This window comes from Polistes fuscatus, unplaced genomic scaffold (assembly GCF_010416935.1).
Source record: "Polistes fuscatus isolate 324 unplaced genomic scaffold, CU_Pfus_HIC Scaffold24, whole genome shotgun sequence".
Classification (NCBI taxonomy): Eukaryota; Metazoa; Arthropoda; class Insecta; order Hymenoptera; family Vespidae; genus Polistes; species Polistes fuscatus.
Genome location: NW_025113101.1, coordinates 609,429 through 1,180,471, shown reverse-complemented (window position 1 = coordinate 1,180,471; position 571,043 = coordinate 609,429). Strand labels below are relative to the sequence as shown.

General features: G+C 35.5%; 51 protein-coding genes, 7 long non-coding RNA genes and 6 other non-coding genes across 119 annotated transcripts; 32 read left to right on the top strand and 32 right to left on the bottom strand.

The window, feature by feature from the left end:
* Positions 1 to 88,085: 88,085 nt before the first annotated feature.
* Trnal-uaa lies at positions 88,086 to 88,169 on the top strand. Its single transcript has one exon. It is a non-coding gene; the product is annotated as a tRNA-Leu (tRNA).
* A 6,708-nt stretch (positions 88,170 to 94,877) lies between these two features.
* On the bottom strand, positions 94,878 to 94,949 carry Trnaa-ugc. The gene has a single exon. It is a non-coding gene; the product is annotated as a tRNA-Ala (tRNA).
* A 115-nt stretch (positions 94,950 to 95,064) lies between these two features.
* On the bottom strand, positions 95,065 to 95,136 carry Trnaa-ugc. Its single transcript has one exon. It is a non-coding gene; the product is annotated as a tRNA-Ala (tRNA).
* Positions 95,137 to 95,607: 471 nt separating this feature from the next.
* Trnaq-cug lies at positions 95,608 to 95,679 on the top strand. The gene has a single exon. It is a non-coding gene; the product is annotated as a tRNA-Gln (tRNA).
* Positions 95,680 to 96,203: 524 nt separating this feature from the next.
* Trnal-uag lies at positions 96,204 to 96,283 on the bottom strand. The gene has a single exon. It is a non-coding gene; the product is annotated as a tRNA-Leu (tRNA).
* A 7,587-nt stretch (positions 96,284 to 103,870) lies between these two features.
* On the bottom strand, positions 103,871 to 103,942 carry Trnaa-ugc. Its single transcript has one exon. It is a non-coding gene; the product is annotated as a tRNA-Ala (tRNA).
* Positions 103,943 to 148,638: 44,696 nt separating this feature from the next.
* LOC122518369 (chromosome partition protein Smc-like) lies at positions 148,639 to 152,749 on the top strand. 5 transcript variants are annotated; one of them, XM_043637260.1, is made up of 9 exons: positions 148,639 to 148,855; positions 149,157 to 149,313; positions 149,412 to 149,702; positions 149,800 to 151,083; positions 151,569 to 151,734; positions 151,817 to 152,020; positions 152,107 to 152,196; positions 152,268 to 152,302; positions 152,660 to 152,749. In XM_043637260.1, the coding sequence occupies exons 4-8, from the start codon at positions 150,938 to 150,940 to the stop codon at positions 152,274 to 152,276; spliced, it is 615 nt and encodes a 204-aa protein (XP_043493195.1). In that variant the 5' UTR covers positions 148,639 to 148,855; positions 149,157 to 149,313; positions 149,412 to 149,702; positions 149,800 to 150,937; the 3' UTR covers positions 152,277 to 152,302; positions 152,660 to 152,749. The 5 variants fall into 5 exon arrangements, 4 of the variants coding, with proteins under 4 accessions (XP_043493195.1, XP_043493194.1, XP_043493193.1 ...); XM_043637259.1 differs by having other exon boundaries at positions 149,545 to 149,702; positions 152,107 to 152,302; XM_043637258.1 differs by having other exon boundaries at positions 149,510 to 149,702; positions 152,107 to 152,302.
* Positions 152,663 to 156,570, top strand: LOC122518367. Its single transcript, XM_043637254.1, has 10 exons — positions 152,663 to 152,767; positions 152,947 to 153,053; positions 153,156 to 153,285; positions 153,353 to 153,480; positions 153,574 to 153,756; positions 153,844 to 154,100; positions 154,424 to 155,218; positions 155,378 to 155,756; positions 155,834 to 156,010; positions 156,096 to 156,570. Exons 2-10 carry the CDS (start codon positions 152,959 to 152,961, stop codon positions 156,307 to 156,309), a joined length of 2,358 nt encoding a protein of 785 aa, XP_043493189.1. The 5' UTR covers positions 152,663 to 152,767; positions 152,947 to 152,958; the 3' UTR covers positions 156,310 to 156,570.
* Positions 156,571 to 156,683: 113 nt separating this feature from the next.
* Positions 156,684 to 158,264, top strand: LOC122518368 (tRNA-splicing endonuclease subunit Sen34). The gene is made up of 5 exons (XM_043637256.1): positions 156,684 to 156,819; positions 156,986 to 157,257; positions 157,317 to 157,527; positions 157,620 to 157,781; positions 157,992 to 158,264. Exons 1-5 carry the CDS (start codon positions 156,759 to 156,761, stop codon positions 158,195 to 158,197), a joined length of 912 nt encoding a protein of 303 aa, XP_043493191.1. The 5' UTR covers positions 156,684 to 156,758; the 3' UTR covers positions 158,198 to 158,264.
* LOC122518370 (50S ribosomal protein L27) lies at positions 156,972 to 159,134 on the bottom strand. 2 transcript variants are annotated; one of them, XM_043637262.1, is made up of 4 exons: positions 158,933 to 159,134; positions 158,673 to 158,836; positions 158,497 to 158,592; positions 156,972 to 157,107 (listed from the first exon to the last, which is right to left on the bottom strand). In XM_043637262.1, the coding sequence occupies exons 1-4, from the start codon at positions 159,012 to 159,014 to the stop codon at positions 157,069 to 157,071; spliced, it is 381 nt and encodes a 126-aa protein (XP_043493197.1). In that variant the 5' UTR covers positions 159,015 to 159,134; the 3' UTR covers positions 156,972 to 157,068. The 2 variants fall into 2 exon arrangements, with proteins under 2 accessions (XP_043493197.1, XP_043493196.1); XM_043637261.1 differs by lacking the exon at positions 156,972 to 157,107 and having other exon boundaries at positions 158,307 to 158,592; positions 158,933 to 159,129.
* Positions 159,135 to 159,460: 326 nt separating this feature from the next.
* On the bottom strand, positions 159,461 to 161,876 carry LOC122518352 (chromatin assembly factor 1 subunit B). The gene is made up of 7 exons (XM_043637238.1): positions 161,823 to 161,876; positions 161,517 to 161,748; positions 161,302 to 161,434; positions 160,875 to 161,178; positions 160,473 to 160,736; positions 160,155 to 160,382; positions 159,461 to 160,057 (listed from the first exon to the last, which is right to left on the bottom strand). The coding sequence occupies exons 2-7, from the start codon at positions 161,655 to 161,657 to the stop codon at positions 159,496 to 159,498; spliced, it is 1,632 nt and encodes a 543-aa protein (XP_043493173.1). The 5' UTR covers positions 161,658 to 161,748; positions 161,823 to 161,876; the 3' UTR covers positions 159,461 to 159,495.
* Positions 161,877 to 161,920: 44 nt separating this feature from the next.
* Positions 161,921 to 164,380, top strand: LOC122518353 (trifunctional enzyme subunit beta, mitochondrial). The gene is made up of 8 exons (XM_043637239.1): positions 161,921 to 162,054; positions 162,132 to 162,229; positions 162,586 to 162,757; positions 162,829 to 163,204; positions 163,287 to 163,461; positions 163,512 to 163,792; positions 163,879 to 164,184; positions 164,274 to 164,380. Exons 2-8 carry the CDS (start codon positions 162,175 to 162,177, stop codon positions 164,316 to 164,318), a joined length of 1,410 nt encoding a protein of 469 aa, XP_043493174.1. The 5' UTR covers positions 161,921 to 162,054; positions 162,132 to 162,174; the 3' UTR covers positions 164,319 to 164,380.
* LOC122518354 (exosome complex component RRP41) lies at positions 164,212 to 166,037 on the bottom strand. The gene is made up of 3 exons (XM_043637240.1): positions 165,411 to 166,037; positions 165,000 to 165,299; positions 164,212 to 164,904 (listed from the first exon to the last, which is right to left on the bottom strand). Exons 1-3 carry the CDS (start codon positions 165,582 to 165,584, stop codon positions 164,548 to 164,550), a joined length of 831 nt encoding a protein of 276 aa, XP_043493175.1. The 5' UTR covers positions 165,585 to 166,037; the 3' UTR covers positions 164,212 to 164,547.
* LOC122518356 (NAD(P)H-hydrate epimerase) lies at positions 165,950 to 166,752 on the top strand. The gene has a single exon (XM_043637242.1). The coding sequence runs from the start codon at positions 166,022 to 166,024 to the stop codon at positions 166,727 to 166,729; it is 708 nt and encodes a 235-aa protein (XP_043493177.1). The 5' UTR covers positions 165,950 to 166,021; the 3' UTR covers positions 166,730 to 166,752.
* Positions 166,753 to 167,252: 500 nt separating this feature from the next.
* Positions 167,253 to 167,920, top strand: LOC122518355 (dynein light chain roadblock-type 2). The gene is made up of 3 exons (XM_043637241.1): positions 167,253 to 167,436; positions 167,522 to 167,600; positions 167,662 to 167,920. Exons 1-3 carry the CDS (start codon positions 167,434 to 167,436, stop codon positions 167,871 to 167,873), a joined length of 294 nt encoding a protein of 97 aa, XP_043493176.1. The 5' UTR covers positions 167,253 to 167,433; the 3' UTR covers positions 167,874 to 167,920.
* A 170-nt stretch (positions 167,921 to 168,090) lies between these two features.
* On the bottom strand, positions 168,091 to 170,123 carry LOC122518382 (XK-related protein 6-like). 2 transcript variants are annotated; one of them, XM_043637280.1, is made up of 5 exons: positions 169,863 to 169,952; positions 169,746 to 169,773; positions 169,343 to 169,667; positions 169,092 to 169,247; positions 168,091 to 169,012 (listed from the first exon to the last, which is right to left on the bottom strand). In XM_043637280.1, the coding sequence occupies exons 2-5, from the start codon at positions 169,764 to 169,766 to the stop codon at positions 168,522 to 168,524; spliced, it is 993 nt and encodes a 330-aa protein (XP_043493215.1). In that variant the 5' UTR covers positions 169,767 to 169,773; positions 169,863 to 169,952; the 3' UTR covers positions 168,091 to 168,521. The 2 variants fall into 2 exon arrangements, with proteins under 2 accessions (XP_043493215.1, XP_043493214.1); XM_043637279.1 differs by having other exon boundaries at positions 169,746 to 170,123.
* LOC122518384 (protein fuzzy homolog) lies at positions 169,605 to 172,670 on the top strand. Of its 4 annotated transcripts, none has more exons than XM_043637284.1 (8): positions 169,605 to 169,849; positions 169,959 to 170,093; positions 170,324 to 170,418; positions 170,488 to 170,699; positions 170,796 to 171,188; positions 171,272 to 171,469; positions 171,624 to 171,823; positions 171,920 to 172,670. In XM_043637284.1, the coding sequence occupies exons 4-8, from the start codon at positions 170,622 to 170,624 to the stop codon at positions 172,287 to 172,289; spliced, it is 1,239 nt and encodes a 412-aa protein (XP_043493219.1). In that variant the 5' UTR covers positions 169,605 to 169,849; positions 169,959 to 170,093; positions 170,324 to 170,418; positions 170,488 to 170,621; the 3' UTR covers positions 172,290 to 172,670. The 4 variants fall into 4 exon arrangements, with proteins under 4 accessions (XP_043493219.1, XP_043493218.1, XP_043493217.1 ...); XM_043637283.1 differs by having other exon boundaries at positions 170,320 to 170,418; XM_043637282.1 differs by lacking the exons at positions 169,605 to 169,849; positions 169,959 to 170,093 and adding an exon at positions 170,098 to 170,179.
* On the bottom strand, positions 171,183 to 172,293 carry LOC122518391. Its single transcript, XR_006304067.1, has 2 exons — positions 172,189 to 172,293; positions 171,183 to 171,374 (listed from the first exon to the last, which is right to left on the bottom strand). It is a non-coding gene; the product is annotated as an uncharacterized LOC122518391 (long non-coding RNA).
* LOC122518388 (electron transfer flavoprotein subunit alpha, mitochondrial) lies at positions 172,583 to 174,892 on the top strand. 2 transcript variants are annotated; one of them, XR_006304066.1, is made up of 5 exons: positions 172,583 to 172,785; positions 172,939 to 173,268; positions 173,382 to 173,834; positions 173,923 to 174,369; positions 174,763 to 174,892. XR_006304066.1 is itself a non-coding variant. In XM_043637293.1 (4 exons), exons 1-4 carry the CDS (start codon positions 172,744 to 172,746, stop codon positions 174,100 to 174,102), a joined length of 1,005 nt encoding a protein of 334 aa, XP_043493228.1. In that variant the 5' UTR covers positions 172,583 to 172,743; the 3' UTR covers positions 174,103 to 174,526. The 2 variants fall into 2 exon arrangements, 1 of the variants encoding a protein (XP_043493228.1); XM_043637293.1 differs by lacking the exon at positions 174,763 to 174,892 and having other exon boundaries at positions 173,923 to 174,526.
* Positions 174,568 to 175,859, top strand: LOC122518390 (zinc finger matrin-type protein 2). The gene is made up of 5 exons (XM_043637294.1): positions 174,568 to 174,608; positions 174,763 to 174,983; positions 175,062 to 175,135; positions 175,210 to 175,355; positions 175,499 to 175,859. Exons 1-5 carry the CDS (start codon positions 174,600 to 174,602, stop codon positions 175,640 to 175,642), a joined length of 594 nt encoding a protein of 197 aa, XP_043493229.1. The 5' UTR covers positions 174,568 to 174,599; the 3' UTR covers positions 175,643 to 175,859.
* A 96-nt stretch (positions 175,860 to 175,955) lies between these two features.
* Positions 175,956 to 184,068, top strand: LOC122518380 (proton channel OtopLc-like). Its single transcript, XM_043637277.1, has 9 exons — positions 175,956 to 177,323; positions 178,118 to 179,026; positions 181,534 to 181,762; positions 181,841 to 181,955; positions 182,041 to 182,257; positions 182,337 to 182,494; positions 182,584 to 182,803; positions 182,871 to 183,036; positions 183,112 to 184,068. The coding sequence occupies exons 1-9, from the start codon at positions 177,272 to 177,274 to the stop codon at positions 183,989 to 183,991; spliced, it is 2,946 nt and encodes a 981-aa protein (XP_043493212.1). The 5' UTR covers positions 175,956 to 177,271; the 3' UTR covers positions 183,992 to 184,068.
* LOC122518431 lies at positions 184,027 to 184,944 on the top strand. Its single transcript, XM_043637371.1, has 2 exons — positions 184,027 to 184,337; positions 184,395 to 184,944. Exons 1-2 carry the CDS (start codon positions 184,091 to 184,093, stop codon positions 184,622 to 184,624), a joined length of 477 nt encoding a protein of 158 aa, XP_043493306.1. The 5' UTR covers positions 184,027 to 184,090; the 3' UTR covers positions 184,625 to 184,944.
* A 737-nt stretch (positions 184,945 to 185,681) lies between these two features.
* On the bottom strand, positions 185,682 to 197,072 carry LOC122518387 (putative protein FAM10A4). 2 transcript variants are annotated; one of them, XM_043637291.1, is made up of 5 exons: positions 196,247 to 197,072; positions 195,560 to 195,820; positions 195,004 to 195,416; positions 186,133 to 186,309; positions 185,682 to 186,024 (listed from the first exon to the last, which is right to left on the bottom strand). In XM_043637291.1, exons 2-5 carry the CDS (start codon positions 195,810 to 195,812, stop codon positions 185,785 to 185,787), a joined length of 1,083 nt encoding a protein of 360 aa, XP_043493226.1. In that variant the 5' UTR covers positions 195,813 to 195,820; positions 196,247 to 197,072; the 3' UTR covers positions 185,682 to 185,784. The 2 variants fall into 2 exon arrangements, with proteins under 2 accessions (XP_043493226.1, XP_043493227.1); XM_043637292.1 differs by lacking the exon at positions 196,247 to 197,072 and adding an exon at positions 195,900 to 196,007.
* LOC122518381 (centrosome-associated protein CEP250) lies at positions 187,001 to 195,054 on the top strand. Its single transcript, XM_043637278.1, has 12 exons — positions 187,001 to 187,747; positions 189,661 to 189,750; positions 189,816 to 189,901; positions 189,987 to 190,305; positions 190,370 to 191,245; positions 191,328 to 191,582; positions 191,667 to 191,783; positions 191,957 to 192,129; positions 192,213 to 192,404; positions 192,481 to 192,744; positions 192,825 to 193,203; positions 193,297 to 195,054. Exons 1-12 carry the CDS (start codon positions 187,675 to 187,677, stop codon positions 193,311 to 193,313), a joined length of 2,841 nt encoding a protein of 946 aa, XP_043493213.1. The 5' UTR covers positions 187,001 to 187,674; the 3' UTR covers positions 193,314 to 195,054.
* Positions 196,695 to 197,593, top strand: LOC122518430 (protein Abitram). The gene has a single exon (XM_043637370.1). The coding sequence runs from the start codon at positions 196,695 to 196,697 to the stop codon at positions 197,457 to 197,459; it is 765 nt and encodes a 254-aa protein (XP_043493305.1). The 3' UTR covers positions 197,460 to 197,593.
* LOC122518385 (4-hydroxybenzoate polyprenyltransferase, mitochondrial) lies at positions 197,528 to 199,716 on the bottom strand. 4 transcript variants are annotated; one of them, XM_043637287.1, is made up of 8 exons: positions 199,580 to 199,716; positions 199,455 to 199,506; positions 198,958 to 199,312; positions 198,642 to 198,808; positions 198,418 to 198,565; positions 198,146 to 198,339; positions 197,879 to 198,067; positions 197,528 to 197,779 (listed from the first exon to the last, which is right to left on the bottom strand). In XM_043637287.1, the coding sequence occupies exons 3-8, from the start codon at positions 199,295 to 199,297 to the stop codon at positions 197,606 to 197,608; spliced, it is 1,212 nt and encodes a 403-aa protein (XP_043493222.1). In that variant the 5' UTR covers positions 199,298 to 199,312; positions 199,455 to 199,506; positions 199,580 to 199,716; the 3' UTR covers positions 197,528 to 197,605. The 4 variants fall into 4 exon arrangements, with proteins under 4 accessions (XP_043493222.1, XP_043493221.1, XP_043493224.1 ...); XM_043637286.1 differs by lacking the exon at positions 199,455 to 199,506; XM_043637289.1 differs by lacking the exons at positions 199,455 to 199,506; positions 199,580 to 199,716 and having other exon boundaries at positions 198,958 to 199,051; positions 199,195 to 199,286.
* A 77-nt stretch (positions 199,717 to 199,793) lies between these two features.
* On the bottom strand, positions 199,794 to 201,760 carry LOC122518386 (26S proteasome non-ATPase regulatory subunit 6). The gene is made up of 5 exons (XM_043637290.1): positions 201,521 to 201,760; positions 200,912 to 201,263; positions 200,508 to 200,836; positions 200,250 to 200,418; positions 199,794 to 200,163 (listed from the first exon to the last, which is right to left on the bottom strand). Exons 1-5 carry the CDS (start codon positions 201,663 to 201,665, stop codon positions 199,989 to 199,991), a joined length of 1,170 nt encoding a protein of 389 aa, XP_043493225.1. The 5' UTR covers positions 201,666 to 201,760; the 3' UTR covers positions 199,794 to 199,988.
* A 123-nt stretch (positions 201,761 to 201,883) lies between these two features.
* On the top strand, positions 201,884 to 203,129 carry LOC122518379 (dnaJ homolog subfamily C member 30, mitochondrial-like). Its single transcript, XM_043637276.1, has one exon. The coding sequence runs from the start codon at positions 202,356 to 202,358 to the stop codon at positions 202,980 to 202,982; it is 627 nt and encodes a 208-aa protein (XP_043493211.1). The 5' UTR covers positions 201,884 to 202,355; the 3' UTR covers positions 202,983 to 203,129.
* Positions 203,130 to 203,242: 113 nt separating this feature from the next.
* LOC122518378 (vacuolar protein sorting-associated protein 37B) lies at positions 203,243 to 204,455 on the bottom strand. Its single transcript, XM_043637275.1, has 4 exons — positions 204,245 to 204,455; positions 203,979 to 204,150; positions 203,810 to 203,892; positions 203,243 to 203,722 (listed from the first exon to the last, which is right to left on the bottom strand). Exons 1-4 carry the CDS (start codon positions 204,374 to 204,376, stop codon positions 203,465 to 203,467), a joined length of 645 nt encoding a protein of 214 aa, XP_043493210.1. The 5' UTR covers positions 204,377 to 204,455; the 3' UTR covers positions 203,243 to 203,464.
* An 811-nt stretch (positions 204,456 to 205,266) lies between these two features.
* Positions 205,267 to 208,709, top strand: LOC122518376 (ribosomal protein S6 kinase delta-1). 2 transcript variants are annotated; one of them, XM_043637271.1, is made up of 5 exons: positions 205,267 to 205,531; positions 205,615 to 207,915; positions 208,013 to 208,108; positions 208,175 to 208,330; positions 208,560 to 208,709. In XM_043637271.1, the coding sequence occupies exons 1-4, from the start codon at positions 205,436 to 205,438 to the stop codon at positions 208,277 to 208,279; spliced, it is 2,598 nt and encodes an 865-aa protein (XP_043493206.1). In that variant the 5' UTR covers positions 205,267 to 205,435; the 3' UTR covers positions 208,280 to 208,330; positions 208,560 to 208,709. The 2 variants fall into 2 exon arrangements, with proteins under 2 accessions (XP_043493206.1, XP_043493207.1); XM_043637272.1 differs by having other exon boundaries at positions 208,550 to 208,709.
* On the bottom strand, positions 208,618 to 212,352 carry LOC122518377 (pancreatic triacylglycerol lipase-like). Its single transcript, XM_043637274.1, has 8 exons — positions 210,867 to 212,352; positions 210,701 to 210,781; positions 210,343 to 210,611; positions 209,795 to 210,269; positions 209,435 to 209,686; positions 209,195 to 209,309; positions 208,909 to 209,115; positions 208,618 to 208,806 (listed from the first exon to the last, which is right to left on the bottom strand). Exons 1-8 carry the CDS (start codon positions 210,988 to 210,990, stop codon positions 208,722 to 208,724), a joined length of 1,608 nt encoding a protein of 535 aa, XP_043493209.1. The 5' UTR covers positions 210,991 to 212,352; the 3' UTR covers positions 208,618 to 208,721.
* Positions 212,353 to 224,328: 11,976 nt separating this feature from the next.
* Positions 224,329 to 246,115, bottom strand: LOC122518443 (rho GTPase-activating protein 100F). 9 transcript variants are annotated; one of them, XM_043637392.1, is made up of 23 exons: positions 243,706 to 246,115; positions 242,291 to 242,392; positions 240,723 to 240,966; positions 233,738 to 233,851; positions 233,331 to 233,513; positions 233,089 to 233,247; positions 232,752 to 232,981; positions 232,407 to 232,665; positions 231,663 to 231,674; positions 230,198 to 230,450; positions 229,828 to 230,091; positions 229,596 to 229,754; positions 229,355 to 229,518; positions 228,914 to 229,265; positions 228,626 to 228,844; positions 228,143 to 228,531; positions 227,921 to 228,053; positions 227,719 to 227,838; positions 227,490 to 227,650; positions 227,184 to 227,376; positions 226,778 to 227,065; positions 225,667 to 225,730; positions 224,661 to 224,741 (listed from the first exon to the last, which is right to left on the bottom strand). In XM_043637392.1, exons 3-23 carry the CDS (start codon positions 240,939 to 240,941, stop codon positions 224,738 to 224,740), a joined length of 3,939 nt encoding a protein of 1,312 aa, XP_043493327.1. In that variant the 5' UTR covers positions 240,942 to 240,966; positions 242,291 to 242,392; positions 243,706 to 246,115; the 3' UTR covers positions 224,661 to 224,737. The 9 variants fall into 9 exon arrangements, with proteins under 9 accessions (XP_043493322.1, XP_043493324.1, XP_043493325.1 ...); XM_043637394.1 differs by having other exon boundaries at positions 226,778 to 227,061; positions 243,706 to 246,114; XM_043637387.1 differs by lacking the exon at positions 225,667 to 225,730 and having other exon boundaries at positions 224,329 to 224,741; positions 226,778 to 227,061; positions 243,706 to 246,113.
* Positions 246,116 to 247,127: 1,012 nt separating this feature from the next.
* LOC122518444 (protein SMG8) lies at positions 247,128 to 251,531 on the top strand. 4 transcript variants are annotated; one of them, XM_043637399.1, is made up of 15 exons: positions 247,128 to 247,441; positions 247,509 to 247,653; positions 247,727 to 248,001; positions 248,084 to 248,314; positions 248,395 to 248,588; positions 248,672 to 248,775; positions 248,893 to 249,086; positions 249,170 to 249,409; positions 249,488 to 249,691; positions 249,774 to 249,889; positions 249,991 to 250,146; positions 250,252 to 250,462; positions 250,569 to 250,880; positions 250,960 to 251,139; positions 251,239 to 251,531. In XM_043637399.1, the coding sequence occupies exons 1-15, from the start codon at positions 247,389 to 247,391 to the stop codon at positions 251,357 to 251,359; spliced, it is 2,736 nt and encodes a 911-aa protein (XP_043493334.1). In that variant the 5' UTR covers positions 247,128 to 247,388; the 3' UTR covers positions 251,360 to 251,531. The 4 variants fall into 4 exon arrangements, with proteins under 4 accessions (XP_043493334.1, XP_043493332.1, XP_043493335.1 ...); XM_043637397.1 differs by having other exon boundaries at positions 250,960 to 251,531; XM_043637400.1 differs by having other exon boundaries at positions 247,130 to 247,441; positions 247,740 to 248,001; positions 250,960 to 251,531.
* Positions 251,532 to 251,561: 30 nt separating this feature from the next.
* Positions 251,562 to 253,973, bottom strand: LOC122518445 (quinone oxidoreductase-like protein 2). 3 transcript variants are annotated; one of them, XM_043637402.1, is made up of 9 exons: positions 253,573 to 253,972; positions 253,183 to 253,442; positions 252,875 to 253,108; positions 252,597 to 252,788; positions 252,336 to 252,517; positions 252,141 to 252,232; positions 251,940 to 252,066; positions 251,699 to 251,828; positions 251,562 to 251,635 (listed from the first exon to the last, which is right to left on the bottom strand). In XM_043637402.1, exons 2-9 carry the CDS (start codon positions 253,429 to 253,431, stop codon positions 251,579 to 251,581), a joined length of 1,263 nt encoding a protein of 420 aa, XP_043493337.1. In that variant the 5' UTR covers positions 253,432 to 253,442; positions 253,573 to 253,972; the 3' UTR covers positions 251,562 to 251,578. The 3 variants fall into 3 exon arrangements, with proteins under 3 accessions (XP_043493337.1, XP_043493338.1, XP_043493339.1); XM_043637403.1 differs by having other exon boundaries at positions 253,183 to 253,439; XM_043637404.1 differs by lacking the exon at positions 252,141 to 252,232 and having other exon boundaries at positions 251,940 to 252,080; positions 253,573 to 253,973.
* On the top strand, positions 251,751 to 252,175 carry LOC122518446. The gene is made up of 2 exons (XR_006304077.1): positions 251,751 to 251,838; positions 251,946 to 252,175. It is a non-coding gene; the product is annotated as an uncharacterized LOC122518446 (long non-coding RNA).
* A 158-nt stretch (positions 253,974 to 254,131) lies between the features above and the next one.
* Positions 254,132 to 257,255, bottom strand: LOC122518263 (protein brambleberry-like). Its single transcript, XM_043637083.1, has 8 exons — positions 256,799 to 257,255; positions 256,138 to 256,323; positions 255,844 to 256,066; positions 255,455 to 255,760; positions 255,158 to 255,370; positions 254,844 to 255,062; positions 254,446 to 254,710; positions 254,132 to 254,362 (listed from the first exon to the last, which is right to left on the bottom strand). The coding sequence occupies exons 1-8, from the start codon at positions 257,171 to 257,173 to the stop codon at positions 254,197 to 254,199; spliced, it is 1,953 nt and encodes a 650-aa protein (XP_043493018.1). The 5' UTR covers positions 257,174 to 257,255; the 3' UTR covers positions 254,132 to 254,196.
* Positions 257,256 to 257,964: 709 nt separating this feature from the next.
* On the top strand, positions 257,965 to 261,091 carry LOC122518442. The gene is made up of 3 exons (XM_043637386.1): positions 257,965 to 258,288; positions 258,576 to 259,371; positions 259,470 to 261,091. Exons 1-3 carry the CDS (start codon positions 258,265 to 258,267, stop codon positions 261,083 to 261,085), a joined length of 2,436 nt encoding a protein of 811 aa, XP_043493321.1. The 5' UTR covers positions 257,965 to 258,264; the 3' UTR covers positions 261,086 to 261,091.
* Positions 261,092 to 261,498: 407 nt separating this feature from the next.
* On the top strand, positions 261,499 to 274,013 carry LOC122518429. The gene is made up of 6 exons (XM_043637369.1): positions 261,499 to 261,510; positions 261,819 to 261,918; positions 266,286 to 266,384; positions 266,468 to 266,584; positions 267,789 to 267,985; positions 271,881 to 274,013. Exons 1-6 carry the CDS (start codon positions 261,499 to 261,501, stop codon positions 272,745 to 272,747), a joined length of 1,392 nt encoding a protein of 463 aa, XP_043493304.1. The 3' UTR covers positions 272,748 to 274,013.
* An 11,442-nt stretch (positions 274,014 to 285,455) lies between these two features.
* On the top strand, positions 285,456 to 289,436 carry LOC122518440 (facilitated trehalose transporter Tret1-2 homolog). The gene is made up of 9 exons (XM_043637382.1): positions 285,456 to 286,454; positions 286,535 to 286,712; positions 286,776 to 286,911; positions 287,622 to 287,830; positions 287,904 to 288,173; positions 288,254 to 288,476; positions 288,675 to 288,871; positions 288,959 to 289,138; positions 289,224 to 289,436. Exons 1-9 carry the CDS (start codon positions 286,438 to 286,440, stop codon positions 289,377 to 289,379), a joined length of 1,566 nt encoding a protein of 521 aa, XP_043493317.1. The 5' UTR covers positions 285,456 to 286,437; the 3' UTR covers positions 289,380 to 289,436.
* Positions 289,407 to 292,601, bottom strand: LOC122518441 (enolase). Of its 3 annotated transcripts, none has more exons than XM_043637383.1 (7): positions 292,495 to 292,601; positions 291,824 to 291,920; positions 291,563 to 291,736; positions 291,328 to 291,485; positions 290,944 to 291,244; positions 290,562 to 290,848; positions 289,407 to 290,494 (listed from the first exon to the last, which is right to left on the bottom strand). In XM_043637383.1, the coding sequence occupies exons 2-7, from the start codon at positions 291,884 to 291,886 to the stop codon at positions 290,173 to 290,175; spliced, it is 1,305 nt and encodes a 434-aa protein (XP_043493318.1). In that variant the 5' UTR covers positions 291,887 to 291,920; positions 292,495 to 292,601; the 3' UTR covers positions 289,407 to 290,172. The 3 variants fall into 3 exon arrangements, with proteins under 3 accessions (XP_043493318.1, XP_043493320.1, XP_043493319.1); XM_043637385.1 differs by lacking the exon at positions 292,495 to 292,601 and adding an exon at positions 292,305 to 292,421; XM_043637384.1 differs by lacking the exon at positions 292,495 to 292,601 and adding an exon at positions 292,047 to 292,070.
* Positions 292,602 to 292,889: 288 nt separating this feature from the next.
* On the top strand, positions 292,890 to 295,184 carry LOC122518374 (tRNA pseudouridine synthase Pus10). Its single transcript, XM_043637269.1, has 7 exons — positions 292,890 to 293,161; positions 293,231 to 293,338; positions 293,472 to 293,779; positions 293,854 to 294,080; positions 294,165 to 294,290; positions 294,400 to 294,592; positions 294,667 to 295,184. Exons 1-7 carry the CDS (start codon positions 293,021 to 293,023, stop codon positions 295,097 to 295,099), a joined length of 1,536 nt encoding a protein of 511 aa, XP_043493204.1. The 5' UTR covers positions 292,890 to 293,020; the 3' UTR covers positions 295,100 to 295,184.
* A 129-nt stretch (positions 295,185 to 295,313) lies between these two features.
* On the bottom strand, positions 295,314 to 296,948 carry LOC122518375 (aurora kinase B-like). Its single transcript, XM_043637270.1, has 7 exons — positions 296,926 to 296,948; positions 296,679 to 296,832; positions 296,404 to 296,595; positions 296,189 to 296,323; positions 295,958 to 296,116; positions 295,651 to 295,882; positions 295,314 to 295,591 (listed from the first exon to the last, which is right to left on the bottom strand). Exons 2-7 carry the CDS (start codon positions 296,792 to 296,794, stop codon positions 295,502 to 295,504), a joined length of 924 nt encoding a protein of 307 aa, XP_043493205.1. The 5' UTR covers positions 296,795 to 296,832; positions 296,926 to 296,948; the 3' UTR covers positions 295,314 to 295,501.
* Positions 296,949 to 297,221: 273 nt separating this feature from the next.
* On the top strand, positions 297,222 to 299,410 carry LOC122518333. Its single transcript, XM_043637209.1, has 5 exons — positions 297,222 to 297,385; positions 297,487 to 297,698; positions 297,774 to 297,903; positions 297,976 to 298,307; positions 298,402 to 299,410. The coding sequence occupies exons 2-5, from the start codon at positions 297,501 to 297,503 to the stop codon at positions 298,501 to 298,503; spliced, it is 762 nt and encodes a 253-aa protein (XP_043493144.1). The 5' UTR covers positions 297,222 to 297,385; positions 297,487 to 297,500; the 3' UTR covers positions 298,504 to 299,410.
* Positions 298,643 to 316,251, bottom strand: LOC122518428. The gene is made up of 20 exons (XM_043637368.1): positions 316,056 to 316,251; positions 309,604 to 309,947; positions 309,275 to 309,523; positions 309,055 to 309,200; positions 308,847 to 308,956; positions 308,572 to 308,767; positions 308,258 to 308,497; positions 307,890 to 308,147; positions 307,696 to 307,798; positions 304,029 to 304,118; positions 302,163 to 302,328; positions 301,927 to 302,066; positions 301,708 to 301,830; positions 301,490 to 301,615; positions 300,985 to 301,130; positions 300,799 to 300,908; positions 299,967 to 300,165; positions 299,655 to 299,897; positions 299,284 to 299,541; positions 298,643 to 299,214 (listed from the first exon to the last, which is right to left on the bottom strand). Exons 1-20 carry the CDS (start codon positions 316,099 to 316,101, stop codon positions 299,124 to 299,126), a joined length of 3,384 nt encoding a protein of 1,127 aa, XP_043493303.1. The 5' UTR covers positions 316,102 to 316,251; the 3' UTR covers positions 298,643 to 299,123.
* Positions 316,252 to 317,254: 1,003 nt separating this feature from the next.
* LOC122518427 (zinc finger protein 708-like) lies at positions 317,255 to 324,788 on the bottom strand. Its single transcript, XM_043637367.1, has 6 exons — positions 324,748 to 324,788; positions 324,121 to 324,545; positions 323,885 to 324,054; positions 319,894 to 319,915; positions 319,616 to 319,774; positions 317,255 to 319,508 (listed from the first exon to the last, which is right to left on the bottom strand). The coding sequence occupies exons 1-6, from the start codon at positions 324,755 to 324,757 to the stop codon at positions 317,985 to 317,987; spliced, it is 2,310 nt and encodes a 769-aa protein (XP_043493302.1). The 5' UTR covers positions 324,758 to 324,788; the 3' UTR covers positions 317,255 to 317,984.
* On the bottom strand, positions 322,398 to 323,647 carry LOC122518335. The gene is made up of 2 exons (XR_006304056.1): positions 323,540 to 323,647; positions 322,398 to 323,441 (listed from the first exon to the last, which is right to left on the bottom strand). It is a non-coding gene; the product is annotated as an uncharacterized LOC122518335 (long non-coding RNA).
* On the top strand, positions 322,757 to 323,823 carry LOC122518334 (alpha-ketoglutarate-dependent dioxygenase alkB homolog 6). Its single transcript, XM_043637210.1, has 5 exons — positions 322,757 to 322,848; positions 322,916 to 323,092; positions 323,146 to 323,253; positions 323,368 to 323,466; positions 323,559 to 323,823. The coding sequence occupies exons 1-5, from the start codon at positions 322,804 to 322,806 to the stop codon at positions 323,814 to 323,816; spliced, it is 687 nt and encodes a 228-aa protein (XP_043493145.1). The 5' UTR covers positions 322,757 to 322,803; the 3' UTR covers positions 323,817 to 323,823.
* Positions 324,789 to 325,653: 865 nt separating the features above from the next.
* On the bottom strand, positions 325,654 to 363,129 carry LOC122518332 (spectrin beta chain, non-erythrocytic 5). 5 transcript variants are annotated; one of them, XM_043637207.1, is made up of 33 exons: positions 362,741 to 363,129; positions 362,476 to 362,608; positions 349,551 to 349,801; positions 349,238 to 349,405; positions 341,727 to 341,952; positions 341,327 to 341,604; positions 338,634 to 341,237; positions 338,237 to 338,553; positions 337,752 to 338,129; positions 337,002 to 337,667; positions 336,623 to 336,908; positions 335,879 to 336,097; positions 335,317 to 335,759; positions 334,948 to 335,001; positions 334,349 to 334,754; positions 334,073 to 334,273; positions 333,387 to 333,987; positions 332,944 to 333,287; positions 332,077 to 332,838; positions 331,508 to 331,985; positions 330,653 to 331,431; positions 330,186 to 330,554; positions 329,672 to 330,091; positions 328,917 to 329,579; positions 328,591 to 328,817; positions 328,413 to 328,516; positions 328,086 to 328,316; positions 327,737 to 328,014; positions 327,191 to 327,656; positions 326,945 to 327,088; positions 326,769 to 326,843; positions 326,445 to 326,476; positions 325,654 to 326,353 (listed from the first exon to the last, which is right to left on the bottom strand). In XM_043637207.1, the coding sequence occupies exons 3-33, from the start codon at positions 349,668 to 349,670 to the stop codon at positions 326,123 to 326,125; spliced, it is 12,570 nt and encodes a 4,189-aa protein (XP_043493142.1). In that variant the 5' UTR covers positions 349,671 to 349,801; positions 362,476 to 362,608; positions 362,741 to 363,129; the 3' UTR covers positions 325,654 to 326,122. The 5 variants fall into 5 exon arrangements, with proteins under 5 accessions (XP_043493142.1, XP_043493143.1, XP_043493138.1 ...); XM_043637208.1 differs by lacking the exon at positions 362,476 to 362,608; XM_043637203.1 differs by lacking the exons at positions 362,476 to 362,608; positions 362,741 to 363,129 and adding an exon at positions 352,707 to 353,025.
* A 653-nt stretch (positions 363,130 to 363,782) lies between these two features.
* Positions 363,783 to 366,434, top strand: LOC122518329 (U3 small nucleolar ribonucleoprotein protein MPP10). The gene is made up of 4 exons (XM_043637202.1): positions 363,783 to 363,974; positions 364,278 to 365,649; positions 365,756 to 365,864; positions 365,951 to 366,434. The coding sequence occupies exons 1-4, from the start codon at positions 363,892 to 363,894 to the stop codon at positions 366,319 to 366,321; spliced, it is 1,935 nt and encodes a 644-aa protein (XP_043493137.1). The 5' UTR covers positions 363,783 to 363,891; the 3' UTR covers positions 366,322 to 366,434.
* Positions 366,435 to 367,720: 1,286 nt separating this feature from the next.
* On the bottom strand, positions 367,721 to 392,051 carry LOC122518328 (aryl hydrocarbon receptor nuclear translocator homolog). Of its 4 annotated transcripts, XM_043637201.1 has the most exons (13): positions 391,795 to 392,051; positions 390,686 to 390,734; positions 377,581 to 377,661; positions 373,754 to 373,914; positions 370,622 to 370,939; positions 370,326 to 370,529; positions 369,549 to 369,740; positions 369,305 to 369,463; positions 369,076 to 369,226; positions 368,836 to 368,993; positions 368,563 to 368,747; positions 368,326 to 368,467; positions 367,721 to 368,248 (listed from the first exon to the last, which is right to left on the bottom strand). In XM_043637201.1, exons 1-13 carry the CDS (start codon positions 391,832 to 391,834, stop codon positions 368,028 to 368,030), a joined length of 2,061 nt encoding a protein of 686 aa, XP_043493136.1. In that variant the 5' UTR covers positions 391,835 to 392,051; the 3' UTR covers positions 367,721 to 368,027. The 4 variants fall into 4 exon arrangements, with proteins under 4 accessions (XP_043493136.1, XP_043493134.1, XP_043493133.1 ...); XM_043637199.1 differs by lacking the exons at positions 390,686 to 390,734; positions 391,795 to 392,051 and adding an exon at positions 387,423 to 389,001 and having other exon boundaries at positions 368,836 to 368,975; XM_043637198.1 differs by lacking the exons at positions 390,686 to 390,734; positions 391,795 to 392,051 and adding an exon at positions 387,423 to 389,000.
* On the bottom strand, positions 372,303 to 373,216 carry LOC122518331. Its single transcript, XR_006304055.1, has 2 exons — positions 372,640 to 373,216; positions 372,303 to 372,576 (listed from the first exon to the last, which is right to left on the bottom strand). It is a non-coding gene; the product is annotated as an uncharacterized LOC122518331 (long non-coding RNA).
* Positions 392,052 to 392,462: 411 nt separating the features above from the next.
* On the top strand, positions 392,463 to 396,219 carry LOC122518326. 4 transcript variants are annotated; one of them, XM_043637195.1, is made up of 8 exons: positions 392,463 to 393,256; positions 393,783 to 394,199; positions 394,282 to 394,492; positions 394,582 to 394,690; positions 394,779 to 394,819; positions 394,973 to 395,185; positions 395,265 to 395,570; positions 395,765 to 396,219. In XM_043637195.1, exons 1-7 carry the CDS (start codon positions 393,086 to 393,088, stop codon positions 395,567 to 395,569), a joined length of 1,467 nt encoding a protein of 488 aa, XP_043493130.1. In that variant the 5' UTR covers positions 392,463 to 393,085; the 3' UTR covers position 395,570; positions 395,765 to 396,219. The 4 variants fall into 4 exon arrangements, with proteins under 4 accessions (XP_043493130.1, XP_043493128.1, XP_043493132.1 ...); XM_043637193.1 differs by having other exon boundaries at positions 394,779 to 394,900; XM_043637197.1 differs by lacking the exons at positions 395,265 to 395,570; positions 395,765 to 396,219 and having other exon boundaries at positions 394,963 to 395,185.
* A 193-nt stretch (positions 396,220 to 396,412) lies between these two features.
* LOC122518325 (twitchin) lies at positions 396,413 to 446,893 on the bottom strand. 5 transcript variants are annotated; one of them, XM_043637188.1, is made up of 99 exons: positions 444,610 to 444,655; positions 444,466 to 444,516; positions 444,305 to 444,361; positions 444,174 to 444,230; positions 443,992 to 444,048; positions 443,815 to 443,898; positions 443,680 to 443,736; positions 443,498 to 443,554; positions 443,316 to 443,399; positions 443,181 to 443,237; positions 443,001 to 443,057; positions 442,846 to 442,902; positions 442,713 to 442,769; positions 442,575 to 442,631; positions 442,442 to 442,498; positions 442,258 to 442,311; positions 442,112 to 442,165; positions 441,935 to 441,988; positions 441,768 to 441,818; positions 441,612 to 441,659; positions 441,316 to 441,354; positions 441,123 to 441,179; positions 440,858 to 440,902; positions 440,727 to 440,768; positions 440,367 to 440,528; positions 439,302 to 439,487; positions 439,180 to 439,194; positions 437,768 to 437,947; positions 434,297 to 434,335; positions 430,361 to 430,508; positions 429,707 to 429,943; positions 429,480 to 429,616; positions 425,642 to 425,767; positions 425,320 to 425,464; positions 424,974 to 425,113; positions 424,743 to 424,887; positions 424,513 to 424,654; positions 424,304 to 424,428; positions 423,825 to 424,178; positions 423,527 to 423,733; positions 423,115 to 423,423; positions 422,426 to 423,016; positions 422,046 to 422,351; positions 421,660 to 421,962; positions 421,287 to 421,571; positions 420,892 to 421,203; positions 420,505 to 420,807; positions 420,148 to 420,429; positions 419,736 to 420,035; positions 419,329 to 419,631; positions 418,951 to 419,232; positions 418,560 to 418,865; positions 418,179 to 418,481; positions 417,790 to 418,091; positions 417,439 to 417,718; positions 417,046 to 417,351; positions 416,664 to 416,938; positions 416,264 to 416,570; positions 415,296 to 416,177; positions 414,908 to 415,210; positions 414,538 to 414,819; positions 414,166 to 414,465; positions 413,788 to 414,090; positions 413,100 to 413,558; positions 412,890 to 413,012; positions 411,923 to 412,810; positions 411,514 to 411,816; positions 410,546 to 411,427; positions 410,219 to 410,474; positions 409,798 to 410,123; positions 409,379 to 409,681; positions 408,873 to 409,257; positions 408,594 to 408,799; positions 408,046 to 408,506; positions 407,434 to 407,968; positions 407,148 to 407,342; positions 406,578 to 407,061; positions 406,255 to 406,510; positions 405,829 to 406,163; positions 405,630 to 405,745; positions 405,259 to 405,543; positions 405,008 to 405,147; positions 404,664 to 404,927; positions 403,955 to 404,571; positions 401,540 to 403,864; positions 401,315 to 401,448; positions 400,993 to 401,200; positions 400,726 to 400,878; positions 400,411 to 400,637; positions 400,032 to 400,322; positions 399,555 to 399,926; positions 399,340 to 399,396; positions 398,208 to 398,383; positions 398,017 to 398,125; positions 397,809 to 397,951; positions 397,575 to 397,731; positions 397,159 to 397,476; positions 396,942 to 397,055; positions 396,413 to 396,737 (listed from the first exon to the last, which is right to left on the bottom strand). In XM_043637188.1, exons 6-99 carry the CDS (start codon positions 443,881 to 443,883, stop codon positions 396,535 to 396,537), a joined length of 24,072 nt encoding a protein of 8,023 aa, XP_043493123.1. In that variant the 5' UTR covers positions 443,884 to 443,898; positions 443,992 to 444,048; positions 444,174 to 444,230; positions 444,305 to 444,361; positions 444,466 to 444,516; positions 444,610 to 444,655; the 3' UTR covers positions 396,413 to 396,534. The 5 variants fall into 5 exon arrangements, with proteins under 5 accessions (XP_043493123.1, XP_043493124.1, XP_043493125.1 ...); XM_043637189.1 differs by lacking the exons at positions 441,935 to 441,988; positions 442,112 to 442,165; positions 442,258 to 442,311; ... (13 more) ...; positions 444,466 to 444,516; positions 444,610 to 444,655 and adding exons at positions 445,977 to 446,048; positions 446,250 to 446,300; positions 446,440 to 446,496; positions 446,593 to 446,652; positions 446,870 to 446,893; XM_043637190.1 differs by lacking the exons at positions 441,935 to 441,988; positions 442,112 to 442,165; positions 442,258 to 442,311; ... (13 more) ...; positions 444,466 to 444,516; positions 444,610 to 444,655 and adding exons at positions 445,977 to 446,048; positions 446,440 to 446,496; positions 446,593 to 446,652; positions 446,870 to 446,893.
* Positions 408,987 to 409,352, top strand: LOC122518327. Its single transcript, XR_006304054.1, has 2 exons — positions 408,987 to 409,073; positions 409,155 to 409,352. It is a non-coding gene; the product is annotated as an uncharacterized LOC122518327 (long non-coding RNA).
* On the bottom strand, positions 446,557 to 463,300 carry LOC122518426 (obscurin-like). The gene is made up of 19 exons (XM_043637366.1): positions 462,810 to 463,300; positions 458,619 to 459,174; positions 458,245 to 458,266; positions 456,007 to 456,169; positions 455,780 to 455,921; positions 453,838 to 453,973; positions 453,421 to 453,624; positions 452,594 to 452,895; positions 451,809 to 452,032; positions 451,028 to 451,433; positions 450,758 to 450,930; positions 450,492 to 450,662; positions 450,267 to 450,346; positions 450,007 to 450,172; positions 449,443 to 449,610; positions 447,823 to 447,840; positions 446,996 to 447,055; positions 446,870 to 446,911; positions 446,557 to 446,652 (listed from the first exon to the last, which is right to left on the bottom strand). Exons 2-19 carry the CDS (start codon positions 458,929 to 458,931, stop codon positions 446,557 to 446,559), a joined length of 2,886 nt encoding a protein of 961 aa, XP_043493301.1. The 5' UTR covers positions 458,932 to 459,174; positions 462,810 to 463,300.
* An 8,591-nt stretch (positions 463,301 to 471,891) lies between these two features.
* Positions 471,892 to 480,358, bottom strand: LOC122518346 (Na(+)/H(+) exchange regulatory cofactor-like protein nrfl-1). The gene is made up of 2 exons (XM_043637231.1): positions 479,601 to 480,358; positions 471,892 to 475,151 (listed from the first exon to the last, which is right to left on the bottom strand). The coding sequence occupies exons 1-2, from the start codon at positions 480,027 to 480,029 to the stop codon at positions 474,675 to 474,677; spliced, it is 906 nt and encodes a 301-aa protein (XP_043493166.1). The 5' UTR covers positions 480,030 to 480,358; the 3' UTR covers positions 471,892 to 474,674.
* Positions 480,359 to 482,791: 2,433 nt separating this feature from the next.
* Positions 482,792 to 488,255, top strand: LOC122518345 (rab11 family-interacting protein 1). Its single transcript, XM_043637230.1, has 7 exons — positions 482,792 to 483,099; positions 484,878 to 484,916; positions 485,485 to 485,731; positions 486,177 to 486,555; positions 486,629 to 486,924; positions 487,006 to 487,459; positions 487,553 to 488,255. The coding sequence occupies exons 1-7, from the start codon at positions 483,069 to 483,071 to the stop codon at positions 487,727 to 487,729; spliced, it is 1,623 nt and encodes a 540-aa protein (XP_043493165.1). The 5' UTR covers positions 482,792 to 483,068; the 3' UTR covers positions 487,730 to 488,255.
* A 544-nt stretch (positions 488,256 to 488,799) lies between these two features.
* Positions 488,800 to 491,776, top strand: LOC122518344 (dnaJ homolog subfamily C member 2). Its single transcript, XM_043637229.1, has 5 exons — positions 488,800 to 488,909; positions 489,216 to 489,491; positions 489,616 to 490,000; positions 490,081 to 491,185; positions 491,288 to 491,776. The coding sequence occupies exons 1-5, from the start codon at positions 488,855 to 488,857 to the stop codon at positions 491,336 to 491,338; spliced, it is 1,872 nt and encodes a 623-aa protein (XP_043493164.1). The 5' UTR covers positions 488,800 to 488,854; the 3' UTR covers positions 491,339 to 491,776.
* Positions 491,777 to 499,765: 7,989 nt separating this feature from the next.
* On the bottom strand, positions 499,766 to 550,836 carry LOC122518340 (muscle calcium channel subunit alpha-1). 6 transcript variants are annotated; one of them, XM_043637217.1, is made up of 43 exons: positions 549,179 to 550,836; positions 535,603 to 536,202; positions 535,015 to 535,120; positions 533,650 to 533,789; positions 532,626 to 532,732; positions 532,360 to 532,512; positions 531,114 to 531,310; positions 530,887 to 530,990; positions 529,283 to 529,446; positions 529,059 to 529,167; positions 528,813 to 528,958; positions 528,562 to 528,635; positions 528,321 to 528,472; positions 528,075 to 528,192; positions 527,909 to 528,001; positions 527,158 to 527,278; positions 526,779 to 526,870; positions 525,083 to 525,249; positions 524,756 to 524,859; positions 524,354 to 524,468; positions 524,122 to 524,251; positions 523,712 to 523,878; positions 523,520 to 523,607; positions 522,549 to 522,656; positions 511,978 to 512,030; positions 511,514 to 511,660; positions 511,079 to 511,280; positions 510,670 to 510,939; positions 510,462 to 510,545; positions 510,149 to 510,337; positions 509,952 to 510,054; positions 509,728 to 509,882; positions 509,427 to 509,651; positions 509,116 to 509,320; positions 508,877 to 509,010; positions 508,699 to 508,800; positions 508,539 to 508,631; positions 505,148 to 505,266; positions 504,921 to 505,064; positions 503,317 to 503,618; positions 502,503 to 503,252; positions 502,003 to 502,136; positions 499,766 to 501,916 (listed from the first exon to the last, which is right to left on the bottom strand). In XM_043637217.1, the coding sequence occupies exons 2-43, from the start codon at positions 535,938 to 535,940 to the stop codon at positions 501,470 to 501,472; spliced, it is 6,951 nt and encodes a 2,316-aa protein (XP_043493152.1). In that variant the 5' UTR covers positions 535,941 to 536,202; positions 549,179 to 550,836; the 3' UTR covers positions 499,766 to 501,469. The 6 variants fall into 6 exon arrangements, 5 of the variants coding, with proteins under 5 accessions (XP_043493152.1, XP_043493153.1, XP_043493156.1 ...); XM_043637218.1 differs by lacking the exon at positions 522,549 to 522,656 and adding an exon at positions 516,592 to 516,699; XR_006304057.1 differs by lacking the exons at positions 502,503 to 503,252; positions 503,317 to 503,618 and having other exon boundaries at positions 501,735 to 501,916; positions 549,179 to 550,835.
* Positions 550,837 to 553,376: 2,540 nt separating this feature from the next.
* LOC122518341 (RNA-binding protein squid-like) lies at positions 553,377 to 559,534 on the top strand. Of its 5 annotated transcripts, none has more exons than XM_043637224.1 (4): positions 553,377 to 553,508; positions 556,093 to 556,196; positions 556,316 to 557,485; positions 557,880 to 559,534. In XM_043637224.1, the coding sequence occupies exons 3-4, from the start codon at positions 557,132 to 557,134 to the stop codon at positions 558,384 to 558,386; spliced, it is 861 nt and encodes a 286-aa protein (XP_043493159.1). In that variant the 5' UTR covers positions 553,377 to 553,508; positions 556,093 to 556,196; positions 556,316 to 557,131; the 3' UTR covers positions 558,387 to 559,534. The 5 variants fall into 5 exon arrangements, with proteins under 5 accessions (XP_043493159.1, XP_043493161.1, XP_043493160.1 ...); XM_043637222.1 differs by lacking the exon at positions 553,377 to 553,508 and having other exon boundaries at positions 555,799 to 556,196; positions 556,316 to 556,494; positions 556,594 to 557,485; XM_043637227.1 differs by lacking the exon at positions 553,377 to 553,508 and having other exon boundaries at positions 555,799 to 556,196; positions 557,880 to 558,265; positions 558,328 to 559,534.
* On the bottom strand, positions 554,060 to 555,272 carry LOC122518343. The gene is made up of 2 exons (XR_006304059.1): positions 555,109 to 555,272; positions 554,060 to 554,309 (listed from the first exon to the last, which is right to left on the bottom strand). It is a non-coding gene; the product is annotated as an uncharacterized LOC122518343 (long non-coding RNA).
* On the bottom strand, positions 555,484 to 555,800 carry LOC122518342. The gene is made up of 2 exons (XR_006304058.1): positions 555,653 to 555,800; positions 555,484 to 555,567 (listed from the first exon to the last, which is right to left on the bottom strand). It is a non-coding gene; the product is annotated as an uncharacterized LOC122518342 (long non-coding RNA).
* A 1,744-nt stretch (positions 559,535 to 561,278) lies between the features above and the next one.
* On the top strand, positions 561,279 to 565,174 carry LOC122518257 (E3 ubiquitin-protein ligase SIAH1-like). Of its 3 annotated transcripts, none has more exons than XM_043637061.1 (5): positions 561,279 to 561,754; positions 562,799 to 562,977; positions 563,362 to 563,601; positions 563,677 to 563,869; positions 563,962 to 565,174. In XM_043637061.1, the coding sequence occupies exons 1-5, from the start codon at positions 561,519 to 561,521 to the stop codon at positions 564,137 to 564,139; spliced, it is 1,026 nt and encodes a 341-aa protein (XP_043492996.1). In that variant the 5' UTR covers positions 561,279 to 561,518; the 3' UTR covers positions 564,140 to 565,174. The 3 variants fall into 3 exon arrangements, with proteins under 3 accessions (XP_043492996.1, XP_043492995.1, XP_043492993.1); XM_043637060.1 differs by lacking the exon at positions 561,279 to 561,754 and adding an exon at positions 561,985 to 562,238 and having other exon boundaries at positions 562,626 to 562,977; XM_043637058.1 differs by lacking the exon at positions 561,279 to 561,754 and adding an exon at positions 561,985 to 562,238 and having other exon boundaries at positions 562,620 to 562,977.
* Positions 565,175 to 568,273: 3,099 nt separating this feature from the next.
* Positions 568,274 to 569,158, bottom strand: LOC122518425. The gene is made up of 2 exons (XM_043637365.1): positions 569,152 to 569,158; positions 568,274 to 568,974 (listed from the first exon to the last, which is right to left on the bottom strand). The coding sequence occupies exons 1-2, from the start codon at positions 569,156 to 569,158 to the stop codon at positions 568,274 to 568,276; spliced, it is 708 nt and encodes a 235-aa protein (XP_043493300.1).
* Between the last annotated feature and the right edge of the window lie 1,885 nt (positions 569,159 to 571,043).

Below are 571,043 nucleotides of genomic sequence, written 5' to 3'. Positions count from 1 at the left end.
TTTCTTTGAGTACCTTTTTCGAAGAACAACTTTTCTATCACACTTTTCTTTTTTTTTTAAATATTTTCTTTTATACCTGTAACGCTAAACGTGTCACGATGATCACGGTTAAATCTAAACGCGTAATGTAATTTGTTATGATGTGATGATCATTTGTTTAAATATATTCTCGATGAAAATGTATCAAATGTTTTTTTACACATTATTTATTTCTAAATAAAAGAAGGTATTATATTGTTAACTATCCAAATTTGGCTAAAATCTTATTTGTATAATATGATAATATGGGTATTGATTTTGTATTTTATTTTATCAAAATATATTTGATTTATTATTTTGTAAATAATATTTATTACTACTCGAATTTGATTTTATTAATGACGATAACGTACGAGATATCAGAATCATGTCGATTAATAAATAATATACGAATGAATTAATTAGCATAAGTTTTCGAGATTGTACAAAATACAATACCAGAGTCAAGAATAATCTCCATGGACGAAGTTTAATGTCGCGCAATTCCTGCGAACTTGCGGTGAAATACCGCAAGGATTATACCAACGGTCACGGTATAATATTCCATGATATATTTCTCTAGGTTTGTCGTGAAAACTCCTTAGCTGTTTAACCTACGTGCTAGCAACAACCGAGACGACTGTTTCGCGAGACTTTCGAAGACATTTGATCCTAACGTTTAAACGAAACTCGATATTATCTAATTTTGAGATATTTTTTGTTGTTCAAAAGATTAACAAAAAAAATTAACACCCTTTGCGTCGTAACTTTCCCCCCACGAGATTTTCAAAGTGGTGTGCAATAACTACTACTATGTAATTTCTTAAACGTTTATTTTTTTTTCTATTTTTTTTTGTTTGTTTAAAGTGTTAGAATTATTTCGTTTGAAAAAGAAAAAGAAGAAAAAAAAACCACGCGCATAACAATTTCCGCGTTGCTTATCGTATCGAGTAAAAAGTTGCGAACAAGAGTACGATGTAAATGTAATAAGAAAGAAAAAGAGAGAAAGAGAGAGAGAGAGAGAGAGAGAGAGAGAGAGTAGTGGAACGCAGCAACGTTTTACCACAATTACATCGGGATCATAATAATCGTGCGACGTGTAATGACACGTTATCGTAGTGCTAAAGTCGTGTCCAACACTTTCGTGACCAACCGATCGAACCTCGTGTGTTGTATCAACCTCTCGGCATCGAACCTTATTGTGTTGCCAATACCTACCACACATTGTGAAGCTGGATTACGGAATATTATTATGACCGTATTTGCAGCTGCATTCGGTACCTCGGTGTGGTTTTGCTTTTGAAATTCGATTCGACGCGAGGGGGGAACAAAAAATATCGACGAGAGAAAGTCCGATTTTTTGCAAGTTTTCTAGTTAAATCATTTTTTCAACTTATGTGTATGTATATATATTTATATTTTGAAAAGTAATTATTTGGTTTTAATGTGTTATTAGTAAATTTATTCGAAAAGATAATTGATTTATCTGTCTACGAAGAGAAACAAGAAAATCCGATTTGTTTCGTAAAAGAAAAAAAAAACAACTAATACGGTTTGTCTTCGAAAAGGATCTCGAAGTATGGTCAATGTGACGAAAGGATAGAAAACAGAAAAGAAAAAGAAAAAGAAAGGAATAGGAAAACAGACCGATGTTGTCCCGAGATACTCTCGAGGGAACATCATCAGGGAAATTGGATCGGTTGTGTTTTTTTTCAAATCCCATCTTGAAAACGGTCGGTCACGGAAATTCGAAACCAATCCTATTTATTAGAATATATTTTTGCGAAAGCTAACAATTCGAAAATATTTCAACACGTAACACGAATTATTATCTTTCGTGGAATTACGAACCAATCAAATCCCACCATACGTGATCGCTAAATTATTTAGAAACGTGACAACAATTTTACGTTCGAGTGATCTATTTAAAAATTAATTTTATTTATTAGAATATATTTTTGCGAAAGCTTACTATTCTAAAATATTTCATCGCGTAACACGAATTATTATCTTTCGTGGAATTACGAACCAATCAAATCCCGCCATACGTGATCGCTAAATTATTTAGAAACGTGACAACAATTTTACGTTCGAGTGATCTATTTAAAAATTAATTTTATTTATTAGAATATATTTTTGCGAAAGCTAACAATTCGAAAATATTTCAACACGTAACACGAATTATTATCTTTCGTGAAATTACGAACCAATCAAATCCCACCATACGTGGGACGTATCACAAAATTACTTAGAAACGTGACAACAATTTTGCGTTGAAGTTTTCGTCGTACCCGAGTAAAAATCGGATGGAATGATTTTCCAGGAAATTTGACTTTGTCACTCCGAGATCATCCCTTCTCGTTTCACAGTTCTAGTTTCCAAGATTAAGATCTACCCCTTGAAAACTCTCTTCTGGTTCTATGCCTCGGTTCATACAACTTTTGCCAGTTGGCCGTAACTCATCAGACGACAGATAGCGTCGCTTGATGTATTATTTATCCCCACTGTCACCGCAATTATTCACTATGCTATCGAGCTCTCAACGTTGATTCCGTTGGGAACCACCACCAATACGAACGAATTCGTACTTATTATCGCGCTGGATAGCAGTTTCACTCAATGGCTACCATTTTTCTTTTCACCATAACGATTCAACTTAATCTATGTGTTCATCTAAACGTTCGATCTTTCTTCGACTGGATAAAAATGTCATTTAAAATAGTATTTTTCAAACAAACATTTAATTAAAACACCCTACTATACACGCGTGTTTAAATATTTTATTTAAATCTAATAACGTAATAATAATCGTTCAAATTATAACGAAACATTCTTATTAAATATTTCTTTCATATTTATTTTTGAAGAATAATTAAATAATATTGATAATAAAATCCTCGGAACCCTAATTTCGAGATAAAGAAATTGAAACAAAGGGATGGTTGATATATCTAGTTAGAAACAACAAAATAATAATAGCAATAACAATAATAATAATAATAATAATAATAATAATAATAATAATAATAATAATAATAAGCATCGTCGCATAAAGCGTAACACAACTCGCGAGAATATATTTTCATTCCAAGTGTGAAATATTTCAGTCTAATCCAGCAATATCATAAAAAACAACCGAAAGACTTTTGCGAAGACGCGTTCTAGTCGTAACCGGGCATTAGGGTTGTTTACAATCCGGCCCTTTTGAATAGCGAATGGTGCCGAAATCGCATACTTCTCTCATTCGAATTTGTACGACGATAGGGCATAGCCCTGCGAAACTTGCCACCTGGGTCCTCAACCGCGTTCTCCCTTATTATCAACAATCGTAAAATTCTAAATTGAAAGTCTTTTGGGTGAAACGATAAGCACTTCTATATTCATGTATATATATATATGTATACGTGTGTGTATATGTGTGTGTGTGTGTGCATATAACTACGCATGCGTGAGCTGTCCTATTAAATAAGAGAAAAGAAGGAACACAAAAAAGAAAGAACACAGCAGTAAAGAAAGAAATAATACCCGTCAAAAGTAATTTTCGTAACCGAGATATATAAACGGGGTCCGATACTTTAACGAAAGATATTGATCGATTTAGTATAACTATGAACAAAAATTGTCTTCCTTTAAAACTAGCTCGTTAACGAACTCCTATTCACCGTGATTATCTCCGATCGATTTCGAAAGTCTCACGTAAAACACGGGGAATAATACTCTCGGTTTAGATAGTTAAGATCGAATTACATAGTTTTCTATACATACACCTTAATAAACTATAGTGTATTATATATATAACTATTATAATATTATTGCATTGTGAAAAGATTTATATATGATAACACACCATAAACGACGAATTCATTTGAATATGTTACGAAAAGGAAAACAAAATCAAATGATTTCAATCGAGAATCGACTATAAAGTCAATTCGGTTGATTCATTCACCGAATTCAATCTGTCCAAGGTGACAAGATAAATGTTTGGGTGCACTTTTCCCTTCGTGACCTAACGGCCACGGGTCAATTAGCCAAAAAATTGTTACGTCGTGCGAGTGAATAGGTAGAAAAAGTAATTCGATTGAAGAAGAAGAAGAAGAAGTAGAAGAAAAAGAAGAGTAGCAGAGTATTAGTAAGAGGGTGGGTGTAGGGAGAAAGGGTGGAAGGGAGGGGAAGGGGATAGGCTATAGAGATAAGTGAGAGAAGATGCCAGTCATCCCTCGGTAATTAGTCAAGGGTCGCTTGAGTGCCGTGTTCTACGAAATTTCTCGAGTTCTATCCAAGCGTAAGTGAGAAAGAGAGATGATGGAACGAATAAAGATGGAATATATATATATATAGTACAAGACTTAATACTATCGGTAAGAAGAGAGTATAGGTTTCCTTTTCTTAAAAGGGATCAAAATAAAAAGAGATAAAGATACAAAGGAAAACTAAGCTTTCTAGCTTTCGGATAAGCCCACGGGAAAGAGATCTGGTACAATGATATCGTAGAAAAGTTTCCTATCCTATCCTATCCCAAGGATTTGTGATTGATCACTACCAGCAACTGTGTAAATGAATTGTCGCGATTGTTTCTTACGAATAATTAATCGATTTCGTTTTACTATCGAACAATTTCGGACGATACTTAAAAACGTATATCTTCTTCTTTATAGAAAAATTAGAAGGTACCTTTTATCATCTTTACGATCGATTAGACGATGGTAGAATGAAAGGTACGTCGTAGTAATATAAAAAAAAAAGAGAAAAAGAGTGTTAACATTTGGAAAGGGTCAGTAGGAAATGTCAGAGAAGGGACGACCTATGTACTAGCTTGTATCAGAAGATAGCTACGTGACATTTCGCGGTGTATCCCGTGGCCGGTGCAACCTCGAATTAGCGCCACTGTAGAGTGGTGTATCGTAGAGTGAGAGAGGGTGAGGGAAATAGAGAGAGGGGGTGGAGAGAGAGAGAGAGAGAGAGAGAGAGAGAGAGAGAAACACGATAGCCGGAATGTTACGTAGGTGCTTCGAGGACGCACTATGGACTGTCCGCCAACCTGGTGGGTATACGTATTGGACTTTGGACAGCAGTCATCTGTCACTGTCATTCCCTTCTACACCCCGCTACACTCACCGTCACCGAGGACGACGAAGGGAGGATCGAATTGGAACCCTCTCTTGTAGCCCTCTAGCTAGAGAACAGCACGTGCCGACGTTCATCCTATACCAAACATAGTTCTCTCTTCAACTATACATATATATGTATGTATTTTAGTTATAGAATAATTTAAAAGAGATATATAAATATGCACGTGTATGTGTGTTCATTTGAACTTCTAGTTAAATTATCCTCCTTACGTAATCAATATAATTTGAACGTGTGTTTATATCGGATGCAGGAAAAATAAGTAATACTTTTGAAATGTTTGGTTAAGGTGTTACGTACCATTCGCGGTTAGAATGACAGCAAATTAATCTAACCACTTGATTAACGTTATTACCTGCATAGTAATCAAGGATGCACGCTAGGGTTAATGGATTGACGTGTCTCTCCTCTCAGTTTACACGTACCGATACGTACATCTGATATACGTCAACAAACATCAATAGTACGGTTTGCTCTGGCACACAGTTCTGACGTTTCCAATCGCCTTTAATGCCAAGATACCATCATCTTCCCGATTATATACGAACATCGTGAATTCATCATTTCGTTTAATTATAAATCTAATCTTTGATTATCTTCTTGCTTCTTTTTTTTTTTTTTTTTAATCGAAGGAAATAGATACATAGTATAGGAAATTGTTAAAAAAGAATAAAAAACACATTTCACGTTAAATTGATCGAGAAAAAGGGACGGATTTGCTAGTAACTTCTACTACTACTACTACTATTAAACACAGCACGACGTTGATATTCTAAAGGCATCTTCCTTCTACGTAGAGACGTACATATCCGTTAGGTATAATGATTAATAACTGGCCATTCACGTCGCATTACTCATCGACGTTACGCGTAGACTTCCGCCAGACGAGCGTTACTTACGAGTCTGCGGTTTCCAACTAGTCTCGACCGGCGACACCCTCTCCTACTCTCCCCCTTTCCCCCCTTAAGACGAGTCTCTCTTTCTCTCTCTCTCTCATGTGCATGAATATTATTATACATATATATATAGAGTTGAAGAAAGAAATAAAAGATAGAACCGCGAAGTGAAATTTTTCGTAAGCGATGATCGACCTTCCAGATCGTATGTCACGTATTGTTACCGCATACGGACAGTGATAAATATTTACAAGCTGTCATATCAAAGAACAACATCAATCCACCACCATTGGCTTACCGCAAAATGTAAAACCCCGAAGAAATCGTAAATATAATCTTCTGTCTTTTAATGGATCTTTAACGTTCAACTTCCTTTATTCGATCGTTTTTTTTTTCTAACGAGATTTCTTTAACGGACAAATCAAATTTATTTTCACGAGTTCTACTATTAACGTTCTTCAAATCATACTCGTCTCTCCATTTTTCTCTTTCTTTCTCTCTCTCTCTCTGATTATTCCAATTTCTCGACGATCGAAACGTAATTACGGTCTTAACGATGTTCTACAATAATATCATCTTAATTCGAAACTATCGCATACATACGCATACCCACACGCATATTACATTACCCCTAATTTTCTTCATTTCCAACGTCGGATGTGTGTCCGAGGATTTTACCTCGTGTGGTAAATCATTACGTTATTACGACATATAGTAATTCGATGTACGCAGGACGTAGAAAGGACTCGAAGGAAGAGACTAATCCTATCTTCCCGTGATCACACCACCGTAACGATCATGATTCATGACTGTTAGAAATACTATGTAATACATTGAATTCATTTGATTGTCTCTTTGAATCTATATTCTTTTTCTTTTTCTTTTCTTATCTAAAATCAACAAAATAAATTTCTATTCAAATGAATTGAAAAGTAAAATATAAATATATTACCTTATGCAAGAACCAGGACTTATGACAAATCATTTTTGGTTACTGTTGTTCGTATGTGGAGTCAACTACCGGAAGATATCGTAGCTCTAAGTGACTATAAAGAATTCAGATTAAGATGTTATACCTACTTTATTGATAGAGATATTCAGCGTGTTTTGTGAATTACGATTTAATTTAATTTAATTTTTTTTTTTTTTTCTTTAAAACCATATGTTTATTGCTTTGAACCAATACTACTATACCACTATTATAGAACTGTTATACTTTTATTTATGTATTATTTACTATTTTCTTTTTACATTTATCTACTTAGTGTGCGTTACTACTAATATAATGATAAGTTTAATAATAATTACATAATTTTAATTTTTGTTTTGTTTTATCTATACATTATATTGTACTTTACTGTAATTAATGGGTCAATAAAATATTATTAAATAAATAAATAAATAAAAATAAATAACTTAAAATAAAAAACAGTGTATCGTAATAGAAAGAACAGAACTTATTCGTCAGAAAAATCTCGTTGTAATATAATAATATAACAATTACAAATCATACGAAATACAATCGTATTATCTGTCATCTATCATAATTGAAAATGCAACCGTGGATGTGAAGAAAAATTCAAATACGATATTATTGTAACATCGACGAAAATAAAACGTAAAGTGACGTATTAAAATTTGTCGTTAAAACGTTCAAGAAATTGATATTTGAAATGCTACTGGATAGAAGAAAAAAAGAAAAAGGCAAATGGAAGAAACGTTTCGATCAGTTTACTTTAAAAATAGAATTGTAACTCTAACAATAGAAAGATTAACTTAAGAAACCCGTATAGTATAAGGATTTGAACTTTTTCACGTTTGAAAGCGGAAGACACACGGGGCGGTTCGAAACCTTTCGGTTCGTCGCAACAATATTTTACAATCTAACGGATTTTACGAGCAACTCCCAGAGGTACCGTGCCATGCCATAGCTCTTCAATCTTCCTCAACGCGCCTATGAATATAAATACGAAGGCAGCAGTGATTTATGCTGGCCGAACAAGAGAAGAGAAGAAAAGAGAAGTGAAGAGAAGTGAAGTGAAGAGAAGAAAAGAGAAGAAAAGAGAAGAAAAGAGGAGGAAACAGGGCAAGGAGAGAAGAAGACTTTCTAAGGGATGTAAAGAAAGAGAAAGAGAAAGAGAAAGAAAGAGAGAACAAGATATAACACGATTCGATACTCGGAGTCCTCATTTTACGTTGCGGTCAGTGTTTATGCTCCAGATTTTAGCACCTTCCCAAGAGTATTTCCTAACCGTCTTCTTCCTTTCCGTCTAACCAATTTTTTTACGACGGTATTTTGGAACCACTATAATCTTTACTCTCACCCCCCTTTACATTCCCCATGCCCACCCTCGTTCGCATTCTATCGCTCAAATCCACGAAATAAAACGATTTTGACTTCGACGAGAATCCTCGAATTAATTCGAGGTTTACGTTTGAATTTAAAAAGATTCGTCTCAACGTCGCAATTTATTATCTGCTCTAACGCAAAAATACAAATCAAATTTCAAAGCTCGTTTGTATTTAAGAGGATGATATTACACCTACGTACCTACCTATCTTCGTGCAAAAAAATGAAAAGGAAACCACCTACCGCACACGTATCGTAGAAAATTTCGGTAGCAGAAGTTACAATCTTTGAGACGAGTTTGTCGTTTATTAAGTCTTGATCCGACGCGTGTTGATAACAAAATGGGCGGTCTGCCCATTGTTCCAAACAAATCTGACATACGAGTGGTGCACGATCATCGATCGGCTTCCTTTCTTTGATCGACAGGTAATGACAGTTTAAACCGTTTCATCGATGCCCGAGAAATTATTGTCGATGCTCGTTTAAAACATCTACGCTAATACGAGTCAATAATTTCTCGGCTGACGGTGTAATCCTTTCCGCATGCAGCACATAAGCTTCGTGTATATGCCTGCGGTCTTCTACTGCGACAAGCTTTCTCTCTCTCTTTCTCTCTCTTTCTTTCTTTCTTTTTCTCTCCGTCTAACTTTAAACACGTAATGCATTTGATCCATGCTAAAACACATTCGGATGCATCCGTTCCTATATCGTTTCACGAGCTTATCGTTTCGTCCTCCCACTCGTCAAAATTCTACTTGTACTTGTTTGAAAGAATAGAAAGAGGATCATCGGAGAAAGGGTTGTTTGTTACATATAAAAGATGAATAACCTTCTTTGGTAAAATGAATAACTCCCTTAAACGGATTAGATCAAAGTATGTAAGTACTTGTATACTGAATGGGGATATATGTGGTATATGCTAACGTTACAATCTGAAATTTGAAACCATGCTAAATCATGAAATAAATATACCGGACATGTAAAAGTATGTGAAATCAAACAGAATTACTTATTTCAACTAGATAATATATAAATTTATAAGATACAAATAAAATGATACAAGCATACTTTAAAAAACAAACAAATCAAATATCAATCACATATATATAATACTTTAATTACAAAATCTAATCTAAAAACATTATTTGTAAGAAAAGATTTTGATAAGAATAAAAATAAAACCAATATATCGAATGAATTTATCTCAGATAACTCCAACCCTCTTTAAGATAGAAAATCATTTGTACGATAAATCGAAAGGGAAAGATCGTAGGTTTAACGAATTCTAAACACGAGAAGAATGTTACCCGAATGGAATAATAATATCGAGATATAAATATATGAAAGGAACAACTGAAGAAATAAATAAATAAATCAAAATTGTGCATTTAATTTTCTCGAATTGTTTTGTCACCGAGTGGCAATGCATCGTGAGATTTATTTTTCGAAAATGGGGAGGGCCACCAGATAATACAAATTATTTCGCGAAAACCACGTTCCATTTTGCTACGAAAGAAAAAGATAGAAAAAGAAGGAGGAAGAAAACGAAACAAAGAAGAGGAGAGGGGAGGGGAGGGGAGGAGAGGAGAAAGGGTGGGTGATGGCATCGAGTTTGATAAATGACACAGACTTTATTTCTACCGTCGAGGAGTGCGAGTGACTACGACCGATGTAATCAAGCGTTGTATTATATAACAGGGTGACTTCCCAGATTAGGAGGGTTGAATTGTCCCTCCTCCTCATCCTCCTCCTCCTCCTCCTCCTCCTCTCTTCTTTCTGTTCCACTACATAGTCGTTAACAATACACACATCATCCTATCTATAGATAAAGAGAAAACAAAAACAACTACTAACACGCTTTCGGTTTCGATATAATTCAATTTGTAAGAGAGAGAGAGAGAGAGAGAGAGAGAAAGCAGATGCACGCATACTAATTACATCTACAGTTTCAGGAAAATTTAAAAGCTTTTAACAGAAAATTCCCGTGACCGATACCCCCCATACGTTTTCAACGTTATTACAACATCGTACGATGGTATTATAAAAGCAAGCCGATGGGATCGTAATGTAGTTACCGATAATCCAATTATATTGATTCAATAAAAGAAGAAAAAAGAGAAAAGAGAGAGCTAAAAGAAATTTCAATGAAAAATAATTGTTCATTGTATGGGGAAGGGGAGGAGGTGGGGGTGGGTTGGAAAAGAAAAAAGTGGTACATCGACGAATGATGATGAACCATTCGATCGAAATAAAATCATACTTGAAATATTCAACGAGTGTCGCGATACGAAACGAATAAACGGATTCAAAAAATGATCTATCCGTGTATAAATTTGTATTTTTTTTTAATAGACGCAACGCGTGTCCTACGAGAAATATATTCATTACTCATTCACGTAATGGCCAGACAAATGGAAATAATTATTTCTATGAAAAAGCGTGAATCCATTGAAAACGGTCAATAGAAACCAACTACGACGACAACAACGAGAAATAATAGTTCACGGATAATACTGTTCGCGCTACCTGTAAATATACACGTAACAGGTATCATATGCGTGCACGCCTACCGAGAAGAGAAATAATAATGTCAGAACTTAATCGTTACTTTCAAGTCATGCGGGATCTACGGTTACTCGACTTCAATTTTCTTATTACCCGTTAATGATGCAAGAACTCTTACGAGTTAAAAAGAAATAGAAATAGAAAGAAAACTATGAGTAGAAAGAAAGAAAGAAAGAAAGAAAGAAAGAGATAGATAGATAAGTAGAAGTACTCTCGGCGTGTCTGCGTGTATGCGTGTAGGTGCAAAAGTATGCATAAAACTAGTTATTACAACGGTTGCATTTACAACGTTTAATGTCAGTCGCAACAAGTTACCTTAGGTACGAAGAAAATAACGAAATAGGTATACACATTGGTGATTTTTGTAAGTATTATACTTTACCTTGGTTAGTTCCAAGAGAAATCTATCTATTTATCTATCTATCTATCTTCTTTTGATGCAACATATTTTCTGGTTTTAATCGAAGATGGGAAATACGTGACGACGAAGAGAGAAAAACAGAATGAGAAAAGTGATCATTGAGATATCACAATGAAAGTTTCGGTGATATTAAAGGACCGGTGGTGGTGGTGATGGTGGAGGTGGTGGTGGTTCAGGGAGGTACCCAGATTACAGCGAGAAAAGTTAATCTTAATAAACGAGGGCAATCAGGATAGAGGAGGAGCTATAGTAGTCTGCCACAAATGCGTGGCCCATGCAAATTCGTTTCAAACCCAAATACTCTCGCGACCGTCTGCCCGGGCTAAGAATTTACATACCGTTCATTCACCATCTCTCTTTCTCTTTTACCCATTCACTCTCGCTAATTCTCTTCCTCTTTCTCTATCTATCTTCTCAACTCTATACAACATCACGAAGAGAAAACCTTTTGTCCAGTACGGAATGTCCATCAACTTTTTGTCCAGCCAGGAGGAGTAAATAGGAGAGTCAAATGACCACCACCAGCAGCAGCAGCAGCAACCAACCAAGGAAGGGCTTTAAGGGTTCGCTGCTACGAAATGGGGGCTTCGTTGGTAGCCCTTTTATTTGCTGATTTCGTGCGGATTGTTTCGTGATTTAGCATAAATGTTTGATTAGATTCTCTATACTGGTGAAGTAGAAGAATCAAAAGAAGGGGTTCCCTCCTGTTTCCAGACATCCCGTGTTTGTCCTCGCCCATTTCCAATTCGATCGAAGATCCTCACCCTCGTACGTGATTATTTAACGATCGAAATTGCTATGCTTTCATTAAACACAACTATAATTACTTTTGTCTTTAATTAATCAAATGAAATTAATGTATATCTAATGTGAAATCATATGTTATACGTTTAAATGTTGTTTGTTTCCAAACGAATAGATACAATTTGATATTTTAATCATGTAGATTAAAGTAAATGAATGAATTCGATTGTTAGAGAGAGAGACAGACGGAGAGAATAGTTGGCAAACTAGAAACCACCATCGCATTATACTCGACAAACTCTCAAGGAAGATAGACCGTTTCAACAAACGTGGAAATCCAATCGGTCAAGATAGCTCTCGGAGAAACTATCCAACCTGGTGAATTCAGTTAGCTTTCCGTAGCTCTAGCTACGGCTGGAGGTTAGATTGGGCCATCAGTTTAGACAATAGGACCTGCTTGTGCGTTTAAGGTAATCCCTAGTGAATGGTGTCCCTTTGGTACTTAATACATTGTCCGCCTGATGGTCGTCCTTTACAACCTCGTCGCAGGGTACATTGTCGACCCTTGGAACCACCCTGCGTTTTAGAAGCTGGATCGCATTAACACCTATTTACTATGGCGTTACATGCCGTACCCCTTGGTTTGTTCCTCCTATACTCAATGTTCCCCAGACAATTTATCTAAAAGTTTGTTAAAACAATCGTTACGAGGATCGATTTGAACGAGAAACGAATGAACTAACATTTTTGAGAAATTTGTTTAATAAATTATATCGTTATATTTGCACTAAACAAATGAAAGTAATACTCATATGTAATAGAAATATACTGTGTGTCTATTACGTATTGATGAACTGAAAACTTCACAAAGTTTCGTAATTCTAATTACAATGTCATACAATATCTACGAAAAATCTTTCAAACAATCAAATATATATGATCTATCTATACTTTTAAACGTTCAATAAAATAACTTAAAAACGACAACCCATTCCCCAAGACGATTTAAACGATACACTTATAGACTCACCTGAAATACTACATAGAAAAAAGAAAGAGATAGATCGAAAGGGAAACAACGTATCCCTTAGGACAGCCACTTGGAAATGCATCTAACATCCAAAGTACAAGGGCCAACCTAGCTAAAGATAACTTCTTCTACAGTGGTTGTTGTGTGGCCAGTCCCTTGGGTACGATAACGTTCGGACAAATGACCGGTCAAGTCAGGACAGAAAACTACTGGCGGGAAAATCAGCCCTCTAAGTAAATTCGTATCAACCCCCGGAGACGTTCTGGAAGAAAGAAGACGGAATAAAGGATAAACGTGAGAGAGTAAACGGAGGAACTGTCAGAAATGGAACACAACGGTAGGGGGGGTGAAGGAAAGAAGCTGGGCTAGAGGAAGGAGTGGGAAAGGAAAAAGGGGGAAGGGGGGAAGAAGAAGAAGAAGAAGAAGGAAGGAAGGGCGATCAGTCATAGGAGATTACCGAACTAAATAACGTGATATTCTCTCGAAACGAGAGCAAAACGAGAGACTAGGAGGGTGAATGGGCCAGAAAGAGAAAGGGAAGGAGAATTAGGGAGGACGGCAGGGGGGTGGGTTTGGGTGAGAGGGGGAGGAAATCGCGTAACCAAATTTCGGTATAATCGAGGACACGTAACGGACGAGCAAACCAAACCTAGGCTAGCCTAACTGCAACGAGTATCGTCCGGTCCTCGATCATTCACGGTTCCGTGAACCTTCGTTCATCGTTCGCGGGCCATCGCCCATCGCGAAACCACGTCGCCTAATGTCCGTAGCGTTTTTTTTTTCCCTTTTTTTTTTTTTTACGTCCGATGACAGACACGTGAGAAGACAATGACGAAACGACCACCACCACCACCACCACCACCAACTCGACGATCGAAACGGGAAAATATGCGTGCTTTTTTTCCCCTTTCTTCCGTGGAAACAATTTTTTTTCTTTTTTTATCATTTTTTTTTTTTACACCCTTACCACCATGGAATATATGTGGAAATTGATACGCGGATAGAACGAAAATTGTATACGCGTGTGTTGTTTTTTCTTTTTTTTTTAAAAATAATCAAATTCGAATGAAACGTTGAGCTTTTGTTTTTCCGTTTTTTCTTTTCCCCTTTCTTTTATGTAATTATAATGGTTTGAATCGAATTGAATATTTATTTTTTAAAAGGAGGTTTTTAGAAAATTGTTAAATTAATTGTGAACATTTTCGACTAATCGTACGGCAGGAATATAATTATCCAAAGAACGAAACTAAAGGGTTCGATGATGTTTACCGTTGGTCACGTTTCCGCAATCTGCTCGTCTGCGGATAGTAATAAGCACTAATATCGGAAAATATTTCACGTCAATCCTTGTTCGCTAGATATTGATTTCCCTTTCGTGAAAGCCTCTCTCTCTCTCTCTCTCTCTCTCTATCTATCTATTTCTATCTTCCTCAAAGCTTTTATACAGAGCCACCTATTCGCAGTTTCCCAATATGCATTCAAACTGAAATTCTGTGAACTCGCGCTCGGTGTGTGCGCGGCATGCTCGACGTTCGTCCGCGAGATAGATTAATTAATCAAAAGCTCCCACACCGCCCACCACCACCCCCACGTGTGTCTCTCTCGGTTGGACATACCTTTGAAAAACTGTCCGCGTGTTGGTGGTCGATAGTCTGACCGATGAACGATTGCTAGCTGTGAAAACGATCGATTTCCAATAAGAGTGAAAGAGAAAGATATATATATATATATGTATATCTATATACAGACAATACAATGAGAGAAAAAGGTACATACAGAGAGTGATTGGAAGGTTAACGAAATCATTATAAGCGATAAATCTTTCTAAAGATCTGTCACATTTAAACTGTCCAACAACAACAACATCGTAAATCCAATTTAAACGTAACTAATGTGAGATATATTTAACATTCGATCTATCGATCTATCGATCTATCTATCTATCTATCTATCTATCTATACGATTCATTATTTAGTCTTCTTTTCTCATTTGTTTAGGAACCGAATGCAAACGATCGCTATTGTATAGTCGTACGATTCGAGATGGTTGCTGATGTTACATTAGAGAATCCTGTGCTCAAAGTTTCTTTCTTCAACGATAATTTATTTATCTTGGCGCGTACGACAAACGAAAGATAGATCGGAGAAACGATTCTCTCTCTTTCTCTTTCTCTTTCTCTCTGTTATTTTTTCTTTCTACCTCGTGGCATAGGTCGCCGAGGGCAATCAGCTACCAACGAACTTCTGACTCCGTTCCGACAACGTTCATAAGCATTTGAATGGACCAATCGATCACACTTTCTCTCTCTCTCTTTCTCTTTCTCCCTCTCTTTGGTTTGAACTTCCTCACTGTATCGATCCTCTCACTCTTTTCTTTAGCAATGACGTCACGACTACAGTCATCCCCTATTAGTGGGGTGTGATACCAACCAGTAACAGCAACAGCATCAATATAGAAGCAGTAACAGTAACAACGGTTCGTGATATTCGAGAGAGAAAGAGAAAATAGACTTTAACAGGGAATAGGGAGGAGGAGGGGGAGGAGGAGGAGGAGGAGGTTGGTTGACGATCACGAAGCCTAAAAGGGGCTAGGTAATTATATATTCTAAGGGTGTCTCGCCGATCAGTCAATGTTTCCGCTGCAGCTCTTCGACAATGGAAAGAGCAAAGCTAGAAAAAGCTTATCTGTCACCGGGTGAGGGCACTTCCTTAGGGGAACGAGAGAGAAAGAGAGTCCAAGAGAGTATGAGAAAGAGAAAGATAAACCAAGAAGATCAGACTTTTAATTCGGTGTCGCGATACTCGCTTTTTCTGCGATGAAGAATTAATAATGAAACTACAAGCAACTCCGGAATCTAAGGTAATTAGTCACGCGTTTTGCGTTACAACGAGTGATAAAGAATAAAATAAAGAACGAGAAAGAAAGATCGAGATAAGCGACGGAATTGGGGATGCGGGGAATGGGGTGGGGTGGACTGGGAAAATTTTTCATCATTTCGAAGTAGAAATCTGACTGGGAAGATATCAATGTTGAATCATCGTCGATGTTGGATCGGGCTAACGCGAAAAGGGAATGAGAGAAGGAAGGAAGGAAGGAAGGACACCTTTGATAGTAGAAATTCGCGCGAGTTACGGCGCGCATCTCTAAACGCATGAACGGGTTGATTAAATTCAAACACCTCCTAGCCTCGCATGCCAGGAGGCAAGGCAACAGCTTTCGATGGACCGCGAGCGTGTGCGTGGGCTCAAATATGCTCATATCGGTACTACTCAAAGGATCGAGCCGACTCAACCCTTCCTCCCTTCCTCCCTCCCTTCCTCTCTCACTCACTCATCTCACACGCTCTCTCTTGCGCGTACGTTAAAGGACAATAGTCACGCATGATAATAGCATGCCATCCGTGCTCTCTCATTCCACATCTCTCTCTCTCTCTCTCTCTCTCTCTCGTTTCTACTCTCAAGCGTCCGGTTGGGCAACCACGGCTCGTTTGAAAGGAGTAAATACCAAATATCGTCGGGTCAAACCACGTCCTTCCTCTGTCAGTTCCCCTACGAATAATCAAGTATCTCACCACGAATAGAATCTATGAATAATACACATACACACGTATATATATTTTTATATATATGTAATACGTGTACCTATGTACCTTTTTTTGTAACCCTGGATTGAACGGAATTTTTATTCATTTTTCTTTGTTAAATAGAAAAAAAAAAGGAACGTATCGATCTTCCGTCATAGTCATTAATCGGTGTCGCGAAAAAAATGATTGTTTTTTTTTTTATATTTTTTTCATCGTTCACGGATGAAATTTTGGAAAAAGGTCCTTTTGTGGTATATACGAATTCATACAACTACGTACATACATACATACATACATATATACATACATACTACTTGTTCTTTTTATGCATTCGTTCTGACACAGTAGAAAGTGTCGATAACGTATCGTGACACTTTCATCTAGCCGATTCGATCGCTCTCCAATTTAAATAGTCGCGCGTCGATCAGTCATACGAATAACTCGAAGAGGAGGAGGAAGAAGAGGAGGAGGAGGAGGAGGATGAGGATATTCCTCGTTCGTACAATGAAATTTTGCCAAAGAGAAGAGAGAGAGAGAGAAAGAGAATAATAATACTCGAAGGGTGTAAAACAAATCCTAGTCGCGAAAATGTTCGTTCAATTCGACCCACAGTAGTCCCAAATGTTGAAAATCAGTTTTTTTTTTTTTTTTACCAAAGGGGAAGAATTTTAAAACTACAATCTTACGTTTCTCGGGATTTTGGGACTATGGAAACCTTTGCCAAAAGGGACAAGAGAAGTAGAAAGAGAGAAAGAGAGAAGGAGAGCAATCTAAAATCTGTCAGCCCTTTGATCGATGCTCCGTTCGCCATTTTAATGCCTATCACCCGACAACAAGCCTCACGTGAAATACGAGTTAACCCCCGGGGCGTTCTCACCCTCATCAAAGTACGATCATCCCTCGAGGAATTCAAAACGCCACCACCGTCCTCGTGTGAAAATGTTTAAAATCATCGAATCCTTGTCTCTTTCTCTCTCTCTTTTCTTCTTCCCCCTTTGCATCCCACTCTCTCTCTTTCTCTCATCTACTCACCCCATTTTCTTTCCTCGTACACGTTCGATTCGCATTTTAGCCTATTATCGTCTATTCATTATCGTATTGGCCGATATTCTCTCTCTCTCTCTCTCTCTGTTTAATTCCATCCCTTCAAGCTTTTCCCTTAGAGAAAGATAAAAAGATTAGGATAGCGACCGGATGGTATAAATCGGATATTTTTCGATCATTCGTGAGACTTCCTCTTACGACTAATACGTATCACACACTAGTCCAGAAAAAATATCCCAAAGAAATTCAATAAAGAAGGGACAACACTTCTCCTTCTCTCTCTCTCTTTCTCTCTTTCTTGCTTTCTTTCTTTCTTACCGGCTGTGAAAACGATACCCCACCCACCCCCTCTTACGTACGGGTCCCGTTAGAAAAGATACGAGAATATACAGATAGAAGAAAATCCACCGTTTCTCTCGTGATCGCAAAAATATTATGATAACCCGATTGACCAATCTACAGCAGAGGACCAGACGAACCGGTGTATTGAATCATCGTTAGCTCGGGACGTAGGATTTACTGGACTAGCGAGAAAAAAAAAAAAAAACAGGGGAAAAAAAAATAAAATACCTCGGAAAATCTAATGGACGCAGCCTAATCCTAACTGAATAGAGACGGAAACGCGTCGGAGAGTGAAAGAGAGAGAGAGAGAGAAAGAGAGAGTGTGGAAGGGTGGGAGGGGGAGAAATTGGAAGCAAAAACTGGATAGAAATCTCGGCAAATCTAATGACGATTTCATTCGTCGAGAAAGCTTCGGCTATGGGATTTCCTCAGAAAATCCTCCCACATATGGATGTCAGTATATATATATATATATACATGTGTATGTATATATGTACATATGTATGAGAAAAACGAAACTAGCGCATGGTATTAACCCTTTCGTTACGAACACCGCGTGAACACCTACGCTTACGCTTAAATTTGTTAATATGTTCATTTCTGAATACTCTAAATATATTAATTTTTATGTTTTTCATATAAAAAAAACTACTATACTACTATTATAGAACCATTATACTTTTATTTATTATTTACTATTTTCTTTTTACATTTATCTACTTACTATGCGTTACTACTAATATAATGATAAGTTTAATAATAATTATATAATTTTAATTTACGTTTTGTTTTATCTATACATTACATTGTACTATACTGTAATTAATGACCTTTAGGGAGCCTAAGCTCTAGGGTCAATAAAATATTATTAAATAAATAAATAAATAAAATGACTAAACAGTTGTTACATAAATCTTAAAAAAGTATACAAGCAAGAGAATTCCAAAATGCCATTGAAAGAAGTAAGTGGGAACAACGAAGCCTACAGATTCGCAATAAAAGATAGGCAAAAATACTGCAGTAGCGAAAGGGTTAAAATATTATATATGCATCTATCTAATATATCTAATCTATAATCTATCTATGATATAAAAAATAGATAGAAGAAAATCCACCGTTTCTCTCGTGATCGCAAAAATATTATGACAACCCGATTGACCAATCTACAGCAGAGGACCAGACGAACCGGTGTATTGAATCATCGTTAGCTCGGGACATAGGATTTACTGGACTAGTGACGAAAAAAAAAAAAAAAAATAAAATAAATACCTCGGAAAATCTAATGGACGCAGCCTAATCCTAATTGAAAAGAGACGGAAACGCATTCAGAGAGTGAGAGAGAGTGAGAGAAAGAGAGAGTGAGGGAGGGAGGGGGAGAAATTGGAAACAAAAACTAAATGAAAAGCTCGGCAAATCTAATGACGATTTCATTCGTCGAGAAAACTTCGGCTATGGGATTTCCTCAGAAAATTCTCCCACATATGGATGTCAATATATATATGTACATATGTATGCGAAAAAGGAAGCTAGAACGTGGTATTAAAATATTATATATGCATTTAGTATACAGAGTATAATACATGTGTTCGTTTAACGAGTTTCTCTCAGAATTTAACTATTTCCTTCTAGCATAGAAATATTTGAACACGGTGTGTATCATGTTAAATATTCAAATAATTGAATCTTTATTACATTTGTCATATCTATTATTACATTTGTTTTTCTCTTTATATACACACAGGTACGTTGTATATAGAGTGAAATTACATAGGATATATATTATCATGATAAGGTATTAAAATTGCAATGTGTTTCATAAGAGAGAAAGTGAGAATGGGGAAAATGTATGGTGCACAGTTATTTGGGAAGTTTAACTATAATTCGTTCAATTATAGGAAAATACGTCTATTTAAATGAAAACGTTGTGTGTGTGTGAGAGAGAGAGAGAGAAAGTGTGTATATGTGTATATTGCTAACGAATACCCTCCAATGCACTTTGTTCGCGTTAAATTTCCATCCTGTCAAATTAATAGTAACGCGAGAGTATTAATACGAAATACGATTCGAAAGTGGAATACACCTACTCTATATAGGGATACTTTCTATATACACGGATGATATGATTATATCACCGTATACCATTTGAAAAAGAACACAGAGAAGGAAAAGTGTACAATCCTAAGTGTAAAAAATTAATCGAAACAAATCTTTAACATTTGTAACACAAAATTGTATTTTAATACAAATTATTTGTATATCAATTGAATATCAATCTATCAATGTAATTGAAATCAATGTATTTGTATATCAATTGAATTATCCTTTCGTTTATTCTATTAGAAAATCATTTTTTATAATACTCATCTCTCTCTGCTTCTTCCGTTACTTTATTACAATCTAAAAGTAATGAACAATGAATAATCAAACCGTAAATAAAAAAAACTAAAACATTTTTTAACCGACAAATAAAAATGAACGAATAAAAGGATCGAAAAGACAACGGACCAGCTTTCAGCCGGGTGGGGGGGAAACACGGGGGAGAAGATCTAACGGTGAGAAGAAGTGTTCAAAATATACCCCTGGCATATTTCCTTTTCGTAATTCACTTATGCGTGCCAGACATAAATTCGCATCCAGCGACATTTTTCTTCAACGGCTACTACTACACCGTACACCGAAAGACGTGCCGACGAAAAAGACGAACACGTAGATTTGATGGGAGGAAACGGGGGCAGGGGGGAGGAGGGGGGGCCCGAATGCCTCGAGACACACTCGTAAAAGGAAGCATCCAAGAAGACTAGCGAGCATAAAATTAGAAGAATGGACTTAAAAGGATTTGAAAGGATTGCCACGGATTGCTCCTCCCCCCCACCCCACCCCCGAGAAAGGAAAAAAAGGTTAGAAAGAATGCGACTACATCGCAGAATTTTCTCCATGCACGAACTTTTCAAGTGGATTGAGAATATAAGCGAGGAGTTTCTCTTATTCTTTTTACTTTTTTTCGAACTAAAAGAGAGTAAAAAAAGAGATAGATAGATTTTGGTGGTCCGGTTTTTTCGATAGTTTGGCAAACCTTGCAAAAGTAAACAGAGAAAAATACTGGTTTCATTTTTTCTTTTTTTTTCGAAATAAAAGATAGAACACCCAAAACGAACCAACGCGCGAAATAGTTAGGAGGAGGAGGAGGGGGGAGGGGGGGGAGAATATTTTGACGTTTCGAAAGGTTACGCGTTTTATAGAAATACTTCGCGAGTAAACAGACAAATATTGTTGGACAAGATAAAACGCAAAGTGCACGGACAAAACGGAAAAAGTAAAAAATATTCGGATATGTTTGTGTTGGTTTCGACTATGTTCCTTCTCTCTCTCTCTCTCTCTCTCTCTCTTTCCTTCTTATCAAAATAACGTATGAATGAATTATACGTGTTTGAATGTATTCGAACCCTTGGGAAAGCTTTTTCCCGTACTTTCGGACGATTTGCGAGCGAACCGAGTGCAATAACGCGAGTAGAAAAAGATAGAAAGATGGATAGATAAATGGATAGATGGATAGATTGATAGGAGGACGAGCGAAAGAAGAAAAAAAATGTAGAAAAAGTGTTTTGGACATAGTAGTCGGGCGTCGAAACTAATGATGGTACTTAAACGAATGCCTAATGGATCGATCACTATGCGTCATTTGTAATCTTATGCTACACGTTACAACACACAAGAGAAAATCATTCTTCCGAATTAATTGCGGTATAATTAGCGACGCCTCGTTCGCAGGAAATCACGATCTATATAGGAACACAACTTCTAGTTACTTTTATTTGGGAAAGAACTAAAGAAAAAAATTATTCATTAATCATCATACAAGACCTAGAGAAGTTCATTCATTTCCATTAATATAGATAAGTGTCGATAATTATGACATGGAATAATAATACTTAGGAAATGAACAAATTGACAGGGAATAATATGTTTTGTTTTATGTTTAAATGAATCGTTAAGTAAAATGTAAAATGTCGATTACGTTAATTTAACCCATTATCATGATTACCTGTATATACGTGCAAACATGTTAATATGATATAATAAACTTTGCTATGCAATTTAAATTCTAAAATACCCACTATTAGATTACTAAAAATAAATGTTATCAAATAAAATAAATAATACATCAATATAAATCCAGTTCGAATGAATGGATATTTATTGATATTCATTATATTTCATTAATTCGTTCAACTAAACGCGAACTTTCCGGCAAAGGTATACCCGGCGCGTGTGTTACTGTCACTCGTCGTCGTCGTCGTCCACGTGATTAAACGAATTTGTCAAAAAAAAAGAAAAAAAAAAAAAAAGAAAGGAAGAAATAAAAACAAGCAAATAAACAAAAAATAAAGAGAGAGAGAGAGAGAGAGATAGAAAAAGAAGAGAATCGATTTTTCCCAATCGCGCTCGAACGATCGAACGAGGAGAGTTGTCGGCGGCAGGCAACTCTACAGTTTATTAATTTATTCGAGCATGGAAATGGTAATTAGCCTGAACACCGGTGACAGGAACAGGTTCGCCCTTCGGGCAGACGCGCCTCGGTTTGCACGCACTCGCGCATGCACTCACGCATTCACTCACGCACGCACGCACGCACGCAGAGAGATGATACGACGTAGGAGAATACGTCGAAGGCCTGCGGCAACTTTGAAAAAGATAGAAATGAGAAACAAAGACGAGATGATCCCGGAGTAAACCGTTTGACGCTTCATTCGTTCGTTCGTTCGTCGAGATTTATTCGCATGTTAAATAAATCCTACAATTTGTCCCCCTTAAACCTGAGCACTATTTATGTCCCCCCCACTCCCCGCTCAACCCCTTTTAAAAGTTCACTTCCAAGTACGGTACAAAAACGTCTAAAGTTTATTTTCTTTATTCCCATTGTCGTTAATATGAAACACCATTGGACACGATCATCGAATAAGCAACAGAGTACTACTACTATACCACCTCACCTCACCTCACCTCCTCTCCTCTCCTCTCGTCCAGATTCTAATCAAGCTACAAACTGTATAATCAGAATCGTGCGTTAAGAGCTACGATCACGAGAGAGAGAGAGAGAGAGAGAGCCAAATTAACAATGTTGTTAACAAGCTCGACACCTCGACAATCCCCAAGCAGTGAACGTGAATATCCGAGAGACTAAGAGCGTACACTGTCGTCACAGAGAGTAAGAGAGTAAGAGAGAGAAATAGATAGATAGATAGAGAAGAGAATCATTCCCCTTCTACGAGAGAGATAAGTGTGACGACCTGTCCAACGACTACGAACGGGGGTTGGTGGGGGTGGTTGGAGAGAAGGGTTGACGCAATCAACGTAAAACGTAACGCCGACGGTAACAGGGATTAGTTATCTTCGAGCTCGTGCTTACGGCCTCCCATGAGCACCGCAGGAAGAAAAGGGGCCCAATGTCCTCGTTCTCATCCTATCTCTCTATCTCTCTCTCTCTCTCTCTCTTTATTCTTGCACCAATACTACACCGTTGTTACTGATACTTCACTACTACTACTACTACTACTACTGTTGCTGTTTCTGTCGCTGGTTTTGCTGGTGCTGGTGGATCTAACGAAATCACCAAGAACCGCGCGCACTGGGCTTTCCAGTAATTGCGTCAAGAAAATGGCGGGGAACGATCTGTAATATAGCCTAGACGAAAATCGGTAAACGACGATGGTCTCTAACGGTTATTACCACGATTCCCGATACCTTTCTCCTACCTTTTTCCTACTATAGTAAATTATTCTCCCTTCTCCACCCTCGTTTATAACGCCCAGGGTTTATCGAACTTTCTAGACGAACTATACCGAGTTTAACAAATATTTTGTTAATTTAATTATTCTTAAAGAATGATAATCAACGTTAATGTAATTAATTGGATGTTGATTATATTAAAATAGTATTTATTCGTTAGTTATATTATAATTAATCCAATCGTTTAGAAATATTATATTATAATGTGTTATATTTTGATTGAAATTCGCCTGAACGATTTTTGTGTAGATAAAATATACGCTCGATTTCGATTTACCTTTGTACACTGATTAAATTGAACAGCTCGCGACCAACTTCGTTATACTATATTTCTTTTTTCTTTTCTTTTCTGTTTCGTTTTTCTACGCTTAATTCTCTCGAAAATCGCGGTCGAATGGTGCAAGTAATTTCAATATTATCGATATTTCTATGAAAGTTTTCTCCCATGGTGTTTTATACACTAGCTTTGATGTAACAACGAATACGCGATAAAGCGTGGATAAAATTTGCAAAGGCGTAAAGAAAAAGAAAAACAAATAGACAAACAAAATAAAAACAAGTTAAAACGAAGAACGATGAGGGGGTTGGGGGTGGTACGAATTGGAGAAGGAGTAGCATGGTGAAGAGGAGGAGGAGGAGGAGAAGATCGAACAACTCGAGCGTTTATTTTCCATTCGTTGCACCGTAAAAATTCGATAGGATAAAACGTAAAATAAAGGACAGATAACATACACGTAGATAGATGTAAACGAATTTTTTTTTTTTTAATACACAACGTTCAATCCTTTTTCTTAATTTTTACTAACTTTGGATAAGAACCAACATCAAAAATATATATTATTATTAAAGTATTCTCATATACAATCGTTTCAATTTGTCTTCATTTTATTGTTGCAAATGCAATCATGAATTATACGAACTTTCTCTTCTTTCAGCAACACCCACCCCCACTCCCACCCCCACCGATATTCGAATTGTAGAAAAGAAAAAAAGAAACGGCAGACTAGGCGTAACAATAAATAATAGAACGTTGAAATTATATCGCTTTTGTATTCATATTAAGGTCCTTCATAGTGGTCGTTCAACGTCGAACCGAATATTTTCCTTCTATTCGGAATTAATGGCTCGGACGTATTTTATAGGGCCCCGGCCCTTGTCCGTAGCGATATCCATGCAGAAACTGACCGCTGACCGTTTCTGTTAGTGATATATCGTCGGAAGTTTAAAAGTAGTTGTATTGCGAGAGGAGGTAGATGATGAGGAAGACAAAAAATGGAAGAGGAAGAGGAAGGAAGAAAGAAAGAAAGAATGAAACGAGAAGAAAAAGAACAAAAAAAATGAAATAGAAAGAGAAATAGATCTCTCGTTCGTATCTCAACGTTGTTGACCTCTCCTTTTCTCAAGGGAGATTTAAATTTTTAAATTTGACGTCTGCCATAGAAGAAGAACAACAAGAAACTTCGTATACTTTAGTATCACAGTTCTATCTTTCTTTCTTTCTTTATTTCTTTCTTTATTTCTTTGCATCTTTCTCATATATTTCAACGTAGACAAACGAAAAATAAATCGACTCACTCAGAGACGAGCAACGTCTTATCGAACCTAGCGATAAGAAGAAGACGTTCCTGTTGTCTGGTCGTGAACGATGAACACGGTAAAACGTTTTGAGAAAATGTATTACTTACGAGCATAAAAATGTGAATTTTTATGCAATAGAACGTGAAAATAATTTTTCTTTTCTCGCGGAAGCCGAAGGAAGAAAAATAGAAATACGCATATATGCATTTACCGATATATAAATTAAAGTCAGAAAAAATTATAATATATGATCAAATGAATGAATTCATTCCGAAGATATTCTACGAAAAATTATTCTACGATAGAAATAAAATAATAAAACGTTTGGATACGAATTACGATAGGAACGTGAAGATAAATTTTTCTTTACTCGAATAAACAAAAAAAAAAAACAAAAATACAATTACACTATACACAAACACATATATATTATACGTTATATTAATTAAAATCGAAAAAATATATATACGACAAAAAACGTATCTCCATAAATTGCAAAAATATTTGACGTGTCTCTGGGAGAAGGGAATATTATTGAATAAAACTAAATACATATTAGATACATATTGCTTAAGATACTATTATTAAAGTCTTCCTGTTGTTGATCGGGGACGAACTACTGAAACGCGTGACACTGCAGTTAGTTAATCGAAATTTACTTTCGCACCCTTCGGACACGGGGCAGACACGTGACACGCGTTGCACAAACGTTCACTCCGTGAAAGATAAAGGAGATAGAGAAAGAAAGAAACAAAGAATAAAAAAAAAAAAGAAGAGAAAGGGAGATCATCTTCTCCATCCGTCAAAAATCGACGGCACTACCACTACTACCACTACTACTACTACTACGTGTTCTTTTCTTACAAGTACACGAGGCAAATAAAACATGTTTCGCGATTACACACAGCAAACCACGATTATCTATCTATTGTATCTATCCATCTATCCGTCACTCCTCCCGCACGATGATGGTGGTCGACTCAATCGCGTTAGACGATCTAACGCACGTGCTGTTGCTAACGTATGCGTCCGTGAATCGAAAGAAAGAAAAAAGAAAGAAGAGAAAGAAAAAAAAGAAAAAACAGTTATAGAAAAAGAATGTATACTCTCTCAAGTTAGGTACGTGTCTCGTTTAAAGCCAAAAGATTTTTTTACTTCCCCTTATACTTCCACCTTCTTCTCCTGTCGCAAACAAGATAGGTTCCTTTTAAAATAAGGAAAGAAGGAATCCCTCCCTTTCCATTTTATTTTTCTTTTTTTATATTTCCAACAGGAAAAAAGACATGGAAACAGAAAATTTCAAGTTTCATTCGTGCACTAAATCCTTTGAAGATATCCTGAATGTTAAATTCTATTGGCAGATACGACACTTTGCGTGTATATATTTACTACTTACACGTATACAATGTACATACACAGACTGTCCTTTTCTACCAATAGAATTATACATATATATAAAATGAAAACCCATAGATTTACCGTAGAAATATATATATATACAGTATGTATAGGTTATACAGAAAGAGAGATAGATAGATTCAAGGGCGGCTTCTTTTCACTCGTCGGCCCGTGACCATTATAGCATAGCCCTAGGGTGTCTATAGGGTTGTTCACGAGCGAGAATCGAGAAGAGACGTGGCGGTGGTTGCTACCGACCTTCCGGAAGGGTCGATTGTTGACCAAAAAAGTCGCCAATTTAAAAGGACCCCCCGGCGCTTCTTTCTACTACGGGAAAGTAAGTTAGAAAAGGACGGTGATAACGTAGACGATATAAAGATAAAAAAAAAAATAAGGAAAGAGAGTAAGAGTGAGAGAGAGAGAGAGGAAGAGAGAGTGGTCACGATCGGCAAGCGTACGCTTGACTTGGAACAAGCAATTATGTTGTTACGAAATGTTTACAACGAGATTATTGTCAGCGGCATCTTGCGCCCCGGGTGTGCTTCAACTTACCCCCCATACCTTTTCTCTCTCTCTCTTTTTATTATCAGTTTGATTCGAAAGCAAGTAACCTGGGATTTGCCCAGGGGGCGGCGTCTTTTGTAAACGAAAATAATGTCGTTCGATTGTACTAATCACGTAAATATAACATATACACCTTTTTGTATTTTTCTATCGGAAAAAAGTATAGGAAAGTCAAATAAAATATTCGAATATTCGTTAAATCGTTGAACGAACGATAATAAAAAAAAGTATAATTTTAGTTTATTAAAAAAGTAGGATTCTCTTGTTGGGGGGAGAAGTAATACCAAAATGAGGTTTAAGAAAAGGTCGTAACACGTAACACGAAGGGTTAATATTTCAGAAAGATGTGCTCCACGACGACGATGTCCACGAAAATAAGCGTCCGAGGTCCGAGGACGACAATAAAGAGCGACAGGGGTTGAGAAGAGTAAGAAGGTCGAAGGTTAGTACGCGAGAAGAAGAGAAAAGGGAGGGTGGGGAAGGGAAGGGAAAGGAAGATGAGAAAAGCCCATGTACGAGGAGAACGAGCTCGCACTTTTACACACATATATATATATATCTATACATATACACGTATATAGATAAGTATATACGTATGGGGAACTCGACTCGGTATACGCAAACGATTCGCAACGGTTCGGATTCTTCCGCATGCGGAGGATAAGCGCCTTGGAAAAGAATTTGCATGCAAATAGCGTCGCGAATCCCCCGTCCGAGTGCCGTTGCAGTTTGCCGTTGCAGTTTGCCGTTGCAATCAGTTTTGCGGTCTCGCGCCCGTAATTGAATGTGGCGTAAATAAATAAATAATGTCGCAGGAGGCGCTGGACCACGATGTTCTTCTGTTCTGTTCCGTTCTGTTCTGTTCGCCACCTTTAAAGGTCGGGACTTCGATTAAGCTTCCTTTCTCGCGCCTTCGGTCGGCTTCTCTCTGTGAGAATCTCTCTCTCTCTCTCTCTCGCTATCTTCTTTTTCTTCATTTATTTCTTTCTTTCTTACACCACTCCATTATTTTTCTTCCTCCTCCGATTCCATCATTCTCACTCTCTCTCTCTTAATACTCTCTAACTCTTTCCTCTCTGTTCTTCTCGCACACGCCGAAAGGGAATATTACTGCAGCCGGAATTTTTCTCGAGGATTAATTTGCGGTCGGCCTACCCTCCTCATCCAGACTGTCAGGAGGACTACCGGCATTACTGGCTACCGTACGTACCGTCCGTCCGTCCGTCCTGTTGTGCTTGGACCACTGTTCGCACGACCTTCTCTCTCTCTCTCTTTCTTCATTTTATTTTCATCTTTCACACTTTCTCTATTTCTTTTTATCTTTCGCATACGCAAAAGGATTAATTATTCGACAAAGTTCTTTTCTTCTTTAGCCGCGAGCGTCATATTTCAATACCCGTGGACGTCCGATTGGTACTTGGAATTACAACGCCCTTCGAAATGAAGATTTCTCTTTTCTCTTCCCTTCCCTTCCCTTCCCTTGCCTTCTCTTCTCTTTTCTTACCTTTACTCTCGACACTTCTCTCAAGCGTTACTCGTCATGGTCTCTTTGGTATTCGTGGCTAAAGTTACGCACAGTGGAAGAGAACGACAATGCGTTATAAGTAACGTCTTAAAGCGTAGGAAGAAAGAAACCTTCGAGCGGGAGCAGCAGCAGCAATCGCGTAAAAACCTTCTTACGTTTTCATACGCGTTGCTGAGAAATTGACGCGACGAAAAATTCACTTCTTCCTTCCCTTTCATCCCTTTTCTCGCAAAAGCTTTTCCCCGTTTTCCCTTACACCGAATCTAGGAAGAGGAGTTCTTTAACCTCGAGACTCCAACAGGCCAAAAAGTGTCGACTACATTTCTGCGATATTGCGAGAATCCTTTTACTACCCACCCACCCCTACTCTTCCCTTACCACCCTCACCCTGGAGGTGGTGGTAGTTTGCGAGAGCGATGCTAGTAGTAAAGCGAGAAAAATATTTGCTTTTGCGAGAATAAAAAAGAAAGAAAGAGAAAGATATAGACAGATATATATATAGAAGAATTCCAACGTCGTGCAGGGTTAAATTACGAGCCGAGAAATCTTGTCTAATAAAAATCGACGTGGCAAACGTTCGAACGTTCGACGTTTAACGTTCAATTCGTTGCAAGATGAAAGACGAATTGTGAAGAAGAAAAAAAAAAGAAAAAAAGAACGAGAAATATAATACGAAATATAAAAAAGAAAAAAAAAAATGTTCGTCGTTGCATTTCGTTTTCAACGGGCTGAGTTCACCAAGAGTACGTATCTAAACGTACATTGATACACACTACTACTACTACTACTACTACTACTACATATTACACGGTAGTGTATAGGAAAAAAGGAAAGAGTAGGTTCATCGATTTACGAGCAACATTGCTGCGAAAAGAAGAGTTGCAAGTTGTTGTCGTTGTTGTTGTTGATCCTCTTCAAAAACGAACGCCCGTAAAAATGTCGACCGAAGAAGAGCTTATAGTACACACCGAAGCGTAAACCTAAGTGTACTACTACTACTACTACTACGATTTGCGAGCCGTATCCGAAACTTTCTTCCTTTATTATTATTTTTTTTTCTTTTGAGCGGCTTCTTCTTTGAAAACTTTCCTTCCTTACCCCCACCCCCTTCCACTATTCACCTAACCCCTCGAACATTCTCCACCTCATTTTACGCGAATAGCACGCGTAACGCATATATCTAATGATATACGCAGTCGGTACAGAATACGTCGCATCCTCTTCGAATGCACTTCGAATGCACTTTAAATGCACTTCGAATCTTCCCTCCTTCCTTCCTTCCTTTCTTCCTTCCCCCATACCTTTCCCTTCTGACCATCCTTCTCTCCAACACGTTCATTCCTTTACAATATCCCGTATATTGTACTACTACTACTCTCACATCAGCATAGTTAAAGCAAAATAGCGGTCGCAGGTCGAACGGCCACCGCAAAGACGACGACGACGACGACGACGATGACGACGATTCCGACGTTCGAACTTTCATGGAAGCGTCGACGATAAAGCAACGAAACTTATTGCCACCCTTCGCGGTCGGTGGTACGATTTTTGTTCACGCGGCATCTCGCCAACTAACCCCACCTGTCCCCCACCCACCTTCGTTTGCTTATTGACACCCACCGCCGACCTTATTTACAACACCCAGCAGACTTACCTCATTCTAAAGATTCTTATTTTCAAGTTACCTTTCTACCCCTCTCTGTCTGTCTGTCTGTCTGTCGAATGGAATGTTTTCGTATCCATCACGGAGCTTAGATAGAAGGAGCACGCACGGCATAGGGCATTTGGTATAAAATGTGTCCCCAAAAACAGCATCAAATAACATGTACATATTTTCATCACCAGAGTAGCGCAACGGGCAAGTATCTCTTTGTGAAGTCACAAAAAACCGTTGAGATGTTGCGGTGTATGTAAGCATAAACAAGTGTAAAAATTGAAATTAAAAAATTAAATGTGCCATTAACTATTTATTTCAACATTATTTTTTAATTGTCAATTATTTATTTGAAAATCTGTAAACATTGGAATTGTAGGTTAAGTATAGCTTACTCTGTGTTATAATATTTTTAACCGCTAAATTTAAAAACTGGTTCGAGGCAGTTGCAGCGCACTCTGTAATGAAACTTTATTTGCTCTACTTTTCGGGGACACTTCTGATACTATACGTTCGTGCTCCTTCTATCTAAGCTCCGTGGTATCCATAAAAAAATATATATTATATATAACGACGATGGAATATAAAGAATAATCGAAGTGAGAGAAATTTCCTATTTTCCTTTGTCCCTTTTTCTTTCTACCTTTTTTTTCTTTCCTTATCCCTTTATTTTTATTTTCATTCTCTTTCTTTCGGACGCTATCGCTCGGAACGTACTCGCGTATTTCACTCGTTCTTATTATTAGTTTTTGGCCCCGCGTGACTCCGTGCCAGAAAAATTGCCCGAAGGGTGAAAGAGAAAGAGCAAAGAAGAAATAAGAGAAAACGTTGAAAGAAACTAAGAGGAGGAGAAGAAGGAGGAGGAGGAGGAGGAGGAGGAGGAAGACCCTCTTCTTCTAGGACGTTCTGCATAATACTTATTTTATGCGCGACACGAAACGCGAGAAAAGCGGAATAACGGACTCCCACGTATTATATATATATATATATATATATATATATATATATATATATATGTGTGTGTTTCCTTCTTACGTATATTTTTCTCAAAATAAAGCACGCTACTCTTACCATGCTTCCTCTCTCCATGGAAATCGAATATTTTCGCATGAGAATGCACCACCGCGAGATACCACGAGATACCACCGCCGCTCCCGTTACTCTAGCTTTATAAGATTTTTTTTTGTTTACTTTTCTTTCCCCCCCCCACCACGATAACACTTTTGACAAATATTTTCGCGCATTATTATTACCAAAAAGAATAGATCGTGAAAAATTGTCTCGACGTATTTTGTTTTCTTTTTTACTTCCCCAGATTTACAATCGAATTACATTTTGCTACTAATTAAAAAATAATAATTAAAATAATTATTAATAATATAAAAATTAAATAATAATTAAAAAAATTAAATAATAATAATTAAAAATTAATAATAATTAAAAATAATAAAATTAATAATTAAAAAGAAAAAAGAAACAAAATTATAAACATTACAAATCAATTATCTAACGGATAATTGAAAAATCACGAATTTCACGAATTGGGAAATCACGCGTTGATGGAATTTACTCGTTTAGAAGAATAATGATTAGTCACGTTCGAAAGAAACTATAGGAAAATTTAGGTACCAAACGAGCAATGATTTTTCAACGTCGCGATACCGGAAAAGAGTTCGGGAACTATGGGGGGGGGGAAACTAGAAACCATCGCTTTCACTTTCTCTCTCAGTTTCTTTTCTATCCGAAGAGTACTACTTGCTCTCATTTTTTTTTGTTCCTTTCCTTTTTCCTACACGAACGTTAACGCCTTTCCTTCAGGTTGAAGGTTAACGTCTTTCCGAGCTTCTGTTCGAAGACGGAAGACTTCGGTGCCATGGGCTGGCTTGCTTGCTTGCTGCTGGGTTTTGACAAAAAGCGAGAAAGCGAGAGAAGATTGATGCCTCGGTCATCTTAGCACTTTGCCGAGTCACCGGACATTAGAGGGTCGAATGCTACTTCTTCCAATCCCCTTATCCCCAACCCCCTCCCCATAACCCCCCTCGCCCAACCCATCCTCCTATTTTCTCGTGTGAGCACGACCGAAGAAACAGAGTGTAAAATGCATTTAATTCGCGTATCGTAGAAACGAGGGACGATGATGCGGACAATTCGATCATTTCAAAATCACCCCACGTGGGCCTGAACACAAACGATTTCTCAAATGGTTGTCAAAAGTTTTCTTCAAAGATTTCTAAATCCGATATTATCCATTTTCACGTTTAAATTGTTTCGAAATGTCAGATGACACGTGAATAGATAAGTTCAATGCTTTTTTTTTTTGATGTAACATACCGAAACTTTTTTCAATTATACGATGTTCCTGTAATTTCATGTTATGAAGTATCTGAAGGTTTTACGATCCACCATGAATTATGTTTAATTATTTAATTTAATTTCATTAATTTTCTTCGATAAAAATGCTTGACAATAATACGAGTTCCAGAATCTTTCTGTTTTATATATAAAAAAAAAAAGAAAAAACATTGAATAAATGTATCTACATATTTGAACAGCTAGATAATAGAAAAAGGAACGATAAATTTTGAATAAGAATCTTGTGTATATTGTAAGACCCAGAGATTGGATAATCTTGTAAGGTATCCACCTGTCGATAAATAAACGTCGACGAGAAAGAAAATCAGCCCTAAGTATTCGAACTTCTACAGACGAGTTTATTTCTGACCAAGACAGACAGACAGACAGACAGGCGTGAAAGAAAGAAAAAAAGTAATTAATTATTAAATCATCTTTTACTTTTTGACTTTTCTTTATAAGTAAAGAAAAAAAAAAGAAAAACAAAGAAAAAGAAAAAGAAAAGTAAGAGACATGTTAATCGAACTCAAACGTTGTTTTGATAATAAAAATAAAAAGCAAAATTAATAGAAAAGATTCGTCTCGATTCGTATTTAACGCGTAGGACGATTTAATTGAAGCAAAGTTAACGCTAGTAAAATTTTCCAAATGGTCGAGGAACAAGGCATTAAGAAAATGAAACGAAGATTTCACGGAACGCGAAACTATTCGCGTGTAATCGTTTGCCGAGGAAGGATTGAAGGAAAAAGAAAGAATATATATATATATATATATATATATATATATATATATGTATGTGTGTGTGTGTCATTAAGAGCTCGTGCAAAGAGAGAAATACGATTGGTTACTTCTTCGAAAGGTAATTTCGTTTCTATCGTCTCGATTCACAGTTTCACAAAGAGAAGAAAAGAAATAAGAAAAAAGTAGTACTAGTAATAGTAGTAGTAGTAGTAGTAGTAGTAGTAGAAACTTTAAAGAAAGAGAGAAGATATATAAAGGATATAGAAATAGTGAAGTAAGTTTCTCGGTAAAACGCTCATAAATTCGAACTGCATCGTGATTGGTAATACGACTACTACCGGTAGAATGGATCCGATTCATCTCAATTCCAAGGACTTTTGACTTTATCGTAAGGATTGAATCAAAGTATAAGTGTCGAGCATACGAGACAGATAAAACGAGAAGGATGGAAAAAGTCAACCGCGATGGATCCGTGTGGAAAAGAAAAGAAAAAAAAATGAGAGAATGAGATTAAAAAAATTAGATACACCTGACTGAGATCATCAACGTTGAATAGAGAAAAATCATTTCAAATGATTATACCTGATTTTTAAAATCCTTTTTAATTCTTCTTTCTTTCCATTATTAACTCGTAAATGTTGTTGTCGGGAGAGATGAAAAAAGAGTACAGAAAAAAAAGGTTCTTTGGTATGAAAGGGAAGGTTCGCAAGGTTGCTACGATGAACGAAATACTACTACCACCTTTGACAATTCGTGTATATCAGAGATATACATATGTACTATGTATTACGTATATAACGATATGTGTTTTACATATATATACACACACACACACATGTAGATAGATGCGTACAATGTACGCGTATATAGATTTTCCTAGGGACACACGATGCATGGGTGTTAATAAACGGCATCTGTCACCCGAGCATTGCGTTGCATTTCGCGTTTTATGCTTTACGCTTGCTTGCTCGGTTTATGTTTCGGTTTATGCTTCACACCGAGCGTGTACACCGACTACGAGCGCGTATATGCGCCAAACGGCTCGGCATATTGTATAATACGATCTCGAGAGAGCATCATTTTTCCTTTGGCTAATCACATTCCTACTTTTATACATACACGTGAAGGTATTATTCACACTCTCGACACTTTGTCCACGATTTTCTATACTAAATGATATCTAAAGAAATGAAAAAGTCAAACAAACGTATAAAAAAAGTATCCCCCCTCTACTTTCTTTTTTCCTTTTTCTCCCCAGTAATTTTGCAAAAAAACAATTTCGATTCTATTAGACGAACATGTTTCTGATATTACTTTATTTTTATCCTTTGATTTTTCTTTCTTTTTCCCTATGTACAGGGTGTCCCATAAACAGTTCGCTTTATACAGGTGTCTCTCTGGATACTTTGCAGCATAAAGATTTGCCGCATCACGTGCATTCCTTTCACATTCGTTAAATATTAGCAACATATCAACCTTTTTATTGTTAGTATACATTTTCTACAAGTTAACATTAACACCGTGTGAATATACTTTAAATATTTTTTTCTACTTATATCAAGCGGATTTTAATGATTTTTATATTAAATTAAAGTACACTCTTTTATCTACGAGTAGAATACTTCGTCGAGTTATAAATCGATCCGCAAAGGTTCATAAAATGTCAGAGAAAGTAATCCTGTAAATCGTACAACTTTGTCGTTTCTACGTTGCTAATATTTGGCGAATTGAAAACAAATGTGGGACACCCTGTATATAATATGATCGACACGAAAATTCTGTCTCTTACTTTATCTTCCATCCGTCATTTGCCATAACGATCGAATGCCGACTGCATTTTATATTTTCCATCGAACGAACACGATTCATTTTTCAACTTCCTCCTTCTCCACCTCCTCCTCCTCCTCCTCCTGTTCAACCATTTCTTTGACCACATCACCAAGATCGTCTCTCACGCGTTTACTTCACTTCGACTATCTTTTTCTTCCCTCGGGTCAGCAAAAAACACACGACTTTTGTCACTAAATGATGTACGATCGATCTATCGAGATGAGCATCGATCTAAACTTATTCATTGATATCCTCGACCGCACATTGCGATCGAGAAAACAATTTAGCTTGCTTGCGTAAAGTCGCTTAACGCCTCACTTGCCTCGACTACCACCATCATAATCGAATTTTCTTGCGATGAGAAGAAAGAAAAAAAAAAGAAAAAAAAAAGAGGAGAAGAAGTTCCAACGAAAGGTTTTGCAAGAATCTTTCTTTTCCCCCGTGTTGTGTTGGTGGATAGATTGATACATTGATGGATAAAGTACATGGGACTTTCGTAATTTCACTTGTTAAACCATCTATAATACAATTTTTTTTTCTCCCTACTATACTTAGACCAACGTATTATTTCTTATAAAAAACAAAATTAATCATATTATTTATACTAAGAAAAAAATGTAATAATGAAATTAGAAATACTTTGAGTAACGGTATAGTTTGTCGTTGATCTAATGAAATATTGAATTGATTGGAATATTTCTATCGATTTATAAATAAATATTCAATATATATTTTTAATTATTTCACTTCTTTTACATATATATTCCTATTTATAAATCTACACGAACTTTTAGAAAACAACTTAAAAAAAGTTTCCAAAAATACAAATACCTATTCTAAGTTACATGAAAAATGTATAAAGGGTTTAAATTACTTCGAAATCACGTGGCCTAAGGAAGAACAGAAATGACGTCGTTGTCCTCCTCGAAGAAAAATTCGATTCGACGAGGTCCGGTTCTTCAATGAGTGGAAATACAAGGTACGAAGTGCATCTTCGTTAAAAGTCAAGAACACTTTGTAACGTGAATTTTAATCAAGACCGTGCTCTGAAATAAAACCGAGCCGTATAATATAATCGAGTCGATGGAAAGAGCAAAAAGAAAACAAAGAAAAAGTATAAGAGAATATGAAGATGAATTAAATATTCGATTATTATTAAAAATCGATACAAAGTATTAAACAACATCGCAATACTATTTCGTATCTTTTCTTTATCTCGTGCAAAGTGCACAGACTTTTCGCCAGCTGGCATCCAGTCATTCTCAATCTATACGGTGCATTCGTTCGTAAAATCTGATTGTAGGTTGCACCACTTGAGCGAGCCCATAATCCGCTTGGACCACCCTTAAATGCAGGCTTGCTTAAGCGTCCCGGGTTGCTGGATTAAAAAATCAGAAGATCGTTTCGAGTCCTACTATTACCCTTGCTAGGTCTTTCGTTCTAAACGAATATACCTATTAGAAACTTTAATAATGGGAATAAAAGATTATGATGAATAGATAAATTTCGTTATATCCATCGAGATGTACTTAGATAATTAAACTATATATATATTTATGTTAGTATCGTTCAATTTGGCATATCGATTGTTCGAGAAATTGCACATAGAATTGAATTCAGTTTGATATACATAGAAACCTAAATACGGGAACACGTATACACATACATGATCATTCGTTGGAGCTTCTTTTTTTTCGATAAAAAAAAAAAAAAAAAAAAAAACAAGTGGAGAAAAAAAATCGGTTGTAATTCTGTAACTCGTCGGGCCTTGTTCGGAAACGATCGCACGTTTTAGTTCGTGCCGGTCAATCGAGCGTATGGAATGCGAACGATTACACGTCCGAGGCCGAAAATTCGTGCCGTTAAAAAACAATAGGTAGTGCGGCGGGTGGGGGTGGGTTTTTGGATAGGTTGCTGAAAGGGGAACGAGAAACAAGGTAGCAAACGGTTTGGCAGGTGGAAAACGTGCGAACTCGGTAATTAATAATTCCAACGAGGAGAAACCGTGCGAATTCTCTCTCTCTGTCTCTTTCTCTCTACCTTGCTCGTTCGTGAATTCGCAAAAAAAAAAAAAAACAAGCTCACCGGTGAAAAATGGTCGACGATAGTGAGATAAAATTGACGTAGAAAATCGAACGAAGTCGATAAATGAACTTTTACAAATTTACCGATAAAATGTAATTTGGTGAATTTCAAATAGGCTATTCGTGGATACGTCAAACGTGCATAAACGAAATAAATCTGATGATTCTATCGATAAACTGATTGAATAAGACAAAGATAAATAGATAGATGGATAGATAGACAAAATAAATAGAGCAAAAGAGAAATAGAGGGTGAGAGAGAGAGAGAGAGAGGGAGGGAGAACACTCAACGTTCTGTTCAGCCGCAAGATATACGAACGGACGCGTTTTAAATCGGAATTGAGGGGGATGCGGATTTGCAGGTGGAGTCATGCGACAGGCATGTCGCACACGCGCGTGCGTGACCGAGCATCGAATCGTGTGATAATCCTTCGATCTTTAAAACGAGACTCAACGGAACAGAACAGAACAGAACAGAACAGAACAGAAGAAAAAAAAGAAAAAAGAAAAAAAAGTAGGTAGGTGGAAGACGAGGCACGGCTTAAAACGAAACACCATGCTTATGGGTACCTTCCTCTAAAAAGCCTTATACATGATTTTAGTAATAATAATAGTAATAATAATAATATAATAGGTAGGTGTTCGCGTTCACTAAGGTGCACTTATAACACACGTACGAAAGAGAGAGAGAGAGAGAAATATCCGAACGTCTTTCCATTCTTCTTTTCCTATGTGTGTATTCACCATGAAGCTTCTATCTCCTTACACGAGAAGCATCTAAGGAGCTGTCCAAGACATCAGAGACCGCCTCAAACGTAAGTGCACTAAATCAATCCATTGTCAGGGACGACCCGAATCCATGCAGGTTGATTCATCTCGGCATTTCAACAAAGAGACCTCGAAGGAGTACTTATGTGTGTATCACGTGAGTATGCATGTAATATATATATGGGTATATACGTCAAGCACGAGTGAGAGGTCGTATGAAAACCTATAGAACATTGAAACGAAACTGAGAGAGAGAGAGAGAGAGAGAGAGAGAGAGAGAGAGGAGAGAGAGGAGAGAGAGAGAGAGAGAGAGAGAGAGAGAGAGAGAGAGAGAGAGAGTAGGAATATACATACGTAAGAATCTTTTGACGAATAGTACGCTATTAGTCAACCTTATTCGTCTCGATCTAACTGAACCTCTTCTCCTATCTTCTTCTTCTTCCTCTTCTTATTTTTTTTTTTTTTTGATTCTTCTTCTTCTTCTTCTTCTTCCTCATCTTCCGTATAGTCTTCGAGAAAGATAGAAGATTCTTTAACACCTGGTCTAACCGAGAAAAATATTTCACGAAGAGGAAATAACACGGCACGAACATAATCGTGGCGCCCTTAATGGATTCAGAAGTGGCTACGATTTCTATGAGACGTAATAACGTTACGCTGATTTATCTTCGCTTTAACCCGACGGGTTCGCATAACTTGGCCTCGTTGAATGCACGTACGTAATATCGTTTAACCCGAGCATTGTCGAGTTCAAGCATATGTAAAGCTGCCGTGACGATCGTTGACGAACCGAGTACGCTGCTTTGCGAACACTTTCAACTTTAAAAACACGCCTTAAAAAGATCATCTCGAAAGGTCAACGGCTAAGTTTTTACCTTCTTCTTCTTCTTCTTCTTCTTTTTCTTCTTCTTAGCGTCCATTTTCTGTAGTATTTATTTTACGAAGTGAGAAATCATACGAGAAATCTAATCCGAAAAAAATGCGATTTGATTGTTCTATCAATTTCTAATTACATCGACGAATTGATTTTTATTATTGTGTTATTTCCTGAATTAATTATTATTATTATATTAAATTTATTATATTAAATTAATGCATGTCGTTAAATGTTACATTTTTATTGTCACTTTGTATAACAGAATCCCTTTTCATTCATTTTACATTTATTTTATACGCGGTATAATAATGATACTAATAATAATAATAATAATAATAATAATAAAAAAGTTAGTTGGAAATGCAAGGAAAAAAAATCTCTGCATTTTTTTTCCACCATGACCCATGGCAAAGATAATGACTCGAATATAAGAATCTTTGTGCGTTGTGCGTCGGGACGTAATAAAGCAGAGTTTTTAAATAGCCACTAAAGCAGGGAAACAGCCTCAATCATAAACGGACGTCCCTTAAGTAAGGGAAGAAGAAAAAGAAGAGTGGTCCAAGCCCTTTTATCCCTATTATCTGTTCCTATTATTTCGAGCCCTGTTCGCATTTTTTTCTTCAACTTTCTAGCCCCTCTCTCCTCCTTTACCCTCTTCCGCCACTTCCTTCTCTTTTTTAACGATAACAATTAAAAAAAAGGGAGGCCACCTTCCCCTACCCCCAACGTCTGAACTTCTCTCTCTGTTTCTCTTTCTCTGTTTCACTAATTCACTAGTATAATATTACCAGGGTGAAGCTAATTATCACAAAGGTACTTTTTATCGGCAAGCTTTATCCGTTCAACACTCTCCACTAGAAACATCTTTTATTATTCCCTCCCTTTTTCAGGAAATTTATCTTTTATTCTAACGCCTCGAGAATAAGAAGAAGAAATTTTGCTCGCTGTAGGAGGTAAAATAGAGATTGGTTATAAATTAACGATAAGGTCCGATTAATTTTGCTCAAACTATAGGAAAACGAACGACCTATGGTAATATACGTTTCTCCCTATGTTGTTTTTTATTTTCGTTGTATATTTTTCTTCTTCTTTTTTTCTTTTTCTTAATTTCTTTTTTGCGCGATCATATCGAAACTAAGATCGAGGATGTTCCCGGAGTAGTTGTAATCGATCGGCCTTAGGGCACGAGAGTCCTCCTCTCTTTCTACCTGTCCATTTGTCACGCGTCGACGAGAACTCGTTTGCAGTAGGATTCACACATATCATTAAAACCGCCTCGAGCTCGTTTGCATATTATCTCGACCCGATGGTGCAATTACGCGTGGCACACGACTCGATCCGATAAGAACTAAGAGAACATCGTGGTGCACTCTTTGAATAGACGGAGAAACAAATAGAAACAAATAAAAAAAGAGAGAATGAGAGAGAGTGAGTGAGAGAGGTCTGTTAACGTTAGCATAGTGTGGGAAACCACTACGAGACAACCGCAAATGCTAATCAAATTAGCTCATTACGTAATTACATAGCACGAGCATAGAATTTCTATTTTCTTTCTTTCTTTCTTTCTTTATATTTTCTTCATCTATTTTCGTCATTTTAAAACGTCATAAAGATTTCTTATAAAACGTTCCTAACTCGCGTGTCAGTAATTACGAATAGTTGTCATTTCGAGTCAATGACAACGATTTAAACGAATCGATCATCGATCATCGTAATAGTCATTTACGATGATGAAGATGATGATGATGATAATGATGATGAAAGAAAAATATTAATTAAATCGATAAAAGGAGGAAGAAAAATAAGAACTCGTTGTCGCTGAGATAATAATTACTTAATCATAGTAAAAGACAACTCTCGATCGAGATTCATGATAAATTCATGAGAATTTTACTTCTTTTTCTCTCTCTCTTTCTATCTTCCTCATTAAAGAATTGTACAAAATTCATTGGTGTTGTCATAAATAAATATTAAATTTATTATTTAACAAAAAAGGTTGCCTCGAACTAATATCTACGTCTAATATTTGAAATATAATTAAATAAATAGCATGTACCCCGGAATATTGAATATGTAAATATGAAGTATCATATACAATAATTGATAAAACTAATAAATAACAATCAATGCGATCAATCTCTCTCTCTCTCTCTCTCACTCTCACCGTCCTTCCCATTCTTTCTTTTTCTCTTTCTCTCTTATAAGAGAACGAACGTTCGAACGAAGATTAAATTCCACTCGATAAGTTAGTAGTATCGTTGTCTCGAAGAAATCCTCGAGGGAATCGATGGAAATATATAAGGAAAGAAAAAGAAAGAGAGAATCAAGTCGTTAGGAGTCTGGAGAACTCGAAATGAAAGTACGGGAATGCAACGTTTTCGCGAAATGTCTATCGTAAGAGTAGAAATTCTTTTCTTTTCCTTCCATGTGTAGCTTCGCAAATGTTAGGGTTGGTACTATCACAGTTTGTTCTTTATACCAATGCTGCTACTGCTGCTGCTACTGCTGGTAACACCCTAATATCCCTCGACGCGTAACGATTTCATTTCCATCCATCCCATTCTCTTCCTCTTTTTTTTCTCTCTCTCTCTTTCTCTCTCATAGACTTTGTACAAACCTCTTCTTCGACATCTCATCCCACCACCACCCCCGGACGGAATAAACGATCAGTCACACCCTGCGACTTTTATTTCTCGCAATCATCCTACTACTACTCTTTGCAGGCCTAACTCTCTCTCTCTCTCTACTCGCGCGACTCACGTTTCTTTTTTCCTTTTTCATTCCTTCCTTTTCTATTCCGGTATACATCTATCTGTCTATCTATCTATCTGTCTGTCTATCTCTGTTTCTCTGTCTCTTTCTTTTTCCGTTTCCTGCTCGAAAGTGATACGAGAAAAGGAGGCTTTATTGCTAAACGTAAACCTCGCGTCTGAGTAAGAAAGAAAGAAAGAAAGAAATGAAGGAAGGATTCGGCTGCTGATCGGAGTAAAGAAAATCGCATTGCTGAAGTATTCGAAAAGGAAATAAGAAGATCGTTCAACGATAGTCTCCAAAGCTTAAAGTGTTTTTAATGGAGAAAAATAAAGAAGAGATTGTAAGGGCGAGACCGACCAAGTCGAGGATAAATAAACTAAACTGAAAATTCAAATTCCCATTAAAACATATTATATTTATCGTATTAACGTTCGTAGAAAATAATAGGTAACGTGAATTTGTCGCGAAGGAGATCGATCGGGAGAATAAACGAGCATCCTCCTCCTCTCGTTTCGTATGGATATGGACAGTGTCCCTTTTTCCCGTAGGATTGATGGATCACCCGGTACCTACGAGTCCGCCTATCTATCACCGACTTCGTTAGAATTTCATTCGAGATACGGCAGATCGATTCGTACCGGACCGGAAGGAAGAAAGAACGTATGAAAAAAAAGACACCAAAAAAAAATGTGACTAAACCACCCAAACGAAAACGAACAAACAAACAAACAAACAACTAACAGTCCGACTGCCCAACCAAGGACTAGGGATGCTATTTTCTGTTGCGGATATAAAAAATCGTCGAGATATCCTCAGCATCCCGGTCCTCTAACTCGAGCCCTCCTCAACCCCCTCGCGTAAAATGGGAATCTATTTTTTAAGGCTTTGTGTGTCTCCATCGACGTAGGAAAATGAAACCCGGTAATGCGACGGCATTGATAGATTCAATGCTATTCGACAAAATGGTTGGATTATGCGCGGCATAAATACGCAATTTCGTTCTCCGAATACCGACGCTTTTCCCCCCCATTGGGAAATCGCTCGGCGGCCCTCGAATTAACAAATTACGTTTTCCGCCGACGAATACGAGCAGACAGAAAAATGCCTCGTTGATAGAGACCATCCTCCTCCTCCTCTACACTATCTCTCCCTCTCCCTCCCTCTCTCTCTTTCTCTATTCGCTTCGATGAATCAATTAATGGATGAACGTACCAACGATAACAAAAAACCACCTCATTTTTTGTTTGACCTTCTTGTTCATAGATTTTCAATAAAAAACAAAAAAAAAATACATTTAAGGTACATACATACATGCATACATACATACAACCAAAGAAAGGTAAAGAAAAAAAACAAAAAATATAGGCAAGTTCAATTTGTCCTACATTCCCTGGATAATTCGAGAAAGCCGACAAATAAAAGGCATCCCTTCTCTCCCCTAACTAACAAAACCCTGGTTGGCTCGTTTTATAATTATCCTCGAACGAGTCGTCGCGAAAAAGCAACCCCGCTGATCTCTAAACCCCCATCATCCCCCACCTTGCTCGAAGAAATCGTGACTGCAGCTATTGTACCATGTTATGTTGTTAGCGTTCTCATTCTTTCTCTCTCTCTTTCTCTCTCTCTCTTTATTTCATTCATGCATTCATCCAATATACGAACGCACCCCCTTACGTATCATTTGTATACGTAGTAGTAATTCCCTATTATCTTCTTCCCGCGTTTTTTTCTTTCACTCTTACCCCCTCTCTTTCTATCGTAGTTTTTTTATATACGCGTACGCGTGTCGACCTTGTTTCGAGTTCGAGATATCAGGAATTCGACTTCCGGTTAATTCACCACCCGGTGCTGAACGAAGATCATCGAACCGTAATAAGTATATAGCGTAGGGATGAATTACTATAATTAATCATTTCGTTTCTTTCTATTTATCCCGGTAATTACAACACAATCGATAACATTTATTTTATACGAAAATTACTTGTACGTTTCAAAATGAAATCATAAAATATATTCGTATTTTATTTCGTTGACTTTTAATTTGGCTTCACGATTAACCGGCACGTGTTCCGTTACACCCTCCACAAACGAGAAAAGAAAAAAGATCCATAGAAACACTTGGAAAACTTTTTCCGCCATAACTTTTGCTTCGCGATCCCCGTTCATCTTCTTTTTCATAGTCTTTATATCACGTGATAAATCATTAATTGTCATCCCGTGGACATTGTATTATTAATTATATTACCGACGATAAACGTTACTAATATCTCTAATTGAAACCAACAAAATCAAATTATTTATCTCTTTCTTCTACTTCTCTTTCTTAATTTATTTATTTATTTTCTTTAAATATTATCACTTATTTTTTATTCCTTATAATATTTTTCACCGTCAACTGGACTTTACTTTGCAAATGATGCAAATCTCTAACGACAACTATTACTCCGATTCCCCCCACCCCACTTACCCATATTCCTCAATTTAGTACAATAATTTTCTTCGTATTTTTTCTCAATTTGATTCCCCTCTTCGGCCTCCCCCTTTTAAATTATTTATCGCTGGCATAAAAGCACGGATTACGGACGATCCCGAGTTCATAAATTAATAAGCTAAAACAGGTAGTAGCCTGAGGTCTCCAAGATGGTATACGCTTCGACAAATTGGTCTCGGTAAGGATCGAAGAGTCCTGGTTATTCTTCCTAACGCTGTTTATGGATGGAGAATATCATCCATAGAGAAACAGAGAGAGAGAGAGAGAAGAGAAGAGAAGAGAAGGAGGTGGGAGTGGGGGAGGGGGAGAGGGAGAGGAAGGTTCCAAGTAAACGCGATATCTCTCGCTCGGATTTATGCGAGCCGGTTATGGTCGTTGAATCTAAACCACTAGAGCTAGTCCCCGGCCGTAAAGTCAAGATAATTAAATTATGGGAATAAAAAGTGAGAAAGAAGAAGCAAAGGGTAGGGTAAGGTAGGGTGGGGGGGGCGGCTAGCTCTAGAAAGGAAGAAAAGAATGAAGGAAGAAGGATAAGATATGAGGAAGGAAGAAAGAAAGAAAGAAAGAAAATAAGACGAGACGATTCAAATCGAGAGACGTCGAGAAGAAAAATCGTAAAAGCAGTCCGACCGACAAATCTGTATAATGTTTCGCGAGTTTTATCGCCTCGCGCCCCCTGCGATACTAAAAACACACGTTCTCCCTCTTTTTCCCCCTCCTCCTATATCCTCCTTCCCCCCACCCCCACGTTTACTTCCTTCTTTCTCATATTATCTTTCTCTAACACATACGAGAGTACACAGCTCAGACGAATTTCGAAATGGAAATGAAAGATTTTATATCCGAGTCCGAAGATTCGAGCTTTCGAGAAAAGGGATGACTGGTTGAAGGGCTGAGGAGAGAGAGAGGGTGGTGGTGGTGGTGGTAGTGGGTGGTAGTGTTGGTTTACTCTCAAAGGTAAAGCTGCCAGCGGAACCCGTCGATACGGTCCGCATATCGCTCGATCGTACTATAAGTCACGCTTTATGTTCCGAATCTAGGTATCCACACTACGTATATTATGGGTACGTTATGGTGCTTTCCTCGTCTACCTATATATCCTACGTTTGCCTAACATTCCGGGTTTCATCGTTTAACGTCTATCCACTGCTGACAGGAGCATTTTATTTAAATGCAAAGTTACGTTAATAAGATCCTTGGTTTAAGATCTATCTAAATGTCCAGCGAATTCATATTTACGATCCTGTTTTATGATAGATATGATAAAGGATCTTTAAAATACAATACTTATGGTATATATGTATGTATATATATATATAAACTGTAATATCATTTATTATATTAATACTAGTGTCTATAATTATTATGAAAATTTAGAGCAGACGGTTTGGAAGGTGCTTCCGAAAAGGAGGATGGAACACGATGATGGTGGCTGTAACGGGTGATATCAGACGAGGAACATACTTTGAGATGACTGGACTAACTAATCTCGTCACGTAGTGCCATAATCGTCTAGGTCGCTGGCGTTAATCAAGTTCCGAAAATACAGGAATGGCCGGAGGTGTAATTTCACCCTTATATACGGGTGTTAAAGCGCGCCGGAATGGCACCCCATGCATAACGCTTCTCTTTATCTAACCATCTAACTCTCCTTCTCTCTCATTCACTTCAAGTATACAGAAGCACTATCCTATTCTCATACTCGTTCTCATCGTCTGTCGTCGTAGACTCCACCTACTCGTAACCAGTGCAGGTAATGTATTATATTATATATATATATAAGTGTATGTATGTGTGACTATATCGTAAAGTACGAAACGAAGGTGTTAAATCTTCCAAACTAAATGGGACAAGAGAGAAACTTACGCTAAATCGTTGGCCCATTCGGTAGCTAAAATATGCTCGAAAAAAGCACTACTATGCTACTCTTACCAGGTCGAAAACAAAAAGAAAAAAAAAACAAAAAATAAAACAAATAAAAAGAATAAAATACAAAACCAAAACGAGGAGAGAGAAAGAGAGAGAGAGAATAAGTATCGACTATCCGAGAAGAAGACTATAACTCTAACGATACACTCCACCTATCGCGAAGATATACATTTCGTGGTGATGGGAAATAGCCTGGAGACGCGTTAACCTATAATCTCGAGAGAATACGTCACTATATAGGCTTACCTACAAATCGCTACAAGTGTATACCCCTATACGTATGCTATATCTGTAAAAATGTATATTTGAGAGAGAGAAAAAAAAACATTGTTGCGTGTGAGTCTGCTGGCAACGGGTTCGTTAAAAAAAAATAAAAGAAAAAATAAAATAAAAAAAATAATGATATACGGTAGCTGTGGATATCGAAAGGGTACGATTCTATGTAATTGATTCTTTCGAGTCATAGGAGCGAAGCTAAAGGAAACTAGCAACCATTAAACATCCAATAGTTTCTTCTCTTTTCCTCCCCCTCCCTCCCTCCCTGCTTGCCTGCCTGCCTGGCTGGCTGGTTGCCTGCTTGGTTTACAAGAACGACATTACGTCGAACCCTCCTTCCTTTTTTACGAAAGACTAACATCTCTTACGGACGATCGGGTTGTAATAACTGCCACTACTTTGAACTACCTCATACTAACAACGTAAGATGATAAAAGAAAAAAAAATTGAGGAAGGGGTGAAATGTTTTGTGTGTGTCGCGTAGCCTTTAAATCCCAACTTTAAATTCATTTCACACCGACGATCAACTCGCCATTGTCCCCGCATCTGTTCCTCTAACTCTGTCCGCAGGGTTTAGCTTAGGAATTAGGGGTCGGTACTCGATTTCATTATCGGTGTAATTTTAAAGTGGCTGTCAAGGGGTTGGTTGGTCGCACTCTGGTTTTTGACGCTTCCTTGACTGACGGAAGGGTCCTAATAATTCTTCTATCTCTCTCTCTCTTTATCCCCGATCCTCTGTCTCTTTTTACAGATTCTCAAGCTGAATCATCGTTTTAAAACATTTCGTTTCGGTCGAATGAAAGGAGACACGCGAGTAATGTGACGTCGATAGGAACTAAACGTTAGATCGAATCGAACAAGGGTTTTTACTAAATTAATATCCCGTCCCTAACACCGTTCGCGAATATCTAAACCAATGTCCCGACGCAACGACAACGTCAAAACGAGATAAGAAAAGGATCAGAAATTGATTGCTTATCGTTGACCGTTCGTTCTCATCGACTTAAAGTTTGCACGTTTTCTTCGTGCTCTCCTAGGGAGAATCAAATAATAATACGTTAGATTAAATACAAGTGTTCACGAGCAAACAAACCGGCGACCCTAAATCCTCTTGTGAATAGCTCGCCTGTTCGACGGTAGAAACACGAATACTAAACGAATAAATTGATATATATGTATATATACATAAGGTAAAATAAGGTATCTATATACACTATATATACGAAAACCGTCTTAAGAATAGTAGATGGTGATGCTTTGGATACACACAATGCATACACCACCATCGTCGTCGTCGTCTTCGTCAACGTAGCCGTTCTACGTTCAGACCATAGACCATAAATAAATTTGTGGAAGATATTCCTGACTGGTACGGGGGCTTGTTATTTTCACACTCATACCAAGAAAGAACTCGGTTCAACCAGGCAAAGAGAGAAAGATAGAGAGAGATGAAAAAAAAAAGGAGGAAAGAGATAGGGCAGGTAGGGGGGAAGGAAAGATCAGAAAAAAAAATCCATTGAAGAAGGCCGTAGGGATGAAAAAAGGCGAAGCCACCCTCCTGCACTGACATAACAAGCAGCACAGGGAACCAGAGGAAAAAGAGGAGGGATCGAGCAATCTCTCCCTTTGAAGCTTTACCAAAGAAGGATCGGAGGAGATCCTTGTTGCCTGGTTGCTTGGTCCTGTCTGCTTGCTTGCTTGCTTGCTTGCTTGCTTGCTGAACTACGACACACCAAATCGACACAAAATGAAATCGACACAAAAGTGACCATCCCGTGTCTGGGTAAACGATAGCAAGCAAAAATTATCCTCCTTTTCCGATTCGGCTTAACTCTCCATTTATGTTCGTGCCTTATGGTTGATCGAGAGCGTCCGGATTGGGCACAAGTATCTCGCTTGAAATAACATCGAGGGTTTTGTCGAGAAGAGAAGAAAAGAAAAGAAAAGAAAAGAGAGAGAGAGAGAGAAAGAGAGAAAGAAAAAAAATCTTTTTTTCTCTTGGAGTTTCGAGAACACTAATGTCTAGACAATATTTGTCTTGACCCAGGCAAGAAAATAATCAGCGATGAAAGAAGGGTGTATGCCTATATATATTTATAGTCTGTATTTATATATGTTACTGTTAATACGTGAAATTCGTTAATTCATAAAAAGAACCTTAACATAAAATAATTATATTGACCTGTTAATAAAGCATGAAAGAAAAAAAAATTATATACTTTAATAAAGTAATATATAAATTTACAAAGGGGAGGGGAAAATAATAAAAATATAAAATTAAAATTTGATCCACACACACACGCGCATAAATTAAAACCTAAAAAATAATTAAAATAAATTTTTGTTATAAATTAATTGAATTATACACTTCAACGGTATACGTACAATATATCCACACATATGTTTATGTACATATATATGTATATACATATAGGTAGATACAGATATTGGAGCACGGAGGTCATAACGGAGTTATGAGCTGTGAGGTAGTTAAAGTTTTCAACTGCCAAGCACCCTACACGCTCTTTTCCTCCACCCTTTCCCTAAAACATCCCTTCCTATCATTTTCGGCACTGTCGGCAGTCCAAAGCTCGTTCGTTACGTGTTTCGCGCTAAATTTGTTCGATATCCTCGAGGAGTACCGTAAATCCGGATATATCCCAGGAAATTGCCGTTCTTCGCCATCGGTTTTCTCTCTCCTAACTTCCGACGAGAATAAAAGTAAGACAATAAGAGAAGAGAAGGATAGAACAAGACAAAGTTTCGTAGATAACTATGATTATTGCGGTAGGTCTACTATGTATATATATATATAAATCAAATGATGAAACTTTTTATCGGAGTGAACGACGAATTTTCAATACTTCGTATTTTAAAATGAACTAACGTCGTTAAAACTTTAATTGTAAATTAAATTATTAAAAAAAATAATTGCTTCATTGATAACATTAATTAATCCCGTTCGATAACTTGGCTACGATTAATATTATACTTGAATGATTTTAAACTGTTTCGAAAAAGACCGTATACTGTTGAACTAAAGAGAAGATCGTATTTGTATTCTATTGAAAAAGGTGTAAAAAAGAACTCGTAAAAGAGAAGGGGGGGGATAATAATAAAGACAATTAATTTACAATCAAATATTTTCAAAGAGACATTCGAGATAAGAGATTTTAGTTGTTACCCACATGAACCGAAAACTATTGACCGAATCATGCCACAAGTTTGAAAACGTGCTCGGTTAGGCTTCATGCCGTTTCCCTTCTCTCGTCACCACCTCTCCCCTCTACTAGCAACCACCACTAATGACAACACCGGGGTGCTTCGGCCCCTATCATAATTCGCAGCTTCTGCTTTTCTCTCGAGGGTTGTTGACACAATGCGGGCGCCTTACCGCAGTCCCATTCGTGCCTAAGACCGTCGAATATCAATAACGATGGACAGATAGAGAGTAAAAGAGAAATAGAAAAGGACGGAAAGAGAAAGAAAGAAAAGAGAAACGTAAGCAAAAGGAAGAAGAAAAGAATCATCTCATCGTTCGAAGGATAAAACGTACGCGTCCACTAAAATTCGAAGGCACATCGTTTGGAAAGTTATCCTACGGGAACCCAACGCTCGTGACAGGATCAAAGGGAACGTTTTGTCCTAATGATGGTCGAACTCTCTTTCTGTCTATCTTTCTTTATCTAACCTTTTCCTCTTTCTTTCACCCGGTAGAAGTAGCCGCGGGGTTTCCTTCACAATATCGTGCGTTAAATCAAATCGTGAGTCTTCTCGCTAGTGGGCTAAAAATGGCAATATCGTTTTCTCGTCACGACTTACATACATACACATATATATATACTACACCTACCACCTACTGCGTCATTTATTTCTCACAAATCAAGTGATATTAACGAAGAAAAGAAGCAATTCTTCTCTCTCTCTCTCTCTACTTGATACTTTTGTTCATTTAACTTCATTCCTCCTTTCCACGCTTCGTTATTTCAATGATTTCGTATGAAACTCACTCTTCTCCTTCTCGATGGGATTCATTGCCATTTGAATTTATACGGGTCCAATGTCGTCGAACAGAGAAATAGAGACGGAGTTTAAAGAAACGAAGAACAGAAACGCGGAGCAGCTGCGATAATGATTACGATTCTCCTTACCCTAAAAACGAAGCCTCGTACAACACTCGTGGACTCTCGAACAATTAATCTAAATGTCACCGAGAGTTAATTTATACCGTCGTACGATCGTATATCAAGTGCTATCTTCTTTGGATATTCTCCGGGGATATATGTACATATATAAATGTATGTATGTATATATATATAAAAGCATTTCCCGTTAACCAGGCAACTCTCTGCTTTTATCGACCCTTCGACCAGGAGCTTCCTCCTATCGTTACCTTCGTAGCTTTCGCGTCAAGGTTGTTTCACGGTTTAATTACTTTCAGGAAAATACACTGAGACCCGATAACGTTCGCACTTCTGCACAACGATGCTTACGGCTCAACTCGAGAGTGTTTATTAGACTTAGATTCACGATGTTATAACGAGAGAAGTCGAGAAAATAAAAAGAAAATAAAAAAACAAAAAAAAACGAATATTATTACGCTAGTCGAGAAAATAAAATAGACTGTAGGTATCCATGGTACTATCGTTCAACTCGTTCACGTTTCTCTTTATCATAAACGAAGTATTACAACGGTATCATTAAAAAACATGGAGCAACTATAGGACAACTTCACATTTCTCAACGTTAGTGAAATATCGTTGAGGTCGCAAGTACTCTCTCTTAGGAATAAATAAATAAATGTTGGAAAAATTGTCATAATTTCTAATTCAAACGCCATCGTATAATACGTAATATCACTGCATCGTATATTCTAATTAACGCGAGTGGCTATGTCGGAAAAACGATCGTTTGAAATTCACTAGAATGCTAACGGGACGGAACATCATCTTCATAAAATTCTCTAACGATCCTGAACCAAGCAAGCTTTTACTTCATACGACCAACTCGTTGCAACTTTAAATGCTTCCGAATCGTTGTGTTAATATTTATCCGTGAAATCATATCTCCCTCTCTCTCTCTCTCTCTCTCTCTCTCTCACGATCTCCCACGAGTTTTATTACCTGAATTATTATTACGTCGCCGAACAGTAAAAGAGCAAAAGCCGCGCGTGTTGAGCGAGAAAACGAGGCACCTACGGACCAATCGAAACGCGCGATTTCATTGGATCACGATTTCGCATACGAGAGAAGGGACATTTAACTATAAACCTTGGGCCTCGTGTAATTGTAAACAGAGGGTACTTTACGCGACGATAAATCCTTCTACGTTGAACGTTACGTTCTCGTAGTTCTCGTTACTTTATTCCGTTTGATTAATTCCGAACAATAAAAGTACCATAAAAAAGAAAGAGACAGAAAGAGAAAGAGAGAGAGAGAGATTCAAACGATGCAATTTCAACGATCTTATGGAAAAAAGGAAAGAGCGTTTTCCGTTTTGTACGTGGCTCGTTTTCAACATAGGTTTATATAACTACATTGTAACGAAAACGGTATCTGGAATATCCATGGGACTTCCTTTATCCTTACCATGGAGCCAGGAGCCAAGGATAAAGTCGTAATTTTAACGGTGTAGCAAGGCTCGCATTCCGATAGCGACTAAACCCTATCTATCTATCTATGTATCTATCTATCTCTCTCTTTCTAACGTGTGTTTCTTTCTTTCAGTTTTCCCTATTCAATCGTCGTTCTCGTCGTTACGTATACTTCTACTTCTTCTTCTTCCTCCTCCTTCTCCTACTATTCTTCTTCTACTTCTTCTTTTTCTTCTCTAATATACCATACCCATTCCTTCCCCTCCGAGCCCCGCCCCACCCCCCTTTTCCATTCCGTTGCGATAAAAATTTGGTGTTTTTCGTTCGTCTTACAAGATACACTCAAGCACAACCTCGATGAAGATATTAAAACGTCCCCATAGCAAATATTTCTAATTGCTTGGCAGTTTCTCTACGCGTACGGCCGTACAGGAGTTCCTTTCATAAAATTTTTATTATCCCTGATATTTAGAGTTCCAGCGCCAATAGGACGACAGACAGAACGGATCGTAAGACGGATTTCGTGGCTTTCTTCTATCCTAAAGTAAGCTTCTCCTCTAACCGAGTAATCGATTCCATCCTTATCCTTTTTACGAACACGTTCAGCAACGGTAAGTATACTGTTATTCGCCGTTATTAATCACGTCGGAGATACGTGTCATCGTTAACCGCACCCCTAACCAACCATCTACTTTCCCTTATTGTCTCGTCTACAAACTTTTATGAAGTCGAGTTACTTAGCGTTATTAACCGTTCTCACGTGCGAGTGCATTGATACGTCACATTAATTACGATTATGATGAAAAATCTTGGTGCAAATTTTTCTTACTTATCAAATTAATAATATAATTAAGTGTATTTCCATTTTTCTTCATTCTTTTTTTTTTTAAGACAAAAATCTATTATACGAATTAATTAAATTTAATCAACGAAAAGCATATTACTGTACACCTTCAATCTAAATAAAAGATACCGTGTATGTGAATATTTAAAAGGGGGAAAAAAAAAGAGACCGAATCACATTTCTCACTGTTAATAAATTGATTCGTAAAACAAAAATCGATGAAAAAAAAGTAATAGCTATTTTAAATATATCAATATAAAAATGGTATCAATTTTGTTTTCATATTTTTATTTTACAACATATTAAAAGATATCGATGCACACGTAACGTGTTACTACCTCTACATAAATTTCTAAAATAAATATACTAAAGAGTTTTTAAAAGTATAGTCTATCCTTTTTAAACGACACAAAGAGTAATCGCGATAATGACCAGTGGTATTTTGTAAATACAGAAACTAAACGATCTCCCACGGTAACACCTATATTCTAAGCGAGTACACTAAGTCGTAAAACGTTTAAATGTTCGAAGGTTTATTCTTAGATCGGAGATAAGCAACGTGCTTCGTCGCACGTGCTTCGAGTGTATGGTACTTTATTAAATGAACAGAAAAAAAAATAATCTTTGGTAGAAAAGAAATACCGAGAGTCGAGTCTAACATAGAATGATCAATAATAAAACCAAAAAGAATCCAAAGAAACACCAAGCAAAAAAAAAATACTAGAAAGTAAGAAAAAAAAAAATACCGAAGAGGAGTATACAATGCTTATGGTTGTTTCGATCATGGTCCCGTTTAGGATCGTTACCGTCCTGTCCCTCATAAATCGTCTCGTTTCTTCTCTAACACCTTCACCAAACTATCACGCATATATGTACATAAATGTATGCACACATGTTAACGAAAAGAGACGAACGTGTCGACGCATTAAGTCGCGTATCGCTCTCTAACTGTTACGAAAAGAAGAAGAAGAAAAAATAAAAAAAGAGAGAAATGTCAGCTTTAACTTTTATTGCTTATAATAAAAGCTCGCAATATTATATCGCGTGCCAGAGTAAATACGTTTATCCAACCTCCCCCATTTGACTTGATTCTTTAGCAAATTCGAGCTACACCTCGTTCTTTCTATCTTTCTTTCTTTCCTTCCTTCCTTCTTTCTCTTTTTATTTTTAAGAGCGTAGAAACTTCTTTCTTATCAGTCTAATACATTTCATATTTTACGACTCCCTTCTGAGAAAAAAGAAGAGTCTTTTTTCTTTAGAGGGTCTCTTCTATATCCTTATGCACCTTGCATTCTTGCATTAATTTTCAAACGAGAAAGTTCAAATTGTAAAGTAGAGAAATGGAAAGAAAGAAAAAGATAGTTGGATGTTTCCTCGGAATAAAAAAAGAAAAAAGAAAAGAAAAAAAAAAGGAACGGAATGAATCAGCTCGGTCACACGAAAAACGAGGTCGTCCTGAAACGCATCTTCTTCTCCGTGCTATGTTGAGGTCGATGTACTTGAACGTGAGATAACTACTTTGTTGTTTTTACGGGCGTGAAGTTTGAGTGGACCGAGTAAAACGAAAATATCGTGGAACATTTCGCGTACAACTTTCGAGACGATCGCCGGTACGCCATCGTTTTCCTTATTTCAAGGATTTAACTCAAACGAGAAAGAGAAAGATAGATAGATGGTTAGATAAATAGATGGATGGATAGATAGATAGAGTGCACCGTCGTAGTTTCAAGCAAAAATGTTTGGCATCGTAAAGCGAATGACGTAAGAAATTTTTACGAACGAATCCGAAGGAGAAACTTTATTCGATAAGATTTTCAAATTCCTTTAAAATAATAGTCTCTTGTTATAGATATTAAACAAAACTACGAATTTATTATTGTATATATATATCTCAAACGATTCTAATCTTTCGAAATTTAATTAACCTATTACGTTGACCAATTATTTTCCTATCCGACTAGATATTTTACTACGCGGAATTTATTATATTCCTTTTACTAGATTATAATACTAATAAGTATAATTTATATTTAACCAACATTATATGACCTAATAATTAATTGTTTGTCTTTTTACAATATTGGATTACTCGGAAAATTCCTAATGATTTATAAATATATCTATGTTATTTAATTTATATTTTTAATACATATTACAATTTCGGATAACCTAATAGTACGAGTACAGTAATTCCTCCACTTATGTAATTTCCATTTACGTGGTCTCCACTTACACGGATTCATTTTAACGTATTTGAACCACCAAAGTCCAGATACCACCACGATGCGTTATGGGAAAATGCAAATTCGGGAATTCATTCCTCGGTGTAATTTATTTCCTAATTGCGTAAACTTACTTTTCTACCTCATATAAGAGCTAAATACATATTTGAAAATGTGAAACGGGATACTTATTTTAAACAGCTTTTCATGGTTTCATTTATGCACTGTTTTTATGAAACCAATTACCCTCGTAAATGTAGGAATTACTGTATTAAGTTACCCGGAAAGTTTGTACCCATTTGAAAAGAAACATTTACAAACACTAGAAATATAAATCAGCCGAGCATTGAAAGACAAACGGCCGAAATAAAACCATGTTTCTAAAGTGGTCAAAACATACTTGGATACGTTGATATGGGAAGACCTACCCACCCCGCTGTATTCTCCAAACGTTGCTCCCTCCGACTATAACTTATTTCGATCAATACCACAAAACCTGGCTGACCAGCACTACCGGTATTATAAAGAAGTACAAAATTGCATCGATTCGTGGATCGCTTCAAAAGATGAACAGTTTTTTCAACGTGGAATTCATACGTTGTTCAAAAGATAGAAGAAATAGTGACCAGCAATGGACAATACTTTGAATCATAAATGTATAACCAGTTCTTTACAATAAAGCCTCGAATTTAGGAGAAAAAAAAACGACGAAAATAAAGTTGTACGCCTAATAATATCTGTAAAAAAAAAAAAAAAAAAAACAAAAATCAGAGTAGAACTATTACATAGAACGGGTTACGAAATAAAGCTAAAACGAATTTTGGCTGGTTGTTTCCGAGTGATAGTCCGGCAAGATTAGGAGGATTTTGGGCGATAGCAATCACCGAATCGGAATGGAATTCAGGATTAATCTCGTCTGCTAGGAGATTGTTCGCTCGCAGACGGCCAATAAATAGGACGACAGGTTTCATCGCTTCGGTGCAAGCTATTGCCTCCAGGTGGTCGTACTGTTATGACGTAATAACCCAAAGCAAGCCAAACCCTAATTCACAGGCGAACTCGTGGCCGGGAACTCTCAACGAGTAGGTGGGTGGTGGTGGTGGAGGAGGAGGAGGGGAGAGGAAAAGGGACGGGGAGAGGGTAGAAGGGAAGAGGGGTAACAGAGGGTGTTGGAAACCCATAGTAGTATAGTACTGGCGATATAGCGAGTCGCATAACACACGATGTGATGCTGCGGTCGATGCAAGCCGAATATGCACGTGTGCAGTGTACGCGTGCGTTCTCCGCCGCTTGATGGTTCATCCTGACGCACCTGATGCCCGTTAACGTGTACTAGACGCGTCTGGATATCCGATCGTACCTGAATTCTGCTTCGTGTACGGATTCAAACGTGCGTTGCGCGTCCTAATTACGATACGCGAAGACAATGGTCCGTGCGAATGTGCTATAGGAGAGGGAGAGAGAGAGAGAGAAAGATAATGAGAGAAATAGAGAAGGAGATAGAGAGTTAGAGGGAGAGAGAGAGAGAGATTATCTCGTCGAGCAGAATAAGCTTGCGATTCCTCGGTTCACCGAATACAAGCTAGTTCGATATACAAATCGAATAGGCTTAGAATCGAATCATGATACCCCTACGGCTTTTCTAATCCCACTAATTCCGATTAGGATCTATCAGTTAAATATAATCGATCTAATCTATGTATCGATCGAAGATAAAATGATATTTTTTCATGAAAAATTCGAAATTTAAATTTATTAAATATCTTTTTACTTTCTTAGAGAGTCTTAATCTTCCTTATATACATATATATTTAAACTTGTGAACCGTGACAACACGAGTGGATAGATAACATTTTGTTAATTAGTCACTTTAAATAGATTATAATAATGAAAATATAAAAATCGAAATTCTCTTTGGCGGCAGCCACTGACCCCGAGACGTGTCAAGAGAAGAGTATATTAGAAAGAAAATATATATATATATATCTAACTAAATAGAGTATGTGTGTCTACGTATATACGTATACGTGAAATTACGTTATCTAAGGGAAAAAAGTGGATACAGGTGTGTGCGTCCATTACACGATTTTATCGACGGAGGCAATTTTAACGCCGCGAGATCTCGCAAGCGAGAATGTAATAAGATAAAAAAAAAAAAAAAGAAAAAAAGAAACTATAAGAGTAAGAAAGAGAAAGAGAGAAATACTCTAGAAGAACACGATGGAAGTAGGTAAGGGCGGAAATTCGCGGACACGGCGCAATAAATCGTAAATGGCCGACCTATAGCCCGCGGGGGGCGTTCTCCGTTAGAAGAGAGGGCAATCATAGTGTTCATAGTATAAAAAAAAAAAAAGCGAAAGAGAGAGAGAGATAAATAGAGAGATGGATAGAGATAGAAAAAGAGACTGCAAAAGCAAAGAGTATCTTTTTCTCGCACCGTATATATGTATACGTTTTAAAACGCAATCAGCGTCACTCGTGCGCAACCATGGCGTGCGCAACCGTAGCGCGCGCAATCTCGATCGGATCGATCGATCTCCTAGGTTCGCGATCCTATCGACCAACCAAGAGAGAACTATCTTTCTCTTTCTAGCAATATATAGTATACTTTAGGAAAAACTCTATCACGCTGCCGGCTATCAATATTATCGTTTAACGTTTAACGCGTTTATTATACTTTCCATTTCCCTAACTAGTTAAGAATACGAATGCACCTGCGTGCAAGAGACAGATTATCGACCTTCGAACGTTTATGTAAATTTCTATGTTGATTCATGCATATATATATATATCAGGGTCGCGTCAAATTATCCATCGAAATTTGTTGCATCTTTTCTACGAATATTTTTTATAAGTATGACAAATAATTTGAATATTATTTTATACGTACAAATTAGAAGAAAAATGTATTCGCAAATTTTTGATATGTAAAATAGTAATCGTTTGATCGAGATAGAAAACTATAATATTACAGAATAAATGGTAAAAAGATGATTGAAGAATAAATATACTCTTGAATGCAGTCATGCGATATGGTAGATCCACTTTAAAAAGAACCATGTGACATAAGTGTCAAAACAAGAATACCTTTCACGCGACGAAATCTCAAAAGAAAGCTTTGTTGCGTCCTCTTAACCATAAAGAAAGAAATAAATAAATAAAGAAAGAAAAATAAAATAAAGGTACCCGCGTCATTTACACGGTTGAACACGTTAAGAAAAGCAACGTACACGAGAGATGTTGCGCTAGAGCTATCACACAAGGCCACTGAACTTGCTACTTGAACCTAGAACACCGTAACGTTGTGGTTTTTGCGGTCCCTTAGATTTTCTAACGTTTCTCTTGGCCAAGCCTTCTCCCCCCACCCCCTTCTACTACTAGTACAAACGCCAACCCCTTTTATAGTGTTCTTATTAGTACACTCAAGGTATACGCACTATCCAAAGGTAATCTTTCCAGATGATAATGATAACTCGTCCCGATTTCCTGGTGCGGTTTGTTAGGCACGAGCCTACTTCTTTTCCCTCTTTCTCTTTGTTTTTTAACTTGCTTCGTGGTTAATGGACGATACGTAAGGAAGAAAAAGAGAGAAGTAACAAACGACGACGACAACGACGATGATGATGATGATGATGATGACGATGATAATGATGATTATGATGATTATGATTATGATTATGATGACGACTGAGAATAAGACGAATGAAAAGAAAAGGAATAAAACGAGTCTTAAGGTGGCACGCCCTGGCCACAAGGCAAAATCTTCCAAGAAACTCTATCTTCATTATTATTACCCAACGCGAAACTCGGAAGCTAAAAGGAGAACTTCTAAGTTCTACGACATTCCACCGTTTTCATAATAATCCCTTTGGATCGGTCTGTGGTAATTATCCAGGGCAATGAGTAATAACGGTAAAAGAAAAGTCAGAAAAAGATAGAGAAAGAGAGAGGAAAATAGTAAGAACATTTGCTCGTATGCATTTACAAGGAAAGCAAAACTTGTTCGGAGTATCTCTATCGACTTCTTGTCGGAGACTTCAATTTTACGCATGATTTAACTTCGAGCCATAGTCATTTATTCCGTTTGACGAGGAAGAATCGTCGTATAAGAGGGGATGATGGAAACGATTGTACGACGAAATCGAGAAAGTACATGATTTCAAGCGTGTGAATATTTAACGCATTCTCTTTCTCTTTCTATGTTTTTTTTTCTTTTTTTTTTTTTTTTGTTTTTTTTTCCTTCCAATGATTTTCTCTTTGTCGCGCCTCATTTAATTCGGTCTAGTATATCCCTTCGAACAAGAAGGAAACAAGTAAGAAGAAAGAAGTTTTATATAAAAGCGAGGGTGGTCTCTAAATTCTCGCCAAATTTCTCAACGCCTCGTTGGTTTGATTTACCAAACGATCCAACGATCCGACAGTTCCAACCATTTGAATATACCGATGAAATTGTTTTTTCCTTTTTCTTTTTTCTTTTTTTTTTACGAAGATCAACGAAATTATATTCCCTTTTCGGAGATCATTGTTTTCGTACGATCATTTGATATTATGATGCGTAAATAATTGCTTTTCCGAATGCGATCATCTTTCTTTCAACAAGAACAACCGTGTTGTATTATTATTAGACCAGAACTATTTAATAGAAATTATTAATTAGACTAATTATTCAATAGAAATAAATAATTCGCGATTACATTGACGTAAAACGATGGATGAGAAGATGCATGATATTAGATGTAGAATTGAATAAAAGGTGCATTTTTAAAATAAATATTAATATTTATTTATGTCAAACCGAATAAATTTCTTCCGGAGAAAAATTTCAAGTCTATCTGTCTCTAATTTTCATTCACTCACTTGTAATATCCTTTTGTGTCTACAACCGAGCATACATACAAATACATTTATATTTAGGAGTCGTAGTAACTAATACTCTTTAAAATGGACTAACGCAAAAAGGAGACGAAAGAGTACCCTTCTACCCTCTCTAACCAACGACTCTCTTTTTACCGCCCTCTCGGCCCGATTTCGTAGCTCAAAGCAACCGAACCCAAGCCGTAATTAACGATTACAAAGTATTTCGTACAGATGATTATCAGTCTGCGCCGGATGCACCAGCATTCCCGCTCCATAACTTCCGGTACTTTGATGTACCTCGTATTCTCTTGTTTTCTGCCCCATTGTGTAGTCTCTTGCAACCACCTCGTCGAACCCACCCTTTTCCAACCCACCTCTCCTCACCTCACCTCACCTCCTCTCCTCTCCTCTCCTCTCATCACATCAAATCTTCCCTACCACTCTTCCATCTCCCCCCGTTTTTGCTATCGACCAATGACCAACTCTACAACATCTATACCAATATGATCGTCACAATCACCGTCACGATCTTTCGATAGAATAAATGTAACTACGTTTTATATCTCTAAACACTCGGAAAAAACACATCGGTTCCTATCAATTTATTCATTTATATTTTAAAATATATATAGAAATATACAAATTATATCTTTTTTGAACGGATAATCCAATAGATAAACAACAAATTAAATAATTATAATTTTGTCGCTACGAAAAGAGAAATGTACAAAATTCCGAATTTTTATTAATTACGTATTTCTTGTAATAAAGATTATTCCAACGAAATCATAGACAACTAATTCCTCGCGATGACTATAAATGACTGTTCACTTTTCCCTTTCCTTCCCTTCCATTTCTCGTATTCGTGTACACCTACATCACAACCATCATCTCATTCTTTGCGGTTCATCCTAACACGTTCCCATTTCATTTCAACGTCGGTGGGCCTTGATTCCACTCGCTTGGATTATCTCATATCTTTCGTGGAATTACGTGCACTCTAGCATTTAGCGAGAAGAGCATTCTCAAATGGCACTCGGAGACTTCGGATTGAAGTTTGCTTTTAAGCAGCGACGATAAGAAGGAGTCATTCGATCTACGTTCACGTACATACCTAAATACGGTACATATGTACGTACTTACTTACTAAATATGTACATATGTAAGTAAGAAGATATACATATACATATATACATACATAATATTATACATTCGTCCCATATACAAGGATCTAACGACATTCGGGCATGAAAGAGAAGCCGAGTGGCACTTTAAGATTTTACAAGAGCAACGGAGAAATCTCATCGCGTGATTTTTCAGATCCACGTAAGGTATAATACTATATAAAAAGAAAAAAAAAACAAAAAAAAAAAAGATACCCCGTACATATGTATAATTTCTTCGCGTTTCGTCTAGAAAAAAAGAAAAAAAAAAGAAATGAACTTAATACCATCGTGTTAAGGGATTTAAAAGACGAGGAAACGACGAGGACGACGATCGTTAAGTCGCGAAAGCTTTTCGAAAAGATTATTACCGCTTTATCTTTAAAGGAAAAAGAGAGAGAGAGAGAAAGAAAGAAAGAAAGAAAGAAAGAACCGTTTCGATTTAGGAGATTCGTAAATACGTAGCTGCTGCATTGCTCGGCTACTGACGAAGTTAATGACGTGTTAGGATCATAATGGCGCATCATCGTTTCAAGCCGGGAGGTGTATAAAGCATATGTTTTAAAGCCTCGAGTAATCGTCCATTAAAGTAGATGCCGGACGGACGACACAATGGGTAGCGGCGTGAGCCCGTTAAAGGGGGGCACGATTAAATTTAATTATCAAATTTTACGATTATTTGAGGCTCTACCTCTGGACCGACCGACCAACCGACCGAACCAACCAACCAACGAACGAACGAACGAATGAACGAACCAATTCTCCATCTCTTTCTATCGTTATACCTAAATACGTTGAGAGAATGAGACACGGAAATAGAATAGGGTGCTACTGTTGTCGCGGAGGAGCAAAAAATGAATTAGAATTTTCAAGCAGCGAACAGAAGGGCTCAATAAAGCTATAAAACTGCGAGATACCATGGCTCCTGTTACGTTACTTCCTTCTCTCTCTCTCTCTCTCTCTTTTTTTTTCTCTTTTTCTCTCTATTTCGTTACAGTATTCTCACGTTTACGATGGCAAACGCAAAGCGTATACGCCACGACCATTTTACCCAAACGTTTCTCGCGAATTCTCATAAACTTCTTTCTGACTATATATGTATGTATATATATATATGTAGTATTATACGTTTTAAACGAAATCGTTTAGTTTCTACAGAGGTAGGAAGGTAAGGGGGGATGGGCAGAGAGCAGTGTCGATTTTAAAGTGGAAATTCTTTTTACTCGTTTAACCTCTTTATTTAATGGGAATCAAAAAAAGTAACCGATCGAATGGATTAAATCGTATAAAGTTAAAGATCGATCGCAGAGAATCTATATAGGATGTATATATCGAAATAGAAAAAAGAAAAGTTAAGGAAAAGAAATGGAACATTACAGGAAATTGCTTTCCCATTAAATTCCTGTTAACTAAAACGTGACGATCTAAGGAAAAAAGTCATAGCCTTTTGTTTTTAAGAAACGTAAGACTCTTCTTTTACAATCTTAATTAAACTACCCTCCCATAAGCTTTTATTCAGTATTCTCATGAAAAAAATAAAAAACACGGAATCGTTCTCATAGTGTTTCTCTTAAGGGTTGTCTTTGTTTCCGATAGATAGAAGTATTATCCCTCTCGTGAGATTCGAAATGCCAGGCGTAAAACCGAAGGCTTAATAAAGTCAGGAATCCCGACTATTTCATTCGTTTCCGACATTCCGAATCGGATGGAAAGACCGTTTACAACCTTGCACGTCGAGCCGCCCCCCGGAAAAGCGATTCATGAGAAAGAGGGGAATAGAGTACTTACATTAGCAAATACACAAATACGAGAGAGAGAGAGAGAGAATGAAAGATAAAGAAAAGAAGAATACAAAAAAAAATAATAAAATAATAGTAGGACTCAACGTTAAGTTTTAATGACAGGTTTGAAACAAACGAAACCTGCTGCTGCTGCTTACTTACCTTCCACCGGATGTCTTTTTGGCAATAAAGGAACCGTCGACTTTATTGTCCGGAAGGAAGGTTTCTTGTCTCTCTCTACAGAACCTGAACGATTTGGACAGTTGGACGTTCGACCGTAGTCGTCGTCGTCGTCGTCGTCGAATTTCCGGTTTATAAGCGCATCGTAAGATCCGTAACGCGAGGCCGTTAACGATTAACGATTCATTTAGGAACGTTTAATACTACGAGGGGTTCGGTTTTAGCCGTCGTCGTCTATCCTTTATACTATGGTATGGTATGGTTCTTTACCATGATCCGATAAGAGCTTCGTGCGAGACTATCTTCTCATGATTTTACCTATACTTGTTCTCTCATTCTATCTTTCTTTCTTTCTTTCTTTCTTTCCTGCTCTCTGTCTTTCTCTCTGTCTCTCTCTCCTCGTTCATCTTAGTCTTTACAAGCTAACACGAATTGTGTAATACCTTGAGAGATTAAACGATTCGTTTCGTCGTATAATATCATGACTACTCTAACCTACGTCAGATGGTATTTACGATCGAAATTTAACCCTTATGTAATAACGTCATGTAACTTTGAAATATCCTACTCCTGTGTTTTATTTTATTAACGGGAAATACTAATTCTTATTTCGCGAAATTTATTTCTATAATTATAAACGATTTCGACTATAAATAGAAATATACTAACTTACATATATTGGTTAACTAATCGTGCAGGTATAATATAGAAATCATAAGTACCTGTAATAAAGAAAAAAAAAAATTCTTTCAAAGAAATGACAATAGCTTTTAGCTTTTATTACTTAGGTATAAACGATTCAAGTTTTAATATCGATTTAACTTCTCTTGATCCTCCCTACTTCCTAACTCCTATTCTCATAATGCATATGCAATGTAATATCTTCTCGTTATTCATAGTACGATAAACTTACCAAAATACGTGTACAGAAATAGTAAATAATTACGACGACTCGTTAACGTGGAAATTCTACATATTGCATCCATTTTCATATAGACGTTACAAGTAAAGTTACTTAAGGAAAGAGGACGATATCGTTAGGGTGTCCTTGGTAAACTTATTGCAAGCTTATTATATACATATATATATATTTATAGATACATATGGTTATACATACTCATTCTAAATAATCTCAAAACTTGACATCTTTCAGCCTTCGTCATCTTCGTTACTTTCAATCTTATCGAATATCCTCTCTTTCTCTCTTTTAACCGAACAGAATAATCCAAAGTAAAAACCGTAAGTACCCGAGAAGAAGCAAGACCACGAAAAAAAAAAAAAAAAAGATAATGCTCTTAGCGAGTGGTTAAAACGTTTCACTAGTAGCATAAATCGCGTGCATTTAACATTCTAAATTTTTCTACAATTCACAGATATAAATAAGTACTTGTAAAATACTTAATGCTTCTAATGTAAGATCATATCCCATTCCTCCTCCTCCTGCTCCTCCTCCTCTTACCTCTTCCCACCTCTGTTAATCCCATCCACCTATTTCTCTGATTGCGTTCAAAGTTACTTAACGAAAAAAGTTCAAAGGTAAAAGAAATAAAACGATGAAGAACGATCATCTGTCGTCACAAAGGGCACCAGTTGCTCCAACTAAATATGCATATACATTTTTCTCTTTTTTTTTTTTTTTTCGGAATTACTTTTTTTTTTATATACTACAAACGAGACTCTCTGAACATTGTATATTCATATATACATACGAGAAGTTTATCGCAAGAGGCTAGGGAACTCAAAGCTGCCTCTTAACACCTTTCATAGCTGCCTGGCTCTTAAAACGATTGCGAACAGGTATGTAAGTGTGTGTACACTTTGTCTACTCTAAGTACACTTTTCGTTCTACTTTGTAAGTGTCAAGATATCGGTATGTTAACGATCTGTTGCATTTTACTATACCATTGCTCCTCTTCTTTACATTTACTCCTAACTTCTCAAAGATATAGTTCTAAAGAATATTCTAATTTATTTATTTTAATCGCAAATATTAGTTCTCTACCTCTCTATCTTTCTTTCTCTCTTATTGATTTAACTAACTAATTACATATTCGTACTCGTATTATTAGACAATACACAAATTTTCTAAATTCTTATACACGGAAAAATATTTCGCGATATATGCAAAAAGAAAATAGATTTTTTTTCCCGAATTCTTGACCAAAATAATCCCTAAACGAAAAGATCGTTGAATAAAAAAGATCCCGTAGTATATATATATTTTTGTTTGTAGTTACCTATCGAACGTGTAAGAGAGAAAAGGTGAATACACCGAGAGAAAGTACAAATAGGAAGCCTTTTACGAGCAGTGGCAGTTTGTCCTTTCGTCGTTTGTCCGCATGCATTTCTTTATTCGCATTCGTCTGTTGCTCCCTGGTGTATGTGCATTAGAAAAAGAAAAATAAAGATAGAAATAAAGATAAAAAGAGAGAAAGAGAGAAAGAGAAGTCAAGGGAAGAATAACTCAGCCATAAACATCCCGTAGGATAATTAACCCTTTGAAAACTTTGAACCTTTGACGATTTTAATAATCTTAAAAGACAGCGGGCCCTTGATTAGTACTTCTACCGTTGGATGCAATCGACAATGCCACTCTATCTCTGTCGTCGTATATTACCGACGTTCAGTTCGGTACACGCACATTATCAGTCCATCGTACATACCACGACATTATATACGTCATGTACATTAGAAGAAGAAAATTCTAATTTACCTGTCGATAATCCAACGAAAAAAACCAACCTCGTCATCTCGGTACTCATACAATTTCATTATTCCATAATCGTGTTGCACCAATCTTCTTGTATTCTTCAATACCACAACGAAAAACTAACTTTCACTAACAATAAGATTACCAGATCGAACATTTTCAACCGAAAATAACACTTAATTGAAATCAAAGATTATTTGTTTGTTTCGTTATAAATTTTTCATAAATTTCAATTTTTTTCTTTTTTATAAAAACAATTATTATTATAATTCTTGCATATGATTTTATCTATTTTTTAATCGTTTATTATATTCAATTATAAAATTCATTTATATTTATATATTAATATACGTTCAATCAACATATACATATGTAATGAGAATATATATATCCAGTATGACCGAAAAAAAAGAGATAGAAAATGAACGTTGAATGCAACTTTTGCCATGTACGGTACAATATATATATATGGTACTTTGAAGTATTGGCATAGAGGCAGGGTTGCGCGGAATGGTGAAAACAATGAGCGGTGAACATGAAACGACCCTTAGTAGCCAATAACACACGTGGATTATTTCAAAAAGCTAATTTTTCCTCATACCAGTCACGGTAGAAAACGAAAGGGCTACGACCTTATTACGTCATGGCGGCTCCATATTTTTAGAAGCTTTGTCACTCTTCTGTACTTTGTCGCGAAAAAAATATTAATTTTCATGACATAAGTATATGTTTATTGAGATAGTAAATGCATCAAGACAACGATTGAATTTATATATATATATGTTACGTTTACTTGAACGATAAAGATCTATATTCTTAATTTATTTATTAGACAAACGTATTTTATCACATATTTTAATTATTATTTTGATTGATATTTAATAATTGATAATTGAATATAATTTCATTTAAATAAGATTAAATAAATGACGTTATACAGTGCAATGCATTTACGTATTTTATCGTATATTTACTCTACACGTATATAATATTTATTTTATTTTCTAGATAAAATATTTTTTCATACTACACTAAGATAATTTCGATAAGATTGCAGGTAATATTGTGTATGAATATTATTTTATTAAATATACTAAATAATGTATGTCTATATATATGCAATATATCAAATAATCTTTGTTTAAATATATCATATAAATACAATACTTTAATGGTACCGGTAATTATAGTAATGTACTTAATCAAAAAATAGAAAACATTTATTTTATAATATAAATTATATTAAAGTTAAATTCTTCTATAAAAACAACTTCTTATAATTAATAAATATCAAATCAACCGAGACCATACTATGATTTATTTTATATCACAATAATTTATATTGTTAGTTAAATCATAAAATCAATGTTTCCAATTTTTTGATCTTGTCCACTCTTAAGTTTACCGGTACCAATTAATTTATTCAAATATAAAATAATTTCGATCTGGCTAACCTTTCTCGCACTGCACTTTTTGATCGTGGAAGAACATTTGTCTTCACAATTTTTGCTAAGTAACATTTTATTTTTCTCATTAATTGTAACTAGTTACGATATATCTCACGACTAATTGCGACACTTTACCGACCCAAATCATTTTTCCCATAACTTCATTTCTCTTTTCGTAAGCAACGATCTACGTAGCTTATTTTCAACGGATCACGCGAGTATCGTAGAGTGTTTATATGAACGGTGGTGATAAAGAAGAGTATACGAGCAAATATGAAAAAAAAAATCGTACAACGGAGGACTGTTCTTAGTTGGACGATAATCTTCTAGGTCGAAGAGTACTTATTCATTAGTCGTCTTTTTCCGTGCTAGTATTCGATGTTTACAAATCAATTTCTTCATTGATCTCAATAATACAATGCTCTCCGTTCATTTTAACGCGAATCATAATACTTTTTCCGTTCAATTACTTCGTGATAAGTAACATCTATCGATTATAATTTAACACAGAAAGTGTTTTCGAGAAAATATTATGGGAAATTCGTACGTATGTATGTCTCTATGTGTGTGTGTTTGTACTTATCATCAAATACTCTAATTGTAAAATAAAAAACATAAGATCGAAGATTGAAAATGTTATAGGAGTAAAATAGATAATTATCAACGATATCTTCTACAATATGTAATCAAATAGTGCTATATTCTTATACGTACAAACTCGAGATACTAGCAATAATTTTGAATGGACATTTTCTACGCGTCTATGAATTATACCACGTGAAAGTTATACTCTATTGTTAATATTTATTCAACTAATTATACTAATTATAATAATTATATATTGCAAATTTGAAATAACAATTATATGTTGCTAATAAAATATATAAAAACTGTGAAATTATCTCGAATAGGCATGTGAATTATAAAAATGTAATTTAAATAATTTTAGAATATCGAATTTGATGCACTTTCGAAGTACTTGACAGTCGAATTTTTACTGAAAATCGAAATAAATATAAAAAAAAAAAAAAAAGTCCGACTACTCGAAAAGAAACTTTTTTAGACGGAATTACAATTCGACACGTGTTTTATCCGAAAAAGAAGATAAAATAAAAATCTTTGGCACACGTGCTAAAGCAAAGAAACATTTGCTTTCACTAATTATCTTTTTCTCCCTTTTAGTTGACTTCGACGTAAATATATCTCTGCGGGATACTCCTAAACACATGTTTTCCTTCTTTTTAAACAGGAACGTTCCTTGAACACTTTGAAATATCGGCGTAATTTAACGACGACGTTCAACCCTCTTTTCGAAAAGAAAAAGAAAAGAAAAAGAAAAAGAAAGGAAAAAGATAGATTCCTAAAAAAAAAAACACGTACAAACACTAATCGTAAGATTTATTTCTATCGTTTTAGGTATATCAATTTGCACGTAACGCACGATGACAAAATACTCGTTAAAATAAATCGAACGATTTAGATGATTAAGTTAACTTTCAACGATTTCGAGAGTCGTTCGAGTGTTTCAAGGTGAGTTACAAACTGACGGAGAATGATTACGTTAATGACATCGTCGAGGGTGTTTCAAGAGGTAAAGAATAGGTGCAGACTGGTACGAATTTTCGTAACACGCGATTTTAACATCAGCAACGACATCGAACGCGTATTTCTCTTTCTTTAGCTTTCTTTAATTATTTTTTTCCTCATTTATCGTCACCGAGACGTCCAGTATACGTGCCGATCATTTATAACGGTACACTAAATCCAAGCATTGTCAAAAATTCATTTTACGATTTATATATTCTATTGCTAATATTACAAAAAATATCGTAAATTAATATTTTCCAATTACTTTTTTATATTTTGTCTACTGTTATAATTAATTTCACGCAAGAACCATCCCTTTAATCGACTTTTTCCTTTCCTTTATTTTTTCTTTTCTTTTTCTTTTTTCTCTATTAGGAAAACCATTCTTAAAAAACATACAAGTACGATTTATTTTCATTTCTCTCTACTCTTTCTTTATCCGTTCATATAAACTAATTATCAAATTAACGACGCATATTTCGAATAATTAACGAATAATACACGTCTCGTAACGATATTTTCACGTGAAGACAACGTTAGAAAATCGTTAAGAAATTCGCGGTAACTTAAGAACTTTATTAGCTCTTGATTGAACTGTAAGTTGATCGCGTGAATTACTTCTATTGCGAGAAAATATAATATTATATCGATATAAAAATGAATAGATTAGATAGCCTCACCCTTTAACTTCTTACACTATCGAATTTTTCTACCTACATATCCCTCCTTTAAATTCCCGTGTATACTACTTAAAAAATGTAAAAACGCATATTATTTGTATCATAGTTCAAGAATAAACAGATCCCAGATCCCAGATAATATTCGATTAGATTTAACTTTATCTCTATATAATCTATTGATACTTAAAACCCACTAATTGTGAGTATAGAAGTCTTTAGTAATCTAAGTGTATAATACATATATATATAACATATATTTATATATATGAAAATATATATATAATAAATAGAAAATTAAAAAAAAAAAAGAATCTTCTAAATCTGCTATACATTAAAGAAATATTTCCACTTGCAATAAATATATATAAGTCAATATATCTTTCTTTAAAATTTTTAAAATAATCATATTTTTAATATTTTTTATTTATGTGTGTTGTGTACCTTCAGAAAAGCGTATATAAATTAATTGAAAAAAGCAACAATAAGGTCAATCAAGATGAGTTGATGTTAAATCCAACGATGATTACCTGTAACAAAAAGAAAACTATATTAATCATACAGTCAATAGATCCGATCCTAAAATACAAGTCGCCAAATTAACAGATGCACTATTAAATATAATTTCCTATTTATTTTTATCAAATCTCTATTTCAGGTTGCATAAAATTAAATTTAAACGCGTGATTTTATATTATAATATATAATAATTAAAAAATAGAAAAGCTATACGAAAATATTACAAAACTAAAAAAAAAAAAAAATAAAATCTATTTTAATTATTGTGAATTACTTTTATATACCGCGTTCCTTTACACACAGAAAATTCCAAATATAATAATATTCGATCAAAATTAAAAATTGTAAAGACAAAAAGGTAAGAGAAATTATTGTGAAGTTTAACGAACGTTAATTGAGTTTAATATCTAAGAAAAAAGGAAATCTAAATAGTTTTGACTCTATTAACAAACAAAAATCTTGTGCATCTTTTAAACTATTCAAGTATGAGTTTGGCGTAACAAGGAGATGGAATGGTCCATCATCTCCAAATACAATTACAAATTAATGACGAGCAAAAGAGTAATATAATAAAATATAAAAAATGACTAAAGAGCTATTCTCGAAAAGTTCGAACTTGCTGTTGAACTTTTGAAAATAACTCAATAGTCTATGTAGTTGCCCTCTTCAGCCACAATTAAGTGGGGGCCTCTTCGGCAATTAGCCTCTTCGGCATTTAGCCTCTTCTTTCTTCATCCCTGAAAACTGCATTGGACATTTTCTACGAAAATGCGAGCAAGATAAAATCTCTCATACATTTTTTGCAAATTAACTCGTATTTTGTTTGATGATTCTAATTCTCAATTATGAAAAAATTAATTTACATTCTCCGTTAGTTATTCAAGCTCGTGGACCAACAATGAACTTAGAGTTCATTGAAATATACACGAGCACAATTAAACGAATGTCCAAGCAGATAATTATACTCGATGACCTAATAACACGTCGCATTTTTACTATCCAGTAATAAAATCGAATTGAAATAAAAATAATACTATAAATGCAATGCATTTTCTTGCAATATTTTTATTCAATTTATTCTTTATACTGAATTATATCAAATATTCGAAGAAGAATAAATCGCGATAGTGCGAAGTGTTAGTTATAATACTTAAAACTAAGTATCAATTCATCAAAGGTTTTGCGGATTTGATTTCGACTCTATCTCGTTCGAGATAGAATCGAAATAGAAATGAATTTCTTAAATGGTTGCAAATCCCTTTGAATCATGATACATAATAAAAATTACAGAAGAGTCACAAAATAAATTTACAAAGCAAACATAAGAGAATGAAATGATATAATTTTGCAACAGTTCTGTATAAACCAGGAGGCGAAATTTCCACTCCGGAGTGGAAGCAAACCTCGTGCCTTTCCTGGATCCTACCTACTTAAAATTAAAGTTTTCACATTCGCTCAAAGAAGTATGCTACCTGCCTGCCAATTACCCATATTTAAAAAGAGCAAATACACATACGTACCCACCCACCCACTCCACGATTCTCTCACATACCACCAGGGTGCAAAAGCCTAAACTAGAGAGCATGCCCCGGGGCACCTCCGACACCCTAGTTCAAACGCGTGTTTTCTAAACTTATGGGAGTACGTACCAATGCTGTAATCGACTGCCAAGGCTAATGATTATTGCAATAATGACTAAAGCAAAAATACTGGTAAATACTAGCATATATCAGCATACTAGTAATATACGAGTATATCAAAGTTTCTGCAAATAAATGCAGCAACTCTACTATGCAAAACGATTTGAAAAAAAAAATGAGAAAAATTTAATATAAATAGAAAAATACCACCATGTGTATTTCTCATATTACACCTAACTTTAGGTGTGCTATAATAAGTAGTATTCTAAGTGATAAATAATGCATTAATTAAAAACTATCACGAAACGATGTACAGTACACACTACCTAATACGCACATACAGGTGTAAAGTACATCGTGCAACCACTAGCACAATAACAGCCGCCAATAGGGGAAGAACTTAAAACTAAACCTATACTAACCGTTTCTCACCCATACGAGTAGCACCTGGGCACACGCATAGATGAGAACGCAGAAAGTATAGGGGGGAGAAACGGGAGATTAGTATATTAGAAGCTGAAAATCCTAATCTAAAAAATATGATTAAAAACACATCAATATAATACATAAATACATTTTTATAAAAATTTATCTAAGCGGCTAAGGACTCTACAATTTATTGGATAAATAATAACTTTTAATATCTTTTAATATCTTTTAATATCTTTTAATATCTTTTAATATATTTCAAAACCTCGGACGACTCCTTTCATTAAGTTGGCTGTTCTAATAAAAGAACTGGGCTTTGAGCCACCACTTAACTGCTAGAATCTATCCGTCGCGAATGTGTTTGTTTTCTTGCTCATTTATTTATAATATCGAAGTATCGATATATCAAAATTAATAGCGATTAGATAAACTAAGTACGAAGCAATGCATGTAAGACATTTATTACATGCTATTCTGGACGAAAACGAGTAAATTAATGCTCGGTTTCACCACTACTAACCACGAACAAAACAAGTAATAAAAAAGAAAGTGCATTAATTAATTGCACTATTAATTAATGAATTTAACCTGTGAGACAAGAAAACCTATCCTGAACTAATAAAACATACAATACAATACAATACAATACAATATACAATTTTCATGAGTAACTCCTAGAAAGGAATTACTCATGTGCTCGTCAATAATTTATTGGAATAATTACAACCGGTAACTCGTGCCGATTAGGACCTTTCATCCTCGACATGATTGAGCACCGGAGGGACTTTAAATTTTTTGACTCACTGCGTAAGAAGTTCTGCGATGGCTCCAAAACACTCCTACTTCGCAGCAAGTATTGTAGTCTGCTGATCGAAGATCCATCGAAGACCCATTGAAGATCCATCGAAGACCCATCGAAGATCCAACGAAGATCCATCGAAGATCCAACGAAGAATTCATTCCACATCTTTGAAAAGTAAGGAAATCCATCGTCTTATCTGTAATATAAAATAGAACATAACGATAAGTTATCTGCAATATAATCCAAAATCATATAAAATAAAATCGAATAAAATATAAATAAAATAGATACTTACAATGCATTCCAATGGGATGAAATTCAATTGCACCATGGTGATGCACCTCGCGTGAATCTAAAAACGCGGTATAAACGAAAATAAGAAACTATAGATGAGTTTCTTATCGCGAAACCGAAATTTTATTATACGGCGAACAACACTGATTCTAATTCGCGTATGATTTTAATTTATTATGCGCCCGATCACTGATTCTACAACTGCTTCCAAAGACTGCTTTGCACACAGTCAATGCAAGTAAAAAAATCTTCATTGATGCACTGACTCTAATACGCGAACAGTCTGTGCGACTGTTTTAAAATAAAAATACAACTTCTCTCGAACAAAGTCTAATGCAATTACTGCTTTGGTCGCAGTTAATTTAATATGAAAAATTTCTAATACAATCGCGTAACACGAACGAATTGAAATGAGCGAACGAACGTGCTTCTAATCCGTGATTTTAATTATATTTAATCGATACAACACTCCCGTATATTGCTTCGCGCACGATTGCAATCTGAAACAGAAATAAAAAACAATACTATTAATATCATTACTATTACTGAAAACAATTAAAATGTTTGTTGAATTATTAAATACAAAAATATACTCACTTTGTATCTCCATCGATGAATGCACGATGGGTCTCCTACCCTTAGGATGACGATGACGATGCACTAACACTGATTCTACAACTGCATTACATGCAGTTAATTCAATTAACACTAGATTAATGGACTAACAATAAACCAATTTGACTCATATCAAATTTCTTTGCTAAATATGCTACATATATATAAAATTTTAATATTACTTTTTTAAAATATACGTTGATTTTTAATACCATAATGAAATATATGTAAATATTAATTCCTCCCCTCTACCCATTTCTTCATGCAAACAATTTTTGTAAGTTTTTAAAAAATAGTAAATGAAACAATAACGAAAAAATCTAGTGTTAAACGAATTTCCAAATGAATTTAATTAATAAATTGTAACACTATTCCAACGATGATCTGAAACAAAAATAAAAACAAGATTATATAGACCATTGATATAAAAACATTATTATAATTATTGAGAAAATGTTTTATATAAAAATTGACTTACATTTATTCTTCAGTGATGAATGCACGATGGGTATCCTACCCTTAGGATGACGATGGGCACACGTTTAAATCAAATAAAAGAAACTTGCGAGTTTCTTAACCGAGCAAACGAAACTTTAAAATGCGGCGATCAACACTGACTTTACTTTCCGATTCTTTTATATTTTTTTTTAACGATGCAACACACGAGTACCTCATTGCTTACACGCTCGATTGCAATGATGTTCTGAAACAGAAAAAGATAAAGAGCAATTAATATCATCTTCGCAATAAAAAACCATTGAAATTATCATAGAAAGGTTTGATAGGAAAATATACTTACTTTTAGTCTTCATTGATGACTGCAGGATGGGTATCCTACCCTTAGGATGACGATGAATAAAATAAAATTAAATAAAACTCTGAAAAGCTGAAACATACTAAAACGATTATATTACATACAATTAAATATTACAATATTTCCTGAAATCATTCCTGAAGGCATTGCACACTTTCAAAGATATTTTATCATAAAGAATCAATATAAATTCAAGCAATATTAATTGCCTTAATCTCACTACTTGTATAATATTAATTAATAATTTTTTAAGGTATAATATATAACTCAATAAAGAGTAATCTAAAAAATAAAACGTTTTTATACTATTCTATCTTGTGAAAAACTTATTAAAGTATTTAATGTTAGAATGTAGAAGTATTATACGTTAGATAACCTTAAAAATAAAATCAATAAATAGTTTAATACGTCACGTTCGTTAGATCATTACTCGTAGAAGGACGGAAGGGGAATGGAGATCGCTCTGTGTATATCTCGTAGAAGTATCGAATGCTCGGTGCTCGACTGTTTACGTTTCGATTTCGGTTGTCTTTCTTCTGTTATCACCTCGAGAAACTCCTACAAACATACATACACATTCATAATTATCTGTAGGTGAATGTTTTGTTTTCTATTCTCTCTCCCTCTCTCCCTCTCTCACTCTCGTTCTCACTCTTTCTATACATTTCTATATGGTTTAAAAAAAAGAATAACGCTTACCTCGATGAATACGAAGATAAAAAAGAGTAAACACAATTGTTAGACTGAGTATATGTATTCCTGCTGGACTGTCCTAATGCTCGGTACCTAAAAAAGGAAAAAAAAGATTACATATTAGTATAACATAAAGAAAATCAAATATATGAGTGTATGTGTACGAACGGTTAACCTATACTTATGTATATATGCCTGTATGTGTGTGTGTATTAATTTAATACGAAATACGATCTTTGAAGACATAATTATGAAAAATAATTAATTAGAGCATCATTATAGATGGTAATAAGTATCGATATCGTGAAAATAAGTTGGAAATTAGAAAATAATATTGTTAAATAACATTGGTGAAATTGGCAGGAAGCCGAGATACATCGATGTTATATTCTCACAGATACCTTTCGAACTTTTTAATATTTCCTTTTGAAAACACTCACGTATGAAAATCTTATATGTAGCTATCGTTTGGTATATAATAGAAAGGTGTAAAATACTTTTCAATTACCTGAATTAAACAAGATAACGCAGTATGCTGGAACATATACACTTGACAGGATTCCAATATGGTGGCAGTGACGTATTACGAAAGGGGTCCACCCGCAAAAAGACAAAGCGTCATCTGATGACGTCACAGCTGCTTGATATTTTTTAATTTTTTCCATCTATTATAGAAAAATATCGAATAGTCAAAAATATAGTATATAGGAACATAACAATTAATGAAATATATACTTTATTAAGCCAAACAATAAATTCGATCATTATAAGTCGATATCTATAGAAATGATGCCGTAAAACAAGATATATATGTAATTGCCTAGAAAAATGCATACCAATGTACATGGAATTTTTTTCTACGCAAATACTTTTTTATCCTCGACATTATCGTAATCTTTCGATTACATTTTTTGGAAGTCATTTGCTAGAAGAATCTATTAGTACATAGAAAAATTATTTACGTTAGAAAATATTTTTTAATTACCTGAGATTAACGGAACGACGTAGCATCCGTCCGATCTCCAGCACCGACGCCGCGAAAAGAAAGAGGAATGATCAGCAAAGAGCCCTGATTGGCTGATAATTATTGCAAAAGAAAAAGATGACCAATCAGAAATTCCCAATTACCATATAGAAATGTATTTCACGCACACAGCTTGCCCCGTCACACGTACGTAACTTGCCTTTCTTCATGACCACTCTAGTCAAGCTTGATATGATAATTTATTTATTAAATAAATAAAAAATTTATTCTATTTTACTATTTAAGGTACACGTATCTTGTTAATATTTAAAAAATAACGAAAAGAATAAAGACAATATGCACTATAAACACCGAACAGAAAAAAATACATAATTTATTTATTACGTAAATTAAATATCAATTTTATGAATTATTATAATTATCTAATTATTAATCCAATTAATAATTATTGTTATCTAATTTATTTTTCTATTAGGTGTATACGTTCCTTGTTAATATTTAAAAAATAACGAGTAAAATAAAGACAATATACACTAAAAACTAAATCACATTGCAACGTTCTGATTTAAACATTCCTTCAATTTTTATGTAATTGTTTAAACTAATATGCATTTGTTTTAACGTCCCTGTACAATGATGACTTTGCATAATAAGATTTACTTCCAGAAAAATATCACATTAAAATTATTTTATATTCAAAGTATGTTAATAAGTATGTAATGTTTAAACCAGTACATATGTGTTTAAACAATCTGAAATATAAAGAGATTGCATTTGAATATTAAAATAATTGTTAAATAATCGATAGGAATGTCTATTGTTGTTAAAAAGATCGGAATATATGATCTATGTACCGTCCCCTTCGAAATCCACCGTTGAAATAAGACGTTGTCCTCTATGAAAGTACTTTTATTGAAAGTTGTTTATATGACTTTGTTAACGTTGCGCATGTGTATAAAGTGAATAATCCATCTAATCGATAAATTTAAGATTATAACGTTATGATTTTCGTATTTTTATCATTTTTATGTATTTTTTTTAATGCTCCTGCGCACTGAGGACTTCGAGGGTAAAATTTAGCTGCAATATAAGAAAAGTGCATTAATGCATTATAATAATTGAATTTTAATACGTAATGTACACGTATATGTAAATGAAAAAAGAAAGTACATTTCTCTAAACAATTATACAACCAATCTATTCAAACAATTAATAAACAATATACTAATGAAAAAAGTGAATTATTAATGTTTACCATTATAATAGAAGATAGCTGAGGTGTTTGCTTGTTTAAATACTAAAACATATTGCCTGGATTCATTTTAAAATCTTGTAAACTCTTCTTTTATGTATGTTCTTGATACATAAAACGATAAGAAAGCCTTATACAAGCTGTGCTTTTCCAAATCTTCAAATACTTGCAAATCTGAAAATCATAAGATTGTATTAGTAAAGTATCAAGTTACCCTTGTTAATATTTAAAAACTAATGTGTAGAACAAAGACAATATACACTAAAAACTTTGTCACATTGCACAGAAAAACACAATTGTATGGAAAAGAAACCACGTTGTTGATATTTTTAAGACAATTAACATCACATTGCACAGAGAAACATAATCTATAGATAAGAAACCACGTTATAGAAATCTTTAAAACAAATGACATAAAGCAATATAGCCATCCTTAAAGAATTAAAATAAATTGAAACAAAACAATTGAAATCTCTTATGCCAACTATGAAAGTATAAATTCCCATATTCTGTATTGATATGGAAAAATTCTTGTTATTTTCATTCTTTAAGGATGGTTACAGTGCTTTATGTCAATTGTTTTAAAAATATCTGCAACGAGGTTTCTTTTCTATACGATTGTGTTTTTCGTGTTGTTTTCAGTGTATAACCTCTTTATTTTATTCCTTATTTTTAAATATTATAAAGGAATGTGTACACCTAATAGGAAAATAAAATTTATTTTTGATTTATTAGATAAATATATTTTGTGTTTTTCTGTGCAGTGTGATAAAGTTTTAGTATATATTGTCTTTATTCTACACATTATTTTTAAATATTACAAGGAATGTGTTAAACGTATACACAACACCATTTATTTAATTATCTTATATTATACCAAACTATGTTATTTTATACTTTTTTTTACATGTATAGACTCGTTCAATTTTTACTAATCAATCTTATGATTTTCAGATTTGCAAGTATTTGAAGATTTGGAAAAGCACAGCTTGTATAAGGCTTTCTTATCGTTTTATGTATCAAGAACATACATAAAAGAAGAGTTTACAAGATTTTAAATGAATCCAGGCAATATGTTTTAGTATTTAAACAAGCAAACACCTCAGCTATCTTCTATTATAATGGTAAACATTAATAATTCACTTTTTTCATTAGTATATTGTTTATTAATTGTTTGAATAGATTGGTTGTATAATTGTTTAGAGAAATGTACTTTCTTTTTTCATTTACATATACGTGTACATTACGTATTAAAATTCAATTATTATAATGCATTAATGCACTTTTCTTATATTGCAGCTAAATTTTACCCTCGAAGTCCTCAGTGCGCAGGAGCATTAAAAAAATACATAAAAATGATAAAAAACGAAAATCATAACGTTATAATCTTAAATTTATCGATTAGATGGATTATTCACTTTATACACATGCGCAACGTTAACAAAGTCATATAAACAACTTTCAATAAAAGTACTTTCATAGAGGACAACGTCTTATTTCAACGGTGGATTTCGAAGGGGACGGTACATAGATCATATATTCCGATCTTTTTAACAACAATAGACATTCCTATCGATTATTTAACAATTATTTTAATATTCAAATGCAATCTCTTTATATTTCAGATTGTTTAAACACATATGTACTGGTTTAAACATTACATACTTATTAACATACTTTGAATATAAAATAATTTTAATGTGATATTTTTCTGAAAGAAAATTTGATTATCCAAAGTCATCATTGCACAGGGACGTTAAAACAAATGCATATTAGTTTAAACAATTACATAAAAATTGAAGGAATGTTTAAATCAGAACGTTGCAATGTGATTTAGTTTTTAGTGTATATTGTCTTTATTTTACTCGTTATTTTTTAAATATTAACAAGGAACGTATACACCTAATAGAAAAATAAATTAGATAACAATAATTATTAATTGGATTAATAATTAGATAATTATAAAATTCATAAAATTGATATTTAATTTACGTAATAAATAAATTATGTATTTTTTTCTGTTCGGTGTTTATAGTGCATATTGTCTTTATTCTTTTCGTTATTTTTTAAATATTAACAAGATACGTGTACCTTAAATAGTAAAATAGAATAAATTTTTTATTTATTTAATAAATAAATTATCATATCAAGCTTGACTAGAGTGGTCATGAAGAAAGGCAAGTTACGTACGTGTGACGGGGCAAGCTGTGTGCGTGAAATACATTTCTATATGGTAATTGGGAATTTCTGATTGGTCATCTTTTTCTTTTGCAATAATTATCAGCCAATCAGGGCTCTTTGCTGATCATTCCTCTTTCTTTTCGCGGCGTCGGTGCTGGAGATCGGACGGATGCTACGTCGTTCCGTTAATCTCAGGTAATTAAAAAATATTTTCTAACGTAAATAATTTTTCTATGTACTAATAGATTCTTCTAGCAAATGACTTCCAAAAAATGTAATCGAAAGATTACGATAATGTCGAGGATAAAAAAGTATTTGCGTAGAAAAAAATTCCATGTACATTGGTATGCATTTTTCTAGGCAATTACATATATATCTTGTTTTACGGCATCATTTCTATAGATATCGACTTATAATGATCGAATTTATTGTTTGGCTTAATAAAGTATATATTTCATTAATTGTTATGTTCCAATATACTATTTTTGACTATTCGATATTTTTCTATAATAGATGGAAAAAATTAAAAAATATCAAGCAGCTGTGACGTCATCAGATGACGCTTTGTCTTTTTGCGGGTGGACCCCTTTCGTAATACGTCACTGCCACCATATTGGAATCCTGTCAAGTGTATATGTTCCAGCATACTGCGTTATCTTGTTTAATTCAGGTAATTGAAAAGTATTTTACACCTTTCTATTATATACCAAACGATAGCTACATATAAGATTTTCATACGTGAGTGTTTTCAAAAGGAAATATTAAAAAGTTCGAAAGGTATCTGTGAGAATATAACATCGATGTATCTCGGCTTCCTGCCAATTTCACCAATGTTATTTAACAATATTATTTTCTAATTTCCAACTTATTTTCACGATATCGATACTTATTACCATCTATAATGATGCTCTAATTAATTATTTTTCATAATTATGTCTTCAAAGATCGTATTTCGTATTAAATTAATACACACACACATACAGGCATATATACATAAGTATAGGTTAACCGTTCGTACACATACACTCATATATTTGATTTTCTTTGTTATACTAATATGTAATCTTTTTTTTCCTTTTTTAGGTACCGAGCATTAGGACAGTCCAGCAGGAATACATATACTCAGTCTAACAATTGTGTTTACTCTTTTTTATCTTCGTATTCATCGAGGTAAGCGTTATTCTTTTTTTAAACCATATAAAATGTATAGAAAGAGTGAGAACGAGAGTGAGAGAGGGAGAGAGAATAGAAAACAAAACATTCACCTACAGATAATTATGAATGTGTATGTATGTTTGTAGGAGTTTCTCGAGGTGATAACAGAAGAAAGACAACCGAAATCGAAACGTAAACAGTCGAGCACCGAGCATTCGATACTTCTACGAGATATACACAGAGCGATCTCCATTCCCCTTCCGTCCTTCTACGAGTAATGATCTAACGAACGTGACGTATTAAACTATTTATTGATTTTATTTTTAAGGTTATCTAACGTATAATACTTCTACATTCTAACATTAAATACTTTAATAAGTTTTTCACAAGATAGAATAGTATAAAAACGTTTTATTTTTTAGATTACTCTTTATTGAGTTATATTATACCTTAAAAAATTATTAATTAATATTATACAAGTAGTGAGATTAAGGCAATTAATATTGCTTGAATTTATATTGATTCTTTATGATAAAATATCTTTGAAAGTGTGCAATGCCTTCAGGAATGATTTCAGGAAATATTGTAATATTTAATTGTATGTAATATAATCGTTTTAGTATGTTTCAGCTTTTCAGAGTTTTATTTAATTTTATTTTATTCATCGTCATCTCCTAAGGGTAGGATACCCATCCTGCAGTCATCAATGAAGACTAAAAGTAAGTATATTTTCCTATCAAACCTTTCTATGATAATTTCAATGGTTTTTTATTGCGAAGATGATATTAATTGCTCTTTTTCTTTTTCTGTTTCAGAACATCATTGCAATCGAGCGTGTAAGCAATGAGGTACTCGTGTGTTGCATCGTTAAAAAAAAATATAAAAGAATCGGAAAGTAAAGTCAGTGTTGATCGCCGCATTTTAAAGTTTCGTTTGCTCGGTTAAGAAACTCGCAAGTTTCTTTTATTTGATTTAAACGTGTGCCCATCGTCATCCTAAGGGTAGGATACCCATCGTGCATTCATCACTGAAGAATAAATGTAAGTCAATTTTTATATAAAACATTTTCTCAATAATTATAATAATGTTTTTATATCAATGGTCTATATAATCTTGTTTTTATTTTTGTTTCAGATCATCGTTGGAATAGTGTTACAATTTATTAATTAAATTCATTTGGAAATTCGTTTAACACTAGATTTTTTCGTTATTGTTTCATTTACTATTTTTTAAAAACTTACAAAAATTGTTTGCATGAAGAAATGGGTAGAGGGGAGGAATTAATATTTACATATATTTCATTATGGTATTAAAAATCAACGTATATTTTAAAAAAGTAATATTAAAATTTTATATATATGTAGCATATTTAGCAAAGAAATTTGATATGAGTCAAATTGGTTTATTGTTAGTCCATTAATCTAGTGTTAATTGAATTAACTGCATGTAATGCAGTTGTAGAATCAGTGTTAGTGCATCGTCATCGTCATCCTAAGGGTAGGAGACCCATCGTGCATTCATCGATGGAGATACAAAGTGAGTATATTTTTGTATTTAATAATTCAACAAACATTTTAATTGTTTTCAGTAATAGTAATGATATTAATAGTATTGTTTTTTATTTCTGTTTCAGATTGCAATCGTGCGCGAAGCAATATACGGGAGTGTTGTATCGATTAAATATAATTAAAATCACGGATTAGAAGCACGTTCGTTCGCTCATTTCAATTCGTTCGTGTTACGCGATTGTATTAGAAATTTTTCATATTAAATTAACTGCGACCAAAGCAGTAATTGCATTAGACTTTGTTCGAGAGAAGTTGTATTTTTATTTTAAAACAGTCGCACAGACTGTTCGCGTATTAGAGTCAGTGCATCAATGAAGATTTTTTTACTTGCATTGACTGTGTGCAAAGCAGTCTTTGGAAGCAGTTGTAGAATCAGTGATCGGGCGCATAATAAATTAAAATCATACGCGAATTAGAATCAGTGTTGTTCGCCGTATAATAAAATTTCGGTTTCGCGATAAGAAACTCATCTATAGTTCCTTATTTTCGTTTATACCGCGTTTTTAGATTCACGCGAGGTGCATCACCATGGTGCAATTGAATTTCATCCCATTGGAATGCATTGTAAGTATCTACTTTTATTTATATTTTATTCGATTTTATTTTATATGATTTTGGATTATATTGCAGATAACTTATCGTTATGTTCTATTTTATATTACAGATAAGACGATGGATTTCCTTACTTTTCAAAGATGTGGAATGAATTCTTCGTTGGATCTTCGATGGATCTTCGTTGGATCTTCGATGGATCTTCGTTGGATCTTCGATGAATCTTCAATGGGTCTTCGATGGATCTTCAATGGGTCTTCGATGGATCTTCGATCAGCAGACTACAATACTTGCTGCGAAGTAGGAGTGTTTTGGAGCCATCGCAGAACTTCTTACGCAGTGAGTCAAAAAATTTAAAGTCCCTCCGGTGCTCAATCATGTCGAGGATGAAAGGTCCTAATCGGCACGAGTTACCGGTTGTAATTATTCCAATAAATTATTGACGAGCACATGAGTAATTCCTTTCTAGGAGTTACTCATGAAAATTGTATATTGTATTGTATTGTATTGTATTGTATGTTTTATTAGTTCAGGATAGGTTTTCTTGTCTCACAGGTTAAATTCATTAATTAATAGTGCAATTAATTAATGCACTTTCTTTTTTATTACTTGTTTTGTTCGTGGTTAGTAGTGGTGAAACCGAGCATTAATTTACTCGTTTTCGTCCAGAATAGCATGTAATAAATGTCTTACATGCATTGCTTCGTACTTAGTTTATCTAATCGCTATTAATTTTGATATATCGATACTTCGATATTATAAATAAATGAGCAAGAAAACAAACACATTCGCGACGGATAGATTCTAGCAGTTAAGTGGTGGCTCAAAGCCCAGTTCTTTTATTAGAACAGCCAACTTAATGAAAGGAGTCGTCCGAGGTTTTGAAATATATTAAAAGATATTAAAAGATATTAAAAGATATTAAAAGTTATTATTTATCCAATAAATTGTAGAGTCCTTAGCCGCTTAGATAAATTTTTATAAAAATGTATTTATGTATTATATATTGATGTGTTTTTAATCATATTTTTTAGATTAGGATTTTCAGCTTCTAATATACTAATCTCCCGTTTCTCCCCCCTATACTTTCTGCGTTCTCATCTATGCGTGTGCCCAGGTGCTACTCGTATGGGTGAGAAACGGTTAGTATAGGTTTAGTTTTAAGTTCTTCCCCTATTGGCGGCTGTTATTGTGCTAGTGGTTGCACGATGTACTTTACACCTGTATGTGCGTATTAGGTAGTGTGTACTGTACATCGTTTCGTGATAGTTTTTAATTAATGCATTATTTATCACTTAGAATACTACTTATTATAGCACACCTAAAGTTAGGTGTAATATGAGAAATACACATGGTGGTATTTTTCTATTTATATTAAATTTTTCTCATTTTTTTTTTCAAATCGTTTTGCATAGTAGAGTTGCTGCATTTATTTGCAGAAACTTTGATATACTCGTATATTACTAGTATGCTGATATATACTAGTATGTACCAGTATTTTTGCTTTAGTCATTATGGCAATAATCACTAGCCTTGGCAGTCGATTACAGCATTGGTACGTACTCCCATAAGTTTAGAAAACACGCGTTTGAACTAGGGTGTCGGAGGTGCCCCGGGGCATGCTCTCTAGTTTAGGCTTTTGCACCCTGGTGGTATGTGAGAGAATCGTGGAGTGGGTGGGTGGGTACGTATGTGTATTTGCTCTTTTTAAATATGGGTAATTGGCAGGCAGGTAGCATACTTCTTTGAGCGAATGTGAAAACTTTAATTTTAAGTAGGTAGGATCCAGGAAAGGCACGAGGTTTGCTTCCACTCCGGAGTGGAAATTTCGCCTCCTGGTTTATACAGAACTGTTGCAAAATTATATCATTTCATTCTCTTATGTTTGCTTTGTAAATTTATTTTGCGACTCTTCTGTAATTTTTATTATGTATCATGATTCAAAGGGATTTGCAACCATTTAAGAAATTCATTTCTATTTCGATTCTATCTCGAACGAGATAGAGTCGAAATCAAATCCGCAAAACCTTTGATGAATTGATACTTAGTTTTAAGTATTATAACTAACACTTCGCACTATCGCGATTTATTCTTCTTCGAATATTTGATATAATTCAGTATAAAGAATAAATTGAATAAAAATATTGCAAGAAAATGCATTGCATTTATAGTATTATTTTTATTTCAATTCGATTTTATTACTGGATAGTAAAAATGCGACGTGTTATTAGGTCATCGAGTATAATTATCTGCTTGGACATTCGTTTAATTGTGCTCGTGTATATTTCAATGAACTCTAAGTTCATTGTTGGTCCACGAGCTTGAATAACTAACGGAGAATGTAAATTAATTTTTTCATAATTGAGAATTAGAATCATCAAACAAAATACGAGTTAATTTGCAAAAAAATGTATGAGAGATTTTATCTTGCTCGCATTTTCGTAGAAAATGTCCAATGCAGTTTTCAGGGATGAAGAAAGAAGAGGCTAAATGCCGAAGAGGCTAATTGCCGAAGAGGCCCCCACTTAATTGTGGCTGAAGAGGGCAACTACATAGACTATTGAGTTATTTTCAAAAGTTCAACAGCAAGTTCGAACTTTTCGAGAATAGCTCTTTAGTCATTTTTTATATTTTATTATATTACTCTTTTGCTCGTCATTAATTTGTAATTGTATTTGGAGATGATGGACCATTCCATCTCCTTGTTACGCCAAACTCATACTTGAATAGTTTAAAAGATGCACAAGATTTTTGTTTGTTAATAGAGTCAAAACTATTTAGATTTCCTTTTTTCTTAGATATTAAACTCAATTAACGTTCGTTAAACTTCACAATAATTTCTCTTACCTTTTTGTCTTTACAATTTTTAATTTTGATCGAATATTATTATATTTGGAATTTTCTGTGTGTAAAGGAACGCGGTATATAAAAGTAATTCACAATAATTAAAATAGATTTTATTTTTTTTTTTTTTTAGTTTTGTAATATTTTCGTATAGCTTTTCTATTTTTTAATTATTATATATAATATAAAATCACGCGTTTAAATTTAATTTTATGCAACCTGAAATAGAGATTTGATAAAAAAATAGGAAATTATATTTAATAGTGCATCTGTTAATTTGGCGACTTGTATTTTAGGATCGGATCTATGACTGTATGATTAATATAGTTTTCTTTTTGTTACAGGTAATCATCGTTGGATTTAACATCAACTCATCTTGATTGACCTTATTGTTGCTTTTTTCAATTAATTTATATACGCATTCCTGAAGGTACACAACACACATAAATAAAAAATATTATAAATATGATTATTTTAAAAATTTTAAAGAAAGATATATTTACTTATATATATTTATTGCAAGTGGAAATATTTCTTTAATGTATAGCAGATTTAGAAGATTCTTTTTTAATATTATATTTCTTTTTGTATTTTTTTTAGGTCTAGAATTGTAATTAATTTATGTTTGATTTTCTTTTTATATTTGTAATATTAACAAGCTTTTTATGATTTGATTCTTCATGCTATAACTTTGGTCGCAATGATTATTCGTATTAAAGAAGTAAAGAAACATATAAATACTTGCAGAAAATTACGTGTTATATTATCTATCAGTAATTTTCAATGATCTCTCTGAAATCATAGGTATAATAGAATGTAATGATGATAAACGTCTTACTAAAAACCAAGGAAAAATTGAGATTGTTGTAAAAGTTTTTCTAAAATCATTTAAAAAATGAGACGATGTTAAATTTCTATTTGAACCCATAGATAAATATTAGATCTTTTAATTCTGATTTCAAGTCTTCTTTTATGACTACGCAATTGATTATAATTTTTATAAAAGTAAATCTTTTATTCGTGGTTATACTTTAGTCATTATCACCTTATGATAATGAACATAACTTGTAGAATCACGTATGGTATGAAAAATATGCGTACTTGTATTTTCACATTTATATAAAATTGTTTTAATTTTTTAATAATCGTTTTTATTTATTTATTTGTGGAGATTTTACAATATTTATATTACACTATTATGCTAATCCGTCATTAGAAAAATAGTAAGCTAGGAAAATGCATAACACGAGGAACAAAACCCTTGAGTAATGACTATATTATTCAAATTCCCCTAACAATAAGACTTTTACAACTTCCGCAATTTTTCAACTGACTTTGTTGGAGAAAATCAAAGACGGTTCATTAGCATTCGTAGTAAATTACTCCAAGTAAGAACTTCGGTCTTCGTAGTAGTAAATAAGTATACGTTCAGGAGTGATTTATTTATACGCCTTGTCGGCTTTTAATAATTACGCCTTTGTGCTTCTCTTTTAATACCCTTTTTTTTTTATTCGAATTCATATCAAACTTCTCAACTTAGAAATGTAGTAAGAAATTATTATTTTTTTAATGCACAGAATTTAATTTCTTATTTGTAATAAAGTATCAATCTAACAATAGTGTTACGTACCGGGTTGTTCTCTTTTCTTTTTACTTGCTACGCTCGATATTTTTATCTTCGAAGTCTATGGTCAGGTAATCCAGTATATGGCAGGTTTATGGTTAATCTAAACTAAAAACTCAAACAGATAAGATATAGGCTATGATTTGTTATAACAAATATAAATCTAATCATAATTTTTAACTATAGATATAGATTTAATTTTTGGTTATTATTTATAAGACAATTTCATTGCCATTGTGATCATTTTAATATATTTTTTTAAATATCAATGAAAAAATAAAAAAAAATCTGAAGATAAAATTTGAATCCAAGAATTCTAAGCGAGCTAGGTTGGCCGAGCGGTCTAAGGCGCCAGTTTTAAGCACTGGTTCCCAATTGGGAGCGTGGGTTCGAACCCCACACTTAGCAAACATTTTTTTTTTCTTTATTTAATTATCGAAAAATAAATATTAACACTTGCTATTTCTGATAAAATATAAATATAATTATGATCGCGATTATTTATAAATATTATTTTTGTGTTTTTTTTTTTTCTTGTTTTTTTATAATAAAATATAATACTTTGATTGTGCAAGAAAAAAATAAAAGATCTTTGACTTTTTAACGCATAAAATCACGTTTCGTTAAATCATTCGTTAAAAGAGATCGCGATTAAAGAAGAAAGTTCGAATGGTCTCGCAATTATCTCGAGATATCTCGACGAGAAGATAAATGATAGAAGCTTTCGGCAGAGAGTCGAATTCGGAGACTGATGGAGTTGGTAATTGCTTGGAATATAAATGATCCGATGAATAGTCATAGATAATTAGAGAAAGCAAAGATAAGCAAACGAAATTTTGTCTAATCGTTAATATAAATCATCGTCGTTGGATTATTTTATTTTTTGCGTAAATTACATTAAAGATTTTCTCTCGAACAAATTGATAATTGGAGAAAAGAAAGAAAAAAACAGTAAGAATAAATAAAACGTTGTAATAAGTAATATGTCGAATCCTTTTTTTTTTATTTTTTTTTCTTAAAAGATTACAATTAGGTACTTCGTAAGACGAATGAATATTTCGCGTAATTGTACTACCAGTACCAGGAAGGATGGTAAAAAGAGCCGATTAAATAGGATTACCGTGGTAAGAACAGGCGGTAGTGAAAGGACGAGCCCTTTTCCCAGAAGGCCAGGACTTGACACCGCAAAAGTGTCGCGAGTCTCTTCCCCGTTTTGCCAGGGGTTAAAGTTTGTTGTATGGTCTTCTAACGAAAGCGAATAAGTATACTATATATATAGTATATAGTACGTCGTGAATATTGTCAAGTGAGAAAAAAATAGGAGGAACGAAAATGAGTACAAGAGAGAGAGAGAGAGAGGAAAAAAAAGAAAACGTGGAATCGCGAAGGGTGCACTGGGAGTCGAGAGGCACACGTTGAAACGCTTGTCACAACAATTTCGCTAAAAAGGCACAACAGTGGCGTACAATACCGGGACACTTGTAATTTCATTCCAACGCATCTGTTGTCATTCTCACGTTACCGCGTTCTCTTTTTCCATCTTTTTTTTCCTCTCTTTTTCTGACTCTCTCTCTCTCTCATTCGAATATCTCGACTTTCTTCGTTTTCGTCGAGGGACAAGTGAGAAAGAGAGACGAAAGCGAGTCGAGTTGCTGCTAGGAACGACAACACAAAAAAAAAAACCTCGGGCGAACGTATTTTCAAGCAACCCTTACGTCGATGATACACAATGAATCCCGTGTGGCATCCAAAAAGGGTCGAAGGGTGACGACGATACGCTCGTGGCGGTAGGTACTGTAGCCCAACAAAAAAGATTCTCGATGAATGGGGTATTAAGAATGGTAAATTTTATATATACCTACTACTTGATGTTACATTTGTTTTTTTTTTCTTCTTCTTTTATAAAACCTATCATTGAAAGATTACAGCTTACAAATCAAATTTAGATTTGACGAAAATCGTATAGGTAAAATGAAAAGAGGAAAAAAAAAGCTTACAATTAGTCACATTTTTCCTTTTTTCTTTTTATGCATTTCTTTGACCACCTTGCATTTTGATTTTATTATAAACAGATTTTGATATAAATTCGATTGAAAATTCGGAATAATAAATTCTTCGATATAATTCGATAGTAGGTCACTTATCATTGAAATTGAAAAAAGATTGTTAGTTAACTTAGCATAATTCATTTTATCGATACTCGATAATGCTTCTCTTGGAAGTTGACAGGCGTGAAAGATTCCATCTCTTCTTCTCTCTAATTCTCGATTTATGGACGTCTTTTCTAACGGGTGACAGCCGAGCGAACTGGTAATTCGATCCTTGCTGGCCATGGTAAAGAGGGAGAAATTGAGAAAGAAAAAAAGAAAAGGAAAATAAAGAAAGACAGAGGGAGAAGAAGAGAGGGATGTAAAAAATTGGAAAACATGTTCGGCAAAAATGCTTTATACGCGGTGTTCGAGACTCCTCCACTTGTCCATCCCCCTTCGAAAAAGGGAAATCGTATTTGTAATGCTTAGGCGTTTTGCAGCCGACGTCCCATGAAATCACATTACTGAAATTCCGAATATTAAATTCGTCTCTCTCTTCAACTTTTTCTTCTTCATCTTCTTATTCTTATTTTTTTTTTCGGTCTATCACTTCGAGTTATCGTCGACATAATCGAAGCTTCAAAATACGATTTTGCCTGCCGAGAAAGATGAGATATTCAAAATAGGGAAGAGAATTATAAAGGATATGTATGATAATTATACGACAATTCGGGATTAAGTGAAAAAATTAGAGAACAAAAATCATAATTATCGTCACGTGTGGTAAACATTTTTTCTTTTTTTTGTTTTTTTTTTTTGAAATTCGAAAGCAACGTGAGAATTTTGGTGTCAACGATTTCTACGGGGTATTACGAATGTATATTCACACATATATATATATAAGTTAATATGTTCGCGTGTAGTAGAAGAGAGAGAAAAATTAATCAAGCGACTTCGAAACCATAAATAACCATCGGCGACGGCGAGGCTGCTCGCGTACGCTCGGATAATGGATGAGAAATTGCGCGAAAGCAAAACAAACCGGAGGAACTGGTATAGAATGAAAGAGAGAAAGAGAGAGGGATGAGAGGGATTGAGAGGGATGAGAGGAAGAGCTCGATTTGCCGGGTTTGCCATTGTCGTCGATCCGACGTTGCTCGGGACATAATCTCGCGATAGCTCGACGTCGGCAGAGAAAAATGAACTTTTTCGTCGATGTCCGTGTTTCTGACCGGACATGAGAAGAGGACCAGGGTCTACAATGGAGAGAGTGAATAAAAGGGGAAAGAGAGAGGAGAGAGGAAGAAAAATATACGCGATAGGGCTTATCATCGCGATCTTATACGTAATAATAAAAAGATTCGGGAAAATTTTCGGTATTTTAGAAATGTCTTTCTTTATCGAGCTACTAGTAACGAATAAAAACGTTAACAACGAAAATTAATAAACAGGAAAAGCTCTCTCGTTCGTTCGTTCGTTCGTTGCGAGAGTTGGCTTTGTGCGTTTAGAAAAAAAAACGAAAAGGGAAGAAAATGAGAAAAATGTTGTAAAAAGAGAGATCGGTGCTGCGTGAAAAAAAAAAGATAAAGAAAGATAGATAGATAGATAGAAAGAAAGAAAGAAAAGTAAAAGGAAGAAAAAAGATAGGAAGGAAGAAGGAAGGCAGCAGAACTGTTGGTTGTTAAGAACAGGACGCCGTGGCAATCGTAAATGTTTAATATCGTGATTAAAGGCGCTGGCGCCTCTCATTATTATTTCAGTCTGGAGGACATTTCTTTAAGGGGAAACTTGCGGACCCACCCACCCCTCTCGTTCAACGAGAGCACCTCCGCTTCACCGCGTTCCTTTTCAATTCTCACTTTCCTTCGTCGGCTTAAAAATCCTCCGTGAAAATTAGCCGTCTAAATATTTAAGGCTTTCCTTCCTTGATCCTCCTTTTTCCCTTTCTTTTTTTTATTTTTCCTTTTTTCCTTTTTCTCTTCCTTGCTACGGAATACCTACGCTTCGACGAGTGAAAAACAGAAAAAGAGAGGAGGAGGAGGAGGAGGAGAAGAAGAAGAAATAAGAAAAAAATAAAACGAGGACACAAAAACTGTCTGCGGGTCGCATTATTGTTACGAAGAGACAGGCGTGATCTCTCCCATCTGATGGATTTCATCTTCATCCCTTAGCCCCACCCACAGCCCTTACCACCCTCTAACTTCCCGTTGCATTTGGCATACCCTTCGGACACCCTAGTGATTTCTTTTTTAATTCCCTCTCTCTTTCTTTCTTTTTATTTTCTTTTCTCTTCATCGTTCGAGTATCAAAGTCGAGTTAAAATATTGCTTCCACCAAAGATTCTTCCTTTCGATCTATGCTTTTTGATAGACAATAACGAATACGATAGATCTATAAAATAAAATAGAAAAATAGAATAGTCTATATGAAATAAAAATCTATCTATCTTTCTTTTTTTATGATAGTAACAAGAATATTTCATTGTAGTTGATACCTTTCGAGAAGAAATAGAATAGAAATAAAGGGAAAGTCCAGCGCGAAGGGTCGGAAACTATTTCTCTCTCTCTTTCTCTCTTTCAATCGGACATTTACATTCATACGGATGTATCGCGCTTGTAAACCGGAAAGGAATCCGCGAAAAGTACGAACGTACTAGAAAGAAAAAGGTGTAGGGAAGGGGAACGACGTGGTGGAGGGGTGGAGGGATAGTACTCGAACGTCCTTTTATGTTCGCAGTGTCGCGCATTTGGGCAGGACTAGGCGAAAGGATATTCGTAAATAAAATTTTGCAAAGGAGGGTGACAAAATGGTCACACGCTCCACTGCTGACCCTATCGTCGACGTTGGGTCAAAACTCGATATCTATGCGACGAGATTTTCTTTTTTCTCTCTCTCTCTCTCTTTTCTTTTCTTTTCTTTTCTTTTCTTTTCTTTTTTATGCTGTTTTCACGTAGTTACGCTCTCCTTCGTAGAACGAAATAAAGTAGATACGGTTTTGCTGGACAGAATATTATAACGCTCGACTGACAGGGGATCTCTCACTCTCTTTCTTTCTCTTTTTCTCTCAGTTTTCTTCTTATTTTTCTGTCCCTTTCCAAAAAAAAAAAAGAAAGAAAAGGGAACGATACGAATACCGCAAGTTTAAGGCTGCTCTATTAGATTTCATAACGGGATAGAGAAGCCCTGATTTCCTCGTCAGTTCTTCTTCGATCACGAAAAGATTTCTTCATTCGCTTTCCTCGCACGTATAGTGAGTCACAATAGTATTTGTAATCGTTTTTATATTTATTTGTAACCCAAACTTTCTAAATATTTTTACACGGAAACCTATTCTAGTATACTCGAATTGATATCAATTTTATTGCAGAGAATAATATTTTCTTTTCTTAGAAATATATAATTTTATTAAATATATTTAACGATAACATATAATTGTTATCGCAAAAGTATTTGTATCCTATATAAAATATAATGAAAATATATCTTGTCATTTTACTTTTCCTTTCGTGATTTTATTGATTGTTTTAAATACATAGTAGGAATACGAATACTATTGTTACTATACATACATATACTACTGCATAATAACTTTATACGTGCAGTACAAAGACACGAGGAAAGGAGAGGAGAAGCGAGAAGGTTGTTTTTTTTCTTTTTGCCAGATAGAACGAACAGATTAAAAAAGGAATTTTCTTGACCTTGTACTAATACAAACCCGTTAGAAAAATCTTTAATCTCGTTAGAGAGTACCTGTTATACGCACAAAGGAAAAATATCTTCCGATAGTTGGAAGAATGATTTACTTTTTGCAACGAAGTATACTCTGCGTCAACTTGCAGTCGTAGAAGGAGACTCACTCACACATAGATGTACTTAACATACATTTATATACTTACACAACGTATAACTGTCGTGCTCGCGATCAATCAAGGCCGTTATCTCCTTTGCTAGCCTTTCTTATATTCGTAAGACTCATCGACGTACGATTACGTTAGATTCGAATCGCGTTCTACCTTATTGCGTCGTTTTTTTTTCCCCGATGATTAATTCCATCTTTCTTTATGTTATTAAGTTCTCTCTCTCTCTCTCTCTCTCTGGTTCATTCTCTCTCTCTCTCTCTGTCTGTCAGTTTTTCTTTTTCTTTTTATTTCTTTCTTTCTTTCTTTCTCTCCCTCTTTTTTTTTCTAGAATACCAGGGAGTTAACGTAAAGAACCGAGGAGAATATCCTGTCATAGTGTATTTTGCACGATTATTTCTCTCTATATTCGATGGAGATAGGTACATGGTATATATCTTAGTCGCATATGATGACTACGGCAATTCTAATGATACCATCTTTCTCTCGCGTTGACAACAGGGAGATGGGAATGGCTCTTCTCTTTCTCTTTGTATATATATATACATATTTATCCACATGTATATGGGAAACTTTTGCATATGACGAATCGAAGACTATTACCATTCAATCTCTTTGCTCGCCTTCATCTGCATACCATCGTCTCCCCTTTTTCACTTTACATACGGCCACGGCCATCGCTTCGCGTTCCGTGTCTCCTGTATATACATATATATATATATATACATATACATATTGTATATACCTATTTCTGCATTGACTTTTTTTTCTTCTCCATCTTGCCTATTTCCTACTCTATTATCTTTTTCTCTTTTTCTCTCTCTCTTTCTCTTTCTTTTTTATTTCTATTATTCTTTCTTCTTTCTGTTTCTAACGAACGTGCGCGCTGCTGGCCATCGTCCAGTTACTGAATATACTCATGTCAGTCAAATCGAACTGGTAATTGACGAGCACGTGTTGGCAATTACGCGGTCATAGGTTGTAAGCCATTTATTTCACAACTGAAATGCTTGAATGCAAAACCTTCTCTCTAATAGGCCTCCTCGTACACATAGTAGTAGTATGACTTAATACCTGTGTGTGTAATACCTGTGGTACTGTAATTAATTTTAATTATCTTAATTGATTTGATCGCTCGATTATATCCCAATTTTGCAAAAGTTTGTTTAAATCATTTTACCGAATGATCATTTAATAAAATAAATAATAAAAAAAAAAAAAAAAAAAATTGGAGATGCCGGGGATCGAACCCGGGGCCTTTCACATGCAAAGCGAACGCTCTACCACTGAGCTACATCCCCACTTGAAAGGACCGAGATAATGATGTAACATGATCCGACATTTTGGAAAAAGGTGTTTAAATTTATTGGAAATTCTACTCGTGTATTCGGAGCCTTCGAGGAAGAAAAAAAAAAGTGGAGATGCCGGGGATCGAACCCGGGGCCTTTCACATGCAAAGCGAACGCTCTACCACTGAGCTACATCCCCGATGTCTATTGATCAAACAGCAATGCAAGTTAGTCGAAGAGAAAGAGAAAGATTGTACTTTATTTATTTATTTTTATAATATTCTATCTAACAACATAATTACATTTTAGATTTTTTTAGCAGAAAAATGATAAATTCATAATTTATCGTTGCGAAGTAAGATAAGATGTAATTCTTACTTGAACTTTGTTTTACTCTTATCTCGATTACTTTCATTTTTTGAAAGAAATACTTGTAGTAATATCAATTGTTTGTTATTTATATGGATCTGTGTCTATAATATTTGATCTATTTATATTAAAGTTGACTCGCATAACAAGCACTGTTTCTGCGTTGTCGTGCATTTCTAAACTGCAAGATATACAATATGATAGTATATATGAATTCTTGTTACATATTAGATTTTTTAAAATAACTTCAATATTTTATTTAAAGAACAAAAGAATTTTAATTTCAACTGTTATCAGTAAGGGTCCCATGGTGTAATGGTTAGCACTCTGGACTCTGAATCCAGCGATCCGAGTTCAAATCTCGGTGGGACCTTGATTTTTACAATTGCATAATCTTTTGCATCAATGCATTTTTGTCATACATTATTTTTGATAGATAAGAACCATAGGACTCTCGTGGGTTTATCTTTTTTTACGATAAGCGATAACGATATCGATACTGTGATATCTTATAAAAAGTTACTAATAATTTTTTCAAACAATTTATATGAATCAACAATAAAACGATGAGTAAGAAGAAATTGCATTCGGATATTTATGTAATTACAGACGTATAGGAATCGATTTGCCAAATAAATTTTTAGTAACAGATAAAATATCAATTATAAATAATATCGATCAATCTAAATAACTAGTAACATTTTATAACTGCATGATTAGTAAACAAATATCGTATAAGTTATAATAATGCAAAATATAATGCAAATAAAAAAAATAGTCAACTTTTTAATAACGAAAGAACAAGAAAATAAAACAAAAGTATATATATATATATAGATAAATATATTGTACATACGTGTATAATTTTATGAATTTAAAGAAAGAAAAAAAAATATATGACAGCGGTGGGATTCGAACCCACGCCCATTCGGACTGGTGCCTAAAACCAGCGCCTTAGACCGCTCGGCCACGCTGTCTCAAAATCGACCAGATGATAATATTGTATAAATTCATTTTGATCATTTATGAAAATTGTTTATTTTTATTACGAGTCGTTGACTATCTTTTTTATATAATAATGCTATTTTTCTTCATCGTAGAAAAAAAAATAATTAATAGAACATATCTAAAAATATATTTTATACTAGAACTATCGATTATCAATGTATATAAATAAATATACATATTAATACCAGACCAATCGAAATAATTAATTATGATACATTTTCATGTAAATATATAATAAAAAAAACTGTTATATGATTTAATTAAAAAGACAAAAGTATTAGCATCAGAGAATTTTCTCCTAACAGAATAACAAAAGTTCGTGTAACAAAATTATTTCAATGAAGTAAATGGCACGTCTCGGTGTTATAAAAAAAAAACACACACACATACACACACTTTAAAAATACTTGGACTTGCAATAGGGGGGAGGGATGTATTTGCGCGAGGAGTGTACGTCATTACGCGGAGGCGAATCTCTTTCCTTTTATTTATTTTGTTCCCTTTTCTCTCGGCAGAGGAGTCGGTACGCGATAAAATCTCAATATAAAAATTCATGCTCATAACGTGACTCCGGGAGTGGCTTTTCTTATTTTTTTCTTATCGCGTCCCCGGAGACGACGAGCGTAAAAATGACGCTCGAAGCACTCCTGTGCTTCGCCGTGGTGAAGAATGGTGAACAAAATGAATGAGAAAGAAAGAGATAGAAACAAAGAGAAAGAGGAAAAAAGAAAAAGAAGAAATACAAAAAAGAGAGAAAGAGAAAAGCGTACGACCGCGGACAGATCGATAAATTTGCGTGAATATTCGTATAAAAGATAAGCTGCCGAGATAAGCGTTAAATCGGTCCTTGAAGGTAGTGTTCTGACTAACTCCCCTCTCGCGTTACGTCGACGTAGATACGACGATATCAGAAAATAGAAGATAAATTTCACTCTCGCTTCCTAACTCGCAATCAACTTTGTTTTATATACGTATACTTTTTTATAATACAAAGGATTTGTAAAGGCTTTTTCTTCCTTTTTCTTTTTTTTTTTTTAAATTTGTTGCACATTGTGAAACGTTAGTGTCGTTCATTATTATCAAAGTCAAACCAAGCTTGTTAAAAAAAAAAAGAAGAAAAAGAAAAAGAAGCTCGTAACATTGTACCTTTTATCACCGATAGCAGCATATATATATATTCTTGCTCATAACTCCGTTAAAAGTTATTCGAGAAGGAAAAGTACCTGTTTAGCATAGCATTTAGCAGAATCACGACGCTACTTCGGTTTAATACTCGTACGTCGCTGTCGTCGTGGATGATCGATCGTATCTCATGCTCATCCTTAAAAGCAGACGAGGAGGATAATCTCGATGACTTGCATCGAGTGAATTACGTCGAGCATGTTGCATATCATACAGAAAATCCTATCTTGCCGTATATATCATCGTACACAATATACATGTCTGCTGCTGTATCTCTATGTAAATATATATATGTATAATACGTATGTGTGTGTGTGTGTGGTTACACTGATCGAATAGGGCGTGCGACTCCTTATGAAATAAACTCTGCTAGAAGCCAATTGGGGGATGATTTATCTATTATTTTCTGCGGATCATGGAATGAAGTAGGAGGAAGGTAGGAAGGAAGGAAGGAAGGAAGGAAGGAAGGGTAAGGGCTGAGTGGATATCGGATAGCTACATATGAACGCAGGTGCTCGATCTTCGGAATATCGCATAAGAGGAGAGTGAAGTTAACGTACGATCTAAATTAATGATACATTGAATAACGTATCCCATTATAACGATTACTATGCTCGATGAGATAAGATATAACGTATCGTTATCGTTATTCGACAAAATTTCGGCGACAGGCGGAAGTAGTCTAGAAATGTCTCATTAGCGTTAAATTATGATGGGCTTCCTCCTATGTCCTTTCTATCTCTCTCTCTATCTCTATTTCATTGTCAGTATTTTCATGAGAATCCGTGCAACAGAGAACGTACCGAGCATTAACGAAATACTCCATGTCTATATATTGAGCATCGATCATTATGAGAGAGTCCACCGTCCAACTCCGATTGGATATTCCAGTAATGGTCTATCGCCGTAATAATCGTCGACGTATGCAATAATCATGTCGTTTAATGACAATTGATGCGTACCGGCTCGTTAAATGCGCTTTAACATCGCGCCCTGTGTCTGCGCTCGCTCGTTATAATAGTTTCTATAGAGATGTGCACGTTCTCATATATGTTGGATACTTATGATATAGCATGAATGTACGAGAGCATATTATCCGAACAATGCTAACGTCCTCGTCGCGTCGTTAGATCTAATCTTGATCTTTACATCGATCTTAATAATAATCGTATAGATATTATTATCTTTGATTCGAAGACGAATTTTCATTTAATCGAAACACAAGAGAACGAAATAAATTCGAATCAGTTATAGTCGTTACCATCATCAAGCATGTATAAAATATATTACATATATGTATATATATATACATACGTGTGTAATACACATGTATATGTGATTGAAGGCATCGTCGATTACGCGTTGAAAAGCGTTTTCCGATCAACGTAGGACAATAGGTTGTGACTATATGTATGTATGTATGTATACATGTATGTGTTAAGCACGTTTCCACGTACACGTATATACACATATACATAGGATATACCGAAGCCGTTGAAGAGGAGATTGGCGGCCTAACGTAGATACGGGCGATGGTTCTATTGTTGCAGGGGTTCGACGTTACGCGCAATCGGTCAATATTTCTCGTAACCGATCTATGCTACCTTCGGGATGTGCAACAACCAATGTGCATATAGAGAGAATGTAGACACACTCTCCGCATACGATCCTCTATGCTTCCGTTTCGAACTGTGTTGCAACGAGACGGTCTCGTTTACCGAACATGATGTTACATTGAATATTTTCGCGTTACTGACCTCCGGCTAAATTCGAATACACTATGTCGAGAGGAGTATTACATATATACGTACACGGGGTACGTTTAATTACTACATTTCTACAACGTCATTTCAACGATAATGTAAATATTATAGAAATATCAATTAAATTCTATATCGTCGTCAACATATGTTTCACGCTAATGTTTTAATGTTATTTAATGTTGAAACTTTTACCTATTACATATCTTTTTTTTTATCTTTTTTATTATAAATGTAACTATTCGGATGTTAACAAACTGTTAAAGTATTGTTGGAAAATTCAATACCTTGAACCGACTTGATAATGCTACGTTAAAAACTTCCCAAATATTTGCAATCCTGATATCAAATTACATATCATGTTTGTGGATCCTACATCGCCGCAGCATTTTTTCCCCGTATACTCATAATTAGAGGATCCCGATCCTTTATTTCTTTTTTTACATGTTCTCTCGTGGTAATTTTCGTAAAAGGGCATATAACCGGTCGGAAAATCCCAGGATGCGTTTCATGTAATAACAATGCACCGTGGTACAAAAAAGTGCATATGGAAAAGAAACAAAAGCTAATGAAAAAGACCAAAAGGAAAAAAGAAAAAAATAAGAAAAATAATCTACGGAAATGAAAGAGAAACTTATCGGACTTATTTTTATCCGAAAAAAAAAAAATATATATTATTTGTTAATATTTCTATGTTGACAATGTGTTTAGAATTACGAAGTAAATTCTAATTGGTTGGCATTTAAAAAAAAGTAACATAGGATCGATTCGTCTGATCGAAATTTGATCAGCTTGCGAGATAATCAAAAATAAATATCCGATATTTTATCTAATATTCTACGGTCGAGTTGTATCAAACTTTATATCGAGGGAGGAAAAGGGTAAAAAGAGGAAAAAAGGATGATTGGAGTAGTTTATAGGCACACCGTGATAACTCTCTCTAGCACGAGATTGTAATTGAGCGGAGAGGGGGTAATTTTGCAAGGGCAATTTAGTCGGGAATTAAAAAGAAAAAAAGAAGAGAAGCAAAAAAAAAAAAGAAAGGAAAAATTGGTGTCCCATCGAAAAATCCGTTCCGTATCGTTCAGAAAAATCGCGTTGATCCGCAACCCTTTCTCTTTCTCGTAACAACCACCACCACCACCACCATCTCTCTAACTCTGTATCTGTCGTACAGGAAGTTGCGTTCACCTGCATCATCGAGCAAAACCTCGTTTACTCCGGTAATTTCATTTTCGCGTTTCGGGCCCGGCCGGACCAGGAGACTCATATGACTCGATTTTTTCCACAATTTTGCGGAAAAGAGTCCGTCGCATCGAAGGTAAGGGGGAGAATTTCAATTAGATTACCACCCCTTCATCCCAAAATGATACATCCGCGTATTTTCGTAGCTCCCTTCTCGATGTATTCCACGTATACGTGAGAGGAGAAAAATTGCGTTTACTCGATCACTAATACAACTTCTCATTCCATACACACACACACATATCTCTGTCCTCCTTCTCTCTTGTTGAAACAGTAGCGAGAAACTCCGCGTGAATGACGAAGTTTTCGTCGTTTGTCGCTAATGGCCGAGTCCTTTCGACGTTGTTTTCGCGAGATCGCCGATGATTAATCAAGCAAACTCCCGAACGGTTTAAAACCCATTTTTAGAACCGCTCGACCGCACGACCTGCCGATTATCCCCGCGAGCGAGAGATACCGTTTCCTATTAAGTTCTTTTTTTTTTTTTTGTTCTCTCTCTTCATTCCTTCGTTCGAGTACGACTCGGGGTGGTGATGTATTCGTCATCACCCCCCCACCCCTATACAAAATTACACCGTTTGGTAGAAAAGAGGATGAGACTGAGAAATGAGAGAGGGCTGACTTTGATCGATCTTTATAAATTTTCTCATCTCTTTCTCTCATCTCTCTCTCTCTCTCTCTCTCTCTTTGTATGATTCGTAATAATAGTCTATGTTATATCAACTTTTGTCTCTCTCTCTCTCTCTCTTTCTCTATCTTTCTCTTTTCGAAATCGAAATGATGGGCATCGAAACAATAGATCAAACGATTCTTCTTCCTTCCTTCTTTCTTTTTTTCTTCCTTTCGTTCTTTATCTTTTTTTTTTCCTTTTCTTTTTTTCATATCATACCGAAGTTTTAATTGTAAGGGATTACATATAGAAGTGCGTTTTACCTGACTATAAACGAGCCGCCAAGCAAGAGGCTTCCTTCCTCCCATCGACGACTGCCTGACGCCATGGGAATCCCAAGAGAATCGACGTGTATGACGTAATGCCAGAGGAACTTCGTGCAACCCCTTTTCGCGACCCTCGCTTGGTGGTTGCGGCGACGGCCCTCCGCCACTCGCGAGTCTCCTGGTTGTCGTCGTCATCGTCATCGTCATCGTCATCCTCGACGGTCGTCATAATCATCGTTTTTCAAAGACCCACTGTACGAGAGAGAAAAAAGTGCATACAAAAAAAAAGGTAAAAGAAAGAAAGAAAGAGAGAGAGAGAGATCAACTGCTAACTTTCCTGACGCGAATCGCTATTTTCACCCTCGGGGTGCATCAACGAGACGCGCGGTTATAAACGCATTTATGCTTGGAATTGCATCGCTTGCATCGCTTGCATCGCCAGCCACCATCGCGCTACTACTAGGACGTTTTAAATGGCAGGAATACGTTGCAGTTTCGATGCAGTTACGCGCTAAGTGGATTACGTGCTGCTTGCCGATTATCTGTATGCACGCGCGTATATGTTGTAAACCTATATTCGTAAAAATCCCTTTTTCGTAGTGCATACGTGTTGTTAGCCAAACTACGTTATTCCGCTGCAGTCAACACGATTCTGCAACCGCGTGCACTTTATTTCTCTCTTTGTCTTTCTTTCTTCCTTTTTTTTTCTCTTTTTTTTTTTCCTTATTCGAGAAGTCGTCATCATTCTCTTCTTTCCTCTCGTTAATATCGTCCAGCCTCAGAAAAGAGAGTTACTACCCCTACGAAGCAAATTATCTACGCTCCATCGACCATCACCCATCGTCTCTTTTTTTTCCTTTTTTTTTTTTCTTTTTTAATTTCCCTCTCCTTTCTTTTCTTTCCTTTTTTTTTTTTGTTTTACATCAGCACCGTTGTATTCCGCTCGTGCGATTTCCTCCTCCTCCTCCTCCTCCTCTTTCTCCTCCACTCCCTTCCGTTTCTATTTTTTTTTTATGGTTTTTTTTTTATTTTATCTCTCTGTTCTCTCGTATCCAAGAGTACCTCTCGATTCGTCCGTTCGTACCGATTTAATTCATTTTCGACGATATAACCAAAACCATTTAACGAATATCTTTTTTTTTCTTTCGGATTTTTGATTTTACGCCATTTAACTCTTTTTTGTTTTATTTCAATCGAATTTCTTTTCTCTTATTATTTTTTATTTTTTTTTTATTACATCAATTAGTATTCGATTCCCTCTCTTTCTCTCAAAAAATATCCCCGAGTGTCTTTTATTCGTTACGAAACACTCTGATTCCCCTTTAATCTTATATTGGTCAACTCATGATTGGATTATTTTCTTTCGTTTGTATCTTCTATCTCGTCTATCTCTGATCCCCAATCATCATCTTTCCATAAATAAATGCATCTCGCAATAACTATCAATCGATGTATCATCTAATTGCATACACACGCAACACACCAATACTAGAATCTTCCATAATCCCGTTGAACTGTCAATCGTCTGTTCTTTTTATATTCTTGCCAATTCGCATTACTACATTTATGGTTTGTATACCACATCTCTTGCTTACCCGATCGATATTTCCCCGTTTCTCTCCCCACCATTGAAATAATACGTTCCTTTAAAAACCTTTCACTTTTGATTCGACTTGAACATTATCCAGGTATCCATCTGAAAGAAGTTTCACTTTAAAAAAAAGTAATATGATAAAAAATATAATAAGATACTTAACATTAGTCTGTATTGGTGGGGGCAATTAAACGTAGAAACCATAATAATTAAATATACTACCATGAACTTGAGATCATTATTGGGCTTCGCGAAACGTAAAACATCCGTCGAGTTCTGGTGGACGAGTTGTTCCTAGGGCTTCTTAAATAATGGACGATACAATTGTTTACCGTAGACAAAGATGACGTTTGTTACTGATTGGGAGAATAGGGGAATGTTTAATATAAACGGTATTTTTTAAGATCAATATTTTCAGATAAGAACTGCAATATTCAACGTATGTACAGTGTTGTTAAATTGGATTGGATTCACCATAGAACAGGGAATATAGTAATTTTTCATTTCAATAAATTTACAAATATCCAGTTGACAAGTTTCGTTATTGTTTTAGTAAATTGACTTTCCGATTTATAGAGTTTTTTTTTTAATAATTTCGTAAATTAACGTTAATGAAAATAATTTAGTATTTATTCAAAATAATGTTCACAATAATCTTGTTTAAAAGTATTCTTATTTTCTAATTTCGTAAAATTCCCCATTAAACATTTGTACAGTTTTAGAAAATGTTCGTAAAATAAAATCGAGTCGTTTATTTATAAAACAAAATTTTACGTATTGTTAAATTAAAAACGGATATTTCAATAATTCGATAAAAAAAAAAAAGAAAACCAAAAAATTGGAGATGCCGGGGATCGAACCCGGGGCCTTTCACATGCAAAGCGAACGCTCTACCGCTGAGCTACATCCCCTTGATGACAGTGCATCATTTCGTTATTTCCATCAATTTTTTTTTTTACACAATATAAATATACATACATACATACATACATATATATATATAAATTAAAAAGATATTAATAAATAGAATAAAAAATTTATTAAAAATATCCATTACAATAACAACACACTCACGCGCGTGCAATCCCATAAAAGACAAATAAACAAAATTCGCATACCAAAACCTTTATTATAAAAACCCAATATCAATTTAATATCAATTTAGTCAATATAATTAAAACATTTCCTACGACATAATTCGCGAATAAGATATAACAAGATTGGTAACTCCAAACGGTGTACGTCCATTAAGCAACACCCATGATAATAGACGATTTACAAGAAACGATCAACGAAAATCCAAGAGTCATCGGTCGCAATTGCACCGTCGTCACATTATTATTATTATGTATTCAAAGACGGGGGTGGATATAGAGAGAGAATACGTGCCGAAGAATTACGAGGGTGGCTAAAAGTCATCACCCCCTGTTGCGTGACTTATGCACCCACCACCTCGCACTCTAATGAAGATCTATCGGCTTCTGTAACGCGTGGCATTTTATCATCCGTTTGTTACGAAGTCTGCGTTTTTTCGTTCTCCTTTTCTCTCTCTTTCTCTACCCATTCCCCCCCTACCCATTCCCCACCTTGTCACCCCCTTCTTACTTCTTCTTCTCCCCTCCTCCCACTCTTCTTTATCTTTTCTCATTCTCTCACGAAAAAATTCTCGACACGCGACACCTGATTATGTACGTATAACACGTTTTTTTTTCTTTTTTTTTTTTTTTCAAGCATCGAGAAAACAGACATCGTTCAAATCACAGTGTTCACAATGTAAAAATACCTGTCGGACAGGTTGACGTGACAAAGCAACAATAATAATAATAATAATAACGACGACTACGACGACAACGAATAGACGTAGAAAACGTTTTTGGAAAAAGAAATAAGGTGATGGTGAATGAACTCGATAGTTAAGTTAATGTATATTGAACACGTTCTCGTCTATACGTACATGTAAATTTTTAATAAATGTCGGGGAATTTATATGCTATTTATTATGTGATTTGAAGATTCGATTCTTGTTTAATATATAATTTCTAGTTTTTTAATTAAAATTATTATTTTTCTATTATACTCTCTCTCTTTACATGGAAATCAATGTTGACTATCTTTTCTTCACCCTCTAATACGAGTTTAAGCCTATTATGAGATTGTGAATGCTTAAGTATTATAGAAATGTAAAAGATAACGTTGGCTAGCTACGATAAATGATCGTCATAGACGATAAAAAAACATTCGATGATATTGTTCAAAGAATTGCTTAGAATAATAAGACCAGGTGTTACTAATATTGTTGACAGAACATTAATTATCAGTACGATAATTCGTAGAGTCATCGAATTTCATAATCTTTCATTACACACACACACACAGTTTCTTTCTTATTTCAATTATTCAATTATAAATATTGCATTTATATAAATAAATTATCATTTACGCGTACTTAGAAATATATTCGAATGATAATGAACACTTTAAAACATATTTTTCTTTTCTTTTTTTTTTGTTCTATACGGTCGATCAATGCAGAACGATGAAAATTTGAAACGCGATATTAGCTCCCTAATGCTATTCCCCATGGTTAAAAACTTGATAAACCGTAATCCGACACGGGTAGTAACGTGATACTTTAGAAGCGGATAAATAAGAAGGAGTATTCTTATCGTATAAATCCGAGAATCTCCCTTCGTCGAGCAAAGAGCAAACAGTAACGCGAGAACGATATAGAAGAAACATTTTAAAACAGTGTCATTGTGATTATTGTATGTACTTATATAGAATTCTCGAAGAAATCGATCTTGAAATGATGAAATTATTTGATCGACATTAGATAAGGATCATCGTTGTAATGTATTAGACGTAATCAATTAATTCGATACCTTTTAAGACAATTTTTTTATTCATTTATATAATAATCATACATCATTTCCGAATTAGAAGCTAATGTATACCTCCATATTTTATTTAATATATTTTTTTTAATCTTATAATCATACGTGAACTATTAACAGTATAGATTAATTAAATATTCTATGTCTTTTAAAGAAATTTAATATTTATTTACAATTTGTTATTCTTCGAAAAAGTGTCCAAAAGAGCAAACAGTAACGCGAGAACGATATAGAAGAAACATTTTAAAACAGTGTCATTGTGATTATTGTATGTACTTATATAGAATTCTCGAAGAAATCGATCTTGAATGATGAAATTATTTGATCGACATTAGATAAGGATCATCGTTGTAATGTATTAGACGTAATCAATTAATTCGATACCTTTTAAGACAATTTTTTTATTCATTTATATAATAATCATACATCATTTCCGAATTAGAAGCTAATGTATATACCTTCACATTTTATTTAATATATATTTTTTTTAATCTTATAATCATACGTGAACTATTAACAGTGTAGATTAATTAAATATTCTATATGTCTTTTAAACAAATTTAATATTTATTTACAATTTGTTATTCTTCGAAAAAGTGTCCAATTATTTTTTCGATTACTTTAATAATAATATTGTATACGATAAGTGTAGAAATTAATTCGATTATTTAAAAATCAATCGATGACCCTTTAATTAATCTTTCAAACAATCGCATATGTCGAATTCCTTGACGAAAAAAAAATAGGATACCAATTTGAATGCAATCAATTTAATATCAAAGAATCTAATTAATTGTCATATATATATATACGAAAAAAATCATCATTACATTTTTACATTTCATGGGTAGTGAATTCAAATATGAATACTATGATTTACATGATACATTATGTTGAAAAAATAAAGTAATAATATCTTTGAGAAATAAGCTCAGAAATGAAAGGAGTAGGAGGAGGGAGGGAGGGAGGATTTAATCCTTAATTTTCCAGGACAGTGGTTCTTCTCTGAGCAATACCTACTCATTCTCTCAACCCTTGAAGACTAACAATTAGCGATGTTAATCCTTCCGGGCCTAAGAAGGACCTACGGCCATATATCCCATTACAAGCCGACTCTTGGAAACACGACCTCGTAAAGATTCTTTTAATACCATCTTTTCGGTGCGTATAAGATCGGTACGTGCGTACATAAAATAACAAGAGAGAAAGAGAAAGAGATAGAGAAAGATACGAAGGGATGGGGGTTAAGAGGGGCCAAGGGGGAAGGGCGAAAGAGGTTTTGTACAATTAACGGACGTAATTACGAGAAAACGGGCTTCTGCTCGGAAAGAATCGTTGCCCTCTAAAGAACATAGTATGCATATTTCATCCTTAGGATCCTTAAGTCCAGGACGAATGAAAGAAAGTAATCCTGAGATAACGTCTCCGGCCGAGAAAAGATCGCCGTTTACCCTTCACGAGAAAGAAAGTCCAAGAAAAGAGAAAGAGTAATAGGTAGAAAGAAAAAAAGAAAGAACGAGAGAAACGGTAATAGCAGTTTACCGAACAGAAGCGGATTCTCTTTGTACGAATTTTGTTTTTTTTTTTTTTTAAGATGAGAAAGAAGAAAAATAATTTTTTTTATTTATATGTATGTATATATATATATAAATACGCGTCCTTTGCTGTAAATAGTTTCTCTCTCTGTCCGAGATTTTATTTTATTTTTTATTATTTTACTTATATATATATATCAAGTAAAAAAAATATATTTATATTTTATTTCATGTATTAGTTTTATATGTATTAAGTTATAGCATATATATCTGATTATGATCTCTTATATATTCTTTTTTTTTCTTTTCGTTTCTTTTCATTTGAAAAAATAGGTCTCACCTCTGGAAAATATTTTTTCAAGGAGGAATAAAAAACATCGAATGATCAATATTCACAGATAATATTTCTTTCTTTCTTTCGTTACAAAAAGGGCAAAATAAATAACGATTCGATAGGCTTTTTTTCTTGTACAGAAAATCCCATGGCTTTTCCACTTACATTTTTATATATTCCTTTTAACAATAAAAGTAACATCGAGAGTAGAAGAATAAGGTGAAAGACAAGTTGGAAAGGGACCACCCGTCGTACCAAATATTCTTTACGTACGGATCATTTATTTACTACGGACATAGATTTACTTTCTATCAATCTAATCCTTTTTTTTTTCTCCCTCTCTCTCTCTTTTTTCTTCTTAGATCCACGAACAAAAAAATATAAATTCGTTTCGCTTATGGTTAGAATTGAAAACGTTTCAGATATTTCTAAGCTTGACGTAGGATTTATTATGTATATCCTATACACTAGGTATATATTAGGTTGTCCCGTAAGTTCTATGTACTACTATGTATGACTTTGAGCCGGACTATGTTTGTAGACATGCAGGTTCGTCTATTATCCATTTATGACATAGATTTCAATCGTCTTACAATTCTTTCAATGTACATTTCGTTGGTGAGAACATCTTTTATAAAATCTTTTTTAAAATCTTTTTCTATACCGTTTAATATGGATAGTGAAAAGAAGTATTTGCAAGTAATTCTCAAGAATTGTAGAAAGAGAACACAATGAGGCTTCCTGAGAGATCTAAGAAGATAATAGAACAGAACTGTTCGTATATAACGCAGTAAATCAATCTTAAAAAATAAATATCGTCTATTGATTTCACCTAAGTAAAAAGTAAGGAACTTATGGGACAACATAATAGATATATCCCTATAGTAGTAGTAGTAGTATATTTGGTAAAACGATACGACAGGTTCAAGGTGGGTCTTCTTCGTGTTCCGAAAAAAAGTCACATTCGAGGAAATCGTTGAAAGCCGAGGAACGTTTTTATTCTTTCCGTCTATCACGGAATCCTATCAGCAGTTTACCTGGAAACCTACATTTAGTCTACTAACTAACCAGTGTCAGTCAAGTTGTAACCCCTTTTCAAATCCAGTATTTCCTGCTAAATATCGACTTTCCGAAACCCGAGCTTTATTAGATTGTCAATCCGATGCTATAGAAAATGTAAATACACACGCATATATATATATACTAGTATTCCTATATACCATGTCTTTAAATCGTTTGTCAATAAAACTCGTTAGCTCAACGGTTATCGGCGTAGACTCGATAGATCGCTATACGAAGTCTCGTAGGATCGAATCTTCAATGATCCCATTCGTTTTTTCTAATAATAATAATTAATTCAATCACGTGTGTTGTATGTGTAAAATGAATGATCAATCGTTTTTACGATAAAATATCTTTGTTAATGAAAGAAAATAAACCTAATTCGTTATGAACATGGGTAAAAAAAAGAAAAATAGGAAGGGAGGGATGAGTTAGGAAACCCTTTCAGAAACCTTGAACCTTCTCTTCCTATCAGCAAGCCAGCCAACCAGCCCTCGAGGCTTTTGCTGTCTCTCCTTTGCATTTTCAACCCTAAATTTCATTCCGAGAATCCGTTTCCGCCGCGTGTCTGCTTGTAAAATCAGTACATCCGGGTGTCAAAGCGATGTCACTCGAACGATGCCACCAACCCCGTAGTAGTATTACTACTACGCGCATCAGTTTTAAATTCGATCAATGGGTGATACCAAGCGTAAAACACTTTTAGGGTTGAAACTTTAAAGGCTGGCCTGGGCTTTCGAATGGTCAGAGAAAGATAGACAGAAAGAGAGAGAAAGATAAAAAGAGAGTAAATCGTAGTTACAACCGTGAAACTGGGGGGTGGGGGTGGTGGTGGTGGCCGTGACGACGCGTGTTGTGGGAACTCGACGACGAGTGCAGTCGGAAGTAAAAGGATATTCATTTTAAAATCCTTCTCCCTTTTTTTTTCTTCCTCGAATTCTCTACTTTTTATCGAATATCATTCTCTCTCTCTTTTTTTTTTTCTTTTTTTCTTCCTGAAAGATTGCGAAGTAAATTATTTTTATTTCACCGATGAGTAACAACAACACTCTTTCAATCTAATCTCTCTCTCTCTTTCTCTCTCTCATAGGATCGATCGTCAATCTGTAAATCAATGTCAAAAACGATGGAAATTTTGTTACAAGTTGGAAAGTGAAAAATATTACATGGTAAGGGGAAAAACTACTATGGCGCGTGATGGAACGCGTAAAAAAAAAACAGCAACAAAAAAAAAAGATAAAATAACTACAATACTAGGGATTGACGCGTACGTTACAACGCGTAATTATCTACGCGTCCGTAACAGACCTAGGAAAAGGGTTGGACAAAAGTTTGGAAATTCTTTTCATCGGCTCTCGGACGAAATTTTTACATCCTTGACAAAGATTCTCTACCTTTGAGGTAGTTGACAAAAACGCTATGGTAAAATGTTACCCCGTTCGTATAAAAAAAAAAAAACAAAAGAGAAAAATCGGGGATTGGATTTTGGTTTTATTTTTTTTTTTGTTTAAATTATTGTTGTCCTAGTTGATTGTTGTTATTCTTGTTGCGTATTTGATAACTGCTACTACTACTACTACTATTCGTCCGTGAGAAAAATCTATGGAAATGTTATTTTTATTTTACCTTTCGTTTATTCGTTATTTTTCGATTGTCGTAGGTCGGGAAACGAATCGATCCGGGGACGACGATTTCGCGAATAGTAAAACGAAACGAAAAAAAGGGACGACAAACGGGTATCGTCGTTGTTTCCTCGTAGTTCGTACTTCTCGATTATCTCTCACCGTTTCTCTTCCTAAATTTTCTTTTTCTTTTTTTTTTTCAGTATTTTTTTTCCTCTATTTTTTTTTTTTTTTTTTTTTTGCGAAAATTCGATCGGCCGTTTAACGAACGCGTACGATTTGATAAACAAAACGGTGACGCGTGACACGCGATGCACAAAGCGTGACACCTTTCCTATCCTTTCCTTTTTTTTTTTTCCCCTACCCCATATGTTTTTCTATCAGTAAATCACTCGAATTACAAGCTCACATTGCACAGTCCACCATACGAAGGTGGGGGATGGGTGGGGGGTAGAGGGTGGGAGTAGATAGGTGTATACACACTGGTTACTATACTAGGAAAATAGCAATGCACTAAAACATACACCAACTACTATCATCGAACTCGTCCAAGCAAAGTGAAATTTATTTTGTGTTTTTTTTTTATTTTTTATTTTAACGCAATAATATGTTCAGGGGCGTATCAATCGACGTTTCGCTAGACAAATTTTCAAATTTTTTCGAAAAAGAGAGAAAGAGATAAAGAAAAAAAAAAGGTGAGAAAAAGATGGACAACACACGTTTCCTAATAGAAACAACAAAAACGACGGTGCGAGCTGAGTGCATTACGTTCGACAGAGAGAGTCAGAGAGAGAGAGAGAGGGCGAGAGAGGGAGAGAGAAATGTTGCTAGGCAACAGATCCACACCCGTTTAATTCATTTTAGGGAGCCACACGATCGCAAACTCGTGTTGGTGCATCCATGCAATCCAACCTTGCACTCTTCCCCCCTTCCTCTTCTATCTCTCTCTCTCTCTCTCTCTCTCATTTACTCACTCTAGTCTTTCTCCACCTCCTACTTCGCGATGCATAGATACGATGCGATGCAACCGACCAACGGATGGACGGACGGACGGACGGAGTCGCGGTGATCTGATTTTAAACCAATCAACGGCGGTTTCGCGCTCAATTTACAATCAGCCCCAATTCGTATAGCTCGTTAAGCGAAACCTCTTTGCCGTGTAAAGGAGAAAGAATATTATTATGTTGAAATACGTGGAGTAAGATAATAATGATAGGAAGTAAAGATAATAATGACGAACTTTCGATAGAAATATTTTCCATCGATCTGCAGATTATTTTTCACGAGAGAGAAAGAGAGACAGAATGATTCGTGATTTTTTAGCATAAAGACGCGGTTGCGTAACGTAAAATGCAATTAAACTCGATCAACGTTAAAAATTAGTGGTGTTGTAGTAATTGTTGATAATGATTACTCTGTATATACGTTTTGCGATTAAAAAAAGAATAAGAAAAGAAAAGAAACGATTGCTTTACCCTCTCCTTTATTTTCATCCGACGAACGAGCTTCGCAAAACGCATTTAGAGGGTAAGGAAAAAAAATTAACGGATTCGATATAAATATTATCGAAATTGTTTAGGAGGGTAGGTAGACGGGAAGAAGATAAAAAATTATTCAAAGTGAGAAGAGTACTCGAGAAGAAAATTATGTTAATCGTCTATAAATTCGAAAGAGAAAGAGAGGGAGGGTAGGGAGGTAGGGAGATGAGGAATGGGAAATCGGGAAAAGAGGGAGAGAAAATATAAGATACACGGTTACCAACCGAGATTATTTATTTGTAGGGTTAACGGGTGACGTGTTAAATGCCATTGTTATTAATTTGAACGACGGGATTCATGAATAACGGCACCTGCCTGTAATAAAGCAAATCTCGCTTTTCATCGCATTGTCCTGACAGAAGGTGGGTTCACCCTACCTTCTCTCGCATAGCTATGCGTTCAATCACATATCACATTAGTTCGATGATAAAAGCATCCCCGAATCCATGACACGGAATAATAACGAACGAGAGATGATATATTTATTCATTTATAAATCTTTAATCGTTTGATATTTTCTTCAGGTAAATATCTATGTAAATATTATACGTGCATAAATCATACGTAAATGGAATAAATAAATATACATATAACCTATGCATTATTATAGATTATCGATTGACAAACGGTTAAATGCAAACCGATGTTCGATTAACAAAAATATAAGAAATTTGTCAAATTTCATTAGAATTCACAGGTAAAGAAAAAGAAAATACTTTGATGGTCTTTCTTATCGCATTGTTATTCTTTATCAATCGTAATCACGGAAGAGGAGTAATAAAAACGGATGAGAAAGGTGAAAAAAAAAAAGAAGAAGAAAACGTGTCACGTAATTCGAAGAAGAAAGAAAGATAGTAACATAGTTATTTCGAAAACTCTCGGCGAAAGGTGGTAAGTCCTTAAGCTTATGCACGCGTTGTGTCGTCCTATCTGAACGCATGCGTGTCCTGCACACGTGCGCATGAAGCCAGGAATCGCGTGTGAGGTTCGCGCTTTAATTTAGCAAAGTACCTCGTCCGTTCCGCACGGTGAAAGTTAGCTAGGAAAAAAAGGAAGAGAAGGAGGAGGAGGAGGAGGAGGAGGAAGGTAGTTTAGTTCGCGCACGCGTCGCATAATTTGTTGTAAATGAGCTCTGGTATATACGTGGCCAGGTGTTTATGAGAGACAATATGAAAGAAAAAGAAAACGGGACAGGAAAAAACAACTGCTAGTGGCGAGCGAAACGACCACCATCGTATAAAACCCCATAAGAAAAAAATAGCTTCCTCAATCCTTGGAGAAGGCTAAGCCTTGCGAACAAATTAAAAGCAACCTTCTGTTACGTTTATTGTAACGAGCGTGCGCGTCGTCTTAATCCGTCTCGTTGAAGGATACACAAATATAAAGCAAAAGAGGAAAAAGAAGAAGGGGAAAAAGATCCTTCACGCTTTCTCGCGTTATTTAATTTTTCGTAACGACTAACGTAAGCCTGTTGTGTTGTCACGTTTCCGCCAGGACACGTTCCTCATCCAAAGAGGCGGCTACGCAACACTCGACACGGTGGATAGGTCAGGGTACGTACGTATGTGTGTACGTATGTATACGTTATCTTTCTAATTTATCAGCTTGCAACGGGACACGAGTTACGATTAACGTTGCATATGAAATTACGCGTTAAGTATGGACACCGTTGGGGGGAGGAAGAGAGCAAGGGGGAAGGAGGTAAGCATTACCACCGATCTACTAGGTCTGTTGAGACCACGTAGTGTGTCTCGGGTTAACGACGTTTCAGAAAGGAGAGTAAAAGGGGAAGGGTTGACTTGACGACGTCCAAACCAAGAAGACGACGACGATCTTATCGTAAAGAGGATCTATATCCTTGCAAGAGGATCTTATCGTAGCAACCATGACCGATAACCACCTCATCGTGGTTTAATCTCGTTGTTTGCCAAATAGATAGTTAGATAGATGAATACGGAACGAGTGTGTACGTGTATGTGTATGTGAGAGAATTCTCTTGAATCTCAGCCTTAATAATTTCGTCGAAGGTACCCGAGATTTTCATAATATTGCATCCTATCTAATATCGATCGTAGATTAGCATCTGGTCGGTGCGCAAAGGGAGATTAGCCAGATCGATCACACGTGCTGAACCAATTCCTCTGGTCAGCTGCTCATCAATACCGGTAATGGTACCGTCCCCGACGACCCTAACCCTCTCTCCCTTCCACCCTTCCTCCCCCCCTCTCTCTCCCTCTATGTCCTTCCGTATTGTATATATGTATACGCCTCTGTACTCCTCTAATAGGCATATAATCGTTATGCACATATAGCGTCCTCTCCTCTACGTAGTTAGTAGTACACACGCTAATAGTCTATTTCCTAATATCTATATACCTACACGGTTCAAGCATACAAGTATATATGTATATATTTAGATATACATATATGTATATATACAGTCATATAAATATATATCTATATATATAATATAAGTGAGAGAGAGAGAGAGAGAGAGAGAGAGAAGTTGTAATAGTGTGTACTGTACATACATATACGCACGTATACACGTATAGGAGATGCGACATACGGTAGGATTCCATATACAGGACCTGTCTGTATCAGGACGATGTCACGTGAACCAACTACAGACATAAATGTCCCGTGAATTTCACTTAAACTTTGAAAATCGTTGCTCGACTAACGAGGAACCGACTTATTATTCTCTCGGTTATCTCGGTTGAAGAGAGAAAATAGAAACGTTGTTAGAATTCTACGAAGAAAATAAAACGTAAGGAAAGAAATAGAGAGAAAGAAAGAAAGAAATATAAAATCCTTGGGAGGTCGACGCGAGTCAGGTTATCTACGAGCTCTCCTGTTCCCATTGAAAAATGTAAGCTCGAGAAAAAGAAGAAGAAAAAGAAGAAGAAGAAGGCAAACGTGGCGGTGTGCAACAACGGGCCGTTACATCTGTCGCTCGCATAATGCGCGATATCGCACGTATATCAGTCGTTGCATAATGCATAAAGAGGAAGGTGGAAGGAAGACGACACGCGTGTTTTACCATCGGAACGATATTATTGCGGGCGGATGTTATACTGCTTCACCATCAGGGAAGACTACGTTCTCGGTCCCACTCCGATTTTTCAAGTGAAAACTTCTTTAGGAATCCTTGTGATTTGAAACTCAATGTAAACGCAATCGATGAAACGATTCCTCTCCGATTTTTTGGAAATTTTTGCACACTCCTAGTAGTCTATGGGAATGTTCGGTGTGCCTTTAAACAAGGCACGTGTATATATTCAAACGTTTGCGAAAACACGCGAATTGAAATTTCACATAGAATACACGTATTTCTTTTAACTGGAGTAGTGTAGTAGTTTGCAATAGTGTGTGTGTGTGTGTGTCTCAACTCGACAGGCAAAGGAGGAAAATTTTCTGTTCGTTTAACCGACATCTTCAATTCTTTCTTTTCTTGAAATCATTACTGTCACGAGTCGGATAGAAAAAGAGAGAATTTTATGAACCGATATGAGTCAGTTCGTAAATGCACACTCGTAGATTTTCCTATATTTTTCCTTGTTCTCTCTTAAAAGATATAGTTTAATATTTCTAGCAATGGGAGGAGGAACGTCCCAGTTTCGAGATATCGAATTATATTGTACTAACATTTCGTTTTAATATTTTGCTAAAATATTTCTATTACGTACTTTGGAATATAAGAATGAGAATGCGGAGGTAAGGAAAATATTTGATCATTTCTTTTAGTCGATATCGATTATTTTCTATGTGTTGTATATACATGAGCATATCGGTTTATATCCTTAACGTAAAATATATTTGTCGTTTAAAATGATTTTCGTAAATAGGAGAGATGTTCGAACGATGAAATATATGAGGAAACGTTCGACAAAAATAATATATATTTTATCGTAGATGGTATAAACATATCTATATATAATCGTATTTAGTACGTGGAAAAAGGTACAAGTAATAGTTGTCAAATAGATTTTCTCGGGTTGGTCTTTGAAATATGCAGGAGCTTAGGAAAATACGATAGAAGAATTCTTTCATGGTCTGATTGGGTTCCACTTGAAATTCTTAGTGTAGATACACGTTACATACATACACACACATATATATATTACTCCATGTATATATGGAAGAAATATAGTAAGGATGGCCGAGAAATTCGGCACGGCATGCAAATCATTGCAGAGGACAGTCGAGTATAAATATTGGACAATTTGCATTTTCCTTCGATGTTGGCGGCCAAGTGCCGCTGGTACAGGCCATTTCCAAGATGGATGCCGCCACTTTGCGAGATATATGCCGAAAGTTTTAGTACCCACTAAATTTCAACTAGCTACAGCTAGCCATAGACTTACCTACATATATTTATACGTATATATATGGGACATACCACGTCAAATCGACCACTTTTGACCCCGACCCCTTTCGATTTGGCTGAAACTTATTTTTTTTATATCATTTTCTACCCCATTGAAAAACCTCTCTGAAAATATTTTCAAAATTTTCTTTTACCCAACTGAAAAAATGTCACGAGGAAATAAGAGGAACGCGACACTTGTTGCGCCATGCACGAAGAAAAAGCAATTCTTCCTTTTTTCTAATAATATAATAATAATAATAATAATAAAAATAGAAAACTCATTGTTTAAAGTAATTTAAAGTAATAATTACCGTGACAATATAACATATATATATATATTACAATATATGAAAAAGAAGAAGATATAAAAAAGAAAAAGTTACAAAATGTTAGAGAAATCGTTAGCGTCATTGTTTAATTATTAAAATGAAATAAGCAACAATAGGTAGGCATAACGACTCGATTAAACGGGACAGTCAGTGATTGCCAGTATAATTTGGCGAACAAATCGCGTCTCTGTAATCCTATCCCCGTGCAATTACTTGTATCGATCATCCCAATATACCGATTTCGACGTGTGTTTCACCGAAATACTAGCGTGGTTGCATTATCGTGGCTTTCTCTCAGGCACGCGTGCATCCATATACACGTAACACGTTTATACACATAGATAGACACATAGAAGCCAGTTTGTGTGTGTGTGTATATGTGTCTCTTTCTCTTTCTCTGTTCCGCGTGCGTGTATTCGACGAATCAAATCGATGCACCCTGTGTGACGCGAAATGGATAAAATTATAGTTATATCAGCAAACTTCGTTAAAACGGTTCGCCTCCATTCGAACCTTCTCCCCCTTCAGCCTCCCTCTCCTCTCATTCTATCGTAGGGGGAGAGGAAGGGGGAGGAGGGCCCGACCGATGAATCCATCTCGCTCAAAAGACCTATACTAGCAAATACTGTTTTTCCGTTCATTAGAAATTCGATATGATTATACCGGAACTCGATGGAACATCGATAAACCATTTATATCATTTATTTATTCTTTTTTAAAACAATTTTTTTCTCTCTATATATCTTTCATAAGTTATTATATTAATTTTAATCATCTTCCGTTCTTATTCGTATTAATTGTTATTATTTATAAATCATTAGTTTTCTTTAGAATGAAATCAAATTTATTTGGTCGACGATAAAAATAATAGTTCTATAAGTTTTGCATATGGATAATTGTAGACAAAAGTATATTGAATAATTATCCAGTCTAAATAGCGAAATATAATGCGAATAATTGTAACAACGAATTATGAAATTAACATATATAAGTCGACTAAATTAATATACATTTATTATAATTCAATTTATATTACTAAATTAACTCGTATCACTAAAAAAGAAAAAAAAACAAGAACATTAGTTTTTATTTTTAATATAGCGTTCATTATTACCGACACGATAATTTGAATATAAAAAAAATAAGAATTACAAGAAAAAGATAAGATCGTTGACAATAAATTACCGTAGAAAATGTTACGTACATAAATATTCAAAAACAAATTACGAGATTGTCGTTGAAATTAGAAGGGGTGGTTTGAGGAGATCAGGAAAAAGAAAAGTTAACGAGAAGAAGATGAAGCACAAAAAGAGAGATGGATAGATGGATAGATTGATGGATAGATAAATGTAGTAGTGGTAGTAATAGGAGATCGCGATGAGATACGTGTCGTACTTGCTAGCGAACGCTTCGATTACTTCGCAATGGCGCAATCAACGCCAAGTGATCTTTATTTTCGTTGTTTTGGTACCGGACACGATAAATTCGAGCGACCAGGTACTACAATTCCGCGCAAACGAGACAATGCCAGCGTGGAGCTTCGTTACAACACGGGGTGTGATTGTCGTCCCATCAAAGTGGACAGTTTACAGATGGATTGGAACGCTGTTGAACGCCACCCACCCCCCTTTTACACTTCCTCTCTCTTTCTCTCTCTAAACCTCACCCCATTGTACGTTACACACAGGGACGCACACGTCATCTGAAGAAATTTCCTTGCAAAACGCGTCCAATCGAAAAACGTTGCTTTCGATTTGGAACAATCGTCAGCTACCGAATCAAGTGTACTATTATCTTTTTTTTTTATCTGTAGATACGAATAAAACGCAATATTTCATTCGTTTCCAACCGAGCGTTCCTCGTTAAACTCGTTTTCTCAGCTTTCATTAACATTTAAAGTGCTTGGATACGAGAAAATAGAGATGTAAACTATGGATGAAGAACCATCATTCTCCTGGTGAGAATATTCAAAAAGATATGAAAATGAACATACAACGAGAGCACGCGTATAAAGTTTTCTCTTTCTCTTTTTCTCTGTGCATCTGTCTTATTTTTTTCTCTGCGTTATTCTCTCCATCCTATCTGTATCCCGTATTTGTAAAATCGTAATAGGAGTGTTTCCCCTCTTCCTCCGGTGTGTGTCTACTTATCACGCACAGGAATTGCAGTAGTATTACAGATCATGTAAAACACGTGCGTCCCTGCCTAACGGTAGGCAAGTTACTCGTTGACTCGTGGCGAGGGTGTTGTAACGGTTTCCTCGTTTACTCACTCACTCACTCACTCATTCACTCTCTCTCTCTCTCTCTCTCTCTTTTACTCATTGCTAGTAGCTCGCGTTATTACTCAGGTGTAATTGCGTTCTAGCCCCTGTTGCTCGTGTATAACTCGAAAAAAGGGTCTATACGTATACACATGAATGTTTATGTGTGTATACATGTACAAGTAAAAGAGAGTGAGAGAGAGAGAGTAATACGTGTGGAGAGAAGTGCGGTCAAAGTTTCGTCGTCGTCGTCGTAGTAGTCGTCGTCGTCGATGGCCAGTTCACCGGTGCAATTCTGCAACGGGCAGGCAGGCAGGCAGGCATTTGCCAGTTTCCCTTCGTGCATCCACCCTCGATTCAATTCAATGCCACTCAATCAGTCAATGTAACGCGCATGCAGAGCCGCATACCACCGCCGTCGTCGTCCCGTGCGTTTCCCAATGAAATGCTCGTGCACCCACGCACTATTCCGGCCGGTACTTTGGCGTTAAGTGTCCATCCCGTACAACAACCCCTTCTATGTTCCCATCTCTATCTATCTATCTATCTTTCTCTTTCTATCTGTATCTCTACGTGTACGTCATGTAACATTACCGAAGAGAAAGAGAGAGAGAGAGAAACTGCGTTATACTCTCGACACTACCTCTCTGACCATCTGACCATCAAGATATGAACGGCAAATCTCGTACGTTGATTTTGTTTACACGCGTTCGTCACTAATTTCTTTTTTTTTTACATTTTTTTGATTGGTTTTTTTTTACCGTCGACCTACGAACTTTGTCGTCAGTTACACAATTTGTTGTAATATTGTACGAGTTTTGTGTGTACGATCTAAGTGAGATGAATTGTTGAATGTTTTATGGATAGATTGTTGGAAATTTTATTTGATAGATACATTTTGTTTTTAATTGAAATTGTAATAATGTATACGTGTGATCTGTCACGAATGTATTCGTATCATTACTGTCAATTTGATAATGATTAATATTTATTGCAATATTTTAGAAAGAATGAGAGTATGTAATACTTTTGCATAGTACTGCATTGTATGCAAGTATATCAAAAAATATTGAATAGTTAACAAACGTATAAAGATATTCTATTTTGCAATAATACGTTAATTGTAGTTTTATTTTCGTCATGCAATCGTATATACGATGACGATGTTCGTCCAATGCCACAAACAGGAAAGAGTAATCGCGATTGAAAAAATAAAAATGTTCTTTATCGCAATACGATCTTGTTTTTACCGCACAACTTCTTATCACTTGATAAAACAACCACGAGGAACTTCAAGAGACAGAAGAAAAAAAATATGTCTACGTCATCTTATTTGTTCAAGAAGTCACGTACTTTTATAATAAATATATATACAGAAAGATCTGTACAATATCACTATCATCGTAATATTCTAAAAATTGCGTCAACTTCTGCGCCATTTCTCTTTTATTCCTTTTCAATATATTTACTTACTTACTTTGCTTTATTACATTTTTTCTTCTTTTGTAAAGCGATGTAAAAAGTATGAACGAACATTTGTAAGCACGTAACCGATGAATTTTACATTTGCAATTTTCTAAAGTGTTATCCGTAGCAGTAGAAAATACGATCCGCTTGATGGTTAGTCAAACAATTTCAAAATGAGTAGTTCAAATGTTCAACGTATTATTAAAGTCCCTTTTTCAAGTGGAAATATTAATTATCCAACAATTTATAATAGCGTTACATACGTAGACAGAAGAAAGACATTTGAATTAGGAAAATGCATTCGTTAAAAGAAAATAAAAATGAAAAAGATATATCTGCGTAGATCGATTGATTAATAAAAATCCAAATTAATCTTAATTTCTGAAATATTTCAAACGATCATTCGATATTATTAAAAATACAATAACTATTATTCAACGTATAAGAAAAGACAAGAGAACAAATTCGTTCATGGTGTTGTAACAGTAAACCCATTAATATCCGATTCTTTGGGAATCTTCTCATCCGCGAATTTAAACGAGAGACCATATCTTTCTCCTTGTCCCCGATTATCTTCCAAGCTGATGCGTCTAGCGACACCGAACGAACAAGTATGTGTGTATTGCGTACAATCTTGTAGCATATAATACAGAGAACAGAGAAAAGGGGGAAGAAGGAGGGGAGAAACTGGGAAGATTTCTTCCTTCGTTGTCGTCGTCGTCGTCGTCGTCCAGCATCCCCATTAACACAGTCCTTTGTTTTCCTCTAGGTTTCTTCTCTACTAACACAGAAACGAATCCGGTGATCACGATCCGTAGCGAATTCATAATCCCCCGTGAATGACTTAACTAAACTGTACCCGCAGACCAGTAACGGGCCGTATCGAATTCACCAAGTAACACACAACGCAATCCAACCCCTCTTCCCGTCGTCTTCGCTTCAACCCTCCTCCTCCCCTCTCTCTATTTCTCTCTCTCAATCTTCTTCCATATTTCTCTCCGTATCTATAGTCAAACTTATTCGATCATCTATATTCCTAACCGTGATTCTCCATAGTTTCATAGCCGAGTAGTACCATCGTTGGTGTGCGTATGGGTCCATATATACACCATAAAGCACTCGAAGTATCCCTTGGTGACCATCGGTGCCCATAACGTCGAAGAGAAACGTTGCTTTTGAGAGGAAAACGAGCTAAAACCCCCTCAAACCCCTTTCCACTATCCCGAAAACCATTCCCCCTCTCTCCTATTTTGCTACAGTGCACGTAGAAACGGAGTAGCGAAAGTTTACATACGAATGCCTGATTTCGTGCGAGAATTTCGCGTATACCAGAGATAGAGATAGAGATAAAGAGAGAAAGAGAAGGGTAGAGAGGGTAAGAAGAGGACTGAAAGTGACGTGCTATCGTGCCACTTGCCATGCTAATTACTTCTGTCAATTAGGTAAATCGAGGAGCGGGTCCTAACGATGCCAGGATATCATCTCTCATACCCCACTAAGTTCTTCGTGCTAATACCCGTGTATACAAAGGCGTAGGACCTTGTTCTCTCTTACTATTATGTATATATATATATATATCAGAGTATTCGAAACAGTTGGATAATCATCATCCAGAGAGACAACCCAGCAGCTGTCCTTTATGATCCTCTATTGCATTATCATAGTTTCGTATTCTTACATTGTGTGTTTAGCTAGCTCGCATAGATCCTATTTGAAATTATTCTTCGAGAAATTTACGATACACGTGTACGTGATTATTTATATTACTTTTTTGTATTTATTTCTTTTTTTTTCTTTGGTTTGTTGCTTGTTCTCTTTCCATCATTTTACTCTCTCTCTCTTTCTTTCTTTCTTTTTATATTATATATATATGTGTCTATGCAAAGATCGTATAACATTCGAGTCATTGTATTCGGAACACAGTGAAAGAAATGTTTTTTTCGTCGGTACTCCGCAGAGCGCCTAATTGCGGTCGATGTCAGGACAAATATCCATTTCTCAGCCCTCTCTTCTTCCATTGGTGTTGTATGGTGTTGTATGGTGTGGTGTGGTGCTGCTAACGTTCGTCACAGGAGTCTACCTCGTTTGCCGATACTTCCTATGCTAATTGACGCAATTAGCATAGTAGTGAGATAGATAGAACGAGAACCTAGAAGAGAGAGAGAGAGAGAGATGGGAAACGAAGGAAGAGAAGAGAGGGTTTCTCTTCTCGTGAATTTTGGGAGAGGACGTCCGTTTCCTCGTAAATTCGTCGATAGTACAGTTCTGTTTCTCTCCACCCTGTTGCCGCAACCCTTGTCGACTGTTCCACACACACACACACACAGCTATATCGTAGTAAGTTACATTGTTAAGTGTGAGTGTGAGTGTGTGTAACAGCTCCAACATACTTTAACCGTGTGCCATCGTCATCGTCGTCATCGTTCGGACACGGGATTAACATAAAAGGAAGAGTCAATATCGTAAACAATCTCCGTTACAATGGACCTAGCTGCAGCTCGACAATAAATTCGTCGATACGAGTGTGTGAGAGAGAGAGAAGAAAATAGCGAGCTAGGGTGGAACACATAGGAGAACTCCGATTGGCCGTGCGTTGTTGTAACGAGAGATAGAAAAGAGAAAGAGAGAAGTACGTTTCATCGATATCATAAAGCATCGTTCAGGGGGTTAAAACTACCCTCATGGCGAGAGAGAGAGAGTGACGGAACGAGTTCGACCGGATCATAAATTCGTCGATATGCAAAACGGATTATTATATTTTATACTCTCTCTCTCTCTCTTGTTTTTTCTTTTTGATCATTTTTCTTTTCTTTTCTTTCCAGTTTACATTGTTTCCTTTTCTATACATTTTTTTTTTCTCTTTTTTTTTTTCATACACGAAACACCAGACACACATCGTACAACACTATATTTTGATTTTCTTTTTTATTTTTATTTTTTTCAATCGTCAAAGAGTTACGAAATTGCGGTCGAAAATCGTTCCTTCATTTGCATGGAAATGGTGAGAATGTTAACAACACCATCCAACGGGTGTTGCATTATTCCATTCTAGTTTTGCGTTGAGAGACAATTTATTTATACTTAGGTACTAGTAGAAAAAGAAAAGAAAAGAAAAGAATAATAAGAGTAGTAGTTATATATATTACCGGTCAGTTCTTCTTCTTCTCTCTCTCTATATATATATATATATATACATCGTGAAATAAATATTACAGTTAGGAGAAAGTCGGAGGAAGAAGATTAGGAGCAAACGTCGTGCCGCCGGTCGTAATAACGAAACACGATTCTTCCTGTAATTTATTATACGATTTTACTAATACCACTACTCTATATAAACACGAGTAAACATCATTAGACTTGGGAAAGCAACGAATCGAATAAAATTACGAGCAGGAGGAGGTAGAGAAGAAGGTAGAGGAGGAGGAGGATGTATGTGTTAGGAACAATGTAAGAATTTCGCGAAGCAAGCCAAGTCTCGAAAGGAAGAAAAGAAAAGAAAAGAAAAGAATAGAAAGAAAAAGAAAGAAAAAGAAATAGATAGAGAAAGAGTAAGAAACTATAAAACTCGTCTAGGACGGTAAAACTTTTATTACGACCGATCGTTAATATTATCTTTACGTATGTTCTTAGAAAACTGTACCGATCGGCTTGAAATAAGAAAGAAAGAAAGAAAGAGGAGAAACAAAATGAGAATAAAAAAAAAGGATACAAGAATAACCGAAGTGTACTCGTTCGTTGAAAATTTTCCAGCACCTCGAGGATCGGTGCTCTCGAGAGTTTTAAACGATTCCCTATCCTCCCTCCCTCCCTCTCATCCTCCCTCCTCTCTCTTTCGTTAACGATTCGCTAGAAGCACGCGATATAAAGCACTGAATCTATCCCTCTCTCCCTCTCTCTCTCTCTATCTCGATGAAAAGAGTAAGAGGGACAGTTCACCTGTAAGAAAAAGAAGAGCCTTTGTATTTTAGCTTTACGCCGTGATTATGGTCGGAGTCGAAGTTTCAAAACCGTTGGCCGCATCGTTGCCGGATAATGCTCGGATAAAATCGTACTATGGTGATACGAGAAAAATGATGGGGTACGCGGTGAGGAAGGGGTGGAGGGACGGAGGATGCTTTTTCGATGGTAACGCTAGCGATTCTCGTTCGTTTGTTAGAAAAAGATGGAAATAAGGGAAAAGAAAGAGAGAGAGAGAGAGATAGTTAGATTTAAGTAGAGTGAACCTAAAAGTGAGTGAGTGAGTGAGTGAGGAGGGGGCAGGTAAGGGGGATGGCAAAAGATCGCAAAGAATCCCCGTGATATTACGCAAACTTTACGATCACAGACTTGGTTTGCATATCAATGGGGATTGTGGATATACCTTCGTTGAAAAGAGTCCCTTCGTTGGATAGGGAAAAAAACATCTTCTTCTTCTTCTTCTTCTTCTTCTTCTTCTTCTTGGAAAAATAAAAAGAATACGGAAGAGAAGCATCGATTTTGAAAAATTTCGTACTCATACGTATATTGCACACGACGAACGTGAAATTGATTATTTTATATTTACGCGTTGTATATTTGTTTATCGATAACGCTTATCTTATCTCCAGATTCTAAAAGTATCGTTTGATTTTTATCTCTATACTTATTTCTTTATTTCTTTCAATTTGATCTTATTTTTTTCTCTCGCGGTTAAAGATTTTTTATTGGAAATTATTTTATGAGAACTAGGATCGCATAAATAATACGATTATGAAATTATCTTTTGTTTAATATAATATAATATATATATATAATAAATTAATTATATATATATATTATATTATATAATATAAATTAATATATATATATATAAGAAATTATTTTATGAGAACTAGGATCGCATAAATATTACGATTATGAAATTATCTTTTGTTTAATATAATATATATATATATATATATATATATATATAATATAATATTCATTTGTGTGTGACGTAATATATTTTGTTCAAATTAAATGTATCATAATGGGGTGGGGGAGGTGGTAGACATAATTTAATAATAAATTTTTATTTTCGAATGTGTTAACTGTTTGAATACTATAATTATGTATTTAATAAAAGTTGTTTGTATGGGGTATGAAAATAAAAAGATAAATTGTAATATCTCAATAAAATATTTGAATGAAATCAAATATATTTGGATAGATATATAATTGTATAATGAAAATTAATTGAAAATTAATTGAAAATTAATATAAAATGTTGATACTTTGCTAAAGACAACGCGAGCAAATTATTGAAATGTTAAATAAAATCAAGAGTATGCATATATATATATATATATACATAATACATACTTATTATTAATATACACATACATTACATATACCGATCGTCATTTATATGAAAGCTCTCGCAAATATTTGAGGTACTTATGAATGCTTGGGGATGCTTTCGAAGTTCATCGGTGCGTCATGAATAGAAGATTAAAGCGTGTCTCTCTCTCTCTCGTTCGAGTTGCCAAGAAAAAAGGAAAAAAAAAAAAAAAGAGAACGGGGGAGAGGGTGGCAAAACGGGGACAGCAAAATTGATATGAAAAAAAGATTTCTTTTTCTTTTTTTTTTTTGTCGAATTATCTCATCTTGGGATAACTTTTTTAAATGAAAAAAAAAATGATTATATGAATGATGTATCGAAAAAAGAAAAAGAATCTTCGACCAACCCTCTTCTCGAATGTTTGAACTTGAACGACAAAGTTCCTTCCTTTTATTTTTCTTTCTCTCTGTTTTTTTTTAAAAATAGGTGCTGCTCAACGACACGTAACAGTAGAGTGGGCACTTAATATCCTTCATCGGTGTAAAGAATATTTTATTTAATGAACCTCTAATATAAATATCGAAGATTAATCGAGTCGTAATGGTCTCTTCGTTCTTGGATGATAAAGTACCACCCTCGTTCTCGATAACCAACGAGTCATCGTCCATCAATATTACTCGTCGGTGAGTAGAATATTCCTAACTCCTATGGTGAATAAAGTCAAACTCCATTTTTAGCCGTGTGACGTGGAAACTAAGTTAAAAACTTTTCGTCAATCTTATGAAAGTGAGAAAAGAAAAAGAAAAGAAAAAATAAGAACCAAAAATAATAAGAAGAAGGAAGAAGAGGAGGGTGGGGGTAGGATAATCCATTTTCTCATAATTATCTAACAAAAAATGATATATACTTGACACTTTACTCTCGTCTAAAGATTAAACCATAAAATAAAAATAATGAAAAGATTTGAATCGAGAATATTATCGAATGATATCTCGATAGAAAAAATGATCAAATTATATTAATATTATACTTAAACGTGGAAAAAGATAAAAAGAAGAAAGAAGGGATAGAAGGAAGGAAATAATATTGAACGTATATGTATATATATATGTGTATGGGTGTGTGGGTATTTATATGTGGTTCATAAACAATTCCATATGGTCGGGAAGGTTGGAGAGATATCTTTGTCGTCTGAGTGCCAGTCCAACAACAACGATTTCGAGCTTCTTCCTATTTTCCTCGATATCTCTAAGTTTCTCTCTCTCTCTCATTCACTCTCTCACCATTTCCGGAGCGAGCAAACCTCTCATAGCGTTTATACCTCCTTGCCTTCCTATGGGGTTATGCTTTTGGGATTGTTATATACGTTCGCATTGACGATTACGCCACCCCTCGTCAGAGTGCTGCCCTAGAAAACTTGCTTGAAGAAAGAAAAGGAGAAAAAGATGAAGGGAAAAAGATGGTAGCGGGGGTTATGGGGTTGGGGGGGTGGTCGGATGGATTCACATAACCGTAACGCGGCACCAGAAGGTCGAACTTCGGTTTTGGACGAGCACAAATCTCTCGTAATGACAGATAGACGTCGAGTCTTTCGAACAACCATCCACCCACCCACGCAACACCCCTCCCCCCTTCATCCTCGTAAGCCAGTCGTCGCGACTCACCGAATAATATTGGAGAAAATGTCAAAGGGGCTTGGAAAAAGCGTTGCGAAAGAATTTCTACCCCTTGGACGTGTACGTACGCGTACTATCGGAATTTCTATTGGATATCATCTTATTATTTGCGAAATATTATTTTTATTTTTTATTTTTTATTTTTTATTTTTTATTTTTTATTGTATTTTCTTGATTTTAACAACCGATCAGAGTGACCGTTGTTTGTTAAATGTCCTACGTACGAACGATTATTTGTGTTTTCTCATGTGTCTTATATATTTTTTTCGAATACTGGATGAACGTAAAGTATGAAAAAATAATTGAAAAAAAAAAAGAAAAGAAAAATGATAGTTCGGTAAAGAGAACGTAATCGAAGAATAAGAATAATCTCGTCGTGACACATCCACAAAGAGAAAATTCGAAACGAACGATCGTGTATCGACATAGTAATGGTGGTGGTGGTAGTAGTAGTAGTGGTCACGGGTAGTTGTGGTAGAGACGATTTTACAGCCCGCTTTTTTCCCTCCCGGCGGATTGACCATTTGACCATTAATTCCAATCACACAGACCGGTGACTTTTAATTACCAATAAAAATGCTCGAGCGATGCGCTCGATGAGAGAAAAATTACGGCTCGTTCGTAAGAGGAAAAACGTGGTGGTGGTGGTGGTGGTGGTGGTGGTGGTGGTGGTGGTGGTGGTGGTGGTGGTGGTGGTGGTGGTGGTGGTGGTGGTGGTGCACCCTTCGTTTCGGATCGATTGCTCCTATTTCTCTCCTTTTTTTCTTTTTATTTTTTTATTTCTTTCTTTCTTTCCCCAAGCATTTTTATCCAACCCCCGTGGTTGGGTAGAGGGTGGTGGGACGGGGGGGAGGGGAATGGGCTGATAGCGATTCCAGTGGTCAGAGGCTAAACAGTTTTGTCCGTTCTGGAAGATCAGAAAAATCCGGAAGTACAAAGAAAGAGAGAGAGAGAGAGAGGGTGAGTGAGCACGCTTCGATTCCGGAAATGAGGAAAGCGAAAAAACGTGTTTGAGCTTCGGGCAAAAGCGTGTCGGAGGTTGGTCTCCTGTTGGACGAGCAATTGAATAAAGTGGAGGCGTCAATATGTGACGGTAAAAAGGGGGAGGGGGAATCAGAAGGGTGGGGGTGAATATAGTACTAGGGCGAGAAACGAGTGTGTCGTCGTTCCCAACCCAACCCTTCGAGGATAACATCCCCCTTTTGTCTATATGTCTATAAAGAGAAAGTGAAAGAAGAGAAAAAAGGGACAGAGATCGATTCTCGATAGTTCGATTTATCTATTTACAATCTTATTATTATATATTATATAATATATGTATATATATTTTCATCCCCTATTCTATTTATCGTTTTCTTATGTTTGTTTAGTTCTCGCGTATTGTTTACCAAGTCAAGTATCGTCGAAATGTTAGTTTTCATTAAAGAATCATTAAGTGCACGCGTATTTTGATTAAAGTAAAAGTAAAAATAGTGATCGTTTATTCGTGATAAATTAATTTAAATTTCAATCATATGCAGTCAGATTTGAAAAAAAAGAAAAGAAAGAAAATATAATTGTCGTTGAATTTCGTTGATGCAATAAATTCAAAATTTGATATCAAATATTTATATAATCTTGTATTTTTCTTTTACAGGGGTTTATTTTGTTATTTTCCTCGAGAATTGAATTTCGTCGTAATCGTTTGTAACGTCAAATTACACATTTATTTTTTATTGTTTTTCTCCTTTTTTTCATGCGCAATTATTATTACTTTAAAAATAAGGGAAGAAATGAAACGAGTCTGGTATTCTTTGAGTATCTGCAATGCAATGAGTAACGCTCGACGTGATAGCAGCAGCTGCACCCTTTTCCTAGAGTCCGGAAGCTCACCATATAACCGTTGGGATCTAATGTTAATTATAATTACGTACGAGTTAATTGTAATACGGTAGAAAAAAGGAAAAAAAAAGAAAAAAGAAAAAAGAAAAAACGCAACCGGTTCCACCAACAACGACGTCTTACCTTAAACGATACCATTGGGTGTATACAAAAGGGGGGGAATATAAAACCGAGAAGTAAAAAAGGTAATAGAGGGAAACGTGTTAAAGTGTGCGAAGTAATTAATCGTATACTTTTTTCTTTTGCATCTGTATGCGATTATTGTATGCGTTGCTTAAAAGATGGCACGTGGTTTAAAAAAAACAAAAAAATAAACCAAACTCGTCGAAAGTATTAAACGATACTTTTTCTTATTACATATTGAAACCTTAAATATAATCATAGATAAATCATCCTAAATTAACATACAATTAATTAAATGTATATACAAAAGATACGTCAAACGATCAAAGAAAATATTTACAACAATCTATTATACAATTGAATATACATTTAATATATTATAATAAATTAATTATCAAAATCTAAATCGATAACTTTGTTATTATTAACAATCCGAACATAAATTTAAATATAACATAAATCATATATGAAATAAATTAATCTATTAAAAAATGAACGAACGATCAAACGTTGACAACATAAATAATAGATATTTAATAAATACTTAAACAATATTATGAAAAATATGATAGTTTGTGAAGTAATTTTAATTGAATCGTTTCATATCCATCAAAAACTAGATCCATATCAGAAATATTGTTGGAAGGGTCGAGGACTCGATCACGAAACTTATTTCAATAAAGCAAATGGAATAGGCTACATTGAGAGGTGAATAGCAGCCAGCCAGCAAGCATTCAAGCAAGCAAGCAAGAAACCAAGCAAGCAAGCAAGCAAGCAAGCAAAAAAGAGATAGAAAGGGATGAGATGTTAGAGGGTGGGGGAGGTTAGGGCTATGATGGAGCCGTCAGTAGATCGTGATCCACGCATCATCAACATTGACGACCTCCGTCCGCTTTTTGGCCCAACCAAAGCGTTCTCCTTCTCTTTTCTCAGGGCCATTGCGCCGTTTTACGAGCCTGCAGGGATCTGCCATCTTCTTTCCTTTTCCTCTCTGGTTCACTGCTGTTACTGGTACTAGTAGTAGTAGTAGTAGTAGTAGTAATAGTGGTAATAGTAGTGGTGGTAGTAGTGTGATGATGGTGACACGATAGCTCATGCTACACCAATCCGTGTCTTTCTCGTTGTTGTAGTAGTTCGTTGTTGTAGTAGTTCGTTGTAGTGGTATCGAAATGTTTTTGGTAGCCTTATGACGTCATCGCCTAATTCACCCTTCACGCCTTGTTAGATCGTGCCAATGTACCGTTTTACGATTTCGTCGTGCGAACTGCCAATTGTTAATTAGCATTCTTCTGGAATAAAATACGATCTGAACTATAGAAAATGTATGGGGGAGAGTGATATTATCAACGAAGGGTTTTTTGAACGTTTGGAAAAAATAAATTAAAAATATATATGTATATGTATATATTAAAATTAATAACTCGATCACAAGTATTAAATTAAATTTCGTTTTGTATAGAAATTAGTATACGATATTAGACATATATATATTATGGTGGATCTTTCATCAAATTTGATACCGATTGCGCCATCTATGAATTTCCCTTGGAATTATGATCCCCATACAATTATATAATTAATATATATTTACTAATATAGGGTATATATTCCCTCGGTCAAGCATGATTGACAGCTAAGGGATCAGGCATAATCTGTCATAGTTAAAACAATTGATTCGACGAAGTAATATATCAAGCATTTCGCATTACTTTAAATCATGTGTGACATTATGTTATATGAAATATAAGATACAGATATTTCCGCTTGGTAAGCAAGCTTCATTTGAATTCGTATAAACATATTTTCTCTTCTCCTACTCCACCCCACCCCACCCCACCCCCACCCACATCCCTGCCCCTATACATTCATTCGTATGCATCTTTAAATGTCATTTGATATATTTAAATGTTGTGCACAACACAAGTATCGTTGTCAACTTCCAAATGTTCAAACTTCTCATTCATTCTAGCCCAGTTTTCTCAACTTTATTTTGTTCTCTCTTACTTTCTTTTTCTTATTCGATACTTCATACCACCAGCCTGTTTTCTTTCTCTTTTATTCGTTAAAAACCTTTCAGCCTATTTCTAGCTAGCTAAAATTACCCAAATTAAGTAACCTAAACTTTTGTATATAATTTAACAATTAGATCATAATACAGATACAATTGGATAAATTTGTTCAAATTATTATCGATATTATATTATAAATAAATTATTAAAAGATTACAGGATGCAAGATACGTAGAAAACTAAATATGAATAAAAAGATAATAATTAGGACATTGAGCATGGTTGTAATTAATAATTCATAGACAATTAAAGCTTTGCAGGTGGTCGGAATAAAACAGCAAAACGGCATATGTTTGCTACGGTGAATCATAATGAAATTAGCATAACTCTAACGCCGTACGTTCAATCATTAGCATATTCGTGTCGATAGGCATACGTAGTTATATATATATATATATGTGTGTGTACACACATATACGTAGGGAAGTTTCATGTAGTTTGCTCATTGTCGTCATTGTAGTTGTCGTTGTCGTTCACTTCCGACATGACACCGGAAGACGACCCCCGGTTTCTCTTCCAATACAGCGCATCATCGTCATTTTCTTTTCCCACCTAACGTATTTAATATACACGTACACGTACACGTGCACACGTGTGTGTGTGCACGATCTTCTTCCACGGGGTCGGTTTTTTGTCTTTCTTTTTTTTTTTTTTTTTTTTCGAATTTCATCGAGAGTGTATTCTCCCTTTTCGAAAGTTGTTCACCCTAGCGTTCGAATAATTATACCCCGTGCGAGATGACACTGCGAACCTTCCCTCTCCCGTCCGGTATAATTATTTAAAATAAAAGAATATTTAATTAGAGACAATTAAAATTGAACGATCGATCGATCGAAGTGTCCAATAAAAAGAAATTAAATGAAAGAAGATAAAACATATGTTACGATGGCATATATCATTAAAAAAAAATGAGTAATATATTAATAAACATATCGTATATTTTAGAAAATACTATAACGTCATTTAATTCGAATAACCATGTGCATCGAGATAAAAAAAAACATATTCTAATAAGAATATCTTTACACATTTTTTTTTAGAAAACAATTACGATTTTTCAACATTTTCTAATAATCATTTGAACCAAGAGGAGAGGATGGGTGGTAGTGGGGGGGTGGGGGTTGAAAAAAAAAGAAACGGAAGTAAAATAACAATGGCAGCCGAGTATAGGGCAATCGTTGGATTCATCGTATTGAAATCGAAAAGGAGAATTTAATTAGCAAATCGTAGATAATAGCACGTTCTATGGGGGCATGGGTAGAAGACAGGGGACAGGGGATTTTCCGAACGTCGAGGTACCGCGGGGCATATTTCCCTTTTCGAAATATAGGCTCAGAATCAGGAACCCGTCATTTTGCGTTCAGAGAGAAAGAGAGAGAGAGAGAGAGGATGCGCTTTCGCGTTTCCGATTCGTTCCTGTGAACACGCGCCCGAACCTATAACAGTAGACAGAGATTCCAAATGTTGCAGCCTGCAGGATGTGCACCGGTTGAACGTGCTCGCAGGAAGAACTGATTTTGTCATCGAACAAGAGTGAAAGGGGGAATGGGCCAGTAGGGGACGGGGGTAGAGGGTTAGGGAGGATGGAAACAAGATAATACGTATAGTCGAAGCTTGCTTTAATGAAACCAATAAACTTGAATTCCATGGAATTCGTTAAAATTAATTGGACGTCGTAGTAGTCATTTGCGAATAACCTGGCTAGCCATAACCACCGAACTATGACTATTACGAATTGTCTAATATATATAAGTTTTGTACAAAATCTATTATTAAATCTCATATCGATCTTCTCTCTCTCTCTCTCTGAAAGATTAATCGAAAGAGGATTGTTTATTATACTATACTGCGATACCTAAATAATTGTGCGCTGTGTTAATTGTAATCGTGAATATTAATTCTACAAAAAAAAAAAGAAAAAAATAATAATGAATTTTTGATTGATATCACATCTCGCGCTTACGAAAAAGATCAATCGTTTTTAATATGATAATTATTATACATAATATATTACAATATTACAATCGTCAAATATATTTGGTTACATCATTATTTAATCCGTTATCATAATTATCGATACAATATTAAAACAGGATTTACGTGTTAAAACTTGAATAAAAAGAAAATAACGAACGATTAATATAATAGTCTCGTCGTATATTTTACAAAACGAATGGAAACAAGAAAAAGTGAAATATATATTATAACACGTAGACAACAAAATGAGATCAAACTTACAGGTAGAATAAAATAATCCTAAATTCTGTACTCTGTAAAAGATTGAAGTCGATAGAAAGAGAAAGAGAAAGAGAAAGAGAAAGATAGAGAGAGAGAATAGTTATGGGGTGAAAATTTCGTAGCAACGTTGCTGTTCAAGAATTATTGAGATAATGGCTTGCTAAAGGTATCGTACGATATATGTACACCGGCATTAATCCGGCTCACGAGTAACTATGTTTCGCGCGATTTGCGTTTCGTAGCAAGCCAATGTACCATTTCTCTCTCTCACACTCTCTCACTCTCTCTTGGTATACACGAACCAGAGTCGTAGGAAATTCGGTCGACACTGAAATATCGCATTTCCGGCTAAATCTGGCCGAATCTAATTTTACGGGACCCATGTGCATTAGCGGATTAATGCACTCTATTCCTGGTGGACCCAAGTGATGAGCTGTATTTGCATGGCATTATACTTGTGTATCCCTCTCTCTCTCAATCCCCCACCCGCACAACCCACACCCACCTTCCTCCCAACCAGTTCTCTCTTCCCACTTCGTCGAAACGCGGCATCGTATCCACCCCTTCAATCCCATCTCCAATTATACGTGTAGCACCACTATCGGCCCTCTTGCACAGGTGATAATCATATTACTATCCTATCAACGTTATTGCCATTCCTGGACGCATACCACGATAGCACTATTTGAAGTGCTTAGACCGACGGTGTGTCGATCGATCGACCTCAAAGAGGATCGAATTTACCCTTTGCCAATCTATCTCAGTCAATCTGTCTCTCTTTCTCTCTCTCTCTCTCTTTCTACTTTCTCTATCTGTATCTCTCTCTCTCTCTCTCCCTCTCTCTCTCACTTTCTTACTTACCTAAGACGATCCAAGAAGGGTTAAACGACGTGGAACTTCGGAACAACCCGATAATGCATTCCCTTGTTCCTTATCTTTCGATTCGGTCTACGGAAGCTTGGAATATTCGCTGGACCGCGGCGAGAAAACAACATGGAAATAAATATAAAAGAGACTCTTTCGAGAATTTATATTTATTGTTATTAGGATAGAATTTTGTCAAGTTCCGGGATAGAAGGGTGAGTGTAACCGTGTGTTAATTTTGCTATCTGATCTACTGGAAGAGTCTGAATACGTTCGAAACGTATTAGAAAAAGATAATGGTTCGTGTGTTAAAACGAAGTAATAATTATCTGGCAATTCTTATAATTATTTTCAATTATTATTCTCTTATTCAATTCTAATAATTATCTGGCAATTCCTATAATTATTCTCAATTATTATTATCTTATTCAATTCTAATAATTATCTGGCAATTCTTATAATTATTCTCAATTATTATTCTCTTATTCAATTCTAATAATTATCTGGCAAAGTTATTACTTTTTTATTGAAATATCAATTGATTTTTTCAATGAAAACTATTCGAGAATTATGTTTCGATATTTTTATTGTAAATCATATATTTTTATTTTTTTTTCAAATAATTAAAAAATAAAAAATCGAAGTTTCAATTCTTATAGTGTCCTATTGAGATCGATCATAATCTAAATTTAGGACATATATCATTTGTTCTTTTCAATAGTTTATTGTTAGTTTTGAAACAGGTAGCATATCACCCTAGCCATCGAACAAATTGTATATTGTATAAAAAAACAAATGCGTTCACAGAGGTCCGAATAATAAATTCGATGTGGAAAAATAAAAAAGCTATTGGGACTGTCGTAAAAAGAAAAATGGATTATTCGAACATTGAATCGTGTTGTGTTAGTTAAACTTTCAATATATCCGGTGGTAAGAATTACGATGTCCACAGTTAAACTTCTTTTACCTTTCTGACTGACTGACTGAGTGACCCTCACAGCAGGTATTTTTATAACTCTCCTTTTAAATATAAAGGAAACTTCTATTCAAGGCAAAACACCCTTAAAAGATATATCTACCCTTCGCCGCAACCAATAAACGTTTATCTCTTTTTCCTACCTGAAATGATTTTGAAAAATTAGGAAACTTTCAAAAGTCCTGTTCAGCTTCTAGTTAAACTCGGGTCAATTGTATTCGACAAACTAGTTTCTCCAAAATAAAATCCTACGAGCAAGTTTGTCGTTGGGTAAATTCATTTCAAAATGAATAAAATTCAAAACGCAATTCTAAAGCAATCATTCATTTTTTAGTTTGTACTTTTTTTAATTTGTATCCTCAATATACTGGAAAAATTGTTGAATAAATTATATAATATATATATATATATATTTAATCTACATTTATTCAAAGATATTTACGTTTCAACAAAAATTCAAAACAAATTTCGTGATATTTCCTTTTAATTTTAATGAACAAAACTAAAAATACTAAAAAAATTTACTAATATAAATTTATATAAAGCTATATATAACGATAACTATTTTTATCTCAGCACCAATGTATAGAAACATTCTCTTATCAAATACTACAGTGAGAAAGAGACAGAGAGAACGGACAGAACTGATAACGATTCCTCCTAAAACGTGTAATCGTTCTGTTTTGAAGAATAACAAACCTAACAAGATATATATATATATATAATACAGTATATCACGCAATACATATTTACTTACACATACACATTTAAAGTTTCAAACAAAGGGATTTGAATCGGGTAAAGGGATAAGTGCATTACTAGACGAGTCAATTTATATTTGAAAATATTCTGTGACACGCGTCAAATCACACATGTAACGCTGTGTTGTAATAAAACCGGAATCAAATTTGTAACGATTTTTTTCAAAATTACTCCTTATAAATTATAAACGTAAAATAAATTTCCTTTTGACGAGAATATTAACGTCGTGTTCAATTTGAAATCACAAATTTGTCAATCACAAAATTATATACGATAAGTTAAATATGTCAGAATATTTCTAAACAAATTTGAGATCTGACTGTCGTCTCGTTTAAAAAATGACGTATTATAATAAAAAAAAAAGAAAAGTAAACAATCTTACAAAATAAAATGCAGAATAATAACGCGTCTAATTTATGAAATGAAAATTGTCAAATGAGAAACACGTATACAGTCAACCCTCCTATAACGCGGCACTCTGCGAACGCGATTTCCATATAACGCGGAGCTGAAAATGTGACAGTCCTCCTATAACGCGCTACTCTCAGACCGCAGTTTCCATATAACGCGAAGCTGAAAATGCGACAGCCCTCCTATAACACGATACTCTTACAGCGCGGTTTCCGTCAATAGCATCCCATAAGTTCCTTCCGCGTAGCCTAAGAATGTTTAGCCTATGTTTAGTTCGTTAGGGCCTATTTGAATTATAAGGGAACGAATGGGTGCCAAATGTCGATTTACAAGGTGTGAAAAAAGGGCTAAATTTGGCTAAAGAATTAGAACTCCATTTCATTCAAACTGATCATTCAACGGTGCGTAGAGCAAAGTTTAAAAGAGAGTTAAGAAATTGCTTAGCTCTCTATAGAGAGGTTTTAGTGGAGTTAGAAAAAAAAGCTACAATCGAAAACCAATGTGAAGATGAGCCAAGTGAGGAAGACATTTTGCCTATTAAAAGAAGACGAGTTAGGCGACTCATATTATCTGACAGCGAGGATGAGTGTTGAAAGATTAAATTTTACAAAAGTCTTTCTTGTTTTTGTTGGAAAACAGTTTTTCAGTTTAGTTTTGGTATCATTTCTTTATATAAACTCTTCAATTCAATAAAAATAATTTATAATTTATCTTGTCCTTATTGGTCTCCATATAACGCGGTACGAATAATGTGATTTGTACTAATTCTGCGTTTTTATAGCGCGGTTTCCATACAACGCGGTAGCCGGTTTCCATAGAACGCGCTACGAATTAGCCTGGTTTGTACGGTTAAATCCGAGTTTCTTATAGCGCGATTTCCATATAACGCGGTACGCACTCACCGCGTTATAGGAGGGTTGACTGTATATAGGTATAGGTATTTTAAATGAGAAAAATCAATAGAACTAAAACCCAAGCAACCGCGTATTAAGGTTTATGTATAACACCCTTTATACCTTCCTGCAACCCGAATAGGACGACAACAAGTCAAAGTACACGCGATATGCAAATCCGGAGATAAGTGCGTCTAGTCTGATCGGCGAGTCCGTAATTCACAGAGAAACGCGTCCGGGTGTGCTTCTAATGAGATTTTTTTCTTTACAGCCAAGGGATAAAAAGGGGAAAAAGAAATGAGCGTATCAGCGTAATTGAACGTGTTAGGAATAATATCTTTTCAACGAGATATCTAAATACATATGACAATTATATAACATATATATATATATGTATGTGTGTTAGTTGGATAGTTTATCTTTATAAACGTGTGTGGTGTGTGTGTATACATTGAAAAAAAAAAAAAAAAAAATTATCAAACCACCATTATGGGAAACAAGCTGACCGTCACTATCATTACTTTATTAAATAACACTCGTAAAGAATTGAAATAATTTATAACCCATTACGAATGTTCTTCGATACTTTTCTTCGTTCTTATCTTATAATTAGTTTCATTTGAACGATTGATCATTAATGTTTTAATCAACGATTAATAATAATAATTAAAATGATTAGAATAATATAGAAATGTATTCTTATACCATGAATTAGAAAGATAAAAAGATACATTGATACGTATACTGTATATAGTTGTACAATGATAAAGAGACAGAAATAGAGAAAGAAGAAGAAAGATAGTCGAATAACGAGAACGTGTCACGAAATGGACATAAATCTTGTTACAATAGGAGCAAACTATAGCTCGGATAGCTACTATTCGTAGTAATAGTAAAGCCACCCGACAAATTAGTCGAGCAAATAAACGATGTTTCCGATGGTTAATGTAGATGGTGGTTCAAAGCGACGAGAACGATGTTGCCGAAGTTAATCGAATTTCCATCGTGTTTCCATCGCATGATCATCCCATAGAAAATTCCTATGTATATATATATGTACATACATACATATATAAATGCATACATACATACATATATGTTCCACCTGCGTACGTTGACGAGGAAACGCGTTTTCACCGATGACGATGATGACGTTCACGCTTAAAACCAAAATCAGAGAGAGAGAGAGAGAGAAATATTTATATTCATGGTATTTAAAGTCGAGGTAAACGGTGATGGCTAAAACAGTAGTGAAAGCACGAAAATGATAGGAAATCATAAAGCTTATCTCGTCGCGTCGGAACTATAGTATTTTCTGAAACGAACATTGGTTTGGACGTTGCGTTGTAATTCGAACGGTTAAACCCATGGGAGGAGGAGGAGGAGGGGGGGTGGTAAATGTTTGCGGACAGTACCGGGGCCTACAAACTTTTTTCATTTTTCCGGATGAACCATAGTTGTTGTTGTTGTTGTTGTTGTTGTTCGACGAAGCGAGCTTTGAAAAGCTGGTATGTGCATTATTCCTCCCACCCCCACCCCCCACCTCCCTGGATAATGCCGCTAAATTGGTGTGCGGGAAACAATGCCGCATGAGTGTTCTCATTGCTTTCCCAAATCAATGGCCGCCAATGGCTACTGGTCAAACGAAGGATAAAATCCAACAACTAATCGCCGATTGTTCGATACGTCCCAAACCTTCTTTCCCGTATAAAATATTTTCTTTTTGCAGTTTTTATTGGAGTTTACTCCAATTACTACTTTAATAAATAATAAATAAAAAATCTTACATATATATATATACTGTACAAAGTCTACAAATATATATATATAGTATATCAGTTTTACTTTAGTGATACGGATAGTAAGCATCATTTTTTTTCTGCACCTGTTCAAAGACAATCGTTCATAAGGAGTAAACTCCAGTTGTGCATCGGAGCTGATACACACATTTTTTAAATTATTAGTCGTATATAAAGCACGTTCGTATGATTTACGTAAAGATTCCTTAATGATTAAATTATAATTTTTCTTAAAAATATATTGTACATATATATATATATATACTTATACTTTAACATTTCACTTAAACATGAATGTCTATGAAGACGATTATTTAATTCAAACGGTGAAAAAGTAAGCTACTCGAGTGAGCCACTATAGTGGCCATGGACCTGGAAAAAATAATCGCAAAAGCCACTATAGTGGCAGGCCGGCTAAGGCCTATATCGGTAATTGTAGTGCTCTACCCTTATCATTTCGACCGTCGGTAACTGCCACTGTCGGTAACTGCTACTGTCGGTAACTGCCACCGTCGGTAATTAAAATTTTTTTACTCTACGTCAGTAATATTTTGTATTTAGGTTCCTGACGGTCAATATTATTAAAGTACAAACTCTCATTAAAAACGGTCGATGTTTTAAAAGTAGGAATCAGTTACCGACGGTGGCAGTTACCGACAGTGGCAGTTACCGACGATGGCAGTTACCGACGATGGCAATTACCAACGGTGGAAGTTACCGACAGTGGCTGTTACCGACGGTCGAAATGATAAACGTAGAGCACTACAATTACCGATATAGGCCTTAGCCGGCCTGCCACTAAAGTGGCTTTTGCGATTATTTTTTCCAGGTCCATGGCCACTATAGTGGCTCACTCGAGTAGCTTACTTTTTCACCGTTTGAATTAAATAATCGTCTTCATAATCATTCATATTTAAGTGAAATGTTATAGTTTAAGTATATATATATATATATATATATATATATATATATTATATATATATATTATATATGTACAATATATTTTTAAGAAAAATTATAATTTAATTATTAAGGAATATTTACGTAAAACATACAAACTTTCTTTTTATACAGCTGATAATTTTAAAACATTTAGATAGTAAAGTACTGCTTTTATTCTATTATATTTTATTATTAATATAATTTTAATGTTTTTTTAATGTATATTATTTGTTTGAAAAATGTTATAATCTTAAATTGTATTAATTAAGTAGATTATTTCTTTCATACACATGCACGACGTTCGGAAAGTCACATAAAAAACTTTTAATAAAAGAATTTTCATAAAAGAGAAAGTGCCAGTTTCAAGGTGAATTTTGAGGAAGACGGTTGACAAAAAATATACTTCGAGCTTTTTAACAACAACAGACATTTCTATCGATTAATTAATAATCATTTTAATGAACTAATGCAATTTTCTTATATAACAGTTAAATTTTACCCTCGAAGTCCTCACTGCGCAGGAGCATTAAAATAATTACTTGGAATAAATAAAAATACGAAAATCATAACGTTTTAATCTTAAATTTTATTAAATAGGTTTATTATTCTTTTTATACACATGCTCAACGTTCGGAAGGTCTTGTAAACAACTTTCAACAAAAGAACTTTAACAGAGGATAATTACTCAGATCAACGGTGGATTTCGAGGAGGAGGGAGCTCCGAACATATACTCCGAACTTTTTAACAACAATAGACACTTCTATCGATTAATTAACAATTATTTTAATATTTTAATACACTCTCTTTATATTTCAAGATTATTTAAACGAATATTAGTTTAAACATTACATATTTATTAACATATTTTAAATATTAAATAATTTCGATGCGATATTCTTTTCGATAAAAATTTCCCCCTCCAACGTCACCATTATGCAGGAACGTTACAATAAATGTACATTTGTTTAAACAATTATATGAAAAATAAAAGAATATTAAAATGAGAACTTTATAATATTAAATTTTATTGATTAATTTTATTGATTTTCTTTTATACACATGCTCAACGTTCGGAAGTTTTTGTAAACAACTTTCACCAAAAAAAACTTTAACAGAGGATAATTACTCAGATCAACGGTGGATTTCGAGGAGGAGGGAGCTCCGAACATATACTCCGAACTTTTTAACAACAATAGACACTTCTATCGATTAATTAACAATTATTTTAATATTTTAATGCACTCTCTTTATATTTCAGATATTTTTAATAGATATCTACTGGTTTAAACATTACATATATATTAACGTACTTTCAATAGAAATAATTTTAATATATTTTTATTTTATGTTTCTTGAGATGACTTTTTTAAATTTAATTTCGCTACTGAGCCAATACATAAACATAAAATTTACCGATTACTTCTATTGTTTTTTAATCAATTTTTGGGTCTTCGGAAGCGGTTACCTCCTCGTGGTTAGACCCGGGCAATGGTATTTTACTTTCAGTATAATGTTTAACATATTTTATATGTTATACATTCCATTGCAAGTAAAATCCAGCTAAAGACCGCTTGCCATAAACATTGTAATGATAATTAGTTTCTTTCATTTTCCTAATTAATATCATATTACAATTCATTACATTGTTTTCCCTTTAATACTACCTTCATATTATATCCCACATTAAAATACTCGATTTATTTTCTAGGAACACTAATCTTGTGCATTCTTTCAGACGTTTTTGACGTGCAGTGCGGTCGGTAAAGCACGTCTCGGTCGCGTTCGCGTTCGCGTTCGCGATAAAAAACCTTTTTATAGTTTTTTATTTTCGTTACCGTCCACCCATCGTCATCCTAAGGGTAGGAGACCCATCGGGTATTCATCACTGAAGATTAAAAGTAAGTATAATTTTTCTATGAAACATTTTCTATGATAAATTTTCAATAGTTTTCGATTACGACGAAGATATTAATCGTTCTTTTTCATTTTCTGTTTCAGAACATCATTGCAATCGAGCGCGTAGGCAATGAGGTACTCGAGTGTTTGCATCGTTAAACAAAAATCGGAAATTTTTCGGGTAAAGAAACTCCGAAAGTTTCTTTTGTTCGGTTTATACGTGTGCCATCATCATCCTAAGGGTAGGAGACCCATCGGGCATTCATCACTCAAGATAAAAGGTAAATTAATTTTTCTATTAAATATTTCTTTATTAATTACTTATAATTTTTAAACTATAACAATGATTCTAATCTTTTTGTTTTTTCTTTTTCTTTTTCCAGAAGGCTAAGTGTTTGTGTTAGTGTTTGAACTGCGTGCAATGCAGTTGTAAAAATTAGAATCAGTGTCGTGATCGCGATAAGAAACACGTAAGTTTCTGATTTTCGTTGGAACCGTCTACGGCATCGTATCGTAAGGGTAGGAGACCCATCGGGCATTCATCACTGAAGATAAAAGGTAAATTAATTTTTCTATTAAATATTTCTTTAATAATTACTTATAATGTTTAAATGGTAACAATGATTCTAATCGTTTTGTTCTTTTTTCTGTTTTCAGAGAGGTAAGCGAGTGTTAGTGTTTGATTTTTGAACTGCCCGCAATGCAGTTGTAAAAATTAGAGTCAGTGTTTGTGCGAATAATAAAAAATACAATTTTTATCGCGAAGTAGAGTCAGTGTTTGTACGAATAATTAAAAAATACAATTTTTATCGCGAAGTAGAGTCAGTGTTTGTACGAATAATTAAAAAATACAATTTTTATCGCGAAGTAGAGTCATGTTCGTACGATAATTAAAATAAAATTTTGATCGCGAAGTAGAGTCATTTTTATTCGAATAATTAAAATAAAATTTTGATCGCGAAGTAGAGTCATGTTTGTTCGAATAATTAAAATACAATTTTTATCGCGAAGTAGAGTCAGTGCATTCGGTCATCGTTACCCTAAGGGTAGGAGACCCATCGTGCATTCATCAATGAAGATTAGAAGTAAGTATATTTTTCTATAAAACATTTTCTATGATAAATTTTCAATAGTTTTTGATTACGACGACGATATTAATCGTTCTTTTTCATTTTCTGTTTCAGGACATCATTGCAATCCGTGCGCGAAGCAATGTACCGGGAGTGTTTGATCGTTTATAATTATAATTTAAAATCACGGATTAGAAGCACGATCGTTCGTTAATTAAAATTCGGTCGCGTTTCGCGTTCGTGTTCGCGTTCGCGTTCGCGTTATTTTTAAGATTTATATATTCAATTAACTGCGAGCAATGCAGTTAATTGCATTAGAGTTTGTTCGTATAAAATTATAGTTTTTTAATTTGAAAACAGTCGTACAGACTGTTCGCGAAGTAGAGTCAGTGAAGTGCATCAGTGAAGTGACCGCGTATCGGGAGTGAAATTTTTGTGTTTGCATTGACTGCGTGCAATGCAGTCATTGAATTAGATTGTAGAATCAGTGTTTGTACGAATAATTAAAGTAACATTTTAATCGCGAAGTAGAGTCAGTGACCGGGCGTAAATTAAATTCAAATCGTATCGCGTATGTAGATTCAGTGTTGTTCGCCGTTTAAGAAAAATTTCGGTTTCGCGATAAGAAACTCTTTTATAGTTTCTTATATTCGTTTACCGCGATATTAGAGTCACGGGAGTGCGAGGAAAAGTGCATCGAGGAATTCTCCCATGGGTCTGATGGACGAGGGATGCAGCTGGACCATTTGCTACGAAGTAGGAGTGTTTTGGAGCCACCGCAGAACTTCTAATGCTATCTGTTCATATTGCATACATGCGTCATTTTATTTTAAAATGCCACATATATGTAATATAACAGTTAGCAGGTCGTGAGTAAAAATTTAAAGTCCCTCCGGTGCTCAATCATGCCGAGGATGAAAGGTCCCAATCGGCACGAGTTACTGGTTGTAATTATTCCAAAAAATTATTGACGAGCACATGAGTGATTTTAAAAAAGGATCAGTCCTTTTTTGAAATTGCTCATGAAAATTGTATATTTTATTGTATGTTATATTATTAGTTCAGGATAGGTCTTCTTGTCTCATCGGTTAAATTCATTTAATTAACAGTGCAATTAATTAATGCACTTTTCTTTTTTATTACGTGTTTCGTTCGCGTTTATAGTGGTGAAATCGAGTATTAATTTACTCGATTTCGTCCAATAAAGCATGTAATAAATGTCTTACATGCATTGCTTCGTACTTAGTTTATTTAATCGCGATTTTATTTTTCGATATAATCAAAAAATGAGCAAGAAGACAAACCCATTCGCGACGGATAGACTCTGGCTGTTATATGGTGGCTCAAAGCCCAGTTCTTTCATTAGAACAGCCATTTAACGAAAGAGTCGTCCGAGATTTTTATTATTTTTTTTAAATTCTTAAAATCTTTTTAAAAGTCATTATAAATGACTTGTAGAGTCATAGCCCGCTTAGATTAATGAGAGAACATTTTTATATAATAATCAAATCTTAGATTAGGATTTTCAGCAATTAATATACTAATCCCCGTTTCTCCCCCCTATACTTTCTGCGTTCTCATTTATGCGTGTGCCCAGGTGTTACACGTATGGGTGAGAAACGGTTAGTATGGGTTTAGTTTTAAGTTTTTCTCCCCCCATTTGGCGTCTGTCATTGTGCTAGTGATTGCACGGTGTACATTGCACATGTGTGTGCGGTTAGGAATGTGCATTGTACATCGTTTCGCGATACGTAATACCGCGCTTATTATTTTTTAAAGTTATTGAATAAAAATAACTTGTAGAATCACGCGTACGATACGAAATTTTCTGTTTTAACAATCGTTTTGCATAGTAGAGTTACCGCATTTATTTGCGGAAACTATGATATACTCGTATATAACTAGTATGCAATATATACTAGTTTATACTTGTATTTTTGCATTAGTCATTTATGCAATAATCACTAGCCTTGACAGACGATTACAGCAATTGGTACGTACTCCCATAAATTTAGAAAAACGCGTTTGAACTAGGGTGTCGGAGGTGCCCCGGGGCATTCTCTCTAGTTTAGGCTTTTGCACCCTGGTGGTATGTGTGAGAACCGTGGAGTGTGTGGGTGGGTATGCATGTGTATTTTTTTGAATGAATGTGAAACTTTAATTATAAGTAGGTAGGACCCCGGAATGGCACGTGGCATACTTGCACTTTCAGTGCGAGTCCCCACCTCCGGGTTTTATACGGAATTGTCACAAAATTATATCTTTTTTTATTCTATCTTGCTTGACTTGTAAATCTTTTTTGTGACAATTCTGTAATATACATTATGTACATGATTCAAAGGGATTTGCAACCATTTAAGAAATTCATTTCTATTTCGATTGTATCTCGAACGAGATAGAGTCGAAATCAAATCCGCAAAACCTTTGATGAATTGATACTTAGTTTTAAGTATTATAATAGCACTTCGCACTATCGCGATTTAATCTTAGAAATGTTTCATATAATTTAATATAAAGAATAATTTAAATAAAAATATTGCAAAGAAATGCATTGCATTTTTAGTATTATTTTTATTTCAATTCGATTATATTACTCGATAGTAAAAGTGCGAAGTGTTATTAGGTCATCGATTAGCATAATTAACTGCTCGGACATTCGATTAAATGTGCTCGTGTAATATGTGCACAGTCGATGAACTTTTAAGTTCGTTGATTGTCCACGAGCTAGGATAGCTAACGGGAAACGCGAATGCATTTTGTAATAATTAATAAATAGAGTCACCCCCTTAACGAACATCGGAATTATTTGCATAAGATGTATGATGAAGAAAATAAATGGAATTATTTCATATATATTGTAATGTGAAATGTATTTCATTTATATTAGTGTTATAAGCAGTTGAGAGTAATTGGGTGAAAATGTCTTGAAGTCGTTTCTAAATTGTACGACCATAATTTGGCATATTATAACGTTTGGTATTAGAATAGAATCGATACTTTACATGTTAATAATATTCCTTTCGGCGATGAGATATCTCTCGACCAAAAGGTAATAATTATTTTCTATGTAAAAAGCTCAGGATGTTTTACTAATCACATTTTTCTTTTTCAGGGTTGTGTTAGGGTCGGTTAGGTTTTTTTTTATTATATAGAATCAGGACGATTCAATTCTATATCATTAATCGTTGTAATATGCCAAATTATGCGAATACTTTTTGGAACGATTGACGTTTTTGGTCAAAGATTCTTTTCATGCTCGCACGTAGGGAATGTCCGACAGTAGGCTTGAAGAAAGAAGAGGCTAAAAGCCGAAGAGGCCCCCACTTAATTGTGGCTCAAGAGGGCAACTACAGACTTAATGAGTTATTTTCAAGTTCGACAGCATGGTTGAATCTTGAAAATAGCTCGTTGGTCATTTGATATTTTTATTGTTTTATTTTTTTGTTTTGCTCGTCAATAATTTATAATGGTTATTAAGAATGGTAATAATTAAAATAGTTTGCTTTTTGTTACAGGTGACCATCGTTGGATTTGCCATGCCACCCACCAAAGACCAAACATAATTTTTCCTAAAATAAATCGAGTATTAAGAAAATTTGATTTTAAATGATATTTCATTTAAAAGATAGAAAATACTTTAAAATCATGATAGAGTACAATACCATTCCCGAATTCCCGTTCCAATATCATATCATTTTCTGATTTCCTATTGCATACAGTTTCCCCACTTTTCATTCTTCATTTCATTCGTAGAAACTAATTATCTTATAATGTTTTTTAATGTCTCTTTTATTGTTTTAGGTATTAAGATTTAATCGATTATTATATTATGTATTGAATTAATTTGCATTTTATTTTGTTTCAGGATATGATTAATTCCAATCTATTTGTAAGTATTGGATTTTGATCTAGAAAAGGAATATGCTTTCGATACATTCATTGGTTCTTTGCAAATCTAAACTAATCTTTCTGTTTTCTGTTTCAGGTTCGTTTCCAGTATTTTTTTTCAATGGGTAGCGGGTAGATTCTTTCTTTGCTAAGAAAGAATCTACTTCAGGGATGCGACCCTGCCCACGCGAGCCTTGATTCTATCTTACTCCCAAGGATAGAATCATGTCCTTACCTAAAATTCCACCCACACCAAACGATCCTTTTCTTTATATTTTATTGGCAGGATGAATTATGTGAAAGAGGGACCAGAAGTCGACTAAATAATGGTAAACGGTAATATTTTAATATGTTTATTACTTTAATATTGCATCGCACTCGTGAGAAAAATCATTGTTAATGCACTTGCATGTTTTTATAGGTAACATGGATCATTAATTGATTCTTTGCAAATCTAAAATAATCGTATCTTTTTCTTTTTCAGGTTCGTTTCAAGGCCCGCTTTTCTCCTTCTTCCATTCCCTTTTGTTTTTTTTGTTGCAGGTTCAATAGAAGAAGATGCACATGAGGACCAGCCGAGGACCAAAAGAGGACCAAACGAGGAATAAAAGTTGATCAAAAGAGGACTAAGTTATAATAAAGTATAATATAAGATAATATTAAATGTATAAATTAATGTATAATTTTAATCTACTTATTCTTCTCTCCTTAGCATCGCAGGCATGTAATAATTATTTTTAATGTATTTTATTCGTTCACAGGTTCCATGATTCTTTTTATGTTTCACTCATCCGTTATCATTTTGATATTTGGTATTCCACTTTTCTCATAATTCTAGATAATAATTGCAAGAATTTTCCGAATAAAACTCTTTGGGTGGGGCCTAAGAGTGGGGCTCATTAAAAAACGTTCTCAGGGCATTCATTTTCTATGGTTTCAATTTAATTCGGATGGGGACATCTTCAGGATGCACATCCCGGGTCTTCAGAAGCGGTTACCTCCTCGTGGTTAGACCTGGGCAATGGTATTTTACTTTCAGTATAATGTTTAACATATTTTATATGTTAAACATTCCATTGCAAGTAAAATCTAGCCAAAGACCGCTTACCATAAACATTATAATTGTAATTAGTTTCTTTTAAATCCTTAATTAATACTATATTTTTTACTCCCCATTCCTTGGTTCCTTTTATCCATTTCATATACAGAAACTAATTACTTTATAATGTTTTTAATAACTTTGATGTATTTACAGATACTATGCAGTAGTCCAAAATTGTGTTGAAATTACTTTTTGTTTTTTTTTCTTCTTTCTTCGTTACTAGGGAGAAAGAGAAAAAGAGAAGAAAGGTCGAGATTGCTACGGAATGTAGCCATTGATACGGTGTTGGAACACCATTTATACGCTAATGGACGGTCATTGATACGCTAGCAGAGCGCCAATTGCACGCGAGTAGAACGCGATTGAAACGCTATTGAAACGCTATTGGTGCACTATTGTTTGACTTTCGCATCATATAAACGCATCATATAATTGTAATTGTAGTCTTTTAATACGTACTATGCTATATAAAGAAATATTATACGGAAAGAATATAGCAGCGATGAAAGTAAATGACCTAAGTGAAAACTTTTTAGAAGGTAAATGCAACAATCTTGTATAAGTAAGAAAGGAATATTACTTTAAATATTATACAGACAACACACACACACACACATAATATATATTTACAGAATTTAGAAATAAAATAATTAAAATGATAGTTTTTTAAATATTACTGTTGAACATTACCGCTATGTCAAATTAAAAATGACCATAACAGTTAATTTTATAGGTTATATACAGTGTATTCTAATTAGTGTATATATTTTAAGTTATGCAGTATACAAATGCCTATAGGATCCTTAATTAGTTTTAATTCATTTCTTTTACTCATTATAGTTATCTGCAATTCAGGATGAAAATAGTTATATTAGTTAGTTGCTGTGCGACTCTGTTATGTTCTAACTCAACGATGACAACATTTTGATTTGTATTTGACAATTCCGATGAATTCAATCGTTCTCTTCATCCAGTTATTATACCAGACAATAGTCAGGTGTGTATCTATATTTTTTTTCTTTGAATTTCTTTAACTTATATATTTTTATGTATATATATATATCTTTATGTATTTTATTTTGTTTTTTAATTCAGTTCATCATCCTCTTCTCTTTGGAAATTTGTTACAATTCATATATAAAATTATTTCCTAAATAATTTACTTCGCTCTACAATCTCAATTCCCATGGAAGACTATTACTCAGTAAAGAAGAAGACTCCGTTACAGCATGGATTCAAGTCATAAGGGTTTCATTTTCTTGGGGTGAACAACATGAAGATTTGTTTTAACAATTTTCTCCTTCGAAGAGATTTATTGTGAAATATTAAATGAATAGAATGCAGCTGCAGTGACAAGAAATAATCAAAACCAGAATCTGTAAAAAGGTAAACATAATAATCTTATATTAGGAAGAAACAAATATTATAATACTTTTAAAAAATATTTATTCATAGCATTAATAAACTAATACTTTCTCTCTAGGTTTTCAATCATTTTACTGGAAGAGAGAGCGCATTATTTTCAACAACAATAAGAAGAACCCGACAACACTGCAATCATGAAAAATTTTATAAGACACCGTCTTCTATTTACTTATACTAGGAGAAAATCATATGCTATAATATTCTATCAAAAGAATTAAAAGAGGAATGCATCCTAATTATTCTAAATTTAAAAAATAACATATACAAATACATTATATTAGAAAATTTGTTATATGTACAAAATGTATCGCTAAGTTTTGTACTAGGTATTAAAAGGCATTATTGTTTATCGACTTACAAGAAAATATTGAAGACTTGTATCAACTAATTTCTCCTTCGTAAAGATTCCATTTGAATTATCATGCGAATAGAATGCAGCTGCAGTGACAAGGAGAATAATCAAGACCAGAGTTTATTAAAAGGTACAAATAATAATCTTGGATAAGCAAGACACTAATATTATATTACTCTTGAAAAATATTTATTTTCCGAACGCTGTTTAAATATTGTACACCTTGTGCATTGTGAGTTTCATATATAGAGTGTTTAAAATAAATAAATGACTTACGACTGGCGAGCGTTGTGACGATTAGACCGTCCAATAATGGCATGAATTTTGCCGCCAAATAATAACGAATAAACTTAAAGCATTGTGTTACTAATTCTGGAGTCTTAACCAATAGTTAATGATAATTTTAAACGTTTAATCAGCGATTGGTGTACTTGATTGAAATGTTGAGAAAAATTTATAATTATCACCGTAACGATTACCAACTTGAATAAGTTAAATCTATGTTATGTCAAATATGTATGCTTTTTAGAAAGGTACAGATTTGATTGTGAGTTATATATTCCTAACGAGCCTGATATTGTAACGGTCCATTTTTCACATTTAAAAGTCGTTTCTGTATATATATACATATATATATATAGATTTATGTAAATATTCTACTTTATAACCAATAGATATGTATTTTAACTATGTATATTTCATTATTTTTCATATTTTGTTCGGTTAGACAATAACTAAGTTAAAAAAGAAGAGTGAAAAGAATATAAGTAATACAAAGCAGATAAGCGAAATATTTTTAACCTTAATTTATATTTACGTGAAACTGAATTTAAATAAAAACGATATGGAGAAGGATACCCGTAATACAAAATTCCATTTAAAAGTAATACAAATAACAGAAGAAAATGCTCTCCTCCGAGAAGAAATGGCCAAATTAGACGATAGAAATTTAATTTTGGAAAGGCAACAAAAATATTTTAAACGTCAATTGTATGTATTTAATATCATATTTTTTATACTTATTGTATTAGAAAGGGTTTCTAAAACCATATAATTATCTAATTCATTTTCTAAAGTATGATCTAACGAAATTAATTGAATAGGATGCCTACTTAAACTTCATATAGAAGTCTGAAGTCTGAAAAGGGCTGGTCTTTCTTCATTCTTTCTCAAGCTCTCACGTTTTCTTCAAAAAAAGCGTGAAATCCTTCATTTCATAGAATAAATGTTTAATTTTGAAATTTTTCATGAAATATTCAAAGAGACCGATTAAAGTATGAAATAAGCCAGAATTGTATACTTAAACCAGTTATTCTATAAAATAGCGAGGTGCGATTAGTTGAAGTATAAAATACAAATTTGATGACAATTATAGAAAAATATTCTTCAATTTTGTTTCACATGTCTAGTTATTTCTGAGCCAGGATCGTTCATACAAATCAGTCCTTGAGTTTTATTCATCAATTATTTCGCAGAGAACGAATCCACGAGAATTATCGTGAACTACAACAAGAATATGATGAACAAAAAGACACATTGGATGAAGTAAAAAGAAAAGAAAAACAGGCCAATGCAGCCCTCAAGAAGTCCTTACAAGAGCAACGAATATTACTTAAGAGATTAGAGACGGCAGAATTAGAGGTTGTAATGGATATGATCGTTTCTGTAAACGAGAAAAATCTTATGAATTCATAATTAGAACTTTTCGTGCACTTGCAATTAGGTGCTACAAATTGCAAATCTGAAGGATAAATTAAAGGAAGTTACGAATGAAAAAGTCGAATCTATGAAGATGAATGCCGAAATAGTCGAGAAATTGGAGAAAAAGCATGTCGAGTACGAGTCGTTGCTTATATCGATTGCAAACTTGAAAAAGGCAAATGATAATCTTCGAAATAATTATGAAGTTCGCGAAAATGTAATTAAAGTAAGCTGACCTACATTTTCTTCATTTGATATTATAAAATGCTTTACCAGAATTATTGAAAGATAATATCTATATCTATCTTGTAGATGCTACGCGAAAATAATCGACAACTAGAAGAGGAAAATACGGAATTAAAATTATTAAGAAGCGTAGATACCCGTACTTCTATTGACCGAGTGAGTTCAATTTCCTCTTTCATTAATCGAATTCCGTATAAATATGTAAAAATCTTTAATTGTATTGACAGCCCTCTTAATACTTATCTGATGCAAGAGGATCTTAGTAAGTTGCACATGTGTTGTTTGAATAATAAATTATCTTTCTCAAGCTATTTAAATGTCATATAGTACATTTTACCATACTTTTAATTATTTTATAAATTCTTCATTGTGTTATCTTCGCTAGATTTTTTATTAAATACTTAGTTACATATCAGGGAGCAAATTGCAAATGTTTCGCAGTGTTTTTCATTGGAATCTCTGTAAAATTTCAATGTAATAATCTGTAATAATCTTTAATAATCTTTAATAATCTTTATGTTAATGTTCTTTTCATTTAACTTCGTTTAACTAACTCTATATTAATGGGTTTATTTCGTAAAATAAATAAATAATACAAATTTTCTAAACTAATTTACAGCTCTCATATTCCGACGAGGAATTATATTGCACGATACACGATTCTCCCTACACTAAATTCCACGATTCAAACCATCAAGATTCCCTCTATGACGAATTGAAAGCATCTGTAAGTAGAAAAGCTTTATTGTCTATTAATTTATACAAAAAGAAGTATAACGTCAAAAAAAAAAAAGAGGAAAGAAGAAGATAAAATCAAAGATATCCATATAAATAAGTAGACAAACAATTTTTCATATTATTAATTTGTGCGCGTTGCGCGTATCGCGTGTACGTTTGTGTCTTTAGGGTTTTGCTAATATGTGCAGTTGGAATGATACGATGAGTCGCGAATTGGAAAAGGAAGTGGAATGGTACGAATTAGAAATTCATAAACTTATACAACTAACTGAAAGGTGAATATATTCATTCAATTTCTACTAATGATATGCGCGCGATATCAAGGAGAATATTTAAGATACCGAGGTACATATATTTTGCTTTCTGATTTATTCAAGTGTTTTCCAACAATTGGTATTGGCACAAAACGAGAAGTGTGTTAATTTTAAGCAAAATGTAATTGAGAGTTCTGAAAAGATGAACAATTTGGAGATCCTTAGACAAAGAATACAAATTCTACTAGATATGGTTAGTCACGTAAAACAAGAAAATAAGATAATTAGATCGTTATTAAAATAAAAATTGAATTTAATAGGTAAATGCAAAGCCCCCAGAAGCAGGCTTAAAAACCGATATTCAAATACAAATACAAAACTCTGGAACAAGAACAAATGTGTGCGATTTGTCTACTTTAAACTCTAACGAAGATCATTTAGAATGTTTGTAAGTAAATTAATTACACAATAGTATATGTAAAAAAAGAAAAAAGTCTTAGAGATTACAAATGTTTAACATCTTCTAATCGTTTAATTTTAGTTTGAAAAAAGATCAAATAATTACGTCTTACGACGATATCTCGAACGAAAAGCAAGAACCTAATGTAGCAATGGTTTCGGAAACTAGCACTGTCGATCCAATGATACAAATATCCCATCAAAATGTTCGACCCGTTACAAGTTCGCACCCAAATCCAACAAAAAACTCGACGGAAAATGTCAGGTTAATGCAACAAGACAGCTTAGGCTTTCTATCATATCTAATATATACATATTTATTTCGATTAATTATTAATTATTTATTTTGTAGTTCAATTTCATTGGAGAAAAAAACAACTCTATGTACATCAACGATGTGTCAGGATACCCCTAACGATGCTTCCAAAATAAAAATCGATATTTTTGGCCATAGTAACGGAGATTACTCGGATACCATCGCTCGAATATGTCCCGATAAATCTTTCCCAAGTGGAAATAATACGAAGGAAAATGAAAAACTACAATTTATGGATCATTTATCCTTACCAATAAACTTTCCAGCTACATCCCAACCAGTTACTATTAAATGTAATTTATTTCTATATATATATGTTGGCGTTAAAACATGAAACTCGTTTATTAGAGAATAGATTTTCTATTAGTCGTGCTGTTCTGTCGACTTTGAACCTTCATACGTAGCCATAAAATATATATCTCGTTATTTCCTCAAACACTAATAGTCATGGTGTACAATCAAATGTTTTTTATTTGCTTGCCCAAAAACGCCTAGTTATTTCGGATAAGACCTAGTGTTATCACAATTTAACGCTGACATATCTATATTTATATCTATATCTATATATATATATACAGACACATACACTTGAATACTAAAGAGGCTGTCGTTTTAGGCAATCGTAAATCAAAATCCGAATCTAGTCTACTTCCTAAAAAGAAAGTTTTATCTTCTCGTTCGCTTAATGTTATTATTCCATTATCAGCAACGGAGAAAATGAATGAGGCTATTGCAATAAGAAAATCTTCCGGCAACTTAACTTGTGAAGAAACAGAAAAAGAAAACAAGTTTCAGACAGAATTTAAAGAAAAGGATGCAGAAAATTTAACAAACTGTCATGAATACAAATTCGGAGGTACCTATAGGTCTTTGAATGATAGTAGTGATTCTTCGGTTAGTTCATCATCTATTCGATCTGAAAACCTACTCCTCGAAGATCTTTCTTTAGATAGATTAGAACATAATTTATGTGAATTCCAACGTCCTGTCCTGATGGCTCCTATGAAATTGAAATTACCGTTAAATAAAGTTACGTCATTGAGCGAAGAGCCATGTCTTACACAAGAAAATTTGAATACAGCGAGTAATAATACATTGATCGATAATACGAAAAGTGAATGTAATCATGAACCAAAACAAGATGAAATCACGGAAAATTTCGAAGAAAGCTGTTGTGCGATTAAGAGAAATTGTAATATTGTAAACCCTGATAGTTATCTAAACGATATCGATAAAGAAATCTATTCGATCAATGGTGAAACGTATTTAATCGATAAATCAACACCTAATCGTTACGATAGAACGTCTATGTACTTTAATAATTTCTCTAATATTGATGAAGAAAGTAATACGGGAATCCATGTACCAGCTGCATACTCAACACCGATGCGCATCGATTCGAAGGAGAAAAGTAAGATTCACAATAGATGCAAGATGCGATATGCTTTACTTTTAATTACTATAAAGTAGTTTATTATTACTGAATTTGAACAACTAAATTCTATCTTCTCTTGTTTCTATCTTTCTTAATTTTGTATGTACATAAATATATTACGTTTCCGCCATACAGATTTGTTCAAAATGAAATATAGAAATGATCAAAATGATAACAACGAGTCGCTCATACGGCAATTTGCCAATCTGAAAATGTCGAAGACAAAAGTACCTATATTTAACATATACGAAGATCCTTTGAAGGAAATGAAAGTAGGAGATGAATGGATAGAAAACGTCGACGTTGGAAATAAAAGCAATACACTTTCGATATCGCTTAGTAATTTTGAAAATGTGCATACAAACAGGAAAGAAAATAGCTCTGAGTATTCCGTAATTAAAGTAGCGCAGAAAAATAATACTGAAGAAGGTATTAATAGTGCAAATAATAAAAGCAAGAAAAAGATCGTGCCAACGTCGTTGGATGATGAAAATCAAATGTCAGATAGCAAAGAGTTGGTCAAATTTGTTTTTATCTTACAATATATTGCATAATATAAATATATTAATCAAATTTAAACTATAATTTCAGAAATTTTCATGAATTACAAGATCTTCTGAATGGAACGGAATGTAGAAAGAATCTGGTGAAAAAAATAAAAAGGAAAAGCCTAGAAGTTTGTAAATTCGATCATTTCAACTTGACAAAGTCGAATATTCGAAATGACAAAGAAATTGGCAAAGTAATTGGCAAAGAGACAGAATTACGGTAATATACAAGTGATTATAAAGAAAACGCATATTTTTCATAATATTTCATCTTTATCTTTTTTTCTTTTTTCTCTTTTTTTTAGTCATTGTCTATTTCATTATTTAAAAAATATTTTAATCCCATCATCGTGGCGCATGCTCATTTCCTATTTACTGGTATTTCTTTTTGGATGCTATGCCATGAGTGGTTTTTTATCAACGAGTATAAACGTTGGGCCACCGTACAAATGGTGGTCGTTAGAAGAAATAGTTAATCAATACTTCCCAATCCTAAACACGAGATTTCCGCCATTGTAGTAAATAAATATTGAATTGATTTATATATTTATATCAGCGAATATATTGTAAATATGCGTTTAAACATAATGATTACATGTCCAATAGGTATATATTGTATTTAACACGTTGACTGCCACACGTCGTCCGAATTCGGGATACGTTTATTTTTCTACTTGTATAAGATCTTCTTAGCTATTTAAAAAGATATTAAAACGATGTCATAGATTAAAATATTCTTGACTCTTCTGTATATATTGTGTATAATTAAAAAATCTCCCATGAAAGGCCATTGTCAATCCGTCGATATTTAAATTCGAAAAGGTTTGCCGCCATTCGATCCTCGCGAAGTATCGATTATGCTTCTAAAAGTTACCACCAGGTGTTGCTGCTCGTGTTACTAGGTGCTAGAGACTTTCCAAAAGATTTTAGAAATAAATAAACCTTTGACAGATAAGAAGAAAAAACACATGTCAGATATGATAGACTTGACATTTTCACAAAATAATGTTTTCATATGGAACGCCTGCGGTAAAATGTTGTTTTTTATTGTAGTTGTATTATTATGTTATAAGTTACAATATCTTCAATTATTTTATACATTTTATTTCTTTAAGCTTTATTCAAATTTAAAGATAGCGATTACAATAATGTTTTCTTTGTTTTCATTATATTCCCTCTTCTTGTATTCTTAAAGATTGGTTGACACTGCGGAAGGAGCATAGGATAATTGGAGAATTAGTAGGTTGTCTTGCAAAATATCCTCGGCAAGAAGTACTCTCAGGCCTTCCATTGCTTTTGTTTCCCGAAGAAGTTTCCCTTTTATTAGAAAAAGGAATTGCACGTGTTGTTAAATATTCACACTTACAATATCCACCGAGTGAATCTTTAAAAGAAACTTTTAACCAATACAGGGAAATATTGTTTAAGGAACAAGAAAAGTGCTTAAGACAAGAAAAAGAAAAACAGGTATTTTCTAAACTATATGGTTTAATGAATCTTTAAATATAATTATTAAATTATTCTAGATTGTAGCAATGATGGATAAAATTGTGGAAGGAAAAAAACGAAAAATATTAGGTATGAAGACAAATAAAAAAAAACTACGAAAGCCTTTAGATAAAGATTCACAGGAAGCGTTAAAAAATATAGAAATAAATACTAAAGATCTCTTTGACGAACAAATGTCAAAATTACCTAAATTAGAAAAAAGTGAAGCACTTATACAAACACATACAGGTAATATGATGATATAATACAAAATGTTGACGACATTTTACATTTTTAATACCAAATAAAAGTGGTCATATAGCATTCACTTTGTTTATTAGCATATCCACAATGGAATAAGGGTAACTTTGAAATAGTTCAATGGAAATATCCCAATACACCACAAGAACAACTTCGATATGAAACATTTAAAGATCTTTGGGAACGAGGATACTACATAACAACTGGAGAAAAATTTGGTGGTGACTTTCTATTATATCCAGGTATCTATTATAATATTACTTTATGAAATCTAGAAAAGTATTCATTGAATTTGGAAAATAAAAGCCGTAAGAGGGAGAGTAAAATAATACACATGCAATATTAATTATATGACTAAATTTATTAATCATTTTTCCTATTAATGCCATCGAAAAGAACTTCACGTAAATCTATAATTATTCTTATACATATATATATATATATATTCACAGGTGATCCTATTATGTTCCATTCTCAATTTATAATACAGTGCAAAAACAGAAGCGAGGAAATACCAATTACAGAACTTGTTGGACAATGTCGTACAGCGAGTCATGTTAGAAAAGTACAAGTTTTTGCTACCTTTTCAGAAGATGGAAAAAGTGTAAAATATCAATCATTTAAATGGGCTGAAAATAATGAATTTGAAAGCAGATAGTGATTAAGTAATAGTCTTAATTAATACTTGTACTATCATGTAAAGTAAATTTCTCTATCTCATTAAACATCTGTTATTGTTGATTATAATTTTTAAGCATACAAAAATATGAAATAATTGCACTATTTATTTTAGATGTCTTCGCATTAAAATAAATATCCTACAAAAATGACTCAACTAAATTCTCGAATCTAAATGGTGTTGATTAGTTTAAAACGATTGTGCTGAGGTTCGGGTATTACATTGAAATATTTCTTATAAATAGTTTGTCCTTCCCGATTCGCATAATTTATTCTCACCCAAGAATGATCCCAATTGAGATTAACTTTCTCACAAGTTACCATCACGTTTCCTGCTTCCATAGCAAACAATGTTCCATTTTTTCCACAACCAACCTAAAAAATAACATAATAAACATGGTATAATATTCGATCTGTAATTTACAGTAAATATTTATAAAACATAATTAATTTACATTTAGCCCAGGATGAAATCTAGGTCTCAATTGAGTAGCAAGCATTGTTCCTGCCTGTACAAACGCACCATCGCTCACACGCATACCTCTACGCTTTGGTTTTGTTTTAATAGTTTTGTTTTTCGTACAGCTGCCAGCTTTTTTTGATGCATACCTGATGCATGCTATTTAAAAAGAAAAAATATGAAATAAACAAAATGTCTTGTTCTTCTGGTCTTTAAATTCAGAATGAATATAACCTTAAAAGTTTCACTACTTACCCCAATTAATAGAGTTTGAATTTAATCCAAATTTGGTAACATTTTGCGTAATGGATGAAATAATATTGGAAACAAGTGCCATTATAAAGTTTATATGACTATATTTTAAACGTAAAGAATGCTTTATCTGTTATTTTTATATGACAATATGTATCAAAACAGATATATATATATATATATCAGATAACGCCATCTGTATAGTTGGGGTATAAGAATAAAAAAGAAATAGTCTGCACTTGAAAAAGCCACCGTGTTTTATTATAAACTAATTAATATATTTACCGATATACATCATACATAACGATTGACGGTTTACATAAATCGCTGCCAAACTTGAACATCTGCGTTATTGGACATAATGCACTTTGGGAATAAGTATATTTATCTAATATGTTAAAAATCAAATTCTGATTATCCGAAGAAAACAATAATTCATGATGGCAATAATGATCTTATATATATATATATATATATCAAAAATACAAATATTACACAATAATTATTACATAAAAAAAGTATTAGTTTTTATTTACATAATTATTACGTAAAATAATTAACGGTATTTATAATTTTTTTTTTTTAGTACTAGAGAGAGTAATTAATTCCACCCTTCGTGGTGTCTTTTTAGATGTTACAGAAGGTGCATCCATTTTAAGGGATATATTATTTTTACTTGCTTTTGTATCATTATTGCTTTCTTCATTAAAAACTAGTTTAATATCTTCAGTTTCTTCCCTTGTTTCATCATTTTGACTTTCGTATCGATCTTTAATGGAATTGTACTCTGATAAATTATTATCATTTTGCTGCATTTTTTCATTATTTTGATGAGAAATCTTTTTACATTCATCATCTGAACTGTGCTTTGTTACTTCTTTATTATATTTTATAACATCAACATCCATTGCATTATTATCTATATCGAGAAGCAAAGTACTACCTTTCGTTTCAATTTTAGTAGACTTCGTTATAGTTTCGCTATTATTACTATTTGGAAGTTTAGATGAGATCATTGTTGCACCTTTACCATCATCATACACATGGCCCAATTCGTTTTTGGAAAAATGTATTATCGAACAATAACCATCCGTAGAAGATACAACCAAGATATGGCCATCACTAGACCTGTAAAGAAAAATTTGAAACATTAGATACGTTTGTAATATTTGCGAACAACAATGATTTGCATTCAAAGAAAAATATGATAAAATCTTTTACAAACCATGCAATGTCGGTCAATCTGGTGTAATGAATATTAGATATTACAGCAATTGGAGAAATTTGTTGAGTGTCGTAAATTAATATCGAATGTTGTGTTGCAACCGCAAATATTATTCTATAAGGTAATGCTATCATAGGAGTGGGTCCATCTTTTCTGAGTTCAAAATAAACAGGACAACATCGAATTGCTATTGTAGGTTCATCCAAAGAAGGCAATATCATTATTGGCCTAAAAATAAATAGAAATATTGTTATAATAGAGTAACATCAGGGTTGCTTCTTTGGAAAATAACGCATTTTTGCGTATTCAAATACCAACTCTTTTAAATTATGCCTTGAAAAGACAATCGTCGCATTTGATGTCTTTTCTATGGTATCTTGTGGTTCTATTATACCAGATGGAACAATTATCAATGTTCCATCTATGGAGAAGGTTAATCTTCTAAAAAATGATTTAAATGTATCATCATAGAATAATCTAACTGTTTTGCCTCGCAAAGGATAATCAAATGGTGTAGGAATATTAGACTTATGAACACGCTGTACTGTCTTTTTTGTAGAGATATCGACTAATCTGCACTGCCTAAAATAAATCAAATAATTCATTACAATTAATTGGTTGTAAAAACCATTGGAGGATTAAAATTAATGGGAAATATTATAACATTTAAAGGGATTATTAAATATATATCAAATATATCTGTAATGTTTGTGTAGATACCTATCACTGCTTATTGTACATATATATTGATTACAAGGATCCCAGCTAACACCTTGCACAAATCCTTTTGAATCTGATAATATACCGTTGCTACGACCTTTATTAACATCCCATAGAATTGCTGTATTATCTACAGAACCAGATATTATGGAAGAAGAATCTGGCGACCAACAAATATCATAAACATCTTCTAAATGGCCTTTCAACACTTTCCAGGAAGTCCACTGTTCTTTATTCTCATTGTCATCGGGAGAGATAAAAAAGTCACATTCCTCCTTCTGCTTCCATAAAATGATGATAGATTCTATAGAAAGAAAAAACAAATCCTCGTTTATTTTTTTTTTATCATTTCATCTGATCTCATTTCATTTTACGATAAACAAATTTCCACATATATAGACAATATTATTTGAAATAATCAAAATACCATCGTCTGCTGAAGCAAGAATTTCTCTAGATGGTGAAAATCTGACAACATTTACTGCTTTTTGATGTCGTTCCAAGTCTGCTACACATTTGATCACTGTCGAACTATTCTCGGGTGTCAAAAGATGCCAAATCTAAATATCATTTGGTATATATAACTCATTATTATTATCTATTTAATCATTTAATCTATCTAATTTATTTGAATAATTTTACCAAAACATGAGAATCTGCTCCTCCAGTAGCTAGACGCCAAAACTTTTCACTTGTATTACTTTCACATGGTTTATTTTGTATGTCGATGCTCAAAACTGGATCTCGATTATGCCAAGAAATTTCTGGAGTAGTGCACTTCATCTTTTAAGCGTTAATATAATTCATTTAATCTCTCCAAAACTTAAAAGCCCAAGGGTATCCTGATTTCTATAGAGTATTTATACCGCCAAATCTAAAACAAGGATTATATTACTTATCTAAGATAGACAATGACATGTGCAAAATAGAAACGCAAAAGGATTATACTCAAGCCAGTGCTACCAATATCCGACAATTAACTCACAAAAATTCCCAATGTTCCTAGTATATTTATTTTATCTATGTATATCTTTTAAGAATTATTTTTATCAATCCGATTGATTCTATCAAATACGTTTTAATTCGTATTTGCTCGACTAAGTTTATTGTTGGATTTGCAAAGCAATATTCATATATTACTGAATACATTGGAGAAAAGATTGTCCGATTATACTAAAGGGTAATTAACGCAATTAGGTCTTGACGATACTTTTGTCAGAACGTAATAAAATTTAACACGTATTGCTACGTTATTAGGTTTCTGGATAAGAAGAAAAAGAGTTACAATTTGTGATAGAAAATGTTTACCTTAATAAAAAATGTTTCAAAGATAGAACAAGGATTTAAGGTTTATGGTACGTTGTTGTTATGTTTTATAAATAAAGAATTTATTTTTTTTAGCAAAATATCAAACTATTTGACAAGTAAAAAACTTAAATGATAAATCAAATCGTTTCTGACTACAGCAAAACTCAAAGCTCAAAGTTCAACATGAACTTAATGGTGCGCACGTGCACATGCAAACGTGTGCGTGCGTGTGTGTATGTGTATGTGTACTGTGAAAATTTAAACATTCGAATGAATATAATTGTTGTACGTGATTTTTCCTTTTATGACCAAGTACTCGTGAAATTTGTATCGCTAAATCATGACGATTAGATCGTTTTTACTGAATTTATTATTAAAAATGATGAACTCTTATATGCTACAGGTTCTATCTACCCAAGATCTTGGGAAGTCCAGATAAATAAAAATTATACAACAAAACATGATTCAAGTCAGAAAAACATAGTATTTGTAGACGGTGTACGTACACCTTTTCTTCAATCTGGAACGCAATACAAAAATCTTATGTCGTACGATCTTGCTAGGCATTCTTTATTGTAAGTATATTCTTATCTGACAATTAAAATGATAATTTTTCCTTCTTATTTGATTAATTTCTTTATTATAGGAGTTTAAAAAGAAAGATAGGCTTTCCTAATGAAGCTATAGAATATATTTGTTATGGTACCGTAATGCAGGAAATAAAAACATCAAATATCGGTCGTGAAGCAGCTTTAGGTGCTGGTTACAGTGAACATACACCAGCACATACGATTACAATGGCTTGCATTAGTAGTAATCAAGCTATAACCACTGCTATGGGTTTAATTGCATGTGGTACCTACGACGTGATTGTGGCTGGAGGGGTTGAATTCATGTCAGATATACCAATAAGACATAGTCGTCCTATGAGAAGCTTGATGTTGCAAGCCAATAAAGCAAAATCTATGGGACAAAAATTGTCTCTTTTAGGATCCATTAGGCCGTCACATTTTGTACCAGATGTTAGTTGCAATTACCTTCTTCCTCTTATATTCTTCTCATAATTATACATTAAAATTTTCAAAATTATAAATCTATTTTCAGTTGCCAGCAGTGGCAGAATTTTCTAGTGGTGAAACAATGGGACATAGCGGAGACCGTTTAGCAGCAGCATTTGCGATAACACGAAAGGAAGAAGACGAGTATGCATTGAGATCTCACACATTAGCTGCACAAGCACAGAATCAAGGACATCTTTCAGATATAGTGCCTTTTAAAGGTATGTAAGAGAGAAAGCAAAATTTTACTTTTATAACGTTAGATCTGTAGTTCCAGGCATAGAAGAAGTAATAAGCAAAGATAACGGAATACGCGTCTCAACGCCAGAACAATTGGCAAAATTGAAACCAGCATTTGTTAAACCATATGGGACTGTAACTGCAGCTAACGCATCCTTTTTAACTGATGGTGCATCTGCAGCTTTAATAACGACGGAAGAAAAAGCTCGTTTATTGGGTCTCAAGCCGAAAGCATATTTACGAAACTTTACTTATGTATCTCAAGATCCAGTCGATCAATTACTCTTAGGTCCTGCATATGCTATTCCCAAGGTTTATAGATATATAATGCATGCATATAAAAAAAACAGCTTATTAAGTTTATCTAACGCAAAAACATAAAATTTATGAATTTACAGGTATTAGAAAAATCAAAGTTAAATGTAAAGGATATCGGTGTATGGGAAGTACACGAAGCATTCGCTGCACAAATATTAGCTAATCTTAAAGCTTTAGATTCCGATTGGTTCGCGCAACATTATTTAAAGAGAAGCGGAAAAGTAGGTGTTCCAGAGCTTCAAAAGTGGAATTCATGGGGTGGATCTCTTTCAATTGGTCATCCGTTTGCTGCTACAGGAATTCGGTTAGTCACTCATACCGCCAACAGGCTTATCAAAGAAGATCAACAATTTGGATTAATTGCAGCATGTGCAGCTGGTGGACAGGTGAATTTAAATAATACATTCGTATAATTTTGTTTTACTTTTGTATAAATTATCGAACCATTATATTTTATATGTGTATATTGTTTCAGGGAGTGGGAATGATCATCGAAAAACATCCTGATGCTAAAGTTTGATATAAATAAATCGTGTTATATAAAAAAAATTAACGTTAACACGAATATATTGTACAGACAAATATTTTTATATTATGTTATCTGTTGAAATATTTCTTTTTCCTTTTTGATATCTTTCATATCATATTGATATTTCTCTTCCATGTCTCTCTTAGAGAAATGAGCATGTCTTCCTTTTTCTATAATACATATTATTATAAAATAAAATAGAATATTTCTTTACTTTATTCTAATCCATTGTAACGTTACACAATGATGGAAGCGAATGTATCGTTAAATGATGTCGTACGGCACAATCTAAGATCGTTCTTATATCTTGACATCCAAGCAAAGCACGCTGTTTTAATGATTCCAAATGCGATAAATGTAACCTTTGACCTGCTCCTTGTGCAACAACTATCAATCCAGAATTTTTTGATGCACTATCATTATTTGTTTCAGGTAATGCAACGATAGATAAAGTTACACCTGATGTGCATTCTTCTATAAAATTTGCATCCAATACACCTGTGTTACTAACAGCCTTTTCCTCTCCATCCGTATACGAAGAATTGACTAATGTTATTGTACATCCTATCGCATAATTCTAAAGAGAGATTGAAGAGAAAAAGGGAAACATACATATAAATATATATAGCATAAGCGAGATACATATAATGATGTACTTCAACAATGACATACTTTTATAGGTATTCCAGCGTCGATCAGTGCCAAAGTAGCTGCATTAACAGATGCACAGTAGTCGCTTCCATCGATTTGTAAAACTTCCACGAAAATATCTATCTGCGAGCGTGGATACAATTCCAAATGTATTATAGCTTCCATCGCACGACGTAATTCAAGGGATCTTTCTTGTGATTTACGATCACCTCGTGGTCTACGTTTCCGTTCTCCAGACATGAAACTAAATACTGCTACGCTATACTGACAATTTACAACAGCTTTACTACTGTTACTACCACTTCTTCCTGTGCCTCTAGGCTGCAAAATTTCAAGTTTTTAGTGTTCTTTTTTTCCTTTTTAATTTAGACGATTTATTGACGTATTATACGATTCATTTAAGGAAAGTAATAATTGAAATTGTTGAAATACCTGATGAGGTCCGTACACTGCCGCTAAAATTTTGGTTTTACCATGCTCTATGTAAGCACTTCCATCAGCTTGACCAAAAACACCCATTCTTACGCGAATTTGTCTCAATTCTAATGGACGTCTACCATCTACTCGCAAACCACCTTGATCTGCTTCAATATCTTGTTCTATCATTTTATTTAATATTAATTTCTGTGACAATTTTTGATTTGATTTCTATACGTATCGTTGAATATACCGACATAAACATACATATACCACGAGTATTCAAGCCTAAAAGGCATCGATAAAGTGAAATATAGAAGGTATTGGTTGTGTGCTCCCGACTAACAATATAAAATAACCATTTATTTTCTTTTTTTAATATTTCCTACACTGTACACTAGTTACATTTCAAAATTAACTAGGCAAATGGCCGAAAACTAGTACATATGATAACCTTACTTTTGGCCAATCAACGATATGGATATAAGAATAGAGCTATAGACAAGTTCGTGAAAATGTCGCTAACTCAGTCGCTAACTTTGACAAGCAAACGCCTGATATTTGTTTTAGGTGGTATAGCAAACTTTAACGCAACCCTGACAGTAAAGCGACTGAAGTATAGCAAAATGGTTAAATATCTAAATCAATCAGAAGCGATCAACATTGATAAGGATCTATTTGAAAAATATAAATTTAGCGTGGATCAATTGATGGAATTAGCTGGTCAAAGTTGTGCCATAGCAATTGCCAAATCTTATCCATTGTTGGATAATTCTGCAAACAGAATTTTGGTTTGTTGCGGACCAGGAAATAATGGTGGCGATGGACTAGTATGCGCTAGGCATTTGAAACATTTTGGATATTCTCCTGACATTTATTATCCGAAAGAAACCAATAACCAATTGTACATAAATCTGTTGCATCAATGTAGAGAAAATGATATAACCATTTTAGGAAATGAATTTGCAAAAAATAAGCATGTCGTTGGTTCTTTAAATGAATACAGAATTATAGTTGATGCTTTGTTTGGATTTAGTTTTAAACCTCCTGTAAGAGATATTTTTGTTCCTATTATGGAAATATTGAAAAGCACATCTATTCCTATATGCAGCATAGACATACCTTCGGGATGGGATGTTGAAAATGGTCCATCTGAGAAGGATGATATATGTCCAGAAATGTTGATATCCTTGACAGCGCCAAAAATGTGTGCCCACAAGTTTAAAGGAAAGTTTCATTATCTAGGAGGCAGATTCGTTCCTAGAAAGCTAGAATTAGCTTACAATCTTAATTTGCCAACATATCCAGAAACTGATTTAATCGTATCTCTATAAAAATAAAATTTTATAGCAATTGACAAGTTGTACAATGTTTTATATAAATTAATATATTTTTCTCTAATATATCTTTCTATATATATTAACAAATCTTCCTCTTTACGTCCTTGAAATGTTCAGCATCAGTATAGTAGAAATTATTATCCAGGAACATCTCTAACTGATTTGAAAATGCATAAATGAATGATATATTAGTAAAATCGCGTGAAACGAGACAGCTGTAGCGTAACGATGTTACTCTTATGTACAATATTATTATCTGTCCGTTTCATATACATCTCATATGCATACGTTATAAATTAACATTATGAAATATAGTAATTACAAAGTAGAGAAATGCAATACGTAAATATACATTGCTTTGTGTTCATTTGATAGGTTTGAATATGCCTACGAATTGGCGCCACACGTTAGCGCTGCACATTGGCGCCACACGTTGGCGCCACATGTACATGTTGGCGCAACATCAGTTTAGTTTCAAATCTGAGTATCGTTTATTTAATGGTTCATCTACATATTACGATAAAAAATTTTCGGGGGCAAATTGGTTGTTGGTTACTACGGGTTTTATTAATGTTGGTTACAATCGATTCTATCGATTACTAAACCGAATTAAATCATCTATTTTTTAACAGAAACTCCTTAATAAATAATTGTCTAATTGTTGTGTTATGCTAAAAAGGACAATATAAATTGACAACATGGTAACTTAATAATATCACATAAATAAATAAGATTATATTATATAAATGTTTATGAGTAAATATAAATATTAATTTGTTTTTTAAGGCACAAGAAGTCGAGGAAACCATGAAACGTATACAATCTCACAAGGGCGTTGTTGGATCTATTGTAGTAAATGCAGAAGGTTTGTATCCGTTTTGATGTTGTATTAAATGATCTTTTTTCCGAAATTTCTACTGTTACAGGAATTCCAATTAAATCGACATTGGATAATACAACGACAGTGCAATACGCGGGCCTGATTAGTCAACTGTCAGACAAAGCACGTTCTGTGGTTCGTGATCTGGATCCAACGAATGATTTAACTTTCTTGCGTCTTCGTAGCAAAAAACATGAAATAATGGTTGCTCCGGACAAAGAATTCATCCTGATAGTTGTACAAAATCCAGTTGATTGATATTTGCAAAGAGGAATTGCATATTATAACCCTTCGGCAAATTTTCATTTTAGGTTTCTACCTATTATTTCATTTTTTATTTAATATATTACACGTATTAATTTTATTATTAATTTATTGATTAGGTATTTATTAATTGAGAGCATAAATATATTATATATATATATTCTTAAAAAATATAAATAAAATTGATTACAAATATATAAACACACACACATACAAAAATAAAATATTTAATTATCGTTATATACGTTTATAAAAGATTAGCTTAAATTACACGTAAAATGTGGCTTTGTTGATGTCTCTTAGATATTAAATGAAAATCTTATGTGATCTTATTATAAAATGTTAATTATTGTCATGTTTATCTTCTTAATCCGATTTTTAATCTTAACTCTTACTTTTAATACCACTTCTTAATGATTACGTTACTTAAAATAGTTGCAACATTTGCAATATTTGATTGTTCTTTTCTTATATGTCTAAATATTATATATAAATTGAATATAAAAAATAATAAATTATTATAGAATTTTAGAGAGAGAGAGAGAGAGAGAGGGGCGTGCTAGGGCATGCACGGGCGTATTTATCTAACAATGAAATATAATAATGAAAAGCTATAGCTATCTACCTAAACATTATCAAAAATCAATCTTCATTTCTTAAGCTCGATTGCGGCTGATTCTTTTTAGCTGGGTGATAACGCGTATAATAAAGAATCATGGCAGTAATACCCAATAAGAAAGACACTGTACAAGGAAAAATGTATATAAAAAAGTACCAAGAATTTTTGGCTTCTATAGATAAATTTAACATCCAAAGAAGATTTGCGATAACATTCTCGCAAAAGCATAAACCATAAAACAATATATGTTTTATACGAGTATTGCCGTCTATAACATTTAAATATACAAATATATGGACTAGACCAATGACCAATGCAAGAAGCATGGAATAAGTTCGTTCTGTTATCGTTGGTGCAATATGTGGTGCACGATTATTCTTGCGACAAAATTGTAATATACCATGAGAATCAATCAAGATCCAAATTGTCATGACAATCCAATGACAGATGCAAGCGATAGCGGTGTATAATGGCCATATACTAGCAATGAAACTCACCATTAAAATCCTTGAGACTGTAATCAAATGATGAAGTGAGAATGATATCTTCTTCATAATCAATAACTAACACAACTTATTTTTTACTAAACATACCTGTAATGCAGAAATGCCACAAAAATTGACATATGTTACCTTGAATGCTTATTATTTCCTTATCGAATTGGGCTAATCGAATACTGCGATTATAACTCGCCATTGCCCAACCCATACTGGCTAAAGAACTAATAATACTTCCAATTTGATGTATAACTAGAAAAAAAGGAAAAAAGAAAAAGAGATAATATAGATCTGTCATATTATGCGGTGCCTTCAAAGAATCAAACATAATTGGAAAAAAGAAATACATTCAAGATTAATGCCGCTGTTATAATGCTTCAATAAAATGGTTAATTGTAAAACTTGCTGAGGTGCTGCTTCAAGAAAGCATTCAAATATTCTCAAAAGTGCAACATCTTGATCTTCCTTCAGCATTTTAAAATAATATCGTTTTTGGCCATTCCTATCTCCTATTTTTTCACACTTACGTGCCTTCAAAGCATAAATCAAAGTATCGTAATAATGTACCACAGGTGCTAATTGGAAAACCACTGCCAAGATGCAACATATTTTCTTTCTTCTCATCATTTGCGCAGACTTATGATTTTCTAATTGCATCAAGTCTGAATCTATCTGCGATAAAAGTACATATGTAAGTATGAGCAAGTCATTTTAATCAAGATGTAATACGGATACAATTATTTAATTTACCTCTTCATCTTGATGTTGCATTCTTCTGCTAATAATTACATTTATGAAAGATGGAATAAGTAGAAAAGAAAGAGTCCAAATAAAATATATCATTTTATTTGCCAGTAAATATCTTACCGCGATGTTAATATCGAATGCCATGTCAATTAAATGCATTATAATCGAACATATTAAAAAAAATATATCTAAATTGGATACGCATGGTTGTTTTAGAGGAATATCCACGTCGTCGAAATCCAATTTTAAAGCTGGAAAAATACCGCTGATGTACAGAATATGTCTTCTGTCATTTCTTTCTTCCATCATTTTATTAGGATTGAATAACCTCAAAATTTGGCTTTTGCACAAGTAAATATCACGCCGTATATGGACATGCATTCGTTATAAATACAATAGTCTCATTTCTTTAGAATTCAAATTGAAAGAAATTCTTGGTATATGTTTTTTACAAGTTTTTTACATTGTTTATATTTTCCTCCTTCTCTTTCTTTATATATATATATATATCTCTCTCTCATTACTTCATTTTTGATGGAATGTGAATGTTTTGAAAAATTACATATGGAATCTCAAGCAAGACGTTGGAAAACGTTCAGTAGGCAATTCAAGCTGCATATAAAATAGAAAAATCCGCTCGTTACAAATTGAGAAATATTTTGAGATGAACATACGTGTATGTATCTATATTATAGTCAATATATAAATGTAAATATATATTCTTTTCTGTATGTAATATTTTTAGATTGTTGTGTAAATAAAGCAAACAACACTGAAGCCTTTACACGTAATTAAACGTACAACGTTTGCTCAAGTTTAATGTTAATTGAAACAATAAATAGAAATAATTAAAGAGATATCAAAAAGAAAAAGATAATTATGGCCGCACAAGTTATGTGTTTAACATCGTCGGGAGGAATTCCATTGTTTTCTCGTCAAAAGGGAGATAAAGAAATGGTTTGTCTTCTCTTTGTGTTTTATATTTAAAACTATTATTTACTATTGTTTATTTAACCAGTTTAATCTCTAATTTTTTTTCTGAAACATTTGTAGATAACTTTTTCTAAAATGGCATCTCTAAATGGCGTCCACATGTTTCTTAAAACACAAAATATGAAGCTGTTAAATACAGATCTACCAGATACAGCTATAGTTTGGAAAGAATATGAACAAAGTATTATATTAATCATTATTGCAAATGGTGCAACAAAATATACCTTAAATAAATTTCTTGATGTTGCCTTTGGTGCAATGGTCTTATTCGTTGGTATAGATGAAATAAAAAATGCCAAAAATATAGAACGTTTGAAAAAAGATTTGCGCGGATGTAATCCGATTATAGATAGGCTCTTAGAGTGTTTAGATATCGGAGATCGAATTTGTACCAAAACAGATATCATTAATATGACGGAATGTATAATTTTATACGAGAATCATCTGTTACAGGTATATAACTAATGATGTATTTAATAATATACATTACGTATCACACTGGATAATTTCTACATGCATAATAAAACTTCTTCAAGACTTATTTAGAGGGATACATGGAATGTTTAGATTCAATGTACGGATGCGTTCTGGTACATGGTTGTTTAGCTGTAGCTACCAATGGATGGTGGTCCTTAGATCCTATAGAAAGAAAATTGTTAATAATGACAATAGCGACTGAAACTAACTACACGGCGCGTGATTTACCTATCTTTTTACCTTATAAAAGTCCTAACGTAAGTATTCTCATATCATATTACAGATTTAATAATAGAAATAAAAATAGAAATATATTTTATGCATTAGAAATATTTAAATCAGACACGATAGTGTTCATGCAAGTAAGAATTGAAAAGAGTCCTTCTTATAGCTGCCTACTTTTTTTTTTAGATAGCTTTTAGATTAGTATCCATTACTTTAATAAATCACGTAGAAGTGGTCTCTTTATGTGGACCAAACCCAGAGTTATCAGAGATCGAAAGATATGCTGTGCAATGTTGGAAAACAAGTATGGATATTTTACGTAATTCTGAGCAGTGTTATCCTAGAAACGTACCCGCAGCAATCTCCTTGGATATTAACGCATTAGGGTAATATGAATTTATTTGTTGAGAGAAAAAAAAACAATTCTTTTTCATTAATTACTATTTAAATGAAGAAATATTAAAGAGAAATGATTTTTCTAGATTTTTATTAGCAAACTGTAAGGTGGACAAATTTGTGCTTGGTAGAAATGCACAAAGCACAAAAAATCGTGTCACAGGAACACACAGATTAGACATTTTGAGAACATTTTATCATCAGGCAATAGAAATATTCATGCTTTCATCTGAATGCGAAGAAGGTAACATAGAGATGAATTTGGAAAGTAAGTGGAAATTTGTAGGTGCCAAGGAAACATACTTATGTTCGGAATATCATAAATGTCATGCTCTAAAATATGGAGATCACATACTCTGCGTCCTGTATGCATCTGTAGTACCTACTCACACTATGAGATTGATTACTGAAAAAATTTTGAAAGTGTTATTAATCGATAAACAAATCTGTTGGTAAACATTGCAGATTAAAATATAAACAAATAAGATATGTATTGCAATATCATTCGTATGGAAGCTGCCAAAAAATATAAGAACAAAATAAATACCGTACAGTGCAGTTATTTACTAAAAAATAATTAATGCGAAAGGGGTTCATAAGGTTGTCAAATAATCATAATCATAATCATGTGTACATGTGCATCCTGTACAGGTAGGATCGGTTTTGACAACCCAGCGTGACGTTTTTACCGATTGAGATCTTATTGGTTACCGTTTGATCAAGTTCGGCACTCCTCTAGTGGCCATAGAGTGCACTAGTGCCGTAATCTGCCATCTTGCAACGTGATCTTGCGAGAAGAAATCAGAAGAAAAAAATTATCAGCTAATGTAATTGAAAGGAAAGGAAAAATCAATTGGTTTAATATTGGAGTTTATTTTATACGATATAAATATATTAAATATATAGAAAAATGTTAGCTGCATCATTCAAATTATTACTCAATGCGAAGAGAGTGAGTAGGAAAATTCATTAAAAATAAATAAACTAAAACGTTGATGATTGTTTTCTTAAAATGTTATACTTATGAGACTAGTTATAGTACTATGATTGAATATTGCGCGAGCACACATTGGCATATTTTTTGGTTTTGTTTTTGTTCTCTTAGGTTAATACATTAACTCGTCTTAAATCAACGTTAGTTATAGCAGAACATAATAATGAAGTATTGTCATCGATAACATGTAACACATTAAGTGCAGCTAAACAAATTGGTGGTGACATCACCGTTTTAGTTGCTGGAACAAAGTGCGATGGAGTGGCAAAGGCTATAAGCAATGCGAATGGTGTCAACAAAGTTCTTGTTGCTAATAGTGAGGCATTTAAAGGATTTACTCCAGAAACATTGACGCCACTGATATTAGCGATGCACAACCAAAATAAGTATTCCCACATTTTAGCTGGTGCTAGTGCTTTTGGTAAATCATTATTACCAAGAGTAAGTACATTTGATACATTTGCTTTTATGTATTTATATGTTAATTTTTATGGGCTCTCTTTGATAATAAATCTCGTATTAATTCTAATCTATTCAATTAAATGATGTTTCAGGTAGCAGCAAAATTGGATGTTTCGCCGGTAAGCGATATTATTGGTATTAAAGGTCCGGATACTTTTATTCGCACTATTTACGCTGGCAATGCTATACAGACCATTAAAGTGAAAGATAATGTCAAAGTTGTATCTGTGAGAGGTACTTCGTTTGAACCATTGCCCCTGGAAGGTGGTAATGCAACTTGTGAACAGGTTCCACCAGGTGATTATAAAACGAATCTGGTTGAATTTATTAAGCAAGAAATTAGCAAGAGCGATAGACCTGAATTGACATCAGCTAAAGTAGTAGTTTCGGGAGGACGAGGTTTAAAGTCGGGTGATAATTTTAAACTACTCTATTCCTTGGCTGATAAACTCAATGCTGCCGTTGGTGCTTCAAGAGCTGCAGTTGATGCTGGATATGTGCCCAATGACTTACAGGTCGGACAGACAGGAAAGATAGTTGCACCGGTATGTATTCAAATCGTGTATTTATCTATTGAAATAATATTAATGATTTAGATGAACCACAAATAAATTTATCATCATTTCGTTTTAGGACCTGTACATAGCAGTGGGCATTTCTGGAGCAATTCAGCATCTTGCCGGTATGAAAGATTCAAAGACAATTGTTGCTATCAACAAAGATCCAGAAGCCCCAATTTTTCAAGTAGCGGATTACGGATTAGTTGAGGATTTGTTTAAAGCTGTGCCAGAACTTACAGACAAATTGAAATGAATATTTTATTATATATTTTATAAAAAGTGATAATTTTTAACCAGTAAGAAATAGTAACATACGATCGGTGAATGAACTTTATTCCATCAAGCAATTAGACTATTATAGTCTTTTATTTGATAGAGTGGAAGAAAAGAAAAAGAAAGAATATATATAGACATATTTTTGATATTTATATTTATCGAATTAAAATACATATATGGGAAATATATTTTGTGCAATATGTAATAATAAACGTGTTTTTTCTTATTCTGCGATATTCTGCAGGTGAGCGCACGAAATATATTCTATTATTAATTCGACAAAAATTATACAGATGGCAATAATGATGGATTACGCGTGGCGCTACTGTCGCTTTGTATTCATTGTTATAAGCCAGTCGAATGGACGATAAATAAAGTCTTTATGAATTTACATTAGAAAACATTAGTTTTTTATAATACTTAAGTTTAAATATTGTTTTATCGGATAAGTTATATAATTAGAAAGCTCCGAATATGTCAATGGTAAAATTATTTTGAAGGAATTTACAAATAGTAATATATAGTAGACGTCTAAAAAAAGAAATATTTCCTAACCTCTATGTTTAATTGTTAACAACGTTAATAGTTTATAATTTGTATTATTCATAAAGTGATAAAGAGTATTATTTATTTTTAGAGACCCGACGATCACAGAAGAAAATGGAACAGAGAAGAATACGAACGAATAGCCCTTCAACGGCTCCAGGATGAAATTGCTGAAGAGGAATTAGGTATTCCGAAGCAGCCAGCAGTAAAAAGAGAATTACTTAAACAAAGAGATTATAAGGTCGACTTAGAATCTAAATTGGGGAAAAGTGTTGTTATTAATAAAAATACTCCATCTTCGCAAACAGGAGGGTGAGGATCAAGTTTTCTAATGTCAATTAACACAATATTACTAATTAATATTAATCATGATATTATATACATTTGCAGTTATTATTGTAATGTGTGCGATTGCGTTGTCAAGGACTCGATCAATTTTCTCGATCATATTAATGGAACGAAACGTAAGTATTGCATATAATTATTAAATATGTTATCATTATATAAACTTATATTTAATCATTCAAATTGTTAACAGATCAGCGTAATTTGGGTATGTCAATGAAGATAGAACGCTCTACGTTGGAACAAGTTAAAGCTAGATTTGCTTTTAATAAAAAGAAATTAGAGGAGAAGAAAAAAGATTATGATTTAGAGCAAAGAGTGAAAGAATTAAAAGAAGAGGTTTGTTTTTGTTGTTGTATTTATTGTTTTTAACAAATTTTTTAATATCTATTATAATTCTAAATAATGAATGATCAATTGAATGATACTGTAACGATAATAGCTGTGTATCTTATTAACAAAATGGTATTTAATATTCATAGGAAGAAAAGATTAAAGAATATAGAAAAGAAAAGAGAAAAGATAAAAAGAGAAGATTAGACGAAGTCGACGAGGAAGATGCTGGACCCTCGGATGATATGGCTGCTATTATGGGATTTTCTGGTTTTGGCTCGAAAAAAAAGTGATCATGACTTTGGCACAGACATTCGTGAAAAAATGTCTTAGTATAAGTTACTTTGCGATATATCACTAAGCGCTGCAGCAATTGTGCGCATCATCAGAATAATTATTTATTTTAATTTGACTAAAATAATAACAAATTGAAATCTGGTCATTATATCAAGTTTTAATTTAATCGTTAGTAAATTTTGTATACGAAATGAGACAAACATATCGATTCAATTTTAAAAAAGAAAAAGAAAGGAAAACTGTTAATATATGAAATAGATCTAAGCAGGATTGATTCGTATTGAGTCGTAAGAGAAAAAGGGAGCGTACCCCATATATAGAGATTATTTTTAAAAATGTGAGCATAACTTCGGGGGATAGATTTAATACGCTAAAATAAGAAATGAAGTTCACATGAATATATGCCGTGTAATAAGGAACAGGGAACACAAATCTCCTTGTACATATAATATATATATATACAATTTACAATTACTCGGCTGAAATAATTTAATATCGAGATTATACCACATTCCCTAACCGTAACTATCCGTTTGGCGATCGGTAATGTCAGAAACGCAGGAAATGAAGATGTTTAAAATGAAAAACAATATAAATTGAAAGTGCGTTACAATAAAAATGAAAAGGATATACGCATCGAGTTTCTTTCTTCCTTTCTCTCTTTAATAATCGCCCCCCCCGAACGCGATAGCATCTGTAGAAGTTTAAAAGAGAGGCCTCTTAAGAGCTAAGGAGGAAAAGAGATAGCGTGAGGAGAAGTGGGGAGGGAAAAGAGAACGGTTAGAGGAGAAAGATTCTCTCTCGGGAAAGGTACTCACTGAGAAGATTCTTCTTTTTAGTCTTCAAAGAGCATTGCGTGCCGAAAGATCACCATCACCTCTATAAATTCCTATATTTAATAGCGATTGCGTAGGCGTAGAAGTGTCAGAATATTAAGGGACTTATATCGGTACGCCTTTACGACTTTAATCGCGCACTTTTTGCACCTTTTTTTGGTCCCTTTGAAAATTGCAGTAGTATCGTCACGTGACTCGATTTCGATCGATCGAATAAACAGAAGTGCATCGTTTTCGCGTCACGCGAAGTGAGATTCTAACTTATAATTTGTAATTACAACTTTTACTTTGCATTTTTAATGGAAATAAGATTTCTCTTGTTCTTTTTATGATTGTAACAAATGTACAATAAACAATCAATATCGGCGTATTGTACGCGTAAATTCGTTGTACGTAATTGCAAAGTAATGTTAATTTCGTAATAAGCGAAATATGAGCGGCGTGGATAATCGAATTTAAAGATTCATTAGATAGTATTTGCAATTACTTAAGAGATATATAGATATATGAAAGAGGCGATATGTCGGAAGCAGTAATCGTATTCACGTTAACAAATTGTATTCTACGAAAATCATTGAACTTGAAATCCCAGTGCATCGACTTTTGCTAAGCTTCTACTTGTAAGTAGAATATTAGTAGTATTAGTCAATAATCAAAGTAAAGCGAGTAAAGTGCGTCCAAAAAAGAGTAGGAAAATGTGATGTTTTTATACGAAGGAAAAAGAAGAAGGAAGAGTGAATCAATGGAATAATATCTGTTATCTAAGGACGAAATTAAATCGTTTGGAAAATGTCGCGTACGATGCTGCAGCCTATCGAGGAATCCATGTCTGGTAAATCAGGTAATTACTTATTTTAAATATTTCTTTTTTTTATGTCAATATGCATTGGTATCATACAGAAAGAGTCTTTTTCGCGTCAAGCCGTTTTTCCGACGAACTCTTTCAAAGTTGTTTAGTTTGTATGTTACATTTACATATTGAAATCACATAGGATGTTTCTTTCCATTTTCGACGATGCGCACTTTCCCTTTTCTTTTCCGCGGAAGTGAAAATGGTCGGTTGTGAAAGACGTCGTTTATTTATACGGCGTTTGATCACGCACAATTCCTCTTCCGAACTCTCTTATTTTTAAAATAGTTGTAAGCAATTCTCCGAGATTGGAGTAATTTTATTTAAAAATGATCAGGAGTAATTGTAACAAATAGCTTGTATAAATAGAGAGAAAATTGATAAGAATAGAGGGTGTTATTTGGTCTGACAGGAAAGGAAAGGAAAGGAAAGGAAAGAATATACTGTCGTAGCAAAGGAATGTGAAATGTTCATTTGCAAGCTGGTCACGAATAAGAGCTCTAGATCCATATCATCATCATGCACTTAGGTTCCTCCCGTTTTTCGCCAACGAAAGCTATTGTTCTTTGTAAAATTGAACGTCGTGGACGAGAAAGAGTAGAACCGTCGATAGAAATAGTTGGAATAGATTCGATTAGATCGGTCATAGTATTTCCATTCGTATGAGAAATATTTCATCGATCGTTTGTCATGGTTTAAAGAGTCATGTTAGTGGGTCGCGTACGCGAAGGTATTTTCGATCTTATGAACTTGACCGTTAATTAAATTAACGGATATTATCGAAGCGAAGCACGATCACAGGAAGCGTGAACAACGCACAACATCCGGTGGTGATAGTTGGTGGTGGTGGTGGTGTTCGTTTGATCCTCGAACGATCATGGTAGCTGAGCTTATTGATATTTCTACGAGGAGTGCAGCCGAGTGGACAGCAGTTGGAGATACTCGCGATAAACATTGGAGAAGACCGAAATGGATCGAGACTGCGACTCGCGAACCGATCTACAGCATTCTCGACGTTAACCACCCTTATTCCGAGAGGAATTCCCTTGTCGTCGTGTTGGAACGCGTTGGAAAAACGCTACCAAAAAGTTCTACTCTACGACTAGATTCAGAGGAGCACGCGTTTTATAGCGTCGTTGAGAAGGGAAAAAAGGTGCGTAAGAAAGAAGGGAACAACGAAATGCACACTAACGTGAACGATACCGAAGATGGCAAGGATGATAAGAATGGTCAAGACTTTGGTCAAGACTTTGGTCAAGCCGCCGTTGTTGACCCTGATTCTCGTTTAACCGCTGTAGTCGTTCCCAGAGGTATCGTTGGTTTGGTCGGACCGTACAGAGTTTATCAAAATCCTAACGAGAGAAGAGAGTATATGCTGCGAGAGGAAGAACTCGTCGAGGAGATCGTAGATTCCGATAGCATTTCTCGGGAATCACCTCATCAGAGAGCAAAATGGAAGATCAGAGAGGACGACGAGGAAACCTTGGTCCCTGATATTCCTCATCTTTCCACTTTTCAAGAATCCGGTCAAGAGTTGGATATATCCGAGTTGGATTCCGAATGGAAGATGGTCGATGATGATGAGCGTTGCATCGAGGACGAGATCGAAGATTCCAACAAAGTCGAAGAAGAAATTCTTTCTGGTAACAAGTCCGAAATTTCCTTTGATGATATTGCATCGAGGAAAGAAAAGGGTAAGCAGCAAAAGTACCAAAGACACATTTTTCAACCGTGTCTATTAAAGAATACGGTTTTCATTTGTATGCGAGACAGACCGTAAATAAGTCTGTGCCGTACGACATACGGCATATTGTGTCGTGAATAGAAAAGCGAATAGCGGTAGTACGCGACACCTGTTTCACCAGTAGATGTATACCTATTGTACCTATCTATCTACCTACCACCTGTGTACCGTGATCTTTCGTTAGAAAAGATCGTTCGATGAAGAGTCGCGCTTCTAATTATAATCCTAATTTAAGATACCTTCTTTTATTTTCTTCCTAATCGTTAACCTCTTTCGAATTTCATAGTATACATTTTCAGTTATAGATGTATCACTACAAATCTCTCCTCCAGCTTCTTGCTGTTATTTGCACGATTAACGTTTATTACTTTCGTCATAAAAATCCTACAACGGTATTTTCATGTCACGTATGTATTTAAGGAAGTAATTGGAAGACATCTGCTAGTAAGAAGCAGCAATCATAATAGTCAAAGCATATGGAAGAATTATCAAAAGATGATTGAAAGATGTACAATTAGTTTTAGTACATTTATAAAAGAGAGTAGAGTCGTAATCGCTTCTATTAATCTTACGACGTAATGAATTTCGTCGTCGTCGTCGTCGTCGTCGTCGTTTACCTATAAAACGTTACATTTTTGCAAAGCAATAAATAAATAATAAATTACACATTCCTTTTTTTTGATTTCGAATGACACGACGGAGATGTAGGCGCTTTTTATGAGGACACGCATGTAAAATGCATGCTTCGTGTGAAAGTAGTCCTTGTACGTGATTCTTAAGTGTGGGTAAGAAGTTGGTTCAAACTTTCATCAAATTTTGTTTCTCGTTTGGACCACTTTTGTCTCTCTCTCTCTTTCTTTCTCGCGTTGATCGGTAAAGAGGTACACGAGTGCTTTCGTTAGCGAAATTTCCAATGGAAGCAGGAATCGAAAGAAAGCGGATGATGGGTAAGAATTAAAAGGAGGCTACGGAAGAGGACGCATCTCGAAGATGCGATCGATAAGCAATGTTGTCGACGATCTTTCTATCGGTAGCATCGTAGCGTATCAACGATTCTCGATATCCTTATCCTTCGACCCAAACTTCCTGCTAGTTCAATTTTCTAATTTATTTATTTATTAATTTTGTAATTTATCAATTTCGTAATTTACTCGACTCTAACCGATTATCTTCATATTTGATTTCTAGCTTATTTGACTTATTCTTTAACCGTTAATCTAAGCGATTTAATATATCCACCTATTTTATCTCTTCTTAGATTTTCTAGTATAGCTAGACAAGTAATTTTAACCTTTTCTTGATAAAAATCAACCGTTATCTTTCTTCTCTTCGAATAAACACGTATATATATATATACGTGTGTATAAGTACTCGCGATCTTCTTCCGTATAGTCTTCCGTCAAGCATATGTCGCGATTCGGTTATGTTTGTCGGCCACCAACTGACGGAACTTGACTCTTGACATTTGACTCTTTTCAACAACATCAAAGTGCATATCCTTTGCATCATTTTCCACGATAAATCGTAGCCCTTGATTTTACGAACAACGGTCAGAGAGGATAGAGAGAAAGAGAATGTTCTTCAACGGGTTCTTCCTAAGATGAGATAACGGAATATAACGTATAGCATCCAAGAGAGCTTATTAAACATAATTTCACGAACGTTCGAAACTACTTGGCCCGTTTCTACCCTATTTATATACTGCAAATGTACGATCGAAATTCTCTCTTTTGCTTTTTTCCTCATATTTATTGTATTTATCTATTGCATAAGAGATAAAATTCCAAAGTAAATTAAAGCGAGAGCAACGTACGTACATTGTGTTGCAGGCATGCATAAATAATCATGTATAAATAAATCAGCTGCGCCAAGTTTTTTGCATATTATTACGCTATTACGAAGTTATAAAGTATGTAATAAAATATCGTGGTCGCGAGAAATTTCTTACAATAAATATGCATTCGCGTTTTGCATATTACGGTGTAATGCTTGATAGACTTTCATTAACTATTTCTAGTTTTTTTTATTCAAGCGTCCGTACATTACAAATTTTCGAATTCGAATCTTGTTTTTTTTTCCTTTTTTTATCGCAACACTTGTATAATCGAACAATCACACTTTCTACAAAATTGCACCTTAGATAAAGAGATCGAGAGATGATGATGATAATAATAATAATAATTATAAATGAGACTCGATCGAAATTACAGTTCAATATTTAGAATTCCTAATTCAATAATACACTAAGACAATCTGAAAAGAAGTTCTGTGTTTTCCCTGGAATTAATTACATGCTTTTGCACTTGTACTAATTGCACACGATTTTACGCATCGAAGGATTATACTTTTACTCGAAGATTTACTCATCGGCCGTAGAAGCGCGCGCACGAATTTGCGCACTTGCGATTGCGGCAATTGTGAATGAAGCTTTCGATAATCATATTTTCGATGTTTCAGCAATCAACGAACAACAGGACAAGGACAGTTTGAACGAGACGGCGAGTACAGCGGGTGGCAATGTCGAGGGTATACCAAGCGGTACTCCTCGGAGGGCTGAGAGGAATAACGAGAACGAATCCGCACCTGCACAGTTATCTTCCTGTTCACCGCCCTCGAGATCTTTAGTATCCAGGATTCTTGCGAGAGCACGATCACCAAACGATTTGCTCGACCATACCGATCCATTGTAAGAACCAACCCCTATATACCTGTAATATTTACCTACTTATTTTATTTATACATTTTCTTCTCTGAACGATGACAGTTCTCAATTATGGATCGTTCTTTCCAACGTGTACGGAGAATTGGTGATAGTGTTAATGATGGCACTATGTTTAGCCGAAGTCATGGATACGCCCGTTCCTCTTCTCAGCTTGCAGGTATATGACAATTTATATTTTTGAGACACGTTTATATAAATAATATATGATAAAGAAAATATATATATATTCTATCTCATTTTAGGGTATCTTTTTGATGTATCTCTACGTCGGAAGTATCGCTGTTATCATCGGTATATATATTTGGGTGTTGCTTGATAGCTGTGCGAGTCTTAACGGTACTAGAAGTGACGTGGAAATCGGTGCTACTTCTATCACGAGGTTCGGATCATTGAAACGTGCTCATATTTCTCGAGCTAGAACAGCACCCACCAGCTTTTACATCCGCGTCGGTGCACTTTGTAAGCAGACAAATTTGATCTTTATCTTATGATGGGGTTTATTCTTAAGCAAATCGATTAATTGGACATATTTTTCAAGTATTTGGATTAGCTACTCTGGTCTTCAATGGTTTAGAAATGGCAATGCACTCGATGATGCAAGGCGCTGAATGCTTGACCGATGTCATTTTTGCTCATCCTGTATTGCACGGATTATTTACCTTTCTACAAATGCATTTTTTATTCGTTAATTCTCAGGTAAGATATGAGGATACGTGAAATTTCATTGATACCGACGATTACATTGATTGCGTTTTATTTTCGCTTTGTCATTTGTCGTTCATTAGGTGCTCGTCGAAAGATTCGGTTTAGCTGCCAGATTTGGTTTTACGCATCTTGCAGCGACGAACATAGCTGTCTGGGTGCGTCTTGTTATTTGGGACTCTGCGCAAGAATGGACTTATTTCGTATATTTGGCTCAACGAGGACCTCAAACGTCTGCTGCATCCACTTTGAACCTTCGCGGATTTCCCGGTTCTTTAACGAGAAACTCTCGTGATCTCCTAGGTAAGTCAATCCTATTTTATCTTTCTCTCTTATCATATCTTATATCTCTCTCGCACATTATTTACAGTCGATCCCTCTTTGGAAGATAGGTCGATGTTCAGGCCGTATCGACCCATTTCGAATGAACAAATTTCTCAAGTGATCGCCTTGCAAGAGTGTTTAAACACGAATACGCTTGGACAATTGTGGACATCGAGTTTACCATTTCTTTATCCTTTCATCGTACAATTTAGGTTAGTTATTTTCAAGACGTTATGGATTGCATCAAAATCTAACTTAAAACTCACTTATGATTGTCCATTTTTTAGCTTAATCGCAGCCGCCGTAACATTTGTCATGGGACAAAATGTGGGTAGAAGTCGCATAGCGCAGAAACAAAAGTTCCACGCCGGTAGCAAGGATTTAACGAGTCACTCGCGAGTAGGTTGCGATGGATCTAGCAAGGGTCTTTTTCTTGGAATACTCTGCATGGTAGCCGGTATCGTAGTCATCTTGATCTTCCTAGTGGTTAGGGAGGACGAACAATTCTCGAATATTACTTTGTCTTGGTTGACATGCGGTACCTTAATCGGGATTCTGGCATTAAGCGGTTTGATGACATCAACCGGCTTGATACAAATTCGTCAAATGCCCGTAGTAACGAGCAAGGCACCTGCCGCTCTCGACAGCCTCCTCTCGAACGTTGCCATTTTTGGAGTTCAACTGTATTCTATTTTCACGATCGTGGTATGCGCTTGTTCCTTGGCTTTACTCGAAGAAGAAAACGAAGAAGAAAGAGAAGCCCAATTGGAGGATGGAAACGTGAAGCAGACGCGCGGTAGACACATCATGTTACTTTCGGTTTCGATCCTACAATTGATCCAATGTTTCGCGCAAAGCACCTTGATTGCCGAAACATCAAGGAGATCCTGCATTACGCGATTTCAAATGTTAGCCAAACCAGGACGTCAGGTCATCACTTTCCTTTTATTCACCAATGCCGTTTTATGGGCTTTCGATACTGTAATCACGCAAAACTGGTTATCCCAAGAGTTGCAATTAAGATTTTTCGGCGTTCTTGTTTGGGGCATTCTATCGAGAATCGGGTTACCGTTATTGATATTCTATCGATTCCACAGTTGCGTACTTTTATTAGAAGCTTGGAACAAATGCTATAGAACGCCTATAGGTGAACATCCGCTCAACTGACGGCGGCACAGAAAACATTCGTTCGTCGATCGTTCTTCGAAACTTTTCCAAGACTCCCGGAATCCTATTTGTCCGGTTTATTCGCATTACTACCAAGGGATGCTAGTCGATGTTAAAGAAGAGGATAAAGGAATATCTTGCATGGTAGAAAACATTCCGAAGAGTAGTAATCTATTACTAAGTAACAATAAGTTAACATTGAGTTCAAGGCATTTTATTCCATACATCGATAGTTCTAGCTGGCTTTATGTAGATCCTAATCCTATTTTTCGCGTTGCTACTCCCGCGGCGTGTACTCAATATCTGGAATATGCTATGCCGCCACCGAAAAGAAAAATCCATCGTCGTCATCACCATCATCATCATCATCATCATCGTTGTCGCCGAGTAATGAGTGATCCAGGTAGAGGACCTTGGAATTATCTCGATAATCCTTCTCAAACGAAACAACATCGAAGAGGATTCAGTTTCAGCGAATATGATAATGAAATGCCTCCTCTGGTAGAGCAAACATCGATGATACGAACTAACGAGGATAAGTTTTGTCTACCGTCCGAAGAAACAAGCGCATCGACTTTTAGAAAAGTGCCATGGCACCCCAATTTACATATGTTGAAAATAAGAAGAACGTGAAATGCCCTTATGTGCTATATTAGACATTTTTTTTAACGATGACATCAAGTTTATTTATATAATATGCACCTTGGCTTTCATATTTCAATTTGATCGTATGAATATCTTTATTGCATTTAACGCGACAAACACAGCTTCCTTTATTTATTTCATTGAAACTATATTTTGTACATAAATAAATATCGGAATTACTAATTTATGCTCTGTGGAGAGTAAATTGACAATGAGTTAACCAAGTTAACTGAGCCGATCGACTCTATTTATCTGGAATTTATGTTCGAACATTTATATTTTATTAAAATAATAATATTCGATGTTATTATATTAAGAATGATTTATTATATCAATACCATTTACTATTTTCTCATTCCTATCATTAGGATAATATGATGTTTTTTTTATTTATTTGTATTATTTATTTTCAACGTTACTTGCGCAACATAGCTATGCTATATATATAACTGTAAATACTTGCTATATAACGTATATACATGTTGTAGGTGCTTTGGAAATTGCACTGAAATTGAAACGTTTGAAAAAGGAATGCACGTCCCATCGTGTTAAGACTTAATTATTACCTAGAAAATCGTTATAATGACAAGCCAGGTATAATAATCAAACAATTAATATTTATAGTAAAATATCTTTGACGATATCTCATAGATTGTTCCTTCGTTTTCCAAACAAAATATGAACAAATTATGAAGATAGACTGCTGCAATGTGTAATCAATCGTATTAATATTTTCAATCTAACTATATCGAATTTAATTGAAAACTATTTCTTTGTATAATAATATGTAACATTTCAGATATACTTTATAGATTTAACGCGATCAAAAATGAATATATTTACGTGCAAAGCAGCATGAAAAAAGTCAACCAAGTTACGAAACAGTTAAATGATGATAAATGCGTGGGTGAAAAGTGACGCGAATATATCTCGAAAATAATGTTACGATGAGGCAGAAAGCCTTCGTCGATTTTCCTTATTAGCTCGATTTCCGATTAGTTATTTTCAAAGGGCAATAATCAGAATAATTTGGAAGGATCAAAAATATCATCGAAAAACAAACTCTATTTTATGTATGACATATTTCCAAGACTAAAAACATTGTATAAGAAAAAAATACATGTACCAACTTGTACAGTATAGAATGCTTAATCAAGACCAACATCATCCTGAGGTTGTTGAGAAGACTTTGAGGTATTAAATTGCGAAGCGTTTCTAACAGAAGAACCTGACAAGTTGCCCATCATTTTGAATAAGTCATTAACATCGGTGCCACACTTACGGCCTAATTTTTCAATGAATGCAACGATCTTTTTATTTTGACAATATTTCAAAAAATTCGATGGATTTGCATCAATATCTTTGAAAGCTTCCAATACCTCTGGATCCTGAAAAGTAATATTTCGCTAAGATACTTGCTTATTATACACTATTAATATACATCATTAGTATGCATAAATAAATGCATCGTCGTAAAAGCAAGTTCACGAGCTTACCAGAAAACTTTCGAGTAATTCCGGATCTTTCAAAAATTGGGATGCACCTTCTTCTACGTTCGCTTTTGCAGGCTTCTCCTCTTTCGCTTTTTTCACATTTTCGTCTTCAGTCGTTTGTTTCAACTTTTCTTCGAGCTTGCGTTCTTTCTTCCTTTTATGTTCTTCGATCTTGCGAGCCTGCAACGATACACATATGGTAGGTATTAAAAAAGAAAAATTCAAAAAATAAATGAAACATCAAGATTTAAATATTCTACGATGCATACAATAGCAATTTTCTCTGATATAATCTTGCAATAAAAGGGTTAACTTGCGATATAATTTCAGGAACGCATCCAACGACTAAATCATTATGACGTGAACATGCCTGGGGCGCAAGGTACATTGTGACCTCACATGATTATACAGGCTTATTATAGACGGCAGAGCAGCCAATTTGGCTAGCAAATAAATCTGTTCTTAAGAATGGAAAAACAAGTCTGATATGTTTAGTCCTATTACACTGGAATACTTATCGATAGTTATCGATTATTATATAACATTACAGAGGGTAGGATACCTAAACGATAACTCAATTTACCAATTACTTTAATTCATCATACAAATCTTGATTGTCACGTTCAATGAAAACCTCATAAAACGATTAATAGTACTTTTTAATGTCGTGTTTATTGACAAGAAGAATTAGGAAGGAGAACGGTCACGCTGGGAGCGAGAGCAACAGATTTTTAGAGGCGAGGTAGGGAGGAGGTATAAGAACTTTTGCACGAGTGGCCACCTTATACGGCGGCGACCCGGGCATCTAAATATAAAGGTAGTCGCCGTTGCGACGATCCTTTCTGTCTGATGCGAAAGCGGCCATCCGAGCGCGCCTCTAAACGTTATACAAAAAGATATCGCATAATGAACAGAACGATGATTTATCCTAAGGAAACACCTACTGACATAGAATGCAATTGTCCGATTTGTGACTCGATTACATCCATTTTCTGCAATATGCACAAGAAAATATGATAAAGGCTTCAATTTTGAAGAATTACAGCTCGGGCTCGCTGCTTCTTAATCCTCAAACCTCCCAAACCTATATTGAACGTATATTTAGCGTATATTTATCGTATATTTAGCGTACTTTTTTATTATCATAGATGTTGAATAAGTCAACTTTGTTCTTATGTTCTTTCACCTTTCGTTTAGTTTTTTGTCGAGGGATAAAAAAGAAAAAAAAAAGAAAAAGAGGGTGGCAAAATGTCAACAATTAACATAATATAGGTACCATGAATATTGATGATTCGTGTGGTAATGTCAGGGTTGCGTTTACAAGATGAATGAAAAAAGAAAGGAAAAGAGAAGAAACAAGAGGCATAAGTATGCGCGGCGGACGAAATTTCGTGAGCAACGGAGAGGGGTGTCATCAGGGTAACACGACGGTAGTACGACGGATGCCAGTTCTCCGCAAGCGAGTTAAGCTCCTCGAATTCGAGCGTCGCGAGTGAGAGAAGCAACCAGCAGCCTGGCTCATCTTTTAGTGTCTAGTGTAACGATATGACGGGCTCGTGGCTGAGACCCGCGTTCTTCGTGGGCCTCTTCCTGAGCTTCCTAGCCATTGCCTTGCAGGGTGAGTACGCATTCATTTTTCCATTCTATTGATACGATATAATTAATGACTTTCCATATTCCTTGCACCCTTTTCAAACGTTTCCTCGTCTATTGCTTCCTACGTTAATCCTTCCGTTCGATTCTACTGCTTCTGCTGCTGCTGTTGCTGTTGCTGGCTCCTGCTACTCCTGTTACTATTACTACTACTACTACTACCACTACTACTACTACTGCTGCTGCTGCTGCTGCTGCTGTTGCTTCTTCTTCTTCTTCTTCTTCTTCCTCCTCTTCTTCTTCTTCTTCTTCTTCTTCCTCTTCTTCGGTGTTTTTCTTTCATTATCTTTTTCTTCTTTACTTCTTGCGAATTTATTTCTCATCGTAACAACTCGCACGATTTCTTGCTTTAACTAGGAAAATTCTAGCCAATATTTGATTTACAATAATTAATCGGTGGTTTAGTAGTGCAATCACGATTTTCATATAGATATGACATAGGTATGGCATAGAGATGCTGTGACGGAATCTGTGACGATCAATTGACGAAGGTCAATGTTACGTAAAATCTTACTCGGCAATCTGCGTCACCGGTTTTTGGCTCGTGGCCTCCTCTCTTCGCGACGTCCGATTACCGCGATTATGTTATAATAGATTATATTTATCATATATAATTGTGATATAGTATTATATTAAGAATATTTTGATGATACATACAAGGGCAGATATTACTTTCTATATTTTAATCATTTCTATTAGAAATTGTAGTAGCTTAGGAGGTATACGTTTTCGAATGAAACAGAACCATTAGAATACTAGAAGAAAAATGTTGAAATTCATTATTTTTTGAATCGAAGTAAAGGGGGTGTTCTATCGTGTAACTCTTACAATTAATAAACAAAATTTTCTATCGATGTTTTAACATATAAATACATATCTCGTATCTCTAGTTTTTTGCTCACAAATCTCTCAGACATTTTTCATAATGATAAGTCTAATAATAAACGATCTTTTTTCCAGAGCTATACGAAAAACAAGCATATAGATTGATTTGACGAATATAATGGAATATATCGAAAAATAGTTAATGATAAAATATTGTATAAGACAGGACACAAGATATTCTATTTCTATCTATGACAGTTGTGCTTGCCAAACGACAGCTGCATGCTTCTAGTTCTATCGCTAGCAGGTATCCTAGAATTTTCTTCAATTTTCTTCAATTTTCTACAATTTTCTTATATGTTTTATTCCCTTCGCTTCTTGTCTACTTCTTAGCAATTTTCATTTTCATCTATACACGATATATTTCGAATAATAGGTTCTACAAAAAAAAGAAGTATAATATTTATTAACGGGACATTAGTTGTTTGGATTTATAAATGATCTCTTAGAACATTGCAAGATCATTCTAGTTAAACTTGTGTAGTTTTTTTGTTCGTTTGTAGATAAAAATAAATTTCACTCATCCAATATATAAATATTTCCAACTGTTTGCTCGCCTCAAAGCCGCCTACCCATCGCTAAACTTAGAAGCCGGCCTCGCGTTTCCCAGGTATACTACTCAACGAGATCATATCGATAATTTCTTCGTCTAAAACATCTATTTATTTTCCCTCTCTCTCTCTTTCTCTCTCATGATGCAAGATAAAAATGTATTCACCTTTATTGGAATATCGATCGTTTATTCGGCCATTAGTCAAATCATAGAGGAATCATAAATAGGATGAATATTCGATTAAAGAGATAGGTCAAAGTTGGGTTCATCTCAAAAGCTCGCTGTCATTGCTCGCAGTTATTGCTTGAAACTTAATGTAATAATTGTGGCATCTTTTATTTGAATTGCTAGCACAAACAGCTTATCATCTATAACAGAAATAGCGTAGAATTGAAAAGGTGCCCGTATTGGAAGAGAATTAGACGAGTTGATCGTTTCAGGAGTGCAATGCGAAGAAGAGCTAGAATCTATACCACCGGAAGACCTTTGCCGGCCTTACATCGAGAAGGCACTCAAGGATCTCGGCACAGGTAATAGTTAAATGTTTAACGATTTCAGGTGGAACACAGGCATTTCTAGGATATTTCATTTAAAGGATCTTTGGAGCAGACCAGTGCAGAGGCCGATAATGTCAACGACGAGGAGGGACGCGAAGAAGAAGCGTTAGCTATCACTGAGGAGGTGCAAGAAAAAAGCCCTAATTAAGCTTACACGAGTATTATAATCAAAATTCTAATCAAACGCTTTTTTCTTTTTATGATCTTAGGCTGATAAATCGATTGAGAAGGGCGTTTCGAAGGAGGATCAAACTGATGAAGAAGGAGGAGAAGAAACCGATGAAGGAGGAGAAGAAAAGGATGAAGGAGGAGAAGAAAAGGATGAAGGAGAAGAAAAGGACGAAGGAGGAGTATCCGACGATGAGTTGCAAGGAAAGGATCAACAAGATCTTTCTGGAGAAACTGATAGGATCAGTGTAGAAGAGGAAACTGTAGAGGAAACTGAGGATGAATCGACCCAAGCCTCTGACAAGGACGATCAAACGGATCAAGTTCCTAAAGATGACAGCGACGAAGAAATAAAAGAAGGTAAGTTGTTATAGATTGAAACGCGATCTGAGGACATTGACGCGCCAATTTTCTTTGCTTGCAGACAAGAGCGAGGCTAAAGAAGAAGAGCAAGAGGTAGAAGAAGTAGAAGAAGGAAAAGAAAAAGAAGAAGAAGAAGAAAACGAATCTGTTGAACCAAAAGAAGAAGAAGAAGAAAAGGAACGATCCGAAGAAGAAGAGCAAAAATCTATCGAAGAAGAGGAGACAACTCAATTAGGGGATGATGATTCGGCCGATGTCAAGTCGTCCGAAGACGAAGGTGCAAAACCGGATGAAAAATCTGAGGAAGAAAATTTAATGAGCGATGCACCGTCTGACGACGAAAATGAGATCGAAGAAAAAGAGGAAAGTTCCGAAAAGTTAGAGAAGAAGGACTCAGAGGAGGAAAAGGAAGATGACGAGAGTGTTCAAGATGATACTTATCAAGAAGATGGTTCTTTGGAACATGAAAACGCGGATGAAGTAACGCAAGATGATACGAAGATCGAAGAATTATCGCAAGAAGCGAGCGAAGAAGGGAAGAAATCCGAAGAAAACGACGACGATGACGACAACGACGACAACGTTATATCTGAAAACGATAAGAAAGCTGACGAAGGGGACGAAGACGATTTGGAGAAAAAGCTTGAGAGCGAAGAAAAAGAAGAACACGGGAGCGTAGAAGAAGCAGAAGAAGAAGCCAGTAAAGAGAAGGACGAAGCTGTAGAAATATCCGAAGAAACTATGGAAAAACAAGAAGAACAAGAAGAAAAAGAAGAAGAAGAAGACAAAAGTAAGCAAGATGAAGGAGAAGACAAAAGTGCGCAAGATGAAGGAGAAGAAAGGGAAGAGGAAAAAGGTTCGTCTCGAGCGAAACGAGAAATCGAAGACGAAAGTGAGGAACGACCGATAGAAGATAAAAGCGAGGATGATGAAGGAGGTAAATTAAAAAATAATATTGTATTATACGTATAAACCCAACTGGATTATTCGATCCTAAGATTCTTTAAATCTTATTTTAGCAAAAGTTGAAAGCGAGGAAGAACCGAGTCCTGAGGAAGATTTGATTCAAGAAATACAAGTGCCGGAAAATCTTCGACCGCGCGATCACATCAATCAATTGTTAAAATTAGACGAGGAAAACGAAGAAAAGGAACGTGCCATACAAAAAGTCTCCGATATCGTTTTAAGAGATTTGAAGAAGCTCTACGATAACGCGATTCAACCATTGGAAACGCTCTACAAGTATAGAGATCTCAGTAACAGACATTTTGGAGGTAAATATATTCCATCTCTTTGTGATCGTGATTTTCATTTCATTTCGCTACATACTTATTTTCTTAACCGTTTTTTTATCACAGATCCTGAAATATTCTCTAAACCATTGATACTCTTCATGGGTCCTTGGAGCGGCGGCAAATCTTCCATCATCAATTATTTATTGGATATAGAGTATACGACGATCGCATTGCGAACAGGTATGTGTAACTTGTTGATGATATTTCAGAGGCGAATGTGTTTGAGTGAGAAGCGAAAAGTTGGAAATATTTGGCACGCTAGAAGCATAAATATACAGATTAGTGTATGGGTGGTGGTGGTTTGAGAGAGTGCTTAAAGGAGCATTGCAAATCGCCAAATGGAACTGACACAGGAGCTGAACCCTCTCCCGCCTACTTCAACATCCTAATGCACGGCGAAGAAGAAGAAGTTCTGGATGGTACGCAATTGGCAGCCGATTGGACTTTTTCTGGATTGCAAAAATTCGGCCAAGGGATGTTGGATCGTCTCAGAGGGCTTCGTTTCGACAATAAGTTACTGGAGAAGGTAAACGAACGCACTGTTACATACAAAAATCGATGAAATGGTATTAATCGTAGAAAAGTAATGGCTTCGCGTGCAAAAAATAGGTCAATATCGTCGAGATACCTGGCATCTTAGAGATACGCAAACAAGTTCAAAGATTGTTTCCGTTCAACGACGCCTGCCAATGGTTCATCGACAGGGCAGACATTATTTTCCTAGTCTACGATCCTTCGAAATTAGATGTTGGACCAGAAACAGAAGCCATTTTGGATCAACTTAAAGGCCGCGAATATCAAGTAAGTAAGAATCCTTTGGAATCCTCTCTGAATGTCTTTAAGTCTAACTTGTCTTGATTTATCTGACACACGACAGACACGAATTATACTGAATAAAGCTGACCAAGTCAAACCGGAAGAACTTATGAGAGTGCAAGGTGCACTCATCTGGAATATATCTCCGTTAATGTCTAGCGCTGAACCACCGATAATGTATTCCACTTCCTTATGGTCTATACCCTACGAAACCGGCGCACCGACCAGACTGCTCTACGCGCAAGAACGCGCCTTTCTTCGTGATTTGCGTTCTGCCATTGACAAAAGAGTTGAACATAAAATAGCCAGCGCTAGGAGATTTGCTGTAAGTCTGTGTTCGATGGAATTCCTTTGACGAACAAATATCCTGCTTTCCAAGACTCATTTCTTCTTTTCTCCTTACAGGTTCGCGTACGAAATCATGCAAAAATGGTAGATTGCTATTTAACGACGTATTACAATCACAAAACATTTTTTGGAAATAAGAAAGAAATAAGTGACAAAATCGTAGAAAATCCTCAAGATTATCATATTTACGAAGGATTAAGTACTCTTACCAATATATCACGCTATGATCTTCCCGATCCAGACGTTTATCGGGATTTCTTCCGATTAAATCCTTTATACGATTTTCAGCTTTTAAGTTCAACTTGTACTTATTTCCGCGGTTGTCCCATAAATAGACTCGACGTTGCCATTGCATATGACCTGCCAGAACTTGTTGGAAAATATAAGAAATCTGTAGAAGTGGTGATGCATGAGAACGAGGCTAGTAGCCCATCCAGTTGAGTACAAATGCACCTTCTAAATGGAATTCTTTCTATCATATAGAGTACAGAATAATCGCTAATTTTCCTTTTACTCTACGTCCGAATAGATAAAATGATAAATTAAGATGATTGTGCGCAAATACAGTATTTTTCACAACGACAAGAGAAATCTCCTCCCATAATTATGAATTTAACGACCTACTACGATCATTTTTATTGGGAGTAGACTGTGCTCGAACATTGTGCTGGGAATAGAGCTGAGTCACGTATGAAGTTATATACGATTGAAATGCACATCACTGTACATTCTCTAGAAAGAAAATGAATAACGAGAGAGAAAGAGAGAGAGAAAGAGAGAAAGAAAGAGAGAAAGAAAGAATGATGAAACGAATGAACGAACGAGTGAAAGAGAGAGAGAGAGAGATATTTTAAGCAAGCGTCAATGCTGCAAACAAATACGTTTTAAAAGCCACAAGGTTCATTGTACATCAAGACAATTTATAATCCTCCCACTATATTTCGATTCATTCAAAACATAAATGCGATCTCAGCAGTTAAATTACTAACTTGCAAATATCTCAAAAAATCTCCTCTTTTAAAATTATGCTTGCACCTGGAAGATAATGCGAGTGTTATCATTCCGATATAAAATGAACAGTGAAAGTTTTCCTTCAATGTGTTCTAACATAAAATTATTCATCATCAAATTAGCAGATGCATATTTCATAATTTCAACACAAATCTCCTACCTATATCAATGATTTAAAATAAGTATACAAACGTAGTGAATTAAAAAAACAAAAAAAAATAAAAAAGCAGACAAATTAAGAAAGCGCACAGTAAACCGTACAAAATGAATTGTAGACATTTAAAAATAATGATACTAAAGTATGAACGATCTATCTACTAAAATTTGTTCACAAAAAATAATGTTTTATTAAAAGAAACCAAATGTCTGCAATTAAAAAAGCAAAAAATAGCACGTATAACATTTCCATAGATTTTCATCTCATTATTTCATACCGCACAGTTTTCATCTTTTACATAAAGCTAAAATGATTGTTATTTAGTTTATTTACATATTTTTCATTGTATGCATTTTATATATAAGAAAGCTAAAATAATTGAGAGAAACTGCTTCTAAAGTAAAGATTGGTCGTTACCATCTTTATCCTTATCCATTTAATAAATTTGAAGTTACTTGTTGGCATTATATTGACACATAATCACACAAACCATTGACTTATTGTGAATATACGAATTGTTGATGTTGTTATGATTATAATAATGATTACCATTAGTTCTACTACATTATTATACTAGAACAACAGCAATGGTAATAGCAACAATAATGACAACTGCTGCTGTTACTATTGCTGATACTACTAGTACTATTATTGCCGTTAATAATTGATTCGTTATATTATTTCAGTTCTTGTTATGGGTATTACTGTTCCATAATATAAGATGCATCAGATAAATTAGATGACTTATTTTGCAGAAATAAATAATTATTTCTAAATATTCATTCTTAATCATTTGAAAATTTTTTAGAATCAAGCTAAAATATAGAAATGCAAGTTTACATTTATAATAACTAACATTTCAGAGAAATTAATTTGCAGAGAGCAAAATTTCTTTGAAAATAATATTAAAGACAGCTGTAAATAGGTTTGACAAAAAATAATATCTTGAAAATAAAATAGAAAAAATAAAATGATTCTATAATTACTTCTCTATTTACTACTCTTACTACTAAGGTTTTACAAATATTGTTGAATGAGAATAATAGAAGAAAAATAAAACTGACTTACGTTTGGAGTAGCTTCGCGTAACCATTCGTCGGCTTGTTCGTCAAAATCAAATTTACAAGCGAGTCTCAAGTCATTTACTGCCTCTTCCCATTTTCCAAGGAGATGATATGCTCGACCTCTAAATTTGTGACCCGCCGCACTATCAGGATTCAATTCTAATGCCCGATTACAATCGCGAATGCATGCATTAGGTTTCTTCAATAGTAGATAAATTTGTCCACGTTTTGCATACAAAAGTGCTGCTTGTGGATTTAATTTAATAGCTTCTGTATAAAGCTGTATAGCCTTTTCATAATCTTTTTCTACAAATGCTGAAACAGCTTCCGAACGTTTTGTTTGGGACTCTGCAATTTCTTCTTCAGTTGGTTCCAAAGCAGAATTTCCCATTTCTTGGGGTGCATCGGTGTCTGGTTCTACATAAATAAACAAATATGTGTATATATTTCTAATTAGAAGATTTAATAATGTCTAATCAATTTAAGATAGGTATCTTGCTCGTATCTCAAAAGGATTACATTTGAAAAGAATTATTCTCTCAAGCATTGCGCAAACTCACCTATGACTCCTGTCATATCTAATTCCAAATCACTTTCTTCGCTCTCTACTTGAGATTTAGATTCAGTTTCTTCAAACTTTGATTCGGTTTCGCTCTTTGATTTAACAGGATCTACTTTACCACCAAAGTGCTCTATTAATGATTTAACAAAAGCTAATTCTGGTCTGCATAAAATCCAAGGATGTAACTTGCACATTTCGGCGATGGTTTTTAATTTATCAAGATGGTCCATATTTAAATTAGGTACTGACATTTTGCTACCTACAAAAGAAATGATAAGAAATAAATAAACTTTATTAATTCACTGAAGAAAAGATAAAAAAGGAAAAAGTATTAGCACCTTACTGACACTTATACGTTATTACTTGAAGATCTTTCTTATAGAAGAATTTAATATTATCTTTTTCCCTTTCTCTATGTTTTTCTTTCTACTTCTTTCTTAAACAAATTCTTATTTATAACAAAAAACAAATAAAAATCAGAATCTTAAATGTAATTTATATATCAGAGAGAGAGACAAAAAATAGGTTAATTTATCTGACAATACAATTATTATATTATCTTAAAGCACTATTACGAATTAATGATATGGAAAATATCCAAAACTTCGTTCTACGACGAATCGCGTTTTACGATATTTTCGACGAATACTCCTTCCTTTTACTTTTCTTCTTGAAATTAGCTTACCTTTGATGAACTTGTAATATTCAAATGCACCTATGCAATATCATTTATTTTTTAGTGACCTTCTAGGGACAATTTGTAAAGAGCTTAATTGCCAACAGAACAGTAGTCCCACCATTCACATATGAATATTGTATAGAGTAGTAATATGAGAAGACACCGAAGTATTTAACTTTAATATTATTTTAATAGTTTGATCACGGTGGGTTTAATAATGATACATCATAATGTATCATCTGTGACAACTGAATTTATAGTATAGTGTTTTTCCGCCATTTATTTTTTCCCTAGCACACTACACCTGTATTGCATAAACAAACTTATTAAATAGGTACGAATGAAACGTGTGTACATGCATCATATCATAAGACTCAGAAATAGAGAGAAAGAAATTAAGAAAAGAAATTGATATAATCGTACGAATATAGAAACGTACAATTGTCATTTGAGTATGGAACCATTGTTGAAAAAACCAAAGACTACGAATGATCAAAAAAGTGAAATTAACGATGACATAGATGGTGATGTTGACAAATGTAAAATAAAAATGAATGTAAATCGAGCATTTAATAATGATGAAAAAGTAGTTGACTCGAACGATGATGTAAAAAAGAAAGAAGATTCAATTTTCTTAACAGATGAGGATTCGTTTGTATTTCCGCCTGACAATGATATTTCAGATATGCTAGAGGGAATCGATTTTAATGGTTCCTTACAAACTATTACCGAACGTTACTTTTCTACATATTACAAAGTTGATGTTCAGAAGCCTGGAGATGACATGTGCATCAGAATACACAGTAATCGTATTTGTTTGATTTCTTTAGCACCAAGTCATAACATTTTTCAAAATGATAAGAAAATATTGAAAGTTAATTACAAAGTCAGCGATAAGTTAGACAGAATGCTAAATAAGGTATCTGGAAAAAGTAAACACGGTGCTCAACCTTTGCAAGTTAATTCGAACATTTGTACAATATCTTGTTCGGATGGACAAACGTATACAATCAAGTGTTGTATTATTGGAAAATTAATAGAAGTTAATGACGTATTGTTGGAATACCCAGAAACTTTAAAGGAACCACCGCACAAAGGTGGATATTTGGCTCTTGTATTGCCTAACTTAAAACTATTAGATAAAGTAAAAGATACCTTATTAACATTAGAAGAATATAAAGCATTAATACTTTCGCGATCTGAAGTTAAAATGTCTTAATTAAGTAGGAGAAAAAAAGGAGAGATACAAATATGAGAACTGACGTGCAATAAAAGATTATGCGCGTATTCCATGTACATAAAATGGCATAAAACTATGTATTTGGTTACGTTGACTAATCAATGGCACTCTAATAACTTGTACGTTTATTTAATCCTATCTTCCTTCTCATCTTCCTTATTTCGTTGATCTTGCTTTTCTGGGAGATCTTTCCATAAATTACTTAAAATAATACCTGTAAAAAGTATCAATCCTACATTCCGATTAGATATAAATTTGTTAGCACAATCCTTAGGATTATTGATATCTAAAGTATATATCTGAAATGATGAAATAGATAAAATTATTATTTATGTGCTCAGTTTATAGTAATATAAACTAATTAATACATAAATTAATATACATTAATAATTATTTACCTGATTGACAAGATGTATTCCAGTTAATCCTACTGCTGCATAATAAGGCCAAGTTTGTGCAGTTACAATGCCAGATGTTATCAATCCTGTCATCATAAATATACCGAATGGAGACAAATATAATTGCGTTTTATCTCCGAACTTTAACGCGGTCGATTTAATGTTTAACAATAAATCATCTATCTTGTCCTAATATAATGGTATTTTTAGTAATTCAATATTTTTCTTAAATGTTGCATAGAAATAATCAAATGCATTAACGTTTACCTGATGAGCATAAATAGTATCGTATATGATAGTCCAACAAACTCCAGCAGCATAAAGAGGTAGACATGCATACCAATCACATGATCCTCGCACAGCCGACCATCCCAATAGAGCTCCCCAATTGAAAGTCATTCCTAATATTAATTGAGGCCAATATGTTATTCTTTTCATCAAAGGATAAATTATTACCAATCCTGTAAGAAGCAATAAATATAATATTTATATGCATTTTAATATTCTTTATATTGTTTTATCTATCGATAGATAATGACCTAAAGAACTTGCACCAAGAAAAATGCTGTACCAGTTTAATTGTAATAACACGAGTAAGCCTAAGCTCAATTGTCCTCCAAGAAAAATAAGTGACTGTAAATACGTTAGTTGTCCAGTAGCCAAAGGTCTATCTTTCGTTCTTGCTACCTAACAAAAATTTTATTTTGTAGAATACGATAAAATTATGAAATAATTACAAGTTGGTAAACTTTAGACTAAATACCATTTTGTCTATATCTTTATCCCACATATCATTTATAGTACAACCAGCACCTCGCATTATAAATGCGCCTAATCCGAATAGAGTCAATAATTTGAGGTCTGGTAAAGAGGCTGGAGGTGCTGCCATAGCTATGCTCCAACCGCAAGGCCAAAATAACAACCATGATCCTAAAAATTGATAATGTCTTTATAACTTATTGTTAATAAATTTATTTTAAATTTTATATTATTTATATTTATTTAATTAGAGTTATTATAAATATAATATGTTGTTGACAAGTATATTAACGTTCAAATAATTTATATGTATATCTTACCTATAGGTTTATCTATTCTCATAAGCTTCATATAGGGTTGTACTTTTGATGAAAAATTGAATATTCTTGCCGTTAATCTTGAATATCTTCTCTCCTGGCAATGGGACAAATCAATATAAGATAATGTGTTTGATCCTAATAAAGGCTTAACTTTATCATCTATGTCAAAACATATTTTATATTTGTACTTAATTTGGTTAAAGGATAAAGTATGAAAATTCTTAAAAGAGCATATACTGCTTAAAGTTATCCTCTTGATTTGTTTTAGATTAGAATGATCAATGTACGTTGGCAACCCAAAAGATGCACCAAGTTTTAGACCACTTCGTATTGATAACATGGTTTTATATCTTATCTGAAATATATTTGTTTAATAAAAGAAGAATTGAGTTGGAGAGATAACGCACTATTTAAATTTATATGTACATATGTATACAAATTACTTTAATAGTTAAGATAAAAAATGGATAATGCAACTAATGTATAATGAACATTACCTCAGATCAACCTTGGATATAAGATATTCTTTTTTAAGTAAGGTTAACTTTTCTAAATCATGAGTTATAAACAAAATCTCAACTATTGATTCTGTATTGATATATATGGTATATATATAGCATACCTATTGCAATGATTTTCAAATTTCACGTAACGAATGACATTGTGCATCGATGGTTAAAACAAAACATCGAACTATTATATTCAACTAACTTATGACCATTTTGAGGTGCTGCTATCTTCAGGAATTAAGTATACGCTGTTTGGAAATGACTCACTGAGATGAAATTGTTACTATTTTATATAATCAAACAGAGAAATCCAGAGAAAGAGTTCAATTTCTCTGATACAAATAGTTTATTCGCAATTTTTTAAGATATGAATTTGACAGGATAATACAACTTTTTAATATAAGATAAAAATACATTAATATAACAACTTATTAAATGATAAAGAAAAGAAAAATACATAATATGTGAAAAATGTATGATACATATTTGACACAAATAAATTGATTTAAATCGGATGTTGATTCATATATTGATAACTCGTGACAATTTTTGTACTCTATTAAGAAGCAAGTCTCCTTGCTTTACCATTGCTTGATACTGCCAATTTTTACTATCTGGACGATTAGTTTCTACTACTCCGCCAACGCGATCAACCTTACAATGCAATCTCCCAGCTGCAATAAATCGGGATAATTCCCTGAAAATAGAAGAGATATGTATGTTAGATTATGTGTGTGTGTGTGATTGATTACATGTGTATCAGTAAATGAAGAAATGGCTTACTGATCTATATATTCTACAGTAACTCCAAATGCTTCTGCCATATAATGTAGCGTTAAAGAGCGGTAAGACTCTAATAATTGCGTGTATGCAAGAATACGCATTTCTCTAACATAGTATCTGTAATGTGGAAATACCAAATAATCCCTTCTTAGTAATCCTTCCACTTGCGCTAAAAGAAGTAAGAAAATCAAGGTAACGACCGAATATAATACAAGAGAAAGACTATATTTTAGAAAGATAATTGTTTGCAAATGTTACCAAGATTCTTGAAGAATTCAGCATAATGACAATTATACAAGGAAAATAGATAATCCTTAACGTCAGAATTGCTGTGCAATACTTCTAAAATTTCTGATCCTTTAATGATCTTATCGCGCAATTCATTCCTTGGCAAACTTATCATACTTAAATAAACAGTGTATCTTACAAATGTATTGTAATCCATAAGTTCATAACTTGTGAATGTACTTATTGTGTCCAAGAAAAAGTTTGCTGCTTCTTTAAAATCGCGTACTGCTATACAGTAAGTTCCTTGATATACTTTCAAGCGATTTCGCCTATCCCAATCACCTCCTTCTTCGATTAAACTAAAAATTTGTAAAATCTTCCATAAATATCATACCTAAGTAGGTAAGCACGCACGTATGAATGCGTATACATACCTTTTCGCTTTTTCTATATTCCTTGTTATATGATCGTGATCCAAATAAAACAAACCAATCCTAATATTATGAAATACGATATCTAGTCTATGACCCAAAGACACAGTTTTATCATAAGTTTTTCTAAATGCTGTTATTGCCCCTTCTTTGTCCCCAATTCGACAAAGATGTTCTGACTTTTTAAGATTGGCTTCGCGTACTTCCATTTCTCCTAAATTTTTCTCAGCGTCCTCAATCGCTCCATCTAACTCTTTTAATTGCTCTGCGTTACGAGCTCTCATATTGGCCAAAAGTGTTTCGTCTACTATCCAACCAAGATCTCGACAAACTTCTTCGTAAAATGGTGCCATATCTATCAAATAGAAAATATTATACGTTAATTATGTATATAAGTAATACATTTTTGATACTGAAGGAAATATGAACAATAAGTATAGGATGTATTTTTCATACCTCTGACGTTTTACTTCAAATCTAATGAAAATATTAATTTGAGATATTGCCATGTAATAATTTATAATCTTTTAAATCTCCTAACTACAATGTTATTGATATAAATAAAATTGATTAAATGTAATATAAGGCAATAGGGAAAAAATGCAAACTCACTTTCTGCTTTAATGGCATCGAGTAGTTTAGTTTTCAAATAGGGATCTTCGTGGTGTTCTGGAAGACTTAATAAGAATTTAATTTGCGCCAATTCCAAATTGGGATTTTTTTCTAATCCTTCCTCTTCTAAATTTTCTAACGGCATTTTAACGCGGGTAATTAATTTATTGACAGTAACAGATTTAACGCAGGATATCTACCGCGAAGAAAGATGGTTCACTTACTATAGATAGGAAACGTATTGATGAATGTGGAATAAGGAAAGAAACCTGATTGGTTAATACTCTCCCTATTTTGTATATCACATTCTTTTGCCAACCTGACGAGGTTGATCCTAACTAACCTAATCTACAATAAGTTAACCTAACCCTTTTTCTGATTATTCCTAGAAAAAAGGAATTATATATTATTTATAATAATACATTAGAGATGACCTCGAAAAATCTTCAGTCAAGCCATTATTTGATCGAATTTCATTGAAATTAAATCTGCATCTCTATATTATAGTAGATATAATATATTCCGTATATAAAGGATATTTGAAAGGATATTTGGATGATTTGTATAACATAACCAGTGGCATTTAAAAAAAGAATTGTATATGTATATATATATATATATATTTTATATTTTGAACATTTTTAATCAATTGAAAGATTTTCAATGAAAATAATCAATGTGTACAAAATGTGCAATGAAAGTTTATCAAGATGACTTGGAAATATGGTATTGGCGTGCAATATGTTACATATGGATGCACGCACACGTGATATTGGAAATAAAGTAATAACATTAATTATATCCTATTTGTGATTTAATCGTAACGACGATAACTATGCGTATCGGTGTAAATAATCGTTGGATAGAAAAGATTCCTCCTTACAATAGCATAATGAATTTATTAGTTGTTCGTTCGGTGCAGTCTAAATTTTGCGCATATTCCAACATGAAAACACATTATGATACATTGGAAATCTCACCGGACGCTACTAGAACACAAATAAAATCGGCATATTATAAATTGAGCATGCAATATCATCCGGATAAAAATGATTCAGAACTAGCGAAAATAAAATTTCAAACTATTTCAGAAGCATACGAAGTATTATACAATTATCAGACGCGCAAACGTTATGACAGATCTATTCTAGTCAATCAAAACATTCAGAAAAATACTCCCAAAACCAATTATACGTATGCTTCTACCTATAACAGTAAAATAAATCCTATGGGAAATAGATATTTTAATTTTGATGAATGGACTCGTCAACATTATGGCGAAACGTTTAATAAAAGAAAGAAGAGAGAGAAAATTATCAAAACGAATATAAACATTGATGAAAAAAAAGAAAAGTCCCAGGAAATGGCAATTATATTTAGCGCAATATCTATCATAGCAATTTATTTAATTATTCAATCTAACACAGATGATAATTATGATGAACCGAAAAAAAAAAATTAACACAAAATCTAGTTTAAAATATATTACGATATAGTAGAATTATCCAAAAGTAGTAATTTTATTTTAAGTTAAACTTAGATTACTAGTATATGGAGCACGCCTACATGTAATGTAAATTATTGTAAATAATTACATTTATAAAAAGTATATTTCTTAGTGTTTTAATGATGAATACATTTTCTTAATATCCAATGAAATGATAATACTAATGCGCTTGACAATATTACGACCTCCACGAGAGAATTCAAGAAATGGAATCATTAGATTGCAGCATCTTTTATTATTTTTTTTTTAACATGGACGAACTACAGTGGACGAATTTGATTAATCTGGAAATACGAAAATATAACTTAACTAGTATTTTTGCACACTATAAAATGAATATTATCAAAATCCAAACTTTCTGGAAAATATTATAATTTTATTTTGTATTTAAAAAGTAAAACAAAAAATTATTCATACGTATTATATACAATTCATGTTCAATATGGCCTATAAAGAGAAGGACCAGATGGTAAGGGCATCGGCATCGATATAGGTCCCGTTGGATATGGTATGGAGGGTGCAATTCCAGGAAAGTTTGGAGAAAAATAAGGTGCAGTATGCGACGATTTTCGCATTATTTCTCTGATTTTATCGACTTTAACTTTACGTAAGTGCATTAATTTTCTTCTCGATAAAAATTGTTCTAAAAATTCATCTACTTCTAAATCACCGGCTAAAAATAATTCTGCTGTTTTCTGAAATATAAGACTCACAAATTAGTTATTATATTTTTTTTTTTTGATTTGAGCATAAATAAAGATGGAACTTGATAAAGCAAGTACCTCTGATTCCTCTTCAATTTCTGCTGCAGCTGCTTGCAAAAGATCTAATGCCGTATCAACCGTCATACTTCCTGATCTCTCCTCTAGTATTATGATAAATATATTTCTTAATTGATATATTACTTATCAAAATGAATCAACGTTATTTAATATTTATTCAAAGACGTACTAATTTCATTGAGTTTTTCCTTAACGCTGAGACATAATCGTTGTCCCTTTTCGCTAAGTTCTTTTAGCATTCGTTTACCTTCTTCCAAGTCGGGTTGTTTCGAAAGATTAAATTCTGCCAACGACCTGTTACTTGCCATAAGTACTTCTTTTTCCGTTTCAAGTTCCTTAAACTAATATCAAGAAAATATTTGTTAAACGGATTATCCTATAGAAGACTTATATTAAATGCTACGATCTAGATATTAAAATCTTTATTCAAATTACCTGTTTTATGTCCTTAACAATGTCTTCGAATTTGCTATCGTCGTTTAATATATCCTTTAACTCTTCGTTACTTAAATGTGTTAACAAACCTAACGCAGCTGGTATATCAGGTTCTTGACTTGATTTATACATTTTGCAATATTTATACTTTTTCAATGATCAATTTATACATACAAATAATTACTGCGTGTATGTATATATATATATAAAAATATATATAAATTTGTCTTCAAACTTGACACGATTCTTCAAAAAAAGAATATCAATTGTTTAAATACATATGTACTTACTTAACCTATACTATAATGATCTATGATGAAATAATATTTACTTACCAAGTAACTGGAAATGATTGTTTCTGCGTTTCAGCCAAGATACAGCAACAATTTAGAGATTTGTATTTTCTGTATTTTGATATTACGATAAGAAAGTGATTATGTGAATATTAATCAAGTAAATGTAATAATTATATACAGATATTTGTCTTCTTTTTGTATTGTCTAATCATAAAACGCGCTTGCGCAATCAGTGTTTTGTGTTTCAACCACGCCTCTAGCGGCTGACTCAAGGAACCAGCAGCAGGACGACGGAAGCGCCTCGCGCGGGAAAAAGAACGGAGAATCGTCGCCATGAATATTATCGACAATCAAAATAAACCGTTTCTTCGTAATTGATAAATATTTTTATCGATAAGTGACTAATAGAAACGATAAAATAAATAATAAATAGTTTGAGGAAAATCTCGGATACAATATTAAAATCATAATATTATTATTATTGCATATGTACACACGCTTCTATCGATTTAATAATTAATCGATATTTAAGGAAATGTAATGTCAGGGTTGACAGTGTCTTTTAGTTGTCACCTATTGCGCGCGTTTCTTAGAAATTATTGAATATTATTAATTAAAGTGTAAGAGAGAGAGATATTTATTTATTTATCGACGCTAATCGTGAGTACAAACTGCTCTTTTTTATAATCATCATGATAACCGTGAGCTATCTTCTGAGTTTTTTACGTTATAACCTCAAAGTGAACATCGGAGATGGTTTATGTACGTTAGGTTGAAGGTACGAAGGTTGAAGGTAATTGGAAACTCGTCTCTGAAATGAAGCCAAGAGTTACATTTTGAAAGTAGTTAATTATATTAAAATTGTTTAACATTAAAAAAATGTATATTATAAAACATGCCAGGAACGAAAGACAAGTGGATTAGACGTTTCGTTATACCCGAAACTACACGACATAGTAAAGGTTTTACCATTTACAAAGTCACATCCGTGGTAAGATTTTATGTTGTATGATTTAAAAATAATCTAATGATAATAAAGTTTGACATATATACTCAAATGTTCGTAACTTTCAGGTATATTTAAGAGCGTCCAGAGAGGAAATATCTAAGGTATCTGTTTGGAAACGTTACAATGACTTTAAAAAACTTCATTCGGAATTATACGCTTTACATGGACGCTTTCAAATTAAAGACCAGTTTCCTCCATTTACAAAATCTAAATTTTTTGGAAGATTCGAAGTGGAAGTTATTGAAGAAAGAAAGCACAGTGCATTACAGTTCTTAGATTTTATTGGAAAACATCGGTGCTTATATACCAGTGACATTTTCATCAAATTTTTTGAGAACAGTCTTATAGATTGTAATATAAATGATTGTTCGCAATCTATTAGTTCTGATACTTCTGAAGAAGAAGTTTCAAGGTCTCTGGCTATAGAAAGAAATTCATTAAAATTGAATACAGTCGCCTCCTCCAAAGAATATGACAAAGAATATAATACCGCTAATGCATTACAGACGCAAATTATAGAACACAGTCATATTTCTAAAGGCGAGAAGACTTTAGGCATAGACACAAGCGTGTCGAATGTATATGACAAACTAGAAGATAATCTGATAAGTAAACACGAAAATTTAAATGAGGAAAAGTATGAAATCAAAAAGACAAAAATGGTCAAAATTCCCAACTCCAAAATGATACAAGATTGTTCAGATCTTGCTCGTACATGCAAGGAAATTACGCATTATATCATAGTAGCTGCAGCTTATATAAATGCAGCATTCAAGCACGAAGCTATTGCAGAATACGAAGAAGCGTTTGCTCAATACAAAATGGGTATCTCTACGTTATTGCTTGGCGTCGAAACAGATCCTGACAATACGAGGAAAATAAGAATTAAAAAAAATATATCTAAATATTTAGATAGGGCGGAGAAATTATATAATAAATACTTAAACTGGAATATTTCGGTGCTAAATAAGCCTGTGTCGGATCTTCAATATTACAAAGTATTAAAAATTATAGATTCCGTAATGCTTGTTACGGATTTGCATTCGAGTAATGTTAGAATTGTTAAAAGTATTGAAAAATCGTTATGCAATAAGGAAAATATTAACAACTATATATTGCGCGGGCAAATACCATTTATGGTGCATTTACATGCATATATTGAAACGGAGACGACGGTATTTCTTATATTGGAATACATTAAACGTGGTAGATTGTGGGATTTTATAATGAAAAATTACAAACCGTGCGATCATTCGTTTAAAAGAGATTCTTTGGAAACGCTTGGTATCAGCAGTCAATATCAAAATACTTTGGAAGAGATACTTAATAACGATAATGAAATCAAATTAATAAAAAGCGGAGAGGTAGAACTTCCTTGTACTCCTTGTACTTACGACACTGCATCGACAGAGATAAAACATATGTTAAAGGAAGATAAAGATCAATGTCGGAAGGATTCTTTAAGTGAAGTCTGTGGCAGTGACGTGCCTACGACACAATTATTAGAAAAAGCGCAAAAATTGTTACAATCCGTTAATGCTACGTTAAGGAGAAGTAATTCTGTTGCTATCCATTTAAATGAATCTAAAGACCTGATGTATTCTCAAGATAATATCAGGCGAGTAATAGAGACTGATGATATTTGTCGATGTGAATGTTCTCTTAAATTAGCATATAATTCTAATCTTAATGAACCCACGCTCAATGATGGTAATAATCGAGAGAAGAAAGAGATGTTTGAATCGATTAAATTCTTTGGAAAAAATAAGATATTGCCAATAAATACGTCAAAGGAGAATAATTTGAAGAAATGTTTAAGTAGTAGTTTGGAGTTCAGTTTTAGTGATGCACAAGAAAATGATACGTCAGATAGCACTAGTTTGGATCCATCGTGTAACTCGATAATAGATAAGAATCTCAAACGTGAATCTTTCCAAACTGAAGATATTATCGAACAAAGTAATGCATCAATGTCGAAATGTTTGAAGGAAAATTGTATGATAGAAAAGAGCAAAGATTGTGTTCATGCGAACAATCATTACGATCCTAATTGTCGCAAATTAGTAAATTGGGAAATTAAGGAAGAAGTTGTTTGTCGTTGGGCAGCTGAAATTCTCTTGGTGCTCGAAGCGTTGCATCAACAAGGAGTTGTAATTTTTGATTTGAAACCTGAAAACATTTTATTGGATGACCATGATCATGTAATATTAACGTATATTGTACCATATCGTAACATCGAATTAACCAAAATAAGACAAGCATATTCGTCTCCGGAGCTGTACACATTTTCGCCTATGACTTCTATTTCGGCAGCAACAGATATTTGGAATTATGGAGTCATTTTGTACGAATTACTAACAGGCATTGTATGCTTTCAAATTGATTCAAGTTAAATCATTATAATGATATATAGATTATTTACCAATTCTACGATTAATCTTATATGTTTATTCTTTTTTGCAGAAGTTTAGTTCCTTGCACCCCGAACCATTCCGTTCTCATTCCGTTCTTAGCATACCTAGTAAATTGTCGGATAATGCCAAATCTTTACTTTTAAGTGTAAGTCTTACCATAACATTTTTTTTTATTTGTTTCTCATTTAAATCATTGAATTATTTTTAATAGATTTTAAAGTACAAGCCAGAGGAACGATTAACAATACCGGATATAAAGGAGCATTGTTTCTTTGAAAAGATCGATTGGTCCAACATGGTATATTGTACAGTTTAAAAGCAGAATGATATGATCTATGATCTAAAAGATTTCTCGTCTACTGTAAAGGTAAGGATTAATCATTTTTTATTAAGAATTTGATCTCTCGCCATTCAAATATATAAATGCTTTCTTTTCTTTTTTTTTTTTTTTTACAAAAAAGTAAGAAAGACAAATGATTATATATTATATTATATATTACATACACTGTGTAAGTAGTAAGACCCAATAATTAATCGTTTGAAAGAAAACGAAGAGAGAACTTCCACATGAATTCTTATATATCAGTTCGTTTCAGATGGAAAATAAATTTTGTACAGTTTAATTGAAGAAAAAAAAGAAAAAATATACATGCGTGGATTGAAAAATTTCGAGATGTTTTAATCATCGTCTGATTAAGAATATAATCGATACAAATATCAAAATATAACAGATTGTTCTAATGAAATAGTACAATTTCTTAATGTTGGTTGCATGGTATGTTCTGGAGTTCCACACGTATCTTTTCTATACCAATCGGAGCATTTAAATCGCAACATTCCCATCTGTAATAATTATAATATAATATTATAAATAATAAGAAAAATGAATTATTTACAATAGCACTCGAAATAAGAATTCTTAATTATAATCAATTAAAGTTTTACCTATCTCCCTTTCTGTTCTCGAGAAACAATTTGTTTAATAGTATAGTATCCGAAGAATCGGCTCTTATTTCCTCCTTTCCATCTTTTTCGATTGTTTTATAAAATTGTATTGTTCCTTTTATAACTGTTACTTTATGTAAACTAGATAAAAAATCATTCGCCGCGATATTGTAGAAAAACATTGGTTGATTGTATAGTTTGGGCAGTCTGGAAAAAAAGAAGAATTAAATTATATTAATGAAAAATAAGGCTGCAAGTAGATATATGAAAATATCAATTGAACAACTGGCAACTGATTTTGAACGTCGTCGTTGAATTATTTTGATACGTATTAAAAATCAATGTTCCCATAGTTTTTGGTAAACCCATAGCTGTCCTTATAGTAGCTCTAAACGGTTCTCCTGAAAAAGTTTGTATTGTTTTCAAGTAGATATTTTAATCGTTCCTTTATATAAAACATTAAATTAGTCTGCAATGAAATGCAATGAAATGCAATGGTATTATATATAATACAATATAGTAATACCACAAAAAGGTGGTGCACTTCTGGTTGGTAAAAAATAAGTTCCCAATGAGCCGTGATTTACTCTGTATCCCATTTCTTGAGACCAACCAGTAGATTCCATCGGGAAACAAGTTCCTCTTGTATATGAAATGATTCCCTGAGGGCAGGGCCATGCTATAAATTTGCATTTTTGGGATTGCGTCAATATGCTTTCTAGGTAGAGTTGCCAGGCCCTTAAATGACTGCAAGCTATTTCCCTATCCAACAATTCGTCTGTAACGAGTAGAACAATAAATAAATAGTATTATGAATAGAGAAGGACGAGTAATTATTTAGTATTGTAATAACATCCTGATCGTGAAAGAAGACAGGATTGTCTACCTTTCAAATGACTAACGACGACGGAATTATGAACGTCGGAACATCCTGGTTGTTCTTTACCGCCATTAGGAAAAATGTCAATGTGCCCGATAGGTTTGAGAAGACCAAATCCATCGATGAAATTTTCGGAGCCATCCGTGTGAATAATGTCAACGAGATGAGCGTCGCTAGCGTCGAGTTTTCTCGATTTTTCCCGAAAGAAATGATTTCGAAAAAATGGCGAGGCCGGATCGAGGCCGGTGATACGAGCAAGGAGAATGCCCCATTTTTTCAACATTTCAGAAGCGCATCCTGCTACGTGAGCTCCCAAGCTAAAACCTGTAAGGTGTACGTCCATTGGATCGGTCCCCAAGTTGAAGGCATCCAAAAGGACAAGGGCAAGTTGTCGGCCAACCAATTCGGTATTGGCGACTGCAGCTGCATAAGTTGTGCCTGCTCCTCTTGTCCAATCCAAAATCAATATATTTACATCCTCCTACGTCCAATGACAAAAGAATCATTTTGTTCCTTTATAAAGATCATCATTTAAATAGGAGGTGAACATTTACCAGATCGAGGAGAGCATTAATCCCGTGAATCAAACTGATATCGTTACCGCTACCTTTGAAGCCGTGTATAATAACTTTCAGTTGCTTTGATACATTCAATCGTGATTGTAACAACGATTCGGATTGATCTGCATACGTAACAACCTTGGGATTTTCCCGATTGCTTCTGGTATATAATAGGAATTTGGTTTTAATAACGTTTGGATGCTCGGGAGGTCTTTTCAAAGATAAGTGGGTCGCTGGTGGATCGGCGAAGCAGCCGACTAGATCTAACATACCGATACGGCCATTAAAATACACTTATATAATAACTATCGTCTTATTGTTAAATATATTATAATTAAGAAGACGTACATACCATAACAAATTTTTCCTTTCAATTCTTCGCGACTGTATCCGAGTCGTCGTAATTTAATACGATTAGACATGCCTAGTATTCCTAGGATAGAACCTCGTATAGATTTCTAGGTCATATTAAGAGGTATCCAAAGTACCAAATATTGCGTAAATCCTATCATACTCACCACGATATCGTCTTCCTTCGATCGAAGATAACGACAAGATTATAAGACAAAATAAGAAAAATATCAATGAATAAGGATTATCACTGTGCCGCATTTTTCTATATTTGTCAGTAATTAATTGCATTAGGTATACGAATTTGGTATTGGTTCGATTATCTCGAAACACTCACTTAAAAACACTTAACTTAACTGTTTGTCGTGTCTTAACAATACGAGAGTCAATACTCCTGTATACTCGACGCAAAAAATCCGGACTTTTTCTTTTCAAACGCGCGTTATAATCAACGAACGATTAATTTGCGTAAAAGTTAAACACGGTAGTAGGGAATAGAAATGTGTCATTTAAAACTATCATTATTATTATATTGGAAATACATGACGAATAGAAGAAATCTTTTTTTGTCTCTACACATTTTCTAAGGATGAAAACTTTGTATATGGTAAAGTATTTCAATGACTCCGATTAATAAACTCGAATTTCATTGAATTATTATTTATCGTGAAAATAAATGATCGTTTATACGCTCGCTGGAAGACTTTCGCTTTGTGCATAGATGCAACGAATAATACCGTGGCCTCCTTCTTCTTCTTTTTCTTGTGATGCAACACATAATGCAATGTAATAAATATAAACAATAATCGAGCATTTCTATCTCTCGACGAGTAGTAGAACTTTCTCTTCGTTTCACGTAGAAACGAATGACGTAGATATTTTGATAATTCAAACAATCGATAATATACTACTACTATTACTAGCAAATGACCCACATTTTCTAAACGTTATTGAAGTTCATCTAAAACCGGCCGAACGAGTCCCGTCTATTTTTCCCCCACGCTCCCGTAAAAGATGCGTTAAAAAAAAACAAAGTGCCAATGCATTGAAACTGCATCGTGTTTGTATTATATTAGCGTTGAAAATATATTTCTTCTTATTTCGTGTAACTGTAATTCGCGGTACGGCAAATCTGAAAGGAAAATTTCAGTAGCTTTCGTATAACTATTTATATATATTAACAAAAGTTAGATATAAGGATAAAAGGATCCGTACTTACAACATATTTATTTGTAATATTTTAGTAATATACTCCTTAGTGTAGACATATATTTATATCGTATGGCAGCATATTATTATGACGCTTTTTTTTCAATACAGGTAAGGTAACTGACAGAAGGATTCATGTTTTTATTATTCGCGGTTCGGGAAACGACATTGTTAATTTCACTTTCTTTAGAAGCTTTCGTTTACATTCGTCATTTCGTGATGTTACACGAACATGGTTTGCGTTCATTCTTTCTCTCTCTCTCTCATTCATTCTCGCTTTTGTGCACGATTCACGCAGCTCCCGCTCGTTCTCGCGTCAAATCAAAATCCTTTGCAGTCGTTTCTCGATAACCATGGATCTACCAATGCTATGATCCACCAAGGATTTCTTATTTTTTTTAAATAAACCCCAATTAATTCGTTATTAAGTGAATTTAGCTCATTTGCCGCAGGCGTTACACGCTCATCGACCGCACGTGCGAACCGGCATTTAATAATAATAATAATAATAATAATAATAATAATAGTAATGATAATGAAGATAATAATGATAATGAAGATGATAATAATAATAATAATAATAATATAATTATTATTATATGATATAGAGTCGTATATTATGTTCGTAACATTATTTCATACTTACTCGCCTAGTTAAAATGTCAATATACATTATAATATACTCTAGTAACGATAATGCAACGTCATTAATTTATTATACTTTGCAACTTAGAAAAATAGTCGTGGCCTAAGCGTGATCGTATCTCGCGACTAAGATGGAACAAGAGGACGCACATAAGCGTGTCAACTCGCGACGAACAAAAATATTACGCGATCATATATTAGGATTCCCGTTTTTTTAATTGACTAGAATAACCCTCTACACACTCACACACACACACATATATATATACATATACATATATATATATATATATATTTATATATCATTTCTTGTTGTTTATTTTCATGAAATTGTCGATTAAAAGAGCTGTAGCGAATCTTTCGTTCATTATTAGATTAAATGCAATCAAGGAGAGATCGAAGATACAAGACTCCATTGAACAACGCGAGATATATGTTTGCGAACGTGTTTCTTTGAATTAGTTTCAATCGTTTATAATAATATTCGTTCTCAATAAGAATGAGACGCGGGTTTACGGGGGGGTCGCGGGATTCGATCACGGCACAATATAATCTATAAAAACAATCAACGAAAACAACGGTACTATTACCCATTTTGAAATCCTTCGACTATACCTAAATTTTAGTTAGAATCGGACAACGATCATTCAGTCTAATCATTGACACTCATTGACTCAAATTGTCTTTGAGATTTGAACGCGCCTGCAATTTTCGCGCTTGCAAGGGCCTCCCTCTCCCTTTTCCCTTTAATCCTTTGCTTTTCTCCCCCGTTAGTGTGCTTCTTGTGCTTTCGGTTAGATGAAATCGCTGTTATTTTCCTATAAGCTCGTTTCTAAATAACAATGAACAAAACAGCAGGAGGGTTGTAAGGGAAGGAAGGAAGGAAGGAAGGAAGGAAGAAAAGGGATTAAGGACACTAAACACGAGACATCCCTTTTCGTACAAAACAAATGTTATAGAAGAGGATGGGAGGGGGGGAAAGGAACAAAATTTATGTTGGAACGATAAGGCTGAACGTACTCAACTTCAAATTGACAATTTAATTTTCAGCTTGTTGTCATTCGTCGTTGGTCGTTCGTTCGTTCGTTCGTTCGTTCGTTCGTTCGTTCGTTCGTCGTTTAAATTTTATTTACGACAGACAAACGCATACACACGCAACCATTATTTCACGCACACCGTTCGAATATCTTATGCACTTTTATCTATATCATAAATGAATTTCATTCGTAAAATTGCTTTTATACGTTTAGTGGTTTTTCTTTTTTTTCTTTCTTTCTTTTTTTTTTTTTGTTTTTTTTTTCTCGTATAATGTGTTTGGGGAACGGTTCGCATAAGCGGTCGGTTGACGCGACGACGAGCGCAAGCCGGCGTAAAAACGCATTACAACGCTAATATATCGACACACTACTATAGTTTGATAATATCTACTGGCTTGATATAGCAATCAACGATAGTCCTTCTCTTTTTTGTCCATTTTCTTTTTTTTTATTTTCGTTTATCTTCTTCTATTCGAGCGCAACTGGCAACCATAGTTTGTTTTATCTCGTTACCTGCCAACTTCTACGCCCTTTCCTTTTATTAATTTTTTTTTTTCTCTTTTTTTCTCTCATCCTTTATTCCTTTCTGTTTATTTTTCTCTTCACGTGTACGTGTACGTGTATGGGTGTGTGTGTGTATGTGTGGAGGTATGCGATGATGTGTGCTGTCAATTATCGAAATCTTATTGTTAAATCCAAGTACAATTGTAAACGTCAGGTCAATTAATATTTATCTAAAGGCAATGATATTTTAATCTCGATTATTGTGTAAATACTGATGGATATAACTGTCGCTATTCACGTTGCACCCCACTTTCTAGAATTCTTTTAACGATTTCCATAATATTTATAGCTCTGCATTTTCAATATATATATATAAATATATATATAAATATATATTTATATATATATTCATATGTTCTCTTTCTCTCTCTCTCTTTCTTCTTTTTTATTTATACTAATATCTCGCTCTCTCTCTCTCTATCTTTCTCTCTTTCTCATTTTCCTATTCTTTTTTCGTTTAATTAAATACATATTATATTTATAGACTTAAAATTTTCAATTTTCTAACGATATTTAATCGTCCGATGACATAAATTTGTAATTCTATTTTTTCCCTCCTTACTTTTTCTTTTTCTAGTTTTCCTCTTTTTTTTTTTGTTTCTTTTTTTTTTTTATTATCTCACAGTATACACGAAGAAGCATAATTAAATATTTCTTTGGCGTCGATTACACGCGCGATTCCGAGCATTTGTTGTTGTTCTTGTTGTTGTTGCAATAATAAATGCGAAATTGAAATGTTATATGATCGTTCAAGAAAATATAGATTTGTAATAACGTTTGTTGCGTACAAATTGAAATGGAAAATCCTTTTTCGGAATCGTTTAAAAACCATTTTTGTTTCGTAATAATAAAAAGCTGCGCTGTGATTTTAATTCGATGAACAGTGTATGATACAATAAAAACAGTGTTCCACAAAAGTTCGAATTATTTTTTAAGCGAAGAACGAAAGCTCCTATTCGTTTACGGTTGCCTTTCTTCTCCGACTAATAATTGGTGCAATATTTGATGCAATGATATATTGTCACAGGGGGGGGGGATATGATGACGATGATGACGATGATTATTTCTTACAAATAAAAATGACATTTGTATGTATTTACATAGCACGTTCCAAACAGAGACACTAATACGATGTTTGTTCTTTGCTAATTATAATCAATTTGATTATAATAATAAGAAAGAGGCACAAGTGTTTTTTCCATGCGTTCAAATTAACGATAATGTTTCGTTATCAATGCTTTTTTTTTATAATTTTTATAGCTGTTCAAATTAAAAAAAAATTAAAAAAATAAGAATAATTAACGTATAAAGGAATATAAATAGAAAAGATATTAAAAAAAATGGTCTCAACATTTGTGTAATTATTATCATCCGGAAATTGAGATAAAGACACAACACGACACGACACGACACACACGACACGACACGACACAACACGACACAACACGACACGCAAGCTCTTTCTTATTACTATCGAGGTGTCTCCAAATGGAATGATGATAACGTTTCGTTGCAACTTGTAATTTCATCTAACTACCGATACAAAAGATAAAACGTTTTTGTTGTTTATATTTGACAAGCTTGACGTGTGCACTTTTTTTTTACGCGAGAACATACAATTGTTAGAAATATATTATTATTATTATTAAATAAAAAAATCAAATGAGATCGATTTTAATCTCGAATAAAATATAACAGCCGAGGTGTATATGTTGTGTGTGTTTGTGTATGTGTGTGTGTGTGTGTGTCCTTAAAAGTAGTTAATTAAAAATAGTCAACGTACCCGCTCGAACGTAGCGTTCCTTAAATGTCTCGTAAAACGCGAAATTGCCGTGAAACAATGGCAATGAACTTTTTAATGAGAGTTGAGATGCTGAGAATGATTTATTTTAAACACATATTGCAAATATATATATATATATACCAATTGCAATAGGTATTTTTTGACGATAACTCGGCTTATTTATGTTGTGCTAGTTGCAGCACCATTAGGAAAATACGTCTACGCGTTCTATGCACTTTGTCATTCGTGCAATGATAAATGGATATTTGTAATTTTGATAAATGGATATGTCAAGGGAAAATGAAGACATGATCGTGTCAGTTTCTTCTTCTTCTTCTTCTTCTTGTTTTCTTCTTCGGAAATATCTAAACGTAATAAGTTTGTCTTCTATTATAGAATTATCGTGCGTATTTATTGCCTTTTATCAGAATCAGAATTAAGTAAGTGTTTTTCTTTTTTTCTTTTGTTCAAATCAAAAAGGAATTGTTTTAAACGTTAGTGAAAATAAAGAGGAAAGAATTAGTTTTGATCGTTGGTTCGACACCGATATGCCATTTTAATTTGAATATGGATTATCATCTCGGGTTATTATTGGCAAAAACTACGACTAATCCTACAAGCGTGTGTCTTTTGTGTTTATCCTGACCATTTCTAAATATTATTAAAAATTAAAATTATAATAGGAGGCCTGTTGGATATTTTTGTTTGTAATGTTTTACCCTCGCTAAGGATCCGCGATGATCTAACACGTTATCCAGTTAAAGTATTTATTTTCCTAGGCCTGTCTTTCTCGCCCTAATTCCTTCGTGTGATATGTAGGATCATACCTGGTGTATATGAAAGCAGTATCAGGGTGACATTATGATTTTTATCTATGTACCGTCGTTCACAACGGTGATATTAAACTAACACACAAGTATTTTAACTTGATTGACGCGGAACAATATAATGTATATAACAACAATAACAATTTGAAACTTTGTAAACGTGCACGCAAAGATGAACAATAGAACGATGTACGAAAAAAAGTCACGAAAAAATGTCACGAAAAAAGTCAAACGACAAATCGAAGCTCACCCTTTTTCTTATCTTATGCGATTTATTTGGGAAAAAAATAAATAAAAAAAAAAACAAATACTTTTGTTTAAATGTTTCATATGTGAGATATGTGTGGTGAACACTCGTGTATGTTGGTACGCGCAATAATACTTCGGAATAATTCGAGCATTATTATGATTAAGACGGTATGTTCTACTGACAATGGAACATATTCGTTTATATTTCAATCTCAATCTCGAGAAAAAAGAAAACTACAAATTTTATAGATATAATCGGACAAAAGTGAATAACCCTATCGTTTAAAATATGTTCCTTTGTAAGTAAGAAGATCAATGAGAAGGGTGCATATTTCTTATTTACAAGCCTTTTCAGTTATTCAACTTTGTTTCCTACTCGCGAGCTCGTATAACTCGTTAATTTTTATAATTCTTTGCTATTATATTTTGACTATGTACACTATGTATGTGCGCGCGCGCTGTATCTTTGCGTTTGCGTTTAGTGTTTTAATGTTAGAGTGTGTTTGCTGCGTGTACCCAATTGGTCACTCGGAATATTTAAGAAACGCGTTTCGAGAAGTAAGCCCATTCTCTTCTATTTAGAATTCGTCTCTCGAGAATCTTACATTTCTTATTATCATATTTTCTTATTTTCTTAGTTTTTCTCATAGTTTTTCTTTTTTTATGAAATCCTTTCAACGAGATTTGATATAATTATAATAATAATAATAATAATAATAATGCTTCTATCCGTTTAGATATACCTATATACATATTATTATAATAGTAAATCTACCATGTGCTTGTTGTTATTATTATTATTATCCGTTTAAGATCATCCAAATGAATTAGATTAAAAATATGACTTTGGTTTTTTGTTTATTCGGTGAATGGGGCTGCTAAATCTACAATCGTCGTCGCGTTCGATGACTCGAACGAGTCATTCGATTAACGAATTATTTTCTCATTTCTTTTGCCTATTCTATTATTATTATTATTCGTATTCTTCGATTTGTCGGAAGAATGATGGAAGAGCAACGTAAATCATAACAGTTTAACGATAAGAATCGTCTCCAAGTTTAGAAAGGAACTTGAAAATGTTATTTCGCAAAAAACATTATCGCAAATCCTTGCTTTTTGGATTTTGTACTCTTCTACGCGTATAATAGGCTCCTCTGTGTTTTTTTGTTATTTATAATAACATATTAATTAATAATTAATTAATAATATTATTTTACATATACGTCGTCAACTTTGACAAATGTTCTATTTTTTATTTATTCGACTGCGACGAATTTGATTTGCCTTTTTCTCGCACGATATTATTTTTCTTCTAGATAGATATTAGAAGAGATAGAAGAAATCTAATAGAATATAAATTTGGCGACGACGATTCCTATTATTTTGAGAAAAAGTATCGAAACTATGATATAGAAACGTCAAACTTTTGTATAATTATAATTGTTGTTTACGCATGAAATATCTGCTGGAATCAAGACGCGCGGAAGAAGTACCTAGAAAAGGTATATATATGCTTCAATTTCTAACTTATATAGAGAGTAATCATTGCAAAACTTTTCCTTTTTTTCCCTCTCCCTCCCTCCCTCTCGGTGGTGAATTTGTTTGTTTCCTTGGAAACTTTTCAATATGACAAATGTGGTCCATCGAATAGGTGTATGTATGTATGTATGTGTGTATGTATGTATGTATGTATGTATAAGTTATATAGTCATAAAACTCGACGACGCCAAAAGCCTGGCTTCGTGACTGTATTTTGAACACTCGTGTTGAATAATGTAACGATATAAAAATAGAGAGCAAATGTAATGCTGGACCGCGTATCTTTGCGTGTAATGACGGTGTAGAAAGGTTGTGTGTTTAATATGTGGTTGCATTTATAGTTTCAATGAAGATCTAATGAAATGTATAACGATTAGAGATACGAAAGATTAGCGATAACGAACAGTCTCTCGTATTATTTATTTGTGCCCTTCCGATCAACTCGGATTTCTTCAACGATATCGATCGTGTGTTTATGCGCTTTTTTTCATTTCTATTTTATTATACGAGTATAGTAAAACGCCAATAATGAAAATTTTATATAACCCGGTATAAAAAAGATACGTAATAAAAATTTCCCTTATTAGAAATATTAGAAATATTACATTAGTAAGAAAACAAAGTGCGCGTAGGTAATAAGTATATTTATAAATAGACAAATTGTAGACGCAAGCAGCCAGTCAGGAAACCAAGCCTTCGACCGTCCCTTCGACGCGAAGGGATAATACGATATTTCGTTATCAGTCGAGATGCAACCCTTTTCTGCAATCACGCGCAAAGTGATCAAGGTAATGCACCTCTTTACTACCTATACGTTGTCCTTCGTTTTGCAACTATTTATCTTGTGTCTATTATTTTCTTTCTTTTCCTTTTCCTCCCTTTTTTTCATTTATCTCTATTAGTATTTTCTCGTGATTGCATCTCTCTCATTTTTTGAATCATCTCCTAGATGTAGAAACACGCAATGTGTACTCGTTTCGAAATGAATAATAATTAATTAATTAATTAATTAATTAAGTAAATAAGTAAGTAAGTAAGTAAGTAAGTAAAAAGATCAATACATACATACTTCCTTCGTTGTGAATACGCAGCGTTCAACGATATTTCTTTGTACAATAAAGCCTTATAGTTTATTTATTATAGTATTACGAGCACTTTCCTTCTTTCTTCCGTTTATCCTTTTTCCTTCTTTTTATGAAATATATTATTATAATATATTTCTAAATTATCTGCTTCCTCGTACTCGTTCTTACTCGTTCGGGAACACTCCCCCGAATAATATCGACCGATCTCATCAAAAAACAGAGAGATAATCCTCTCGGCTCGACGATTATTATAGTCTCGTAAAAGGAAAAATAAATGTGAAAGATCGCGAAACGCCAATAATTTTCCTTTACAATTAATATACAATAATAACGATGCGAAAATAACGAAAAATACGCTTTCGATCGAGAGGTTGCGTCTTACAAAACGAAAACGACGACTCTCGAAGGAATTTCTCTATGTGGATCTTCATTTTATTTATTTATTTATTTATTTATTTGTTCATAATCCATAAACTATGACGATTCGTAGATCTAGACCAAATTCGGTCCGACTCGGTTAAAGTCGCGATTGCTCGAAGTAATTAAGAAGGAGGAGAAATCACGTGGTTGTGTTTCATCTTTTTTCCCTTTTTTTTAAATCTATTTTTCTCTTTTTTTTGTCCTTTTTCTTTGTTTTTCTATTGTTTTTTTCCCCATCGATTTACGAGCCCCTATAGTCAAATCCTAGATCCTGTCGAGCGACGCGTATCGCGGGCCTCCTTAAGTTTTAATAATTAATAGATATTAGGTATAACAACAGTCAAGTTATATAAAATTACGGCAGTGTGCTTTCACGTATAATAATTAATATTACTCGCTTGCTCTCTTTCTTTCTCTCTCTCTCTCTTTCTCTCTTTCTTTCTGAACCTATACATTCGAATGATTTATTTTATTACTAACAATAAAGTCAGGACGGCGAGGAACGCTGGATACCATCATTTTTAGCATAGTTCGATATACCGTTTTAAAGGGCACTTCGATCAAACCAGACAGGATTATTCATCGAAAATATCGTAATAGAACCTTTCGATAAAATCAAATTATTCGACAATTGTCTACAGGAAAACCGATTGGACAGAATTAAGAGAAAAATCTTTCTAAATTCAATTAAAAATCATTGACAAATATATTTTCTATGCCATTCGTTTAAATGAAAATTCACGAAAGAGGATTATTATTGTAGAATTCGTGAAAAAATTGGGCCGTTGGAACTGACTGGACCGGGATTCGAACCCGGATAGTTCGCTTCCGGGTGACTGCTCTTTAACCAATTGAGCTATCCAGGGTCCACCGTTCAATCTTCTCACGAATGCCTATTTAAGTGTTTGGCTTGGAGACGCTCGCATCCCACATTATTTTCATCATCGAATAACGAGATCAGAGTTATCAATTCCTATGTTTCAAACGAATAGAATATTTAACAACCTCCCTTTCTCGGAAAGGAAACAAATCCCTCCTGATAAATAATAATAATAATAATAATAATAATAATAATACGTTAGAATAAATGACTAGGAGAGAAAAGATGTAAATGACGCGATGGCAAAATTCGTTCTATCCTCCGAAATAGGGGGTAGGTGGGTGGGTGGGTGGTGGTGGTGTGGGGGAGAAATACGAAGTACCCGGCATTTCCTCGCTCACGCAAGTAGAAAAAACGATAGGCAGTCATACGATTGGATGAGGGCTGGGCTTTAGTCGCTTGGGACTATGGGTGGGAACTTATGGGGTTGAAAAGGGGGGGGGCGCCTGTCGATACGACTAAATTTATGCGCTTTAATGATACACTCATTGTCAACCTATACAATGTTTTCTGACTCGACGCGTATATTCGGAGAGAGTATTCGTTCTCCTCGTCATCGTCGTTAAACTACCCTTAACGGGAGGAAAAAAAAACACCCTTTTTTTTTTCCCCTGTACCGACAGAGAAAATAAATGTTACGGTATAATAGGATATATTATGTATCCTAAGTATTATCTTTTTCTTTACGTTTATACATAATATTATTATATATTTCAGTGCTTTATCCCGTACGAACAAGGACACGAGCGAACAATAGATACTACCTACAATATAACTACGTATCGTTTAACGAGTACGAACTTTTTCAACTTATTAACTATGCAATTTACGATGCCAAATAGGTTTCATTTTGGAGATCTTTTTTTATTTTTTTTCAACTTTTCATCTATGTCTATCACTCAGCCGCTCATCCTCTCATTCTCTCTCACCACTCTCGCTCTCTACTTGTCTTTTTTCTTTTTTCTTTTTTTTTCTTTTATATATATATATATATATACTTCTGCAATTTTAAATAAACGATAATACTGGCTATTTTTCATTTTTTTTTTTGTTACCTTTAAAATTATATATATATATATATATATTATATATATGTTATATATATGTATATGTGTATGTAAATATTATTTAATCGGAGCGGTTTACTCGTAATTATTATCGTTTTTTTTGAATGAGTTCTCACACACGTTGCATCGATTTTTATCATCTACACATCGTTTATACTTCGTATTCCATTATATTATCGCGTGAACATTTTTGCATAGAACGCGTCGCGATATTACCGATGGTGATCTTTTTTTCTATGGTGTTAACGTGTATCTGTGCGCGTATGTGTCTATGTACGTGTGTGTATATATATGTGTGTGTGATGCAGGCACGTTTGCCTACGCTTTTGGCTGATTCTTTCGTATTTTTTTTTTTATTTTCAAACTTCATATCCTTGATATAGCATGCGCGCGCGTAACCCTTTCGATATTTCTCTGTAGCGGCCCTTTTTTTTTTTTAATATTATTTCTTATTTAGTATGTATATGTTTGTTATTTTTTTATTATTTATAATATATATATATATGTATATATATATTATATATAATATATATATATATATATTGTTAGCAGTTGTCTGTTTTTTGTTTGTTTGTATACGAGGGCTAACTATAACGCTACAAGTAATAATTTTTTTATCAAAAGCACATGTATATCGTGACTAATCTACATATGTATATATAACATGTGTATAATAGTATATTGTATATAAACCGACCATTATGTATGTCACATTATTTTTTATTTATTTATTTCTTTTTGCGTACACTTTTTCCTAGGATTTTCTGCAGAGGAGTGAGTATATGTATATATGTTTATGTAAGGGTGTGCGTCTGTCTGTCTGTCTGTCTGTCTACCTGTCTTAGTTTTTATTTGCATATATACCTATCGTAATGGCTGGTGGCTGCAGTGGGGAAGAAGGTTTGCATTTTCCTCACATTGATTAATCATTTCTTTCGTGCTTTATCGAACTCGTTGTCGTCGAGGCAACTCTTGCAAATTTTTCTTTAACGCACGTGCGAGATAAGAAAAAAACCGTTTACTGCGATCAAATAAATCACTCGTTTAGTTATCTCCAATTATGCAATTAGAGGGGAAAATATTTATCGAACGGAGCCTCCCCCGATGATTCTTTTTATTTTTTTTTTTTATTTTTTCTCATTGCTCGTGTCTCGTAGAGAAATGATTTGTTTTCTGTCGATAATAGAACGATTATGTGCGATTTAACGAAAATGAGAGACCAACACACAACAACGAAATCAAATTAGAAAATATAATCGATTATTTTAATTGAAAATAAAAAAAAAAGATGATTTACGTACGTTTTAAATAGCCTACATATTTTTCCTTCCATGTTTTTATTGATATATTTCGAGTTTATCGAGTTTCATTTTTTCTTTTCAAATCGATAGGCATACTTTAATAAGTTTTTAAAGTTTCGCTTCTCGCTCGAAATATTTTCATTTCCAATTAGCAGCTCTCTCTCTTTCTCTCTCTCTCTCTTTCTTTCTTTTCGATCACATTTGTCTATTTATTTATTTAATTATTTATTTATTTATTATTACGATAGAGAGATCACGCGAAAAACTGCATGAATTTCGAGGAAAGTTTTCCTCCTATCGAGCTAGGAACGTCGTTTTTTCATTTGTCAATTGGGAAAGAATATTCGCGATGGTCCCACAGCATTTTATTCAGGATTTTCAAATTGCTTTGACGATCGTCTAATTCGTCGGGTATCCTACCACGATCTTTCTTCATATTTTCGATTAATAATTATTGTTCCAACTCATAAATATGAGCTATGAAAGTAATAGAAATATCCAGAAATATCAGCTGAGAAATGATCATTCGCTTTAGTGTCCAATCAATATCGACTATCATTATAATTATGACGTTGATACGCATTACGCAATTTACCGAATATAATTTGTATTTTATCGTAGGATTCTAAGCTAACTCGGCACGTCGTAGATCGATTCTAATATCGCACGTGCCTTTTTAAATCCTTTTTTGAAATTAATTTCTTTTCATATCGAATAGAATGTAACGCGTGTAACAAATTTCATTTATTTAGAGTCTTTACGAAGTTACAAACGAAAAGTAAGAGGATGGATATTTGTTAGGCAACGTGCGATTACGAATCGGTTGAAGAGACCATCGACGAGGGAAAGACGATCGTTGAAATAATCGAAACCGTCGTCGACTCGCGAATCGAAAGGCCAGAAAACATCGCCCCACGGTGTTGTTTTATTTCAATTTGTATTTGTGTAGTCTATCGTATGGTCAAAAAGAAGCATGACTCTTTTATTCTCTCTCCCTCTCTCTCTCTCTCTCTCTCGCATTGATTTTGTTTACTCACTGTGCGCCACACCTCCTCTTGAAGCCACAATTATTGGCTCGTAGTTTCGGGAAGTAGTTGTTGTTGTTGTTGTTGCATCTGCTGCATTTGCTGTTGTTCGCGATGATGACGATCGTCGTCGCTTGCCTCGACGTCTCCTTCGACACCTTTTTCGGGCTCTTCTCCGATATGGCCTTCTTCCGTGTCAAGGCTGCTCGTAGGCGTGATTTGTTCGGTCGCAGTTGCGATTCCGGTTGCGGACGCACCCTGACCCGGGCCCTGACCCGGGCCCGGGCCCGGACCAGCTGTCCCTTCTCCGACCTTCTCAAATCCCAAACCCCCCAGGAGGTTCTTGTCAATCGGCTCCGGCGAGGCTTCCGAGTCCTCGCTGCTAGGTGAACCGGGAGACGAGACTATCACCTACGCAATTGCCCCCGAAAATGTTTCTCTTATTTCATTATCTTTCCATCCATTTTCCCTTTCCTCAAAAGAGACCGATTTCGATATCCGAACATATTTCATATTTTTTATTTCATCAAGAAGATGAGAGAAGAGTCATTTAATTGATCGGTCGGTCTCCTTTTTTTTCTTTGCTTTTGATTTTCCATCGAAATATATTATTTATCTTTTCAATATTTTTCAATGTAACGTGTGTTACGGTTTACGTGTTTAAATAATAGAATTAGAATCGAATAATTCTAAATCGGACAAAACTAATAACGTACAAAATCAAAAATTATCCTCTCCTTGTAAAGGAGTCTACTACAATTATCCGAAAAAGTATATCTCGTAGCAATATTTTTATCAAAAGTAACAAGATTAAAAGAAAATAATGACAGAGGTGTTGAACTGTCGAGTGTTTGGAATAATATAACAAATCCTTGAAATCTCGTTCGAAGGTTCCAATTGTCAATCAAAATCGGAAATGGAGCAATCGATTGATATTTCGTAGATAGCAAAGAATCGATGGAACGAGCGCTATTATTTTAAAACATATTTCAGTGCATTTCAATCGAGGAAGAATAACTATGCTTTTGGGATTTGCATTTTATGCGATTTATGCGAAAAGTGAGTTGCGCAAAGTCGATCGATTCTCCGACATCTGAAGTGAGCCATGCACGTGACAGTAAAGTAATTAGCGGATGAATGTGAATGAAAATGATGATGATGATGATGATGGTTGTGGTGGTGGTAGTGGTGGTGGTAATGATAATAACAATAACAACAACGATAACAACAACGACAATAATAATAATAATAATAATAATAATAATAATAATAATAATAATAATAATAATAATAATAATAATGATAATGATAATAATAATGATAATAATAATAATACCTGTGCAAGAAGCGGCGTCTCTGTACTGTTAGCGGTTTGGTAGAGCCGGCAATTTGCGCTTGCTCTGAAGAATACGTGCCCAAACGAAAAAAGATAAAGAAGACAACGTAAATCGTCACTATAATCGAAAACGTCGAAACTATAGACGCAAACGGAAATCATATAGTGTCAAATATGACGCGCGCGCGCGCGACAAATACAAGATATTTAGTTTCTTATTATGCGGACACAACTGTGGACTCGTACAGAACTGACATCGAGACATGCACGTAGGTATTTTGCATAAACACGTTAAGGTATGCAAAATAAATAATCAGTGATATAAAAGTTCGCGAATTAATGTTATATGCGAGTGATTTATTACGAATGATGTATATACTTTGGTGCGCAGCAGCTAAATAAATGTGAGTATAAGAACATTTTGCAAAGCGAGAGTGATTGAAGAAAATATGTATACATGTATATTATGTAGACATATGTAGATATATATGTACAAATATAGTTTTTTAATCCATTCGTCTCATCGTATGGAGATATAGATATTTACACGATTGTTTTTTTTTAGTCCTACATGAGAAGTGTACAAAGAAATGTATCGAACGGCATAGAATAATTTTCGCATGCGCGCTAAACAATATGAGAAACAACACAGCGAGAGAAGAAAAGAGAGCGAAAGGAGTAATAATATAGCGTGTATAGAAAGATCATTGGTAATTATCGTGCTACTGCGCTCCAAACAGATTGCGAATCGTCGAGACAAATGACCGACATATTTTTGAACAAATTTAAAACGCTTGCTTGATACGATAATGAAAAAATGATCTCTTAGTCTTTCTTTAAACGCTAAATGATTCAACATTTATATTAGAATCTTCGTTATTTCGGATGATATTCGTAATGCGTTTGCGCAGCTGATTTTACGGAGCTGATTTTTACGGAGCTGATTCAGTGCCAGAAAATCGACCTTTTTTGTTTTTCCCCATTCTTTTTGGTTTGCTTTTTGTTTTTCTGTTTTCTTTTTATGTTTTTTCTTTACTAGGTACTAGTATTCAAACATGATTAACATTTAATACAGCCGAACACATCGACGTTAATTGTCTGTGCAACGCACCTGTCGAGGCTTGATTGGTGGCGGTGGAGGAGGACGAATGGAGGGTGCGAGGGCTTCGGCTGCTGTAGTTTGGGGTGGACGATGAAGTGAGGGTAGCTGCTGCCAAAGCAGCCCTGTTCGTCCCAATGTTCCCTGTACCTGCTGTTGCACCTGTTGCTGAACTTGCTGCTGCTGCTGCTGCTGCTGCTGTTGATGATGTTGTTCCACTTGTTGCTGATTGTTGCTGTGCTCGATTGCTGGCGTAACTCGAGGAAGCGCTGAACCGACTGAAGAAGTCTTCCGAACTGTCTGTGAAATGAGTGTCTGATTACTCGGCTCTTATTCGTCCCATTGCTAAATTTCAACAATATCGTGGATTAGGAGAAAATAATTATTTATAACGAATAGAAGTAAATGATATCATTACCTGACTTAATTGGCCATATTTCCAAAAGATATTTCAATACGGCAATCGGCTGTTGGAAATCTAACGGTGGACCACTTTCTTCGGAATGTAACATAAGTACTGGTCCAAAACAGACAGCCAAACTCGCTGGTGACATTTTGTTACATTGAGAAACGACCATTGCCAAGTGGTCCAACAAGTAAATTAAAGTACACTGCAATCGAGATATGTATAATTTTAGATGATTACAGATACAATATGTATATTGCACGTATAGGCAAGATGAGATCCTGTTGACCTATCGATAGATGTTATTATTCGACTTACTCTGTTAACTTTTGGTAAGCAATCCAATATACTGAACATAAGCTTAGCGTTGCCTTGCGGATCGTCGGGCAAACAAACGGCCAATGCATCAACCATCATTTGATAAAGACATTTAGTAAATAACGGTTCCGGAAGTTCTCGTAAGTAATCTTTCAATACACCTGTATACACCAACAATAGATTTGTTTAAATCGTGCTCGATTAAATAAACATTATTCTAGAAACTTACCGGTAATAACGTTTATATCTGGTACATTGTCGGGTGACAGATTGACCGATCGTGCATTTCGTTCAAAGGCTTCTCTTAATATTCTCTTTTTACTTGCCGACCCGCAAAGTCTGTATAAACCTGTACAACGTATAGATTATTCGTAATGTGTCTCTACTTTTGATCTTGATCATTTATTCGGAAAATTTATGTATGCACGGACCTATAATATCGAGGCCTCTCCTTTCGACTTCCTCGACGCATCGCCAAACAATTATTGGTACATTTGGAACTCCCATTGCTAGTGCCGTGGAAACACCACCAGGAACTCCTCCAGTCTTTGACTCTCGACTAACCTGATACGCGACATTCCAAATCCGATTGAATATAGCGCCCTTTTCGAATATCCCGATAATTAGGTTAACAAGGTAATAATGAAACTTACAACGGTATCGAGATCAACTCCGAACAAGGGTGCTACACGTGTAGCAAGGGATATAACTGGTAATCCCCTGCGCCTAAAGGTCTGCTGAGCATCGGTATATCGCAGTCTTAAATAGATTGTACCTCGAGGTTCGACTTTAACGGCCAACTGATGCACCGCCGCTTCTTTCAGCAGAGTCGCCAAGTGTACGGATCCTTTGTAACAGAGTTTGTGCCGGTATTGTGGGTCCCAAGAATAGACGAGCAGATCCAGCTGCCGATTTCCTACGAGATCCAGCTCGAAGGTTTCGTCCCAATCGAACATCAAATCACCCGTTCGCACGACGGTTCGTGCTTTGTGTACTCTGTCGCATTCCAGTACGCAATATAAGTCTCTCAGGCCACAACTAGCTGTTAAACCATTAATAATATGCGTATATTATAGGCGTAGACGTGTAAAGTGTCGTGCATTGGTCGATGATTAGCGGGTAATCTTTTGGCGTACCTAAATTAGGCTGACCCGATGGCGTCGAGGGTGTAGTTGCTGCCGAGGAGGTTGTAGTCGAACGAAGGCCACGACCTGCCAATAGGTGTACCCAGAGCAATCCACTGACCCCACCTGCCAGATCACCACCGCTGGTTTCTCCGAGCGAACTCAAAAGGGAACTGGTCGAGCTCGGAGTACCCACCGTCGGTGGCTTTTCTATCTTATACTTGAGGAACTCTACAAGAATGTCTCAATAATAACGCGAAGAGTAGACAATAATTACGTCAGAACTAAATAATCGCTTACCTGCAGGATTAATATCTAGCAGTCTTTGATCCTGAGTTCTGGTAGGTGTGGGGGTCGGTATACTTCTCGTAGATTCGAGGTCTAATAAGTTTCTAATTCTTCTAACAGACGTAGCCCTTTGACTCGCGGAGCTTCCTAAAGACGGCTTTTGACTGGTCAAGGAGGAACGTGCGCTTGTAGCCACCGATGCCGGCCTAGGATTGCCTGTACCTCCCCGATGACACGTCGAACTAATCGCCGTCGATGCTCTTAAATTTGCTAAATTAACTTGCTGCGCGGACGCTGATCTCGTTGAGAGTCGATCCAACGTACTCGAAAGTGGCCTGTACGCTCCATAACTACCATAATCGCCCTGAGATATAAATTAACGTTAAGACAACAAAGCTTTGTTTTCGCACCTATCGAAATCATTGATATTAATACTTATATAAAATAATTTACTTGATTGGCAGCTGCGTGAATATTTTCGGCGCTATAGGTGTAACGAGGTGGTCGGTTCGTGGTTGCTCTGATTTGCTCGTACAGTGCACTCGTGCTAGGCGTTCTGCTCAGCCAGGCTCGATATTCGTCGGAAGTGAATACGCTAGGCGACGATGGTATCCTACCTGCGTAGGATAACACGAATTACGTTAATAGCCAAGTTGCTCTCCTTTTCATTATTTCTTTGATTTCCTATAATTACCCCTATCCCGTCTGATCGAAGGCAATTCCGGAGCCGATAAAGCACCGTCGCTGTCTTCCTGATCTATCAATCCCGATGCTACAGTACTGAGACCTGACCTGATACCTGGCTGTTGCGGCAACGTTCTACCACTTCGAGGTAAAGAGTTTGATCTTAATCCTAGAGGAAAAGAACGATACAAATGTATAAAAGTAACGATAATTAATTAATTAATAACTATAAGATCAATTACCAGTCATACCCTGACCAATTTGTGATCTTGAAAGTGTAGCAAGATGCGATACGGCACTGCTGGATGGTGGATTATTCATGTTATGTCTATAATAATAGTAGGCAGATTTCGGTGAACTCGAACAGGTAGCCTCGGTGTCGGAAGCATAATCCAATGATGGTCTGTGCCTTCTGGTTAGAGTACCAACTGGATTTCGTCTCGGTGTGATCGACGGCGTGTCGGCTTGCGTTCCGTATCTAGTGTTATATCGCAATGCCGATGTTCCTGTATAAATAAGGTAACAGATAAAAGATAACAGTTAGATTAGTATCCTATAATAGTTCATCCTTATGGATTAATAAAAATAAATTAGAGATCTTAATATATATACCTGATTTTAAACTCGACCTGAGAAGAGTATGACGAGCTGGCATCGTTATGCTCGCGTAATCGACGCGTGGCAAATGTTGATCCGAACCACTTCTGGGAATCATCCTTCCACTTCCGGTGTGCTGAGAATAACCATAATGAGACGACTGGGCCTGACCGGACAATCTTCCTGCGACCGATTGCATTCCCCCACCAGTGGACATTCGACGGCCATCGTTCGAGGGCATCACTGGCCCGGTATAGAAGGAGTGTACCTATTTTGTGGTATCATGTTACGTCTTATGTTATTACCTTACGTCTCGACACGTTCAAAATGATTTATTGGCATTTATTTCGAGCCTCGGACTATCGTCAACTTGGTGACATTAAAATAGAATAGATTGTCGACGAGAAATGGGGTCTCGACAATAGAGAGATGGAAATAGAAATTTATACGTTACCGTCAAAGCCGGAAATCCGTCATTGCTAGCAATTCTTAAGCATTGTCAACAATGCAAAGCGCTTTTCGACAAAGTCGGAAATAGAAGAATTCTTACAGCTTTTCCTAAACATTGAACATAATACTTTGAATAGAATGCAGGTATATAAAACATATCGTTCTAAACCCGCTTATCTTCCGATACGATAGGGAACAAAAGATACTTTGTCTAAAGGTGCTTTGTATTGTTGACAATGTCTAGAAATTGCTAGCAATGACGGATTTCCAGCTTTGACGGTAATATATATATATAGAAATGTAGTCGACGATGATCGAGCTTCGATGTTTCCCATTGAACAATCTCATCGACACTATGATTGGTCCGCAAACGTTATGCGAGTACTCGATACACCATAAGGTATAGGTGTCCCATAAGTTATTTCCGTGTCACACGCCATGTATGACTTTGAGCGATCGATCAATCATATTGTCGAATGAATGAATGAATAAACGATTACGGATAGAATGACGTAAAAGATATATAATGAGATTCAAAATGCAGCATGAGAAAGAAAACGATAGAAGGAATGCACAGCAAGCATATGTACGAGGCAACAAAAATAGAGAGAAAGAGAGAGAGAGAGAGTAGGGTTTACGTTACAAACATAGCGGTACCCGTACGCGACTTTTTTCTTTTATGTTATTTTTTTTTTTGTATATTTATATTTGAGTTCGCTACAATGATCGCGACAAACGTATACATCGTAATAATGAAAATATATAGAAAATATATAGACATGTAAAAATGAAATAATATAAGGGGGAGGGGGAGGGGGAGGTGGAGAATAATGAAAATGCCGATGCATACGTTTGTTAATGATAACAATGATCAAATGGATATAATTAGTTTATGGTTATGCAATACGAACGACTCGAATAACGAAAATGAGTGCATCAGAGTACGCGCAGTGTCGCGTACAGTACGAAAAATTGCACTTATACCTATACACAAGTCTAGATATGAAGAAAGAGTTAGTGTTGTCTTTACCTTCGTAAAATCCTGGTTAATTTCAATGTAGCATTCATTCATAGAACCGATTAGTTATATGAAAGACGACATCGAAAGACGACATCGAATGACGAACGTCGTGTCGTAAAAAGATTCGACACTCCGTGCCGTTCGGAAATATACATCAAAGTTTTCATTTTGATAATAACATTAAAGAATCAAGCAGACATAGAAGCGAAAGCTCTCGTCTCGTACAAAGCATGCAAAACATTATTTGTGTCATATTTAACACACGACGTATGTATTTTAATGACGCATATCTCGATTATTTATTTATTTATTTATTTATATTTATTTTGTCAATTATCCGAAAGACTCGGAGATCGTGTAGCAATAAAAGTGCAATGATCACTCTGATTTCTATCGGAGAGTGTCTCGAGACAATATTCAGAATTCACCACTTTCTTAATACTGTAATGTAGCGATTATATTGGAGATAGATAAGGGAAAACAAGTGTCAAATCGGTGCAGATAGGTGTATGAAAGGGTGCTCGATCCACATCGTCTAGAACATCTATGTATAGTAGTATCTACACGTGACGTCAGATCGAGATTAATTTATCGATCAATAATAAATAATCATTATATCGAAGGAAGATTAGGAATCTCGAGCTGTGTCAAGTTTCTTAGAATGAACGACGACGACGACGACGACGACGACGACGACGACGAGGAGCCCCGGTAGTAGCCAAGGGCCCAAACAAGTCCCAAGAGAAAACTTACTTTCTCGGCTAGACTTTCCAAAGTCTTTGGATATCCACGCTCGTAAGGTTGGAAATGTTGTGCGGTGGCAGGCTTCGGTTGATGCGTGATAACCGGTGGGGGCGGTGGTTGATAAGACCAATGCCCTTCCGGTCTCGAATTGTAATAAAGATCACCATTACTGGAACCCAAATCTTGACTCGATCCTAAACCAGTTAGACCTAATCGCGACCGGGAGGGCAACATTTCCCGTCCGTCGCCTCGCCTGCGACTGCTATCTCTGCTTATCGGGAAGGTAAGTGGTCTATAGTGGTATCGTTAGATGATGATACAGTTTGAGGTTAGTTATAGGAGATTCGTCGATACCTGACGTGATTGCTGGTAGCATGATCGCTCTCGTCTTCGTTCAGTTCCCTCTTGATCACTACCACCGGTGGTGCTTTGTGCTCAGCTTGACGACTATGAGAGACGGCTTGATGGGGACCGTGTCGGGTCGACAGAACGAGCCTCCTTGGTATCGACATAATGATAACGACGTCGTCTAAGCTCATGTGCGTCACGTCCACTAAATTTACAGCAAGGATTTCGTCCCCCACCTGCAACGACACCAACAACGGTAACGACAAATATATGGTATTAAAGATAGAGGAATGTTTTTCATCTTGGAACGTTAATATCTCGATGAAACGATTCAAATTCTCACCTTCAAGCAGCCGCTGTTATAGACCGCTGTTTCCAATGCTATCCTAGAGATGAAGACGCCGTCGCTTCTGTCCATGCCATTACCTTCGCGTATATATAAACCAAGCGTCTGACCCGGCCTTTTAATTATCTCAACAAAATAGATGGGATGTTTAGGATCCTAAAATAATAATAAGACAAGACGTTGCTAGAACAGAATCTTAAATTTCAATTGGTAAACGTTATTTGTAATACTCGACGAACCTGCATCGCGATAAATTTCTTGGCCGCCTCAGACGCTTGTCTCCCCATTTGTCGGGGTTCGATGACGCGAACGACCATGTCACCCCGTCGTTCCACAGCTTCGAGGGCCGCTGCTGTCGAAGCGTCATGATCGTTCTCGATCGTTTCGATCTGCTTGAAGATTTCCGTGCTTATCCCGCTTATCTGCAACAAAATGTCTTTCCGCTTCAGGAAGTATAACGGAGCAAGATCTTTTAAAGGATACGCTTTTGTGAAATCGGCCCTCGGATATGTTCATCATATTTATCTTTCCATATTCGTGTGAAAAGTTTTCTCCCTAGCGTTTAAAATTGATCTTTGGGTCCGATTTCACAAAAATATCAGCTTTTCTACTTTAAAGAAATGTCGTGCGTGTTAGGAATGATTACTTTTCGGAAATCTCCCTGGATGACTAAAGATGGTGGTTCCTTGGGGCGCAACTGGTTGGTAGGAGCTTGTCTCCCAGGACTTGCGCTTATGTCTGTCACTTCCACTCGCGTCTCCTACGATAACACGGATTCTATAATTAATTGATTAAATCATGAGAAAATATGTACATTATCTGCATGTATTATTAAACAATATCGCCAAACGTATGATCTAATCTCTAATTCTCGATTGAGAAACTTCAAAACAATCTAATCGGTAAACTGTTGACTCTAAATTCTGTGGGATGCGAGCGCCTCCAAGCTAAACACTTAAATAGGCATTCGCGAGGAGATTGGACGGTGGGCTGTGGATAGCTCAATGGTTAAAGAGCAGTCGCTCGGAAAGCGGAAGATCCGGGTTCGAGTCCCGGTACAGTCGGTTATCCAACGGCCCAATTTTTTTCACGAATCCTACGATTCTTTTTTCTTAGATTCGTCCAAACCCAATTGGTATATTTTCCCTTTTCGTCTCGTAAAAATCTCTGGCGTTGAACGTTTCCCTACGAGGTTCCGGGTGCCACGCGTTAACAGGGAGCTGCAAGGATCGGGACGAGGGTAGAGGAGAGGAGGGGCAGCAGATCCTTTTCGAGCTTTCAAATGTACAAGGTATTTATGTATGTTGGGGAAGGGAGGGGGGAGGGGAGGATTACCTTACGGGAGAAGAAGCACCCCGAGCCACCCCTGTCGCACATCCTTGCCAACCCCATAGCGTTTAATATGGCGGGAAGAAGTACTCGGAAGCGTAGAGGAGTCGCGCACGCGCTCCCCAACACCCTCTTTCCCATACTCTCGCGAGGGTGGGTGAGTATCGATCCGCTATGACGTCACCGTACAACCTCTTTCCTGTTTCGCGTCCGTCGTCCACTATCTCCTTCCACCTTTTCTTTTTTTTTTTTGTCAACGTCTATCCGTGTCCTCGTTCAACGGCGACGGTTCCGTCTCTGATTTCCTTTCGATACGTCATCTATCCTCTCCCCTTTTACTCTTTCTCATCGAATCATCTGTCACATCCACATGTGACGCCTTTCCTTCCTTCCTTCCTCTTTCTTCTTCCCTTTCTCATTGTTAAAGGTACCGTCTTAGAGTTAGCGAGAAATGTTATAAAACGGCATCAGAAATAAGGATAGACTTTTCTTCGACGAGAAATAATTTCGATTTTGAGTTCATGATTGTCATTGATCTTTAGGGGGAGAAAAAAAGGACAAATGAAAAAACGAATGGTACGCCAATGCGCGTAGTAGTAGTAGGACGTAAGTATCACGATCAGTAGTAAAACGTGGTATTAAGTAGTGGCAACGTATACGCAGGCGTACGCACGTACGGCCATCGAGGGTTGAAAAAAGGGGAGTGGCAGGGAGATCCAAAGACAGTAAGGGATAAGAGGAGAGGAGAGGAGAGGGAGTGCTGAGCCAAGAGAACGTAGTAGGATGAAAGAGAGAGGGTCGGTAGAATCCTGCAATACGATGTCGGCTTGCAATCAGAGCGCCTGCGTTCTCGTGGACCTGGAAAGCTCGATTCACCAGCAGTTTGGCTGACGAGCAGGGAATTCGGTAGCGCTTGCGCCCTTAATTCCACGTTTTTACGCGACTACGAGACGATGCGCGTACGTTTCGAGTAGTAAACGTCTCTGCTTTTGGAAGAAAAGAGTCAGCGACGTGGCGGTTCTGGACAAGCGTTCCGAACACCTGCTTACCACGTAGAGTAGACAACTAGCTTTCTCTCTTTCTCTCTCTCTCTCTTTCTCTTTCTCTATATATATATATACACGTATTGTGTGGATTTGTGCGTAGGTGGAAGCGCATGTGCGCATGGGGTGCGCGGTGGGTCGAACCCCGGTCGACCACGTGTTTCTACGCGCGAACCCACACGATAAACCGCGAACCATACGCCCCATGCGATACGCCATGCGATACGCCATGCGATACACCACACGATATGCTGCCGCACGCGTTGCTGGTATGCATACGATAAATACCTGCTGACCGTGAACGTATACGTACACCTACCTATATACCTTTCAGCTAGTTCCACTTTACCTGGCTCCTATAGCACAGGATATGCAGACGACAGCACTTACGAGTGCTATGCAAAAAGATATACGAAGGTGTGCGTACCTAGTCTAGTAGAGGGATCCCTCCCTCTACAGGAGAGGGGGGTAAAAAAGTGTAGGTGTCGCTTATAAGCCGAAGAGGCCAAGTTTCCTAATTAGCGAGCTAACGCTCCTAACTTTTCAATCTGATAATCCGGCAGTAACGATCGTACTGGTGCAAATTGATAAGCCATCGCATCCGGATTGATTTTTATATTCTCGACGATTTAAACGATAGAGATCGTAGTTACGAGGATACAACTTCAAATTAGTAAGAATAGGGAGAAAAGGGGAAAATCGATAATCGGTATTCTATAAATAAAAAAGACTCTTCTTTATCTCTTTTTACTCTCAACCTGGATAGATAATCTTGACCTTTCCTAACGAATCACGAAATATTTATATCAAACGTAATACGTGTACATTTTTGTACATATCATTTTCTAAATGGAATAGAGACGTTACTCGAATACGGAATAAAATATAATAGACGTTTTCTATGCATTCTTTGTGTATCCTTTCTTATTATTATTATTATTACTTTGGCATCGATCAATCGGCCAAAGAGCCGAAACTCTGTTCATAAAAATTCGAAAAGTAGCATAGATTCGATACTCGGACGCACACGGTTATACACAAAGGACTTGAGCTGGGAGTGCGAATCCCTCTCGATGGATACACGAATGGCAAACTCTCTTATGAAAGAGAAGAGCTTTGAAGGTAGACTAGAGAGAAAAGGCCGAGACAAGGGTACTTTTGACTCTGGAGACGAAATCGAATAGGGGGTCACTCGGAAGATATCGCCTAACAATCGGATCCGTTTTTCGAAGCTTTATCGATAGGCGGCGGCGGCGGCGGCGGCAACCTTTATTCGGTATCGTGCCCAATCGTGCGCGAACTATATACCTATGTATCTGTAAAAAAACCTTTATAGAAACCTATCGGAAAAGAATGCACGGATATACTATAATCTATTCTATCCGTTTCCTTCCTTCCTTCGGGAATTTCCTTTTTCGTCTCGGTTAAATCTATAACAGCCGAAATATCAACCCTAGTTCTTATTTTTTCTACCTTTGAAATAATATCAAACTAAGAGATGGTTTTTTTTTTAACAGACGACTTTTTAAGTAGAGGCGTCTACGAGGCGTCTACGAAGGCCGTCTACGAGATGCCTGCGAGGCAAAACTTATTCTTAACGTAACGGTAAATTTAATGACTGAATATAACTTCATTTGCCAGCTTCGTTATTACGCCTTTTATTTTTCACGATAATTTCATTTGACGAGACAAGCTGACGTTAATGCTAGAAAATGAAATGCTATCGGGATGACCACTCAGTATAGTCAAGTATATATTACATTTTATTAGAGAATGACATGATTGCAACGCGAATACTGTTATTATACTGAATTGTATTACTGAATACTGTTGTATGTTATAATTTCTAAACAATTTGCAAGCACAATGATACGTTTGCTGTATCGTAGAAGTGAATTTTTCGGAGTACCCTAAACTCTGGAGATATCGATTTCTCCTATCCCTTGCACGATAGGATAAATGAAGAGAAAAGCTTGGGAATAGTCGAGATCGGAGATACATTTGTCATCGCGAAGAGATTAAAAATACGTGTTGTGCAATGAGTCTAAAGTCTAATCCCGTTTGAAATATTTTTCGTATGAAACGAACGAACGAACGAACGAACGAGTGGTTTACGGTGATCTTAAATCGAAGCAGAGTATAAACATTCGCCAACGAATCGGAATGAAATTCGATGCAATAAAATGCGAGTGATATATTTTATATTGTAGGAATCTGTTCTGTTCGACCACAATTCGATATATTTAATCGAGCAGATCGAATCGAATCGAAACTCGATACATTTTCCAGAGATTCTATATCTTTTCATAGATTTTCACGTGGGAATCCGAGACCATAAGAAAAGGGATGGAAAAGAGAAAAGGGATCGTAACGATCCAACTGCTCTAGTTCCGGTATGTGGAACGATGTGCAAGAGAGGGATAATTGCGGCCCAGCTGAAAATCAAAGAGACTTCTTCTTTTTCGTCCGACATTCCCCGCTTCTGCCCCATTTTTTTACGTCCTCTTGTTTTCCCGCTTCGGTGCTTTTTCCTTCTCTCCCTTTTTTCCCGTTGGAAGAAAAAAAGAAAAGAAATGAAAAGAAAAGGGGGAAGCAGCGTGTCTAGGCGAGGCGACAATTAGCCCTCAATTATGCAACCTTCCCCGACGGGTTAACGGCTCGGTTGGAAAGGAAGGGTGGAACCTGGCGGCCCTGTGGAACTGTCTCTCACGTGGTACGAAGAAACAAATCTCGCGCGAGGATAATAAAGAGGAATTAGAGTCGAAGGCTACTGGACCACTGGCATAAAGAGGCTAGTAAGATGGATAAGGTTGATGGGAGGTAATTAGATATTGATTTCGCATTAGAGTATGCCGAGATAGACGGCTGTTCATTAATGTGGCTTAGCGAAGATCATCATCGTTCGCTGGCCTGGTACTCTCTTTACGTGCCATTGATAGGGAAAGATCAATAGCAGATTTATTGTTTGCCATTTCCTCGATATACCTAATTGTAAGAAAAAAGAAAAAGATAAAAAGAAGGAAGGAAGGGGTACAATTACGAAGGTACAATCAGAGATTCGTTGACGATACTCGAGATATATTTTTCCATCTACTTTGTATCCATCATTTGAAGCTTTTCCGAGTGGAGGATCGTAGTTAATGTAAAATGTAAAATGTAGGTATTCGCGAGGTCAAAGCCCCTTGTTTGATGAACGAACGTCCATTACTGCTTATTGCTGAATCAAAGATGTCCGTGCCTACTACTACTGCTACTTCGAGTTGGCTTTGATCTTTCTCCCTGTCCGACCAACCCCTTTCTCCCTTTCCCTGCCACTAGTAATCATCTATCGTACAAACCAAACAATGCATAGAAACATTGTATTCGTTTAAAATACTTTGTCCGAACGACTCGAGTTTATTAACGCTTTTAACATAATTAGGATTCAAGGGTAAAGGTGTTCGAAGAAAAATAGCCACTCTCGTTAGGCGAATAGTCTACAAAAACTAACACCGCGAATCGCGCATTTGTGGTATTATACGTCGAGATTGAATTTGGGTCAAACTGAATGATTTACTCCTCGATCCTATATTTTATTATTTTAAGTATCGTAGTTTTCCTATCTACGTTCGATATCTACTTCCACGAATCTCACCTGTGTCAGACTAAACCCTGCGTTCTTGTCTATCGGATCTTTACGTTAGAATAATAATCGGACGTTTTACGATTCGCGGAAAAAATGCTGAAAAGATGGGGCTGCTGAAAGAAAAAAAAAAAAGAATCGGCTTAAAACATTTGCTGGAAATACTTCCGTTTGTTTACCATGTCGTTGTGCGATACGAGGGACAAAAAAGAGAAAAGTGGACGCGGAGAGTTGCGCTTATTAAAAAGTGAAGAATAAAATTTGTAGGAAATAATGGAGGTTGCGCTGCTGAGCGAACACTCGAAATTATCCGCGAGTAGGAGAGAAGCAGCAGCTCGAGTTCCGTAACTGCGACGACGACGACGACGACGACGACGAACGGTCCTCCTCGTCGCATAAATTGCGCTAGGAGCGGCGCGTTCAAGCTTCGAATAACGAAGGTTCAAGTTGCAACGTCATTTGCTCTCGTTTAACTTTATTCTTATTTTTTTTCCCCCCTCGAACGAATATTCATTCGCGTGGACATAATGCACATTTTTTTCTCGAGGAAAACCCCAAACTTTTAGCCAAAATCGTGCTGAAGTGCGAAAAATAATATTCGAATATCGACCTTTCATTCCGACCAGAAAAAAAAAATACAAAATACAAAAGAAAGAACTGTATATCTTGTGAAAAATTTCGAAAACGAGTTCTTCCTTCGTCGAAGACCCTTATCGACACGAGCCTGTAATTAATTATACCGCCGATGACGCCGAAGCGAACTTAGAGAGCCTCCTAATAGATGGTTACGTTCTTCTCTTGCTCACGGTTGTCTCGTTGTCGTCCCTGCTTATTATGTTATTGCACCATTTGCAAAATTTTAATGGATTTCAGAGTACCCCTCTTTCCTAAAAATCGATGGGTGCTTACGCTCCTCGTCGTTTTTATCTCGAACCATTTAGATCTCTCTCTCTCTCTTTCTGTCGTTTAACCCGTAATATCAAAGAACGGAAGAAACACGTAGGTACTAACCTGCGCAACGGTGAACCTATTTCTCTTTCCAGATTTCCTTACATTCTCGTAACACGCATACGCGCTTACTTTAGTTTATACGTGAAATTTCACGTGTTCCTATTTGTCACGAGCCCAGCCCAGCCCAGCCTAGCCCAGCCCAGCCGTGCATGAATTGCAACCGAAAAGAACAACGCTGGAAAAAAATGAGGAGAAAAAGGAAAAGAAAAAAAGAGACAATTCTTTGTTCTCGCGTTCCCGGTTTAGCTCTTGGTTAGCCAGCCGAGTATAAACCGAAATATAACGATTGCGTTCCATCCCGCTAATTTAAAGCGACGAAATCAAGATCATCGTGGATATTTGGGGAAATCGAAAGGAACTGCGTTGCGAGTTTCAATTGTAACTTCGCGATACGATTTACAGTTTACGAGACAGTTTCAATTTAACGACGATAATTTAACGAAGCAATCCACCTATCCAGGCGACGGTAGAAACGACTTTCATTCGCAACCCGAAGGAAACCCGGTACACGACCGGTGGTGGTTGGTTCCTTGAGAGAAGAACGCTAGAGGAGAATTATCTGCAAAAAGGGTTAAAAGGGTGGCACGGTAGATTGGCGAGCAGCGTGGTGGTTGGTAAGCACTTACTTTTCTCCGGCCGCAGCAGAGCATGGCTGCTGCACTGCAATCGCGGTGAGCCGTAGACGAGAGTTGAGGCTGATGACAGACGTAGCTGAGTCGTGCGCCCCCTTCCCGCTGCAGCTGCACCACGCGCACCTGCAGCTGCACCTGATCCCGATCCTGCTGTCCTTGACCGACACCGACTCGACCACCGTACTTGATGCGCACGTGTTTTCGCCACTGCATGAGTTCGGTGCGTCATGCCCTCTTCCTGGATCAAACCGATCAACTTCATTTTGGATGAACGGGAATAACGGTTGCAGTTTCAGGACTTGCTCGAGTTCATTGGAATTTCATTAGAATCGATTCGGAGAAGGGAATCGTCTACTCCATGCTCGGAAGGATTATCTCCTAACTAAGAGCAAATTAAAGTAGACTTAGAACTAGCTTCTTCCGAACGATCGCATAAACAAGATTCCCAGATTGTTCAGAGAACGTTTCATTCGATCTTTTGCATCTTGTATCTAGATTACGAGAAAACCGTCCTATATTCTATCTCATTTCCACTATTTGCTTAACCCACTTTCTATTTTACGTTGAATATCTGATAGGTTCATTCGTTAACCTTTATAAATGACACCATACTTTCGCATATATTGGTCCTAAAATTGTATTTGCAAAAAATAAAAGTAAGCCGCGATCGATCGTGCGTGATCGCAAAGGACCTATCTATCCTACTCTCGACGATGACCTAATAATAGCTGCTCCAATTTTCTTAAGCTCTATTCATACGACATTTCGCGCATCCGGTTACGGTAATTCGTTAATAATCGATAAACTTCGTAAACCCCTTTTGAAAAAGGTCCGTTGTAATGTTGAATCCACCTTGAAATAAATTCATCTCTTTTTATATTCCATCTCGATTCGTTCGCTTTACTTTAAATTTCAAATATAAAAGTATATTTCTAATATGGAAAATTTCTAGTCAAAAATAAAATTCTTATGTTTCGTTCGTCTAAATATAAATGTCGCATAATGCAACAAGATATTGCGATTTAGAGTAATGCGAGATTTCATCAAATCCTTTTAAAACGCGTTCTATCTGATGTACAACGGCATCGGATGCATTTAGAGAAGATGTCACTCGTTTGAAACGCGTTGCTATCAAAAAATAAAAAAGAATAGAAAGTAGGGTGAACATATAACGTCGATAACTATACAAAAGATGTATTATGAATGATATCTCAGTTTGGTAATAAATAATAATAAATACAAAGAAAAATCATTCTCTAAAGTATTCTCGATTGATACGATAAAAACTCTGAAAATCAATATTTTCTAACGATAGAGACAATAATTATTAATAATAATAATAATAAAATGATCACACACACACACATATAAAATACAACGTAGAAATTGAAGATACATTTATAACACCGATCATGCATATATAAAATCACTTGGATAACTACATATTTCCAGAGTAATCGATGAACAACGAGATACTCTGGGCAAACGTAAGTAAATCAATGTAAAGATATCAAATAATAAATCGAATCTAATGTTATAATATAATAATAATAATCGTATACCTTCTAAAAAGCATTTCTCGCGTGAAGGACCAAAGTATCGCTGCACGACCAGTGTTTGACAGATTCTCTCATTCTGGTCCACGTGTTAAGCTCTCTCTTCTCCTAAGCACAAGAGAAAATCACAGGATTAGAGCGATATACTTCCGTACGATAGATAGTATATAGCACCGATCGATACTATCTGCTTCGTACACCTCACACAAATAAATATAGTACGTAGATACAGTCGATATAACACGTATATAACACGATACGTGGAACCGTACAATTATTTATCCAACTTCAAATTTCAATTGCTGATTGTAAAAGGAAGGAGAGAGACAGAGAGAGGGAGAGAGAGAGAGAGAGAGAGAGAGAGAAGTTACGTCCACGTGTTACTACTTTTCACTACTTTTTCTCTACGCCAATCAACACGTGTCTCGCGTAAACCTCTATATAGCCTCCAAATCCAGATCTTCTTTGCTTCCCCCTCTCCTTCCTCTCCTTCCTCTCGTAAACTTTTCTACGGAGGGACGCCGCGACACCGTTAACCGCATTTTCGCCGCTATATTCGATCGATCGATGAGAAATTCAAACGAACGAACTAACGAACGAACGAACCTTCTATCGACGAAAAAAAAATCCCTCCAACAGGGAGAAATTCATTTGAACTACGAGCTCTCGTTCGTACTTACACCTCTCGCAACAATCAATATCACGTGTATTCGATTTGGAAAGGAACGCTCGTAGAAATTTAAAACAATTGGTAGCCCGTACGCTTGTATCGTAAGCAAATGGAGCCGGTCTTCGATCGATAAGAGATATGGGAGCTTAAGGGTAACTGCCGGTAGCAGCATCAGCAGCAGCAGCAGCAGGAGGAGAGGAATGACTAGCACCGTCGGAGTACCAGCAACAGGGGCTGGTTACCCCGATAGAAATCGGTCTTGGGAAACGCGCGGAAATACGCGGAATCAAAGGGTCAAAAGAAGGAAAAAGTGGAGAGCAAAGCAGAGCAGAGCAGAGCAGAGCAGAGCAGAGCAGAGTAGAGCAGAGCTACCAGCAGAGAATTGTGGTGGCGTGCCAGCCGATGGTCCCGGACCAACCGATCGATATACCCTTTTTTCGAGAGTAGCTTCCACCATCTTCCCTCTCGCTCCCACCGAGCCACCCCCTAATCCATCTATCTCTTTTTGTCTCAGTTCAAAGAACGCTAGTATAAATGTAAAACGTATAACGCAGAGGACGAGTGATCGAGTTGATGCGCGCGCTCAAACGAGTCCACGCTCTTTTTTCCTTCCTTCCTTCCTTTCTTCCTTTGTTTATTAGTACGTTCATTTGTTAGTTCGTTCGTTCAATCGTTCGTTCGTTCGTTCGTTCGTTCGCGCACACCCGCAAAAGAGGGTTCGTTGGATTATAAGGAAGGATTTGAAACGTACCTTACGGAGAATCTCGCGAAAAAGCCGGGGACCGCCCGTTCCTCGATGCGATTAGCCGGCCCACTCGGTTGATTCCAATTAGGTGATCCTTTTGTCTCTTTTTTCCTTTCTCTTGTCGTTTCTCCTTGCCGGCGAAGGAACCAGGAGGAATCTTCCGCTTGCAGCTTTCTCACCTCGCCGTATAACGCCACGCGGGAATCAATACGCCCGCCTGCCTCGAGTAGTCTCTCTCGTTCTTTCCCACCCGTTCGCCCAGCCCTCCCTCTCTCTCTCTCTCTCTCCCCCTCCCTCTATCTATCTATATCCCTTCCTCTTGCCCTCGCTCTATCTTCCTTCTCGTCTTCACAATTTAACCGTGTAGCCGGTGAACACTACCCTCTCCCTCTCTCTTTCCTTTTTCTATCACATTTACGGCCGATTTATAAGATCCTATCTCTGTATTGCCTATTTCGCCAAAGTCCATGATATTCGTCGAGATTCATGCGAGGAATAGCAACGTGAAAAAGCAACCCACGGCGGCTATGCGAAGACGAAGGCGAAGGCAAAGACGAAGGCGGAGGGCGGAGGCGAAGGCGGAAGCGAAGAAGGTGAAGAAGGCGAAGGCGAAATCGAAGGCGAAGAAAAAGCACTTTTGACGGGGGGTGGAAATCACGATTCGAGCAGACCCTGTGCAACGCGCCGCGCCGCGTAAGCACGACTACCCCCTATACCGACTCTAGTCACTCACCTAGACGGACATGTTGGATATCGCGAGTGCGCATGCCGACGCCGGCGTACGCGGTTCCTTTATCGCGGGACGTGGTGGACAACGGACGAGGGTGAGGGCGACGACGTAGACGTAGACATAGACGAAGACGAGGACGAGGAAACGAAGAGAGGGAAGGCAACGACCAACCCAACTCGCCCCTTTTCTCGCCCCCTTTTCTCGGCCCTTTTCTCGCACCAATTCCATTGGAACGAGAAGTACTAACGTATATACATGTAGCAAAGTACTACGTACGCCGACTCGTGGCCTTTTCACTTGACCCCACCACCGGCGACCCGTCCCTTTCGCCCTTACATCCTCGTCTCTTTGTATCCTTTCGTTCCACGCAATAATCCCTTCGTGTCTTCCTCCTTGTCCAAAGGCTTAAAGTTGTACCTAGCTAGCTAGCATCCACGTTACGTGCCCAGCACGCGTCTCCCCGTCTACCCAACGATTCCACGCGTAAATTCCTCTTCCTAGCTGTTCGATTGATTGCTTCGATCCATTCGAATAGACTCGATATTTCCCTTTTATAGAGCAAGGACTTCCTCGATGATACTCCCTCCCTCCTTTTAGATGCGAGTAAATCCAAACTCGAGTCTTTAAATCTTTCCTCCGATCCAGTCGTATTTTCAAATCTTTTCTCTGTTTCTCGAGTGTCTCAACCTTTCTAACGGGTCGACATCTCTCTCTCTCTCTCTCTCTCTCTTTTATTTCCTCTCTCGAAAAGGAGAATCGCAATCAGAGGTCATTTGTTGCGCGTTGATTGCAAAAGACCGCTCGGGGGTTTGCCGTTAATAAGGACTCACCAGGAGATGTGCCAGAAAGCTGTGCTAGAGAACCGTGTTAGAGAACCGTGCTAGAGATAGAGATCAATTGATCGCCTTTGTAAACAGCTCGGTATAAATCTCTTATGATTGAGATTACGCTTTAGGAAATTGATCCAACTACTACAATCACAGAGAATTGCTAAATAAAATGCTCCTGTTTTTATCCATCTAAGAATCGATCTCTATCGAAAAATCCAACATTTCTAAGAGAGACCAATCAATTCTATTATCTTCTCTTAGAAGTTTGCAATTCATTTTGTATTTCATAGACAAAGTAATTATTGCAGAAGATGATATTTTGTTCGTTCGTATTAATACAACAGGTAAATTTATGACTGAAAATAAAATGGCAGTTCTACGACGATGACGACGACGATGTGATTGGGTGGCATTTGAATGAATGCCAGACGGCTTTCACACCTTTTTCAATTCCTTCCTTTCATTCGTAACCTCTTCGACGCTAAAGCTTCGACGCTAAAGCTTCGACGCTAAAGCTTCGACGCTAAGGCTTCGAAGCAACAAGGGTTACTCGAGCTGGTAGCCGAGCATTAGCAGCAAGCCTTAGCAACGATATATCCTAAAAACATTCGTGCCCAACGTCCCAAATCGATTCCGCTATTCTCGATCGATCATATTATTTTCGTATGAAAATGATTTATAGTAAAATCCATTTTGATTCATTTATTTGGATCTAGATATCTCGTAATCATTTACCCTAGGAAACAGTCGCAACGCGTGATACGTGTAACGTAGTATTGGTGCAAGATAGGTATGTAAATCGATCTTCGTGAAACGGGCCAAAGAGTCGCGCGGGCAACGACGTACTACGAAATACTACGTTCTGTGATGCGGTGCAATTAAGCTCGCGCCATCCCGTACCATCACCCAACACCACCACCCAACGCCCACCAACACCCTTCGAAGGGGCGCAAGTCCGCGTCTTCTTTTACCGCCCCCTACCGTTCGTTTATTCATTCGTTCATTCATCGGAGCACCCCTTTAAAGTTCGTTGCGCTTTCTAGGACCAACTACGACTACCTAATGTGCGTCAATTATATTATTCTTAACTCTTACAAATAAATATATTTCAAAATAAAGAAATCTTTTTTTTATTCACCTAGTGATTACCATATGGATAGATGTTCCTTCAAATCTATGATCTAACAAATCCTTCCTAACTTCACCAGGAATTCACTTTTGATGAATGCAATCCAAGAAACTGCCCTTGTTCTGTCCATTTCTTTTCGCATAGCCTACGATACAAGAAAAAAGCGACATGAATGATGTAGCCAAAAACAAGAGACCATTTTTTTTTTCATGGGATGTACTTGTTGAATTATCCTTAGGATTTAATCACTTTATTAATAAATATATGTATCTATACAAATACGTACTTACAATCATATCAAGCATACCTTCAATAATTACCACATGCCTGTGGTACCTGCCCATTCGATCCTTCCTTATCGTTACTAAACAACGTATTAAATCTAATCAAAGATGATTCATTCTACATTAAATATCATATAATCTTTGAAAATTTGTTCACGACATTTTGTATTATAGACTCTATTAGAAATAATTCGTATGAAAATGATAATAGCAAAATAAACATGATAAGTATATTATTTCAAACTGATTCAAATTTGAATATTGGCGGTAAACGTCAAAAACAAAATGTCTATAGATGATACTCTCCTAAGCGTTTTTTGTTTTGGAGGGAAAATTCAAATGGAAAGTAAGATACTTAAAAAAGAACTTATCCGTTACCATACGTACCGGCTTTACCAATACACTATTGATTTTTTTACGAAATATTATTTAAAAAAAAGAAAAAATAATCACTTTATCCTTAATATTTAGTCTGATTCTATTTAATAAGTAAAAATATTACTAACGTATATTTGACATTTGTAATTACAAGGTCTGCACTACTACGAGTCGCTATGATCAATCAAAATAACTTCTAATTCAAATATCATCAGGTGTAGGATTTAGTTTATGGTTAAAACTCGTAAATGTTGTTTACCGATATAAACATGGATTCATAAAATACTCAAAATATTAATAAAACTAACTTATTATAACCTATCCTGGAGAAATAAGTAATGAATACAAAAATGCGGCCACAAAAATTTACTCTTCCAATTGATCCTAAAACGTAAGTAGTTTTAAGTATAAAATTGATTTGAATAAAATAATAAAACTAAACGATATTGTGTGTGTAGATTTGACCACACAAATAAAAAGGTTGTTATCGTATCAGTATTTGGTAAATCTCGATATCATATGAAAGGATGTAAAACGGATATGCTGAGTTCCATCCTGCAAGTGGACCTTTTGGATGAGCCAACCGTAGATGAAACATCTATGGTGAAAATATTTCTAAACTTATATTAAAAAAGTCATGTTGTATTATTAAAAAATAATATAAACAACATTACAGGTTGAAATTGAAGGATATTATAATGCTAAAGACAAAACTGTGTATCTACATCTACGGGGACTCTTGGATTCTCATACTCTTTTGTCAGAATATGACAGATTTGTAGAAAAACAAGATTGCAAAGACTTTCTCAGCGTATGGGCACATATGAGATTTAAATATGCTAGAGCTTTACTGGTATTATTTCATATATCTCATGTTATAATACTTACTCATCCAACCCATACATTTGATTATAGTTACATACATTTATTTCGTGCCATAGATATAATACGGTAAGATATTTTCTCCAAAGATCTAAATTAAATGCATGGAACTGTGATGATACAAGAATAAGATTATTTCTTTTCGTCGCAGTCAAAAAATTTCTCCTCAGCTTTCTGATGCATTAAGTAGCTTATCTACTATACCGAAAGATTGGATATCAAATGCTAGACCTTGTTCTCCAAGAGTATTATTTTATTTCGAAAGTTCTCCTATGGTATTTCAAGATCCAGATAGCGGAGGAAATATTAAGAAGTTGGAACATTCGTTGGAAGATCAAATTTATCAAGTTTTAAGAAAAAATCGAATAGTTACAAATATAAGGTAAAATTTGGATTGCGCATTTGTTTTCTTTTTTTTCTCTTTTCTTTATTTATTAACATTGTATTTCTTTTTTCATTTAGTTCAAACTCGTTATTTGCAATCCCGGCAAATCAAGAATTTGTATATGTACATAATGGTCCTACAGAATCTGGAAATATTTTGGGCTATATGATGAAAAAATTAATTCAAAGTTGTAAAGTTAGTTCCGGTGGTAGTACATCAAGAAGTCTTGCCAGTTTAGATACGAATCATGAAACGGATGATGCTGAAATTGGTATATGATCATTCTCAATAACATATGTATACACACATACACACATTACAAGGCACATATTATTACCATTTGAATAATTTCAGAAACACATTGTTTCAAATCATTCCTGCAACAACATATAAATCTTGCTTTCGGCAGAGGCTTCGATGATAATGTCGGTAGACATTCGGTACCTGCATATTTTGAGGTTGATACGAATTTTCTAACAAATCCAATTACAACGATCGTTATTAATCGTATGTGCTTTATTAAAGCACAAATTTCATTAAAAAGTCAATATTTATCTATAAATATTTTTTAATAGATACCTACATTAACGCAATTCTGTAATGTGATAAACAAAATTAGCGAATACTTTATACACGGAACGGACAAAGAATTGCTGTCTTTGCATAGTTCATTAGATACCGATGTTAAATTCAGTAAAAGTAGATGTAGCAAAGTACTCCCAAGAGCCTTACAAACTTATCAAGAAAATCTTCCACAACATTATACAAGGTAATCATTCGTATATGTTAAAGAAAAGAAAAGACAATCGCGAATGAAATATATTCTATAGATTGAATTTCCTATTTTATTAGAGCATATCATGAATCTAAATTAGCACATGCTATGGGAGTTTTTGAAATGCATGCACGAGGTCCTTTATTTGAAGAATTCAGCGAAAAGTTACAAGCAGAATGCGATAAACATTGGCGAGCTGGACGACAAATGTGCGAAGTATTATCATTAACTGGTAATCCTTGCACAAATCCTATTCATAAAGGAGGCAGCGAAGGTGCCGGAGGTGGCGAACACCTAGAACCAGGAGGCGACAATAGGTCTTTTTCTTTCAGATACATTTATCTTTTGATCTTACACTTTGATATAATAATAAAATAAATATTTTCTTTTTACAGCGACTCACCAATAATGGAACACTGTAGCGGAGTTCGGTATATCTGTGCTTGTAATTGTGGAAGATGTCAAGGGCCACGAGAGGACCCTTTTAGTTTAAGACAGGCTAATTACGACTATTTTCAAATGTTAGCAAAGCAATGTGGCTGTACGCAATTAGAAAGTATACAATTTCCTATTTTTCAGCCTAGTACTCATAACTTCAGGTAAATTCTATTTCTGCTAAATAATATTATTATTCCAAATAATATATCTTATCTTATAATATATTATCTTTGATTTTCTTAGAGCAGCACAGTTATTTTCGGCAACAAATCGTAAAGATTCACTTAGTAGAAATAATTTATCCACTCCTCTAGGTCAAACGCAACCTTCCAGTCTTGGGGTTGAAAATATTTTAAATGGTATTAAATACTCTAAATGTGTATATATTTATAATATAGTATGAATGACAAAAATGAGAAACTTTTCTAAGGGAGAACTCGTTTACTGATAAATGTTGCAGATGATATTACAGCATACGAAAGTGGTGCACCCTCTCCATTGAAAAGTGATCCTACGGAAGAAGAAGTTCCAAGATTAAGTAACAAAACTAGTCTTACTCCTAGCGAAGGGCACAAAGTCGTTATAGAAGTTTCCGATGATGCAGAAAATACCAAAGGTAATGAACTTTTGATATTCACATGCATCTCTTTATTAGATACAAATGTGCATGTACATATATATGTACATATACGTAATTAACAAACTATACGCGATATATCAGAAAAAGCTTTGGTGAGACAGCCATCCACTACGGAATATCTACCAGGAATGTTGCACACAGAATCACCAGCTGGATTATTACCGCAATTTTCTAGCTGGTCTCTGGTTTGTCTTGGCCCAAGCAGTTTGTACTCGCACAATTTAGGTTTACAACATCAAGCAGGTGTACTGGCAACTTCTGCATTCCTTTTACCATGGGATGTAACAGTAAGGTTTGTTAAACTAATATTATTGTGCATTAATGTCAATCAATAATATATATCAAAATGTAAAATCACTCCTAGAAGGATAATAAATTGATTTGTAATGGTTTAATAGATTAGAGCATCAAAAAGAAAGGGGATCTTTGTGGCCTACTATAAATGATCATAATGTTCACGGATATTGCCCAAGAGGTAAAAATTTTCAAAATCTTAATACGATCCGAGGTCGCAAATCCAAAGGTGGGAAGGAATTCGTTGTTAAGATATTTGTTGGAGTGGAATACGAATGTCCGAGAGGGCATAGATTTATGGCATCTGCACCTGACAAAGTTTTAAAGGCAACTGGCAATGGGATCGTAAAAGATAGTGGAAATAAAGTAACATCAAGTACCACAGATATGCCTCTTTACTTTCCATGCCCATGCAGGTATATATTAAACATAATCAACGTTTGCATTGTACATTTTAACAATCAGTAATACGCACAATATATATGGTCTATGCAGGCAAACGCAACCGTTAATAGCTCAACTTATGAGAATTCACGTTGTGACTCCAAAAGCCCCGGTTCACGTTACGTTAAATCCTCGAGTTCAACCAGGGCCTCCGCCGTGTCCTATATTTGTAACTGGTTGCGAAGAACCGATCAAACTTTCACAAAGTGCCTACTGGGTTCTCAGATTACCGTATCCTTCAAGAATAATTACGCGCGCACACCTTCGCGTATTTTATACATTTAATTATTATAATACATACAATAACCTTAACTGCTTCTATCCATTTAGTTATGTATATATGGGCGAAAAGGGTCCATATTTACCACCAAAAGAACCAGTACCTCCTTCTCACGGACGATTATTGGCTGGCATGTATGGCATTAGTGAAGTTGTGCCAGAAAAAAAATAAAATTTTGTCACGACCGTAGCAAACTTTCAAACCTTTTTAAAGATTTTGATTATCTTATTAGATATACGAAAACCAGGTAGAGTGTAGCTAGCTGACTACACGATCGTTGTACAGTCTTTTTTAAATTATTAGCTAAATAAAAAAACTTAAATTTAATTATATACTACACAAATACTGTGTATTATTTTATATATAAGATATATTATCAAATGAAATTGTTTATTCCAAATTCTTAACTACATCAACTCTCTCTTTATCCTTAATATCTATAATGACCTGCAAATGAAATATATTTTAAAGAGATTTTACGAGACAATTAATTTAAAAATTGCTACTTACCTTTGCAGAAGTTTTTCTTTCAGAAGAGAAACGTAACGCATCGTTAATTTTATGAAGACCAAAAATCATAGAATGAATTGGAATGATGAGACCTTCTTCAAAAAATTCCAAGACATCTTCTCCAGCTTGCCTATATAAATGTAAGATAAATTTTATTGTTCGTTTGAAGGTTGTTTTTTTTCAATAAATAGAATAAATATATTTATAATAAAATCTAAACTAATCAAAATATGCAACTTGCCGATAGCTCTCCGGTTCCTTTCTTCTATATTCATCGAGACTAAAACCAGTAATAGTGAAAGAACCATCTTCAATCCCAGTTTGTGTATCCATTTTGGTAGCAGCAGCACCAGCTATTACTACTCGCCCTTCATGAGAGAGGCTATAATTTCGTATAAATGATCTTAAACTTACAATTAATATTAGATATAAAATTTTATACCTTCACGAGATAAATGATGTATCACCACTGTAAAATTATCATCGCGTAGTATATTTTTCAACGATGTGCCACTTTTATATATATCAGTGTAACTAAAATAATGCATTTTTACACTAAATTTCTTTAAAAATGCAAGTAACATTAAAATAGTCTATTTTATATTTGATATTATTGAGAAAACATCAGGAATTGTACCATTTTAAAATCTTCTTAAAATATTCACCGCCATCTCCATCTAAAAAAGATTTGATGCCCTTATCGCCGGCAATATTTTTTATGTGCTTTAACAATTTTTTGTCATTGTATTCTAGAGATGCAAATACACCCCTGTTGCGAATAAGAGTAGCATCATCGTTGTTAATACAAATACCTATGACCTGAAATTATAAATGAAGAATTTTAGTATAAAAATATGGAAGGATCAGCGATTAGATTATATATTGATGCGAATATTACTTGCGATCTGAATACATTAGTAGCAAGATCAGCAGCTGCTAAACCTATACCGCTTAATCCTACATTTACTAAAATTACATCATTTTCATCTATAGTCACTACTCTTTCCAATGCAATGAGTGCGCTCATGTAATCATTAAGTAGACATACTGCATCCACAGATCTTAAATTTGATGGTACTTTCCAAATATCCTAATGAAAAAATAGCAAATTTATGTTTAGATTTATATAATAAAAAATGAAACATTAGAAATGTTGGTTGGATGACACAAACTTACGCCGACTTCTGCTATGCATTGTTCCGCAAAACCCCCATATCGTTCTTTATTAAGTGCAATAACTTTGTCCCCAGTTTTATAGCCTTTGTCTTGCGCATTCTTTCCTACATGAACTAATTCGCCAACAAGTTCATAACCAAGCGTAATAGGCAATTTTGGTTCATACGTGTACAAGTTTTTACTCAATAATACATCGGAAGGATTTATGGTGCAGTAATGAACATCTATAACAACCTGTGGGAATAATACAAGATGTTTTAAGAAATATATAAGAGCATGTAATAATAAACTATGTGCAAATAAGTTACTTCGTTTGGTTGAGCTGCTTTGAATGCTTCTACATTTTGTATAACCAATGAATTATCAAATTTATTCAAGCTGGCTACTTGAAATTTACCCGGCTCAGAAGCCGGAATGTTCGTTTTCAAACTATCATTGGGTGATCTTTCTTTTGTAGGCGTTTCATTACTTATTAACCTAATACTTTGCTTCCTTAAATTTTTCCAATAAATTCCAGAGACATGAGTGATAAACATTCGTCGAATCGTGACAGACATTCTTTAAACTCCTTGTATATAATTTAAAATAAAGAAAATACAAATATAAAATATCTTAAATATAATATAAAAGAGTCTTAACCTAATATAAAATGTCAAATTTTTCCGATTCTTATGCACATACGTATAGGTTAAATTTACCTTATAAATAATCACTAATATTGTTCAATTAAGCGAATATATAAACAGTAAACGATTTTAATTAAAATATATCTTGTTTTCTTTTATTTTAGCATCCACTAAGTAACTGTCTGACGAGAAGGTGATAACACGAATAAAGCACAACAACATTTAATAAAAGTAATTTTATAGAGGATAATGACTCAGTCTAACGGCGAATTTCGAAGAGGACGGTACATAGATCATATACTTCGAGTTTTTAGACAACAATAGACACTTGCACCAATTAATTAATAATTATTTCAATGCACTAATGCACTCTACTTATAGAATACACTATTCTTTGAGAGTATTGTACCAATTATCGCATAAAGTACCTAGTGTCGCCATCTGATTATTCCGGTACTAATTAATGTAATTTTGTTAACGTGGTGTCCAAACTATGCGCATGCGTACAAAGGGAATAATAATAAAATAAAGGCGCGCGCACACACACACACACACATATGTTTATATACTAAAAATTAAATATAATTATTTAAAATATTATTACAATATAATTATATATAAAAGACGCGATATAAATAGTTTATTTTTACAATTGAAAAACTACTATGCTACTTAAATTACAATTACTATTTAATATTAATGTAACGGAGGTAAATTAATATCGTTAGATGTATAATTAAAAGTGCCAGAAGAATGACGAGAGCAAAACTCATGACCGGTGATTGCAAATAAGCGGCATCTTTTTCCGTTTCGTGTTAATCCATTGCATAAAATACGCGGTACTGTATGCATCGGGCTAGCACTAAAAAGCACATAAATGTATATACATTAATATATTAAAATTATTATTAATATTAATTATATAAATAAATTATAAACATTTACCTTCTTGATGAATTTGTAGATATATTTGTAGATATATTTATTGGTTCAGTCGTAGAAACAAACTCGTTTATTCCTCTTAAGCGATATCTAAGATCGTTTGTTGGGTTTATGAAATCATTAACATTGTTAACAACATTATATTCTATATCTTTTGACGTATCCGGACTATCATCGTAATAGTAGATATCTTCGTGCGACTTTTTCGCTGGTATATATGAGCAAGAAAGTTCCTCTTGTATCGACGCATTTCGTTGGCTCCATAAAGCTACAGAATTAATTAAACTTAAAGTTTCTATCAAAATAATAAATATATATGCTATAATTAAATTGTTCATAATTATAAACTAATAGATACGACCAAAATGATTATTAAAAATATTATAGAAACAGAAACAAACCTTTTAAACTATTTATTTTATCATGTATTGTAATAAAAAAGTTGCAAATTTTCTCTTTTATTGAAGACAGCATGAACGTTTGAATGCGATCAGATTTCAAATGCGATACATAGATACGATTATCACCATTACCACTTTTTTGATTAATCGATTTAACTGGTTTGAAATTGTGAAATTTGGATTTCCAAATATATTGTATGCCACTCATCAAAAAATGCACTAGCAACAAAAAATGTAATATTTTAACACATTCAAATGATAATAAGAATAAATTATTTATAATTTAAATATTTGTTCTTTCGAAGGCTACTTACTTCCTGTTATTAAAAGTATTAATGCAGTGATAGAAATAAAGTCAAGGGAGGCCTCTAAACCATGTTTTAAATAAGAACAAAGATTTAAAGGTACAATGCCCATTATAGCTGCTCTGGTCCAAAATGGTGCATTCAGAAATGCAGCAGTTATCATTGCAATTAATAAATATACAATATGCAAAACTGTGCGATATACTCTTTGTAATTGTTCCTCTAAAAATTTTCAATTTTTCCTTATAGTTGTATATTTTAATTGAGATATGGGGATTAATATCATTAAATAGTAAATTACCATACCGGTATTTCCTATATAGCCTGTAATCCAATCTAGTTGGCGAATTGTCTGTTCCACTTCTTTACGCATATTATTAGTAATATTAGAGATAAACTGAATAGTATCATTAATATGCGCCAATTTTTGCATCATTTGTTCGTACTGATCGACAGTTTCCTGATGCCGATCGAGTATAAGAGTAGTACTAGATTCTATCTTTTCCCAAATTAAATGAGCTCGATTACGTATACTTGTTAAGTCGTTTAAAATCTCTTTATGACTTTCCCCGTGTACGGCAGATTGTTTAACAAGTTCCTTGCTTGCGTTTTCTTAAAAATATCATTTTAACGTAACACTTTTAATCTATATTTCTTGGATAAAAATGAAATTAATTCTAATAGTATCTGTTTACCTAATTTTTTTTTCACATCTTCCATCATGGTTGCAATCTGAGCGTGACCTAGACGAATCAGTGCTTTTTCGTTATTTAAACTTTTAAGATTATTAGTTACCATCTTGTGAGCAGTCGTTTGAGCATCTTTTAGATTTTGTTGTTGCAGTAATAATGCTTTGTTTCCATCAGATAAAGAAGACAACGCTTCGCTTGTCTGATCCACCAAACGATCTTGACTTTCCTAATAGCAAATCATAAAATATATTAATTGTATCTGTTTAAATCTCAACAAAGTAATTTACTCATGCACACCTTCAAGGATAATAACGTTTCAATTTGCGAATGTGCAGTTTGCATCAATTTATTGATCGTTAATTCAGTAAGAGCACGAAATTGTGTACTTCTAGTAGCGTAGCAAACTGCTCTAGCTCTATTACTCATCAAATGATACGCATTCCATGTATCCGTATCCATATCTGTCGTGCATTGTTTAAGAGACTAAAGAAAAACATAAAATAGTTGTAAGTATCTTACGTGTAGAAGATCTTCTAATTGAGATTCAGCTTTGCTTGTATTAACATGTAGGTATTTTCTATTATATATTTTATAACATTCTCCATAATAAATGAACAAAGAAGAGTAATATATTATTAGTATCAATTCCATTGCATATAATATGGATAGCAACAAATAGTAAAACTCAATGAAATCTAGAAAAATAAGTTTCTTCGTATGGGATACTCCATACTATGTCAACTATAGAATCTTTGAGGTGGTCCCTTTTTATATACACATAGTTATATAAGTAGGAGGGGGAATTGCAGGTTTGAACTTGCATAGGAGCACCCTTTGAAGAATATGACAATACTACTACCACATTAAATTACACGTAAGTATTATAAGTAATCAGATAATTCATTGAATTTTAGACAAAATGATGAAAAATCATTTCATTTTTAGAGAAAATTTTTACCATCTCTTCTGTACAGGGAAATGTTTTCCTTCCTTCTACTGCTGATTGACAATTCAATAAATTGACACTCAATTTGGCAAGCTCTTCCTCATTCATATCATAGCAAGAAGTTCTTATTTTCATAATGACTTTATGTTGACACGTTTCTAAAGGGGACGAAACTTGAATGTTTGTAAGCTTTGCAGCTTCTTTTAAAAACTTTTCATCTTCTGTCATAGTTTCGTATGGGATTGATATCAAAGGTGTGTCATCGGCAATCAAAACATTTGTAGAAGCCTCCGTTGATGTACCCCATAACCAATTAAATAGTGTTATTGCATTTGCTTCGTTTAAAATTAATATAATCATTGAAATCCACAAGTATACATTTGCCATTTTATAAGAATGTCTGAAAAATTCCAATTGAAAGTTCAAATTTTCAATTACACTTCAATTAAAAATGAACCTGTCAACGAGATTAGGCATTTGTAAATTACTATTATTTTTAATTGATCAAATGAAAGATTCGTCAAAGAAATCACATTAAAAAAGTAACAAATTTATTTAGTGATTTGAAAAATGGTTATTGCATGTAGATGAAACAATTTGTTTTTACATTTATTTCACTATAAATAATTTACATTTTTAATTCTAAACATAAATTTGAACTTTTTTTTTTATTATTATCGATGAAAACACGATGAGAAATAATTATTTTCTTTAATATTACTGCTTATACACTGTATGATATGTTTAACGGTCATAACCGATTCAAATGCTCGTATGCAACTTATTTCTGGCGGGATATCGAATTATACTATCGAAAATGATTATGGAGAAAAGTGAGGTTCTGGTAACTAACCAAAATTTACAGATATCTTATTTTATTATAATTACATAATACGTATCATATATTTATTTATAAGACAATCAATTATTATAATTAGAAAAACTAAATGTATACTAAAAAGTTAAATACATTTTCAAGCATAACGGGTTAAGGACCAATCAAATGAAACAAAAATCAAATTATACAAATCTTTATATTGTATTCGTAAAACTAATTTATTTATTTAAAATAATTTATAATTGATACTTATTATTTTAAATATATTATTGATCTAATCAATAATAGTCATTTTATTCTATTCATTTATTTAAGCAGATTTGTTGTTTCATTTTTATTTCTGCAAGTTGGCAATCCTAGTAAGAAACAAAGTAATCGTTTCAAATCGACAAAAGAAAATACATATAACAAGATGCGATGATGACTTGTAATTTGTGTTTATATATAGTTCATATGCACCAATATCCTAATGGGAATGAGTTTCTCCTCAAGTATGCAAAAATTGCATGCTGTTGGTATTAGAAAAGTGATTCATACAGGGAATCCCCTGTTAACTGCATAGGTGCATTATATAATTTGATGTTACGTTTTATTCGGAAGAGTATAACAGTGACAGTTGTCAAAGATCAAATCAATAGAAATGAGCGAAGATAATCGTTTATGGGTAAATATAATGTTTAATATTTAAATTTTATATATATTTGAAATAAAGATATGCACAGTTAAATGTTCAATCATATAAAATTTATTTTTTGCACTAGTGATAGGTTATGGCTAATTATTTGTTCATATTCATTATCGTCTTTTTATTTATCCAATTTACTCAAAATATCTGCAATGTTTAGACAAGTAAATATGAATTTATAAAAAGATAATACGTTATATTTAAATAGTATGATTATTTTATATTTTTTGGATAGTTTATTATGTATTTTATTCTATTTTGAACAGCATGAAATGGTATCTTATGCCATAGAAATCCAGCAACAATATTATGAACTTCTTTCTGATTGGACTAAATATGAAATGCAAGATTATGATATATTAAAACAAAATATTGGTTATGCACTATTTGGCCCTCCCACTGAATCATGCCAAGTCGATAATGTGGAAAACAAAGAAATTGATTCTAGCTCGGTGGTAAGCTATGTTTTAGAAAATGCAGGACAGTTAACTAAAGTCAATGAAGGAGTACGTTATAAAAAAGATGCTATGAAATTGATATCCTTAATATTTGATCAAATAATTACATATGGTAAGCAGTCAGATGAGAGTATTTTTTGCGGAATCATTTATAATATTATATTTAATGTACCAACAAAGAAAAAAGAAGTAAATAATAAAGAAAATGTAGATATTGATACGGAAGAAATTATGAAAGACATTCAAGCTGTTCCAATATTTAAAATAAAGAATTATTGTAAAACGAGTTCAACTGAAAATATTGAGTATATAGATAATAATGGTAGAGTATACGAAGATTGGATCAGTTATAAAACTAATAATACATTGCCTGATTGTGTAATGGTACTACCTAATGGAGGATTGTACCAACCAAATCCTGAATTTGAAATAACAGAAATATGTTCTACAGTATGGGTAGAAGTTTGTTACTCGCCAGCATCTTCGTTAAGCGCTAAGCTTGTTAGTGGTGCAGATACTGCATCTACTGTTTTAAATGTTGGTGGTCTTGGAATTGCGCTTGCATCATTGGTTACTCCTATTGGACCTGTGGTTGCATTAGCTGGTAATATAAACATTAAATTGAAATATTATTATTTAATATTTCTATTTATAATGTTAATTGTTTTCAATTAAATATAAAGATAATTTTTCTTTAAATAGGAATAGCAACGACAGGTGTTAGTAGTGCTTGGACCTTTGGCAGATCTATATATCAGTTATATGATCGTAGCTCGCACAGAGAATCTCTTAGCGACAGAAACGCCCTTTCAGCCTGGCTTGGTATTGCTGGATGTACCATGGGAATAGCAATGAGTGGTGGAAGTATATTTCTTTCAAAAGCAGCGCAAGCTGGTCAAGATATAGGATTAGTTGCTAGAACAGCATATAATGCAACAGTAATATGTAATATGTCCATTAATCTCGTTGGTCTGGGATATAATGGATTTAATATTGTCGAAAAGTATCAAAACGAGAATAGGATCGATTGGAGTGATGTTTTCTTCTTTACAACGCATGCAATGTTCTTTGGTAATACTGTATTAGGCATGCAATTTGCCCATGACGTCATTAATACTTCTCGAGGTAATGTTATGAGAGATTACGAAGCTACTTTGCGAAGTAAACGTCATCGTAAAGCGTATAATCGTATAAAACGTAATGCAACATCAGATGCAGAAGTAGTACGTTATGTTAGGAAAGTTCAAACAAGAACAGAACTTTTGTCTTCTGCGAATAGTAATAAACCGAATGGTAGTAAATCGAATGCTAGTAAACCAAGTAGTAGTCAACCTAGTGATAGTAAATCAAGTGGTAATAAACCAAATAGTAGCCAACCAAGTGGTGATCAACCGAATGGTAGTCAACCAAGCAATAAGCAACCAAGTGGTAAGCAATCGAATGGTAGTCAACCAAGCGGTAAGCAACCAAGTGGTAAGCAACTGAATGGTAGTCAACCAAGTGATAAGCAACTAAGTGGTAAACAACCGAATGATAGTCAACCAAGTGCTAAACAACCGAATGGTAGTCAACCAAGCGGTAAGCAACCAAGTGGTAAGCAACCAAATGGTAGTCAACCAAGCGATAAGCAACTAAGTGGTAAACAACCGAATGATAGTCAACCAAGTGGTAAACAACCGAATGGTAGTCAACCAAGTGTTAAACAATCAAATGGTAATCAACCAAGTGGTAGTCAATTTAGTGTTAGCGGTATGACTAGAATTAAAAATGACTTATCGTTTTCGGGAGGTAAAGTAAAAATAGGAAATATGATTATATTAGATCCATTACTATTTATGAGAAACTTTAAAGAATCGAGTCACTTAGGTAATGCTGCTTTACTCGCTACCAGTAGTGCATCCTTTACAGAACTTTCTGTTAAATTGTTTAGATTATTAACTAATTATTATAATGATTATCCTTTAATTAAGAATATAAGCACTGTTTCAGAATTTGAATCTATACTTTGTGAAATACAATATATGGAGAACTCGACAGATATTTTGGATAAGGTATTTATTATTGCTATAAAATTGGCTGTTAGATCATTCGAAATGGATCCTCATTTAGAGAAAATAGTACGTTTTGTATGGGAGTATGGGAAGGTACATTTGATAGAAAAGGGCTTAGATGCGTATGCTTTTATCATAAATAATTCAATTAATAAAATGTTGAGTAATATTATTAAAACTGTATACGATGAAATTGATTTACTGATTGATCGTTTGTTAATTGTATTACATTCGTATTTATCTGAAAATAACAAATTAATGAATTAGAATTAATTTAATCTCGTCGACGAGATAAATATAACATATAATATTAAATTAATACATAAGAATATTATAAAAATAACATGAAAAAATAATATATTTTATAAATTTATAGTTTATTAAATAAGTTTATCCATAACATGGGTATTATTTGTATTAGAAATTTTTCTTCTACCTCTATTATTTCGCTTGCCAAATCGATTAACTAAAAATAAAAAAAAGAATCGATTAAATTAAAATAAAAATTGTAACATTACTGACAATTACTTTTTGGATATTCCTTGTTATTAATTTTATAAATATCGTTATATGAAAGCCACATCATAGAACTTTGAAAAAGAGTATGATGGAGTTAATCGATTTGTCGATTGAACAAACGGAATTGATATCGTATTCTTCTTATATTATGATGGGAGAATATGAAAAATTGGGTAACTTTTTACTGGTCGGGGTGTGTTTTGTTTTGGTGGCCCCACTCTCTTGTTTCCCACTTTCTCCCTCTCTCTCTCTCTCTCTCTCTCAGAGGGTAAACGTGACTTGCGCTGTAAGTTTGGCTTCTCTGATCCACCCAAGTGGAGGGGATACGCGCACTTACTCTTCCTGTCAGTCACGTGGAGAAGTTAGGCGGTTACGGTTCGAGTTTCGCGCCTCCCTCGACACTTTTTTCTCTTATTATTAGAACATTTTTAAATTCCCCCACGACGTTTAAGGTTCCTGCATCCAGCGATTATTTCAATAGACCAGAGAACAAGTGTCAAGTAAATCCATCGATAAACACGACTTCGAGCTACCGGTCGAAAGAGAAAGTGTTCTCAAGGGTTCTCCGAATTCAAGCAAGGGTCAGTCCTTTTTCTTTCTTATTTTTATTATTTTTTTTTTTTAATTTTTATTTTAATAATATCACTTCATAATCGAAAGAGATTTGTCGTTAATTTATCGTAATTATTTCGACATTGAAATATTTCTAATTTGTTTGCAATATTAAAGATGCCTGTCCACATGGAATGTAATAATGATTTTAAACAAATGTACCGTTATAAATAACAACTCGTATATATTTTATTTTTCTTTGATGCTTTTTAAAAGTATAATGTTACACGAATGATTTTCTACAACAACAACAAAAATTATCGTTATGCTTGAGAATATCATTTAGTAATAAACAAGCAAACAATTTGATTGTTCAATTTTAATGTTATGATCACTGAAAAGATATATTATTATTACAATAGAAATATGATAAAATATCCAAAATGTTCAGTACATTAAATGAATTTCTATTCACGATGTACTTTGATGTACTTGATTAAATGAATATTATAAAGCTTGCGAAAAGAGAAATATCGAATGAATAATTCCCTTTAACGGGAAATTGATGGGATTAAAAAATCGTTAATGTTTTCTTGGCACATCTTTAACAGAACTTTACATAAGATTTAACCATCATCCTCGATTAGCTGAAAAGAAAAAAAAAAAAGAGAGAGAAAGAAAGAAAAAAGATGAGCATCCGTTGAATATTTAGGTCATCTTAACAACGAAGCTTTATTTTCGTATAAAGAATAACCGATCTTTTATTTTCTGACTGTCATCCCTTTTCCACCAAATATTAAATAAACAAGATTTGTATAATTGTTTGCGAACATGTGAGATTTGACATTGCGGTATTAAAAAAAGTTAGATGAATATAGATAAAAGTATAAGTACCTGCGGCATCATAACGTAGCATGCACATTATTTGAGTAAATTCTTATATATGTGCATACGTACTTTGGTATCTACATATGTAGAGGAGCCAGTAGCTGCGGGATACCTAAAAGCACTCGTAAAATTGATGGACGACTTTTGTGGTATGGAAGGCCACTGAAATACGGGATTCTCTGTCTCTCTCTCTCTCTCTCTTTCTCTCTTTTTTTCTCTTATTTTCTCATCTTTTGCGAAGCCAATCGGCTAAGCCTACTATGGAAGAAGAAAATCAAATTTTAAACGCATTGTGTTTCCGCGAACAATCTTGTTAGACCTTTTTTTTTTTTTTTCATCAAAATCGGATTCGTTCGTATTTTTTTCTATTTATCTTGGAAGATTTTTTTTCTCTCTCTCTCTCTCTATTATATTTGTCTTCGTTTTTAATTGTATTTGTTTTCCTTTTCTTTTGTAAATCTAATCGTAAAAAGATTTCTTCAAAATTACAAACATAATCGTCGTCATTTTGAATAAAGTCGTTTAAATAATAGTTTAAATCTAGTTATCGTTGAAACACGATTTATTTCAGAATAGAAAACCCTCTGAACTTAGGGAAGCCGTGCGTCAACGATAATTACCGTGTAGAACAGAGATTGAGGACATTTTCTACAAAGAATAAATAACGCGTATCGCGTTAGGGGTTGATTTATCGAAAAATATCGAAATAGTTTGGAAAATATTAGGAAGGAACATCGATTCGCGTTTTTCTTCAATTTGGAGAAACTCGTGTCGTAGCCTTGAGCCACCTTTCCTGCTTCATCAGATCGATGCTTAGAAGTAATAGGATAGATATATTAGAAACATTTCTCGTGAAAAATTGAATCTACGCTGACCCGTAGGCTATAACCGGGCAAATAATTGGTCTTGTCAGCAATAGCAATGGTAAAAATGTTGTTATTTCTATCGATCAACGTTTCGTCATTGATTGATTATAGCCAATGATTCGTTCTATGATAAATAGGATCTATCTAATGAAATAAGATTTGATAAGACGCGGGGGTTAGTTTTAAGATACGATTAAAACCACCTAGTTGCTTTCCAATTCTTCTAGGAACGCGAACTTTCGATCGGTTTGATTCATCGATTAGCTTGAAATAATAAATGTCATACTAGATTGTTTACAAGATAGACATTTGCCGCGTCTAGACGCCGTCTGCGCATGCGAATTTTATTTCGATCATTCTTATTTTGTTCTGTGAACGACTAATCGGATTATTAGATCTGTCCTTGTTAAATGGAAATTATTTCTTATCATTAAATAAGGACTAGTTGATAGGACTCGTTTGATTATGCGAAAGTATTGTCAAGAACAGAATTGTCTCGATTCTGACGCGAAGGTGGGAAGAATGTTGCATAAGGAAGAGTTAAGAACAAAGAAAAAAGTAGATTCCACAAAGAGAGAAGAAAGAACATGGATGGTAAATTCCTTTTTTTTCTCATTTTTTTTCCCTTTTTTCTGCAAACGACACGTAGCGTATCATCGAAACGATTTTTACCTTTACTTCGAGAATTCGATCGTCATCTCTTTCTTAATTCTTTACGAATCCCTTAATGCTGACCCTTTCTTCTTAAAATCGAAGAAAACAATTTGTTCCATTCTGTCGGGAACAATCGCGAAAGTATTTTTTACTGTTATATATTGTATCCAGCCTATTACGTAGGTTTGAAATATTATTTGATTTGATTTGTTGGATCGTTAGGTTTGTTCTTACAATTAATAGCACACATGTACGTATAAGTAAAGTTAGAACACATATGTGTTTGCTATCGAAGTTGTACAAGTTTGAAACAACCGTACCTTCCCAAATGTTGTTTAAATGCTCTCTCTAGTTTCCCACCACAAATTTATAGCCCATCCTTAACTAACTAAGACAAATTATGCAGTGCTGAGACTCGAACTTTTGGGTCGTCGTACGAAAAAAGAATCTAAAAGCGTCCGATGAAAATTATTAGATTTTCAAATATTTTTCTTTTCGAACAAACGAGTAAGATACGCCTACTTCATTCTACTTTTTATAATATCGAGTCGTTAGAATAATTTGTCTTTTTTGTTGTTGTTTTCCTTTCGTTTATTGACGAATTATTTAAATTTATTGTGAAATTCGATGGAAGAAGATTCTAAAGGGATGATTACTTCAATGATTACTTCAATGCTAGGAACAAGTTTATCATCATTTTATGTAGTGTACGATTTCTCTTATGAAAGAAAATACCTTGACCGGTTGATGAAAACCGTCTCTTCTGCGTTTAACGATTAAAGTAAGTACATATATATATATATATAGAGAAGTTAATAGCACTTTGTCCATCGTTTTATTACACACATATAACACTTTACTAACGTCGATGATATTATGGCGGATTGGTAATGTTTCGTGACTTCAATTTTCTTCGCAGGAGATAAAATATAAGTAAATAAGGGTTTTCGAAAATTTTCCTAAGACGCGTCGCGATTAGTTTCTCTATTGATTAGCGTTAGGAACTGCTGCTGCTGCTGCTGCTGCAGCTACTGCATCGTATCTTTCTTTAGCAGCCCTTCAATTATCTTTCCAACTAGTTTTTCATCTATCGAACGTTCCCGCTTATTATCTGTTACCTAACCAGACCACCTACCGTTAGCAGCTTTACATAACGAAAATATCAGTTAACTGTTAGTGGTTTCTAACCAAATCCACGATATATTCTTCGACAATTTAATATAATTGATTTAGAAACTAAATCACTTTCAATTACGATAGAAGCTCAATTCAAAATTCAAAATCTTTGATCTTAGATATATATGAATAATTTTTAATTATTAATATTAATAAAATATTAATTAATTGTCTTTGAAAAATGTACGATAAATGTAAATTGAAGTTCGAGGATGACGAGCATAGATTTTTTTGATGTAATTATCTTTAGCTTTTTTTTTTTCGTATCTCCGGCACGATTTTCTCACTCTTTATCCGTTGTCTGCCAAGCTTTTAACGGTAAGCACATCTTCCCCTGAAATACGAGAGTTTGAATTGGGTTTTGTTGTTACGACATCCCTTTTCATAAGTATTTATGTATACTCATCGATAGAGAAAAGCAACCTTCCCGTTCGTCACATGTGAACCGTTCCTTCATTCTTTTATCCCCTCCCCCACCCTTTTGAGCACACGTAATAGACACGTTTTATTTAACCTATTTTCTAATTAATCAACGAATTAGAGAGAACATTGCATAATATAATCGGATTATGTTTGATCCGAATTGTAATATGGGCAAATTTTATCCGGCAAAGGTGAGATAGTTGAAATGCATATATCAAAGTTTGTCAGACGAGAAGCTCGTTGAATAATGAATGAGAAGATTTTAACGGTTAGGGCAAAGTAAGTAGAGAAATAAAATCATTTCGTAAGATACACAGTATCGTCATTTGAAATTGTTTGAAAATTCATCGATGACAGACGTTCCCTTATTTCTGTTTGTGAAATTTTAGAGGAAAGGAATAAGTTCGAGGTGGAGGGTGACGATCGTGGCAGAAAACATCGATATGTCACCTCTTTGCCAGTTAAATATGAAAACATCAATGTCAGCGGTAAGTACCATAAGCGATCGAGATATCTACGTTTATAGATGTGTGTGTGTGTGTGTTTGTAGAGATGTTTGTGTTTTCTTTAGGTGACGTAACCAAAATCGAGGTGGTGCTCGAAGAAGCACCAGACGAAACTGTCCTCGCTGGTTCTATACCTTCGGAATTGAATGCCAGCATCGAATTCAATTCAACATATCCAGGTGGTAAGCTTCAGAAAAGGGATCAAATTATTTTATAGAAATATTTTCAATCGATTCATTTTATATTTCACGAACGAGTTATATATATATATATGTGTGTGTGTGTTCATAATTATGAAAGTGGTCTAAATGAAAATTAAACTAAAAAATAAATTTATTAGTTATTTCGCATCACGTTATTTTCAATTAAATTAATTCAACGTGTGATTTTCACGATATTGTGAAAAACGAACCGTTAGATTGAATGTTTGTTATTTCAATATTATATTTAATGTTCAAATGTAATCCTTTAAATATCTCAAAACAAGAAACATAGACTATTTTCTTAATTATGAACGAAAATTTACGCGTGTGCGTTTAATCTTCTTTGATCAACAGAATCATTGACATTACGATTTACGATTTATCCTCGCGTGTGTTCGTTAAATATCTGATGTAAGATATTCCACGATTTCGATGCTGTAATACCTAGATAACCAACATCAAATAGCAATAAATCTATATCGTTAGATGATATAAATCCAAGCATTACTCATAGATAGAAGACTCGGCAAATGCACCAGCTCCGTTTTACAGAGAGACTTCCTCGTATGTCCTCAATAAATATGTCCATTTTCAGATTTATTGGTGCCGATTATATCGCATCGAAAGTAATCTATAGACGAATCAAAATTGATTAACTCGAGACGTCTCGGATCGTAATTTTGACGACAAATCAACCGTTTATTTGGTAACTGTTATATATTATGTTGTTTTACGTTAAATTATAGTAATCTATGCATTTTGCTCGAAGTTGAGTTGATTTGACGTTTGAAAATTTGTCTCGTTATTGATTGGAATTGCGCTCTCCAACAAAGGTCGCTTACGTTACGTTACTGGGAGGGAGATATGAGGTAGAAATGAGTGAAAATGCAGCTCGAACCGCGCGTTTAACGACGAACGCACACCCGTTCGTTGCTTTCATTTTCAACGGTTGCACTCGCGCTAAAGTTGCGCGTTGTTATCGTATCGGGGCTTCAAAGGAACTTCAAACGCCACTATTATCGTTTAACAATCCTATTCGCTGAGAATAAAGAGGAAAGTGCAGGCATTCATTTCGGTGGGCTTTTATAATTGACTTACCTCGGTTAATATTGTTTTAACGATAAATTAAAGATTTTTATAAGAGCCAAATAGAAAAAGTGTTTGTTTGAATTAATTTTTCCAGGAATTCCAGAAACCGGAACGGTCGTGGTTAGAGCCGAGGAAGCTCTGATCGTCATCCTAGTTCTCTTCCTTTGGGTCGCAGCGATAGCCTTATTTTTTAATCGATGGGGAAAAATCAGAATGTTGGAGCCCTATCAACCCAAGTTTCAGCAACAACACAGACAAAGCTGCACGATGGTCGACATGAACGCGATTCCGGTTAGAACTTTCTGATCCCTTCTTTATTACTCACTTTTTTTCATTCGAAGTTCATCCTTAGTTCAATTGTCGAATAGAAAATGGACGGTTTGGGTCGACTTATCTCCTTTGATTTTTACTTCATAACACAGTAGAATCACGAAGGATAGGATTCGGAACTTTCATTAAACACGTTAGGAACTTTCGGGTTAATTAATCTCGAGATCTTTAATCCCATGCCTAGGTTCGACATTGAGAAAAATTTTCTAACGCGTCCAATCGATTTTTATATACCAATTCGTACGTGCAATCGATTATTCGATCATTCCTATGCATTCTGGTGCATCCTTCGCAAATTGCAATGTCAAAATAAAGTACATAGTTCGAAGACATTCGTTCCGTATCTTACACTCATCCAGAGTATCGCAAATTTCTTTCTTATCTCGCGTATTCCGACGAACGTACGTGAAAGTATTGGATTAAATCCGTGCATAACAATGCCAACGAATCTTCCTTTATTCTTATGAACGGACATATATATATGAGCCGTTTATTTTGAAAGTGGCCTAACTCCATTTAACCTTAAATTGAGATATTTAAAGGTTTGCGTTTCAATGCAATTCAAAATATACGTAAAGAATGACAATGAGTTATGTTGCTTAAGTGTATCCAAAGGTGTTCAATTTACAGTTCCTATTAAAATAATGGCAATTATTAAGTGAATAATATGCGTTTTCTTACCAAGAATGAAGTTAGGCCACTTTCAAAATAAACGGTTCATATATATATATATAGGAAGGGATAATCTTGAAAGTTTTATCGAAAAATCGAGATAAGTAAAAATAACGATTTATAATAAATAAATCAGGGGACAAAAAAAACTTGTAATAATTAAGTTTTTTTTAACGGCAAGATTCCTTTCTTCGTTACGATTTTATAAAATAAATTCTAATGCAACGTCGAGATGCAAGAAATCGAGATAAGCAAAACTAACGATATATAATAAATAAATCAGGGGACACAAAAAACTTGTAATAATTAAGTTTTTTTAATGGCAAGATTCCTTCCTCTGTTACGATTCTTATAAAATAAATTCTAATGTGCAACATCGAGATAAGCAAAAATAATGATATAATAAATAAATCAGGGGACACAAAAAACTTGTAATAATTAAGTTTTTTTAACGGCAAGATTCCTTTCTTCATTACGATTTCATAAAAAAAATTCTAATGCAACATCGAGATGCAAGAAATCGAGATAAGCAAAACAAACGATATAATAAATAAATCAGGGGACACAAAAAACTTGTAATAATTAAGTTTTTTTAACGGCAAGATTCCTTCTTCCTTTACGATTCTTATAAAATAAATTCTAATGCAACATCGAGATGCAAGAAATCGAGATAAGCAAAACAAACGATATAATAAATAAATCAGGGGGGGGACGAAAAAAAACTTGTAATAATTAAGTTTTTTTAACGGCAAGATTCCTTTCTTCATTACGATTTCATAAAAAAAATTCTAATGCAACATCGAGATGCAAAAAATCGAGATAAGCAAAACAAACGATATAATCAATAAATCAGGGGGGAGACGAAAAAAAATTGTAATAATTAAGTTTTTCTTAGCGACAAGATTCCTTTTTCTGTTACGATTTTATAAAATAAATTCTAATGCAACATCGAGATGCAAGAAATCGAGATAAGCAAAAATAATGATATAATAAATAAATCAGGGGACGGAGAAAACTTGTAATAAGTAAGTTTTTTTAACGGCAAGATTCCTTTTCTCTCCTCTACGATTTTATAAAATAAATTTTAATGCAACGTCGTTTATCATTCGTATATATATACGATGCATTTGCATAATAGGTATCTGCGTACGTAGGTAGATGGAATATCGATGTTGAAGTGGGCTCCTCGATGGTAAATCGAGAAACGCGGAGTGGTATCGAGTAAAACATTATTTCTCTCGATTTATCTCATTTTCAATCGGGATCACAAAAATCTAGATATAATGGGGTCATTTCAAATAGATTCGAATCAGATAGGCTTTCGTAACGCGCAAAATACTTTTTAAGTTCTAACTGGCAAAAGTTTCGAAAAACAATTGTCCGCAGAATTGTGACGCATTTTTATCGAAAAGGGGAGGCTTCAAATTTGAAAGTAACAACCAAGTTGTTATGGATAGTTGAAACGTTTTCACGGTAAAGAGATCTTAGAATCGACATACGCTTAGAGTAGCTCGCAACATCCGCAATGCGTACCAAAATACACATCCAACAACCTAGGAGTGCAACGTCCTCGGTTTGTAACGCAAGCTTTGCGGTGTCCGAATATTTATAGTCGATCGAGAAGAAGAAGAATACGAACTTTGTCCTTACGAGATTTTCATATCGCACATTAAACGGGATACGAAAAAAAAAATTGAAAAAAAAATATCATTTTTCTAAATAAAATTTTATTACAATGAGATTTATTTCTTATCACGATACCTTTGAATCGAAGTATATTTCTTAAAAGGGATGATTGAAAATAAAAAAAAAGGCCAGGGAGAAACGTAAACGCTTACCTTGAATATCATTCGCGTAAGAAGATTTTCCTTTTTATTATATATTTATATATATAATAATATATTATAGCAATATATTAGTAATTATTTATTACTATATTATATTATAGTAATATATTATTATAATTTTATTTATTAATTTTAATTTATTAATAAAATTTATTAATTTTTTTAAATAAATTTTATTTATTTATTAATATATTATAGTAATATATTATTACTATAATATAATATAATTATTATTATATATATATATATAATATTAATAAATATTATAAATAATATATTATATTGATTATATATTATTATATATATTTCTTTCCGCACCCCAAGTATACTTTTTATACGCAAGGATAGATATACAGATATATATTTATTTCTATTAAACCATTTTAATCATTTTTAGACCGAGCACCAATCTAATCGTTGCTAGGAAAAAAATTAACGCGCATCGTCAATTTTTTCATCGATTTCGGGGGGAAAAGGGCGGTTCGCGAAGGTCGAGAGATGCAACTCTGATGCAACTGCACCAAGGGAAATGTTGCGCATTGAAACGTGTCGCTTGTCATATCGAACGAAACGAGAAAGAATGAGAAAACTATTCCGATCATTTATTGTTACATCGAACAAATGCGTTGCTTGTCGTCGTCGTCGTCGTCGTAGTCGTCGAATGTTTTCCGATAATGAGGATCGAGCATTATTTAATCGTATTTCCCAACTTCCAATTGGAAAACTCTGAATTTAGTTCGTCGATCTCGATTATTTATCGATTACTGCGACAAACGATTAACTTAAATTGTAGCAAGAAAGGAAGAAAGAAAAAAAAGAATCCTTCATTCGGATTTTGAATTGAATCTTTAAGTTCGAGAAACGGTGGGATAAAGTTTATCGGATATCAACTTTACGTCTCTTCGATTCGGCAAATTGGAAAATAAACGGATCGTTCGATTATATCGTTAAACAATTTCACGACGAGAGTGAAATTTTTCCGTACGAGATACTTCAACAAATCGTAAAGTTTACGTTTAACAAATTTAACTTAGAAAAATCGAGAAGAACTTTCATTTTATTATTAATATCATCAACTTTATTTCAGCTTTGATCGATACGTTCGACGTCGTGGGCTATTGGTGTTATTTAATTATAATCTTCGATAGTTAATACAAACTAGTTGTGTTTTGGAAAGTTATTCCTCGTTGTTCCCACGGGAACAAACTTAGCTTACGTTCCTTCGTTGCTATTAAAAGGTTGCTTCATCATACCATCTCCGATTACTAGTTTCCCGTATCAATTATAATACAGAACCGGGGTACAACAAGTAATATTCGTTTACGATGCACTGGCAGGATCATCCGGTGCACCAGGGTAGCTGCGTAACCAGCACCACCGAGTGTTGGAGGCCGAGACAAAACAGCGTGTTCGTTGGTTCGAGCAGTGGGGGGGCGTCACTCGTGGCAGTCGATCAGGAGACGAGCCCGAGACGAGCCAAGAGTGCATTCGACCTGCAGTCTCTGGTCTTGGCCGAATGCAACGTAAGTAGTAGCCTAGAGACGACGAATCCTCAGCCAACTTCCTTCTCTTTGGAGACCTCGAAATTGGCTCAACGGAGGACCAGCGTTTGTCAGTTGTTGGATAAGCCGTTGCAGCAACGCCAAAGGGGCATGAGCGTGTGCCACGTTGATCGAGGAGACTACCAAATTCTTCACAGTCAAACTTCCCAGAGAGACAGAGGCATGAGCATCTGTTACTTCGATAGAACTGACGTCTTGGCCAGGCCTCTTCAGAGGGACCACCACCGGGGTTCGAGTATTTGTCACTTCGACAGAATGGACGTGCTGGCCAGACCACGCTTTGGTGCTGCTGCTGGTGGTGGTGGTACCAGCGTTTCCCAGTTTGACAGAATGGATGTTTTAGCGCGTCCAACTTCTTCGTATCTCGGTAAGTCTCTCTTAAGGGAGAGACGCGTTAGCGTTTGCAACTTTGCCGAGAGGAATGAGGAAGGTATGGGGGGTGTTCGTTCCTCCTACCCTTACGTTACTCCCACTCGTCTACCACCCTCCAGCGTAAACAATCTCGATAAAATAGAACCACCCCGAGAAGACCCCCCTTCCGATCAAAATAATCAAGATAACGGCATTGCGTATTATTTCGATCGACCATCATGCAGCAAAACTCCGGACGTTGTGTTAGGATACAAAGCTACTTGCGTTTAAATTCATCCTACGTCCTGTTGTCCTTCGCATTTTCAAACGTATCCTTTGCGTAACGAAGCTTACTCTACGATTCAAATTCTCGACCAAACGAATAATATCCAACTATGTATTTTACTTTTTAATCGTAATGTTCGAGAAATAGATGCGTTAGTTTAAATTCGTATGCAAAGAAATTTCATTATTTTCCTAATTTGATTTTATACTCGTTATCATAAGCAAATAGAATATTTTTTTTTGCGACTGGTTGTTGTACGTAACAACCCGTCGATATTTTCCTATGTTTCAGCGACAATCTCAACCGGTATTCGATACTCGGTAAAATAACATTTAAATGGGAAAGCTTGGAAACGAGAGACAGAAAATTTTCTATCGTTGCATTTATTTCTCTTACACACCCCCCACCCTCCTATAAATAGGTTTTGTTCGTGATAAATATTTTTTAATACGTTAGTAAATATGATAGATTCGAATATTTCTTTCCTATTTAAATGTTATTGCGTGAATATTATTATAAATAGACGTAATTGTATAATAAAGTTGTATTTATTCCACTTGAACAGGATTGGTCGTCAGTTTTGATTCGTCGACGCGTATATTCATCGAAACTTGTTTCATTTCCTCGCGTGACAGATATCATTTAATCGAGAATAAGCTTCGTTAAATAAAACGCTCTTTGAAAATACAAAGAGTCGATTTATTCAAATCAAAAGGAGTAAGTATTAAAAAAAAGCGGTGAAGAACTTCGTTTGGACCAATGACGAATATTTTGTCGTATTAAATTGTGATTCCATTTCGTATCCAACGAAATTGGATGAAAACAAATCAACGTGATAATTATATTACCAATGAAAACAAAAATGTGAAAAATATTTTGTATTAATATCTCTTTTATCGCACAATCGTAGTTTAGCTGACACGAAAAAAAGGAAAACTCTTTCCAATCTATTGGCTCGTCGACAAAATTTCATTTTATTTAATAATAATATTCCATTTCAAACGAATATATATATTATCTATATAACACGTAGAAAACATTTGGATGTCTTTATAAAAGGTTTTTTCGAAACGTGACACTCGTTTTTCCATGAAATTGGAAATGAAATCTTTTAAATTAGTGAAATTAGATGAAAATATATGATTGGAAGGGATCGAGAGTGCATATCTTTTAGCCAATTGGCAATATTTCAAAACGATATTCGTTGACAAGTCGTATCTTAAACGTTAATGTGTACATTTTTATATTAAATCAAAAAAAAAAGAACAAAAAAATGAAAACAAAGTCTCGTGCCCTTATTTACTTTTTGATATAAAACTTCGTTAGAGATATAAATCGAGAATACTGCTGTTGGCCAAATTTACGAATTATTCCGTGCTTTTCAGTCGTCGTCGTCGTCGGATTTAATTTTGTGACGCAACATTGGGAAAATGATCGAAGCTTTGAATCATTTTAATTCGTCAAACTCTTCTTCCTTCTTGTTCCCTTTTCCTTTCCAATTTGTTAGACGTAAATTAGTAAATACATAGAAATGACTGTATTTTTTGTTTTTTCTTTCTTTTTTTTTCTTTCTCTCTTCACTTCGAAATTATTTTTAGAATAAATAAATAAACGATTAGAAAAATTGAACGTAAACGTTTCTCTATGTTCCTCGATACAAAGTAAAACAGCTTTTGAAGATAATGGTCGTAGAAATTTCATTCGTGCAACAAGTACTTTGTGAAAAGGGGAAGAAAAAAAAAAGAGTAGAAAAGAAGAAAATTCTTTTGCTTTGTAGTTGCACTTGAATCGAATGCAAGGGATTGAGACAAAATATTATACTTATCGAGTTAGGTAAGCGTCGTTCAAAGATACTCGAATAATTAATATCAATCGTCGAATAATAGAAAGAACAAAAATATATATTCTTGTGAATTATTATATTTTTATTTGCTTATTTTTACTCGACTCAAGATTTTAACCACGCGACTCTACTCGTCCAAATATCTTTTTACCAAATTTAACGGTAATGTCGTATGCACTTATCTATGTATATACTATATGTCTACTTATTTATCTATCTATCCAACCTCGCATATTCGCAAAGAGTTTGCATATTTTTATTCACTCGAAGGAACAATTGGATAAAATCATATATATATCATATATGCACATAAATGCACATAAATGCATACGTATACTTATATAGTAGAATAACTGTGAACATTTTTTGCGAATATATATATATATGTATATATGTATATGTCATACAGATTCGTGTCACCGATGAAAAAATAGCAACATTAATTCTGCAAATATAAATATCTAAAAATTATATATATATATTTAAAATTTAAATAAAAATTTAATTATAAAAAAAAATTAATTATATTATATTATATTAATTTAAATATATTATATTTTATATTTATATACAAAATTTAATTTAATTTTTTTTTTATAAAAATTTTAAATATATATATTTAAAATTATATATATATATATATATAATAATATATAAAAAAATATATATATAATATATATAAAAAATATATATATAAAAATATATTTAAAATTATATATATATATATAATTTATATTATTTATTATTAATTAATTTATATTAATTTATATAAATGCGTGTTTAATAAATATTCATTGTTTTTTCAAATTTTTTTCGTTCAAAAATCATTTTCGTTTCATAACAATCAATTGAAAGTTTTTCCATCGTATTACCTCTCGCTGTTTTATAAAAGAATAGAACTTACCGAGGAGAATTTGATATCGAGAGTTCTTAAAGGGGAACGTAACTGAGCTTTTACAGAGAATGAATGATTCTTTTTATTAAAGACGATTTAACGAGATATACGAAATGGAATATAATATAAAAGTGTTTTTCATTTGCATGTTATTATAAGAAATTTTTATTCGAATTGAAGTATCTCTATTTAATTAAGAATTAATGAATTTTCAAATATTTTAGATAACGTAGATGATAAAAGATAGATTCTTCTTCGTGGTTTCTGTAACACGTAGCTATATTATTCTAAACTTTCAGGTATAAGATCTTTTATACTATCAAATTCATAGCCATGTTTGGAAATAAATGTAGATATATTAATCCTCGAAAAATAAATTCCTTATCTCTGAATCGAAAATAATTTTAACGATCAAACGAAAAAATATAAACAAAATATATTCTCTATATATACGAACAAATAATAATCCTTAGGAAAAGAATATTTTCAAATATAAATATTATGAGAGAGAAAAAATAAGAAAAACTACCACAAATATTTAACGTCCGATGAAAAATAAATTTATAATCGAGATATTTATATAATTATTAATAATAAATTGAAATTGATTTGTGTAATTCGTGTCGTGTTTATTATAACGCGACAACGGGACCTTTCTCTACGTGTAGATTTAATCGAATTTAAATAAAATATCGTCAGACCAATTAAAAAAATTCTTCTCAAAAATAGAAAGCGTGTTTTGCTGATTTCGAGTAGACGAATAATATGCTTCATTTATTTTATTTTCTTTACGAAATAAACAACTCCTTTAATCCGATGAGATGATAATAATAATAATTATATATATATTTTCAAATAATTATTTTTACGACGACTGAAAAAGAAAGCAAAAAAGAACAAAAAAAAGAAAATTACTAGTCAAATAAGTAAGAATTTACAAGCAGACGAATTTTTGTTTTAATTAGTCGAATTATTATTATAATTACATAAACATCTATCTAATTAGTATTAAGTTATTATAATTATGATCTTTCTAAAACTATTATTATTGTATATGGAAATTCAATTGAAACGAAATTACGGAACATAATCAAAATGAAATGAAATAGTAATAGCTCGTAATAATGATTTTTAATAGTAACGATGAACGACTCTTTATTAAACATGGGCACGTTTTAAGGATGATTAATATGTTTCATGTGAACACGTAAACGTATCAAAATAAATATTGAAATATTGAAATAAATAATGCAACGAGTCCAATGTCTTTTTCCAAAGTTCTAATCATCAAAATCTTGTTAATTATTCGTCGGTTTACGTTGTTAGATGGATATATTAGTTAAGATACGCCATATTGATCATAGTATCAAAAAAAAAGTAACATAGACTGTCGTCTTCATAGACAGGAATGAGAAACTGTTGGTTATTTCTCGAAAAAATATTATATGTACTATATTTATATTTATAATTATCCTACAAATAAATTCGAATTTGTGAATAAAATAACTAAGGTGAATTTGTATTGTCTTAACACCCATAAAAAATATGTTTCAGGTTAGAAATCATTCGAATAATGAATCTTTTTCCAGGTTGCATTTTAAAAAAGGAAGTTAAACATTTGTCAGTCTGATAACAAATTTTTATCATTTTTAGCATTGATTGAAAAATTCATATTTATATTTATAATTATCCTACAAATAAATTCGAATTTGTGAATAAAATAACTAAGGTGAATTTGTATTGTCGTAACACCCATAAAAAATATGTTTCAGGTTAGAAATAATTGGAATAATGAATCTTTTTCCAGGTTGCATTTTAAAAAATTGAAGGGAAACATTTGTCAGTCTGATAACAGATTTTTATCATTTTTGGCATTGATTGAAAAATTCATATTTATATTTATAATTATCCTACAAATAAATTCGAATTTGTGAATAAAATAACAAAGGTGAATTTGTATTGTCGTAACACCCATAAAAAATATGTTTCAGGTTAGAAGTAATTGGAATAATGAATCTTTTTCCAGGTTGCATTTTAAAAATTGAAGGGAAACATTTGAGCCGTTCAGTGCACACATCGATTAACTCCACTTCTTGAAAAATCTTAAATTTATGTGTCAAAGCACTTGGTATATTCATAACTTTTTATATTTATAATAATAATAATAATTATTTATAATAATAAATTAACACCATTAAACGGCAAAATTAGTTTGGTCATTGAAAACTAAATAATTTATTTGATAAACCATTTTGATTATTTTTCGGCTTTTTGATTATTTTTGGTATTGATTGAAAAATTCATTAGAATAATTGGGAAAATTGTAAAGCTCAAGGTAAGAGCAAAAGGGGGGGGAAAGTAAAAGCATGCCAAGATCAAAGAACCGCATATCGAGCTATCTGCTAACGTTGAGCTTACCACTAAAGGACTCTAATATCCCACAAGGTTAATGTTACCACGATACCACTTAAGAGTCTCCACTTTCGTTACTTCTATCCGGGATAAGCTCGAAACCTAGGAGAACTAAATTATTCTTACGAGTTAGCCTTGAATCCAAAGATATCAGAACAGGTAGGAATGAGCATAGGTGTACTCCAATTATAAGATAATTCTATACCAAGGAAATGAATTTTGTTGAAATACAAGTTTACGATATTATGGTGTTGTGATGTATAACCTGTGTGTGTTCATGTGTTACTTCTATTTTTTTGACTACTTTGAAAAATAAATGATCCATAAAATAGGATTCTCCTATCACACACGCAATTCAATGATTTTTTCGACGGTCCCCCTTTTACCCAGTTGCTTTCGATTGTTTAATCAAATTACGAAAGATATGAGTGAGGGTGAAAGAAAACAAGATCTAGAGCCTCGATAAGCTCGTTGTAAGTTTCTTGCTCCCGTGTCATTCTACTCCGTGGAGGAGGACTTACGTAGACATCCTGGCAAAATTCAGAGAATTCGCTCCGAGCGGAATATAATCTAAGCTTTTTATTTTCTCTTTTATACGGTAATATTATGGAAAAGATAGATAATAGTGACTGTGGTGGTGGTAGTAATAGAAAAAAGAAAAAAAAGTAAAAACATGAGAAAAGATTGCAGCGTCGGGCTTTTTAATTTTCTTTAGTTTTTTTTTAATTAATTTTTAAACGGACTCCTTTGGAAAAATAAAGATTGAGCAAAGGTAAAGGTTTTGTTACAAACCACTTCGGTGTAAGCCTCGAAATAATAATTAATAAAACAATAGTTGTAGTATTTATTTTATTATTATTTATTTAATAACATTTTATTGACCCTAAAGGCCATTTTTTAATTACAGTGTAGTACAATGTAATGTATAGATAAAACAAAACGGAAATGAAAATGATGTAATTATTATTAAACTTATAATTATATTAGTAGTAACGCACGGTAAGTAGATAAAAGTCAAAAGAAAATAGTAAATAATAAATAAAAGTAGTGAAATAATGGTTAGTAAAAATAAACACGTTGTTATTGTTTTTATTTTTTTTTTTTTTGACGCAACTATTAAAGAATATTTTTATTCTTTAATGTATGTCTGCACGCGTGTCATGAGTTTGCCACGACCCACATTGCACGTAACACGTTCATTTTATATAATAGCCTAATCGGATTATATTCAATTATCATATAAGGACATAGAAAGGAGCATTCCGTTAAACTTTGACGATGGGGGGCGAGTGGGGGTATTCATTTCCAAGGATTTTTTTACTACTAATCATTTCATGCTAAATCAAATTTAAATCGCAATGATTTAAACGATATAAATGTACCTGCGTGTGTGTGTGTGTGTGTGTGCGTGCGTTGGAATTACTTGATTTAAAGTCTCGATTTTGATAGTAAATTATTACAATTCCTTCGAATGAAATGTTACGAAGATAGCACCGATAAAATGATCTCCCTTTAAAGACCATTAAGTACAATTCTATCCAAGGTCATAAAAAAATCTACCTTGACACAGTTTTGCGTTTAAACTGGCACGGAGGTTAAAGACACTGTGCTGTCAGTCATCATCCTTTGAACGCACGTACATTCCTATTGGATGACCAAGTTTTATTTTCAAAATAACGTACCTACCCCCCACCCACCCCCACAACTCCCACACGTATCTACTAATTATTTCTATTCTTAAAATAGTTGTTCTTTGCGCAAAAAAAAAGAAGAAGAAGAAGAAGAAGAAGAGAACAAAAAAATACCTCGAGGATCTGAAAGATAATTTTTCTTACCGAACTATCGTAACTTTGAAAAATCCTTCTCGACGTTTTTAGCCAGACTCCAAGGATATTCTTGAGTAAAAACATGAGAATGCCTCGGAGGTAAGGAAAAAAGCAAGTGGGGTGGGGGGGGGATGGTGGTTTAGGATGAAATGGAAGGAAGGAACAGAAGAGGATGGTTTTAAAAGAAGGGAGGAATAAAAAAGATAAGAAAATCCATTCTTCGATCTAGTGTCTCGAGAGAGTACATTATTTTTTATCTCTCACCTTTGGGCTTTATATCTAGTTTGTGAAATAAAGGGAAAGGGAGATATCATCCACCCTTGATTAGTCGGAAACTTTATTACAGTATAGTTCACGAAATTAGGATTTGAAGATGGAAGTAAAGAGAGGAACACACAGAAGTATGAAAGGAACAATGCAGGTGGTATATGCAAGTAGAGTGACACCTTGATCCTTTGAATTTTTTATGCAAGGGACGACAGACAACACATTGCGGTGTTACATGCATGATGAAGTGATTAAACGTGAAAAGAATTTAAAGGACCTTCCGAATCTCTTTATTTTCCTACATTCATTTATGTTCGTTACGTGGGTTGATTGAACCACCAATCCTGACGTGGGTTAATAATATTCAAATAATGTAAAACCTTTTTTTACCTTTTTATACGGAAATCGTCTAACGATTGCAATTACCTTGAATCCTTGAGCAAGTTCGATTAAAATAATTATAGTAGAATGTGTAACATTTGAATGTGAATAGGTATGAATATGTAACTTTGTTTATTATTTTGTAAATATATATTTATGTATAGTCTTTTTTATTTATTGTTCATTTCTATGTGTATATTTTATCTATTTATTTATATTTATTTTCGTATGTATTATTTCTTTCGTGTTTTTGTTTTCTTTTTTATATTTTAATTAATTTATTTATTTATATTTATATTATTTTATTATCAGTATTATTTTTATACCATCTTTATATTATCTTTATCTTTTTAATATTTAAAATGTTTGAATAAATGTTAACACCGTAAATGTTTGAATAAACGAAATAATATTAATAAATTATATAAATTATATAAATTATTATAAATATTAATAAATTATATGAATTTCTTATTTATTATAAAAAAACAATTCATGAAAATCACATTGAAAACATCGTTTTACGCGTATTTCCACCCTTAAACGATATACAAGGAAGACAATATTAGGGATGGTTATTCGTTAATAAACAAATCTATTCAAAAGAGGTGATTTTAATGATTAACAATCAAATGCAATTTTGATATAACGTGAGAGAAGTGGTGTTACGACAGGGGATGATCGAACAACGGTGCAGTATGACAGAGACGAATCGAAACTAATTTCGATGGAATAACAAATGGTGATCGTATATAGTTTAGCATAAGGTTTGTTTTCAAAGCATACATAGTTTAAGCTTTCCAGGTGTGGATTAGCAATGATCGATAATAGATTAACGATTCATGTTAACAAATAATAATTCTTGTTATAGATCCGATTACTCGAACAAATCCGCAATACAAAAATGATGCACAGGAATAATCGACCATCCCATTTATGGGATTTATGGGAGGTAAACCTTTCGACAAAATCCAATACTAGGATCCAAAAGTATTTTTTATTATTATTTAAAAGAATGAAATATGTTTTGCTAATAATTGGACTCCATCTAAAGTCAGACGAAAATTCGATCGAACAATTTGAATTCGTAAAGAAAAATACAAAGTATAATATAACGGGTGTATCGAAAAAATGAACAAAAAAAAAATGAAATAGGAAATTGTCGGGGAAAAAAGAAAAGAAGAAATGAAGTGAACGTTGGTAATGGTTTTGGGTCGTTCATTTCGATGGAAGGTGGTAGGTGAAGGATCGGCCGATAAGAAAAAAGAAAAAAGGACAATCCTTCGAGATTGGCTCGTTCGATTTCCGAAAGGGGAAGAAAACTTATGGTCGAATTCTCCTTAAAAAGGTCAGGATCAATCTCGAGAAAACGAATGAATTTAATAATTTTTGTCAAGTGCCACCTAAGATAAACCGGGATTTTATTTGCAGTTAACGCGGACCGATCATTATTTCCGACCAGTTAAGCTTCGTCTTTAAATTCGAGGGAAAATGCCGAATGCACTTTATGTTAAAGCCTTCAACGATCTCGTTCTTCTATACTCCAATTTAGAACTGGTGTATACCCCGAGTGCCAGGCTCGGATTTTACAATTCAAAGGCCCCGAGCCAATGAAAAAACCCCCCTCCCAATTTCGAATTGTAATCATTTGATTTCGTTAATATTAACTACAAAATTCCGCATTATTATTTTATTGCAAAATTGTAGACGCCCCCCTCCAAGTTTTCAGCTTTTGTTTTCTTCCCCATAAATCCACCATCCCCCCCAAAGGCCTCTCATCGAAGAAATCTACTCGCTATTTGGCTCGGTCGTAATTAACAACGCTTAATTTCATCTCGATAATACGTTTATTATTATTATTATTATTATTATTAATTTTGCCTGTGATTGATACTCCCAAAGTTCTTTGCCCATAGCGAAATTCAATCAGTTTGCTCTTAAATATGTAATAAGCGTACGCGTATGTATATATATATAGATATATATATTGCATTAACGTATAACGCAAACCGAAGCCTCAACCAAGCCGCGCATGAAATTCATTTCGCAACATAGGAATGGAGAATAGATGCTGAAATATAGGATAAATTATTTAACTCCTTCCGGAATACTGATGTCTCCACGCTTTTGCATTTTCTGTTTTTTTTTTTTTCTTTCTTTCTTTCTTTCTTTTTTATTCGTACGCAAGTCTTCTCTGATGAAAAAATATTACAAAATAAATTTCGAAATAGAATTTGATTTTATTCTTCGTTGATATCACGAAAATTGATTTTTGCAATTTAGTTTTCCCATCCAAAGATAATCCTCTCGCGTTTATCGATAAGAATGGGAAAAAAAATAATGTAATTGAAAAAAAGGCATTTAGTTTGATCGTAAAATCGAAAGTCAGCAGCGTTATTTGCAGTTGGATCGCGACGTTTGATCGCGAATGACACATCGATAACAAATGAATTTCTATTTTCGTAGCTCGTAGCTCGTTGCGTTCGTGCTCCTCGTTAATGTTGGAATAATAGGTTTTCTCTCTTGGTGTGTGTTCTTTTCCTTTTCTTCCAAACAGGATACACTAAGGTTTCCTTTCGCTTCGTCCAAGTGCCATCCTCGATAAGTACTTTGCCAGAACGAAGGAACGAAGGATAGAACGCGAAGGAAGAAGAAAAGGATCTCGACACCCTTTTCCATTTTCTTCCGCCAACCGGCAGGGAGGTAGATAGAAAAAGTTTACCTTACCCTACTCTACCCGATGTATTTTATGTAAACGCGTAACTGTGTTCGTGCGTTCCATCACGAAACCCCTGTTATTTTTTCTCACTTTTTTTTTTGTTCTCTTTGAAACGCCTTCGCATTTTCACTCGAAAGCAAACCGTGTCATCTTTTTCTTGATGGATCTTACATTGAAACGATGCGAACTAAAAAAGGTAGCCCGAAAAAGTTGCCGAAAAAGTTGCCGAAAAAGTGACGAAAATATTACGCGAATACTAAATCAAAAATATACCTCGACTCACCCATTACAATTTTCTTTTACGTTACACCCAAATATGTAAACCAGATAATGTAATAAACAAATTGTGATTTGAGTGGAAAATTCGAAAAAGTTTCTCGTTAAATTCGCGCATAGTCGATCAAAAATATTTATCTTTCTTGTCGGGTTGAGCTCATTTATCACAGACGGTTGTCCCCATTCTCATCTTCGAAACCTTTCACGACCATCGTGCAAAATATTTCTTACGCATTGTCATACGCAACCATCGGTGGCGTTGGGTGGAGGGGTGAAGGGGGTTTAGCCCCGTCCATGATGGATGATGGATGACGGGCCGATCTTTTGGTTGCTCGAATAATCGCTGAAAGATTGTCGATCGCATTTCTTTCTCATTTTTTTTTTCTTCTTTTTTTTTTCTTGTTTGAATTTACAGTAATCGTTTCCTATTTACTTTACCCGAAGTAATACATTTCCATCGTAGATGAAATATCTCGGGAAAAGAGAGCTAGTTATTTGTTAGGAAACGGTTATTGGCAGATTGCCATAACGTTTGCAAAACAATGCTTGCGTACGAACGCGAGATAGATGAAAAATAAAATGCTTATGGAATGACTAACGCGTACGTAAGATCAAATCATTTCAATCTCTGTCAAATATGCATACAAAGTTTTTCGCATTCTGTGTATACCGTAATAGCAAAATACGATCACGCGGCAAGTGAATTTTCAAAGAAATATATAATCGAGTTGTTTCTTTTTTTTTTACTCATACAAAAATGAATTTTTATCGGAATTTTAATGAAATAATCGAGTATTCATACCGATCGATACTTACTATAGAGAAAAAAAAGAAAAAAGGAAAAAGAAACGTCCAATGAAATTTGAATACGATTTCGCGAATTCAATCGAATAATTTGGCGCTTTAATTAAATCGCGTATCGATCCCTCCATTGAAATTTATTCGTTTTACTGTAACGTAGTAGTGGTATTGGCAGGTGAATACGATCAAAAAAAAAAAAAGTAATAACTGGATTGTAAAAGTTCTTTCCTTTTCTCGAAGGATAATACTATACCATAAAGTATAGTTTTGTGTCGACGGTTTGAATGAATGACTCGTGTTGCAGCATTGGGCCACCTTCCGGTTGGCCAGGTTATTTTGACCAAACCTTTTGTTTTTTCAAACGAACCGAGAGAAACGTCGAACGACTACCACCAGGAAGAGGAGGAGGAGGAGGAGGATGAAGAGGAGGATGAGGAGGATGAGGAGAATATTCCACGGATTTGTCTTTCTCTTTCTCTGTTCTGCGAACAACTTGCGCGATGTCTCTTTGCGCGAAAATCGATGCAGCAACGGCAAACAACGCGTTGAAAGAAAATGTATATCGAGAAACGTTTATTCGTATCATTGGATCGTGTAATGAGATAGGATACGCAATATACACAAAGGGAAACTATCCAAAAAGGGTAGAAGAAAAATTCAACAAATAATAATAATAGCTAGCTAGCATTGTCACCGATATCTTCAGCAACAACAATCCAAGTCAGATGTAATCGGTCAAGTTGAGCCGTCATCCTTGTCGTCTAGTTATCCGAATATCGGGTCAAGGTTATCAGGCTCTCTAATGGACGAACCACCGGTCGGTCCAGCAGAGTCGTGGTGGTGGTCACCGTGATTCTTGATAGCCACGTTGAATCAATGGCTATCATCTCGGAAATGCCCCTGACGCAACCCTGACAAACAAATCAAGGACGGGACTGTTCTAATGAAAAGAGGTATAAAAGTATATTATTATTATTGTTATTATTATTGCGAAAGCATTGCGAAATTATTGCGAGATTATTATCAAATTTATACGAGTACTAGGTTTGCGAATGTACAAATGGGAGTGAGAGAGAGAGAGAGAGGGAAAGATAGAACAAGGTCCGGGTAATAATTATGTGTGTTTTACGATCGTAAATTATACCGTCTCCGTAGTATAACAGTGGTAACGTCATACGTGAATATATTAAATGAAACGAAAGAAGCATTGTTTCGTAAACGTAATAACTTGTACAAATAACAAATACTACGAGGAAGATTCGAAGAGTATTCGTTTGATTTTTCTCTCGGGGAAGGTCAACGAGCTAAGATCTTTGATCGCGATTATCGTTACGATTGACGCGTGTAAGTGTAAACGAGACAGGAGAATCGTTCGAGAAAGGGACCTTAATCAAAGTGAGCGGGTTTATAAGAGGGCGCACGACAAATGTTTCACTCATAGTTCATCGAGGAGTCAGTCTCGCGAGTTAAAGCAAACCTAATTCCAACCGACGTTCGTTACTTTGTTTTTTTTTCGTTACCTTTTCACACTTTACCGGTTTTCTTATCTTCTTTTTCTAATTAAACTTATCTATGAAAGAAATTTATCGGTGTGATTTTAATATCCCGTCGACGAATATCATCGACCAATAGAAAAATTGGAAATTGTTTGTCATCAAACGACTACTTTCTTCTCTTCGTGTTCTCAATTTTGTTGTTCTCTGGGAAGAAGAGAAACAAGTATACCGCGTGATTTAAATCGATTCGTTCGAAGGAACAAAACAGAAAAGAAAGCTTTGAAATACTTGGGTGAATGGGTGGTGAATGGTGGAAATACGAGACAAGGAATCTATTGAAGAAAATTCATGAAATTTCTTATCTAATCATAAATTGTGTTTCTATTCATTGGAATAAGATCGTGCATTTTACTTAATCGGATTATCCATATCTTACCTTCCGGATTTTTATTCATTAAAGCGACACATCGCGGATATAAGAGAAATCGCTGTTAGATAAGTCATCCAACAGAAAATTACTGTTTTTACTTTCCTACCAGTCGTTATTTACGTTCATTATATAATGGTGGATTCCTAAAGTGGAAATAAACGTGATCATTGAACGAACGAACGACCGACCGACCGGTTGCGAATGGAACGACGACGAAAAGAAATCGAAAATGTTTCAACATCGAGCTTGATAACGAAGATAATGAGTCACGCCGAAGGTATTCGAAGGAATCTCTGATAAGTTAAATAGATAGAAAGGAAAAATTCCACAAATATTTCTGTTAATCACCATGGTGCACGATACGAGGTAAATTATTATGCAATATGAAGATGCAAATGAAATGAGAATTTCTATTTAAAGTAAGTAAGATCGTTCGATTCTCGCAGCGAGGAAAACCAATCCATGTTGGGGTACAACACGAGCAAGTATACAAAGGTTATCAAGACTAAAGATGTCATCGAAGATATCGAAAATAACAACAGCAATACGAACTTGGACGGTTTGTACGAGGTGGAAAATGTCATAACTCGATACTCGTCCAATCGGAAAGCAATTTTTGCCCAGGTAAATGGACATTCGTTGAAAATTTGGAATACGATTTGGAGGGTTTCCTTATTATTATTTCAGTGCTTGGTAGCTGGTGCAGTTTTATTATTGGCAGCAGGTGCAGGGATGCCTATTGGTTACAGCGCTGTACTTTTGCCACAATTATCCGTGAAGAATACGAGCATGTACGTGGATCGTGAACTGGGATCGTGGATAGGCGAGTAATCATTCTTCCTAAATAATGTTATGTTTGTGTAAAGGTAGGATTCATTGGTCATCACGGTTGGACCATGACCCACTCGAGAGTAGTTGCTTTTTCACGGGGATAATCGAGTATAAGCCGCGGCGAGTCATTTGTCACTCGACGATTAACATCCATTCCCTTTGTTGGATCACCGGAAACTACTCGTAACTCGACTAAATTATATTACATTTCCGAAATCCCCAATCTAATTACTTTCCTTTAATATTCGATCTTATTCGGATGACTCTTCGAAAAATCAAAGCAAACGAATATAATATGGTTCGGTTTATTTCGTTCAATTTCATTAAATTAGATCTTCGGAAAAAGTATCTTTTCGCGACTAAAAGGATTACGATAGATGGGCAAACGGATTGCATTCCTTGCGAGAAAATTGGGACACTGCGGATAAGAAAGGAATTTAACGTTTGTTCCCTTTGTATTCTTCGTACTTCTATAAAAACTCTCCATAAAAGGATCAAATGTTTGTTTTAATGTTTCGTCTGTCTAACGATTACAAGCCATTAAAGGAGCTCAATGCGTTTCAATTGATACGAAAATTGGTCATTCTCGTAAAATGAAAGAAATAAAAATAAATAAATAAAAGCATTTGCGTGTACGTGTGTGTGTGTGTGTATGTGCATGACATGATTTTTAACCATAAGATGAATAAAAATTGTCCACAGCATCGGTCCATAGTTTGGCAACTCCGATAGGATCGCTTCTCTCGGGTCCATTTCTCGACACATTAGGCAGACGAGGATGCTTGCAATTATCCGCGATACCACTTTGCCTCGGCTGGGTCGTAATGGGTTTTGCTGAAAACATTCCCACTATACTCGTCGGCCGAATCGTCTCCGGTTTCGCAGTCGGATTTATGGCTGTACCGAGTCAGGTAAACGAAATTATTACACTTTTTCTACTATCAAATATTTCGATAGATAAAAGTTGAAAAATCGTGTCGATAGGTACTCGTAGGAGAGACCGCCGATCCAGGGCTTCGTGGAATTTTATTTGGAAGCTCTTTCGCAGCTTACAGTTTCGGGATACTTTTGATTTACGCTTTCGGAGCATCCTTCGAATGGAACGTCGTTGCTTTTTGCGGCACAGTTTTACCCTTCCTTGCCTTTACCTCATTTTTTTTCGTACCGGAAAGTCCCGCTTGGTTGATCAGACAAGGAAAGATCGAAAAAGCTAAAAGCGCATTGTTGTGGTTGAGAGGAGGCGATACAAAACAGGTACAACTGGTATCCATTCATTTCGTATCGTTTCGTATCGTTTCATTCGAGATAATAAACTGGATGCTTCGTGCCTCCAGATGAACACGGAAATAACTATATTGGAAGCCAGAGCGAAGCACGATGCTGGACAGAAATCGTTAACAACGTCATTTGGTCAACGAGTATCCTCGACGTTGTCCACTATCGTTAGCCCTAACGTGCTCAAGCCCTTGTTCATCATAAACATCTTCAATGCTTTGCAATTAAGTAGCGGAACCTACGTAATAGTCTTCTACGCGGTTGATCTCGTTCGAGATATCGGTGAGTTGTATAGTATTATCTCAAATTTGATATATGTTACGGTCAATGTATATTTCGATCATGTTTGTCATACATTGCAACCTAACATATACAATGCAGTATATACAACTGCAATATACTTTGCAGTAAAACCTTCGAGAAAAACATATTTCAATTACATTTGTATTTTCGTTTTGTCATTTTCCTATCTTCATACAGGTGGCAAAAATATGGACAGTTATTTAGCCGCCATAATAACGGCATTGACGAGATTCTTTTTCTGTCTGCTAGCTTGCATCTTACTTCTTAAAATTGGCAGACGTAGTCTTGGTATTTTTTCAGCGATAGGTACGAGCCTTGCTTCGCTCGTACTCGTGGCATATACTATGATAAAGGAAGAAGAATCCGATATGGATGTAAGCCGTTTTATTTTTTTTCTCTCAGATTAAATATATATATATAGATTTTGCATAGATTTCAAATTGACGCATTTTATATTTCAGGCATACGTTCTTGGTATATGTTTGTTCGCTTACGTTGGCACCAATACCGTAGGTTTGTTCACTCTCCCGGGCTTGATGATCGGCGAATTGTTACCGCAAAAGGCTCGAGGTATCGCCGGTGGTTTCAATTTCTTTATTTTCAACATTTTACTATTCCTTGCAACGAAGTTTTTCCCAACGGTATTTATACTTTTAACTATTTTTAAATCATTTGCATAGATATGTTCGTATTCGAGAGATAATGTTCTGTTATATCGAATTGTAGATAAATAACGCGGTAGGTATAACCGGTGCCTTTGCTATCTTCGGTATATTTGCATTATTAGAGGCAATTTTTGTCTACATTGCGCTGCCAGAGACAAAAAATCGTACGTTGGAAGAAATCGAAGATTACTTTCAGGTAAAAACAAAGAATACGTAGTTAATCGAAATAAAAACGCATCGTAAGTCATTGTTCGCAACATATTTTTTTTTTCAGCAAAGTAATTTACTGTGGATTACCAGATCGAAAGAACAAAGACAAAATAATGGAATTATCGCGAGGCATTCTTAAATTATTGTCCGCTGTCTCGCAGTCGTGTGTAAATAAATGCGTTTGTTAATTTATATTTCGAATTTATCTCCTTTTGAGAATATAATTTGTATTTTTGATAAAATTGTTAATTAGTAAAGTAAGTTGTATAAAGATACCATTGAGTTATATATAATGATGTTAAAATTATAATACAATATTTGATAAACATTAAACTCATTGTACAGAACGATACTTATTTTACAGACTTCACTTTTATTTATCGATTCATTTGCACAGATATGTTGAATAACAATGTTTACTTCTTCTAGAAGATAAATATATAACAACTTTCTATTCCGTTTAATGAAACTTCGTTTCGCATTAGATAAACCCTGTATACACCTATCTTCTGAACAATATGTCATAGTTATAAATATAATTGTCGCATTATAGATGTATTATTTTTGTACGATAAATGACAACTTAAATAGATTATTTATTATGATCACTGTTTAAAAAAAGAAAAAAAAGAAAAAAAATAACAACAAAAAATAGTAGAATACACGTTTGATCTACGCAATGAAGCTGTTTCTAATAATACGTAACGTGAATATACATCGTTATTACGTAAATTGATCACTTTAATGTACTTTTAACAAATGAACTTTGTAATATGACCGCATAGTATACAGTTTCCTTTTTAAGCGTGTGGATTACGGAATTTTTCTCCGGCGAATTTGGCAGCTGATCCAAGTTCTTCCTCTATACGAAGGATTTGATTGTACTTGGCTAAACGTTCGGAACGACATGGTGCGCCAGTTTTAATTTGACCGGTCGACAGGCCAACAACCAAGTCAGCGATGAACGTATCTTCAGTTTCTCCTGAACGATGAGACACCATAGTGCCCCATCCATTTTCTTTACCATATTTGTGAGCAGCGATCGATTCGGTAACCGAACCAATTTGGTTGACTTTTAACAAAAGGCAATTGCAAGCCTTCTTCTCGATCGCTGTCTTGATTCTAGAATATGAAATAAAACGTATATGAAATATAACATTCGAAATAGTTTTCTTCGTTTCTCGCTTACCTAGTTGGGTTTGTCACAGTGAGATCGTCTCCCACAATCTGAATTGGGGTAGCAGCTGTCAAGGATGCCCATGATTCCCAAGCATCTTGATCGAATGGATCTTCGATCGAGACGATCGGATAATTTTTCACGAAATCCAAATATAAGTTTTGAAGTTCTTCCGGCTTCAAGTACGCGTTAGGGTCGGACTTTTCGTTCTTGAAATCTAAATCGTACTTTCCGTTTGTGTAGAATTCGGACGCAGCCACGTCCATACCAATTTTTATTTTTCCTTCATATCCGGCCGTCTAAGGATTTACGAATAATCGTTGTTATATCGATTGATTATCGGATAAGAAAAATATTTAACAAATAATTCCACCGAAGTATTTCTAATTCTTACTTTAATGGCATCCATGATCAAATTCAAAGCTTCTTTGTTTTCCAAAATGTTTGGAGCAAAACCACCCTCGTCGCCGACAGCGGTAGCATCCAAACCAAACTTCTTTTTAATTCCTGCTTTGAGGTGGTGATACACCTCGCTGCCCATTTTCATAGCTTCGGTGAAGCTGGAAGCACCGGTCGGTAATATCATGAATTCTTGCATGGCCAATTTATTGCCAGCATGGGATCCACCATTGATTACGTTGAAGGCGGGAACTGGTAAGATGATATCATTGTTTCCAGCCAATTCTGCGATATACCTACAATTCAAGAATACAAATAATACCATCAACTACTGATTCTAATATCCTGTATCACATATATATGATCTTCAGCGACGTACTTGTATAATGGAATCCCTTTCTTAGCAGCTCCTGCTTTACAAACAGCCAGTGAAACGCCTAAAATTGCATTGGCACCAAGTTTAGATTTGTTAGGAGTCCCGTCTAATTTAATAAGGAAATTGTCAATTTCGGTTTGTTGAGTAATTTCCAAGTTGGCCTAGAAAAATATTCGTATCGTTGTCGTTGCATATACACGTATATACATATCGAAATCGTTATCCAAAGCTTATATACCTTCAATAATTCAGGAGCAATAATAGAGTTAATGTTATCCACAGCTTTGAATACGGATTTTCCATGATATTTCGATTTATCGTTGTCTCGAAGCTCCAGAGCTTCGTGAATTCCCGTTGATGCACCGGACGGTACAGCAGCTCGGAAAAGACCACATTCTGTGACTAGGTCAACCTGAAAATTAACCGATAACATCGTAACATCGTGAATTTCATGAGAAAATAAATATTCGAATTTTCTTCAAATAAACTGCATTGTTACCTCTACGGTTGGATTGCCACGAGAGTCATAAATCTGACGAGCCTTGATACTCTTAATTGCCATATTGTTGATTATATCGCAGTTCACGGATGAAAATCTATAAATAACGTGACATGATTACAACTACGACCAATATATCAATCAAAAGTTCATCTATATGCGCGAGCTTCTGGTATTTCTATTAATATAATCTTTCTCCGAAGGTATTAAAGAAAATATTTACAGTTTTGATAAACGATGATATTAAAGAATTAAGATTACGATGCTCGGTATTTTACTTTGTCAGAAGATACACGCCTTTGAATAACTTTTAACCTTGACAAGGTCAACGCTAAGGGGACCCACTTAAGTGCATATATAGATGTATCAATGATAGAGACTAATCTTGCCTTTTTTTTTAAATATCTAGACACTACAGATAAATCACGACACGATAAAAATAAATAACACAAGGATTTCTTATTCTCGTATTGAAAATTACCGGTACGCCAGAAGATCTTATTCGACATGATGCCAATTGATCGTTCTAATATACTCTTACAATTGCAATTAAATCCGATCATGATGACGATTAAATACAATGAAATTGGATTAAATGAAAGAAGATATTTATGAAAAAGTAATATATTATCAAATGACACTTATGCAATGAAAGATATCCGTTCGCTTACCAAACGTAACGATCTACTCGGATGGTTGGAACCAGAATGAAGTAACAGACTATCGATATTCTTCTATCTTATTTCGAATCGACTTTTATCGATATTCTTCTATTTTATCTCGAATCGACTTTTATCGATATTTTTCGATCTTATTTACAATCGACTTTTATCGATTGCCAACTAACTAAGATTTTTTTTACAATGTATATATAGGGTTAGAAAATATTTTTATTATAAGAAAATATTATTAATAATTATATTTTATATATATATATATATGCGATATATGTAGATAAATATGTAGATTTTGTAAGAAAAATCGATATGCAATGACATACTTTATTATAATCCTATATCGAAATATATACCTAGGGACATTTCGAAAGTTGGTATTGGTTAGAGCTTAAAACTCTTTACTCCGAATTTCCCTATATGAAAAGACATGAGGATGTTATTTATAAAGTAATGATAAAAAATCTAACGAAAACATTCTTATAACAATTTAATATTGAAATAGATTTTATTAAAATTACTAATGAGTTCCATTCTAACGGAAGAAGGAGAGAAGATCTTTCACTTATTGAGGTTAGAAGGATGTTGTTTAAGATGTTGTTTACGTTTCACCGGATGCAACAATCCCAAGTATTATCAAAACCTGGACGAATTGAAAAACCTTGTATGTTGTTTATTTCTTATTTCATAGATTAATAACTTGATATGCCATTTATTACTTTTGATTTACTAGGTACAATCTTCAGAAGCAAAGAAAGTATGCGTCAAGGAAAAGGATCTTCCTTGTATCGCTTGCTTAGGTATTCTTCAATCTGAAGTAGAAGAAAGTGTAATAGAAAGTGTAAGTCAAGGGTAAATATTTACCATTTATTCTTTTTCCATTGCGAATGAAAGTATTGAAAATGTTAAATAGTATATTTTAAATATGCGTGTGTATGTGTAAATGTATAATGGAAGATAATTATTGTTTTCAGATTAAACAAAAAGTACAAAATGAAAATTATGATTGTTCAACGTTTACTTGCGCTTTAACCGTACCTATATCTCTGTTTCTCAGAGAAAGATCGTTGCATATTTATATTTGCAAAAAGTTAAATCTAACTAAAGATGAATATAGTACCTTTAAATATAAAACGCTTAATGTCAAAGACATATGGAAATGGATTGCTCTTCCTAAATTGGAAGATATCATTGGAAAACGTCCTGATTTAACAACGCCGTCTCCATTTTTGCTAGAAATTTTTTTTTCATACGTAAATGATGAAAATGAATGTTGTACATTGTACGTTATATATCTTGTATTATTATTTTAAAAAAAACGTAATCTACAGAAAAATATTTTCGTTGTTCTTTCAGATTAGATCAATTGGGAAATAATTATAACGAGTGTTCTGAGCAAGAAAGAATGAACAGGAAAAGAAAGTTTGGTAACAATAAATGTAGTAGAAAAAACATAGAATCTGTGATGATTAGTATAACGGATGAAATGTTTCAAAAGTATTACCTATTTCCACCAGTGCAACCAGATTCTTTTATAAATATTGGAAAAGTCTTGTGCTCTCACAGTAGTATTTTTATAGGAGGTGTGATAATTATTAATAATCTTCTATAAGAAATAATAAGAAATTTAGCATTTTATATGTATTTGTATTGTTCATTTATATTAGGACGCTATAACAAGCTTTCTCGACAACTTTGTCAAACGCCTTGGTTCATAGACGGTGAAAAGAAAATGGAAACATCTGTGCAAGACATAATATGCGAACCCATTGTTAAAGCTGTCAAAGCTGAATGTAATTTAATAATTTAATTTAAAACATAAAACAAATGTGAATGTACGATTATGCTCATCAATGAATAATGTATTGTATATGTATATGTATATATATATATTTGTTATAGCAATCAAATTTCAATCTTCTGGAAGAGAAGACGTTGATGTAAGAAACATACATTCCGGTAGACCATTTGCAATTGAATTAGTAAATCCTCGAATTACGAAGATAAGTACTGAACTTTTATCAAACTTAGTAACTATTATCAACGATAGTTCTACGCAAGTTAAGATAACAACTAATTTGAAATTACTGACAAGGTAAGAGTTAATAAACGTGACAAATTTATTTAAAGTATAATTCTTTTGTAATTGATTTTTTGTTTTATATTTAGGGACGATTTAAAAAAGTTAAAAGAAGGTGAAAATGTTAAAACAAAATTTTATCGAGCGCTTTGCGTATGTCGCAACGCACCGCAAGACAAATCAAACATTGAATTGTTAAACGAGTTAAAAAATGTCGAAATAATTCAAAAAACACCTATTCGAGTTTTGCATAGACGTCCATTGACTCCCCGTGTACGTTACATATACGATATGCGTGCTCGATGGGCTAAACCAGAAGAATTATTAAATTTACCAAATGCACCCACCGATACCGATAATATGTTTTTTGTATTGGATGTAAGAGCACAAGCTGGTACTTATGTCAAAGAATTCGTTCATGGAGATTTTGGACGAACAAAACCAAGTTTATGCGATCTTTTGAATACCGAAGTAGATATCGTTGCATTGGATGTTACAGGTATCAATTTAGATTGGCCATAGAAGATTATTATCTTATTTCCGCAACGTGCCCATATATGTATCATAAAAAGAGAACAAATTAATAGGAAAAATAAAATAATTAATCGAATTGTATGGCACTAATAAAAATCTTATGATTTTATGCAAGAGGACCATGTATGATATAATATACACGTTTTCCTCGAATTAAAATTTATATTTGCGTCTAATTACTCTTATATTATTAAAACTTTTTAGCCATAATTTTGTATTATTCTTAATTTGCTAATATGTATATATACATATATATATATATATATATACAGATTGATCGTATGTATCAAAATAGTTATACACTTGAACAAAATGAAACGTAACAAACACTCAATTGAGCCAGAGGCAACGTTAAATATGACGTTTTTACGTAAACATAATGTATGTAGATCATTTAACATCATTCTTATGTTCTTGTATCCAGAAATGTTTCTTTACGGCTGCCAATGATATTCTTTCAGAGCCTTTTCTTTTGATTAACTGAAATTATAAATTCAAATATAATTTTCTTCTACCTAGCGCTTTAAATTAAATGTTACCTTTGAAATAAGATCCTTGGCACCAGGTGTAATTTGTTCCGGCCATTGGATATTTAAAGTTTTTATTTTCACATATGTTTCTTGTTGAGAATCGCTAAGAAATGGCGGTTTCCCTACTAAAAATTCATAGCAGAGTATTCCAAGGCACCAATGATCAACGTATATATCATATGTTTGTCCAGTTACCATTTCTGGGGGTAAATAATCCAATGTCCCGCATAATGTATTCCGTCTGAAATAATACATTTAATAATGAATGTATTTAAAATTAATAAGTATAAGAAAATAAAATATATTTGAAACTAACTTTGACGAAGGCGCATGAACTGACCATCCAAAATCTGCCAATTTGACATCGCCATTATATGTGAGCAATAAATTTTCTGGTTTTATATCTCTATGGATTACATTATTTTTATGACAATATTCCAAAGCGTCAGCTACTTGATACGTATACTTGGCCGAACTATAAAGTAAGATACAAAATAATCTACGTAATAATCACAAATTAAAAAGTGAAATTATTCAAAATATTTACAGATGCTCGTTAAATCTTTCTCCAGGTTGACGTTTTAATTCTTTATACAATTCACCTCTCGCAGCAAACTCTAATACTAAGTAAATTCGTTTGTGGTCATGAAAAAATGTTAATAATTGGAGAATGTGTGGATGCCTGTAAGAAATAAAAAGAAAGGGAAATGTTTAAACGTCATTTAAAAAGAGAAAATTAAACGTGCTAAATTAATTAATCACCGTAAATGCGATTGTATCTCTATTTCACGCATAACTTGTTTCTCAACACGACCTTTTATTAATTCTACCTTATAAAGTGTTTTTAATGCAATCATATAACGAGTATTCTTTTCTCTAGCAAGATATACTCGACCAAACTTTCCACGTCCAAGAGGAGCCCCTATTTCAAAATCATTCAAACTCCATTGATATCTGCAAAATGGACATGAAATTGTTTTATCATATTTAAAATAATTTCTAATAAACAATTTTGAAGTATATTTTTCTGTACCCACTTTGGACCACGGCCTTCGATATGTTCTTTCATTTTATGCAACGTATTTTGTGCATTTTCGACGTATTCTGAAGGAATGTTTGAAGGTAACTTAAGATTTTGAAAAATCAAGGCCATGTTTATATAATATTCTTTACTTGTATATTGTTAATTTCCTAAAATAAAAATAATATCACGAAACTTCCTAATTAATGTATACTAGATAAACATAATATAACGCATTAATAACATATTGTATTAATAAATACCTGTGAAAAGAATTGTTAAAAATACGTAGATTTTAGAATAACTTAATTATATTATATTTCTTGAAGAAAACAAAACAAACAATTAAAAAAGTTTATTCGAATTTCTTCATCGATTCACCGTATAACCGACATTTCAAATATCTTTCTGATTAGTATTGTATTTAAGATATTCGAATTGGAATAACAATGTGACCAATCGTAAAAAAAAAAAATGAAAAAACCCTAAGTAGAAGTTGAGTATGATTTGATCACTAAAGTAGATGTCGCCACAGTTTTTGTGACACCCTAATTTAGGGAATATAAACATCTCATTAAAATTCATACGAATTAGTAGTGTGTGATGTGAGGCGTGTCTTTTGGGTGTGTGTTATTTTGTAACGTTGGTTCGTTATTTTTTATTATACATTGCACAATAATTCTTGTCAGCGATAATAACATTTCCATTGAAAAAGTTTGTACGGTAAGTTTTTATAATAATATATGAAACTTTGTATAAAAAGAAATAATATATATGTGCATATAGATGAATTTGCAAGCATGCTTTGTTTGATGTTTTTGTAGAAGAAAAAATAACAATGAATTATGGAAAGAGATCGCCAAGTATGGGAACACCTTCGGTTTATTCTCACGTTACATCAAGGAGTAGCGCAAATCTCAGATCTTCTAGATCTGTGCGCAGCGTTAAAATACCTTGGTACCAAAAACCAATTTTAAAGCACGCTTATATACTAGACATTCAGAGAGGAGCTATGCTCGTAGCAGTATTTGCATTGGTATTTATTCAATGATGTTAATTTAAGAGATATAAAATAATGTATTTATATTGAAGCTTTAATTCCTTTCCATAGTGTTTGGCACTTTTCACCATGTGTACGGTCATATTCGACATCTATTGTCTTTCTCAAGCTACGCCTGGTTCCACTCATTACGGATACTATATTATATCGTATGAATTTGTTTATATCGGCAATCAACATGGTAGGTTTTAAGATTATTACCTAATAATCATTCAAATATTTGTTAAATATTAAGAAGTTCTTTTGGTTTCAGTTCGTAATGCTCTCATAGTTTTTGCCTTATTCTCTATGATCGGTGGGATAGCCGTTTTTATTACTTCATTGATGCTCATTACCGCATTGCGTAAGGAATACGAAAAGAAAATGGTACCATGGTTGTATAGTTTCGCCGCATTTACCATATTCCGTCTTTTTGCTTTCCTGTTCTTTAGTATCGTGAATGATTTGATATTTGCATACAATATCATAATATGTTTATTGTGGATAATATTTATTTCATTTTCCGTCTATGGATGGTTAATAGTATATTCTCTCTATATTGAACTAAGCGACCTCACTAGATTAGAAGATTTAGCACACTTGAGGGTAAGGAATCATTTAATTGTAATATAATCGAAAATGATTTGGAACGAGTCCAACTAAAAGATAAACGAGAAATGAATATATTATTTTGTTTTAGATCGGTACTATGCAATCTTTAAATGCATCGACAACGCACTCTATCGCTGGTTCTAGGCCTACAACGCCGCATAGCACGGTATCGACGATGCCTGTCAATTAATAACGTCGCTCTTTACTTTTCTTAATGGGAAGTAAGAGAAATTTCATGCTTGTGACCGAATGCATTTTTTACGCATTCAAATTTTTATCGAATCTCAGATATCAATTCCGTCCCAATGTTTATTAAAAATATATATCTATGTAGTATATAATATTTTATTTAAAAGTATTAAGAATTAATATTATCACACGGTCGGTATTATTGTGCCGCTAGTGATATAAAATATCATATGTTAAAATATGTATTATATATAAATCATTGTAAGTATTTTATGACAAAGTTGTCAGGATTTTTATAAATACGTATATTTACAAAAGTTTCTATGTATATTGCCAGAATAATATAAATAGAGATAGTAGATTTTTGATCAAGATCGAATAAGATACTGTTAGGAGATTGCTCGAGTCAATTCATATCGTCAATTTATATCGTCGAACAAACGAAAATGATGATATGGTTGAAGAATTTTAATAATTATATATATATATATATTATATGTTTTCGCTTATTTTTACTTTGGCATTCTTGAAAAGAAATATTTATAAAATAAACTATAATACTAAATTGCACGTTTATCGATGATAATGCGAAAACACGCGATCGGACCACGTGTACCTGGGTTAAGAAGATATTTTGGATAATATTTTAAAAATTGTCCAGTAACCCCCTAAATAGAGGAGTATTTTGAAAATTTGATGTATCCAGTACAACCTGTAACGCAAAACAATTGAAAAGAAGATAAATGTTATTTGTTAAAGCAACTGTTAACAATAGACTTACCTTTTCAATTTTAATTTACTTATCTCTAAGGTATCTTTATTTTCCTTAAATATATAAGTGCGTACTCCTTTCATATATTTATGTAAATATAACTGCCAGTCAAAATTGGCCATACTAAATCTAAAAAGTTGTTGATCTTTCGAATGTAGTCTTGCCCACATATTTTGTACATTGTCATTAACAAATATCCAATTTCTGGTACTGAAGAATGATAATATTTCAACGAAATTGGTAATTTTGTTAATTGTTTTCCGCATTCTGTAAATAATTCGAATGAAATAATTATGGACGATTAACTTTAATATCGTTGAGTAATAATTAATTAAAAATACGAAGAGGAGGAAGAAGAAGAAGAAGAAGCATTGCTTTACCTCGGTTTCTTGCCGAAGCAAAATAGGGCGGTATCGATGAGAGACGCGGGTAACGTGTGATAAAACAAGGATAAGATTTTGTATAAGAACCTATTTTTGATTGTTACTACAGTCGGATACCATATAATATTGCTCGAGGGGTATTCAAAAATATAAGGATAACAAAATTTGTGATATTGGTCCCACGTTAGCGGTGCTTCAGCCGATGCTACGACATTATAGATGAGCATGTCGTCTCCTTTTCTGTAACGATGATTTATTACAATTATGTAAATGTAATTTGAAGAATTAACATTAGAGAATCGATATTACCTATTATCGTGCATGTAAATGTCCCATGCGGATGCGATAATGGCATTGACGGTAATATCGACGGGTATTATATCAGCAATATTATTAGCGTCACAGTACATGACCCTTAAAATACCACTTGAAACGGCAGCAGCTATCCCATTTGGTCCGTAAACGTTGTCTAACCATCCTTCGACAGGTTCGTACGCCGTCGATATAACTGTGATTAACAAACACACAAACATAATCCTATGTTCCCGTGAGAAAAGCGTTAGATTTTGCACGTTAAATACGAATTATTTCTAAATACGAATCGACATTTGTCTTTAGGAACGCCGATTATCTCGGGATCTGATTTGCGGCCTAGATTTATTTGGATTTTTTTCAAAAGCTCGTTTCAAAGGAGTCGCTGAAGTTGATTTAGATGTTCGCGAGGGTGTTAAAGATTCCAGCGAGATTCTGCTCATCGCTGCCAGATCCTCCTCGAAATCGGGATAATCTTCGGGATACATGGTTTCGAACGGGACGACGGTGTAAGGTACGATTTGTTGTTTCTTGGAACGTGCGACCGTGTAAATGAGTGCGCAAACGAAAAGAATACTCTTGCCGAGAAGCGTGAGAAGAAAAATACCGATGGCCATTGTGATTTGCCATAAAAATGATATGGTCCCGGTAACGAGATACATGCCGACCGCTAAACACATTTTATCCCCCGTTAAAAAGGATTAATAAATCGACTCGTCTTTTATTTCATGCGTCAGATTTGTGATTCTGCCATTTTCCAAAACAAAAGGACCACTCTCTTCTATTTGGAAAGAGAGACACAAAAAAAAAAAAAGAAATATTTTCTCACCTATGGCAGGTCGAACTATTCCTATTGGTAGATTTCCGTGCTTCTCTTTTATCAAACTTTCCGCCATAGCTTTCGTAAACGTATACATATTTGGCCATTTGTTTGTCACGCTATAAAAACGATGATGATGGGAATAACAAATAAGTATAAATTATAACGAAGATTAAAAAAGTAAAACACTCTTACCATTGAAACTTATTCTCGAGTTCTTCTTCCGACAATATCTCCGTTAATCTCATGAGTTCTTCGTGATGAACGGAATATTTGTAGAAGCGTTCTTCGATTTGTTTTTCGAAGCAATTCGCATAGGCCGTGGATACGTGAACCAATGCCTGGAAAAGAATTTGTTCATATTTCACACGGGACAGGATGAGAACAAAAGGAAAAAAGAAAAAAAAAATAAAGAAGAAGAAGAAGAAAGAAGAGAATAATATTTGCTAAAAGAACCGAGTTTGAGTTCTTCTCGAGACTGAACGTTGGACCAACGAGAGTAGAATGTAAGCATTCATACTTACCATATACGTAATATATACACATACGACATCCGTTAGAATAATAATAATTTTCATAGTGAGATTCGCGTGCAAATATTGAAAGCACGCTGAGCAAGAAACCAAATATCGGGGAATATTTGTCGAAAGAGAAAACGCGCGATTAAAAGAACAACACGAGCAAAAAAAAATAAATTAACCTTAAGTTTTGGCATAGATTTGCACATTTCCAAAAGATCATTGGTACTTCGAACGTTTATGACGGTTGCTAGTTTCAGTTTCTCGTTGAATCGGACAGTTGCTGCTACGTGAAAAACTATCGACACCTGGAAAAACATTACATCAAATCAAAATAATAATCAAATAAGAATAACGGGATTGCGTAAATATTTCAAAAAGTTTCATCTAGGAGGGTCACCTCATTTTCGAGCATTTGACGATCTTTGGTCGAAAGTCCTAGTTCTTCTACGCCGCAATCACCGCATACAGCCACGATTTTGTCCCGATACTTTGGAACCTCTTTCTTCATCCGATCGAACACCTGAAACCCGTTTCCGAGGTTTTTCAAGCAAATCCTAGCTAGGGTCGACGAGTACGAGTTTAGTTTTGTTTTTTAGTTTCTAATAGTTCTACTCACGCAATCTTCGAATAGTTCTTCTATCCTAGCTTCGGCATCTTTTTCTTTTTTCGATCGTATCAGTAAATAAAGGAACGCGATGCCAGGACAACTGCGTAAGAGTTTCTCTATCAAGATTTTTCCCAAGAAGCCTGTTCCGCCTAAAAAAAAACAAAAAGAACAAAAAATGCAAATTCATTTATAAAAAATCATCCGAGAATGTTGCCATTAAGAAAGAGAGAGAGAGATACCCCTACCCGTTATCAAAATCTTTTGTTCCATGTAAAATTCTTGAATCGGCGTACCCCGTCGTATTTTTTCATCGAAAACATCGTCCAATATATTATTATTATTATTATTATTATTATTATTATTAGTCTCGCCCAAATGAGATAGTATCGTGCTCATCTTTCCTTCCTGTAACTAAAAAAAGAAAAAGATTAGTGAAAGGAGGAGTTATAAAAACATAGCAAATATTTACACAAAGTCTCTCGGTCCAAGGTAATATCAAGGTTTAATCTCATACGTGTTAATTATGCTAATGAATATTTTTCAAGCACCAAAGGAAGAGAATTTCGAAGAAAAATATGGTCAAGCGGATTTTATGTAATTTTAATTGAATTTAATGAGATGTAATATAAAAAAAATATCATTAAAAAAGTTATTATAGTAATTGAAATTGAATGATCTCCGAAACTCGCGTAAATATATATATACGGACAATGTTTTAAACGCCTATTGAGAATTTGATGAGATGAGAGATGAGATACTCGATTGACCACTCGTTAATTTAATGACAAAATATTTCGTAAACACTTGAAAACTTGTCAACGTATGCACGAAGTGCACTTGTCCTCTTTATTTCTCTCTATTTCTTTTTGATTATTTTATCATTTTGGAAATGACATTGCGTCCGTCAATAATCGTTTATGATTGCAATCTGCTGCGCAATCGATCGAACAAATGTTGGTCTTCGTGTCAAGGGCAGGTGAAACGTTATCTCTGAGAATTCTCAACGAAAACGTCGTCGTCGTAGTAGATCGGTGGCACGTCCGGTTCAATGTTAAGCTATGCACATCACCGTTATTCAAAACGAACCTAACGGGTATCCTTGGTCTTGCTCCGTCGAGTCTTTCACTAAATTCTATAGAATTAAAGTTCCCGTTTTGAAATAACCGCTCGAATAATCAACATTGTAGAGAAAAAGAAGAAGAAGAAGAAGAAGAAGTAGTAGAAGTAGACGAAAAAATATTAGTCAAGCGTATATATGCGGTTAATATACGTTAATATGCGCTCGAAAGAATATTACGCAAAGATCTAAAAAAGATCGATTGAAAATTCGGTCCGAGTTATTTTCTACGTGCGACTTATGAATCGTTAATGCAATCGTGAAAGCGTCGTTCTCCTCGTCGTCGTGGATGTCAATGGGGGGACGACGACTACGACGATGACCCCCCCCCGCCCGCCATTTGACTCGCAAACAACAATTAAAAACCGTTTTCCGAAATTTCAACGCAACGATAAATAAAAATCAACTTTTTTTTCTTGACACTACGAATAAATTCGAAATTTATATCCTAGTTGAAAGAAAGAAAGAGAGAGAGAGAGAGAGAGATAGTATATTAAAAATCATTTCTCGAGTCCGAGAATGAGTTAAGAGCAATGAAAAATAGTCGACGAAGAAAAATAACGGTAAGAACGAAAAAGAAGAGGGAAGAAAAAAGTCGGTCGGTCGGCCGGCGTGTGATACTTATTCGTTCGAGGAATGTGCACTGTCTGTATTTTTCGTCAATTCGGTTCGCGTAAGAAATTCTCCAATGTTTGTTTGCCTACTTTTTTTTTTCTTTCTTTCTTTCTTCACCGTTCGTTGTCCAAACCATGCGAAAAAATTCAAATCCTTTTTTTTCTTGGTCTTAAACAAAAGAGAAAGAACAAGATAGTAATTAAAATGCACCAACTTGATAAGATTCCTCGTCCTAATTCAAATCCAACGATATTAAAGCGAGAGAGAGAGAGAGAGAGTTTCCTATGACAGAGGACGGATATGAGTACGATAGGAAGTTTAGAAGGAAACTGAACGGCAAATTGATTTCGCACACATCTAGTCTCGGTTTTTTACTCACCCCTCCAATTATTTCTTCTTCTTCTTTTTCTTCTTGTCGGTGGTCTCTCGTTCTTCCGCGTCTATCACCCACGAAAGACAAAGATCGACTCTATCGACTTTTAATCTTGTTAATCTTGGCACAACATGTTCCCACTTTCGCGTTTAAGGCTCTCCCCCTTCTCCTTTCTTCTTCTTCTTCTTTCACTTCCTTTCTTAGTTCGCTTATCGTCAGTAGTTATATACGTAAGAGTTTTTTTGCGATGTTTGCCGTACGATGAAAAAATAATTTTCTTCATTCATCCCCTCTAAGAATTTTCATATTTTTTCACAAATTTTCACGATTATTATACTTGAATTATTTTTTTTTTATTTTTTTGGGATAAATCTCCAAGATTTTTGTTTCGTACGACCTTCTTCTTCTTCTTCTTCTTCTTTTTCTTCTTCTTTTTCTGTTTCTTATCTTCTCTATATTATTATAAAACTATCTCATTTATCTCGCATTTTTAAATATACTCGTAGAAGTATTTTTAATGTCATATTAGATTTGTTTGTTACAAGATAGAATGAGGATCGCTAAAAATGGAAGATTTTTTTTCCTTACTACCGTCAAATGATTGTTTGTCGATGTATATTACCAAATACGTACGTGAAAAATATCCTAAATTGTAAAACGAACGAGACTTCAGATTTCATGTTTCATTATTTTACAGATGATTCAATGAAAAAAATAAACCCATCTGTTTTTTGTTCTTTCCCGAATTAGTTTGTCGTACGTCCACTTTTTCATTTTTCTCTTATTCTCTGACATTTTGTTTATCTTATATAATTTTTAATTATATGGTATATCCCGATAAAAGTGCGAACTCATTGCTTTACGTATTTACATGTAATTATTCGTAAGATTTATTTAAATGTAAAAAGCTCATTTGAATAACGTCGAATTGGATCGTTTATTATGAAAGTGGCGTAAGCCCATTTTTTCTTGTTTCGAGAAAATTAAAAGTTAATATATCTGTTGTCTGTGTTAATTTCATTTACCGACCAATTTTAAATTCTACAAAACATGGAAATTTTGTAAGAAATTAAACACCGACTAATTATACGTACAAAAATTTACATTAAACTAAGCATGAATTAAATATTTTAATAAATAATTAAAATTTAAATAATTAAATTAATCATGGATTACGTGATATCTCATTTTTTTTTCTTTTTTTTTTTTCAAAAATAGATTTACACCACTTTTAATATAAACGGTCCAAATGTAAATGAATTATTTGATTAAAATCTTCGTATATATAATTTGTCGATACCTCTACTATAACTCATAATAATTTTCTTTGATTTATTCACATTTTAAGGAGTCATAATGACCAAGGCATAATTTATTCACGAAGGTCATCTCTCTGCTCATAATTTAATTTATCCTTTCGATTACTTTTTTTATTTTTGTACATTTGAAATATTATTGAATTTTATTTTCTACGTGAGAATAAATAAAATAAGCATTAAAGAACAACTGAGAAATACGGAAAGTAATCTTTAGACTTTTATCAACTTAATGCAAATATTTTACATATACATATATAGATATCTTCTTATTGTATTTTATGCCTACTCATTCTTTCCAACCATTTCCATTTGTCATTTCAATCGTCAATTTCAATCATCATTTCAATCGTCAATTTCAATCATCTTTTCAATCGTCATTCTAGGTGCCATAAATCTGATAGCATTATTCCTTGTTAGATTAATAAAAAAAAAAACTCTTCTATCCACACACATAATGATATACCAAAAGATAGAATGCGGATGAACTGCCTTGAACTTTTTCAATTACCTATCTTCATTTTTAATACATTTGGAATATTTTATTTGTGAATGCTAATAAAATTTTATTACATATAAAACGTGATGTTTCAAATTGTTGGAATGTATAATCTCATGAAATAGTTTAAAAGAAACTATAAAAACACCATAAGAAAGTTTATTACCGAATGCTAACAGTTAACAAGAATAAGAAAAATAAGATAATTTCAATGAATAAAAAGAATAATAAGATTATGATTTCAGTACTGATCAAAAATTAGATTATAATAAATTTTGGAAAAAAAAAATATTGCAAATATATCGATGAAGAAAGAATGTTTAGCATTCACTTCCTTATTAGGTTTTACCGATACTTTTGTTGGAGTACTATTAAAAGCCTTAAATATTCAGATACAAAGCATTCAAAATATGCAAAAATATTGAGAAACGCTTGCTCTTGAATTTACATTTATACGATTTCAAGATTTTTCTGCAATGGTTAAAGAAATGATCACGTTTCTATGCACAGGAATTATAAAATGTATTTATTTATTCATTTATTTTTTGTAGATTTTGTTGGCAATCATAATAAAAAGGACAGTACACCAAGTTAAAGGAATCGCGAAGGATTTCAAAATCCCAAAAAGTTTGCTAAGCAATTGATTTTTCCTTATATCGAATGCCGTTTCATCATATTTTTTTGTTGTTTTGTTGTTATTTTTCCCTTAGTTCTTCGCATCGCAAAGAATATGAATATTTTATTTGCAATTTGTACGCAATTGCATATTTAGAATTACGCTTGTATTTGAAAAGCGTTGGAGATGAGAGCGTAACGTTTCGACTAATTCTCAGTCTTTGTTTATTCCGGATCTTTGCTAAATACATAAATATGTAGAGTTATGAAAATGTACATCTATTTATTAATACATCGTATGATCTGACGTTTAGTAATAATGTACATTAGCCTTGAACATATGCCTACTGACTTGAATCATTATTATTAACAGAGCTCAATAAATTCATATTTCAATGTTCCAATCTTCTATTCTTAATTGACCGCGCGCAAACACGAATGAAATCATTTCAATAATAATAGCCAAATTTGATAAATATTCGATTGACTTAGAGTTAGTAAATAATATAAATTGTATAATATATTTCTCTCCAATGGTAAGAAAAACATCATTTTTGTACTATATCTACGTGTGTAATAGAAAATGAGCAGACGAATTTCATGGAGTAAGATTATTTTCAAATCTGCATAGTAGTCACGGACGAAAGTTGATTAATTAAACCGAAACGAATGATTTTTGATAATCTTCGATATTCGTTTTATTTGCATTCCTAATTTTGTGGAAGGGATTATAAATACGTATACAGAGTTCTCTTAATATTCGTATAAGTATACGTTTCGTACTTGACATTTTTCGTAACCGGCAGAAGTGACAAACAAAATTGCAACAATTGTTTTTGCCCGTATATCGAAGAACGTTTCGTAGTTTATTGAAATGACTAGAGACTTGACTTTTAATCTGGAAAAAACTTTGAATCTTTCTCAAAACTCAGAAGGTTGTAGACAAAATTAGAAATGTTTCTTTCTATGCCTATAACTGTAATATTTGCCGGTGTGGTATTTAGAAGTATAATAATTACTGAAGCATCAACTTTAGTCCAAGAATACTAAATACCAAAAAAAAGAATAAACGATAAAAGAAGAAAGATAAGGAAAAGTGTTATAATTGTATTTCGACTCCTTCCAATCGTTCCGCTCTTCTTTCTCCGCCCTGTTAACAGATCCCTTAACTAAAAGAAATCTTTGATGCTTACTTTGGCGAAAGCGTAAGTGACGTTTTTTTTTTAAGCAGCTTGTTTTTTTAAGCGTATCCTAAAACTACGAATAGTTTAGAAAGTATAGCCCACGTGAGGATAAAAAAGACGCACAGGATGAAGAGTTTCAAGCCTTGGTGGATCCAATATAACCTAGAAAAATCGATAAATCATTAACTCATTAACAAAATGAATAATTCTATATAAATGAGATAAATCAAAATAAAATTAACAAATAATATACCTTTGCCATCTTATGCGAGCTTGTGGGATCGTTTCAATGGGATCCTTTAATACATATATTCTTATTCCAAGAAGATAGGTTTGAAAGAAGGTATCCCAAATGAGTTCTTTCATATTACAAAAGAACAATTCACGATCTTCGGTTGATAACTTGTTGATAAGTCTATTCAATCTGTGGTTCGTAAATTTCCATTCGATCGTACTAAAGTGACTGAGTATGTCCATAAATTTGTGAATTTTATTATATATTTTGAGAAACCTTGAACACGAAAAATAAATGTCAGGAACATTCATCTCACTCATTCTCTCTCCCTTTCTCTTGAAATGTTATCTTCTTAAAAAATAAGATTAACGAAGTAAAAGATTTACTTTGGCTGTTTGCCCACGCACAGGGCAACTGTATCGATTATAAGAGCTGGCAATAAATGTGCAAAATAAACGTAGAAGAGATGGACCAGTCGATATTTATTATTTCGAAAACTATAATATCCAATGGATTCCATAGTCGGTGTTAATAATCCGTATTTGGCTGACATGTTTTTCAACTCGTCGTAAGTGATCGGATTATCTATGGATACGTAATTGTAAATGGGAATGTCTTGGTTGGATCTGAAAGGAGAAAAATTAAGGAGTCAATTAGTTGTAAATTTATGAAATATGTTAAACTATCGAGTTGACGTTACCTTGAACTATTAGCAATATCCCAGGCGCTAGCGATTAACGCATTAATCGTCAAATCTCCAGGTACCAAGTTGACTTTTATCGACCCATCACAATAATGGGATCGTATTAATCCCAATCCAGCACCTGCCGTTATTCCTATTGGTCCGTACATGTTATCAACCCATCCCCGAATAGGTTCTCGATAAGTGGATATCACTAGAAACAAATATTACATTATATTTTTTATTAATTAACGATAATACAAATGTTTATTTCCATCGTGGACGGTACCAACCAATCGCTGGACGAAATATTCCAATCGGCATCGTGTCGAGCACCTTTTTCACCACATTTTCGGCAACCGATTTAGTGTAAACGTAAGTATTCGGCCATTTCCCGAGTAATCTACAATTGGACAAATCTTTGACTGTATATTTTGCTTGAATAAATCGATCTGAAAAGGGATGATGGTAAATGATGGTAAGCTGAGAATCGAAACGTACTGGGGGGTAATATCGTCGAGCATTTTCTCATCCAAGCAGTCTATCAAGTTGATCAACTTGTCGGAATCTATCGGCGGATCGTAAAACTTTTCCTCGATCGGATTCTCGAGACAATTGGCAAAAGCCGTCGACACGTGGACGAAACTCTGAAATACGAAATACGAGGAATACTCGTTGGATTCTATTTTATTTTCTATGTTTCGAGATTAAAACTCGTTACCTTCAATTTCGGCATTTCCTTGGACATGCTTATCAAATCCTTGAGACTTCTAACGTTGATGGCTACCGCCGTTTTGATTTTCTCGTTGAACTTGACGGTAGCGGCGACGTGAAAAATGATCGAAACCTCGCGTATGAGGGTAGCTCTGTCGATCATCGATATGCCAAGATTGGGCAACATGCAGTCGCCCTCGATCGCGACTATCCGATGGCTGAATTTTGGTTGCATCTCTTTCACTTTACAGAATAACTGGAAAACGCCGTGTTCCATCAATTTTCATATTCAAATAGAAATCCGGATAGAAGTAATAAGAGACAAAGAAAACTCACCGTATCGTCTATGAGTTCCTCGGTTCGTTGAATCACGTTTTTATCTTTCTTCGAACGTACCAAAATGTAAATGCAATTGATGCCGGGGCATCCTCTTAATAACTTCTCGATTAATAATTTGCCGAGAAATCCTGTTCCCCCGGTTAGGAATACGCTTTGACCGTCATAGAACTCCTGAATGGATGTTAACTTCTCGACGAGTTCGGTGGACGGTTGCATATCCGCAGGGGCATATTCCGTTGGCGTGTTTGCTCTCGAAACGTTTTTTGGGACGACCACCTCTTGTCCGCCCGCTTCTAACAGTACCTCCACCATTTTTCCTTTTTCTATTCTATTATTTAGATCTGAAACGTAAGCGTTAGAATGTCGTCAAGAAGGAAGCTTCGTAATTGGAGGATAGACGTTTAACCAAAGTTGCAACAAACTACGATGAAATAACGCCAAATATAATGGTTAAGGGGGATGTCTCTTGGAAATTGTTAACCGTTTGACTTGACTTGACTTGACTTGACTTGCAATAATAAATTGACGCTGTGAATCTCGGCTAGACGAGTGAAAGTCCATGGCGAAGTTGGTTCGCTCTTTGAAATCTATTATCCAGATACAATGGAATAAGAATAATGTTCCTTGTACGAGAAATGACCTTTACACGAAACGAACTTTAAACAAAATTATTTCTAAAAGTGCATGGTCACTTTGATTATATAAAATATTTTTTTCTAACGTTACCTACGATAATTATCTATCATTTTAATATTTTTTTGTTCGATGACTTTGATCATTCATTTAAATTTCCCATTGATCATGGGAGTGAAGATATTTTGTCTTAAAATAATAAACGAAAAGAGAAATATTCTTGGTAAGGAAATTTAAATGAACAAATTTTATTCTCCGACTGGTCGTATAAAAAAATACTTCGAAATTGAACAAAGAAAAAGAAAAAATAACGCGTCGACTGAAATGCGAAATGCGAATTAAGCGAATATTTTATTTAACCATTTCGACATTAATTGTCTGAAACGTGTTCCTTATTGACCGTTCAAATATAGGTGTTTCCAATCTTGACCAGGAATAAACCGTGAATATTTAATGTTCGTCGCAAGACGTCATTCATGAAAAGATTCAACTGGATATTCGAATTTCCTGTCGTTCTTTAACAGGAAAACATTAACAATTGGAAAGTGCAACTAGATATACTAATAGTAAATAAACGGTATAGTTTTCTTTTTCACATCGTGAAATTCGTTTAGCTAAGTTAAATATATAAAAAAAACGTGAAGGGCTTAGACGATGTAAAAGTTTATATAAGAAAGTATAATAAAGTTAAGATAAAAAGTAATGAAGTAATGATTAAAAACTGTAATCAAAGTTGTAGAGGAACGGGGCACGATTATGTAAACGTACGAAGAAAAGATCAAATCCTCTATGGGGAGACGAATATGTGTTTCTATAAAAGAAAGTAATTACAAGTAAAATGTTTTCTCTCTCTCTCTCTCTCTCTCTCATCTGTTGATGGCCACCGTTAGATGCCACGTACATTTAATAAATATCTTTATGTTATATTACGTAATCGACACATCGAGGAAGAGAAAAAGCGAGAGATTAGAAATGATTACAATTTCGTATCATAGCAGGTAAGTGAAAATGAAGAAAGTTGACGCTTTATTAGATACATCGTGTCGTTCGTTACGCGATTGAATTATGCGATGGAATAACGCCAATGTGATTTACGAAATGACTCGGGAATATTCTGTACGCAGGTGTAAATACATTAGTGTTTAAGATTTATGTGTAATACAAAATGCGGAAGTCGTAAGGAGGAATAAAAAGCATGCTACCAATAAATACGAACGTACGCATACATAAACTGTCAAATGGTGCGTTTTACGCAGGCTCAAAATGACGCGTGCTGATTTAATTATCGATTGCTTGCTTGCTTGCTTGTTTCCTTGCTTGCTTTCTCGATAGTTTGACACACAGGGTACTTGTAATCCATGCTCGAGAAACTAGAGTTTCTAATCTACCTGTATCTACTTTCGCGATAGATCTAGGACGAATTCTTACATATACAAGAATATATTTTACAAATACAATAAAAACATTGTTTCAGGAAATTTGAAAAACGAAACGAAACGGAAGAAAATAAAGTGATTGAATTTTTTCGGAATGTTTAGATCTCGCGTGCAAGAAAAGTGCTGAAGAAATGTTTCCCTCTTTCAATCCGTTTCTCGTTTCTTTCCTATGTACCGTTCAGATATACATGTATAGGATTTATACCGTTAACGATTATTTATATATACACGTGAGAAAAATTAGATTTAATTCGTAATAGAAAAATTACGGAACAATTTGAATTTACTGATACAATCAAAATAATCAAGTAGTTATTAATTAACATTAATAAGACAAATAGCCGAATGAATCACAGATAATAACGCGTCAAGTTGTATTCCATTATGAAATAGGCGCGTGTTTGGTTAATCGTAAAACTCACGTTGTTTCGAAAAATATCCAGGAAATCAATCGTTGTTTTCATTGATCGATTCGATTCGATTAACTAAATCTTGATTTGAAAATGTAACGCGAGCCGCTAAATAACCAAATGTCAAATGATTAAAAAACAAACGGAGGAGAAAAATATACACCGATCATACTTATTGGAAAAAACTTGTAAATATTCGTTGTGATTCTCGTGCGGATTCTTTCGTTGTACTGTCTTCTAGTTGACGTGTATTGTCCTCGAATTCACCTTAAATTCAACAGAAGAAGTTTCACTAACCTTATTCGAGCTCCCGCGAAAGCGACACGCGCTCACGTATAAAAGTTAAGAGTAAGGAGAGGTACGAAGCTAAACAAACCACTGCACAGCTTTCTCTCTTCTAGCTTAGGTTCAAATAAATCTTTTATTTTATTCTTTAGATTTGATAAGAACCTTTCGATGATTTATCTTGCCTCTTCTCCAAATTTTTCTTTCCTTTCTTCCTTTCTTCCTTCTTTTCTTCCTTTCTTCGGGTGGTTTAATTTTTTGTTATATTCCTGTATTACTACTAACTAGTAAACACTAGTTTAACTATTATTAAAGATACAAAAGATTAATGAAGGATAAATAGAAATATAAGAGAAGGTAAGAAAATTCAACATCCGAATTGTTTCGATGTCAATCGACGACTGAGACGAACAAAATGCAGCACCAGCTAAAGAAGTCAACCGAGCTTGGTATACGACATGATACCTTCTAACAATGAAGACGGACTTTACATTAACCGGTGCTGGCCGATGCACAAACCAACGTTACCTGCTGAAGAAAGAAAAAAAAGTACTAATGTAAGAGGTGGTGGAATGAAAACAAAAATAGAAGGAGAGGTGACCAAACACTTCTCTCTTTTTTATCCTGATCATTATATCCTCCCCCCTCTCCCCTGTCTCTCTTTATAATTTCTTCTTCTTTTTCTGTCGCAAAATAAATATTATTTTCCTCTAACGTATAAAAACAAATTATATTTTAAATTTATTCAATAATTTATAGGTAAAAAAGAAAGTATTTATATATGTAGCTTGAAATATAATATTCTCTCAGATCAAATGACATTTTCTTTAAAATATAAATATATAAGGTGCGATAAATTAAATTATTAATTAATAAAAATAAAGTTTCGGTATATCTTCTTATTTGAAGAATTAAAAATAATATGCGCACGTATAATACCTAGACGTTATAAATCGACCTGCACGCTTGTTAAGTAAGTACGTGACTCTTATGCCATATTCTCATCAATATCCTTTAATAATCGTCTTATATTTATTCCTATCTCATGTATCTACGAATAAAAGATAAATATTTTTAAAAGAGGAATGTGAATAAAAGAGTGAAAAAAACAAAAAAAAGGAATACAATTATAATATTCGCAAATAAAATATTACATTTGTCATTTTATTATAAATTTCTTGGTATTTAAATAAATAAAATATAAGAATGTATCTTCTCGTAAGAGCATGATGTCATGTCATATTGATATTATAGTCACGGAGCCTGTTAAACGAAACAAAAATTCAAGTTAAATTTTTTAAATTAACACTTAAAAATGTTACGTTTTTTCTATCCTAATATTATAATTTATTAACGCTTAAAGAAATTAATATTTGAACACATTAGTTGACATTTTTTCTTGTTTAATTTGAATGGAAAGATATTTAGTGCATTCTTTTCGATAAAAAATCAAACGAAAATAAGGAAAAAGGAAAAGAGGAAACGAAAAGGTGCAACACTTATTTCCACAGAAAGAGAGAGAGAGAGAGAGAGATTTTTCATTTATTCTCTTAATAGAATTCATCTCTTTTCTATCTTCCCCTTAAAACTTGATAGAAAATTTTCGTTATTTCGTATCCAGTTTTAAAACTTACTTATAAATCCTTCTGCATGCAACATAGTTGATGGATTTAAATGATCAGAAGAATTTCTATTATGAATGTACATTAATACACGTATTTTTTTTCTTTCCATTTAAAAATACACTTTAACGGTTAATGAGATGAATTTTCGTTTTTCTACATTCACACTAATCCATTCCTCAAAAAGAGACTCCTCTTATTCGAAAAATACCGTTATGATTGACGACTACAACTAAGAACACGACGGTCGTAAAAAGAACATTCTACAAACAGTACTTTTAATCGAATCTAAATCTAAAAAAATCTCTAAACGCGTACACGCAAAAGTAATCGAACATTTATATTTTTAATATTTAACTAATGAAATATTTATGGTTTATATTTTAAATTAAAGTATTTGAAATATTATTTGCCATACAAATGCTATAATAATTAAATGCCATATAAATTATTATAATATAAATTATTATAAAATAATATCGTATAGATCTTATTGTAAACGCAAGTCAAATTTGAAAAGAATTCGACGATTTATAGAATTTTTATAATAATTTAACTGACTCACACCCAGATCCGTATACTTCAAATATTTTTCTAATTTTATACAGTTATCTTGTTTTCGTTTTTTTACAGTATATTGTATTAGGCTTATTCTTCTTCTTTTTGTTCTTTTGTTTTTTTTTGTTGGAATAAAACGAATACAGAAATATAAAATTTCAATTGGAGAAAAATAAATGGAATGTATAAGTGTGTCGATAAAACTTTTTCCTATGATATTTTCAAACCAGTTTGAGTATCCTCCCCCACTCCTGAGGAAGGGCAGTGGATTCTATCAAACGAATCTTTATGTCTGTAGAAGATTTTTCAAATATCTACGGTATACGTATTTAGTATTACCCTTGTAAAATTCCATCGATGAACAAGGTTTCCCACTTTACTACCTGCCATAAAGCCCCCACTATTACGTTTAATATGTAAATTGTAATTAATATGGAAAATGTAAATTTTTCCTTTCTAATTTTACATTATGTTTTTACTAAACGTTTTTTGTTTCATCCTTACCAACAAATATTACATTTAATTTCTTGGAAAAATATAATACTGTATCCTAATACGAATTACATAAATCATTATTTCGTAACAGTTATATTGACGAAATTCTGGATACATTTATTTTTAAAACTGCGTAGCTATTATTAATGCTAATTCTGATTTAAAAATAAACAAGCCGGTCTTTTAATTGTTCGTATAATTCCTGTCTCACAGTTAATTTATTTAATTACCCATAACACAGTTGATTCGCAATATTATCTTGCGTATTAAATGTTTTCACAATATAATGAATAGAGTAGTCTCTATTCCTGGTTACAAGTTATGCGATTTCACGGTATTATTTGCCTTCCTTCCTTATACCACCACTTCACTGTCAATTTTCTTCCTGATTTGCTTGTTTCAGATTTCCATCGATTCATTTTATCAATAAATGTATTATACAAATTATATACACCGTTTGAATTATTTTCAAATTTGACTCATTTTACCTTAAAATCTATCCTAAATTATATATATGCCAAATATAATTAAAAATTATTTTAATTAAATAAACATATTTCATTGATTAAATGTTACAAATATAAGCGTTTGATAATTTCGTGGTAGATGGATAATTTTCTTGCTAAAGATAAAACCGATTTACTGACCATCGTGCATTTGTGTTTGTTATCCTAAAGCTAATTAAAATGAAAATCATACGTTTCTTTATTTTCTCCGTCTCTCTTTCTCTCTCTCATCGATGCAAAACAAATGTCTTTTCATGTAATGAAACCGACTTAGAATATTAATTAACATTTCTTCCTTATTCAGAAGCTCCCCCTTCTTTCTCAACATTTTTTTTAAACAAATACGTACATACCTAAGATACATAATACGTATACAGTAGTAGTGGTTCGGTAATAGGCTGAGAAAGATAGAAAAAAAAGAGAGAGAGAAAGGTGGGGGAGGAGGAGAAAGAGAAAACTCATGCCGTTTACGTTACGTTAGATATTATCTTATAAGGAAAATACTCGGTGGTATTCGTAGACTCTCACTTTGATTCATTCTTGAATGCATCGTTGTTCACCCCAAGGAACAAAACCTAGACTGACTCGAACAATAAGATACTCTTCTTAGAGTATGCAATTATCGAGTAGTGCACTGTTACGATGCTGCACCAAGACTGTCTTACAGTGCCATCTAGATATCACAATTGAAGAAAAACGAAGTAATTTTTTTCTTTCTTTTTTTTAAAATCTGTCGATCGTTTGCATGGCATATTAATAGATAATTTGTTATGAAATAAAGAAAAATAAAAAATGAGACAAGCGTGAGATTTGAATATACGTATTAGAAAAGAAAAAAAAAAGTAAGGCCAATTAGAAAATAAATATGTTTACGCTTAAAAATAGAAGCTGATCGCAGATATTTGTTTATAAAAACGATTGTTGCATTGCGCGACAGCAAATAGATTCGTTAAAGGAGCACCTTGAAAAGTTTCCGAGTCGTTTTTATATAGCCAAGTATATAATAATGATTAATTCATCATATATCGAATAAATATTCAAAATAATAATATTTCAGAAAGAGAGAGAGAGAGAGAAGCGTTGATGGAACAATTTGTCAAGTAGATATACATATCTATCGCAATATTTTCGTATAATATACTTTCTTTGATCCTTTTTACAATTGAATTCACGCTCCTTTCTTAGTTAATTTTATAAAACGTATGATGTTGATAAAACTATTTCTTATACAGTTATCAACACTTATATTTATATTATATTTATCGTGTACAGAACGAAGGAATGAATAAAGAATATTTTTGCTACAGTCTCTTATTTTTTGTTCTTTTCTTTTCTTTATATATAAAGATAATATATATATATATATGTATATATATATGTATACGCTGTATGCATTTTCATAGAAGGAAACTTTCGTCGTTATAATCGCGTGAATAGAAGTTTTCTTTCTTAAGAAGTATCCATCGAGCAAAGATGGCTAATAATCACAGTCAAATATGCCGAATAAATATTGTAGCTACGGTACAATAAAAATCAAACACAATGTATGTAATAAAATTTGATAGCAGCATATATAATTTGAATTATGTATGTCGTAAAAATGCGCATAAAAGAAAAAAAAAATTTATCGACATTATCACACGAGGAAATGAATAATAATAATAATAATAGTAATAATAATAATAATAATAATCTTAACTCTCTTAATTTGCATATTCGTTATTTTAAACTTTACATATACAATATACATTAAATTGTACTTTTTTGCGTTTTCTTATTATCGCATTAACACTTTTTAGACATAATAATCGAATCGAACAAAATAAGAGATATCGCGTTACGTTATCATCGAAATTAATGGAAAAGAAATAATGTGTAATATTATTAATGAATGTTATCGCGTAACGTGTATCGTGCATCGTGCATCGTGCATTGTAAGGCTTCGTTATCATTCATTAATTAACCCTTCCAATACAATTTTGTCTTTCATCAATATAATTTCGCTCTGGGGACAATCGAAAGTGTGTTCATAAGTATTGATGAAAAAAATTCATTATAACTAAACGTATTTTATGATAATCAAAGTGAACGAATAGTTGGAAAATAATAATCGTCATTAGTAAAGCGCGAAAGTTTCTTTGCAGAACGACTATAATTGTCGTTTGGTATCGAAAGGGTTAGTGTCTAAAGTAAACAAAAAAAAGAGATATAGAGATGATATCGTTTGTCTATTTAATTCTCCGTTATGGATGTCCAATGCAATGAACGTAAAATACTATTGGAAATGAATTTATTTCTGTGGTACATAGGAGAAAAAAAAACGGAAGAAATGAAAATACGTCTTTTGTAATTGTACGACCGGTGAGCATGTAATACGGATACAAGCATACGGTGCGCTCGATGTAAAGAAAAATCGGACTAGATCTTTACGGATTAAGATGTATGATGGGTCGATAGGTGAATGTTCAATGCGGCTTTACGACTAAATTTTTTCAAGCAAATCAAACATTCGTGATTTTTTTCATTGATATGCATCGATAAATGCTTCTTTAACGCAGCTTTATCTTTAAAAACTTTTTGACAAGTACTGCAATCATAAGGCCTTTCCCCAGCATGTACCAAAATGTGACTGGTCAAAGTAGTTTTTTGCGTAAATGCTTTGTGACAGACGTAACACTCGTAGGGCCTGTCTCCCGTGTGACTTAACATGTGTTTCCTCAAAGATGCCTTCTCTTTAAAAGTTTTCTGACAAATGTGGCATGCGTGCCTCTTATCGCCGGTATGTATCAACATATGAGAATTTAATCTCGTTTTTTCTCTAAACGCCATCTCACAAAGATCGCACGCGAACGGCTTCTCGCCGGTATGTATTAAAGTGTGTCTATTCAAATCAGACTTTCGCGTAAAAATTTTATCGCAAACCTTGCAATCATATTGGCCGCCGGTATGCAATAACATGTGACTATTCAAATCGGATTTGCGCGCACACGCTTTGTGACATATATGACATTCGTGTGGTTTTTCGCCGGTATGAACCAACATGTGAGAATTTAGCTTAGCTTTTTCCCGAAACGTCATTAGGCACTCTTTACATTCGTAGGGTCGTTCACCGGTATGAACCATCGTATGCCTGATTAATTCTGATTTCCTTTTGTACGTCTTTTCGCAAATATTACAAGCGTGCGGCTTTTCTCCGCTATGAGCCAACATATGATTATTGAGAGCAGTTTTTTGGGCAAACGATCTATGACACATTGTACATTTGAACTGCTTCAAACCTGTATGTATAGGCATGTGTATATTTAATTTAGCCTTTTCCCTGAAAGCGGCGTAGCATATCTCGCATTTGTAGGGCCTCTCTCCAGTGTGAATCAGCATATGTCGATTCAAATTTCCTTTTTCTCTGAAGGTATTATGACATATGTCGCATTCGTAGGGTCTTTCTCCCGTATTCAATGACTGCTCGTCATTACTTTCGGGTTTTTTCATAAATCCTTGTTGCAAAGTGTCGCAATCGTATGGCTTATCCATCGAGTGCATTTGCATATGATCTCTTAAGCACCACTTATAAGCAAATCTCTTCTGGCAAACATTGCACTCCAGTGGACTCATACCGACGTGTGTTAACATATGCGCATGCAAGCTGGAACTGTCTTGAAAGTTTTGCTGACAAACCTCGCACTGATTCCCATTACAATGCATTCTTAAATGCGTGACCATAGAATCGTTGTTAAGAAACCATTTCTTGCAGATGGAACATTGAATCTTATAAAATTTTGGCTGCTGTCCGTTTGCACAAAATACAGGATGTTTCTCCGCGTCTTGAGCTTGCATAAAGTCCGCTGCACTTAAACACCTATGCGATATACCATCTTCTTTCTCGCAAAGGTTCGCCGCTGTGATCTGTGCCGTCCAGTTTGGGTGTCCGCTTGTTTCTCCTTCCAACTCCAATTTTACCTACCAACAACAAAATCATTATATCATTTTCACCTCCTCCCAGAGAATTCCTTTTATAAATAGAAATAATATTACTTAAACTTAATCTTAAATTCAAGTCTCATTACCATTTCATTGGAAAAATCCACTTCGCTGTTTTCGATAGGTAAAAATACCTTCTCGAAAGTACCAGAGCATATATCCTCCATGTAGTCGGGATCAAATCTATCTCCGGGTTCTTCTTTAAGTACAACGCTTACAATATTTTCGTCCTTAAAGCAATGTTTCTATTAAATTTCGCGCGGTATCATCGAATCGTATCGTGTCGCAGTTTCATGCAAAATGTTTACCATAACCTGACTGTCTATGGCTAATGCATCCATCGGTTCATCTTTCACCTTAAAACCTTCCATTTGCTATACTTCACTCTGAAAGTGAAATTAATTTACTTGTTTACATGAGCATTATTCAAACGTGTCGAGAAGGAAAAAAACAAAAAAGAAGATAATTCTAAGATAAAAGATATAAATAATGTTTTACACGATGGGTGCAGCCAAATATTATACTAAAATGGATAATATAACCTCAAAGACAACAGGACGGATTTGTTGTAATGATAGGCCATTTTTGCAACGGACCGATCGACGTCTCTGTGGTAAAAAAAACATCGTCGCTAATGTATCGTGGGCGATCGGTTCTTTTTCCTGGTACTTACAATGGAAGTCACATATCCTATCCATCGAACGGCTCAAAAGTTATAACATATCTGCTTAAATATATTGCTTTCGGTAGCAAGCAGTTTCTCTTTCACGGCGCTCTGTCAAAGCACTTTCCTTTTAAAACGCTCTATTGGTGTCTTTTTGTAACCATTTAATCCTCGTCTTATGCACTCTACGAAGATGACGGCGATGACGATGATGACGACAACGACGACGACGACGACGACTACGATGACGACGATGACGACGACGACGACGACGACGACGATAACGATGACGATGACGGCACGGTGACGGTGACGGTGGTGACGACGGTGACGACGACGACGAAGACGACGAAGACGAAGACGAACGAAATCAATCGAAACCGCGATCGTCTAAATGTACCGTTTCGCTAGCTATCGTGTGTAGTTCGCTTGGATACGCCAGGTAATACATATGCAATATGTGTATGTATACGTACTACGTGCATCGCACTACGCACGCGCGCGCTTACCTCTTATGTGTTCCTAAGAGGAGCGTCTCTATCAAATTCCAAATGTACTTATCTTAATCTAGCAGCAAACATTCGCATTCCTATTTTACGAAATACATCGAGATAATCTTGAATTGATAAATGATCCAATTCTAAAATATTTTTAAACGGTGTAAATAAGATTATGTTATTGATCAAAGTAACTATTGCTAATTCAAATGTGTCATTATTTTTAAACACAATTCGCTGGATTTATTAACATAGAAAATATTCGTAAATCTATTATTCCTAGTTTGTTTTTAGTTTTGATAATTTCAAACAAATTTGCTACGTTAGTTCAAATCAATTTCCGATTGAAATTATTTCCTAATTTCGTTTATCTGTTTATCAATAAAACAAATACAGATTATTACAGTAGGAGCACTGTTCTATTTCAGTTAGTCATTGGATGTAAGCTTGATTGCATTACATTATTTACATTAGTGTGAACAAAACAGGTGTAAACGCTTTTTTCTTTTTTCTTATCGTATCGTTATTTAAAAATCTAAAAGTGAACGCGAAGGATATGGCTAAATGCAATTTTACAACTTTATTTTTAATCGCTACGTCGATGTCGATTGCTATTGGTCGAGGTAAGGGAAAACAAATATATATATGTGTATGTATATGTTTTCGCGAATGTTCCTTTTTCTTTTTTTTTTTGTTGACTCATAACAATACAACAAAGAACATTTCTTTTCTTTTTGTTATGCTTTACAGCAGATATTCGCCTTTCGCGTGTTAAAAGAATAGTAGGAGGACAAAACAGCGATGAAAATGAATTTCCATTTCAAGTATCCTTACGATATTCGGATACTGTACACATTTGTGGGGGTGCATTGATAAGCGAAAGACACGTTTTGAGTGCTGCACATTGCGTGTGCGAACTTTTCGATGAACCTTATGATGATTTATCGGTGGTTACCGGTACTATAAGTGTTAAAAAAGGTGGTAAGTATCATAAGGTTAAAAGCATCCATTGTCATCCCGAATACGCTTTTGGAGCCGAGGATTCTTGGACCCACGATTTGGTAGTCATCACGGTGAGTCCACGTTGGTGCAAGAAAAAAACTTGTTGCTTCTATCTTGAGTTTCACGAGCATCAAATAAATATACTTATATTTGGGAAATTCCTTTTTACAGTTGAACGACAACGTAACTTTGAATTCTAGTCAAAAGCCTATCGACTTGCCAATTTCGGACACCTTGGAAAACGTATCCGCGACTTTGACGGGTTGGGGTAGACATCATTCTCTTGGTCCCTTGTCAGATATTTTACAAAAAGTTACTCTCACAACTATTACTAACGAAGAGTGTCAAACGTATTACAATAATACTATTTTACCGTCTCATTTGTGTACCTTAGAACATAAGGGAATTGGCGCCTGTAAGGTAATCCTAAATGTTGTAACTAGTATAATATTGCTAATACGTACATACATATATATTTTTCTTGGAAAAGCAAGTATTGTTCTTTTATTAGGGCGACAGCGGCAGTCCACTAACTTACAATAATCAAATTATCGGTATATTTTCTTGGACAAAGCCATGTGCAGTTGGTTCGCCCGATGTCTACACCAGAGTTTATCAATTTATAGATTTCATTCGAAATGCTACGCAATATGAAGATCAACACAAACAGGTGTACCAGTTGATATGAAAAATCGTTCATTGTTAAAAAGTTATACGAATTATTTCATAATTTAATTGTTATATCATTTTACATAGTGCTAAATACACGTAAATTACAAAGAATGTTGTAGAGAAGAAAAATTGAAAAACCTTTCACATAATATAGACGGTCGAACTAACGATTGTTGTTTCAACGTCGACACTTTCTTCCCTCTTCCAACTTAAATATTCTAGAGGTGAAACTTACTAATTAAAAATGACCTCGTTTATAAGCGCGCGCACACTCTGACGACAGAATTTATAACTAAGTTCGATTAACTTAGAGTCGATAGTTATTTGTTCGAGATATATTTCGATATAAGTATAATCTACGAAGCAAATATCGATTTGTTTATTTTAAACTTAATCGTTATTATTTTAAATAAATTTCTTCTTTATTATTTTTTTAAAAATGTATACGCAAGAACGTGTTCTCGTCGAAAATGTGGTTAAAGAGGTCTGTTTTAATTATTATTTCTTATAGACGGGAAAGCAAGGTTATGTTGACAGTTTGTAAAATGTAGATTCCAGATATGGCACGATATATACCAAATTTTATAACTGAAGAGGAAGAAAGACAAATATTGAAACATGTTGATACTGTTCCTCTTCCAAAATGGACTCAATTGAGTAATAGAAGATTACAAAATTGGGGTGGTATACCTCATCCCAAAGGAATGATAGCCGAAGAAATACCAAGTGTAAGTAATGCTATAGAAAATTAAAATTACTCTAATAAATTATAAACTTCTAGTGGCTTCGAATTTACATGGATAAAATAACTTCTTTAAATGTTTTTGAAAAAGATAAGGCACCTAATCATGTATTAATTAATGAGTATTTGCCTGGTCAAGGAATAATGGTATGTAACAATTATAGTAAACACTTGCGAGTGTATATATAATCAATTAGATATTATTCTCTTTCTTCGACGAATATTTATAAATGATCTTTTAGAAATTTGGATTTTTAATAGGCACATTCAGATGGTCCACTTTTTTATCCAATGGTAACTACTATTAGTTGCGGAACTCATACTCTTCTAGATTTCTACAAACATAATGATATTATGGAGGTATATGATTACTAATTTGCCAAAAATAATATCCTTAGTAAAATAAATCTAAATATTAAACGCGAATGCATACACATAGTTGTTTTTTTTAGCCGCAACAATTAAAACTGCAGTTTAGTCTGTTATTAGAACGTAGAAGTTTGTTGATATTGAGCGAAGAATTGTATCATGATTATTTACATGCTATTGAACAAACTTATTTGGATACTATCTCAAAAAATATAATTAAAAATTTGGATATGTGTGCGGCAGAATATAACGAAGGGCAGATAATCAAAAGAGATACAAGAGTGTCTTTAACTATCAGGCATGTACCTAAAACTAGTAAATTAAAATTAAAAATAGGTTAAAATTTAACTTTTCTTTTATATTTTGTTATTATATTAATGGAAGAATATGCTTAAAAATTTATCCTTACGAAAGGCCCATGGAAGTTGTATCTGTATCTTCATAATTTTCTAAACTAATATCCATTATTTCTTCTTCGCATTCGTCTAACATTTCTTGCAAAGAATGTATAGAAGATATAAGAACGTGAAACTGTTTTCTTCGCATTTCTAATTTGTGTTCCAATTGTTCAGATTTCTCCTTTATTAAAAAAAAAATAATTTATATTATAAATAATCACTAATTAAATATTTATTATTTCATTACCTTCAGACTTCCTAATTCTTGACGCAGCGCGGCTAGTTTCTCATTGGTTTCCAGTCTGTCTGGTTGCTCATTAATAACTTTCGCTAATACATCGTACTCTATCCTATTTTTTCTTACGCGTTTAGCTTCATTTAATTCTATTTTTGTCTTTTCTATTTCCTTTTTGGCTTCTTCTATTTGGACTTCTATATCGTTCGATAAATTACTATAACTTTTCAATTCTTCTTGGCTCATGTTTGATACCAATCTAGACTTTCTTTGCGCGAATTCGCATTGGGCGAGTTGCGAGAGCATTCTTTCGTGCAACGTGTTGTCTACGTCAGGACTGTTTATCCATTTAATAAATGATTTTAGAAGCATATTTATTCGACGATCATCCCCTGTACCATCTCCATCTATTAGCAATCTTCTGCGTATTACATCCTCTAAAAAAGATATGTTTTAGTACAAAGTTCTAATGTAAATACAGTTCCAATTTAAAGGTTATAAATCTAATTTTCTTACATTCTAAGAAAAGTTATTTTTTACACAATGTAAATTACATTAGTTATTTATATCTTATTTGACGGATAGAAAATTATGTTTCGATTTGACAATATTTTTATAACAAAATAATACTCGGCTTACCGTCACACATATTGATATTTTAATAAGTGCAATAAATAAATAAATATAATTTACAGAATATTTTTCTTTCTCCGATACGAGATTATTTAATATTTAATAATTTCAACTTTAATCAAAAGTAATTTAAGTTATGAAAACTTAGAAAATCATTCCGACAGAAAGAAAGAAAAAGGTTAGAAACATAGTACATTTGTGTTGATATGGCACCCCCCACCTTACTTACTATGCAGTATACTGCAACTAGCGACACTACGTGGATATGATAGTAGTAAATACAAATGCATCATAGATAACTGTATATATATATGTATATAAATAGTAATAAATAGAACGAAATAGTTTGATACTATTTGGTATGGAATACTTTGTGTTCTGAAAAAATCTGATTAATCTTATTATAACATTATATTTTGATCTTTGTCCAATATAATTACATGCAAAACAGCACTATAACATTACGTATATTACTAGTGTAGAGATAATTATTCATTTCTTAAATGATATTAAATATACTTTACATACTATTATACTGTGTCAATCTTGAGGATAATCGTTTAACATACAGATATAACAATTTTTCAAAAACATTATATATCAACATACGTTCTCTGCGCTTAATATAATAAGATCATTGGTCCTGAATAGGAGTTGGTATACAATATATAACATTTCAAAACATATATTATGAAATCTACAGTTTCTTTATATATAGTTGTTCTTGCATGTTAATGCTGTTGCTGATATATTTTATCTTTACCTTTAACATCAGGTACATTTCAAATAATGTGGTAATGACCATTTTTCTTATAACTTGGTTCTTTTTACAATATAAAAAGACAAAAAAAAATATCCAATTTATGTCATTTTTTAAAGAAAATTAATAAAGCTATTAATAAAGCGATAGAATTGAATTAAAATATCCCGATATATTTTAAAACAAAGGAGATATTTGTATGGCGAAAATGTAAAATTCGCATCTTCTGCGAGTTATCTTAATTATTGCAGTATAGTAAGCATTCAATTTGGTTTATTATTATTATCTTTTTTTTTAACGATACACGAAACAATTTTGTATCAGTTTTGCGTTGTTCTTAATTGTTTCATCTAAATCTAGCCGTGTGTGTGTCTGTATATATTAATTCCTGTATATATTTTAATGAAAAAATATTGTATTATACACATAAAAATATAATTTACAGATTTTAGAATAAGTATATTATATAACAGGGCATAAATCATTGCTTTTCCTGTTTTTAACAAATTTCATAATGTCAAAGCGATATCTTTTTATGGAATCTCTTTTCTTTTTCTTTTCCTTTTCTTTTTTCTTCCTTTCGATTTTAAGTACCTACGAGAATTAAGAGATCCCTGTATATTATGACTGAGATGGTTTCTTTCTTCTGCCGAATAAATTGCTTAAAACGGAACTTCGTTTATAATCACGATCTTTTCTACTACCACTTATACTATTTTCACTTTCCGATCCACTCTCGGATGGTCTTCTACTATCTACGAGTGTAACATTTTGAACATTTTGTGGTACTGCTGGTGGAGCTACATACGGAGGTAAGGAGGCTGGTCTGGTACTAAATGTATTATTTTGTTGCTGCGAAGTTTAAAAAGCAAAATCAATTATTGACAATAATATCTATAATATAAAATATGACTATGAAAAGAGAGTAAATATTTAATTTTACCTGTCTAACAGTTATCGGTACATTCCCATACGCTGTGAACAAAAATAAAATAATCAAAGTTTATTGATAATATTTCGTAATTCATTCATAAAATACATATAAATAAAGCTTCATATATCTTTTAATCTGTTGATTTTAAATTCCACCGTTTTTATTAAAAGTAAAAGATTTAAATTAGATTAAATAAGGTATGAATGGAAGAAGAGGTAGGAAAATTAGAATGAAGATGTAATTGCGCATGCAGAAGAATTGTATGATACATATATGTAAGATTTGTCTTACATTCGGTACGAAATTTGTATGAAAATGGCTCTAATGACTGACCAGGGTCATGGGGTATATTCCACTGAGCCATTCCGGTAGGTGGAGGGGCGCTCGATGGCAGGGGAGGTGCTAATTCTATAAAACCATGAAATGTCATAGGTTGCTTTTGGTGCAAATTGATCAAACCGAGGGAGATGTTGAAGTTATTATTCAAAAACAAAAAAGTTGATAAGTACCTGAATGCTGTGTGTTCATGTCTACACTACTTTGCCTATGCCATACTTCGTTTGTGGAATATTGGCTAGATCCATTATGATTTAAGGTCGTACTGCGTTGTTGATACGATTGTGGTCTTCCTTGCTGTACATGGTGATCCGAATCTGTAACATTGTACGTATTGTTTTAATATATGGGAACTGACAAATTGTATATTCTAAGAACGTTTCTTTTATTACTTTGCTTATTCGTTTGCAGTAGCTTACCATTTCTTCGAAATTGAACCATATTTTCGGAACTTGGTGATCGTAAAGGAATCGGTGGTGGTGCTCCTCTTGGCGGTATGGGAGGTTTATCGCTTGAATTTTGTTGATACTGATCTCTTTGATTTGCAAATTGTTCCTGTTGAATTAGCTGTTGTTGTTGCTGTTGTTGTTGCGCGAGTAATTGCTGTTGTCTATGCATTTGCAAAAATTCTGTTTGCGTTTGAGGTGGTTCTGATCTTTCCGAAGCTAAGAATTCTGCATTGTGTGGATCACGGCGTTGTTGATTTTGTCGATGCTGCTGTAGAAATTCTATTTGTACTGTGCTCGGAGAGCGTTGATTGTGATGATCGCATCTAATAACAGAATTCTTTCGTTCCATTTCGGGTGTTGAGTTACGACTACTTCCAGTAGATATATTATCATCTTGGTGATCCGATGGTGCGTTATGCAATCTCTCCAAACCCTCCTAAAAAAAATATATAATCGTTTAAGCTTATTTTTATGCATGACAATTCAAACTGTCTGGAAAACGATTGAAGTACATACCTTTTGAGAATCGTCATAGCTCAAAAGTTGTAAGCTTGGTGGCAATTTAGCATGGAAGGATATTTTATTAACCCAATCTTCCATCTCTTGTTGATTTGGAGCTAAGAATAAAAATTCCGAGCCATCTGTGCACTTTAAGCGGAATACATTCTTCTTTTTCGTATAATCGTCCGCTTTCTCGCATATAGCATTAAAAATAGTAATTGGTGCGGTAGCTGCTTTGCTAAGAGAGAAATCTTCCATGTCTTTGAAGAAGCACAATAATTGTCCACATAATACTGAAATGAAACGTTTTATCATTCGATAATGCAGATTATAGAAGAACAAAGCAGAGAGAAATTGTAATTACCGGTGTAATATTGCTTCCACGATCGAACGGCAGCTTTCTTTCCAGCGCTTTGTAGTTCGTGTTTCCTCTCGAGAAGACCTTGGATCTCTACGGGCGGTAAAGCATCCATGTTTTCCATTCTTTGGAGTTTCCTGAAGCTCTGTGTTCTTCGTCTGGTCGTGAAACTCGGTGTCCGTTTTGGTTTCTTTGTATCAACTTTCATACTTTCTGCCCTCTTAATATCCACATTACCTTTACAAGGAAAATACGTTTATTGCATTATTAAATTTTTAGCTCAAATTCTGTATAAATGATGAATCGAACATTAGAGATATATATAATGCGTACTTCGTCTTAATTTATCACCAAATACATGAGGTACACCGTGTGGTTTTTGGATCAAAGGAGGCTCCGAAACATCGGCAGGAGTGGGACCCTTTAATGGTGCCAATCTAGAATAAATAAAATCTGGTAAGAGAGGAGAACAGGTTTGTCATTATTTAAAAATCTCATTTCGTAGTTGTACCTGTTAACGGATTCGTGTTCATCGACCGAACCATTAACTTCATCGTGTGAAGGCCGATGAGGACTATCCAGTAATCTTCTCCTTTCTTCCTCGCGTTTCCGTTCTTCGGTTATTCTTTGTACTTCTTTACGTTTTCGTTCCTCAATTCGCGCTCGTTCGATTCGTTCTTTTTCAGCTTGTCTCGCAGCCATCTCCGCTTCTTGTTGCTTTCGGAACGCTTTCTCGAGCTTCGAGAGTAAAACAAAACGTACGAGGTTTAATTTAAAGATATTTTTATGCGTGCAATTTAATGTATTAGGAAAAAAAAATAACACTTTTTTAATTACCATTGTTATACGATTTAGTGCGTTGAACCTTTCTTCCTGAGCCTCTATAGTTTTCTCAAAATCTTCGTGTTTTCTTATAAGCTCCTCCACTTGCGGGATACTATCTCCTAGTTTACCATCGTGCAACATTGGTTCTCTACTAACGATCCAATTTTCCAAAGTTTCTGCTTCTCGTTTGAATAATTGCGTGTCCAAATTTTGTTCATATATGAGTTTTCTTTGTTCCCATGTATCTAAAAGTATTTGTTTTCTTAAACGTAATACAGATATTTTTTCTTCAATTTCTTTTCCCAAAAAGTGGCCTTGTTCGATGAGCTCTTGGCCAGTTTTGTAGAATTTTTCGAATGCTTCCTTTCGCGTATCGATCTCGGTTTTGTATTCGTTGTGTCGCGAAATTAGAGCTTCGGCTCCTGGAACGTCTCGTGCCAATTCCGGTGCGGTTACTTTTGCCACCATTTCATTTATCCACGATAGCAAGTCTCTGTATTCGCCCATATACGATTGCAATTGTTCGGCCTGTGCCAATTTGCTTCGTCTTTGGGCAGCCTTTTCCAAGAGTTCGTTCCAAGTTGCTTCAGCTTCTTGGTGCTTAACGTCAATGTGTATACGTGCATCTGGGAATAGTTCGATCAAACGCAATGCTTCTTCCATCAGAGACTCGACCTAAATAAAATATTTGTATAATTACGTATAGTCACAGATCTAACGTTTCAAGTTTGAAGAAGAGATCAAATATATTATACAAGTAGATTTACCTGTTCTTTTACTGCACCTAGGTCAGTTTCAAATCCCTGATGTTTCCTGACTAAAGCTTGAATAGTTTCTAAATCGTGTCCATATCCGTCAGAACTCAAAGCGGCCTCCTTTTCTTGAATCCACGAAATCGTTTCATCGGCTGTCCTGTCGAACATGTGTACCTGTTTAGCACCCGCTAACGCATCTTGTCGCGCGTGTGCCAGTTCCTTAAGATCTTCCCACTGTTGTTTCGTTTCGTCGATTTTCCCAAGGATCCTAGCCTTTTCGGGATTGTTACGTTCAATCAATTTTTGACCTGCATCGAGTACGGCAGAAATTCGGTTCTCGCTCGTCGTTAGGCCAGCTAAGAAATTATCAAATATTTGAATTAACAGCTCGACGTGTTCGACGTCACGACCGTAATCTTCCGACGCAGCGACCTAGATGATCAAGGAGGAACAAAAAAAAATCTGGCGTTTAAATGATGCGATTAAATTTAAACTAGATAGATCAAGAATCGTTCGGTTAACTTACAGTAGTTTGATCTCCGATCCATTCGATCGCTTCATCGGCCTGTCTAATAAACTGGAAGAATTTTTCGCTTTCCAGTAAACGTTGTAACCTGTGATCCTTCAAGTTTTGTAATTCTTTGAATTTACTTTCGATTTCTGCTTGTTTCTGTGCTATATTTTTGCTATCAAAATGATGTCTCTCTATTAAACCTTGCGACAGTTTTTTAAGATTATCTACGGTACTCTCGAAACCCGACAAATCGCGTTCTATTCCTTCCAATTTCTTAAGTAGAGACTGTACCGAATCTTCGTCCTTTCCATAATCCGTCGATGTTACTTGCGGATGTTTCTCTCTTATCCATTGTTCAGCCTCAGCAGCTTCGGCATAGAACTATATGCAATGAAAATATGTATAATCGCAACACGGTTTAACATATACTTTATATAGATTTCATAACAGCATCGAATAATAAAATATTACTCATTTACCATTTGCGATTCGACTGCATCCAATAAACGTAGTTTTCGAACACTCGCCAAGTCTCGAAGGTGCGAAAGATTTTCTTGCAATTCTTGCGACAATTTTTCGATTTTCTCCGATGCGAAATGACCACTTCTTATCATGGCCGTTGCTCTACTGATCAAAGAGCCTACCACTGGTTCTCTGGATATCAATTCCGCTTCCAAAGCGTGATGTTTCTTTTGAAGTCTTTGGACTGTCATCAAGGAACTACCTAAATCGTTACTAGCCGCTAAAGGTTCTTTTTCCGATAACCAATGTAGCTCGTCTTCAACGTCCGCTACAAATTGGTGCAACAATTTAGCATCTTCTAAATTATCTCTTCGTATTTGCATTGGCTCTTGCAAACTGTGGTACCTATTGATGGTGGCCGAAGCCCTTTCTTGAATTTCTTCGGACATAAAGTGATTTGATTTGGCAAAACTCGCGGCTGTTTCTTTGATCGATTCGCATGCCTCGTTATGCCCCAAAACATCGTTTTCTAAATTGGTGTGCCTCTTTAAAAGATTCGCGACACTGGAAAGATCTTTTCCGTGATCTTCGGATTGCAATTGCGTTTCCACTTCATCCATCCAAGCCTCAAATTCGTCCAAAGTTCTGCTGAAAAGCAAAGCTTGATACGCATCGTTAAGTCTGTTCTTTTTCAATTCGCTCGTTTCTTGTAAAAGACGCCACTCCGCTTCCAAATCTTCCAAACGCTCTTGTATTTCTTTAGAAGCATAATGGTTATCCTCAATGAGCGCTTCTCCTATAAAAACACATTGTATTATCGCTTTGTTATCATTTTATCGAATTATTTTGTTTGATTTGATAATGCTTCTTACCTTCGTTAACGACCGACGATATCCTTCCTTTATTTGCTATTAATTCGCTTTCAAAAGCAGCATGTTTCTGAATTTTACTCTGCAGATTCGACGAGTCTCGGTAATTTTCGTCGCTTGCCACCTGTTGCTTCTGATGCAACCATCCCTCGACTTCGTATATATTTCGAAGGAATTGATGCAAATGATGGCTTTCCAGTAATTTTTCTCTTCTAGCCGTAGCACTATTTTGCAACCTGTCTCTTCTAGCGCAAACTGACGCTAATCTCTGTCTAATTATGTTAGCGTCGGCGTGTTCTTCCGCCAAAATGTCATTTGCAAATTTCTCCAATTCCTCTATTCTTCCTAATTGAGATACCAGCATTTTTTCAAATTCTTCGTGCTTTCTGAGCAACGCTTCGACACCCGACAACGATTCACCGAGATCGTCGTTATTAAGAAATGCTTCCTTCATTGCTAGCCAACTATCCGCTTGATCGGCCTGAAATGCACAAGCATGCAAGGTTATTAATTTTAATCGAGGACTAATTAATAATGTTCTTTAATATTCTTTTTCGAATAAATCTCTTTACCTGTTCTTTGAATAATTGTAACTGATGCGCTTGCGTCAATTTCTGTCTACGAGCTTCCCACGCGTGCACGAGTTTCAATCTAAGTTCCTCAAGATGTTGCAAACTTTCCTTAACGTCTTCGTTAATTGAAACCAATTTCTGTCCATGTTCCTTCAATGCTTTAAATGTATCTTGTCTACCATCGATCTCTGCTTTTCTTTCTTGATGCAATTCTAGCAAAGCTTCGGCCTCTGAAATGGTAGTAGGTGGTTCCGACTCGTCCATTCGTTTAATCGTATCCGCAACCCAAATTTCTAACTCGTGTAAATCTGCTTCGAATTTGTGCAACGTGTACGCTTGATTTAAAGCTTGTCGGCGACGTTGAGTTAATCGTTGCAATTCGGCCCAATTTGTCAATACTTCTGATAACATAGCGTTTATTTGATTAGCCTTATCAGGATATTTATGTGAAAGCTTTCTTGCTTCTTCCCTATGTTCGTTCAATTTTCCTTCTATAGCAGTCATATCTCTTTCCATTGCTTCCTGTTTCCTTTGCAATTGTTCTACGGCCGGTAAATCTTTACCAACGTCTGCGGTATTCATGGCAACTGATTTTTCCATCACTCTTTGGTTAGTATCATCGATATCTCTATTGAATAAATGAATTTCTAATGCACCAGCTAAGGTTTCTCTGTAAGCGCTTAGTGCACCTTGCAAACCTCTCCATTTATTATTGAAATTGTCACGACGTTGTTGTATGGTCTTTGATTCGTTATCGCGACCCTAACGGAGTTAGACAAATATAGAAGATTACAATATAATAAAATACAGTAGAATATTGCTAAAACGATTTCTTTGATGAAAGATTTGATATACATTTTTGTTTACCTGTTTCATAAGTTTATCGGCTAAAGCATTGATCGCTTTTATACGCGAATCATCCACTCTCATATCACTGTCAACATCGTCCAACTTTCTTTGAAGACTCAAACAGTGTTCATAATCTTTACCCGTATCACCTGCCTGAACCATCATTTCCTTATCTCTTATCCAAGCTTCGATTTTCTCAACTTGGTTGTTGAATTCCAATATGTCTTGTGCTTCCTCCAAGCCTCTTCCACGATTTCCAGACTCTACGAGTAATCTTCGCCAAGAGGCGTACAATTGTACCAGTTGTTCGTGAATTTCCTTACTCGCAGGATGTTTTTGTCCCAACAAAGTTTCCCCTTTAGCTGTTTCGTCAAAATAAATCATATTAGTATAGAAATAATGTGTTTTATAATTAACATATTTTATTCACTCATGACGAGTGACTAAACCAGATAGTTTACCTTTTATTTCTTCGATCCTACTTTGATTAGCTGCTAGCTCTGCTTGGAAGGCTTGGTGTTTTTGTAATTTTTTAATTTTATCCTCCAAACTGGATACTTCGCCTTTCGACGTTTCGGCTTCCAATTTCTTTTGTTTCTCGCCAATCCATGATTCTGCCTCCCCAACGTCTCTGACGAATTGGGCGTGAAGTAAACTCGCTTCCAATTTTTGTCTACGCGCGTCGCACAAGTTACGAATTTTCACTCGCCTTTGTACAACCTCGTTCAATCGTTTATCGATCGTAGGCGAATCGAAATGATTCTGTGCCAAGAGCTTATCTCCGTGTTCTTGCAGAGCAGTCAATTTTTCTTCTTGAGTAACGAGTAGTTTTTCGAACTCGTTGTGTTTCTTCATTTGCGCATCGACTTCTTCGACCGACACGGCAAAGTTGTCGCCACTGAGGCCAGCCTCTTGGGTACTAGAAAGATTATCTAATTGTTTAGCGTCTCGCAGGAAAAAGTGTAAGTCTATCAATTGATCCAAGTGGACCTTCTTCTGTTGCCAAGCTGTATGCAATTTCTGCCTTTCGTCTAGAAGTTGATTACATTTTTCTTCAACTTCCTGAAACAATAAATTTTTACCTTGCAAAACGGGAATCGTTCTATCTAATAACGAAAACAATATTTTTATTTTATAAAATGTTTACCGTAGCAGCGTAATGACCGGTTTGTACCATAGCTTCGCCCAAATCTAGGACCGAACTGAAACTATCTTCTCTTGCTTCGATTTCTCCTTTCAAAGCTTCGTGTTCCGCCTTTAACATTTGTGCACTCGCAGCATCGCGAACTTTATCTTCGGTCGACATAGCAGCGCGAAGACCGGCAGCCCAATTCATCAAATCTCTCACCTAAACGGAATCGTTTCATATTTTATATACGCCAGTAGGAAAGAAAAATATTTCAAAAAAAAAACGAGAAATTACTTGAGTTAAGAATCTCTGTAAATCACAACTGGCTTGTAACTGATCCCTCCTGTGAGCAGATCTTTCTTTCAAATCTTCCCAATGTGCAACGACGATTTGTTGTTGTTGATCTATGTGCATGGCATTGTTACCCGGATAATGAACTTGCAACCTCGATGCATCCTCTACTAAAACTTGCAACTGTGCTTCCAAAGCAACTAGATCATTTTCAAATCCTTCGTGTCGTCTGATCAACGCCAATACGGAGTTTAAGTCGCGGCCTAAATCTTCTGGTAAGGCTGCTTCTTTTTCTTGGATACGAGACAAAGCTTCGGCTACATCCCGATGGAATCTATGAATTTCTCCGGCAGCTTGTAAGCGTTGTTCTCGATTACGAATGAGATCGAGAAGATGTTGCCAAGATTCCCTGGTAAATTTTTTATACGAATTTTGTAACTTTTATAGAATTTCATTAGAGTTATATTATCATTTGTAAATAAATGGAAAAAAGAAAAATGCATGAAAATTATCTACTCGTGCGTAACAGTTAAATTCAATTCTATACCACAGGCACACCTGTTAAATACAAATAGAGTTACCACGATAGAAAATAAACTTACCGAATGATCGTATGTTGCTTTTGTACCTGAAGAACAGGATCATCTTCGTCTTCTCTATATCAAATTATATATATATATGTATAAAATACAAAAATAGTTAGTATACCAACACCTTAGTAACAAAGTTATACGATATTTCTCAAATGCATACAACTATTGTTCGAGTTATTTATTTTACAACTAGATTAATGCATAAACTACCATATATACCAAATTTACTAAACTATCGTTATAAAACCGGCAACCTTTCTCCCTTGTTACTGACCAATGTAAACGTTAAATTGATACATACAAAGCACGTGTACGGAGAGAAAGAGAAAGAAAAAGATATTTCAAAAAGAAAAGAATAATCGAATAGTTCAAGCTTACCCTAACTGTTCTTGTCTTTTTTCGATATCTTGAATGTAAGGACTCTCATTCGCAATCAGCTTTCTAGCCAATTCTTTGCACTGATTAAATCTCTCGGAACCAGCTTCTATTCTATGTTTGAAGTCGTTAAATTTAGCTTGCAACGCCAATAAGTGTTCGTAATCTTGTCCGTAATCCTCCGAAGCAGCAGCTTGTTCTTGCTCTTTGATCCATTGTTCTAATTCTCTACTTTCCAAGAAGTATTCGTGTCGATACATGCTCTCCATAAGACGTTGCTGTCTTACCGTTGCTAATTTTTGTAATGCTCTCATTTGTTGAGCTATCGCTTGTTGTTTATTGGCTATAGCTTTACTATCAGGATGTTTAGCATTAATCATCGCGGCTGCCGTATGTCCCATTTCTGATACGATGCCATTGTAAGTGTCCAATTCGAGTTCTACCGCCTATAGTAACAAAAAAATCTATGTTTAATCTATGTTATTTCGACAGAAAGCAACGGGTTGCATCGTTAAATGTTAATTCGACGTTTAGCTTAGTAAAGTAATAATAGCTATTATCGTACCTTGTGTTTCGTTAATAATTTAGTCGCTGCATCACGATCTCTTCCATAATCGGTCGAGCTGAGCACATCGTTCTTTTCGTTTAACCAACTTTCCACTTCTCCGGCTTCGAAGAAGAATTCTTGAGCCTTCAATGATAAGTCTAACGCTTTGCTTCTTTCTCCCGCTTTATCTTTTAAATCTTTCCAAGCGTCATCTAACGAATCGCACAGCTCTCGTATCTATATCAAATGTATATCATTGTTAAGTTTTTTTTTTCTTTTCTATACGATCATGCCACATACTTTCTATACACACTGTATATTTCTGCAATTATGCATTAGTAATGAAAGAAAAGAAATGAAAAATACAAATGCGGAGGAGGTAGCGTTGTTCCTCTTGTACTCCTGCGTGCAAGATTGAAGTATTTTTTAAAATAACATAAGCGGACAAAAAAATGTTCTTGCCGTATTGCGCATTTAGTGAGATCGTAATATTGAAATAAAAAATAAAAATTGTTTGTTATTATATAGAAATAAGGCGACGCGAGACACAAAATAAATCATCAGCATGCATCAATTATTCACCTTACCTCTGCATATCGAGGTATTCATGGGGATGCTCCGGCTATGCAAAAATGATCATTTTATTCTTGTCTCGCATTTTGTGTTCTCCTTCTTCTCTCGATATAGATACTCAAATCATTTGAAAAGTTTGCGCGTAACGCGTGACAAAATATAATATATCGAATATAATTAGAAACATACCTTCTTCCTTTCAGGGTGAGCTTGCTCGATAAGCGCTTGTCCCGAAGCTAAAGTTTTGTCTATCATCGGCCGATGCCCTGCGATTTCGGCTTCCAATTTTTTATGCTTTTTGTGTAACATCTGTGCTTGATGCAAGTTTTGCCCTAGCGTCGTGGATGAAACTTGTGGCAAGTGATCTTTTATCCATTGCAATTCAGCATCCAATTCGAATCCAAACTTGTGGAAACGTAGACTTTCTTCCAACGCTTCGCGTCGTTTTTGGGCGGGTTCCTTCAAACTACGGAACCTATATATGCGAATAGGAAAATCAAAATGATTATAATTGATAATTATATTATCTTACAGATAAGATTTTTCACTTTGTTGCACGCTTACGTACTTTCTCTGAGTTGCCTGGCTGCTTTTTAATATATTTGCAGCATCGAAGTGGCCTTCGTGAGCCATTTCCTGACCCATGGCGACAAGATCATCAACCTTTTGCTCCCATTGACACATATCACTTTCAAGGGTTTGATGCTTCTTCAATAATTCCTTGCAACTTCGAAGATCCGTTCCCACTTGTTTGCTTTGCAAACAATTCTCGATTTCCTCCAATTTCAATCTTGCATCCTCCATTGTACGATTGTAACCGTGTTGAGAGGCCGCTTGTCTGAGTCTACGTCCTTTCTCCAAGGAAAGTGCAACCAATCGATCCCACTGATCGTTAAGATCCTTTAACGTTTCTCCTACGTCGTCCGATCTGTAATTTTCCTCCGATATAAGTGCTTTCCCTGCCTTGTTGACCGCTCTCAGTTGGCCTTCGTTGGCTCTTAATTCTCTTTCGAATGCCTCGTGCTTTTGAAGTTTGCGTTCCAAGTTATTCAAATCGCGATAACTTTCGTCGGATGCCGTCTTCATTTTATCGCTCAACCAGTCACGCAAGTCGTCAACTTCCGCTGAAAATTGTTGGTAGTGTTCCGATGCTTTAAGTGCCGCTCTTCTTCGTTGAGCTGCATCTTTCACGGCCATTCGACGAGCCAATACTTGATTTCTTCTTTCATTGATACTGAAAATATGCAATTTATGTCGCGTTTAGATAATAAGAAATAAGAATTTCGGATTATTGAATTATACACACTGTTCAACCTACTAATCTTTATCGTAGTGATTTTGAGCGATCAATTTATCAGCAGTGTCGCTGAATGCTTTCAATCTATCGTCCTGAGCATGAAGAGTATTGTCAAACTTTTCATGCTGCTTAAGTAAACCTTCGACGTCGTCCAAAGATTCACCCAAATCGGTAAACTCTAAGAATGCTTCGTGAGAGCTCGTCGTGGCTTCGATTTGATCTGCTTCTCTGTTAAATTGCTGCAATTCTAAACATTGTTGCAGCCACTCTTCCTTTGCCATCCAATCGGATGATACCGATCGATACAATCCATGGAGCTTTTCCAATCTTTCGCGAACGTCTGTCAAGGCTGGGTTACGATGTATAAGCTGATTTCCAAGCTCCTCGACTTCCCGAAATCTACAAGAGTATCATACGTTACTCTCTCTCTCTTTCTCTCTCATTCTCTCTCATTCTCTCTCATTCCCTTTTTCTTAAAGTAGTTAATAAATATTGCAAATACGAACTCGTCTTCGCGGGTTTTTATCTCCTCTCCGAGTTCCATGTGGTGTTTTCTTAATTGTTCGGCAGTAGCCACATCTCTGACCGATTCTTCGGCCTTCATCGTCTCCTGCACATCCGCGGCCCAGTTGATTAAATTTTTCGAACTATTCATGAATATTTGCTGGCCTACGGCATCTTCCAAACGAGATCTACGCTCCTTTGCTTTGCTCTGCACTTTGTTCCACAAATCTTTGATCTCGTTTTGTCGCGCGTTTACGTTGTTTAGCTCGTGGGGATAAGAACTCTTAACGCTGTTAGCTAATAGATTTACCTTCCTTACCTGTGGTACAGAGAGAATCGTACAAATATTTTTAGAAAAGAAAAATCAAAATAAAATGTAGGAATAATCGAGTGACATACTTTCTCCTCGACCGGCGCCAACTCCCGCTCCAAATGTTGGTGCCTTCGCTGCAAAGCTTGAACCGTTTTTAAATCGGGCCCTAGTTCCGCGGTATCCAGCTGCGTGATCTTCTCCAACATCCAATCGTGAGCTTCGTCGCACGTTCTGTTGAATAATTCAACGCTAGAGGCACCTTCCAAGCTCTTTTCCTTTTGAGTTTTCAACCAGTTCAAATGATCCCAAAGCTGATGAATGTGTCTTTGCCTGGCTTTGACTTTGTCCAATTGACTGTGACCCTGCCTGACGAATTCGTCTACCGCTGTATCTATAGCCTCAACGCGTTTCCCCGATGCCGATAAATCGGTCAAGAATTTCTCGTACTTTCGTTTAGCCGTTTCCACGTTGTCGCGAGGATCGTCGGTACGAAGCATCTTTTCCTTGTCTTTTATCCACTTTTCAAAATCGTCGCATTCTCGATAAAAACCGTACAATCTAATGGCGTCTTCCAACAAGGCGTGACGCTTCAACGCCAATTCTTGCAATTCGCCGTACGTGTCGTTGATCTTTTTCTGACGTTTCTCAACGCTGTCGCCGTCGTTAACGGCTTTGCGTTTGATCGGTTTAACCGTAGACTTGATGGACTTAACCCTTCTTACAGGTACCACTTGTTTGACCATTTTGGTCTTCTTAACTCTTTGCGTAACTCGAACCTTTTCAGGTCTTCTCATTTGAACGGATATCACTTTGGGCTCGATTTCGCGCACGTAATTGGCAGGCACGAAACCATCGGTGCCATCAGCTTTCCTGACATTCCACCAATCTAGATTGGTCTTATGCAAAAGGAACATTACTTCGCCTTTAGCCATGTGCATGCCTTTGCCGGTGAACGGATACAAGCTCTTTACTTGCGGTACCAATCTTTCTTCCTGAACGGTTTTAGGTTCTAATCGTTCGACGACCTCGTCGACCCATTCGTCCTGAGGTACCAATCGTATTTCCTTACTCCATTCTTCCTGTTCCAATTCTGCCACGGGTTCCGGATCGGCCGACAACTCGAGCGTGGAGATTCCCGACTTGATCAGCTTCTCGGCTTGCATGTTCAAAGATTGGACGTCGCCTCTGTAAGCGTTAAGTTCCCCTTCTAAATCTTTATGTCTTTGTAAGAGCGCTTGAGCACTGGGCTCGTCCACGCCGTAATCTTCCGAAGTAACCAAAGCCATTTTCTCGTTCATCCACGAATCCGCCTCGTTCGCGTCGGCATAAAATTGAAACGCTTCGGCTGCGTCGTCCAATTGTTTTTTCCTCAAGGAAGCTAGCTCTTCCAAAACCTTCCAGTGTTCTTGCAACGAGTCTATACGATTTTGAATTTCCAAGGAGGACGGATGATTGTCGGCTATCAATCTTCTACCAGCCTCGCACAATTGTTCCGATTTTGGTCTACGTACTTTCATCTCGTCCTGTAATACTTTATGCTTTTGTTGCAAGGAAATGACAGCGCGTAAATCTTTCGCCGATATTCCAGCCTTGCAAATACGTTGCTTTTCGATAAGCCACGATTCCTCGTCTTCGTGATCTTGCAAAAAGTGGAAAAAGTTTCTGGCATCCTCGAGACGAGCTTTGCGTTCTTTGCTGTATTCTACGAGCTCGTCGTAGGCACGATTAAGTAGATCCAATTTCTGTTTCAAAAGAGGTACCTCCTTGCTCTGCGGTTGAGCCAAATGTTGAGCAGCCTGTCTACCCAAGCGTCGTTGACTCTCTCCTAATGCGGTTACTTGCAATTCTTGCAAACTGTGCTTTTGCAGAAGATCCTCGACTCCCAACAAGTGAGGGCCAACGTCCGTGCTTTGGAAATTAAGCTGTAATTCTTGAATGGAGGCCAGAGTCGTATCGATCTCTCTCATCAAGCTCATTAGAGAGGAGAGAGCGACCAAATTGGATTTGTGATGATCCAACAGAGCCAACAATTCTTTCCATCTTTGCAAGACCTCCTGTTCTCTAACTCGTACCCTTTCCAATCCATGATAATTCTCTCGAACCAATTCCTCCGACATGTTGGTTAAATCGTGGAATCTCTCTTCTCGAGCTAAAATATCCGCGCTGATAGCCTCGTGTTTTTTCACCGTGGCGTCTACTTGGGCAAGATTGCTACCGTATCTCGGATCCGTCAAAACTTGAATCATTTCCTTCAGGTAACCTTCCCTAAGTACGCTCTTTCTCTCAAACTTGTAATTCAATTGCTCCAATCTTTCCTGACGCAAGAGTTCCGTTCTGAGGGCGACTTCTCGCCGATGCTCGGCTCGTTCCAACTCGACCCAATTCCTCTCGATGTCGTGAACGAGTTGACCCTCTTGCGGCGTGAAGGCCGGCTGGTTCAACGATTTCAATTGGGTGTTTATGTGAAAATACAAAGCCTCGATTTCCGATCGTTCCTTGTACTTGGGTGGTTTTTCCACGGTTCTGTATTGTTTGAAGGCCAAGAGTTCTCGTTGAATACCTTCCAGAGAATTAGGAAAATTTCTATTCTCCAAATCTTGGATTTTTAATTTGATCCACTCGAGTAAATCTGTTGTCAATTTTTCATAGTGGACTTTCATCTTATCGGCATCCATCATTTGACCAACGATCTGAAAATAATATGCATATTAACGTGAGAAACACGATCGATAGATCATTTATTAAATCCTTCCCCCTTTTATATCAAAGCTATACCTACGTTCGCGATTCTCTTTCCGCTTTTAATTTCGTTCTTCATCCTGGCGAAGGTATGATAATAGGACGCCACGTAAGTGATAATAGATTTTTCGTCAGGTCTAGCCGTATCAACGTCCTCGGCATCCAACAATCTGGGAATGCCGAGTTCCGAATTTGCCACGTCGAAAGCATAATTCAAGTTATCGATGTTCTTGTTTTGCTGAAGTTCCGACCAATTGACCAAGTCTGGTCTGTGTGCGTGGATGAGAGCGTTGAAACCGAGACCGCTTCTCCATGAACCTGTTCAACACGAATTACACTTACTCTCTTTCCTTTCTTCCCTTTCTCCCAAGAGTACAACATTTGCCACAGTGTAACGTTCAATATAAAATGAAAATCTCGTCAAAAGATTCTTAACTCACCCGTAAAATCTTGAATGTTGACGCCAGGATAACCATTGGTCTTCCTTTGGCACCAGAGTAACAAAGCATCCTTTGCCGATTTCTTCTCGCTGCTGTCATTTTCCTCGTCCACGTCGATCTCGATTTCTTGTATTTGAAATCTCAGGATAATAGTCCAGATTAATCCGAGAATCAATCTAGGATTCCCATCGACTATGTCTTCCGCTCCAATACTTTCCAAACGAACCTACGCAATATTAACGTACACCAGAAAGCATGAGAAAAGATAATCATTATCTCCAAATAAAAAGTTTCTTTCGTTTGTTCTCGCAACGATATAGGTCTGTCTTGTTTTCCTAAAGGAACGTAAGAGGGGGGGTTTACAACGTGAGAATATAGCAAGTAAATGTGAACCGTAGCAGAAGATCGATTCGAACCAATTGAGCTTACCTAGTCTTTAAGAAAGTAGCAAGTACTGGAGCTACCGTAATTACACATCGAACGAAACGGTGTTTTCGCTCGTTAAGAGAAACTAGAGCAATTACTTGACTACGAAAGATCGATCGCAGCATAGAAACGTGCCCGTTGCGAATTAACATATCATCTCACGATCTCTCTCTCCATTTATGCTCGAGCAAAGAGTATTCGAAAAGTATAAAAGAGAGATTTTTCTTGAATTTGGGGAAGGAACTGTGTTTGGATCGGACGGCATCATCAGCAGCAGCAGCATCAGCAACGTAGCGTTCCCGAGCTGGCTTGCCACCGAGCTGGAATGCTGTCCGATCACTTGTGCCGCTTTATCAAGGCCGCCCCGCTGGGAAATGGAAATGATTGCTTGCTTGCTTTTGCCGTCCCGACGAGAATCCAAAACAAAGAAAACGTGGTACGTCACCGTTAGTAGGTGAGCGTCACGATGAACGGAGAGGCTAATAACGAGAGACCAAGCAGCTCCATTTCCTCCTATCGAACGGGGAGGGTCGTCAACGAGTACTCAAACTCGTTTCTTCTACCTCCTCCTAAGGATCCTCCTCCTTCCTCCTCCTCTCCTTCTATTCCGGAAAAAGACCAAGTGGAATAATAAAAAGATCTTTCCCGTATCGCTACCGTGATCTCTTTAGCCTAAGGATACCAGCAGGCTTACGGTTTAGTGCGTGAACGAAGCGGGAACGTTTGAAAATAATCCTCTGACTGGTCTCTGCGTAAAACGACGGAACACGGAAATCCAAATTCATTTTTCTTTTCCCGACAATTTTGAATACCATGGCTGCTGTTGCTGCTGTTGCTGTTGTTTGTTTGTTTGTGTGTTTGCGTTGCGTACAACATTTTCTCTTCCTAACTATCTCATAATCCCTCTTGCGTAACATTTTCAAGATATGCGCGTTGCATTCTTTGCGCTTGAGAAAGTTTACAATCGCGTCTTGATTCTATGATGAGCACCGCTAGTAGACTGCCAACACCGGAACAGTTTCCTCCTTGCTGGAAATTGTTTTTTCTATTTTTTTTTTTTTAAGAAATCACCGAGCACGGAGAAACAATTGAAGCGATTGTTAACTTTGTAGAATTTCCGCAATGTTTTTCTTTGCCTACCGATTAGATATAAAGAGACGAATTGCACGAGGGAGGGGGGGGGAGTGGGTATACATGGCAAACGGTGAAAGTTAAAAAAGCAATCGAAACGTTAACAAAATCAATATCCCATTCTCCTTGTTCTTCTTCGTGGGAAGAACGCTTGTGGCCCTTGGGGGGTGGGTGGGTGGGTTGGGTGCACGATCGATAAGACGTATCGCGAGCAATTTGTCGAGGATGAAAAAGTGATTCATTCTCCTCGATTATCGAACGAAGATCCCCCCCATCCCATAGGACTAATGAGATCTTCCATTCGCATTGAAGAATCAATTTACACCGATGTTTATTAACCGACGATATTAATAAGATTGACAAATGATTATTAATTTGTCTCCTACTCGATATTTTCTCGGATATTATATTATCAAACGATTATTTGACTTTCCGTTAGAGCATCGAAGAAGGTTCGTTCGATCTTTGAATTTCGTGATCGTGGCGTGCACTCACGTTACAAGTCGAGCTTCAGCGACGTATGAATAATGAATGAACCTCGGGCTGCATTGTAAAGCGCGAGAATACGGTACCCACAAAAGAAGGAAGAGGAAGAAGAAGAACAACAAGAATAAAGCGTGTGCTCGAATTTGCCCCGATTTAAGACGAATTTCCATTCTCCATTCTCGAATCATCAACGTGCATAGGATAGAATAGGATGGGGTGGGATGGAATTGTATGGGATTGTATGGGATGGGATGCATATCGGTGTTCGTACCGTTGCACGCGTTGAAAATCGATGCCCGGCTAATGGAAACATTAAGGCTAGTTTTAAAGACACAGCCCGTAGACACGTATCAAGCTTCGCCAAGTCGAAGGAATGGGGATAGCATTCCTAATGCATTTAGCGTGGAATGCGACTCCTACGTCGAACGTTCACTGGTTCAAACGAATCGAGAGGCGAATAACACGGCGTGCACGTGCAGCAAGAGTTGACCGTTCGACCGGGCCTCCTTCTTCCTTCTCAGCTATATTTCTCCCTTTCCCCGTGTCATTTCCCATATAATTGTCCCCTCTAATCGGAAATTTCATGAAGTTTGCGGTCGATAAGAAGAATATTATGCGCTTAATAAGAATAAGATTGCATTCCTTGCACGATGATATCGCGAACATCTCTTTTAGTTTCACTTAAACAGTGCACGGTGCGTCTTAAATCGGCAAAGTATAGGCCTCCTCCTCTTCCTCCTCCTCCTCCTCCTCCTCCTTCTTCTTCTTCTTTCTATTGCCTTTCCACGCGCACCTACCTTTCCAGTTCAAGCGTCTTTTATCTGTTTAAAAGCTGGGCCGCCTAGCGGTTTTCCTGCGTCGTCTTTTCACCCAACTAAGTCGCCCGTCCTATACATATACACACATACATACATACATACATGCATTCATACATTCTCGTGGAGTCTAGGAATGCGAATCGGAGAGCCACGCGAGAATGACAAGTCGAGCAAACGAAGAAAGCTGCATCTCTTGCTGTTTATTTCTTAATCCTCGAACCGAGGCTAAAGAGCAACAGCCTGCCTGCAGCAAGCGAACACGTAAAAGCAAAGGAGGGCCTTCCTTAACTGGTCGAACGTCTTTCTAACGGGCTCCGCGGCCACGGGCCTCGACCACGATTCCATAAACTTCCATCTTCCTTTCTCTCCCCTCGTTTCCTTTTGGATCTGCGATTCTTTCCTTTCCTCCTCCTCCTTCTCCTCCTCTTCCTCATCTTGCGGTATCATCGATGACGCCTCGTTCAACCTTGTACTCTACAACCATTCACGAATATCCCATAACATCGTGCACCCGGTCAAAACCAGCGGGTTGCCACTTCTTACCCCCTCCACTTTCTTATTTGACATCGTTTCATTTGTAATGTCACAAGAATATATACAAAATTTCAAATTTAATTTAAGTTGTATGAGAGAGAGTGGTATCATTGCTTATAATAATAATAATCAATAGTAGTACTAAGACAGGGTTACCATTAATTATAGTGGAAAACCTAAACTAACTACTAAAACTTACAAAATTTATTGCTAAAGATAATTGTGAGTTGGTATTAATCTTGAAACGAATGGTCTAATAAGCTCCCTATCCTTTAGCATTGAGTGGCAACCCCTCGCTGGTCAAAACGACGAATTGTCCTCCTGTCGAATTTCATTAAATCGAAATTAATCCCTAGTTCTTCTTCCCAAGGTATTTCTTCTTTTCTATCGTTGCGAAATTGTGTCGACGATGCAGCTCGTCGTCGTTTAGACGTTAAATGAGATAATAAATTTCGCATTGTCCCCCGAGTCGATCTTTGCACCACGCAATCATTCCTCTAATTAAAAACAACTTCTCTCCTATTTCATCTAAACAATGTCGTCATCCGTTGATTTTTCTTTTTTCTTTCTAACTAACTAGGATAGGGGATGCGAGATCGGCTAACATCGTCTAACATGGTCGATAAACAACGACGCGTCATCTTTTTCTTATTTTATTGTCATCGAACCGACAAAGGGGTTATCGCATAGTCGCGAGTACAAAGTTTTATTCAATGACACAAATACCTCTCCAGAGTGTCATATGTCATCTCTATTTCAATTTTCCACTTTTTCTATCGCCTTCGTTTTATTTCCTTTTTTTTTTTACACGCTCGAGACTTTTGCAATGATCTCGTAACGAAGACGAGGAAAGTTTACACGCGCTTCTCGCTTTCACCCGATCTTTCTTTTCTTTTCTTTCCTTTTTCTTTTCCTTTTCTTTCCTTTCTTTCATATTCGTCACTCGAAACAGGTTTTATCCGATATTTGCGAGAGAGTCCGTTTCTCTTAAACATTGCTTAGAAAGAAACGCATTTGTTTGACATTAACAATTTATCGACCGCTAGCCTATTAATAGGCTTTTCGATTGCCAGCACTTTTTGACCGCTAGCCTATTAATCGGCTTTCCAATTGCCAACGCTTATCGACCGGTAGCCTATTAATCGGCTTTTAGCTATCGACGGTTTTCGTACAGTTGGAAAATTAGCCGGTGAGTGGCATTTAGTGAATGGCAGCCTCAACTACGAGTGATCAATAAAGTGTTAACGGTGGTGGTACCATACGAAACAGATATTTTTTCCAAAATCAGAAAAGTATATTTTCTGAAATATTCAAATATTTTTGCGAGAGTTTCCACAAAGATTAGTTTCCAGGATAAGGTGAACGATGATCATCTATCGGCGAATTTCTGATCTTCCTTCGAGTTACGGAAAAGAGAAGAAAAAAAAAAAAAAGAAAAAAAAGGATTTGAACCAACGACCGGTTCCTCCTCCTTTCTCGAGCGTGCTTGACTGGTCGGTCAGTCTAAACACACTATTGTCTAACACTCAAGGATCGCGCATAGAGTCGATGTATGTGCCGTCTGGTTTCATTTCACATCTGCGGGGCTCACCACGGTCTAGCAAGTTTCGCCTCGGTCGGTGACCCTTCTTCTCTCTTTCTCTTTCCCCCACCCCTTTCTCTGTGCCTTTTCTTTCTTCTCAGGCGTCCCCGTTTAGACTCCCATTCGGTGGTTCTTTGCTTCTCTTTTCATTTCTTATCCTGCCCTTCGCGTCCTTACTCTATCTTGTTCTTAACCGATACCCACACCTGCGATGTGGGATACCTCTCACTCTCTCTCATTCTCTCTCTCTCTTTCTCTCTCTTTTGAGGTATATTTCGATTTACGAACGCGCTTTAAAGCTGATAAGAAAGAAACTTTTCCCTAAAAACACGATCTGTATGTGTATATATTCAAACAACGCACAAGTACGTGAAATTTTTCTTACAAACATTTTTTTGAATTCGAGAAACATTTTCCAATAACGTCGAAGTAATGAAAGCGATGCAAAATAGTGTGTGCAACGTGTTGTAAATAACTTACGTTTCTATCGGTCAGCGACTTTCACTCGGCACCTGTGTTCATTCCTACAAATCGATTTCGTTCCTATGCTTTTCTCGATTAAAAATATCGATGTTTATAACAGGCGCCAAGAGTTCAATCGACGCGATACCCTTTTCCTATTTATAAGCGTATTGGACATTTTAATATTATACTTTCTAAATACTCGTGGCAAATCCCTACCCCCCTACCCCCTTCCCTATCCTCCCTTCTCCCCCTCCTAAAGCCCAATTTTACTCATATTATTTATTATTTTAACTCGCAATCGGTTTTATTCTTCTACTCGTATGAATTATCGGATTGGGAATCGCACGTACGCGTAAAAAAAATATAATAGAAAAGGAAAAATCAAAGTTTTTTTACAGAAATTATCTCAAACGCGTGAACGGAATGTTCAATCGATAATCGTGTCGCGATCATCGTCTAGAAATAGTTAACAATTTTTCGCTATTACAAAGCAAGGTTGTTATCGATCGTAAACTATGATAAGGCGATTATTATCGACGATTCATTATCGATAGATTGAACGTACTTGAAAAATAATTGAACGAAACGATATTACGGATGGAATTTACACTGATTTTTAATGATTTTTTTCGATCGATTAGAGAAGAAAGAAAAAGAAAAAGAAGAAACAAATTTCTTTGTAATGCCGACGAATCGATGCAGCACACCTGTGTCCAGAGAGAACCTTAATTGGAAAAAGGGCATCGAGAAGGAACGCCGCGCGGGTTGCATCCAACGGGTGGGGGGGGATACAGGTTTTCCATTCCGCTATTTCCTACTTTTCTCCGATTAAGGAAAAAGCATTTTTTGTTTCCTCGTATCGTTTTTTTTTCTCAATGCCTAATTTGGTTAAACGTTCGATCAGAAATGTCGACTATAAAACGCGCAGGGACGAGACGAGAGAGACGATTCCACCACGATCGATTATTATTCGTCATAAATTATTTACCGAGCGTATACGGGTCATTGATTGCAGTCAATGACTGGGGAGAATAATTTTACGCCGAAGAGAATATGAAAGAAGCTTTCACGGAAGAAAGCGTCTTCCCAGGCGAGCCAATTTCTTTCTTTTCTTTTCTTTTTTTTTCTTTTCTTTTCTTTTTTTACACGCTCGAATTAGCCTATCGATGTGTTTTATATACTTTTATCTACACTCGACGAATTTTTTTAATTATTGTCACACACGTTCAATTGAATATATTCGTAGATTTAATTTAGTTATATATATATTTTTATATTTTTAATATAAAATATATTTTATAACATTAAATATATTTTATAATATTAAATATATATATTTATTTTACCCGATAAATCTAGAAAGAAGTTCATTCGAATGTTATTTCATACATGATACGAAATTAATTAAACATATTTATATATTAATGTTACATTAGAAATTTGTTGGAAAACAAGATTGCATCTAAAAGATGATGCATCGTTGAACCACAAACGAGCGAAAGATACTTGGGCGAGAGATCGTGAGAAAACTGAGACGAGAACAATTACAAGAATATATATATATTCTAAAAAAAAAGATGGACGAATGAATTTATCAGTGATTTTTCTAAGTTTCGTTCCAACCGAAAGCCCTGTAAATTGGTCACCGTGCTGCTGTCTCAAGTTGTCTTACGATGGTGTGTCTTGCCTCACCCGGTTCCCTTCCCTCCCCTTCCCTTTTCCTCCTCCCCACGACTAGACTTTATCCTCCCTCATCCGGTTCTCGGAGTCGACCCAGACTAACTAACATAAGCCGACTAAGATACGACGACGACAACAACCATCCTTCTTTCTAAATACGTTTATACTTTCCAGCCTACGTACAAGGTACGTGTGTGCCCGAGAGTCAGTGTAGATAAAACTGTTATGTCATAAGAAGAGGCCATTCACGTAGGGAGTAGAACTTGCGTGGCTTCTTAGAAGGAGGGGGATGGGAGGAGAGGAACTTCGCGACGTCTCCGGATCGACGTTTCTGAAATAATTTGATGAGGAAAAAGAAAAAAAACAAACAGTAAATGAATAAATTCTACCTTCGTATGAAGAAACGCCAAAGATTTGTTAACATTTTCTATCTTGTGTACTCGCATACGCCCGTTGTTAGGTTTGGCCAATCTTTCCCCCGAAATGATTTCCAACAATTTCAGCAATTTTTTCCCATCCGCGAGATCCGTGAATAGATCGTCCACTTCCATGCGTGCCTAAAAACATAATGATTATCGTTAATTTTGTTGTCCTCATTAGTAGTATAGTTGCGTTGCAATTAAAGTTGATGCGTCTAGGATCGAGTGACACGGTTTACACGAGTTGCTGAACACAGTTAATGGACAATTGTTTAATGATTACCTTCAAGAGGAAAGAATTGATCCATTTTGTGAACGTCTTCTTCTGAATGTGCAGACGTTCCTCTTGCAGGGCCTTTATGCGGCCCTGCTCGAACTTGAGGACGTCCTCCCTCTGAGTCATTCTCTTCTGTATAACCGGACCACCTCTGTATCTGTCGACTCTCGGCGGTGGATACGTGGAGAGATACTCGAAATTGTTAGGTCTTCCTTGGGGTACGACGCCGTGCCCAGGGCGGGGCTCATGCTGCGCCCCTGAAACAAACATTTTACATTCGTTAGAAACAAAATTCATTTTTCTTTCTTCGCTTCCAAATACGTCGAGTAAACACACACGGGGGATTGGGATTTGAAATGTTTTCCAGATGAAACCTATAGGGGGGTGGAGGGGCCGCTTCGTGTGAAACCTACGCGATACCCGCCGACAGGATATACCCGATTTCTCCCCAATTCCAAACAGAGCAGGAGAACGTTTTAAAATAGAACAGTTTCTTTTTTAAACGAACCCTAACAACAGTATCCCTCCTCTATCGGCAGCTTTATTTTTGTCCTAAACAGGAAATAAGATTGTTTATTTAAACTGATGGTAATAAAAAATTGAAATATTGAATATCATTTCTCTCTTTTCTCTCCTTTTATCCCTGTTTTATAAAACGTTTAAGAAGAATTTTCACGACAAGCGGAAATAATTGAGAAAAGGGCGCAAACGTTACACGCTCGTTACGACGCGCAAATATTTTCCCACGTGGTTGTTGATTGCAACGTCGACGAAAATAAGAACGAGCTGAAGAAGAAGAAGAAGAAGAAGAAGAAGAAGTAGAAGTAAGGGAGGAGGGCAGGGCAAGGGAAATAAAGGAAAAGGCAAAGACGAGAAGCAACGAGAGGTAATCTCGCTTGTAGTAGCCACCACCACCATCGGCCCTTTTGTAGACGCTGAATCAAATAGGCAATTTGCTTTCGCATTCACGTTCACGTTCACGTTCCATACATCCCGTGGTCCATGCAAGCAAGAATTGAAGTAGAGAACTCGAGAAAAACTTTATGACAGGGAGGAGAGCACGACGTGGCGAATAATACACGGAATGATGGCAGTGACAATAACCGAGGACAATAATTTAGCCGAGTCACGAGGCTGACAAGAAACGAGTTGCTCGCAGTAGACTTGCTGCTGCTGTTGCTGTTGCTATTGAAGCTATAGGCATTGCAACTTCCTCCCAACTTCCTCCTCCAGAGAGTATTTTGCACTTGATTTTATTTACTTCTAAAGGAACAATTGTCATCTCTTTTTTCTTCCTTCAAAAAATTCATCCCGAGTCTTTGAATGCATCTCTCTATCAAACTGTCCCTCCTAAACCCCCACTCAGGATTTCAATGGGGACGCTTTATTCCAAATGATTTCTTTGCGAATAAGATAAAAATGAGTATTTTTTCTTTCCCCGTTTGATTAAGAAAACTCTTAAGAGAGTCAAACGAGTCCCGTAAGGTACTCGTATTAAAATAAGTTTGTAGATGCAGTTAACGCGACCTTTTATTATCTTGGAACGTGCGTCGTCGCACTTTGCTGCACCCTTCTGTTAAACCCTAACTCATTGAATAACGAAACCTGTCCGACGGAGTATTTAATTAACGCTTATCGAATGAATCGGTGCGACTGGTTTATGCAACTTCGTGGAATCTTGATTGTTATCTACCCAACAATGTACAAACTGCTCATCGTAAAGATGTTTAAACCCAAATTTACGAGCCCCGATATACTTGCTAATCGTTAAACAGATCATTTTACAATACGTTAAATTAACAAATTTAGAAATGATGCTATTCTGTCGAATTATGAATGCGCACAAGGGCTCAAATGAGGATGACTTATCGACTTTCCTTTTATCTTTAGAAGAAACCGATAAGATATAACGCGAAAATGTCGAGCCAGCGTTAAACTTCTACTCTAAACTATGCGATATTTTCAAACCGAACAAACACATCGTGTTTTCTTCTTCTTATTAATTAGTATATAATTGAATGATGTTATTTATTATAAGAAAAATAAGATTACGAATGAATACGATGATCCGATTTGAGTTTTTCGTGTCGCGTTAAAGAACAGATTCAATTTGTCACCTTTTATTTTTATTCGTAATTACAAACACGCAAAATACATGTGTTTTTTTATTTTTCATTTTAACGATACGCCTTATCGATGTTTATTAATCGGATATAATACGGGTTTTCATTCGACGTATCGCGTTACGAAGAAAAATGTTATTTTTTTGCGGATTATTTATGGAAAGAAATCATTACGAATGATACACCGTTGAAATGGGGAATAAATATTGCGATAATTATTCGAACAAAAAATGAAAAACATTTTTTAAATTTAGCATTTTTACAATTTAGATGGTGTCGTGTTACACGAATGGAGTTAGGAAAGAAACGAAACAATGACGAGGAGCAAGTGAGACACCGTAGATTTGATTAGAGCACTTAACCGGCCACCGCCCGATATAATATTCCTATACAAACACACACACACACACACACAAGCAAATTTTGTTTCTAGCCGATGAAAAAAAAGTTATTTTATTTTAATATAAATGGTATAATAATTTTTTTTAAAATAAAATATTTCAATTATTTTAGTATTAGTTATAATTATTTTTAAAAGCACGTAAATACGATTGTAAAACATGTATGGCAAATTCTTCGAGAATGACGTTTCATGAAACACTCCTTTCCTCTCTCTCTCTCTCTCTCTAATCTTTAATCTCTGTTCTTATCTCACCGATAGAACGAATTTTTGTATTTTCTCTTTTGAAGAAGAGCAGGAAGCAACGATAATGATCGTGAATTGCCATTTTCCAAATACGCATACCAATATACTTAGATGTGTATGTCATATAAGAAAAGAAATTTTGGATTGTGTCTCTTGCCGTACGACAGGTACAACACGTACAGGTGTGGCTTATTACGAAATATTTGTTCACAGTCGTAGTCGATATAATTTTGAATCTTCGATTCGAATTAATTCGAAAGAAAGTCAATTATTCGAACGTGCGAGAAATAAATGGAGAAAGAATTAAGGTTACAATTAATTGTAGAAATGATCGATCTCGAGATCACAAAAAAAAAGTAAAAGAAGAAGAAGAAGAAGAAGGTTAACGTTTACCGTAATAAGTGTAATAATTGTTGTAAGCCATGTTGTTGAAGATCCTAAAGGCTGGTTAGCACGATAGGCGAATAAGAAACTTTCTAGTGCGTTCCCATTCGAAGGGGAATATCATAGCTGATGTTTTCGATGTTTAAAACGTAAAAGGTTCCGAGAGAACGACGTTTATGCTACTACGAACGGTAACGCGCAACTGGTTCATCAACTGTTGGCTGCCAAAGTGAGAACCGACTGACAATACAACTCTTATCACGGATAGGAGAATATGTGTAACGAGTGTGCGCGAGTATACGTGTATCGGCCAGTTGTTTGCGTTTAAAAGAATCACGAACGAGACCCACACGACAAACGAGACCCCGCCATTGGCGTAAGCCAAATTGTTGGGATTATTTCAGACCAAAATTATGATAATAGGATTATATCGTATATTATCGATAACAGGTACACCGTCAGTTTGCAGAACCTTCTAGTAGACGGATATTAAATAACTAGAATGATGGAACCCTTCCTAAAGAGAGAGAGGATGTTAGGGGGACGATGCAACGAGCTCATTTTACGATTTCACTTTAAACTGTACACTAACCACTGCTTATTTAAAAGATTAACAATCTCTGTCTCGCCTACTAAATATCAGCACACTTGTGCTACTAGTACACTTAATAAATAATACATTTTCGTACTCTAACAAAAAAGTCTAGTAATTTACGGGCTTTTGTATTTCGAATCTAGTTACTTTTGCATTTCATTGCGAAAATACACCGAACGAGGTTCAAAGACGAATCCCGTCTGCTGTATAGTCCCGTTGTTAATTGGTTTAATTCGAGTGAGATCTCGATGCGAGATCACGTTTCGAATACTCGGGCAACATATTTTAAATTCGATTAACAACGAATCTTTGAACGAGACGAGAATGAACTTTTATCGATCGATATTTTAATCGTTGAATAAATTAACATTATATTATCTTTCGTCGATAGGATTAACGACTATTGATCAATGATAAATTACAGAAAATAATAAATACTTCATCCTCTTATTTCCTAAATCGTGGAATATCCCAGGTCAGTGAAGCGGAACATCATCGATTGGTGGAAGCGCAGCACCACATTTCTAGACAAACTTAAAAAAGTACGTGTTTGGCGCCACGTGTATTAAACGTTCAGACAAATACGAATGATAATGAGGATGAGAACGAATAGTCTAGCTAGGTGGACGAGTTCGGAATTTAGATTAACCGACATTACCAACATTTTATCTAAATAATAATCTACATGCTCAACGTATTCCCGATTAAAACTCGTCAAGTTTTTTCTTCCCATTCGAGAATGTAGATTTTTTAATTCGATGTAGCAATCCTCGAAACAGTGTACATTTGACTAAACGTTAGAAAATTTCTTTCCGACAAAACGGTAAATCGAGATGGCATTAGTTAATTAAAAGTTACGAGCTAAAATCACGCGACTAGTCTTCCTTAATAGGAAGACGCGTAATTGACCTTAAATGAAAATCACGAAGCGAATTATTATCGATAATAAAAAAAAAAAACAGAATTCTCTAACGAATTTCAAATTGACATTTTTCATACTCTCGAAGAAGAAGAAGAAAAATTCGATGACCTTGAATGAAAATAACGAAGCGAATTATCGATAGAACGAATCTACAACAAAAAAAAAAATAAAATTCTCTAATAAATTTCAATTTGACATTTCGCATACTCTCGAAGAAAAAGAAGAAGAAGAAATTCGAGTAGAGAACGTTCGGATTGTTTTCTAGGTCGAGTTTCGTTACCGATAAATGCCATTCGAACCAGGTAAAAACACATTGTTACCGCGAGGAAGTGCGAAATTGCACCGGAAATACGGTGAACGCATCGAAAAAGAGGAAGGCGAGCAAGCAAGAGAGAGAGAAAGAGAAAAAGAGAGAAAAATTGAGAGAAACGAGAAGAGCGTACCGGTCTCGTCGTGACGGTAACGAAATAGGAGCCGTATTATTATCGGTGTTCGCATCAACTCTGACTCTAGCTAGTCCAAGTTCTGTAGATAGAAGAAACTACTCTTCTAACGTATACAACAATTAAGTAAGTAGTCTCTCTCTCTCTCTCTCTCAGTCTCTCTCAGTCTCTCTCTCTCTCTAGGTCTCTCTCACACTCTCTCTCTCTCTCTCTCTCTCTCAGTCTATCTCTCACTCTCTCTCTCTCAGTCTATCTCACTCTCTCTCTCTCAGTCTATCTCTCACTCTCTCTCTCTCTCTCTCCCTCTCCTCTCTCTCTCATTCTCTCTCTCTCTCTCTCTCAGTCTATCTCTCACTCTCTCTCTCTCCCTCTCTCTCTCTCTCTCATTCTCTCTCTCTCTCTCTCTCTCTCTCTCTCTCTCTCAGTCTATCTCTCACTCTCTCTCTCTCTCTCTCTCTCAGTCTCTCTCTCTCTCTCTCTCAGTCTCTCTCTCTCCCACTCTCTCTCTCTCTCACTCTCTCTCTCTCTCACTCTCTCTCTCTCTCACTCTCTCTTTCTCTCTCCCAGTCTCTCTCTCTCTCTCAGTCTCTCTCTAAATCTCTCTCTCTCTCTCAGTCTCTCTCTCTCCCACTCTCTTAGTCTCTCTCTCTCTCTCTGTCTCTCTCTCTCTCTCTCTCTCAGTCTCTTGAATTCCTCTTTCCCATATATGTAGCACTTTCTGTTGACATTGATATCACGGGCAAATATATATTCGTTGACAAGCACACACGCGCGAATACAAACATCTGCTTGATAGGGAGGAGAGGGATAAACCATGCTGCTCTGGGTATGGCTTGCAAGTTGAAAACGTATGACGACACGTCTATATTTGGCTTGGGACCGACATTCTATCCACACATACGACAATGGATATACGTTCTAACTCGACCTTTCTGCTTTTTTTCCATTCCTTTTTTTTTTTTTTTAACCTTTTTTTGCTTTACTTTACTATCTGTTCGTCGTACGAGTTAAAATCAAAAGAGATGATACCGTCTTGAATCGTAGTAAAGTAATATAAGTAAATAGAAAATAGTTTTTGTTCATTTCTTTTGCGTGGGGATTTGATTTTTGTACACCTTGACTAAACCTTGAGGCAAGTTTTCTGTTACGTTTAAGATGTATAATGAGATTTTAATTATCTTTCTGTTTTCGAGAATAACGTTTTAGAATATCGTGGATATTTGAGGACAATATGGAGGAAGGGCCGGAGGAAGGGTCAAGGGACGATTATCGAAAGAATCGGATTTTGATGAAGGATAATCGAGTAAACGCGATAGTCCACTGTGCTTCTCCTGTTATTCTCGAAATTAATATTCAGCTTTCACCTCGAATGGTGGTGGCTCGTTCATCAATTCTCGTAAAACGTAATTATTACAGTCGATAGTACCACTTCTGGCCGGGTTTTCATCGCTCGGGGAACAAACAAAATATTCGCCGAGCTATTCTCTCCAGTTGGAGTTAGTCGATGGTGTTGCAATTTCCGTGTCGATAATTTCTTACGACATGTTTCTTACGATCGAGAGATTTCCCGTATAATTGCACAAGATATTTTTCCTTTTATTTAAGATAAGATCATTTGTGTGTGTGTGTGTGTGTTTCGTCAGATCGATAAATGATAAGGACGATCGAACAAACGATTACCGATTTATTATATTTTACGTAATTTCTTATCTTCTTCTTATAGGTCGTTAAAAAAAATCGACAAAAATATTCTCCGTTTCGAGATGCATGGAACGATTTTTTTCCTCGTATTCATTCGGTTGTTGTAAATCTTTGCTACGCTTTACTGGCTCGCACAGATGGCTGCTAGCAACCCTCTGAAATAGAAACGAAACCATACGCGTGCCGCCCCCTTTTTCCGGGCACGATCTTAATACCGCGTTTCTAAGAGTTCGAAAATGCATTTCTTTCTTTCTTTTCTCAAGCTGTACGAGTAAAAATGAAGAAAAAAAAAAGGAAACTCGTATTTAATTTCTATTACTCTCTTCGCCACTTAATGCGTTTATAATCACTCTTGCGGAGGGTCTGAGAAAATTGAAAATATGTGAAGAAGAAGAAGAAGAAGAAGTTGGTAGAGAGTAATCCGACGTAACGTTTGCACAACGACTCGTTTATTACTGACCTCGTAATCTTTCAGTGCCTCAGGCGTACACGTTTAAAGAAACAACGACCCTGCTATTTAACTGCAGGAAAATACTTATTACGATTATTGATAAGAAAAAAGAAAAACAAAAAAAAGAAATAAACAAACAAAACGGCAAGTGGAAAGGATGAAGAATGAAATTTCCTGATGATTTTTCGAAATTTTCACTCGAGTGAAAATAAGTAACCCCGATTTGGTGTTAATATGACAACGATAAAATGACTTCCTTATCTTGTTTAACGAGTATCAACGACGAAATTGCTGCGATAAGGAGAAGAGAAACAAATAAAAAACGAAGAAAAGATTTGTTAACGGTGAAGAAGATGAAGGTGGTTTGGATTCGTTGAAAAATATCGTGATCACTAAATTGTCCGACGTCATCAATTGTAAAATACAAAAAGTGTTGGCCAGTCTTGAAAATTAAATGCTTCGTTTGATCGACTCGTTTTCGATTCGGAGATCAAATTTATTTCGAGATAGATGTGTTAGTTTGTCCCAAATATATATAAATATATAAATCTAACGAAAGAAACGTGACACAGAGTGTATCAGGATAGATAAATTACGTGAAATAGTCGAGGAGTAGTGAAGCATGACAGGGCATTAACATCAGTGGCCAATAATTTATTTGAAAACGGTTGGAGAAAGATAAGACGAGTTTAACATGTAAAGCTGGTACGATACAGTGACTTGAAATAATTGTACAAACGAAACAGAAACGAGGAAGGAGGAGGAGTGGAGGAGGGGAGGAGGAACTATTTTTACGATTTACAAATAGCTGTTAAAAGTAGGAGAGACGAATAATTTTACATTGTAACAATATTCATAAATGATAATGACGATTACCGGAAGAGAAGAGACGCGTAATCCGAGGACTGACGTAATCTGTTAAATAATCGACGTCCGGTTCTCGATTTGTCATCTATAATAACGCGTAACTACTCGATGAAACCTCGACTAAATGAGTAATACAACCTCGCGGAAACTACGAATGTACGCGTTTAAGATTTGCGAAGTTTGTCGAGCCGAAAAATGAATGTAAAGTAGGAATGATTTAAACGATAACGTTCCTCCTCCGTTTGATCGATAATCGGTGTGGTTAATTACCGTGCAACGAACGACGACTCTTTCGTGCGCGCACACCTTAACCATGTAAAAGAATGCGGAATCGCGAGTTTCACGAAATGCATTATTGGGTAAGGAATCGCAGGTTGTGAGAGTCCCATTGTTCAAAAAGTGGGGTTAAGAATGGAGAATATTCATGACTCGCGTTGACCTATCTTATTTCATTCATTAAGAAGAAAGATAAGAAGAAGAAGAAGATCTTTCCCTGTTTAATATTTTCTACGATAAATTTCTATTGATGCAATAGTGGTAATTTTTTGAAATGATTTTACACAATAAAGCGGGAATAAAGAGAAGAAAGAGAGGGATTATTATAAGTGGTAGAATCGCGTGGGGACGTATCTTCGTGCGGCATCTTAAACGCTCGGCAAACGCCCTTTGTAAATTTCGCCTTAATGGCCTTTATACTCCCACGTGCTACATTCGGGCTCTTCAATCTTTCTCCATTATGCGCGTTCTTTCTTTCCTCTTTGCTTTCGTGCAAGAAATTCCGTCCGCGAAATTAATCCGCGAAAAATTCGTCCCGCCGAATATGAATACAATGGTGGTCGTTCCGAGCTTTGGCCCGGACCCGCTAGGCGGCTAATTTAAAAATGTCGTCGTTTAGACTCTTGCCATGGAAATTTAAATAATAGGAAAAGATATTTTCAAGGAGAAAATAGTCTCTTCTTGGAGGATTTATTAAGCGTCCTCGTAGTAGGAAAGATTCACGATTGACAATGACGTCTACTATTTTCTTTCCTTTGACTTTTGCAAAGAGCGTGCCTCGAATAATCCTAATGGAGCTTAAACGAGTCGTCGACGATGACAAGAACAGGGGGGAGGGAGAGATGAGAGGGAAGGCTCGCGAGTTCCTATAGCAAGCATAGCAGTTAGAAACGACTTAGCTCTTAGGAGTGAAAGTGGCGAATCCTTCGACGGATGATCGTATCGTCCAAGGAGATTCTCCTCGCGAAGGAACGACGGTCCAATCCTTGCCGTTTGTTAAACAACAAAGTTTACGCGTACCTACGAGATTTCAAAATGTTTTCTTTTTAACTTGGGATTTATAGGAAAGCCAAGAAGAGACACCTGTTTGCCTGCGTTCTCTTTCTCTCTTCTCTTCTCTTTGTAAGATAAGCTTTGGAAAATAAGAGAGAGATTTTATGTAGATGGAACACCTGTTTCTGTTTCTCTCTAATTCCTTAGTCCGCTCTCTCACGTTCCTCGCATTATAATGCATTCGAGAGAGAGAGAGAGAGAGAGGATAGTTTTCGTGTCGTGACGTCACGACGCGGGATAGAAAGTCGATAAGAAAAATCTACATTCCTGCATGCGTTCTCTCTTGACATAGGTTTGCCGTGACGTTAACTCATGCCGTCATCCTTTTCTATGAACGTTTTATAAAAATTTCGCGGTAAATAGGAAGGACGATTGAAAGGAAGATTTATTACAGAAACGTCCTTAACGAGTTGAGTTTTGACGACATGAAAACTGGCTATAGGTTTTCGTTCGCAAAGACACGCTGAAAATTGAACGATCTCTTTCGAAGTAGAATGACGACGATTCGGTAGCTCTCCTTTCGCAGTCTCCTTTCGTCTCGAGTTATCTTTCTCCTCCTCGTTTCTCCTCCTTTTATCTTCCCTAATTTGAAGTCGTCAAATTGAAGCACCGATTATCCGTGCCGAGTTTATTCGAAGTACCGATTATTCGTAACCGCTGACCGTAAACCGCGAACGTTTTCGAACCGAGAGAAAGAGGGAAAATAAGAAGAACACCAAGGAAGAATGAAAGAAAAGGTATCGTTCGCAAATCCGTTTTAACGGAAAGACGCTAACTTTAACCGTCTCCGATTTTCTCGCGGAAATTGTAAACCCTCGGTTTAAAATTAGTAGGTCATCTTTTACTTCCTAAGGTATCAATTCGTACTCGTCGATTAACGTTAAATAATTGTTCGACGTTCCCGGCGACGAGAAACAATAGAAAGAAGATGAAAAATAAAGTATTCGTCTCTTTCGAATCCGGAATCCTTTCGAAAATTTACTTTTTCCGAATTATCGCGAGCTCGCTAATAAAAATCAGCTCGGATTTAATAAAGGAGCGCGCTTTTATTTACCACCACCACCACCTACTTGTACTTGTCGCTTTGTTACCGATGGCCTGCCTAACGGTATTTCTACCATTCGGTTGGACATTTTAAAAAACGAACTCGTTGTTTATTAGCAACGTTTCGGTATACCGACGTAGCGCAAATCGCGTGTACAGTTACGGCACACATACCGTACAAAGCTTGCTTTAACTCGAACGTATATGAGCGAGAGAGAGAGAGAGAGTTGACTCGTCTCTCTCCTTCATAATACGCCATAAATTCAATTAATCCGCTAAGATAACCTATCGGCCGAATAAATACACTTACTCCTCCGCAACTTCTCTCTTACGCAACCTCGGCAAATAATATTTTTCCAATCTCATTGCCATTCTCGATTTCGCGAAAACAAGAGGAAACTGAGCGTTTCCTTAAAGAGATCATCGCGTCAACTAATTATAGAAATTATTCTATAATTCGATCATCGAGAAACTGCGGGATTATCTGACGCTGCAGCATCGTCTCTCCTGTTGTCCTCGTTGACGTTAAGCCTTGCTTGCTTGGATGTCGTAACCCGAGTCGAGCGGTTCGTTGCTCTTGCTGGCTGCTTGCTTGCTTGCTCCTCTCCCAGGACTCGCTCGGCAAGGATCTTTTGCGATTCGCTTCGACGACGGAGAGAAGAGAAGAGAAGAGAAGAGAAGAGAATAAAGAAAGAAAAAACAATAAGAAGGGGACAACGCCATGGCCGCATACGTACGAGTTCCAAGAGCGGTCCAGCGAGTTCGAATGGCAGCGGTCACGCGACCGCCAATTCACGATATACTTTTCTAATTTATCGTAGCTTTTAACAGAGCTTTTCAAGAGTTAGACGTTTAAGCGCGAATTCCGCAAACATTCCTTGATGATTGGGGGAAATTGCGTCGCGAATTTTCTCGACGCGAATATGCGTCGAGAAAAAAATAGGGAGCTTCATTGACGGAGTTACGTTGTTCTTCCTCTGATTACAATAGCCCTCCGAAGGGTCTTATTAGCCTACCTCTCGCTCTCTCACTCTCTCTCTCTATTGTCCACATTTTTTTCATTTAATTATATAGAGTTTGTCATATTTTGTCGGGAGAATGATTCGTTTCGGTCGGCAGCGGTCGTAGTATTTGGTGCACAAGTAATAAGATCTCCATTAGCGATCCGTGCATCTCCGGTCGGATCTCTTCGTCTTACTTTTGATTATTATTATTTTGTATGGCAACGGGAGGTAGGTAGGTAGGTAGGTAGGTAGGTAGATAGGTAGGTAGGTAGGATCGACGACCGTTCCGATACCGGCCACGCTTTCGCCCGTTACAATCGTCGACGACGAGGAACTCGAGTAATTAAAAGGAGAATACCTCCCCCCCCCAACCCCACCCCCACCCACCCGATCTCTCATTGAACGTTTTTTTCTCTCTCTCCATTATTATACCAAACGATCCAATAACGATGTTGAGGCTTGTCTCGAACATTAATCGTTATTCGATTGACAGGAGAATAATCCTTTCGATCTCTCTACCCTATTTATTTCGAAATCGTGTTTTTCGTGTATATTCTTGATAAAACGCCTATAAGCTTTACCACGCGATTCGACGTTCTTATCTCTTTAGAAATATGTAGACAAAAATTCGTCTCTCTATCGTTATCGTTCGTACTTTTTATTTTTTTTTATTTCTTCTTCCATTGGACTGGATTAACGCGAATCGGGGAAAAAAAAAAGGAAGAAGAAAGAAACACGATCTCGATCGAAATGACGCGGAGACGTGCGTCGGCGATTTTGCAAATGCAAAGCTGACGTCAAAATCGTGCGCGCGATGCAATAATTTAATGTTGGATGGAAAGAAAAAAAGAAAGAAAAAGGAATACAGAAAGGAAAAAAATATGGGCAAATTTAGACGCTTATTTAGAACGTACACACTCGAGTACATATATACAAGCTGTTAGCGAACGATAAATTTCGAAACGTGTATTCTTCGACAAGGCACGTACTACGTACTCCGATACGATTGTCGAATAAATCTCAAAACGATGCTCGTATCCTCGAAGGCGTGAACAAATCTCTTATTACCGGTGAAGACACACGAGATTACGAATTGTTCACGGGCTCTTCGGTTATATGTTTTTCCTTCCGCGTTTACGACGCAGTCGTGAGCTTCGTCCTTGCTAGAATTGCGCGATAGAAAGATAGATAGACATATATATATATATAGAGAGAGAGAGAAAAAGAGAGAGAAAGAGAGAGAGAACCTTTCGAAGGAGCGCCGAAGGAGAGGAAGGCCGAACACCTCGAATTCCATTGGGTATCGCGCGCGCGCGCACCCGCGACTCTGAGCGAAATCGGTTAACGCGAACTCGGCTTTTCCTAGAGAAAAATTCGTCTACACTGTCAAATGCATCTTTCGAACGTTTAACAAACTCTTACCTTAGCCTCTCGTGTCTCGATCTTATCCGAAAAATCCGGTCTGTTGATTTCCGAACGAAGAAGAATCCTTGATAACCCAAAAACCGGTGGAGGCACACTTGGAAGAAACACCAACCAGCGTTCGAAGCTTGATCTACCCAGGAGATGGGAAAGAGAGAGATAGAGTGAGATGGATAATGTATGGGGGGGGAGGAGAAAGAAAGAGAAAGAGAGAAAAAGAGAGAGGCAGAGAGACGGATAAAGAAAGAAAAGAAAATAGAATTACTTCAGAAATCCTCGTACAGCTTCTCTTGATCTTCAAGTCCTTTGGAGAGATTTATCACGGCACTCGCGCACAGAATACAGAATATACCGCTACTAAACTTGTTCGAAACAGGAGACGCACGAGGACGAATCCAGCGGTGGTAGCGGCGATTGACGCGTGCGTGTGAGTAGTAGTGCGTGTTGCGTTTGCGTGCGTACGTACGTGCGTGCTTACGTGCGTGCGTGCGTGCGTGCAAGCGTCTTGCTTCGTGCGTCGTGCGTGCAAGCGTCAATTTTCTTCTCCGTTAAGATGTTCGAACGAGCCCGAACTAAGGAGGTCTGCGCCAATGTCTCCGAGCCTCTTTCGTATTCGCCCGCTCGACCGACTTGCCATTCTCCCTACTTAATTTCTCCTCTTCCTGTTCAATACACTCCCCTCCTTTTTTTCCCCCTCCAACTTTCAATTTAATGGCGCGCATTTTGATTTTCCGTTGGTCTTATGCGCGCCATCTGTCTTCTATAATCGAAACCTTCCTTTTCATTTTATCTGAAATAATATTAACACACAATATTTATTTATTTCCAATAATAATTGCCTATTTCCAATAATAATTATTGTCTATTTGAATATATGAATATTGAATATTTATTAATAATCTCTATATGCTCGTATATAAAATAGATCAAAACTTACAAAAATATCCTATTAAATATCGTTCGCGAAATGTAACAAAATGATCTTATTGTTTTTTTAACTTACTACGATTCGTCGATTATATTGACGATAGATTGTACGATATAGAAAACTAAAAATACCTTTATGAATATTATATCTCTGTCGATACGTTGAAAATTTGAAATTAAATCGATATAGAATCTGTAAATCACTCGCACGGTGGTACAATGGCGGACTCGATCGTTGTTTTCTTCTTATGTCACCAGATGTCGACCCTATCGTCGTTATTTTTTTTTACGTATTTCTATTGGTTGAAAAAAATACCGTTTGACCAATCGCGTTTAATCTTCGCTTTCATAGAAACTACAAGTGAATACGAAGCTTTAGATACATTTGTATGTATTTCTCATAGTATATGGAAGACCACGCTGTATTTCTAATTTATTATTTTAGGGAAAGTTTAGTATTTATTTAATGCTCATTATATCAATTGTTGCATGATAATGACTGAAGCCGAAATTTTGAATAACGTTATAAGTGTGATCGACGATAACACGCGAAATTATGAAGAATTTCTAAGGTATGCATAATTGCTGTAAATATAGTTAATTGTTATAGTTTTAAATATAAAATATAGTTTTTGCCTTTAGAACTCTGTATTAATACTGCACTTTTTTTTATACACTTTCTTGGTGGATCATTAGCTTACTAATAAATAGATTCAATGCAATGAACTTAAAAAGTGCATCTAAAAATTCAACCTATATCACTTATCCATTACTTTTTACATTCGTTTGTTCTCTTACATTAGAATAATTTCAACGAATGTTTTTTGAATATAATTTAATTAACTAATAAAATGTTTCTGTGTTGTTTAATCAAGCGTACAGAATGCTGTATCTGTCAATTTCCAAAATGCTACTAAACAACTTTATGACTTTACAAAAGAACAAACAAATAGAAATACAAATGCACTGCCAGAATTATTAACCGATGGCTTTGATGAGGAACAAATTTGGCAACAATTAGAACTGCAGAACGAAGGAGAATTAGCACATTTTTTAGGTGACGTATCCAAATTGTTAGCTGGAAACAAAACGCTGACGTTACCCATTTCTCCTACAAAGCCCGAATTAATAGAAAATAAAGATGAAGATGCCAAAGCTGAGAGTATATCGAGCATGGATCAACAAAAAGAAGAGGAAGAAGGAGAACAAGAATTGAAGAGTAGTATGAAAAAAGCTAAGAAGATAAAAGGACATCAAAAGAAGTCTATCGTAGATGATAAATTTTTTAAACTACAAGAGTTAGATGAATATCTTACTAAAGAAGAAAGAAAAGAAAAACAAATTAGGAAAGATGCGGAGGAGTCGGATGACGACGAAGACGAAGACGAAGACGACAAAGACGACGAAGAATCTTTAGATTTATTTAATGATATGTCAGAGGACGAGGGTGATTCTTCGAAAGATGGAAAATTTATTAAATATGCAGACTTCTTTGATAATCCAAATAGCGAGGAAGAAGGCGACGACGGTAAAATATTTCCCTTTTCTAATGATAGGGGTGAAATCGATGAAAAGGAAGATAACGAATCGTTTGAAAATAGCGAATTAGAAGATGCTGATGAAGATGATACTGATTTAAAACCTATTACTAAAAAAGTTAAGTTCAACTTGACGAATGATTCGGATGAAACCGATAGCTTAGAAAATAAAATAGATAATAAAGAGAAAAATGTAGAAACAAAATCGTCTCTCGAAGCACGTCAAGAACGTTTGCAAGCAAGGATTCAAGAATTGGAAGAAGAAGCTCTCGCGGAAAAGCCCTGGCAATTAAAGGGAGAAGTAAACGCTGCTCTCAGACCACCAAATTCTTTATTAGAGGAGTATGTGGAATTTGATGTTACCTCCAGACCACCTCCAATTATCACAGAACAAACTACTTTTAAACTGGAAGATATAATAAAGCAACGAATAAAGGACAAGGCTTGGGATGACGTTGAAAAGAAATTCAAGCCTGTCGAAACACCTTTGGAATATAAGAAAAAATTAATATTAAATCAGGAAAAGAGCAAAGAAAGTTTGTCTCAAATTTATGAAAATGAATATCTTAAGCAAAAACAAGCCTTAAATCCAGAAATTAAAGAAGTAGAAGAAGAAGAACCAAAAGCACACGTTGAAATTCGTGAATTGATGGAATCCTTATTCTCAAAATTGGATGCATTATCTAATTTCCATTATACTCCGAGATTGGTATGTGTTTGGGATATAATATTCATATTTGATTCGCATATATATATAAAGGTATTTTTTCAAAATAGATTGATAATATATTATATATAAATTCGTTTCCTTGTAGGTTCAACCTGAAATTAAAATTATTAGTAACATTCCTGCCATCAATATGGAAGAAGTTGCCCCAGTAGCGACCAGCGATGCTACATTGTTAGCGCCCGAAGAAGTTCAAGGTATTCACTGCTTGATATTAATTATATCACCTCAATGTATTCAATTTAAAAATACCCCGATTTATTCATATTTCTTTGTTTTGTAGCCAAATCACGAGGCGATATCATTGGTAAATCGGAGCGAACGGTCACCGACATGAAACGAGAAAGGAGGAAGAAGAAATTCAGACAAAAGGAACGACAGAAAGACAGAGAAAGAAAAGAACAATTAAATGCAATGAAACCAGGAATGGAGAAAAAATATAAAAAGAACGTAAACTTGGAATTGATGAAAAAATTAAGCAAAGATAGGAATATTACAACGGCGGATGAAACAACGAACAAAGTCGCCAAATCTTCGAGCGCATTCTTTAGCCAACTACAGGACCAAGTTAAAAGTCACATCAAGTCAAAAGTAAATCCAATGTCTAAAGACAAAAATAAGAAAGCATTGTCTGCTGCCAAATTAAAATTGTAAATATTTTGTATATAAAATATATATGTTTATATTAAATAGAATTTTATTTCTTTTAATGAAATTGGTCTATTTTTGATCTCGAGTTTTTGACGATGAGTATGTATGTGTGTCTATGTGTGGTCGTTTAGGATTGAGGAATATCTTTCATGAGTATGAGTAAGAAAATTTCAAATATTTAGAAAGATATCAATATTAAATACAAGATATTTAATCAACTGTTACCTACACATTTTGATATCTTTCGTCTCTTCGCTATTATAATTATTGTCAGAGGTAACGTTGAATCTACATTCGCACAGGATGATTGAAAAAAATCGTATATATATATGTATATATATATGTGTGTATACCTCACATATTAGTGAAAAATGTTCCCAATTCATCATGATATGCTGCAATTTAGTTTGGATCTGCTTATCGAAAGTTTTGCTAGACATGTACAAATGCACTGAGTCACACACGTGGTTACTTATAAATGCAATTATTTATATGTATAACATTATCTATATTTTTCTTTAAGAGTATCTAAAAATGGTGTTTTGCACAGAGAAGCAAAGTGGGTTACATAATTTTGTACATTGTCAAGTTTGAACAATTTCCGTCAAATGTTGATTTATGATTGCACGGTTTATAATTACAAAGATCTAAATTAAAAATAATTAAGCTAACCTTATATGTCTAACGATAAGCTGGTATTAAAATGATCATGCTTTGTATAGATTCGATTGATTAATTTTAAAAATATTCCTTTTTTTTAATAATCAAGTAACACATTACCTAATTTATATCTTAAAAAGAATTTGTTATGTATACAAAATGAAGTATGAAATATTCTAATGAATAAAAAGATCATATTACACTACTTCTTTGAACAAGGACAAATAAAATTAGACATCGGTGATTTCAGAAGATTGCAATCGTTACTTATCGTACCACACGTATTTATATATGCCATGTAAAGCAGGCTTCTATCTTCTGAACACGTTGCAATGTCTACTATATAAGCTTCAAAATAATAAACTACTTTGAAAGAGAAAGAGAGAGAAAGAGAGAGAGAGAGAGACACAAATTGAATCAATAAAACACAAAGTTTGTCATTCCTTTGCAAATTATTAAATCATATTGACTATAAAATAATGGATTCGCACTCTTGCGAAACGCATTATCTAAAATAATTGAATTCATAATTACATTAAAGAAGAATAAAATATTTAAATATCTTCATATAATTACCTTCGTGTTAATAATTATTAACTTTGCTTTTTTATTTCTTTTTTTTTTTTGCTTTCTTTTTTTTGTAATTTACCTGTTAAAATATCTGTTAAAAACACATAATAGGAGCAAGCATTCTCTAATGGCACTTGTAGCTAAATAATACCCACTGTGATCTTAATAAGAATGCATTGTAAAATTCATATAATTTTGAGAGCATAATTCAAAAAAGTCCTTGGAAGAACGTAATATCTGAAATGCATGGGGAAAGAGAAATAATCGATTAGTACCTAATCATCACGCTAACCCAATCTGATGATAACATAATGTTTATAGAGCATATAGAGAAGATGCTAATCATAAACTTTGCACAAGTCGAAATAATTAAATAAGAGAATGTAGATTAAGATGCTTAGAATAATCCAAAAAATGATAAGAACTTTTTGTTAACTTTGTTAAGATGTAAGAGTGTCGGCAATTTTTGTCGTTGGTCGCTACTCAAATGTGGTAGTAAACATATTTAACTCTTCAAATCCGGAAGCGCCACCTTGGTCTTGTAACATTTGTAACATATCTGAGAGCTCTTGAGGTTGCGTGCCAGGACCACCAGCCTGCGTAGGATGAGGAGGCTGTGATTGGCCAGTAACTTGTGGATTTGATTGTGCAGCATCTTGTTGTGGCGTTTGGTGTTGCTGTCCTTGCCATCCCCACATACCTATGAATAATATATTATTAAAAAACAACTGTGTAAAAATTGTCAATAGAAATATTTCAAATGATCCAATTTTCTACCCGGATTATTAGGCACTGTCGTGACTGCGTGATATTGCGTAGCTGGCGTTCTTGCACCGCTACTCAATTGCGTATAGGTCGGTCCACTCGGTGACCTAGACGGACTTAATTGACTGTATTGATATCCTTCTGTTACAGGTTGCTGCAAAACATATCATTTATTTTATTTTTTAATAAAACTTCTTCAATATATATACAACACAAGTTTCATTATTTATTCATCGTTATAAAAATTACCTGACGACCAATTGCCCATGCTTGTTGTACAGGAGTCGGAGATGTATTTGCAGGTTTTTGAATTCTACTTAATACAGAAGAAGTTGTACTTTGTTGACCAGGTGAACCGTAAGCTATAGGTGACTGCGTAGTCTCGTACCCTTGATAAACATTTTGTGTACTGGACGGCCTAGGTTGCTGTGGACCTACGATATAGTCGTGTTGCATTTAATATCATAAACTTTTAAAATGATATTCGTATTTCATACAAAATATATACGAATTTTGTCTCACCAGCTGCGGCGACAGCCGCTGGATGTTGCATCATGTGATGCGCTGGATATATGGGATCCCTGGTGGGATGTCTCTGAAGAGAGTAATCTAGACCAGGTTGTCCATAAGCAGGTACAGCTTCGCTTTCCGTTTGCCCATCGCTACCAGAATGGAATGACCTTTAATTATTGAATATCGTTAAAAGTATGCTCTCGTTAAATATACTTTGTAAAAATTGTAATATTTTCAAAAGAATCTTACTTCGCATGGGAGTTTGTGCAAACGATGTACTCCACGTCGTCGCTAAACGGATTTAAAAAGGCAAAAGCTGATGTCCTCAACCATACCCAATCACGATTTTTAGCTCGAAATCTATACATCACAGAAACCACTTGTCCTTTCAGCTTCAAAACTAGATAAAAAACGATTGTAGAGTGTTCAGAAGTATATAATCACGTAGACGATAGAAAGTTGAAAGATTTGGCGTTACCTTGTTCGAAGCTTTCACGCATATGGGTTTCATCCTCCGGATGAAAGAATTGGTAGCATTTATGCCCTAAAAGTTCCGAGGGTGTATACCCCAATATTCCACCGACTCTTTGGTCCACGAAGGTAAACGTACCTTCCGAAGAGTGACGTGAAATAAATTCTGAAATATAATTTACGTTTAAAAAAAAAATAGTAAAATAAAAAAATAGATAAAAAAGAAAGAAAGGAAAGAAAAATGTTCTTACCGCTATTGCTATTGGAACCCGCTAAATCATTAGTATTTGGTGTACTAGTGACCTGTAATCGGCCAATGGCTACAAGGCAGCAATGCGTAGATGAACTTTCGTCGGTAACTACACCGTCGGGTCCAGTTTGAACGCCTCCAGGCCCCCTATCACCTAGGCCCACACCTGGTACACATGGGGTAACAAAATCACCTACAGCGTAAAACCGTGAATCAATGAAAGATTCTTCTCTGATCGGTAACATAGAGATGTTACACAAATCTTTTAATAGGGAGCTCTAACAAGCATCGGATCGCATTAGCAAAATACGAAGGAACGAAAGTAAAGGTATGTGTATTCCATTGAATTCCAAGGAATATGAAATGAACGAATAGAAAATTTCACTTCATTTCGGATAGTTAAAAAGAGAGAGAGAAAGAGAGAGAGAAAGAGAGAGGGAGGAGAGGAGAGGAGAACTGTTTGTTATTTTCCTTGGTTCGAAATATCTCTGGGTGAAAATAATTGTGTGCTTATTCCGAGGGCCGAGGAGGGAGGAATCGACGTGCCTCGGTTTATGTCCTTTCCGTGCGATCGCCGAGAGATGCTTAATTTATAGGAGGTATGTACAACATACGTCGTCCTCGGTATCGGTGTATTCTACGAATCGTAGGTTCGTTCATATTCTCCGAGCACAACGCGTCTCCCTCGCTTTAAAATAGAAAGTTGGCGCTACGTCGCGTTGTCGCGACCGTTATGTTGCGTCGAGGATTACGATGAAATATTGAAAGCCAAACTTACCGGTGGGAGGCCAATTTTTGATGTATCCTGTACAATGAACCACGGCGTAACTTTGCCCATCCCTGGCGGGCGGACCTAAAGAATTTCTTTGCTTTATACGATGAAGACCGTGAGCGGCCGCCATGTCACCCGTCGTCTGTAGATTTCCTACTTTCATTCGACAGATGAACCCTCTTCTCGAGCCCATGCACAATCTCATGGACGCTGTAATCATCGGCATACCACCGATTATAATTAGGTGATTTAGGTCTTAGAACTAGACGACGATTAGCCCGACAAAAGCATTATTAACTTACATTGACCTTCTCTCTTGACCGTCCCGGTCTTGAGATCTAATACTCTTCCACCTTGCTGAGGTTCAGCGGCGCTTAGTTGTTCCCTTACTTTTTCGGTATCATCGGGATGTATTTGGGAGTAAAGACTCGTCCCGTACCAATCGCTCTGAGTGTAATTCAGAACGGGCGCGACCGAATCGGAAACGTAGATGATCCTACCGCTGTCGCAACTCACTACGAAGAGGAATCCATCGGCGGCTTCTAAGATCAGATGTTTCAGCTCTTGGTCCGTTAAGAAGGATGGTTTGTAGGCGTTGTCGGTCGCTGTGTTTCCGGTCCCTGACAAGAGAGACAACAACTTTCAATTACATTTTTTTTAATCAAGAGAGGAAAAGGACAAACAAACCTACTTTGCTGATTTTTCAAATATACGATGAAGGAAAGAGAAAGAATCTTGGGCGATCGGTTTAGGTGCGATAACCCGGTCGGACGGTAAGTTTGTCGGAGGCTTCCAAGTACGCGAGAAGACAACGAGAAAGAAAGAGAGAAAAGACGACGGTGGGGTACCAAAAACGAGGACGGGGCACCTCGCCAGCGCGGAGGTAACTATCGAGGTGCAAGATCGGAATTGCAAAGCGGATGGGATCCAAAGGGGCCGGGGAGAGAGGAAGAGAGAAAGAGAAAGAGAGAGAGAGGGGCTCGCGATGCGATCTTTACCCCGATATACGAAGAAATTCCGGGAAGAGGTACTTTAACGACTTCCAAACAAGATCTATGGAAGACCCCCGGTGACCTTCGTTACCATTAGTTTCCACGTGGCGAGCGTCGAGACGCCTTTGGCTCTTCCACGGAGATTCCACCGACTTTTTCTTCTTCTTCTTCTTCCTTTGCATCGGATCATCTCTTCCCGACCGGGCCCCAACCACGGAAACTTATCTTTCTTTTTATTTTTTCTTCTACAAAAATTCAACCCTAAGGGTTTCTTAGTCGAGACACGCGTTCCTCTCTCTCTTTCTCTCTCAGTGATGAATATATATATCTGCTATCAAAACGAATTCGCGAGCAGGAACTCGAAAGAATTTGTTGGGACTCGTTGTTCGATAAAAGCGGGTGGGCTAGATGATATCTCATTGACGTGAAAAAACGATAGGTGGAGGAGGAGGAGGAGGAGGAGGAGCTGGTAGGTTGGATCGAAACGAATCGACGTAGTCGTTGGAGAGTTGTTCGCGCGCGAGCTTTCGAACGGTTCTTTCACCGTCGTCGTTGTTGTCGTTGTTCGTCGTCGTTCGTCGATAGACTTTTATCGCTGCACGGCTCGTTAACAATCCGCAACCGGTGACGTAGAGAAAGAGAGAGAGAGAAAGAGAAGGCTCGAAAGCGTCTTCTCTTCGACTTTCGTAGATATCTATGTACCAAGTGCATCGTGCATCGAACGAAGTTATGAGAGGAAGAGGGAAAGAGTGGAGAGGAGGCTCGTGGAAGAAGACGGCGTAAACGACCGTCGACACATCCCGGAGGCGATAGTCCCACCCCCCCCTTTTCCCTCTTTCTCTCTCTCTCTTTTTCACTTGTTCGGATGGCCAGGTAAAGAGAGAGAAAGAAGGAAAAAGATGGTGAAGGAAAAAAGAGAGAGAGAGAGAGAGGTCCTTCTCTCCCTCCAACCCCCCCTCTCTCTCGCCCCCTCCCCCTCCTCCTCACCTTCTTTTCTCTGCGTTAAGCAATTTGTATTCAGCGGTTCTCTTGTCGGGAAAGAGGAGAAGTGGCTATAAACAATGCGACGCACCACCAATACTTAGGTGGAATCACGGCACGCACACACCACGCCTATGCGTGTCCGAAGGTAAAGGGACAGCCGACGATGGAACAACTCCACCCATTCTTACACCGGAAGCATATATCGCGCTTTCTGCATTCGATATGACCCGTAGTACGACGACCAAACCATCATCATCCGTGGGTTACGCTCGTTCCGGTACCTCCGAGAGAAAAAGAAAAAAAGCAGCTTCGATTGACCTCCCCCCCAACCCTTTTTTACTTACTTTTTTTTTCCGAATCATCCTAAGAACGCGAATTATTTCTCTCCTTGTTGTTTTTTGCTTTTTTTGGATTTTCTTTCACTCCCGGATCAAAGTTCGATTACATCATCGCCTTAGGGGGTGCGGGTGGGCGGTGGGTGTTTGAGAATTTTCGGTATACTCCGTTAAAGTTTGTCATCTTAATGAATCGGATAAGGGATCTGGATTAAATTTCTAATGGCAATTTTCGCTTGCAAATCGGTTATCAACTCTAACAGTTCGATAAGGAACAAAGTAGCAATTTACTTAGAATTAGTTCTTAACGCGGAACGTGACGATTAAGTTTTACCCCTGATGTTTGAATTATCCGGCACGGTCAAGGAAATAACTTTCGGCAAGACGATCTTTGATTTTGTTCAACGAGAGTCGATTAAATTACACGAATGCAAGCTTTGTGCTTCGATGGGGACTCACTCTCCCTTCTTCTTTATCCGAATGGTTGTTGGTTGATTTTTACAAAGGTGGTTAATTTCGTGGTTAATTTCCAATGAGACTTTTTTTTTTTGACGCTAGGAACGAAGCAAAATAAATAAAAAACTGGTGTGTGTACTTATGTACGCACGTAAGAAGTTATACTTCTTTGCCGTACCAAAACGAATATAACCTCAATAACCTCAAAAATAACTTCAAAAAAAACTTCAAAGAAAAAAAATAACTTAAAAAAAGAAATAATTATATATATATATATATATAAGAAAGAATAAAAAAAAGAAAAAGAAAATATCAAAATATAGATATCAGTCCACACTAAATATAAGAGAGATATATCGAATAACTTCACGCGTCAACAGTCATGGCGCGGTTACAGCATTAGTTCTCGCTTCGATCATTTAAGTAAAGCAGCGCTGAGTACGATTAGTATTTGGATGGGTGACCCGCTTGAGAAAAAAAGGGGGGAAGAAGAAAAGAAGACAACTTCATGCCGTAAACTTGAAATCGTTTTCCCGCGCATCGTAAATACCGACAAACTTCATGGTGTCGTTTTTCCAAACGCTCGGAACAAAATCACTCCCCATTACATTTTCCCCAACGCGCCAAAAGAAGTATAACTTCAATAAAATACGAATGGTCGTCTTACCTCTGAGAGCTTTCATGTGTGCCACTGCCATCCTCAGTATCGTGAGTTTGTCCGGTTTCCTCGCAAGGGCCGAACAGGTTGGTACCATGTCCGAGAGTTCGGTGATGTAGGCGGTCATCTTGTTCCGCCGCCGCCTTTCTATTTCGCAATGATTCTCCCTGCAGTAAGTTGCAAGAAAAAACCAAGGTAATTGCATAGCTCGAGATGAAATAATGAAGAGATATTTGGGAAAATGTTAATAACGGGAGAGCAAACGAGGGGAACGGAACGGAACGGAACGTAATCTATTTTCCGGAATATGATCGTGCATAGTACGTGCGTCCGAGATCGATTGGACTAATAAATTCTCGTGGTCCGATAATACTACACGTAGTTCCGAAAGCATTCGGCTTCGACGAGATTCTCTCCAGTTGTCACGACGAAGGAAGAGAGACTGGCTGGGTTACTTGCTGGGTAGAAACTACGAATTAAACTTCAAATTCAATTGACTGCTCTTAGCAAGTAGGATTTTTCCAACGTGAAATCTAACAAATATATAACAACACCGACTGACTACGATATTATACGCGAGTATTTCAAAGGGATAGATTTTCTGGTATTAAGAGGGAAAATGAACAAGGGATTCGCGTTCGAGTCTATCTTAAAGGATATTGTCGTGGGTTCGTTCTTTTTTTTTTTTCAGTGAACGGAGAAGAATATAAATGAAAAGAATGGGGGATAAGGATCTAGGAGAAAGAACATCCGGGAGGTTGTTGAAAGACACATAGAGAGAGCGAGTAGAGAGGTCCAGCAGAATGGGCAGAATACTTGTTGCAAGAGAAAATCTTTCCTGCGAATCCGTAACGTCTCGTTGGTCGTACCTTTCTTCGATTTCATTCTCTCTCTTCTTCTTCTTCTTTCACGGACATAAGAATAAATATCTATCTATCTATCTCTTTCTCCGTGCAAGAGGGCAACGCTATTTAAAAGAGGCCAGCCAGGGCGCTTAAAGCGCAAGTATAAAGCAGGCTACGTACGGCGGTCCGGCAACGCGATGGAGGAGGTTGCGAGCTATGGAAGAAGAAGAAGGGCGAAAGGGACGCGGCGGCGCTGGAGGAGGGCTCGGAGGAGGGCTCGGAGGAGGACGAAGAACTCCTGGGTCAGGGGTCAGACGCTCCGAAGTTGCTCGCTCGCTTCTAAGGTCCGGGCAAGCGGATTGACTATACGGGGTGTACCGATAATCGCGCGACCACCAAACGATACCCCGTGCGAATGCCGTCTTGTCCGAGATCCTTATCTATCTCTTTCGGTACAAGTTTATCTTTATTTTTTGGCCCCTCTCCCGACGCGACACTCTATTCCTTTATTTTTATCCCATCCTTTTTATTTTTCCTTATCTTCCCCTCCAACGACGGTGGTGCGGCTAGCTAGGGGGCTCAACGTTTTGCGATCTTATCGTTCCTACTTCGAATAACACTGCGAATTCGACAATTCTCTCAAACTTAACGACAACACGAGTAACGTCAAAATGAAAATATATCGTCTCTATCGGTTAGTTAAGTTTCGTTCGTTTTAGTATTATATCCGGTCTTTCGGCTTCTCGATTACTGCCCCCCAAAGGCAGTAAATACGTTGCAAAGTTCAATTTATGGCGCACCACGCTGCCGTCTCACGCGCGATTATAACATCTTCGTTTGAAAATGATTTAAATGACAACGATCGGAGTGGTATCCGTTCATCGTCGAATACCATTCGCTGGTTATTCTCCTCCTCCTCTTCCTTTTCCTTCTTTTTCTTCTTGGTCGTCGTCGTCGTCGTCGTTATTCCTGCACCGGCATCATCTTCTTCTTCTTCTTCTTCATTCCTCTCTTTTCCTCGATAAATATGCACCGAGTTGTAATAACGCATATTACCCGCACTAAAATTGTAAGAGAGTCTATCGAATAGATATATTTCTTCCTTTCCTTTCCTTAACTTTACTTTAGGTGAAGGAAGGAGAACGACGACAAACAGAGTTATTCCGCGGTTTTACAGGGAGACTCGTAATCGCGCGCCACCGAAAATGCAGGCTTTCTGTATTAATGCCGAGGTCGAGAAGAAAATACGACCGTGGGCCCTCTCCTCGGTTAGGAGAAGTATCAAAGAAGAAGAAGAAGAAGAAGAAGAAGAGAAGGAGGAGGAGGGTTGGCTTGCGGCGGGAGGCAGTAATTGCGTTATTAACTTAAAAGTGAGGTTCTTGAACGCGGTTGCTTGCTCGCTTGCTTGCTCGCTTGCTTGCTTGCTTGCTCGCAAAGCGCGACATCAGAATCGGTTGCGGACCCCGTTCGAGCCATGATGCCTTTTCCCTCCCTTTTTCCATCCTCTTTTCGACAACGCGATGTATGCGTGCTTACTCTTGGGTATCTGCAAAATGACAGTAGAGATTGCTTGCGGAGAACGACTCCACCCAGTCGCACGCGATCGAACACACAAGAGAAAACTTCTGGAATAATATATTCTTTATTTCTTTATTTATTTCTTCATTTTTCTATCTCTCAGTAAATTTAACGGCAAAGGAAAGTTTGAATATCATCGAGATAGATACCAACTAGGAGAGAGAGAGGTAGAAGAACCTTCGCAGGGTGGCCGAAGTTAAAGGACGACGACGGTACGCGCGTCCTTTATGTTCGGAACCTTATGTTCCCACGCTGGAGCAGCCTCGAGGGCTTCCCATTCCGCTATCGGTTCGCATTGGTAGGTATCATGTAGGTATGTATGTATCTTGATACTTGAGGAGGCATGTACAGGGTGTACCGGTAGAACATATTGGGACCACGATTTCGTGAGACGAATTAACAATGTGTCGGCAACCTAAGATACCAAAAAGGTTTTTTCACGCTACTCTTCTCGCGATACTTTACTCGTTAAGACGAACCCTAACGAGATTCGAATTATGCGTAAATTATCATGGCCAAATTGATTAATGTTCACGAAACGAACAGTGTTGATGGAATTCTTCGTGTTCTCTTACACGTGTAGTATTCAGTTTTTTACAAGATCATTGATTATTAAAGATATGTAATTAATAAATAATTAATTTAGATGTGTTAAATAAAATGTAGAAAATAAATCGGTCGTTTATGGAAAATTCATTTTTGATTTAATAACAAAGTAATAAAAAACGATGTGAGAAAGAGAACTCAATTTAATGAATAATAATGAATGATTAATAATTATAAATAATTAATGTAAAATCACATTGGAAAATTAATTAGATTAATATTTTTACGAGGCACGCGTCGAAACCAACTTGTTTGTCATAGGGTTGTCGAGTTATAACTGTCTCAATTGTTTCCATTTATGGGGGGGATTATTATTAGAAAAGTAAGTAAACATACGTATAGAAAAACGTAGATAAACATAATTAGAACCTAAAAATTTTATTAACCGTTTCCGAGATTTGTTTTTTCGTTCTCCATACGACTATTCCTTGATTGATCATAAATTTTTTGAACAAAATTGATTACTTTGTCATATAAAATCTGAAAAATGTATTACTCTATCCTATAATAAGATCTGTGTTAAACGATTGATCATTGATCATTGTCAACAAGTATATTAATATTTAAACAAATTCATATTAACAATACATTGTATTTGAATTATTTAGCAAGCTTCTTCAAATCACAAGATCTTTAAACACTTGATTAATTACCAATAATTTGATTGATATTTAATAGTAAAATTCTTTGCAGGAGTGTAGTTGGACAAAATATTTGAACTTTCCCGTTTCGAGTAAGAATCTCTGGCACGAAAAAAGCCACTAATTTTTAACGAATTTATCGAATCTTCTCGAGCCTGATACTCACCTCGCAAACCTCTCCTTGTCCTGCACATTGTCATCTTCCAGCCTTCTATATTTACATCCACTGGTATCATCCTCGTCCGACCTGAAACACCAAGAGAAGAAAATAATTGATTACATTTTTTAACCACTATGATCGATCAAATTTTTTTTTAATGCACTCCTATGTTTCCCCTTCTTAAATCTTCTTCCTTTTCGAAAGAATACGAATCGAAACCATACGATGGTGGTGGTACGTACGCGTGTAGTACTCGACCGTAGAAATATTATTAGAAATTCAAACGTACAAACCACCATGATACACCGATCAAATTTTTTTTTAATGCACTCCTCTGTTTCCCCTTCTTAAATCTTCTTCCTTTTCGAAAGAATACGAATCGAAACCATACGATGGTGGTGGTACGTACGCGTGTAGTACTCGTAGAAATATTATTAGAAATTCAAACGTACAAACGAACGCAAGGATAATAAAAGGAAAAAAAAAAGAAAAAAAAGAAAAAAAAAAACAGGGGAAAACATTTTAACAAGATATACGTATGCGCGGACATGGACGAATTTAATTCTCGATACGCGAGTCGCGAGCGTATATACTTCTTATTTTATCTCTCTGTGCGTGTTCGTGTTTGTGTTTGTGTTTGTGTGCGTGTACGTACGTACGAACGTTTGCGTACGTCAAGATGCGTGGTTGTTGAGCGATAAATTATTATACCGTTCGACGAGAAGGAGGCGAAGGCGAAGGCGAAGGAGAAAAGCAAAGAGTTCGCAAAAAAGGAAGGAATAGTTGCGCGAATAGAGATATAGCGTCATCGACAATCGCGCAATACTATAATAGCTTCCGGATTACCAAACGCGAATTATTGGCCGATCCAAAATTGGGCTTCTGCTCTACTCCACCAAATCTGGATCACCTAACAGTAATCGTTCGATCGAAATTCGAAGCGTGCAAGATCGATCGTCGAATTTTCTTCTACGAAAGATCCTCGACGAATGAGCCATTCATTAATAATAAATAACCAACGAAATAAATTTACGACGATAGCGGATGACGGAAGGAAGTGTAAAGAGAGAGATCATTTATTTACCTTTTCCATATCTCTCTCTCTTTCTCTATCTTTCTCTCGACATATCGAGCCGTAATCGAAGTAAACGCGAGAAGAATTGGAGCGAAATAATTCGGTTCGTCCCACTTTTTCCTTCCTTCCTTCCTTCCTTCCTTCCACCATGCGACGACGACATCGGCGATTCGATAGCGATGCTAGCTAAAGTCAAGATTCAAGACCTCATTACCGCTTACACCAGGAAGAATATGGCAAAGCCCGTAAGGGTCGTTCGCTACAATACAGGAAAAGATATCAGGAAAGCTAGAGGTGGGGGAAGAGAAAGAGAAAGAAAGAGAGAGAAAGAGAGAGAGAGAGAGAGGGTGATGGACTCGAAGCGCAAAAGAGGCCACCGTAAATCCGTCACCGCCGTCTCATTATCGGTATCGAAGCTCGTGTTCTTTCTACCGACGCCAGTATTAACCGCTCGCTAGAAAATTATGCTCTCGTTCGCGAACTGGTGAGAAAGAGAGAGAAAGAGAGAGAGAGAGAGCTCATAGAAATCCGGCCGATCGTCAGTCTATTGCACCGGTGCGGCGCGCGGGTGATGTACGGTTCTGACCCTGAGCGAAAAAGCAAGATATCCCCTTACCGGTGCGCCCTCCTATCCCTTCCACTTTTATTTTTCCTCCCACCAACGTACTACTCGCCATCGTACTCCTTCTACTCTCGGTGTGGTGAACGCGCCATGCGGTACCTCCCTCTCTTCACCTTTCTCATACCGAGGAGAACTCCGGAGGACCCGGTAGAAGAGAAAAGTGAGGGTGTAGGGCCCGCACCGAGTGTATCCGGGTACCTCCGTACCCGCCACCAGTCCTCCCTTCGCTCCTCTCCTCCTCCTCATCTTCTACCATCTTCTTCTTCTTCTTCTTCTTCTTCGTCTTCGTCATCGTCGTCGTCGTCGTATTCGTCTCTAGAGCCCTCCACAACATATATAGTACCTCCTCCTTCTCCTCCTCCTCCTCCTCCTCCTCTTTCTCTTGGAGCACCATAGTCCCTTAAGAGAGGAAGAGAAGATGTACCCGGAGACTTATGGAGTACATAATGATGCGCCCCGCGGTATTATGTCGACTTAACGGATACGTATGAATCTTTTACGAATCTTTCGTGAGAAAGAAGACGACGGATACCACGTCGAGGTTTCTTTCGTCCATGGCACGTCGTCGTCGTCGTCGTTGTCGTCGTCGGTCGAACAACAGGATGGATGAAATGTTCCCTAGAGTTATGACACTTTCTTCTCTCGTTAGCCCTGGCATTTATATCTCACTACCCGATTCCACAACGTGTGGCATTATAATCCGCGCCTTCGAACCTAAGAGAAAGTTTAAACTTCGAAGCAGGTTCAACGCGGTGCTCCAATTGCTGCACCTTCCAGAAGGTTTTATAAACTACCCGTGTAACCGAGAGGAACATGGAACGCAAGCGTTTTAAAATCATTCGCGGCACCTCTCCCTCCCTCCCTCCCGCCCCCTCCTTCTTCTTCTCTCATCTTACTTTCTTACAACTTGGTATTTATAACTTGGTAAAATATTCTTTATATCTATCTTGAAATAACGAACATCGCATCCTTATCCGGATTTTTAGATAATAAATCATATGGCGAATACAAAAACCGGCTTCATATCACGTACGTGCGGAGTTATAAGATGGCCCGTGTCGTTATGCGAGACGTTTTTGCATCGCGTATGCATCGTCCGACGGAAAGAAGATCCCTCCTATGTTAAAGTTTGGATCGAGAACGAAATTCTAACGATCAAATATCAATGCTACTACCAGTTCTCGTCGAATAATCAAAACATTTTATACCTTTCCTCTAGCGTGATACTACTTTCCTAAGGAAAAATATCAATTATCGTTAATCATTTACCAATTACTCAACGTAACCTTTTGGAGAACAGATTTTATCTTAGCGAACAGACGCCGCATTAACGTCGTAAACTATGCAGCAAAGTGTAGAAAATTTTATTAGAAAAAGGAAGAATAAACGAATGCAACAACTGACAAACTTAAATACGAGAATATTGACCCTGCGCGACACTAAATCAGCGATCGCAATAAACCATGACGTCGATGGCCTATTACAAGAGACTCGGAGAACGAGTTCATAGCATTGATTCACAATTCGACTACGTAATTCGACCGAAACGGATTTGGTAGCGTATCGAAAGGAACGAATGTGACTACTAGCAGTTGTTCATTTACGATCGACGAACAACAAAGCTTGCGAGCATGAAAAAAAAAATATTCTTCTAAAAAAAAATTCATCCCACGGAGTACCCCTCCTCTTGGGATGGAACAATTTGAAGGAAAATCGATCTTCCTCGTCGATTACCGGTCAGACAGTGTTGTTTCATTTCTCCCGATTTCGAGAGTCCCTCTTTCGACTTTCCTTCTTTTACGAATGTCTATGTATCGGGGGAACAAAAGTCGTGGGAACCGAGCATTAGAGATCTTTATCTAACGTGCGTCTAATGTAAGCCGACTCTCTCATTGTAACAACTGGAAGGAGGTTAAAGGCACCACGTACATAAGTACTTACGAAACGAAGAGTTAAACGATCGCTTTTTCGTATGTGTTATTTCGACGAGCAGATTCGGAATGTCGGCATAATATGCCTGGTCCGCCTGGTGGTACCCTACAACAGCAGCAGCATGCATGGTGGGCGGTAACGCTGATCTCACACGAGACAAACGTACGCTTTTACCGTCGGTAATTAGGCCTTCTAATTATCTCTTAAGGCTTACGCCATTCGGCGATATGCTCGGCGATATGCTATTGGCGGACGTGGACTCCAAATGACCGACGCGACGGTTTGGCATTAAGAAAGATTAACGACCGCGTTTAAACGGTTCGAACGAAAATATTTTTTGCGCAATTAGTCGATCGCTAAATAATTCCACGTAAGCGTTTGATAAAAAGCGAGTAAGAGAGAGAGAGAGAGACATACACAGTGACATCCAAGAATTTTCAAAATACGAGGGAGAGAGAATACCACGTGATGTGGCACGCCGTGTCCAAGTTACGGTGGCGCCTTTTTGCATTTTTCCGTTGGACTCTAGAGTCACGACTTGACCCCTCTTCTCTCTACTCCTTCTTCTCTTCCTCTTTGTAACCGTTGTCCAAGCTCGTCCTCGTACATTTACGTTCGCCATTCCTTTACGTCCACGTGTGTTACATCTACCAACTCTTCCTGTAGTCTTTTGAGACACTTGCACGCGTACATACGCTCATGCACATACATACACGAGTTTGTCCCCTGTTGCTTACCTTTCGAGAACAGGAGAACGAGCATCTACCTACCTACCCGGTGTACCTACGAAATGCGCGGTATTCTTTCCGAAAGTTGTTCCTCTCAACGCGCGGAATCTCATCGATTTCTTACTATAAGAGGATAATTGAAACGTTCCAATCGGGGGGGAAACAATGGCGCAAGAAACATCGATGCTAGCTATATGCTGCATTTCCGTATCGAATCACGCGATACAAGTGTTTACTCGTTTTAATTGCGCGCTTAAGAAGCATTCTTAAGTCAACGATGGAAATGGAAAAATGCGATTATTATCAAGTTTACAATTCGAAATGTCGAATATTAATATACGTTTCTTCTTATCGAGGACTTACGACGACGCGTTACGACGACGACGACGACAACAAGCGTCCTTGAGCGTCCAATTATTACAACAAGTAGCATTTAACTATATAATAATTATGCAACGAATCATCATCATCATCGTATTTTAGCGGAGCTTCGTCGTCGTTCGTTGAAGCTAAGCGACGGCGCCAATTGTTAATCTAACGTCTAAGCACGATGACGATTCTCTTCCCAGTTTTCTTCGATGCTTTTCTTTTGATCAGGGGCAAGCAGGGGGGAGGAGGGGGAGGGGGAGGGGGGTTTACGATAATGCTCCTCGCACCATACAGTGTCGCATATTAAAGTAAGATCAGAGCTCGAGGATTGGCGGCTTATAGAAGGGGCGGTCCATCTTTCCCCGCACGACTCGCGCCAAAGAACTTCTTATCTCTCTCTCTCTCTCTCTCTTTCTTCCCCACCCTCTCTCTCTCTTTCTTTCTTTCTTTCTCCCAGACGATCTTTTATTGGTCACCGCCTCCTCGATCGATCCTCGATCGCATCCTCGATCGCATCCTAACAATCTTCTAAGACTCGCGAATGATACCTGCAAATATCGTCTCTGATAAGTTTATTCGATTTCTTCGTCGTCCCCCCTCCCCCATTTTATTTCTTAAACAAAACACTATCGTAAAGTAAAAGAAGAGGAAGGGTACGGTATATTATCGAAGATAATTGCCATTCTAGCGATAGTTGTGTTGTTGTCGTTCAAAATCTAGCCGAATTGAAAGCCTTAAAAGTCGTAATTGAACCCGATAGGAGAGATGCGAAGGAAGAGGAGGAAGAGGAGGAGGAGGAGGAGGAAGAACAAGAAAGACGCGCGCGCGACCCTAGAACGGAACCAATCGGGAGAACCGGCCGTTTTCACGCCTGAGAAAACCTTTATTGTTCAGGGCGTGTAAGCTAACTTCGAGCGGAAAGTCACGCGACTGAGAATACGAGGAAGAGGAAGCAAGAAATCCATCTAATTACGCTTACAGCCGCACAACCTATGCGTCCTCTAACAAGATCCCTTTTTTATTCTTCGTTAAGGATATTTTCTCCCTTGGCAATCGTTTGAAGAGAACGCAAGAGAGAGTGAGAGAGGATGTTTCCAATTAATCCAAAATATTCATCGAAAATCTATCGGTTAGTTAGAGAAGAAATAAAAAAAAAGGAAAGGAAAATTCTTATTCGATTTGATATAATCGGCACGCGCTTTATCTCTCGTTTTATTTATGCTCGCGATGAAAAGTATCGTGGGCAAGTTAAGTGTCCGTGTCGCACGCGTACGACCTAAATATGGATTTAATATCAGACGAGTGATACGAGGCGTTACTAATGGAGGATTCATTAAAAGATAGATAATTCGACGACGCAGTTCTCGAGCCCCATATCAAACTAAAAACATTATATTTTTTTTGTTCATTTTGATTCAACCAGTTGAACGACTTCTTCTTCTACCTCAGGAATGCCACCACTTCTTTTCTTTTCTTTTTCTTTTCTTTTTCTTTTTCTTTTTACATAGGCGCACGCGGCCAACGATTGCATGAAATAAATATATATATAATTTATCAATTAGATTTACATTTTTACAGGTTAATGCACCAGAAATCACCTGTGCTCCATTTAATTAGTTGTAATAACATAATTAACATTTGTTGGCGCGTTGAACGCGTTCAAATCCAAACGCTAACTCGCGTAATACGGTGCGTATCCCTCTGACGATGATAATTGCACCGTATAAGTGTGCCGTGTGGAAATAATGAAAAGAGTAAACACACGATTTACATAGTACTTCCCGAAGAGAATATAAAAAGAGATATCGCGAGCGCAATCGCTGCTTAGAAAGAAGGCTACTACTACTCCGGCTTGGAAATTCCTACTTCGAGCCAGTTGTCACGAACATCGCGCGTCTCGATGTAAACAAATAATGCAACCTGCTTTTTCAATGTTCGACATTTACGTGGACGAAAAAAGAAGAAGAACAAAAGACAATGCAGATTTTGAAATATACCCGCCGTCGCGCGAGATTGCATATTTTGGGTGCATCCCCGCGTATTTGCGAAAAAATGAAACAACATCGAGGAAAGTTAAACTTGGTTAAATATCAAAAATTATTTTCCAGCTTCGCTAAGATGAAAATGATAGTCCTTCGTAAATAGGAAAATCTGCTGGTAAACGTCGAAGAGATCTTGTTGATCGGTTTTCCTCGGTGTAACGATAAGACGGGCAAAGAGAAACTAAAGCAGATAAGGTCCGAGTAATGGAGTGCTTTGGATTTTTGGGTTTTATGAAGCGGATTACGTAACAAGATCGCGGTAATCGGCGCGTAAATGCGTGAACGGTCACAAATCTCTGCTACGTGACGAATTCCTCAACGAGTGGGTTTTGTTTCGTGCTCGCACGTTCGGTGCACGTGGTAGAGTGTAGAACGAGCCGCGTAAACTCATCGTATTAGACACCCTGGCTACCCTTAATCTTCCTCGGTGTGTATTTTGCGGCTTGTTAGACGCGATGAGCCGCGAACGAACGAACGAACGAACGAGACCAGACCCAAAGATGCACTTTATTAAATGTCGACTTTTCGTACCATCGTATAACGATTATTTCGTCGTTATGTTTCAGAAGGTAGAGTTGGACGATTACTTGAATTTAGAAAACGTACAATTACAGATCGATCCCTTTTAAGGTCTTCTTTGGGGAGACTTAACGAGTAGAGTTATTAAAAAATAAAAAACACACCCAGACGTTGGTTCGTTATAATTAGACGATAAATGAAATCAGCGATCAGCTAGGCCAATGAAATATTCGCTGATAAATGTAATCTCTCGGGTATTGTACGTGCTCTCGTTTCTTCCTACGTAATACGGTCACTCTCTCGTCGTACGTACATACATACGTGCATGCATACATACATACATACGTACTTACATACCGTACCGTACGTAATAATATACGAGCTGTGCCGTCATAACTATTTCTTCGCGCATATATGTATTTTTCTTGTGATCTCAATTTATTATCGTCGCGCGTGACCGCGCACCGCAATTCTGTTGTATGCATTTCACGATAACGTCAACTTTGTACCCGCTTTGTTATATTTTCGAGAAGATTATCGTTATCGTCGTTTCAATGGCTTACGCCAGAGTATCTTTTTCTTCAAGGTCGCCGAGGAAGTTCCTCCTTTTTTCTTCCTCCTTCCTCCTTCCTTCATCCTACTACTCCTCCTCCTCCTTCTTCTTCTTCTTCTTCTTCGTCTTGATCTCCTCTCTTCAAAGGGAAGTTACATTTTACGCGCGAAGAAAGTGTAAGTATCTTATAATAAAATTGCAATTACATTTCTTGATTATAATTTACTTGCTAATGTAGGTAGAAAAAATGCTGATCTTGCAACAACAAGAAAACCGTATGTTTTTTCAAACAGCGATGATTGCACAAGAAAGTTAATAACAATCTCTCGGTCAAATATGGTTTACAGAATTTTGTAAGGTAAAACGTAATATGAAAACGCAACGTGGAAAATAGCTGCTTTTTTTTCCTTTTTTTTCTTTCTTTCTTTTGTTGTCTTTTTATTTAACGGTTAATAAATATTCAGTTTATGCAAGAATCGTCAAGCTCGTTATCGATTCACCGTTTTCGTGGTTTTGAGGCGCGAGGTAGGATAGGATTGGCTTGACGAGAATTCGCAGTCTTTTTTACGACAAGCTCGACGATAATAGAGCTATCTAGATTCACGACCGACTCCTGTATTTTTCACGCAGACACGGAACATGTGCGTTCCCCGAGTATCGATGATTTTTCTTTGGAATATTTGAATCCCGATAATGTGTACGACAAGTAAAAGATAACGTATCTATGAAAATCTAAAGATTTCTTGGAAATTTGGAAATAATCGTTTAAATAGGAAGACGTTTCATTGGTCTTCGATAAACTAGCATGATGGGTACTTGAAAATTGCGACTTGAAAATGTTGGAATAGGTTTTTTCCTCGATTTAATCGTAAAAGTGGGGGGGGGCTGGCTCGTTTGCAAAATAGATTCATAAAATGATTACTTTTTATTGCATCTTGCGGAATAGGGAATTATGGGTGGTAGATTAAGGTTAAAATACAATCGGCACAAATAAGTTACAATAAGGTGAATCGGCATAAGTAATCTTCGAAACGATCCGCAAATTTCTTCCGCTTGTCGACGGGGTCCGAGCGAAAGGCGAATCCGTAAGTACACCGCAAGCCTCTCAATTTCAATAAGCAATCGTAAGTACTTCGGTCACGACTCTCGATAACTAGATTGTTTCAAAGCGAACTCGAGAGAGTTCTTTCAATGATCTCTAAGGGGAATAAATCTTTGACGACGACTCGAATAAATCGTGCCAGTTGACGAAACCTAACCCTTTTAACATTGCATTTTAGTTGCTTTCATATTATCAGCTAAATTCCACGCAAAGATCTGAAAGAGTTCTTTTTAACTTTTAATCGTACTTAGATTTTTTTTCTCACGACGGTCGCAACGTCTCTCTCTGTTCTCGCTATTCTAAGTAAAGCGACAATTGCTTGTCTGTTAACATGTATACCATATAATTACCGAGATACTTCATAATCATCAATATACGTAATTTGTAATACGTAACTCTTGCCATACGTAATTTGTCCCTGTCTCACGTTAATCGTCACGTTCGTCGTCGTCGCGTTCGTCGTTACTCTTCTTTAAACGCACGAATCTTCCTAATAAATAATTTAGTATTTAAGGGTAAAAAATTGTCTTCAAACGAACTATATCTCTCGTCCTCGCGACGTTCATCGATTCAACGTGCATGCCCAGGTTACCACCACAAAAACCGCGTGCCGTTTAAAAGTCCCAACCTTTCCCACGATTCTCTGCACGTTCCTGTATAGAGGAGAGACGACGGTATCCTTTGGTCAAAAGCTTAAAACCCGCTTTGATATCAAAAGGGCCGACTTTTAACCTCCCCCGCCCGGGAAAGCGATTTTAGTAGACGGAGGATGTCAGTTTCGTGCTCCTCGGAGCCAGATGATCTCGAGACGATGATCCAGCATGGCTGGAAAGAAGTTTTGCGCTCGAAACGCGATACTCATCTCTCTTCCAAGAGGCAAATAGGATCAAAAAGACGAAGATTTACCTTCGTGTTTTCGACGACTGCTGAGAGTCCGAGTGCGTCTGCTGTATGTGATGAGGCGATAGGTTGGGCCCGTAAGACAGAAGCTGACTTCCGCCGGTGGGGCAACCGGCTGGCGGAGGTGGAGGTGGTGGGCCCAATTGGTAACTCACGCCGGAACTCGAGGGAGCGTAGTGGGGCCCGGGTCCCGGGCCCAAACCGACCCCATACCCTGTACCTCCCGTACCACCCCCGTACATACCACTACCACCGGGATATTCTATTTTGACGACCTTTCTTCCACGATTTTTGAACAATTCAGCGAGCCTCTTCCAAAGATTCTCCTCAGTTCCTTCATTCGCTCATCTTATTTGAATAATCTCTCTTCGTATATAAGGAAACATGTTTTATTCCTTTCTCGAAGCTGATTCTCTTTATCGGCTCTTCGCTTAAATCAATACAGATTTCATCAAGTTATATCCTACATAGATTTGCTGTTTGGCACACACTGGACACCTGTTACACGCTCGAGAAGACACGCGCGTGCGTTCTCTCGATATGAGTTTAGCGATATCTACGCGACGGCCGAAGGGTGCTCCTCTCCACAGGAAGTCGTAATATCAAAGCGCCAACAACCTCCTTTCTCTCTTTCTTTTTTCCGTTCAATTAAACTTTACTTCCCTTTTTAAGTCAAACTTAGATTACGGATGATTAATCATAGAAACATTGCCGGCGATGGATTTCTTTCCAGGATCTTCAAAATCAAAGAATCGAGAGAGGAGCGATCAGGTACTTTTACTTCTATCGTATTATCTACCGACTTTCGTTATTGTTCGTTCTAACTTACAGTTAATACTGCACTCATTTATTTTCTTTTAATTTATTTATTTAAATTTATAAAAAATGTTCGTCGAGTTGCCGACAATTTCGATCTTGATCTTGAAACGGCTAATATTTCATCGCTTTCGAAATTGAATATCCATGATTTGATTTTGAACTATGTTTAAAGATATTCTTCCATCGAGAATGATTGCAGGATTCCAAAAAGCACGAAATTCTTGGCGAATTAAATTCGAACTGATGCCAGTTTATATCCTTTCACCACTTTCTTCTGCAACCACTTTGAACAAACTCACGAGAAAAGCTCCCCAAAGAGTAAAAGTGAAAAAAGTAAAAAAGAAGTTAGGGGAGAGGGAGGGAGGAAGGGAGGAAGGAAGGAAGAAGGGAGGGAGGAAGGGAGGAAAGGATAAGGAAAAAGTTTTCGGTGACGGAATGTGATCTATTCAGACGAGGGCGCGAGACGCGCGTCGTTTAAACTTGGCACGAGGCATCTTAAGCTACGACGAATACCACCGCCGTCGAGCACGTTGAGGAGAACGATTTCGTTCGAAGCATTCGGTCGGATATCGATTGCTACGATCGCGATTGAACTGAGGACGACGCGACGTTCATTCGGTCGGGAAGCACTAACGTACGAGCGAAAGATCGAGCGAAAGATCGAGTCGGAGATCGAGCCGGAGATCGAGTCGAAGATCGACAGGAAGATCGAGGGACGGATGGGTCGTCGACTAGTCACCACCCACAACTCGCCAGTGACTGATTCCACCATAGCCGTATAATGTGCCGCCGTGGTATACCCCGGTAAGGACTATCACTTCTCCCACCAGAGAGCGGAACAGCCACCGTATAAAGCACGACTTTTAACCGGGATGCCTTCGTCCCTCCTGGTGGTAGCAACGGAACGAACGCGCCTTCTCTCTCCGCAACGATGACCCCTCCTTCCTTACACGCTTCTTTTCTTTTACGTATTCCCCTGTACTGACTACCTTTTCTTTTCCTCCTACCTCTGACACGATCCTACGAAATAATCGGCTCGACATTTATACCGCTTTAACGCTCCAAGGAATCTATCAACTATTCTCATAATCGTCCCCCTCGCACTCGCGATCCCACTACTTCTTCCTCCTATATCCGCATAGAATATAAATAAATTATCACTTCTCAAATATTCAATGTTTTCTCGGTACGAAGATCAAGCGAGTTTGAGAACATCGAAACGATTCGGCTTGACGACTTGGAAAAAGTATTTTGCGTTAAGTCTGCGAAGCTTACGATAACGAAATATTTTTTCCACGATGTCGCAATAAAACAATGACGGTGTCAAGAAATATTACTAATAGGTTTTAAGTATTGTCAGACGACGAATTATTTGCAACGTAGCAAGCTTACTTATTTTAATCGATCGATCTTCCTGGAATGTTTCAAAAAAATAACTAATTATCTCAACTTCATTCGATTTATTCGAAAAGAGCGCATTTATTTTTTTTACCATCGAGAACATTATTATTTTGTCTTTTCGATCGAACATTTAGAAGCGCGAAAAATGTTCTAGCTTGGCCATCTTGTCGGGTGTTGATAGGAAAGATTGATAAAAAATTATAGATCACCATTATCGATCATTATCATTGCACGTTTCGATACGATTACAAAAATACAATCTCTGTATCAATTAAAGATCTGACTGTTCAAAAAATTCATCGTGATGTAGATATTAGAGGTAATTATTGGAATTATCGGATACGTGTACATAGACATAAAGTATACTCCACTGACATGCCAGCTGATACATTTTAATAGATATTGCATCACTTGGTATTATCGTGTGTTTTTTAAACGAATACAGCTATTTATATATACATAGAAATGGAGAGAGATTCAATTACAGGTAATGATATAAGTTTGCTTATAATATTTTAATCAATATAATCATTTTGCTAATTAAAAATAATAAATAGATAGAGCATCTCGTCTGAAAACATATCTGCTATGTTTTAACAAAAAACATATTTCTTACAACCTGTTTATATTATTTTAAAGTAAAAAAAACTAATATTTTTTAACCCTTTGAGCACTGAATACTCTTGGCCAAAGCACTTTCTAAGGATGGAATATTTTACTGCTTGTGCAAGTTCTTTTATTACTAGTTGATTATACTAGGCATAGCTAACAATAAATTATAATTTTTATTATCTCAGATTAAATAACATAAAAAAGAATTTTTCCAAAATAATGTTAGTGTATCCAAAATCCAAACATTTATCATACGCAAATCAACATAGCATTCTTCGCATTCATATCGATAAATGCATATGTGTAACCGTAGCACTCAAAGGGTTAATAGGTACTGTTATAAGAACTTGAAATGAGTCATATTCTGTAATATGTAATTATTTGAAGCCGTGTTGAAAGTATACTGTTTCATGAAAGTTTTTGATATTTCAACTTACCCTATATGAATAGAACCGCGCTTCTGCGCCATCTGACTCTGATCACTCCCTGTAGTAATAGAAAATTTCATTAGTTCGCTTATTAAATTTATCTATGAGTTAAGTAATAATAATACTCGCTCATTTTTAGGACAAACAAAATATTTAAGTAAATATTTCCTTAAAGATATTTAACTCATATCATTATGCAACTAATTTTACATAATTTATTATATGTGATGTAACAAATGCGAACAAACAAAAATATATATATATGTAAAGTTTTATATTTTTACACTAAACCTACCGACACTTCACGTATACCTATTTCTACTATGTGAGCGGTTAAATGACCATTTTAAAAAAGTATATATTTTCATATAGAATGAAATTTTAGCCAACTGGATAATGAACAATATACCTTCTATTATTTAGAAATGAATAATGTACATTTTATGCATTTTCACCGAATATTTTACAAATTACAGGATTTTTACAAATTATCACATCTTTACAAATTACAGGATGTGGTTATATAACCGGTCATGGTACATTTAGAGTTAAAGATTTATTCGCATATAGACTAACAATTAGATTTGTCAATAAAATTCAATTTCTATTGATATAAACTGATACAATAACATGTCAAATCAATTGGAGTTATCGAAGTAAGTATTTTTTAAATATTAATTGATAAGATTGTATTTTATAAACAATACAACACTGTATACATATAATGATACATAGAAAGAAGAAATCTCATCGTCTAATGATTATTAACTTTGTTTGTACTACGCGCATAGTATAAGTTTTAAGATCATAAATATCTTGCTTTTGGTATGTTACACGTATAAAAGAATTTGGACTATCAAAGCTATCACGTACAAACACTACTGTATATTATTATTTAGGATTAATATAAGCATGCTGTACAATCTATTGAACTCATAATATTTAGTAAAATCAAATGATTATATTTTAAAATGCATCACATTGAAACCAAATAGGGAACGAAAGTAGGCATAGATAATTTTGGGTAATAGGTATTTCATGTATTTCTCATAGAAGTAAATGAATTTATATTAGGAAAAGCATAACGAGCATCAAACTTAGTACAAGACGACTTTTACCTGGTATAGAGTGAGCGATCGTGGATACAGTAGTGAACATCCAGTTTGAGTTTATTTCTTACACGGTTTGTACAAAATATCTGGACTATGGCCAATCGTTTCGAGGAATATTATTCAGCTCTTACACTCCACTAATATCAAAACTGGGTGTTTAGACTCAGGAGTCGCGCCATTTTGAAGTTTTATTCAGGAATTTTATTTTTTCTTGGACCTCCGAATACGATGTCAATGGAAGGAAAATTACTTCGACTAGGGCAGCATCTGGCGGTGTATTCCAATAAACATATATTCCCCGCTACAATCAAAGTCCTAGTTCTGTTGATATAACAGTACTTGATAATAAAAATAACTATATATAAATTCAGAAATATATTATATTTAATAGAAATAAAATTAATTATAGATGTAAAAGACTTATAGACTGAAAATTAATTTATAGGTTAGAGATGAAGTATACTTGCCTTGATAGCACGCCAATAAAAAATAGTGATAGCTGTGATATGATTGGTCAAAAATTATATTGGGTTTACGGTACATATTCCAAAGAATACGGAAGTATATAGAAGTATATATCAAAGAATACTGTATTCTTTGATAGTATTGTACCGTCATCGCTTTAAGTAACTACTATCGCTCTCTGGTGGTCCCGGTAGTAACTAAAATGAATCTGGTTAGATAAAAAAGGAAACTTGTGAGCTTTTATTTACTTCTGTACTCTTTGCCTTTATTGTAAAACTGTTATTTATTCGTTGATATTTTATAGCTGGTTAATTCAAAATTTAATTTAATATTTTGACGCTTTATTATTGTCCTTTCATGGGCAATAATTAAATAACGATCAAATATCATTTTAAAATAAGTTATTACTATTAATTTACGAAGTTTTAAATAGTTGTGTAACATTGAAATAATTAATTAGTCTAGGTTCATAAATCAGATTATGAAATAGTATATTATATGGAGAACTTGTTGTAATTTAAATAAATATGTGTATGTGATATTATAAGAAATGAATTATTTACATTGTGAAGTGATTAACCTTCGAACAGGATTATTTCGTCTTTGTCAAAATCTTGTGAAAATGATTTCTTATCGAGAACGATAAAGTTATAATTTCGATCATTACATATTCTTTGGACGTATTAACAATTTACCCCATATAAATATTTATTTATATATTAAATATTGAACAGTTCTCCCCCACAAAGTGCAAATCCAGTGGGGTGATTTTCCATTTCAAAAGTTTTTCAATCATTTTGTACATTATACATACATATTATTACTTGATACGATGGAATATGAAATAATTACGTTAGTTCTTCAAGATAATCGCTTCGAAGTCGATAAAACAAGACTTATTAATAAAAGTCATTATTTTGAATGCCTTTTTTCTCCACATTTTTACAACACGCCAAAAAAAGAACATATTATTAATTATAATATTGATCTATTCACCTTCCAGGTTAATATGTAGCTTTTTGCATATGATATTTAATTGAATTGCTCACTAGCCAATATGGTTAAGTCTATGGTAAAATAAAAATTAAGAAAATTAATGTTTTGTTATAGATTTTTTAATTTATAGATTATTTATTATTATTTAATTAATAGATAATTAATTTTTTAAATAATAGATTTAACAAATTTTTGGTTTCTTAATTTTATCAGTAAAGTATATAAAATCTTTTTTAAAAGAGTAGGCGCTGTAATGAAACAAGCTATGTACAGGATGTGCAAATAAAAGCATAAGTATTTATTGAGACAATGGCATTATTTTAAAAACTTTAGAACTTTCACCTTTTCGCAGCTAAAAATAACGAAGCAATGAGTAAACCCTTTAATAACTGAAAATATTATTTTTCTTTAATTAAGATTTACATCAATCAGAAAATATAAAAAGAATAGACTTAACTACATTGGTTTCTGAGCGACTCAATTAATAATTTATTTACTTATTGTTTACTCGCTAAGATTATTTTGTTCCTCAGAATTTCATCGAATGGATTCAAGATGATACAGAGATATCGATGGAATGTAACAATTTTGTTAAATCTTCAATGCTAAAATATAAAACGGAAAACATTAAAGATCTTTTGAATTTATTAGAATTGGCTGTACTTTTCATGGTTGATAATTTAATAGACGATATAACTGATATTATCGTACTATATTGGTTAAAGTCAAATGATGTCATTGATATCTGGTTATTGGCAAAAGATTTGGCTGTAAAACCATTGACCGATATCTGTTTGTCTGTATGCTTGGATCGTTTTATGGATTTTCCCATTAATATTTTAATCGAACTATCTATTAACAATTTCAAAGAGTTAATTCAAAATAATAACATTAGGTCAACACAGAAATACTTGTATTATGTATTGCAGGAATGGATAAATAATAATAAGGTAAATTAATTATTTACCTCTGTGTAGCTCCCATTGATAAACTCTATAAAATAAATATTTGTCATTTAATGGATTTGTTTAGGATTCTACAATTAATGATATCCAAATAAATATTGCTGAAACAAGAAAAATTGAATGGGTGCAATATGTAATTGGATACGAAATAGAAAATTCTGGTTGTAAAAGAGAATATATTTGTTGTTGGAATGATAATCAATTTTCTAAGCTAGTAGAATTAAAATGTTTAAAAGTTTGTGGAAAGGATTTAGTTGGTCAGCAAGTTACTGGCAGAGGTACCTGCATTATAAAAATGATAAAAAATTAACTAAGAATTATTAGTTTAAATATTGAATACATATATAATAATCATATTTTTCTTCAGGATTTAGTATATATCTTGCTGGTGGAGAATTCGGTTTAGGAACTGGTCAATTTAATGAAGCCATTTGGCGATATTGTCTTATAGCTAAAAAATGGTATTACTTTGCAAGGTGATGATGGATCATATTCTAAACTTCATTCATAATGTCATTTCATAATAAAAAATTGTCATTTACTTTCTAATATATATATTTTTAGACTTCCTTACCCAAGAAGACATATGGTCCTCGGATTTATAGGTAATAGTTTAATTGTGGCAGGTGGTGTATCACGTCATCGTGTAAAAATACTGAAAGTTACAATGTTGAACATATATACAGGTTAATTAAGTTATTACGTTTAAAAATAGGATATATATCATGTTTCACAATGTATCAAATAGATATTTGCAGGCCAATGGAAACGAACTACAAATATACCTGAATGGTTTACCGAAGTTCCTCCTCATACTTTCATGAATAAAAAATTACTTTTGTTGCAAACACATCTTAACATATTCGATTCTGATCTTGAAACATGGAAGATTGTTACCTTAAATAATATTATTATGCCTCCAAGATATCGTTCATCTCTTATAGTATATGGAATAGTAATGTTTATAATCAGTAAGTAAGGAAATTAGAGATTTATAATATACATGTACGAAAATCAAAATTAGTTACTAATATGAAATAATACTTGTAGAAAATAATGAAATAGTTTTGCATAAAATTAGTAATGTACAAGAAAAAATATGTGATGATTGCTTACAAGTGTACAAGGATTATACAATGATACATACTATGAATGATACATATCTATTAGAAGAAGAATTTATTCCTGAAATAGGTGTTATTTCGATATTATCCAAAGTGTGCGAATCATGTAATTATTTATATTTACAAAGAGATGATGAAACAAGAAATGATTCACTGGGACTAACTTTAACTCCTAGGGTAGGAAGTTTTTGTACAATTAATCCAAGTACATTGCACTGTATATCTACATGAGGTAATTTATAATATACTTTTTTATTATAATTTATGCTTAAACACCAATGTTAAGTTTACCTTAGATAAAATAATATCCATTATTAAGGAATATCAAAAGATAGAAAGTATTATTAGAAATACTCACAAATAAAAATAAATTTTAATTATATTTTTTAATCATAAGTTTTTTATTTATCATAAATTTTGTAATAGAAGCAGTCTTCAAACAAGTATAACACGACAGTGCGTTCAATTATGTGGAATAAAGTAGTACGCTTTGGCAATGCCGTTACAAGTCCATGCATTCCGATAAAATGTTTTTGTTGTTAAGGTGAATGGAGGATGCTGGCTATTTCATCGGAATTAATAACTTTTCTTGGCACATTGATGTTAGACTGCCTCTACGCACCATTGTGTACTTAAAATATGCTAAATCGTGTGTACAGCGAAGCTCATATTAGCGTATAGGTTGCGCGTGCTATCCGTGATGCTTGACACGTTTATTGGTTTACCTTTAAATGACAAGATTTATGCAATATGACAAGCACACAGAAAAAAAAATACAATGTGTTTTTTTAATAATTTACGTATAACGAATAGCGACTGTATCGTGATTCTGACAATATGATTTGTTTGCAAGCTAAATATTTTAAACGTGGTGTTTCGCATACAGTAGAACTTCGATTATTTTAATCCTTCCTCTTTGTAATCCGAATTATCTATTATCTGAAGATCCATATATTCCAATTATTCAGATAGCCAAAGTTCTGCTGTATTACAGAATTGTTTTATATTTCTTCCGTATACATATATGGCATTTTTTGTCTCCATATTGTGCGTATATTCTCCTATAGATTATAATCAATTAAAAAGATTCATGTTTATTCAGAAAGCATTCCGAATTGCAAGTTGTAGATGTATATTAAAACTGATTTCTAAAAAAGACCATAATATAAATTGCTGTAAAAGTAGTAATTTTGAGTTTAGAGATCGCCGGGATTAGTGACGTTTAGAGCAAAGGCTGCATTTGTTTCGCCTTTTTTGCCAATTGCACGTGCTATGTATTGTCCCACGTCACTAGCCGTACATGCCTTAATACCTAGTTCAAACGATTTGTCACCATCTGAACTGAAAGAGTATTTGCTGCTGGTTTCAGGGAGCGCCTTACCATCCTTTAACCAAGTTACTGTTAAAACAAAATAATCATATTATTTCATGTTAATTTAGAATATAGATATAATTTTGTACAAATATTTATATAAGTTCATACTTCCTCTAATCATTTTTCATGTCTCTTTTACACCATGATATAAAATAATAAATAACTTTCTTTTTATATTCTAAGAATGAATTTGAAATAGTGATATTTTATAAAGATATTTTTTCTTACCTTTCAAGGGCGCAGTTTCAGTCTTGCATGTGAAAGTAACTGTTTCACCTTCGCTCACAGTTGCTGATTGTGGGAATGTTGTGAAGACCGGGCTCTTGGGTTCCTCGTTGGGAACTATACAGCAAGTAAATATTATATATTACACAGAAATATATATATATTACAACATAAGCATATTGGAATAGATTTAAAAAAGAAACTTAAAGAGATTTCTTACCGAGGACATTCAATGTACACGACGAGAAACTTTCTCCTGCATCATTGAATGCTTCACACGTGTATGTGCCAGAATCTTCTGGGAAGATTTCAGCAATGTTTAATTTGTAAATATTAGCCTCACTTGTATACTGGAAGTCTTTGCTAGGCTTGATTTCTTTATTATTATGAAGCCACACCACATCAAATTTCTTTGCACCAATAATTCGACAACTGAGGGTCACAGCCTCTCCATCCTTCACAAACATGCTTGTTAGATGATCTACAATTTTTGGTGGCTTGTCATCACTCTTTTTCTTAGCTGCCGCATTTTCCATCGCTAAAAACACAAAATAGGAATTAAATTAAAATATTTCTTTACATTGATGAATATTCGTTCTTGATATTATTCAAAGTTAGGTGATACAGTTTACTCACGTTTCACAGTCAATTTGCAAGACGTTGTAGATGTTCCAAGACTATTGGTCGCCTTGCAACTGTACTCGCCTTCGTCTTCAGGGAATACTTCATTAATAGTAAGAGTTGCAGTACCAGCTTTGTATTTCAAATCAACTACCTCGGAGGAGTTTACAGTCTATAAAATTGAATTTGAAATATTATTCATAATAACATAATAATATTATATCGTATTCCTATATCGTTTATACTAACTTTGCCATTTTTCAGCCAAGTTATTTGTGGTTCTGGATCACCATCAACTTTGACAGTAAGTTCCAGCTGCTCTCCGTCATTAATTGTAAGATCATTTAGTTTTTTAGTGAATTCTGGTGGTCTCATAGAATCATCTGATGGATCTACACAAATATGAATTACATGTTACTTTCCAAAATTATCATTTTACAATCTCTAGGATACTTACAAGCAAGTTCTTTAGTAGTGCTTCTAGACCGAGATGGGCTGCCTGTAGCATCTAATTTACTTCCATATTTCTTAACACTACGTTTATCTGACGAAGACTCGGTTGTAGCCTACAAATTACATTAATAGTGATGTATATGTTTATTTGTCTGATTATATGTAGGATCTTGTTTTGCATTTTAATAAGCTTACTTTATGAGATGAGAAACTCGAGGAATTCTGTTTGGTAGTTGAACTACTATAATTGTGTGATGAACTTGAATATCCTTGTGTGGTAGTAGAACTGTAGCCACTATAACCACTAGATTTGTGAACAGTCACAATAGGTGGTGGTGCAGGTTTCAGTGGTTGTTCGATAAACCTTCGTTCTAAAGATAAGTATTTGATATTAGGACTCGTAGATTTTATTATAATAGAAACCAATATACTTTTTCAGCATGCTCTATAAGCATTTTTGTATGCATTTATTATAGAACATATTTGCGGGAATTTTGCTTATTTTGTAGCATCTACAAATAAAATCAAACTGGATAGAATCATGAGGTAAACGAATGGCTGCTATAGAATTGAAAGGCATCTATTGACAATGTCTCTAGGCCAGCAGTAAGTTTAATCAACGTTGTACTGGAAAATGTAGTAATATTCTAGAACCTAATTTATAGTTTTCATTAACAAATATTATGCTATTCATATAGTTTAAATTTAATTCGTTTGAAATGAAACTGTAGTATATATGTATGTATAACATATACTATTTTTATGATGCAATTATATCTTTCAATTCTTCAAAACATACACAGGGTGACAAATGGAAAATAGCTGAAGAACAAAATACAATGAAAACAAAATACAATGAAAACAAAATACATGTAACAAAATCATGAATAATTTAGGAGATGGACAGAGAATAACTTAATATTTTCACATAGAACATCATTCGAATATTAGGATTGAATTGAGGAAAATCATCGGTATTTGCTAATATTCACAAAACATTTCTAAATGAATTTTTATACGAATAAACGAGACTGTATGTACTAATTTTTTGCTAATGTAAGAAGAAAAATACGTAAAACCAAGTAAACCACTGAAGCTATTGCTTCATAGTGTCTCTGGCAGTTTTTTTCATTTGATATATTTTTATAATATAATTCTTATTGATGTTTAAAATACATTGTAATCAAATGGTCAGATGTTCATAAAGTGTATGATTTTCTATTCACATTGCTTTAGTGTTATCAGCAATTTCTCATTTGTCACTCCATAGATAGTAAAGGATCAAAGGGGATAAAAAATAAGGGAAGTCACGCTCAAGCGGCTCTACCTCCGGAATGTAGAAGGTCGTGTGCTAATTTACATTGCTCCTCTGTTTCTCCAGTTCCTACAAATAAATATTTAATCAGATTATGTATTAAACATATAATTTAACGATCTATCGATTCATGTGGCAAAGTACTATTACTTCGATTGCAGTTTCGTCATTAATTGTCACCTATATTTACCATTGTATTTCTCTTATCTCTCTGTTTCCAGGCTTACCTTCTACAATAACGACACAGCTCGTTTCATCCTTGCCATGAATGTTTGTTGCAACGCAGCGATACTTGCCACTGTCTTCTGGTTTACAATCTATAATTTCCATAGTGACGACACCGTCTGCGTGTGTCATCGAATAATGGTGTTTAGATAATTCTTCTCTATCTCTGTACCATTTGACAGTTGGTGGTGGATTTCCAGCAAGACAACAAAGTAGCTTGCACGTTTGTCTGACTTGAATCACGCGTGGCCTCAATAAGAAGGTAAAGTTTGGAGCTGATTCGATCGTTTCCATCCATACATTATAACCAAGTGGTTCTCGTCTGCGCACCGGATGCAATTCTGGTCTGTATTTTGGAATTTGTACAGGCAGTGCTGCAAATTTATCGTATGATTAATAATCAATCAACAACTAATTGCTACTAGCATGTTCTAAAAGAAATATAGCTTGATCCAAATTTGATCAAACACGCTACTTACGTTGTACGTTAAGGAAGACAACTTCTTCTCTATAACCGTAATGATTTTCAGCGCGTATTACATATTCTCCTCTGTCTTCTAATTTAACTCTGTTAATAATGAAAGTATAGTCGTCACCATGATAACGTTTCATGAATTTAACAGATTGTCGAAGTTCTTGATTATTGTGGAACCATGTTAAAACGGGAGCAGCAATGGCAATTACTCGACAAGTGAACTTAACACTTTGTCCTTCGTATGCAAATGCGCTTGTAGGTTTGATGACAAATCTAGGTGCAGCTTGTCGGCGATCTAAAAATAAAATGCATGCATTGATTTATAATTCTATATAAATATTCAGAATTTATATTAACAACGAGAGACAATCAAACTAATTTACCAAAGGAAGAGTCATAGATTTTGTATTTTTCTATTAATAATTTTCTAAGCGACGAGTATTCAGCTAGCCGGCCGATGGGTAGAACATATTTATCCCAGTTATCATATTTGGCACGTAATTTGTCTCTGAAGCTAAGGTATCGGCTACTAGATATAACATTGGTACGATCACTATGATCACCAGTTAACCATGGATGAAGAAGGCATTCGTGAGCGGTCATGCGCTTTCTACAAAAATAATATTAATGATTGAGTAAATTTACTTGACTATTTACTAATTATATTATTAGGCCCTAACGTCGTGAATTGCACTTACTCTTTATTTTTAACGAGTAATCGCCTGATGAAGTCTTTGCCTTCCTCAGAGACATCCCGGAACGCTTCTTCGTCAAAGTCCCAATCGCAGGCTTTAACGTTCTTCAGTGTCTCGATGTCATTGTCACCGGCAAACGGCGAGAGACCACTCAGACTTTTTAATCAGAATAAATGTAATTATACATAAAAGAAATATTTCATTATTTGAAATTATAATTAACAGAGAGAATTAAATGTTATAAATATTATATTCAAGTGATCTACTCACAGGACGTATGCCAGTACACCGCAAGCCCACATATCCGTGTAGAAACCGACTGGTTCACGTTCCACAATTTCAGGAGCTGCGAACTCTGCTGTGCCTGTACTGATTTTTACGACTTCATTGGGATCTAGTCTTGTAGCTAAGCCAAAGTCGATTAATTTGACGTTCGTGCTAGTACGTGTTTGACACATGATATTTTCTGGCTTGATATCTGCAAAATAACGTTTTCATTATTTTTAGTTTTTCCTATTTCAGCATTTTTTCATTTGTTGTGCAATGCAAATTTAATTTGGATTTATTTTTCTATATTTTCTTTTAAACAAACCAAGGTGTATGATGTTCTTCTCGTGCATGTGTTTAACACCCTCGCAGATTTGGCGCATATAATTAATGACCTCAGCCTCGGACATGGTATATCCTTCAGCAGTAATTCTTTCAAACAATTCACCACCAGACAAGCTAAAAAATCAAAATTATCAGAAAGCATGATAAAGGATCAATAAGATTATTATTTTAAAAAATCAACTTGAAAGATAATTGATCGCCTTACAATTCAAAGATTAGAACCATCTCGTCATCATCTTCAAAAGCATCATGAAGGTTGATCAATTTAGGATGATGTAATTGATTCATTATATCTATCTCCTTTCTAATTAATTCCTTCTCCATAACGTGAGAAACTGGAATGAATTTAGCAGCGAAAATATTGCCGGTAGATCTTTCACGGCACCGATGAACAACGCCAAATGCACCGGTACCAATTTCTTCAAGAATATCATATTTGTCGTAAACGGACGTATGCTTGATTTCAACTGGTTGCGGCACATATTTGCTATAAATGTCAAAGACAAATTGATCGTAATCACGAACTTTTTCGTCACTGCGACCACGGATCTTTTTGCCAGTCTCATCCACTTCGTATTCCTTCTTCTTGAATTCTCTCTTAATGGTACCTTTAGTTGTGATAAGCGGCGTTACTTCGCTTGGATCAGATCTACCGTAGATATTTTCAGCGCAAACACGGAAATCATATTGATGTCCAGGACTGAGAGCAGTAACGGCCATTGTACAGAATCTGGTATTTCCAACTCTGATCCAACTGGTCATCGGATGTTCGCGTTTTTCTACCAAATAATTAGTGATATTACTACCACCGTCCCAGACCGGTGGTTTCCACGAAAGTGCCAAGGAATCGTGACCGATGTTATCGATCTGTGGGAATCGTGGTGGATCAGGACGATCGCTTATCTGTATCTTTATGATCGCGGAATCTTGGCCTAGATCGTTCTCCGCTGTAATGCGGTAAGGTCCAGAATCTAATCTACTACCGTCTCTGATAGTTAATACGGCATGTCTTTCTTTCACCTCGACCGAGTAGTGTCCTCCTGATTCGATTACTTCTCCCTCTCTTATCCAAGTGATCTTTGGTTTAGGATAACCAGTAAAAGGTATTTTAATAACAACATTGACGCCCTTATCGAAGAATGCGGTGTCTCTAAATCTAGGTGGTACGTTGAGTTTAGGTGGCGTCTTTATGAAGAGTTCACCCTTCGTAGATTTTGCGCCACATTTGTTGACCGCGCGACAGAAGTACTCGTCCGCGTCTTCACCGAACACATCATATATTATAAGGTTGTGCACGTCGCCTTCCGAATAAATTTGGTAACGGCTACCGCCAACAATTTCTCGAGCTCCCTTGAACCACGTGATATTGGGCTTGGGAGTTCCAGTAATGGTGCATTGGAAGTGAGCATTGTGATTCTGAACGCAATTAACTTTGTGCAAAGGTGAAATAATTTCTGGAGCTTTGGCGGCTTGAGGATCGACGATTTTAACTGACGTCGAAGCTTTAGATTCTGTACTAAGACCAGCTTCGTTTTGCGCGAAAACGCGGAACTCGTATTGTCTTCCCTCGATAAGATTGCTAATATTTATCTGAGTTGGTAAGCAAATAACAACGTTAACGCGTTGCCAAGTTTGACTACCGGCTTCGCGCTTGTCGATCCAATAACCTTGTATCTTGGAACCACCATCGGTTTCTGGTTTCTCCCATGAAAGATTGACGAAATCTCCGCCCACTTCGATGACTTTTGGTGTACCAGGTGGTCCAGGTGGATCGAACGGTGCCTTGGCTTTTATAGGATTTGTGCCTTCCAAAGGTGGACCCATGCCATTTTCGTTAACTGCCATTACTCTGAAGAGGTACTCTTGACCCTCCGTAAGACCTTGTACGTAGCATGTAGTGTCTTTACAGTAGGATGCAACAATAATCCAGTGGGTATGCGTGATGTCTTTTCGTTCTATCATGTAATGAGTTATACGAAGACCTCCATCATATTTGGGTGGATGCCAGGATAGAGTACACGTGTGCTTGTTGATATCGGTGACGTTGAGTGGACCGGTTGGTGGACCAGGTAGACCAGTAATATAAACGGTAAAGGAAGCACTCACGTCACCACTATCATTAGATATAGATAATTCGTATACACCGGCATCATCTTTCTCGATATCTTTGATAAAGATAATAAGATATTCGTCAAACACGGTGTATTTGATATGCGATGTTTCAACGATCTTGCGACCATCCTTTTTCAAAGTAACGTCCATCGGTTGATCACCGCTGTAGTAGATCTTGATCTTAGTATTGTCACCTTCCGGTAGATACAAGTCATCTGGCATACGCTCGATACGCGGTGGAGTACCAATCTTGAGACGAGCAGTCGTCGTTGCCAGACCAAGTGGATTTGATATTTGGCAACTGTAATCACCGTCGTCAGCTTCCATTACTCCAGATATGACGAGTCTGTAAATTCCGTCTATAGTTTCTGCTCTGAAACGTCCACCTAAAGTGATCTCGCGACCATTTCTCAACCACCTGTAATAAAATAGTATTGAAAACGTTTCCACGTTTACAGACAGTAGTCCTTTTTCAACAATATATAACATATGTGTATATTATACTAACCTGGCAGTTGGTAATGGTTTTCCAGTGGCTTCACATTCGAATACATGCGTTTTGCCAAGTGGAACTATTTGGCTTATAGGCAAATTCCTAACAAACTCTGGTTTCTCGCCACCTTCAACTTCGCAAATCTTGACTGGTGTAGTGCACGAGCTAGGTTCCGATCTTCCGGCCGCGTTAACAGCAAATATTCTAAATTCATAGTCTCCTCGTTCGATAAGGTGAAGTACCGTATATTCGGTATCCGTGACATTATATTCATTACATTTAATCCAGATTGCACTTCCAACTTCACGTTTCTCAACGACGTAGCCAGTTATACGGCTACCACCATCGGAAACAGGCGCTTCCCATTTGAGGTCAACGTAGTTCTTACCAACTTTAGTTACTTGCGGTGTACCAGGTGGAGAAGGAACATTGAATTTGCTCTTTATTTTAAATGGTGCCGATGGTGAACTCGGTTTGCTAAAGCCAGCTGCATTCTTTGCTCGAATTCTAAATTCATATTCGTGACCACTGGCCAAACTATAGCAGATATAAGTTGTATCTTTAACAAGATAGTCGTTGGCTACTCGCCATGTCATGTCATCTGCTGGATCGCGGAATTCGATTTTGTAACCCTGGATAACGATATGAAGATATGCAAATTATTTGACATCATTTTATATTTATCGGAAAATTTCGTTGAGTTAGCCTTCTCTTTCAAAATTACCTGTATACGCGAGCCTCCATCGGACATTGGCCTTGACCAGACTAGTGTAGCACTCGTAGTATCCCAATCTATTACACGTGGTTGTCCAGGTGCATCCGGAACGGTGAAGGGGAATTTAGCTGTTATTGGTTCATCCGCTTGTAATGGTTCAGACACACCATATTGATTTTCTGCTCGTACACGGAAGTTGTACATGCGATTTGGTTCCAGGCCGATTACATCGTAATGAGTATTTCTAGCGAAACTGCTAAGCTTTACCCAGAACTATAATAATACCAAATTCAATTATTTTCTATTTTTCTGTGGTTACAATTTTGCATAAAGGATTGCAAAGAATAACTTACGCCAGCAGGATCTAGTTTCTCGACGACATAATTTGTAACTGGCGAACCACCGTCATCGAACGGAGGCCTCCATGAAAGCGTGCAAGTTTCAGGTGTAATATCAGATATGTCTAATGGACCTTGAGGTGGCGATGGTTTATCTAAAGATATAACAAATACATATTTATTCAATATAATTTGGATTTTATGTATCATCAAGATAATATACTTTTATTTTTTTAATGAATGATACCAAGAGGAAATATATTTACCGACTACAAGAACTTTGCATGAAGCCGAATCCGTGCCAACGGTATTGGTAAGATAAATAGTGTACGTTCCAGTATCTGATCGTTTTGCTTTTTTGTTAATGAATTGCGATGCAATGTCTGTTGTCTCGAATTTAATTCTATCTCCGGTGAGAACTTCTTCACCGTTAATAGACCAACTTGGTCTAGGCTTTGGATTCGCCGTGAATGGTACTGTGATAGTAAATGGTTCTCCAGCGATAACAGTCATATCGCGAATACTTAGATCACTTGTAATCTTTGGTGGGACTGAATCATTTCAAACCGTATATTATTATAATTTAATCATGTATAAAAGTTATTATATTCATTATATTCATTGTAATAATACTTACATGCTGGAGCGCTAGCACGAATTACATCCGAACTTGAGCTCCATGCACCACGACCAGCTGCATTTTCTGCTGCCACGCGGAATTCATAATCATGATTTTCAATCAACCCAGTAACCCTGTTAAGAAATATCAGAAAAAGATTAGACGTGCTTGTATTAACTAACGAAGTCTTCAAAAACATTTTATCTTTGATATTCACTTATATGTCGTTTCATGTACTAATGCAGGAGTTGCTTTGACCCATTTATCTTCACTCAAAAGACGTTTTTCAATGACGTATCCAGTAATAGGCGAACCACCATCGTGACGAGGCTTGGTCCAGGTAATAGTAATGCTGTCTTCGGTAGTTTCCACACCACGCGGTGTTCCAGGCGGACCTGGTGGATCAAATGGATGTCTGGCTTTGATTGGATCAATTGTTGTGACAGGATCTGATGTTCCATATTGATTTTCAGCCATCACACGGAATTCGTAGACTTGACCAACGGTCAAATTGCGTACACGTACAAATGGTGTAGTGATATAACTGCTGACCTATAGAACAATTGATAATTGATATGAAATTTACATCTTTTTTATTGCAACTTATATATTAAACATAATTAGATACTTTTTGTAGCCATACCTTTGACCATGTGGCTGCGCGTGGTTCTCTTTTCTCAACGACATAATTGGTGATATCAGCACCACCGTTGTCTTTAGGTGGATTCCAGAAGAGTGTTAGAGCATCTCCGCCAAACTCATCGGCACGCAGATTTTCGGGTGGATTTGGTCTGTCTAGAACTTTAACATTTATCGTTGCTGTATCAAAGCCGGAGGAGTTACGTAATTGAAGCCTGTACTGTCCTCCGTCTGAACGTTTCGAATTTTTCACCACGAGACTGTAAAACAATGAATAATTAAAAGATAAGACAATTTATATGGTTAAATATAATCGAAAATACTTACCTTGCATAATCGTCAGCCAATTGTTGATGTACGCGTGAATCCGTTTCATCTTTAACAACGTCGTTAGCAAACCACGTAGCAGTTGGTTTGGGGAAACCAATGTAAGGTACATGAATACAAAAATCTTCGCCAGCACGGACGGTAATGTCTCTGACACCACCAAGATCCATAACTGGTTTATTAGGTTGTTCTTCAATAACGATTGGACTACTTGGTTTGCTAGGATCGCTGTTACCAACATCGTTCACAGCGATTACCCTGAAGAGATATTCTTCACCCTCCGTAAGTTTCGGCACGGTATATATATTTGTAGGTATAAGAGCACCATTGACGTCGGTCCATTCTTCCTCTCCTCTTGCTTTTTTCTGGATATTGTAACCTCTGATTTTAGCACCACCATCGCTACGAGGAGGACGCCAACTTAAGGTTACCGAATCCTTTGTAATCCTGTCAGCTTTCGGTGGTTCTGGAGCGTCAGGTCGCACTACACAAATATTTTAATATTATTTCATATAGTGTTACAATATAAAGACAGAGATGCAGTTGTTAAAGAAGGAAGAGTTAACTTACTTCGTTGATGTCCAGCTGTAATAGGCTCTGTAGGTTTACTAGGTTTGCCAGGTCCTGCTTCGTTCACAGCTGTTACTCTAAATTCGTATCTAGATCCTTCGTGAAGATCTTGCACCGTGAAAGTGGTATTTGGTGTTGGATAATTATTAACTTTAAGCCATTCACCACCACGCTCACGTCTCTCGATATAGTAACCTACGAATTTCGGGTAAGAAAAAGTGAAAGATGTAACAAAATATATAAATATGTTTAGAATAATCTATTCCTTGTAATGCGATTACTTTACCTGTGATTGGTTTGCCACCTGTGTTAACAGGTGGAGTCCAAGTAAGGCTACAACTGTTGGGCGTGTATCCTAGAATTTGTGGTTGACTTGGAGCATCTGGTGGATCGAATGGACTCTTTGCAACAACCGGTTTACCATCGAGTGGTTCCGAAACTCCGTACATATTTTCAGCTCGTACTCTGAAGACGTATCGTCTTCCTTCCGTGAGACCTTTAGCCATAAAATTGGTTCTTGGAACATATCCAGGCACTTGGCGCCAATTATCAGAACCAAAGTCTGCCACTTCGACAATGTAATTAGTTATATCAGATCCACCATCATCCAGAGGTTTGTTCCAGGACAATGAGACTGATTCTTGTGTTGTTCCCGTGTATTGAAGTGGTCCCTGAGGCGGTCCAGGCTTATCGACAACTGTAACTTCGATGTCAGCCGAATCTTTACCGTGTTCATTTGATGCAGTAACCGTATATGTACCGCTATCGTCGCGTATAGATTTGTCAACAAGTAATTGTGTTCGATCGCTCTTAGTTTCAGTCTGAAATAATACATCTAAGTATTTATTCGTGTTACTTTTATTAATATACAAAATAGGAATGTTTTTTAAATTCTTACCGATGCTCGAAGAGTTTCTGTAAGTGTTTTTCCATTTTTGCACCATTCTACCGTAGGAGTAGGTGCTCCAGATAATGGAATATTAATATTAATTGGTTCTCCAGCACGAACTTTGATTTTGCGACCAATGAGAGCATCCAAATATAATTTCGGTTTCTCCTTCATCGGTTTTGCGATAAATACTGCTGATGTATCGCTGGGTTTACCAGATCCAGCTGCATTTATTGCAGTAACGCGATATTCGTATTGGTGCCCTTCGGTAACGTGATCATCGTAATACTCCGCGTATTTTACTGGTTCCTTGTTCACTTTGAGCCAACGGCCGGTTGCACGATCACGACGTTCCACGTCATAACCGATAATCTTAGAACCACCGTTACTGATTGGAGCAGTCCATCTGATTTTAATATGGTCTTTGTCAGCATCGACGCATTCGGGCTTGCCAGGTTGACCAGGAGCAACTATTTTAAAAAACAATTAAATTATTATTTAAGAACTACGTTATACAAGTGAAAGTCCTCGTTTGCAATAGTTGTAATATGAATTACCGAATTGATTCTTCGCTACTATCGAACGATCCGTGGTCAAAGGTTCAGAGCGGCCTTGAAGATTTTCCGCAGATACGCGAAACTCATAAGTGGTACCTTCCAATAATCTTGGAACAGTTGCGTGATTATACTTTGGATTGACGTGTGTTACAGCTGGTACCCAACCACCACCGTGAGTAAGATCACGTTTTTCTATTACATAACCACTGCGAGAAGAAAACATCTCGTTTATAAATATTATAAATAATTAACACTACGCTAGAATGACTGATTACTCACGTGATTTCACTGCCACCGTTATCCTTTGGCGGTTTCCAGGATAAAGTAACCGATTGACTTGTGATTTCTTCGTAATTCAAAGGACCTTCTGGTGGACCTGGCCTATCCAAAACAGTTACTTGGAAGCTACCTTCGTCAATTCCACTACTATTCTTTAATAACAGATGATATAATCCGGAATCGGATCTTTTTGCATTGACTGTATGTACGATCGTATGATAACCAATAGAAGTAACGGTAGTTCTTTCATTGGTTTCTAATTCTTTGCTTCCTACGGTCCAGGTTACTTCAGGCGTTGGTTCACCGACAAAGTCGATATCCACGTGGAAAATTAAGCCAGCCTTAACACGAATATCTTGCAGAGGTGTCTTTATCTTCGGTGCCACTGAAATAAAACATTTATTTATGCAACTTTGTACTTGAATGCATTTTGCTTTAAACGAAGAGAACATCTTGGAATAAAATAAAGTAGCAAAGACATTGTGAAATAAGAAAAGCATTCTTACAGAATCGTGGCTTAGCAGTCACAAGATCACTTGGTTCAGATGGTTCTGATTGTCCTGCTGCATTAACCGCTATAACACGGAATTCATATTCTTGACCTTCTGTTAAATCTGGGACAGTTGTACTTGTTTGTCCAGCCGGTACGTGAACAGCATTGATCCAGTAAGGACTGCCTTTTTCTTTCTTTTGTACGATATATCCCGTAATAGGAGAACCACCATCGTTGGCTGGTGCGGGCCATTGAAGATCAACATGATCTTTATCCCAATCCATTATTGATGGTCTACCAGGAGCATCTGGTTCATCTGGAAATATTGTAAAGTAAGGATAATTATTCGTATCATACTTTAGGCTTTCATATCGATCAAAAGTATGGAAGAAAGGAGAAATATATTTTGAAAGGTTTTTTGAAAACACCAACCGAATTCATTCTTAGCAATGATGCTCTTTGTAGTCTCCAATGGCTCGGATTCTCCAATATTGTTAACAGCTTTTACTCGGAAAAGATATTCTTTACGATGAGTTAATCGAGCTACATCGTGACTAAGAACCATGCTCATTCCAGCGTCCGACCACGTTCCACGGGAAAGATCCATCTTTTCAATAACGTAATGGAGGATGGGACTACCACCGTCATCAAGAGGATGACCCCATGTTACGTGACAACTATCTTTGGTAATATTACTAACTACCAATGGTGGTTCTGGCGGCGATGGTTTATCTAGTACGGTAACTCTAGCACTTGAACTAGAAAATATATAAATGTATATTAATTATCTACATTGTTTTCGAACAAAATTTCAATATTATTTATATAATATTATTCTAATGATAAATTCTACCTGAATTTGCCATATTCATTTTCCAAAGTTATAGCATATCGTCCACTATCCGAACGAACGGAGAATGGAATTTCGAATGATGTTTCTGTTTTCGTAGTAAACATTTCATGGCGTAAATCAGGTTCAAGAGGTTTACCATCCAATGTCCAAGTTGCTTTTGGTTTAGGCGATGCTTCTATAGGAATAATGTAACTGATCTTTTGTCCGGCACGCACGACCAAATCGTGTAGAAGAGCCGTATCGAAGCTTGGTGCAACTGTAATATAATGAATTATTGTATTATGTATAATATACTACAATTTATAATTTCAATTTATCGATACTTACGGAAACGTGGTTTAGCAATGACAGGTGCAGATGCATCGGATGGGTCTCCAGGACCGCCCTTATTAACAGCGATCACTCTGAACTCATATTCTTGACCTTCGACTAAATCTGGAACTCTGCAACTTGTCTTGTCACCTGGAACCTCGAGCGCCTTTTCCCATTGTCCAAAACGAGGTTTCTTCTCTATTATGTATTCAGTTATCGGAGATCCACCATCTTTCTTAGGTGGTGCCCATTCGAGATCTACGTGATCCTTATCCCAATCCGTAGCGACAGGTGTGCCTGGTTTATCGGGTCTAGCAAATGGATCCTTTGCTGTAATAGTGTCTAGTCCAGTCAACGGTGATGATTCTCCTTGTTTGTTCACAGCACGCACACGGAATTGATAATCGTGGCCTTCGATAAGATGATCTACGCGAGCTGACGTAGTCGTTGCTTCTGCAACTGGTACCCAACGCATATTTTCCGTATCCATTTTTTCCACTTGGTAGTAAAGGATTTCCGAACCACCATCGTCCTTTGGTGCTCGCCATTTTAATGTGCATGAATTCTTCGTCACATTACTTATTAGCAATGGTCCCTCAGGCGGAGATGGTATATCGAGAACATTTACGTTTAACGTTGCAGTGTCTTTGCCATTGATATTTTTAGCAGTTAATGTGTAAACACCAGAATCCGATCTTCTTGCTTCCATTACTCGTACTTTCGTATTGTAATCTTCATTTATAATTTTGATGCGTTCATCCGCCATTATCACATTGTCTTTGAGGGACCATTGTTTTGTTGGTGGTGGTTCACCAATAACCGGAACATCAAAGTCGTAAAAGCCACCTGCTTTTACTTTTACATCTAACATATAGTTGCGATCGATCTTTGGTGGAACTGCAAGTAATACATATCGAATGTCATTATTTTCTTATATTATAACTAAGTAACTATACATACGGTTGTAATATAACTATACATACGGTTCTTGGGTCGTGCCAAGTGTGATTTCGAAGCCTCCGATGGTTCGCCAGGACCGGCTTTGTTAACAGCCCTGACACGGAATTCATAATGCGTTCCTTCGACAAGATCATCAACTCTTCCGGTATTTACGTCACCTTCGACCTCGGCGCATTTCTCCCAAGTCGGACTATATTTGTCACGTTTTTCTATTACATAACCAGTAATAGGAGATCCACCATCGTGGTCTGGTCGTGACCATTGTAATTGGACAAAGTTTGTATCATAATCGGTAACGGTAGGCGTGCCTGGTTTACCTGGTTCGTCTATATATACAAGAAAATCATCAAAATTATACAGGAACAAATTTTTACAAGAGAGATGTGTATTTTATCTTATAAATAATTAATTTATAAAATGCCTCTCTCTTACCAAATGGATTCTTAGCTTCGATGCTCTGGGATGTGGCAAGGGGTTCCGATTTGCCTTGCTTGTTAACAGCACGTACTCTAAACTTGTATTTATGACCAGGAGTTAATCCTTCAACGTTTACCGATGTTTCTGGTCCATCGGTTTCACCTGCCGGAACCCAGCGTCCGGTAACTTCGTCCATCTTTTCAACAACGTACTTTTCAATGGGTTGACCACCGTCATCTTCAGGCGGTTTCCAAGTAAGTTTGCATCCTTCTGCATGCACGTCGCTGGCCCTAAGAGGTCCTTGAGGAGGACTAGGCTTATCCAATACGGTAACTTTGACGAATGCTTCGTCTTTGCCGTTAATATTTTCAGCGGTTACGCAATATTTGCCGGATTCGGCTCTGGTTGCCATTCGGACGTGCAGGCTAGTGTTATAATCGATATGCTTAACTTTTACTCTATCGGTTGGTCTTACTTCCCTACTTCCTAGCATCCATTTTGTCGTAGGTGTCGGTTCACCGATGACTTTCACGTCAAAACCAAAGTTTTGTCCTGCCTTGATTCTTACTTCGATTAAGTTGGTACGATCGATCTTAGGTGCTTGATTGCGTGGTTTTGCTATTATAGTCGGTGTCGGATCCGAAGGTTCGCCAGGACCTGCTTTGTTAACTGCCCGTACTCGAAATTCGTAAGGTTGTCCTTCTATTAAATCGGGCACCGTTGCAGAAGTTTGATCCGCTGGTACTTCCACAGCTTTTTCCCATTCTCCGTATTTGTCTTTCTTTTCGACTATGTAACCGGTGATGGGTGAACCACCATCGTTGGCCGGTGGTGTCCATGCCAAGTCTACGTGATCTTTATCCCAATCGGTAGCACGAAGATTTCCTGGCTTATCTGGCTCGTCTAATGATTTAAACAAACGTTTAAACGATGATCCATGATTCAACATAACAAAGATATTTCAAAATATTGAGTTACGTACCGTATGGATTTTTAGCTAATATTGCTTGTTCTGCTTCTAGCGGTTTGGATTCTCCCTCGGAATTAACTGCAGACACTCGGAATAAATATTCTTTGCCAGGTGTCAAACCGCTTACTTCCAAGTCTAAAAATGATATTTATTGCAACATGTTACAATGAAACATCGAAATATAAAATATGGTACGTTAGGATGAGATTTAAGAATACTTACTCGGTTCGGTGGAACGACCGCATGGTATCCAGCAACCTGTTTCTGGATCCATTTTATCCACCTGGTAATATTCGATCGGGGTACCTCCATCGTCTTTCGGCCTCTTCCATTTCAGCTTGCATCCTTCCTTGTGGACGTCCGTAACTTGTAATGGTCCTTCCGGAGGTGAAGGTTTATCAGTTACTGTTACTTGAACAGTAACGGAATCTCTTCCAGATGAATTACTGGCAGTGACAGTATAATCGCCGCTGTCGTCGCGTGCAACTGGTCGGATGCTGAATTTCGTACTATAATCTGAATTATCGATTTGTACTTTTTTGTCGGAGTGCAGAGGGATCGCACCGTATCGCCACTCGATGTGTGGTGGAGGTTCACCGATCACGTTCGCGTCAAATCTTAGCAGAGATCCCGCCGAGAGAGTAACGTCGCGTAAATTACGTCTGTCGATCTTTGGTGCCACTGAAAAGAGAAACGAACCTTAATAAATACCCCCGTCTCTTGGCAAATTCATTTCAAAATCTAATCGATATAGAAACAATCGGTTTTATTTTCAGATTAGGTGCGCGTGGAATGCACAAGCGCCATGAGATCAATGCCATCGTTACATTAACAAACAAATATTTTTATATTATATATTATTATTATATATCTAACAATATAAATAGCCACTAATTTGATATATACTCACAATAGCGAGGTTTAGCCGTAAATGTTTTACTGGTTTCACCCGGTTCCGATTGACCAGCTTTATTTACAGCAATTACACGGAAGAGGTATTCGTTGCCCTCTACGAGACCATGCACGAGAGCTTGCGTAACGGGTGTTTCAGTTTCCAGAGCTTTTTCCCACATTGTACTATACTTGTCTTTTTTCTCAATAATATATCCAGTGATTGGAGAACCACCATCACTAACCGGCTCTTTCCAAGCAAGATCTACTTGATTAGCTGACCAATCGACTGGTTCTGGTGCTCCTGGTGGGCTGGGTACAGCTGCGAGAAGATACAAATTGTAATTGTTTATAAATTTATTAAATTCAAAATAATTTCAAATGAACGGAAACTTACTGAACGGATCTTTGGCAATGATAGAGCTGAATGTTTCTAATGGTTCGGATTCTCCTTCTTTATTGAAGGCTTTTACTCGGAATTTGTATTCGTGTCCAGGCGTTAAACCTTCGACTTTCATTTCAGGTCCTGACGTTTTACCAACTGGTAACCATACGCCAGTCTCTGGATCGAACTTTTCTACTACATAACCTTCGATAGGTTCTCCACCATCGTCCTTAGGCTTTTTCCATTTAAGAGTGCAACCTTCCTTGTGAATATCCGACACTTCTAATGGTCCTTCAGGCTTGCTAGGTTTACCTGTCGAGATGTTAATGTTTAGTTTCTATTCTTATTAAGTCTATAAACAATTACACTTTGATAGATACTTACTGACAACTATGACTTCAACATCTGCCGTATCAGATCCATGTTGATTAACAGCCGTGATTTTATATAAACCAGAATCTTTACGTTCGGGTTTATCATTGAAGAACTTCGAATTGTAAGGTACATTTTGTATTCTACGATGTGTAGTTTGTGTTATGCTCTTGTTATTTAGAACCCAGGTAACGTCTGGGGGAGGTTCGCCCAAAATTTTAACATCAAAGTGGAACGCTTCGTTCTCGCGTACGGTGATGTCGCGTAAGTTTCGTCTATCAATCTTCGGTGCCACTGAAGAATGATAAGTAATTTAAGGAAGTGCCTTTTGCAGAAAATGTTTGGGTCAAGTAAAAGCAACTATCGAAATAATAGAACTTACTTCGTCTACTTTTAGCGGTAATGGGTTTACTGGTGTCCGATGGTTCACCAGGACCAGCAGCATTAATTGCCTTGACACGGAATTCATATTCAACACCTTCGTCAAGATTATCAGCACGACCTTTACATTCTGGCCCACTAGTTTCGCAAGCTTTGATCCAGCGCGGTGTTCCCTTTTCACGTTTTTCTATCACATATCCAGTGATTGGAGATCCACCGTCGTTCAACGGTGGAGTCCATCTCAAATCTATATGATCCTTATCCCAGTCGGCAGCCTCTGGTCGTCCAGGAGGTCCAGGTTCGTCTGTGACAAATAAAAAATATAAATAGTTAAATATTCATTAAGATAAAGTCATTATTTTGACTGCAATATTTAGAAGAAAGCTAACCAAATGGATTCTTGGCAACGATGCCATGATCAGTTTCCAGAGGCTCCGATTCACCCTCTGCATTAACAGCGGAGACACGGAATTTGTACTCTTGTCCAGGTACTAAATTTTCTACAACCATATTCGGTTCTTTCGTACGACCGATAGGTATCCATCTTCCACTTTCCGTGTCCATTTTTTCAACAACGTAGTGCTCCAAGGGTACACCACCATCGTCTAATGGTGGATTCCATTTGAGCGTGCAACCTTCTTTATGAACATCAGATACTTTCAAAGGACCTTCCGGTTTGCTAGGTTTATCTAGTACCAAGATTTCAATGCTAGCCTCATCTTTGCCTGAACTGTTTTCGGCTTTCAAAGTTAGAGTACCACAGTGCGCTCTGGAAGCTATAGATACTAAGAACTTAGTCCTGTAGTCTTCAAGTTCTACTGTTACCGCATTCTGTGTCTCTTGTTTGGCTTTATTGAGATACCAGGTTTTAGTTGGAGGTGGTTCACCAGTAACCTTAACGTCCAAGCGTATATGATTACCGGCTTTGATAGTTATATCTTTCAAATTAGTACGATCTATTCTTGGTGCCGCGTAACGATCCTTAGCTATTAAAGTATCGCTGGGTTCACTTGGTTTACTTTGACCACCTTTGTTTACTGCTTTTATTCGGAACTGATATTTTTGTCCCTCCACAAGATCGGGAACTCTGGCATCTGTTTTATTACCAGGAACTTCTACAGCCTTCTGCCATTTACCATATTGATCTTTCTTTTCGACAATGTATTTTTCGATAGGTGCTCCCCCATCGTTCTTTGGTGCTTTCCATTTAAGATCAACGTGATTTTTACTCCAGTCCTTTAAGTCAGGCTTGCTAGGTGCATCGGGTTCGGCTAAAATGAAAAAGAAATCAATTAGTAGTAAATATCGCATTGATGAAGTTTTCATACCTAATAATCCAATTCACGACGATACTCACAATAAGGATTTTTGGCCGTAACTGGTATCGCCGTTTCTAATGGTTCAGATTCTCCTTCAGAATTAACGGCTTTTACTCTGAACAAATAATCTTTGCCTTCATTAAGACCACTGATGTCAGCTTCAGGTACCTTACTCGTTCCGCAAGGTACCCAACGACCAGTATCAACATCCATTCTTTCTATGACATAGTGATCTACCGGATCACCACCATCATCCTCAGGTTTGTCCCATTTGAGTTTGCAACTTTCTGCTGTCACATTGGATACCTCAAGTGGACCTTTTGGTTTGGCAGGTTTACTTACGACCTGCACATGAAAATGAAATAATAAAGAATAATTATAACATCGATAAGAAATAACAAATAATTTAAAAATTATTATACAATGAAGTTAACAAACCTGTATTTCAACGTCAACCTGATCAGTTCCACTATCGTTCTTGGCAATAACAGTATAAGTTCCCGTATCGGATCTTTGTAATTTACTCATTATAAATGTCGTGTGATAATCTTCATTTTCAATTTTCAAACGGTCCATACTTTTCAGTACTGCATCTTTTAATTTCCAAGTTATAATTGGAGGTGGTTCACCAATGATATCCGCTTCAATGCGTAGCATTTGTCCAACTCGCATAACTTTTTTGTGTAGATTTTTGCGATCGATACGAGGTGCCACTGTATAGAAAAAAAGAAAATAAATTGTGATATTGCATGATTGATATTATTTCTCGTAACTCGATTTAAGGAAAGTATGGAATGAACAAACGATTAAATTTACTTACAGAAACGGGGTTTTGCAATGACGCTCTTTGAAACGTCACTGGGTTCACTTGGACCTGCCCTATTAACAGCTACCACTCTGAATTCATATTCATGACCTTCTTGAATACCTTCGGTAACTTTGGCCGTGGTACGATCACCAAGAACTTTGGCAGCATCTACCCATTGTCTTCCTTCCTTATCACGCATTTGAATAATATATTTTTCGATAGGAGCACCACCGTCATCTTTTGGTGGAGTCCATTCGAGATCAACGAAATCTTTGTCCCAATTTCGTAATTCTGGACGTCCAGGTTTACCGGGTTCATCTATAAGTTTTATTTAATATGTAATATAATACATTATTATGTCTATTAAAAACTTCACAATGTTTCTAGTATATAATATTAAATTACCGAATGGATTTTTAGCTATAATAGATTTGTCGGCTTCCAACTCATCGGATTCGCCTTCTCTATTTACAGCCTTTACACGGAATTTATAAGGTTTGCCTTCTTGCAAGCCCGTGATTGTAGCTTCTGGTTCGGTGGCTCTTCCACAGGATATCCATTGTCCAGTTAAAGGATCGAGCTTTTCTATTTCATAATATTCAACCGGCGATCCGCCATCGTCTTCAGGTTTGTCCCATTTTAATTTGCATCCGTGTTTGTTAACGTCGAATACTTCCAGAGGACCCTGTTAGAATAATAGGAATTCATTTGATTAGTAAATTATGATTCTGAACATTCATTTTCGGATTTTGTTACCTTAGGTTTGCTTGGCTTGCCGAGAACGGTAATCTCAACTTCGGCAACGTCTTCTCCAACTTCATTTTTGGCTCGTATCGTATACTTTCCAGTTTGTTCGCGTTTGGTTTTGAGAACGATGAATTTTGTATTATAGTCGATATTGTCGATACGGATGAGATCATCCGACACCAATTCTTTATCTTTGAACGTCCATGTTACCGTTGGTGGTGGTTCTCCAATTATATTCACATCTAAGGTTATCGTAAGGCCGACTTTTACGGTTATAGGTTGCAAATTGGTACGATCGATGTAAGGTTTCACTACAAATTGAATGGGGCCATTTCAATTAAATATAGAATAAACGCAGAAAGATAATTATAATTAATATCCATTTCAATAGAACTTACGCCAACGGGCCTTAGCAGTATGGGGATTAGTTGCTTCGCTTGGTTCACCAGGTCCAGCTTTATTTACTGCTCTTACTCGGAATTGATATTGATTACCTTCTTGTAATCTTTCTACAGTACCGGTACAATATGGTCCTTGTACTTCTGCAGCTTTTACGAAACTTGTACCAAATTTATCTTTCATTTCGATAATGTAACCGGTAATAGGTGCACCACCGTCTCTTATTGGTGGTTCCCACTTAAGTTTTACCATATTTTCAGACCAGTCAATAATTTCTGGCAGACCAGGCGCTGCTGGTGGATCTATAAAAATTCATACAAACGTATTAATGCAGTTGATTATTTTCTTAATGTTAAAACTTTTTGAGATTTGGCACATACCATAAGGATTTTTAGCAAGGATGGCAGTGTCTGTCTGTAGAGGTTCGGATTCACCTTCTTCATTCACAGCTTTTACACGGAATTCATACTTTTTACCAGGCTCCAAACCAGTAATAGCATGTTCGGTCTTGTCTGGATCTACTATGCCAGCTGGAACCCAACGACCTGTTGTAATATCCATTTTCTCAAGAAGATATCCTGTAAGCGGTAGTCCGCCGTCATCCCTTGGCTTGTTCCATTTCAATTTGCATCCTTCTTTATGTACATCGGTTACTTCTAGAGGTCCCTCAGGTTTTCCAGGCTTGTCTATTCGTTTATATAAAGAAAAAAAGTCAGGTAAAATCATTCAAATATTTATATTACAACGGGTGTTACAACAATCTTCATTTACCTAGGATATTAATTTCTACATCAGCCTCGTCTTGTCCCGAATCATTGACTGCTTTAATCGTATATTTGCCAGTATGTTTACGACTGGGACTGATTAATTGTATTCTGGTAAGATAATCTTCATTATCAATTTTGACGTTTGCACCAGTTTCTAGAGGTGCACCGGCAAAACTCCAAGTAACAGTTGGGGGTGGTTCACCCTCTATATCAACTTCTAATTTGACGTGTTGTCCGGCTCTCACTTTGATGGTGTGCAGTTTCTCTCGATTGATGTGTGGTTTCACTGATGATAATCAAAAAACGTACAGTATTATATATTGTAAAATTTGAATAGGAACAATCGTCACACATCGAATGAGATAAATCAAAATAAACTTACAGAATCGTGCCTTTGCGATGTGCGGTTTCGTTGGATCGCTAGGTTCTGAAGGCCCAGCTTTGTTTACGGCACGTACTCGGAATTGATACGTTGCACCCTTTTTGAGACCTGTAACGCGACCCTTTGGTTGCGGCGAATCAGTTGTGAGGCATTCGTCCCAGTGGGTCGATGGTTTTTCTCTCTTTTCGATAATATATCCAATAATGGCAGCTCCGCCATTATTTTTAGGTGGTTCCCATTTAAGATCAACGCGATCTACATCCCAATCTTCAAACTCTGGTACTCCAGGTTTACTCGCTATGTCTGCAATATTGTTTCGTAGATTAAAAATCATAGTAATTACTATTTTTTGATAATACAAATTGTTCAAATATAATTGTTGCTAGTCTACGGATGAAAAATTATACCAAATGGATTTTTGGCAAGTATGGCTCCGTCTGTCAACAGCGGTTCTGATTCTCCTTCTTCGTTCAATGCCTTCACTCTGAATTCGTATTCATGACCCTCCTGAAGACCTTTGATATCCATCTCCGTATCATTGGTACGACCAACTGGTACCCATCTGCCCGTTGATTTATCTAACTTTTCAACTTGATAGCCAGTTATAGGTTTACCACCATCATCTTCAGGTTTACCCCATTTGATTTTACAACCATTCTTCGTTACGTCCGACACTTTGAGTGGTCCTTTTGGTTTGCCAGGAGCAGCTGCAAAAATTATATGATATTATTGAAGCTTTCATCGATAATACACGATAATTATCATTTTAATCAAATATTACAAATAATATTAATCGATAGAACGTTTTTAAAAACTTACAAAGAACAGTGACTTCAACTTCTGCTTCGTCTTCGCCATGAGGATTGACAGCGCGTATCTTCCATACGCCAGTATTTTTACGAACGCTGTCAGTAATACTTAATTTTGTATTATAATCGACATTAACAATTTCTATATTTCCCCCACTCTTAATTTCGACATTCGCATGATGCCAAGTAATTTCTGGAGGTGGTTCACCGCGTACGTCTACGTCGTATTTTATTGCCTTTCCGGCACGTACGATGATGGGTTTCAGATTAGTTCGATCGATTCTCGGTTTTACTATAAACGTTTCAAATCAATTGTTACATTTTTAATTAATCATCAATATATTATAATATGTGTGCTCATACTTACATGCTTTATGTTTGCAAATTTGCATCTTGGAAGCATCAGACGGCGGCGAGGGTCCAGCTTTGTTTACGGCAATTATTCGGAATTGATATTCGCCACGTTCCTTGAGATCGGGAACCTTAGCTTCAAGTTGACTTCCAGGTACTTCGATTGCTTTTTCCCAATCAGGTTTATAACGATCTTTCTTCTCGATTATATATTTTTCTATAGGTGCACCGCCATCGAAATCGGGAGGAGTCCACTTCAAACTAACGGATTCATTATCGTAATCCGTGATATCTGGAGTTCCTGGCTTGTGAGGCTCATCTAGAAATGAAGTAACGTCGGGTAGAAAAGATGGTTTATTTTATAGATTGAAAAATAACAATAGTTTCGTATAAAATAATATACCATAAGGATTTCTAGCGACGACACCGCGTTCGCTTTCAAGAGGTTCGGAGTCACCCTCATCGTTAACGGCAGTTACACGGAATTTATATTCGCTTCCTGGATTCAAACCAGTAATATCAAATTCCATATTGGGAGAATTACCAGGTATTTTACCAACTCTGACCCATTTGCCAGTTTTGGTATCCATTTTTTCAATTTCGTATTCTTTGATTGGAACACCACCGTCATCTTCCGGTTTTTGCCATTTGACTTTGGCACTCGTATTCGTCACGTCTGATACTTCGAGTGGTCCCTTCGGTGGGCTTGGCTTTCCTGTTGATAATCAATTAATAATGGATCAGTTGAAAAAAGAGAAATCAAATGAGAAAGTAACAAACTTTAAGTACAAAATTTACCAAGAACAGTAAGCTCCACAGTTTCTTCATCTTTGCCGTTTACATTTTCAGCGATTAATGTGTACTTTCCGGTATCTTTACGCATCGCATTAACGATTGTAAAATCTGTGTGATAATCCACATTGTCGATTTTAATACGTTCGGTAGTCGTTAAGGGTATATTATCCCTCCAAATCCATCTACATTCTGGGGGTGGTTCACCTGACACATCTACCGACCATTTATGAGTACGTCCAGCTTTTATGATAATAGATTTGAAGTTGCTACGATCAATCCTTGGTTTCACTACAAAATAACATTATATTTTTTGTTTAATTATACTTTCTAATTAATTAGTATGAATTTGATAAACATTGAGATGCGAAATCCTTACGATTTCTATGTTTGCAAAGGTGGTTATCGGTTGGTTCACTTGGTTCCGATGGTCCAGCTTTGTTATGTGCGCGTACACGGAATTGATAAACCATTTTCTCTTTCAAACCTTCAACTTTAGCTTCCGGAGTGGCATCAGAAGTCTTCATTACTTCTACCCAATCTACGGCGAATTTATCTTTCATTTCTACCGTGTAATGAGTTATCGGTCGACCACCATCGCTCGAGGGTTTCTCCCATTTTAAAGAGACACTGACATTGTCGTAATCGAAAATATCCGGTTTTCCAGGTTTACCAGGCTCGTCTGGATAAAATATCAACGAATTATATAACAATATGTAAGATAAAAGAAGTAGATTTGTCTGAAAAAATCCGAGATTTTCTCACCGTACGGATTCCTCGCAGTTATCGCTTCTTCAACTTCCAAGGGTTCGGATTCGCCTTCTTTGTTAACAGCCTTAACGCGGAACTTATATTTCTTTTTGGGAGTCAGACCTGAGAATGTAAAAGTATCTTCGTGCGGTCCAACTTCTCCAGCTGGTATCCAACGTCCTGTATCCAGATCCATTTTCTCAAGGACATATCCGGTAATATCGGTACCACCATCGTCCGGAGGTTTTTCCCATTTAACTTTAACGTGATTCGCGCGAACTTCTTCGACTTTCAATGGTCCCTTAGGCATTGCTGGTTTATCTTTACAAAAATATCAATTTCATTGAGTTACATCTGTTAGAAAATTGAGTTTATCGCGGATAACGTAAGCTTACCAAGAACAACAACATCGGCAACACTCTCGCATGTACCAGAACTGTTGTTGAGGACTAATTTGTACTTTCCGGAATCTGGCCGAGTAGTCTTCCTCACGGTTAATACGGTATTCCTTTCGTATTTATCGATAGTAATCCTTTCGGCAGCATCTTGAACAAGTTCTTTTTCGCCAAGATACCAATGCACTTCTGGTTCAGGTTCACCGGCATATTTGATATCGTATTTGATAACTTGTCCCTTCTTGATGATCATATTTGTCAATCCATCCCCGACGATGTAAGGTTTTACGAATCGACACTTTGCTATTATAGGTTTGGTAGCGTCCGATGGTTCTCCAGGACCAGCTTTGTTGACTGCACGAATTCGAAATTCGTACTGTGTTCCTTCTTTAAGACCATCGATAGTAGCTTCCGTGACATCTCCTTCGATTTCTTTTCCCTTGACCCATTCTTTTCCGAATTTTTCCTTGTATTCGATTATATAACCAGTAATTGGTGAACCACCATCGCTTTCTGGCTTAGTCCACTTCAGATCAGCGTGATCCTTGTCCCAATCAGTTACATCAACGTTTGTAGGCTTACCAGGTTCATCTTAAAACGGAAAAAATATTTCGAATAAACTTCTTACAATGATCACAAACACACACATATCATATTATTAAATAGAATAAGTAAGTTTATATCTATACCCCATGGATCTTTCGCTAGAATTGGTTTTGCAAACATAGCAGGCTCGCTGGAACCAAGTTTGTTAACGGCGCGTATACGGAATTTGTATTCCTTCTTTGCTACAAGATCTTCGACTTTATAAACGCATTTTGCTCCTGGCATAACTTCCCCGACGCTATCCCATTGGGATTTCAAACTGAGATCGAGCCGTTCGATAATGTATTTCGTGATAGGAGAACCACCGTCGTCTTTCGATGGTTTAAAGGAAACCACGCACGAATTAGCAAAGACCTCGGTAACGTCCACGTCTTGCGGAGCCGATGGAACGTCTACGAAAAGAAAATATTTGTTTAAATCGTCAAAGTATAATCATATAATAATAATAATATATAATTGAATTGATATAAAAATACGAGATGATTATTATTATACCTTGCATATTAATGTTAACATCCTTAACTTCTTCACCCTGATTGTTACCAATTTTAACTTGATAAATTCCAGATAAATCACGCTGAGGTTTTTTGATTTTATACGTGACTTTGTCCTCGCCTACGACTACTTCAACATCCTTCAATGGCAATGGTTTGCCATCTTTCAAAAGTTTCGCTTCTATCTGGCTTTGTTTCGTACCCTCGACTAAAATAAACAAGATTTGAATATTAAAACGTAAAAAGAGCACATTCCATATTGTGTATTATAAATGATAAGAAGAAAAAATATTGCTTACTCTTGAAAGGTACAACGAAGACAATAGGTGCGTTGCATGGTCCTTCAACCTTGTCCGGTATATCGACGATAGGTTTGCTTTCACCCTTTTTAACAGTCAACTTGCAGCTGCTCGTCAATTGTCCGCTCTCGCACGTAATTTCACCGTCGTCCGTCATTTCAATTCTATTGAATATCAACTGATGTTTACCACCACCAAGATTTTTAATTTCGACCCTTTCGTTCGGTTCGATTTTTTGCCCATTGAACAGGAAAATTGCCGGTGCAGTTTGATCTTGCAATTCAACGTCCAGTACCAACTTCTCTCTTTCGATCGCAATCGTATCCTTCAACTTTTTGTTGAATCTATTGGCATCTGCAAGTGTTTTCGTTTATTAATAACATAATATTTAATATTTATTATATTTTATTTATTATTAATATTAATTATAATTTTTCATCGAACTCTCTCGTTAATGCAAATTTGGAAATATGACTTACAATTGATAATAATTTCGGCTTCGGTCTTGTCTGCATTGCTCACGCAAGAATAATTTCCAGCATCCGTTACCTTGCAATCTTTAATAACGAGTTTCCTCTTCCTACCATCTGCCTTGATTTGTATTCTATACAATGATATATTTTCATACAATCGTTAATAATATTCGTAAGAAATATTTATTATTATAAATGTTTATTTCTCGTATTACCTTTTATCAGCTACTATTTCTTGGTCACCTTTGAACCATTTAACATCACCATTTTCGTCGTCTAATTCGCAAAGTAAAGTCATAGTTTCCTTTTCTATTAGCTGTTGACTCTTTAGAACCTTGACGAATTTATATGGATATTCTGAAATTCAAAGGAGTATTTATTTTGTTGTTACTGTAATTAAATATAAATGAATCATGAAAAATAGGTGAGAAATGCGAGTAATTACCAACGACGGTGAGCACTGTTTCCGTTTTGTCCGTTTGCTTGTTTATTTTACAAATGTATTCTCCGCTATCTTCTATAGTTGCACTTTTAATGGTCAATCTACAGACACCTGACATGTCTTTGGAAATACTGTAAACGTCGCCATCCTGATAGAAAAATCAAATTTTAATGATATCTTTCAAATTGTTCTCGACAAATTGTTTTCATTGTTATAGAAACAAATGTATATTACCTCGAGTTTCGTTTTTCCTTTAAACCACGAAACTTGGGCAAGATTTGAGCTAACTGTACATTCCATGTAACATTCGTGCTTCGTGTATCCACTTGTTTTCTTTGAAAGTGGTTTCGTGAATGTATATGTTGGATCGGGTTCTGGAAAAAAGATAAGTTTATGCCAAATGTCAATACTTTCAAACATAAAGTATCAGATTTGATAATAATGAAAAAGTAGGAACATTGAACAATTTCTAAACTCACTGTTCTCGCTGTAAAACATTATGGTAAGCATGTAAAAAGTATAACAATGAAACATATTATATTATAATAAATAAAAATCAATGAAATTGTTGATAGTATACCATCGACATTGAGGAAACCAGTACTGGAAACGCCACTGATTTCAATTGTATATTTTCCTGTATCTTCAACTTTAGGTCCCAAAATGATAAGTTGATAAGAATCTTCTTCGTTCTTGAATTTGTATTTTGCCGAGGGGAAAAGTTCCTGTTGTGGGGTTTGTATTAATATATATTAGTAGATCATTAAAAATATAATTGTAATAATAATATAATAATAATAATAATAATAATATAATAATATAATAATATAATAATATAATAATAAATAATAATAATAATTAAATAGGAAGAATATATAATAGATATTTGATGATTTTCTTACATCTTTTCGGAAGAACCATTTTGGTTTACAGTTCGGTTTAGAAAAGTTAGCTTCGAAGACGACTTTTTTGTCTTTTCCTTCTTTGGCATATTGATCCACCAATGGTTTTAAGAAAGTCTCCGGTTTCTATGAAACAATAATAGATCGATCAGTTAGAAACAAGGCTCGATTTAATATCCGACATTAGAAAAATTCCAAAAATAATTCGTCGTCTTTTTTTTCTCTTTTTTTTTTTTTGAGCGAATACGAATCCGTAGAGTGACGACAAAACAATTAACAACGCTGCCCTCTTAATTTTTTTTCGTCCCAAAGCTCCGAAAAAAAAAAACGTAAACGACGAGAAAAAGAAAAAAGAAGAAAAAAAGATATCGCACCAACGATATTCTCGCAGAACAACAACTATATAGGGTGACGATATATTTATTGTTTATAAGCCTGTAACGTCATGCTCGTTAAAAAGACGCAATTGAAAGTATTATTATTAAAGAATTTTGTCGGAAGATCGATTTCGACGAAGAAAATAGTAATAATAAGAAGAAGGAGAAGAAGAAGAATAAGAATAAGAATAAGAATAAGAAGAAGAAATATTGTTTAAACGTAAGAAACAACATCGAGAAAGTACAGATAATGGGTATAGTGATTCCAATGAAATCACGTAACAATTGTAATCAAATCTAATTTGTCGTTTTAATTAACGAATAATAATAATCAGAAAATAATTTGGAATCGCTATACCTTGATACAAATAAGATAAACATAGTCAAAGTTTGTGCTGTGACAAAAATTGATAAATCGTATGAAGAAATGATGAGAATGAAATCTATGATTCATAGAAAGATTGTGTGTATCTGCTTAATTTGATATACGGTGAAATAATAATGAATGGAAGTAAAGAAGAAGAACATTAACTGATGAAAATAGTTTTTTCCGATAGAGAAAGAAACATAAGTTGAGGAAGAGAGATGCCCTTAGTAGAAGAGGGGTGGTGGTGGGGGTGGGAGGAATCTGTAGCGAGAGATTAGAGAATAGAGTAGAATTTTCCAAAGGCTAATCGAATGATGATGCGACAGAGAGATAGATAAACAGGCATTAAATATAACGTGAAATCGTAAAGATATATCACGCCATCGAAGAATAATCCAACCTCCGTCTTGATGAAGTGATGCAGCGTCGGCCAGTCGGGTATTAATTCTGCCAGAGAGGGCCTACGAGATCCACTATTCTAAAAATAATAAAATCCAACTGCAGTTAAGTTTAGCGATGAAAATCCTTAAGGATCGCCTTAAACAAATATAATGTGAATTCCTTTAAACTTTGCTCAAATGGTGTCGCTTAGAGAAGGAACGAACACTAATTACTTGAATTTATTTTCGCGATTCTAACATCAATTTTTTAACAAATGAACTATTTTTTTTAGTTAGTGGCCACAATATAGATAAACTCTAGAAAACGATCATTGATTAATATGAGTAACGGGATTAAAATGATACAACACTAGAAATGTAATACCATGTTTAATACCATATTATTATTATTATACACTTGACGGTATTGAGAAGCTGGCACATTCCGTTAAAAAAATCATAAGCGCTGGCTAAAGCACAATATTGATTATTACGAATAATCGTATGATTAATAATCGAACAATCAATGATAATAATCAATGATGAAAGCTGACGAAAGCGGGAGATTTCAAAGAAATTGTCGACTTTGATTTAGGACAATTGTCAAAATTCCCCAAAAGATATATATTCGGGTGAATTAACGTAAATTTTTAACGATACAATGTGGCTAATTTGAAAGTGAGAAATGAATTGATAATTCACCAGAATACACGCGTAATAAAAACAATAAGAAGCCTGGCGGGGCATTGGTAGAGGCTTGTTTTCGAGGCTGTTCAACTGGAATCAAGGATTGCGAGGAATATTGCCTTAAGATTTATCGCGAACCTTTTCTTTGATTCTTGCCACTAGTATCGGCCAGTCGACGATTAGCTCCTGCAAACTTGGCCTGCGATGAATGTCGAAGACGTCCTGCATGCGAGGCACACACACATGACCGTTAATTCCACTCTTACCATTCAAATTCAGGATTTTCAAGGAACTCGAATAACCGATTTTCTTCAGCTTTTTTTTTATTTCTGTGTGTGCATTCGTGCGTGTTTTCTTTTTTTTTCCATATTTAATTTAAATCATGCTACAAAGCAAGTTAATGACAAATGTATTTGCAGATCGACAGTTTTTGAAAATATCGGTTGCGAGAGATCCTTTTTTGTTTTTTCTTTTTTTAACGATACGATTTGACGTTTAATTTAGAGTTAATGCTTGTTCCCGTTGTTCATAAGTAAATGTTACACTTACGCGATGCATTTCTAAATTTTCAACCGATATTAATAACATTAAACTATTATTATACAACGTTCCCAGGCGTTAGTCGTAATAACACAGAATGTAATACAACGTGTATGGGTGCGTGTGCGTGAAAAATGTGCAGAGTTTTGATGACGGTGATTTAACGTAACGTGTGACATCTCATTCGATTCGTTAATTAGATGTGTCAAAGTGTAACGTGCTAATGTAGACATACACATATACGAAGCTCAGCATTAACTCTAAATTATACAGTGGACGATGCATAGGGTAAGGGATAAGAAAATACAAAAATGACCGTATAGAGAGAGAGAGAGAGAGAGAAAGAGAGAGAGAGATTATTAAAAAAAAGGCAAGGATAAACAATCGTTCGTTATTTAACGTCGGTTATATCTAATAACGGTTGAATATTACCAAAATATTTCAAACAAAATGGTACTAGCAGCTACCAAAAAATGGTTAATATTATGAAAAATGTATAAGGAAAATTGATTACGATTGACACGATGAAAAACTCCGTGCAAAGTAATGTCGACTTTGTCTAACGCAACTATTAGAAATAAAATAAGAAAAGTATATAGAAGTCTTGTAGACAAGACGGTGGGTAGGTGGGGGGTGGCAACGCTCGTAATAAAATTTTTTCGGCACGCGTGTGTATTTCCGACGCGAATAATATTTTCAAAAGGTAGAGAGTTGTTGTCGTTTTTTAGCAGGAATTACTACATAGGGTTGCTCGAAAACCTTGAGCCAGCTCCAGTTAGGTTCTTCCTTCTTGTCAAGAGGAATTCGATAGATTTCCTGACCCTCCGACAAGATCACTATATCCAAGCCGTCTTGGTACCAGCTCCTTCCATGTAGTTCGCTGCCATGCAGCTCCCTGCCATGCAACGACTACGAGAGTTGTCGAATGTAGATAAGAAAAGAAGAAAAAGAGAAAGAAGAAACAACTGACAATATCATGAAATTCTTCCGAAACGTTACATTCGGTTTAAAAGTACACCATTTTTTCTTGGAAAGTCTGAAAAAATTGTCAATATGATTAGATCCAAGCTACCCTTCGTACCTAATTCGTGACATTTATTGACTTGACACGCATTTTTTACTTGCCAAAACGAATCGGCAGCTTGGAACAAATGTTTTTACAACAATAACAACAACAACAACAACAATAACAACAATAATAACAACGATGCATTTTCATTAATCATTCAAGATTTCTTTTTTGATGCCCCGTGCACCGAGCTGTTAGTGAAGTGTTATTGTAAATATGATTTGCACGTTGCACACGATGCAACAATGTTCTTTCTTAATTAGAATAACATTTGTATCGCAACATATCTGTATGTCTCTGCGACAAATTTCTATTACTTTTATATAATAATATCATTTTAAAATCAGATAATAAAGATAATTACGATAATAATTGACTACAATGTGTGAAGGGATGAAAAAAATGATAATGTGATTACCTTTTCTACTTTCTTCAAAGCTGGCATTGGCTTTTCCACTTCCTTCAAATCTACCTTTTCCTGTTCCGCTTCCTCTCTCGCCCACTTTTGATATTTTCTCTTTTTCAACATTGCACGGAAATCCATACCACTGGCGTCTATCACAATCATTATAAATACATTTATTTATGATCTAGAAATAATATAAATAACGAAAGAATATAATATTATGTAAATGATATACTCACCAGATACGTAGAGTTGCATCTCGGCAGAATCCTCTCCGTGGATATTGCTGACGACAATCTTGTAAGTGCCTTCATCGTTGGGTTTAGTTTTTCTCATACACAGGGTGATTGTATTGGTTTCCGTGTCCGTGAGGAATTTGAAACGGCCACCTTCGATGATCTCGGTGATTCCCTTGTAGAATTTGAAGGTCGGCGCAGGCGTACCCTCCACCGCAACGGTGAGGTACGCCGTCGAATCTATTATTAAAAAAAAAATAGAAAAAAAAGAATAAAGAAAGGTGGTTGAATTTTTTCATGACGAATCCTACACTATTCTTATGGATGAATGCTTAACCCTTAGAGTGCTGAATACTCGCGGCCTATTAAATGATTAAAGAACGTTATTTTTTAGTATTAATTATTTATTATCAACATTGAAATTTTGAAATAATTTATTTAATATATAAATATATATTTTATTTAATTATTTATTTAATATATATTTATATATTAAATATAATATAATTATCTCACAAACGCATAATGGTATTACTTCTGCGTAGGTGCACGAAAAAATTGATATGCGTCCTTAGTCCACACCGATAGCTTTTGCCAGACGCATATATGCGTCCATAGCACTCTAAAGGGTTAATCATCGTAGATTAAAGAACTTACCTTCGACGGCGGAGTATGATTCCTGGACATCAACGATTTGAGGTGGTCCTGGTGGTCCAACATCTCGAAGAGGTGTGCTAGGTTGATTGATTTTATTCTCGAGGTCCGCCACGCTGGGTCTCCTTACGTCCGTGCTTGGACGACGCCTCTGTATTAGTTATTCGTTTATTATATAACAGATTTTTGATTTGTTCCAAAAGAAATATTAGCCGAAAAAAAAAAGGTAATTCTTCTACGAAAGCATTTATCGTATCGTAGGCATAAATTAAACGATTCCGTACGATATAATTCTGTCATTTTGTTTATTTCTTTTGTTCGAATATTTTAATAAAAATTTAATAAAAAAATAAATAAAAAAAATAAAAATTCGATATTAATAAAAATTGATAATTGAATAAAATGTATCATTCGTTGATCTTATGTTCATGTTACGTTATGTTGATATTATTGATCAGATATTTCGTACGAATTCGCGTGATCATTTTTTGTTTGTTCTATTTGTTTTTAGCATTATATCTACGATTAGATACAGCTGTTAGTTACAACAATAAGTCACATTGTTAAATAAGCATTTAATAACTACACGTTAGTCACGTAAGTGAATACAATTCTATTAATGACACTAGTATACTCATCCTCTAGCAGGATGCCTCTATTAGCACGATAGGAATAGTACACAAAGGGAATTGAATTGTGGCTAATGCAAACCAAAAAAAAAAAAAGATCGATCGATGAATTCATTAAAACCGGTGGTCTCGACGATTAAAGTCGATTGTTTGAATTTAATGATTCATCGAAACGATCCTATTACGTTTTTATTCAATAGCTACAATCATTTCAAGAAACTAGTATAAATGTTCTTGAATTCATGAAGCCGACAGATGAACATATCTATGTAGAACATATTAATTTATACAGGGGGTGGTTGGACACACTTAGGGGGGGGGGTATGCGATGATGATTGGTTTTCTATGTATTTACATATTTATTTGTTTCCGGAGATCGTAATATCTCCTAAACACGCATGATCTATGAATGATAAACGTTATATTAGACGAAAATATCGCATGAAATTATTTATGATATGTGAGAAAAAATATATGTGTGATTTTTTCGCGATGATTTGGCGTACTGATAGAGAGAGAAAAAGAAATAGAAAGAAAGAAAGAATGAAAGAGAGAGAGAGAGAGAGACAGACGTACAGACAAAAAGCAAAAGAAAGAAAAGCAAAGGACGATTGAATTATCAAGAATCAAATTTTGTATCAAATTATCGGGGGAATAATGGTCATGGGAAATAATATTTCGTAAAATCGCTCAGTCAATACGCCATTATTTGTGTTTGAAGTAATTAAATTTAATGATGGATTTTAACAATAAATTCATTCTCATTCGATAGTGAAATATGTGCAAAGTAAAATAAAGCTGCTTTGTCAATAACGCGTTAAAAATTGTTCGTTCATTAAATCGCTGATATTAACTAAAAGCTAAAGAAAAACGGGGATTTGTTTTATATTCGATTAAGTTTTGTTTTCATTTGGGTAATATGTGGGTTAACAAAATAGAATTAATATTGGTTAAAAAAGTATATCGTCGATAGATCGTCAAATAATTTATGAACGTCCAAATAATTCATAATAATAATAATTCGTCGTTGAGAGATTGTTAAATAATGGAAATAGATGGAAATGTGAAGACAGAAATGAGAAAAGAGAATATGAGGGGAAAGTAATTGACAGTAATTGACAGATTCGCGGAGAACGGGCTTTGACAGTCGTGGGAGGGGATGTTATTTTACCACTTTTTACTTAGAAAAATATCTTTTAGTATACCAAATAATTTTTTTCTTTTTTTTTTCGGGATCCAATGAGGATGACAAACAATTTGTAGTACTAAAATCATCTACCAATAAATCGTATAATTAAGATTATTTACAAAATTGACACAAGATAAATAATATTTACAAACCACGGCCAAGACGTGATTATTATGATTATTATAATTTAATTGTCGAAAATAAATGGTGGTAAAAAAAAAGAAATATTATAATTAATCTCATCGATCGATATAATATATTATAATTTATTTTATAACGCCTTGTCCGTGGCACATATTATTATGCATCGATCTATATAACAAGAAGGGTGTATTGTTTTTTTTTTTTTGACTAGATCTAATGCGAACAGGTAAACGATGAACACACGTAAGGTGAGCACGAAAAAATTATCCTTACAATTGTACTTAACGAATATACACGAAAATATTATTGTTGTTTTATGTACACATATAAATATATATATAATCATATTAAATCAAGCAGCAAATTTTTGGTATGTACAAGTGACACGATTTTTTATTGCTACTTGAATCACTAATGGTGGTACATATTTCGACATCGGGTGGTTGTACGAGTATCGGGAACACTTCGGAAATGTGTATACAAAATATACTTTCAATTTGATGATAATAATAATAAAAAAGATAAAGGATGTTAAAGAAAATGTATTTAAGAAAAAGAAAACTATCTTACCACCATTATTGTCATCCAATTTTCTCAAGTAATTAAATACACAGACGTATTCGCTCGAATTAAGCAGTATCTGTACAGCGGGCATAACGATTTATTTAGCGCAGTAGTAAGACTCCGTATTTGGTCGGACGAACGTGTCGTATTTAATAATCGCGTAGGTTGCATTAAGTTTGAACCTTCGCGAATTAAATTTCTTCATTTCTCGTTCGATCTCGACGAAGAACGAAGTCAAACGAAGAGATCATTTTAACTTGTTCTTTCTACAGATCAATATATATATATATAAATAAATATAATGCACTCATCAATGGAAGAAATAAAGAACAAAGTAAATGAATGAAAAAAAATAATCTACTCGAGATAACGTGCGCGACATATTCACGAGGAATTTGGTTGCTAACCTCTTTCTCCTGCAGTTCACCTGGCCGCCCGTACTTATTCTGTTCGTGGTGCATGAAAAATACAAAAAATCTAGAGATAGAGATAGTAAGAAAGATCAATGGGTGTTTGTCGGGCTTATGGTCTGGTTGATGTAGGGGTGGGGGGGGGGGCCATAGTCGATCGTCACGTATCGTAACCTGTCCGAACAATAATAATAATCAAGATAAAAAAGAAGACAAGAAGAAGAAAAAATTGGTGAAACATCATCGTTGTATCAAAACGTTGATATCTTCAATCGAAAGAAATAAAGTAAGAATTGTATCTGTCAAAAGAGGGGGGCGGGGTTGCGGATGGTAGTGTAAGAATGCGGTAGCAGCGGCAACGATAGTATATCAGCCCCACAAAATTTTTTAGCTAAAAAAAACGTTACAAAATGATTATTATTTTCATTATTTTCGTATATCTCGTGAATAACGTGTCGTTACTTTCTTGCAAGGGGGTCAAGGTCTGAGGGCAAGGTGGCAAGGGGGGGCGGCCTTTTTATGGGCCATCGGGCATGTTTTTAGTTGTCATTGTTACTTGAAACTCTTCATTATTTTGTTTGATTACACTTTTCGTTAAGCTGAGCATGTACATTTAAGAAAGGGAATCTCACGTTCGCTTTGCGATCCAATTATATATACGTGAATTATAATAGAATAAAGAAATAATTAACAAAGTATCGATCTTAAGGGTTCCATAAAAGTGATTAAAATTAATACAATAATTATAACGCAAAGCGGAGTGTGATTCGTGTGTGATTGTCGATAAAAATTCAATCGAAGGGATGAAGATTGCGAATAATAAGAAATAAAATACATAAATTATAGGGTAGTAAGAAGGGGGTCAAAGAGTGTGGGGGGGGGTCAAAGTGAGAAACAATAGGAATAAGAAACAGAGCAGCTGTAAAACGATAAAGTAATAAAAATGTTGCAGGTGATGGTACTTGGTAGGTAAGCTTTGTGTTATAGCGAACACAAATCTCACCTTAGCGTCCAACACCTCCCCAGGTCGTAACTTTCCCAACTGTAAAAAATCATAGATGCGGATATAAGCTTTGGACGAAAAATAATTCGCGTTAGAAAAAAATCTTTTCTTTTTTTTTCTTTTTTTTTTTTTTTCCTCCGAACGATTTTCACAAAAAAATCTGTGTCCCCCAATGGTGACTCGGTAAGAATTTCTAAACGTAGACGACGATGCGTACAGTTCAACGAGTGTTTCGGTGTGAATGTCTATGTTCAAATTATGTCAAATTATGAATCGATAACAAGATAAAATAACCGATACGAGAAAAGATTAATTAAGAAGGGGGGGGTTGATAGATAGAATTGTGTTTGTGTACCAAGGAATACGACTAACTGACAAGCAAATAGAGAAAATAGAAGAAACGGAAGAAGACGGCACAATAAAAGAAAAGAAAAGAGAAGAAAAGAAAAGAAAATAAATCAAATGAAACCACTGGAGGAATGGTGGACATGGACGAAAAAACGAAGGATGGATTCGTTGTAGACAAACACAAGGGGTCCTTTTTGCTATTCGAGGCTCGTTCTTACCAGAGATTATTAAATGTACGCTATACCGATATAAATGGGGTTAAAAATCAGTAATACACATGTATTCGCATTCACGTGGTGGTGGTGGTGGTTTATAACGCCTGGATAATGTTCATTACGAATTGTTACAATTTCTTTCGGATGGTTTTTTCCACGAACGCATTTTTCACTAATATCATTTCGTTTGTTAATGAACGATAATAATAGAATAATTTTTTTGCGTTCTAGGATACGACTGTGGCAAGTACGAGGCGTGTCTGACGAAAAAATATCAAATATTTATTTATTGCAAATATAAATCTTTGTAAAAAGATAGGAAGAAATGTTTCAACATTGAAATCACGAGTCTACGTAATTGACGATGGTAATTTGAAGAAATCATCACCATTCGTCTTCCCTTTTGATTAGTATGAAATTAATAGCGACAAGTTGCTTTTTTGTTCCTCTCTTAGTTACGAAAAATGAACGAATGTTTCTCTAACGTTTAACTCATTCTTACTACAAGGTATTTACAATTTGACATGATTCACGTACCGACGGTGATCCTCGCATGTCCTAAACATTCGTTAACGTCAATGACTGTCTTTTCGCAGACAATGCTTGCCAAAACACTTGATCTATGAGTTAGAACGTTGGGATTGGTTCTTTAGCCAAAAGAAATTCGAAAGCTTGCAAAATAGTCGATGATCGATAGTCTCGTTGTGTCAGCGAAATATTGTCAGGACACGCCTCGTCCTTTTTAATTTTTCTTTCTTTCCTCGATTGTTGTTATTATTATTATTATTATTATTAATATTTTTTAATAGTAAGTGTCATTATTATCGAGTTTGTGGTTGCACACAGACTCGGTACAGGCAGCAGATCCGTGCCAGGTGCAGGTGCATTTGATCATTTGGTCAATAGTTTAGCTTATATTCATGAAAAGACAACATATCGAATTAAAATGAATCGAGAGTAAAGATTCCGTTCTTATAAATCGTCCGATCTATCGTTACAAAAATTATATCTTTGATTTGAAACAATGACGAGTATCGTAGAATGGAATCTTTGCTCGAGCAAATTGCATGCTTACATTCCATCGACGTAAATCGTAATATCCGATGTTCCGAAATATTCTCTGCTTCTTATGTCGACGTATGCATGCTTGCGAATAAATGTCATTTAAAATACGTTCATAGTGAGTAGATATTAAACAATAAATAGTAGTAGGGAGCAGGCACGTGTGGACGAAAAAAATGCACTCCAATTAGGTTGTATACTGATCGATAAAAATATTGTAAAAAGTAATCGAAATTAAACGTCATTTTTTTTCGTCCGTCATTCCAGTGAAAGATCGTGTAAGAGAATTGTGTGAGTGAAAATTTGAGTAAAAGTAGAAGAATAAATGCATTGGTAGTTGAGTAAGGTTGCAGACGAGGCATTCTCTCGTTCCTTCACTTTTCGAGAAACTTTTCTCACCTTGCGCTCGTCCACTACCTCGCCGGGGCGCAGCTTCCTATTCTCCTATGGACCAAATTCTTGTTTACTAGTGTGTTCTTGTCGGTTAAATGTGCCTGTAGAGTGTTGTGTGCACGCGCGCATAGATACGTGTTCTGTTTTTTTTTTTTTTTTTTTTTTTTTCTTTGGTTTTCTCGTCTATGTATTTTAATTAAAAATGTAAATAATGAAATAATACACAGTGATAATAATTAAATGTGCGTGATCCTCGTGACGAGAAGAAGAGTCATCTCGTTCTTCTTCGGTAATCGTGGCATTTCGAAGAACACCATCTTCGGACAGTCTCCAAACGTTGATTGGACGTATTTCGAAAAATGCTCTTCTCGCCTTGTTCATCTTGGAATATTCTAATCGGTTGCTTTGCATGTTTAGCAAATAAAGGGACAGCCGTTGGAAGAGGAGCGAAGGTGTTTGGTGCATCAGAAGCTGGGTGGTACATGGACTTTTCACGAACAGGTAGCTAATCTAAATTTCACGCTTTGCTGACACTAAAAATAACGCACACTCCTGACCTTCTAAAGACACTTTCACAGAAACTCGTTGGGACTTTACGTCTATGGATATCTATTTCTAATATCATCACGGGTAGGTAGGATCGCTAAAAAATCACGGATATTTCTACGGAAGTCAGGAAAAAAAACTCAAAAAAATCTATAGCTAAATAAACCAGCAGCTTTGGCTAGTCATCTACCTACTCGTTCACCTAGCTTCTTATATCAGCATTATTTCAACATTTTTTTAGGACCTAAAACCGACATTCTTACAAGCTCGTTAACGCTTTTTTATTTTCATGTCCTTTTTTTTTATTAATGAAAACTTTTTTCAAAACTAGAGATTAATTTCGAAAATGTAAACGAACTTGATAGAATATCCGTTCGAAAGACAGACCGATCCATTCCAAAACTATTCCTTTACTAATTATACGACAAAATATATTTTCAACGCTTTCAAACAAAAAAACGAAAAAGAGGAAAAAAAAACATTAATGCGTAATGAATAATTCAAGCAGAATAAGGACGCTCGTGAATCTAGATATTTATAGATTCTCTCGAGTCATTACTAAGATACTAGGTAAGATTATCTGGCGTTTTGACAAAATGATCCTAATTATCGAAGTACTCGATGAAACAAAGATCCGTTAGCAGCTCCTCGTGCTGTCGTCTGATACTAATCGTTTTGAAGTAGATCATTCGGTCATGCGAATTTAAAGAGGTGCAACAGTATTACATTTTTTTACAATGTTTTAGATAATAAACAATTTCTTGACCGTATTCGGATTTTAATCTAACGATAAGAAAAACAACTGTTGCACCTTTCAAGTCGGTCCTTTTTTATTTTTTATTTTTTTTTGTTGATACGGCAGTCGATATACCTTGAGGATCAAATAGAAATATTTTTCGTAACATACCTCGTCACTGATGATCAGGCTAGGTCTACGACCCAATTCTTCGGGTGGTATAAGTGAACCACGTCGACTGGTCGAACCACTGCCTGGTACCAAAGATCCTTTTCTACTTCCTGCAGGTGTTACGTCCTTGATAACTTCGATCTTCGGTGTTTCCGGTGCCTTGATCTCGGGTAACTTTGGCTGCAAGGATCAAACAAATGTTCACATTTGCTAAAACAGCCTAAAGCTCACGAATCAATTGTCCTTCCAATAAAATATCGAATGTTAAAATATAGTTTTTATAGTTTGCACCAAACGATCAGGTATAATATATAGACAAACGATTACAGTTTCCCTTATAAAAATGAAAATTGTATCTTCCTAGAAGAGAAGTACGAAGATTGAATACGATCCCGATCGTTAGACGATTACGACTGATCTCTCGATTCCGATACGCAAAGCTCAGTTTGGAAAGGTGTCTCGACCCGAGGAGGCGAACGCAATAACACCGAAAATAGCGATCCGACGTTTTCTCCATCCTCGATTTTCACGAGGAAAAACGGGCAAGATCTACGCGAGGGGTGGTGACACCTTTCGAGTTATTTGCCAAAAGAATATCATCTCTCACTCGCCCTTCCTCTCGGATTATTTCTCTTCACGTGGATGGAGAGGCATTCATCGGTTGCCAAAGGGAAACCGAAACGAGACGGAGAGAGAGAGAGAGGGGGTGGTGGGGGAGGAGGAGGGGGAGGGATTCGTGTCTTGGATGATCATTAACTCTCTACCAAATTCGAGTCGTCGTTTTAATTACGATATAATAAGTAAGTACTTGTTTGAGTATTTGTGACTCGGCAAACACACCGTTGCACGTTGCACGCCCTTCGAATTTGTTAAAGAGAACGAAAAATATGACGAAGGCAATGCAACTTTTTGGCAACTCGTTCCCAACAAGCAGGATTCTGTGTCACACATCGAAACATATCGCATCATTTGACATAATATCCGCACTTTTATTCCATTTCATTGGTGGATTCGATGATTGAATCGCGTTCCACCAAAGGGGGCTAATTACGGAAACGCGACCTTTGCTACGAAATTTTCGTCCAACCAATCCGGCCGCCTTTTTCGTTTCGTTCGCGTTTTCAGGTAGACGACGACGACGCCTACTGATATTAACATTCCTGCCTGCGTTAAGATCTGCCAAGCTATAAATCTTATTCTTAAGATTTTAATCATCATTGAATTAAATACGCCTTTCGGCGATCTAGTGGGAAGATTTTCGAGATTCTTTGTCTAAAATTGACGAAAGTGTTGAAATTGTTTTTGTCCCTTGAAACTCTGACTCTATTTCTGTTCCTCTAATTCGACCAATTACCACATTATTTGTTTATATTCTATGATTAGAATTAAAAAAAGTCCATTTTATTACTCACCTTAGATTCGAATTTCTACTCGGCGCCGATCGTCGATATGAAACATAGAAATAATACGCGAAATTAATAAGTTTAACAGTTTTCCAGAAGAAATTCTTCGGCTAACGACAATTTGAATTTACCTGCGTCGTCGGTCTGTCCAATTTTGTTTTCTCGCGTTTCTCGCGTTCGCCGAAATCGAATTCTTGCGGTTTTTCGAGTACAGGCCTCTCGTAATCAGGAATTTCCGGAAGTTCGTAACTGCTTTCCTTCGTCGCTTTTGCAACTTTTCCTTTCTTTACTTCTTGCTTCTCTGCCTTTTCGACTTTCTACACGTTGCAAAATTCACAAAATCATATATTTTATTTTTATACGGGTTACGATAAACGGAATATAAATAGGGGGGTAGAATAGTGTGTTATCAACGATAAGTATGATGCAAAGAATAGACATAGAAAGAGAGAGAGCATTTCTGTTTAGATATTATTAACGTCAAATTAATTACATTCAAAGGAATTGTAAGTTTACATTGTATTATTACGTAACCAGTTTAATCTTACCTTTTTTCCCCGGTCACGTTTTTTATTATTAATTAATCATTTGTAAGTTTGGAAAGTTTGAAATTGAGCAAGAAAATAAAAGATAAATCTTTGTATATATTTGTGTGATGTACGTATAGTGTTATTTACAGTTTCAACATATACGTTAACATTTGATAGGAATGTTTTCGTATTCCTAGAAACAAGCTGTAGAAAATTAGATATATCAAAGCGGAAAAAATAATAATATTTTGTTTTATAAACATATAGATCGTGTTTAGTAGAATTGTTGTAAGATACAGTGTAACATAGAAGGTGTGTAACATACAGGATAAGTTAAATTCCATAAATGATGAGAAGGTGTCAGTGTTAACTGACATCAAGAGGAAGAAGACATAGAAAAAAGATAGTCCAGTTTGTATAAATGCGTGAGTCAATTTGTAAGAACTTTTAAAAATTGCTGTGAGTCACAGAATATTTTTAGATAATTGTTTTTAATTACAATAGGGTAAGAGAGAAGAACAAAGAAGAATAGATTTGTCATTAGATAAGAATATTCGGATCAATTTGTTTAGCACGAAGGGATTGATACGAAAAATAGAAATAGATAGATAGATAGATAGAGAGAGAGAGAGATAGAAATGCTGAGATTCCTGTATACGAGGATACCTTCAACTCAATAGAGCCATTTGTAGCCTTCTGAGGCTTTGACGGATCTCTTGAAACGGGTTTGAGTTGTATCATTTGAAAATTATCGCTTTTTACTTCTTGTTTCGGTGGTCTACGTGGTTTTGGTTTTGGTTTTGCTTCGGTGGCTTCGATTTCCTTTGGCTGTATTTGAAATAGTGATAATTGCTCTAACGATATTTTACTGTATATTTATATGTTTGTATGATTACCTATTATTATATTTTAATATTGTTTTGACCAATGTGTATATATTCTACGTTTATGTTATTTCAAATTATATATAGAATGAAAATAATGTATTAAAATGAAAAACTCGTAAAACATAATTTCAACACTGACCTTTAATTCAACTTTGCTCAAAGATTTCTTCTCTTCTTCTAACTGTAAAAAGAAACAAATTATTTTAATGAAACAAATTATACGTTATATCGTATATAGATACACATTTAATATACTTTATATATACATACTTTGGTAGTTTGTTTGAGACTAAGCTTCCTTTCTTGTTCCTCCTTCTGTAATCACGCATAGACCGTTTCATGAATAATTTATAAAAATACATGGTCATTATAAAGAATTTACATATCTAAAAGTACATTAGCAAATGTTGTCCGATAAATATCTTTTGATATATTTTTTTCTTTCTTTTTTACTCTGTGTTGACTGTATAACTGTATAATGAAATGTATTATCTGATTGCAATTTTGTGCTTGAATATAGTGATGATTTATGTACCTTTGGTTCCTCGGGTTTGCCGAGTGTTTTACGTTTATCTACGGGTTGTTCTTCCTTCTAAAAATAAATTTCATTGTAATAATATATAATAATATGTAATAAATATATATTTGTAATATATATTTCATCGTTTGCATGTAAAAGTATGATTTATACTACATTTAAATGTAATGAGAGTATTTGTAATGTGTACCTTGGTGTCTTCTGGTTTTAATGTTGCTTTTGGTTCCTCCTAAAAATGTATATTCACTCATTTTAATAATAAAATATTTATATATTATATAAATGAAAGTATTATGCAATTACGAATGATTAAAAATGACGATCAAATGGCATCACTGAAAAATAATGAAATGCGTTATGATATCGGTGCATGAAACGAACGATATGTCATTTTTGTTTAGTGTGCTTTGAACATGTGTGTGTTGTTATTCGATGTAACGTTACAATACATGTAAATGAATGAATATATTGTAAGTGTTTATGTACCTTGGGTTTCGCGTCGCGTTTTGCAATTGCCGGTTTAGGTTCCTCTTTCTATAAAATATTATATTTGAATATTATATGTATCTGATGAACAAAAAATCAACTAAAATATCTCATTTATATTATTTCACTGTACACGTGTGTAAATTATATGTGTACCTTTGTTTCCTCAGGTTTGGTTAATGTCTTAGCTGCCGTTTTTGTTTCAACCTACGAATGCAATATTTTCATTAGAATCTTTTTTCTTTTTATTTTTTTTCTATTAATATAAGCTCAAGTTAATCGAAATAAAATCTGAATTCTGTGTTCTGAAAAAGACAATGTACCTGAGTGTCCGATAATTTACTAGGTACACTTTTTGTTTCAACTTTCGGTTCCTCCTAAAAATTGTTTTACAACAATTACATGAAAAATATTGGCATATAAATTTGGAAATATTTTTTAACGAAGTACTTCGTATAAGTACGAAAAAATAAAATTGTATAGTGTCGCGTGTGGTGTACCTTAGATTCTGTCGGTGTTTTCGTGTCAATTTTTTGTTTCGTGTCTTGTTTTATCTAAAAAAAAAATACAAAAATGTTTAATCGAGTAAAAAAAAACAATAAGATGTAATACATGTATCCTATATGTTGAACGTTTGTATGTGTACCTTAGGTTTTTCCTTACTATCAACACCAGTTATACTAGGTTTACTTTCTTCGTCCTGAAAACACAAAATCCTATCTGAGTATAATCGTATATTTAAATAAAACATTTGTATTTAACAATCTAAACAAGTTTCGAAAATGTGTTGCTAGGTAAATGTTGTGTAAATGTGTAACATGTTTGTGTACCTTCATTTGATTCGTGGGTTTGGGCGAATGTGGTTTAGAAACAGTTTTGGAAGATTCCTAAAAATGGAATAATTTCGTAATCATTTATAATACAATGTGTACAATGTGAAATTATATTAGTGTGAATTAATACCTCGTCCTTTTGATCAAGTTTGTCTGTGGGTGTCGTGATTTTTGGTGTAGATGTATCCTAAAATTATTCACAACGTATTTGTTAATATGTATTTTTATAAAATTATGTTTATTAATCTATAACGAATATTATATATACTTTAGCATCTCTAACTGGTTCGCGCGAATTTATTTTCGATGTGTATTTTGGTGTCTCCTAAAACATATTGTTGTTGTAAACATTTTTTTGTAAGTATACGTAATACCAATTGTTTGTGCAAATTGTATTGTACCTTATCCTTTACATTAGTTTTGTGCATTTGAGTTTCAGGCATAGTCTCCCATATATCCTAAAATGATTGAGATAAATGAACAAAAAATAAATAAATAAAAATAAATTTGTGTGTCTTACAGAAATAAAAATAAAATTGAGATCGCGTGAGTGTACCTCTATTTCATCGTTGCTCGAGGATGATTCGCGTTTCGGTATCTTTTGTGGAGTAGTCTAAAATATTACGATATTAAAGCTAACTTTATGTTTACATATAAATTCATATGTATTCATTTGAAAAATATTTCAAGATAGAAAGTTAAGTGCTGATAAAAATGAGTATAGTACAATGTATACCTTGACTTTTTCAGCAAGATTTTGTACGCGATGTTCTGTCTTTGGTTTGTCTACATCCTAAAATTTGTATTTTCTCGTGTATAAATTATTCAATATACTTAGTAATAATTAACAAATTGAAAAAAAAAGAAATACCAATTGTTTGTGCAAATTGTATGGTACCTTATCCTTTACATTAGTTTTGTGCATTTGAGTTTCAGGCATAGTCTCCCATATATCCTAAAATGATTGAGATAAATGAACAAAAAATAAATAAATAAAAATAAATATGTGTATCTTACAGAAATAAAAATAAAATTGAGATCGCGTGAGTGTACCTCTATTTCATCGTTGCTCGAGGATGATTCGCGTTTCGGTATCTTTTGTGGAGTAGTCTAAAATATTACGATATTAAAGCTAACTTTATGTTTACATATAAATACATATGTATTCATTTGAAAAATATATTTCAAGATAGAAAGTTAAGTGCTGATAAAAATGAGTATAGTACAATGTATACCTTGACTTTTTCAGCAAGATTTTGTACGCGATGTTCTGTCTTTGGTTTGTCTACATCCTAAAATTTGTATTTTCTCGTGTATAAATTATTCAATATACTTAGTAATAATTAACAAATTGAAAAAAAAAGAAATACCAATTGTTTGTGCAAATTGTATTGTACCTTATCCTTTACATTAGTTTTGTGCATTTGAGTTTCAGGCATAGTCTCCCATATATCCTAAAATAATTGAGATAAATGAAAAAAATAATAAATAAAAATAAATTTGTGTCTTACAGAAATAAAAATAAAATTAAGATCGCGTGGGTGTACCTCTATTTCATCGTTGCTCGAGGATGATTCGCGTTTCGGTATCTTTTGTGGAGTAGTCTAAAATATTACGATATTAAAGCTAACTTTATGTTTACATATAAATACATATGTATTCATTTGAAAAATATATTTCAAGATAGAAAGTTAAGTGCTGATAAAAATGAGTATAGTACAATGTATACCTTGACTTTTTCAGCAAGATTTTGTTCGCGATGTTCTGTCTTTGGTTTGTCTACATCCTAAAATTTGTATTTTCTCGTGTATAAATTATTCAATATACTTTGCAATAATTAACAAATGTTACACGTGATACCTTAATGTCTTTATCGTATTTAGGTGTGTGTGATGCGAAGGAAGATCTTGGTGTATCCTAAAAGAATGCATTACCTGTACTTAATCCCTGTTATCAAAGGTGTGTTAAGTAAAAGTAATGATTGGTACAACAAAAAAATATAAAAATAATATATAGTGTACCTGACTTTTTCTATTAGCATTATCGAGTTCAGGTGTCGATGCCCATATATCCTAAAAGTGATGCATATTAAAATTAACAAAACTATTCTGTCGTAAGTATTAAAACAGGATGAGTGTTATGTAAATGTCACGGTTATTGAATACCTCTATTTCATCCTCAGATTCCGGTTTATGTAATTGTATGGATGGTTTTGGCATGTTCTAAAATGCAAGTCGTAATGATTGATTAATAATTCGAAGTTATATGATTCATAAAATATAATATATGTTCTAACAGCGTGTATTGTGCCGTGTACCTGAGTTTCAATTTGTCTGACAACCGGTGTATCTGATTTTACTGCCCATATATCCTAAAGGTATTTACATTAATGTATAACTAACAAGTATAATAAACATAACTTATATTGCATGTATTATCTAACTATGATGCATATCTTATACCTCAATTTTATCGTCGGATTTAAGTGTGCCGTATTTGTACGCCAATTTTGGGACATTCTAAAATTCACAATTTGCGAATGTTTTTTTTTTTTTTCATTTAATTCTTAAATTCTAATTGAATTCATGCAAATGTAAATGCAATATAAATCTTATATACCTCGTGTTTTATTCTATTGCGTTTTAAAACGGGATACTTAGAATCAGATTTTGATGCCCATATATCCTAAAATTGATCCAATTAAAAAAAAGAAATAAATATAAATATAAAAATAATAATGATTTGCATTTCGAACCGAAATCGTGTGTACCTCGATTTCGTTATCGCGCTCGTTTTCGCGTGGTTTTATTTTAATTTCTGGATAGTTTCGTGTGCGTATCGTGTGTTTCAAGATTGGTTCCTCCTAAAAACAAATGTAATTTTAATTCACTTCAATGTGAAATCGTTGTATTGCCAATTAACGTGTTTTTTTTATAATTATACCTTTTTATTGTCAATAGGTCTGGAAAGTGTATCTCTGATTCGTGGAATTTGTGCAATTTCCTGAACATCCAATTCAAACAAAAATATATTAAAAAAAAAAGATAAATCAATTTTAATAAATACGTGTAAAAATGTAAATGTAGAAAAAATGTATGGTGTAATGTGTGTACCTTAGTCTGATCATCGCGATATGTGACAGAAGATTTTTTATATCCTATACTTGGTTCATCCTTCTAAAAAAAAATTATCAAAAAAATACACCAATGAAATATCGTACATTGTTACATTCCATTTGTCATTTTCGTATATACTCTTTTACAATCGTTGCATATTAATTATTGACGAATTGTTATTCACAAGGATTACAAAATTTTTCTTCTCTCGTCAAACGTGAGAAGATACAAAACATATAAAAAAAAAACACTTACCCAATCGTTGCCAAATAATATTCAAATATAAATAAAATAGAAAAATAAGAAAAATGTGTTAAAAATATCTACGTTCTAATATCTACATTACATATATATATTGTTATTAACAATTAATAACTACGACAAATAATACACAATAAGAAGAAAGATTTTTTTACCTTTTCGAGGGTAGTCTTTTTCTTTTCGATGATCGAAGATCTTCTACTTTCCGTTTTGACTTCCTCTTCGGTCTGAAATAATCGAATATTTATTAACAATATAGCAATATATAAATTTTGAAAAGAATTTTCTATTGCAATTGAATGACATTCTTTGTGTATTCCTTCGATTAAAAATGCATAGAAATAGTGTTGTCAAAAATAACAATAATAAATAATAATCATATCATAATAATATGATGATTGTTATGTGATGTATGTATATGTGTGTACCTGTTGTATAGAAACACGGCGTTGTGGTGACGAAGAACCATCTTCTGTTATCTGTACGTGGAAAAAAAAAAAATAGTGTAAAACGTAGAGAGTTGTTGTTTCACGAATGAATTATTCCAATTAAAAATGTTGTATTAAATGAATATCAAATGTATAGGAAATAAATGTTATCATAGAAAATATATGATACCTTTTCTTGAGTCATAACTAGAGAACTACGACGACTTTCAGTTTTCATAGTTTCCACCTAGAACAACCATAAATTATATTTCACAAATAATTCCTATGTAAGTAGTATACTCGTGATTTATTTTTGAAATGTTGAAATGTATAAAATACGGACCCTGCTAATAGATTGTTTACGGCTACCAGGCTCAGGTTCTTTCTTCTTAATTAGTTTCTTCTGTAAATTAAATTAGTTTTATAATGAATGTTTCATGAATGATATATATAATTATAATATTATTATATATATTATAATTATAATTATATAAAATTATTAATAAAATATATAATAAATTAATAATAAAATATATAATATTATTCTATATATTATAATTATATTATAATTATATATATAAATTATTATTAAATATATAAATATATTGTAATATACTTACTTCTGGCTCCTTTTTATCCTCGATTTTTTCGTCAGGTTTCTTCTAAAATATAAGAAATATAATAAATAATGTTTAATAGATTATATATATATGTAATTAACAATAGATATGCAATTTATTTTTTACCTTTATCGATTTTTTCTTCTCTTCGACCTTTTCTACGTTATTAAAGGTTTCTTCTTCTTTCTGTATTTCATAAAACACATAGTTTATATTGAAATATACCATTTACGTACGTACGCATGTTAAATAAAGCGAAAATAAAATGAGAATGACACAAACGATAGAAAAATATTATTATATCGTTTTTAAATTTGTACGATCAAAACGAAGACACATTTGTCCGTATTCGTAAAGCTTGCTAGTTCATTTTATTTTCACTTAATAGATTAGCAGGTTAGCATGCAGTTGAAAAATTTGATAAACAAATTTAGGAAACACACTCAAAACCCAGCTTCCGTAAAATAAAAAAAGGATATAGGAAAGTGTCAAATATTTGGATTATTTGAATTTGTTGTAATATGGTGTTTGAAATACATACAAATCGCAATAATACTATGCATAAATAAGCAGCACTGAAAAATAAAATAAATGAAAAGTAAGCAATATATAAATATTTATATAAATATATAGATATGAAAGCTGAAAAAATAAAATCAAAAATCGTTAGTAAGCTGAAATGTAGAATTAAATATCGCAGAAACGATGCTCTGTAAAAATAGCTGTATAAATATATGCCTTGTATTATAATGTAAATGCCAACAATAATAAACGCACGTTATCTCGTTTATTTCTCGAATATCGTAAATAATATAAGCAGCAGTTGTAAATGTCATTTAGTTTGTAGCTTAAATAGCTTAAATAGCTGTAAAAGTAGCTGTAAAGATTCGTTTAAAGCTTAATTCGAGCGAATACATTACCGAAAACTTGCAGTTCCGAGCTTTTACACTCACCTGTATAATCTCCATTTTCTGAAACAAAATTATAACGATGTTTAATATACAATGATCGTTTTAAACAAAAAATAAGAAAATATAGTGCTAATCTCTAATTAAATAAATGAATCATTTTACATAAAAATAATGAATCAACGATAATATTTTTGGCTAAACTAATTTGCTTTGCTATTCGTACATCACATGTGTGTAAGCATATTATAAAATAATAATCTTATAATTTATTTATATCCCATATTGTCGTTCGAGACAAGACAAACACAAAGGATACAAACAATTATGGATAAAAAAAATCGAAGGATTATTCACATCACAGGGACAAAATTACAAACCATGGATGATATACGTAATATACAAAAGTGAAACATTCGTGTGTCTCTGTTCACATGTTTTTTTCCTTTTATTTATTTCGCAAATCTTAACGTAAGATATTTTGTAATTATTAAAAGAAAAAAAGAGAAAAAAAAAACAGAATAATTTCATCGTACCTTTTTCAGACTCAGACTGTCGATACCATTTGGTTTTGAATCCGGTATATCCTTAAAAAAAATCATTTAAAAAAATACAATTTGTTGTTTTTGAAGTAAAAAGAGAAGAAAAGATGCCATGTCATACTTTCCAAGCGATAGTATGAAAAAATAGTATGAAAATAGTATGAAAAATAGAGTAAGAAATATAGAAAGATTAATTAGAATATATAATAATAAATAATAATAATAATAAACTAGTATCAGATAGATAATAGAGCGAAGTTTCGATAATACTGGCAAAGAAATGTTGTAAAAAGTAAGAAAGTGTAGGTGTGTGTGTTAATCATGAGTAAGAGAGAGAGAGAGAGAGAGAAAGAGAGTGTATTTCGTTGTAACGTGTACCTCAATTTGCGAATAATTTTCTGATTCTGGCTCTTCGACAATCGGCTCGGTGATGCTGGATTCGATTACACTCACCACTTCTTCTTCTTCTTCTTCTTCTTCTATAGTTTCTTCGTTATAAAAATCATCTTCGTCATCCTCATAATCGCTCCATATAGAACTTTTAACCTTTCGTGTCGTAAAACGATAAAGTTTTTCAACAGAGCCAGCCAGATTGTCTCAATGAAGTAAAGAGAAACAGAATTGCATTGGAAATTTTCGAATAATAATAAGAAATATTTCCAAAGTTAAATTATATAATCTTAAATTAAATTAATTTAATTTAATTAAAATTTAATTAAATTAAAATTAATTAATTAAAATTTAATCAAATTAAAATTAATTAATTAAAATTTAATCGAATTGAAATTAATTAATTAAAATTTAATCAAATTAAAATTAATTAATTAAAATTAAATTAATTAAATTAAATTAATCTTAAGTTAAATTATAATATAAATTAAAAGTATAATTATTAAATAATCAAATATTTCGAAAGACAAATATTTCGTACATTATTCAATAATTTAATGATTAAAAAATATCTGTTTCTCAATTCTTCAATATTATATTGTTTAAAAGTGTATGTATTATAGTTATGATGTTGTGTTAGTTATAACAAAAACACGAATACAAATTTTAGGGAATAGGAAAGGTAATACAATTAATTTTTATGGAAGATAGGAAATGCATTATTTGGTTCTACCTTCTTTTCTTCTTCTATCTTTTCTTCCTTCTTTTCTTCCTTTTTCACTACCTTCTTCTCCTCCTTCTTTTCTTCTTTCTTTTCCTCCTTTTTCTCTTCCTTCTTTTCCACCTTTTTCTTCTTTTTCTCTTCCTCTTCTTCCTCTTCTTTCTTTTCTTCCTCTTTCTTCTATAATATGGGAAAGGAAGTGCATGCGACATAGTAAAGACACTTCATATGGGAAACATCTCACATGTTTATGTATATGGGGAGAAATTGTTCATCTTACGAACAAATAACAATCAACATATTATTTCAAAAGTTAACCCACGATATTTCTAACCAAAAGGGACGAATTTTAATTACGTATTGTGAGAACAAAATATAGGAATCAATATTTCTAATCCCAAAACGAGTAGAAAGGGAAACAAAAGGTAGACCAAAAGAGACGAATTTTAATTACGTATTGTGAAAACAATATATAGGAATGAAAATTTCTAATCCAAAACGAGTAGAAAGGGAAACAAAAAGTAAACCTAACGATTCAGTTTCAATGTTTATAAAAAAGTATGTATTTTGAATTACCCTGACGACAAGATGACACGATGATTCGTCTTTGCCATAATCGTTGCTCACGACAACCCTATACGTGCCGGATAATTCTGTTGTAGCAGAAGTTATGGTCAATTTCATATCCAAACCATTAAAAGATATCATAATATCTTTCGAGGCTTTGACCACTTGCGTGTTTCTATATAATGAAAGAAAACAAATGAATAGTTTCATCGAACATCTAATTAATTTAATCTTTTTAAAACAAGTTAGAATGTATAATGATTATTTACCTATACCAGGTGACTGTAACTTTACGATCTTGTTGTGCAAGGCTTGCCACAAGTTCGATCGTTTTACCTTCCTCAATTGTCTACGAGTAAAATAAAAACGATATAAAACATAAATTAAATTATATAATATATAATTATATATTAACGGTATAAACATAAATTAAAAGAGTGTGTGTTTGTGTGTGTGAATAGTTAATAAAAATATTCTTTTTAACGAATATTTACCGCTGATTTGAGACCAGTGACAATTTGTGGTTTTTCACCTTCCTCAACTATTTCCGTAACTTCGACTACTTGTGAGGTAGCTTCGCCCTTTTCATTACGCGCGACCAATTTATATGTACCTTTGTCAGTCTTGGTCATTTGTTCGATTTCTAATTTAACAGCAAACTCTCCCTGTAGATTAGATTTGTTATTAGAAAAGAAATTCATTTGATATGATATATATGATTTTTTACTTTTATCAAATATATATATCAAACAATACTAACTTCTCTAACTTGTTCAACGTGTAATTTATGTCTACTGTCTTCCTTGACTGCTTGCGTTTCTTTGAACCACGTGCATTCCGGTGAAAATTTGGAAAGCACGTGGCACTCGACTATTACCGTCTTTTTCTTCACAATTTTGATGACCTTTGGTTTTTCTTTAATTACAGGTATAACTGAAAGTACGAGGAAGAACGAGATATATAATATTAGTCGATAAAGAAACTAAACAAATTCATATTTGTGTGTAACGAAGAAAACGATTAAACTTACTTTCAACGTTCAATGTTAGATTGGCATTAAGTTCTCCGAGAGTATTTTTGATATTACATTTGTAAAGACCAGAATCCTCAGGACCAGGATCGTTCAGAGATAATTTGATGTAATAAATATCTTCTTTTTCTTTAACGATACTGATCGAAATCTTGGATGATTCTTTCACAACTTTTCCAGCATGGGTCCAAACTATTTCTGGTTTTGGATTAGCTTTCACTTTGCAATCCATAATAACCAGTTTACCTTGATTCTGCGATTGTATTCGCGGTTTTTCCACGAAACTTGGACCGTCCCCTTCTGGTTCGGGCTCGGCTTCGATATTTAGATTCAAATTAGCGTTACTTTCGCCGAATTCGTTTTGCACGTGACACCTGTAAGTACCACCGTCTGGTGCCGCGGGATCCTGCAAGGTGTATATGATATATGATATTAATTTATTTATATATTATTATATATTTAATTTAATATTAATAATTATTTATATATTATTATATATTAATTATATATTAATTATATATTAATTATATTGTAGGATTCGTGAGAAAAAATTGGGCCGTTGGACTGACTGCACCGGGATTCGAACCCAAACTTCCGCTTTCCGGGCGACTGCTCTTTAACCATTGAGCTATCCAGGGCCCACCGTTCAATCTCCTCACGAATGCCTATTTAAGTTTGGCTTGGAGGTGCTCGCATCCCACAATATTATATATGATATTAATTAATTATAGGTCAAATATCAAATGAAAAAAATATAACGAGAAGAAGAAAAGTTTCCAACCTTAATTTCTAATATGAGCTCGTAGATGTCTTCTTCGACCGTTTTCGTCTTAATCGAAATTTTCGATGATTCTTTGACTACGTTGGCGCCACGGAACCACGTGACTTCTGGCTTAGGTTTAGCCTTGCATTTGCACTTCATCGTGATTAGGGTTCCACTTTCGTTCGGAATGATACGTGGCTTCTCGATGAATGACGGCGCGAAACCCGCACTCTCTTCTGTATCTTGGAAAGATCCATGGTTAGATATACTTAACAAACATTATCCTCAATAATTCCGGATTTTTCTTTAATACCGGAATCAAATAAATCAATAATCAATCGTGGTTCGTGTTGTTATCGACTAGAACCAACATGGACAGCGATTTTCACGTTAGACGTTAAGCACATTTACAACAAAGGGGTAAAGCTAAATCGACGATACACTAATTTTGTTTTTTTTTTTGTATTACAAACATTGCGAAGTTTCGATTTACATATTTGATTTACTCACCTCTAGAATAAAATAACGACATATAATATGAAATGTTTGAACGTGCAGAAAAATACAGATATATAGGATCAAAATATACGAAAGGAATATTTTCGTGGGAAGAAAAACCCTGACCAAATTTCGCGACGTTTGATCTGACGCGTAAGAAGTAAGATCAGAAAATTGATGATACGCGAACATGCAATGAACAATAAAAAAAGGGGTGAGGAGATTCGTTCCTCCGTTTGTCCGTAATCCATGCTTGCTTGTTGAGCTTCGAAAGGGCCTTTCGTAAGGGCCTTCCTTCGACTTGCCTTGGAAATTCAAAGAGATGTTGGCGTTACTTTCGCCAAAGTTGTTAAACGCGTTGCAACGATAATTTCCGCCGTCCGCCTTGGTAGGATTCATGATTTCTAAGGTGAGGAGATAGGTGTCCTTGCCGGTAGCCTTGCGAGACATCTTCACGCGACGACTGTCGGTTATCGCTTTTTGTCCTTGAAACCAGGTTATATCCGGTACCGGATATGCCTCTAGGATGCACTCCATTATCAAAATGTCTCCTTCCTGGCGAATCGTCGGTTTCTTCGGGAATCGTGGTGGCTTACCGTCCGGTATTCTGTGTAAATCGACATTTCAAACAAACCAATTCCCTAGAACCACACCGGTTTGCGGCTCGCGGGACAAACGATTCCGAATTTTCTATTCACCGACGAATCTTCGCCTCGCTGCTTTTCGTACGTTTTAAACGTAAATGATAATAGTAATATAAAATGTGCTGATAATTATGAAAGTGGTCTAAGTCATATATTTCTTGTTTCGAGATATTTAAAGGAATTACATTTGAACGTTCAATGAATTCTAAATAATATTCAAATAACAAACACAATCTTACGATTTATTTTTATCAATATCGTGAAAATTACATTGAATTCATTTAATTTCAAATAATGTAGTGTCAAATAACTGATAAACTGATTTTTAATTTTCACTTAGACCACTTTCATAATTGCACAAATGATCAAGAAAGAATCGAAACGTTGGCAATGCAGCGAGATGAAGATGTCTCTATACATATGTAAAAATATAAAAGACGACGATTATACGCGTTCGTTGACGCTTTATAAGGACTTTCAATGCGTACTTGAGCTTGTCGCCACCCTCGAAGTTCAAATTAATAGTTGCCACACCCTGGCCGTGCTTGTTCTTAGCCACGGCCCTGTACTCGCCGGCGTCCTCTTTTGCTACGTTGTCGATCCTTAGCCGTGCTAGATGATAAAGCTTCTGATCGAGTTCTAACGACATCTTGTATCTCCCTCCTTCTCTGACTTCATCGTTACCGTGGTACCTGTTTTATTTTTTTATATTTTTTTTTCGACGCGTTACATTCCATTTATATATTGTCATTCGGTTTGAAACATGTAATTTCATTTGGAAGTACGTATGATTGTAAATTCTTAACAGATCATCACACCTAACTTCTTTTTCCGCATGCATGAGAAGATCGAATCTAAACATTCCAATAAGTACTTCCATGATCGAATGAAACTAAATCCCTTACCACTTGACACTCGGTTTTGGATCGCCGGCTAATCGGCATTCAAAGGTGATGGTGTTACCGTCGTCTGATTGTCTTATTACCGGTCGTTCGGTGAATGTCGGTTTTATACCGTCTTCCGGTACCGGTGCCTCGTCGCCTATTTTAGCACAAACGTTCCAAATTTCGGTACATTCATTCATTTTCATCATCTTTACATATCTCACGTATTTAATCTTTTCGCTGCTGCTGTTGATGCTTTTCACAAACGTATTTTTACTTTCCCTCCCTTTTGTCACCTATTATTTTTACAGCAGCGAAATTATTATACGTTCGACCCTTTATCGTACGACCAGGAGTCACGTATCGATTCGGCTTAAAACTATACCTAAATTAACTACAAATGTTCTCTCTTTCGATTGGTTACAATGATTTACATCAGTCAGCTGAACGTTACAACCTTTTACAAAACGACACATATTAATATTACAAATCGTTGAGTACAATGTTTGATCAAATAAAAATTGCCTATCTAACCGACATCTTATAGTTTAGGTTGCTTGCATTTTTCGATAAAACTTCATTCAATTAACGCAGCTCGTAGACGCGTTTTTATCTCCTCATAGGAAAATGCAACCGCAAACGACCGTTTGTTGGCCGTTGCAACGAGGTTGCCTCGCAAATTATGATGCGCATAATAAATACAAATGTAAATGTATATGTATATATATATCGTCAAAGATTATTTCTTTTACAAACGCTCTAATGAAAAATGAATAAAAAGTAGCGTATAAATAAGGAAACACACAGAAGTAAAAACGTAAATGACTGTGATGCTATTTACATTATTAGAAGTTTTGTAAGATAGTTAAGAGAGTTTTGGATATAATTTAATGATATTATTTGAATATGTACGTGTGTGTATTGCGTATGTATAATTATTGTACCCAAAAAAAGCAATTTTTCAAAAAAGTTATATGAGTTTTATTTGATTATATATTTAATGATCGTCATAACGAATATGACACACGACAAACACGACTAATAATAAATAAATACAGATCGAATAAATATCACTGCAGCAACCTAACGAAGCGTCAGTAAATAAGGCGAATCGAACGATCGTATCTTGCAGTAATTGCACTTTCTTATATCATTTCGCAATGCGAATGAAAGAGTGTCTTTGAAATAATAATAATTATAAATATTTTTGTTTTATATCGAATAAGAAAAGTGGACAACGTTTTGTTTCAAGATACGATCGAATAAAAAACGTAATTTAAGCAGCGTTATACGTTATAGATTAATTCTTATCTGCGATCTACATTGTAATGATGAAATTCGTCCAAACGATGTATTTTCATGACGTTTAGTTGATTAAATTAAAATGTGGGGCTGTATATCGTGGCTCAATTCGAGCCGACATCGATACGTGCTCGTAGCTCGACACAGCTGGTGGTGTCTGCTTATATACGATAAAGATAAATTAAAAAATAAAATGTTTGACGTCAATTATTATGCTAGAATTGAAATGAAAAAAAAAAGGAAAGAGATAAAAAGAAGAAAAAAAATTACAAAGAGAGAAGAAAATAAGAAGAAATAGAACAGAAAAGAACGGAAAAAAAGAATGAATAAAAAGGTGAATTGTAATTGTTTGTTGAAGTGGATTTGAATATAAGAGATCGAATTGTAGAAGAAAAATAATGGAAAATCTCTCAAATGTGAGAAAAATATTGTCGATATACATCCCGAGTGAATGTAAGAATGAAATGAAATGAAGTGAAGTGAAATGAAATGAAATGAAAGTAGTAAAAAGCCTAGTATCCAGATTACACCTTTCTTATCCACTTTCCTAAGAAGAAAGTTTATATGTTCAAATATGAAGAAGTGGAGACTCGGTGTAAAGTGGATCTTAACTATGAATTTAATTACTTTAGCAAATGAGGTATATCATTGAGACACTTACTATCGAAATTTAAGGAAATGGTTGCGTTGGACTCGCCAAGCTCGTTTTTCGCTGTGACCTTGTATTTGCCAGCATCCTCTACGGTCACGTTTTTTATTTCCAGCGTAGCGAAGTAGGAATGACCATCTTTGTCGACTGTCAACTGAATTGAACGAACGTTTTTAAGTTATCGTAATGTTTAAAAAAAAATGTGTTTAATGTTTAAAAAAATCAAAAGTGTCGTATACCTTGTGTCTCGACGAATCCTTAACAGGATTTCCATTATGAAACCACATAACTTTCGGCGTGGGATCAGCGGTAATGCGACATTCGAAAAGTAATCGTTTACCATCATCTTCTTGCCGAATTGCCGGTTTTTTCGCAAAAGTTGGTGCAATGCCATCGATTTGTCTGTAACAAGATAAAAAAAAATTTTAACCTCGCTTGTAGAAGAACAAAAAAAAATCAAAAAATCAAAAGAAAGTAAGTAATTGTTAGATAATCGATAGATTAAAATGCGAGAACACAAGTTATACATCTAATTTTCACACACGACGAGCAATAATCATCATTCGTCACATGTCACTCGTTTGTTTTATCAAGACATCATTTTAAATAACATTAATATGTCAACCATGAAATTTCTTAAATCTCGATAAGGTTATTTTGAAAATAATCGTTTAAAAATTGAACAAATTAATTAACCTTTCCAAATGAAAACATCAAGTTTTAATCGTAAAAATGGCGAGTCGCAGAAATATCAGTGCACAAATACAAAGTACCGGTTGTGTGTATCGCGGAAGTGCTGGCAAGTGGTGACCGGATAATGGAGAAGAGTTGTCTTATGATTTTACAACGTACACGTTTAAAGCCAGTAGAAAATTTATCGCAATTTTCGCAGATCGTTGCCAAAAATAGTTGACGTTTTGTTTAGCCTAGCTCGAAGTAGTAGTTTTATGTAACAACTACGCGTTGATAACCGCGAGCATTCCTTCTAAAGACCACGTTAAACACGTAAGAGATGTTACAATGAGTTGAAAATTTTCATCGAGTTCAATGCACCCTCGATAGATCTTCCGTCTATCCTTGCTTCGCAATAATGACAAAAATATACCTATATTAAATCGTTCAGTTAACTAACGCTAGACACCAAACTACGTTTGTGCCAAAACATTCAAATAATCAAATAAAAATGATAAAAGATGTGTTTACTATGTAAAGTATCATTGAACGGTTTAGAATGGAACGTGACTCTTCGATAAAAACTATTCCGACAACGTATCCTCGATCTTTGGGTACTCGATGAGTTTGAAAGGCAAGTGCATTAGCCTGAGCGAAACACGTTGCAGCTAAGTTTAGCTTAGAACTAGGCTGCAGCTGTTTCGTTCGGCTTTCTCGAGCACCGATCGGTAAATTCTCTCCTTAAGCGATTGCAGGTACCAATATACGTTGCTTTTTTTTAATATAACTTCTTTTTCGTGCGAATATGTTTATTCGTAAAATTAACAAATTCGCGATCTGAGATAAATATATTACATTAAAAAGGGAAGAAAAATATTCCAATTGATAATAATTCCTCGTCCAGCTGGGAAAGCTACACCTAACCGACCGACCCAATTTCATTTTACGTATTCGTATTAAATGTTTGTTCGCGTTAAGCAAGATTTCAGATTTACAACGTTTGAAAAATAAGTTGGCCCGTTCGACGTAAGTTAAAAAAAATCGTGTTGAAAATTTGGATTTAATATTATAACACTGTTTACAATTTCTATATAAGACGACTCTCCAGAAAATCATAAAATCGTTAAAATGACGCAGATACGTCTCTAGTTTGACTTCTATTTCCGTATAAGATTTCTAAGCAAATGTGTATATTCGTTTACATTGGCCAGAGACAGATGTAAAAGTTGAATCTTGGAGGAGAGTAGCATTCTTATCGGTTCGTTTGAATATTGCCGAAAGCGTATCTACAAAAATAGAATAGTGCATACCAAGAAAGTTATTTTTCTTTGTACGCTTTTCTCGCCTATCTAATCGCATTAGATATACAATCATTTTCGCACCTTGTCCGATAAAATTGCTTGAAAATTGCATAATTATTGCAACGAAAATACACCGGGTTGCGTGCAAAGGTTAATAAATGAAACACGCGAATTAGGAGCACACCAGAAGCAACCTAGAGATCATTTCTAACGATTAGTATCTCGAGTTAAGCTCGTTAATCTGCAATAGAAGCACTCACCCCCTTATTAATGGTTGCTCAGCAGCTAGAACGAAAAAAGTAAAAGAAGCGTCATACGCGGTATAATAAACTTGCGAACAAAAAAATGTTATGAAAATAATATAATGAAAAATGAAAGAAGCTATATAAATGAATAAGAAGAAGAAGAAGAAGAAAAAAAAAGAAGAAGAAAAAAGCATAAAAGCTAACTCAAACAACAAGGAGCCTGGAGACAAATCTCTATATTCTATTCAACGCAACTTACTTCTCCCTAGGCTCATCCACAGCTGAAAAATACAATGTGACCATTTATGACTGATAATTGACGTTGATAATGACGAATAAAACGTTTAGGATAGACGTCGGATGTGATCGGGGTAAATGGATAACGAAAATGAAATGTGGTCGTGCGTTTCGTTGAGGGTTGGTTATCAATGAATATCTAAAGGAAAAAAAAAGACATGTTCGTATTTGGAGGGGAAAAATTGCAACGGGTCTCTACACCGTGTCTCTACGCATTAATTAACCGACGGGCTAGATTTGTCGGATAAAAATAAACCTTGTTGGAAAGAAGAAAAAAACAAAACGCACGAGCCGCATCGTCGTAAAACGTGCGAAGTGAAACGGTGCGTGACTTACGACTGAAGTTCAGGTTGATAGACGCCGCGACCTCGCCCATCTTGTTCTTGGCTTTGACCTTATACAAGCCTGCGTCGGTCTCGATGACGTCATCGAGTTCGAGCACGACGAGGAACTTGTTCGTCCCGACGCTTTGCATTTTGAAGTTTGTCCTGTCATCCTCCTTGAGTTCCGTCTCCCCGCGGAACCAAGATATCTCAGGTTTCGGTGCACTGACCAGCTGACACTCGAATATCAGCCTGTTCCCGTCGTCCTCCTGCCGAAGCTGGGGCTTCTGGGTGAAGCTGGGTGCGAAATCGTCGGCGACCCCCATGTTTACGGGGCGCCCGTGTTCCTTTGACTACCCGCTGCTACTCAAAGGGTCGTACCTTATTTGCCTTCGAACTAAACCTTGCTCGCTCTCCTCCTCCGTCTCCTCCTCCGCCTTCTCCTCCTCCTTTTACTCCCCCTACTTCTTCTCTTTTCGCTCTGGGATTTATTTAATCCTAGAGCCAAGGATACCGACCTGCGGTACCACCATCCACCAACCTTTCCTCTCAGTCACCCCTTTCAGGACCTGCGTATAGAATCGACGAGTTATTATCAGCTCTATAGATTCCGTACCATCGGAAGTTAGTCTAACGCGATAAACGCCGAATTTTCGTGGAATCCGTTACTCCTAACGTATTTTCCAAGATACCCAAGGTTAAAGGATGACGTAAGATCTCTATTATTAAAACGACTCTTGGCTCGAAAATAGGTGGACTCTGGTTATCTTGATAATCGGTTATTATGTTTGGCATATGCCTTCTATAAACGTGGATATTTACAGAAATCTGAAAACGGTCTTCTAACCGTCTTATGGTAGCATCTTTTCAAACCTTTATACTTTTATTTTGTCGCAAAACGATCTACCCAACGACCAATCAAATCATTTGTTTAACAAATAAATCATCCGTTCGTAACAGATGTAATCGATAAAGTATATTCCAACGATTGTAAACACCTATCGGATGTTAGGAGACGAAAAAAAATACAAGAAAAAGAATCGTGTTCCTTCCCAATTGGAGACTTGGAAACCGTTCAGGTCATAAAACTGAAATAACGCTACAACCTTCGACAAATTTTAAATATAAGCAAGAGGTGGTGAGGAGCAGCAAGGGGTGTCAATGAAGAGGAAATACTACCGACGTGATATTTAAATTAAAATCATAATTCCTCCTCTCCCTCCTCTCTTTCTGTCTCTTTCTCTCGACGATTAATACGTTTCAATTTTTATTTGGAATGAAATCAGCGACCGACACTTGTTCGACGAAAAATGCGAAGAAATCAAATTTCAATTAAAGTTCCAGACGAGAATTGAAAGGATACTACAGTGAAATACGCGACTACAAATTTGGTTTAGCAAAAGGGAGGACCAAGTGTTACAACGTCACGGTAAGACTTGGCATTTAGCCCTAAAGCATTCCCGAGATTGCTACTCTTCGTAATTGCCATTCGCATTCCACCCTTCTGCAGCCTGATTTTCAACCACTAATTTGTCCCGTCGGTTATAATTTACATCAATTATGACGTAAACATAGGTTAAATCGATCGAGAAACATTCTAATATCTAAATAAACGTGTATAAGCTGACAATTATTTTGATAACGGACGATCATGAAAAAAAAAAAGTCAACAATTTTATCGAACGACAAAATAAAATTCGTATCTCGATGTTTCGTTTCCTAAAAGAAGAAAAATGTTTAATCGAATGAAACGAAAGTTAGTTTCAGTTTTATTACAATAGCACTATAGCCAAAATAATTCATTGATGGAAAGACTGCAACATGTGTGTCGACCTTAAAGTTCCTTGCTCTTTGTCGGAGACGTACTTTTGACAGAACGGGTGTTATGTGTGCCAAGTAAAGCAGAGAATGACCGAAGATCGGATAAAGGGACGTCTCGAAAAATGAGGATATTTTATAAACGCGTATAACTTTTAGCCCGAAGCACGGAATCATCGATTGGTCGATACTTTGAAAACTTGTTTTGCGAGTATACGAAAATATACGTTGATTAAAGGTTGTCACGACGGTTGTTAATGAATGAATAAAATACGACGATGAAGAGGACTATGACTTTATAAAGTATGCAGGTAGATAGATATCTGTGTGTATTGATATCAGAGGGTACGATGATCTAATATGACAATTAAAAACAATTAGTCATCGAGTGGGCTTGAAATTAGGTGACTTCATACTTTTCGTAATAGTTGGCCCATCCTGGCATAATTTTACATATGTCTATTTGGGATAGCCAAGACGATGCGATGACATAGCATCTCGTCCTCGTAACAGATACTACATTGTAATGGATTGCAATTAAGTATTGGGATTAGCAATCGTTATGAATACTTTCAATCGGGTCAATAACACATTCCTAATTAATTGAGATAATATTACAAATTTAATATTACCAAAAAAAAAAATATTACATAAATAATATAATATATTACAAAATATTAATATAATATAATATTAGAAAAAAAATATTACAAATTCGAGACAAGACAAAAATAAAAAGTTGTTATTGGTGTTATCGATACTATTATACGTCTACTTGAATTTCATATTCGAGAAAGAGAGAGAGAGAGAGAGAGCTATATAGAATTGGCTGCCCGACAAACTTAGAAAACGAAAAAGACGAGGATGATTTATATGCGAAACACTCGCAAGAAGAATATTATCCAAGAGTTCTCGCATACGTAAGAAGTAATTCTACGAGTATAAGAAACGTTACACGCGCTATGGACGACCTAGAAAGTTATAATTATTAGATGACCGATGAAGATGAGTATTCCCGTGTTAGTTGGCCGATCTAACTTTCGACTCTAATGCGAATATTTTCGTAGACTGATTCAAAGACGCGCAGTCTGAACTCTCCTCGAGATTCAAAAAATAAAATCAATCCTTTTACGAAATTTATATATTATCATGAAAAAACTGGTCTTGTCAATAAAAGCTTAGTATTAAAAATGAATAATAAAATACTATTATAGATACGTAATAGATTAGTCCGTGATAGATTAAACTAGCCAGATCTTTCTTGACAGAACGGTTATTCGAGGGAATGTTAAGATATTTATAAATCGGCCAGATTTTCTGGCTTTTTGGGTGCTTAGCCGGGTGTAGAAGTAAGAAAATGATAGAGTTAACAACACCCACGCATCAATATTTTCTTCCACTGGCTGGGTTCTTCCGAGCAAATTTCTACATAAAATTGGAGGAAATCTCAAGAAGAAGAAGAAGAAGAATAAGAGGGAAGAAGGATAGAAATAAAAGAGAAACGAACGAACAAACGAATAAACGAACGAACGAACGAACGGTTAACTATTCTGAATAGGATGATGAAAGCCTTGGTAAAAAGGATGGACGGAGCGACGAACCGTTTCTCCTCGCGTTACGCTCTCCTAAAAATACTCGGACACCGAGCCCAGATACCTAGATAGTAGTCTACTAATAGTTCGCGACAGCAAGACGCGACGCGTCGAGACTCGTGGCGATTAGTCACTAACACGGGGGCATCTTTTACCGACGTAAGCTTGTCACAAGAAAGCCGGAATCTTCTCAATAAGCTCCTTCACTACGAATTTCCGCCTTTCTTGCCAAACCAACGTAATAATCATTTCTTTTTTTTCTCCCCCGTCCCATTTACCTTTTACCAAGATTATTCACCTAGGAATAAATTATTCCCCGAATGAACGGTCGGATATATCCTCGACTACTATCACTGTTATTTTTCTACCCCTAAGTTTTTCACATCTAACGATAAGAAGAAGAAGGACAAAAATAATAAGAAGAAGAAAATTACGTAAGCACGCCTAAGACAATTCCCCTTCGTTGACAAATCAGAGGCGTTATTTCACATGATCACGTATGATAAATCCTAGGCACACTAGTTTACACGAAGGGACGAAGAAATAGAAAGAAATCAAGATAGATAGAGAGAGAGAGAGAAAGAGAGAGATAAAGAAAGAAAGGGAAAAGAATAAGAAAGAAAGTAAGTAAGAAAACACTCTTCGAGGCACTCCGAAACACACTTGGAAGGATCGGCTCCCTTAGATGATCGGTCGCGCACGCTTAACATTAACGTTCCCTGGTGTCAGTGTGAAATCTTCAAATTTACTTGAGGTGTAGACAGAGGGAGAGAGAGAGAGACAGAGAGACTTACTCCCGCGTATCCAAAGTAGAGAAGAATACTTGCTCTTCCAATTGTCGACGACGACTTGTTCACACTCGCGCGTACTATCGAATTCAAAATGCTTTGGCGAACTGATAGAAGGAGAAGAGGGAAAAGAAACAAAAGAAATGAATCTATCGAAATAATGTGGTATCGCTCGTCTTCGTCTTCGTCTTCGTCTTCGTCTTCGTCTTCGTAATCGTCTCGGTCGTAGTTGTCCCCGGGTTGTGTTCGGGTCACACTGTTTTTTTTCTTCCCGGTACTCCCCCCCTTTTATTTTGTTCCCTTATTCCTAACAGGATTAATTCCGAACGTTTGTCGCGTAGTATCCCTCTCGTCGTCGTCGTCGTCGTCGTCGTCACTCTTCTCCTTCTTTTTTCTAAGTAGCGCCGAAGCTCGGTACTTCTCCCTCTTTTTGAACCCGTCCCAATCGCCGGGGCCCCGCGCGCCAACTAAACCAACGAAATCTCGCAGCTGCGATTCGAACTCGAGTTCGCCTCCGCTGCTCTACCACCTCCACAACACCCAGAACACCCCTCCGAGCTTCCACCTCCGCAAAACCACCCACCCACCCACACACACACGATGGTTAGACCGTCGTTAAGAAGAAAGACTCACCAGTTCGAGGGCACCTACACACTCGACCATCAGACAACAACGCGACCTTACGATGCACCCTCCCTCCCTCCCTTCCTCCCTACTCCTCCTCCTTTACCCTCTTATATTTTCATTTTCAGATCTCTACTTTTTCTAACCCCCCCACCCCTATTTTCTATTATTTCCCCTCCCCCTCCCCTCCCCCATTCATCCCAGCGAAAAGTTTCTATCGTACGATAACGTTGCTCTTGAAACGTTGAAACGATTAATAACTTACACCTACGGACGATAATTATCTAATTTTGTTTTCCTACCAAGTTCAATTCTTCCGTCGTCGACCTACCTACGTTGGTCTCGGTACGCTCTTCTTCTTCTTCTTCTTCTTCTCCTCCTTCTTCTTCTTATTCTTCTTCTTAGTGTTCCAAGACCAATGCAGTTGTTCTATGCACCATAAAAAAAGGAATTCGATGAGTCAATCACAAATGCATTTCCGTTGTACCTTTTCGACATTGAAATGTCAGCAACGTGCAGTTTCGCGCGTTTTAAAATACGTTCCGAGTGTTTGCCTACGCAAAGATCATTTTTATTCATGATAAATACCGCGAAAAGTATCTCTACACATATATAATAATGATAATTGCATATATCGCAGACATCATACACAAAACTATCGTTACGTAACGTTGAATACAACAATGATCATTGGAGTCATACGAAAAGAATGTTAGAATGACGTGCGGTCTGCGAAATTAGAAACGAAAATAGCACCGTTCAATTTTCTCACTTGCCAAAAATAGATTTATCTTTCTCGTGCCGATCTAATGATCGATATTATTCTTCTTGCGATCTGTCTAAGCGAGAGAGTTATAATTAAAGGAATCATAAATATATATAAAAGTTTGTGCAGAGTCATTTAATTGAGCTGTTAATTATAAGTAGACGTTAAACGGAGTCAGAGAAAAATTCGGCTTGGTACGAGTCATTGCGATTAAAAAGGGAACGACGGTGAATAATCCCATCGTTTAATGTATTATCTTTTTGTTTTGCAACGACAACTTTTATCTATTGAATCCGAATAATTGAATTTTCGTAGGAAATATTTCTCGACGAATAATCAGATTAGCGTAAAGAAAGGTAGTAGAAAGGTGGCGGGGGTACGGAGAAATAGAACGGTACGAGAAGAAGAAGAAGAAGAAGAAGAAGAAGAAGAAGAAGAAGTGGGTCTTGGCCAAAACGTATCAAGCGAAAATAAGTTTTTCGTTGGAAGGAAAGCGTTACCCACCCCCCACGTTCATTTCTTTTTGTTTGATTTTTCTCGTTGATCTTTTTATGATTTTTCTCCAATCGAATCGAGCCAAGGTAAAATGATTTTCTAAAAGAATCGGTGACACGGTATAAGAAATAGAAACTTTTTTTTCCCTTCTATTTCTCGATATAGGATTCGTGGAGGAGATCTTCCATCTAAAATAATATCGAATATTTGAAAAGCGTTTAAGATTGGCGGATTTGCAGCTAGCTTGTCGATAGAGAAAATCTCGTCGGTGTAAGAAATCACGGTGGGTACGGCATCGAGATCTCTCTGGTTCTGGCAAGCCGAGCACTTTTCTAAATATACACGATCACCCCTCACCGGCGAATCTATCTTTACGTATTAGAATCTATACCTAACAACTCGAATACTCGCGCTCTTCGAATGACTATCAGCCGGTGTTATTCGAGAATTACTCAAACCCCGACAATTCGTTCGACAAACAAAACTACTCTCTCCTAAACTTTGCTCCAACTAAAACTGATTTTCCCGTTTTCTTCTTGCGTTTGCATTTCGCTACTCGTTAAAACCACCTTGACTTAGAATTTCGCGATCGAACTCGCAACGAGACGAGGAAGACTCCGAAGACATTCCTTTGCAACCGTTTCAAACGTTTGACCGGTGGTCCGATTGCAAAAGTCGCAAGGTTAGCTAAACGTCGTTAATCGTAAAAATAGAGCGTACAACCACGCTTGAACGTACAAAAAAAAAGATGAAAAAAAAACACGGCTGGAAGTTACACTTATTCCCTTGGCGTATATATAACAAAACAAAAGAACAAATAATTAATCTTTCACGATGACATATATAAAATACTTTGATGTATATTTCATGTACGTTCTTGGAAAAAAAAAATCTAACATAAAAACCGAATAAGTATGTTGTCTTACCGAGAATCAATGTCGATAACTTTGAAAATAATTTCATGTTTTCTCGGTAAGAGTGTTCAGATATCTGTCTGCCGTTTCTCGTATATTCTTCGTAAGACAGGATAATTCAGAGAGTTCTCGGTACTTTTTTTCAATTTCGTTTAGATCTTGCCAACTAGGATACACGCGATTTAAACCCGTCGATATAACAGTATTAAAACGAATTTACAAACGAAAATACTACGAGATCAAAAGATAAATAAGCAAAGAGGAGTCACGTAGGTAAATCGTTCTTTCGTTCGTTCGTTCGTAGAAACGTGCGAACCGGAGAACGTCCAGAAAGAAAAATGCCAGAAGCAAGCAAAGCAAGCAAGCTTGCAAATTTGCAACAAACAAAACGAAAACGAGAGGAGGAAAATAACTAAATATTGTAGAAAATTCGTTTTCAGTCTTGTTCGTGACTAATCGTTTTTCGTCAAAATGTGATTTTAGTATAAATCTCTCCGAGTTATAAATAACATATTATTTGTCTATTTTCAACGTCTTAGATATTAGTCAAACGTGCGTCGAACTTATTACTTCTTAGTAATAATACTATTCGCGTCGTGGCGTGCAAGTGGTGGTGGGTGGGTGGGTGCTGGGGGGGGAAGAGAAATAATCGTTCGAAGGAGTTTCAGGTTGAATTTTCGTTGCCGACCGAATGAACCACATTACCGGAGTTTCACGGATTATGCTCGAAATATTTTTAGGATCCGTCGCTTTTAGTCTGACACGCGAAAGAAATCGCTGTCCCTGCAAAGATTGTAACACTTTCCAAGCTCTTATTTCATAATAATGTGCAGCAAAAGCGTGACGATCGAACGATACGCTAGACGATTAACATTCTTAAGAGAAGAAGAAGAAGAAGAAGAAGAACCATCGCGTTATTTTATGCAATTGCTCTCGGGATCCAAAATAATAAATATGATTATAGTTTTCTTGCGTAAAATTGCTCGGAATCTGACAAAAAGATGACGATTTCTGAGAGAAAAAGATTAATAAATCTCGATATTATTACTGTCGGTTTAATTATTTGAATAAAATTATAGAAAATAGAGTCCTCCTCCCCCCACCCCGAAAATTGAAAATATACTATGAGAAAAGTGAGGAAAATGATTGCTATTGTTCTGAAGGGGTCGGTTCTGAAAGAGAAGGAGGACGACCACCGTGTTGAAGACACTATGAGGCAGGCCCTTCTTGCTTCGAAGAATGAGAAACACTTATTTGTTCGTTTATCGCATTTCTCTCAAACGAGTGGAACCGAGTGGGCGAATGGCTCGAGTATATGGAACAGCCGATCTAAAGTTAGACGTCGGTCCGTTCTGGAAATAGATGTTATGAGTGCGAGGACAGGACAAGACACCGGCCTATTATGTTTGCCTCGGCTCACGATGCGCAATCATAAAAGAAAGCAGATGAATTACTTCGGAGAGCAAGTGGGGGAGGCGGGGCTATCCACTAGAATTCTACTAGAATTACCAATTACTTGCAATTAATTCTATAACTTATGTAGAACTTTAACAGGATGACGAAAGCAATGGGTGCTTCCTTTGGCAAAAAGATTATCCTTTACAATGTTTATTATTTAGCAATAATTCGGCATAACGCTCGGGCAAGTGGGCGGGGCTACCCACTAGAATTACCAATTACTTGCAATTAATTTTATAACTTATGTAGAACTTTAACAGGATGACGAAAGCAATGGGTGCTTCCTTTGGCAAAAAAATTATCCTTTACAATGTTTATTATTTAGCAATAATTCGGCATAACGCGCGGGCAAGTGGGCGGGGCTACTCACTAGAATTCTCTACTAGAATTACCAATTACTTGCAATTAATTCTATAACTTATGTAGAACTTTAACAGGATGACGAAAGCAATGGGTGCTTCCTTTGGCAAAAAGATTATCCTTTATAATGTTTATTATTTAGCAGTAATTCGGCATAACGCGCGGGCAAGTGGGCGGGGCTACCCACTAGAATTCTCTACTAGAATTACCAATTATTTGCAATTAATTCTATAACTTATGTAGAACTTATACAGGATGACGAAAGCAATGGGTGCTTCCTTTGGCAAAAAGATTATCCTTTATAATGTTTATTATTTAGCAGTAATTCGGCATAACGCACGGGCAAGTGGGCGGGGCTACCCACTAGAATTACCAATTATTTGCAATTAATTTTATAACTTATGTACAATTTATATAGGATGACGAAAGCAATGGATGCTTTCCTTGGCAAAAAGATTATCCTTTATAATGTTTATTATTTAGCAGTAATTCGGCATAACGCGCGGGCAAGTGGGCGGGGCTACCCACTAGAATTCTCTACTAGAATTACCAATTATTTGCAATTAAATCTATAACTTATGTAGAACTTTAACAGGATGACGAAAGCAATGAGTGCTTCCCTTGGCAAAAAGATTATCCTTTATAATGTTTATTATTTAGCAATAATTCGGCATAACGCGCGGGTAAGTGGGCGGGGCTACCCACTAGAATTCTCTACTAGAATTACCAATTATTTACAATTAATTCTATAACTTATGTAGACCTTATACAGGATGACGAAAGTAATGGGTGCTTCTCTTGGCAAAAAGAATATTCTTTATAATGTTTATTATTTAGCAGTAATTCGGCATAACGCACGGGCAAGTGGGCGGGGCTACCAACTAGAATTACCAATTATTTGCAATTAATTTTATAACTTATATAGAACTTTAACAGGAAGACTAAAGCAATGGGTGCTTCCTTTGGCAAAAAGAATATTCTTTACAATGTTTATTATTTAGCAGTAATTCGGCATAACACGCGCGTCATGTCGCCCGCAAAATTCTTGCAAAGCGGCCGATGCGCATGGCTGATAAGAGCGTGGTTTTACTACTTGGAGTAAGGTCGGCTCTACTATTGCAACGTAACGCTGTTGTAAAACGTCGTCGAAGAATTTGTCGACGCGTCCCTAAGAAAATCTATTGGCCGAGTGTACGTCTATTTCGAGAGAAACGGCACCTACGTGTACATCGCACCATTGACAACGAGATCTCGCTGAATTTTCCTTGCCAATATACTCACAGATTTTCACCATTATGCAATCGTTCTAGAAATTACCGCCGAAAAAAAAAAGGAAAAAAAAAATAAACACAAAATAACCAACAAATTCTCGATCGCGTTACTCGCGACTTTGTTAACGAATCTTTTTTGTGTCTACAATTTTTCAAGATATTACGACAACTTACTCTATTTCCGAACAAGAGAAAATAATTCTATACACACAACTCGCGTATAAAACATAAGTAAATATATACTTTAAATACATAACGTTACGAGCATATGTTCTTGAAAGTGGTGACACTGTAACATGACCACATTCTATTCTTAGACATTTCAATTTCAAACGCATCATTTCGCGCTCCTGTAAGACAATACATAATACACAACCCCCTTCTCCCAACCCTTATTTATTATCTTATTTATTTATATATATAGGAAAGAAGAAATTCTTGCATTTTTGCACGAGCAACATTCGTTTACCTGTAAACCAGTTTACTACCTACCTTTCATTTACGATACATCACCAAATTTCATTTCCACGATATTAATACGTATGAAGAGAATTATTAACGAAGATGCAGCACAGAGCATCGGTGGGGTGGTTCGTGCAAGCTAACGTCATAAATCTTGTTGCGCGATATGCGTCATAGAACTTCTCTTATCTCTGACCTAGATACATCAAAAAGATATACATATATATATAATAATAATAATAATAATAATAATAACAATAATAATTTCTTATATATATTAATAAGTGATAATAAATTTCAGTTGCCGATGAAGTCCCAATAAAGGGACGAAATGTTCGACTAATTCAAAAATAACTATGATACCTATTTTAATATATAACAATGTTACATTTAAAGAAATCTTTCCAATGACGATAAATACAGAAAATCATCGAGGAAAAAGATCGTATAACAATATCAAAATTAATCTCGCGATCGGGGCAAACGTTCGCTCGATGATATCGGATGTTACGAAAAAGACTCAATCGGCACGATTCCAGAAAACAGGCAAGCAAGCAAGCAAGCAAGCAAGCAAGCAGGCAGGCAATCCTCAATAATCTCGAAATAACGAAAACCCCGCCTGCTTTTCTATGTATCACAAACTCATTCTCTCTCTCTCTCTCTCTCAAACTCGCGCACAGGCGCGTCGTGCAACGAGAGTGCCCTTCCAACCGAGTATCCTCCCTTCCCCACCCTTCCTCTTGCACGCCCTCTATCTTCGTCCGATCCTCTGCCTCTTGCTTGCTTGCTTGCTTGCTTTGCCGTCGATATTTTTGGTCGTTGCTCGAGTGAAACGACGGATAACTGAGAGAGAAAGAAATACACCCGCCAATGAGCGCGAGAATGAAACGGAGTACGATGGAGAGAAAGAAAAATATATATATATATATATATACATTTGCATGCGTCGAAGGAAATAGAAAGAGATTGAGAGAGAAAGAGAGAGAAAGAGAAAGAGAAAGAGAGAGAGAGAGAGAGAAGATCATGAAAACCGTTAGCGCCGACAACGTAACCTGAGAGCTTCTCGGACCCCGCGACCATATATGTCCGCCTCTCGCTCTCTCTCTCTCTCTCGCTCCCACTGTTTAACTCTTAACGTCGACTCTCTCTATCTCTCTCTCTCTCTCTCTCTCGCGCTCGCTCGCACTCACCTGCAACCATCTTTTTTCTCTTTCATCTTTACGTTATAATAGAACGGAAAACTAATATTTTATCGATCACTTCCGCCAATAACAAACGATTTGCAAATTCCATAATGCATGCTGCTTGCTTGCTTGCTTGCTTGCTTGCTCATTGTCTTGTCGTTGCATTGAACTCTCTTTGTTCTTAAGTGATACGATTACTCGTCGAATTTATTTTCATTTTTCTTTTTTCGTCCCAAGGGATTTCTTTTCTTTAACATTAATTTTGGTATTTTTTATCTAATTTTTTGTAGTTTTCTAAGTGTCTTATACGAATGATACCAAAATGGAGGTAATTACGTAATGAGATTACATTGGCGAAGTAAACAAATTTAAATTCAATTATAATTTAAGTACAATTACGTATTGGACAGATTTAAGCATGTTTTTAATTTCAACAAATGACACGTGTGGGTTTATGGTAAACTAAAAGTATGAAATAAATGCTTCGGTTTGAATCGGATCGATAAATTTTTCAAATGCAACGTCGATAACTGTTTTCGATACGAAAATATGTGGGCCATCATCTTTCCCCCCTCCCCCAACGAATCTAAATAATTTTGACAAGTGATATATTATACTTGAAAGTAATATATACTAATCGTAATACTTAAATGTTTACAATGTCGTCCAAAATACGATAATACATCGGGAGATCTTTCTTCTTAGAGTTTTTCGACGAGAATGTTTCGTCGAATCGTTGAAAAAAAAAAAAAAAGACTCGTCGTTACGAAAGACGCCGCCAGCTAAATAAATTCGATCCGAGAAACCGAAAACTGGCGCCACCTTGAAACTTTGAAAACTCGAATCTTATCGATGTATTTATATCGATAATCGTCGGATAGTGTCCGTACCGACGGATCAGTGTTACACGCTTTGCATTAATTTAGGGGCACGAGAAATACACCTCAACCACCTCCCCACCTTCCCCCCACCGCCGCACCAACCCCCGCCTCAATAATAAATTGGATAAGAATAAGCGAGGGTGGATAAAATAAAGTAAAAGGTGTGTATTAACACGTACAACGACGTTTTATGTAAATAGACAGGTGTACGCGTAAACACGTACTACAATGAGTAACACAATAATTAATTGTAAATCTTATTGTCGAAGAAAAAATATTGGTAAACTTAATAACTAACATAAAGTAATTAACATTTTTATATGTGCTCGTATTATAATTGTAACAACGTGCACGTTCCATTCTTGGAGGAAAGAAAAAAAATGGAAAAGAAAAACGTGCGTATGTATATGTGCTGATAATTATATACACTTTTTTTTTAATTTCTTTTTTTATATATATATATATATATATTCGGTGCAAACGATTAATCGATCGAAAAAAGAAGGATAAAGGATTTTGCCAAACCAAAATGTACATCGTTTCTCGGATTTATCCGATTCGTTAGAATCCTTTAGGAAAATGTATCTAGTAACTATCAACCGTCATTAATAACAGAAAAAAAATGAAAATGGGCTAACTAGATTGAAGTAGTATTGAAAATATAAATGTTAGATTTTTGATCCTCGTCGTATTTTCAGCATTTTCTTCATTCGCGATCGTTGCACCGAAAAACTGGCACACAACTTCTAATATTTACATTTTACAACGATCAAACGTATTGCAAATATTCGATTAACGTAAGAACAAATGTTGTTAGAAGATGATTAAAGGCATGACATTATAATTAACCGAGATAGAAATATCACCGAGGTGATACAAGGCGGTTTCTTTTGTTTTTTGTTCCCCTTGAAAAACATAAAAAACTTTGTTTAATAAGTCTCCATCTCCGAAAAAAATAGTGGCGGTTGTCTCGTTAGCTTTATGATCGTCGATAAGGTAGGCAACTTGAACATTTAGATCATTTGAATATTTCTGGCCTAAGTACAATCATTTTAGGAACCTGTTGTTGTTTAACTTATTCAAAACTTTATACATACTCTACAAAAATGAAACAAAGCGAGATTTTATAAAATTTTGGATAATAACAAATAAAATATCCTTTTGAAATTAGAAAGATATACAATGTATATATAGAGTATTATTAACTAAAGAACGAACCATATACTTATATACGCTTTTCATCGTGCATTCATTCTCGCAACGTAAAGTTTATCGTCGCATACAATGATTTCTCTTGGTTACCAGCAATGATTTATGCAAACAACGACCTCGCGCATTAAAATTCCACTCGTTCAGTGTCTTCGTGGATCATCAAAGATGATGAGATCCTTTTGCTTAAACGTATGAGTGTTCGAAGATAACGCTTAACGGTATTTAGAGTAACGAATTGAATGTCATCAAATACATAAATTGCTAACGCAAATACGCAATCTCGTCGCTTAACGAATACCTACGATTAGAATAATTGTATAAATGAATTGAATATTGTACGTTTAAGTGTGATAAAAAAAAGTAACATTTGTTTAACAAATTATTGAATGTAAAATGATAAAGAAAATTCTTAAGGAAAAGTTTAGAAATCGCGATGCCATTTTGGTCGTTTCGAAGAAAGGGAAACCAAAAGTCGTTAGTAAGTACGCGGCACGAATAGGAATCGTGTCTCCGACTTGAGTTAGATACAGGTGAGCGCGTACCAACGACGATAACGATAATTGAATGTTGCACAACACGTCGACGTAATATTTAGAAACGTACAGTCAGATTTAAAGCTAACTTTTTTATGCATGTGGTGTTTCTGCTACCGTGTTCGATTCATTCCAGTGTCAGGGTTTCTCGACTATGCGAACAAAACCAACGTGAAAAATCTAATATTGTCGACATATCGGTATTGCGTTCCTAGCAAGCAGCAGTTCGAACGCGATTATCCCTCATTTTATTGCAATAACATTTTTATAGTTAACATTTGTTACTTTATCGGCAACACGTAGGATATATACCAGTTACACATTAGTATACTACATATTATTACATTTTCTATTACATTTCCACGACTTCCTCCTATCTCGATAGCCGTAATAATGCATTAACGTTATCGTTACTTCTTATCGATGAAAAATTCCATCCTCAACAATCCGAGAGACGTAGTTTCTTTCGAAGAAAAATAAAAACACTCGCAACAACGCAAGAACTTTTCGTTCTTCGTGACCATCGAACAAAAACAATTCGGTGCAATGGGGGGGGGACGAAAAGAAAGGAGGATAAAGTATTGTGGATAGGAAATTGAGAAAACAGAAAATATATTAATAAAATAAAATTAAAAAAAAAAACGAAATGCATCTGGACGTTACATTTATATCGTTCTAAGAACGGTGTCAACTACTACGACGACGATGAAATCATTTTATTCGATCTCCGAGGCGCACGGAGGAATCGGTGGCATCTCTGACCATTCTCTCAAACGTCCTTGAATCTTACATAGAAAGAGTTACTAAAAAGGCAGTCACTACTACTACTACCGAGCAACGCAAATAGCGAATTCCAAGCGAATAATACGCGTTCTCGAATTTTCATCGAAATTCGGAACCGACAAAAAAAAGCAGTGGGAGGGGGAGGGGGTTTAATATGCAATTCAAGAAAATAAGAACAAAAAACGTGACGATTAACGAGAAAAGGAAATCAAGAAGAAGGAGGAGGGTGGTGCCTAACGAACGAACGAATCATCCGGAAGTATTTAGCCGCGAAAATGGCAGGTAATCGCAGGTAACATCTTCGGGGGAAGGAATTCGTCGTAATTATCCCTGTGTCTTTGTAATTACGTATATCCGGACTCGCGTTACCAACCGAACGACGTTTTTCCTTCTCTCATAACGATTCGCGAGATTTTCGTATTCGCATTGGCGAGGATCCTCTATGAACGAGAACACGACACTTTATCCTTTCTCTCTTTTAACATATATATATATAGATAGATATATACGATCGGTACCTCCTCCATCACACGCGATCTTCCCGCTTAAAACAATAATTAACAAAGGCAACGAACGTAACTCGTCGCGAGTTTATCGCAACTACCGGATGAACGTAATCGCACGTGTAGGTTTTTTTTCGATAACGCGTCTTCCTTCCTACCGCTAGATACAATTTGGGCAACGGACTAGGGACTCGACTCCTCGACTCGTTCCTAATATTAATAATATTAATAATAACGGGGAAATAATATCAAAGGGAGAAAGGAGAAATAAGGAAGAAAAGAGAAGGAAAGGAAAAAAATCGTGAAAGAAGAAGCACCGTAGGTTTTAGTTAGAGCGAGAGACCGTATCCTTTCGTTTCTATTTCTCTAAGCGGTTTTTGTTGTTTGTTCTTCTCTTTTTTTATCGTTATTCGGCGACTTAACAATTAAAGTTTCTGAACGATGTCGAATTTGTCCTTAAATCCGATCGACTCCTTCTTAGGGTCGTACTTCTTCCGTGCCGCCAACTGAGCCCTGAGTTCTTTCGCGCTCATCTGCAGAAGGTTCAAACCTTGCTTGGGCTCGGTGTTTCCGGCAATTGCCGTGCCATTGCCAGTAGGGAGACCGGTGGTGGAGCCGGTGCCGGTGCCGGTGCCGGGACCGGTACCCCCGGTGCCATTGCCGGTTTCGTGAACGTGGGCCTCCGTCGTCTCGCTGTTTCTCGAGTTGGCGCTGCCGTTTTCTCGGCCGATGCTCGTCGTGTCATCGTTTTCGCTCGAAAGCGAGGACATCGTCGTCGAGGAAGCTGTCGTCGTCATCATCGTCGTAGTCGTAGTCGCAGCTATCGTCGAGGAATTCGCCATCGTTATCGTGCTGTCGCTGTGCTCTTCCGTATCGTTCGAACCACTCGACTTTCGTGCATTCTGAAAAAACAAGAAACAAACGAAGAACAAAAGTCAATTATTTGCAATTACTGGGACAATGGTAAAAACAATCGGGCCGAATCCTCGAATGATTAAACGTAGCCGATCGAAAAAACCCGTCACGTTCGCGTCCTGACCAATATCCCTCGATACTACTGAATTATCGACCACCATTCGTATCACGTACCAAGGTCAAACGCGCCTTCGTCGCGTGCCACTTTTCCTCCAAATATTCCTAACCGGACGTTTGTTTCTTCTCTCCTCCTCCTCCTCCACCTCCACCTCCAACGACCGTGATTGGCCCGTTGCGGGGAAACCACGTCGATTAGAGGAGAACCCGTTGATTTTTTACTCATTTACATAATTACCTTAGAAACTAATACTTTCTCCATACTTTTTCGCGACACCTTGGCCCTACGAATCGACTCCTCCTCTTCTTATTCTTCTTCGATGATAAATGGGGAAGAGAGTAGGATAGATTTTCGTAAGATATCGGAATGACCTTGGAGCCTGATGCAATTCTGAACGGTACTTAAAGGAATTCCATTGGTTAGACCTATGCGCGACGGAGAACCGGTTTTACTCAAGCGCAAACCGTTTAAATCCCTTCAAAATAATGTTAGTCGGCTATCGCGTTGACCGACGCGAGACCGCGTGATTTTCAAAATTTCTCCATATAATTTGCTACAAGATATTCTCCTACTTTGTACGAATTGTTTGACCGAAATAATGGGTGGGGGGGGGACTGGAATTAGGAAAACGCGTGCACCGAAATGAAGCGTTCTTTGATATCCGATTTTACACCTTGTTACGTATCTAAACGGTTCGTTAAATTGCATTGGAATGCGTTAGCATAAATATAATATAAATATAAATATAAACATAAATATAATATAATATAAATATATCATAAAATTATAGAAATTTGAAGAAAAAAAAAAAAAGAAAAAAAGCAAGACAAATCGGATTTACATAACTGTAACGAAGCGTATTTGCGGAATAATTTACAATGTAGCTGTCTCTCTCTCTCTCAAAAGTACTACCTTGAAATATTTGACGTATGTAAGCAACGAAGACGTTTCACCTGCTAAACGAGAGAGGAATTTCACGACCCAGAAAATAAAACGCGAACGAGTCGATCCACCGATACGTTCCTGCTTTGAAATTACCCTGCGCGTCATTTGTCGTCTGCTTGCTGGTGCACGCACGCACGCAGGTACGCACGCAGGTAGATAGGTAGATAGGTAGGTAGGTAGGTAGGTAAAGTCATTTAATTATTCTTCGGGGGAGAGAAAGGAGAGGCTGCTGTTGCTGTTGCTGCTGTTGCTGCTGCTGCAATCGCTTGGTTTCCTTTTTTTTCTCTCTCTTTTTTCGAATACCCGTTATCCGAATGCGTATATGGGTATTCGAGGTCGAGAAAATGCGGGCACGCTCGTTTTCTTCGTATTTTAATAGACCCACAACGGTCAAAGTTTCGAGCTACGATTTTGAAAAGGTTCCCCCCTTTTGGAATATCGATTATCGTTAATCGAAACGTAATACGATAATAAAAAGTATTTTTTGAAAGTAGATCATACAATGGCACTTTGCAAACCAGATGCAATCAAATCGAATTATTCTTTGGATATTTTTATACGAGGAGAATTACCGCGAACGCGGAATTTACGTAAGCTCGTCAAAGACCGGAAGAGGACCGACCAACTCCTGGTTATACATCACACGAGATCATCCAATCGAAAAATGAAAGATGATACACGCGTACTCGATTCTTTTTCTAACATAACCGTAACAAATATTTTCTCGATCTACTAGCTAGAAAAAAAAAAGAAACGAGAGAGAGAGAGAGAGAGAAGGAAACAAGAATTTCTAACGATTCGTCGTAACGTAACCCGATATATGACCAATTAATTCGCCTAACGTCAGAAAGAAAGTGTTATCGTTTCCCTTTCGTTTTCTCGCGTTAATATAAACGCGTTCGTACACATACCAACGCATAATATACACCTCGTACAAATGTTTATGCATTTAAATACGTATATGTGTCCGATACTCTCTAAGCGCTTCGAAAGAACGCGTAATACAAATTCGTTCGAACGAAAGGAAGAATTCAGGACAGCGTATTAGCCAACGAGAACACGAACTTACGTAATTAGAAACTTGAAGGAGAGAAGAAGAAGAAGAGACTAGATCGTCCTTTGTACGAGCATAATAATCTCGGCTAGCCGATCGAACCTAAATCCCAAGGAAATTAATCGATCCCTCTAAAAAAGGAACATCCGGTAATTAGTATAACTCGTTAATCGTCCTCTCTCGGATAAATACTCCTTTTTTTTTTTCTTTTCTCGTTACGTATACCTATCTATCTGTCCATCTATGCTACACGTATCCACCTATTTATGTATTTATGTGTGCAAGTGGGTGGGTGGGTGGCATTGTTGCGTCGGCTGAGAATCACAGTCGCGATTTCCCTCGATATAAATCGTATTGAAGATGCGAGAAAAAATACCAAAGATCTTTCGATAAAGTTAAAGTTAGAAATCAGAGGTTTCTACTACGAACGAACAACGAATGTGAAACCAAACGCGAAATTGTACGAAATTAAGAGTCGTATTGTGTACGTGTTGTACGACGGGATACAAGTGTTTTACTCCTGTTTTATTTATTTTCAACTAAATAATATATATGAGTCATTTATTTCATTCCATTCGTCATAAACGACAATATTTTGAAGGTACGAAAAAGAGAGACTGAAATTGTTCTCAACGAAATTTAAAGCAGCACGTGTAACGCGTTTGTTCGGCCAAGCTTTTTGTCAGAACGTTATTCAGGCCTATTAGGCATCACTCAAACGTGAGTGACGAGACTACGAACGTGTTAATTCATTGCGATACAATTTTGATTGTCTTCTCTCGTTAATAGTTGATCGATTCGTTGATAAAGTACGTTGATAAAATGATTAGATAAAATCAAGATTTTTTTCTCGTTCTCTCTATCTCTCTCTCTCTCTCTCGATATATACTCGGGAACGAACAGACAAAAGGATGGACGATAATGAAATTTGCGTGGGCGACTAACTCGGAGAAAGTTCCGTTGGTTGTTTAATACGAGATAAAAATGATGATAACAGAGAGGACGTGAATTATCGTTAAGTTTGGTCGCCTCGTCGCGAGATAGAACGAACGAGATATTTTTCATCGTGCACCGAGAAAGGATAGAATCCAATTGGTACGTATATACCCACTTTAAATCCAAATAAAATTGTATAATACGATTTTTGATGCAGTTTAGACTGTCCCACGTGTACTTTATATATTAAAAAGCAAAACTTCATAAAATTTTAATCAAGAACGTCGTGTAACTCGTGCTACGTTCTAATCTATAAGCTGCAACGAGTTGCATACTTGAACTACTAACAATAAGCGTCAATAAACGATAAACTGTCTCTAACGAATATTATCACTCTTCAAATTTGTCCTCGTTGCATCTTGCCTCCCTATTTTTTGATTACACGACACGTTCCTGCTTTTCGATTTGAAATTACAAATTCGAAAAAAAAAAAAAAAGAACAGAAGTAGGGTGAGCCGATAGAGAATATTCAAATCTTCCGTTTTACATAGTATATTTTTATTTCCATAACGTGATTCCGCGTTATAAAAACATTTCATTGCATTAGACGAAATTATTTTGTTCCGTGAAAGAGAGAACGTTAATTTATTGATATTCTTATGATCGCCAAACGTTTTTTATTACGCGAACATTATTATTTTCCTTTATTTTAGGCTTTTTGTCAAACGAAGGAAGCGAGCCTCGAATATTCCTCGAGTTGTTATCTCCGAGCCGAAATAAACACAGATGTTGGAAACACTTGTACTATGTTTCTTAAGTGAAATCTACTCGTTGAAAATCGTTAGGTGGGGTAGGGAGAGAAGAAACGGCAACGTAACGCGTAATATATATATATGTATCTACAATTTGATGCGAAAATAAGCAATCGTTGTTCACGTGCATCGTAACCGCGAAATTCGTCGAATCGGCCAATGCGGAAAAAAGAGGAAAATAATGAATGATTCTAAAGTTCTTCTATGAAATATTATTTTCGTAACGTACTCTCTGAAAAATTCTACGATCTTTAGATTTCCCGTACGTCTCGATAGAAGGTCGAATAGTAGACGTTTTTATTTCTTTTTGCACGATGATGCATCGAGCGAACTACTCACGTGAATCGCGATGGAAGAGATAAGTTATAAAAAAAAAAAAAAGAAAAAGAAAAAGAGAAGAAAAGTTCTCCCACGTTGCTGCATCGCCTACGATCGCCTCCGATAAACGACGTTCCTTTATATCCATTAATAAGTAATTAGTGCGAGCAATTCGCAATGACGGTGAGGTTCGACCACGAAAGAAGAGAGAATGAGAAGGGGGGGAGAGGGGGAGAAGAGGAGAAAGACTCACCTCGCTGGCGGAGGAGATACCGCGATCCGATCCCTCCTCGTGATCCACGCTGTTGGGATTCTTCTCCGGCGTCTTGATCACCTTGACGTTCGCCATGGTGCCCTTGACGATGACGTTGTTAGCCCTGAAGTACTCGTCAGCCTCTTGATCGAGCACCAGGAGCTTGGTCTCGTTGGGGAACGCCTTGATGCGTTCGACCACCTGCTTGTGAGTCTCGTTGGCTATGTTAATCTCGTTTACCTCGACGATCCGATCCCCTTGCTTCAAGCCAGCAGCTTGGCTCGGGGAACCCTCGTCCACCTTACCGATATACTGCCCATTCTTCCCTTTCTCTGCGTGCAGATTGAACCCGTAACCGTCAAAGTCATCCCACTTGACGATGTGGCAAAGACGAGCGTACGGTGTCTTATCGCCCTTCAGGGACGACATCTCCAGACTCGCACTTTGACTTTCCTAATTCGACGCCGCGGAAGGGATGAACCGGACACTCTTCGCGATCTACTCTCGCGACTTACTTTTTATTTTACAATTAGGTTTTCCTTCCTCCTGGATTTTCCTGTTTTCCTTCTAGATTCCAACTCCACCTCTTCTATGCGGTGGCTGGCACGTAAGAAAACCGCGTGACAAATGTGTCTCCGAATACGAATGGAATCGCGACTACTTGTTAACCGGCACGAGCACTCGCGATCGAATACCAACAGGTACGACCGTACACGAGATCGGCGGCGAACGAACTAAAGGTCGATTCGCGCGTACGCGGGATTGCAGGGACCAATCCCGTCATCCCGCCACTCTACTGGGGCCTCTTAGTTGGAGAAGAGGGGACTACTATCGAGAAAGAGAAAGACGGAAAAGTCATGAGTGTTCGTCGCGCGATGCAACGGTGCAACGCAACCAATTAAATATCTAATGCTTTCCTTCTTATTATTATTTTTGAAAACCAATACAAATTCATTGTTATATCTTGTTCTAAATCTCTACGTTCGTTAAAGGGGAAATAATTATTTCATCGAATTAACGACGAGAACGAGAGAAAGGGAGAGGGAAAAATTGAATTTCGACAAAGATGGCGTCTTCGTCTTTTCCGAATCTGCTGCCCCCGCGCGACAGATCTACGAAGCTTTACGAATTTCTTCCTACCTGGAAGAATAATGGAAACACGGCTTAAACACTACCTATCGAACGTGCTCAAATAAATATGACCAATTTTATCTGACAATGAGCCTAATGATAAATTATGGCGCTCGTTAAACCTATCTCGTTCGCGTGAAAATTATTCACATTTAATGAACCTTCTTAATCAGCTTACTTACATTAATACACATTGCATTTCTTCGAATATTCGATGCTATTTTATTTAGGCATATTATTTATACCAAAGGAACTGAAAGAGGAACACCTGTTGCCACTCTCTGTATAGTTCGATGAATCATGGCTTTGTTAACACGTGTATACACGGAATCACGCAACGTGTTGCCATACCTTTCCGGGCCTATGAATGACGACATTCAGGTAAGAGAAGCGACCTTTAATCTTCGCTCGTACTTACCACCAACATCGTCCCGTGGAAATAAAAGAAGAAAAATGTAGGGGTATGCTTGAGTTTCGTCGGAAACGTGCGATCCCAGAAAGAAAGAAAATTTCATCGGTGGAGAAATAATGCAAGAAACTAGGTATTCTTAACTATTCCGCTAACCACATCGTTCCTAAAATTTTGCATTCTTCGCGCATGCATACATACATACATATATTCCCTACAATTCTTGGTAATGCAGTCAAAGAGACGTGACTTTCGACATTTTTCCACGCACTCGTGTGCATGTATAATATTCTACAAAAGAATGATCAAACATACGGGAAACTTTAATTACCGGTAACAATTATATTTATGCTACTTTATCGGTACGGCGATAAGCTTCATAGATGAAAATAATTACGAAACAGAGAATTAACTATTTTAACCTTGAAGAAAGAAATGATTAAACTTTGAAACGAATACGAGGATTGTACGAAACGATAGACGAGCGATAACCCCATTATAGAGGTGCGTTTAAGTCTAATTAATTAAATAATAGTAAGGCGTGGATTTACTTTAACACGACACACACCGTGATAATAATAATGGATGCAACGCGTGAGTGTGGGAATGTGACGTAAGCACACGAACGAAGCTATGATGGTGTGTAACGCGTGCGTGTATTTTTCGAAAATACGACGAGGAAAATGATAAGAGAATTATGACGAATCGTTCGATTATAGTTTCCACACAGATGACGCTTATTAACGGAAGAAAAATATTTTCGAGATACCGATAAAGGCATTCTCTTGTAGAAAAAAATACTACCTAAAGCCAACGGGGAATATTTTACGTAAATAAATTACAATCGAATTACCTTCTTTATTCTTTTTTTTTATTTCTTTTTACAACGTTTGGCTAATATTTCATATTAGTCATTTTAGATAATTTAAATGGTTCGTGAATAAAACGGCGACTCGTGTACCAGTCACGAGACGATATTACGAAATAACAAGGATAACCATGCACGGCAATTATAACTACGTAAACTTGTTGTTTCCGTTTCTTTTCGATATTTTAACATCGATGTTACTAATAATAAAAGAATATAAACGTTGATTGCTTCTGGCATCTTTTTTTTTTTTTTTTCTATAATTGTTAGAGTCATTTATTAAAACGTTTCCTTTCGAACAATAGAATTGTGGAAGGCCATCTCCTATGTAAATAAGCATTAAGAAATTAATGAGTATTCTTAGTTAGTCATCTTTAAAGACAGAACAAGTTCATAAGAATTTTTCACGCGTTATTCGTATCTTATCGACGATCCAAGTAACGACTAACCAACAGACTGTTTACTTATTTTACATATACAAACATTCTATGCATACGAAAACATGCGGTTTCATTGTAACGACGAAGGAAAGGAACATTCGGAACGCACTGTTACTCGACTGCTTGTCAATCTTACGAGAGATAAATTCGAATCCATGAACGAGACCGGGTCCGAATTTATCTCGGGCCGTTCCTGGGATGGCAGCAAGTGCGGTCTGCGCGAAAAGGGATGCGCACGAACTAGCACGCTGACAGATCCGAGAGAGAGAGAGAGAAAAAAGAGAAATAATAAATGGAAGAGAGAGAAAGAGAGAAAGTAGACGTAGCGGTTGTTGGAAGGCATCGTAAGAGTGTATAATCGTAGTTGGTCGTAGTCGATGCCACCGTACGGTACGGTCAGCGTGTTTTATACTTTTAAACGTGCTTTTACCGCAAACCCCACTCTCGCATGGGTGTTGAAAAGGAGCGTCTCGTAGAATGCCTTGTAAGAGACACGGAGGAACGCGCGTTGTGCGTATTTTTCGGTTAAATAGACAAAGATAGAAAGAAGTCAAAGTAAGACAACAAGTTGGAAACTTAACGTATTCAACGCGACAAATCCGCCAGTGATTAGACCAAAAATGTGGAGTCCTACTCACGTACAGGTGACAGGTAAGAGTCACGAATGATACGTCATAAAGTTTGAATAAAGTGCTTATGACTCGACAGGTGGCTCGGAGCAAGACAGAGATAGATACATTTCTGAATAAATAAGAGGAATAAAGAAGGCACGAAATGAGAAATGGTTTACGAACTATATACCGTAGATTAATAGAACGCATAAGCCGAGTTACGTGTTTGTCCTCGTCGAAATGTAGGCGAACGAAACCTCTTAAGTACGACCACGTTGCGACTCGTGGAATGCGTTTAGAAAGCCATTCTCGTCTCTTTTTGCATTATAACTCTCCTTTCGATATTACAACGATTATATTATTCTTCCTATAACGTTTCTTTTTCAATTTTTTTCTAATAAAGGAAATAAATAAAAGTACGACGGCGCACCTTCTCCCGCGCTTCTTGCCATTCGAAAATGCGCGCCTCTAATCTCGTTCGAAGGACGAGCAAACGAGCAAACGTACAAATTGATATCGTCATTGTTTTACTTGGAAACTTATAAACGACTATATTTAACGTCGTGTTATCGTTGTACACTGACATTTACATTATACGATTAAAATGCATACATATATGGGGAAACGTTGTAACATTATTATAACTTAGGATGCATCGCGTACGTAATTTTTAGAAAAAAAATAAATAAACATTGTCGAGAGAAGAAATATCGCAAAATAGTTAAGCAAATGTTTATAATATCATCTATGCTTTGGTATGGAGAGTTTGTGCTCGCTACGAGTCGGCAGGTTCGAGCTAACGGTTTCACGCTTGAGATGCACAAGGCTGTAGTAGAGAGGTTTTTACCAGCTGTAGAGACGAGAACTTTAACGCGAGGAATATATGACGAGAGTCAATTATCGCAGCCATATACGTTAATGTAGGTGTGCACGTGTATACATAGGTATAATACGGTGATCTCTTCATGCCAAGATGGCGGCACGGTTTCGCCGTTTTCTCAATGCCTTAATATCCTTCTATAGAAAATAGTCGTGTGAAAGCTCGCATAACGCTACCCGATGTTGCTCCCCTTTTTCGCTCGTATATACGGACCGCTAACAACTCCCTTCGATCAGTAACGTACTCACCTGCACACAACAACTCTTTCTTTTCCTATTGAAATATTTATAGGTTAAAAACCTCCAACTTTCTATTCGATTTTTATCGTTCACGCGTTTAACATCAATTAAAGAATAATTTCATTTGTTTCTCTTTCATTTCCAATCGTCAAAATTGAATTAGATGTAACGTTTTCGAAAAATCCTTCGTAGGGCCGAATTTCGTTGTTACGGCCCTGGACGCACGAAGCGTTAAAAAATGCACGCTTCCAACCTGAACGACATTTGACCGATGGGACGGCTAAGTTTTTTCTTTTTTTCTTTTTCTTTTTTTTTATGGACTTTGACCCATTGACTTGAAAAATTTAATCGTGAAAGAATCCTAAGGGAAGATAGTAGAGTATACTTTTTGATTTTTAATCGAATTTATTCCAAAGAGAAAAACGTATTAACGGATTCGTTTTCTCGCTACAAACCTAGATAAATTAACAGGGGCGTACATGTATACTTAATTGGGGCGGTAACCGATACGCGTACAAACGTAGCTAACTTTACCTCTAACTTGCCGATAAGAGTGAACGCGATACTGTTCAGAAAGTTATAGAACGAACTGGTATGCAGCTGAAGAAAGTCATGCGGTCGTAAAAAAGTTTAGAATATGGTAGGCAGAAATAATCATTCGATCAAAACTAACGAGAATAATTTTGATTTTGTTTGCAGTTCAAAAAGCGAAAGGACTATTGACCAAAGGAAAAAACAGTGAGTATGAAAAGAGACCACAACAAATATGTTTATTTTCAAAAGAACCTCTTTGTTTAATGAGTTTCGAGATCATATTACCGATATAACAATCGGACAAATAATGCGTCAGCGTAATCAAATTTCGTGCTAAACGCGAATTAATTACGCGTTAGCGCTTTGATGACTAATTATTGTCATCTGTCTTGAACTTGATTACGGCATAACTGACCTAATAACGTGCAAGATTTTTTGGGGTTAAATATTCGTCGTTTACATTTATTCATAGCTTAGGTAAGCACGCGCTCTCGGTTTTCTTCATCGTTTCAAAGTAAATATTATTGCAACAGAGGTAAGAATACGTAAAACTCGTAACGGTCCTACGTAATTCGTGCTATTTCGCGAGAAATCGAGGTTCCTCGAGTTATGTTTTACGATGGTAAGGAGACTCGACGAAATAATGTTGAAGAGAACAAAACAAATGTGAATAAAGTATAATTCGTATCTATAGTCTATAGTTGTTTTCATTAATTAACCGGTCAATTGCCCGTCGTCCACCCACGTAAACGTTTAACCTATGTTGACGCAGAGACCAACGATTGCTTCGTGACGATTGCCCTCGGCAAGGAAAAGTACCAGACGTCGGTGAAAGAGAAGGCTTCCAAGGACGTGGAATGGCACGAGGAATGCGAATTAGCCATTCCAGAACACGGAAACACCGCGGAAATCGTCCTCACGGCATTGCACCGCAACTTCCTTGGCGTAGATGAATTTCTAGGCACGATTAGCATTCCCTTATCGAGTTTCGATGTTTACGAGAGACCCAAGAATAGATGGTACGTAATAAAGTGAAACTATATTGGAGATGGATTGATTTTTCCTGAAGATACGCTTGCTTGCTTTCACCGACTACCTTGCATATATTTTCGCACGAGTTGAAAAAGAGATCGGCCGATGCAATTCAGCTAGGATTATTCGGCGCACATAGATACATGCATATAGATACATATATGTATGTAAGATTAGATCTAATATTAAAATTGAGCACACAATAAGAGTTAAGAGACGAGCTGTAAAGTAGAGACCACGGTTACGTTGGACAGAAGCCAACGTAGTACGTGCGCGGCATATGCATACGTGATGCACATAATGCGAGATGCACAAACTTGATATATATTAAAGAAAGGGAACAAAATATTTGTCGACTTAATTTTACTTTCTCGTATATCTTAGATTTCGTATATAAGCTTTATATATATACATTGTTCTTTTTTCTGTTAGGTATACGTTGTGCAGTAAGCCAGGAAAAGAAAATACGAAAGAAAGAGGCGAGCTCGAAGTGAGGATTGGTTTTATAGTGAAGGCTGGTAGTTTAACCGATCTCACGAGAAAGGAAAGACACAAAAGTTCTCTCGGACAATTGTCGACCGCGGCTCAGTCCATCGGAGGAAGTTTGTTGAGTATAGGTAGCATTGAAAAACGCAAGGGATTGAAAAAGTTGGCCAAGTCTATAGGTAATCGAGTCAAAGGAAAGAGTAAAAATAGATTGGATAAAGAGAACTTGGATGAGAGGGAAGAAGATCATGGATTTCGAAGGACTAGACAAGAACCCGGAGAAGCCGATCCTGGTGTCATCAGCGAGGACGAGGACGAATTTACGGTAAGCTTAGATGAAATAATTAAAACTAGGATTGAAATGTTAGCCATAATGTTTATCGTACGATTTCTTTCAGTTCGACGATCTTTCCCACAAGAGTTCGGCCTCATCGTTGAATGCACCTGTCGCTACTATAAACGGTGCGAAGAAAAGCAACAGCGTGACGTCGGTCGAATCCGCTGGTTCCTCCGCTGGTCGAAATAATCTCGGTCACGAGATACAGCAAACGGCACCTATCACGATCAACGTGGCACCCAATAAACCACCGCGTTTCGCCACAAGTTCCTCGACCACATCCTTGTCCAAAATCGACGATCAAAAAGACGAATGGGGTCTGAAACTTTACGGGAAACAACCTAATGCTTCCAAGAGGTCAAATCATTTTTCATATACTTTCTCTTTTACGTTTGTTATATCATCGATTCTACATTTATTTTCTTTACCCCGTTACAGATGGGAAAATAACAAGCTGAATAATCCAAAGATTCTGATAGATGAGGCGAAGGACGAGCGACCGGATCGATCGCCAGCACCCTCGCCGTCGCCAACATCCAGATTTAGAGATGCTCCAGAACCTCCGAGTCCAGCTCCGCGTGAAATAATTCAAATTAAGAGCAACAAAGAGGAAAAGTCTTCTTTGATCAAAGATAAATTTTCCAAGGAAGATAAATTGAAGGATAAAAGAGAGGAAAAGTTCCTTACGCGGAGTCCAAGGGAAGAGAAAATCTCTAAGAAAGATAAGAAGAAGGAGAAGGAGAATAAAACCAAAGAAATTAACGAGGATAATCATCCTTCCTCCTCGGAAAGGATCATAATAGGGGGGGAAGACGCGTTTAAGGGCGAACAATTATCGAAACATCGACTACCCCATGAAATTATTTCTCAATTTGACGGAAAATCTAGAGAAGTATAAATATATTTTCATCGAATGTTAATGATTGTTGTATTTTACTTCATTTTTCTATCAACACGTTCTAATTATTTGTTTGTGTTTGTCTAGGATTTGATAGAACTGACGCTACAGCTTCAAGCAGAAGTAGCAGACAAAAAGAAACGTATGGTAGATTTGGAAGATTACATTGATTCTTTGTTGTTACGGGTCATCGAGTGTTCACCACGTTTACTGCAGAATCCATTTCAAACGCAAAGACGTTTATCGTCTCCTGGACATCAGTGAAAATTCACGCGTGTTTCTTCCAATCGAACTGATATTATCTTTGTTAAATAATTTCATTTTATTCCCAATGTGCGAAGCGCCTTATTATTATTATTATTATTATAATTATTATTATTATTATTACTATTATTAATATCGTTCAATCATTCGACGTTAGAATGTTCGTGCTTTTAACTTATTCCCTCGTGATAATCATTTAGCATATATAGATTTTAGATTATTTGCACAAATGTATGCGTCGTTAAGTTTTAGTAGTATCAAACTAAAAATATTATTATATGTCTTTTACTTTGCCGTTAATATCGTGGACGTAATAACGTCTAAGCATGTTTTAAATATGTTCCAAGCATTTTCCCGTCTTCCCAGCATAACAGAACATGAATTGATCGAAGAAATCAAATTCACGTTTTATTTTAATACGTATGTCCGTCCGAATGAACTTATTGAATGGAATGCCAATACCTATATAACAGATCTTTATATTCTGAATAAATTATATGAAAACACAATAGTAGAAAAAGAAAAAGAGATCAAACTTTTCATTATTTTTACATGTACAGAAAATAAAATAAAAATAAAAATACTTGTGCCTTATAAATATATATATGTATTAATAAATTAATAAATATATATTATATTAGAATATAATATTAATATATATAATATTATATATTAATATATTAATATATATATAGATATATAAAATATCTCTATATATATATATATATAGAGACATTTTTTGTTGTACAAATTTCTGACACCCTGTATATGTGTCGACAAGATCTAATAAATGTTAAAGTTTACATATAGTTATTTAATCAATTTAGAAATTATATGTATCATAGCTGCGTGAAAATCAGAAATATTGTTACAATACAAAAGAAACATTTATACAATATGAAATAAATCTATAAAAGTAGAAATAATTGTATCGAATAACGAAATGATATTTGTCGATATTTTTTGAAAGGTGAAGAACGATTGGTAGCACTGGATCTCGAACAATCGTAATGCAACCGCTCGTTTTATCGAGTATGTTCCTAGCCTGAAAATTTCGTTCCCATTATCCTTTTTTTCGAAAGTCATTTTAATATTACATTCTTCGTGATATCCTGTAGTTAATTAATGATGACGGATGGAACAGCAAATGATGACCCTAATGCATTTAATTCTAAACTCGGTGAGTTATCGAATTTTTCCTCATCTTTCCTTTGACACCGGCCTTGATAGGTTAGGTTTACTTAGAAAAATCTTTTTAACATAAGAAATCCTTTTTTCTGTGTAATATTTGCATTATTGTTTAATCAGTAGTTTAATAGAATGCGTTTAATTGATTTTTTATACGATTTATTATTAAAAGTGATTGGAATGAATAAATGAATGTTAGTTCAATAAGTTTGATTGAAACTGATCAAACTTGTTATATGTGCTTTACTAACTGTATAGAATTTTTGTTAATTATATTGTAAAATTTGTTATTATACAGATTCTTCGGAGAAGGTAATGGTATCCACAGCAGGACCAGTGGTTTTATATTCTACGGCGCAAGCTTGGAAAGCTCAGTTTCATCGCTGCTTTGCACCATACACAGTTTCAGAATCATCGGAAGAAGAAGAAGATCTGTCTCAGTATGAATTCGAAGATGACCTCGAATATTTAAGATCGTTGGATCCAAAGGAATGGAAAGATCAAGACCATTACGCAGTGTTAGGCATAGGAAAACTTAGGCACAAGGCTACTGAAGATATTATTAAAAGGGCTTGTACGTAAAGACAGTTCAAAGTATACTCTATAAATGAATGTAGGTGTTATGTCGTTTGCAGATACCTAATACGCATAATAGTTAGTGATTTATACTAAATCTATATCTAATATGTGAATTGCAGATAAGCAGAAGATATTGAAACATCATCCGGATAAGCGCAAGGCATTGGGAGAAGAAATACGACCAGACGATGACTACTTTACTTGCATTACTCGTGCATGGGAGACTCTTGGAACAACTGTTAAAAGAAGAAGTTACGACAGCATAGATCCTTATTTTAATGATGATTTGCCAGACGAGAAGGAATGTAAAAATAATTTTTATGAAATTATGGGAAAAGCATTCAAAGATAATGCTAGATGGTCTACCAAAAAACCAGTCCCACTTTTAGGTGGACCAAACACACCTAGAGATAAAGTAGAAAAATTTTACTCTTTCTGGTATGACTTTGATTCTTGGCGGGAGTACTCGTATCTCGATGAAGAGGATAAAGAAAGTGGACAAGAGTAAGTAGTAAAAGTAAACTTTTGTTTCTTATCTTTTTTCTTTGCGTATATTGAGCATACTAAAATAAATGATATTTCAGTCGAGATATGCGCAAGTGGATCGAGAAAAAAAATAAAGCAACGAGAGCGAAACGAAAGAAGGAAGAAATGACAAGAATACGTTCGTTAGTTGATATGGCTTATAACATAGACCCAAGAATAAAGAAATTTCAACAGGATGACAAAAATAAAAAAACAGCTGCAAAGAAGGCAAAGCAAGAAGCTGCGAAAGCTCGACAACAGGAAGAAGAGAGAATAGTTAGAGATGCTGCGGAAAAAGAAAGATTAGAGAAAGAAAAACGCGAATCTGAGGAACGTGCAAAAATGGATGCGTTGAAACAAGAAAGGGAGGCACAAAAGAAAGCACTCAGGAAGGAAAGAAAAGCGCTGCGCGACTTTTGTAAATCTAATAATTACTTTGCTGAAAGTTCAGCCGAAAGTCTTAAGCACATGGAAAGCGTAGAAAAAATATGCGAATTGTTTAAACTAATTCAGTTGGAAGAAGCTATGAAGAAGCTACAAAGTGGCGGTAGAAATGCATTCCTCCATCTGGTAAAAGAAACAGAACAAAAGATAGAAGCAGAACGTAGAGCTGCTATAATAAATAATGATACACGAAATACACCGGAGAAACAGGTGAAAGCTCATACCGCTCCGTGGAATGAAAATGATTTGCAACTCTTAATAAAGGCTGTCAATTTATTTCCTGCTGGTACAAATCAACGTTGGGAAGTAGTAGCTAATTTTATTAATCAACATAGTACCTCATCCAGCAGCATAACGCGCGACGCCAAAGAAGTTTTGGCAAAAGCTAAAGACTTACAATCTACTGATTTTAGCAAATCGAGCCTTAAGGAAAGAGCTAATAAAAACGCTTATGATAATTTTATCGCAGAGAAAAAAACCAAAGAAGGAATCGAAGAAAGAATGCCAGCTGTAACTGAACGCTTGGATCATCCTCTTTCCAATGGAATATCTAGCGATGCTAAAGATGTCAAGAAGGAGTCTCAAGCTTGGACCCCTGTGGAACAAAAACTTCTTGAGCAAGCATTAAAAACTTATCCCACAACGGTCCCCGATAGGTGGGATCAAATAGCAGGATGCATACCAACTAGAACGAAAAAAGAATGTATAAGGAGGTATAAGGTATATTTCTTTTTTAATTTATTACTTTGAATTAACTTTAGCCACGTTTAATGAACAATCTGTTGTATTTTTGTTTTCTTGTTTCTTTGTTTCTTTCCATAGGAACTCGTGGAACTCGTCAAAGCGAAAAAAGCAGCACAAGTCATGAAATAATATTAACTCTTCTTAAGATGAATTTCTTTGTAACTTATTCATTCTTAATTATGACCATTTTCTATATCATTTCCACCTTTCCATTGTAGGAATTTCAGTTGAGGATGAATATTAGATATTATTGAATTCCTGCCAATGTACATTACGGTGCCTTGCTTGGACCTACATACACACGTGTGCGCAGCATAGAAATCGTTGTAGTTTTTCATTGTCTTTTTAATTTCGTTCAAATTTATACTGTTTGTGAACATAGGAAATTCCTTGCACCGTTTACTTTTAATCCAACGCATCGCATATATAATTAGAAACTAACGAATGGAGAATCTTGAGTCTCCGTATTAATCATTGATACATAGGTTTTTGTTTGCGTTAATTCGATTCGAATATCGTGTAAGTAATGTAAAATACAAAATACTTAGATGGTCCGTAGATGAAAAAGGAAAAGAAAAAGAAGTAATTACTTTATAAATAAAAACTACATTTTAAAAAGCGCATTTTACTAATTTCTGTTCATTAAATTTCGATTGGAAAGGGTTAATCTGCGATTATCCAAACATAAGATGCTTGAAATCCTTATATTTTAATTTGACACATTTTTGACAACAACATCAACAACAACAATTTCTGTGTTAGTTTTTCTCTAGGCAGCAAAATGCTGCTCGCTCGGTCTCTTCGTATTTTTATCGTCTCTCATCCATTATTATTATTATTATTATTATTATTATTATTATTATTATTATTATTATTATTATTATTATTATTATTATTTTTTTTATTATTATTAATACTATTATTATTATTATTATTATTATTTTTTATTATTATTATTATTATTATTATTATTATTATTATTATTATTATGTTCGTACAATTTGAACAACATTACACCCACGGAAACATAGTTGAAAAACAAACTAAAATGATGCTTCTTTCTAATAAACCAAAAGAACGGATCTTCCATAGAATGAAAGAATAACGAATACGAATATACGAATTTTTTTTTCTTCTTTTTTAATTCTAGATCTTCCCTTCTTCGTAGATTACTTTTTCCTTGTTCGCCCTTCTGTATAGCCCAGTGAACGCGGGCCTAAGACGGACTTTTTTAGCTAAACGCGTGCATCTTTGTCCTAAGGGTAAGTTGACGACGCTGAATCGAATGGTGCTAATTTTATTGCAATATAATACCGGGTTCTTGAGAAAAAGGGTAAAAAAAAACAGTAAAAAATAGTCTTATCTTAGAATCTAGGCATTTCCCGAGATTGCCGAAGATTGCCGAAGATCCTTCGTTTGTGTATTAGTGCACACGGACGCTCGCACGCACACTAGCTCGCTCGCGTGTAAAACGCGACGGAGGGATAAGCTTGCTTTCTCCCACTCTTACAATTTTTTTCCCATCTTCAATCCAATTTTATTCGCTTATTTTTGCAGATAGGAAGATAAACCATAGAACATTTTTAGTATTTTTCAATTCTCTACAACTTTTGTTTGAAACTTTTTTCGATTAAATGCCTAGATTCTAAGATGAGACTATTTTTTACTGTTTTTTTTACCCTTTTTCTCAAAAACGGCACTTTCCACCTCAAAAAAATTAGCACCATTCGATTCAGCGTCGTCTATTTACCCTTATATCAAGTTTCCACCTTCTTTCCTGAGATATGAAGGAAACGGCCCGCGTTGACTAGACTATATAATAGGTAACATATATCGAAATACGCATCTCGATTGAGATACAACCGATTGATTCAGTGATTCATGGTCTTCAATATGGAGAATGCATTTAGTAATGCAAGCACGGCTCAGGTCAACGCTACGGTTAATCAGGTAACAAGATAAATTTTGTAAACTATTACTAATTTTGTGAGATATTTCCAATTTTGTTGGATATTTTCAATTTTGTAGACTTTTCTCTAACAATCGCCTTTTCTTATTTTTTCATAAAAATAAAGTGATTTTTTGTAATGAAAAAACGCGAAGGAAAGAATAAGGCTGACGCCATTTTTCTTTGTTCAGGAACTTCATAGAACTTCGAGCAACACGATAGTTAAATATTTACATACTAATTATAAGTCCGAAATGTGGTCTGTGGGTTCTCATTCAGTTCATTACATAACTTCTAATTTCTCTATAACAATAATTTCTTACGAAAATATGTTTAATACCACCGATCGTCGAGTTTACGCTTTCTTTTTCTCTTACTTATTTCTTTCTTTTAATTTTCATTTGCTTTCTAACCCTTTGCGGTCCTATGTCGAGTATGAATGGACTTTGCTTTTCGTTCTAGCGCGTCCTTTGTCGAGTGTGACTTGTTGGAATAAAATGGCGCTCGGTCCGCTAAGGGTTAATGTGATTCGAACTGAAAAACGTGGTTTGACGATCGGCCGTTGAAAATGATCGCAACGACCGTTAAGAAAGGGCGTTCATACGTTTTTTCGAGAAAAAAAAAGAAGAGGCAATTGAAATTTTTCAACAAATTTCGATACCAGGTATTCACATTTATAATTGTGCCCATAATTATGAAAGTGATCTAAGTGAAAATGAAACAAACAAATAAGTTTATCAGTTATTTCACACCACATTATTTTAAACTCAATGAATTCAATGGAATTCATTCAGTGTTCAAACGTAATCTTTTAAATATCTCCAAACAAGAGTTACACGACTCAGATCCACTTTCATAATTATGGGCACAATTCATCGTTCGTTATTATTTGAGTAGTTTGAAATATTTCTTTCATATCAAAAAGACGGAGAGGGAGAGGGAGAGGGAGAGGGAGAAGGAGAGTGGAAGGAAATGAGGGAGAAAACTCTAGCGAAAGTTCGAAAAATGGCAGCACTTGTCTGTCGAACGATGACGATCTCTAATGGTGGTTCTAGTTCTCGATGTATTCCAAAAGTATATCCAAAGATCGAGGTGGTTTAATTTATATGAACGCCCTAGTAAAACTTTGAGGGATTGCAACTTTACACAATTTTTATTACATATACATGTGTGTATGATGCGTGCATATATCTTATACGTAATACACACATACACACACACACAGACACACACACACACACACACACACATACCCTTTACGCTATAAGGACGTAAAGTTTTTTCTCACGTCTCAAATATGAGGGGTGCGTTCCACTAAGCGCTCAAAACGATCACGCTCACGACCACAGTTTTTCCCGTTCCACTTACCTATGAGCGTTACTGTCGTAAATTCAAGTGGAATGGACTATGGTATTTTCTCAACGCCCACTACGACCCACGTTTTCAGATGGGTCGTTGTGTGGAACGACTAAAGGAGCATTTTGATCGTTGTGAGCGCTTTGTGGAACGCACCCGAGAGAAAGTTTAAGGGACAATGTCATCGAAGAAGAAGCGTGTGTGTGTGTATGCGCGTGTATGTGTGTGTGTGTGTGTGTGTGTATGCATCTCGATGCTAAATGATTATATTATCACCATTTATCTACGATTTTTTCACGAAAATGTTCGGACGATCGTCCACGTTAGACTTTTCTTCCGAGTATATCTCGTGCTTCATCGTTATTAACAATAATCTTGTAAAGTTGTGCTTTTAAAAATGACGCCGATACGGTCGAACTTCTTTTCTCATTGCGCATTTAAATGAAATAATAGACCCAAAAAGGATTTCGATCGTGAAATAATACGACGAACAACGATTATTACAATATATCCGACAATTTTTGGCGAATTTTTACGAATTTTTCTCCCCTCTAATAATAATAATAATAATAATTATAATTATAATTATAATAACAATAGTAATAATAATGATAATAATAATAATAGGGATGAAACTTTCATTTTTTCTAAAGTTCTCCACGATTCTCTTATCGTACCCCAGGCGTGCGTATTTCTTTTTTCTTTAAAACGAATATCAGAGGAACGACGCGATTCTTTTCCATACTTTTTCTTTCTTTCTTTCTTACTTTCTCTCCGTATATTTTTCTACTAGCGAAAATCACGAGAATACGATTCTATTATACTTTTAGTCGTATCAAAAATATCTAAATAATAGAGGATAAATATACGATGATGCGTTTCGTCTGATTTCGGAATTATTTTGTGCGATCTTAGAAAATTGTGCTTCGGTTTATAAAAAAACAAAACTTTCTACCCGATTTGTCGTAGATTCAAATCACGTTGTGATTAAGCAATAAATTAAAAATAAAAATAGAAATAATACTATAGGATCCGTATCGCGCCTTCTCCTCTTATTATTTTTGACGGTGGTTGGTTGGGGGTGGGGGTGTGGATGGAGGGTGAGGATTGTAGGGAAGAAGAGTCCTCTCTCAGCGTCGTATTCTTATCACATTTAAAAACACAGTCTCTTTCTATCGGCGACGTAAAAAGTCATCTCGTTAGCTATCTAAACAACATCGACGATTACGAATTTTACATTTGTTTATTTATTAGAAAGTTTAAGAGAAAAACGTTGTGTCACGCGCGTTAATCTAATTTTCTGTATAAACTTTTTTCATTTTTCTTTTAAAGATAGTTTAGGTATAAAAAGACGGTTATAGACGAGTACGAGATTATTAGAAAGATGTCCAAAAAACGGATATACGAAAGATTTAAGTGTATACGTATATATGTGTGTGTATGTATGTATGTATGTATGTATGTGTAACAAGTATTTATAAAGCAGTGGACTCGCGATTATCCTAGGACTAACATAAGTTTCGTACTTCGTTTAAATACTTCGTTCCTCTTCGTTCTTTGAATATTTCGTATTAATCGATCCTTCGAAAGGTCTCCCAAATATTACATAACACGCTAAAGAGAATCGTGGAGACTTCGACGCCCGTAATCTTTCGATCGTCGTAGCATCATTTTGTTATTCTCCTGGACATCGTCGTAAAATCGGTACAATAAATAATATACTATAGGGGGAGTAAAAGAAAGAGAACAAAATAGAATTTATCGAGCTCTTGTGCTAATGGGGGGAAAAAACAAAATAAATCGAGTAAGGATTAATTACGAAAGGCACTAGACAGGATTGAATCGCTTCGACATTCACCAAAGGATATTGTCCAGAATTTTGTAAAGCGAGTTCTGAGTGGTCCAACGATCGCAAAGATTTAGAATAAATATTATTATTTGTTATTTGTTCCATCCGCTTCTCTATATCTCTTTCATTCTCTATCTTATCGTTTTCGCGTATCTTAATATATCTATAAGATGCAATAATAACATGCAACGTGATGATAATAATACGAAAACCAAGAAGTTCATCGCAATTTCGTGAAAATTATTTTATATATATATATTTTTTTTTTTAAATGTACGATGAGAGATTCGTTGTTAATAAGGTACGAAAAAGAAAACACACGTTCGAGAGATTAGGAAATGACACAACGATCTTCGAAGTTAACACAACGCCGATTCGTCGTTGGCGATCGCAAGCAACGTCGTCGTCGTCGCGTCCAAGTACTCGATTAATCGATCCACATATATTTTAAATTGCATCTATATATATATACATATTGTAGGATTCTATTGTAGGATTTATCCAGCAGGACCCACCTGTAAATCTTTCCACGAATGCTTATTTAAGTATTTGGCATAAAGGCGTTCGATCCAACAATATATGTTCCTGTCAAAACTGGAAATCCGCCATTGCTAGCAGTTTCTAGGCATTGTCAACAATACAAAACACTTTTAAACAAAGTATCTTTTGTTCCCTATCGTACCGGAAAAGTGGGTTTAGAACGAAATATTTTATACCTGCATTCTATTCAAAGTATTATGTTCAATGTTTAGGAAAAGTTTGTAAGAAGTTTTATTTCCGACTTTGTCAAAAGGCATTTTGCATTGTTGACAATGCTTAGGAATTTTTAGCAATGGTGTATTTCCAGCTTTGACGGTAACATATATATACGTATATCTAACATTATGCATCGTCGGGCCAATGAAAATAAATGGAGCATGTTGGCGCGCGTTCGTGGATATTCTTGTTGCACTAATAACGCGATTAACATCGATTGGATGCGTTTAAACGAATTATCGAATGCGACATTGCATCGTTTCTCTTTCTCCGATCCTTATTTTCTATTTTTCTTTTTACACTTTTTTTTTCTTTCTTTTTTTTCTCTTTTTTTTTCTCGTGTCTTCCCTTTTATTTTTCTTCTCCCTTCACTTTTCTTGTTGCGATAGGTAATAATAATAATTAAATGGTACGTAATTAAATAGTAATACGTATTCTTTTTTCTTACTTGGGTGCGCAACGGCGATGAGACGCGAGAAAACGATTTTAAAGTGATTTGATTATTAAATCCGATCTCGGATATTTTATTTCTAAATCGAAGGAAAGAAAAAAATTGTGTTATGCGCGTTTGTGCTCGGTTTTATACCAAGAATAATTATAATAATAATAATAATAATAATAATAATAATAATAATAATAATAATAATAATAATGGCTCTAGAACATCAAATCGCGATTATTCGATATTTTTTTTCTTTTTTTTTTTTTTTTTTCCAGTTAAACTTTGTGCGTCAGAGGAAATCGGAGCGAATCTTTTTCTTATTTTTTTTTTTCTCTCGTCGAATGATTTACATTGAAAAATCTGCGATATATCTTTTAATCTTTACGCCCATATTTGCTCATCAATACTTTTCTTCTTTCTTTACTCCTCTTCCTCTTTATTTTCTTCCTTCTCTTCTTCTTCTTCTTCTTCATCTTCTTCTTATTCTTCCTTTCGTTTTTGTCGAATTAGACTATTTGGAAGTCTATATACAGGGAGTGTTATTTAAAATCGTGTACATTTACGCTTACTAGATTTTTCCTTGAAAATTATTAGCATAGCGTGCTTAAGATTAAGATAATCTATAGAAGTAAATACATTAGTATATATTTATTACGTATTTAATAAGTTTAACTTGAAAGCATTATTTTATAACAAGAGAATTAGGCAAATACGAAAATAATGTTGAGAAAACGGCCGTTGCTAAAAATTGTACCCGTTAGTATAACTGTAAAAACAGGAGACAAATACTTGGCTTTTTCATATCTAACAATTGGTCATTTTTTAGTATAAGAATCAATTGAATACCGATTAAAGTAACAATAGCACGAAGTAAATTCGTTTAAAAATAACATATACTTCGAATAAACAATTTCGATTTGATATTCTAATTCATTATTGGGCCAGAAACGCTAAAACAAATGTATTTTAGTTGAAATAATTATAAAATATTATTAGTGTATACATTAGAGTAACCTGTGCATCTCAAATGATTAATAATTTATCGAAAGAAATGTGTATTATTGTTTAAAAGCACGGAGTATATGTTCAACGCATTCTCCTAGCTCGAAATCCACCGTTAAATTGAGTCATTGTCCTCTATAAAAATTCTGTTGTTAAATGTTGTTTACACGACTCTCCGAAAAAAGGAAATTCTATTTATTACGAATAATTATCTCGTTACACACATTAGCAACGTTCGAAAGGGAATACAAACAACATTTAACAACAGAATTTTTATAGGGGGCAATGGACTCAGTTCAACGATGAATTTCAAAGGGAATGGTACACAGATCATATACTTCGTGCTTTTAAACAACAATACACATTTCTTTTGATTAATTAACAATTATTGTTATTGTTTAAACACATATATATAAGCATTACACACTTTGAATATTTAAATAATTTCGATGTGAGTGATAGTTCTTTTCGATGAAAATTTCCCCCACCGAAGTCACCACTGCACAGAAACGTTAAAAAAAAATGTACATTAGTTTAAACAATTATTATTGATTCGATTACTCAAATTATTATTGATTGGATAAATTATTCTCTTCATATACATGCGCGTAACGTTTGATAGGGCACATAAACAACATTTAATAAAAGAAATTTTACAGACAAAACAATGATTCACTTCAACGGTGAATTTCGAACGGAACGGTACATAGATCATACATTCCGAGTATTTAGACAATAATAGACACTTCTATCGATTAATTAACAATTATTTTAATATTCTAACACACTCTACTTATATTTCAGATTATTCAGTCACATATATATATATATATTAATTTAAACATTACATATTTATTAACATACTTTGAATATGAAATAATTTTGACTCGATTTTTTATTAGACGAAAATTTTACCCTCGAAGTCATCACCGCGCAGGAACGTTGAAAAAATCTTAAATATATAAGTAAAGTACATTAAAGATTATAATAATAATTGTTAATTAATCGTAGGAAATGTATGTGTATATTTTCGGTGCACCGTCTTCCTCGAAATCCACCGTTAGAATAGCTCATTAACCCCTTATGAAAGTTCTTTTATTAAATGTTGTTTATATGACTTTCGGAAGGTATAACTTTTAATAATAAACAGGGTGGCTTTTTATTTTCGGATCAACCAACTGTCGAATATGAAAAAGTCGAGTATTTCCTTCGTTTTTAAAGTTACACCAACACGTATAATTTTTAATGACGACCCTTTTTTCATACATTACTTTCGTATTTATATTTAATTCACTTGTTATATATAAAGCTTGCGAGTTAATCTCTATTAAATATGTAATTAATATATATTAATATATTTATTTCTAGATTGTCTTCATCTTAAACACACAATACTAATAATTACCAAACAATTATTTCATTCAAATGTTGTACGATTTGAAACGATACTAACTGTATATGTATAAGAGAAGAAGGCTTTCGTATGCTCGAACGCGTACGAGAGTGTATCTGTGTGCGTGTGTATTGGCGTGTGTTTTTTCTAGGTCGAAATTTTTCCTTTTTTTTTCGAATACGTAATACGAACGTTCCATACTTTTTTGTGTAAAATCTCTCGCGCGCTTCCTACAATAATCGAATTATTTCGCGACTGTATTTTTCTTTTCTTTTCTTTTCTTTTCATTTCTTTTTGTTTTTTTTTATCGGCCATTCATCGTATCGCGCATTCTCTTTAATAATACGCGCGCAACATATATATATGTACAGTAATAATAATAATAATAATAATAATATCTATTTCGCGTTACAATATCGTAGTGTACAACATACTCGGCTCGTAACTCGTCATAATTTCGCAATTATAGTCGTACTTTGTCTATGTTGATAAAAGTCTTCTCTGGTCCGAAAGAAGTTATTAGATACTTAGGCACTTGTTATATCATCTAGAATAATCAATCCATCGTGCAAGTAGCGACAATGACTTTTTTTTAACCGTACTAATAGCGATTTTCTCTCTTAACAGTGACTTATCTTTTTTTAGAACTTCTATCGATGAGGACGAACAATAATAATAACGAATAACTAACGATAGTTATAACGATATTTTAAATGGTAGATAATAATATATAAGAGAGACAATAAATGTGATGGCGATGACGATAAAAATTATAGTAACAATAATAATAATAATAATAATAATAATAATAATAATAATATATGCGTATAATATAGCTCTATTTATACCGTATTAATGAAAGAGAAAAAAGGAGAAGAGGAAAAAAGATCTGTCTTCCTCTTCTTCCTCCAGTTCTCGGACGGAAGTCCGTTGTTGAGGTTCGCGGATCTCGGCTGACTGATTTCGAGTCTTCGAATACCGAGAAAAAAATAAGGAGGACGACGAAAACAACGTTCGTTATGTTTAAACATATACGTAGGAAACGTTGTACGTCTTTAAAGCGATGTCAATTCCCACGGAAAATAAAATTCTTATATATTTTCGTTCGATCAGCTAGCTATCGTTTTCTCGTTAGCTTAACGATAAGAAAATAAAAGAAAAGTTTAGGTAACTATCTAACTCGCGATCCGTGATTCTGTGCATCTTCGAAAATCTAACTCGAAATCCGAAGGAAAAGTGGACTCTCGTCGATCGATCGATAAAAATATTTGGATAGTAGAAAAAGGACTTTTTTTGGGTAGCGTGGTACACAACGAGTCGCGTCTCGAAAGAGGGTGAGATGATCGGTGAGCAGTATATCTTTCTGTTTGTCTTCAATTTGTGACTATCCGTCTCCCCCTATCGACAGAAAATCGAACGACTCGCGACTTTGACTGGTCCGAAAGGAGGACCGTTCGAATTCGAGGCTACGTAGACGGAATACTCTTAACGAAACAATCGTCTTCTTCCTGCTGCTAAGAGGGTGGCTGATGCTGCTGCTGCTGTTGTTGTTGTTCTTGAAGATGGTAGCTCGGCTGATGATGGAACGTTCGTTGCGTACCACTCGGTGGTTGCTCTTGCAAAGGTTGATAACCTATTTCGATTGGCTGCGTATACGCGGGGTTCCATTGTTGGTCCATGCCGGGCTGTAGTTGTTGCTGTTCTTGTTGTTGATGCTGCTGCTGTTGTTGCTGCTGCTGCAGTTGCAACTGCAGCTGCTGTTGTTGTAGTTGCTGTTGTTGTTGCTGCTGTTGTTGTTGTTGATATCTGAAGGATTGACTACGTCTTTCCTCCAAGAGCAACTGATGAGCCGCTCGATCCATCTCCTCCCGCGTCATGTCCAAAGCCTCTTGCATCTCGCGAGACGTGTACCTCACGAATTCTGGGTCGCAATACTTGCCCAGTCCCTGTTCAACGAGTACCTGTACGCGGAAAGAACGCAGATATTTGGGTCGTTAGTGTTCTTCGAGTCGAAAAGCTAGGAAACTAGTGGATCAAAATAACTCACCCGTCCTACCAAACTCTCGGCGCTTCCGATAACTTCAAAGTTCGGCTTTCGGTCGGCAGGACTGCCAGGTAAACTATGGGTAAGCCGTTGTTCGGCTCCGACGCTTCCGTTGCTCTCTCCAGCCCAGGATGGAACTAATGACGGGTTATGGAGCAAAACAATGAAAAGGTTAACACGTATCGATTTCAAGGGGCTACTATCTCGAACTCTTCGATGCTGCACGTCGCGCGAGTCACGCGCCAACGACAAACCACCACATGAACGGACAAATGTGTTATTTCAAGCGTCAAAAAGAGAGAAAAAGGATAGATAGAAAAAAAGAAAGAAGGTGTTAGTCGAAACGTCCAAAGTACACAAAGGGAAATAGAGAGAGAGATAGAGAGAAAGATAGAAATAAAAGAATAAAAAGAAATGACTAAATGTGCGCGTGGTTCGAGCGGCTGCGACGAATCGAAGGCAGGTTCGAAAGGTAGGAACACAGTGTAAGGTTTGCGCGTCACCTCTGCCGTGGAAGGAGGCTCGGTGGGAGAAACAGGACTCGCAGACGCGCCATTGACGCGAGTCGACGTTGGCGAGGAAACTAGCCACGGCGATCGCTTGGGTCTGCGCCATTTTGAGGCCGTTCGCGAGGCTTCCGATGGTCGCTCCTGCGGGGTCGGTCGGCGGGTCGGTCGGCGGGTCGGTCGGAGGGTCCGTCGGAGGGTCGCTCGGAGGGTCGCTGGCGGTCCCGTCGGCCGCTTCGGAAACGGCCTCGCGACATCTGCGGAAACTGGAGGGTGCCGATTTTCCCCCGGTGTCGCTCTGCCGGCGCGACCTCGTCCCGAACGTGAAGCTGGGTGGTCTCGAGGGTGCTGCCGTAGCCCGCGATAATAGACTCTCAAATTTCCGGATTTGCATCGTCGGCTTAGGCCGGCGCAACATCGGGGTCGCCGCCGGCGTCGGCCTCGGCCTCGGCCTCGCCCTCGCCCTAGCCCTCGCCCTCCCGCCGCTCTCTTCGACGTTACCCGCTGGCGGCGATGGTAAAGGTAATTTAGCGGTTGGACGCGCACCACCCTCGGAATCGTTCCACGTGCCGGAATCGCTGGTGGTGCCGCTCGCGATCGACGATTCCTCTTCGTCCTCCTCATCCTCTTCTTCGTCCTCGTCCTCCTCCTCTTCCAAATCCTCCTCCAACTCCTCTTCGTCCTCCTCGTCGTCTACGGCCACGCTCGTGTCCGGTACGAGATCGAATTCGTTGTCTTCTCGCATTTCTAATTCGTATTTCTATCGTTTAATTTAACTATCTCTAAATCGATGAGCGACAAGATCTCGTACCGTGATTGCTCCAGACGGCACAATCGACGCAGCAGCCCCCCGTCGCGTAGGTATAGTAACGATTGGTGCCATTCGAAGAGGAAGCCGGACTGGTCGCGGTAGTCGAGGAGTTGGCGCTCGTTCCCGTGACAGCTGTGACGACGACTGTTTCGGTGACGGTGGCGATGATGGGATGGGGGGTCGGGCCGGTGCTGCTGCTGGTGCTGATGGTGGTGGTAACGGTGCCGCTAGTACTCTGTCCAGGTATCCTTCGTGGCGGAGGGGTGGGTGGCGTCAACTGCCGCTCGACTCCGTCCTGAAGACTGCCATCGAGAGCAGTCCATCAAGGATACACGCACGCAAGCCATATGCACGCACGCAGGCCGGTGAAAGAGAAAACGGGCGAAAAACCATTCTTTTAGTTACGTTTTACCAGTCCCTAGTGTCACGAGCCAAGGATATTAAGTACCGCGTACTCGACCCCGTCTAACATCTCTTTTGGGAGACGCGACGATCCGGTCAGGCACGCTTCGTAATATAGAATAAGTATATCGGATCGAAAGAGAACAGCGCAAACCGCATGCGATTATTTGCATAGCCAGTTACTGCATGGTTGAGATGCGACGCCGCTAATCTTCGATTCTTTCGATCGAGCTTAACGTCTCTTCTTCACCGGCAGAACTTGGCCTCGCTGATTTTCTTCACCGATTGTCTCCTGACTAATTTCGTATTTAATAACAAAATCTTTTTTCTCGTTTGCTCGTTGATCAGGAGACAATTCGTGGTTGATACTAAGGTTAATAAAATATATATAGATAGATATATATATATATAATATATGTATAAATGATAAAACGGAAAGCATGCAGGCGCGGCAAGCGAGCAATGCAGTTTAATCAAATAAAAGCCAGCTACTAGTCGCAGACCCCTAACTTGTCTTACCATATTCGCTATTGGGATGAAGATAGTTACCGCTACCCGGTCCACTGAAACGTACGACAGTAAACAGAAAAGCGTAGGACGATGAGAATACCAATGATTACGTATCGTCGACGCGCGGAGCTATGAAACTTGCTAGAGGCGAAAACGATAACGCGTGCACGCAAATAGAGAAGATTCATTGATTCTGCGTACGAAGCTAATTAGGCGCAATGACAACAAAAAATAACAAAAATAAAAATAATCATCTTTCTCGGATCTTGCTAACGCGTTTCAACGAAATCCTAATCTCGCGACTATGTACAATCATATTTGATCTAATTCCAAAACTAATTTTATTCGGGACGAACAGCTATTAGCTCATTGTTTCTTTTGTCAACGAATTTGGACCGAAATCAATCGAATCGTATGTAGTAAGTCGTATGAACATCATTCATGCACTAATTACATGACGCGATATCGAGAGATAGCGAGAGAGAAATAGAGAGAGAGAGAGAAAGATAGAGATAGAAAGAGATAGATAGAGATAGATAGATAGATAGATAGATAGAGAGATGTATCGTTTTGAAAAATAATAAATGCGTAAACCACTGATGACGGTGACCGACACGATGCCTAACAAAGAAACAGGACACGCGATTTGGCCGCTCCGGCGAAAATAATATTTTCGCTGGTTCTTTACTTACCCGACCATTTTGTAAGAACTATGATAGGTTGAACGTTGCGTGGTGTTGCCAAATACGGCAAGAGGTCTCAAGGGAATATTTTCTTCGACCCCCGTTAGCCTAGGATCCATTCCCATTTGGTTCATCGCGCTATCGCTTAGACCACTGCAAGTAAAAAATCGAAAGGATTGATAAACTATAGAAGATTTATATCGATATTTCGTTTGTTAAAGGTTAGGAGGACTCACCCGGCTACGTTTGGCACGACTTGATGAGATCTCGCAGTGATTTGATTCGGAGCGTCTGGTCCGACGCCCCTCTGCAACGAGGGATACGCCAGAAAGTCTATGGAATTTGATGGGGAAGCCTACAAAGGAAAGAAAAGCACATAGGAAACTTTAACCCTTTCCCTGCGAATCGCACAAAAAGGAAAATTGCTCTCTTCTTGATGGTCAACAAATCTTCGTGGAAAAAATTGGGTAACTATGAATAAGCATATCATTATTGGGATATTAACTCCGCCTGCATGATCGATGGGAGCATCGAAATCAGCGATCATGTTGCCGGTCCTAAGCCCGGGAAAAGGAGGAAGGTTGTTGGATCAGGCTAGCTCCCTACCCAACGTAAAAAAAAAGAAATTTGCTCAAAGAGAAGAGTTTTTGCCTCGGAATAGGACGGATTCAAAGATGACGACCCAAGCAAGAAAAAGGACAAAGAGATGGAAGAAAAAACACATAATGCGTCTGTGGCTACCTGGAACATAAAATCACTTAATAATAAAGATCAAGAAACCCTGAAAGAACTGAAGGACAATAACATCGATATTTGCGCCTTACAAGAAACCAAAAAGAAAGGCAAAGGGCAAATACAGTACGACGACTACCTAGTGGTCTATAGCGGAGTCGAAAAACAAATCAGGGCAAAAGAAGGGGTAGCCATCGCAGTATCGAAGAAATACCAAAATAACATAAAAGAATGCAGCTACGTATCTTCGCGTATCTTAGTTGTAAAAATGGAAGCGGAAGGCCAAAGATTAAATATAGTATCAATCTATGCACCCGAGGATAATAAACCGAAAGAAGAAAGAGAAGCCTTCTACGACCAACTACAAAATTTAGTCGGATCATTACCAAGTAACCAACAAATGATAATCCTTGGAGATTTTAACGCCTGCATCGGAAATGAAATAATACCTGGAATAAAACAAAGGTTCAACGAAAACGTGTTAAATGACAATGGAGAACTAATGACACGGCTATGCACATTTAACGAGCTAAGGATTAATAATACATTTTACAATCATAAGGAACACTATAAATTTACATACAGCAACACCAGAGGCTTCAGGTCTACAATTGATTACATTGTTACCAACAGATACGTCCAACCAAACCAAATATTAGATATCAGGACGTTAAACTCCGCGAATGTAGGAAGCGATCATAGCCTGCTATTAGCAAAAATAAGAATGAAGTTTAAACCCCAAAGAAATCTTGCACGAGCAACTCAAGAATCGAAAATAAACATCGAGTCACTATGGAACTTATCAACCAAACAACTATACGAGAACAGGTTGAAAGAAAAAATCGAAAAAAACCCAATAAAAGAAGAAGATAACATAAACATAGCCTGGAAGAAACTAAGAACCAACATTTTAGAAGCTGCATATGAAGCCCTGGGAACACGAACTGTAAAAAACCGGGCTAGAATGATCAAAACTCCTTGGTTCCGCCCAGAGATTAAGGAAATATGCAGAAAAAAGAAAATGGCATACCTTAACTATAGGACATTAAGAACACCTGAGTCATACGAAACGTATAGACGAATCCGGAATCAAACAGCGACATTAGTAAGGCAAACAAAGCAAAATTATTGGGAGATTTTTTCAAAAAGAATGGAGAGTGACTTCTATGGACTCCAAAAACAAATCTGGCAATTTATTAGAAATCAAAGAAAGGAGATCAATAAAATGATAGAAACAAACCAGATCACAAAAGAAAATTGGATTAACTATCTAACAGAGCTCTATAAATCAGAAGAACCTCAAACGGAACTAAATACGCCAGAAATAATAACCAGAAGCGACATACAAATTGAGCCCAGTGATGTAGAAACAGCTATTCAAAGACTAAAGAATAGGAAGAGCTCAGGGCAAGATGGCATCCAAAACGAGTTAATAAAATATGGTGGCCAACGTCTCACACAACAACTAACATTCCTAATCCAAAAAATACTATGCCAACACAAAATACCTGACGAATGGCGCACTAGCACAACTATAATTATGTTTAAAAAAGGAGACAAACAGCTGCCTACAAACTACAGGGGAATAAACCTTTTAAACACTTCATTAAAACTAACAACAAAGATTATAACGAATAAAATTAACAGCTTAACGAATCTAGAAGACGAACAGCAAGGATTCAGATCAGGCAGATCGTGCACAGACGCGGTTTTCATCATAAGACAAATAACAGAAAAATCAATTGAATACAACAGGCCAGCATATATGTGTTTCATTGATTTGGAAAAGGCATTCGACCGAGTGCAGTTAAAGGATGTTATACACCTCCTTTATAACCGGCAAATTCCGAACAATCTTATCAAGACCATAGAGGACATCTATAGAAACAATAAGATCCAAGCAAAGATAAATGGCGCCTTGACTGAACCGATTGATGCAGATCGTGGTATCCGACAAGGGGATTCCCTAAGTCCCCTGCTTTTTAACATCATCATGGACGAAATAATAAGAAACGTAAGACTGCTAAAAGGATATAAAATGGGCAGTGAAGAAATAACCATCCTATGCTATGCTGATGACGCTGTATTAGTGGCCGAAAATGAGGATGATCTACAACGTCTACTACACCGATTTAACTGCATAGCCAAATCATTCAACATGAAAATATCGGCCCAGAAAACAAAATGCATGACAACATCAAAGACACCGTTAAGATGCAAACTGGAAATTGAAGGGAAGGTTATTCAGCAGGAAATGAGATTTAAGTACCTAGGAATAGAAATCTCAGGATATGGTGATGTTGAAGCAGAGGTAAGAGAACAGACAATGAAGGCATCCAGAATAGCGGGTTGCTTGAATGACACAATATGGCGAAACAAAAACATTGACACAGAGACCAAAGCAAGAATTTACAAGGCAATGGTAAGACCTATTATGTCACATACCGCAGAAACTCGACCAGACACGGCGAAAACGAAACAGTTATTAGAGACAACCGAAATGAGAGTTCTTCGCAGAATAGTTGGTAAAACACTACTGGATCGAGAGAGAAGCGAAGATATAAGAAGAACATGCAAAGTGGAAAACATCAACGAGTGGATACTAAAAAGAAAAAAAGAATGGAACGAACACATCAATAGAATGGACAACAGAAGAATTGTCAGAATTGCACGGGATAAGTCACCGGCAGGCCGCAGAAGCACGGGACGACCACGAAAACGATGGTGCGACAATTTAGCAGTGCAATAGGCAGAAAAACGTCGTTACGGAACAGGCAATTTGCCTAAACTAAAGAAAGAAGAAGAAGAAGAAGAAGAAGATTATTGGGATATTGTTGAGATGACAAATGAACCTAGCGTCCAAAGATGTAAGTACTTTTATTTTTTTTTGATTACCTTGGAGTTGATTTTGAGCGACCTCGCTCTATGGAAGCTGTGATGTCCTTTGCGCATGCTCGACCAGACGCTACCAAACAGCGAATGATTTCTCTGTAAAAACATAATTAATAATAAATATTCCCTTTTTTTATTTGTTTATCGAAAAATATTCGCATACCCTGTGCGTAGGTTCCGGATTGTCGTCCATAAGTTCTTCCAAATTACCAGAGATCGCTCGTTTCAATTCGGGACCTGCCTCGTGCAAAGTTCTCAAGCCAGCCTTGAATTTTAGAGAAAAAAAAAAGACACAATGAAATAATATCCGAGAAGATAATTAATTCGAGTTTGTCTGTTACCTGGAGCGTCACCGTATTGTGGCATTCCTTGTCTCCTTCTCTCATTTCTTGTTCTTTCCGTTTCTTGAATCTACGAAAGTAATCCTGGATGAGGAAAGTTGCGTAAAACTTGCCGACCGTAACCTCGTCGTCGACTGAAAAGAAGTTTCATAACGTTTTTCAGTTAATTCTAGATTTCCCGAATATATATATTTATTATTTAATCGAATCTTTTATAAAAGTATGATCAAAAAAAGTACCTCCGGGCGGTGGGACAACTTGATCCAAAAGTTTCGGACTGGTTCTCTTCCAAATCTTTTTGATGACAGCCCTGAGCTCGGCGTTCGCGTCGTCGATATTTCCTTCGGTTTTAATTCTCAATGAAGTTCTTACCACGGCGAATAGGGTCGCGTTGAAGAGAACAGTGCCGTCGCTGTTCAATGGCATGTTCATCGAGACCAGCCTCTAGAAACCGTATCAAATGTATCGTCGTATCAAAATTATCGATATAAAAGCCTTCATCTGAGTATCTAATTACTCATTGTTAAATAGACTCGAACTATTGACAGACCTTGCAAGCGACTCTGTGCGGACAAAGTTTACCGAAACCCAAGGGTGGTGATATTTTTCGTAGCAGGGTGACCACGTCTAGATGTTTGATACGACCTTTAGCGTCGGGATCGTATTCGGACCATAAACGAATAAATTCGTCGAGGTGATGTGGTCCCAATATCGACCAATCTCTCGTCAAATAATCAAAGTTGTCCATAATGACGGCAACGAATAAATTGATGATCTGTAAAAATGATGATTATTTTATATTAGACCAGATCGAAGATTTCTTAAGAGAATCGATAGCAATCGAAACTTACTAGAAAGGAACAGAGAACGTAGAATGATATGAAGTAAGGAAATGCTATGTCCGATCCGCAACCGGACTGATTGTTGTATTCGTCGCTGTTCGGATCGCACATTACTTTGCCTGGTTGAGCGGAACAATCCATCATGATATCTTGCCAAGATTCACCTAGAGAAATAATACCATGACGAGGAGAAATGTTGTTGTTGCATAATGATACGAGAATATTTTTATTACCTGTAGCAGACCTGAACAAAACTAGGACTGCTTGAGGAAACGATTGAAAATTGTTGTTACGATATATAGAAGTCTCGGAGTTAATAGCAATCTTTCCGAAAACCTGTGAACGAAAACGGTGATAACGTTTAAGGGATCGACCAATCAATGAAAGTTTTTCTTTAGTCGATAAAAAGTAAAAACCGTGCGTTTACTACCTGCATGCCTATTACGGCGTAGATGAAAAAAAGCATTATGATGAGAAGGGCTACGTAAGGTAGAGCTTGGAAGGATTTAATAAAGGTCCAGAGTAGCGTTCTTATACCCTCTCCTCTGCTCAGTAACTTTACGAGACGCATCACTCGAAATAGTCGAAAGAAGTTGATAGAAATGATAGTTGAACCAGGCTGAAAAAATAGTTAATAATACGAATCGATTATTTATTTATTTGATCCCGAAGAATATCTTACACGTTGAAAATAACGATGCCGAGTCGTGTTGAAATAAATCAAAGTAAGAATCACCACTTACGTTAACTTCCGAGTATACGATGTCGATGAAACTTCCGAGAACGATAATGAAATCAAAAACGTTCCAGGCATCGCCAAAGTAATTCTGAGAGAGGGGAAAAAGAAAAATAGGAAAAATAAAGATTAGAAAATGTATTATTATTAAAATCCGATGATAAGACAATTGCTTATCCTTATATCTATTTCTCAGTTTCACACTCTCTCTCTACCTTGAATCGAAAAGCTGCGAGTTTGAAGACAAACTCTAGGGCGAACACTGCGGTGAAAATCATATTGAGTACATCGAGAACTTCGGTGTATAACGTCGGCTGCTGATAGAACTTCATCGCTAGCGTCACGGTGTTTATCATGATCAGGGTGAATATCGTGTATTCGAACGGTTGAGAAGTGACGAACCACCAAACTTTGTATTGTATTCGATGCTTCGGTATGTATCGTCGTACGGGTTTCGCTTTCAGCGCGAACTCGATGCAGTTTCGCTAGACGATCAATAAACTTGTTAAGTCACCGATGACATTTTTCGATTACGTTGCTTTATTCCAAAGACATAGACGTCTATCCCTCGTTGATACAATTCTAAATATATTCTCAATATCGCTAAACAAAGATAATGATTACCTGATTCTTATCGAGCTCGCAATTTTTGTACTCCTGTTCACCCTCGTTCTGAAAGGTGACAATGACGAAACCCACGAAGATGTTGACCATGAAAAATGCAATGATGATGATGTAGATTATGTAGTAGGCTGCAACGATCGGCCGAAAGTTATGAATCGGTCCGTGATCTTCCTTGTTCGAATCGATCGACCAATTCAACAACCTAGCGTAGATAATAAAAAGAAATAAGAAGAGAAAGTCGGGGGTGTGGAGGGCTGAAGGGTGGGGGTGGGGGTTAGCGAGTGAGAGGGAAGGCCTTCCTTCCGGCGTTTTAATATCTTATTAAAGCATCCGTTACGTAAAAGCTTCTTCTTCTTCTTCTTCTTCTTCTTCTTCATCATCTTGTTCTTCTTGTTCTTCTTCGAGACATTCGTGCCAAAGTCAAAAGAGACTTACCCTGGCCAGCCTTCGAATGTTGAAACCGTAAAGAGGGTCAGCATCGCCTTGGCAACATCATCAAAGTGGAAACGACGATGTTCCCACTCTCTTTCTTTCACGACAGGTCTATTGATATTGCCATTTTCGTATTCCAGATAAGTACCCCTGAAAGTAATGACGTCTCGAACGATATTACCCTTTCGACATTGAATTTTCTTTAAAATATTATTATTAATAATAATGATTTTTCAAAAGACACGATAGAAAAACGCGAAATTTTCGTCGCGTTCCATCCAACAATTCCAAATTCTGTTTCATTCATTTTGCGTGGATTTAATTGTTTGAACTTTTTTAAGAACACGAGCGAGCCCTCTCTCGCGCGTTCTTCGTGTCTCTTAGATTCTATTGAGAAAAAGGGTGGATAGAAAACAAAAAGAAAAAAAAAAGAAAGAGGAAAGATAAATTGATTGTCGATAACTTACTGGCATTCTTCCTTCGTCATTTTTGAAGCATCGTTACAATAGAAAAATTTGCCCTAAATAACATAAAAATATCGTTAGGGCGTACAAGGAGAAAGTATTCTCTCTCAACGTTATAAATTCATAATTTCATAATATAATTCTTTTAAAAGCCACGAAGCGTATCAATAATCTAGAAAGCAGGTCAAGAAACTTAGTTTCCACGGGCTAAAGTGGTTTCGATGCTAAAGTTGCGAGCAACGATGCGTCACATCTTTCGAGAAAGAGAAAGGAAGAGAGAGATAAAGATAGATAGATAGAAATAAAGAGAGAGAGAGAGAGAATGATGACGACTTTGTATATCAAAGCTTTTCTTATTACGCGCAAATCATCAACAAAAAAATAAATATAAATCTAAAGAAAACGTATTTAACGATCTTTGATGATACGCTCTCATTGGCCCGTGTTATTAATGAAAAAAGTAAATACGTGGTGGAATCTCCCTCTCATTAACACACAGTGCACACTGCGACAGTTCGCAGCTTGACCGACTTTCCAGATTATCGAAAATTTCTCGCATAATTGAGCACACTATATTAATTGGCCATTCTTGCAAGAGCAAATAATAAAACGTTAGCGAGTGTGATCGAGTAAAGTAAAAGTGTTAGATCGGTAGTGAAACTCGGGCGTAATAGGTAGATAGATAGACGGATAGATTGATAACAAGATAGATAGATTGATAGATAGATTGATAGATAGATAGATAGAAAGAGAGAAAGAAATAGAGATAGATAGACAGAGATAGGGGCTTGGGAAGTTAGAAAAAGATAGAAGAGAATGAGTACATTCCTTTGGACGTGCAAATATACGTGTGTGATATATATATGTAGTTATATGTACAAATGACGATACGATACGATACGATGCGATGCTATCGATGATATCATCCAATTCTTGTGTTAATAAATCGTACGAAGAAGAAATATCGAAGTATTATATTATCGTTGCATATCATCATCAATTTTTGCAACTCGTCGTTTGCAGAACGTAGAAACGAAGATACGTCGAATGGTTTTGAAGGATTGTAAAGATTAGACGTAAATATCCTAGAGTCGGCGGGGGGGTGGAAGGGGTGGGTGGGGAGGGGGGTGAGGAGGTGCTACGTTCGGTTTGATTATAAAATCCGCATGTTGACACGAATATGTCGATCGTTATCGGTAAGATTAGCGTTTAGTATATTACGCTAGAGTTAAGAAGGTGTTTTAACGGAAGGGATCACGCGAGGATGATGATGATGATGATGATGATGATGATCATGATCGTGATGATGATGCCCTTATCTCGTAGGAAAATTTTCGGTAAAATACGATCCACCCCCCTCCCCCTCCCGCCCCGCCCCCCTCTTCACACCATTATCCGCTTATTTCCAACTAGATTATATCAATTAGGGGAGCGTGATCTCTTACGAGAGAATAATTGACGCTCTGCAAGTGGATTATAACGCGTTTCGGTAAAATGAATTAGATCTATGCCTCGGTAAATTAGAATGAAAGATAATTAATAAGGAAATATTATATGTGTGAGAGAGAATACACATATATATATATATATGTGTGTGTATATGTTCGCGACTAATAGTATTAATCCCTCTCTAGTTCGTAAACGCGAAATTCGCGCTCCGATTGCTACGTAATTTTAGCGCTAGGGGATATTTTTTTTCAAATGTCCCTTTTCTTTCTTTCGTGCTGTTTTTTGTTTGTTTGTTTGTTTTTTGTTTGTTTGTTTTTTCGTTTTTTTTTCAAAAAGAGTCAAGTACGCGCCGACATTGGATTCGTTGCGGGTTGAACGGGCGTGGGAAAATAGAGAAAAAAAAAAACAGAAAAAAAAGAAGAAGCATTGAGAATGCGCCAACCGCGGTTGCGCCAAGCTGAGCTTACTAATTGCTAGCCAAGCAGAGAAAAAGCTCTTTACAATTGGTACAAAGGTACAGATCGAAAGAACCCAGTAACAGCAGCACCACCAGCACCAACCAGCTATTCGTTGGCGATTCTTTCTGTCTTCTAATCCGTAATTGCTTGCAAATGAAATAACAAAAAAAAAAAAAGCAGATGTGCGTTAACGGGTCGTCGCTTGTGCACAGAAAAAAAAAAAAAAGAATAAAAAAGATACACCAGTATCATCGTGTTCTTATTATACTTCATTTGAATATACGTAATCATTTCTTTACTTCATATTTTTATCTATCTTCTTCTATTATTGCTGGTTAATCATATGAAATGATCTTTGGATTCTCGATAGGGAAACACAATTGGATTCACTCGGGGACGGAAGTAACGCCATGACCGACTTTTCGATGACCTCTCCTCCATCTAACCGATTTCATTTTCTTAAAACGTTCTCGTAAATGCAACAATAATCATTTTTCGTTCGTCGTCCCTTCTTCTTTTTCTTTTTTTTTTTTAATATTTCCTACATCATTTTCTTTTTCCGGTAAACAATTTTTGTCTTTTCTTTTTCTTTTTTTATCACCCGTACTGTCGTAAACAATTTGTTCGTATTATTATCCAATCGTTAATTTGATACGAAAAATAATGACATAATAATCGTGTTTTACCTTTATCATTTTTAATAAACACTCGCTAATTAATTAATTAATATATATATAATATCATGTGTATATTTTAAAAAATCATAGTCGTGTGAACGAATACGATTAATTTGTTTTTTTTTAAATATCATATACTTCGTTTCTATTACGTCAATTTATTTCTATTTATTAATCTAACTCCAATTGTTAATTTGATACGAAAAAGAATTAACTAATAATCGTGTTTTTTTACCTTTATAATTTTCTAATAAACATAATATCACGTGTATATTTTAATCCGAAAATCATAATCGTGTGAAAGAATATGATTATTTTGTTTTTTTTTTAAAAATCATATACTTCGTTTCTATTACGTCAATTTATTTCTATTAACTAACTAACCATTAATTATATATTACTTACATGCTAATCTATATAATAATTATATGTTCAAATACATACTGTATCTAAATTATTCTATTTAGTGATATCACGACTAAACGAATACTATCATCGATTAACGATAATTCCAACAAAATACAAAAAATTAAAAAGAAAAAAAAAAACAAGAAGGGATAGATATTATTCGTTTTTCCGTGAATATTTTCCAAATATTCAAATTCCGTGCACCTGGGCTACGTCCAGCATGCACTACGATTAAAATTACATTATCACATTCATAACTAAACATTTTTGGCATGCTACATCAAAAACGTATACATATCGGCTATCGAAATATATGACAACTATGAATGCAATTATATCGAATCAGTGCCCGACTAATAATGTTATTAAATTTATATATATTTATATGTTATAATATATAACTATATAATATATATATATATATATAATAATATTAATAAATATAATTTATTAATAATAAAAAATATAAATAATATAATAACTATATAATTATTTATATAATATAATTTATTATATTAAAAAATATAAATAATATAATAAATATATATATATATATAATTATATATATATATATATATATATATATATATATATATATAATGTATAACTAATAATGTTATTAAATTCATATATATTTATATTTGTAATTAAATATAATAAATCAAATCTATTCGCAGAGAGAGAGAAAGAGAGAGAGAGAGAAAGAGAGAGAGAGAAAGAGAGAGAGTAAACTTCCTAAAACTTTGACAGACGGCAAACTGTTATAATATAGTTATTGCGTATTTCCGTGCACCGATAATAATAATAATAATAATGGGTGTGTAATATGCACAAGGAGAAGTATCGACAGCAACGAGGGACAACGCGTTTAGTATAATCATCAATCATTGTTACGCGAATTTATCTCGAAATTTAGGTATAACATGTTGTAATAATAATAATAATAATAATAAGATCTCTCTCTTGATAATTGTAAAAGAAAAAATATGAATTTTCAATTCCGATCAATTCTATCGCGATATATTCTCGTTGCCAACGTCAACTTCATTTTTTTACTTTTTAGTGTTAGTCTCGGTTAAAAATATAAAAATAAATAAAATAAATTACTATGCATGCATGCACAGTAGACACATCATCGAAACACGTGGTGCCTAAATGGTACTCGAAAGGTTCGAATCGCAAGAAACAAACCGACAAATCGATACACGGATTTCTTCTTCTTTTTTTTTCTTCTTCTAAATTCATATCTGTGATTTTCCAATAGTTATTTAAGCAAAGAGATTCAACGATATCCGGGCATGCGTCGATTTCCTTTTGAGGCCACCGCGTATTTCGCGAAAGAAACTCGAATTTCCGATAAACGGGAAACGGCTTGTAAAGCGAGTTTTAGATGAGAGAAAGAGAGAAAGAAAGAAAGGAAGGAAGAGAGAGAGAGAGAGAGAGAGTCTTGTGCCTATCGCCGACGAAAATAGACAAAGAAATAATAGACAGGGAAGAGAGAGAAAGAGAGAGAGAGAGAGAGAGAGAGAATAGTAAGAAAGGAAAAGGAAGAATAAAATGAAAATAAATAGATCGTTTCTGCTTTATAATCATAGCCTCTAATGTGATGGTGTTGTTGGCGTTACCTTAAACAGCTGTACCCCGATAACAGCGAACATGAACTGTAGGAGATAGGTGACCAACATAATGTTGCCAATCGTTTTAATGGCGACAATCACACACTTCACTACGTACTTTTTACGTAGTTCGGGGCAGGTGAGCAGGGCGTACGAGCACAGCGGGAAGACGGGGTGGTCAGAGTAAGAGAGACAGAGAAAAAAAAAAAAACAATAGCATTAATTAGGGGCCAGCTATGTTCACTCATTTTTAGGGTGGGTGTTGGGGCTCGGGTGTTTTGGCTGCGTGTCTCATTTTTATTTTCATTTCCACTAATACTACTACTACTATTATTATTATTATTATTATTATTATTATTATTATTATTAATATTAAATAGGGGAAGTAGGGGTAACGTTAGAGAAAAACATAACCCATAAGATAACAGATACAGGGGAGTGCAAAGGAACGTTATCTTCTTTCCTTTCTTTATTCATATCTTTTAATTCGGAGTTGTTTTTTTTTTTGGGGATCGTAAACAATACACAGTGATCTCATTTGCGGTACTACATCCTATAAACTTTCATTGATCTCTCGTTTGTCTCTCGTGGCCTATTTTATCGCTAATAGGAATGGATAAATGAAATGGGATTTGGTTACCGATAATAAGCATTGATTGATAGGATTAACCACGTGTTTTTAAATAGAAATAGAGACGCGTAAATTAAAGTTAAAGTAAAAGTAAAAGTAAAAGTAAAAGTAACCTACGTTGGATGTTGGACTGGCAGCAAAAAAAACAGGAGGGAGGCAAGCGAGGCTTAGCTCTTCGACAAATCGTATCCCCCCCCCTTCTTTGGTTGGGGGGTTTGGTTCTCAATTGAAACATCGTTTCGAGAATAGGGGGTTGTTCTTTTTTTGTTTTTTTTTTTTTAAAAGCCAGACGTGGAAAATAATAAAGACGACCGACTGCTATCATCAAATCGGTCTTTCGAGTCCAACAAATTGCTCGCTTGCTCGCTTTCCGTCTCAATTCTTCTTTTAAAACGGATAAATCATCAGCGTTTACTACGAGAACCATCATTCGTTTTTTTTAACTTCTCTTTTTTTTTCTTCTTCTTTCCCCCCGCCCCTATTTTTTCTCTTTTTTTAGCCCCCATTCCTATCACTTAACCTTTCATCGCAACTGTAACGCATATGCTTAAGGATGATTTGTCGGTACAATCGGAAACAAAAGTTAATGACATTTTCATCAAATCCATATCTCTTAATATCTGTTGAAATAGATGATTTAAACCAACTATTTTTTTTTTATAATTGAAATTTTGATATAAAGTTTCTAAAAGAATGAAATTTAGTGATCGTTTTAATAATATTAACATAAAAATCTCAATTTAAGTGAAAATTGTAAAATAACTTTTGTTTGTGACTGTACTGTATCATCCTTAAATTCACGGTACAGTCACAAACAAAAGTTATTTTACAATTTTCACTTAAATTTCATTCTTTTAGAAACTTTATATCAAAATTTCAATTATAAAAAAAATAGTTGGTTTAAATCATCTATTTCAACAGATATTAAGAGATATGGATTTGATGAAAATGTCATTAACTTTTGTTTCCGATTGTACCGACAAATCATCCTTAAATATTAGATATAAACGTGATGTGCTTATAAAGTATTTTTTTGTTCTTCTTTCCAATCGTGAACTAAGCCCTCGCCATCCATCCAACACAACACTCTATTTATTCTCAATTAACACGATATTTTTAATATTTATTCGGCAATGCACACCTCTATGGGGGAAGAATGATTATTTTATTTAATCTTCGTAATATAATCGCCGTCCATTTTCTTATTTAAAAATTTTCCACGATCCTAGGCTAACTACTATTATTTAAATAATTACTATTATTATAATTTTATTATTTAATTGAAAATTATTATAATTACTATTTAAATAATACTTATTTTTTCTTTTCGTATCGCGTTCGCGCGAATTTAATCGTGAGAGAAGAGAGACAGACAGATAGAAGAAAGATAGAAAGAAAGAAAGAGAGAGAAAGAGAGAGAAAGAGAGAGAGAGAAAGAGAGTAAGAGAGAGAATGAAATAAAAGTAAAATAAAAAACAGTGGGTGGGAGGCGGGCAGAGGGGGAAAAGGGGGAATCGATAATCGTCGCGAATCGTTTAACGATTGTTGAAAAACAAATTCTTATAAGAGTTGCGTTGATTTTCGAAATCTTAAAATAAAGAGCGTCATTGGCTCGTTCGTCTCCTTCTTCCCTATTTCATTCGAAAATTCCGGAAACACTCTTGGATCCTCTCTCGCATTCCGTCGAACACTAGAGGCACTCGCAATTTCATCTAGGAATCTAATTAAAATGCGAATGTTTCATAAAAACGTTCCATTATTTCTCTCTGTGTGTGTGTATATATATATGTATGTGTGTGTGTGTGTAAAAGAAAAACTATTTGCTCGTTTGGCCGCATATATTTGTTGTTAGATGTGTGACAGAGATAGAAATAGAAATAGAAAGAGAGAAAGAGAGAAAGAAAAAGAGAGAGAGAGAGAGAGAGACATAGAGAAAGAGAAAAAAAGACAAAGATAAAGATAGAGAGGAGCGTATAGTTGGTAAGCGATCGACACACATGAAACTACCAGAGCGATATAATTAATATAATATTATATAGTGTTTGTGAATATAAATGCTTCGCTTTTATATTTAAAGATTAATTAGAAGAAACTAATAAACACACTCTGTCTATGAACATCGACTAAACTATTGACTACTAAATCTTTGAAATCTCATTTTGTATTATATGTACTATGCGTTATAACGTTTAGGCCACTAATCGAAAGTTCAAATGGTGATTTGTATTATTGTTAATCCGTGCAGAATATGTGAATGATAAATTTTATGAATATTATTTATTCGCGAGTACACGTTTATTTCTTTAACCCCCCCCCTCCCACGCCCCATAATGAACCACCATCGATTTTGAGCGCACAATTAAATACAAAAGTGAATAATTCGAGTGTAATACTTATTAAATTATTTTATCGTTGGAACCATTTAAAAAATATATTAAATTATAGATTAATTAATTAATATTGTTGTCTAATTTATAGATTAAAAATTCCTAGACCGTTCTTCTATTCGTCCTTCTCCCCCCCCCCGCCCTGTGAGAGAATTTTTCTTTCACGCTTAGAAATTGTTCTTTTGCTATGTTATTAACGAAAGAATGAGGTCGAACCTCATAAAAATATTCATTTGCGATGTAGTCTGACTGATGAATGAAGAAAAGCAACTGGTTTTAATTCCGATTATATTTCGAGAGAATCGGAGTAGATTTCTTCTTCTTCTTCTTCTTCTTTCCCTCCGATGGGTTCAACAAGATCGATTATCTATTATCGGCTAGGAAAATAACCGGAGCTAGAGAAAACTTAGATGCGAAATATTTCTATCGTATTTTAAATAATTCTTTCGTGTCAACACACAAAGATAATAACAATAATAATAATAATAATAATAATAATAACGCGATGATGCACTTGCAAGAGAATGCAAGAAACACGTTTCGGGTTGTGGTGTTGTTTTATTCGTTTCCGGTGGATTTTTAACTTTTTGTTTTGTTGGAATCATCCATTTTTCTTTTGGAAAAGTAATCCCTAAAAAAGGTACGGAACCACCATATCGTTCTTTTTTTTGGTTGCTTTTCTATCCTCCTTCTTTCTTCACGTTTGTTCTTCTCATTTTTCTTCCTTCATTCCTTCCTTCCTTCCTTCCTTTTTTTCAGCCCTTTCCTACCCTTCCCTTCCCTACCCTTCTTCGTCGCACGATATTTTTTGTGTCGTTGCTTCTTTTTCTCGCGTGTTAATATTATAGCGGCACACCACTGCAACGCTCAGCCGGCACAAGCATGCAATTTTTCAAACAAATCTCTCTAACTATCAAAAAACGTCTTTTTGTAAATAGAAAAGCCTGCAGAAAAATTGTTTTCTTTATTCTTTTTCTTCTTTTTTTTATTTTATTTTTATTTATTACTGGCTACTACAAATCTCCACAAATTTCCAATCCCATATCTTTCTCTCGATTGTAGTTTTTTAACACACGCAACAACACGATTTTCGTAATCTCCAATCGTTTAGTTTTACCAATCGTGGGATTAGTTTTTATGAGATTCGTAGTTGACAGTTTTGCGGCACGTTTATAAATCTAGAAGAAAATATATGAATTATATGTGTGATTTGAAACAAAGTTTTTATAGTGTTGATTCGACGATAATTTTTCTTGCGTTTTAATCGTCCCATCTCTTTTACAAATTTCCAACGACAACGTGTAATATGTAGTAAGTATTGTAGTAATAGTAATTGGCATGAATGTTGCTCGATCCCATAATGAATAATTGAATAATTGAAAAGAAATCAAAATGAAAGAACACTCGTGTATGTGATTTATATATGTAGATGACGAATATATTACTTTCAAACGTGTAAAAGTACATGGAAAAACAAAAAAGGAACAAAGTTAAACCAAAAGAAACCAAATGAAAGCTTGAATTCGAAAAATAAAAAAAAAGGAAAATGAAAAGCGTAATGGATTCCCAACGCGGAAAAAATCGCAAGTTCTCGCGAAAGAAACACATTTTTGATTCGTTTTGCCTGGAATTACGGTCCCCACCCTTCAAGGTTTTTCATCCTTACGCTATTTTACGATACTTTGACGATGCGACACTAGACGAGGTTATTTCAAAGGATTTCTAAAGTGAATTGTCTTTTTGAAAAATAATATTTTTATTCAAAATCGTATGGTTACTCGCGACATCGTCAATAGCCATCGTGTTTTATTGTCTTTAAATAATAATTGTTAGTATTGTGACATCGAACAATGATTAAACAACAAACTAATTGTAAGTTTTATACTCGAGGGAGAAATAAGGGTTGAAATTCTTCATTCTCGATTGACTTTGGATATCAACGTAACACGTATACAAGATTGTAAATACATTCTATCGATTGTTAAAGTGCTTTTACATAAATCAATGAAGAATATTTCATTGGAAATCCATTATCAATGATATAAGGCTATAATTAATGTATAATTATTTATCTTTGTCAATTGAAAATTATGTTTATCGGATATTATATCGAGACGATAAAGTGTATGTAAATGATTTATCGTAAAAGCAACTTCACATTGGACGGATGAACAAACTTTTCCGACAGGGATCCGAGGAATTACACAAAACAAACATGGTCGCGATTAGAGGTTTCGGGGAGAGTGCCGAGACAAGAAACTCTATTATTAAGTTATATACTTAAACATCTCGTTTCGTAGAAAATATATATTAATATATACCCAAAGGTGCATTTGTCGGAAGAAACAAATATCACGACCACCGTTTTTATTCGCAACCTCTCCCAATCATTTATCTTCGTCATCTTTCGATATTTCCTATATATTTTTCTATAATTATTCCCCAAAATATAAATTATTCCAAAGGGGAGAGATTACGAATTTAAAACGTAAAAACGTATCGTACGAAAAAAGTAATCAATCGGTGTGTGAGAATGAATTTTGTTTGATGCTTGCGATATTATATTAACATTTTGTTTTTCTTCTTTAACAATTGGCATTGCATTTGGAGTGCTTTAAACGAAAGAACGAACGAACGAACGAACGAACAGACGGACGGATTTATGATTTTGAAGGGAAGTGTCGATGATGATACAGAGTTTGTAATCATTGAGAGGTTGTTTTTTTTTTTTGGTACATTATGCCACTCTAGTGTACTACAAATAGAAACAGATAGAAAGTAAATGGAGAGAAAGATAGAAACAGATTGATAGATAGAAAGAGAGAAAGAAAGAAAGAAAGAAAGAAAGAAAGTAAGAAAGAAAGAAAGAAATAAAGAAATAGGTACGAAGGAAAGAAGTCTCACAGGACCTTTTATTTTGATAGCAATTTGGGGCCTGGCAATCCTACCTTGAAAAGTTGTACGCCTATGACGGCGAACACGAACTGCAGGAGGCTGGTGACGAGGACTATGTTTCCGATAGTCTTTACCGCTACGATGACGCATTGTACTACGTGCTGGGTTCAACATTAATTCATAATATAGATTTGTCCCTACACGAGAGATATTAGATCGTGATCGGCACACATTGTATAATATTATATTTTGTTTTTCTTTTTTTCTGATTTACCCCCCTCTTTCGTTACGTCGCACGAGAATATTTGTTGCGAGTGGACGAATTGCGAGTGTTAGAAAGAAGAAAAGTAATCTCTTTGTATATTCCTACTTCCTACATTTTTATATAATTTTAGGATTCGTGAAAAAAAATTGGACCGTTGAATTCTGACTGCACCGGGATTCGAACCCGGATAGTCCGCTTCCGGGTGACTGCTCTTTGACCACTGAGCTATCCAGGGCCCACCGTCCAATCTCCTCGCGAATGCCTATTTAAGTGTTTGGCTTGGAGACACTCGCATCCCACATAATTTATATAAAAAAACAAAATGCAAACAAATTCTCTCGTGCGAAGTTTAAAGAGGAGACGACACAGACACAGCCACGAGATTACTCGTTTATGTCAGTTTCGATCGTTTCGCCGTCCTCGATCCGTTTTATTCGATTCTAGCACGTGTTCTCGCTTCTCCTTGATCTTCGTCATTCGTCGATCATCGTTCTTTTAGGAATAATAATAATAACGCGCGTCAGAGTGATACGTAGATACGTGTCGGTTGCTTTTATACACTCTTTATATACGGAATATAACAAATGTATTACGTTTGACTTGTTTCTCCGCGACGTGTTTGCCTTTGTGCACACACGCACACACGGAGATAGGTAAACGGGTAGAACAAACTATCCCAAAAATTTGTTGAATCGTATTTTTTTTAAAAGATGAATTTCAATCGTAATTAAACATAATTGTTAAGAGAAATCGCCCTACCTTTAATCCCTTGGCACGGTTGATGGCACGCAACGGTCTCAAAACTCGCAACACTCTGAGTATCTTGACCACCGATATTGCGCCAGAACTGAAAAATGATAAATAAGAAGTATGAAGGATAAGCTTCCAGATGGAAACAACAATTACACAAAAACTCTCTATTTTTTTATTTTTTTTTATTTTTTTATTTACCTCCAGACCATGGAAACGAGAGAAACGCAAACGACGAGAAGATCGAGTAGATTGAATGCCGATCTGCAGAATGCACCGTCGTGAATAACGAACCCGTACGATATCATTTTCAGGCAGATCTCGATCGTGAAAATGCTAGTAAAGAAAGAATCGAAGTGATTCAGGATCTGAAATATATGAAAAGACCGTACGAGAATGACACATTTTCCGTAGAATCTTCTAGAATCTTTCGTGATGAAATTTCCATTCCCCGCTCCCTTTTTTCCCCCCACCCCTCCCCTCCCCCCTTTCCCCGAAAACAGAAAAAAAAAGATAAAATAAAATGAAATAATAAATATAAATCGCTTTTTTTTTTTGTTTTTTCTTTTTTTTTGGTAGGAGCGATTTACACAGGTGTTAAGCTTTTCTACCTTATTTCTGTACGAAGTTGATCTTAATGGATCTTCGGCAGCCAACATGGCCGAGGATATCATGATGCAGGCTAAGATCATATTACCAAAGTAACTATGGTTACAAAGCCAATGACAAAAAACTCGAAACCTGCAAATTCAAAAGGGTGTCGCATTACGGCGTAACGTGAAACGCTAATCAAAATAATTCGATTGATTATGAAAAAAAGGAAAAGCGTGGTTATGCATTTACCTGTTGGTCTGCGAAAAAAGAAAGAATGAGGAACCAGGCGGGATTGGTTGTTTTTTCGTAGCGGTGTTGTACTCGGACATTCTTCGTGGCCTGGCGGATACTTCTTGTCCCTCGTCTAAAAAATAAAATCGAAAACACGCACACACACACACACACACACACGTATCTATTTTAATAATATATTATATAATTTGTTTCTCTTTTTTTGAAATTATATTATACTTTTTTTTTTTGACGTAGCAAGCAACAACGAAATATGCGTTGAACGTGTTAAAAAATATGAAACGATCGAATATTCGATAAGAAAGAATAAACGATTACTCGATTCGATAGAGAAAGAGAGAGAGAGAGAGAGATAGAAAAAAAAAGGAGACAAATTTATAAGAGAAAAGATTAATTTACCGTGTATCTCATTTTGTTCGGCCTCTTCTTCCTCTTCCGCTTCCTCGTCCGATTCGATATTTAAACGTACTTTGTGGGTGTTCCCGTCCTCGCTCTTCTCCGATCTAAAATCGTTCGGTGGGGGTAGAGTATGACGATGATTGTATGATAGTGATTGCGTGATTGAAATTACAAGGAAGGATCGTGTTAACGGTGGTTAGGTATACATATGTAAATGAAATTGACAACAATGTGACGTTTGGTCGCGACAAGGTGTCGCAATGGTGCACTAATAAGATGGCAAACTGTCTAACTAATAGTAATATGCAGTGTATAAGGGTGGCTTACGTTTCCGTATCCAAAGCAGCTTCGTAATCCTCTATTGTTTCATTAGGATCTTGCTCCATATCGGTAGCACCACCCTCATCTTCGCCACCAGTTTCACCTTCATCCCCAGGCTCGCCGCTGATCTCGTCTCTGGCTGGCGAACCGCTGTGAGATTTGTTCTTCTCCGCCTATTCAAATCAATTTCAAAGACATCTCTCTTTTCTTATTTACGAATAACCCTTTTCAATCGTATTATTTAATTATCAACAATATCCCTAATTAAATTCTACAACAACGATTCGTAACAAAACTATAGGATTCGTGAAAAAATTGGGCCGTTGGACAGACTGGACCGGGACTCGAACCCGGATCTTCCGCTTTCCGGGCGACTGCTCTTTAACCAATTGAGCTATCCAGGGCCCACCGTCCTATCTCCTCACGAATGCCTATTTAAGTGTTTGGCCTGGAGGTGCTCGCATCCCACACTCTACCCCCCGCAACCTTACATTCGACCCCGAATGTTCGTCATTAGATCTTTTTTCCAACGAACCGACAAACCAAAACCTGTGTCCAACCTCGATCTTTAATACAGACTTAAACCAACACTGTATAACTTACACGAGGGTGCTATTCCCAATACAACCTCGATCTTTAATACAGGCTTAACCCAATGCTGTATAACTTACACGAAGATGGAAAACCTTGCCTAGTTCTTCAGCCAATCGTTCATGTCGCCACATGTTCGTCTTATGTCGGCCTAACCTCTCTTTCATAGATGTTCAACTTCAATTATTTTTCCTTAATTATTGCACGGTCGTAGAAGTGTGACACAAAGCAAACCTCCATCCCGGACGAGCCCCCAATTTATAGGATTCGTGAAAAAATTGGGCCGTTGGACAGACTGGACCGGGACTCGAACCCGGATCTTCCGCTTTCCGGGCGACTGCTCTTTAACCAATTGAGCTATCCAGGGCCCACCGTCCAATCTCCTCACGAATGCCTATTTAAGTGTTTGGCCTGGAGGTGCTCGCATCCCACAAAACTTACAATTTTTCTCACGCGAATAGTTATTATTAGTTTTTATATATAAAAATTTAACGTTTCAATTATATCGGGTGATTGCATTGAAATTTGAATTGTCGTAAATGGATCGTTAGAAAAAAAAAGAAAAAATTACAAAAGCATTTACGTTGTCATTGCAAAGGCTTAAACGCACTCGATTATCTATATTTAGTTTCACGTATGGAGAGTAATGCGTGCACACGTGTGTATGTGTGTGTGTGTGTGTAGGTAAAGTTGTTCCGAGCTTACATGGAATACGGTGGTGCATGGGAAAAGGATTCGCAACGAGCGTTAAAAGTCCGTTCAAGCGCGGGTTCGAACATCATCGACGCGAGTTATATGCAAGTGTGTCATAGCAGCTTCATAAATGGCTATAAAAGCGATCACTTGCCGCTCTACTTTTTTTCTATGCACTGTCACCGGTAGACATTATCGTCATAGCTAATACGAGAACGTTTAATGTTTCATAAGGTAAACGAAGCTGCTACTCGCAACGGATAAGGACAATAAGTCAAAAAAAGGGAATAGAAAAAAATAGAAAAAAAAGAAAGAAATAAAGAAAGCTCTCGTCAAAGTCACGGCTATGGAAAGAAAAAAAAAAAAAAAAATGATGGAGATAAAAGTAGGATGATGCATTTGTAAAAATGCAACTTACCTCCTCTTCGGCCTCCTTTTCAATGGCCGTTAACGATTCCGCATCTGCGAGATTGTCCACGGCGATGGCCAAGAAGACGTTCAGAAGGATATCTGTGTTGCTTCGTTCGTTAAGGATTTAACGCGGCTATTATTCTTCTTCGAATAAAGAATCTCATTGTCGGAAATAATAATCGTTTGGAGAATACTAGGTGAGAGAGAGAGAGAGAGAGAGATCCGTTTGTTATTAAAATCGTTTTGATAGGACGCGTGTGTCCGTTGTACGGTTGCATTAATTCTATCTCTCTTTCCCTTTACGTAAGAAATCTCTTTGAACTATGTGAAAATAATAGCACAATAGTTGATAGCACACTATTGTTACGAACGAGAAAAAAGGATACAGTTACCGCATATGAAAAGAACGATGAAATAAGTGCAGGCTATAACGCCGGGACTAGAAACACCCCCGTAAGCACGAATTCCAACGTACATTACGGCATTCCAGTCCTCACCTGTTAATATCTGAAAATGAAGGAACCAGAAAAGACCAGATCAACAATTTTTCTATTAACGAATATAATAATGAATTAGTGGTAGTATTGTTTCGAGCACGATTTTAACCCTCTAATGGGAAGGGTAGAAGATACGCGCACGCTATCAGGAATACGAAAAGGGTGGGTGCAGTTTTACCTATGCGTGACGTTTCAATTGTCTACTTTGCAATTAGTCTCGTTAATTAAAGTCGCGTTAGGAGGGGCGTTATCTTTTCTTCCAAGCGCGCATAAACATATATATATATATATATTTTATTATTTATTTTATATATTTTTATTATATATATTTATTATATTATATATATATTTTATTATATTTTATTATATATTTTTATATATATATGTAGGATTCGTGAAAAAATTGGGCCGGTGGATTGACTGGACCGGGACTCGAACCCGGATCTTCCGCTTTCCGAGCGAAAACCATTGAGCTATTTAAACCATTGAGCTATCCAGGAACAACCGTCCAATCTCCTCACGAATGCCTATTTAAGTTTGGCTTAGAAGCACTCGCATCCCACATATATTTATTATATTTATTATATATTTTATATATTTTTATATATATTTTATATATATTTTATGTATTTTCTCTTACCTGAAAAACGGTGAGCAAACTTTGCCAAAAACTATCGAAATTGTGCCGCGGTTTGTCCTGGAGATCGGCGAAATTAAACTTTCCGCCGAATACCTGTAAAAGAGAGATTAGCGTAGAAAAACACAAGTTGAAAGATGAAAAATGTGAAAGGATCAAAGACACATACCTGCATTCCTAAGAGCGCGAAAATGACGATAAAAAGGAAGAGCAGAAGTAAGAGCGAGGCGATAGATTGAATCGAATTCAACAAAGAAGCCACCAAGTTCGAGAGCGATCTCCAATATCTGTGGAAAAAGAATTCAATTTGTTCTTTTGATGTCACTAAAACCGAATGAGCGATTTAAATAATCTCTTAGAAGTAGAAAGAAGTAGTATGACCTTTTCGAACGGGTTGGTGATGGGGGGTACTTACTTGGTTACTTTGAATACTCTCAACAGTCTTACGCAACGGAGCACGGAAACTCCGAGCGGTGGCATTACATTTGTGTTCGTAAGGATCATCTCGGTTATCGAGCCGATTACGACGAAACAATCGAAACGATTGAACAAAGAGACGAAGTAACCCTAAGGAATATATACATATCAATTATAATCTGAATAAAAGAAAAATATAAAAACTACGCAAAAGTATAACGCGATGAGAACCATTTTACCTGAAATCCTAAACTGTACATCTTCAGGATCATCTCCATGGAGAACAGAGCGATGAAAAACATGTTGGTGATCTCTGTAATTGAAAAACACACAAGAGAAAAAAAACAGAGGAAAAAGAGGAAGAAAGAAAGAAAGATAGATAGATGGAGTAGAAAAATAAAAGTTAAACGTTCTAAGGGTTTTCGTATAGTTTCTTTTTTTTTTTTTTTCGAAGCGGAGAACTATTCTCTCCCCGCGCAATCGGTTTTACCTTGAAACTCGTCCAACCAATGCGGTTGATTGTAATGCTCGGTCGCGAGAACAACGGTGTTTAAAAAAACGAGCACTATGATGAGCCAATAGAAGGCTTGCGATTTGACGGCTTTTCTACAGGCTCGTCGCAATCGTCGGTTAACCCTGGAAATTCATTGAACGAACAAAAATCACTTTGAACAACATTTCAAAGAGACATACGTACGATTAGAAAAAAATAATGGAAATGATATAGAAATAATACCTATCTAAATCTCGTTTCTTTCTTTTCCATACCGGTTCCTGTTGAACACCTTTGAACTCCTCGTCGCCTTCCAATTGATCGGTACTCTCCATTTCGTTTTGTTGTTTAGCTGAACAAGAAGAATAAAATATTTTTCGCACGACCCGAAAGGCGGATGGTGAGGGGGGGTTGGTTAAATATTTATAAGAGAAAAAAATTGCACGAGAGGATACGATCTCACTCACATTTTCCGTCTTGAGATTTTGGCTCATCGGCTTCCGGTTCGATATCCTCAGCTTGGGTTATCCAATCGAGATATCCTCGAAGATCGTCCTCTATCTGCTGTTTCTCTCTTAATTTGTGAAAATCACCGCGAGCCTTGGCCTTCTCTCTTTCCTTTGAGAACTCCCTGTTGTGTGGTATTCGCAATAAGAATACCAACAAAAAATGCATATACGGATTGTAATCGTGATTAGAGGGATGATTTCGAGTGAACGAGTTAATTGGGCCATTCGTTCAAACGTGTACAAATGAATTCTTATCAAAAGATTATCCGAAACAAATATAGCCAAATTTTTCTCTCTTTTTTGCTAGGGGATGATTTTTATAATCGTCGTCAATTAGTATTGTAAGATTCGTGAAAAAAATTGGGCCGTTGGGATTGACTGGACCGGGAGTCCGATAGTCTTTTTACCGCTACGATGACGCATTGTACTACGTGCTGGGTTCAACATTAATTCATAATATAGATTTGTCCCTAAACGAGAGATATTAGGTCGTGATCGGCACACATTTTATAATATTATATTTTGTTTTTCTTTTTTTCTGATTTACCCCCTCTTTCATTACGTCGCACGAGAATATTTGTTGCGAGTGGACGAATTGCGAGTGTTAGAAAGAAGAAAAATAATCTCTTTGCATATTCCTACCTCCTACATTTTTATATAATTTTAGGATTCGTGAAAAAAATTGGACCCGTTGAATTCTGACTGCACCGGGATTCGAACCCGGGTCTTCTGCTTCCGGACGACTGCTTTTAACCACTGAGCTATCCAGGGCCCACCGTCCAATCTTCTCACGAATGCCTATTTAAGTGTTTGGCTTGGAGACACTTGCATCCCACAGTATTTTAAAGAATGATTTGAAGAATTTCGAACAAAAACACATTCCCAGGTACGTATATACACCTGTATATATATATACATACATACATACATAGATCTGGACTCGAGCGACGAGTTAAACGTAAAAAGGGAGGGAAAATAAACGCCTATCGTCGATATCGTTTTCACGCATCGATCGGCTCGTTTGCTTTGCCGATATGCAACGGAGTGTGTCGGTACCTAAAGAAAGAGATATTTATATCTCATCCCCAGTCGAGGATTACAAAACTCCCTCAGGACGGATAGCTACGAGCGCGTACTTAAGATACCTACGCAAGTATGTACACAAAAGTGGATCAAACTCGTTTTAATACTTTCAACGTATTCGCATAGCATTTGATATTACACGCGTATATATCATTTATTCAACGTATCATTGTTTAATGAAATAATTTGAAAAATTCACGAAACTGTTATATCGTATGCAACGATAAAGTACACTTTTATTTCTGTTTCTGAAAAGTACGATAAAAAAGTTCTTGTAAACAACGATAGACGAACCCGCGTGGTGGTGGTACTTTAAATGGTTTTAATACTTTCGCGTAAATTTGATCTTACAATCGGCTTATTTCCGCGCTCGCGTTATTTTCCAAAGTTTACGATACTCTTCGAATAGAAAGCAACTCGAATAAAATCGATTTTGTCTCATGCGAATTGATATTATTACATTTGAACTTATCACTTACCCGGACAACACACCGAGAATTAAATTCATCACGAAGAAGGCTCCGAGTATGACCATAGAAATAAAATAAATCCATTGCCAGGAACTTCCCATCGCATCTTCTATCTGTAGAAGAAGAAGAAGAAAAAAAAGAAAGAACAAGAGAAAAATAGAGTAACCAGAATGGATTTAATTCTATCCTTTTTGTGTTCTGCGAGAACGAGTTGGAAACGGTTGTTAAAAACTTACGTTGTAAAGTACCTCGGTCCAGCCCTCGAGGGTGATGCATTGAAAGACTGTGAGCATGGCCAAACCAAAGTTATCGAAGTTGGTGATGCCATCGTTCGGACCTTCCCAAAATTGATTGCTGCAGTGATAGTCTGGGCCAACGTTGCTACATTGAAAACCCATAGGGCCACAGGGAACTGGATCGCTCATTACCTCATCTGCGAAATATCCGAAGCGAATTTTTCCAAATTGTTTAACCCCAAATTTCGTTGGATAAACTTTCAAAAAGATAATTTTGACGAAAATTGATCTAACGCTGTGTCATATTATTTTCGCGTGATATCGTATCTCGACAACAACAAAAAAAAATATGTCTCGTCCGGGAACGAGATCGTTCTCGCGAGTATTGCGAAATTTGTTCCTCTTGGTGTCTCGCTCTCCTGGCAAAAATTTTACCCCTGAAAATCATCGTAAAAAATGTGAATGTGTCAGATGTTATCGTTTCTCTCTCTCTCTCTCTCTCTCTTCTTCTCTTTCCCTCTACTATGAGCCATTAACTCGACGATCGATCGTAGTTTCCCTCCAGCGCGAGCTCGTACTTGCGATAAAATAATTTGGCAAGAACGCCGAGAACAACAGCTCCATTTTATACTCCGATATATACTCGCACACTATTCACGGTTTTCCCGTGTAACGCCTCTTCTTCCTTCCTTCCTTCCTCCGAGTATTCTTATTGTATATTTCTATATCAAATCCGTCACTCGCTTATGATTTTCTCGTAAAGCAGCTGTTTACCCGATAAGAAAATACGCGAACGTACAAGCGTGAAGAAGTCGCGAGATTAACCGGTAAGAATAATTACAATCGTTATATCAAATTAATATCGCGATAATCATATATCAAATATAACCTAACTCGAAAACTGTGTTTCCAGGTTAAACCGAAAAGTATTTTCTCGATTTCCGCGCCAAACTACCCCTTAACCACCCTCCTTTTGTTTTCCCCTCGTTTGTTTTATCGAACGACGTACGCTCGGGGAGAGTTTCTCTCAAAAGTTTTTGCTTTTATTCGGATGCACCACCCTCTGCATAATTTCATTTGCTAGATATATATATATATATATCTTACTTTTAAAGAAAGAAGAAAAAATATATTCGTCGTGTGTCGGACAAAGTAAAACTAATGAAAGAAAAAAGGTAAACAACTTTCGCGACAGCTAACTACTACTTTTCCTTCATTCTTGAAAGGTACCAAAGTCATTCATTACCAGTTATATTGTGTCTGCAAGTCTTGTGCATCTTTCCAGAAAATAGTTCAAGGCCAATGATAGCGTAGATGATGATGACGAAGAGTACCAATAAGGCGATGTGCAAGAGCGGGATCATCGCTCTTAAAATGGAGTTTAGGACCACCTGAAGACCTGTTGAATCGAAAAGACATTACAAACGTACCGTTCTGCTTTAATTACTTTCAACCCTTAAGTATGATAATGATAATTGACAATTAATTCATTCTCTAAATGCATTTTCTTACTTGGTACACCGGAAACCAGCCTGAGAGGTCGTAACACTCGAAAAGCCCTCAACGCTTTAACATCGAATCCTTCCTTCATAAGCATCGCTAATACGGTACTCATCATTCTACGAACAATAAAATAACAAAGATGCTTTACAATTTAACGATCTCGTAAAATTATAATCTGATTAACTGGAAAGATTGTTTCTCTCCCATCCCCCCACCCCAAACGTGTTATTTTAAATCGAATCGAATTCAAACGAAAAATCAAAATTGATCTTGACGATTCTTCGCAATTTTTCGTAACAAAATCGAACAATCACAAAACGTTTTCGCAGAGATATTTTCGTCGATTACGAGCCCCGTTTTTTCTCGCATCGTCAGATTTTTCATCTATGTCTCTTTTACGACGCGTCGTGAAAAAACTCAGTCTTCGTATCTATTCGTTCGTAACCAAGACGACTGCTGCAATTCTCTCTTGCTTGCGTCCTTGATATATTTTTTTCTTTTTTTTCTTTCTCAATCGCAAAGACTCGATCTCGTACGCGACGACGAAGAACGGCCAAGAATCTCGTCTTCTTTTATTTCTCGCATAAGGTAAATCACTACGATTCAACTGGTTGGATTTCATAAGAAACTACGAGTTACATGATAAAGTTTATTAATTCAACTATCGAAACACAAAGATCCACGATAGGAATCGTTAGAGTATCGTATATATTATATGATTGTAAGCTTTGCGGGAATAGAAGAATGTCTATTTTTATACTTCAAAAGAAGTCAGCATCGCGCATAAAGTACACACCGTCGTGCGCAACCCTATCGATCGTTATCATGTTTGACCAATTAGATTAGAATCAATAATAGACGCTACTTCATTTATAGTTCAATTTGCAACGATTTAATAACCATAATTATTCGAATTATTCAACGATATAATTATCCTTCGTACGAAAAAATAGTAAGGCGGGGGCGGGGCTTAGATTGGGTGGGAGGAGCTACGAATTTTATAATTGAAAATACAATGCTGAAAAAAACTCACCCTATGACGACTATCGTAAAATCAAGCACGTTCCAGCCGTTTCGTAGATATGCACCCGGATGGGCAACGAATCCGTACGCTATGATCTTCATTATGCACTCGGCCGTAAATATCACGAGAAATACGTATTCTATCTTTTCCTGAAATGAAAATAATTTCGTTAGTTTCTTAAAAGTATCGATGATATACGTAGACAAAATAAAGATCGATTTGAATGTTGGTAGTAGAACCATTATATGTTCTTTGGTAGAATTGATTTTCCATTTTATCATACTTACGAATCGTATGTGTGTGTGTGTGCGTGTGTGTGACGTATTAATATCAAGAACACGTCACGTTACTTGCGAGGGTGTAAACATCCGTACAACCTACGCGTTCGAAGTATCATGCGTTGTCGTACAACCCCTCCCCCCCTCCTCCCTCTCAGAGGAATATGTATGAAAGGCCATCGATTTTTCGATAGAAAGAAAGCGTTCTTAACCGTTAATCGCGTTTTTAAACCTTCTTGGCCATTAGTATACACACATGTATATATATATATATATACAGGTGACAACACATGTGCGCGATATTTTTAATCTTTTACAAAGATAGGCACCTTTATAGAGCCATCCGTGTCATATAAAAAAGAAAAACTTATTTTAGTCAGTGAGCCGAACTAATTAAGAGTAACAGGTATCTGAGCGAAAGAAGGGAAAATTGCATTCTCGAAAGGTAGAATGCATCTCTACATATGTACGATATAGATAAATAGATAGATAGATAGATAAATAGATGAATAGGATGGATGTGACATCGAAGAGATGTACTAAGTTCTCCTATATTTTTGTTGTTGTTTTCTATTCCAATGTAAGAGTTTGTTTTCTTCCGTAGAACGGTAAAAGCCGATTGTAACCATTTTTAATGCATCCCAAGAGAGGAAGGTAAGAAATATTGTATTTCTTTTGTCGAGGCTGATGTATCGCAGCAGACGCGTATTGTGCTATCCAATTACTGTGCGGTAGGATGCACGCCGATGCCGACAAGATTGAACAATTATTGAACTTTCAGCTCGAACGACTTTCGTGCCACGAACCCTGCCCTCTCGTAATCGATAACGCGGCGGCACATTCGAACGAACGGTTCGACGAACGGAACTTTACTATCCTCATCGTTATAGTTACACATTTACATTTCTTTGTTTTCTTTCTTTTTGTTTGTTTTTGTTTGTTTTTTATTTTATTTTCTCTCTATTATTTCAATTTACTTTTCCTTGGTTCTTCCTCCTAGTTTTTTTTTTTTACTCACGGACGCGACCTTTGATACGATATCCCAGAGAAAGTTCCGTTTCGAAAGTTAATAATGGACTTTACGACGAGTACTTACCAAATATTGGTTGGTCTGATTGGAATCACCGAACGGATACGGCGTGTAGAAGGCCAAGGCGATGCAATTTGCAAATATCGTCATCAAGATGAGCCATTCGAAGGGTCTGTAGTAAAAGATTCTTATTAAGGAAAACTACGGTTGTCAATTATTTTTAATGAAGATATTTCTTTCCTGATTAGAAAACTTTCTCGCGAGAGAGAGAGAGAGAGAGAGAAAGAGATCCTTGCAAGCATAAAGAAATTCTTTTTTTTTTTTTTTTTTTTTATTTTGGTCGTCGTAAGTAATAAAGAATTCTGCCAAGCTTAGGTTCTTCTTTTTTTCCCCTTTTGCCAAGGAAAATTCTATCATATATATTTACGTATTGAAATGCGAGATAATATCTTAAAAACGTCTTCATAAATGCAGAATGCGGTCAGGCGCATCTCTTCGCGACTCGCAGCCCGTTTCAAACGAAATTCATGGTCATTCCATTTCGCACCCACGCGCCATTGACTCATTGCTTTTGTAAATATCCGAGTTATATATGCGCTTGGAATATTTTGTAATTCCTGTAGCCGTGAAGCATTTGAAAATGAAAAAGGATACTTCCACTCGACGACGCCGATGCAGAGCTTTCTAAGGGGATTCTTGAGGGGGAGACAAAAGAGAGCCCTGGTAGGCCTGTCGGGCGGCGGTTTGCCGGCGCGACGGGCGGGCCTCTTGGCGGCGGCCTTGGGAGCAGCAGCGCCGGCGGTCGGGGGCCCGGTCGGGGGCCCGGGGGGAGGACCGGGGGCAGCGGCTGGGCCAGGGCTCGCGGAGGAACGGGCCTGGACCGCGCCGGTGTGGGGGGGGGTCGCGGTCGAGGGAGTCGCGGCCATTGGCTGGGAGCCCGGCGGCACCCCTGACGGAGCCAATGCCGAGCCCCCATCCCCCCCCGCGCTCATCGGTCGGAAGTGTCGAGCTCCGTGCTGCTTCTCCAGCCGAGATCGCTCCTCCTTCTTCTTCTTCTTCTCCTCCTCCTCCTGCTCCTGGTCCTGGTCCTTATGCTTCTTACGCTTCTTCCGCTATTACTCGCTATTATTCGAGTACCCTTCTCGAGGGACTGTCTCGCCACCACCACCACGGCTGACTCAATAGCGCACCAACGGCTCGCCCAGCACGCCGGCATGCTACGGCACTGGGCTCCTACGAACCTTCCTCCCTGACCTGTAACATTTTGCACCATATATAATATATGTATACTATTTCTTATTAAAACTTGCCGATAGTAGTCCGGGATGAAAAAAGTAGTATGTAGGTCTCGAGTCCACTCGAATCCACCGCAAAATCTATCTTTCTTCCAACATACATATTCATGCAAAGTGGTCTCCCTCGCGTACCACTCTAATTCGATCCAATCAACAGGTCACACAACACACTCCATGTGTCCTACCTGCTTGACGCGAGTGGAACTTGTTAAGAGCGAAAGCTACGAGACGGAAACTCGACACGTGCCAAGAAATCGTGCCCGATGCGAATCAAATATTTTCAATTTACCGACACGTACGTCGTGTGTGGATTTAAAAGAAACTTCGTTAGCCACTCTGCGAGCGAAAAATTTCGTTTCGACGCGTTATACTACTGTGTACGTACCTACGTATTATACTTCTCATCGTGAATTTCTATCGGAAAATATAAATAATCGCTGATGCGAGATGTAAAAGAAGAGAAGGAGGAGGAGGAGGAGGAATACACGGTGGCTACCTATTACGGGTTTCCATTGCGTTGAAAATTGCGTTAGATTTGCGTTAGCTTTCTCTCTCTCTCTCCGAGTTGAGTGATAAAAGCAAGAACGGGAAAATATCTAGGCCACTAAAGGGTGGAACGTTCAAACGACGCAATTACCCCTTTGAGAGTTTCAAAGCGCGAACGAACCTGGCCGCAGAAAATACAAGACGCTCTTAACAGGATCCATGCGGCCTTTTCTCGAATCACCACCACCATCACGCGACGACTCCTAGTAGTATTAATCCGAGACGGGTATGGCCTTTTCATCCCCCATAGTTAGATGAGAAAAAAAAAGAAAAAGAAAAAGGAAATAATCCCTACTCTCTGTCGGAGGATAAATATAAACTGGAGTCATTTAAATTGACAACACTAGCCTAGAATATTGGAATATCAAAAGTTGCGTGAGCTTCGATAGGAAAACTCGTGAACGTTGTTACCGATAGATGGTTGGAAATGATACCAAGCGAAAAATCCTATGGTCGATTGGATATACTTTGCGTAGGCCTGGGTCAACGCACAACGATCTTTCGTCATTGTTTTGCTGCTTTCTAGGAATAAAGATAGAAATTGATTAAACAAGGAAGAGCGTGCGTTTCTTAGATGAGTGGCTTCGCTCGCTCTATTTTCAAAGAACAATAACGCACGTCTCCTTCATGCCAGAGCTTGCCCAGACCCCCCTTCGTTCCTATAACCCGATTCCTTTTTCCCCCCTTTTGTTCGGCTCGTTACTTTGTTTCTTCGATTCGTCGAATGACTATGCGGATATTTTTTCTCATCGGGAAATTATGTACGGTGGGCTCGTTAAGAATAATCCTGAAAAATGGATTGTTCTATAGGTTGAAAGTTTTTCAAACTGTCGACGATTAGGAATAAAACGTTAGCTGTCTATATAAATGGCTATTTTTCATGGATGTTGGATCAATGCTAGGTGTGTGCATCATCGATCATCGGTCAGACTTCAACATCCGATTCGAGGAAGATGTGGCACGAGCAGCAAGAGAGCAGCCTCGTACCGAGCCTCGCCGAATCCGGGAGCTTGGGATTTATAGCCGTAACGTGTGCTATATTTAGTCAGCCCAAAAACTAGAATGCTATACCTGCGAACAAGCTTCTACGTGCGCGTTCACAAGCTTGTCTCGCGATGCGTGAACTTGGGCCTCCAACGAAATTCATCCGCATAACTTTGATAATACATTTAACGTGTTCCGCTTATTTATTTAACTTAATCAAGCAACGTTTTCAACAACCATTTTCGTTAACAAACTCGTTAATTGTCGTTATTTAGAGCATCAACTTTGATTCGCTGACGCACTTAACGGAAAATTTTAGTGAATCATAATGGTAAAATAGAAAGTAACGTCCGGTACGCCTTTGAAATAAATTTATAGATAGGAATGAGAGTCACGACTATCGTTAACGAATCCTACCTTGTTTTTGTCGTTGTATAAAATTTGTTTAACGAATAAAGTAGCTCATTGGATATTTTATTCGTGGTATCCAAGTGCGATGATAACTTTTTAATTTTAGAGAATACCCCGCCCCCCTCTCGAATTCGAACGCGAATTGAATAAGCCGTTGAGTTACTCGTTCCGATTTACTTTCGCGAAACTCATACGCGAAGAAGTCTTTCTTGAGAATAAAAATCATCGCGATGGTTTAAAAAATATTCTAATAGTAGTACCGTAGAACGCAAAGAACCGCGTAATAATCGTCCTTCGATTGTAAATATGCAAAATCGTGTTGTAGATCCTTTTAATTGGCTTGGACGGCAAAGGAAAAATCACAAGAGGAGCGTAAAACGAGTATAAAAAATCGAAAGGGATAATCTCGTGCTTGACTGACAACGGCGTCTACGTCGATGAATAGATACAAAGACGTGGCTACTGTTGTAAGATACATGCCGAGTATTGCTAACGGAGTTATATTTAGTTCGGCACTTTGCTTTCGAGCAAAGGCCGGACTCCCTGGTCCGGTTACCTGCTGCTGGTGCTGCTGCTCGTTCTTCGAACATACGAACCGATCGAAGAGCATTTTCCGTGCAAAACCGATATACAAACTCGATGTGCATCTGTGTAAACCGAGTTTAAGGTCTACTACCCTAAAGAGACTAACCCTAAACGATAATAATCCATCGTATCTAAGCACCACATCTTCTATTTAATTATTTAAATGAATATATAGAAATGAAAAGCTGTCAATCAAGAAGCCCTCTATCCGATGGGGATTGGCATTTCGGTTATCCAAAATCTCTGATTGGTTAACGCAAGAATTTCTGGCGTCATCGATCTAGCGGTTTACCGTTAATTACGTCTTTCGAGCCCCTGATAATCTCCGTGACGTTTCGATCCTAAATCGAAATAGAATATTCGACGAGATGAAAATCTATACCCGGCCTTGAAATTCTTCGGCTCTCCCACTTTTATTCGTCTCTCGTGAATGACACAAGGACGGGGATACACACCGTTTTAAATATGACTTTCTATTTTCGCTACGTTCTTTTTTTTTCTTTTTTACGCCATCTTCCTCGGAACATCATGCTCACATCATGCGCCATTTTCTTATATCTCTGTCGTATATATTTGCTCGAAAATATGCGACGTATTATTATATATATATTTCATAAAACGATATCTACGATATATACGTTCGATCAATTTATCTTTTTATTTATCTCTCATATCCACGTTTTCATCTACTTCAAAGAATCTTTTATCTCGTACATTAAACGCAGATCTTTTAATTCGATAGTCCGTTAACCCTCCCTCTCTTCGAACTTTGTATATTCCTATATACATTTGCTAACTATAGATAGAATATTCTGACGTTACTTTTTAACTTCTCCAAGGAAATACGGAATCGTTCGTGAAATATGCAATCACTCGACCTGGAGAGTCTCTTATTCCAACTCCTCGACGAAGATGAGTTTCGAACTGAACTATGGAACCATTTGAAAATCCAAATACACTTATATATCCACGATCCAAATCTTAATTTATTTATGCAACTGGAGAAATTAAAGGTTCCGAGTAATAAAAGACGAAATTATTTGGAAGGAACGAAAAAAAAAAAAGGGAACACAATTTATACTTCTTCTCGTCGTCCTATATTGCTGACAATATTTCTTTTTCTTTTACGAAACTGTACTCCGAAAATTTCCACCCTTCCTATCGAATGTATATATATATTACGCTGTTTACTCTACCGTGAAACTCATCGATTCCGGAGACCGAGCGTGATTTATAAAGAATCGAAAAGAAATGTTGAAATAAGGTATTTATCGTACCATCGTGGAAACATTTTTACGTTCGTTCAAGAATCGTTAGTCACATTTTTACAACTTTCCACGTAATATTTTTCTTCATTATATTTCATAAGAAATAAATAATTAAACATGCTCTTTCGTTAGACCTTATTTTTCATTCTCTTTATCTCTCTCTCTCTCTCTTTTCGCTTAGTTAACAAAAACACGCTGTCATCCGATAAAAAAATACTGCCATTTCAATTGCGCATTCGATAGGATTAAGCGTTAAAGGCAAGTTCATTTGGCTTTACAATTAAAAGTGAAATTGTACGAACGCTCGAACGTCGATACGTGTTTGAAAAGCTCACTTTGTCCGCATCCGTTCGTTCCACTTAGTGGCACCGCCGCCCCGCCAACCACCACCGCAAACACCCCCTCACAATATTTTCAATGAAAATGACAGAGAAGTGATACGAGGACGACGACTGAGAGAAATAAATCCAATATATTTATATATATATATATCCAAACGTGTGTGTATATGTGTATATGTGTGTGTGTGTACGTCAGAAGAGATTAAATTGAGAAAACGAGAGAAATAGGGAAAGAGGATAAGGAGGTAAAGAAAGAAAGAAAGAAAGAAAGAAAGAAAAAAAAACGTAAAAATAGTTGACACCCTGGGTCACGAAGGCGGGACTAATCGGGACCGAGGAGGCACCTTCTTTGTAAAACTGCAGAATGAGCGTTTTGCTTGTTGAAGAGATACTTGAAAGAGCACGCCGGTTAACTCTCCTCGTTGCAAGTGGAAGATGACCTTAGGAGTTAAAACGACGATGACGATACAATGGCAAGGACAACGATCACACCCTTTTTCATATTGAGGGAACCCTACCATAAATACTGCGTATAAGACAGAGACAGAAAGAGAGAGAGAGAGAGAGAGAGAGAGAGAGAGAGAGAGATCAAATTTCAAAGGGGGTAGCGATTTGAACGATAGAACGGCTCAAAAAATATAATCGATTCTCTTGGGTAACGATAGGAGACGTGTAAATATCTTCTCATCTCTAAACGAGACGATGAGGAATATGAGGAGGAAGAGGTGGGGATAGAAAAGAACTAGAGGAAAGTTTCACTTTCTCGAGGACACGTCGACAAACAAATACCCTCTCTTGGAATATATAAAAAGTCAAAGAGGGGGGATATTATAAAGAAGAAACTGTTGGAAAATACGCACATCTATTAAAGTTAAGGTTAGAACGATAAATCGTAATCTGAACTCAGCTCAATGACCTATTTCTCGAGTTAGATGAGATGCGATTAAAAATTCCCTAAAGTACGATCATACATAAATATATACTTACGTATATATGTAAGTATATATAAGAAGTAGATAAGAAGTAGAAGAAGAGGGTCTTCGATTTTTTTTTTGTTTTTTTCTTCCCCATTTTCGACGAGGATTCCCGCGATAAGTTGGCGAAAAACGTCGGCTTTATTATCCGAATTACGTGTGTCGTTGCTGGGCTTTACATCGAGCATCCCCCCTCCCCCCCCTATTCACCCTTCCTAACCTTTTCTACCATTCCGTTTGTTTTCCTCTTTCGTCTTGTTTTTCGATCCCCCCCCCCACCCCACCCCCTCTTTTATCTTTTCTCTTTCTCCGCTCGCTAATTCGCCAAATCTTTCCCTTATTTTCTTTCCTTCGTTGCCAGGGCCAAATGATTCTCTTCGACCTATTCGCCTTCCACCCCCTAACTATTTTTCTCCCCCCCTACCTTTCATCTACCTAATAGGTGGTTTATGATTCGACCACGTTTCTAGAGTAATACCTTCGAAGCAATCGTTGCCATTTCGAATGTATCAAGTACTTATTGCTTTGGGTAAAAAGGCACGTGCCCTTTTTTCCCCTTTTTTTATCCCACAGAAAGAGGTTTGCTTATCAAGCCTGTTGAAACCATCGCGAACGACCCACTTTCGTAATAGGATAATGTGAAATGCGAGCGCCTCCAAGCCAAACACTTAAATAGGCATTCGTGGGGAGATTGAACGGTGGGCGCTGGATAGCTCAATTGGTTAAAGAACAGTCGCCCGGAAATAAAAGCGGACTATCCCGGGTTCGAGTCCCGGCGAGTCAATCCCCAACGGCCCAATTTTTTCTCGAATCCTACAATAAGAAAGTAACTTTCGTCATACCACCTCTACAATTGTCGTCCCTATAGGCAAAGGTCAATTTTTTCGGCGCCCTTTTTTCGTCTCTCCTTTCTGTTCGTGCAATTATGACGCACGTAGGTGGATAATCTCTCGGTAAAGGTATTTATTCGACGAAATTTTGCAATATGTATACACGAAAAGCGAGAAATTGTCAATGGAAAGTTTCTCTCGAAAATCCGCTTAGTAAAACGAGACGACGGCAAATTATTATCGGTTTCTATCATCCTTGTCTTTTAATGAAGAGGAACAGAGTGGGAGAGAAAGAAGGGAGGAGAGAGTGAGAACCTTCCTTCCGATTACCGTAGATCGATATCTTTGCGTTGAAATCTCTAGAGGCTCACGGAAACAGGCTGTCACGGAACCAAAGGAAACGCTATTTCCCTGATGTTAAAGCAGTGAAGCAGATACTCCAACGACGGTACTACTACTACTGGTATTTTCGAGCTATTCTGACATCGAAATATGAATGTTAAATCGATGACATCTTTAACGTAAGCCGAATTGTAATAAACAATAAAACGATAAAGCCAGACACCGTTCAAATGGATTTTCTTGTCTCTCACTTTCTCTCTCTCTCTCTCTCTCTCTCTCTTTGTGTGTATTTCTTCTTTCTACTATATTGATAATAATTCAATAACGAAGGAACCGAAGTTTTGCCTCGTTTTCATGGAAAATGCATCGACGGAAAGAGGATTTTCTGTATCAAACGTTGAAAGATTTATTTGCCATATACACGAATCAATTTTGGGAAAAGGTATTTCTCCTGGAAAGGCAAGCCAGCTAGTATTCGAAAGTGGATTAAAGTAAGAGACCATAAGAAACGAGACTGCGCATTTCACATTCTGGAATTAAATAAATAACAGAAAAGACAAATTCGATAACGGGGGCTATTTTACCGTTTTTCTTTCCCTTCTTTTTTTCTTTTTTCTTCTTCTTCTACTTCTTTTGAGAGAAGAAAAAACGAGAGTCTCGCAGACAGACGAATTGCACACCCTGCATATATTTATAGATGAATCGTTTTTTTTTTTTTCGTTACGCTCAAGAAAGTTTACCTTATTCTGGTACACGTGTACCCATATAGAAATTTAACCTATTCGTAGGGAGCAATAGAGATCTTCCATACAGATATATTTATAAATACATACGCAAGAGTAACGGGGGGGAGGGGTTTGTGAAAAAAGATAATGACAGAGAGATACGAGAATTTTTCCTATGGAAAAGGAAATAGAAAAAAAAAGTAAGCTATGTGTGTCCGCCAGTTATGACGATGTCAAAGTGGAATATATATATATATATATATATATATATACACACAGCCACAGGGGCAAATGGTTTGATCTACCTAACCTTTTGTTTAGAAATAAATTGTCGCGAGAACAAGAAGATATAACAAAACAACAATATGAAAAGCAACCTATCCTCTAACTTTTTACGAATATATTCCGTTAGTTTCTAACCCCTTTTTTTTATTTGCAACTTTGTAACGAACAAAAGGTAGTATCATCGTCGTACTTTTTAATAGTCCCGTATGGATAGTCGCGTATATTAACCCCCCCCCCCGGTGCCTTTTTTGTTGTTTCTTTTTTTTATCATACGAATTCTTAACATCAAGCGCAACGATAAATGTTCATTATTTTTTGAACGAGCTTTACCTCCTCCTTCTCTCTCTCTCTCTCTCTCATTTCCCAATGGCGCTTACAAGGCTCACTTTGTGTTAGAAATGCGAGTGTATCGACTTACTCTTTCCCTTGGAGTTTTCCAACCCTCTCGTAAAACGCGACAATAACTCGGAGAGACCGATTATCTCGAACGCGGATGTAGAATTCATTCGAGCGTGGCTAGGCTTGTATTGGCTAGACTCGTTGAAAGCTTTCACCCCCCCCGCCCCCCCGCCCCCGCCCCAACCCCCCACATATCCATTTTTTTCGCGACTACTCGAATCGAAATTCGATCCATTGTTTCGACGATGCGCACCGACTTTTTCCATTATATTCCTTTCCTTTTCTTTCTCTGTATTATTCTTGTTGGTTGACTTTTCTTTTTCTATTCTCTCTTTTCTACGTATTCTTTGAAAATACTTAACCACGTATATTTGAAATAAAAACGAGAATGCGCGCGTCACGAAAATGGGGAAAAATAAACGTGGGTCAAACGACCGTGTCCTGAATTTCGTATAAAAATTCGGCTAAAACGCATGAAATGTACATTATTCATTTGTAAATAAAAAAAAAACAAGAAAATATATTACTCTCCCGATATCCAATTGGCTAAAATCTCATTCTATATTAATTGTAAGATGTGTGTGTGTGAGTGTGTTTTTTTTTTGAACCGTTCACGGTTGGAATGGAATATACATGAAGGCGTCGTCGGTGTGGTTTAACGTTAAAGTTACGACAGGGACGATCCAAGATAGAAGAATAAGGTACGTTTTCTATTTGCAAGAAAGCCAAGAGACGAAGTTTGCTGGTGCTGGCGCCATGTCTATTATTTCCCTCGAATTCGAGGTCAGCGTAATTTCGCTTTTATCAGAAGAGGCGAGAGAATTGGCTTGTAACGTTGTAAATCGTATCGTATCGTATGGTATCGTTTTTCATAGTACCAACCCCTTCCCCCTCGTTTCCCTTCATCTCTTTCTCTCTCTCTGTTAGAAGGAAAGATCGATAGACGTTTTTCAAACGAATTACCGGTCTCCTTTAGTATTTCAGACAGATAAATATCGGTTAAACATATATCGTTCGAGCGCGTGTCTACTCGCGTATACAAAACTGGCGTCTTAATTTAGCCAACCGATACTAATATGCCTTGGTTTTGTTCGTGGGGGTTGGTTGGTTGGTTGCTTGATTGACGTTGAAATTAACGGAAACGTAAATCACTTTGGAAAGCTAGCTAATATCGGGAGCTTGTCGTATCGTGCTTTGCCGTGATTGAAAAAGAAATCATTTCGTACGTTTTAAAATGCGTACAACGCGACGCGCGAGCAATTCCAACGAACGACACGTTTTTGGGACAGATTTTCAAAATTCTATACGATTAGAATATATCCATTACGATTAGGGGAGATACCTTTTTAAATATGTTCTTTTAGATACGAGCAAAATTAGGATTGCTGTGTTCCTCAAAAAATAAAATTCGTAGAAATAACGTGGAAAAATGATAAGACACTTAAGTGTTGTATGCTTTTATAGGAAAAACACACTGGGTGTGTTTCTAGTTGATTCCCCCTTTTTTTGTAACGTAACGGTTCTGCCACGTCGTGCAAGATCGAAAATGAAATACAAATCGGAGACGTAGATGAAATGTCAAAGAGCGCATTTATAAATACAACGAATTCGTGGGCTTATTTATAACAGCCTCGAACTCGAAGTCGTGAGACAATCGATTTATTTCATCAAATCGGCGCGTATATATACGTAACCTAAAAGAAATCATTTTTTGAGGGTGGGGTGGGGGAGGGGGGGCGTGCTAATGCGTATAAATGGATGCATATTGCGTGAGTTTGTTTGTTGTGTACAACAGGAGAGAGAGCAAGGATGCACGGTTAATTCAACGTGGTTTTGTGCGATAAAAGATATTGATCGGAAAGTTTCCATCCGTAAGAAAAAGGAAGAGGAGGAAGAACGGAAGGAAGGGAGGAGGTAAGGGAGGGAAGGGAAGGGAAGGGGAGGGCAGGGGAGTAGTCGGTCATGTACGGAACGCTTGGACATAAAAATCTTTTCCTTCACGGCAATAAGTTTGCTCGGAGTTTGCTCGACGTTCGAGAGAGAGAGAGAGAGAGAACGACTTTTCGTTTCTTCGAGGTTACCTCGAGGACGATAAAAAAGAACGACACCATTCTGAGGCAAATCAAAGTCGATTTTCAACCTATATATATATGTCTTCTACTTTCTCTATATATATATATATATGTGTGTGTGTGTATTCTATCCGATCACCGTTGGTTTTACTTCGCACGACTAGTTTCGTCGATATCGAATATCATTAGCCCGAATATCTTGCAAACACGCTCGAACGAACCTAAGCTTTTGTTTCTCGAACGAGAGAATGACTCGAATGGTATTGTACATATGTATATACGCGTGCAAAATAAAGAAAAAGAACACTTTTCCTTCCCCCCGTTAGATATCTAGCCAAGTGTTGTTGTCGAAGCTTCAAACTCGGCTGAAAATATGATATCATTGGGAGGGAGGAGAGCCGAAAAAATGTCGAGCATTTTTCGTATACCGAAGGCAAACTGTCGCCAGTAATATCGTTTCTATGCTATAGTTAGTTAAATATTTTCAAAGTTAACTCGAACGATGTCTAAAAGGGGAGAGGAGAGGAGATTAAAAGTCGGGATATTTTCGTGTATTTTTTTTTTCTGGAAGACTAGAAAGCAACGCGCTTAAATTATAAGCACGAACGTCGTCCTCGTTGTCGTTGTCGTCGTTGGCATCAACCTATCACGATGCCGAAAGAGGACTTTCGTTAAAGTTCATCGCACGTATTACTCGATAAATCCCGCACATTCCTTGCCGCAAATCCTTCTCGTTCTCTTGGCAAAGTAAGCTGTCGGACGTACGAATACGTTAAAGACGACTTTTCGGAACGGCCGAAAAAGCCTTCCGGTGAAACATCGGCTAGAAGCTGACTCCTACCTAACATAGTTTATCTTACCAAATTTTCTTTCCCCCTTTCTCTCTCTCTCCCTTTGTTTTTTTTTCTCCTTCCTTCTTCCCTCGATACAGAGACACTCTCTCTTTCTCTCTCGGAACCCATCAGCTTTGCTCAGAACCATCGTATATTTATTTTATCGCGATCCACATTCGCATACTACTCGGGAATAGGAAAAAGGAAGGAGAGGGAATAAAAAAACGAGAGAGAGAGGTCCGTTAAATTTATCGTAGAACGTGCGCGAGAAAAAAAGTTGATGGGGGCTGGGGGTAGAGAGGAGGGAGAAGGGTGGTGTGAATCTGCCGGAAGAACGTAGCGAAGACTATTACTATTACTCCGGCTTTGGTATTTCTCTTCTTGGATCGTACTAACTTGGAATTAGGTTGACTACCCCACCTTCCGAATGCCTGCCTTGTTTCCGTCAAGCTCTTCGCGTTATCTGTTTTATCGCGTTGCACGTGCTCGAAATCAATAATTTCGGTCGAGACTATTCCGGTAACGAACGATGAAACTTTTTCCACGAAAAGAAAGAAGAATCTTTGGTAATAGGCGCGTATTAAAAAGTACACGAGGAGACCGAATAGAAAAAAAGGGGAGTGTTTGTTTTATATCGTTAAACGTAATCACCCGTTATCAACTCTTTGTCAAGCGACTGTATTAATCTGATCGAACGGTAGACGCAAATTTGCATTCATATATTTATAATGAATAGAGTATTATTATGTGAAAATAATTTGCACACGTTGATGAATGTTTTACATAAACGACTAGCGTCGTTACCTGCGTTGAGTGGGGAGTGGGGACGAACAATTCGCATGAATTCTACATCAGTGATGCGATAAATTATCATATTTCTCTTCGCGTCTAAGGGGAGGAAAAATTTCTCTTTATTTTTTTTTATTTTTTGTCCCCCACCCCTTCCCCTCACCCCCGTCTAAAATTTGTTCTCGAAAGCATTGCTGCTGCATCGTTTACTGGGTCGCGTTTTCCACGTCGAGTATAATAAAATGACGTACGTAGGTACGACATAAGTACCAGAAGTCGTGCGTTATCCAGGACGGAAAATACGCGCGCCATTTTAATAAATGCCACTTCGAGAGAGACCTATGTGTGTGTGTGTGCGCGTGTGTGTGTATGTGTACCGTGCTGCTTGTGCGAGTTGCGTAAACGCGTGTTTGCACGAGAACGAGAATCCCCGTCGTATAGATCGGGAGGGTGGGAGGGAGATTAGGGGGAGGAAGCATAGGGAAAAAAAAAAGAGCACATTTCTGATTTTTCTTTCGCCCCTTTTTCAATTTGAATTTCGCGAGTCGCGTCCGGTTGATCGACCTCGATGCTAAAATTACTTTAGGACCGTTCGTTATAATCATTAAATAGATACCTATCTGGCAATCGGCTTGGCAGTCGACAGCACAGCTGACTCAAGCTCTTACTCAAATTTATTATTTCCTACATTTTTTATCTGCGAGACCTGCGAGCAGGGAACATCGAGAATAAAACAAAGTGGCGGAAAAAGTATGAGAGCCAATTTATTTACGATACGATTGTTCGAGAAATAACAAATTGTTTTCCTTTTTTTTTTTTCTTTTTTCTTTTTTTTATTTAGGTCCCCCCCTATTCGAATCGAAAAGACGGCTGACTCGTTTATCTAATTGCAAAGGGAAAAGTTTGTAAAAAAAAAATAGGCGTATACAATAACGTTGCATCGGTGATGAATTCGAGTTATACGCAAAGTAATACTTTAAAAAGTATTGGAAAAAAAAAAGAAGGGGAGTAGAATATTTTTCATGATATACGATTAACACCGTTGATCTCTCGGGCCGCGTCGAAGACGTCGCGTACGATTCCAAGAAAATTTTGGCAAATGTTCTCCGATGTTCATCGGTTCGATGAATCATCGGGGATTAGAATTTCGGATAGTAACGTCCGATACTAACGAATTTATGCGAGGATGCGCTACTATTCTAACCAACGAGTTACTCTAAACGATAAGAAAAAAGAAAAACTTTAGTCTCTCGACGAATGTGTGTGTGTAGAAAAAGAAGGAAAAAAAAACAAAAGGAAGAGAGAGAGAAGAGCGATTACTATATATCTGTTTCATTCTTTCTCTTTCCCTGTTTCTTTTCCCTCGTTCGTTTGCTTGCTTGCTTGCTTGCCTAGTTCTCGCAATCGGAGTCCGTTGACTCTCGAGGCCGGGTGTGCACGAGGGTTTTTTTCTTTCACGAAAAATAATCTCACCGTGTGGTATTAGTTGCTTGTAACATTTTCGTAGCGGGGGTGGGGAGGGGTGGGGGTTCAAAAGGTGCTCAAACTTACCGCATATCTTTGGAAGAGAGAGAAGCTTTGACGATAGAAGCGATCTTGTGCGTATCACGTGAACAACCGGGCGTATCCGCTCCTCATATCTGTCTTAAACGAGACGTCGTTTAAGCTTTATTATACACTTTGTTTTCCCCTCACTCTCTCTCTCTCTTTCTCTCAAGGAAAAAGAGCGTCGTCGGACGAAGAAGAAACTAAAGAGAATAAGAACGGACAAGAGATATCTATCTCTCCTTTTTTAAACCGGAACTCGAGACACCTTCTTCTTTTTTTTCCCTTAAGTTTCCGCTAAAGTTTCCGCGGCACTGTAAAAAATTTGTTTCTTTTTCTTACAAACGCATCACCATCGTCGCCACCAACACCGCTATCATCGTCATCGTCATTATTATCATGATCATCATTATCGTCATCATCCTCCTCAACATTATCATCACAAACGGCACCCCAAAGATAACGTAGCACTAGACCAGCAGTAGCGAGCAACGTCACGATCGTCGCCGCTACTCACTCTCTCTCTCTCTCTCTCTCTCTCCCTCTCTCTATCTCTTGTTCTCGCTCTCTCGTGTAAACTTATAAATAGATATCTGGGTACGTTCGATTATATTTATATATATGTACCGACGTATACGCGAGAGGTACGCATATATCTATACATATATATATATATATATATACACGCGCGCGTGAAAAGAGAAACGAGAGAAGAGGTGGCGACCAAGATAACTTGGAAGGGGGTTGAACGTGTTCGCGGCACACTACGGGGTAGTTTATCTTGACGTTTTCTTTCGATCGTTTCGGTTGGTCGGTTGTTGGTCGGTTGGTTGATTGGTTGGTTGGTTGGTCGGCACGATCCCAAATCGGTTGGCGCGCTAGCTCGATCGTTTCTGGGAAAAGGAGCGCGTTAATGGTGCGCGCTGATATACCTCTCCCTTTTATTTCCCTTGAAGCGCGCCTCCTTCCGGATCCACCGTGGACAAGCACGAGGGCGGATGTATCCTACGCGATTATTTTCACCTGCTATTTTATCTCATACGCACCTCGTGCTTTTCCTTTTTTTTTTTCTTTCTTTCCTCCCCTCAAATCCACACTTTTCCTATCTCTATCTCTATATTTCTCCCACGCACACGTCAACGTCCCTTTACTCGTCTCTCTCTTTCTCTCTCTCCACGGCCAGTGCACCCTACGAGTATGTAAGTTTCTCTCTCTCGCTCTTTCTCTCTTTCTCTCTCTCTCTCTTCGGGAAAGAGATATTTTCGGCGACGGTTGGAGAAAAGAAAATGCCGCTAAATGAATAGAGACAGTTGGAAAGATCAGCGAGCTTTTCTTTTCCCTTTTTTTTTCTTCCTCTTCCTATCTCCTTTTCTCTCTCTCTTTCTCTCTCTCTTCCGTTTTACGAAAGGATTGTCGTAAGATTTAAAACGAAGATACACACTACTAATCCGAAAAGACGACGACGACGATGACGACGATCACGATCACGATCACGATCACGACCACGACCACGAAGAAGATGACCAAGACGACGAAGACGACGAAGAAGACGACGACGACGACGACGACGACGACGACGACGACGGCGACGACGGCACACGACACGCTCGAGTCGACGATACGTCGCCGGCTCGACGCCAGCGACGCCTGGCGTCGCGACGCCCCACCCCCACCCCCACCAGCGCCGAGTCGACGCACCGTCTTCACCTCCTTCCCACCCTTCCTCCGGCCAACACCATCCGCGCCTTTCCCTTTTCACGCACGCGCCTGATAAAAAACACAGAACAGGGTGGAGAAGGTAAATGCCTCCTTTTTACCGATACATCCACCGTAACGCATGGACGAAGATCCAACCTCGAGAAAATCGATGGGGATCGAGGCACGGGGGGTTGGTTGCTTGCTTTCAACAGAACACCAACTATTCTCACATTTTCTAATATTCTTATATCATTCGTCGTTGTTACTAATTGAAATATATTCATCAAATACCCGAAAACCCTCGGCGAGGATCCTTCGTCGTACGAATCCTTTCCCGTCGACTGGGAGTTTCGACTAATTTTAAAACTAAAGAAATATCTGTCGCATTATTGCAAGCCCGCTCGTAGTACGATCATTAGCGCGCGTGCAAGGACATTGTACCCTGGGGAAATTAAAATAACGTAAGTGGAGGCCGTACGAATGTACTCTAGCCTGGTATATACGTTTGTATGGTCGCGCGTTTAGATAGATACGCGTTCTCCTCCTCCTCCTCCTCCTCCTCCTCCACCTCCTCCTCTTCGTCTTCTTCTTCTTTATTGCGGCCGCGATATAAATGCTAGTTCCTCGAAATGAAATAACTTTCAAGTTCCTAACTATAGATAGACAAGGGAAAAACATTTTGTCAACGATCTATCGCGTGTTTTATTCGAACATATGAACCCATTTTAATTGTGAAAATGGATTATTATAATCGAAAAACGAACGAGGAATATCATTTCCTTCGAATGTTTGCCTGCCTCCTCTTTAGTTTTATTTTTATTGTTGTTCTTAGAGTTTTCTCTACTTTTCGAAGAAAACAAAGTAGAAAACTTTAAATATACATGAAAATACTGTGATCACTGAACCAAAATGGCAGAGGAATAATGACCCTCCCTCCGCTGTACTTTTACAAGACGTTGTATTTTGTGTCTGCTCGTTTGATGGGAGCGTTTGCGTTCGTACATATATTGCATACACCCAGCCTCGGATACAAGACACGTTTTATACTCGTATATAGGTCAGACTGATTCTAATACCGAGCAAGTTGCACGTTACACGTGTCGTATTTAACCGTGCGATTCATTAAACGCACGACCTTATTAAACATAATCGCCACGTCGTATATCCTTTTCATCCAATAGATTCTAATCTCTTGAACGATGCAAATACATACTGTAGGATTCATGAAAAAATTGAGCAGCTGGATCGAATGGACAGGAAATCGAATCTTTTGGCTTTTCGGAAGAATTTTTTGGTTACCCATTGAGCTATTCAAGGCCTACCGTCCAATCTTTCCACAAATGCCTATTTAAGTATTTGGGCATAAAGGCGCTCGTCCCACGCTCTACCCATCCCCCCTACAGTAATATTTGACTTCGAATGTTACATCTAAACTCTATGACATAGACAACATTCTCTCAAGAAACGTTGCTGGACGCTTAAAGGCTTCTCGTCTAGTTCCCCAGTCAACTTGTTCGCGTCGCTACAATCGTGAAAATCTTGGACGCGCGCTATTGGGTGTTTGACCCAATCGAAAATTGCCAAGCGACGCGATAGCCTTTGTCATATTCCATGTTCAAAATGCAGAGCGTTAGGCGCTTGTTTCTTCTTTACAAGCAACAAATAATTATGAAGGGTAAAGGTAATGAGAATCATCTCATTCATATGGAAGAAAACTTGAAAAAGTGTCCAGCTGTATGCTATAAATAATAGTTCAAAACTTTCCAGAATGGCGCTGGTGTAGACAAAGGGTATGGTATGAATGTAGCAATTGTAGACGAATCGAAGTATGCCGAGTTAAAAAATTTAATACTTGTGTAGTACAAAATAATGTAGTTAATATAACTTTAAAGAATTATTATGAGAAAATCTATAGCTAGAGAGATTTTATTTCGTGAAATATGAATAGTTGTGTATTTTTCAATACTACTCTAATAATATTTGGCGCTTCCTTTAAAATTTACCCTGATGCTAATGTGGCGCCACCCTAATTTAATGCATTTCGACGGACACTTTTCCATATACACAGATGATTCTCCTTACCTCTACTCTTCATAGCTGCAATTATAGGATTCGGCGCATAAAGAACGCTGGGCACTTTGTAGTGGCGCAACTAGAAGGCGTTGCTTGTGGCATAGCTTGGCGTTCAATGGTTAAGGCTTCTTTTTTTTAGTTCCCCTAGCCAACCGTCAACATCGCTACGATCGTCGTCTAAACTCTTTTTAATAAGTTTGAATTCTTTTTTCTTCGTGTTGTTGCAACATTAATTTTGTTTATTACATTATTATTGTTACGAAACAAATTTCCATCCCGTTGATACCCTAATTTGTAGGATTTATGAAAAAATTAAACCACTGAACTGGTTAGACCGGAAATTCGAATTTTTTTTCTGGACAAATGCTGTTGACCATTGATCTATCTAGGGCCCATCGTCCAATCCTCTCAACGGATGCCTATTTAAATAATTGAGCACGGAAATGCTCGCGTCACCACACATTCGTTTGACAGCATTGCATGGGTGATAACCTTTCTTCAAATGAGAATAGAGGTATATCGTATATTAGTCCAACATCTGGTAGCCGACAGAAAATATCTATTTGTAAGTATAAGACTGAAATTAGTTATTATTTTTCTTTTATTCAAAGTTCACTATTTTTTACAAAAAATAAAAACCGGCGTGCCATAACCATCAAGAATATATATATATAGATATACAGAACGCTCGACACTCGATGGCCAAAAAACTCGCCGCCATCAGCTGATCAAATAGAAAGAGAGAAGTAGAATAGCATTGCTCTCTTCTTCTCTCACTCGCACTCGCACGTTCAAGACCGGGATACCCGAAGATCCTTCGTTTGTTTATTAGTAAAAAAGCCCACCCGTGTAAAAACCGACGGCGTGGCGGGATTTGCACCCCACTTTACAATTATCTTTTACCATATTTTTCTCGCTTATTTTTGCAAATACGAAGATAAGTCTCAGAACATTTTTTACGTATTTTTTTTTTTTTCAATTCTCTACAACTTTTGTTTGAAACTTTTTTCGTTTAAATGCCTAGATTCCTTCCTAGTTTTTTAACCCTTTTTTTAAGATCTTGGTATCAGATTTTAATAAAATTAAATATAAATTTATATCTTCTTCTTCTTCTTCTTCCAGCGTCCAAATAGGCATATTGCCTGTTCTTCATCGCAACTCGCTTCTTGTAGGTATATTGTCCGCCCATCGTTTTCGTGGTCTTCCAGGGCTTCGTTTCCCTAGTGGTGATCTATCTCTAGCGATCTTCACAATTCGGTCTCCTGTCATTCGGGTTATGTGATCGTTCCACTGAATTTTCCTCCCCAATACCCAATCATTGATGTTGTCGATTTGGCATGTTTTTCTGAGGGCTTCACTTCTTTGTCTATCCCATAGAGATTTTCCGGTTATAAATTTATATAATATATATAAATTTAAATAAAATTAAAATATCACCATTCGTTTCAGCGTCATCGAATTACTCTTCGATCAAATTTTTGAACTTCCCCAGAAAAAATAAGAAGTTTGATACGATCAACAATACAGTCAATCTCTAATATCTACTATACATTAGAAGAAGACTAACTAAGCTTGGTGAAAGAAGAAAAGGTATTACTGATTTGAAAAATTAATTTGACGAAATTTGTACTTTATAATACAATATGTATTACACATAATGTTCGATGCCTGCTCTCGGACTATAAGTACACGTGTTCATATGTATATGTAGTGTATACGTGTAATGTGTAGTGTATATTTGTTAAAGTGAAAAAATTAAGGGAAATTTAAGGGATATTGAAAATTCATATCTAAAGGCATGAATTTTAGGTACTTTTTGAATTGCTGTAAAAAGAAGGTAAACAATATTTTTAGTACGCATTTTTTTTTATCGGATATTTATAAATATATCAAGAATATATGAAAAAAAAAGTGAAAAAATTAAAAACTCAAAAAGTTATCGGCCAATGAAGTGGGAGGGTCTGAAAAAAATGATGGCAACTGTAACCACGATTCCAACCCTCCTAACAATCTATCTATTGTCGTGAAATCGCCTTTTTTTATCGATTTGAAAATCCTTTCCTCGCGAAAATCCCGCGAAATCCTTTTCCTCGAGGATTTTCGATATTATATATATTATTATATTTTAAAAAATTAAAATTACAACTCAATATATTTTTATATACCCTCTTATCCCCTTAGTCCCGAAGATCGCCGAAGATCGCCGAAGATCCTTCGTTTGTGTATTAGTTAGTACCACGTACGCTCGCACACACACTAGCCCGCTCGCGTTTAAAAGCCGACTGAGAGGCGGGACTTGCTTCACAACTCTTACAATTATTTTCCCATCTTCATTCCAATTTTTTCGCTTATTTTAGAAAATACGAAGATAACTCATAGAACATTTTTTATGTATATGTTAATTCTCTACAACTTTTGTTTGAAACTTTTTTCGATTAAATGCCTAGATTCTAAGATAAAGCCATTTTTTACTAATTTTTATCATTTTTTACACTTTTTCTCAAAAAACGGCACCTTTCACCTCAAAAAAATTAGCACCATTCGATTCAGCGTCGTTTATTACCCTTAGATCAAGTTTTCACCTTCTCTTCTGAAATCACGGCAAACGGTCTTTATTGACTGGACTATAATATAAAAAAGTTTTCAAGTATGTCGAAAAGTACTTGTGTGAATATCAGCAGCAAAAAAATAATGAAATTCTATAATTACCCTATTCGTAATACTCTGGATTCGTCTCGTTCTCTCGAAGTTTAGTTTTCGGAAGAAATCATTTCTGTCACATGTGTAAACTAAATTTCACCGATGAATTCGAGCACGAAGTACACGTCACCCGATAAAAGTCCAAGCATGAACGAATACTCCATTTGATGAGAAACTCGAATTTGAAATACTGGACTATTTGAATTAACACACAGCACGCTGGTGTGTTAATATTAAACTAACAAGCGTCTACCAATAGCAAGATGATGATGTGATATAACAATATGAATATATGACATATATAACAAAATGAATAATAAAAGATATAATAAGAATAAAGAAATATCGAAAAATAAGGAAAACTTACAAAAGACTGACTGAAATCGCACAAGGAATCACTTTTCTTAATTATTCGTTTCTCACTGTCAATTTTTGATTGAAATACATAGGTACATATAACTTATAATTAACAACAAGCCTGTTTACTCGAGAACCCTTATGCTATTCTTAAACTCTTCCACTAAAAAAAGGATAAGCTAAAGTTACCGAAGAGGTAAGTTTTATTTATATAATCTTGGCCCAACTATATTTTGACACTTATATATTTGACACATTATATATTTAACACTCTCATGATTCCTCCGAATTTTGACAAATATCTTTATTTTTCAGTTGGATATCAACCAATCGATGTAAACAAAATGAGCGATTCTTTGATGAAAATAAATAAAAAAAAATAAATGGAATCACAATTAACAAACAAATTCACTTGGTTGGTCGAGATGAAGTACAAAACCGGAAAGATAGTAACTAACGCCCAAGTAATCGGATCGTAGGGAAATAATGTGAAGGTGCGTTTCCAAGGCACCGAGGCAAAACGTAATAAAACAAACTCGAAAAAGAAGTAACCGGATGTGATGTTGTAAAAAAAGATAATTTTATGTTTAAAGGTGGAACCAAACAATGGATTCCTTCCTCTCCCGCTCTTTTCTTCAAATTCTTATGGAAATTCCAAAGAGAAAGGATGAAAGAAACTACTAATGGCGAAGACGAGATGGGTAGTTTAAACGTTCGCATTTGTACAAAATTATGCATATATGCAAACTTTCATGAATCGTTTCCACCACAAGTGACGCGACATTTCTATAATTAATCCCCTGGTTACCCGTTTCCGGTGTTTTGCAACTTCATTGGAGGAGAAGCAGATAGTGGGGAGAGAACGAGTAGAAAGCGCCAATAATAAGTGTTAGCTTGAAGAATTGCAGAGTGGTAGACACAGAACTGTTCCCTTTCTTTCCTTGGTCGAAGCCGGCACCGGTTCTGCACAGAACAGAAGCAATTCTAAGACGCGTGCTGAGTATATTATTTGTAGATCATAAAACTTTGAACCTTGCAGAAACGTTTTTTGGCGCTCAAATTAATCTCAGAAGAAGTTTTATAGCGTATCTCTAGTTTATCAATTACTTTGATTGTTCTCCTATCATAACGATGGCGACGGTTGAGTGCTACCAAAATCAAGCTCAGGCTGCTGCTGAGAATGATCAACAACCACAAAGTCAACAGCAGAGCCAACAGCAAAACCAACAGCCTGCACCACAGCCGACCGCTGGAATTCCCGGAAGGGATGACGAGCGTAAGCTCTTCGTTGGTGGTTTATCGAGAAATACCACAGACAAAGAATTGCGTGATCATTTTGGGAAATTTGGAGACATCGAGAGCGTTACAGTGAAAATCGATCCGTATACCGGCGTCTCTAGAGGATTTGCATTTATAGTTTTCGCCAATCCTAAAACGATCGACAAATTGCTTGCCTCGGGAGAACATTATATCAACAAACGTAAGGTAAGTACTTCTCTTAAATCTTAAGGAATTTACATAAAGGTTGCACAACGTGGTACGACACAATAGTAGTGAGCTGCGCGTTAAGTGAATTTTTTTTCCCTCCTTTCTTCAACCGTTTGTTCAACCGTTTCTGTAGATGTTTCTCCATCCGCCGGCGCTGCTATATCCGCAAAAGATTATTGTTCTTGATGCGCGCCCGACCTATTTTAAAATATCGAGTAGTAATTTCCTTTCACGTGTACAATTTATTTCTATTTTTACTATCTTACTATACTATCTTACAAATAACTCCCTCCTTGGTTCCTTTGTCGAAATATTGACTATCCGTGAAGCGTGCATTACTATTCTTCAATTATATTAACATGGATAAAATTTATATGCTTTTATTTTAAAGGTTGATCCGAAAAGAGTTTGCAAGAAACCACACCATGGAAAAATTTTTGTTGGCGGTCTTACACCTGAAATTACAGACGACGATATAAAATCATACTTCAGTCAGTATGGAACTATAGTCGAGCTGCAGGCACCATTTGACAAAGTAAAGAATCAACGGAAGGGCTTCTGTTTCATAACATTTGATTCTAAAGAAGTTGTGTATAAATTGCTGAAAACTCCAAAACAAACAATTAATGGCAAGGAAGTTGACGTCAAAAAAGTTAAAGTAAACATAGATCCTCGACCACAAGGATTTTGGGGACCTGGCTATAGTTATGGATATGCTGGTGGCTACGGTTATATTCCGGAGTACTGCAACGGATATCAAGGAGGCTATGACGATATGTATGGAAATTATGATTATTCTTGTTACGATGGATATGAAAATATGGGTTATTCGGCTCAAGGTAAACCACGAGGCAATGGACAAGGACCACGTCAATTTCAGAGACATCAACCATACTAATCATCTACCATATTAGAAATACAAAATCTTCACATGTTTATGATCAAGTCTAATACGAGAGTAAAGGAGGGAGGGAGGTTTACCGTTAATATCTAATTACAGTCTGACTGAAACAAAGGAATTTAGATGGAATAAGGTATTATGAATGCCCGATATCATCTCCTTTAAATTTCAATAATTTCGTACGTCATGTCTGTACAATATTAGATACCTTTATGTAAATTTGTTAAAAAAAATTTTCTCACTACTTTGGCGCAATGATGATTGATGTTAAGAATTTAAATGATACGGATCAAATTTCTATAAAATGCACATTTTGCCTCCCATCTAAGGATTAAAAATAAGAACAAGTATTAATGGGATTTGCATTTTCTTAAATAAAAGCAAAACTATTAATAATAATTTTATCAAACTTGAATAAATATATTTACAAAAATAGTTTTCCATCATGTATGTTTCGATCAATAATTATAAAAATTTTTTAAGTCCCTAGAAAAAAATCCGAGGTTGAATGACATATTATCTACTTGTTACTCATCTCTCATACTAATAATTCATCTACTAAATAATTAAATTTCTTTGGCTATTCCATAGCTATTTCCATAACCACTATTTAGAAGTTTAGGTTGCATTATGATATACTCTATTTTTTGCTTGGTGTTATTTTTATCTCAAAAAAAAAAAAAAAAAGGAAAAAAAAAAGGAACAAGAACGCTGTATAGCTTGCATTTGTTTTTTTCTTTTTCTCGGTGGTGTGAGTTCTTTTTTTTTTAATATGTTTCTATATTATTCTATTGCAAATTGCCAATTATGGACCAAAAAAATTTGCTCACATTGAATCGTATTTCTTCCTTGTAAGATTATTATTCTATATCCATGCTCAATTATATATAATTGTTTATAATCTAAAGATAAATCTCGTAACTTATGTGAATTATTAATATGTGCATACATGTGTGCATAGGCAGATTAGCCTAAGATATATATACTGATATAGGAATTAAGTTAAAACATTTGAAAAATGTATAATTAAAATATGAACGTCCTGGGTATTAAACATAAGGGATACTTACGCGACGTTAAATTACGAGTAATATTTCTATGTAATTCGTATATAACGAAAATTGTCATTGAAGGAAACTTTAACATTAAGAAAGAAAAGAAAAGAAAAGGAAAAAAAACAAACACAAATATATTACTTGCTTTATGTATATATGTATATGTGTATGTATTATGTATGTATACATATAAATATATATATATATATTTATATATTTATATATGTATTTATATATAATATATATATGTGTTATTTATATATATATATGTAATATATATAAATATATATATATATATATATGTATGTATCAACGACCTATTGAAATTTCAATAGATCAATTTCTACGAGTATATACGTGTATTTGCTCTTCTCTTTAATTGTAACATAACGTTGTAGTATAGTTTAGACGTCGCGTTTGTACTCATTATGTCGTAAATGTCACACGAATACGGCGAAAATATTACATCTAAGCGCGTAAAGCAAAAGCAAAATTTGTTTAAGATAAACAGACAGACACTGGAGTAACAGAATGTTTCTAAATACAATATGAATGAACAATTTATAAGTTACGAAACCATTTAGGCTACATTGACATTTTCTTTCGCATTTTTATCGAGAGTAGCAAGTTCCCGTTCGATATTACAAACTTCTGCTCTTCATATCGCGAAAAGACTGTTCAAACACGTAGTATATCATTCGACATGATACAATATCTATCTAGACAATTCGATAATCGGTATTAATTATATTCGTACAATTTTTTTTGACCGCTAAATTCAATTCATTAACGTTGTTAATTGTAAAAAACAACTTGAGAGGGAAAAAAAGAAAAAAAAGAAACGCGTTTCTAAATAATGCACCGAAAACTACGTTATATACATCGAAATTATGTCGTTTACAAGGCTGGCCAAGCTTAATACATTCGAAAGACATTCAATGGTTACAAAAGTATCTACGGTTTGGTTTAAATCTTACATAAAATAATTATATACCGCAGATCATCGGGTCCTTAAATACGAGATATTAAGCCAAACCAACTATGCTTTTGAAATTCAATATGTATACTATGTATACTATTTTGCTGCGTGTGAAAAAAAAAATATATATATAAAAAAGAAAATGAAAAAAAGGAGAAAAAAAAAAAGAAAAAAGAAAAAGTGTGTGAAATTAAAGGAAAATAACATGATAATATTTTGTTACAATTAATTAATATTCGCCTGTTTCACCCATGACACAGTGTATATTTTAATTATAGCAAGAAATAAAATGCCTATTACTTAAAAAAAAAAAAAAATAATATCAAAATTCTTTTCAATCACTTTTGATCTATCTATTTCGTTATTCGATACAATGCGAAATTCAAACTTGATCGGAATATATATCGAATATTTGACATCATTCAATTGCTTTAATTTTTTTTTTCTAGAAGAATCATAATACGAAATTTCGATCTATTATTAATCGAACAACCGTCGATCTAAAAAAAATATTTCTAAAGATTATACGGAATAATCGAAATATCATTTGAACTATTTCTCATAATTAATTTCTATATAAGATCGTTAAAATACGAAACAAAGAAATAATAACGTTAACGCGCGCGATTGGTCTATTATATTTTTCAAATTAAACCAATCGGAATCCTATATCGATATTTCTTTCCCTTCAATATAGTTCGCGATTGCGATGGGTTTTAAAAATTAAAGGCGAATTTCTCCGACCAATAGCCAACAACCTAGCACGCGAATCGGATTCCCATTCGTCGAGAATATTGTGATAAATAATATACGAGATAGTAAACTCGGTATGTGAACTCGGATTAAAACGTTAAAGTGGCAGCTGCATGGGTGTAATCGCAAGGGTACAGAGGCGGCAGCTGCAGTGTCATCGCTTCGCATTACATCGTACGGAGGTGTCCTAAGGGTGTACGAATAAGAAGCGAGCTGTTACACTATGTTTCACATAGGACTGGTACAATTAATAGAGCGGATTATGCTGAATCGTCGGCCGCGGGATTTTGTCATGTAGCCTCCCGCGGACGAAATAATTACACGCTTGTTTATATATCATCGATGTACCGAAGGATATCGAAAGCGTTTGCTACAAAAGCTCCAGAGTTGAGGGGTCGCATGAAGTCGATATCACCGACGTTACAACACCAACAACCGTTGTCGTCGTCGTTGTTACCACCACTGTTATCGTATATTTTCTCATCCTTTATTTCCTCCTCCTCGTCGTCTACGTCGACGTCGTCGTCGTCGTCGTCGTCGTCGTCGTCGTCGTCTTCGTCGGCGTCGTCGTCGTCGTCGTCGTCGACATCGGCATCGAAATTTTCATCATTTTTCCAAATTACTCCGATGTCACTATCCTCCTCCTGATCATGCAGTAGTTCTCATATTATTTCGAACAACGACACAAAACTCGTCTACAATTTAAATCTCGGTAAGTTGAGCACGTTTTTATTTTCTAACTTGCCAATAGCGCTACATGTGGAATTTTCCACTATACAGTCATCATATACATGTTCATCATCATCGCACCGTGTCTCTCTCTCTTGTTTATGTGTTGATTTTTGCCTATATATTATTACGACACTTTGCATTAGTTCCATCCTCTCGTCTGTGTGTGTGTGTGCGTTAATTTACTCGTGTGTACGAATAAATCAGCCGTAAATGGAATTGGCTCGTCACACGAGAAACATTATACGTTGAAATACTCTCACTTCATAGTGAGAATTTGATGGTTATACCGGTGACAATGAATTTACTGAACACGAATAAGATTAACGCAGGGTTTGTTCCAATTCATTTTTTTTTCCATAGCCTAAAACTTTTCCTTAATATTTTCATTGATAGAGTATTATCGCGAATAAAACCTATATTATATAATGAAATAAATATTGTGTGTGTATGTGTGCGTGTGTTTTGCGATTGTGTGTTTTGCGATACCAACGGAGATCTATTATGCATTTCAATGTGAATCGAGATTAATTTAATTTAATTCTTTTTCTTTTTTTGTATTTTATTGGATTTCAATACGCGTTGTTTTTTTGTTTGAAATACGATGAGATATTGTATTTAATAAGGTTATATTAAAATATTGCTTTATAATCTCTCTGTGAATGTGGTACATTCACATTTATTTAATCTAAATGAGAATAATAACTAATTAAGTTCCAGATATGGAGTTGATAAGTGCCAGGAGATTGCACCAAATCTAAACGAGGCCATTGGTATTGAAAAACTATTGTATTTGTGTTATCAAACTGTTTACCTTGGTACTTAACCTAGGAGAAAAAGAAGATGTCACAGTTAAATATAAGTACAGGAAAAAAAGGAAGGGGTGTTGCAAGTACCTCAGCTTCATCCGTATCAGCGTTAACCAGTTCAACTGATTTAGCTAGCCTATTCGAATGTCCTGTTTGTTTTGATTATGTACTACCACCTATCTTGCAGTGTCAAAGTGGACATCTCGTTTGTAGTAATTGTCGACCAAAACTTACCTGTTGCCCTACTTGTAGAGGCCCATTAGGTACGTCAAATGTATATTCATATTATATATAGTTAAGTTTATGCTAAAGCAATTATCTAATACAACGCGGAATGTACACGAAGTCGTCCTAATCTTATCTTTCTTTTTACTCTTCTCCTTTTTTTTCTATTATCTAAGTAAAATAAGATCTCGTTCGGAAACGTTCGTTCTTTATCCGTTTAATTTAACACTTTTAAACGTATAATAGGAAAAAGATAATAATATTAATTAATAATTAGTGACAAAGAAAAGCTGAGAAAAATGCTGATATAAATGCTGACAATAATGCTGACAAAAGAGCTGACGACAGTCAGTATCTACGTCCCGTCTTTTAACAGTTACTTCTTATGTATCATTTATCGTGTTTGTTCTCTTTTAAATTAGGTAATATTCGCAATCTGGCTATGGAAAAGGTAGCGAGTAATGTAATGTTTCCTTGCAAATACTCTATTAGCGGATGCACGGTATCTTTGATGCATACCGAAAAGCCAGATCACGAGGATGTGTGCGAATTCCGTCCATATAGTTGTCCTTGTCCTGGTGCATCTTGCAAGTGGCAGGGATCTCTCGAACAAGTGATGCCGCATCTTGTTACGAGTCATAAAAGCATTACTACTCTTCAAGGTATGTGCCCTTATTTATTTTAATTATATTGCATAACATGTAATGTTAGTAACGGTTCATCGCGACTTATCTTAGGAGAAGACATAGTTTTTCTGGCAACTGATATAAATCTTCCCGGAGCTGTGGATTGGGTAATGATGCAATCATGTTACGGTCATCATTTCATGTTGGTACTGGAAAAGCAAGAAAAATATGACGGTCATCAACAATTTTTTGCGATTGTTCAATTGATTGGTTCGAGAAAGCAAGCAGAAAACTTTGCTTACAGGTAAAATTCACTTTCGTTTTTTCTTATAATTCTAAACAAATATAATTATATGACACGTATAGTTATATGTCAATGTACATCATTTTCAATAGGCTAGAATTAAATGGAAATAAAAGACGCCTTACGTGGGAAGCTATGCCACGTTCTATACATGAAGGGGTCTCGTCAGCTATTTTAAATTCCGACTGCCTTGTATTTGATACGCCTGTTGCTAATTTTTTTGCGGATAACGGAAACCTAGGAATTAATGTTACAATTTCTATGGCATGAGGAAAGCCAGAGAAAACAGTTTAGAATCATTCAGACATATCGTGAAGTCTTTGAATTGAACTACTAAACTGACACGAAAGATTGCCTGTTATGCATACATAATTTCTTTCATGTTACCACAGATGAATATTAGCAATATGGATGTTAGAAAATATTGGAAATAGATTGACAAAGTGCAACATTTACACACTTGGTTACAGAACATCCGTGTAGGAGCTTTAAAGTATACTTGTATGTGATATTAATAATACATGTGAATAGAAGATAAACAGCTATTTGGTTAAAGCAGCTAAAAAAGCCAATTTATAGAAAGTACCTGACAGTCATAACACGATGCTTTCTCTTAGTCATCTCTTATCAATTTTTTATTTATAATATTCCTTAGCGAATTTTATATTAATTTAAATGTTAAGAGTACATCACAAATATCACTTAATACGATTTACCTAACACACACACACACACAGACTCGTCTATATCTTTATTTCTAATCTATTTAAACATTTTCATCTCTTTCTCTCTCTCACTCTTTCTCTCTCTCTCTCACTCTCTTTCTCTTTCTCTTTCTCTTCCTCTCCCTCTCTCTTTGTCTACATTTATCATGCACTGCTAACGAAAAGTGACGGTCAATTCTACCGACATAATAATTTGTTTGAATTTTGACAGAAATAATTGACTTTTAACCAATTTTATTTAAAAAAATTTTCCAATCCTTGTTGATACGAACGTTATCTTGTATTATTTCACGCAATTGTATACATATATTTAGATTTTAATGTATAAAAACACATATACAAAAGTTCAGCATCATAGATATTATTTTATACGCTGTAAGTTAATTATAAAATTGTAAATTACACAATATTTTCAAACATGCGCGTATTGCCCATGATATCAAGCAAGATAAATTCACTAGGAATGGCGATATCTTATAAACCTATTAACTATATTGTTTGCAGTTTGGAAGAGCGAAATGTAAGATTTCGACTATTTCATATAGCCGAATCATTTTATATGCAGACATTTTTCGTGAAATAGCTTGAGAACAAATTCTGTGGTCATGAAGTGAACCTAGTACTGCATACAAAACACGTGCTTGTTACACGTATATGTATATATGATATATATATATATATATATATATTCGAATAGAAAAACAAAAATTTGCAATCGCATCGCTACGTGACTTACGATAAGTAATATAAGTAAGAAATACATACATATATATGTAAGCATATAAATTTATAAGTATATTATCATGTATTTATAAGTATATTATATAAATTTATATATATATATATACTATATATAAAATATATATAAAATATATATAAATATATATGTATGTATGCTTACTTATATTACTTATCGTGAGTCACGTAGCGACGCGATTGCAAATTTTTGTTTTTCTATCCGTCATACGATCCGAACCTTTAAGGTGATGGCAAAAAACTAAACATTATAATAGCGTGTATCAATTAAACTATCCTGTAAAGAGGTAGTTTATTTCTTGATACATAATTAAAACTAAATAATCTAAAGAAAAAAATGTGAAGTCATAGTCAAAGTAAGAATAAGTTTGGAAAGATCGAGGATACATTTTTCATCTCGTAATAGATATCATAATTAATTAGAATATTATAATAATATTTATTCTTTTTTTCTCATTTTCTCTTTCTTATTATTATTATTATATTATATCATATTGTAGCATGGTATTTTCGTTTTTTGTTTTTTTTTTTTTTTTTTTTTTTTTTTTTAATTATATAAAATTTATAAGCATCACATTAAATTTCTCAATTGTACTAGTGTATGATGAAATGAATAATTTACTCGAATCAGACATCACACATTTACTAATAATTAGTTTTAAACAGTTTGAAAGAACGTAAATTACTATAGGTTCAGATTTCAAGCGATAGAAATCTTTTCGTTTATAGAGATAATTCAGACTGAAATATAACTACAATTGTGAATATTAGGCTAAGTAAAATATATTCAACAATTCTATGTTAACTTTTTTTTGTCATTTTGGTTTATATATTAAGTGTGAATTCGATAAAATTTTATTATTATTTTGGATTGCTTTTAGATCTGTCTAATTATTCGTATAAAAAAAAGACTCGTATATAATAATAATAATAATAATTATTATTATTATTTTTATTCATTAGAATTAATTATATATTAATTTCATACTTTGTAATATAGAACAATTAAGCAGGAGAAATGTTCCCATTACTCTATCTAATTATATACACATATACATATAAATATATATATATATATATGTATATATATATATATATATATATTTAAATTGTAGGTAAAAAGAATAAAATGTTACTGTAAATAAATTAAAACTTCTTATGTGATACAATAAATAATAATGTAAATTCTGCTGATACACATATCGACAGTTGAAAAACAATGCCTCACATGTTCAGCTTTTATTGATTAAATGTTGATTTCAATTCAAAGAAGTCTCGTCTCTTCTATGGATTGAAAGGAATATTTTAACATAAGAAAAATTGTATATACGAGGTAATATTTTTTAACGGTTGATATCTATGATACTATGAGAAACGGGAACCAACTGCACATTATGTACACATATGAGATTACGCGCATATATGCTTGTATCGTTATATTTACATTTACATAAATCTGCATTAGATAACCAGTTAATTTTTAATAGAGGTAAGGAGAGGTGACACTTTTGGCGGTTATTCCCAAAATTGATATTAAAATTTCATGTTAATTGTTGCTCTGCTATTGTATATACAAGTAAATAATTATTTTACCTGTAATATTGAAAACAATGGAAAGTAAAAGTTCCGTAACATAGGATCGGTATAAAACATTTATCAATGAATAATTGAACTATGATCATTTTGGTAATAGCACAAACTGATATAAATATTATGTAAAATGAATAGTTACACAATATTATTAATAAATATAAGCGTAACTTTACGTAATTACCTTTCTATAGGGTATAATAATCATAACGCATGTACAGAAACATAATTCGCGTTAAACAAAAATATACTATGCAATAAGGAATGTGTACATAAATGATTAAAATATGCTTTAGGGCCGATATAGCGTTTAAATTCTTACTATAATAATTTATTTTTTAGCAAACAGATTCTTTGCGAATTGTAATGGTATCGTTCAGTGAAGGTATCGCAAAAGTTTCACGTTCAATTTAATCCTTATCTAATTACGGTTTCTCTTTATTTTTATCTTTTCTTTTTACGTGTACACGCATTTTTCTCTTAGTATCATTTGTGTGTAGTCGTATATAGTTGTAAACGTATATTATTTAATTTTACTAAAAGTATCTGAAGAATAAATAAAACTTCAGACATTTTAATATAAATTTCATTTAATATCTTTTCTTTATTTAATCATTTACTTTTGACATACCTTTACTTTCTAAGTTATTTAACACTCTAATGCCTTGGAATGTTAGAAATGTGTAATAATTTTTAAATACATGTACCTTCGCAAAATAAGTTTATCATCGGTATTTTTTAATAGCACAGTCTACTTTCCTTTCATTAAAGTGAATAACTTCATTAAATTAGTAGTGTCTAATTAAATCTTTATTTGATCATAAATTCAAACAGTTAATAATTGATTTTAAGACAACGTAACAAATTTACAGATGGTAATAGAAGAGAATAACTACGACGACAATTATGTATATTAACACTAAACCTGCCGACACTTCATGTATAACTATTCCTACCGTGAGTGGTCAAACGACCACTTTAGAAAAAAAAAAAGAAAAAAAAAAAAAAGAAAAAAAAAATACATATCTTAAAATAAATATAGAATGAGATTTTAATCAATTCGATATTGCGAGTAATATATTTTTGTTTATTTAGAAATGCATAATGTACATTTTATGCGTGTTTACCGCAATTCATACAAATTACAGGACGCGGTCATTTGAGCCTGCGTGATAGGTTTAGTGTTAAAATAATTGTATTAAATCAGGCTCTGAAAAAGCGAACACGATACGTTTAATAAGTTATGCGATTAATTACGGATAAAATATTAAATACAGATTATGCCTTATACACTAAGATGTATAAGTTAGACGATAATATCTCGTTGAATTAATTACTGATTGTAATAGGCAAGTTTTCGCGAACAATTAGCCTCACTGATTGACATGCATTTGCCAAATTGAACGCTCCATTCTGCGTCTTCGTCGCAGGTGTATACCGCTGTCTTGACGCCCTTGCAATAATAAACATTTTTGCAAGAGATCGGATCAGGGAAAAACTTGCCTTCGGAACCCTTGTAATTCTTGCAAACATTCGTGATTGGACATCTGTCAGAATTATCGCAAACTTGAGTGTACGGGTTGAAATATTTTCCTTGGGGACATTCTTGGAGTAATTTTCCATTAGCGGTACACTGGTAGAACAAGTAGCAGCGCGTTTCGTGTGGCAAATTGGTGCCCAAGGGGGTATTTGAGCAAGTCCACGATGGATCCCATACACCCGATCCCGATGGTGTTGACTTACTTACTTGTCCTGATTTACAACCGGCTTTTGTTGGCCAGTCGCAAACTTGGTACAACGCGTTAAAGTGCAATCTTTTTGTCTTAGCTTTGTTCATCCATGGGCAATCCATCAAAATCTTTTCTCCTTCGTGGCACTTATAAAATTTCGTGCAATCGCTTTCGTGTCTTATATGTACCGTAACATCATCTGAGTCTACTTCTGGGCATTCCGTTGGGATCGGAAGTAATGGTGTATCCTCAGCAAAGACCGTAACCAGGGTAGCCGCGAATGCGACTGTTACCAAAAGCCCACCTGTTCAAATGTTTTTCATATAAATAATAACCTAATCGCTTGTACCTTTATAACAATATTTCTATCTATTCAACACTTTTCTATCGTATTGACTAGCCAAATGAAGAAGAAAATTAGCCTTCGCGAATATATACGATAATTTATTTAATTAAGCGTTAAGTTTCTTCAGCAACTTGCCTTTCATGATGAGAACCGAACGTTGATATAATTTTCCCTCTGTATTTGTTCTTTGAGCTTAATTGATCGTTAACTGGTTCTATCAAGTGAAAAAAGTGACTTATATAACCGTGTTCCAACCCTCTTATCATTTTTTTTTTTTTACATTTTATATCTCATATATTTTTTTATCTAATCTGATTTTAATTTTATCATTCAAGACTTTGGCATTTTCTTTTTTTTTTCTTTTTCTTTTTTTTTTATAAGCCTAAAGGTTACAATTAAAATGTGATTGATTTTCGGAAATACGAAAAAATATCTATCGGAATGGTAGACATTATTTTACGTTTAAATGATTAATACGAAATTACTCATTTGCTCATCGATCCTTTCCCACCTATATTCGATTAACATTTCTTTCCTTTACTTATTACAACTACATATGCATTTGCATATGCACAAGAATATTTCGTTTATTCGTATATGTGTGTGTGTGTGTGATTTGATAAAGTAAACCAAAATTTAGAGAATAAATTCTATTCCATTAGAAATATTTATTGCAAGATAAGAAAGAGAACATATAGTTATTATAAACGCATAAATATATTTATCAAACGTAAGTGAAGTGTGATGGCCATTGTCGAGTGCCATGTACTTTGACCACCCTAACGAATAAGACGATAATTGACTAATCATGCTAACTACGTCACCATTCATAGCTAAGAGTATGACGAATCGCTCAAACTCGTTCGACAAAATTTGATTTCCGCGATAACGATTATTGTTCGAAATTCAACGAACGGTGTAGTAACGCATTTGAAAATAATCTCTCATCAAATTAATTGCCGTAAAAAGTCATCTGTTCGTACACGCACAATGTATTCAAGATTCATTCGATATTTTATTGATGCATTTTTAACGAGGAAAAACAGAAATTGTCGAGCCTTTTTAAATACATCCTAACGTTTTATGCAAAACCTTGTTAGTAAAGGAACAATTCTATTTTTTCAGAGATAAAAAATAGATTTGATGTATCGTAGAGAATATGTTTAAAAGGTTTATCAAATTCCTGATAAATAAATCGATTTATTAGAGATATTCGTGACACGTCAACACGTGACATACTTCAAATATTGCCTAATACTATCAGAGTGTCTCCTTATTCTTTCGGCATATTGCGTTTGTACGATTTCTAGAATGATCGATTTTTTTCATTCCAATATCGATCAATCGGAAATTCGTAGAAAATGTCACGGCCTTCTTTAATCAAAATCTTACTTTATCTGCGTTTTTAAGACAGGGAATTATTTGAAAATCTTTCAACATATATATAGGAATGACGTATCCGTTCGTATGGATTTTTAGAATTCGATTGCGTTGTCTCTTCGTAAATAAAAAATATAGTTTTTATTGGTCCTTGGTTGTCACGTTATCGATTGTTATTAGGCAACGTTGTTATCGTTCAAAATGATTTATATCTTTTAATAGATCGGGAAGTATCCAATTATTTGGAATATTGAAAGTCAAATATATTTCACAGGGAACGACGACGATTTAATAAGAAAATTTCAAATGCAAAAGAGAATAATTATTTGTACCGTAATCTTTCTCGTAGAGATGAACGGGATTTGTACTTGACCCTTAACGCGAGGGCTAAAATTGATTATCTCGTGATCGAGATAAGTCATCATCTTTTTTGGATTTGAGGTGTTGTTTGTTGAGACTATCATACAAGTAGGAAGATAGAAAAGGATAGGGCAACATACTTCAAGTTTTATCACCATAAGAAGATTTGGATTAATCTTGAAAAGGATTCGTCTTGCAAGCTTATACCATAATCCTTGCTTTTACTATGCTTGTTCCTCGCACATTTATTTCTAATATAAGAGAACAAATAAGAGGAGAAAAGAAAA

Coding starts and splice junctions, on each gene's coding strand:
- LOC122518367 (XM_043637254.1), top strand. CDS start 152,959: ATGTGCAGTTGGAATGATACGATGAGTCGCGAATTGGAAAAGGAAGTG. Junction 153,481..153,573: donor GAAGATCATTTAGAATGTTT/GTAAGTAAATTA, acceptor GTTTAATTTTAG/TTTGAAAAAAGATCAAATAA. Junction 155,219..155,377: donor CATCGATTCGAAGGAGAAAA/GTAAGATTCACA, acceptor TCCGCCATACAG/ATTTGTTCAAAATGAAATAT.
- LOC122518257 (XM_043637061.1), top strand. CDS start 561,519: ATGTACCGAAGGATATCGAAAGCGTTTGCTACAAAAGCTCCAGAGTTG. Junction 561,755..562,798: donor TCGGCGTCGTCGTCGTCGTC/GTCGTCGACATC, acceptor GGGTGTTGCAAG/TACCTCAGCTTCATCCGTAT. Junction 563,870..563,961: donor GCAGAAAACTTTGCTTACAG/GTAAAATTCACT, acceptor CATTTTCAATAG/GCTAGAATTAAATGGAAATA.
- LOC122518332 (XM_043637203.1), bottom strand. CDS start 352,737: ATGGCTTACAACAATTATTACACTTATTACG. Junction 336,098..336,622: donor CTCACCCTGAAAGGAAGAAG/GTATGTTTCTAA, acceptor CATTTGATATAG/ATACGAGAGCTGTGCGATTC. Junction 328,015..328,085: donor GTGGAAGCAATATTACACCG/GTAATTACAATT, acceptor GTTTCATTTCAG/TATTATGTGGACAATTATTG.
- LOC122518377 (XM_043637274.1), bottom strand. CDS start 210,990: ATGCAATTAATTACTGACAAATATAGAAAAATGCGGCACAGTGATAAT. Junction 210,270..210,342: donor TTAATGCTCTCCTCGATCTG/GTAAATGTTCAC, acceptor CATTGGACGTAG/GAGGATGTAAATATATTGAT. Junction 208,807..208,908: donor GAGAACAGAAAGGGAGATAG/GTAAAACTTTAA, acceptor TAATTATTACAG/ATGGGAATGTTGCGATTTAA.
- LOC122518329 (XM_043637202.1), top strand. CDS start 363,892: ATGATAATGACTGAAGCCGAAATTTTGAATAACGTTATAAGTGTGATC. Junction 363,975..364,277: donor AATTATGAAGAATTTCTAAG/GTATGCATAATT, acceptor TGTTTAATCAAG/CGTACAGAATGCTGTATCTG. Junction 365,650..365,755: donor TCCATTATACTCCGAGATTG/GTATGTGTTTGG, acceptor GTTTCCTTGTAG/GTTCAACCTGAAATTAAAAT.
- LOC122518340 (XM_043637217.1), bottom strand. CDS start 535,940: ATGAGCGCGGGGGGGGATGGGGGCTCGGCATTGGCTCCGTCAGGGGTG. Junction 527,279..527,908: donor GTTTGCTCACCGTTTTTCAG/GTAAGAGAAAAT, acceptor CTTCATTTTCAG/ATATTAACAGGTGAGGACTG. Junction 523,879..524,121: donor CAACTTCGTACAGAAATAAG/GTAGAAAAGCTT, acceptor CATATATTTCAG/ATCCTGAATCACTTCGATTC.
- LOC122518263 (XM_043637083.1), bottom strand. CDS start 257,173: ATGGCAAATGTATACTTGTGGATTTCAATGATTATATTAATTTTAAAC. Junction 256,067..256,137: donor AAACGTTATTATCCTTGAAG/GTGTGCATGAGT, acceptor ATTTGCTATTAG/GAAAGTCAAGATCGTTTGGT. Junction 255,371..255,454: donor AGGCTATATAGGAAATACCG/GTATGGTAATTT, acceptor GAAAATTTTTAG/AGGAACAATTACAAAGAGTA.
- LOC122518352 (XM_043637238.1), bottom strand. CDS start 161,657: ATGAAGTGCACTACTCCAGAAATTTCTTGGCATAATCGAGATCCAGTT. Junction 161,435..161,516: donor GAGCAGATTCTCATGTTTTG/GTAAAATTATTC, acceptor AATGATATTTAG/ATTTGGCATCTTTTGACACC. Junction 160,383..160,472: donor TCAAGGCATAATTTAAAAGA/GTTGGTATTTGA, acceptor ATTTATTTTTAG/GCCAATAATGATATTGCCTT.
- LOC122518376 (XM_043637271.1), top strand. CDS start 205,436: ATGCCAGGAACGAAAGACAAGTGGATTAGACGTTTCGTTATACCCGAA. Junction 205,532..205,614: donor TTTACAAAGTCACATCCGTG/GTAAGATTTTAT, acceptor CGTAACTTTCAG/GTATATTTAAGAGCGTCCAG. Junction 208,109..208,174: donor CCAAATCTTTACTTTTAAGT/GTAAGTCTTACC, acceptor TATTTTTAATAG/ATTTTAAAGTACAAGCCAGA.
- LOC122518381 (XM_043637278.1), top strand. CDS start 187,675: ATGACGGGCTCGTGGCTGAGACCCGCGTTCTTCGTGGGCCTCTTCCTG. Junction 189,751..189,815: donor ACTCAAGGATCTCGGCACAG/GTAATAGTTAAA, acceptor TTTCATTTAAAG/GATCTTTGGAGCAGACCAGT. Junction 191,784..191,956: donor GACGATCGCATTGCGAACAG/GTATGTGTAACT, acceptor GAACTGACACAG/GAGCTGAACCCTCTCCCGCC.
- LOC122518390 (XM_043637294.1), top strand. Junction 175,136..175,209: donor TCATATTAATGGAACGAAAC/GTAAGTATTGCA, acceptor AATTGTTAACAG/ATCAGCGTAATTTGGGTATG. Junction 175,356..175,498: donor TGAAAGAATTAAAAGAAGAG/GTTTGTTTTTGT, acceptor TAATATTCATAG/GAAGAAAAGATTAAAGAATA.
- LOC122518369 (XM_043637259.1), top strand. CDS start 150,938: ATGGAGAAGGATACCCGTAATACAAAATTCCATTTAAAAGTAATACAA. Junction 152,021..152,106: donor TTCGCGAAAATGTAATTAAA/GTAAGCTGACCT, acceptor TCTATCTTGTAG/ATGCTACGCGAAAATAATCG. Junction 152,303..152,659: donor TCTGATGCAAGAGGATCTTA/GTAAGTTGCACA, acceptor ACTAATTTACAG/CTCTCATATTCCGACGAGGA.
- LOC122518431 (XM_043637371.1), top strand. CDS start 184,091: ATGCTAGTCGATGTTAAAGAAGAGGATAAAGGAATATCTTGCATGGTA. Junction 184,338..184,394: donor GAAAAGAAAAATCCATCGTC/GTCATCACCATC, acceptor TGAGTGATCCAG/GTAGAGGACCTTGGAATTAT.
- LOC122518379 (XM_043637276.1), top strand. CDS start 202,356: ATGCGTATCGGTGTAAATAATCGTTGGATAGAAAAGATTCCTCCTTAC.
- LOC122518370 (XM_043637261.1), bottom strand. CDS start 159,014: ATGGCACTTGTTTCCAATATTATTTCATCCATTACGCAAAATGTTACC. Junction 158,837..158,932: donor TTCAAACTCTATTAATTGGG/GTAAGTAGTGAA, acceptor CTTTTTAAATAG/CATGCATCAGGTATGCATCA. Junction 158,593..158,672: donor GATTTCATCCTGGGCTAAAT/GTAAATTAATTA, acceptor GTTATTTTTTAG/GTTGGTTGTGGAAAAAATGG.
- LOC122518443 (XM_043637387.1), bottom strand. CDS start 240,941: ATGCAGTGGCGAAAACACGTGCGCATCAAGTACGGTGGTCGAGTCGGT. Junction 230,092..230,197: donor CAGGTCGAGTTTAAAATCAG/GTATATATATTA, acceptor TTATTTATACAG/GAACATCGGCATTGCGATAT. Junction 228,532..228,625: donor ATCGGGTCAGCCTAATTTAG/GTACGCCAAAAG, acceptor ATGGTTTAACAG/CTAGTTGTGGCCTGAGAGAC.
- LOC122518355 (XM_043637241.1), top strand. Junction 167,601..167,661: donor TATTGTAGTAAATGCAGAAG/GTTTGTATCCGT, acceptor CTACTGTTACAG/GAATTCCAATTAAATCGACA.
- LOC122518354 (XM_043637240.1), bottom strand. CDS start 165,584: ATGATAGAACAAGATATTGAAGCAGATCAAGGTGGTTTGCGAGTAGAT. Junction 165,300..165,410: donor CAGTGTACGGACCTCATCAG/GTATTTCAACAA, acceptor GAAATTTTGCAG/CCTAGAGGCACAGGAAGAAG. Junction 164,905..164,999: donor ACGCTGGAATACCTATAAAA/GTATGTCATTGT, acceptor ATCTCTCTTTAG/AATTATGCGATAGGATGTAC.
- LOC122518374 (XM_043637269.1), top strand. CDS start 293,021: ATGAGTTCCATTCTAACGGAAGAAGGAGAGAAGATCTTTCACTTATTG. Junction 293,162..293,230: donor TGGACGAATTGAAAAACCTT/GTATGTTGTTTA, acceptor TTGATTTACTAG/GTACAATCTTCAGAAGCAAA. Junction 293,780..293,853: donor GAAAATGAATGTTGTACATT/GTACGTTATATA, acceptor TTGTTCTTTCAG/ATTAGATCAATTGGGAAATA.
- LOC122518387 (XM_043637291.1), bottom strand. CDS start 195,812: ATGTCAGTACCTAATTTAAATATGGACCATCTTGATAAATTAAAAACC. Junction 195,417..195,559: donor AGATATGACAGGAGTCATAG/GTGAGTTTGCGC, acceptor TTATTTATGTAG/AACCAGACACCGATGCACCC. Junction 186,025..186,132: donor AATTACTCGAAAGTTTTCTG/GTAAGCTCGTGA, acceptor ATTACTTTTCAG/GATCCAGAGGTATTGGAAGC.
- LOC122518344 (XM_043637229.1), top strand. CDS start 488,855: ATGATGACGGATGGAACAGCAAATGATGACCCTAATGCATTTAATTCT. Junction 489,492..489,615: donor AGATATTATTAAAAGGGCTT/GTACGTAAAGAC, acceptor TGTGAATTGCAG/ATAAGCAGAAGATATTGAAA. Junction 491,186..491,287: donor AATGTATAAGGAGGTATAAG/GTATATTTCTTT, acceptor TTCTTTCCATAG/GAACTCGTGGAACTCGTCAA.
- LOC122518378 (XM_043637275.1), bottom strand. CDS start 204,376: ATGTATAAATCAAGTCAAGAACCTGATATACCAGCTGCGTTAGGTTTG. Junction 204,151..204,244: donor TTGTTAAGGACATAAAACAG/GTAATTTGAATA, acceptor TCTTGATATTAG/TTTAAGGAACTTGAAACGGA. Junction 203,893..203,978: donor GGAAAAACTCAATGAAATTA/GTACGTCTTTGA, acceptor TCATAATACTAG/AGGAGAGATCAGGAAGTATG.
- LOC122518382 (XM_043637279.1), bottom strand. CDS start 170,123: ATGCATGTCCATATACGGCGTGATATTTACTTGTGCAAAAGCCAAATT. Junction 169,248..169,342: donor CAGCGGCATTAATCTTGAAT/GTATTTCTTTTT, acceptor CTTTTTTTCTAG/TTATACATCAAATTGGAAGT. Junction 169,013..169,091: donor GTGGCATTTCTGCATTACAG/GTATGTTTAGTA, acceptor ATTTGATTACAG/TCTCAAGGATTTTAATGGTG.
- LOC122518334 (XM_043637210.1), top strand. CDS start 322,804: ATGTATACGCAAGAACGTGTTCTCGTCGAAAATGTGGTTAAAGAG. Junction 322,849..322,915: donor TCGAAAATGTGGTTAAAGAG/GTCTGTTTTAAT, acceptor TGTAAAATGTAG/ATTCCAGATATGGCACGATA. Junction 323,254..323,367: donor TGCCTGGTCAAGGAATAATG/GTATGTAACAAT, acceptor GATTTTTAATAG/GCACATTCAGATGGTCCACT.
- LOC122518441 (XM_043637383.1), bottom strand. CDS start 291,886: ATGGCAATTAAGAGTATCAAGGCTCGTCAGATTTATGACTCTCGTGGC. Junction 291,245..291,327: donor AAAGGGATTCCATTATACAA/GTACGTCGCTGA, acceptor CTTGAATTGTAG/GTATATCGCAGAATTGGCTG. Junction 290,849..290,943: donor TGATCATGGATGCCATTAAA/GTAAGAATTAGA, acceptor GTAAATCCTTAG/ACGGCCGGATATGAAGGAAA.
- LOC122518386 (XM_043637290.1), bottom strand. CDS start 201,665: ATGCCGTTAGAAAATTTAGAAGAGGAAGGATTAGAAAAAAATCCCAAT. Junction 200,837..200,911: donor AATATAGAAAAAGCGAAAAG/GTATGTATACGC, acceptor ACAAATTTTTAG/TTTAATCGAAGAAGGAGGTG. Junction 200,419..200,507: donor TGAATTCTTCAAGAATCTTG/GTAACATTTGCA, acceptor TACTTCTTTTAG/CGCAAGTGGAAGGATTACTA.
- LOC122518345 (XM_043637230.1), top strand. CDS start 483,069: ATGTGGAGTCCTACTCACGTACAGGTGACAG. Junction 484,917..485,484: donor ATTGACCAAAGGAAAAAACA/GTGAGTATGAAA, acceptor ATGTTGACGCAG/AGACCAACGATTGCTTCGTG. Junction 486,556..486,628: donor AGGACGAGGACGAATTTACG/GTAAGCTTAGAT, acceptor GATTTCTTTCAG/TTCGACGATCTTTCCCACAA.
- LOC122518325 (XM_043637188.1), bottom strand. CDS start 443,883: ATGCCTGAAACTCAAATGCACAAAACTAATGTAAAGGATAAGGTACAA. Junction 442,312..442,441: donor AACCCACGAATCAAATGAAG/GTACACAAACAT, acceptor TTGTGTTTTCAG/GACGAAGAAAGTAAACCTAG. Junction 407,343..407,433: donor AGGTGGCAAACCAATCACAG/GTAAAGTAATCG, acceptor CGAAATTCGTAG/GTTACTATATCGAGAGACGT.
- LOC122518380 (XM_043637277.1), top strand. CDS start 177,272: ATGTCGCGTACGATGCTGCAGCCTATCGAGGAATCCATGTCTGGTAAA. Junction 181,763..181,840: donor CTCGACCATACCGATCCATT/GTAAGAACCAAC, acceptor GAACGATGACAG/TTCTCAATTATGGATCGTTC. Junction 183,037..183,111: donor CCTTTCATCGTACAATTTAG/GTTAGTTATTTT, acceptor TCCATTTTTTAG/CTTAATCGCAGCCGCCGTAA.
- LOC122518375 (XM_043637270.1), bottom strand. CDS start 296,794: ATGGCCTTGATTTTTCAAAATCTTAAGTTACCTTCAAACATTCCTTCA. Junction 296,324..296,403: donor GAGATACAATCGCATTTACG/GTGATTAATTAA, acceptor TATTTCTTACAG/GCATCCACACATTCTCCAAT. Junction 295,592..295,650: donor CCAAGGATCTTATTTCAAAG/GTAACATTTAAT, acceptor TTATAATTTCAG/TTAATCAAAAGAAAAGGCTC.
- LOC122518356 (XM_043637242.1), top strand. CDS start 166,022: ATGGTTAAATATCTAAATCAATCAGAAGCGATCAACATTGATAAGGAT.
- LOC122518426 (XM_043637366.1), bottom strand. CDS start 458,931: ATGGGGGTCGCCGACGATTTCGCACCCAGCTTCACCCAGAAGCCCCAG. Junction 452,896..453,420: donor GAGGGTGGCGACAAGCTCAA/GTACGCATTGAA, acceptor CGATTTACACAG/AATACCGGACGGTAAGCCAC. Junction 451,434..451,808: donor AGCTCATATTAGAAATTAAG/GTTGGAAACTTT, acceptor TACACCTTGCAG/GATCCCGCGGCACCAGACGG.
- LOC122518444 (XM_043637397.1), top strand. CDS start 247,389: ATGAATACAAAAATGCGGCCACAAAAATTTACTCTTCCAATTGATCCT. Junction 247,442..247,508: donor CTTCCAATTGATCCTAAAAC/GTAAGTAGTTTT, acceptor TTGTGTGTGTAG/ATTTGACCACACAAATAAAA. Junction 250,881..250,959: donor TACTTTCCATGCCCATGCAG/GTATATATTAAA, acceptor TGGTCTATGCAG/GCAAACGCAACCGTTAATAG.
- LOC122518388 (XM_043637293.1), top strand. CDS start 172,744: ATGTTAGCTGCATCATTCAAATTATTACTCAATGCGAAGAGA. Junction 172,786..172,938: donor TATTACTCAATGCGAAGAGA/GTGAGTAGGAAA, acceptor TTGTTCTCTTAG/GTTAATACATTAACTCGTCT. Junction 173,269..173,381: donor GTAAATCATTATTACCAAGA/GTAAGTACATTT, acceptor ATGATGTTTCAG/GTAGCAGCAAAATTGGATGT.
- LOC122518442 (XM_043637386.1), top strand. CDS start 258,265: ATGAGCGAAGATAATCGTTTATGG. Junction 258,289..258,575: donor GCGAAGATAATCGTTTATGG/GTAAATATAATG, acceptor TATTTTGAACAG/CATGAAATGGTATCTTATGC. Junction 259,372..259,469: donor ACCTGTGGTTGCATTAGCTG/GTAATATAAACA, acceptor TTCTTTAAATAG/GAATAGCAACGACAGGTGTT.
- LOC122518341 (XM_043637226.1), top strand. CDS start 557,132: ATGGCGACGGTTGAGTGCTACCAAAATCAAGCTCAGGCTGCTGCTGAG. Junction 557,486..557,879: donor ATTATATCAACAAACGTAAG/GTAAGTACTTCT, acceptor TTTATTTTAAAG/GTTGATCCGAAAAGAGTTTG.
- LOC122518445 (XM_043637402.1), bottom strand. CDS start 253,431: ATGTCTGTCACGATTCGACGAATGTTTATCACTCATGTCTCTGGAATT. Junction 252,233..252,335: donor TTTAAGAAGATTTTAAAATG/GTACAATTCCTG, acceptor GCATTATTTTAG/TTACACTGATATATATAAAA. Junction 252,067..252,140: donor ACATCATTTATCTCGTGAAG/GTATAAAATTTT, acceptor TCTCTCATGAAG/GGCGAGTAGTAATAGCTGGT.
- LOC122518326 (XM_043637193.1), top strand. CDS start 393,086: ATGGAATATGAAATAATTACGTTAGTTCTTCAAGATAATCGCTTCGAA. Junction 394,493..394,581: donor TCAGCAAGTTACTGGCAGAG/GTACCTGCATTA, acceptor ATTTTTCTTCAG/GATTTAGTATATATCTTGCT. Junction 395,186..395,264: donor AATAGTAATGTTTATAATCA/GTAAGTAAGGAA, acceptor TAATACTTGTAG/AAAATAATGAAATAGTTTTG.
- LOC122518429 (XM_043637369.1), top strand. Junction 261,919..266,285: donor TTCTCCGAATTCAAGCAAGG/GTCAGTCCTTTT, acceptor GTGAAATTTTAG/AGGAAAGGAATAAGTTCGAG. Junction 266,385..266,467: donor TGAAAACATCAATGTCAGCG/GTAAGTACCATA, acceptor TGTTTTCTTTAG/GTGACGTAACCAAAATCGAG.
- LOC122518368 (XM_043637256.1), top strand. CDS start 156,759: ATGTCAGATATGATAGACTTGACATTTTCACAAAATAATGTTTTCATA. Junction 157,528..157,619: donor ACTTATACAAACACATACAG/GTAATATGATGA, acceptor TTTGTTTATTAG/CATATCCACAATGGAATAAG. Junction 157,782..157,991: donor TGACTTTCTATTATATCCAG/GTATCTATTATA, acceptor ATATATTCACAG/GTGATCCTATTATGTTCCAT.
- LOC122518430 (XM_043637370.1), top strand. CDS start 196,695: ATGGAACCATTGTTGAAAAAACCAAAGACTACGAATGATCAAAAAAGT.
- LOC122518427 (XM_043637367.1), bottom strand. Junction 324,055..324,120: donor AAGAATTAGGAAGTCTGAAG/GTAATGAAATAA, acceptor TTTTTAATAAAG/GAGAAATCTGAACAATTGGA. Junction 319,509..319,615: donor TGGATTTTTCCAATGAAATG/GTAATGAGACTT, acceptor TGTTGTTGGTAG/GTAAAATTGGAGTTGGAAGG.
- LOC122518346 (XM_043637231.1), bottom strand. CDS start 480,029: ATGTCGTCCCTGAAGGGCGATAAGACACCGTACGCTCGTCTTTGCCAC. Junction 475,152..479,600: donor GTATCTCCTCCGCCAGCGAG/GTGAGTCTTTCT, acceptor TTGTTTTTTCAG/AATGCACGAAAGTCGAGTGG.
- LOC122518385 (XM_043637287.1), bottom strand. CDS start 199,297: ATGTTATCAATACGAAGTGGTCTAAAACTTGGTGCATCTTTTGGGTTG. Junction 198,809..198,957: donor GAGAATAGATAAACCTATAG/GTAAGATATACA, acceptor ATCAATTTTTAG/GATCATGGTTGTTATTTTGG. Junction 197,780..197,878: donor GAATACATCTTGTCAATCAG/GTAAATAATTAT, acceptor TCATCATTTCAG/ATATATACTTTAGATATCAA.
- LOC122518428 (XM_043637368.1), bottom strand. CDS start 316,101: ATGCATTCAAGAATGAATCAAAGTGAGAGTCTACGAATACCACCGA. Junction 302,329..304,028: donor AAGAAGAAATAATTGGAGGG/GTGAGTAAAAAA, acceptor TTCTTTTTTTAG/TTACAGGAAGGAAAGATGAG. Junction 301,616..301,707: donor GTCAAATGCTCGAAAATGAG/GTGACCCTCCTA, acceptor ATGTTTTTCCAG/GTGTCGATAGTTTTTCACGT.
- LOC122518333 (XM_043637209.1), top strand. CDS start 297,501: ATGAATTATGGAAAGAGATCGCCAAGTATGGGAACACCTTCGGTTTAT. Junction 297,699..297,773: donor TCGTAGCAGTATTTGCATTG/GTATTTATTCAA, acceptor TCCTTTCCATAG/TGTTTGGCACTTTTCACCAT. Junction 298,308..298,401: donor AAGATTTAGCACACTTGAGG/GTAAGGAATCAT, acceptor ATTTTGTTTTAG/ATCGGTACTATGCAATCTTT.
- LOC122518353 (XM_043637239.1), top strand. CDS start 162,175: ATGTTTACCTTAATAAAAAATGTTTCAAAGATAGAACAAGGATTTAAG. Junction 163,793..163,878: donor CTGCATATGCTATTCCCAAG/GTTTATAGATAT, acceptor ATGAATTTACAG/GTATTAGAAAAATCAAAGTT. Junction 164,185..164,273: donor CATGTGCAGCTGGTGGACAG/GTGAATTTAAAT, acceptor ATATTGTTTCAG/GGAGTGGGAATGATCATCGA.
- LOC122518328 (XM_043637198.1), bottom strand. CDS start 387,658: ATGTACGGGGGTGGTACGGGAGGTACAGGGTATGGGGTCGGTTTGGGC. Junction 370,530..370,621: donor GGTCAAGAGAGAAGGTCAAT/GTAAGTTAATAA, acceptor CGATGATTACAG/CGTCCATGAGATTGTGCATG. Junction 368,994..369,075: donor TGCACAAACTCCCATGCGAA/GTAAGATTCTTT, acceptor CAATAATTAAAG/GTCATTCCATTCTGGTAGCG.
- LOC122518384 (XM_043637284.1), top strand. CDS start 170,622: ATGGCCGCACAAGTTATGTGTTTAACATCGTCGGGAGGAATTCCATTG. Junction 170,700..170,795: donor AAAAGGGAGATAAAGAAATG/GTTTGTCTTCTC, acceptor AAACATTTGTAG/ATAACTTTTTCTAAAATGGC. Junction 171,189..171,271: donor ACGAGAATCATCTGTTACAG/GTATATAACTAA, acceptor AACTTCTTCAAG/ACTTATTTAGAGGGATACAT.
- LOC122518440 (XM_043637382.1), top strand. Junction 286,713..286,775: donor GGAAAGCAATTTTTGCCCAG/GTAAATGGACAT, acceptor TTATTATTTCAG/TGCTTGGTAGCTGGTGCAGT. Junction 286,912..287,621: donor TGAACTGGGATCGTGGATAG/GCGAGTAATCAT, acceptor AATTGTCCACAG/CATCGGTCCATAGTTTGGCA.